Source organism: Chelonia mydas, chromosome 1, assembly GCF_015237465.2.
Source record: "Chelonia mydas isolate rCheMyd1 chromosome 1, rCheMyd1.pri.v2, whole genome shotgun sequence".
NCBI classification, from domain to species: domain Eukaryota; kingdom Metazoa; phylum Chordata; order Testudines; family Cheloniidae; genus Chelonia; species Chelonia mydas.
In genome coordinates this window covers 126,749,472-127,326,187 of record NC_057849.1, presented here as the reverse complement: position 1 = coordinate 127,326,187, position 576,716 = coordinate 126,749,472, and the positions used below count along the sequence as shown (strand labels likewise).

Here is a 576,716-nt window from a genome sequence, read left to right as displayed (position 1 = left end):
CCCAAGTCATAATGGTAATCTTTTACATCCCCTTTGTACTCTTAACAATTGCAAATCACCACACAAGGGACAAGGCAGTGGAGAATCAGGTCCAAAGTCTCTGAGGGCTCCATTGGGGCAACTGTTCTATTCATCATCCTCAGCACCGAGCCTTAATAGCACAATGTAGCCCTTTGCTTTTTCCTACCTCATTATTATAATCATGACACTAGCTTTGTCTTTACTGCTAAGAAAAGATGTGTTTTTACCTCAGGGTATCTAACCACACATTGGCTATCCCAAGGTAAAAACATGGTGGGGACCTGTCACTTTACTTTTACTGCAAGCTAAAATAGGTGAGGTCAGCCACTGGCTGGGGTATAGTGCGGATGAATTTGCCTAGTTTACCTCACAGTAAAACTAACCTGCCTTGTCTCCACTGTATGTTTTGTGGGGAATAGCTCATGCTTGTTAGTTACCTCGAGATAAAAACACACCTTTTCTTAGCAGAGAAGACAATGCCAAAGACTCTGCTGCTGTACTAGCTAATATGCCTGATGTAACAATTCACTCCTCCTGCTTTTAATCACCAATTATTCCTTTTTTTTGCAACCATCTCTGTATGATAGTATAAGTAGAGACAAATTTCCGATTTGCTGATTTTATTCTTTCTAGCAAATAATGGATAAGTATCATAAAAAGGTATATTTTCAAATGATTTAATAAAAAATCATTATGTGTGATGCCCAGATATACCATACTTAACTATCATGTCTTTTGTATCTTCCATTGTCACAGCAGGAAGAAATGTTTTTTGAACCCAAAATGCCTCGTACCCTGGATGTAGATTTTAAGAATACTGCAAAAAAGCAATCCTGCTCTATTTTTGGAATTGTCTCTTCCTTCTCTCTTGCATAGTTATCCCAATCAACAGCTGGGTAATTAAAATCTCCATAATCAAAGTTCTAGCCTTCTTGGAGGTTTGCTTCTCTTATCTGTAATAGCATTTCTTGATCAACTTTTGCTAACTGGAAGTCTGTAGCTAAAGAATATGTTGACTGAACTAATTTCCCTTAAAGAGACATTGTTCAGTGGCTTAAGCCTTTAAATTGGTTAAACCCATTGGGAAATACATATCACATTCCAAGTATGGTTTCTCCCTTCTTGAAATCCACCCACTGCTACTGTTGAAAAGAAGAGCTCTACCATTTATTTTGTGGGACCTAAAAACACACATGGTGTTTTTCAGTCACATGTCAAGGCACATGCCAATAGGGATGGGCATAACTCACAAAAAAATCTATCAGATAATACAATAAACAGAAAAGCAAGGAAGAAAGAAGTTTAGCAGTAAGAAATACTTTATGAAATGGTCTTTTAATAAAGGACAGGTAAGGGGAAAATGTGAATTTATACAAATTAATCAGTTCAGATAATAGGCACATAAATTATAAGCTAACAAATGCACTGTACAATGGTCACCCTTAAACATTTTTCAATTGCCTTTGTAACTAAATATTCTTTGAGAATCATTCACATTATTTCATATTATGCTGCAATAAAGTTATCCAATTACTCAGGACAAAATTGTAAAGTTCTCAAGGGGAACCACAGTACTGTAGATAATCCATGAAGAAGTGGGGAGCTACTCTAAGAGTAGAGAAAAGGAAATAGAGTACAGATCTTAAAAAAAAAAAAAAAAGAGGAGTGATGATCCTGGCAACTGCCATCCCATAAGTCTAACTTTTTTTTCTAGTTAGAAACTGTGTAACATATTAAGAGAAAAAAACCCACTAAACTTTGAAGACTAGACAATGCTGCTTAGCTCTGCTCACAGAGGAGACTGTCTCTAAGTGGATCAGCAGAGAACATACAGTGGGGTTGATGATCAGCCTGGGTATGACTACATTGTAATCTGAGGTGTGATTGCTGCTAGGTAGACATATTTGTGTTAACTTTACTTGTGCTAGCATGGCTAAAAATAGCCATGTAACTGTGGTGACCTGGGCATCAACACAAGCTAGCAATGCAAGACTGTACTAGAATCCCAGTGTGCTTGCACAACCTGTGCTGAAGCCCCTGCCACCATGTCTACACTTCTATTTTTAGCCATGCTACTGTGGATATATCTATCCATACCGCAATCCCACCTCAGACTGAAGAGTAGACATGCCCCATGTGGAGAGAGGAAGGACAGGGGCCAAGAGAGAGTAGGTAGGGAGCTCCTAGCTTCTAAAATATATTAACTGTGCGGTGGCCCTTTTCCAATGAATAGTGGCATTCTGCACTAGAAAGGATTCCCTATCCCAGCTCAGTAATGAGACTGTTCACAAACAATCTATGGACCCAGAATTATTTACAGAAATTGTTCAGCAAATAAAATTAAAGAACAAAAACTGATAAAATGGCAAATGGTGAAGGCCAATTCATGAATGCAGGTGAAATTAATTGAATAAGGTCATTGAATTAACCACTCAGCCCTAAAAAAAAGCTATCCAAATAGATAATGTTTCAGCCCAATGTCTTTCTCTGTATTCTAAATTCCAGTCCTTTTCTTTCTTATATATCCTTATCTCATGCACTCAACGACTGGAAAGTAATACCATTATTCAATAAAAAGATCAATAGAAGTCAATTATAGATTCACATCCTTGTGGGCAAATATTAGAAACAATTTGTTGGTTGTCGGGAGAGAACACCTCAAAAAGCATGATTTGATTAGAAACAGCCAACAAGGATTTATGAGAAGGATGGCTTTTTTATTCAACATGCTGGGGATCTTCCAAGAGATTACTACTACAGCAGACAAAGGAAATAAAATGAATGTATATAATTTAGATTTTCAAACAGCATTTGATCAGTCTCTATAGGAAAGATTATTGTCCAATTCACTTGGATGAACAGATCACCTGATAGATAAGAAACTGGATGAAAAACAAAGTTACAGCAATGTGAAAAAAATCACAACTCCTCAACCTGGAAAGACAGGTATGCCTGAGTCCCTGTCAGCAGAAGTGATCAGTGGAACACTTTGTCTAAAGCACCTATCAGGTTTGGATATCTCGGGAACCTATTTAATTTAGCAAGAGGATAATGAAAAGGCACATCCTGGAAAAGGAATGGGACATCAAAAAGCAATATAAGTAAGAGTTGTGAAACAAATTATACACTTGAAGGGAATTCCAATGTTACAGATCCCCAAACAAGAATGTATTGTTAGGTGATGGTGAGGCAACCCAAACCTGTACTGTTTTTCTTAAATGAAAGCTGATGCTGGAAAGCTAGAAAAGACATGGGAGTAAAGATGGCAATGTACATTTAAAGAACATAACACTGAACATTATGCTGAGGGTTACGGCATAAGAGACAAGCTGGTCTGCATCTGTTCAAATGGATCATTTTAAAACGATGATCCTTGCCAGAAAGTTAACTAAAAGATTAAGGGTCAGATGCGCAGTTGCACAAGACTTCATTTACACCATTCTGGCAGTGTATGTGGGCTTTAAAGTGGGCATAAATGTCCAGAGGGCATTTACACTGCCAAAATTGTGTAAAGGAGCCTTGTAGTCACTGAGCATCTGGTCCAAAATCTTCTATTTGAAAAAGAGAAACCACACAAAAGATCTTTTTATTGAAATGCAGTCACTCCTAGGGTAAGACATAACAGCAGTTCCACATAACATTCCTATTAGTTTAGGACAGGAAGTGAAGAAGAATATATCCAGTAAAAATGTTTGGGGGATTTCAGTAGAGAAAATGTAATTACCCAAGCTGGAATCTAGTCAGAACACTAAGCCTGTGAAATGGTATATTATACAAGCATGGCTGTTTTCATAACTGTATATTTATATGCTGTTTATGTTGTGGTAGGGCACATAATGTGCTAGGCATTTGGGAAAACAACAACAAAACACACACAAAAACAAATAACAAAACCACACAAGAAGTAACAGTTGCTTCACAAAAAAAGCTTATATCAGTGTATACCACAACAAATAGTGTAATAAACTTAACACTAGCCTGTGCTAATTGTAAGCCATTATTACCATCTCCCCTCTGTAGCTGAACATATCTGTGTTTTCAGTCTAATCTACTGTAGATAAAAAATAAATGTATGAAGAGATGAAATAAGACATCACAATAATTCTAATTAAGCATTACAGAGAGGAAATGGATAGTATTTTCAGAAGGTGAACCCAGATTTTTTTAAGATGAGTCTTTTTAGTAACAGTGTAAAGAATAATGACCCATCTACTAAAAGAGGTTAAGTACTGCATAGTGTTTCCGTCTCTTCATTTTCTGAAAGAAGCCTAATAATAATAATTACATTTTATAATAGAATTTAGCAGCTGCCTAACTGTTTTGATTTCTTAGGATTAGCAGTTGGGGTGCCATTATTGTAATTCCTTCTGATTGCGAACTGCACGGCACTTGCTCAGTCGCTTAGTTCTCATTTAGAGTTTCTGATGCTGCATCCTTTTTAGACTGATTTGGAGGTAATGAAGCAATCTATATTTAGATAGTTTTCAGAGGATTTTTTATTATTATTTTTAGTTAGTATTCATTTCCCAGGTACTAAATGAATAATGCTGCTAGCAGGCAAGGAACACAGGGAACATTTTTGAAGCAGAATCTGAGATATGAGTTATTTTTAATCAGATATCACTCATGCCCTTGCTTCCTTTTTCACACTAGTGCACAGCTAACTGAAAGTGGGCTCAGCTTCCCAGGTTGAAGTCAGATGGAGAGCATATGTTCCAAACTTGGGCATCAATGGTTGCATTTAAGATATCAGATGGCAGTTAGATGTCTAAAATTGAGCGGAAACTGATTTGAGCACTAAACTCCGATACTCAACTGAGCCCACCATCTTATTTGATTATGTAGAAGCAATCTCTCTGTCTAGGCCTTACAGTGAATGTGAAGGAAAGTATGTTTTATGACCATTGCTATAGTTTCCAACCTTTCGCTAGGGGCTGTCATTTCCACAGGAGCTGTTATTTCCATAGCTGAAGAGATGCAAGCCAGCTCCGCTCTTCCTCCATAACCAAAAACATATTGTTCACCATTACTTGGGCACCATGGAAGTCAATGGCAAGCTCCCATTGACTTCCATGGGGCCAGTATTTCACTCTTAAGTTCTTACACAAAATATATATTTCTACCTTTTTATTTCAGCATACTGATATGCCAACTTGTTGTTGTGTGTTTGTTTTGATGCTGTCAAAATGCATGAACCAAGCACAGTTAGGCTGCATGAGTACTTGTGTAGGAGAATTCCAAGGGAAATTTTGATGATTCAGTGTGTTTTCCTCTTCTACCGAAGTCAGTACTGAACTAATGTGCCACTATGTTGTTACAATCTGCATTGGACATACCCACTCTACAAGCTGCTAGTGATCAGTATAGTGCAAACGAAACTTTTTGCAAGTGTGGGAGTGTTAACCGCAGTGTTCTGACTAGCTTTCTTTTTGGATAATTACATTCGCTCTAACTACATTTCCCTGTAGTTTCTACTAGATACATTCTTCTTCTGTTACCATCCTCAAGTGTCAGGTAGTGTTACTGTGAGCTGTGAAAATCTTGTTACATTTCAACGGAGGTATGACTGCATTTGTATAAATGATTTTATAAAAATGTTAGTCACCTAGACCCTTGTCCTGCAATACAATCCAAGAATCCTGTTCGTTTCTATGGGGCTCCATGCAGGCAAGCATAAAGGCCTGTCTATACAGAGCAGAATGTAGGATTGGGGCCTCAATTCTTTTTTAAGTAAATCATATCTCTGAAGTTGAGGAAAATGTGTCTTATATAGTGAAGGGAGTACACACAGCTACGTGCACTGACCTAAATGGTTGTACGTTAGCAAAATAATGGCTCAGGTCTAGGCAGGCTCTTCTAGGATGTCTGGGCCCACAGCCCTACCCTTTGTGCTGTGATATTAGGAAGGGTCCAATCCGAAAGGGCTGTACTAATGAACATCTTATTTTTCAGGGAGGGTGAAATTCACCCAGTTCAAAGGGCCAACCCCAGAGCCAGCCCCCAAATTTGCAAATTAGTCTTAAAGGCTTTGAGATGAATTTCACCTTGATTAAACAGAAGTGGTAATAGAACAAAGGATTCAGAGTAGCAGCCGTGTTAGTCTGTATCCGGAAAAAGAACAGGAGTACTTATGGCACCTCATTCCTTCCAGTGACCAAGATGTTGTCCAGATAGCACTGGACTTCTGGCAAACCACACAAGATCTGGTCCATAGCCCTCTGGAACAAGGCAAGAGCAGACGTTATTCCGAAAGGTAGGCAACAGTATCGATAAAGCCCTTTATGTGTCACAATAGTCAACAGCTCTTTGGACTTTTAATCGATGTGCGTCTGTAAATACGCTTGACTCAGATCAATCTTACTGAACTTTTGTCCCCCAGCCAGGCTCGCAAAGAGGTCATCGATGTAGGGAAGTGGGTACTGCTCTGCACACAACACCGGGTTGACAGTGACTTTAAAATCACCGCAAATCCAGAGGGAGCTATCTTTCTTCACTATTGGAACGATAGGAGTTACCCATGGGCTACTGATAACTGGTATTAGGACTCCATTTGTGATCAGACGCTCCAGGTCCACTTCAGCCTTCGGTCTGATGGCATACGGCACAGTTCTGGCTTTCAGATATTTTGGTTGACTGTCAGGTTTAATGTTCAATGTCACAGTGATTCCCTTCATACTTCCCAGATCCTCTCCAGAAACAGCAGGATGTTTCCTTAGTATAGTGGGCAGACTGGTTTCTTCCTTAGTCATTCGGTGCACTTCTGCCCAGTTCAGCTGAATCTTCCTAAGCCAAGACCTACCCATTAAGGCTGGGTAATTACCTCTCACCACAAACAGTGGCAATTTAGCAGCCTGTCCATTGAGCTCCACCTTAACATCAGTAGTGCCCAACATGGGCACAGCTTCTCCTGTTCTTCAGAACAGTTTTTGTTGCCTTAACCAGAAGATGCTGTAGCTTTTATTTATACACAGTCTCGGAGACCAGTGAGACGGCTGCACCAGTTTCCAGTTCCGTGTATAGGGTTGCCATCCAACAGCGGGGTTACCCACTATTTGTCTTTGGCCCACTGCCAAAGACAAAACGTGGAGTGGCACTTCTTCTTGCGAGGAGATGTCATCCTGGGTCTGCTCTAGGGTATGCAGATTTCCCATTTTGGTTGGCCAGACCACAGGACTCTTTTTCTTTTGTTTACAGTCACACTCAGTGTGTCCCTTTTTGCCACAGTGTCGACACTCCAGGTCCTCACACCAGCATCCTAAGGCATGGTGACCCAGATTACCACAGCAGTAACATTCCTGACTCCCCACAGTTTTGTGGGTAGGTTCTTGTGACACCTTATGCTCCCTAAGGGATGCACAGATGTATGGTGTCTCCTTTGTTGCCAGTTCCATGGAGACCGCAATATCAACAACCTTCTGTAAGGTAAGCTGAGCCTCTGTCAACAGACGCTTCCATATAGCTTCACTGTGCAGGCCACACACTAACCGGTCACATAGGGTGTCATTTAATATCTTCTTAAATTCACAGTGTTCTGCAAGGTTTTTCAAAGTTGCTACAAATTGTACAACTGTTTCGTCTTCTTTCTGGTCTCTTTTGTGGAACCTATATCTTTCAGCAAGTACCAATGGTTTTGGAGAAAAATGGGACCCCAGGATTTCCACAATGTCACTGTAAGATTTGATCTGTGGCTTAACTGGGTGTAGTAAGCTGCGTAGCAGGGAGTAGGTCTTAGCCCCTACAACACTTAAGAATATTGGCACCTTCTTCTTTTCTGTAATGTCATTTTAAGTGCCATTGCATTATAGTCTCTCTAAAGGTTCCAGTGGCCCCGTAAGTGTAGCCATGGTTTTAGTTTCAGTTTGCACAGTCAGCGTAAACAAGCCAGTTCTCACCCCCTTCCAACAGCAAAAGGGCTTTTTTTTTGTACCTTGACTTCTACTTCCTTCTGTTGCTGGGGCAGCACAGGAATCCCATCCTCGTCGCCACATTATTGTATCTTTGGGGGCAACAGTTTTAGGAAGAAATCACTTGAGACACAGAGAGCTGTAACCCTTAAAAGCAGCCATTTATTGCCACACTGAACTAACCAAAAACCAGCCAAAACTGGCTGGGCTATCCCCTAATAATCTAACTCAGTTGCCATGGCAACAACAAAATTCTATTACCACGACAACCAAATACAGATGCTATTCCTCCATCCCCTTTCTGTGAGTTTTTACCAGATGTCTGTGCTTGGTTCCCTATGTTATTCTCCCTCTGCACTTGCTCCACTGGGAATCTTATACACTCCTTATAGTTTCAGGATTCAACTTTGTTGATGACTCTCAAACCTGTATCTCCATCTCATCTCTCTTCCCAAGAGCTAAATTCATATAACTACATTCCCTCTAATATCTCCTCCTGGATGTGCCACACTTCTTCCTCAGACTATATATATCTAAAGCTGATGGACAGATTCCTACCATCACCTCCTCACTTATAAAATTCTTCAAAGTGCTACCTACACCCCAGTTCTTATTTCCTCTTGCACTGTCCCTCATGTATGATGTTCTGATAATTCACCTCACCCAGCTGTTCTTTTCATCTCTCCCAGCTGAGAAAGTGCACCTTTTCTCATACCATCCTTTATCCTGGAAATAACTTCCTTCCTTCCTTCCTTCAGTGTACACAGCAGCTTTGCTCTCCTTCTTCTAGTGGCTAATAAAATCCCATAGTTCCAGCTATTCTTGTTCTGCTTCATCTCACATTTGAAATTTAACTTTAATCACAGTAATATTAAATGCATTTTTAAAAGAACACAGAATTACAAAAAATGCATCTCAAATATTGATCCACAAACCAGACCATTCTGATTCATCCTTCCTCTTCCCTCTCTGTTTCTTGTCTAATCTAGACTGTAAACTCCTCAGGGAAGGCTCTTCAGCTTGATTGTCTGCAAAGCACCTGCACACCACAGGTCTATACAAATAATATCAGGAGTAATTTCCTAGAGGAATCAGGGCCCCTTCTTCTGTGCACTTCTGTCTAGTATATTGGGAGAGTTTCCAGTAGAAAATACTCACAATATGGGTTAGAGGATTTATGTTTGTGTATTTTAGATGATCGGCCAAAATCTATAAGCAATCATCCAAGAAAATATTGTTACTTTGGGCCTTTCCAGGTGCCAAAAATGTAATTCTTATCAAATACAAATCACTGTTGCTTGCTCTTAGTTTTCAGTCATCTGGCTATTATTCAAAGGATAGAAGATAAATTTGACTCAATAACAGGTATTTGGCTGCTTTTACTCAAACTGCATGAAAACTATCTGCACACTGTCATTTTAGATTAACAATATTATGTGTTATGCCACAGGAATCTTCTTTTTCTCCTTTTCTTTTTATTTCGCAGATGTACAGTCTATTCTTTTAACAGTTGATGTTGCCCTCTGTTTAAAAAAGTCAGTGCAAATAAAAAATCATAAGCCCCTATTCCCTATTGTCCATTTCTTTGGAAGGTTTATTAACATAATCCTCTTCCTATTTCTCTTGTGATCCTGATTGTGAGATTTGATTTCAGGGAGAATACAGTCTGATGCACAGCAAGATTATCCAGTCGTTTTGTAGGGGAGCAAGCAGTTTGCTTGATGGAAAGGTGAGTAGGACAGGCTTCATTTTATGTTTGTGCAGCAAAGAAACATTATTTTAAGCTGAAATTCATTCTAGAGTGTGCCATGCTGATATGCTTAAGAAGAGGAACAAAGTAAAAGTGATACGTTTCTAAGACTGAAAATCACAAATTTTTAGAGAGACTTTTTTTAATTGATGTCTGATTCATGAATATAAATTATACTTTTATGTGAACCAACATATACTTTCATGTGTGTACAACTGGTTTTCCATAGTTACCAATCCATATCTGAATTTACATCACTTGCCGATACAATTACTTTTTTTGCATCTGCCCATATCGGGCCAAATTCTGATATTTACTCACCATGAGTAGTACCTTAATCCTCAAATAGACTCAATAAAAGTCAAGAGGATGATTGGTCAAGTAAGGCACTAATCAAAGGGAATAAAAGTTTCCTACCCTGGACCATAATTTGCATTTAGAATTTAGGCCTATCGAGTCTCTCTGGAATGGCTATGGCATTAACTTTGAGCCATATGCATACTATTCATATTGAGCAGGACCTTTCCTCACAAATAGCTGCATCGATACCAATGGGATGATTCGTAGAGTAAGATGTTATTCAACACATGTAAAGGTATCTGAATTGGGTCCATCATGTTTCGTGATTTTTCTCTTACTGTAAATCTAGGCCCTGATTCCAAAAAACAGAAAAGCAGATGCCTGACTTTCAGCACGTGAGTAGTTCCATTAATTTGTGTGTGAAGTTTTGTTGAAGTTAGGCACATAATTCAGTGCATTCCTGAGCTGGGTTTCCAGGCAGTGTTTTAGTAATAGAAAGGTACACTGTGCAGGTACAAATATGATGGACTGAAGACAAATCACTAGGAATAAAATTAACAGTGCCCTTTTGTTTATACTGAACTTATCCTCTTTACCTTGGTTGGCATTGTCTGGCCCCATATCAGATACATGATAAAGGCCAGATTTTTTGGAAGCGTTGAAGTGCTTTATATTTTTTTAATATATGACTAATATGTATTTATTATCTAATAGTAAAAAAAAAACCATGATTGAATTAATGTTGAATATTATTTAAAAATGTGTAGCAACATGTAGGGAACTGTCTGCAGCTAGCACTTTTCCTATTACTAATGCTATGAAACTTGTGCTAGACATAACAGTCGGGCTGGTTACAGTTGTTCCTTGAAAGTGTGAGATAACTGAATTTGACTTTTGCATTTTTTGTATACCATGATCTGTAAAGTGTTTGTTGCATTATTTTTGATCTTGAATTAAAATCATTTAGTGGACTATAACTTACAGGATCACAAGATAAGCATGCATCAAGTGATGCCACTTGATATCAAAGAAAATATACTCTTCCTTCCCACCCCCAAAATTTTTTATATAAATCAAGAGAAACAAGAATAAAAATCAGACAAAATGCCAAAAGAATGAGTGATGACTTCTGTTATCATGTACAATTCTAAAATGATCTTTTGTAAAGCAATTGAATCTGTAATCCTTCCTTGCTGTGGGATTTCATTTGGTTGGCAATTTAAATATGGGTCATTTCCTGCCGTAGGGTTAGTACAGGAGGTACCTGTCCACTTTAATCATCATCCAAAAGATTTCAACTATCAGAGTAAACTAATCAAATTCATAAACCACAAGTCTATTTAAGTAGAGCTGGTATGTTTTTTTCCCCCTGTACATGAAAGGATTCTGGGAAGATGCAGAACTCTGAATAGCTTTAAGGTAATAACAGAAAGTAACAGGAATATTAAAAAAAAGAATCACTTGTGTCTCTTGAGGTTTGTTTTTTAAAAGAGTGAGAAAAAAGTCTCTCCAGCACAACACAAATTAATTACAGAACACAAATCTTCTTGTTTTGGAAATGTCAAAATTTGATTAGATTTATTTTAGGTTTGATTGAACGGACTATTTAATTAAAATTAAAACAAAAGAAAAACTTCATTAATGCAGTTTTAAACTTGAGATTTTAATCATACAAAAGTTGGGTAGTTCAACAGTTTTGATCCCAAAGCAACATTAGCTCTGCCACATTGATTTATAGAATATGTTGGCTTACTGTTTATGACAATACTTTCTGTGTACAGAGCTTGTTGTAATTATAAATTTATGTTAACAACAACCCTGCATAGAAGGCAAATGAGTAATGTTAGCTGTCCTACACAGATGGGAAAAGCAGAGGTGACATGCTTTGCCAAAGGCAACAAAACTGCATCTAAAACAATCAGGGCCTGAACTAGGGCTTAATTTCTTCTTCAGGCCTGAGCTGAAATCACTATGAGCCAGATTTTGATACCCTCACCCACATTAATGAATACCTTTCTCTACGAGTCAATTGATTTCACTTGAACTGTGCATGGAGTAAGTTGCTACTCAGTGGAAGGAAGGCTATCAGAATATGATGCTGTATGTGCAATGCAGATAAATTAATAAAACTGGGACAATTGGATTCTCACACTTAATAGTAGCATTAATTAATGCCCTTGTGTTTATATTTAAATGAGAATTTATATATAATAGGGCTCTAAGCCAGTGGTTCCCAAACTTGTTCTGCACTTGTTCAGGGAAAGCCCCTGGCGGGCCGGGCCGGTTTGTTGAACTGCTGCTTCCGCACATTCGGCCGATCGCAGCTCCCGCTGGCTACAGTTCACTGCTCCAGGTCAATGGGGGCTGGGGGAACCGGCAGCCAGCACATCCCTCAGCCCGCCCCGCTTCCCGCAGCTCCCATTGGTCTGGAGCTGTGAACCACGGCCACCGGGAGCCGCGATCGGCCAAACCTGCGGACACAGAAGGTAAACAAACCGGCCTGGTGTGCCGGGGGCTTCCCCTGAACAAGCGGCAAAACAAGTTTGGGAACCACTGCTCTAAGCCTTGGTAGGGGTAGGAATGTTCCGGAACCTGGAGGCAGCGGCTATGGGTTGTCATTGGGGGAATGTGTTTGACAGCTTAAAGGGAAGATCACAGGTTTATCTGTATGTGCACATGCCCTCGCACATCTGCATGTTTGAAAGAGAAAGACAAAAAAAAATGACAATCCAGGAGTGGAGTTGGGCAAAATTCTGGTCAACCAAAATATTTTGCAAATTTAGATTAAATTCACTGAATTGTTTGTTTTTTAAGAAAAAAAAATCAGAAAGAATCAGAACATTTTGTGTTGACATTTTCTAAACACAGCTTCAACTTGAAATAGCTTTTCATTTTAAATTTTACTGCAATTTAGTTTTTTTAAATGGTGAAAAAAAATCTCAGAAAACAAAATGAAACATTTAATTTAGGGTCAAATGAAACATTTTGTTTGACCTGAAACATTTTTTTTTCAATTGTTTTTGCTTCACCCACAGTACTGAAAATTCAGTTATTTGTACTGCTCTGTCCAGGAGGGTTTCTTATGTTTAGAAGTAGGCAATTTGGGGGAATGTCCATGTGGGAGATCTGAGGTTTTGCACAGCAAAGTGTTGAATTAATTTCAGATTTGTCATGTGGGAGAGTGGGAAAAATTTGCCATATGGTGGGAAAGCTGTATTCTTGTCGATAAAGGAAGAAGAAATCAGTGTTTCTTCAGCTGAAAATGGAATTGTGAACATTTCACAAGCAAGGGACCAGGGAGTGTTTTGCCATTTGGACAGGGGACTCCATTTTTTCCTGTGGAAGGTGGAGTTAGGGGGGGTTTTTTTGGTTTCATCAGTGAGGAAGAGAGGCCAGAAATTGGCAAAGGAGATATCAATAGATGGCCCATTCAGTAAAAATGTGCATGCTCTAATGGTTTCAGCCTACTGTGCAATGTTTCTTTCAAGCCATGTAATGTTTTAAAATAATTGGCTCAAAGAAATCATAGCAGGTAATTTAGTAAAGGTCACTCAAATGTTTAAAATGTTTACTACCATGACACAAACCATAGGGTTACTCTTTCTATCATTTCATCTTTATGTCTCCATATCTTTAGCTTCCATCACCAGTTGACAGTTGTCCCAGCACACACATCCTTCAAATTCTTCCCATCAGCTGTCCATCTGCCTCAAAGTACATACAAACAGATGACAACTCACAAACAGAATGGACAAATCATATGTTATTTGCATCAGGGTTTTCATTCATGTTGGAAGCACTTTTGAAGGCTGACATTTAATAAAAGAGATTTTCTTTTCTAGAAAGAGATTACTCAGCAGTGCTGCTGGCAACAGATGGTATATTTTCACTGTGATTTTTCCTATTGTAATACACTGTAAGAAAAATATCCATGGCCAAATTAGCTTAAATAGAAATTTGTGCCTGAGCATGGACTGGGTAAAAATGACAAAGGATTTGGCTTCAGATGACTCTGAATATTAAAAACCTTACAAAAATATGTTACACGAGGAAGAGTAGATAGTGGTGAGTGAAATGTTCACATCAAACTCTCTGACTTAAACAAATCTCATCTGACTTTGGGTTTCATTATAAACTTGAAACTCAGACCATGTTTTCTGAGAGCCAGATTTTGAACCCCTTACTCATATTGATTACTAAGTGACTGAAATCAGTGGGACCACACGTGGAATCAGGTATCACTCAGTGTGAATAAGGGTATCAGAATCTGGCCTGAAAGGTTTGTTCACAAACCTTTTTGGAGAACCTGAGCCCAATTTTAGTCATGGTGGAATAATTTATGGTTGCATATCAAAACTCATTGTTTCCCATTTTGAAATGAAATCATCTATAGTTTCTTCAACTGAGTTATAATTTGATGTGTGCGGTTTGTTGAAATTTAAAATTGAAAGCAAAACTTGATGGGAGGGAAGCATGAAGATAAAACAAGCAAATTTACAGACTAATCTTTGTAAAGCAAAACCACTGAGCATTACCCAGCTCTAATAGTCATTTTGCATTGTTGGCTCCTCTTTCAACAGCAATAATTTACCAAGATATATCTAATTTCAAGAACATATTCTTTTTCTTTAAAGCATACAGCACGAGATGTAAGGGATGAAGGATTTTAAAGAAGTGATGCTTACAAGGAAGTAAGATATTGTTTGTATCTTCTAATTTTTTTATGTACTTATTCTTGGGAGTTCCTAGGAGCTAAGGTTGGTTGTATTCGTGCAAAAATTGTGTTGGGAACTTTCATTTTATTCTGAATGACTTTTTGGTTCAGCTGTTTATGCCCTTTTTTATTTACTGTTTGTGAATGTAACAATCTTCTTGGAACTTAAAGGAAAGAACATTCATTGCAGGAGGGAAGAGTTTGGCAGAAGCACCAGGAAGCCAGTCTGTGAGCAGGTCTGGAATGCTAACTGCGGTTGCAGCACCTCTGTAGATAGTTCTCTTAATAAAGAGTTTAGTTTTAGAAATAAGAAGTCCTCTCATGTCATTAATCAACACACAGTACATGAAATAGTAAATATTAGTACTTTTTTTTCACAGTAGTATTTGGGAATGGTTGTCATACACATACACATGTTTGAATGTGAACATGGATGTCTGTGTACACATAAGAGTTTTTCACTATTCGTTATTTCTAATTTGATATATGACATCCTCTATTTTCAAGTTTGTAAAAATATCAGTTATCATATTGGTGATTAGCAAAAAAAAATAGAAACATTAGAAAAAATAAGTGACTACTTATGCACCCTAATTAGTGAAAACAAATAGACAAAGAACTTTGTTTCCTGAGACTATTTGGTTTATAACAAATAGAAATCTTTCTTTTTTAGTTAATCATTCATAAGTAAAAAAAAAAATCTAAATCCATCACACAATTCATTCACAGTGAATGAAACCAGTTGTATTTGCAACTACCAGCTTCAAAACCGTGGTTGATCACAACTTTACTGAAGGGTTCAGAGACAATAGTGGTCCCTGGGCCCCAGTTCAGTAAAGTAGTATGTCACTGCTGTTGCTGTGCTTCTTCAGAAAAGCCTGTTTGTTTTTTGGTGGGAAGAACATCTGCTGCTGCCCTGTTACTGGAATGGTGTGACTTCTGTTGTAAGGTTGTCTCTCAACTCCTCAAGTTTAGTTTACTTTGTCTCTAGCCAAAACTAAAATAACACAAACTGTAACAAATGAACTGTACACCAGTTGTTTGGCACTTGCATGCACACTTTAAATCTCTGTGAACCAAAATGAAACAACAGTATATCAGCCCGTCTGATCCTAAAGGGTCAAAGTCTATTCTCCACTACTCCAGTGCCAATCCGGAGTACAATGGTCACTAATAAAAACACAGCATTTGCCAGTAGTTACAAAGTATTGTCAACGATTACTGCAGTTTCTACATGTATTTAGAATAGATGATATGTGTGCTATCCAGTATTGCCTTTTTAATAGCTTCTTCTGTAATTCACTGACCAGTTCATTTACTCCAGAGTTAAACTGTGTGCTCTAAATGTCTAAAATTAGAGAGAAATGTAAAACTGTCAGTTCCAACTGCTGTAGCAGCTGATCTAAGGATGAACTGGATCTCAGAAAAGAGGGACGAAGTCATTTCTGACAACAGTCCTCTCAGTGAGACCCTTATCCAAAACCCATTGAAACTGATGGAAATACTCTCATTGACTTCAATGGGCTTTGGATCAGATTCTGACTGCATGTTCTTCGGTGCATTCTCTGCCTTCATTCTTGTTTCTAGGTAATACTAGAGCTGTGCAAATAACTGACTTTTGGGGGGTTGGTGACAGCACCAAAACACTGAAAAATTGTTTGAGGTCAAACCAAAACTATTTTTGTTTTATTTTTTCAGGAAAAAAAGTCCTTTTTTTGTTTCAGGGAGAACAAAACATTTTGTTTCATTTCATTTGCGTTTTCTACTTTATTAAAATTCAATTGCATTAAAATTCAAAACAAAAAGTCATTTTGATTGAAAAATCAAAATTTTTGAAAATGTCTAAATGAAACAAAACATTATGGGAGGGAGAGGAATGATCAGAATTTTGGCAAATTTGACAGAAATTCTCAGTGTTCTGATTGAGCCACTCTGTGCATTTTTTGGTGAAAACATGTTTTGTCCAAAACATTTCACCCAGCTCTCCTTCTTCCATCTCACACCTTCATATTAAGCATTACAGTCTAGGCTAGAAATGATTGGAAGAGCCTTGCTCTTCCTCTGTTATTCTTTCCCAACCTATACTAAAAAAAGACAAAATGTAATATTTATTTGGGGCCAAATTCTCAGATGAGCTCGCCTCCCATTTAGATACCAAAATAAGTTGCCAGATTTTCAAGAAATCTTGGCATGCTGGCTGCTACTGAGCAATTCTTGAAATCTGACCATAAGTATCACACTGGGAGCGATTGGTTCTGGACACCTTCAAACTCTATCTTTTAGGTAGGTGCCTAAATGATAGAGGAACCTTTCTGAGAATCTGATCCCAGTGGTGGATGCTGAGCACATGAAAATGTAACCCTGAGCTTCTTTCCACAAGGTAATAAATGTTTCAGTATCTTCTTTTTCAGATTTTAAGGTTTCTTGATATCTGAGAGCAGCAAACCTCCTAATATGGAAATCTGTTTTCATGATAGCTAACACCCACCAACAAACACTATCGTCACACTTAAATGAGAGATTTGTGCACCTTCAAACAATGTGATACTCACAGGTGCACCTGTGAATATGGGCTACAGATATACCTTCAGTTACCTTTCCTGCTATATAATATTGTTCATTAAAGGTCTCTTTGAATCAGTGTTCTTAGTAACAAAAAAAATTGCCAACTACCTATCTTTAAAAAATAACATATTATTAGCTTTCTACTTAAACAAAGGTTTCAGAGTAACAGCCGTGTTAGTCTGTATTCGCAAAAAGAAAAGGAGTACTTGTGGCACCTAGAGACTAACCAATTTATTTGAGCATAAGCTTTCGTGAGCTACAGCTCACTTCATCGGATGCATCCAATGAAGTGAACTGTAGCTCATGAAAGCTTATGCTCAAATAAATTGGTTAGTCGCTAAGGTGCCACAAGTCCTCCTTTTCTTTTTACTTAAACAAAATTAACTTAATAGTCCCTATAAGGCAGTAAAGACCCATTTGCCTCACCTGCTGGGTTTTTGTTGTTGTTGTTCATGAACCTGTGAACATCTACTGTGCTGTGGTTATTGAATTTAAGGAATTCCTACATAATTATATTTTACCATGAGTTAACTGTATGCACTTTTTCTAATTGGGATTTTACCCATTGAAATGTTCTTTTATTACTTTGATAAGCTGTAGAACTTTAGAGACATTCAAGTTTACTACTTAAAATTATTGTAATTGAGTTTGTGAAACTATTTTTAATAGAAATGAGTCATAAACAAAACCATGAATCCAAACAACTTTATTGTGTGTGTTGAGAAGAGAGTCAGAATCCAAACCAAATGCAGATGTGAATTTAGTGGCTCATCTTATCTCTAAAATGTCCAGAATTAAAACCCTGTATCTGACATGTGTTATTTGTCAAAAGTGGTGAAGAATGTTTCTACATTTGTAGCCGATTGCATCCTGGTTCCTGTGGTTGCCAACATAACGCTATTCATTTACATACCAAAAACAGAGACATTTTGTATGATGTCTGTTTTTCAATATAGACTAGAACAAGAGTAAATGACAAGGTAATATGAAAGCAGTAGGGAGGGAAGGAGAGGAATCCGATGAAATCTCCCTTTGAATTTGCGAGTGATTTTACATACCAAAATGCTAGTTTATTGGAGTACTGGCATTGTTTGTAACTATACACTAAAAGTAGCATTGTGCTGTTTCACTTTTAGAAATAGACCAGAATATATGACATGTCAGTATTACAGTGAAAACTGAGAAAAGAGCCTGACTTGAAGTCATCTGATGGGAAGGCACTGTGCTGTGAACAAAGGGTTGAGAGTTCACGATGGTTGCTCTGGCTCATTGGTGTTGTGATTTCAATTTGGACCTCAATAGTAGTGCTAAAAAGAGAACATGGACTCAAGGGAGTAGCTAGCTGTGGGTGAACTACTGTACTTTTGCTTGATATACTTTTCCAGAAGCCTTTTGAGATAACTCTGTAAAAACTCTGTGAAACAGATCTGATAACTAATGCATCATTAATTATTTTTAACTCCTTGTGTTGCTATCAGTATTACAAAGTTATATTGTTGTAGCCCAGGGGTGGCCAACCTGTGGCTCCGGAGCCACATGCGGCTCTTCAGAAGTTAATATGCGGCTCCTTGTACAGGCACCGACTCTGGGACTGGAGCTACAGGTGCCAACTTTCCAATGTGCCGGGGGGTGCTCACTGCTCAACCCCTGGCTCTGCCACAGGCCCTGCCCCCACTCCACCCCTTTCTGCCCCCTCCCTTGAGCCTGCTGTGCCCTCGCTCCTCCTCCCCACCCCAGAGTCTCTTGCATGCCACAAAACAGCTGAGCGGGAGGTGCAGGGAGGGAGGGAGAGGCGCTGATCGGTGAGGCTGCTGGTGGGTGAGAGGCGCTGGGAGCAGGGTGGAGAGCTGATGGGGGGGCTGCTGATGTATTACTGTGGCTCTTTGGCAATGTACATTGATAAATTTTGGCTCCTTCTCGGGCTCAGGTTGGCCACCCCTGTTGTACTTCTATAGGAGGCCAAGTTTTTCATGGTCCCTTTATGGGTGCAGAAAGGAAGGAGAGGGTAAAAGAAGCATCACACCTGTGTGATAGGTAGGCACAATAGTATGTCTTTCAGGGAAAGCAGGGCTGAAGCTATGGTGACCTGCCCTATCCCTTGTGCATGTCAATTGAATATCCCTGTAAACAAATGGGACGGATAAACTACTTGTCTTGACCTAGAGAGGACTCTGGATGCAGAAGACACGAAGCAATGTCCTGCTCATAATTTCATCCCTCTCCCGTACCTGTTGTCAAGATTCAGGGGCCAAGTAGAGAAGAGACTGGGAGCTCAAGGCATCTACAGCTCTTCAGACAATCAAGGCCAGCTCCTTTATGTACTAGGAAGAGGGAGCTTGGGACCAGAATGAGGTGGCAGCTCCAATCACAACAGAAGGAAATAGAACAATTAGAGCTAGAACTTTATTCTGGGATTGGGAGGATAGTGAAGTTCTCCCTTCCAGGAGTAGCTAGCGCTTCCACCCTTCCTGCAAAAGACAGTGGAGAACATCTGTGATTGCTCCCAGCAGAGATTGTCAACAGCTCCTTTGATGAGGAGAATCAAGCACCTTCACTAATACATGCAATAAACCAATAAAAATTAAGAAATAGACTGAGTCATGGAAGTGGACCCAGGTACGCAGATAAAAAGGGGAGAACACAAAGGTTTATCATTAAGTACAGTGAGTAATGGGTGATGTTAGGAGCAAAAAGAAGCACGATCAAAAAGTTAAGCAGGGGCTAGGTTACACATGGGCTTCAAGGAAAAAGATCTTTAAAATGATGTGAAAGGTAATGACAAATGCAATAGAAGTGTGATTCATAAGAGTGCTAGTAACAGACACATCTTTATTTTCTAGCCCCTGTCATATGACCCTTGATACCAGATATAACACACTGCTGCTGCATGGCTGTAGACCGTATCCACTGACTACAGTGGTTGTGGTTACAACTGGGAGCCACTGAAAGCATTTGTTGCTCCTTCAGTTCTGGCTACACCACAGGACGAGCATCTACAATTCAACTTTGTGCTAACATAACATAGGAAAAGTGGAAAAACTCCTTGAACTAATTTTACTCATGCATACAACCAAGCAGATATACCACAACTTCAGATTGCACCATTTCAGGATTTGTTTTCATGGTTCCTGCCCCACATTTTCATTCCTCCCTGTTTTAGTGTCCACTCCCCATATCCTGTGTGTACCTAAAGGTATGTGCATTGGCTGGGAACACCCCAGTGATCCCTGGGTGTAGAGATATGACAAAAGAGTCCTTTCTTCTGTTCATATTACTTTTCCCTCTGGATTCTGAATGATTACCACACTTTCTTGTTGTGTTGTGCTGTGGTCAGGACTTCTGAGTGCCAGTTTTCTCCTTGGAAGATTCTTTCTTGCAACCATTCTGAATTGTTACATTCCTGTACCTAGCACAGAAACAGGGTGAAGAAAGGAAGCAAAGGTGATTTTTAACCACTTTTGTGCTTCCTGTAATCTGGGGACTACCAGAGTCTTAGGTTAAGAAAGAACAGCCTCAGGACTCTTTTGGTTTACTTGACCTGTTAATATCCTGGGAATTCTGCTCCCATTAAAATCAGTAGCAAAGTTCCCATTCACTTCAGTGAGAGTAGGACCAGAGTCTTTGTACGGTCTTGGAAGGGAGGTATCTTTGCTTTTGTTTAGAATATGGTTATTTTGTTTCATACCGCGGTATCGTTTAAAGGTATGTATGTTAGTTATGTGTTGCTTTTATTATTCCCATTTGGGACCACCAGATGATTCTGTTCTGTTCCAAGTAGCCTACTCTTGCATTGTCTGCTTCACATTCCTTAATGCTGAGATGATAGTTACTATTCACAGGGAGCTCCAGCAACTTTCTTGAGGGCATGAAGACAGCTGGCCTGCTGTCGTTTGAAGGGCAGGGTGATGATCCGCATGTGAAAAATGTTGTTTTATTTCCCACAAATAAAAATTGTAAGTGAAATATTCTAAAGCACACAGATGACTTAGGAGCACATTTTTCAAAAGTGACTTCAGGCTAGATTTTTTAAGCATTTAGGCACCTAAGATGCAGATAGGTGGCTAGTGGGATTTTCAAATGTATCAATGACAGTTTGCCTGATAGGCTCTTTTGAAAATCCCAGTAGACACATATTTGCATCTTTAGGCATCTAGATCCTTTTAAAAATCTAGCCCATAGACACAATAAATCCTATTGAAAGTAGCTCCTAAATCACTTAGATACTTTTGAAAAATATTATCCTTCCTGTTGTTAAAATCAATTGTGTATTACATTCATCTTGTGGGCCACATACTGAGCTGCTGTAAATTGGTATAGCAGCTCCATTGACTTGAGTGGAGCTATTCCAAATATACCAGCTGAGGATCTGTCACTGTACATAAAGGGACTAAATATTCTAGGCCAGATTCTCAGCTGTTGTAGAGAAGTGTAGCTGCATTGAAATTGAATGAATCTACACTGATTCATAGCAGCTGAGCATCTGTCCCACTGTATTTATTTAAAGTTTAGAAATCAGTGTTGACTTGGTAACTATAATGTGGTAGTTGCTTTGATTTGTGTGATAACTTAGAAACTATCAGAGCACTTAATGCCAATTAAAATGAAATGTAACCCCCCGGTTCTTCCTTGCAAATACACAAGAGGCACCAAGTAGATTTTAAAAAGAAAATGTATGTCACTGGTCCTGGTATGTAAGTTGGTTATTGTTGTTTTATATCCTTTGCAGAAAATCAAAGTGAGTTTCATTTAATACATTAAGCACAGTGAATCAGATTGCATATGACACTTCTCCTGTGTGACAAATGGATTTATAAAGTATTACTCACGCAGCATAATGGTAATTTGTCTGCAAGGTGACTGTAACACATGCATTACATTTTTGTTTAACAGTTATCATTCATCATTTCAATACACAAAATACATATAAATACTTTATTTTTTCTCAACAGGGATAAATAGGATGTCAACACTGAAGTTACAATGGTTTCCCAAATAGAACATTAATAATTCATTCTTGTATCTGTCCTTTAGTAGCAAAGCAGACTGTCACTGTGGGACTGCATCCTTTAGGGACAACATATAAAAAGTTATACCTTAAAGGGCACTGGGGTAGATGGATGCACCATGCTGATCTGAACAGTTGTAGCAATATGTGGGGATGTCACAGGGCATATTTATATTTAATTCTCTTAAAGAGAGAAAATAGTGACCGTTTCATCTAATGCCATTGTATCAAAGATGGAGACTATCCAAATACAGTAATTTAATCTCATCCCCTCCACCCTGAAACCTCTTAGATAACTGTGCTCATCTGCATGACATTAAAAATATTCCTGTCTTCAGTAGACATTATTAGACACAACAGTTTAACTAGAAGTAAAAATAATCTCATATTTCAGAAATTGTTTTCTTCAATGGAAATTCCTAGTAATAAAAGCATAACAGATACAAAGAATAAATCTAATCTAGCAATCATGGATTTTCAGTGACAGTCATGTAGTACATTTTCATGCTTTTACAATCTAATTTATAATATAAAAGAGTTGGACAGGAATAATTTTTAATCATATTCTATTAAAATATGACTCAGATGATCTCAGCTGGGTTTTAAGAGCTCAACAGGTTCTGCGCTAAAGTGCTCATTTTTAGAGGAGTAAGTGGGTAATTAAGAGCTGCAGAACTCAGAAGGGGATTTCTTTTAGCTTATCAGCAAGTCAGGATAAGTGTTACCGAGTCATTTCTGGTGCAACTATTCCTTCACCTCAAAGGCAAAACCTTGCATCGGTGAGACACATTTCATGTGACAAAGATGCATTGTGTGCCAAACTTCCCATTGTTTGCCAAATGGGCCAAGAGATAAATAACAATCACCTTTCCACAGGTTCTCAAAAAACAAAAGGCATTATTTTGCTCACTTCATCACGTAATTGTTTTTTGTGGGTGCTACATTTTCTTTTTATTTATTTGCAATGAAAATGGCAATTTTCTGTCTTAAAATGGTAAATTTCCAATTCTGGAGAAAAACAAAAGAATGCAATAATTCAGACATTCGTTCACCATGGCAGAATATAATAACAATATGAGTCCATGAACTCTCTAAATGACAGTGACTAGGGACTTGATCCTGCAAAGACTTATGCACGTACTTAACTTTATGGACAGTGAGCAACTCCATTGAAATCAGTGGAAGTATTCATAGTGCATAAGATTAAGTATCTGCATAAGGGCTTGACCTCACTACGGGCTAAATCAGTGCCTCTGCAATTGATGCAGTGGCAAAAATCGATGGGTCTGGCAAAGATGTGATCAAGCCCTACTGACTCACTGTAGCAGTTACTGCTCACTAACTCTAATCTGGATATGAGGGTGTTAAGATTAGAGCTTGGTGAATAATAATATATAGTGGGTTTGGGTTGAAATGAATACAGAATTTTTCAAAAAAAAAATTAGTGAATTGAAAAAGCAGAAAGAAAATTGAGCCAGGTCAAAACAAAACATTTCAGCCTGACAAAAAATGCTTTATTTCTATTTCAGGCATTTTCAGAAAAGCAAAAGCCTTGAGTCACGAAATGCCAGGAGGGCAAAGGAAAATGCAGGAGAAAGGGTTACTTTATAACTTTTAGCCCAGTGGTTAGGGGATTCTTCTGGGATGTGGGAGGCCATGGTTCTATTCTCCCCTCTGCCTGATGAGAAGGGATTTGAACTTAGATCTCCCCATTGCAAGAGAGTGTTCTAGCCACCTGGGCTAAAGGTTGTAAGGGAGGTCCTTCTTCCCCCGCAGCATTTTTGTAGGGCCTCAGCTGGAGCACTGTGGCCAGTTTTGGGCACCACGCCTTCGGAAAGATGTGGACAAATTGAAGACAGCCCTGAGGACAGCAACAAAAATGATAACAGGTTTAGAAAACCAGATCTACGAGGAAATTTATTATCGGAGCAAGGGAGTCCTACTATGTGGTTAAGGCATAAACCTGTAAGTCAAATACTGAAGTTATTTAAATGATCCTCTTTTTAATGAAAATGAAGGCATCTAGGCCCAGATCCTTAAAGGTACTTAGATATTGCTCAGCTCAGCATTGCAAGGCCTAGGAAAATGTAAATTATTCCTCTAGGACATAAATCCATACTCAACACTATGCTCAGTTTTGCTTACTCTATTTATAATCTATTTATTTCTGCACTTGAGACACATCCTCATCTGGTAAAATTACCAGAGCTCCATTGTAATAAATGCAGCTATGCCAATTTATACCAGCTCAAGATCTGGTCCTTGATTCTTCAGCCTGACTTTGAGCTACCCAGTAGCACGTGTAAAAGAGAACTTAAACAGTCATGAGAGAAATGTTTCCTCGGAGTGACTCTGACTACCAAGAAACTTTCACACTCCATATGTAAAATCCCTGGAGCAACATTGTATTAGAGAAAATTATAAGATTTGAAAGGGTACCATTCATCTGACCAGGTAAACTTGATTCAGGTTTGGCAACCATTCACTATATGCGGATTAGACTAAATGATCAAGAGTATCTAACATTCTTCATGTCACGCTGCTTTGATACACCTGTAAAGTCAACTATCATTGCCTAAACCCTTGTACTTGCACATAATGCAAGTAAAAATTCTCATTAGTCCACACACAGTAGACAGATTCCTTCTGAAAACCCCTAGGGGTCAATCTCCCTCTGAATGTTTGCTTGTCTTTGTGATCTTAACTTGTCCTTGTCCTGTTTGTGTAATGTTTCCCTGCCTTGTCATTTGTTCTGTTTGCTTGTCTTTCCTTTGTCTGTTGATTAGTCATGGTATACATCTGTTCCTTTAATAATATATAATGTGAGGAGACTATCTTTGTAATCATGCTTTATTTTAGGTACTTTGGAAGTGTCCTGAGTCTCCAAAGTATTCTCCCTTCTCGCTATATCAGGAACATACAGATAATGAAATGTCATGCATTGTCTAGTCTTTCCTTTTTTCTCTCTGTAATTCAAAATTTAATCAAAACTTCAACACTTTACAAAAAAAAAATCAGACATTTGGGAGATGTTTTTTGTGGATGTGTGATCATGAGGCTTAGGGAAAGCTGTCAGGATAATTTCTCTCTCACTCCATCCACCTGAAGTACTGAGATCGCTAAAAAAAATGGACAGACAGCAAGATAATACCAAGAGTTTCTTATAAGTGTAAATGGCATAACATTAACATAATAACACTTGACTAGGGCATTTTCAGCTATGCTGCTGGAGGCCCTGCCAATCACCATCTTAGAATCATAGAATATCAGGGTTGGAAGGGACCTCAGGAGGTCATCTAGTCCAACCCCCTGCTCAAAGCAGGACCAGTCCCCAATTTTTGTTCTGGACCTCTAAATGGCCCCCTCAAGGATTGAACTTACAACCCTGGGTTTAGCAGGCCAGTGCTCAAACCACTGAGCCATCCCCCCATCATTAATACTGGCAAGAAGGTAAAAGCATTTACACAAAGTCTAAAGGACTTTAAAAGCTTTGAGAAGAGTTACAAATTGTATACAGGATCACTTCACCTACCACTAAAGCCTGTTCAATACAAACAGTGTAGGGCAGGAGGAAAAGAAAAATAGTGTAAGATAATTGAAACTAAAGGGGACAATTTTAGTGGGCAGAGTGTGGGTACCCAGCATAGAATTTGTCCAGGATGGTTAGGCTAACATAGCTATTCTCTCAAAAGGTTTGATAGGATTTTTGAGGCTCCAGACACATGGGGTCATAAATTTTTACCTCTCATTTGAAAGATGCCACCTCCAGCATCACAGTGCCTCAAAGCGTTGGTTCAAAGGTAAGAGTCCCACTTCCTGGATCACTAGCCCCATACCTGGCAGCACTGGTTCTCTCTGGTATGGCATAACTCAGTCCTATTTATGTCATGATATCTGACAAGATCACAGCTCAGGGGTGATATGATTGCATATTTAAAGCATTGCATAGAGCATCTGAAAGATGGCTTGATCCAGGCTTGTTTTGAAAGACTTTATAATTACTCAACAGTACATAGCTAAGGAAAGGAGAATAGAAATGGCCGACTGCCTTAACTAAAGTGAGGGGGAGAGGGACTTGTGGGAAAGTCACTGTGGGTGGCACTTCAGTGCTATCTTTGCCAACTGCCAGATTGCCTTTTAATGGTTTGTTTACAAAAAAAAACCCATTATATGTGGACAAAGCACTAACTGAATTTAAAGTTTTATTACAGGTCATTTCAGTAAGGCAGCTTCTCTTTCCATTGTGTAACTGACTTTGACTGGAGAGGTCCTGGGAGGGATCTAACAGGTGCAGAGAGAGCTGTGCATGATGTAGCTACTGCTTATTGTGTTTTCAGCTCTCTTATTGAAAAAGCCCTACCTGAATTTTAAGTTTAACAGCATATTGCAGATCACCAAGACCTGTTTATCGTGTGTTCCCTTGCAAGCCAGTATGACTGTAAAAGCCATTATGCAGCTTTGGCAGGTGCTGCAGGCACACAGAGCTGTTCATACTGCTGTTGCTAGCACATTTTAATTTATTATTTTTTAAGAACAAACTGAGTTTTAAGTTTTCTAACAAGTTAAGCCAGTGGGTGATGTTTCATTTATGTTTTGTTTCCTGCAAACAAGTCTGACTGAAAAATGGTACAGAGTAGACTACAGCAGATGGCCTGAGACAATGGGCACATTGACCTGGCTTGCTGCCAATTATTATTAATAATAATTATTTAAGAGAAATTCTACCTTTGACTTAAGAGTTTTGCAACCATATCACAAAGGGCAAGATTTTGCCACCCTTACTCACTGTACGTAGTCCCTTAGACTCTGATCCAAAGCCCAAAGAATACATTGACTGAATGGCTTCAGCAAGCTTTGAATCAGTATTGAAGTCAATAGGACTACATTAATCTCAGAGTAAGGTACAGGAAGAATCTGATCCAAAGCCATCACCACCTCCTTTCTGAAGCAGTGCCACTCTTGCTACCCTCTCTGCAACCAATCTAAGGAAAATTAACACACAACCAGATGTTGTTAACAACACCATCTGCTTAAAAAATAAATCATGCTTGTATTTGACAATGTTTTAACACTATTGTTACAAATAATGCATAAGATTACAGTAAGTGATAGACTGGAGAAGAATCATAGAATCATAGAATCATAGAATATCAGGGTTGGAAGGGACCCCAGAAGGTCATCTAGTCCAACCCCCTGCTCGAAGCAGGACCAATTCCCAGCTAAATCATCCCAGCCAGGGCTTTGTCAAGCCTGACCTTAAAAACCTCTAAGGAAGGAGATTCTACCACCTCCCTAGGTAACGCATTCCAGTGTTTCACCACCCTCTTAGTGAAAAAGTTTTTCCTAATATCCAATCTAAACCTCCCCCATTGCAACTTGAGACCATTACTCCTCGTTCTGTCATCTGCTACCATTGAGAACAGTCTAGAGCCATCCTCTTTGGAACCCCCTTTCAGGTATTTGAAAGCAGCTATCAAATCCCCCCTCATTCTTCTCTTCTGCAGACTAAACAATCCCAGCTCCCTCAGCCTCTCCTCATAAGTCATGTGCTCTAGACCCCTAATCATTTTTGTTGCCCTTCGCTGGACTCTCTCCAATTTATCCACATCCTTCTTGTAGTGTGGGGCCCAAAACTGGACACAGTACTCCAGATGAGGCCTCACCAGTGTCGAATAGAGGGGAACGATCACGTCCCTCGATCTGCTCGCTATGCCCCTACTTATACATCCCAAAATGCCATTGGCCTTCTTGGCAACAAGGGCACACTGCTGACTCATATCCAGCTTCTCGTCCACTGTCACCCCTAGGTCCTTTTCCGCAGAACTGCTACCTAGCCATTCGGTCCCTAGTCTGTAGCGGTGCATTGGATTCTTCCATCCTAAGTGTAGGACCCTGCACTTATCCTTATTGAACCTCATCAGATTTCTTTTGGCCCAAACCTCCAATTTGTCTAGGTCCTTCTGTATCCTATCCCTCCCCTCCAGCGTATCTACCACTCCTCCCAGTTTAGTATCATCCGCAAATTTGCTGAGAGTGCAATCCACACCATCCTCCAGATCATTTATGAAGATATTGAACAAAACCGGCCCCAGGACTGACCCCTGGGGCACTCCACTTGACACCGGCTGCCAACTAGACATGGAGCCATTGATCACTACCCGTTGAGCCCGACAATCTAGCCAGCTTTCTACCCACCTTATAGTGCATTCATCCAGCCCATACTTCCTTAACTTGCTGACAAGAATACTGTGGGAGACCGTGTCAAAAGCTTTGCTAAAGTCAAGAAACAATACATCCACTGCTTTCCCTTCATCCACAGAACCAGTAATCTCATCATAAAAGGCGATTAGATTAGTCAGGCATGACCTTCCCTTGGTGAATCCATGCTGACTGTTCCTGATCACTTTCCTCTCATGTAAGTGCTTCAGGATTGATTCTTTGAGGACCTGCTCCATGATTTTTCCAGGGACTGAGGTGAGGCTGACTGGCCTGTAGTTCCCAGGATCCTCCTTCTTCCCTTTTTTAAAGATTGGCACTACATTAGCCTTTTTCCAGTCATCCGGGACTTCCCCTGTTCGCCACGAGTTTTCAAAGATAATGGCCAAGGGCTCTGCAATCACAGCCGCCAATTCCTTCAGCACTCTCGGATGCAACTCGTCCGGCCCCATGGACTTGTGCACGTCCAGCTTTTCTAAATAGTCCCTAACCACCTCTATCTCCACAGAGGGCTGGCCATCTCTTCCCCATTTTGTGATGCCCAGCGCAGCAGTCTGGGAGCTGACCTTGTTAGTGAAAACAGAGGCAAAAAAAGCATTGAGTACATTAGCTTTTTCCACATCCTCTGTCACTAGGTTGCCTCCCTCATTCAGTAAGGGGCCCACACTTTCCTTGGCTTTCTTCTTGTTGCCAACATACCTGAAGAAATCCTTCTTGTTACTCTTGACATCTCTTGCTAGCTGCAACTCCAGGTGCGATTTGGCCCTCCTGATATCTTTCCTACATGCCCGAGCAATATTTTTATACTCTTCCCTGGTCATATGTCCAACCTTCCACTTCTTGTAAGCTTCTTTTTTATGTTTAAGATCCGCTAGGATTTCACCATTAAGCCAAGCTGGTCGCCTGCCATATTTACTATTCTTTCGACTCATCGGGATGGTTTGTCCCTGTAACCTCAACAGGGATTCCTTGAAATACAGCCAGCTCTCCTGGACTCCCTTCCCCTTCATGTTAGTCCCCCAGGGGATCCTGGCCATCTGTTCCCTGAGGGAGTCGAAGTCTGCTTTCCTGAAGTCCAGGGTCCGTATCCTGCTGCTTACCTTTCTTCCCTGCGTCAGGATCCTGAACTCAACCAACTCATGGTCACTGCCTCCCAGATTCCCATCCACTTTTGCTTCCCCCACTAATTCTACCCGGTTTGTGAGCAGCAGGTCAAGAAAAGCGCCCCCCCTAGTTGGCTCCCCTAGCACTTGCGCCAGGAAATTGTCCCCTACGCTTTCCAAACTTGCCTTACCTTTTCAGGTTTGTTTTTTTGTTTGTTTTGTATTTGACAGCATTTTGTGTGTAGTCACGTTCACTGCTTCTTCTACACAATATACACTACACTCAGTTTCCTCTGTCCTTTGTATGGGTCTCTCACAGGGCAGTAGGAGAAAGAAAGAATTGTAAAAACCCGCAAAATGGCAGATGGACTCAGTGCCTGGTGTAGTACTCAAAACTACGTTTAAATTAATTTTTTAAAAACAAACTGTGCCAATTTGGAGATTCTTTGTTTTGGTTATGAATTCTGATTAATTTTATGAAATATGGCTCAACGTGCAGTGAGTCATTAGGTGACATGGCCCCTGTTTTATAACACCAGCACAATCTGGAATAAGTTACAGAATGAACAAAAGAAGTAATTTACCTTAACTATTCTGCTCTGGCAGAACAATGGGTATGCTAAGGAGGCTACCTGATCTGGAAAACAACTTTGACCTGTCCTATTTGCAGGCAATGGGAAGTGGAGAGTAAAAAATTTCTAAACAGGAAAATAAAAAATACTCCCATAAGAATAGTGGTTTTGAGAGAGAGCAAAATATTTTATGGAGAGGACTGGAAACTGTATTTCAACAAATATCAAAGGACTAGTATTTATAGTGCATAGGAAGATAGTATCCCTTTAAATAGTTTGTGAGTCCTCTTGTTCTGTGTTGTACAAGCCTCCTGAAACCAGCTGGAATGCCAATTTGTATGTAGCTAGACCTTGCATATTTGGCTATATTTGATAAGCATTATTACCTGGAAACTCTACTGTGCCCATGTGGATCTTACATACTATTTTTGTTGGGTAAAGAGTGAAAGACACAATGCTATTGTCTGTAAAAGTTACACTAAGGGCTTGTCTTCACTGCATTGTGAGCTCAAACCTTAACTCGAGTTTTGCTGCAACTCACCTCTGGTCCACACTAAAAAAAATCCATAACTTGAGATAAGTGACAGGTTTCAGAGTAGCAGCCATGTTAGTCTGTGTTCGCAAAAAGAAAAGGAGTACTTGTGGCACCATAGAGACTAACAAATATCTTTGAGCATAAGCTTTCGTGAGCTACAGCTCACTTCATCGGATGCATCCGATGAAGTGAGCTGTAGCTCACGAAAGCTTAAGCTCAAATAAATTTGTAAGTCTCTAAGGTGCCACAAGTCCTCCTTTTCTTTTTGAGATAAGTGGTGTTTAAGCTTGAGCTAGCAAGCCCATTGGGGGTGGGTGGGTGGGCTGGAGCTCAAATGCTGCTGATGTGGCACCTTGTAATGCATTTGGCATGTGGCTTGAATTACAACACCTCCTCCACTGCTAATCCAAATAATGTGTTAATGCAATCACTCTGTGCTGCTGGTCAAATCGCTCTGAGTAGCAGAGTGTTGATTTGCCGGGCGGTCACTCTCACTCCCTTCTCACTTGAGCTGGGCTCGGCTAGTTCTAGTGGAGCAACTTCAGTGAATTAACTGAAGCTAACTGTTGCAGTGAACAGAAATCTGGTAGAAAGTGTGGTAGTTTTACTGTTGCTAGCACTCAGAGCTAACTGGGTAGTATGTTAAGAAATAGTGGCAACCGTGGGTGGCTGAGTGTGGGATACTGTTACAGGTGTGCGGTGCGGCTACTAGTTGCAAGTGTTGAGACATGTTTGCTCTGTCTCCTGATAGGACATGAACCACTGATGTGGAAGAATTATAGAAAAATGCTGACAATCAAATAAGAGAACAGAGATTCAGGGCCTTTGATCGCTACGACTAGGTGAGAGATTGGCCAAACAATTAGGTAATATAAGAACTGAATTTAACCTTTTGGATAAACTGTGAACTGACCTAAACTTTCACTCAAGAATTTTCAAACTAAAAAAATTCAGTTGTCACGCTTACCAAGTTTTTTCTGTTTTTTCAAAGCTTCACTCATTAAAAAATAATGCATTAATTAAATTTGTGACTGAACTCCTTGGGGGGAATTGTATGTCTCCTGCTCTGTTTTACCTGCATTCTGCCATATATTTCATGTTAAGGCAGTCTCGTATGACGATCCATCAGATGTTGTTTGATTTAAGAACACTTTCATTGCAGATTTGACAAAATGCAAAGAAGATACTAATGTGAGATTTCTAAAGATAGCTACAGCACTTGACCCAAAGTTTAAGAATCTGAAGTGTCTTCCAAAATCTTAGAGGGATGAGGTGTGAAGCATGTTTTCAGAAGTCTTAAAAGAGCAACACTCTGATGAACTACAGAACCCGAACCACCAAAAAAGAAAATCGACCTTTTGTTGGTAGCATCTGACTCAGATGATGAAAATGAACATGAGTCAGTCTACACTACTTTGGATTGTTATTGAGCAGAACCCTTCATCAGCATGGAAGCATGCATTCTGAAATGGTGAATGAAGCACCAAGGAACATATGATTCTTTACTGCGTCTGGCACGTAAATATCTTGTGGTGCTGGCTACAACAGTGTCATGTGAACACTTGTTCTCACTTTCAGGTGACATTGTAAATAAGAAGTGGGCAATATTATCTCCTGCAAACGTAAACAAACTTGTTTATCTGAGTGATTGGCTGAACAAGAAGTAGGACTGGGTGGACTTAAAAGTTTTACATTGTTTTATTTTTGAGTGCAGGTTTTTTTGCATATAATTCTACATTTGTAAATTCAATTTTCATGATAAAGAGAGTGCACTACTTGTATTAGGTGAATTGAAAAATACTATTTATTTTTTCTTTTTTGCAGTGCAAATATTTGTTATAAAAATAAAGTGAGCACAGTACACTTTGTATTCTGTGTTGTAATTAAAATCAATATATTTGAATATGTAGAAAACATCCAAAAATGTTTAAATAAATGGTATTCTATTATTGTTTAGCAGTGCAATTAATTGCATGATTAATCACGATTAATTTTTTAATTGCTTGACAGCCCTAGTGACAATCTTTACATTCCACCAGTATCCCTAGAGAATGTTAGGCAGAAGATAGTAAAAATTAGACATTTTAAAATCAGCAGGTCCAGATAACTTGCATCCAAGAACTTTAGAAGAGGCTGGCTGAAGATCTCACTGGAGTGTTACAGTTGATTTTCAATAGCTCTAGGAGCACTGGGGAAGTTCCAGAAGAAAGCTACTATTGTGCCAATTTTTTAAAAAAAGAGTAAATGGGATGCCCTAAGTAATTATAGTCCTGTCAGCCTGACACTGATCCCAGGCAAGATAATGGAGCAGCTAATATGGGACTTAATTAATAAAAAAATTAATTTGGGTAATGTAATTAATGCAGAGCAACAGGGATTTATTGAAAACAGATCTTGTCATACTGACTAGATGTCTTTTTTGGATGAGATTACAAATTTGTTGATAAAGATAGATAAATCAAATCATATCATAGTGTTGACCTAATATACTTAGACTTCTGTAAGGAGTTTGACTTGGTATGCCACAACATTTTGATAAAAAACCTAGAATAATATAAAATTAACATGGCATGCATTAAATTGATTAAAAACTGGCTATCTGATAGGTCTCAAACATTTAATGTATTTATTAATGATCTTGAAGAAAACATTACTGATAAAGTTTTCAGATGACACAAAAATTGGGAGAGTGGTAGTTAATGAAGAGAACAGGTCACACTGATTCAGAGCAATTGGGATTACTTGGCAAACGAGGTGAAAGCAAAAAATATGCATTTTAATATGTCTAAATGGAAACATATACATCTAGGAAAAATGTAGGCCATATTTTCAGGATGGAGGACTCTATCCTGGGAAGCAGTAACACTGTAAAAGATATGGGGATCATGGCGGATAATCAGCTGAACATGAGCTTCCAGTGTGATGTTGTGGCCAAAACAGCTAATGCAATCCTGAGATGCATAAAGAGAGGAATCTTGTGTAAGAGTAGAGAGCTTATTTTACCTCTGTATTCAGCATTGGAGCAACCACTTCTGGAATACTGTGATCCTGGGATGCATACAAAGGAAAATCTTGAGTAGGAGTACAGAGGCTTTTCCCCCCTCTGTTCTTGGCACTGGTGTGATCGCTGGTGAAATACTGTGTCCAGTCCTGATGTCCACAATTCAAGAAGGATGTTGACAAATGAAAGAGGGTTCAGAGAGGATTAGAAAGGGTTAGAAAACATGCCTTATAATCATAGACTCAAGGAGCTAAATCTATTTAACTAAACAAAAGAGAAGGTTAAGGGCTGACTTGATTAAAGTCTATAAATATCTACATGGGGAACAAATATTTAATAATGGGCTCTTCAGTCGAACAGAGAAATGTATAACACAATCCAGTAGCTGGAAGTTGAATACAGACAAGTTCAGACTGGAATTAAGTCATAATTTTTTCATGGTGAGAGTTATTAACCATTTGAACAATGTATCAAGTGACATGGGTTTTCCATCATTGACAATTTTCAAATCAAGATTGGATTTTTTTTAAAGATATGCACTAGGAATTATTTTGGGCATGTCCTGATCTCCTGTATAACATAGGCCATACACTATATATGGTCCCTTCTGACCTTGGAATCTATGAAGACAATCATTGCACAGAAGTGTAAAACACTAAGCAGGAAGGAGGGGGAGGGATAGCTCAGTGGTTTGAGCATTGGCCTGCTAAACCCAGGGTTATCAGTTCAATCCTTGAGGGGGCCATTTAGGGATCTGGGGCAAAAATTGGGGATTGGTCCCACTTTGAGCAGGGGGTTGGACTAGATGACCTCCTGAGGTCCCTTCCAACCCTGATATTCTATGAAGAAAATTTAGCTACTAACACAGTCCAAATTTCTCCTCTAAAATTGCTCTGGGAATTATAGAATCCATTAATGACTAGATTCACAGAGAAACAGAGGCGTGGTGATGATGAGCATCACCATGCCTAACTTTTAGGTACTGTGGCAGAGCTCCAACCTTGTCCCAGTGGGTCCCACGCTTCCAGGCTGGCCTCAGAGGCTCACTGCGACCCTCCACATAGCCCTTCTCTCTAATCCGGGCAGAGTTCCTGTGGGCAGTGTCTGCTGGCTCCCTTGATGCCTTCGAGGAGCAGTAGGCGCTGTCCGGGGTTCTCTGTTCGTTGTCCCCATCAGGTTCCCTTCATTTGACCCTTTGACCTCACTCCTGTCCCTGTTGTTCATTAGTTGTCCCGCAGAATCATTTGGTTTCCAGGTCCTGTGGATCCTCCCCTTAGGCTGGAGGGAGGTCCTTTAGCAGTGGTCCGCCCGCCCACCTCCTGGATCCCAATAGGTCTCCTCTGCAGTACGCAACTGGCCTGGGTCTATCACAGTACCTAGAAAATCACTGGGATTCAGGCCAGGTCTACACTACAAACTTTTATCGGTATAACTAGGGCACTTAGAGATGTGAAAATCCACACCACTGAGCAACTTAGCTATACTGACCTAGCTCCCAGTATAGACAGCGCTATGTCAATGAGAGAGCTTCTCCCATCGACACAGTTACCATCACTCAGGGGAGGGGATTAACTATGCTGACAGGAGAAGCTCTCCCATCGGTGTAGTAGCATCTTCATTAATGCACTACAGTGGCACAACTGCACCTGTGCAGCTGTGGCATTGCAGTGCTGTACGTGAAGACAAGCCCTCACAAAGGAGGCTGCAAATGATTTGGAGGACAGGATTACAATTCAAAATGATCTGGACAACCTGGAGAAATGGTTTGAATTAAATAGGATGATATTCAATAAGGACAAGTGCAAAGTACTACACTTAGGAAGGAATAATCAATTACACAAATACAAAATGGGAAATGACTGCCTAGGAAGGAGTATTGCAGAAAAGGATACGGAGGTTATAGTGGATCACAAACTAAATATGAATCACCAATGTAATATTGTTGCAAAAAAAAGCAAACATTATTCTTGGATGTATTAGCAGGAGCGTTCCAAGCAAGACCACAAGACATATTTTTTCTACTCTACTCAGCATTGATAAGGCCTCATCTGGAATATTGTGTCCAGTTCTGGGTACCATACTTCAGGAAAAATGTGACAAATAGATAAAGTCCAGAGGAGAGCAACAAAAATGATTAAAGTTCTAGAAAACATGACCTACAAGGAAAGATCGAAAAACATTGGGTTTATATAGGCTGGAGAAGAGAAGACTTAGGGGGGACAAGATAACAGCTTTCAAGTACATAAAAGGTTGCTCGGGAGAGGAGCATGATAAACTGTTCTTCTTAACCACTGAAGACAGGACAAGTATTAATGTGCTTAAATTGCTGCAAGATAGATTTAGGTTAGATATTAGGAAAAACCTCCTAATTCTGAGGGTAGTTAAGCACTGGAACAAATTACCGAGCGAGGCTGTAGAATCTCTGTCATTGGAGGTTTTTAAGAACAGTTTAGAGCAGTAGTTCTCCAACTTTCCAGACTACTGTACTCCTTTCAAGAGTCAGATTTGTCTTGCATTTCCTAAGTTTCACCTCACTTAAAAATTACTTGCTTGCAAAATCAGACATAAAAATACAAAAGTGTCACAGCACACTATTACTGAAAATTGCTTACTTTCTCATTTCGTCTATATGAAATTTTAATTTGTATTGACTTCGCTAGTGCTTTTTACGTAGCCTGTTGTAAAACTAAGCAAATATCTGGATACGTTGATGTACCCCTGGAAGACCTCTGTATACCCCAAGGGATACACACACCCCTGGGTGAGAGCCACTGGTTTAGAGAAACACCTGGCAGGGATGGTCTAGATCAGTGGTCCCCAAACTGTGGGGTGCACACTCCGAGGGGGCCATAGAGGAATGTCTGGGGGGAGCACAGGAGGTCTGGGCTAGCCCCCTCCCCCTTCCGGGGAATGGGGATGGAGTGCCACCCAGCCCTGTTCTGCCCCCAGTTCCACTCCAGCCCCAGTCCCAGAGCCAGTTGTCCAGATATTAAAAGTCCAGTTACCCGCAGTAACCGGGCTCTGCCACCAGTGGGTGAGAAGAGCAGCAGCTGCTGCTGGAGCCTGGAGGAGCCCTTAGGGATAGTTCTGGCAAGAGAGATACCGGTGGCTCCCCCATACTGCCCAAAGCATGGCTGACCCTCCCATGCTCTGCCCCACTCACCACCCCACTCCCAAGCATGGCTCCCCCTCCCCCGTCCTGTCCCACTCACCCCCCAACACCTGCCCCGACTCCTGGGGGACACAGAGTGGGTATGGGGGGAATGATTGAAAAAGTTCGGAGACCACTGGTCTAGATAATAGTTAGTCCTGCCTCAGTGCAGGGGATTGGACTAGATGACCTGTTGAGGTCCCTTTCAGTTCTACATTTCCATGATTCTTCCAGTTTGTGCACCACTCTGGGGCTTAGCCACCCAGGTGCGAGGAATGGGGCTGCAGTGCACATGCTCAGAGGCGAAAACAGGGGTACCTAGGGAACTTTAACTGCAAAAATGTAGGCACTGAGTGCCTTTTGGAGCCTACGTGGTTTGGGGGCAGCTAAGCAGAGGCATTATGAATCCCAGTGGGGCCTGGTTCTGGGATTTTGGTGCCTAAAGTGGCAATTAGATGCCTAACTCTTTTTGTGAATCTAGTCCCAAATGTTTTTATAGTGTCATTCCTAACATCCTCTCACCTCTCCCAATAAAATAAACTTGATGGTAAACAATTTTATTTCCCTTAAAATGTTCTGATGTAGTTTACTCTAGAGCCAAGATTTTAAAAAACAGATGCCTACAGTTAAGCTTCTAATATTTAAATAAGGGATTTATTATTTAAAATCTTTGGCAGCTGGTGGGCAAACAACATTTTTGTAAATAGAACCACTTATTTATGTGCCTAACTATGGATTTAGGAACCTAACTTCAGGCAGCAGTTTTTTTCAAAATATTGCCCTAGGTGTTTAAAACCTTATGGTCACAATACTAAACCATCCCCTTCACTTACAAACCGCTCCATCTTCTCTGTAGCTTATATCAGCTGCAGATGGCAAATGAACATGCGGGCGTTTTGAAAATGTAGCACAACACAATCAAAATGATCATATCTCTTCCGTGCAAACGCATTCATTTGTTATATTAATTCTCACAGGGAATATCTAAAACAAGGTATATTGTTCTCTACTCCCCTTTCTACTACCTTTCCTTCTGTCCTTTCTTGCCACGCCTATCCCCCTTTCTCTCTGCCTTCACCACTCCAGTGTATTAAAAGGATAGACAAGTACTAAAAGATAAGTCAAGTACCAAATCATTAATTTGCATATGCGAATTAGAAGGCTCGCTCACATTTATTTTTGGGGTATTTTTTTCCCCTCCCCAGTCCAATGACAGAAGATCTATAGTAGTAACAAAATTGCCTGCCTCCAGGTCTGCAATAACTCAGATTCCAAACTCATAATAAGAATGCATTCCTCAGCTCAGGCAATGGGCCTTTGCTTCATGCCCAATCTACTCCAAATTAACAAACCAGGAAAACACCAGACTAAATGCTGCTTTCTCCCCTCTCCAGAACAAGTTCTTTCTTAACAAAAAGGTGTTCTTACTTCTATGGTGTCCCTTGCCATAAAAGTTATTATTAAGAAACAAAAAATTGGCTACTTTGAGATTACCAGAGAAACACACAATCTATGGTCTGAGGATATTAAACACTACATACATTTACTGTTGTTAGTATTTATTGATTTTAACTTTTTACTATTAACAACAGTGAAATTGATATAAACTTCTCAAAAACACTGTGGCAAGAAGAATGCTGCTGAAGTTCCAGGACTGTGAAGAAATGCCATGACTTACATAAATGAATGTAATTCTGAAAAATGGACCCCTCAGACTTCTCCTGGTCTGAAATTGAGTTATTCAGAGTAGACCTCTTTAATTAGTACTATAGGGTTCCTTTAAGTCACAGCACCATGTTGGTTCCAGTGCAGAGTCACCAGCCTTCCCTGAGCTGCTCAGTATGCAATGAGACTTCACAGGTTGCACCATTCTTCTCATTGTGTCTACTCTATGGGCCAGTGCAGAAAGAGATAAGACCTAGGTCTTGCCTCCTCCCTTCCCATTAAACAGTGATGTGTGACCTTGGGGGTCCACCATAGGATCAAGAGTGAACCATAACAGGGGATGGGGATGATGTGGGTAAGCTCCTTGAATACTGTTCCCAACATTCCCCTCATCTGCCTTCCCCTCTGCCCTCAGCCTCACAACGTGGTCCTCAATCAGTCTAGAGGCCTGGAAAAATAATTACTGCTACACTGAGAATTATCAGACATTCTGCTTCAAATTACACAGAGCTGACTTCTCACACATGGAAAATGCATTTATTGGATTTTAAAAACAGATGTTAGTGTTGCAATGAGACTTGTAAAATATGTACTACTTGGTTTGGTTCATTTCTGTCCTACTTTTTATACCACACTAGAGCCCTGTGCAGGACTAGCAGAGAGCCCTGCAGTGGGACTGTGATCCCACAGGTCCCGCAGGACTTGCTGCCGTAATAGTGGGAGCAAGATTTTAAAAAGTCCTGTGCAGGGCTCCAGACCACACCCACCACTGTTGCATTTTCCAAGGAACTATCAACGGTACCATGGGTACTGGATTTTTTGGGGCCCATGTAGAGCAGCTTCATTAAAACACAATAACTTGAAGCAGGACGTACTTAGCGCTACTCAAGTTACTTTCAAAAAGTCATTATGTGCTGTTTCCCTTGGAGCTCTAGTTCTGTCTGGGATTTCATTGAACTTGACCTTGGACTTACCCTTCCATGAGGACTTCTCCCTCCCTATTAGACCTCTGCCAGGCACATTGCACAGTCATTTACGCCTGTGTCAAGTCTTTCTAAAATGCTAACTTATCAGAATGGTAACATTTTGCACTCGCTTTGTTCATGCTTCCCACAGGTTTAAATGGGTACATAAGGTACAAGAGAGTCAAGAATGAAGCTGTTCAGTAAAAGAGTGAGAAGAAATTCATACCAAATTGATTCAGAACTGAGTTCCTCTGTCCTTAGTTCTGAAAATTTTAACATTGACCCTCACGAATCAGACATTGGCAATATATAGAAGGAAAAGCTACACTATAGTTAAATAACTTTTATAACTCTGTTGCACAATCTGCAGGGACACATTCCAGCTCTTAATTTCTTCTCATACCTTCTTTTTTTCTAGTGCTTGATCTCGCACAAGGCCCTCAAAACAATGCAAATGATGTTTTAATATTGCACATGAGAGATTTCCCAATTTTTCAATGACAAGTCTGGAAAGTCACAGTAGAATTTGATAATAAATGAACGCAGATTAGACCTCAGCAGCACAGGTTTGCAGTAAGCTTTTTCCTCTTACTGACGTCTGATTAGCACTTAAATTGCTTCACACTATTAGTTGCCTAGGATTTAGTGATCATTAGTGGGCCTAAAAATGAGCAAGATAAAAGGAAACTTTGTTTTCAATTCAGGGGATGGTTTACTTTTTCTATGCAGGGTCATTTACAGCTAACGAGGAGTGTGATGTTGATTAGAGTTTAGTTTTATGCATTGTTATCTTCTGTTATGAATATTTATAGCAGTTTTGAGTTAGGTAGGATAGTCATAATTTTCTGTCCTCACCTGTGCCAATTAAGTAGCCTCCACATTCCATTCCATAGGCAACTGCATTTTTGTGCTGTGTAGCGTATCTACATATACATGCACACAGAGTACACCTATATATATATATATATATATAAACATGATGGTGTGGTAGAGCTGTATGGGTTTAGGATGGCTGTATTATTCAAAAGCAACAAAACTACAAGGTATACAGGTAATTCCAAACTCTTACTTTAAAACCTTTATATCACTCCATGCCATCACGTATTCTGTCACCTATTCGGAAGAAATGCTAGTTTAGGTATGTTTTAGGGGGTCTTAAAATATATGTTGTTGACAGTTTTTGTATGCCTCTGCCTGAAAATTGAGTACTATGACTCCAACTTATGTAGGCTCAGAGGAAAAGGAAAAAGCTGTAATGAATATATTTTATCTACCTCCTTAAAAAAAATCTATAATTGCTTTTCAATATATAACTTAATTTATCCTTTTCAAGTTCTCATGCTGTGCCCATCAGCATGGTACCAGAGGACCTTCTAGATGTAATAAATTAAACACTGAGTTTAATATCTATCTGACTTGGTTCTTATCTCTTCTCCCATTTTTCCTCCATCCCAACAGAAAAGTTGTATATACAGCATGTGGGCTTGTGCAGAGTTTGTTACTTGGAATAGGAGGCAAGGTCACCTAAGTGCACCTAACATTTGGACTGATCATAGTGGTAGTATATATAGTTATACATTTATATAAGACTTAGTTCTTCATTTGTAGATCTGGAATTACTTTACAAAGGAAGAGAAGAATTAATTTGAGTGGAGAAAGCCTGATAGAGTCGTGAAGCAACTTGTCTTAGATCACACAACAGATGAGCGTTAGACTCAGGAACAGAATTCACAGCTCATGTCTTCCAGGTTAATGCATGGACCATGTTGCTTCCTGCATGCAGAAACATACGTGATTTTTTGAAGGATGTGGATTACTCTCACATATGTCTGGTTTTATGACCTTTCTATAAAGAACTAGTTGGCAAAAGGAATGAAAAAAGGAACAATGTATAATTATTTCCTTTTTAAAATTGTGCCATTTCAAAAGAAACAAAACTTCCTTGCAGCTGAATTCCCATTAGAAACCTTTATACTATTGCTGTTTCATATTTCTAAAAAAAGAAATCAGACTCTGAATGTTACTAACAAGTCATTTATTTCTTGATGAAAGATATTGACTTGTGCTTTCAGTGAGGGAGGTACTGTATCGAGGTGAAAGAAAGTGGTAAGAAGAATTTGTGATATCCTTCACAGCAGTTTGATCCCTAGTAGGACTGCAGCTGGAAAATTATGTAAAAGTTTGAAACTTGCTTGAAATAGCAATTCCTATATGTTAATTGTTTTCCTTTTAAGAAGTTGAGGAAGCAATTGTTTAATAATTGGAAAGAGTTCTAGGAAGTGATAACATGCCAAGTCTACTGCAGTGGGTTTGGCACGTGATGTTTGGTTAAGTAATTAAGGTGACATGATACATATCTTTATGATATTGCTGGTTGCTTGGAGGAACAAACGGAAGCACATATGGAGATGTTAACATTCTACAACACATTAATATGCCTTTTCTGTATGGTCTGAAGAGAGGCTCCCTCAGATGCTGACCTCCTTGTGGTTTTATACTTTTCCAGTTGTGAAATAAAAGGACCATGTCACACACATCATCTTCAGGAAAAAAAAAAATCCCATCCCACCCTTCGACTTTAGCTGAGGTCAACCAGTCCTCAGTTGACTAACCCTGTAAGTACATGAAATCCTTCTTTATTGTTTCACAGTACTCTAGAAAATAAAGGACAAGTCAGACGGTGATACAACATGGAAACGTGTAGTTCCGTCATATGATCAATGTGTGTCTTGGTGGTAAGTCTTTTTCTTGGGTTGCCACCTTGACCTGGTGAAGAAGCTTGAATATATTTAAGACCCTAAGAGTGATGCCATCTGGAGTCCTGTACTCCTGGTAGGGTCACCCATGGCAATAAGGTCGAAGGTGAGGTACCAGACAAAGTGTAGCCCAGCACAACACAACCCAGTATAAGACCTCAATGGCAGAACAGGCAGATGAAGCGGATCACCTCTCAATGGCTGCAAAGGCGGCCAAAGGCTACAATGGAGGAGAACCCCCTGCCGTCTTGGACCTCCTTGCCACTGGACGCAGGTGCCTCTTCTGCCAAGATTTGTGTGGCCGGCAGAGTGCAACAGCTCCCCGCACATTAAACTACTCATACACAGGCTTCTTTCACAGGAAGAACGTTTTCCCCACCTGTACCCATAAAAGTCGTGTGGCAATGGGCAAGTGGTGATGGGGATAGGTGAAGTGGTCACCAGGAGTCCCTAGTCACAGACCCACATGCAGGGGGTGACCGCAAGATGGTCATCATGTGCCCCTGGACTGGTTGGGATAGAGGCATTTTTGGAAGCAACACTCATGACCAAGGAGGCCTTTTTAGGAACTCCTCTGCTCACCCCATATGGGGAAGGGGTTAGAAAAGGTACCCCAAATATAGGCTATCCTATCCATAGGGATCACTCCCAATGCAGTCGAAAAACAAAAATGTTTCTTGCAACTTGGAATGTCCATACCCTACTAGCCAAATCAAAAAGTGAAAGTCCTAAACACAGAACAGCAATTGTTGCCTCAGAACTCTCAGCGAAACAAGATGTGCAGACGAAGGCCACTTCAGGGAAGAGCGTGGTGGTTACACTTTCTTCTGGAAAGGAAAACCAGCAAGTGACAGGTGAATACATGGTGTTGGCTTTGCAATCAAAAACTTTCTAGTCAACCTCCTGAGTGAGAAACCTGTCAGCATCAATGAGCACCTTATGACCCTCTGCATCCAATTGGTCAATAAGTCATTTGCTACTACCATCAGTGCATATGCACCAACTCTTGATGCTGAAGAAGAATAGAAAGAATCCTTCTACACTGATCTTGATAAAATTTTGTAATCCGTTCAAAAACAGATAAGATAATCCTTTTAGGGGACTTTAATGCAAGAGTTGACCAAGATTCTAACATATGGAGAAGCACCATTGGGAAGGAAGGAGTGGGCAAGTCCAATTCCAGTGGCATCCTTCTACTCAGCAAATGTGCAGAGCATGAAAGGAGTGGGCAAGTCCAATTCCAATGGCATCCTTCTACTCAGCAAATGTGCAGAGCATGACCTTGCAGAAACACAATCTTCAGACAAAGCAAGAAGTACAAAACAACTTTGCAACACCCCTGCTTAAAACAGTGGCATTTTCTAGACTGTCATTTTAAGAATACAGGATCTAAGAGATGTCCAAATCACCCATGTCATGAGAAGAGCCGATGATTGCTGAACTGACCACCACTTGGTGAGGTCCGTCATGTGCATCAGGATTGCACCAAAACATAGAAAGCAATCCAAATCACACAGGCAGCAATACAACATCCAAAGACTTCAGACCTCAGTACAACAAGAGAACTTCCAAACATTCCTCAGCGAAAAGCTAGCCATATACACACATGGAAATGACAACACAACTGTCAAAGAAAACTGGGAAGCCCTAAAACAGACCATGCATGAGGTTTGCAAGGTATCCATTGGCACTACTACCTGCTGCCATCAGGACTGGTTTGACAACAACAACATTGAGATTACAGCCCTTTTGGACAGAAGAGAAGAGCGTTCTGTGACTGGCAAAACAACTAGAGCTCTTTCCATCAACTCAAAGCTGAATTTCAAAGGAGGATCCAAGAAATCAAAAACAAATGGTGGGAGGACAAAGCAAAAGAAATGAAAACATTCTCTGACAGACATGATATGTGGAGATTTTTTTTGTGAGACAAAGACCCTGTATGGACCAAGCTCATGTGGCTTCACACCTCTGAGGTCCGAAGATGGTAGTACCCTTCAAAGATAATGAATCCATCAAACAGCACTGGAAGGAACACTATCAAAAGCTTCTAAATTGAGAATCGACTGTGACTGATGACACCATCGACTCTATCCGCCAGCACCCAATCTGGAAAACTCTTGCCAACCCACCAACACCTGAGGAGGTCTGCAAAGCAATTAAACAAGTGAAGAACAATAAAGCTCCAGGTCCTGATGGCATACCAGCTGAAGAACTGAACGTGGAGAGAGAAACACTGACTATCAAGCTTGCTGCTCCTCAAAATCTAGTGCACCGAAGAAATCCCTGCCGATTTACTAATGCTAACATCTTTGCCATTTTCAAAAAGGAAGACAGGGCCATCTGTGGCAACTATCGAGGAATTGCCTTCCTCTCCATTGCTGGGAAGATTCTTTCTAGAATCTTACTGAATCGCCTTCTCCCTCTTGCACAGGAAGTACTCCCAGAGTCCCAGAGCGGCTTCAGACCATCACGAGGCACAATTGACATGATTTTTGCAGCCAGGCAGATCTAGGAAGAATGTCATGAACAACACCAGGAGCTGTAAATGGCCTTTATTGATCTGACCAAAGCCTTCGACTCTGTCAACTGTGAGGCTCTGTGTCAAAGTTTGGCTGCTCAAGCAAATTTATCACCATTGTAAGACTCCTCCATGACCAGATGACTGCCTCCATCCTGTGCAGTGGCTCTACCTCTGAGCCATTTGTCATCTGAATTGGCATACAACAAGGTTGTATACTGGCACCCGCCCTTTTCTCCATTTTCTTAGCAGCTATAAAAACATTAACCCATTAGCATCCAATATTGGATTGATGGCAACCTCTTCAACCTTTCTCATCTCCATGCCAGAACTAAAGTAATATTGGCAACAATAACCCAACTCCAGTTCACAGATTGTGATTTAGTTGCACACTCAAAGGGGGATCTACAAACAGCCCGTAATAGCGTCTCTGAAGCTTACAAAAACCTAGGGCTAACTCTGAACATTGGCAAAACAAAAGTTCTCTACCAGGTCAATCATCAGACCCAGCAAGGAAGATCTACATTGACAAAAAGAACTGGAAAATGTAGAAAACTTTGCCTATCTTGGCAGCCACCTCTCACAGAGAGCAGACATAGATGTTGAGATTCAATGCAGAATTTGCTGTACCAGCTTTGCCTTTGGCAGACTGTCTCAGCGGGTGTTCAACAATCACAGCATCAGAACACATACTAGACTTTAGTTTGTAAAGCGGTTGTAATCCCAACTCTCCTCTATGGCTGTGAGACTTGGGTGACCTATAGAAAACACCTGAAAAACCTGGAACGCTAGCCCCAGCACTTTCTTTGGAAGATTATCAACATAAAGTGGGAGGACCATCACACTAATGTCAGTGTCCTCACAGAGGCCAACATCTTCAGTGTTGAGGCCCTGATTATCCAGCACCAGCTTAAGTGGAGTGGGCACTATGTGCCTGATATACGCTTACAAAAACAACTGCTGTATGCCCAACTCACCAAAAGAGAAAGGATATGGAGAGGCCAACATAAATGCTTTAAAGACACCCTCAAGATAAACATCAAGAGAAGTGACATCAACACCACACAGTGGGAGACAGCAGTCCAGGATAGGGACAACTGGCGAAGACTTGTCAGAGAGGGAACATTCACTTTTGAGGAAAATCGCCTTGCCCTGGTCACAGAAAAATGCCAGAAAAGAAAGGAAAGACAACTGTTATGCAGTAATCATGGCCCAACCCTGTTTCTAACACCACCTGCAATGTCTTCCAGCAACCCTGTGGTTCAAGGATCGGACTCCTCAGTCACCAAAGGACCCTTGAAATATAAAACCTCTGAAAGAGATCATCCTCGACCTTGAAGGATTGCTGACAACGGCTGGGAAGTAAACAATCAAAACCTCATAGATCCTGAAAGTGAACAGCACAGGACAAAAATCTATGAAAATTTACCAAAGATATCTGAATATCAATACGGAGAGAGAAAATAAAAGAGAAAATGTATATATACATATATATGCATGCTATTTGGAAGCTGGGTGAAGTCTGGACCTGTGTTTGATCTGAACTTTGTGACTTGGGCCCTTTAGAGTTTGGGGAGAGGTTAACTTTCAACCAAGCCTCTCCCCAGCCTCCATGTGCGCACAGACCAAAAATGCATGATATATGCATGATCCTTTTAAATATTCTAACACCTGCTTGCAAACAGGTGCAGAAATTTGCACCCACCAAACCCACTGACCCTTGTGTTAGAATTCTCACAGTATTCATGCAGGTGTTGGCACTTACAAAATGCAGGTGCGAGTTTGTGCATGTGCAAGAAAGACTAAGATCTTAACAGGCAACATCTCAAAAGACAGCTGGGTGGGAGAGATATGAGATGGTCTTTGCCTCTTGAGGAGCAGGGCTGAAGACATATCCTTTGGGGAAAGAGAAGTAAGAAAGAACAGGAGGCAAAAGAATTGCAAAATTGTTTGCCTTGGTAATATGGAATCATGGTGAAAGAAAAGCTCTGTGCTTTTTTTCTTCCGAGTTAATTGGAAATCATAGATCTTTCTCCTTATTTTCTTCCTACAGTGTCTAATATAGGTTAACAGGACTATAGAAATTGTAGTGCAGGGTAAGACTACTGGTCCATCTAATCTAGTATCCTCTCTGCAGCAGTGGCCAGTACCAATGTTGGCCAGTACCAACAGAGGGTGGTTCAAGCAACCCCACAGTAGATGGTTATGGGATAAACTCCCTGTCAAGCTTCCTTCCCCACTCTGAACTCTAGGGTACAGATGTGGGGACCCCCTAAGCTTATTTTTACCAGCTTAGGTTAAAACTTCCCCAAGGTACAAACTATTTCACCTTTTGTCCCTGGACTTTATTGCTGCCACCACCCAGCATCTAACAAATATAACAGGGAAAGAGCCCACTTGGAAACGTCTTCCCCCGCAAATCCGCCCAAGACCTACACCCCCTTTCCTGGGGAAGGCTTGATAAAAATCCTCACCAATTTGCATAGGTGAACAAAGACCCAAACCCTTGGATCTTAAGAACAATGAAAAAACAATCAGGTTCTTAAAAGAAGAATTTTAATTAAAGAAAAAGTAAAAGAATCACCTCTGTAAAATCAGGATGGTAAATACCTTACAGGGTACTCAGATTCAAAATATAGAGAATCCCTCTAGGCAAAACCTTAAGTTACAAAAAGACACAAAAACAGGAATATACATTCCATTCAGCACAACTTATTTTATCAGCCATTTAAACAAAACAGAATCTAACGCATATTGAACTAGATTGCTTACTGACTTTTTACAGGAGTTCTGACCTACATTCCTGCTCTGGTCCCGGCAAAAACAACAACACCGACAGAGAGAACCCTTTGTTCCCCTACCCCCTCCAGCTTGGAAAGTATCTTGTCTCCTCATTGGTCCTTTTGGTCAGGTGCCAGCGAGGTTGTCTTAGCTTCTTAACCCTTTACAGGTGAAAGGGTTTTTCTTCTGGCCAGGAGGGATTTAAAGGTTTTACCCTTCCCTTTATATTTATGACACTCCCCCTATGCAATATTTCTGCCAAATCCTCTGTAGCTAGTGATTTGCTTATGTCCTGGAGTAGGAAGGTTTATATCCCTTCCCAAACTATTATTTTGTTTAATAGTTACTATAACAACTATGGATATCCCTGTTACATATGTCCAAGCCTTTTTTGAATCATTATAAGCCATTGACTTCAATGATCAGGCTGACAATGAGTTCCAACTGTTTAATCGTTTGGTTTGTGGGAAAAGTCCATCCTTTCATCAATTTTAAATTCATTAATGTCCTCTCACCCAAGTATTCTGAGAGAGGGTGATCATAAACATTTAATCTACCTTTCCTGTACCATTAATCAGTGGTGGTAATGACCCAGATCCACACTCCTGACTGCTTGATAACTTCATCTGAGTGTTCCATGTATCTGATGGCACCATCATGTTCTACAGTCAGCTATATAAAATACCATAGAATAATATTAATATTTATTTTAATTATATAATTAATATAGCTGTCTGTAGAACATGATGGTGTTCTGTACCAGAAGTTCTGCCTCTGGTCACAGAAAATACAGATTCCTCTTTCTGCACCTGGACAGACCTGTGCTACAAAGTGTTAGTGATGATGTTGTGGGCATCAGTGTCAGCCCTAAAGCCACAGAACATCAATAGCAGGGAAAACATGCAAGATGTAACCATAGTTAACTAAATGCAACAGTTCTCTGTAAATGCACAGGAGCCAGCAAACAGAACTGTAAACAGGGGAGTTTGTGTGGGACTTCTGTTGGAGGAGAAGGTATTTGTATTTGGTTTTGTATTTGTATTACTTGTATGTGTAGAGGCTTGTAGGGGCTTTGTGCTGGGAGAGAAGCTGAGCCCTGATTAGGGGGCGGGGCTTCTCTGACTAGGGGTCCTATAAAGGTAGCCATCCAGTCAGGCAGCAGCACAGGAGCCAGCAAACAGAGCTGTAAACAGGGGAGTTTGTCTGGTGGTGCTTGTTTGGGGTTTGTTTTTGCTGTGGGTGGTGGTGTTTTGGTGTGGTTTGTTTCCCAGATTAACAGGGTTTAGGTGGGAAGGCTATGACAGATACAGAGGCAGCAGTGGAAGTGACTCATGTAGTGGAAGACACAATGAAGATGACTGGATGTGGAAGCTGCGGTATGTACATGATCCTGGAGGGGGCACCTGGTAAGAGTTTTGTCTGCATGAAATGCCGTCTGATAGAGCTGATGGAGGAAAAGATCTGAGGTTTGGAGATGCAGATGGAAAGTCTGGTTGAGTTTAGAAAGGGGTTAGAGCAGATTATGGAGCAAAGACATGAGGTATCTGAAGGGAAAAGCTCAGACTTGTAGATGGAAGCAGGACTGAGGAATTCTGAGGAGAGACTAGGTGAGGAAAGTGGTCAGTGGAAGCATGTGACTAAAAGAACCAGGCAGAGGAAAAGATGGGCTAGTGAAGGAGAAATAGAGCTCAAGAACAGGTTTACAGAGTTGGAAAATGAAGAAGGGGCTCAGCAGGTAGTCACTGAAGGTGGAAGGGCAAGGAAAAAAGAGAAGAACAGCTAGTCCTATAGGAAAAGGGGAAGAGTCAATGAAGATTACACCAAATATGAGCCCCAGGAGGATACAGGATGGGTTGAAGAGGATTACAAGGGAGAATAGGAATGGAAAGAACTTGCAGCCAGAGGGAACAGGGGATAGACTGGAGAAGAGCACCGTCACCAGGAAAAGGCAGGTCTATGTGATCGGGGACTCTTTACTGAGAAGAATAGACAGGCCTGTAACCAGAGCTGATCCAGAGAATAGAAGGGTATGCTGTCTTCCAGGTGCTAAGATACGGGATGTAGACCTGAGGTTGAAAAGGATCCTAAAGGGAGCAGGAAAGAATCCCCTAATTATCCTTCATGTGGGAACAAATGATACGGCTAGATTCTCGCTTGAAAGTATTAAGGGAGACTATGCTAGGCTGGGGAAGATGCTTAAGGAAATCAAGGCTCAGGTGATCTTTAGTGGGATTCTGCCTCTTCCTAGAGAAGGGCAACAATGGTGTGACAAGATTATGACTATCAACAGATGGCTTAGGCAGTGGTGTTATAAGGAGGGCTTTGGGATGTATGGCCACTGGGAGGCATTCATGGACAGAGGACAGTTCTCTAGGGATGGACTTCATCTGAGTAGGGAAGGAAATAGACTTCTAGGATGGAGGTTGGCACAACTGATTAAGAGAGCTTTAAACTAGGAATTTGGGGGAGATGGTTGGGAGATGTCCAGGTAATCTCCACGCCGGATTTAGCACTGAGAGGGAAGAAAGCAAAGTAAGAAAGGATACAGCTGTGGGTAGGAGAATGTATATAAGGAGGAAGGGCAGTGTGAATACCAGTCTAATAGGTTATACTGGTTGTAGAATGACCATGCCTAATAGGGTACAGAATGTGAGCGAGGCCAAACAGCAAAAATTAAGGTGTTTGTACACCAATGCGAGGAGCCTCGGTAACAAAATGGAGGAACTAGAGCTACTGGTGCAGGAAGTGAAACCAGATATTATAGGGATAACAGAAACATGGTGGAATAGTAGTAATGACTGGACTACAGGCATTGAAGGGTGTGTGCTGTTTAGGAAAGACCGAAGTAAAGGTGGTGGAGTAGCATTGTATATCAATGATGAGGTAGAATGTAAAGAAATAAGAAGCGATGGAATGGATAAGACAGAGTCCATCTGGGCAAAAATTACATAGGGGAAGAAAACTATTAGCGCCTCCCCTGGGATAGTGCTTGGGGTGTGCTATAGACTGCCGGGATCTAATTTGGATATGGATAGAACCCTCTTTAATGTTTTTAATGAAGTAAATACTAATGGAAACTGCGTGATCATGGGAGACTTTAACTTCCCAGATATAGACTGGAGGACAAGTGCTAGTAATAATAATAGGGCTCAGATTTTCCCAGATGTGATAGCTGATGGATTCCTTCATCAAGTAGTTGCTGAACTGACTAGAGGGGATGCCATTTTAGATTTGGTTTTAGTGAGGACCTCATAGAAGAAATGGTTGTAGGGGATAATCTTGGCTCAAGTGATCATGAGCTAATTCAGTTCAAACTGAACGGAAGGATTAACAAAAATCTGCAACTAGGGTTTTTGATTTCAAAAGGGCTGACTTTCAAAAATTAAGGAAATTAGTTAGGGAAGTGGATTAGACTGAAGAATTTATGGATCTAAAGGCAGAGGAGGCCTGGGATTACTTTAAATCAAAGCTGCAGAAGCTATCGGAAGCCTGCATCCCAAGAAAGGGGAAAAAATTCATAGGCAGGAGTTTTAGACCAAGCTGGATGAGCAAGCATCTCAGAGAGGTGATTAAGAAAAAGCAGAAAGCATACAGGGAGTGGAAGATGGGAGGGATCAGCAAGGAAAGCTACCTTATTGAGGTCAGAACATGTAGGGATAAAGTGAGACAGGCTAAAAGTCAAGTAGAGTTGGACCTTGCAAAGGGAATTAAAATCAATGGTAAAGGGTTCTATAGCCATATAAATAAGAAGAAAACAAAGAAAGAAGAAGTGGGACCGCTAAACACTGAGGATGGAGTGGAGGTTAAGGATAATCTAGGCATGACCCAATATCTAAACAAATACTTTGCCTCAGTCTTTAATAAGGCAAAAGAGGATCTTAGGGATAATGGTAGCATGACAAATGGGAATGAGGATATGGAGGTGGATATTACCATATCTGAGGTAGAAGTGAAGCTCAAACAGCTTAATGGGACTAAATGGGGGGCCCAGATAATCTTCATCCAAGAATATTAAAGGAATTGGCACACAAAATTGCAAGCCCATTAGTAAGAATTTTTAATGAATCTGTAAACTCGGGGGTTGTACCATATGATTCAAGAATTGTTAACATAGTTCCTATTTTTAAGAAAGGAGAAAAAGTGATCCGGGTAACCATAGGCCTGTTAGTTTGACATCTGTAGTATGCAAGGTCTTGGAAAAAATTCTGAAGGAGAAAGTAGTTAAGGACATTGAGGTCAATGGTAAATGGGACAAAATACAACATGGCTATACAAAAGGTAGATCGTGCCAAACCAACCTGATCTCCTTCTTTGAGACGGTAACAGATTTTTTAGACAAAGGAAACACAGTGGATCTAATGTACCTAGATTTCAGTAAGGCATTTGATACCGTGCCACATGGGAAATTATTAGTTAAATTGGAAAAGATGGGGATCAATACGAAAATTGAAAGGTGGATAGGGAAATGGTTAACAGGGAGACTACAGCGGGTCCTACTGAAAGGTGAACTGTCAGGCTGGAGGGAGGTTACCAGTGGAGTTCCTCAGGGATCAGTTTTGGGACCAATCTTATTTAATCTTTTTATTACTGAACTCGGCACAAAAAGTGGGAGTGTGCTAATAAGGTTTGCGGATGATACAAAGCTGGGAGGTATTGCCAATTTAGAGAAGGACTGGGATATCATACAGCAGGATCTGGATGACCTTGTAAACTGGAGTAATAGTAATAGGATGAAATTTAATAGTGAGAAGTGTAAGGTTATGCATTTAGGGATTAATAACAAGAATTTTAGTTATAAGCTGGAGACACATCAATTAGAAGTAACTAAGGAGGAGAAGGACCTTGGTGTATTGGTTGATCATAGGATGACTATGAGCCGCCAATGTGATATGGCCGTGAAAAAAGCTAATGTGCTCTTGGGATGCATCAGGCGAGGTATTTCCAGTAGAGATAAGGAGGTTTTAGTACCGTTATACAAGGCACTGGTGAGACCTCACCTGGAATACTGTGTGCAGTTTTGGTCTCCCATGTTTAAGAAGGATGAATTTAAATTGGAACAGGTACAGAGAAGGGCTACTAGGATGATCCGAGGAATGGAAAACTTGTCTTATGAAAGGAGACTCAAGGAGCTTGGCTTGTTTAGCCTAACTAAAAGAAGGTTGAGGGGAGATAAGATTGCTCTCTATAAATATATCAGAGGGATAAATATCGGAGAGGGAGAGGAATTATTTAAGCTCAGTACCAATGTGGACACAAGAACAAATGGATATACACTGGCCATCAGGAAGTTTAGACTTGAAATTAGATGAAGGTTTCTAACCATCAGAGGAGTGAAGTTTTGGAATAGCCTTCCAAGGGAAGCAGTGGGGGCAAAAGATCTATCTGGCTTTAAGATTAAACTCGATAAGTTTATGGAGGGGATGGTATGATGGGATACCATGATTTTGGTAATTAATTGATCTTTAAATATTCACGGTAAATAGGCCTAATGGCCTGTGATGGGATGTTAGATGGGGTGGGATCTGAGTTACTACAGAAATTCTTTCCTGGGTATCTGGCTGGTGAATCTTGCCCATATGTTCAGGGTTTAGCTGATCGCCATATTTGGGGTCGGGAAGGAATTTTCCTCCAGGGCAGATTGGAAGAGGCCCTGGAGGTTTTTCGCCTTCCTCTGTAGCATGGGGCATGGGTCACTTGCTGGAGGATTCTCTGCTCCTTGAAGTCTTTAAGCCACAATTTGAGGACTTCAATAGCTCAGACATAGGTGAGGTTTTTTCGCAGGAGTGGGTAGGTGAGATTCTGTGGCATGCGTTGTGCGGGAGGTCAGACTAGATGGTCATAATGGTCCCTTCTGACCTTAGTATCTATGAACTTGAGAGACTGATCTTGTATGTCCTTCAAATGTATCATGTACACAGCAAAATTGCAAGTTACTTTCAAACCTGGAAAGGAAGTGTTTTCCAGTGACTGTGTATTTACTCTGTGCCATTGGTGATGTGCATAGTGCTAACACACATTCACTGAAGTTGTCTGCTTGTGACTGTAATTTCAAGGCTTTTAGAGCAAAAGCTTTTAGGTGGTCAGCATACCTGTCTCCACGGGCATAAAAGATCCATGATAAAAAAGGTACATGTGTGTAAGTCAAAGTCCTTTGATTGCGTTATTAGGCACCATAATGCTGTCATTATCTTTCATATCCAAGAAAATGTAGTGCTATGCTTAATTCTCTAGTTGCATAAAGATTTGATTTAAGAAGATGAAAGCTGTCTGTGTTAAAGGTTGGCCACATCTATTTAAAGGAAATTTCTCTTTCTAGTATTGCTACCATCATTATAAGACAAAATATAGAGCAAAAAACACTATTGTAAAATCCATGGTTAATTGTGACATGCCACAATGTCTCTTCTGCAGTTACCTTTTAGTTGTTGAACAAGGTGCAATAATTAAATCTTGAGCATAAAACCCTTAATTTAGAATGTGCTATTTGTTAAAGGAAAAAAGGTTATAGCATTGTAGAGAATGTAAGAACTATTTTTACAGGTGGAAAATTATTTTTTCTTTAATCTAATACCTCTGAAAAAATGAATGAATGTTTCCTTGATTTACCCTCCTGAATAGACTTTGCAGTATTCTTTTATTTTTTGCCTGCTTCAGAGAGATCATTTGCAATATCTGCATGCAAGATCTTTGACAAAGATTGAGTTGAGTATTATGTTCATTTAAAAGTGAGTCTGTGTCAATGTAATCCTGGTGTCTTCAGTCTGAACACAGACCACAGGAAAAAGAATGCAAATAGAGATACATTTAAGGAATCACAAGTACAAAATATTCCAGGTCTTAGGCTGAAACGGTAATACATCCCCTAAGTCTATCTATTTAAACCTTCACTGCTTATAAGGATCGATAAAAGACCATCAGTTCAAATATAAGATATTAAAATATTAATGATTTATAAAAACTAAGGCCAAGTGTTCAGATATAGGTGCCTAAACTTAGGCTCCTAAATCCATATGCCAGCTTCTGTGGTAGAATTTAAAGTGTTCAGCATTGCTCTAACTCTATTCCCATTGACTTCAATAGGAGCAAAGCCAGGCCAGTGATGAGCACTTCTGAATATCCCTGCTTCTAAAGCCAATGTTAGATTCTGATTGCTCAGGACTTTTGCAAATCAGGCCATTTGTTTAAGTATGGACTTAGGCACCTTAAACAAATAATAATTTTGGCCTTCATTGTATCTTGTTCTTGTTGTAAAATGTGGGTGATACATTGGCCTAAATGACTTAAAATAAGTATGTATTCCTTTTTGTGCACCAATGGTCTGAAAGCATGAGTAATATTACAAGAACACTTGGTATGTGTGTATTTCTGGTTTCATGAGAATGTATAAAATATTGGAAGTCTCACAATGAAGTCTTATAGTTACAAGATTTTTAGGCCAAATTTGTAGATAATTTGAATTGTTACTAGATACTTCTACAAACCGAACTTCAGCCTTTTGAATTTGATATTTGTCCATCTAGCTAGTTCAAATATTGGTGCATTCCTGGATTAAATTAGGACATGCAAAATCTTTTGTAGTTAAACCTAAGAGCTGTATTGAGTCTTATTTTAACGTGTATATATTTTTTCTTTGTTACAAAGAAATAATTCCACACTGAAGCATTTTAATGAGGCATATTGTTTTAAATATTTTGGCAGAAAAATGAGTTCCATTGACAATGTATCTAGCCTGATAAAGATATTAGTCACACTTCTACTGACAGTATATCAGATCAGAGTTCTTAAGACTTAGTACAGCATCAATGGTCTTGTTATAATGCAGATCTTACCATGAAAAACCACAGTGAAATCCACTCAGTGTTTCAGAAGCAGATTTGTTTTTCCAGTGTTTGCAATTAAAAACAATCAGCTTGAAAAGGGAGCAGAACAACTTACTTGTTGGCAGGCCGGGGAAGAGAATAGACTTTCAACCACTGTTCCCTCTATATTTTTACATCCATGTGCACAATTAATTTTGTTATGTGCATCAGTATGGAGGTGATGTATGGTGCGGGTGGGGTTGAGGGGTTCAGAGTGTGAGAGGGGGCTCAAGGCTGGGGCAGAGGATGGGGGGAGTGAGGGCTCTGGGGTGGGGCTGGAGATGAGGGGATTGGGATAAGGGACTCAGGGCTAGGGCAGAGTGTTTGGTTTCGGGGCTCTGGTTAGAGGTGATCCTGGCAATTACAGGCCTGTAAGCCTGATTTCAGTACAGGGCAAACTTGTTGAAACTATAGTAAAGAACAAAATTGTCAGACACATAGATAAATATAACTCGTTGGGGAAGAGTCAACATCTTTTTTGTAAAGAGCATGTGGACAAGGGAGATCCAGTGGATATAGTGTACTTAGACTTTCAGAAAGTCTTCGACAAGGTCCCTCACCAAAGACTCTTAGGCAAAGTAAGCTGTCATGGGATAAGGGGAAGGTCCTCTCATGGATCGGTAACTGGTTAAAAGACAGAAAACAAAGGGTAGGAATAAATGGTCAGCTCTCAGAATGGAGAGAGGTAAATAGTGGTGTCCCCCAGGGGTCTCTACTGGGATGAGTCCTGGTCAACATATTCATAAATGATCTGGAAAACGGGGTAAACAGTGAGGTAGCAAAATCTGCAGATGATACAAAACTATTCACGATAGGTAAGTCCTAGGAAGACTGCAAAGAGCTACAAAAGGATCTCTCAAAACTAGGTTACTGGGCAACAGAATGGCAGATGAAATTCAATGATAAATGCAAAATAATGCAGATTGGAAAACATAATCCAACTATTCAGATAAAATGATGGGATCTAAATTAGCTGTTACCACTCAAGAAAGAGATCTTGGAGTCATTGTGGATAGTTCTCTGAAAACATCCGCTCAGTGTACAGCAGCAGTCAAAAAAGAGAACAGAATGTTGCGAATCATTAAGAAAGGGATAGATAATAAGACAGAAAATATCATATTGCCTCTATATAAATCCCTAGCTTCTGTTAGCCAGAAGCTGGGAACGAGCAACAGGGGATGGATCACTTGATGATTACCTGTTCTATTCATTCCCTCTGGGGCACCTGGCATTGGCCACTGTCAGAAGACAGGATACTGGATACCTCTGATCCAGTATGGCCATTCTTATGTTCTTTTCTTAATCTTTCAGCAATCGAGAGTCGTGTTACAAGTGATAAGTGGAGGGGAGGTGTGGCAGGATCATGTCAATTGATAATAATGAACTCTGGAGGAGCAACACTTATGTTGAATGTGTTTCTACTGCAGTTGTTCCTCCATATTCCCCAGGGGGCATCATTTATTGATATATAGAAGCTATCCAGTCTCTAAGGCAACTGGCCATGGTTTTTGTTTTAATTTGCAGACCAGAACAACAAATCTATTAACAAGAAAAAACACTTATTTAACAAACATTTCTAATGCTGTTCGTGGTTTTGTCTTACCCTGAGCATCCATTTAATCGTGAGGGGGAAAACACACTTTTTTGTATGAGAAATATTTTACCAAACTCCTGAAGGCTTAACCACATATACTAAGGCTCAACCGCATACACTCTTCATTTGCAGGCATTCACATACATTATGTACACATAAGGAGGGGGGGAAAATACACCAAGACACCAGTTCATATTTTTGGATTAGTTTTATGTACAATGTCTGATCACAATTCTCTCTGTAAAATGCTGATAACTGAATTTGGTTTTCATGCTTTTTTTTGTAGTTATGGTTGTCACCTCTAATAAGACAACAGGTTTGACCTAGCACTCATTGCTGTGACTGTTCAGTAATGAATTGTTCCAGGCTGGTACAGTAAGCTAATAATACCATTCTACCTTTCTGAACCATATAAAAATGGTTGTGAGAATTTTGGGAAGCTTCACAGCAATCTAGAAAACTAAGTGAATTACCCTGGAGGAGGAAATCTATAAACTGTCTTCTTGATTTATCCAGGTAAGTGTTGGCAGCAGGAAATGTATGCAGTTGCCTGGATGGACTGACTGCTGTGTGAGAGAGGACGAGGGCTTGGGTAGCCCAATTAAGAGATGCAGTCTAGTGACTGCTTCAGGCTGGACAAATGTCAACAACAATTTCAGGTTTCCCCTCTTTAAATGAGTCAGCAATAGACTTTGGTTCAGCTATTGCTCCTTTCCAGGTTTTTGGTTAAATTTATAAACAGCCAAACTGAACTGAGCCCTCCATCGTTTTTAAACAGATTCTCCATTGTATAACTGAAGGTTAATAGAAAATGCAAATTTCATGTGTGTAGCAAGTCCCTTTTAAAAGCATCTGACCTTCTAAAGCACCTTTGTTTTGATTTCCTTACATGTAAAAGTGCATAGCATTGTCTCTAGAGATTTTGCCGACACAAACCATTTGGTTATACATAGTTAAAGATAAAAAAATTGTAAAATATTATTGTTTAAAAATGTTACCCAAGTGGGAAGTTCTCAGATTTTATTTGACTTTGTTGATTCCCATTAATATGCTGCTTCAAAGCAGCTTCTCCTCCAACAACAACAAAGAAAAATAAACCCTTAATTTTCTAGTAAATTGCTGTTTGTAAAGGTAAAACATCTGAGGCCAGACTCTAGAAAGTACTGAGAAAGCAATAGTCATTCCTCTTCCTCCAAAGAATGGGCACATGTCAGTATGTTCTTCAAAAAACATCATTAATTTATTTTATTTTTACTTTTACAAACTGTCAAGGGCTCCTATCTCACGTTGCAGGTGCCCTAGTTAAACGTTCATGGAACTGATTCTCTTCTCTTGGTAATACAGTGAAATCTTGTTCTTTTTACTTAGTTCTGCTTCCACCACATACAGAAGCAACAAACTAGACCTTTCAGCAAAAGAAAAAACTGAAGAAATATATCCCATTCTTCCAAAATGGCCCCTCAAACAATATCCTCATTCCAAACCCCTTACGTAAATGATGAGCCACATATTGCCCAATAGAGAAACAAATCTTTGTTATTCTGGATCAAGGACGGAGCAAGTTCAAAGGCTAAGACCCCACCTGTAATCTTCTTTGTTATTTGCAGTGTTGTTGTAGCCATGCTGGTCCTAGGATATGAGAGACAAGGTAGATGAGGTAATTATGTCATGGGAGTTTCAGCCACATTGCCTCTATTGAGATCACAACTGCAAAAGAGGTGATCAGCCCATAACAAACTCCACTCATGAAATCTGCACCATTTAAGAGTAGGAATAAATTGTATGAGCAGCTTTGTGTAGTGTAATAGGTAGGTCAGGGAAGCTATGTCTATAAATGTGTGCAGCACACATTCCTCCTCCTCCTTCCTCTCTTCTGGTCCCCCTGATGCTCAGAAACAGTGATTAAACCCTGTTGTATCCTTCCAAGACAATTGCCTTGGGCACCTTGTAAAGTGAATTTGCAACCAGGGCTTTGGAGCTGTGCTCCAGCTCCGCTTCAGCTCCAGGCGAAAACCTGCACCTCCATTGCTCTGGAGCTGCTCCACGCCCCAGCTCCGGGCTCCACCTCAAAGCCCTGTTTGCAACTTTTCAGAGAAATCAGGTAGTATAGATACCTTATATCATATAATATAGCAAATACATTATATATATTTTTGCAGGTTCCCTGCTATGTGTGTAAGAGGGCAACTTAAGACAAAGCTTGTCCTTTTAGCTTTAGGTGTCTTTTTTAACTTACTGTAGCTGCTAAAATATTTCCTTTTGTTTTCTATATTGTTGTTTATAGACCTTCTAGCTAGAACTATATATTTCCTGCAAGTATAGTATGCTGAACAATCATGCTGTCATGTGACCCCTCCAGAAGCACCACTTTGAAATTTTAACTGGACATATATCCCATCAACAAATGAGTCTTTTGATCAGTCATTTAGACTGGACTTTACAAAGGAGCCAATGGGAGTTTGGCAACTAAATCCTTTAGACTCCTTTGAAATCCCACCTTTTAAGAACAACTTTCATGCTGTTAGGAAAGGGTCAGTGAGTCAGCAAAATATCATCAGAAAAATGAGCACCGACATTGTTCTGTACATATTTGAGCCACCTCATCTCCAGGAGACTCCCGCTTGCTGTAATTCATGCAGTTCCTTCTACAGTAATGGTTTAGTGCTACCTGAATCTTTCATTAGTTTCTCTGCCTTGGTGACAGCCTGCACAATCATTGTATGGTAGAAATTAAGTAGATTTATCACCATCGCTTTCGGGTGTATGTGTGATGGGGAGAGCCTGTTCTAGCTTTCTTCACATGTCATTTGCAAGATTATTAAACTGAATAAACTATTGTTTAGCTAGAACAGCATGGAGATGTTTAGTGGTAAGACTACTGAATCATTTACAGAAATGGCACCGTAGGTTGGTTGGTTGAGCATCAAAAACCAAGTCTGCCAATTATCTGCTCTTTCTAGTAGTTTGGTATTTGAATTCTTACACCTGCTCCATTTTGTAGCTTCACAACTTCCCAGTGTGAATACAATACAGACACCATGCTCCAGTGGCTATTGTAATCATTTCTGCAGTCTAAATATGCTGGACTGCTACACTTAGCCACTGGGAGCAATGAGCAACATGTTTTGTCTATCAAAAATTCCCCTATGTTTCCTCTACCAGCACCATTTATCAGAGTTCAGGGATGTACATTAGAAATGGAGCTAACAGCCCTCTTTCTGAATATGTGGAATATATCCCTTCAGTCTGATTATTTGTGGTTTAATTACTTTGCAAATGCATACACAGACTCTGGGAGGCAAATCACAATCCTGTTGCTGAAGCCAAATGTCAAAGAATTTCCCTTATTTCTAGCTCAACACAGAAGTTATGGAGGAGCTATCATCAGAAAGGGGCTGATTTCATGTTTTGTTTTGTTTTTCCTTTTTGAGTTTTAAAAAAATCTGGGAGTGGAAAAAAATTCAAATGTCTGGAAAATACAAGAGATACTTGGTTATGAGTAAGGCTGTGAGTTTCCATGACTTTCCATGACCTCTGTGACTTCTGAAGAGGCCACCTCCCACCCCCAACAGCAGCAAGGGTTTGGGTGGGGGGCTCAGGGCTGGGGATTGGGGCATAAATGTCACATACCTCAAGGGGGCTCCTCGGAGGTGGCGACATCCCTTGGCTCCTATGGGGAGGCATGGCCAGGGGCTCTGTACGTTGCCTTCGCCTACAGGCACTGCCCCCGCAGCTGCCATTGGCCACAATTCCCAGCCAAAGGGAGCTGCGAAGCTGGTTCTCAGGGAGGAGGCAGCATGCAGAGCTGCGTGTCCACGCCTTCGCCTAGGAGCTGAGGAATGTCGCCAGGACCAGGGAGGCATGGAGCTGGGTAGAGCACCTGCCAGCCCCACCAACCCCTCCCCCTGCAGAACCAGTGGGGATCCCAGGCCATACATCACCATGCGTCACAGCTCCCCCGAGCACCCGGGGCACCCTCGGGCTGCCTCCCTCCCCAAGATATAGTACACGTCATGTACAGGCCACGGGCCATGAATTTTTGTTTACTGCCTCTGACTTGCCCGTGACTTTTACTGAAAATACCCATGACGAAACATTGCCTTAGTTATGAGAAGAAATTGGTCATCCTTGAGTACTCACTAGACACAGGAGGATGAATGCACATTCCCCATCTATCAGGATGTATGTGTGTGTCAGCAGAAAAAGAATCAAGGCACACATAAAAAGATGACATACTTTCAGAACTGCATGAACCAAGCATGGCAGTCAGAGAGAGTCTGAGATCCACAACTTCCAGGGAACACCTCTTCAGAATCTGGGCCTATATCCAAAGAGGTCAATGGGAGTTTTGCCACTTACTTCAGTAGAAATGGGCTGTAGGCCCCAAGAAGAAAGACTTCAAACTTGCAGTGGGCTTTGTGGAAAAGAGCTCACTGTAACACTGGAGCTTATGCATGCAAACACACTGTACCAGACAGCTGCATGATAGCTGAAAGAAGAAACTTGGGCCAAGGATACTGTTACTCTTACAATACATGTTGTGACCCATACAGTTCATTGACGGCAAGCTAGACCTCAGTTTTTAAGGCTGCCCCATTTAGCTGATAGCCTGTCTCTCTCCAAAACCCATCAACGTTTTACCATAGATAGAAATATTTGTTAAAGAGATTTTGTTCGGCATTTCTGAGATGAGATAAGCTCCGTTTTGTCCCCCTTCATTTTTCTTCAACTTTGAAAACCTGGCTTTCTGGGATTCACTCTAAAGTTTCACAGACACATGTGTAACTTTAATCCACTGAATTATAACATTATAATAGAAACTGCAGTTGACTCTTAGCTACAGAGATATGGATTGAATGCTATTCTGCAGCAGTTCACAAGGAGAAAAAGGTGGGTGATATATTGCCCTTCATGACCACTAGGAAGTTAACTTTTATGTCATCATTCAGCGCAATGCCAGGTTTATGTGTGAAGCACTGCCCCTTTGATCAGCATAAGTAAAGTTCATCATCTCAGTGACTGCAAATTGGCTGATTAGGTTCCTTCTGTGATGAAAAATGTACACTGACATCTCTTCTGTATTGTATGTTCCAGCTTACAGAAATCTTCCTGCCTAAAGTGAAGGATATATCTCCATACTTCAGTAACATAAGTAGTTGTGTTATTGTTTGAATTGAGCATATAGTGTAGTCTCCCATTTGCATGTAGAGATTTATATCTAAATCCCCTCATGCATCTTTATAATTATTGGGCTGCTCTGATTTTGAGCATGACTAATGAAATGTGTTCATTCAAACTCAAGCCAGTGGCTTGGTAAAAGACATTGACTAAATATCTATTAAGGAAAGTAAGTGGGACATTATGAGGAAGTATATATGTTCAGGGTAGTGAGAGATATCTTACACTTTCACTTAGTAACATATACATAATTGCTATTATTCCACCTTTATTCAAGGTAGTGATCATAGTACAGTATTAAAAATGTACTTGGAATTCATGCAGATGAGTTTCTCTTCACAGTCAAAAACATTTATATTAGTTTTGATAGGACTTGCAACACCAAGAGGACAAATCTTATATATTCTTTACATTGCAGTTATGCAGGGGTGAAGGTAACTGAGGCCACTTACCGCGACGGGGTGGGATGGCTCCGGCCCCCAGAAGGGGCGGGGCCTCGTGTGGAAGGGGCAGGGCTGGGGGGTCAGCATCCCCTAGCCAGCCCTTCCAGTCTAGCTGGCCTGCGCCGCCCAGGGCTCCCGTGTTGATTTAAAGGGCCCGGGGCTCCGGACGCCACTGCTGCCGTAGCGGCAGCGGCGTCCAGAGCCCTGGACCCTTTTAAATTGTCGGCCCCAGGGCAGCTGCTCCCTTTGCCCCCCCGCCCTTCAGCAGCCGGTGGAGCCAAAAGGGGCAGGAACGTTAAAGCGCTGCAGGGTCCTTTGCCGCGGCCCCGCCAAGGGGGGGGTGCAGCAACATTAAAACGCCGCAGGGGCAAAGGATCATCCTTAAAGCTTTCATGTCCCTGCCCCTTTTGCCTCCCCTGTCGGTGGCCCTGCTGGGACCGACCCAACCGGCAGGGCCGCCGGCAGGGGGAAGGGACAGTGAAGTTAAAGCACTGACATGGCAGCGCTTTAAGGACGGTCCTTTGCCGCGGCAGCGCTTTAACGTCGCTGCCCCTTCCCCCCCTCCGTCGGTGGCCCGGCCGGTACGGACCCTACCAGCAGGGCACTGACAGGGGAGGCAAAAGGGGGCAGGGACGTGAAAGCGCTGCCGTGGCAATGCTTTAATGTGGGCTGGGTAGGGGCCGGTGCGGGTTCTTACCGGTACGCAGTACCGGCCCCTACCTGCTCACTTTCACCCTTCCTCTTATGACAAAAGTTGATTTTGGTGTAAGTGAGCACCAAGCGGAAATATTTTCACCACACCACCAGCACTGTGTAAATTTAATTGCATTCGTGTTGTCTTCGGTGAAGATCAATAGAGATCTTAGTTTACTAACAGAAGGCATGAATAAAATTTTAAATTAATGTTAAGTGACATGAGATAATCTAAATTAGTAATTAGATACTCATCCTAGACAAGAGCAGACACATTTTTAGTTCTTTGACATGGCTGATGTCCTGAATTTTTGGGGGGGAAAAAAGAGACAGCATTGCATTCATGTCCTGTGGATAGCACAGCTCATGTAGAAACACTGCCAGACTGCAGGCCCTTCAAGACATCCAATCCTTCTCAGTAGTTGAGAAGGAAAACATAATAGTAATATAACACTGAATACCTCTTTTTTCTCTCTCTCATAGATGGAAGCTAATTACAAGTAATTAAATGATTGGAAAAGTACACTCGGGCTCCATATAAAATGCTATTCAGAATGATCAGCGTGTGTGTTTGTAAATGTTTACTTTTTAATGTCAGCCATTGTCTATTATTATTTAATATTTGTATTACAATACCACCTGAGAGCCCTAGTTAAAGATTAGGACCCCATCGTGCTAGGCTCTCTACAAAGACAGAACAAAAAGATGGTCCCTGTTTGTAAAGGGGTTCATTCACTGCAGGAGCACCTCCTCATGGCCAGGACTGAGAATTAACTTTTGCCTCTATTTGGCACTCCTTCCCATTAGTCACTCATGCTGTGACCCCTCCCCCTCTCTCCACAACTTGAGGTGCTCCCTCTTTGCAACTTGGCCCTCTAGTCAAGTCACCATATAGTTCTCCCCTTCTAGGGTATCAAATACCAGTCAAATGGACTTACAACCGATTTTCATACCCAGCTCTGGGAGTCAAGGATTGTGTATCCTCTTGGCTCAGAGCTTTGAATGTCTTTATCCCCTTATGTCAGGGGGCTTTATGCCACCTTCCTAATGGCTGGTAAGGGAACCCAGGCCCACATTCTACTCTAGGTTCCAGTCCAGGGAACCTGTATTTGGTAGCTAAGGTCTACTCACTCTCTCAGACTCTTTGCTATCTCCCACTTCCTACCTCTTCTAGCTCCCAGAGAGTGACGGCACACTCTCTCCCTACAGCCCCTTTCTGCTGCAGACTTCCTGTCTCTATAATCATCCCCTAACTGGGCTTCATCATTAATTAAACCTAGATTTCTCTCTCCCACAGATATGTGGGAACCATTCAGGCCCACTTTCATTCCATCACACTGTCCCAAAGAGTTTACAGTCTAACACCATGCCTACACTACAGAGTTAAGTTGACTTAAGTTACATCGATGATCATAAACTGCTGTAACTACATTGCTTGTGCATGTTCACACAAGGCTCCTTGTGTTGGAAGAGCTTGTCCACAGTTGGTGCTCTCTCACCGACAGATAGGGCAGAGCACCGGTGTAGCAATCCCACTGTGAAACTCACCACCTTTTGCCGCTAGTTCTGAGAATGGATCGCAGTGCATCATGGGAGTGGACTCGCCACCCCAGGATGCAGTTTTCCCCATCCCTTCATTTCATGGGCTTCCGACTATGTTTTGTGCAATTTTAAACTGCCCCTGTAAACTTTGCACCCACTATTTCTGCTTGAAAGCATGGATCCTTTACTGCTCTCCTGATGAGCATTATAAACACAACATGACTGAATCTGCAGTATTTCATGAGCTGTGAATCTGAACAGGAATCCATGGTGACTGCCTTACTGCATGCCTTGGAAAGAAACAATTCAAGATTGATGTTGGCATTCATGGAGCAGCTGCACATGTTGGACCGTCGCTATTGGGCTCAGGAAACAAACACTGAGTGGTGGGATCACATCATGATGCAGGTATGGGATGATGAGTAGTGGTTGCAGAACTTCTGGATGCACAAAGCCACCTTCCCTGAACTGTGTGCAGATCTCACCCCTGCCTTCTGGCACAAGGACACCAAAATTAGATCTGCTCTCTTGGTGGAAAAGCATGTGATGATTGTTGTGTGGAGGCTGGCACAGCTGTGTCTGGTCACTACGATTTCATGAAAAAAGTGGGTTAACGAGAGAGATGGTTCCAGACTGATACTCTGGCTCCATACACCCTGTCAAGGTTCCTTGTACACTCTGAACTCTAGGGTACAGATGTGGGGACCTGCATGAAAACCTCCTAAGCTTACTTTTACCAGCTTAGGTTAAAACTTCCCCAAGGTACAAACTATTTTATCTTTTGCCCTTGGACCTTATCACTGCCACCACCAAATGTCTAACCGGTATATTACTGGGAAAGAGTCCACTTGGAAACGTCTTTCCCCTCAAAATCCTCCCAACCCTTACACCCCCTTTCCTGGGGAAGGCTTGATAAAAATCCTCACCAATTTGCATAGGTGACCACAGACCCAAACTCTTGGATCTTAAGAACAATGAAAAAGCAATCAGATTCTTAAAAAGGAAATTTTTAATAGAAGAAAAAGTAAAAAGAATCACCTCTGTAAAATCAGGATGGTAAATACCTTACAGGGTAATTAGATTCAAAACATAGAGAATCCCTCTAGGCAAAACCTTAAGTTACAAAAAGACACAAAAACAGGAATCTACATTCCATTCAGCACAGCTTATTTTCTCAGCCATTTAAAGGAATCAGAACCTAACGCATCTCTAGCTAGATTACTTACTAAGTTCTAAGACTCCATTCCTGTTCTGTCCCAGGCAAAAGCATCACACAGACAGAGAGAGAGGCTTTGTTTCTCCCTCCCCCCAGCTTTTGAAAGTATCTTGTCTCATCATTGGTCATTTTGGTCAGGTGCCAGCGAGGTTATCCTAGCTTCTTAACCCTTTACAGGTGAAAGGGTTTTTCCTCTGGCCAGGAGGGATTTTAAAGGTGTTTACCCTTCCCTTTATATTTATGATACATCCCCAGATGCTGGAGAAGTTTGGGTCTAAATATGTGGATCACCATGCCTCTAGTTAATGAGTCCACATGTTGTGGGCATATTTACAATAAAATGGAATGACTTCTAAGGGAATAGCATGCATACCAAGCTGTGGGAAAACGCTTGCAACTCCAGAAGTTAAAAGCAATGAGATTGATACATCATCAAAGGCATTAAATTGGAGGTTAAATTAGTTATTGAACTACCTGTAGGCTGATACCGTCTATTTAAGTGGGAATGGACAATAAGATGACAATTACATAAATCCTCATATCACACCAGAACTGGTTCAATACCTCAAGCATAAAGATGCTTCTTAACAAGAAGACTAATTAGAACAGTTTCAAGATGAAAAGCTAATTTTTATGACAAATAATCAAATTAATCTCTGCTGCAGAAGAATTATTTGGCTGATATAGCTCCACATCAGGAGAGTATCAGAAAAGTTGTATTTTAACCCTGATGGAGCAGGTGGCTCATGTAAATGTGCTACAAAGCTGACTACTTAATAAATGTACCCAGTTTTGCAGGTTGCGCTAACAGATTATACTTTAAGGTTTTTAGCGTTAATGACGAGTTTCACGTTCTGTTTAAAATGCTAATCTTATGATGTAAGTAAATTTGAGGCAACGCTGAATCATACAGTTTTAATAATGCACTCCAACATAGTTAACAGCTACGTTAGGATAGCATTTCATATTAAAGACACAATGGTTTAACTACAGATAGCCTTTTATGTGCTGGTTTGTCTGTATTTTACAGTCCCTGCCTACAGCACTGCTAACCTTCCCATATGGGAGCAGTTTCCCTCTCTGTACAACCAGTAAAGCAACCAATATGCAGAAAGGAGTGGATGATGCAATTTCTGAAAGGGAGAAGAGGGCAACACTGTGCCTACCAGGGACAGCTCCTTCTGGCTCAGTGCAGCTCCATGTTGCCTTATGCTGAGGGCTCTGACCCAGAGTGACATTTTAGCCATGTGTATAGGATAGAAATACGCAGAAGATACTTCCTGGTTTTGTCTAATATAAATAGATGGAATTAGCCCAGTATCTGTGATGTTCCCTGCACTGTACTTTCCTACATTAACTGCAGAGAATTCCTAGAACACTGATGACATTTTGTTTAGTTATCTATAGCACTATTGAAGATAATGTATTTGGGAAGTTTTTACACTGACCATTGTGTATATATGTATATTCATATTCACGCACACTCATGCCCCTCCACAGGGCAAGATCGTGGCCCCCATTCTCTCCCCATTGCATTTTCCCCATTATGTTGTGTCTCTAGGCACACTAACCAGATCTGTGCCACTCCCTTCTTCCCCCACTTCTTAGTATAAGGAGGTTGGTCAAATAATAGAAGAGGATGTGGTCAGAGCACACTGAGCTCTAGTGAATCCTAGCTGCCATAATAGCACAACAAGGGACTTTTACAAAGGGGTGTAATTTAAAGCAACAGTGAAGTTCAGCAATTTTAGGGATCAGCCCAATTAGAGCCCTGGTATGGCTGAGAATTTTGACCACTGCAGATAGACAGTTGAGCTGTGTAGTGTGGAGATTTCCAATATGGTGCTTGTACCCTCAATACATGTAGGAAGAAGGATCAAATAAAATGATGTTCTTCCTCTTCCTTCCTTTCCTCATTTCATAAGGAAAGTAATAAGAAAGTTTGCTCCCCTACCACCAACACACACACCATGATTAATTCACTGTACTACCACTATGGAGTATCAATAAGAAGCCATTTTCAAAAGTGTATTTTTCCTAGAGTACATTTTTCCTATGTCTAGCAATAAACAAAAAATAGTCAGAAAAAGATGAACTGAAAGTGTTTGTAGTACAATTCTAACTCAGCTGTTTTTTGCTTTCCCCTCATTACAATTTATATTTACAAATTACTCTATTCCAATCACTGCAGAATAGATTTTAATTAATGATGTCTGGATCCATGTGGAATAAGAATTATATGTACAAGGGAGCTCTGCAGTCTAGAAAACTGTGATTTTTTTAATTTAATTTTATTTTTAAAAGCTGTAAAATTTCTGGTTATTTATAATTGTAAGTGAAATTGCTGTTTGCTGACAAATTTAACATGAGTCATTTCACCTACACAATGAAATAATTGATAGGCTATACTTTGTTCACAGAAAACAATGTTAAGTTGAACAAAAATGCATTTCATTCACAGATGAGAGCATTATATAGAATACAGCTGTTACAGTAGTTTCCCTCACAGGCAAACTCTGCTTCAATAGGCACCTTATTTCACTGGTATGATGAAATCCAGTTTAACAAACACTTTTCCTCACTCTGTGGAAAATCTGCATTTTTGAGCCTGATCCAAAGGCCATTGAAGTCAGTGGGAGTCTTTCCACTGATTTCAATGGGCTTTGAATCAGGCCTTTAGCTAAGAAATTGAACTATACTTTGAATCCATATTAATTCTTCTATATTTCAAAGGATTCTGTGGAGATTTTACATTCTAATAACATCTTGTCCACTTGCAGGTGGCATTCCCCACCTTACTCATGGTGTTCTTGCCCAGAACACAATTTTTACCAGCAAATGTGACAAATAATTTGACTGATACAAGAATCAAGAGTGCCAGAGCAGAAATGCTAAAGAATTCTGTTTCCAGGAAGCAACTAACACTGGTGACATTGTCATCTATTCCTGTAAAAAAAATCTAAAATGAAAATGCAATTTCTCAAATATAAGTTCAGATGATTCATTTCAAAAGCTGCCTTTAAAGTACTGACAAGACAGAACGAAAACATCATGTCACTGACAGCCAGCTCTATATAGTTGTACTATTAGAAACAAGGTTAAGTTATAAATAGCAATTTTTATACAATGGTAGTCCTATATATGAAATAGACAACTTTAAGATTTCTCCTGTCAAAAATAGTTGTTAAATGGAGAACAGTGTATTGGATAGATTTTAAAATATAACAGGATTATGCTTGAATGGATAACAATGGCTCCATTCTTGGGAAGATAGTGTATCAAGATCCAATTTGTTATCATACTGCTAATAACACCACTGTTCTCAAAATGATGTGGTATCTTGAATGAGCCAGAGTGGAACAGATGATTGGTTTAATGTCCCATGCAGAATAGTGTGTAGCAGTACAATGACTAGTGTAAAGGCTGTATCACAGAAGCATGGTCCTAATTTTGAGAAAATGGGGCATAGGTTCAATCATAGGAATGTAACCAGTTCAATGCCTACAAGGGAAGCAAATTTAGTTGAATATTATCAGTGAGGTAACCCCATCTCCCTCCCTTTACCCCATAATTCTCAGTTTCTGAGTTCCAAATGGGTCTGCGGACTTCTGCATTATCATGGAAAGGCCTGATGGTTGTAATTCCTGGCATGATTAGACATGCAATCAAATGTCTTCTCTTCTCTGATTGCTCCACAAAACATATTACTTTTAAAAATAAATTTTCATCCCTCCCTCTAGTAGCCACTAGGGGCTAGATCCACAAAGGGATTTAGGCATCTAACTGCAACTTTAGGTTCCTAAATCTAAGCTTCAGATTCTCTAAACTCCTGCTCAGGTGCCACTTAAATCTCTAGCCACCTAAGTTTCCTCTGATAAAGAGAAAGTCCCAATGGCACCTACACATCTGCCTTCATGCATGCATTCTGTAGCCTCAGGCTAGGCATCTAGAAGTAGGAGCATCTCTCCGGCCTAGGCTTAGGTGCCGAAGTTCTTCTCAGAGGCAGGACCACACTCCCCTCCTCAGCATTTCCTACTGGCTATCTTAGGTGGCTTTCCACTACATGTGCTGGCTTCTGTGGACCCCATTCTTAGGCATCTGTCTGTCCCCATGCATTGTATAGGGAACCTGGGCACCTAACTCAGGAATGATGATTCCACCAGGTGGCAGGGCACCTAAACATAAAACATTGCAATGCGGAGTCCTCTTTGTGGATCTATCACTGGCTGGTTGAAATAGCAAGACCTAGCCTTGATTTTAACTTATTAACTGCCTTTTCCCTCAGTCCACAACACCGACAGAAGTCTGACAGAAATAAGCCCTGCCTTTTGCACATCTCAGTGATGCATGGAATCTCAATCTCTCCCCCCACCCCCGAAGACATGAACCAGAAAAACCACAGTTCTGTTGCTGTAGTTAAAAGTGAAGCTCTGAGACTGACTAGGAGTAACAATACAGATTTTTTTTTATTTTTTTGATTGCAAGATGCCTCAAATCTTTTTGATGAGCAGTAAGTTATACAGTACAATTTCAGATACAAAGCAGAAGTCTGAAAGATTCTCTTCCAAATGATTAATACAAATATTTAAAATCTGCACAATGTGTTTTTATTAGTCATGATATTCACTGTTTGCATAAATTGTTTTCTATGTTTCATCCCCTCCCAGGCCCCATGAAATTTTTATAAAATAAAAACATTTTTAATAGAAATAAATAACTAAAGCTAGTCTCAGAAGCTTAGAAGTCCCAAGTAAATAAATGATATCAATATTAAATGCCTTGTTCTGATCTCAAGGCAACACAGATGTAGGCTTCAACTTATATCTCCAAATTCCTCTTAATGTTTCTCCCTGTCCCCCACTTGTTCCCTTCATTTCAGACCTGATTGCTCCCTTTTGTTTCTTTCTCCTACTGTTATCTCCAGGTGTTCTATCATTCTTCTCCTTAACTCCTGGAACACTCCCCATTCCTATGAGGCAAGCTCCAATCCCTTCTTCATTCCTCAGATCTGCTTTACCAGATGTCAGATTTCAGAGTAACAGCCGTGTTAGTCTGTATTCGCAAAAAGAAAAGGAGTACTTGTGGCACCTTAGAGACTAACCAATTTATTTGAGCATGAGCTTTCGTGAGCTACAGCATCCAATGCATCCGACGAAGTGAGCTGTAGCTCATGAAAGCTCATGCTCAAATAAATTGGTTAGTCTCTAAGGTGCCACAAGTACTCCTTTTCTTTTTACCAGATGTGTAAGTGCTAAACCCTCACACCATTGAATCACTGATTCATTAGAACCCATCCAACTAACTGAACATGCAGAACTGCTCCTCCACCAGGAAAGTCCCCCAGATAATAACTTGGGGGTGGGATAACTGAAATTCTCTAAGGGAGTTAGGTGCTCAACTCCCATTAAAAGTCAAAGAGAGTTGCATGCTTAACTTCTTTAGGCATTTCTGAAAATACCAGCATGAACTCTTTGTTGTTTACATATGTTTGTTTCCTAGACTGTGAATTCATTGGTGTAAGAGATATTTCCTACTGTGTCTTCTGTACAGTATTGAACATTTTCAACACTTTGATATGGATAACAAGGAGGAGATCAATGATGCAACACTTCACTAGTGCTTTTCTGACCTCATTATGCCACAGAACTAGTTCAGGCATAAATAAAGCATTATTTTGTCCTTATTGTAGCAAAATAATACAATTTCTGGCTCTTAGTAATCCCTTTTGTAGTTTACTTTCAGCAGCAGCTTCAAATTCAAATCTGTGAGTGGCCCACACTGCAACTAAGTTAAGTGCCAATTTCCCATTGGTGTATACCACATGAGCAGCAGAATTAACTATACTTGTTGTGGTGTGGTGAGAATTGTGTATCTCTAATGTATACATGCAAATATGCACTTGTTCTTCTCTTATAATGCTAAGGCTTTGGGTTTTTTAGTAGTAGAAGAAATTGAAGTAGACAGGCATAAATCTGAAAGATCATATGGTAAAGAGGAGCAATGAAGTAGAATTGTAAAATGTGGCAAGAAATTTTCATCATGAGCAAAATGATGTAGCCCAGTGATTCTCAAAGCCAGTCCTCCGCTTGTTCGAGGAAAGCCCCTGGTGGGCTGGGCCAGTTTGTTTACGTGCCACGTCCGCAAGTTAGGCCGATCGCGGCTCCCACTGGCCACGGTTCACCACTGCAGGCCAATGGGAGCTGCGGGAAGCACCGCGGGCCGAGGGATGTGCTGGCTGCCTTTCCCGCAGCCCCCATTGACCTGCAGCGGTGAACTGCAGCCAGTGAGAGCTGCGATTGGGAGAACCTGCGGACGTGGCAGGTAAACAAACCACCCTGGCCCGCCAGGGGCTTTCCCTGAACAAGCGGTGGACGGACTTTGAGAACCACTGATGTAGCCAGTATTAAAATATATTGGAAATCATGATGTTTTTCTTTCATTAAAATGAATAGAAATCTCTCTCACTTATTTCAGTGGAAATTTTGAGACTGACTTTCAATATCCAATCTTAATATTTGTTGATAGTTGGAATAAGCCTTGGGCATATATGGATCTCTGTTACAGACTTGGAGAGAGAGGTTTTTGGGAGCTTTATTCTACCCTCTGCTGACAGCAGGATATTTTTTTGTCCCTGGTGTTAGTAAAGGAAATTCTGACTGGCCCCAATCTTCTTTGTTAATCCTATAGAAGTAGATTCCCAAAGCAGCAAATTGTTTGGATGATTTAAAACTAGATCCCTGTAGTATTTGGGGAGAATTGATTAAACACACCTAAGGGATTTAGGAGTACAAATCATGCAAAAGGGTGGTGCTAGTAAATCCCTTAGTATGTAGTGTTTGCATGGTTCAATATTAGCGCCAACATTCTGTAAAGAACAATCTTGCACTGGTGGGGAATGACTAGATAGCTTAACAGGACTTTTCCATTTCTAATGTTTATGACTTTATTGTCAGAAATCTACAGCTAATACCCTTACATTGTGTAACTAGATGATATTCCATCTGTGTGAAAGACCACTAGGGAAATGTCTATTTCATGTGAAGTCTAACAGTTTAATTTTTTTCACATAACTGATGCACTTGCTGTTGTCCTTAAGACTGAATTTAGATGGTACTCTCAGTGCTGGTGGTTTGAAAGTGTTAGACTTAGTGAAGCTTCTGAATTTATGGGATTACTATAAAGTTGGTCCAGGAGCAGTGAAGGTAGTTCACTGTAATAACCTAATAAATATTTTGAATGACTCTCCTTGTGTCTAAAAGTGATATCTAGTACTAAAATCTAAGATTAACAACAAGCAGAATGGGAAATAACTAAGAATTTTGATAAAAGCAACAAAAAGTTTCTCAAGGTTAAATGTATTCTTTAGATTGCAAACATTTCAGAACAGGGATTGTCTCTTTACTATGTCTTTACACAATGGGGCCTCAGTCTCAACTGGGGCCTTTGGGCATTACCATAATATAAATATTTAACAACACACAATTTCCCTTAACACATAAATAGGAACATGGGTGTCTTTTCTGAACCAACAGATATTAACTCGTGCTGCTCTCAGACTATTTCTGTGCTACCCATCTATAGGCTTTACAGAGGCTTAATTACATACACATTCTTCCAGTTATTCAATGGATAGTGGGAAAAAGCATATTAATGCTTGGTCAAGATGTCTCCTGACTAACAAAAATAAACTGAAAGTAAAAAATAAATTATGAGTACTTAAGATAGTCATAAAAGCTCTCTAATCTTATAGGACTTCTGAAGTCTTCCTGGAATTTTGCTTGCCATAAATGATCTTTATAGCTTCTGCTGATCTTTTTGCTAGATAGCTGGTCTCCTGGATGCTGCCAATCTCTCCTGTATTTTAGCTGTTAACTATTAATGGTGGGTTTCAATACCCTATTGATGGTCATCAGTTGCCATAGGAGGGATGCATAAACCTCTTCAGGTGACATGAGTGTGTGCCTGGACATTAAGTCACCTCTTCCATCACTTTTAGAGGTTCATGGAATTTAAGGAAACACCTTCTTCTCTGCCAAACCCCTCTTCTGGAGAGCTTTGAATCAAAATAAGAAGAATCAGGTTTTCCCCCTAATCGGATTGGATCCTGTCATCTTTATGTAAATCTATTTTTCCCCTGAAGAAAGTAGGAAAGTAGGCAGACTCAGCAAATCTCCGACTGAACTTTGCTGATGGTCCACTGTCTCAAATAGTAATCTCTTTAGGCCAGTGGTTCTGAAAGCCAGTCCGCCACTTGTTCAGGGAAAGCCCCTGGCGGGCCGGGCTGGTTTTTTACCTGCCGCGTCCGCAGGTTAGGCCGATCGCGGCTCCCAATGGCCATCATTCACCGCTCCAGGCCAATGGCGGCTGCGGGAAGGGCGGCCAGCACATCCCTCGCCCACATCGCTTCCCGCAGCCCCCATTGGCCTGGAGCAGCGAACCACGGCCAGTGGGAGCTGTGATCGGCTGAACCTGCTGATGCGGCAGGTAAACAAACTGGCCCCGCCTGCCAGGGGCTTTCCCTGAACAAGAGGCGGACCCGCTTTGAGAACCACTGGTTTAGGCAACTAGGTCACTTGTAGAATCTCATCACAAGATCTGATGATGAATTGTGCAAAATGCTGAACAATAAAATTGTTGACACTCTCCCTATTCTAATGTAAAAATCAATTAAAAAGTAAAATTCATAAAAAGTTGGAACTGAATGCTTTGGTTTAATAAGCACATGCAATCAGCATTTCACTTTATCTAATCTCAGAGCAAAAAAAAATTGGGAATAATCCACTAAAGTAACTATTTAATTTCCCCTTATTTTTCACTGACCTGAGTAAAAATGAAAATATCTGTTAAAACAGCACTTTTACAAAGAAATTATTTTCTTTAAACCTAATACAATATTGGGGTTTTAAATCCCCGGAGGCACTCACAAATCAGAGTAGTCACCAAAGGATTAGCAAACCTGAAATATTTACTCCTAAAAAAATCAAATTAAAAATAAAAAGTAGAAAAGGATGTTTCTTGGCTTCTCTTCAGTGAATAGTAATCCTCAAAGTGATAGGGCACTACGGTTAGGACTGACACTCTAGGACTGACATACAGCTGCCGTATGAGGAGAGATTATTAAGACTGGGACTTTTTAGCTTGGAAAAGACACGACTAAGAGCGGATATGATAGCGGTCTATGAAATCATGACTGGTGTTGAGAAAGTAAATAAGGAAGTGTTATTTACGCCTACTCATAACCCAAGAACTAGGGGTCACCAAATGAAATTAATAAGCAGCAGTTTTAAAACAAACAAAAGAAAGTATTTTTTCACACAACGCACAGTCAACCTGTGGAGCTCCTTGCCAGAGGATGTTGTGAAGGCCAAGATTATAACAGGGTTCAATGGAGAATAGGTCCATTAATGGTTATTAGCCAGAATGGGCAGGGATGGTCTCCCTAGCCTCTGTTTGTCAGAAGCTGGGAATGGGTGATGGGATGGATCACTTGATGATTACCTTTTCTGTTCATTCCCTCTGGGGCACCTGGCATCAGTCACTGTCAAAAGACAGGATACTGGGCTAGATGGACCTATGGCCTGACCCAATATGACTGTTCTTACATTCATCTGATAATTATCCCTTTCTCATTTTAGAGCCTTTTGTAAACTGACTGATATTGTTTCTTTTGTGTCCCTGGAGTTAAGGTCCACATGCTCTCTTTCTCTCTCACAGAGTAGAGAGGGACAAAGTTTTCTAAAGCCCAGTTTTCTCCACAGAGCTCATGGCATCCCCTCTACTAGGTTAGAACCCCTGGGTCTTAACGGGAAAGATTCAGGAAATAAGTACACTCTGAGGTATGCTGCCCATGAGGCAGAACAGAAATAAACTTGAGAGTTAGTGTTGTTCAGGCCAACAGTACCTTTGCTCTCGGAATTATATTTAGAGCATTGCCAAAGGGCGGCGGAATCTAGAGAAGCTGTTGCCTTCATCCAAATTCTGGATTCAGTAATGTTACATGGGGTGTAATAATGAGTTCAATAACAGATCATTGAACAATAGCCTATCCACTCTGAGTGAAACCTACCCACAGGTAGAGATTGGTACAAGACATACACAGCCCTTAAATCCTGATTCAGTCCTCACAACAGGACTTGAGTGGGATTTAAGTGGAGCATAAACATTGTCCTGATCCTCTGTATTGTATATTTTCTGAGTAAGCTTGCTGATTGCCAAAGGTCACCTAGTATCTTTGCCTTTGCTTCCTGACTATAGTAATGACCTGTGTATGATTACAAAATTGAGTATTAAACATCAGTAATGGGCGTACATATAGATAGTACAACTACAGCTATATATAAAAAATACAAATGTAACACCTGTCTTGAATACCAATTCAACTCTCCCTAACAACACATCAACTCTCCACAGCAACAATCCATCTGTCCATGTTACCAATCCAACTTTTCACTGAAAAAAGTCAAAATCTTTCCAGGATCAATCAATCTCAATAGTATGCCAAGGATAAATTCTGAAGCAATAATATACCTTTTTCCACTATACCATTGAGGAAGTTCAGCACAAAACTATCAATCAGTCCTATAGAAAAGTTACACAACATTGATTTAAAAAAATAATTAAGGAACCTAAGCATAATCAGAGTATCTATTTGCTACAAATTATACATACTCTTTTTTACAATAGTGTTTGCAGTGGGCATGTCTCCATATGGTAGAACAATACACAACTTTGGTGAACTAACATTGAAAGGAAGATAATTTTCTGCAATCACTGAACTCCTTTCATAGTGGAAAATATGCAGTATTTCTATGGGTAAGTGTTGACTACTTCATATGTTTCACAAAATTCTAAATGCAATTATCAGTATTCATTCCTCATTCTTTGTAGTGCTATGATGATAATCTTTTTTGTATTTCAGTTCCCCCCTATTTTGAGGCTTATTTATTCCATCTTTAAACTCCAATATCATTATGGTTCCCAATGTCATTTATCTTGTATCTTGCACCATAATGCATCTCTAGTACAGTGTGTGTGTACATGTGAAGACTGCACATATAACAGACAAAAAGACATACATAAGAGCAAAAAATATGAATTATACCCTAAATTTTATGGCCACTGTGCTAAAACTGACATAGCTGCTAGAAATAAAGCAACCATGAGCAAATAACCAAGACTCACACAGACACTGCTAAGCTCTTCAAATGAAATCAGGCACTTTAAACACAGGATCCTGGATTCTTTTGTGCAAAGCTATTTAAGCTGGCATCCAGAGTTAAGCGTGATGTCATCCAGGCAATCACTTAGCACCACTACATAACAATATGTGAAAAGCTAAGGCTCTCGAATTCTACAGCTATCAGTGGATCCTGGGGGTGTAAAATTGCAGACACCTCTCCCACAGCAGCACTGCAAAATGTAATGTAATCTAACAATCATCTTGCTTACCTTACTGCAGAAGCTGGGCTTGGAATGCCAGAGGACTCAAAGAGCCCTAATTAGAAAATTAGATTTCTGCCTTGTTAATCATTATGTCAGAATTCAAGGGACACGCGGTTTACCAAGTAATAGAGCCTAGAAAAAGAAAATTCTTAGCAAAGAACATTTTCTTCTGGAAATATATTTATCTAAATTGAGGAAAGTGTTCTGTTCACAGAACAACAGGGTGTTCCAAAGGGATTGCAATGGTAAACACTATGGATAAATTAGTGGTAATGACCTACTAAAGTCTTGTTACAAAACTAATTTTATTTAACCATGTTCTGAGATAGTTTCTGATTCTTCAGCCATCTGTCTCTACCCAAGTCTTTTATAAATCTTGCTGGGCACTTGAATTTTTATACAAAACAATTTGTTTCATGTTTCCAAAAATACTGACCATACTGTAGCATCAGAGGCTTCTGGAAAAATGAGGCAAGACCACATTATTAAGAATACAACAACAAAATCTCTTATTTTGATACTTTTGTGGCCCCATAACTGCAGTATCCAAATACTTCATAATCCTTAAAGTCTTTATCCTCCCAATACCCCTGAGAGTTAGGGGCTGTTATCCCCATTTTGCAGATGAGAAACTGAGGCAAAGAGAGACAAGTGAATTGGTCAAGGTCAGACGAATTCTAATGTAGAAGAGTGAACTGAACTCACATCTCTTAAGAAACAATCTAGGGCTCTAACTGCAGGCCCGTCTTTCATTATCCGTGTACAGCTTCCTCTTAATTCTGTCAGAGCCTTTACACAGGAGGGACTAACTAGTTACTGGTAGCTTCACCTCCCAACAAAACACTGCTTCACTCTCAATTCTCCTACCCTCTCTCCAACCACATCCACCTGAAACAAAGCTATTGGGGAAAGAAAGCCCATTCCATTACATTGATTGGAGGTGGATTTACAGGTAAAGTTGGATGAATACTGAAAAACATTTTCTTGAAATGCTCTCTTGAATTTAAACATGTTTTCTTCATCTATGATTATACTGTATTTGGGTTCACTTTGCATACAATTCACTCCTGTGATGCAGCGCAAGGCGAGTTAACTGGTCTTATGCTAGCCCTTTGCACGGGTGTGAATTTCACCCTGTCTGCAAACTGAATTTTATTTTCAAGAATGTTTGCAGAAAGTGAATTTTAAGCTTGCATGTTCAAGTATATGCAAATAATTAATTTAAAGCTCACATGTAGGAATGCTCAAACAATGTCACATATTTTACATGGGATAAGCCACTATTCAATACAGGAAAAAAAATTCCATTGTCAGGAGAGACAATAACATAATTATATGATGAATTGCAGCTAGCTAACATCTTCAATTTTGATACTGAGGATTGAATAATTGCAACAAAGTGTTCACACACAATCCACGGATTAAAAAATGCAAAAAAAAGTAAACTTAAATAATGAATAAATATGAGAAAACTATAATCTGTTTGTAGTCATTCAACACATTGAAAGAAGCTAAATTTGTCACGGATCCTGCAATAAAGTCCATGTGTAGAGGAGTTAAGCTTGTCAGGACCTCACTGCAAGATTTATGTTTATATCTGTTAAACACAGCTGACTGAACAGTTATAGGAAGTATCCTAATTAGGATTCATAGGAACTGCATTTTCTGAGTTTTCTCTGTGAATGCATGTGACAGCACGGGCTTTAGTTTTCTCTTTACACACAGCAGAAGAGTGTTCTGCTTTTTATTCACATTTAATGATGCCCAGGTCATCTGTTGAAGCTGAAACCCGTACATCAGAATCTAAAAGCATGAGAATCTACTGCTTCAGATAGAATATTTGGCCTATTATTTCAAGACCATAGTAGTTATAAAACTATCTATACGGTTCAGCCACTAGAGGGGGACAAAGACCCACATTCTGCCAGCATGGACTAGACATGCAGTTTTCTCAAACTTTTCAGCCCAAATGGAATTATTAATATTAGAAAATTAAGAGCAAGCAAAAACTGAATGATTACTGAATTATTTATTTTGCGATTTTTAATGATAGCATTTTCCATTAAATTCCATGCTGTACTGCTGGTATCTTGTAGTATTTGTAAGTAAGCAAAAGGATGTTATAAGTGAGATGTAAGTGTAGTTCCTCAGTATAAGTAGCAATGAGTTTGTAGCATTGTTCTCATACGAACTAAAATCAGAATGCAAACATAGAAATACTAATATTCTGTACCTGTTCTATGGAGGGTTTAACATTTTACTTGAGTTCAAGAAAGTACAAGGTGTGTTTGTGATGTGAATTCATTTGGGTATGAATTATTTCATGATATAATGTTCTTGGATATAGAATTTTAAAGGGCTGTAATTTTGGCTCATTGTCAAGTGTACTGTATCTTGTAAGTTGACATTGGGAACTAGAAATGTGTGGACATTAAAATACATACAGCCTAATTATTCTACTAATGGGTACTATAATGAGACTAAATTCTTGAAGGAAAACTAATTAACTTACTCATCACCCAAAGAAATTTAGGTAGTGCTTTCAATTCAATTATCCAAAGGCTACTTATCTGAATTAATAATAGGAGACTGTGCCTATGCAAATTGACTAATTGCAGCTGAGAAATGGCAGGACATGAGTAAGATTTCCCAGTGTCAAGAAACCATTTTTAAACATTGTTCTTAAAAAACAAACAGTTTCCATTAATCTGATCAAGTTGGTGAGGGTTAGGTGCAAAGTTAATCAGTCAATTAATGATTGTTAGCTTGAGATTGATAGTGTTGTCATACAAGGTTGGTCCCAGGATATGAGAGAGACCAGATGGGTGAGGTAATATATTTTATTGGATCAACTTCAGTTGGTGAAAAGAAAAGTTTTTGCGCTATACACAGTTCTTCTTCAGGTCTGGGAAAGGTAATTAGAGGGTTACAGCTATATGCAAGGCAGATTGTATTTAACAGATTATTAAGCATAAGGAGTTACACATACTGCAAGAAACCATTCAAAATGATGTGGACAATTAACACTTCTGCAATCATAGGTCAAAGGAGAGCTAGTGGGTTAAAGTTTGTTGTAATAAGATATAAATCCAGTCTCTCTACTGAGTCCACTTTTTTGTGTCTAGCAGTCATGAATTTAAGTTCCCAGGCTTTTTGAAGATACTGTGCAATTTGCGGATGAGGACTGAGAGGTCAGATATGGAGTGATCACGTTGTGAAAACTGTCCATCCAGGAGTGTCTTTTGTCTTTTATCATTTTACCATATGAGTCCATTCAAGAACATAGTGATTGTCTGTCTGGTTTCATCCAAATAGTTGTTGTTGATGAACTGGATGAGGCACACCACATGTTGTGAGAGGCATGTGTAGGACCAATGGATCTTGAAAGGTGTGTTGTGGGGCGTATTGATCATCATAACAACAATGGAGATATGGCTGTAAATTTTGCATCTGTAATAGAAGGGATTGGGGCTGCTTTGAATTGGTGTGCCGTGGTCTGTGGGAGCTTGCTTCTGATAATGAATTTAACAAGGCTGGGGGTTTGTTGGAAGGTCAGATGAGGGGGTTCAGAAAAATTTCTTTCAGGATGTAGTTGTAATTGTTTGTTGATGACTTATCTGACACTCAAGCTATGGGGTAAATTGACCGTATCTACTTGGTATACAGTTTGAAAATTATTATAAGTCCCATATCCAAAAAGGACATAGGCATTGAAATGGTGAGCATCACAACACCTAACTTTTAGACACCTAGAAAGTCATGGGAACGACACTGTGATGTATGAAGCCTGAGTTAAGTGCCTATGCTCCCTGTACCATGAATGGGGAGAGATAGGTGCCAAAGAATGGGATCCACAAAAGCCAGCATGCTAGGTGGCTCCCCACATAAGCTAGTTGATATGCTGATAAGGGGAATGTATCCTAAGCTCCACCACTCTCACAGAAAGGTGCCAAAGTCCAGGCTTCAGGGAGGCACCAATCCCTGTTTGCAATCCACAACTGGAAACCCCTCTCCTGGAGTCAGTGGCTCAGGCACCTAAATTGTTTCTTGTGAGAATGAGCTTGATGCCTGCCTCACTCCATACAAAATGGCTACAGGATGATGAGGGGGCACTAACCTTATAACTCCCAGTCGAGTGGTAAGAGGACTCACTTAGGATATCCCAGCGGTTAGAGAACTCAGGCAGAGAAGGGGAGATTGAACTGGGTATCCTACATCCCAGGTGAATGCTCTAACCGTTGGGTAATAAGGTGGGCACCGGCACCTCTGCCTCCAGACCAATTTTGAATAGGATCTAATCCGGTTGGCATGGCCAGAGGCCCTCTACTGCATCAGGCCCCATGGATGAGATAGATGCCCCTTCACTTGTCTTCCCCCAGTTCCTGGATCATATGGGAACTTAGGCACCTGGATACCTCTTTCTTACCTATCATAGGATTTCAGTGTGCATGCCTAGAGGCAGAAATGTATGACGTAGGGAACTTTTACATAGAAAATTTAGGCACTTACAGTATTAGACAGCAGCAGAGTGGGTGATTTGTGGATCACAGCAGTGCCTAAAACTGGGACATAGGTGCCTAAGTACCTTTGTGCATCTGGGCCTAGAATGCTATCCTTCTCCCTTACCCTTTGTATGGCACTTCTCTTGAGCCTCAGTCTTTCAACTGGAGCCCTCTAGGCAAACCCTAACACCATTGACAATTCAGGGGCAGCCTATGCTATACTTTTATAAAGATGTAGCCAAAATACTTCCCTCAGCCAAGCTCTTTGGTACTGTTATTGGATGGAGCTTTACTATCTGGTCTACCATACTTGTGCACCAGCGGGCTTGGATACACATGCATAGGTATGTTAGAGCTGGCAGAAAAGGATCAGTGTGTTCTCTCCCTTTCTCAGACATCTGTGCACAGCAATACATAATTTAGCCGTAGACAGAATAATGAGAATATAAAATACTACACATGTGCATTGAATCTAGATTGCTGTAGCAATATTAAATTTTACGTATGTGTTTTTATCTTAAATATTCAGCATTAATATATGCCAAAAAAACCCACTTTAAACGACATTTATGCAAGAAAATAAGGTGGCCTGAGTTTTAGGAATGCTGAGCACCCACAAATCTCTTTGAAAGTCAGGGCAATTTTGGATTGAGGTGCACAACTTTAAGTACACAATTTTGAAAAATCTGGCTGTAATTTTTGGACTTAACACTCATGGACATATTTTATATATGTTTGAAAAATATCATTTTTCTTTATACCACATTTGTAGGTCCCCCTTCAACCCTCAGCAATGTACTGCTCACACGAAGATCGGACACTTTGAGCACATCAGCAGTTCACATTAAATTCCTTTCAATAAGGAAGGTGAACAATGACTAAACTGGTTTAATTTTAATTATGAATTGAAATGTTTACTGATATCTTATACCATGCCACTTCAAGAAATAAATTATAAAGAGGGATTTCTGACCTGTGAGAGATCAGTCTAGTAACCTTTATATGCAAAACCTTACTCATATGACTTGTCCTTATACAGGTGATTACCCTGGTAGATCCTGAATACTTAGACTTCTGTGAGTGGCATGAATGTCACCCCCTGGTGCAAAAGAACCAGCTCAATTCCTTGTAGGCCCCTGTTTTGGGGCTGTTGTTCTTATAGGGTCAGCAAGACTTATGACAGGCCAGAGTAACAGCCATTGGCAGTGCAAGGGTTATTTTGATGCAGATCCACACCTTGAATCTAAGTTGGAGGGGTAGAATTTCATTTTCTCAACTCATCCCTCCACTCCTGCCCTCACAAAACATAATTACTTAGGCTTTAAGTGCGAGGTGAATTTGACCCTGAAATCACAAATGGAGAAACTGTATAAGTGTAGTCATGACTGTTTGGAATATATATATTAGCACTATGTATCCACTTAAAAAAAAATCTAAAAATACCCAGAATTGAGTGAGATTATTCAATACTTGGCTCGCATGATAAATTGATTAAACAAAATATATATTGATGAAGTCATTCAGGGAGCTAGAGAAGGAGGGATCAGCTCTAGGTTACATACTACAGAAAGAAATAAAACTTGCACATTTTATTTATTCAGATTTACAGGGTTTTTCCTCCCCCTATTTACGGCAAACTGCCACTGGATGGAATGAATGCCGGTGGGAAGATGTTCGCTCACTGCAGGAGCACTCCTTTGTGGCCGGGCATGGCATAGCACCTCTCCGCATCGGCCACCTCCTGCAAATGATCGTTCTGGTGGTCTCTCTTGCTGTGATTCAGCCCTCTGGCCAGCTCACAACTTTGTTCCACAAGAAGGGGTGGACCAAATCCACCAGAAAAAAGTTGGATATTGTTGCAGGGGTCTTTGGCTCCAACACTGGGCTCTGTGGTCCTTGCACCCTCTTGTCTCAGGGCTTTGAATCATGGAATCATAGGACTGGAAGAAACCTCGAGAGGTCATCTAGTCCAGACCCTGCACTCACAGCAGGACTAATTATTATCTAGACCATTCCTGACATGTGTTTGTCTAACCTGCTCTTAAAAATCTCCAACGATAGTGATTCCACAACCTCCCTAGGCAATTTATTTCAGTGCTTAACCACCATGACAGGAATTTTTTCCTAATGTCCAACCTAAACCTCCCTTGCTGCAATTAATCCCATTGCTTCTCGTCCTATTCTCAAAGGTTAAGGAGAACAATTTTTCTCCCTCCTCCTTGTAACAACTTGAAAACTGTTATTTCCCCTCTGTCTTCTCTTTTACAGACTAAACAAACTCATTTTAAAAAAAAAATCTTCCCTCATAGGTCATGTTTTCTAGACATTTAATCATTTTTGCTATTCTTCTCTGGAGTTTCTCAAATTTGTCCATATATCTTTCCTGAAATGTGGCAACCAGAACTGGACACCATACTCTAGTTGAGGCCTAATCAGCACAGAGTCGAGCGGAAGAATTAATTCACATGTCTTGCTTAAAATATTCCTGCTAATACATTCCAGAATGATGTTTGCTTTTTTTTGCAACAGCGTTACACTGTTGACTCATTTAACTTGTGATCAACTATGACCCCCAGATCCCTTTCCTCAGTACTCCTTCCTAGGCAGTCATTTCCCATTTTGTATGTGTGCTTATTGAATTTCCCAAGTGGAGTACTTTGCATTTGTCCTATTTACTTCAGACCATTTCTCCAGTTTGTCCAGTTCATTTTGAATTATAATCCTATCCTCTAAAGAACTTGCAACCCCTCCTAACTTGGTATCCTCCGCAAACTTTTTAAGTGTAATCTGTACGCCATTATCTAAATCATTGATGAAGATATTTAACAAAACTGGACCCAGAACTGATCCCTGCAGGACCCCACTATTATGCCCTTCCACCATGACTGTGAACTACTGATAACTACTCTCTGGGAATGGTTTTCCAACCAGTTCTGCACCCACTTTATAGCTCTATCTAGGTTGTATTTCCCTAGTTTGTTTATGAGAAGGTCATGTGAGACAGTATCAAAAGCTTTACTAAAGTCAAGATATACCATGTCTACCACTCTCCCCCCCATCCACAAGGCTGGTTACTCTGTCAGAAAAAGCTATCAAGTTGGTTTGACACAATTTGTTCTTGACAAATCCATGATGATTGTTACTTATCACCTTATTATCTTCTAGATATTTGCAAATGATTGCTTAATTATTTGCTCCATTATTTTTCCGGGTACAGAAGTTGAGCGGACTGGTCTGTAATTCCCTGGGTTGTCCTTATTCCCCTGTTTATGGATATGCACTATATTTGCCCTTTTCCAGTCCTCCCATTTTCCATGACTTTTTAAAGAGAATCGCTAATGGCTCATGTATCTCCTCAGTCAGTTCCTTGAGTATTCCAGGGTGCATTTCATCAGGCCTTGGTGACTGGAAGACCTCTAACTGGTCTAAGTAATTTTTAACTTGTTCTTTTGCTATTTTAGCCTTCTTTACCTCTTCTCAGGAGCCTTCACACCACCATACCAATAGCTGGTAGGGAAGTTTAGGCCCTTCCTCTACCCTGGGCTCCAGCGAAGGGACCCTATAATCAACAGCTGGCCTGCTCAGTCCAACTTCTTGCTGATGCTTCCCTGGGCTACTTAGTCTCTCTCAAGCCTTATAGGTCAGGGGAGTATGCAACGGAGACAATCAGGGGCATTAGCCCCTCGGAAATTTCCATGTGTCCCTGCAGTCCAGGTAGGGAGGAAGCAGCATGGGGGCTGGCTGAGTTCCTCCTCCCCCATCCCTATAGCTACAGCCAGCTGCTTCTCCTTCCCTGCTGCTGGAGTCCCATGTGTTGCCTCTGCCTCCACCCCCAACTCACCTCAATGTAGTGGGGGGGTCTGAAAAGCAGCAGGGAAGGAGATGCAGCAGCAGCAGCAGCTGTATGAGTGGGAGGAGGAGGAGTTCAGCCAGACACCTTGCTGCTTCCTTCCTCCACGGGGCTGCAGGGAAATGGAGAGTGCCACTGCCAGGGGGAGACGCTGCCTCCTAGCTGCTGGGCATCCTCTGCCAGAGGTGTCTCAAGAAATCTGGAGTGGGTGGGGGGGAAAAATCACACAAACCTTTCATTGGTGGATTTTTAAGTTGCCCCTCTAAGAGCAGTCAAATTTAAATCCCTGTTTATGCCCCTGTTCTAGGTTAAATCTTATCTCAGGGCTGGGACTCAGGCACCTCCCCTGGAATCCCTGAACAAAATCCCATACCATACAACACAAATGTAAACCCATTTCTGAACTCCTTAGGCTTGACCAACACCTATCTCAGATTTTCTGCTCTGTTCCTGACTGAATGCCTCCCAATGCTCTCTCCTTGGATTTCTAGTTTCTGCCTTTTTGTCAGGACTTCCCACCAAAGTCTGCTCTACTCTGGTGGCTGTTCTGTTTACCCTATAGCCTCCTGCCAGGTTCCACTCTCTCCCTACTCTCTAATCCCTGCAAACTCTCTTCCTGCAGCCACCTTCTGCTCTGAACTTCCTGCCTATTTAGTAACCACTCAGCTCCTTCTCCAGCTGGGACTCATGTTTAATTAAGTCTGGCTCTCCCTTCAGCAGCCTCCAGGTAACATAAATGGCATCTCATGCCCATATTAACCCTTTCAAGGCCTGTGAGGGGTACAGAGCAGGATTATTTTGTTCTATTTCTTTATTTTTCTTCAATGGCAAATAATGTTGAAGGGCCTAAGGGGGCATATGGGTTTAAAACCTAAACAGAGAAGGGAAAAGGTGGGTGGATGGGTGAGCATGGGAGCTTATGGCAAGTTAGAATGAGGCAAAGAGAGGTAGAGCTGGTGACCCATAAACAGCCTCCAATACATAGGTAAGCAAGTGTAGGGCAGGATGCTTTAGGCTTGTCTGGCTGAGGCTTGTAGGCACTAAGATAAGGCTATTGTTAATACACTAGCATTTACCCATTGTCAGCACCGGGGACATTGCCTAGTATAGAGAAGCCTTCGGAGGACAAGAGTAAGAGTAGCCATCTGGCTACAATTGATATTTCTATGTGGTTATTCAGCCCCTCTGTCTTTTTGATGGAACTTGCTTTTGAATCAGATGAAATGCTTTTATTTAAACAGCATCCCGACACTTTGACTTCTCCTAACCTTAAATCAGGGAATCATAACCTGTAGTGCCCACACGACAGCCAAACATGGCCTTGGTTCAGGAAAGCCCCTTTTCAGGATCCTTTCTTCCTCCAAATTCTCTCTCCTGCACTCCATCTTCACCTTCAAGCAGTCTGTTGGCAGTGTGAGGGGTGGATGGTATGGAGTAAAAATGGGTGATTTACTCTCTGGCGAGAAGCATTTTGGCAAATATAATATTTGTGTATAGTTCTCCTCTCATTCACATCAGAGTAAAATTTGGGAGTTACTCAGCTCAGATTAGTGGAGTCACACCAATGTTAAACTTGTGAAGTGAGAAGAAAACCAGAGCCAGAATATCAGAATAATATGTTTTGCATTCACCTTGTTATTTACCTAATCCACACACTGCCCAGGGTTGAGGCAATCCTAGCCTCATGAATTATATAGTTCAACCTCACTTATACTTAGCCTTTTTTTTGTCATCTTAAAAAACAAATAAATGTTTAAGTGCCTATGGGAATAATACAATTGCCAATATCACTTTCACTTGATAGCATGTGTTAGAGAGCTTATTCCTTCACTCTCCCACTTCCCTGGTTCTTCTTGCATGAACAGAGAGCAACAATAACCGAAGTCCGAAGGTGAAAACAATTCAATGTTTATTGGGGTGAACTTCCAGCAAGCTTAAATCCAAGTTCCTTTTTTTGAATCCCAACTTACTTCCTGTTTGCCCCTAATTTATATAGTAATATTTTTAGCTTTACCTTAACCAATCATTCTACTGAAATTTAACTAACCAATCCTAACATATTGTAACATGATTAGCTAACCAATTATATCCCACCACCTTAATTAGTTTACACCCAGCAAAATTAATTATACAGCAGACAGAAACAATCACAGAACCAGACAGAGACCATGCAAATAAACAATAGCAAAGTGGGAACTATAATGACAAAACGATACAGAAGTGAGGATTTCACAGCTACATCTATAAAGACATAAGGGTTTCCCAGCTGTGTCTATTGATAAGTGAGTTCTTACCAGACAGAAAACTATCAACCTACATTTCCTTTTACATCTTCTAGGCTCTTCCCTTTCTCTGGAGGTGATAGATCGGATCACCTTCCTAACAGCCCCATATTGACTAGTTTGGAATGTGAGGATGTGACCGGTCGCTTCCCAGCTTCTGGCTGCCTCTGCTGCTTAGCCAAAGGCCTTGGCCTAAGAACAGGGCCTCAGACTGTCACAGTGAGAGAAGGCCCTTACGCAGATTCTTTCTTGTATACCTCTATTGTTAGCTAAATGATAAACATATACCTACATTCTTAGAGTACAGGCCTTTACAGACAGGCCTGAATATCTATATCCTAACAGCATGGTATTCAGAAGGACAAAATTGAGACCTTGATCCCTTCTTTTTCCTCCAGGTTTTACTGTACGTAACAAAGATGTTTTCTGTTTATATTAAGTCTCATGAAACTAAGCAACTAGCTGCATTTTTCTGCCTGTATTGAATGACATCTAGTTAAATCTCATTTCTTAATGTTCCTTAAAATAAAATTCCACTTTGAATTTTTTTGGGCTTCTATCTTAGATATGTCTCAGGAAAGGTTCAGTAAAATAAATTTTCATAATAAGGAATATATTTATTTAAAATATATATATATATATATATATATATATATATATATATATATATATATATATATATATATATATATATATATATATTAGATTCAAAAATAAATTTTGGAAAGTATGATGCATATTAATACATTTTAGCCAATAGCAAAGAACTATGCTGGCTGAGGCAGTAATGAACATTTAAAACATAAGAATGCATGCACAAAATAAAGTTTGAATTTTTAATTCTCCCAGGATGTGGGAACATATGTAGTTTTGTCTGGATCATTACATCGGTATCCAGAAGTCCAGATTGTGTATTAGTCTTGGGGGCTCAGGAAGGATAATGTAACATGATCTCATGGCCTGTTTTGAAGACAGGGTTTGCAATACGGAACAAAAACAATGAGGAAATGCCATGAACAAAGTATATGGTAGATTCTCTTGCAACTGAATTATTTAAATCAAAATTGGATGTTTTTCTAAAAGACATGTTCTCGTTCAATCAGAAGTTATGGGCTTGAGGCAGGACTTACTAGGGAAATTCCAAAATTCTGTGGCCCGTTGTTATCTACGCAAGCAGACCATGCGTGCATCATTGTCATGCTGTTTGGGTGGCTCATGACTATCAGTGCCAGACTCAGGGCAGACTGCCAAAAAGCAAGACAGACACCCCAAAGTGGTGGTGTGTTGTATAATTAGATTTCACCAATGCAGTAACAAATGTGAACTCCTAAAGCACTGTAACAGTCTTACCATAGAGTCACAGAGAGTCCTCTTGGGCACTCCAATATATCTTGCCACCTAGGCAAGCTGGACTTAGAGATAAAATGGTCATTTACACCAAAGATCACAAAATATTCAGGTTGCCCCCAGTCGCAAGAGACCAGTCACTTATCCCAGGTAAATTTGTACCTCATATCTCACACAAAGACAACACCTGTAGGCAATATTATAGTAAACTAAGATTTTATTATCTAGTAAAAAGAAATAAGTGGTATTTTCAAGTCAAAGCAGGCATCATATGTAGACAAATTAGTTACATTCTAGGGTTCCAAAAGGTGACTGAGTTGTAGTAATCTATCAACACTGAATGTCTTTTAGGGCTAACCCAGGTTGATCCTGGGGATCTCTGCTTTTGTTTCCTAGCTCCAGCCCTGTAAGAGTTCAAATCGCAAAGAAATAAAAAAAAATTCATGTCAGCTATCTTTATTGCCTTCTTCCAGAATTCAAACTGATGGAATGAGCTTTCTTGCATGTAGCATCTTCACAGGTATGAGAGGGCCATTAACCCACTCTTTGCATCATGATGTTCCACAATGGCCCATATAGTTTTGACAGTCCTTCTGATGGTCAGGGAAACCACTCTTCCTGCTTGGGTTTACAAGTGCAGATCTGACATTTTTACAGTTATAAAGCAAAACTTGCATATAAACCTTGAAGCATGAGATACAGAAATTACAAGTAAAATTAATGCATGCAGCAACTTACAAGCATTTTATAGAGTCTAAATACTAAATGCATCCTTATAAGTCTAAGACCTATCTTGAATAATATTAACATACAGGTGAGGTGGTCTGGTTTCCAGCTATGAATTTGTCTGATGCCTAAAGCCTTGGCAAGAGCTGGCAGATGATCTACCAGTATCACAATCATAATGGTCCTTTCTGGCCTTAAATTCTCTTGCTTGATTTGAGCTTTAATAAGGTTTTCATGGGCTCCCTGAGTTCTCATATTATGCAAAGCCTATCAGGTTCATTAAGAGCAGCTCCAGGTTCTTCCCCCTCCAAACCTTCAAGTCCTTTCATAGGTCTTAGAAGGCCAGTGACCGTTTGTTCACTCTTAGCCTTAGGGGGTTCTTTGGGAGCATGCCACATAGCTATCCCCTCCATGTAGGTGTTAGGAGATGCTACTTGGCAGTCCTCCCATTTTTAGAAAGCTTATTGGGAAAGCACTCCAAGGCCTCAGTTGCCTTCTCAGCTTCAAGAGAAACAAAACTGGCTCCCTCAGCCCTCAATTTTTATTTTTTACTTAAAAAAAAGGTAAGTGTAAAGATGCACATACAGCAGATGCTCCAATTTCCATTCCATACAAACATCATACATGAACTTACAGTGAATGCTCTAACATTTTACAGACTAGTCTTTACATTCATATAGGACACTGCAAAAGTAAGTTAGTGAGTGGAAAGGGGGCAATGTTAATGTACAAATTTAATAGGGTGTAATTCAAACTCTGACAAATAGTTTGACAAAGATTAACTGAAACTCACAACAATTTGTATTTATCTAGTGTTGATGTTATTGTGGGGACACTGGATGACATCTTTTTAGTGCCTTGGGTACAGAGACCAAGCATCAAGGAAGCATCACTATCATCAGTTCCATGAAATCTAGGTACTATTGATATCAATACAACCAAAGACATTTTGGAGTGTATGTCAACATGAACTATTCATTCACTCTACTGGCTGCTCATCAGCACAAATACAAAACAAATCCTGTATTCTGCAAATACTTATGGCCTTTGTAATATTAACTACTTGGCGCTGCAGACATATAAGCCTCATTCTCAGCTGGTGACAACTGGTATAGCTCCATTGAATTCAATGGAGCAACTCTGATTTACACCAGTTGACGAAGTGGCCCATCTATGTATCCTCAGAAGCACTCATTTTGTCTAGAGAGTTGGTAAATGCTAGCGTTCTGAAGATTAAATGCTGCAAAATAAATCCATCCAGAGCAATTTAAGTATTTTTTTTAAATTATTTTTCTGGGAACACTGTGCTAATGGAGAGACATGTGGGAAAAATACTGTCTGTTGCTTGCAGACTAATTTACATTCAGATTATTCATAAAACCTGCACCTGTCCCCCTTGGTTATTCAGCTTTCTACTAGCCCAGGGGTTGGCAACCTTCGGCACATGGCCCATCAGGTAATCCGCTGGTGGGCTGTGAGACATTTTGTTTACATTGACTGTTCACAGGCACAGCCCACCACCACCACTCCCAGTGGCTGCGGTTCACCGTTCCTGGACAATGGGAGCTGCGGGAAGCACAGCCAGCACGTCCCTGTGAAGCGCAGCCACTGGGAGTGATGGTGAGCCGTGCCTGTGAATCGTCAATGTAAACAAAATGTCTCGTGGCCTGCCAGCGGATAACCTGATGGGCTGCGTGCCGAAGGTTGCTGACCCCCGTCCTAGAGAGTTATAATACTTTCCCTGCTCCCACCCTCATCTTGCCCAGGTTTTTTCCATCTCATTGCTTAAAAACAAAGAAACAAACAAACCAGAAACCGACCAGACAACTGAGAAATCTCAGAAAATGTCAAAGTTAAGCTTACATGTGTGATCCCTCCCCTTTTAGGGTATGTATTACAATATGGCCTTTAACATGATCATATGTTACTTATCAGATAACTGAATTCCATACATTTTTCTAAAATAAATGCCAGTGTAGCCCCTGACTTTTGAGAACTTAACCATACCTCCTCTCTCACATTCTGTGAATGTAGGGGTTTTTCAATGTGTAACACTTTTACTGGCCTCACTTCTTTCAGATAGACAAGTTTAGGCCCAGATCCCCAAAATATTTAGGTTCCTAACTGCCATTGAAATCACTGGAAGTTAGGAGCCTAAATGTCTTAGGCCTTCATTTCCCCCCTGGTAAAATGGTTTGGCCAAACCAAAAAAATCTCCCCTTTCTAGGGCAAATAGAAATCCTGAACACATTTCAAGGGACCATTTAAGGTGAAGTGGCCTGCTAACACCCTTTCAGTCACAGGGGAGAAAAGAAGTGGGGGAGAGGGGAGGGAAGCAGCTTGAATAGGGTTGTTAGTGGGTTACAGATTGTTTAATAAGCCATAAATCCAGTGTATTTATTCAGTCCATGATTTTTATCATCTAACAAAGTTATGAATTTAAGCTCCCCGGTTCTGGTTTTGAAAGTTTTGTGTAGATTTCCTTTGAGAATGAGAAGTGAGAGGTCAGTTATAGAGTGATCATTCTGTGAAAAGTGGTATGGTGTTTTTGTCTTTTATCATTTTCCTGTGTGAGTTCATTTAAGGTGTAGTGATTGTCTGATTTCACCTCCTCCAAATGCATGTCCTTAGTTGTCACCTACCACTCCACACTGGAACCCATATAAGATATCATAAACAATTGCAACCCACACTGGTTGCAGACCACATCCTGAAAGAAATCTTGAACCCCTTCTTATGGCCTCGACACAACCCCTCAATTTCACCAAGCTCATCAGAAGTAAGCTCCTCACGGACCAGGACACACCATCCTGTTTGTGCTAGAAAGCAGCACCAGACCCTGCCAGAACAATAGATGCAAAATCTGTAAACGTATCTCCGTTGCTACACTTATCAACAAACCTTTCAAGATCCATGGGTCCTGCACATGCTTTTTACAACATGTGGTGTACCTCATCCAGTGCACTAAATGCCCCAACAACTACTACATGGGTGAAACCAGACAATCACTGTGCTCTTTAACGAACAAACTTGTACAGAAAAATGATGAAGGAAAAACACCGTCTCATCTGTGGGGGAACTCTTTTCCACAAAATCTTCACTCTCTATCTGACCTCCCAATCCTCACCCTCAAAGGAAACCTGCACAACACTTCCAAAAAATGAGCCTAGGAGCTTGAATTCCTGTTTGTTAGACTCTCAGAATCATGGAGTGAACAGAGACGCTGGATGTGTACGGCATATTATAACAATCTATAATCCACTAACACCCCCTGAACTAACTGCTTATGCTATACAATCTGTTCCACCTTGTGTTTAGCTGGGACACACTGAGTATGTTTCCCTGACTCGAAGAAGAGCTCTGTGTAAGATCAAAAGTTTGCCTCTCCCACCAACAGAAGTTGGCCCAATAAAAGATATTACCTCGCCCAATTTGTCTCTCTAATTTCCTGAGACTAACATGGCTACAACAACATGGCACACCACAATAGATAGTAATTTAGATGCATTTATTTTTAGCAATGTTTGTTTTACCTGAAGTCACATTGCTTTGGAAAAGTTAAGCAGGTAAATCCTGATCCAGAATTCCTTACGTAGCAAATCCCACTTTTACTTCAGGTAGAGGTATCAATGCATAACGACTACAACTTTGGGCATTAAAGCTACTACAGGAAAAGTTATTTGGCTTATCAGTAATAACTGATACCACATTCTTATATAGCTCTGTGTGCATTCCTTGGTAATACCATTTATGAAACTTAGAGGTCAGACTCATTTGTACTGTAAGGGTGCTGAGCATTACTTTGGTGATATGAGGCAAGTTCACAGAGCAAACAACATAAATCACTAAATTCTGATACCTTTATTCATAAAAAAAATAGAACTTTACTCCATTAGTGGTTTCACTGAAGTCAATAAGCCCACTCCTTGAGAAAAATGACATTGCATTGTAAATAAGGGTTTCACAATGTTATCTACATCAGTATTACATGTCTGATTCTCTACAAAATGCTAACACATCAGAGTGATAGCATTTGCCACCCACTTGGCACAAGTGGAAATGACTACGCAAGAGAATGAAGCCCTTAGTAAGTGTTTGTAAAGTTACCAAAACTGTCCATAGTCATTTACTGCAACCATACAGAATGGAGAGAATGTTTTTCCTCTTGTAAGTTTGACTCAAATATTGACAGAAGAAAAAGAAATTTTAAGTACATAGCATAATTTTAGTTGCTGTATAAAAATAACATTTTGGAGAAATATTGATCAGACTGGGCTGATTCTTCTAACTGGGGAGCTCAGAAAGTGGTGGGATGGGGGCTAAGAATCGGCACTGCTAGTTTAAGGGAGAAGGAAGCTGAGTTGAATCAACTAAGAATCTTTGCTTCAGTTATAGTATAGCATATTAACTCAAAGGGCCCAGAGCTTGAGCATCTTTTACTAGGAAAGCCCTGTGGGTCTACTATGGTACAGACCTTTGTGACCCTTCCATCTACTTGAAGTGTACGTTTCATTTGGCACACAGTAGAATCTAGATTTTTATGAACACCAATCTCATGAATGACCAGTTACATGAACCATTTTTCCCAGTGGGAGAGGCGGGGAGAAATCACACAACGAAAGCAATGTCAATGAAGAACAAGTCAATATCTTTTCACATTCCAATGTCTTCAGTGCATGAGAAAGCAGTTTGCAGTGATTTAAAAGACAAGAAGAGAGTGATGCAGAATGCCATACTGCAGCCTACTGTAAATTTGAGCTGTTCCATTTTATGAACATTTTGATTTTATGAACTGCTTAATCCCCAATTAGTTTGTAAAATAGGGATTCTACTGTAAATGCTGAACAGCTAATCTTTTTGTTACTAAGCATAATTATGAACAGCACTACGCTATGCATATGCACAAAAAATATGCCAAGGGCCAGATCCTGTGAGCTAGTGAGCAGTGTTCACAGTGTTCTGAGTAAACCAGAAATGCAGTGTTCTGAGTAAACCAGAAATGAGGACACCGGAGAATGATCCAAAGATCATTGAAGTCAATAGGAGGCTGACGGTCTTCATGCCTGGGGAATGTTTCCAAGTGGTTAGGGGCTTCGACTCTTCAACATGCAGCGGCCCAGGGGCTGATAGGGGAGCCCAGGCCTTCCCACTGCACCAGGCTCCAGCCCAGGGCCCTGTGAGGACAACAAAAGGGTCTGACCCCAGGGAGCACCTTAGGGCTGCCTTCCCTGGGCCCTTTCTACCACTCCCTATTGTTCAAAGTTTTCAGTCTGTCACAGGAAAGTTTGGAGGGCGTCAGTTCACTGCTTGGCACTGTGACACTGGCAGACCAGGTGCCAGCTCATACCAAGGCCCATAGGCCTCAGCTGAACAGTGACAAATGCATAGCCGGAAACCAATCTCGCTCACATGTGTTAATATTGTTAAAATAGGTATTTAGATTTATAAAAATGTGTTTAAACTTTATGAAGAGCTTATAAGTTGCTGCATGTATTAATCTCACATATATCTGTATTCCATGTTACAAGGTAATATTAAAGTATTTGAAACTGTAAACCCTCACAGTCAGGAGAGAAGAATTACCAAGGTTTGATATACTAGTCTGCCACAGGAAGTGTTATCTCCTGCCCAACAAAAGAAGGTCCACCGACAGACAAACCACTGTGGAACATCAGAGGTCAAAAGACTTTGCTGATTGCTCCCCACACTCCAATGAAGAGGAAACATGCATGGGGATTCATCACATCAGCTTGAACTCTAGGGAAGGGAACAAAAATCCCTGACAGGAAGAAACTGAATCTTTGTGCTGCCTGGACTCTGAGGGGTAATGATTACTAAGCATAAGCAAAAGATGCCCCATGCTTGGCCCAAGTTAGCCCACAAGGACATATAGAGCTTGCTTATTGTAGAGTTTCTATCACCTTTTGCCACCTAAGACTGTAACTCATTTATGTGTATGTTTATTTGCTTTAAATCTTATAAATAGCTCATTTCTTTTCTTAATAAATAAATCTTTGATGTGAGATATAAATCCCAATTGACCTGGGGTGAGTGACGAGTACTTTGGGACTGGGATCAACCTGAATATTGTTGTGATTTTTGATGTAAGGGACCATCTATCAAAAAGAGGTTTGCCTGGGTGGCAAGGTAGACTGGAGTGCCCAAAGGGACTGTCCGTAACTCCATGGTTACGCTGTTCTAGTGCTTGAGGAGTTCATATTTGTTACTGTGTTGGTGAAATATAAGTACACAACTCACACCAGTTTGGGGTTTGTGCCCTGCCTTTTCACAATCTGCCCTAAGATTGGTCCTCATGCTCCAGAACCACCCCAGACATCTTGGCAGACCTCTTTGCAGCTAAGCATGGCATAGCAACTCTGTCTCTCGGGGCAGCAGCTGCTTCCTCTCATGCCTTGGCCCTTCAGCCAGGTCAGCTCCAAGTCTCTCTCCTTCAGGGGTAATCCATAAACAAAACACAAGGAATCAACATGCATAAACTGTGTTAGTACGTGACAGGGGGAAATGCCTCCCTCTCAGGGTCTATCGGAGGCAGGACCTCCCTTCCTTCAGGGAGGGACCTTCAGTCAGTTGCTGATGGGAGAGATCCTACCTTTCCTCAAGAGTTGCAAGATAAAAGGTCTTTTCTCTTTCCTGGCCTGCCCACAAGAGGGCTTCTCCACTCCCTTTCAACTCCTCCTCCAGGCTGTGAATCTGTTGCAGGTGTGGCGGGGGGAAGGGTCTGGCTGAACCCATAGCAGCTCCTTAACCCCTTGTTGCCCAGTGCAGTGTTTGTATATCCTATCAATTGACCCCAATGTGCCTTTGCTCATTCCTTCCCCACCCTGCAAGGAGCATTACCTTACCATATAGGATTGGTTTTCAAATACAATGTATTCTCACCATTAAGGTGCTCTTCTATATTGCTTGTTTTGGTGCAGCAATATGTCTTGATTCCCTACCAAACCTAAAAAATGCCATTGTAACAGCTGCATTTTATCAATATTTTTTAACAGAAATTCAAATTCATGTCCCTCATGAACAATGTTATGAGCAGGTTTTTTTTGTTTGTTTTGTTCTGCTTAATTTCTGGAATGCAATATGCCAGCATGTTGCAGATAATTACAAGACATGATTAAGAGTATTCTGTATTTTCTTTTAGAAACTGCTTCAGATTATTACAGAGTACAAATGAATAATGCCATGGAGAAGCTGAAAAGTATTTTAAATCCTTCATTCCAAAGCACTGAAATGACTGTGAAACCCTCTGATGGATATAAACAAATCTTTAGTCGGTACCATACTTCACAAAAATAAATTGTTATAGAGGTTTTTTGATATTTACATTTCAAGGTCAGAATTCCTGATAATGAAGGACAAATCTCTTAAATCATGAATGCATGTAAAATTTAGATTGCAAACCTAAGGGTAAATTTTCAGCATCGTGCTCAGAGAATTAAGCATGCAATTCCCATACACAATAATGAGAATTCTTGTCTCATTCCCTGCATACTGCATTATATCTTTACCCCACAAATTTTCTCTGACAACTGGACTTTTATTTTTTAAGCATGGTAAAAAGTCAGTTATCTTTATTTCATTTCATGAATAGACAGTTGCACTTTCTATGTTCGTTTCTTCTGCTAGCTTTATAAATTTAATGACAGCTTAAAGAAATATTACAAATGCAGTATCATGTATGTATCAACACTAAACTTGAAGGATAGGTATACTTAAGTGTCATCTTTCATTACTACAAAAAGTCAGACCTTACATAAAATTTAGATAAGTTGTTCCACCTTCCAAACTAATTTGCACAAATTCAAACATGACACATTACCAGTGATGTGTTGCCAGTAGTGAAACAGGCAGCTCCCAATCCCCGGATTCTCTTTTGCCTTTGAAAAACTCCATGTTCCAGGTAAAATTCACCTTCAAAAACTTTTGTGGTGGAGTTTTATCCAGTCGACCCTCCAGAAAATACAACACACGAAAAGAAAAAATGTAAGTCATCAATGCGACAATATTAAATCTTCCACAAGCCAGGCATAATGTTTACGATGGAAAGTGAGATCTTTGTATGAAGTAGTGACTTTTTCTTAGCTGCCTGCAAAATTTCATTTGACAACTGCACACAAATTCACTCACTGCTCCTTCTTATTTTTATGACCATAATGGAGTTGTGCATCTTTCCAAAATATTAATTGACTGGTGGAGTGAAGTCTTTAAATTCTGAACTATGTTAATTAAATATCCTGCCCTCCTGCTCCAGTGTGTGCTTCTAATATGCAGTGCAGTAACCCTAGCTGCCATGTAGTCTGCCAATAATGGCAGTGACCCAGGAAAAGAGGCTTCCTTCCTATATTTATGTAACATACATCTACGTGGAGGTTCATGAACTGACTTTCCTTGTACTGTACAGAAGCATAAAATAACCCATAGCTTTTCCTTTATTGTATGGATGAGAATTCTTCTTTGACCTTATGAATTGCATTTCTAAAAAACAAAAACAATAATAGTAGAACAATGTTGTGCTATCTAGGGCTCAAACCTACTCCAAATGACATTAATGATATTTTTACATAGGCCCAATCCTGCTGCCACAGGATTGGGCCTATAATTTATGATTTTGAAAATAGACAGACAGATATGGGGTTTGAGCCTATACCTACTGAAGTCAATAGCAACACTCTCTCTAACTCTGATAGGAGACTGAGTTTTATCCTATTTGGAACAAGTGTTACCCGGATACACATGCATGGTTCACACTGATTTAAGGAGGAATCCTAGTGATGTATCTAAAAATCAAAATTTGACCCATGTTACCAGGAATTTATATCTTATTTCAAAAACTGAATGAGACTTAACTGTCTGATGTTAGAGCTATTTTAATTTTCCCTGGCCTGGGAGTAAGCACAGAAAAGTCCTGAGATTGTACTGAAATACTGCAATATGTTTTAAAAAATGCATAATGCTTAATATATATTGATTGAAAACCTTTAGTGAAAATCATATATAATGGATACTACAATATGTGAATTAGGACACAAGATACTTACTGGAATCTTTGCAAAATGTACATCACTAGAAACATACTTCAAGTACAATGGTTAGATATGTCAGAGGTCCAGATAAGTAGAACATTTGTTCTCATTTGTTCTCATCCTTCCATATTGGAGGAGCAATTAGGCTACATATTATAACACAACCTGTAGCCATTGCCTCCCTTATGGGACATCTCTTCCCGGAGGGTAAGCCCATGAGTGATACTTCACGCTAGACGCTTCTTCCTGGATAGAATTTAACACCATTTCCCCACCTTCCATTCTACAAAAAACTTTCAGCGGAGTTGCTATCTATATGGCCCCAATGTTATACCAATAAAATAAAAACCAGCAGGATCTTATTAAAGGGAAAAAGGCAAAATACCACATTTATTGTGAATACAGAAAGAATCATAGTAAGCAGTTAGTTATAGTTATAACATTCCATTCAATCTCATATTTATTCACACATTCATTCATACAAACACACACACACACACACACACAGGGGTTCTGCAAGGTTGTTATCATAGTTACCAGCCTTAGAGTTGCTCATGCCAAGCCACTGGCCAGGTGGCCTGGACATGAGGAGGGAGCAGGGCCTTGTCAGATGCTCATCTGATGCTCCTGGAAGTTGGTTTGCAGAATCAGACCCCAAAGTTCTCACTTTTTAGAGTCTATTTTTATAGGAATTTCTTCCTATGCCAGTCTATGGGAATTGCTTCATCATGCTGTTGCTGAATCAATCAGCAGATAGCACATTCCTGACGGCTCCGTGCTGCTAGATGTTATCTTGTTCTTTGGTTCTCCCATTCTTGAGGCTGTTGGGTGGATTCCAGTCTGCCCTCTGGTTATTTCCACTTGACGCCTTCTTCAGCCGATGGACACTGGATTCTTAGGCTGGCACCTCCCTGATCATTCAGTTATTATGCACACCAAGCATCCATCCACATACATCCTCTATCTCTATTTTAATCACAATTGTTAATACAACAAAAGGGCGGGGAGTCTCTGGGTGCTGTTTCTGTTGTTAGAGTATTGCTTTGAGTCTCTCTCTCTCTCTGTGAATTGCTTTGAGAACAGACTCTGTCTTAGAATGTACTAACGCAATTAGCAGCTTGCAAGTTTCACACATAGAGGGAGAGAAACAGTACCAAAAACCAAGAGACCTCTTAATTAGTAATACCCTGGAATTTAAACTATGGGGAATCAAACTCATTTGTGATTTTAATACAGAACTTCTTTAATATGATCCAACACCAATTCTTCCCCTCCCTTTATATTTTTTTTGCTGACTGTGGTTCAGCATATTTGTCACCATCAGAATTACAATACTAGTGACATGTGTTGTATTTAAGTGAGTTGGATTGGACGCTAGATAAAGGAGAATGAAAAGGGTTTGTCGTAAGAGTTTTTTTGGGGGGGTGCTCTAATTAATGGAAAATGTGATAGGGTAATAAGAGGTTCAGGTTTCTTTTAAATGTTTTATTTTGGGGAAAAGGTTTCAGGTAGAATAGAATATGTCCTTGAAATTTTATTTCTCATTTTTCTGAGGCTCTAGTCTTGGTGGAAGGGAGGATAGGAGGAAGAGAAGAGTGCAGCTTCCTACCCAAGTGGGATAAGAAATCTGTGAGTTAATTACTGCACAATGGGAGGGGTGTCCCTTTCTTTGGATCATAGATTTTAATGGGGATGGGTTGGCCTGTAATTCTAGTTTACTTGAGCTACTGTACTTTATTTTGCCACTGCACATAGATTAACATTTCTTGGTGTTCATATGCCAGAGTAGTTCATTGCAGCTTGTATGACTGTCATCCAATATTCACAATACTCTGTCTGCTGTATGAAGAATGATAATTACATATGTTTCATTATTCAATCAAAATCCAGTTTAAAAATGCACAACAAAAAAACAACAACAAAATCACCCTTTGTTGATAGATCTCAATAGTTGAAATCTGTGATGAATTGTTGAATCACCTGGCCACAGAATTCAATTTAGGGAATCTTAATTTTAATAGAGAATAAAATAAATTACGTTTGTTCTGTTAGTAAATTACCCTTATGTGAAATATTTACATTTTCTACCACAAAATGCTATCTCTCTGGAATGCTTTCACAGTATTGTCGCATTAGATTCTATGTCCCAGTGGTATATATATATTACTATATTGTTAATTTAAATAAACATTCCAAGAGGTATAGAAAACAGATCACCTGTAGTGTAATTTGTGAATAAATTGTCTACATATTCAAGGTTTGAAAGAACCAAAACAAAAAGGGTAACAAAAATAGAGTTAACACTTATTTATACAAAGGGATAACAAATTAAAGTTATATTTAGAGCTGATCAAAATACTACTAAATAATCTCTTAAACCATGATGCTGCAAGGACTCATGCATGTGCTTAACTTAATGCACATTGAGTAGTCCGACTGAAACCAATGGACTACTTGCAGTGCTTAAGGTTAAAGCATAAATCTTTTGCAGGATCAATGCCTCAAAAAGCAACGTGATATGTATATAATTATGTCACATAAAGAAAAGCTGTAAAGATAAAAATAAAAAGTACCTGATCTGTCAAAATTTGATATATTTATTCTCTTGAGGAAAGGTGACTACCATCACAGTTGGATTTCCACTTCCCTGACATGACTCCCATGCCATGAAACTTTAAAAAAAAAAAATTTAAATGCTTCTATTTTCCTCGTATTGGTGACAACTTAAATGCTAGAGAACAGATTTTATCTATCTACATTTTTTTTTTAACTAGCAAGCAATTCTTCAGAGATATCACTGACAGCTTCAGCTTATTTCCAGGCACCGAAGGGATACATCAGGTCCCCCAAATTGGTTATGGCAGGCTCCAGTTAACAGTCTGACTTTCTTAGTGATGAGAACATAAATGAGTGATAGAACAACTTGCTAAGAATAATCACAGAACGCATTGCTCTCCCCTGTATTTAATAAGCAACTTTGAACACACGTGAGTTAAAAAAGTCAATTTTTAATATAAAGTTTGTTTTCTTTAAAAAAAAATCAACTTGTTTAAAATTAAATTTGAATTAGGCCTCGACAGAGACTGTCAGAAAATCTATCATACTCTATTAACATGATTTACATAAACAAAAAATGATTATGCCAAATCAATGAGCCCTCTTCAAACTCTATTGAGTTAAAATTAGGATTTTTATACAAAATAAGGGGGAAACCATCTTTATCTGTTGAATTCAGTTTTTCTAATTATTATATATATTGTGGTAGAGCTCCGTCCTTGTCCCCATGGGTCCCGCGCTTCTAGGTGGTTTATGCTAGCCTCAGAGGCTCACTGTGACCCTCCACGTAGCCCTTCTCTCTCTAGGGCCAGGGTTACAGTCTACTGAGCCTTCTTCATCATAAGCCAGCAAGGAGGTTGGTGAGAGAACTCCCACAGTCTCTGTTCTCCCTATGGGCTTATTCCTGAACAGTTTAGCCTCCTGTCCCGACGGGCCTGTCTTCCCCTCCCAGGAGGCGTTTCTGTAACGACAGGCTGGGGGGAACCCGGGCCCGCCCTCTACCCCACGTTCCAGCCCAGGGACCCTAATAGTAGCAGCTGTTAGTAGCCAACCTTTCACTGCGAGAGTCGCTACATTTCCCTGGGCCACTTCCCCACAGCTCTCCCACTTCTCCCTTCTTCACCCTTACCTTAGGGCTCCCTTACCGATGGCTTGAGGGTGTCTTCATTGACCAGCCCTTCAGGCACACTTCCTCTCCTCTGGTTCTCCTCTGCCTGACTGGAGTGAGCCCTTTTATAGTATCAGAGGGCCTTAATAGGAGTCACGTGTTCACATTACCTTAATGGCCTCACCTGACTCTTTGCAGGTTAATTGGAGTCAGGTGTTCTCATTAGCCTGGAGCCTGGAGCCTGCTCTGGTCAGTCAGGGAACAGAAAACTGTTCATCCAGTGGCCAGTATATCTGCCTTCTGCTACTCTGCTGTACCCAACTGGCCTGGGTCTATCACATATCCCTCCCCCTGCTCAACACCAAGGGGTTGGGCAGCTTGGGACGCCAGACAGTGTATGCGTGATAAGCCATCGGCGTTGCCATGGCGACTCTCTGCTTTGTGCTGTATGTGGAACTGGAAAGGTTGGAGGGATAAGAACCACCTGGTTACCCTTGTGTTCTTTTCCTTGTTCCGTTGCATCCATTGAAGAGGGGCATGGTCGGTCACAAGGATAAATCTATGCCCCAGCAGGTAATAACACAACATTTCCATGGCCCATTTTACAGCGAGGCACTCTCTCTCTACCACTGCATATTTTTGTTCCCTCGGAAGGAGTTTCCTACTGAGGTAGAGAATTGGGTGTTCCTCTTCCCCAACCATCTGCGACAGGACAGCCCTTAACCCCACCTCGGATGCATCTGTCTGTAGGATGAATTCCTTTGTGAAATCCGGGGCTATCAATACGGGGTCACTGCAGAGGGCAGTCCGTAGGTTTCTGCTGCAGCAGACCATCTGATTGGATCAGGGCCACGGGCCTTCACTAAGTCCATTAGGGGACTTGCCCTTTTGGCAAAATGGGGGATGAAATGCCAGTAATACCCCACCACCCCTAGGAATGCTCGGACCTGCTTCTTACAACTCGGCTGTGGCCAATTTTGGATGGCCTCTAACTTATTAAGTTGGGGTTTTATCAGACCTTTTCCTACCACATAGCCAAGATATTTGGCCTCTGTGAACCCTACAGCACACTTAACAGGGTTCACTGTAAGGCCAGCTCACCTGAAGGTATCAAGGACCGTCCCCACTTTTTCCAAGTGGGTCTCCCAGTCTGGGTATGAATCACCACATCATCCAAGTAGGCCACAGCATAACTGGCATGGGGGCGTAATAACTTGTCCATGAGGCACTGAAAGGTAGCTGGGGCTCCATGTAGTCCAAAAGGGAGGACCATATATTGGAAGAGACCCTCTGGTGTAGAAAACGCCATCTTTTCCTTTGCATCTTCAGCTACGGGAATCTGCCAGTACCCCTTTGTCAAGTCTAGGGTTGTCAAGTACCAGGCATTCCCCAGATGGTCCACTAGTTCATCTGTGCGGGGTATAGGGTAGGCATCAAACTGGGATATCTTGTTTAGTCAACAGAAGTCATTGTAGAACCTTGTGGTGCCATCAGGTTTGGGCACCAACACTATTGGACTGGACCACTGACTGTGGGATTCTTCGATGATCCCCATCTCCAGCATTTGCCTGACTTCCACTTTTATTTCCTCCCTTTTGGCTGCTGGCACCCTGTAGGGCCTCATAGTTACTCTGGCCCCAGAGTTCGTGATGATGTGGTGATATGTCCCAGTTGTGCAACCCGGCTTTGTTGCGAATATGTCTTGATATCGGGCGATCATCTCAGTTACCTCTTTCTTCTGGGCTGTCGTTAGATCAGGAGACACCCTCACCTGTTCAGGAATTTTATTCCCTAGGTGCAGTTTTTCTCGAACCACTGTGCGTGCCTCTTGCGCATGCCAGGGTTTCAGAAGGTTGACATGATATGTCTGCTTTAGTTTTCGACATCCCGGTTGTCGCAACTTGTAATTTACTTCCCCTACGGGTTCGACTATTTTGTAGGGCCCTTGCCACTGGGCCAACAGCTTACTTTTGGCTGTGGGTACGAGTACCATTACTTGGTCACCGGGATGAAACTGACGAACCTTGGCTTGACTTTGCAGTAGGTTCTCTGGGCCTCTTGGGCCTTCTCTAGGTGCTCCCTCACCATGGGAGTGACCCGGGCTATCCGGTCCCTCATCCGTAGCACATGCTCTATTATGTTCTTCCTCTCACTGGGTTCCTCCTCCCAAATTTCCTTGTCTATGTCCAGGATGTCTCGAGGGTTGCGTCCACACAGCAGCTCAAAGGGGGAGAATCCAGTGGAAGCTTGGGGGACCTCATGGATGGCGAACATGAGGTACGGTAGTAGGTTGTCCCAGTCTTTCCCATCCTTGCTTACCACCTTTCTTATCATGGCCTTGAGGGTTTGGTTAGATCTTTCCACCAGACCATCGGTTTGTGGATGGTAAACTGAGGTCCGCAGGGTCTGGACATGAATCAGGGAACAGAGGTCCTTCATCAACTTGGACATGAATGGTGTTCCTTGGTCTGGGAGGATTTCTTTTGGTAGCCCTACTCTGGCAAAGATTGCCACTAATTCTTTGGCAATGCTCTTGGAGGTTATGTTTCGTAAGGGGACAGCTTCTGGGTACCTGGTTGCATAGACTAGGGTGACAAGCACATACTGGTGGCCTCGGGACATTTTTTCTAGTGGCCCCACAAGATACATAGCGATCCGCTCGAACAGAACTTCGATGATCGGCAGGGGTATCAAAGAGGCTCTTAGATGTGGACGAGGGCTGTGCAGTTGACATTCAGGGCAGGAGGCACAGTACCGCCAGATATCTTCATGTACCCCGGGCCAGAAGAACCTGCGTAAGATTTGCACCTGGGTTTTCTCCACTCCCAGGTGCCCTCCAAAAAGGTGACTGTGAGCGAGGCTTAATATTGCCTTCTGGTGTTTCCAGGGTACTAGGAGCTGTGTATCTCTTGCTCCTGCATTTGCACGACCCAGTATAAGAAATTCCTCTTAATCACAAAATAAGGCCCTGGCCCCCGGGCCTTTCCCTCTATAAGCACCCCATCTATCTCAGCCACCTGCTTCCTGGCGTTCTCATACCTTGGGTCTTCCACTTGGTCCCATCCAAAAGTCTCTCTCCCAGGGCTTATCAGCCCAAACTCTGAGGGATCTGTCTCTGCCCTCTCGTCCGGCTCTGTGAGGTTGGGGTTGGAACTGTTCTCTGACCCCTCTTCCATCTCGGGGCCCTCCCCTTCAGTTGCCCATGTACGTCTGCCTACACAGGCAGCCCTCTGTCCTTGTATCAGGATTCAGGTGACTCGGAACCTCCGTGATTTACGAAATTGGCATCCCGTCTCGCTCCTCAGCATGGACTACAAGGTCGTAGCGAAAGCCATCTCACTACAGCTAGGGTCCGTGCTGGCGGACGTGATCCACCCAGACCAGACATACACCGTCCCGGGCCGCGCCATCTTCGACAACCTGTATCTGGTCCGGGACCTCTTGGAATTCGGGTGTAGGGATGGTCTGTCATTCGCCCTCCTGTCCCTGGATCAAGAGAAGGCAATTGACAGGGTGGATCACGGGTATCTCCTGAGCACTCTGCGAGCGTTTGGCTTCAGACCCCAGTTTGTGGGTTTTCTCCGGGTGCTGTACGCCTCTGCAGAGTGTCTGGTCAGGCTCAACTGGACCCTGACCGAACCGGTCAGCTTCGGGCGAGAAGTACGGCAGGGGTGCCCCCTCTCGGGCCAGCTGTATGCTCTGGCGATCGATCCCTTCCTCTGTCTCCTCCACAGGAGGTTGACAGGGTTGGCACTGCGGGAGCCAGAGCTGCAGCTGGTCCTGTCAGTGTACGCCGACGATGTGCTCCTTGTGGTCCAGGACCCGGGCGACTTGGCACAGGTGGAGGCTTGCCAGGCCGTTTACTCGGCAGCCTCCTCCGCCCAGGTCAACTGGGTCAAGAGCTCTGGCTTGGCGGTAGGGGACTAGCAGCAGGCGAGCTCCCTCTCACCCATGCTTCAGGCCATCTGCTGGAGCGTGGGTCCGCTGCTCTATCTCGGCGTTTACCTTTCTGCCACGCATCCATCTCTGCCAGAGAACTGGCACGGTTTAGAGGGCATGGTGGTAGAGCAGCTCCGGAGATGGACAGGTCTACTCCGGTGTCTCTCCCTTCAAGGGTGGGTGCTCAATCAACTAGTCCTGTCCATGCTCTGGTACCGGCTCAACACCCTGGTCCTGGCCCCAGATTTCCTGGCCAACCTCCGGACGTTAATTCTGGAGTTCTTCTGGTCAGGACTGCACTGGGTCTCTACAGGGGTTCTCCATCTACCCGTGAAGGAAGGAGGGCAGGGCCTGAAGTGTCTGAACACTCAGGTCCGCATTTTCCGCCTCCAGGTCCTGCAGAGGCTCCTTTATAGTGCAGGTAGTTCGACGTGGAGCATATTGGCGCACGCCTTCCTGCGCCGCTTCCAAGGGCTCCGATACCACCGGCAGCTCTTTTATCTTTGTCCGAGAGGTTTTCCACGAGACCTTTCCGGGCTGCCGGTCTTCTACCAGGACCTCCTCCGGACCTGGAAACTGTTTCTAACGACCAGGTCCCTGGCGGCCTCCGTGGGGGAACATCTCCTCACGGAGCCCCTGCTACACAACCCCCACCTCCGTGTGCAGGTGGGGGAGAGCCGCTCGGTGTGCCAGAGGTTGGTCCTGGCAGAAGTCACCAGAGTCAGAGACCTCCTGGACTACGACCGGGGAGACTGGCTGGATCCCTGACGCTCGCTCAGCGCATGGGGCTCTCCAGACCTCGTACTCCCCTGCACATACTTTAGGAGGTGAGGGCCGCTTTGCCGCCCGTTGCTCGGGTCTGCCCCACCCACCCTCCACCCCAGGCCCTCCGGACCTTTTCATCGGGCCCCTGCCCCATGGACCCAACTGACTCCCCCCCGCCCCTTCACTGTGAGCCGGCTAGATGAGCTGCAGCCGGTCCGTTTCCAGACCTCGCCAAGGAAACATCTATACATGCTCATGCTCCACACCCTTCACGTCCTCACCCTCGCGTCCCGCCCTGACACAAAGTGGCGGGACCTCCTGCCACCTCTAGAGGGTGAGGAGCCCCGGTGGGCCAGCCTATATTCCACCTTGGTCCCGAGGCCCACTGGGGATATTAGTTGGCGGCTCCTTCACAGGGCCGTGAGCACGGGCATGTACTTGGCGCGGCATGTACAATCCCGGACACCTGCCCCTTTTGCGGCGTGAGGGAAACCCTGGCGCACGTCTACCTAGAGTGTGCCAGGCTGCAGCCCCTATTCCGGCTCCTCATGAATATTTTGTTAAGATTTTGGTTGCACTTTTCCCCTCACCTCCTTATCCATGCACTCCCTGTCCGTGGCCCCACTAAGTCGCGGGACCTCCTGGTCAATCTCCTTTTGGCGCTGGCCAAAGTGGCCATCTATAAAACCAGGGTGAGGAGGTTGACCGATGGAGTCTCCTGTGACTGTGGGGCCTATTTCTGATCCTCCGTCCGTTCACGCCTCTGGGCAGAGTTCCTCTGGGAGGCGTCCACTGACTCCCTTGACGCCTTTGAGGAGCAGTGGGTGCTGTCTGGGGTTCTCTGCTTGGTGTCCCCGTCCGGTTCCCTTTGTTTGACCCTTTGACTGCACTCCTGTCCCTGTTATTCATTAGTTGAACCCCGTAATTATTTGGTTTTCCAGGTCCTGTGGACCCCTCCCCCCCCTTAGGCTGGGGCAGGATCCTTTTGCAGGATCCCCTGGATCCCTGGATCCCAATATAGCTACTCTGCTGTACCCAACTGGCCTGGGTCTATCACAATATACATACACATATATGTATATTTACACACACACACACTTTATGCAAGACATTAAATATATTTGGTCTTGAAAATGGAATGAATAGTAGTATTCACTTTTTTCAAATGTCAGTATCTAAAGTTTTCGTTGCGTAGAAAAGCTTTCGCCTTAATTACTTTTGGTTTCAGTTTAGTAACAGTAGTTTTATTTTCACTGTTGAAGTCTATAAGTCATTTAGCATTCTTCAGAATGTAACTTTTAGTGTTTATTTCAACTAATATGAAATTGAGGAAAACTCTGGTAGTTTTATTCAGCAAATACAAACCAAGTTAAAATGTTATTTTTGAGGTTTTTCTAAATTAAATTCCAATTTGTGTCCCACTGCGACTTGACACATAATGTGAATAAAAAGTTAAGGTGTAAATTTGTAAATAGAAACATAGAAATGTAGGACTGGAGGGGACCTCCGGAGGTCATTTAGTCCAGTCCCCTTCACTGAGGCAGGACAGAGTACACATAGACCATCCTTCACAAGTGATTGACTAATCTGTTCTTAAAGACCTGCAAAGTCAGGTACTCTATAATCTCCCTTGGAAGCCTATTCCAGAATTCAATTATCCTCAAAGTTAGACATTTTTTCCTATTATCTAACTTAAATCTCCATTGCTGCAGATTAAGCCAATTACTCCCTGTCCTACCTTCAATGGACATGAAGAAAAATTGATCACCATCTTCTTTATATTAGCTTTGAACATATTTTAAAACTGTTATCAGGTCCCCCTCTGTCTTCTTTTCTTCAGACTAAATATGCACAGTTTTAAGAAAATGATCATTCATCATATTCTATCAAAATGGAAGAATGTAGAAATGAATTATCTGAATGAATGTATGTTAAATAATAAATGTATACATTTATAGTATATTCTTCTGGTTAGCAAAGTGTCAATCAAGTATATAGGCTATATTTTGTTGCAAATGAACATTAAAACATACTTTAATGCTTATACCAACCAATGAGAAGGAAACAAACTCTTTGGGAAACAAACTGAAAAGTAAAATGGAAAACATAATTAAAGTGATTATTTAAATCAAGGTTTTCTGATTCCTGATTTAAATCCAGATTGAAAGTGGTGATTTAAATCAATACACCTTGTTTAAACATATTAAAAATACCCAATTAGACGGAAGTGTTAATGGCAATAACTAGCTCCTTTGCAATTACATTGTTGTTGGATCAGATCCTTACCCAGGTTTCACTGAATTCTTTGTGACTTTGGTGGAGGCTTTACCAGAATAAGGACTAAGGCCCATGTCCTTCAAGTGCTCCACGGCTGGATTCAATTGACCATTGGGGCATATGGGCAGGGCAGTTTACAAGACCAGGGCTTAAGTAAGGATTTCAGGGTTTGGTCCACTGTTTTTAAACACTGTAAAGATATAACAATATGGGAGAAAAATGTAAACCCAGAGATGGGTAGAGAATACATTATATGTGATAAATTATTTATACATGAAAATAATGTATTAGACAAGGCACATTGTAGTATCTGGGTAAAATTTTCAAAAGTACCTATGTTTCATTTTTCAAAAGTGACTCTGATACTAGAACCAGAACCTAAGCTCCATTTATTTTCAAAAAGAAAAGGAGTACTTGTGGCACCTTAGAGACTAATCAATTTATTTGAGCATAAGCTTTCGTGAGGTACAGCTCACTTCATCGGTCTAAGGTGCCACAAGTACTCCTTTTCTTTTTCGAATACAGACTAACACGGCTGCTACTCTGAAACCTACCATTTTATTTTCAGTTACTATTAGGATCTTTAGTATTAGATACACAAAGGGACTAAAGAGTCAGTTAGGTTCTGAAGTCCAACATTTAGGCCCCACCGGCATTCACAAAACCTTCACTCAGCGGTAGGTGCCTGAAGTCCGCACAACACTTACATGTTTGCTGATGGATGTGCACAAAGCCAAAGTAACGATGCCACTGAGAAGCTCAGAGACAGAGAGTGACTGACTAACTCTGTGGGCCAGTGGCTAGGGCACTCACTGGGGATGTGAGAAAGTCAGGTTTAAGCCCCTGCTAGTGCTAGTGACTATTCAGTTATTTATACAAACTGGAACAGCATCAAGAGGAGAGACTGATGGCTTATCTTTGCCAGCAATTACTTTGTGGCAAGCTGGGGTGTGACTCTACTCATGCAAACATTCCACTGTTGTGTGGACCGTGCTGATGCGGTTTAAGTTTGTTAGTGCACTTTGATCCAATCCCATTTCAAAAAGGACTAGATCAAAGTGCATTAATGAACTGTTAATGCATATCAGCAGGGTCAATGTGATATACCAATGTGATATATGCCATCATGTGCCAGCAATGCCCCTCTGCCATGTACATTGGCCTAATTGGACAGTGTCTACCCAAAAGAATAAATGGACACGAATCTGACATCAGGAATCATAACATTAAAAAACCAGTAGAAGAACACTTCAACCTCTCTGGCCACTCAGTAAAAGATTTAAGGGTGGCAATTTTGCAATAGAAAAGCTTCAAAAACAGACTCCAAGGAGAAACTGCTGAGCTTGAATTAATATGCAAACTAGATACCATTAATTTGGGTTTGAATAGAGACTGGGAGTGGCTGGGTCATTACACATATTGAATCTATTTCCCTAAGTTAAGTATCTTCACACCTTCATGTCAACTGTCTAAATGGCCCATCTTGATTATATTTACAAAAGTTTTCTTATGCTGATACTAGCTCATCTTAACTAATTAGCCTCTCACAGTTTGTATGGCAACTTCCAACTTATCTGTGTATATATGTATATATATGTATATGTATATGTATATATATTTCTTCTTACTATGTGTTCCATTCTATGCATCCGATGAAGTGGGCTGTAGCTCACGAAAGCTTATGCTCTAATACATGTGTTAGTCTCTCTAAGGTGCCACAAATACTTCTGTTCTTTTTGCGGATACAGACTAACAGGGCTGCTACTCTTCAACTTATCCAAATTAGGCACAGCAGGGATTTGTACAATTCACCTACAGCCCAGGCGAATGCCCTAATCTTTGGGTTATTGGCTATAATACGGGGGGGAGGGTTCTTTCTGGTTTTTCATGACAAAGGGCTGACCTGGCTTGTGTGCCTAACTCCAGGAGAGGATTCATGACTCTCTTGGCATTTCCTACTGACTAGCTTAGGTGGCTCCATGTTGAGCTTCCTGGCTTCTGAGCATAACTTTTAAAAGGTAGGTCTACACTTACAGTGGTGTGCAGAGTACAGACAATGCCGGACCAGCTAGCAAGTGTAGCAATGCAGACGATGAGGCATGCATAGGGAAGTAGAGTACACTACGCACCTGCACCCTTGCTGTATATCCTTACCCAGGCTCTCTACATGTCCAAGCAGTGCCTTCCACATCTACACTGGTATTTTTAGCAGTGTAGTGTCCCACTGCCTCCCTGCTGCCAGAGGCTTTCACTGCAGTGTGTAGCTATGTGTGTAATGCCCATACTCTACATGCTGCCCTAAGTGTAGACATTGCCTTGCATGTATTGCATAGGAAGCCAGGGTGCCTAACTTGGTGCTAAGGATTCCACTAGACAGCAGGGAACTTAAGTCCCTCTGTGGATTGACCCCTCCCCCCCCCAAATACCTAAATCATTTTGAAAAATGGGACTTAGGTATGTTTGGAATTTCTACCACCTTAGTCTACAGCCCTTCTAACTAAGGGATAAGTAGTTACAACAAAAATATAATTTCCTGGCTTGTTTATGTTTAAAGTGAAGGGAAAGACTATAGGGATCACCTTCTGAGAAAAAATGTTAGGATAAAAATAATAATAGCTAGCACTTTGCAGCTTCAAAATGGGGTATAGATATCAACTACCATCTGCTGAAATTATCAGGTGCAACATGTTCTCAGTATTCCTGAAAATCAAGCTCTGCATGTGCAAAATTGGAGTGCCAGAAGCTAACACGCCCAAATAAGTTGACACTTTAAAAAATGTAGGTTTCAGGCCTCAGGTCTGCAAAGAGAAATATGCAGACAGATTCCTGTGCCTAGGTGGAGCCTCACTGACTTCACCCAGGAGACAGCCTTGTGGTTTCTTTGCAGGATTGGGGCCAAAGTAACTTGCCATGGCACATAACAAATCTGTGACAGAGCTTGAACCAGAACACGTGGGTTCCTGATTCTATCTCATGCTCAAGTCAATAGATCTTTTGACCTTACTAATATTTCTTCTAGTGTACATACGCATATCTGCAGAAAAATTAAATGGTTGCTGTGCCATCGGTTGTCTAAAATTTAAATGAGCACATATATAAGTAAGCAGCATGTGGAGACCTTTGTATAGTATTAAGAAGTATTAATAAAACCCAATGATAATATCTAAATGTGTAACACTTTTTTTTTTTTTTTTAAAGAATGACATTTAAAAGTAACAATAGCTGGATACAAATGACTTAGAATAGGTCTCATTCTGGATGAAGTTAAACAGACTTTGAAAGACTCAAAATAGAATAGCTAAGTCTTGCAGACTTTCATTCCCAACACTCTGTAAGAACAACTAATAAGGCAGTGTGGTTAGGATGTCTTAGAAGCTGTGATTATGTTAAAATTTCTAATATAAATAAACACGTTTCAAAAGAATGTCAAGGTTAAATTTTGGTTGTGATTTACTTATAGACCCTGACATCTGATGCTTGCACTAGGGACTGCATTCATGCAAGCCAGGCAAGCTATAAAATTATATGTTTGAAAATCAGGAACAATAAAATAATGTTGGAACTGAACAGGACTTCCAAACATATCATCAGTTCTTTAAGCTCTATGTTAAATTTCCAAAATAAGTAAAAGTAAAATAGGTAAGCTAAGCTTAGATCTAACTTTGGGTTTATGTTCAAAATCTTTGCCAGTTTTCAAAGATTTTCTTCCAAACCAAATGAGCTTTGAGCTGAATGATGCAAGCTCGCTGATATCTGTGTGGTTTTCCTTTGTATTTGTTTATTATGTGAGAACAGAAAAAGGAAGGATTATCACCAGGTGGTAACACTCCTACCATTTATGTCCATGGTAGCTGTGATGATGGACAGAGCAGCTGTGCAGCCATCTCAGGCAAATAGACAGATATTCATTTGATCACTGCCCCAACCCTGACTTCTGGTAAATCTTGTTGGGCATAGAGCCTTGATCTTATTTTACTTATCTGGATCCTTTCAAATAGAGTGTGCATTGTAACCAAACAAAGAAATATACTGAATGGGTTAAATTTCACAAATGTTCATATTAATGTATTTATTAATATTAAATTTTTAAAAACAGAGTCTTAAGTTGATTACATGTCCTCTTTGTTTATTAGTGAAAATTCTTACAGTGCCCGATACTGAAAATCTTATGAGAAAACCTGCAGGGGTCAATAGGACCTCTTGTGGGTCATTGTGAGTTAGGGTATTAGACTGGCATTTATTGCTTGTCCCCTGTATGTGAGAATGCAGCAACCAGAAAGAGAAGCATATCCCAAATGAATCTTAAATTTAGAGAGGTACTGTAAAACATGGGTTAAGGAGAGCACTGCAGGGGTATATATGTATTCAGAAAATATTCTGAAACACATTCAAACTTGCATTGTTTTAAAACAACATCAGGGAAACAATAATTGTATTCATTCTAGTAGTATATTCGCATAAAATGTCACCTTCACATCCATTCTGAAACTCAGATTTATTATCATCAGCATGATGAACAAGCATCTGATATCCTATGTTTGTCGAGAACCTAAGGCCTAGGCTACAACTAAAACTTTGATCATCCTAGCTATGTTGCCCACTTGTGTGAAAAAATCAGACATAGTTAAGCTGACCGAAGCCCAGGTATAGACACTGCTATGTTGATAGAAGAATTATTTTGTTGACCTAACTACTCCTTCTTGAAGGGGTGGATTTGCTACAACAATGGGAATACTGCCTTCTGTTGCAAGGGTCCACAATACAGTGGCATAGCTGCAGCTTTGCTGCTGGAGCACCAATAATGTAAACATACCATAAGTTCTGACAGATGAAATGGGTGAAGCCAACAAAAGAAGTGTAACATAAGAGGCGGGGAGTGGGGCATGGTTTTTCTGGCTTTTCCAGTACACCCATTTGTCATGAATTTCAACCTTTCGAAATGAAGTCAGTTCACTAGGAAGGTACACAACAAATAAAAGTAACATTTATTCTGCTACACTGATTTCTATCGAGCCGACAACTATCACATGGTTCATTCCAGATTTGCACTTTATACAAATAGTAAATTCAGTTAACTGAATTGGCTAAATATTATGGAAGCAACAGATAAAGGTATAAGTACCTGACTCTTACTCAGTCATATTGGCTTAAATCTAGAGTAACTCCAGTGAAATCAGAGTTATACAGATGTGAAAAAAAAATTGTGAATGCAGAATCGGACATTATATAATATTGAACCAGATTTAGGATCTGAGCTCTTCTGAAAATTTCTTCCCAATTGTAAGTACTGAGCACTCTTGAAACTCTGACTCATTTACAATAAACTTAAATGGTGTGATTCATATGTAAATTAACAAATGTTTAACAGTTGGTGGCTCACATTCTTCTTTCAGTTACATTAGATACATTTCTACAGATTTTACTAGGTATTTCACCCGTATAATTAACAGCAGAGGTTGTCTCTCTCTATATATATTTTTAAATTCCATGTCCTCAAATATTTGAACAAATCAATTCTGAATGAAATAAGCAACGTAGACTTCTAAGGTAAATGAACTACACAGCCTCTTTCTCTCGGGATTGATATTGTCATGCTCGTGTTCAGGAGCTTTAGTACTGATGCAGAACACCCTGAAATCCTTTTGGACAGTAAAAGCAAAAGTGCAATTTCAAAAGAAAATGAGAGAACTCTATGAAGTGTTTTAAACCATGCAGGATTTACTCCTGTTTCTCAAAAATCAAAAAGATCAGATTATGTAAAATGGTGACAACTGGCTCTCTCCTTTGAATTTTCAGTAGCAATTGACAAAAGTGGTTCAGTTCTCTACTCAGTCTAATTACACACAGTCTCCCCCCCCCCCCAAGATTAGGAGGACTTGTGGCACCTTAGAGACTAACAAATTTATTTGAGCATAAGCTTTCATGAGGTACAGCTCACTTCATTGGATGCATTCAGTGGTGCAGTCAGTGTATTTTCCACTGAATTTGTTAGTCTCTAAGGTGCCACAAGTACTCCTTTTCTTTTTACGGATACAGACTAACACGGCTGCCACTCTGAAAACCCCCAAGATGAAAATACATAGAGTCTGAGACAAATGTAATTTAAAACTACTTAATGGGAAAGATACAAAAGTAGTTTAGTGCCTCAGTTTAAATGAAATAGCACACAACAAAGAACATTATGCAGTGTGGGAGGAAAAAGAAAGTACATCTATAGGGAAAACAATGCTCTGCAGTCTTGTGTTGCTCTTCAGTTCTGCTAGTGGAGAGGAACTAAATGGAATAGATCTAGGAGGAATGACATGCTGCTCCCTCTCCTTTCCCTGACTGCAGAAAGTCCTCCAAAGGCACACTGCAGGGACTGGAGGGTCACAACAATAGCAAGAGGAAATAGCGTCAGTGGGGAGATAGATGCTCTCCTCAGTATTGGATTCCTTCTCCCCCCAAACCTATAAAGATTTCCACATGCAAGATAAGCTAGCTCTCAGTACATCTCACTATGCTGAGGGACCGCCATTGCAAATGTTTTGGGCAGTCACTACTAGCAAATTCATGGCAGTAGAGTTCCAACCCAGGAACCAAACCCTGCAAGAAACCCTGGTGCCAACTCTGTCCACATATCTATTCAAGGGACACCATCCGGGGCTCGTTCACCTGCACATCTACCAATGTGATATATGCCATCATGTGCCAGCAATGCCCCTCTGCCATTTGCATTGGCAAAACCGGACAGTCTCTACGCAAAAGAATAAATGGACACAAATCTGACATCAGAAATCATGACATTGAAAAACCAGTCGGAGAACACTTCCATCTCCCTGGTCACTCAATAACAGACCTAAAAGTGGCAATTCTTCAACAAAAAAACTTCAAAAACAGACTCCAACCTGAAACTGCAGAACTGAAATTAATTTGCAAACTGGACACCATCAGATTAGGCCTGAATAAAGACTGGGAGTGGTTGGGTCATTACAAAAGCTAAACCTAATTTCCCCAATACTAATTTCCCCCTACTGCTACACACACCTTCTTGTCAACTGTCTGAAATGGGCCATTCTCATTACCACTTCAAAAGTTATTTTTCCTCCCTGGGTATCCTGCTGTCAATTGAATTGTCTTGTTAGACTGACCTCACACTTGGTAAAGCAACTCACATCTTTTCATGTATTTATACCTGCTCCTGTATTTTCCACTCCATGCATCTGATGAAGTGGGTTTTAGCCCACAAAAGCTTATGCCCAAATAAATTTGTTAGTCTCTAAGGTGCCACAAGGACTCCTCGTTGTTTTAGTCCTGACTGAGGCAGCCATATTGTCATGGGGCGGGGGGGGGGACTGGGCTGCTGCATAAGTGCATGTGAAATTGGCCCAAGATTTGGGCATTCTGTATTCACAATTTTTCTGCAAACAATATATGTGATCCTTAAAACTTATTCTGAAGTTCTGTCATTCTTGCATCCTTTGTTCTGAAATCTTGGGATGAAAAAAAATGATTATTCCAGGTACTTATTCCAGGAGAATGAGAATGAGGCACAATGTTCAGGTAAACTTTTTGTTCCTATGTAGCATTTGACTCGAAAACCCTCCCATCTCTCCCTCACTACCTGTTTCCCTCCCTCAGTTATACACATTTTATCTAACCTACAGCTTGATCCTATGTCCTTAACTCCCATTATTTTGGGGTCTGATCTTGTTCTCATTGTACCCAATTGCAAAATATCCTATTGGCATCAATGGAAACGGAATCAGGCCCCTGAAAAACTGAAGTAGGGATTGCTTTATATCTTGCAGGACTGGACTGTTAAGTTGTAAGATTCTTTGCGTGGGACTCGTGAGCCAAACTCAGAGTGAACATAATATAAATTTAATTCAATCTAAAGCGATGTAACTTGTGCATTAGGGAACAGGTGTACACATGTTAAACCAGTTTAGATTCCCTTTATACTCATACTCAATAATGTAACGCTGTTTCTAATGCCCAACGCCTTCCATGCACACTCATTCTGAATTTAGACCATTGTATCTAATAAAGTCCAAATTAGGTAATTCCTATTTTGGGATGCGTGCAGAAAGCAGTGTAGCATACAAAACAACTAACAGAAGATGGTATGAAGGTGTAAAGACCATCCCTTGTTTTACTGTGCGCATTCTTCCAGCTCATCAGCATTTAAGTTATGCTATCTTAGATTCCTTTGTCATCACTTACACATTGGTAAATGGGTATAAATAGGTAAAATGGAATCAGAGTATAAGGGAATCTAACACTATGTAGAGAAGTCTAGGGGGATGTAAGGCAGTCTAATGTAAATATTTTTGAATTTGGTTGGCTATTTTTTGTCAGCCTTCAAATTGTAATGCTCTGTATAACTAGTGTGATGTGTTGTAGGGGCTGTGTGCTGAGCCAAGTGGTTTCGTAGGCTAGTCTGTGAGCTTACTGATGAGTCTCTAGCCTGCTATTCTTTCATCCCTAACGCCTTTAGCATCCCTTGACAAGGCGGCAGAGCTAACTCACTTTGAGCAGGGGTTTAAAAAGCCAGCTCCTAAGCAACCAGAGGAGCCAGTGAACAGAGGAGTTTAGAAAGGGAGTGTGAAAGGCAGAGACACCTAATAAACATGTTCTAAACTTAAGCCAATATTCCACACACTCCAAACAAACAAATGAAAAAACAACATCAACAACAACACAAGCAAAACAAAACAAAATATGCAAGGAGTTAAAATAATGGAGGCAGCAGTCCAGCAGCACAGTGGTGGTTATCCAGTTTATTGCACTGAATGCAGCATGTATGATTACCTGCCTCGTGGGCAGATAATATATGTGTTCATATGGTGCAAGCAGCAGAGAATGAGTATGGGCTCTTTGACATCAGAGAGGCTGAACTGGAGGAGCTCAGGGAGACAGATGTACAGATGAGACTTTCAAGACTTTCAGTAGAATGGTCCCACTCCCCGTCTGATAGCCTCTGTGTTGTTGAGGAGGATGAAAGTCTTGAGGAAGGAGAACATGAAGCTGGAGCAGAGAGAAATAATCCCTAGTTGGGACTCTTCCTCTAGATTATGTCATGTTGTCCTCTCACACTGAGGATATCCCTCTGGGGAAGGGAAACACATTTGCTAGGAAGAGCCAAGTAAAAGTAAGTGGGGATTCAATTGTGAGAAATATGTAGATAACTGGGCTTGTGATAACTGAGAGAATCTCATAGTAAATTGTCTTTCAGAGGGTAAAAGTTGGGGATCTCACAAGACAGACTTATGTGCTGGGCTGGGGTGGAGCCAGTGGTCATGTGACGTTAGGCAAAGCTAGGAGAGAAGTGCTGGGGGCCAAATTTAGGCTGCTAGGTAAGAAATTGAAGTCCAAGATCTCCATGGTAGACTTTGCTGAAATATTTCCAGTTCCACACACAGGGCCAATTAGATAGGCAGAACTGCAGGGTTTCAATGTGTGGATGAGATGATGTAGGGAAAAAGGTTTTAGGTTTGTTAGGAACTGGGGGATCCTTGGAAAAGGAGAAGCCTGAACAGGAAGTAGGGTTTCCACCTAAGCCAAAACAGAACCAGATTGCTGGCATGTAAAATTAAAAAGGTGCTGGAGGATTTTTTAAATTAAGGGGTGGGGAAAAGTCAATAGGTGTGGAGGAGCACATTGTTCGGGCAGAGACATCACTTAGGGATTAATTTATTAAAATGGGACTTCTATATCCTAATAAAGAGGACGGGAAAGATGTTGGTAAAGTACAGGTAGGAGCTAGAGAGGAACAGTCAAATGTAAAGGGTACCATTTAAATATAACACATGAAAGCAAGCAGCTCAATATTAACAAAATGTACAAGTGCTTGTATATAAATGCTAGATGTCTAAATACTAATATGGGTGAACTTGAATGAGGATATTGGGATAACTGGTCTTGCAGGAACTTCGTGGGATAAGGATAATTAATGGGACACATTAATACCAGGGTACAAAACATATAGGAATAACAGAGTAGGTCACACTGGTGGAGGAATGACACTACTTGTGAAAGAAAGCATAGAGTCAAATAATGTAAAAATCTTAAATGAATCAAACTGTACCATAGAATCAGTATGGTGAGAAATTCCGTGCTTAACCAATAAGAATGTAGCAGAAATATATACTACAGACCACCTGACCAAGATGGTTACAGTGATTGTGAAATGCTCAGGGAGATTAGAGAGACTACAAAGGCAGAAAACACAATAATAATGGGCAATTTCAACTGTCCTCATACTGAATGGGTATGTGTCACCTCATAAAGTTTCTTTATACCATAAATGGCTGCTTCCTGGAGCAGCTTGTCCTGGAACCCGCAACGTGAGAGGCAATTCTTGATTTAGTCTTAAGTGGAGCACAGGACCTGGTCCAGGAGATAAATATAACTGAACTGCTCGGTAACAGAGACCATAATGCAATTAAATTTAACATCCTTGTGGGGAATGGGGGGAAATGTCAGACAAATCCACCACAGTAGCATTTAATTTGAAATTTAAAGGAACAGCCTCAAGGGTGAAATGACTGCAAACTGTATGGTGACTATTTTAAAACACGATAATAAAGCTCAAACTAAAAGTACACCCCAAAATTTAAAAAAAATCAGTAAGAGGATCAGAAATGCCACCATGGCTAAACAGAATTGTAAAACAGGTGGTTAGTGGCAAATAGACATCCTTTAAAAATTGGAAATAAAATCCTAGTGAGGAAAATAGAAGGGAACATAACCTCTGGCAAGTCAAGTGTAACAGTATAATAAGACAAGCCAAGAAAGAATTTGAAGAACAACTAGGTAAAGACACAAAAACTCACAGCAATTTTTTTTCAAGTACAGCAGAAGCAGGGAGTTAGCTAATATGGTGACACCATAGCCAGACACCCAGTGGGGCCACTGAACGATCGAGATGCTAAAGGAGCACTCAAGGAAGATGAGGCAATTATGCAGAAGTTAAATGAATTCTTTACTTCAGTCTTCACTGCAGAGGATGTGGGGGAGATTTTCAAACCTGAGCCATTATTTTTAGGTGACAAATTTAGGAACTCTCCCAGATTGAAGTGACAGTAGAGGAGGTTTGGGAACAAACTGATAAATTAAACATAAGTCACCAGGACCAGATAGTATTAACTCAAGAGTTCTGAAGGAACTACTAACTGTGCAGAACTACTAACTGTGGTATGTAACCTATCACTTAAACCAGGCTTTCTACCATATGACTTGTGGGTAGTTGATATAATGCCTTTTTTAGGTGATCCTGGAAATGACCGGCTAGTAAGCCTAATTTCAGTACCAGGCAAATTGGTTGAAACTATAGTAAAGAATAAAATTATTGGACACATAGATAAACATGATATTTTGGGGAAGAGTCAACATGGCTTTTGAAGGAAATCATGCCTCACCAGTCTATTAGAATTCTTTGAGGGAGTCAATAAGTACGTGGATGTCAAGGTTCCTCCCCCACTCTGAACTCTAGGGTACAGATGTGGGGACCTGCGTGAAAACCTCCTAAGCTTACTTTTACCAGCTTAGGTTAAAACTTCCCCAAGGTACAAATTAATTTTATCCTTTGTCCTTGGAATATCCACTGCCACCACCAAACTCTAACTGGGTTTACTGGGAAACGTAGTTTGGACACGTCTTTCCCCCCAAAATCCTCCCAACCCTTGCACCCCACTTCCTGGGAAAGGTTTGGTAAAAATCCTCACCAATTTGCATAGGTGACCACAGACCCAAACCTCTGGATCTGAGAACAATGAAAAAGCATTCAGTTTTCTTACAAGAAGACTTTTAATAGAAATAGAAGTAAATAGAAGTAAAGGAATCACCTCTGTAAAATCAGGATGGTAGATACCTTACAGGGTAATTAGATTCAAAACATAGAGAATCCCTCTAGGCAAAACCTTAAGTTACAAAAAAGACACACAGACAGAAATAGTCATTCTATTCAGCACAGTTCTTTTCTCAGCCATTTAAAGAAAGCATAATCTAACGCATACCTAGCTAGATTACTTACTAAAAGTTCTAAGACTCCATTCCTGTTCTATCCCCGGCAAAAGCAGCGTACCGACAGACACAGACCCTTTGTTTCTCTCCCTCCTCCCAGCTTTTGAAAGTATCTTGTCTCCTCATTGGTCATTTTGGTCAGGTGCCAGCGAGGTTACCTTTAGCTTCTTAACCCTTTACAGGTGAGAGGATTTTTCCTCTGGCCAGGAAGGATTTTAAAGGGGTTTACCCTTCCCTTTATATTTATGACAGTGGATGAGGGTGATTTAGTCAATACAGTGTACTTTGACTTTCCTCACCAAAGGCTTTTAAGCAAACTAAGCAGTCATGGAATAAAAAAGAAGGTCCTCTCATGAATCAGTAACTGCTTAAAAAGAGTAGGAATAAATAGTAACTTTTCATGGGGAAAGAGGTAAATAGCGGGATCCCCCAAGGATTTGTACTGGACCAATGCTGTTCAACATATTCATAAATGATCTGGGAAAAGAGGTAAAACATGAAGTGGCAAAATTTGCGGACAATACAAAATTACTCAAATTAGTAAAGTAAAGCTAATTGCAAAGATTTACAAAGGGATCTCAGAAAACTGGTTGACTCGGCAACAAAATGGCATATCAAGTTCAGTATTGATAAATGCAAATTAATGCACCCTGGAAAAAAAATTCCCAACTATACATACAAAATAATGGAATCTAAATTAGCTGTTTCCACTCAAGAAAGAACTTGGAGTCATTGTGGCTAATACTCTGAAAACATCTGTTCAATGTGCAGTGGCTGTCAAAAAAGCTAACAGAATGTTAGGAACCATTAGGAAAGGGATAGATAATAAAACAGAAAATATCATAATGCCACTATATAAATCCAGTGTCGTTCTGGAAAAGGTACAAAGAAGGGCAACAAAAATTAGGGGTATGGAACAGTTTCTATATGAGGGGAGATTAAAAAGACTGGGACTGTTTAGTTTAGAAAAGAGGCAACTAAGGCAGGGATGTGATAGAGATCTATAAAATCATAAATGGTATAGAAAAAGTGAATAAGGAAGTGTTTTTTACCCCTTCTCATAACACTAGGCATCATGTTTAAAAAAACAAAAGGAAGTATTTCTTCACACACTGCAAGTCAACCTGTGGAACTCACTGCCACTGGGTGTTGCAAAGGCCAAAACTGTAAATGGGTTCAAAGAAGTTTTAGATAAGTTCATGGAGGATAGGGCCATCAATGGCTATTAGCCAAGATGATCAGGGATGCAACCCCATGTTCTGGATGGCCCAAAACCTCCAACTGCCAGAAGCATCTGCACTGGCCACAGACAGTCAGGTCACAGGTCAGAGACAGGATACTGTGCTAGACCATTGGCCTGACCCAGTATGGCCAATTTTATGTTCTTGTGAAATAATAATAATGCCATTTTTTTGCTGTATCTTGCAGGGTATCTATTTCACTGTATTATGGAATAATATTCCTATTTACAGTACTGACATCTTTGATGGACTGAATTTGTTATTCATCATAACAAAAAGGCACCTCATTAAAATATTATTTAGGATTATGTGAATACATCTTAGTACCAGCTTTTTCTGGATATGCTGTACTTAGCATGTGTATGTGACCGTGCATTTTGGGAAATCAGCTCTTGTGTTTACACATGCATGAACAACAGCAGATTTTTCAAGCTAATTGGTAATGTGTTGCCCTTTTCAAGAGTAGGATTCAACGTTTATCAATAAGCTAAGAGAGGCTGCATACATTTCAAAGAGATATTCTTTTCCTAGTTAAATACATAGTTTGGTAATTCATATTATACATGTTTTGAGACAGATTTATTTTACAAAATAGATCATTATTTTTAGTAGCATTAAATATTTACACTATGACAGTAACCAGAGGCCTTTTTGAGGAGACAAACCCCATTGTGTTTGTTGCTGTACAAACACAGAGGCACATAATTTCTGCTCTGAAGATCTCACAATTGAAGTTTAGCAACATACTAATAGAAGGAGATGGGGAAACAATCAGATATACAATCTTACTTGTATTTGTAGGTTTTTTAAAACAGGGGTCAAGTAAATAATTGTGCTTTATTAATTATTATTATTTATTATTATTATTTATTTTATGTAAATCAAGATTTACATGAAAGAAACCTTTGATGTAAGTCAAGATTTTTGCTAATAGGGTCTGTCAGCTCCCTGGAAATCTAGCCCGCTCTGTAAATACTAGACTCTTGAAGCAACACCAGTTTTGAATAAAAACACATTTTGCACCATATTCACCTCTGTAACTCCAGTGTTATGCCAGCATAATTCCACTGATTTTTTTCAGTGGCACTACACTGTCGTAAAACTGGACTAACAGTGTGATGAATCAGGTCCTGGTTAAAACAGCCAAGAAAGGCTTATGGGCTCCCAGCTCCTCACATGGCCCAGCAGTGGGTTTAAGAGAAGGGGAGTGTTTGTTTTCTGCTGGCTCAGAGGCTAGGGAAAAGCCTTTGAGGACTGGGACTGAAGGCCCTGTTGGATAAAGGAATTGCTTTGTTTTGGTGCTACTCTTGAGTTGTCTGTTTAACCAGTCAATTATGTCCTGACACAAAGGCCTGAAACAGAGTCAGACATTGCTTTGGTTCTTTCTGGGCTGGTGAGAAAGCCCATGAGCTGACAGGCCCATTGCTCTATAGTTTAGACTTAGGACCTGCTTCTGATCTCATTCACACCAAAGTCGATCATTAATGATCCTGTTGTAATCAATGCCAAGAATTTATTAGCCTCTTACATATTTGTTAATATGGAATCTACTTCACAGGAGGGAGTGCTGATTGTGTGGAAATCTGGTTGGTAATTTGACATACCTTATTTTGCCATAGTATGTGGCAATAATAAAATGTTTTGGTCAATGATTTTGGGTGGGATTTTCAAAAGATCTCAGCACTGGCCTAACTGTGCTCCCATTGAAGCCTACAGGAAGAATTTCTCAGTGGTTTAGTGGTTCAGTCCTCAGTCTTGACCCAGACTGCTGTCCACAAAGGGACTTAAAAAGAGCCAGATCTTCCCGCATGAGTGGTTCCACTGGTATACAATGAGTCTGTATGTGGCATAGTAGTTCCTACTCCAGATCCCCTCTCCTGCAGCCCCAGTGTAGGAGGCATCCTGGGCATTCCTGGGGGAGGAGGGCACATAGCTAGGCAGGAACATAGGTGCTGGAACTAGGAGTGCTGCCGCGCCCTCTGGTTTGAAGTGGTTTCCGTCATATAGAAGGTTTACAGTTTGGTTTGATGGCTCTCAGCAGTCGCACTATAAAAATAGTTCCAGCACCCTTGGGCAGGAATAGTTTAGAGCATTCACATTTTCCATTTGGAAGAAGGCTAGTTGCATTAAATCAGCTCGGTAACCCATGGCTGATCTAAACTGGGTCAAGAATTGAATTAGGCCCTGGATAGCCTCACTACTGAGGAACCATCTCAGCTCCTCTTCCCTTCATTGCTGATTTAGCTGCTCCAAGGGATACTGGGCCCAGTTTAGGTTTGAAAAACAAGAATGGGGGGGGGGGGGTTGTAAAGTGTTTGGATTTTTTTTTATTGCTTAGCTGTATTTGGTTGTTTTGCTATATCTTTTTGTTTTTCTGTATTATGTATAATTTTATATAGATTTATTAAAAATCAATAATGGCATGGATGGGGAGAAGGCTTATTGACCAATTGAAATTTCAGCACTGGAGTCAAATTCAGTCCTGCAGTACAGTCCATTTGAGTCTGGAGGGGTTTCAGCAGTGTAACAAAAGCAGAATTTGGCCTTTGATTTTCTTTAAATAGATATTTTCTACAATGTAATCACTCCTCTTCCTTTGCCACAACACAAAAAATCCTGCTACAGATTAACATACACAGATAAGTCTTACATTTTAAGTGGTGTTAATTATAAATGAGAGAGTATTTTACAATTTCAAGTATTTTTCATTACCCAAGCAAATTAAGGTGCTGGATATGTTATGGCTCAGAAATTCATTGATTTAGCATAGTTGCTAGGGCATGTTATAACAGATCATACTGAGAATAAGATCAATATCTGCAGGAATCAGTACATCCATAAGTCATAATGCAATGTTCGATATATGATGCACTTAATTGTATGGAAAGCTACCAATGTCATTGAAATGCTATGCATCTGTGCTGTATTCTATTATGACCAGTAAGAATGTTAAATACTGATTTGTTCAGTGAAGGCTTAGGGCCACATTGTGTCTTCTTACTCACAACAGTGTGATTGAGGACTGCTTGAGGAGTAAGAAACCAACATGAGTAAGGATATCAGAATCTGGCCCTGAATAATTTAAAATAGCTGCTGTTAGTGAAAGGCTGTTGAATAGGGCTATAAAGTCTCTCATATGCATAAAGGAGTGGCAGCTGTAAACAATGGGTCTAATCTGCTAAGATTCTGGTCACCTTTAGGGAGGTTGTGTGTGTAACAGACTGACAATTTCCTGCAACATCCTTGTGACAGGGCTCCACTCACTACACTGGCACCTCCTACTAGCTATTTGGGGGATTAGCTCCACAGGTGGGTACACCCTCTCCCAATGGTGCCTCACCCACTGTCACATCTGCTCTCTGACCTGCATGACTCCAGGGACTGCAGCGTCCTCTTCATGACATGTCCCTCCAGCTGTGTCACTGTCTGTGCTCCCCCCTTCCAGGGTTTAGTAGAGCAGTCCAACTGTCCAGCCACTTCCCCATTGCCGAATGGGAAGGACCCAGGCCCAACCACTACGCTGGTTCCCAACTTAGGGACCCTCTGAACTTCAGTCACTTACTGCATTCCTTTGCCTCGACTACCACTACATTTCCCTGGGCCACTTCCCCGCAGCCACAGCACCCTACTCATGCCCCACAGCCTGTCTAGAGCTCCTTCTCTATTCCCTGGGTCCCTGTATGCACTGATCTGTTCAAGGTGCTACAAGTTGCGGCCTACTAAGGATACAGTCTTCTCTCCTCATGCTCCCAGAAGCCACTGGCCTGGCTCTGCCCTGTGGCTCTTCTTATATGGGCCTCCTGGGCCTGGATTAGCTAGCCCTCAGGGCCTCTCTCCTATTGGCCGCTTTGCCACACAGCCTCCCTAGGCCTCTTTTAACTTCTTACATGCTGGTGTGGGGCGGACACCGCATCACAATCTTGAATGAACTTTTTCAAATTAAGTTAAACCTTACTAAATTAATTTTAATATCTGTGGATGCATTGTATTAAAATGCAATGGTGTATGTGTTATTGTGGAACTGTAGGTATGGAATTGTCCAGGCGACATAGGTCTGATCTACACTAAAGAGTTAGGTCTACTCAGCTACATCACTTAGGGGTGTGAAAAACCCTCAGCACCATAGTTAAACTGTCCTGACACCCAGTGTGGACAGCGCTAGGTTGATGGAAGAATTCTTCTGATGAGAACAGCTGTGCCACTGTACAATTCAAATGTAAATAATCCCTGAATAATAAAATCTCTGAAAGGTATCAGGAACTTCAAAGCCTTTTGGGAACAATACCTGTGAAATGGTTTTCCTAGGAAGTATCTGGAGGTAAGGGCAATGCACGTGACCCCCTTAGAATCCAACCTTTTGAAGCTATCCCTTGGGGGGTGGGGAACTACCTGTTCCAGGCAACATCAGATCAAAGATCCCTGAACTGTATAAAGGGTGGAGTAAACAATTATGGTATGCTAGTTTTGAGCTGAGGCTGTGCTGAATTTGTGATAAGAAAGGAAATCTCTTGGGTGGGGTGTTGAAGGACTATTCCTGCCACAGCCCATGTTAGAGTTGGGGTGATCTCTGATAAGCTTATTAGCATGTATGTACATTCTTTTATTGTCTTTAATATATTTTCTCTATACTGCTTTTATCTTAAGAATGAAATAGGCTTGCATAGAAAGAACTGTGTGGGAATTTATAACTGTTGACCATCACTCTCTTGTCAGTCTCTGAAGAGAAGGCAAACAGGTGTGCTTGGGCAGCCTGTCTCTGCTGGGAACAACAAAGTGAAGGCAGAAACCTGTGCAGCCTGGAAATACCAAGGTCAGAAAGGAATGTGACAAGGGTTTCCATTCATGAAAGACAACAGCTGGATGCCTGAGCATGGATGTCCTTGCTCATGAGGGGACCATTGAGGGGAAATACTGATGTAGTTGCCCTGAACTGTAACAGGGTGTGTCTTCATTTTCTCCATGACTGTAAGCCCTTAGGAGGCATTCAGCATGTTGCAGAACTAGCCTCATCTTGTGTTGATATCACTTGCATATAAAATTCCATTCCATTCACTCAGAAAAAAAGGCAATTTTATTTTTTCTAGCTGACGTAAATTTTGGCTTTCATTGCAAAAAAACAAATTTTGTTTAACTAACAAAGTCTATGCCCATGAGCTAATATAGAAAGTCTGGACAGAATGAACACACAATGCAACTAGATAGCATCTTTTCACCCACAGAGAACCTATTGACCATTGCCATTAGCTACAGTGCAATGGAAGATGGCAGCCTTCACATGGCCCATTCTGTTATGTGAGAAATCATGACTAGCGCCATCAAGTCAGTGACCGAATATCAATTAATGATCTCCCAGTCTTCAGAGCAACAACTCAAGCCACAATAATGGCCCTCTTCAGGGTCAAGTAACATACCATATAGGTTCTGGAACAAGCATCCTCCAACTTAACATCAAAGGACTTTCCTGGGCAAAGTGTGAGTATCTCACAAACATGCTGAAGACGCATAACATCGGAATGCGTCCGATGAAGTGAGCTGTAGCTCACGAAAGCTTATGCTCAAATAAATTTGTTAGTCTCTAAGGTGCCACAAGTACTCCTTTTCTTTTTGTGAAGTAACACGGCTGCTACTCTGAAACAACACATAACATTGACATCCTTACACTTCAAGAAACCCATGTCTCCAATGATCAACAGGCTAGCCGCTACCATATCCATGGATGCAACCTCACGACTAGCCACTACCATTTGAAATATGGCCTGGCCATATGTGTGAGGCACACCATCACAGATTTTGATGTTTTCAACCCAACTGAAAAAGAAGTCACCTACACCACTTCTATCATGATAGAGGAGCTGCCTATTACCATGTATAAAACCTCTAATTCAAAATGGCCGAAGCCAGCACTCCCAAGTGCACCAATCCCAGCCCTATATGTTGGTGACTTTAACAGCCACCACCATATGTGGGGCTATGAAGTAAATGAAGCCAATGTTGAAGATCTCACAGACTGGATGTTCACAGAAGATCTGCAACTGATCTTTGATCCCAAACAGCAATCAACTTTCCACTCTGCTCACTGACAATGTGATTACAACCCGGACCTCACTATTATTTCCAAAGAGCAAAGCGGGACTATGCTTCATGCATCCCGCAAAATACTTTCCAATTTCCCCAACAGCCAACACAGGTCACCCACATTGGCATGGAAATCCTGTGATTCTGTCTAAACAAATCCCACAGTGGAACCTAGCTAGAACTGACTGAGATTGCTAGAGGGAAGCTGCCGAAAAAGTGATAATCCAAATCCCTGCAACACAAGAATGTCAGTTCATTGACCTCCTTATCGCTGCCACCAAGAAGAGTATCCCCCCGGGACTTCTGGGAAGAATATACACACCCAGCTGGACAAAAGAGACCCAGGACCTGCACTGGCAGTACAACCAGTTGGGCAGCCCACAGGTTGTGAAGGCCTTGTTAGAGTCTCTAGACTCAGCCAGATGCCAGTGGTGGATTGAGTGAGTTGAAGGTCTGAACTTCACACACTCTAGTTGCTATGCCTGGGCCTTACTACTATGTCTTGGAGCCACTAATCCAACAGAATACCAGACCACAAAAGTCTGGCTCAATTCTATAGCCTCCAAATTGGTGGAGAGCACAAAAGGACCAGTCGACAAAAACACCAAGTGAGAGATCCATCATCAACTACATTGGACAATGACACCAATCCCTCCACAAGGCCCCATCACCATCAGTACAGATGAAGTGAAAGAGGGTTTAGCTGCAATGAAGAAAGGGAAGGTGGTTGGAGGAGATAGTATCCCTCTGGAATTTCTTCAGAAACTAGGCCCCAGGGGACTCCAATAGCTGGCAAAACTGTATACCAAAACCATGGAATTCAGATGCACCCCAAAAGCCTGGCAGGAAGTGATAGTCATTGCCATACTCAAACTGGGCAAGCTGACTGATGACCCAGGAAGTTATAGGTTGATATCACTCCTGTGTCCTACCTACAAACTCCTGGAACGTATCATTCTCTGGAGAATCAGTCCTCTCGTCGAGTCAGTGATCTCCAAAGAACAAGTGGGATTCTAGCCTAAACGCACTTGTTGAGACCAAGGTTTTTCCCTTGTAACGCACAGTGAGGCTGGATTCCAGAGGAAATTTAAGACTGGCGCAGCCTTTGTAGACCTGTCATCAGTTTATGATACAATCTGGATTAAAGGCCTAATGCTGAAGCTCACAAGGATCATCCCCTGCCACAAAACACTATGCCTGCTATAGATGATGCTGAGCAATAGGCAGCTATGTGTCCACTTGGGCAACTAAGTCAGTTCTCCTTGGTTCCTCAACAGTGAACAAGGCTCAGTACTCGCGCCATCACTTTTCAATGTTTACACAAGTGACATGCCTCCAACAAAGTCGGGCAAGTTTGCATATGTGGATGACCTTGCCCTAGCAATGAAAGCAGCCACCTTCAGCGACATCAAATCCACCTTGAACAGGGATCTAAACACCATGGAGGAATATTTCTGGAAATGAAGGCTCAAGCTAAATCCTTACAAAACAACAGTCACTGCATTCCATCTTGATAACATAAACACTAAGTGCACCCCAAAAGTGACCTTCTTTGGCAACACTGATCTCACTCCCACCTATCTCAGCATGAAGCTAACCTTCCATAGCCATCTGAAGAAGGTAGCTGCCAAGACGAAGACAAGGGTCAACCTGGTTCAGAAAGTGGGAAGCAAAAACTGGGGAGAATCAGCATCAGTGTTACAGACATCAGTGATGCCCTTATGTATTCCGTAACTGAATACTGTGCACTGATATGGACCAGAAGTAGCCATACTGGACTTGTTGATGTCAAACTAAACACTGGAATGAGGGTGCATCACTGGAACCCTCAAGTCGACCCCAACACGTTGGCTGCCAGTGCTATGTCACATTGCTCCCCCATCCATTCACTGTGAAGCTGCAACCTTTCGGGAATTCCAGAGGATCATGGAAAATGAACATCTTTCCATCTACTAGGACCTTAACAATGTCCCTCACCACCGGTTGAATTCGCATAAGCCCTTTTGGTCCCACACATTTAACCTTCAACAATGCAACTGCAACCCTGATGAAGATTGGAAAGCCAAATGGAGTTCACAAGAAGTCACAAATAAACACCCTCATGAAAGACCTGACACAGAAGATCCCTGGCTTCGATCTTACACAAAGCTCATAGGCAACCCTAAACTGTATCCACACAAACCATGGCAGATGCAGATACTTGCTGCACAAATGGAAAATTAAAGACTCTCCAGTGTGCCACTGTGGTCACCCAGAACAGACCATAGAACAGGGGTCTCAAAGTCCCAGCCCATGGGTCATCTGTGGCCTGAGAACCTCCCCACTGCATCCCGCAGAGGAGAGACACATGCAGAAACGCTGCCGGTAATGTGGGCTCTAGGCCCAGTCCCCCGCAGCTCCCATTGGCTGGGGGAGAGGGACAAAGATACCATCACTAGTTGCTGGGCAGAGTCAGCCATGGAGACAGGGTCACTTTTTTCCACAATTAATTATAAACAAGTCAAAATACCGAACACAACTATCTGATGCAAACCTTCCTGCAATCCTGAAGGTTTCAACTGCTCAGTCACTGAGGCCAAACATCAACAAACTGACAGAACTGAAGCATTCCCAGGTGTCTGGCAAACACTAAAAACTCTCTGACAGGCAGAGAATTGTATAAAGTTGTACGACAGTTTTATTATTTCTATGAAATTTGAAATAAAAAATACATTATAAACATTTTCTTTTCTGAACACCATGTTCAGTGACATTATTGGCCCACTGGGAGGATTTGATGACTGGCACTGGCCCTAAGGTAAATTGAGTTTGAGACCCCTGCCATAAAACATACAACAACTCAATGCCCGATTCACAAATACAAAGGAGGCATCACAGCAATACACTGTGCTACTCCAGATGCGATTATCCATTTTAAACATCTAAATGTAAAATTATAGTTGTTGCTCTACGTTTACATCAGCCATATGAAGAAGATTAACTACAGTTTATTCAACCGGGGAGATAGCCTTTAGATGGGGAGGTGAGTAGACTACAAAAATTTAAAATCTTGTTAACAAACTGTATAGTGTGTTTTCAATCCAGTGACTCTTTGAATAAATAACTCCCAGATTAGCCTCTATGCCTAGCTGCCAATTACAATAATCCACTGAAAAATTTTATGTTGTAATCAATACCTAATGACTGTATGATACGTAGAAAATACATATTAGAAATTATTCTTCAGCTGTAGGGGCTATGTAGTTTAGCACTCTTAAAATATAGTTGACATTAGGGCCACATTAAGACAATCCATGACTCTAAGCAGAAGCCATATGAGGTCCTTATGGCTCCATGGCCACTCTATGGTCACATCTGAGTTCAATGGTCCTGACCTTATTGCAATGTCTGTAGGCTACAGAGTTTAAATGAAATGGGGCAGTTCATACCTCTTGGAGCCATTGCTTCAGAATCTCCATAAACAGACAAAAAGAACAGGAGTACTTGTGGCACCTTAGAGACTAACAAATTCATTAGAGCATAAGCTTTCATGGGCGACAGCCCACTTCATCAGATGCATAGAATGAATGTATAGTGAGAAGCTATATATATATATTTATATACATACAGATAAGTTGGAAGTTGCCATACAAACTGTGAGAGGCTAATTAGTTAAGATGAGCTAGTATCAGCAGGAGAAAAAAAACTTTTGTAGTGATAATCAAGATGGCCCATTTAGACAGTTGACAAGAAGGTGTGAGGACACTTAACATGGGGAAATAGATTCAATATGTGTAATGACCCAGCCACTCCCAGTCGCTATTCAAACCCAAGTTCATGGTATCTAGGTTGCATATTAATTGAAGCTCAGCAGTTTCTCGTTGGAGTCTGTTTTTGAAGCTTTTCTGTTGCAAAATTGCCACCCTTAAATCTTTTACTGAGTGGCTAGAGAGGTTGAAGTGTTCTCCTACTGTTTTTTGAATGTTATGATTCCTGATGTCAGATTTGTGTCCATTTATTCTTTTGGGTAGACACTGTCCGGTTTGGCCAATGTACATGGCAGAGGGGCATTGCTGGCACATGATGGCATACATCAATTATATTTGGGTCATGTTTTCCAGCTTGCTTTTTTTATTTCCTCCATCCACAAGAGAGAATTTTTTTAAAATTAAAGCTGCAATTCTGATCACATGTGACAGTAGGAACTGGAGATGAAAGCATAGGTCTATAATAGAATCATAGAATCATAGAATATCAGGGTTGGAAGGGACCTCAGGAGGTCATCTAGTCCAACCCCCTGCTCAAAGCAGGACCAATCCCCAATCAAATCATCCCAGCCAAGGCTTTGTCAAGCCTGACCTTAAAAACTTCCAAGGAAGGAGATTCTACCGCCTCCCTAGGTAACGCATTCCAGTGTTTCACCACCCTCTTAGTGAAAAAGTTTTTCCTAATATCCAACCTAAACCTCCCCCACTGCAACTTGAGACCATTACTCCTTGTCCTGTCCTCTTCTACCACTGAGAATAGTCTAGAACCATCCTCTCTGGAACCACCTCTCAGGTAGTTGAAAGCAGCTATCAAATCCCCCCTCATTCTTCTCTTCCGCAGACTAAACAATCCCAGTTCCCTCAGCCTCTCCTCATAAGTCATGTGTTCCAGACCCCTAATCATTTTTGTTGCCCTTCGCTGGACTCTCTCCAATTTATCCACATCCTTCTTGTAGTGTGGGGCCCAAAACTGGACACAGTACTCCAGATGAGGCCTCACCAATGTCGAATAGAGGGGAACGATCACGTCCCTCGATCTGCTCGCTATGCCCCTACTTATACATCCCAAAATGCCATTGGCCTTCTTGGCAACAAGGGCACACTGCTGACTCATATCCAGCTTCTCGTCCACTGTAACACCTAGGTCCTTTTCCGCAGAACTGCTGCCTAGCCATTCGGTCCCTAGTCTGTAGCTGTGCATTGGGTTCTTCCGTCCTAAGTGCAGGACCCTGCACTTATCCTTATTGAACCGCATCAGGTTTCTTTTGGCCCAATCCTCCAATTTGTCTAGGTCCCTCTGTATCCTATCCCTGCCCTCCAGCGTATCTACCACTCCTCCCAGTTTAGTATCATCCGCAAATTTGCTGACAGTGCAATCCACACCATCCTCCAGATCATTTATGAAGATATTAAACAAAACCGGCCCCAGGACCGACCCCTGGGGCACTCCACTTGACACCGGCTGCCAACTAGACATGGAGCCATTGATCACTATCTGTCTCTGTCTTAATCCAGCCCTGGTGGAAGCCGAGTCTGGAATGTGGCTTGTGATCGCAATTGAGTTTCTAGAGGAAAGAAAGAAATATCACAGAATAATTTGTCCCTCTATCATAATATATACAAAACTGGAATGGGAACTGAAAGGAATCAGTTGACTGTAATTACACTCGAACATGGGGGTGGGTGGAGAGAAAATTAAGCAATAAACCGAGGTGCAGAAGATGGTCAAATTGCATTTTATAATCAAGGCAAACAAAAGATCAAAAAGAAGAGAGAGATACTGCATAAACACCTCAGACACAACCTGCGTAGAATAAAGATCAATACATTTTACGATGGTCACTCAGGGTATAATTTATTAACCCAAAAACTGAACTGAATATTATCCAATGGAAGATTTTCAATAAGATTGAGCAGAAGCTGCACAGCAACAGTCTTTTTTAAAACGTTTGCACCACAAAAAGGAAAATGAGAGATATTGGATAATGGGAAAATCTTTAGCTATTAAATTGGTGAGGAGAGCTTGAATTATAGGGTCATAACAGCAGTTTTGCATGCATGGAAATTATTTCAGGCTCTAAAGAGCAGATGATAATCTTTTACTCTCTGTAATAATAACCCAAGAATATTACAAAAATACAGTAGTTTCTTGGGCACGTTCTACCAGCCTCTTGAAGAGCATCCATTGTTCTACTTATCTAATGATTTTAAAGCAGAATATGTGAACATAATAAATGGAAACTAGGCTTGTAAGGGGCACTGACCCAGTGTAGGACTCCAATGGGATCTCTCCCAGTGCTGTCATTGGTCATTTAACTAAGTTATAAAGACTTGTTTCAGAGTGGTAGCGTGTTAGTCTGTATCAGCAAAAATAACGAGGAGTCCTTGTGGCACCTTAGAGACTAACAAATTTATTTGGGCATAAGCTTTCATCTATTCCTTTTGTAAGAAATGTCATTTGTACTTGCTAATGTGATGCTAATAAAGCCTTGTTTTGACAAAGAGTAGAATAGTCACACGGTTGAGACTTCTTTTTTCTCTCCTACTGATCTAGCATCCATCACCTGGTCTCAGGGCATGAAAGGTATGAGGATGTTAACTATTCTTCCCCACAGAGGTGAGAAGTCTGTGAAGATTGGCTTAGGAAATAGTGGGTTGTTAGGCAAAGATAGAGATGTCAACTTTCCATTTTTTAGGAGTGAGGTCAAGAGAGGTCAAGAGAGCTTTTCAAGTTATCCTGTTTAATGCAAGGTCAGAGGCTAATAATGTTATCCTCATCCATGATTCAGTCATGGCCGAGACACCTAACTTAGTATGTTTCAGAGTAGCAGCCATGTTAGTCTATATCCGCAAAAAGAAAAGGAGTACTTGTGGCACCTTAGAGACTAACAAATTTATCTGAGCATAAGCTTTCATGAGCGACAGCTCACTTCATTGGATGCACCGATGAAGTGAGCTGTAGCTCACGAGAACTTAGTATGTGTTACCTGGCTGGGTAACAATATAAAACCATTATGAGTTCAAATATCTTCTGATGGATGATCTGATGAAGTGCTGCAGCACTGTTGTTTGGATGTGACCTTAAATAAAGGAGGCCTCACACTAAAAACTTGATTTGTTTGAGTGTGTGTGAGTACTGGGATGTGGTTATAAAACATAGTTTCCTTAGATGTAAAAATTACTGCTCAGTTCCTGGCTGAAGTGATCATGTTCTTGTCCACCTTGTCTTGTCTTGGTATTTTTGAGGCTGATCATCCCAGGCATTTTCTATGGCTATGCAAATGATGACTCTTCTAGATCAATTCTAAATCATGTATATCATATTATTAATTATTATTGTAATTATTTTAATTTATTTATTTTATGGTGGAAACACCTAGAGGTCTTCACCAGATATTTGTCCCATCATGCTAGACACTGTACAAACCTATAATGCCCCTTTCAGTGCTGTTTTAGTACCTAACTGATGTGCAGTCTTTGGACAGTTCCAAAGTTTCTGTCACCTGGGCCCATTTTGTGGTGCTGCTGGTAGGTGCCCGACTCCTCCTAGTGTGGTGCTATAGAATAAAGCTACTTGATGTTACCTCCAGAGAGACAAGGGGTTAACCACTTGAAGTCAGTGGCTATCACACTTGAACTCATAAGCAATTCAAATTCACACAAGCAAACAAATTGAAAACAACAACTGGAAACTTTATGCAAGGATTTGATTAAAGAGAGATACACAATGAGTAAAAATATTAAATTGTTAAAGTGATATGCTTTTTAATCACTTAAGGCTATGCCAGTAAGTACACTAGGTCATGTGACTGCACACTCCCCAATGCTCCTAATCAAAAGTTCTCCCCATCAGTTCCAGCTGTCCTCTATATCTCAGGTACCCAGGTGGTGCTCTTGAAGACACGTTGCAGGCCTGTAAGGAGATGCTGTTAGAAACACTGGGAATTGGCAATGCAGGTCTTGATGAACCAGGTAGATGAAATCTCTTTCACAGATGCTAATGATGCAAAATCAAACCCTAGCTACATATTTAACTATAATACAGGGCACTCACTCAGGTTTCTTTTCTGGCTGATGCAGACAAGTAGGTCCTCCCTGGGAACTGCTGGAGCGGGACTAACCCACCTGTTCCCTTGTGGAATGGGGCTGACAGTCTTTAAAGCTTGGAACCCACAGGTTCAGTTTTAAGCTGGGCGGGTCTCTGGATCCAAAATCTCAGACCTGGTGTGCGCTGACTGCAGGGCAGGCAGGCAGCAGGCGATGGCGGGAGAGACAGGCTGTCTCCTCCTGTTGATGACAGAAGGAACATATCGTCCCCTCCTGAGGCTTTTCTGAAGGCTGAGGTCACAGACAGGCCAACTGCTGGGCTGGGAAGTGCTGTGCGGGCCGGATGTAGGGAGACCTTCTTGCCCCTCCACTCCACAAATGGTCTCTGCCACATGCAGGGAAATCCAGACAATTAATAAAAAGAACAGGAGTACCTGTGGCACCTTAGAGACTAACAGATTTATTTGAGCATAAACTTTCATGGGCTACAGGCATCCGATGAAGTGGGCTTATGCTCAAATACATTTGTTAGTCTCTAAGGTGCCACAAGTACTCCTGTTCTTTTTGCAGATACAGACTAACACGGCTGCTACTCTGAAGGTGAATTAATAGCCTCTGTCCTGCTTTCCTGGACATCTGGGGCTCTGCACAGGGTCAGAGACTGCTTGAAGGCAGCCTGGCTGTCTCCTGCTCTCTGATTGGCTGCCAGGGACTGCTGCTGTCACCCTGCCTCCCACAAGGGTCATCTAGTCTAACCCCATGCCAAGATGCAGGATTTGTTGTGTATAAACCCTCCAAGACAGATGGCTATCCAACCGCTTTTTGAAAACCTTCAGTGAAGGAGCTTCCATGACTTCCCTAGGCAGTTTGTTCCACTGTCCTGCTGTTCTGACAGTTAAGAAGTTTTTCCTGAGATTTAATCTAAATATTCAATGCTTTAATTTGAACTCAACCCTATTGTTCTGCCCTCTGTGGCAAGAGATAATAATTTTTCTCCGTCTTTTTTGTGGCAGCTTTTCAAGTATTTGAAGACTGCTATCGTGCATCCCCTTAATCACCTCTTGTCAAAACTTGGCTTGTGTCAAGGTTCCTTCCCCACTCTGAACTCTAGGGTACAGATGTGGGGACCTGCATGATAACCTCCTAAACTTACTTTTACCAGCTTAGGTTAAAACTTTCCCAAGGTACAAACTATTTTACCTGTTGCCCTTGGACTTTCGCTGCCACCACCAAACGTCTAACCGGTATTATTATTAGGAAAGAGTCCGTTTGGAAACATCTTTCCCCCCAAAAAATCCTCCCTGGTCTTACACCCCCTTTCCTGGGGAAGGTTTGATAAAAATCCTCACCAATTTGCATAGGTGACCACAGACCCAAACCCTTGGATCTTAAGAACAGTGAAAAATCATTCAGTTTCTTAAAAGAAGAATTTTAATAGAAAAAAAAAAGTAAAAAGAATCACCTCTGTAAAATCAGGATGGTAAAAACCTTACAGGGTAATTATATTCAAAACATAGAGAATCCCTCTTGGCAAAACCTTAAGTTACAAAAAGACACAAAAACAGGAATATCCATTCCATTCAGCACAGCTTATTCTCTCAGCCATTTAAAGAAATCAGAATCTAACGCATATCTAGCTAGATTACTTACTAAGTTCTAAGATTCCATTCCTGTTCTGTCCCAGGCAAAAGCATCACACAGACAGAGAGAGAGGCTTTATTTTTTCCTCCCCCAGCTTTTGAAAGTATTTTGTCTCCTCATTGGTCATTTTGGTCAGGTGCCAGCGAGGTTATCCTAGCTTCTTAACCCTTTACAGGTGAAAGGGTTTTTCCTCTGGCCAGGAGGGATTTTAAAGGTGTTTACCCTTCCCTTTATATTTATGACACGCCCCCCAAATCACAGATAGGGTGAAACGCTACCTGGGATTTCTTCCTGGAGCTCCCGGAAAAAACAGAGTTAATAAGACACATGCACCTCTAAATATACTACCAAGTATATAAAGACTAACAATATTTTCCACATCTCAAGGATGATTTTAACCAGTTGATTCTGGGAAACTTTCACGGGAGAGTGCATCAGCCACTGTTTTAGAAGCTCCTGAGATGAGTTGGATATCAAAATCAAAATCTTGGAGAGCTAAACTCCACCGAATAAGTTTTTTGTTATTTCCCGTGTCAGTATGAAGCCACTGTAGCACAGCATGGTCAGTTTGCAGGTGGAAACGCCGTCCCCAAACATATGGGCGTAGCTTTTCCAGAGCGTAGACAATGGCGTAACATTCTTTTTCACTGACTGACCAGTTGCTTTCCCTCTCAGACAGCTTCTTGTTGAGAAACACCACAGGGTGGAATTCTTGATCCGGTCCTTCCTGCATTAAAACTGCTCCCACACCACGCTCAGACGCATCTGTGGTTACTAGGAACGGTTTGTCAAAGTCTGGGGCCCTTAGTAGACATGAGTGTCTACTAAGAGTGTCAGACATGAGTGTCGCTTTAAGCTGGTTAAAGGCCTTCTGATACTCTTCGGTCCATTGAACGGCATTTAGCTGTTTCTTTTTGGTTAGGTCTGTCAGTGGGGCGGCGATTTGGCTGTATTGCGGTACAAATCGTCTGTAATAACCGGCCAAGCCTAAGAAGGATTGAACCTGTTTCTTTGACTTTGGGACAGGCCACTTTTGGATAGCATCCACTTTGGCCTGTAGGGGGCTGATAGTTCCTTGACCCACCTGGTGTCCAAGGTAAGTCACTCTGTTTAGACCTGTTTGACACTTCTTAGCCTTAACAGTCAGTCCTGCCTCCCCTTATGCGCTCAAAGACTTTTTGTAGATGTTCCAGGTGTTCCTCCCAGGAATCCAAAAATATGGCCACATCGTCAAGGTAGGCAACTGCATATTCTCCTAATCCTGCTAGGAGACCATCTACAAGTCTTTGGAAGGTGGCAGGTGCAGTCCGCAGCCCAAAAGGGAGTACATTAAATTCATACAGTCTGACATGGGTGGTGAAGGCTGACCTTTCCTTGGCAGATTCATCTAGCAGTACCTGCCAGTACCCCTTGGTTAAGTCCAAAGTAGAGATGAACTGGGCCCATCCCAGTTTCTCTAAAAGTTCATCTGTGTGTGGCATTGGATCGTTGTCTGGGCGAGTTACAGCATTTAGCTTATGGTAGTCCACACAAAAACGTATCTCCCCATCTGGTTTGGGAACTAGAACCACTGGAGATGCCCATGCACTGCCAGAGGGGCGGATTACACCCATCTGTAACATATCCTGGATCTCCCGTTCTATAGCAGTTTTAGTATGAGGAGACACCTGGTAAGGTTGGACTTTAATTGGGTGAGCATTACCTGTGTCAATGGAGTGGTATGCCCGTTCAGTCAGTCCTGGGGTGGCTGAGAACGTCGGCACGTAGCTAGTGCACAGCTCCTGGATCTGCTATCGCTGCATACGCCCAAGGGTCATGGAGAGGTTCACCTCTTCCATACCACCAGCACTTTTCCCTTCGTAGTAGCCACCTTCAGGCCACTCAGTGTCATCTCCTCCCTGGGCTGTAAACTGACAAACCTTTAATTGTCTGGAATAAAAGCGCTTTAGAGAATTAATATGGTATACCTTAGGCTTTCGGTTGGAGGTGGGGAATGCTATGAGATAATTAACAGCTCCCAGGCGCTCCTGGACCGTGAATGGCCCTTCCCACAACACTTCCATTATATGGGCCTGGAGCACCTTTAAGACCATGACCTGGTTTTTTACTTTGAAGGAATGCTCTCTGGCGTGTTTATCATACCATGCTTTTTGCTCTTTTTGAGAATCCTGTAGGTTTTCTTTAGCAAGGGCTAGAGAGGTTCGGAGGGTGTTTTGTAGGTTGGTTACAAAGTCCAGAATGTTAGTTCCTGGAGAAGGTGTAAATCCCTCCCATTGCTGCTTCACCAACTGTAACGGCCCCTTAACCTTGCGGCCATATACAAGTTCAAATGGTGAAAACCTTAAACTAGGATGTGGTACAGCTCTGTAGGCAAAAAGCAACTGCTGCAACACTAGGTCCCAGTCATTGGAGTGCTCATTTATGAATTTACGTATCATGGCCCCCAAAGTTCCATTAAACTTCTCCACCATGCCATTTGTTTGATGGTGGTAAGGAGTGGCAACCAAGTGACTTACCCCATGAGCTTCCCAAATGCTTTCCATAGTTCCTGCCAGGAAATTAGTTCCTGCATCTGTAAGGATGTCAGAGGGCCAACCTACCCTGGCAAAAATGTCTGCTAGTGCCTGGCACAAACTTTTAGCCCTGGTATTGCTTAGAGCTACTGCTTCTGGCCATCGGGTGGCAAAATCCATGAAAGTCAGTATGTACTGCTTTCCTCTGGGTGTCTTTTTCGGAAAAGGACCTAGAATATCCACAGTTACTCGCTAAAATGGAACTTCAATGATGGGGAGTGGCTGGAGAGGGGCTTTGACCTGGTCTTGGAGTTTTCCTACTTTTTGGCATACCTCACAAGACCGGACATAGGTAGAAACATCCTTGCCCATTCCCTCCCAGTGGAATGACCTCCCCAAACGATCTTTGGTCCTGTTCACCCCAGCGTGGCCACTAGGATGATCGTGGGCTAAGCTCAAGAGCTTCACCCGGTACTTAGTTGGAACTACTAACTATCTCTGAGGATGCCAGTCTTCCTGGTGTCCACCAGAAGGAGTTTCCTTGTATAAAAGTCCTATTTCTACAACAAACCAGGATCGATTAGAAGAGCTGAGAGGTGGTGGGTTGCTCCGTGCCACCGTCCAAGCTCTCTGGAGGCTTTCATCTGCTTCCTGTTCGGTCTGGAACTGTTCTCCTGATGCTGGAGACATCAGTTCCTCATTGGATTGTGGACCTATGCTTGGTCCCTCTGGAAGCGATGTAGGGGATGGGGCTGTTTCCGCTGACTGTGAACTGCTCTCCACTGGTACACTATGTTGGGATTCAGGCTCCGGCTGAGCCTCTGGTGTAGGGCTATCGGCTGCTGCCGGTTCAGGTTCGGTGGGGCCCTCTGGTGTTGGGGTTGCAAGCACTGGATTCAGTGCTGGCAATGGGTCTGGTGCTAGTTGTTCCGCCGGTTCTGGTTCTGGCTCTGTCTGGGTCTCTGGGACTGGATCCACTACTGCTGTTGCAGACATTGTCCTGGTGTCTGGGTCCATCACCTCTGACTGGGTCCTGGTAGAAGTTTCCGGAACAGAGCTAAGCATGATGGCTTGTTTAGCCTGGCTGTGGGTGACCATTCCCATCCTCTTGGCTCGCTTCACATGATTGGCCAAGTCTTCCCCCAACAGCATGGGGATGGGATAATCATCATAGGCTGCAAAAGTCCACGTTCCTGACCAGCCCTTGTACTGGACAGGCAACTTGGCTGTAGGCAAATTGAAAGAGTTGGACTTGAAGGGTTGAATCATCACTTGGATCTCTGGGTTGATTACATTGGGGTCCACTAAGGAAGCATGGATAACTTGTGCTCCAGTGTCCCTCCATGCGGTGACCTTCTTCCCACCCACACTCACAGTTTCCCTCCGCTCCAAGGGTATCTGGGAGGTTTCTGGGCCTGAGGACCTCTGGTGTGATTCTGGTGCAATGAACTGTAATCTGTTGGGGTTCTTGGGGCAGTTGACCTTTACATGCCCCGGCTCATTACATTTAAAACATCATCCAGCTGACGGGTCACTGGGGCGAGGGGGGTTGCTGGAGAAAGAGAGAATAATTTTTCTCCGTCTTTTTTGTGGCAGCTTTTCAAGTATTTGAAGACTGCTATCATGCATCCCCTAAATCACCTCTTGTCAAAACTTGGCTTGTTGTATGCTATTTATTAAACTTTGGAAATATGATTTCTTGTGATTTTCATATGTACAATTCTTTGGGCATGCCAATCCCAATTCAAATGCAAGGTAATTTGAGGCATAAGATGGAAACACTGTAAAATTTCATTTAACTGGTCTCTAAAATTTCTGCATTATTTTTAGATAAAAATAAGACATAAACAGTAAATCCTGAGTTTTTTATTACCATGTAATTAAGTATTTCTGACACAGATGTTTGTATTTATAATTGAAAATTTAATTTGGCTTCAGATTTCCCAGCAGAGTATATACAATGTTCAGGCACTTGAAAGAAAGAGAAACTGATGCAAAGTGATTACAGAGAAGAAGTACAAGCAATTAAAGTATATGAAACTTTGTTTGAGATTCTTTTAGGCCTCTAATTGATTGTTGACTGTTATTTAGTATTAGTGCCACTCATTTATTAAAGAAAGTACTTCCTCTTTCATGTTAAATGAAGATTCTACAAAGGTATAGCAAAAATAATCGTTAACTATAGGAGGTTCACTTGTATTTACTGTGATTTTACTTTATTCACTTTAGCATCTTAATCCTGTGAAAGGTTTTCTGATCAATTTCACATCCTTTCTGTAGCCCAGTTGTCTTTGGTTTGCAGTAGCGTCAAAGCAGATCTTTTTCTCAACTTCACTTCCAGCTAGGGGCCCAGTCCAACCTCCTTTAAAGTCAGTGGTAATCTTTCCATTGACATCTGTAGCATTAGTTCACACGCTAGAATTATCAACCAAGTTCTTCACTAATTTGTTTATCTGCATCTGATGTAGTAAACTGGGTATCTTTCCACTCTGACTAAATTATTATAAACCTATTAGAAGGATAGTCCAGTGGCTAGGATGCTCACCTGGGATTCAATTCCCAACTCTGCCACAGACTTCCTTTGTAACCTCAGGCAATTCACGTGGGCCTAGAGCTACAAAGTGATTTGGGCTGAGTGTTGCAGCTCCTAACTTTTAGGCACCTAGAAAAATAACAGGGACACCACTGCAAAACACAAAGCCTGAGTTAGATGCTTGAGCTTCTATTCAATGAATGGAAAGAGATAGCTCACGAAAGCTTATGCTCAAATAAATTTGTTAGTCTCTAAGGTGCCACAGCTACTGCTTTTCTTTTTGTGGATACAGACTAACACGGCTGCTACTCTGGCACCTCGAAATGTGATCCACAAAAGCCAGCGCAGGGAATCGCCTAAACTAGCCAATGGGAGATGCCAACAAGATGGGTGTGTCTTAAGCCCCACCCTTCTCATGGAGATAGATGCCTAAATCTGGGCTGCAGGGAGATGCCTTTCTCAACTAGCAATCCATGAACCAGTGGAAAATATGTGCTCCTCCGCCTAACTTACATGCAGGGCCTGATCCTGTAGGCATACTAAGAGACTGCCTAACTCCACACAAAATAGCTGCGGGGGGAAGCGGGGAGAAGAGGAAGAACTCTCCTATAACCTTTAGTTCAGTGATCAGGGTACTCACCTGGTCCAAGCCTTCTCTTCCCCTCTCACTACACCTGGATTTGAACATGTATCCTCCACCTCTCGTGAGAATAACTCCCAGGCTATGAAGTGAGTTTCACTTTTTCTCTGGCCTAACTGATATTTAAGTATTCAATTATTTAATTAAAGTGGAACAAACTCCAACAGGACAGATTGAGGGAGACCCACATCAGAACATCCCATAGCTCTTCCTCTGCCTCCTCCAGTTTTGTGCAGAATTGGGCAGCCTCTGAGCATGCCTACTCGATCATGCCAGGCCCCCCACGCAAGATAGGCAGAGTAACACCACTCTTGCTCTGGTTTGTGGGTCATGCTGGGAGATAGGCACCTGGCCACCTAGAGTGTGACAACAGTGCACATGCTCAGAAGCAGGAACATAGACACCTAGGAAGCTTTTACTGAAAAAACTTTAGGTGTCAAGTGAGGTTAGGTAGTGGTGCCTAAATACAGAACTTAGGTACCTAAGCCTCAGGTTTGGGCATCCAAGTGCCATTGTGGATGTGGCCCATAGACTCTCTCTGGCTTAGTTCCCTGTATGAAAAATGGAGATAATACATCTCCACACTATAGGAAAATTGCAATGATAAATACATTAAATATTGCATGTCACTCAGATAACATGGTAATGTGGAGGACAATGGAAATAGGTTTAATCTATCTATGACTCCACTTCTGTTCCTGCTCAGTGGCTAGTCAGCTTTCACCTTCCTTCAGTGACTATTAAGATAATATCATCGAAAGGAGAAGGGGATTTGTTTGCTTTTTTATTCTCACTGGCATTAGTTTCCTCTGTGATCCATGTGGTTTTATTTCAGGTCTCTGATTTATTCATTACCTAACTGCCACTAAACTTGATTAATATGAACTCACTTTCCTTCTCTTTCTGTATATTAAGCATTTCTAAAGCTCCCATCAATGTGTTATCATGGAGTAGATGTGAGAATGAGATGTATGTAAAATCTGTAGAGCTCCGCCACTATTTAATTCAGTTGTTACTCTCTCTCTATCTTCATTATGTTTCTGTAAGAAATTATGTTGCTTTAAGTTTCAACCATTTCCTATTGAGAGAAGTCTTGTCAAAAAACTCAATTGTTCTCTGAAAATGTTGAATCTGGAGCTGTTCTATTGCAGGAAAGCATTTGACAATCAAGGACACACCAATAAAAATGCCTTGTCCTTCCCTCTTGGTAAAGTTTCAACCTGAGCTCCCCAAGGTACGGTGTCGTTGTTGAACATGTTGTCTTAGTGGGTTGTGGACTGAGAGGTGATCTCTGAGGTAGGTAGGCCTCTAACCAGTTCAGGACTTTAAACGTTAGGATCATGACCAAGAAGCAACTCTGCAACCAAATAGAGTCCATGAACTATGTGAAGAATTGATGTGAAGTACTCTCATCGGTCTTCCTTGCTTAAAAAGGGTAGATTTTTGCATATAGCATGAGTGGCAGTTCCCATATGGCCTTCAGCTTCAGTCAGAATGTGTTGCAGTGATGCAACTTTGAGGTTATGAAGGTGTGAATCATAGCAGCTAAGTCTTCATTGCAGAGGAATGGATGGAATCTCCAGGCTAGCCAAAAAGGGAAGAGGGACATTTTCAACACTATTATTATCTCTGAACCTAAGTGTAGCCTGATACCAAGATTGTTTACCTCCTTGATTGCCTGAGGGTGAATATTCTCAATAGAAGGTAAGAGGTTTCAAGCAGGTGCTCCCTTTATAACAGGCACTCAGAAGATTTGTCATTATTAATACTCTTTCATTTATATGAATACTTGTGGCACCTTAGAGACTAACAAATTTATTAGAGCATAAGCTTTCGTGAGCTACAGCTCACTTCATCGGATGCATACAGTGGAAAATATAGTGGGGAGATTTTATATACACAGAGAACATGAAACAATGGGTGTTACCATACAGACTGTAACAAGAGTAATCAGGAAAGGTGAGCTATTACCAGTAGGAGAGTGGGGGGTGAGGGGGATCTTTTGTAGTGATAATCAAGATGGGACATTTCCAGCAGTTTACAAGAACAGTAGGAGGGGAAATAAACAAGAGGAAATAGTTTTACTTTGTGTAATGACACATCCACTCCCAGTCTTTATTCAAACCTAAGTTAATTGTATCCAGTTTGCAAATTAATTCCAATTCAGCAGTCTCTCCTTGGAGTCTGTTTTTGAAATTTTTTTGTTGAAGAATTGCCACTTTACATTCAAAAACCAGTCAGAGAACACTTCAATCTCTTTGGTCACTCGGTTACAGACCTAAAAGTGGCAATTCTTCAACAAAAAACCTTCAAAAACAGACTCAAAGGAGAGACTGCTGAATTGGAATTAATTTGCAAATGGGATACAATTAACTTAGGCTTGAATAGAGACTGGGAGTGGATGGGTCATTACACAAAATGTAATGAAACAATGGGTGTTACCATACACACTGTAAAGAGAGTGATCACTTAAGGTAACCCTATACCGGAAACTTACTGACTGCTATTCCTACCTACATGCCTCCAGCTTTCATCCAGACCACACCACCTGATCCATTGTCTACAGCCAAGCTCTACGATACAACCGCATTTGCTCCAACCCCTCAGACAGAGACAAACACCTATAAGATCTCTATCAAGCATTCTTACAACTACAATACCCACCTGCTGAAGTGAAGAAACAGATTGACAGAGCCAGAAGAGTACCCAGAAGTCACCTACTACAGGACAGGCCCAACAAAGAAAATAATAGAATGCCACTAGCCATCACCTTCAGCCCCCAACTAAAACCTCTCCAACGCATCTTCAAGAATCTACAACCTATCCTGAAGGACGATCCATCACAGATCTTGGTAGACAGGCCAGTCCTTGCTTACAGACAGCCCTCCAACCTGAAGCGAATACTCACCAGCAACCACACACCACACAACAGAACCACTAACCCAGGAACCTATTCTTGCAACAAAGCGCGTTGCCAATTGCGTCCACATATCTATTCAGGGGACATCATCATAGGGCCTAATCACATCAGCCACAATATCAGAGGCTCGTTCACCTGCACATCTACCGGTGTGATATATGCCATCATGTGCCAGCAATGCCCCTCTGCCATGTACATTGGCCAAACTGGACAGTCTCTACGTAAAAGAATAAATGGACACAAATCAGACGTCAAGAATTATAACATTCAAAAACCAGTTGGAGAACACTTCAGTCTCTCTGGTCACTCGATTACAGACCTAAAAGTGGCAATACTTCAACAAAAAACCTTCAAAAACAGACTCCAACAAGAGACTGCTGAATTGGAATTAATTTGCAAACTGGATACAATTAACTTAGGCTTGAATAGAGACTGGGAGTGGATGGGTCATTACACAAAGTAAAACTATTTCCCCATGCTTATCCTCCCCCCCACCCACCCACTGTTCCTCAAACGTTCTTGTCAACTGCTGGAAATGGCCCACATTGATTATAACTACAAAAAACTCCCCCCCGCCCCACTCTCCTGCTGGTAATAGCTCACCTTAAGTGATCACTCTCTTTACAGTGTGTATGGTAACAACCACTGTTTCATGTTCTCTGTGTATATAAATCTCCCCAATGTATTTTCCACTGAATGTATCCGATGAAGTGAGCTGTAGCTCACAAACGCTTATGCTCAAATAAATTTGTTAGTCTCTAAGGTGCCACAAGTACTCCTTTTCTTTTTGCGAATACAGACTAACACAGCTGCTATTCTGAAACCTGTCATTTATATGAATTTTTTAATTCAGATTTTGAATGTTGTGGTGTCTGAAAGCTTACAGAGATCATGGTGATATCAGTACTATATGGAAGAGAATAGAGGTTGAATGGAAGAGAATAGAGGTTGTGCCCAGTATCTTCTAAAACATCACGAGTGCAGTGAAGAATATAGCATGAGAAAACAGTTTCCCTGAATAATTTACAGCATTGCATATCATAAAACCTTAGTGGTTTGGCCCAGCTCATGGTTTCTGGCAGAGGGAAAGCTCTCTTGAGTAAGCTCATAGAAGGGACAGAAGTGAGGATACTTTGAAACTGAAAAGGCTTTCAAAGTATTCCTGTGAGAAAGACTTCTCCCTAGAAAAGAAAGGTGGTAGGAGACACAAACAGTAAGGATCCTCTTGCTCAGCCAATAGGCATGAAAAACATTCATCCATCCCTTAGGAAGTAAAACAAATGAGAGGGCTATTGGAGGTCTAATACCAGAAAAAAATTCTCCACGCGTCATATAAATTTGAACGTCAATATTTCTCAATTACAGGCATGCCATTCTCTCTCAATTTCTTGTAATAAACCCATGGACAGATATTGATTTGACAAGACAAGGGATGTTTAGAGACAGAAATACTTCTGCAAGGTTTATTTACCAAAGTATTTAGACTTTGTATGATGGAGCTAATGAATCAGAAAGGACATATATATTATCTGCCTTTCAGGTTAGTTATAACTTCTTGGAAGGAAAAATGTTTGCTTTTACTTTGACACCAATTACAATATGGAAGGACTTGAAATGTAGGAGAAATTCCGTCTCTTGTGTTCCAGGGACAATATTTTAGAAATCTAGATGGCAACTGCCGGGCATGCAGCTAAACGGGAAAATAAAAGGCAATCCACTCACACATTGGATTGCACTCTGAACTTTTTTCTACCAAGACTTTGATCTCTGAACCAGGGATGATGTGGCAAGTGTGTTAATGATGCCAACCCTTTTAATGAGTTTCAATCTGATTTTCAGCAAGCTCGCATCTCTGATTCTCTTGCATCCATTAATCAAGGCTATACTTTTTGGTATGTGTCTTAGCTAATTGAGTTAGAATTCTTATACATTTAATGAAATTTTTGCAATTGAGTATTTACTACAGAATTCTGAGTTAGAATTCTGATTTAGGGAGTATGTGTGTGTGTGCATGTATGTGTACATGACTAAACATATTTTTATGGGGGCAATAAAGTTTTTTCTAGAAAACTCACTATCATTCTATGAGATCAAAAAGAGAAAATGAACATTTTGAATACTGTAAAGAACCTTTATGGATAATTAAATGCTACTTTATCGATAATAAACTCTACCTAGAAAGAAGGGTTTATTCCCGTGAAGCCTGGCTGCTGTCAATGACTTAACCAAACCAATTAAGCCTTTTTAGAAATCCCACTGATCTAATGCAACAGAGAGAAAACGTCCTCTTCTTTTTGTCAGAGGTTACTTGGTGAAGCCAGAGCGAAGTCAAGAAATTAAAGGTGCATTCACCTCACCAATCTGTATTTGGTAAAGCTATATCTGAAATCATATATTCTAATAATGCTATTTTTCCATAACTTTAGATACTTATAGGTGCCATACTGCAGTGCTATGGCAAACTATTCTATATAAGTCCAGCTTTCTTCATTCACTGAGAACTTTGAGAAATGCTCCTTAGACATGTGTAGGGGAAAAAAAAATAATTATTTTTTTGTTACTGTATTTGAAAAATTCTGTGTGTTTATGTAAGCAAAGAGAATCATAATGCACATGTACAATGGGACAAAGTTACTGATCTGTATGCATATTTAGCTTCAACAACTCCTGATTTTTGAGTGCCCAATAAATGTTCTCTAAATGATGGGGGTAGTTTCTAATTTTTTGAAAAAGAAATTTTCTATTTTCTTAAAAACAAAACCCACATATCCCTAATTTAAAATGGCTAGACATGTAATCTCTTGGGGATTAACTATTCATTTTAAGCCCTCCCAGCTTTCCTATCCAGTCTCTTATTGACAGCCTCCATATAGAGCCAATGGTGTCCATTTATAGTTCTATTTGAAATAGTGACTTCAGGTCCATAATTATTCCCAAGCCTTCTGACTGAGGCAACAAGAGTTCTTCAGAAAATGGCTAATGGACTTTAGGAGACATCACCCGAGGCAGTTTAACCCAGGGAAAAACCAGTGACTATGTTTCACATAAACTTGCAAACATTGGCTTTTATATCACACTTATTACAGTTTGCCTGATGTACATGTGATAAAGGCTCAGATATTATCCCTGTTATAGAAGGATGCTGTATAAAAATGACTAGTTGTACTAATACAGTCACCAATGTTACAATAAATGTTGTACAAAGCATGTCACGTAAGGTATCAATAGAAAAGTTATGCTTTCCTAAGTATGATAATCTTATTTCTATGTATGTATCATCTTTGTATCTGGAGTTATGAATATTGGCTATGGTATCTGTATCACAAACACGTGTTCTTTTCCTGGGTGATACCCCTTAGATCAGCAGTTCTCAACCCATGGCCTTTGGGCTGCATGAGTCCCAATTACCACACAGCTGTGGCCCAGCTGTATGCTAAAGGTCACTGTGCAGTGGAGTCTGGGTTCCAGGCTGCCTGGCTGCTCAGTGTGGTGGGGTCCGGGCTGCCCAACATGGCATGCTGGGGTCGGGGCTGCTGCCTAGCCCGACAGGGTATAGGGTACGGGGCTGCCGCCCAGCCCCAAAGGGTCCAGGGCTGCCACCCACCCCCACAGAGTCCAGGGCTGCCAACCAGCCCTGCAAGGTCTGGGGTCTGGGGCTGCCACCCAGTCCCACAGGCTTCACGGTCTGCGTCGGGGCTGCCGGCCGGCCCCACAGGGTCGGGATCTGGGCTGCTGCCTGACTGCCCGACCACCCAGCCCCATGCAGCCAGGTACAGGGTCGTGGCTGCTGCCCGGCCCCACACAATAAGGTCCAGGGTCCCTGCCACCGGCCCCTCTGCCCAAGTCTTCACTCCTGGCCCACGTTGATAAATAGATTGAGAACCACTGCCTTTACATCAGGACTAGACAGTTATGTGTTTATGGCCCATTAAGGACAATCCACTCTCACAATAGGCCATTGAAGATACTTATCCTGCCCAGTAGGCCTTTCCTGTGAATGCCTCAGACAGCATGGGGGCTATGGCCACCCCTGTGATTCAGCAAACAATGCAAGAACATAAGATGAGGACATGTGACCTAAGACTCCACTTTTACTAGTAACTTTCCATGCTCATGTGACCCCTGGACTCCCTATTGGGCCAGTAACTTTCCACGCACCTGAGCTGGGCTATAAATTGCATGCTGTGACATCACTGCTTTGCCTCATTCCTACTCCAATTCTTTGGACTGTAGATTTACAACTAAAAGGAGTATTTTGAACTATGGCCTGAGGACCTTCCAATCTTTTGGAAGTTACCAGAGAGACTTCTGCAAGCCAGCAGTCTATTCCATCACTGCTATGATCCTGATCTATGAGATCTGGAAATCATTTGTATGTATATGATTCTTTAACCATTCAATAACTCTCTTCTTTTCTTTTTATTAATAAATTCTTTAGTTAGTTTACTAAGGATTGGCTGACAGTGTGATATCTGGGTAAGATCTGAGAGATATATTTACTGGGGGGTAAGTGTCTGTTCCTTTGGGTTTAGTAGACCCTCATATATGGTGAATTGGGTTTTCACTAACCTCTCACTGTATTAGATCAGTTTGTCTGGATGGGAGCTGAGGGCTGGAATGCCTAAAGGGGACTGTGGCAGGGCAGGGGTAAAACCCCCTTTAAAGCCCTGCCAAAATGCTGGCTGCAGACGGCTCTCTGGTCAAAAGGCCAGGTAGAGAGACATGAGTATGCAGCAGCGAGCCCAGCTGTAAGCCCTAATGAGGGCTAGCTCAGAACAACAAGCTGGGCCAAGTGGGAACAGCTGGGCTAAAGACTTGGAGGGCTATAAAAGCCCTGGGAAAACCTTAGTGAGGGAGTGGCCTGGGTGAAGATAGGAGGGCTGTTTCTCTGTCTCCTTACCTACTGGAAGGAGCCTCAAAAGTTAGAAGGCCCTGCAGAGGGCCTGTGGTGTGATTGTTGTTGGGGGAATTGGGACTGCACAAGAAAACTGTAAATAAAGACACAAAGGTGAAACCACTGAAGAAGGTGGTGGGACTCTTTGTTATACCAGCCTAGACACAGGGTGCACGCACAAAAGTGGGAGTGCTGGCATAGACCCTGTGACAGGGACGATGTTTGGCTTCTTGTTAACCAGTGTGGCACTACAGAAGCTCTTTTGATACTGGTGTGGTGAATCTACTTACAGAATGAACCACCAATTTTGAGGAATTGCCTGCCATGTCTCTTTGGCAGTGTAGTCCATCTACACAGATCCTATTGGTATATTTTGTAGATATCTTGACTAAAATTAGTATATGTTTATTAAGTGTATACTTTCTGTAAGAGGGTTGCCACTGAACAATTTTAAAGCCAGTGCAGCTGTTTCTTAAAGTTACAGTTAGTAGCAGGATTAATATCAGTCAGCCTATTAATAGTATTAAGTCTCTTGGTATCCTGCCTCTGTTCCCACTCTAAATATATTCTGTAGGGGTTTTTTGGCTTGTTTTTGTTTTGAAACTTTCTTTGGGTTCATTTGATTTTTCAGTTCTTGACTACCATGAGTTCACATGTCCCATTGCACTGTATCAGCACCCCTGGAAGCATGAGTGACAAGACAAAATAGCAATTGGAGGTGTTAATTTAGCACTGCAGGAAAGAGGAAGATTGACAGCAGTGTTAAGACAGACCAAAGAAGGCTTTAAAAATCTATAAATATTATTTTTAGAGTGTAGGTGATAACTGATGAAAGGGAAATGGAGGGGAAAAAAAGAGTAGAGAAATATTGTAATTATGGATAGGGGTGACACATGGGGGCGAGCATGTGGGGTGACTTGTGTGTCTCTTCTCTCCCCCCCCCCCCAATGTTTGTCTTCCATTTATCACAGAGGTTTTCAAACTGTGGGGCATGCCCCCCCCCCCCCCAGGGGCACATCCAACAGTTTGAAAATCGTTGCCTCCTTCCAGGAGCTGGGGGATCTGAAGTGGGTGGGAGCCACCTGACCCACTCAGTCCCCTGGGTCTCCGTACTGTGGGAACCAGGGTGCTGGCAGGCTGTCTGTCAGCCCTCGCTGCCCTGCTCCCCAAGCCACACTGTCTTTGTACGGTGAGGCACTCCCCAGGCAGCTCCAAGCTGCACCCTGATGCACACTTGCCTCTCCCCAGAAGGAGTCACACTTGCCTCTCCCCCTGATGCCTCCAGGAGCCAGCCACTGCCCGAGGCACTCACTCACCACTGCCCTGGCACTCCTGGCTCTGCTGCTGCTCCTCAGCCTAAGGGAGACATGTGGGGCAATCATGTGCCCCCGCCTCCCCAAATATTAAAATTGTGCCCCCTCCCTACCATCAAGAGTTGTGTTGTCTCTGATATGGATGACCTAACATTAGCCCTGTCCCCAAAAAGCTAAGTGGCTAGCTGTTTTATATATAAAATTGAGGAGTAGCATGGGATGGCTGCTACAAATAATAATGATCTGAATCAAGGCCTCAGACACTAAGAGGGGAAAAGCAAGTCTTTGAAATAAAACAGTTACTAAAATACTCTATAGGTGTTCCTAGCAGGAGAAAGGGAGTAAAACATTGTTTTATTTATGCTTTAAAATATCACAGCCTTGAATTTCCCATTTGGTGAATGTTGCTTAGTAAGCCCTTGATTAAAAAAAAGAAAACAGTCGGTATGGTATATTACCGGAGATTCCGTTGACAATATGCTACAGCTGGGTGAATAACTGATTTTTTGATTTGCCGACAGTTCAAAAAAATATGGAAAATAAAATTGTTTCAGGTCAAACAAAACTTTTAATTTAGTCTGTGACCTTTTCCTTTCTTTTTTAATAAAATTAAATAACATTTCTAAACAAAGCTATTTCACATCAAAACATTTTAAAATGTCAAAATAAAATGTTTAGATTTTTTTTGCCAAAATAATTTGGCAAAACCAATACACATTTCTGAGTTGTTTCAGTAGACCAAAATCTGCATTTTTTGGCAGAAAAATAATTTGACTGAATAACTTCACCTCGCTCCATGATGTACCCTATTGGGCTTGTTCTTGAAAATAATGTTGGGGCCATTGCAGGATTTCTGACACTCCACTACAATATCTTTCCTTGTGCTATCTATCATTCAAATATGGGTATGAGTAAATATATGGAATGAGGGCTGAGAGGTGGCAAAAGACTCAGTAAATACTATATCAGTTCCATGTGCTTTCACTGCTACCCCTACCAGTAAAGTCAATGGATGTTGTTTTTGCTCAACACCTCTGAAAATCAAACCACTTTTATTTTTGTGCCTGAATCCAAACCAAGCTTTAATAATTAGATCTGTATACTCTGGATTATCATTGGATTAATGGCTGAAAGTTCTGAACTAGTTTAGGGGATTTACACTCATCTTCCATTAGCTTCAATAAAAGATCTGTGTGTGAATACCCTGGCTGGTTTTGAAAATTTCAGCCAATATTACATTATTGTGTAGTATTACAGTGCAAGACTTTAGTTAAAAAGCAATGTGCTGCAGTATTACAGAGATGAGTATTAGGTCTGGCTGTGTCAAAAATCTTTTTTAATAAACTGGAAGAAATGGAAAAAGGCACACAGATTACATTCACAGACAATAATAAATTGGAAGATACTGGAAAACAGTGAGTTTTCCAGTATGGAAAACAGTCAAACTAACACTACCAAGTGACCTGTGGAGATTAGCATGTATGCAAGAGATAATGAAATTTAACCTTGAATATATAAGATAATGTAGAGAAAAATAATGCAAAACACAGATAACAAAGGGAAGGAGATATTTGCAATGCAACAGAGTCTAGAGAATTATGTAGGGTTGATAGTGGACACTACAGAATCCTACATATTAATATACTTGTAATAGAGTTTATACTATCAGCAGAAAAAGTCTTTGAAATTTGTGGTTGCATATGAGGAATTACATAACAGATGAGGAAGGGAATATAACCTTTTTATGACCTCAGATGTACATTATCTGGGCATCTCTATACAAGAAACATTGCAACAAATTTGATATAATCCAGAGGACAGCAATAAAAATAACTAAGAGGGCTGAAATGAGAAAAGGTCTGTGCCACAGGCCTAAAGAACTAGCCTAAAACAGGCACGTGATATTTCACTATGTTATTCTCCATAACACAATGTTTTGGTCAAATCAATTTGTATTACATAATTAAATGATCTAGACTACAAACTATATTCCTGGGATATAGGTCTTGGTAGATTGCTGAACTCAGACACTATAAGCATAAAGATAATCCTTATTTTCTATAGTGTACCTTTGTCATATGTTGTTCAAATCCTATTTAGGGTGACCAAATAGAAAGCGTGAAAAATCTGGACACTTTTTTTTCCCGGGGAGGTGGGGCATAGTTGCTTATATAAGACAAAACCCCTAATGTTGGGACAGTTCTGATAATATCTGGATGTCTGCTCACCCTAATCCTACTCTACTAACAAATATTTGATATACCAAACCTATTGTCTACTGTCAGATTCCTTCCTGTCTATCTATGTGTGTGTGTGTGTGTGTATGTATACACACATATATATATATATATATATATATATATATATATATATATATATATATATATACACCAAGAGAATGTTTCTTTTCTGACTAAACAAAAAAAAGTGGGGGGAACTAGATATGTAAGTTCCTTTTCAGCCTTCTTATTTTGTTGCATTCTTATTTCTTGTGTTAAATTTTCCATTGAAAGTATTTCACAGATTGTCTACAATGGAAATGGAGGGAGATATCTTTCTTCTTTCCATAGGCTATATAAGTGAATTCTTCAAATTATGAGCAATGATAAATTTATCCCTTGTACTTCTCAAAAGCTGAATTGTTGAATGGCATATCTGGTAAGTTTACCAGAGAGTCTTTATGCAAAGTGCAACATTTTATTTTCGCTGTTAGCTCATAAATGTGTATTATTCATATTTATTTTTATGTAATAGTGTCTAAAGGTCTCAGCCAGATCAAAGCCGCATTGTTATAGACACTGTACAGACATATAGCAAGACAGATTACCTCAGAAGACCTTGGTTGAAAAGATCCTGGGCACTCCAACCTGATGTATGAAATCTCTTCTTCTCTCCATGTCCCTCTAAGAGTGGCCATAAGGGGTGAAATTCAGCCCCGAGTAGAAGGCCAGAACAATTACTATGTTCCAATTAAGCTGCATTTAAGCTGTTTCGTGGCGTGCAGGAGGCTGGGGACGGGGAGGAGCAAGGGCATGGCAGACTCAGGGGAGGGGGCGGGAAGGAGTGGAGTGGTGGCAGGGCCTGTGGCAGAGCCATGGGTTGAGCAGTGAGCACCCCCCAGCACATTGGAAATTGGTGCCTGTAGCTCTAACCCCGGAGTCGGTGCCTATACAAGGAGCCACATGTGGCTCCGGAGCCACACGTTGGCCACCCCTGTTGCATCCAGTCATAGCCTTGAACCTACGTTTCATTATTTTTTTTATCTTATGATTTTGACAGAGACAAAAATCACATCATCTGCATAGAGTGTTATTTTATGTTGAATAGCTGCTATCTTGCATTCCTGTCATATTGTTGTCTTAGACTGTGTGGACATAGCCTCATAACCAGAGCAAAGAACACAGGCAAAAAAGGGCAGCCTTGTGTAGCTCCCTTGTACAGATTAAATGCATTAGAAATGTGACCATTAACTCATTTAAAAAAAAAAAAGGAGTACTTGTGGTACCTTAGAGACTAACCAATTTATTTGAGCATAAGCTTTCGTGAGCTACAGCTCACTTCATCGGGTGCATACGATGCATGCTCAAATAAATTGGTTAGTCTCTAAGGTGCCACAAGTACTCCTTTTCTTTTTGCAAATACAGACTAACACGGCTGTTACTCTGAAACCTGTCATTAACTCATTAATACTGCAACTGTTTGGACATACAAAAATTTTTGGATGAAACCCATCCATGTTGAGACAGCCAGCATGATGACAATGAGCCACTTACATCTCATGTAACTCCCTTGAGTATTTAAGTGAGATGCAAGTGGTACACAGCTTGTGCTGCCCCTTTGCACAAGGATGAAGCCACACACTATGCATTTCAGAAAACTAAGGCCCATCCAAGTTTCTGATAAAATAACCAGCAGGAACTTCCTTTCCACACAGTCAAATGCTTTCTCTGCATCTGACAATAGGTTAAAATCTATTCCTTCGTGGGCTTGACTAAAGCACTCCAAGACCCTAAAATAAGTTATCTGACTGCTACGTGCCCTGAGTGAACCTGTTTGATCGTTATGGATTAGGAGGGCAGAATCTTAGTTAATCTGTTGGCTAGTACTTTAGTGACGTTTTAGCGTATTTATTTAATAAGGATGTAGAATATGAGGCACACGGTGAGCTCATTTCCTGTTTTAATGAGTTCCAATATTTGCTACCTTCATTGACTCTTCAAGCCCCTCTCAATAAAGTGCAGCATTAAATAAAGCTGCCAGTCGCCCAGTTAATCCATTCTGATTAAAAATGTATTTATCCCCTTCCAGGCCCAGAGTCTTATCAGATTTCATCCCAGAAACAGCTGCCAATACTGTACCTCTTCTGATATATTTTCTTCTAGCTTTTTGTTGTTGGGACTTGGACTCGGTGCTCATAAAGTAGCATGAGAAGGAGTAAGTACACTGTTCACAGCATTGTGTGAGCTACTTAAACAATAGATCAAAGCATGGAGGAGTAACTGGGGCCATTTCGCAATGACTCCTCCCAGTTTATTCCACCCCCTCCCCAAACCAGGTAGATAATGGCCCTGAGCATGAAAAGATTTATGCATATGAATAACTTTACACACATCAGCTGAATGGGACCAATCACATGTGCAAAGTTCAGCACAGGATCAGGGCCTGAGAGTGCAATACTTAGAGTTCATACATTCTGTTTCCTTTCCTTTCATTTAAGCATCTGACCTTAATTTTGCTCCCTTTGAACTTTTTGATGAATAACTATGAAATGATATGTCTATTTCATAAGAATACTTTAATTAATAATTTTTTTCTTATCAATGCCTATCTCAAATTGTAGGTTACTTGGCAATTTAAAAATAATTTTTAATGAACAAAAAAACCTATGAAAAACTTTTTGAAAAACATAAACTATCCATATATATAATGAATTTAAATTAACCCCCTATTAATTAAACCTTCCAACATAATCACAACATATCTCACTCTGTTAGAGGATTATATTAGATTTAAAAAAAAAAAAAAAACTTTCCTGGGTAATAACTGCAGATTTAGACCCAGACCTCTCAAATTTAGCAGTTCACTTTTAGGGCTGGATCCACAATTCATTGAAATCAATGGGGTTATTTCTATTGAGTTTGCTATACTTTGGACCTGGCTCATAGTTGGAGCCAGATCAGCACAGTTGATCCCTTGGGATGGTTTGGCTCCAAGGCAGGATAAATACCCTAAAATTTCTTCAGTGACTCATCTGTATTTTAATGGAATTTTCAAAAGAGCCAAGTGGATTTAGGTGTTCAAATCCTGTTGAAATTAAACAGGATTTGGACACCCAGCTCATTTAGGCTCTTTGAAACCCCAAGCATTAATTCTTTGCAATCTGTGCTTGTATAACTGAAAAGTGAATATCTAGCACAATGCATGGATGTATACTATATCCATAACAAAAGCTGGGCAATTTTTTTAATGCAAACATTTTTTTTGGCTGAAAAATTCAGATTCAGGGCAATTGAAACTGTCTACTAATTTGAGTCAATTTCAACAAATAGGTTTGTTTAAAAAAAAATTAAAAATCAAAAGTCTAAATTTCATTTTAGCATTTCCAAAACAAAAAAGCTTTTATTTTTTTTTGCTTCAGAAAGATATTTTGTTTAAGAATTTCCCAAACTTGCATTGGCAAAAATAAACCTTAAAAAAAAAATCCAAAAATGAAACATCAATTTTTTTTTCCAGTGCAATGACTGTACGCAACGTATGTCTTATGTCCAACTCCCTTGAGGGTTTAAGCGAGACACAAGTGGTAAAGAGCTTGTGCTGCCCCTCCGCACAGGGATGAATTTCATACACTATTCACCATACTCAACACATGAGCATGGTATCTGAATATGACTTTTTGGTCAGAAGTGAGGAAATAATTTTATATCTGATGTTTATAAATGTATGCTTTTAAGAGAATATTCATAATTAATGATTTTATATTCTCTTATATTACCTTAAGTTATCTTTAATGTTTAGATTTAACCTTCATTGCTATGTAGATTTTGTAATGGTATGGCATTTAGCAATCTTAATTTTAAATTAATAAAGTGGTATTTTTTTTGTTGGGAATATTAATAGGAAAAATAGGTGGCTCTTCCCAGCCACCACTTTGCCATCCTTCTTTTCACTGGTAGATTGCTCTGTTATTATCAACATTTTCTGATATAACCTCTGTAAAACTATTTATTTTCCATTTTCAAATACCCAAAGGTATGCAAGACTTACATTATTGCAATATATTTGCATTTCATTCTGTTAATGTAAATAAAATTTTAATACATTTTCTTTCAAAATGATCCATCAGAGAAAGACATGCTGATTTAACTTCCACAGAGTTTTGTTCATACTGCTAATCCTTCACTCTAGCAATAAATCACCACCAGGATGTGAATTAATAGCCTATAGGTTTACAATTTGGATGTGTTGTGAGGCACAAAACTGAAAATTTGGTGCATTTATCCACCCAAGAAGTGTCTTTAATGTGCATTCTAGTATGGTTTATTTTATTAGAGCATGGCCCTTTCATTTTACAATTTTAAAAAGTTTAAAAGATAGAAATTGAAGGGAGGCAAGGTATGAAAAATCCAACCAATTTGAACACATCTATGAGAAAATAGAGAGAAGGCTAGAAACAACTAACTTTTCCCCATAACTTGCCTGATCTATTAAAATAATTTCTTTTCCTTCCTTTTATACTGCGACTCATACCATAGTATCTGAGCACCTTCCAAGAAAAATATTCCAATAGCGATAGTGAAGCCTCAAGTGGACTTCATGGAGTCTCTAACACATCATTTTTTAGGGTCAATACTCTGCTTGGGGTACAGGTTTTTTTGGTTGGTAAGGAGTAGCGATAGATGAGGTTGTCAGTGTTGTGAGCATTCTTCTTATGATGAAAAAACTTCTTTGAAAGGGAAGGTTTTTGCAGCACTTTCTAAAGATGCTCAGTCTATGTATTTGCCTGATCTCCATAACTGGATCCCCATCACTGAGAATGCTTTGTCCCCAGCCCTCATGCTTCAGCATGGGATTTGTGATCTGCATCATCCTAGCAGTGCTGTGATGCTGCTTCATAAACCATAAATTGGCTTTGGAAGGTGGCTGTGAGCATGGTGGCCTGAGCCTCCAATCCAAACCCTTGACTTTAGCTTCAATTTTAATTGAAGTTTGACCCACTGGCTACTCACTTTCAACTGTAAAAACTCAACTGGGTGTATTTTTTTTTTTTTCAAAAACCCTGCCAATTTAGGTCCATATGATCCCCAGTACATAAGAGAGATGCAGATACTTGCAGAGGTTGCACATGTGAGAAGCGTTTTCAGAACTGTGGCAGAGGCATAGGTGCTGTAACACCACAGTACTCTTATTGCAGATTTAGGCTGGCGTAAAAAAAGGCACAGATTCTGTTACTTGATTTTCTACTTTCACCCCCATGTACTTTTACAATAATTGGCTAGAATCCACCAGCCTTATTCATGCACAGTAGTATCTTCCTCTTCAACTAGAAAATGGGATTGTTTTGCCTGTGGAATAGTTTCACTTTTCATTAAAAAAATGAAACCCCCAAATCCCATTTTGTTTGGTTTATTTGTTTAAAATTTTGACAATGGAAATTTTTTTGGTGAAGCACTGGAATGGGTTACCTAGGGAGGTGGTGGAATCTCCTTCCTTAGAGGTTTTCAAGGTCAGGCTTGACAAAGTCCTGGCTGGGATGATTTAGTTGGGGATTGGTCCTGCTTTGAGCAGGGGGTTGGACTAGATGACCTCCTGAGGTCCCTTCCAACCCTGATATTCTATGATTTATTGGTCAAAGGCTGCCAAATGTCCCCTCCACCACCCGCCAAATCAGGTTGGGTTTTCTGATGAATTAGTGGAAATTATCTGCTTTCTTTTAATTTATTTGTTTGTTTAAAACCCAATTTTCAAAGAAAAAAGTTTGATGGAAACATTTTCACCAGCGCTGGCAACTAGACTCATTGTTTTCAATGGGACTACATGCTGAGAACTCAACTTACATTCATCAGTAAGAGAATCAGACCCAATATTGATAATTGATTCATACGGTAAACCAATTACTGAAAGTTCATTGATTTTTTTCATGTTTACTTGTTCCCCTAGACAGTGTGTTCACTTTGGAAATCTAATTCATGGTTTTTGCCCCTGTGTGACAGTGGTCACTGGAGAAGCCACACTGAGATTGCTTAACCAGGGCAAACTGCAAAGAATGAGGCAGACGATCCTCCAAACTGGTGGTTATTCTAATAATTAGATTCACCGAGTCAGCAAAAAACAGCTTCAACCATACCTTATTGGTTACCCAGTAGCCAAAAAGCACAGCTCCTTAAAGCAACCCAGCCTTGGGCTCCTACCCAGACAGCCAAGTCAGATATGATGAAGATTACTGAAAATCTTGTTCATCATATATAAAATTCTACCAATCCCAAGAGATCAGACACATTACCTACCAGGACAATGAATATTTCAGATCTTACCCACAAACATGCTTACAATCAAATCTTATTAACTAAACTAAGATTTATTTTAAAAGGAAAAGAGAGAGAGTATTGATTAAAAGATCATTATACATACAGATATGAATAAAGTTCTTAGGTCAGTTTCATAGTAGAGATGGTGAGCTGCTGAGTTGCAAAAAATTCTTTCCAGACTCAGTTCATCAGGTTACAGTCCAAATAGGCAGTTCATATATAGAGTTTGTTCATATTCTTCCATGATAAGTAGTAGGGTAATCCAGACTGGAGCTGGAGACCTCAGTCTTGCGACCCAAGGTTCCTCTGACCAAGCTTAAGCAGATCTGAGATAACAGGATCAGGTCCTAAAGTTCTTTTATAGATCTCTGGCAGGCTACTATAGCCTCTTGACAGCAGGTATTCCTTGGGTGAAGAATAGATAGTATATGACAAACTTCAAGGAGAATTATAGACAAGGATATTATTACACACAAGTTTCATCTAAATGTTGAATATTCCCTTTTGATCTCTGAATCATTGTTAACCTCTAACAAGATATAGGTAAACACAGACAAATACGATCACTTTCTTCTGCTAATTTTCTAACAATACAAATGTACATTTCAAAGCTCTAGTCCATCTATCATGGCTTTGTTAGCTATTTATAAGGAAAGGCCCTAATTATCATGTATATACATTTCTAATACGTCTTTAAAGATTTCATTTGGGCCATTTAGCCTGTTAGTTGCTCAGCCCTTTCTGGCTCAGTGTCACACCCTGTTTTTGCATAACAGTGTCATGATGGGTTGATGACTCACTGGCATCCAGCCAGCATAAAATGAAAACAAATTTAGCTTTGTTACAAACCAGATGTCAATCTGCTTTGCTGCTTCTAAATGACTAAATCTCTAATTTATAGCCAGAGGAAAATTTAATGTGTTATTGAAAACACAGTTTTTACCATTTATAAAATGATGGACATTTATTCTCTAATGTTTGATACCACAGTTCTAGTTACACCTTCACTACTAAAAGCTCAAATGCTGCCTGCCATTATTATAGTCAGCAGCAGTTCTGGGTCTGACAGACGTTGTTTGACACCATTAAAGTATTTTACAACAAAGGCCTTTCTCATTGATGTAATAATGGATAATGGCAAAATGTAAGAAAAGATCATTTCATTTGTGTTCATTGGGATCTTTTCCAACATTTTCATTCCCCAAAACCTTTTCTTTAGCTGTCAGAATGTATTGATTTGCAATTATGGAATTGGAAGGAATTTTTATTTGCTGGAGGATATTTTGATTAATTAAACATGTCCAGTAATTAATGATTAATCTCTAGAGGACTAACCTTTCAGAGTATTCATTATCCTGTCCTTCCAATCTTTGCCTTCAGCTGTCTTAGCTTTTGGGATTGTATGTCCTTCAACTTTGGCTCCCTTGCTATTTTCCCCCAAGAGTCTTTCTGTAGCTGTGCTTTCCTTTTCTTCAGCTCTTTATGTCATCTGGCATGTAACCCATCTATCCTTCTCCTTTTGTTCATCTGGGAAGTGATGGCAATATACCAAAGTGCTGAGTTCTCTAGAGAACTATACAGCCATTCCTCTGTAAATAAGCACAGTATAAGACATTTTTCCTTGGGAGTAAACCTGCACTGGACTTTGTAAGTAATGTGTGTGGGAGGGAGAAAGGGGTAAGCTGGTTCCTGTCTGTTAGAAACTAGCAGTGATAGCATCCACATTTGCCCCAGAATAATTCTGTATTTCTCTTCTTGCCTGCTGAGGTGAGCACCAAGTATTAAGGTGTTAAACTGCATGTTTAAATTTGATTCCATTCGCAGTTGCCATATTTTTTTTCTTGCCTTTAATTATATTCTAGTATTTATTAGTTGGTTGTGCTTTGAAATCATCACTTTGGAAGGTTACATTTTATTTCCTCTGTTGTGGTTTACCACACTATTTATTTTAATTATTCTTTATACTTCACACACTTTGGTAACTACAAAATTCTTCAGATTCTTTTTTTAAAAAAAGTGTAGCTATTTTCCTTGGAGAGGTTCCCTCCCTTCCTTCCCTCCCCCCAGTAAACAGACTAATCTTTCTTCCTTTGAAGGTCAACAATATGTTGAATCTGCAAGACTACTAATACACTTATACAGAGCTTTAAAATTACAAAGTGCTGTACAAACCATAACTAATCCTCACCATTCCCATGGGAGGTAGGTGGAGTCTCTGGAGCAGATGGTTCCCCATCACATAGAAATTATAAACAGTAAAGAACACTCCCAATAGAAATGCTTGAAACTGTACATTTCTGAGTAGTTTCCTGTAGCCACTGTATGCTTATATAATAGTTGTTTGTTTATTTAAAAACATAGTCCTTCAATAGGGAGCTAGCATTTTGCTGACACCGTGAAGAGATTTGCTCATACAGTCCAGTCAGTCCGATGATCCTTGGTTGGATGGGTTAAGGGCTAAGGCTGATTAGTTAAGGATGTGCACTGATGACATGGTTGGAAGTCCTTGTCATCAGTAGGCTCTAATTTAGGAGACAGCTGTGCTTAGGACAACACTAAAGCAAGCGCTTACCTTCTCAAGAATGTACTTAAGTGTTGTGTTGAATGGGGATCAATTTAAGTATGCACTTAAGGGCTCTCTTGAATCAAGACCATAGTAAATCCAAACTTACGAAATGCTGATAAACCAAAATGTACATCTCTCCCATATTTGGTTAAGTGGAGTTATACCATTGGTAGAGTATGTTACCAGGCATAAAGATGGCATCTTGGAAAATGGCCAGCTTGCAAGTCATTCAGCATCTCTTCTTGAGAATCCAGAGTCTTTTACCAGCCTGTTGGCTCGTCCTTCTGGTGACATTAAATCCACATTTTCTAAAGGTTTTAAATATCCTGAGTCCTTCTGAAAAATCAAATTTGTAATGTAAGGAGGGGAATGCCTCCAGAACCTTCCAGGGGTGATGAGACTTATGAAGCTGATATTCCTAGAGGGAAATCAATCACCTTCACAAATTGGAGTGTAATGCAGAAAGCTCAAATCATGTAATGAGTTTTGGGAGAAGATGCAGATAAGCCTGTGCCTCCCCACACCTTGGGTTCTGACAGTAATTGCTTCTTTGGGACAGAGCCTAGGTGTCCTATTGGACAAAGCATATAAGTACTGCTAAGGGATTTTAGAAGGCTGCCTGTACCTGCCTGTTTATATAATTTCTATATCAATAGATAGACTAATTTTTGCTTGAACCTCTTCAATGGATAATACACTGTCAACATCTTTCTGCTATCCCAGTATCAAATGCTGTGTTTCTATAGTATGTTAGTGGACAATCCAAAGAAAATTTACTGTCAGCATTTTTATTCTTGCTGGCAACATTAGTGTGATGTTATCTGATAAAATATGACCATGTAAATCATTGTTGCTACCACTGTTATATAATTGTAACAAATCTTGTACAAAGTAGGTTAAGTACGGTGTCTATGGAAAGGTTATGACTTGCTGTATATGATTTTGCTATTTGTATACATGTATCATTTTTGTATTTGAAATTATGAGTATTAGTTCTATACCTGGATTTCAAATATTTTTTCTATGGTAACACCCACAAGGTATTTAGCTTGCCTATCTTGAAGGGACCATTCAAGTGGCTCATCAAGGAACACTCAACTCACAATGGACCATGGAGATGCCTATCTACACTTAATGGACTTTCCTGTGATGGCCTATACTATGACTAAGTGAAAGCATGCATGGACATGTGACTTGCCATGCATGGCGCCGACTCTGTGGGTGCTCCGGGTCTGGAGCACCCCCGGGGAAAAATTAGCAGGTGGTCCGCACCCACCAGCAGCCAAGCTCCCCCCGCCTCCACCCACTCCTTGCTTCCTCCTCCCCCCCACCCCCGAGGTGCCTCATACCCGCTCCTCCCCCTCCCTCCCAGTGCTCCCCCCCTGTTTGGCAGCACTTAGGACTTTCTGGGAGGGAAGGGGAGGAGCGGGGACACAGTGAGCTCAGGGGAGGAAGCGGAGAAGAGGCAGGGCAGGGGCGGGGACTTGGGGGAAGGGCGTGGAATGGGGAGGGGTGAGGGCGGTACAGGGACAGGAAGAGGCAGGGCCAGCGGCAGAGCCATGGGCTGAGCACCCACCGGGCAGAGGTGAAGTTGCCTCCTATGTGCCCACGTGACTCCAAACACCATCTTGTTGTTGTAATTTTCCACTCTATGATTCTAGAATTCAGCTGGAGGACAAAGTCACCTTACCAACTGAATGTGCTGACTGCTATGTGGGTTATGTGAAAGGAGAGGAACTGAGGCAGAGTGTTTCTAAAGGAAAGCCACACCATAATAAGACACAGTCACAGATTTTGTCCTCCTACATACAGGATAAAATATTATATATAAAATAAATAGAATGAAACAATGAATACCGATTTGCCAGAAGCCGGGAATGAGCGACAGTGGATGGATCACTTGATGATTACCTGTTCTGTTCATTCCCTCTGGGGCACCTGGCATTGGCCACTCTCAGAAGACAGGATACTGGGCTAGATAGACCTTTGGTCTGATGGCCATTCATATACAAGAAAAGCACTTTTAAAAAGGATTGTATGAATTATGGAGCATGGCATTTACCATATTGAAATTCTTGCTTCCTACTGAACTTTTAATTTTTTTTTTTTATTATTTATTTTGGTCTACTCAGCCCCAAGGCCTGAACTACCCTGCTCTGCTCAGCACAGAGGAAAGAAAAATAATTGAAATGTTGTAAAGCTGTGGCTGAATGGTTACGAGGAAGGAAAAGCAGCATCCTCAAGCACATAGTTTCCTTTATTCCCTCTGCAGCATACAAGCTGAGGTCTGTGTGGTTGTGAATAGGGGGAATTTATACCTTTTTGCATCTATCAAGCCCCCACCCCGAGAACAGTCTCTATACCACCCTTATCCAGAGGCATAACAGGAAAGTTTTGCGGGGAGGGCTGGTGGATTGTCTGAATTGTTCCTGTGGTCCTACTATCCCCATGTGAGCCATTGCAGCCAGGTCAACCACTGCCATTGTACTAACCTGCATTGAGGGGCTTTGACTCAGGCCCACAGCAGTCCCAGAAATGTAGATGCATGTTACCTATCCCTTTGGGGCCTGAGTCAAAGCCATTCAAATTCAATAGGATTCTTTCAACTGACTTCAATGGGATTTGGATCTGACCTTTTTATCCTGGCACCTGGCTTAGCATGGCTGAACCCCACTCTCTTGTTTCCCACTCAAGGCAGGTTACCTTGATAATGCATCATGGGATACTGTAGCCTCAGGGCCTTCACAACTCCAGAAGGGAGATGCATATGCACCAGGCCTGCCAATCGCAGCATAATAATCTTTTGGGATCCACTGCTGGTGCTGTGAGGAGGGCAGGGAGCATCTGTAGCCTGCTAGCCAGTGTGAATAAAGTCCAAAATCTGTAGGATCTGACTCTGATCATACAACCTATGGTTGGTTACTGCTCTCTCAGTAGTCTGTACTCTGCCTCTTTCATACTCTCGCCTGCTCAGCCTGCGGGAGGGGAACATGGAGTGCATTTTTGCCACTCCCCAAAGGCATGGACCTCTCTGAACTTTTTTGTGGATAAAAAAAGTTCAGAAGTGGATATAGCCCCCAGAGTCTTTCTTGCTTTTCCTGACCTTGCAGAGGCAACCGGCATTGAAAAATCCCCAAGCCTAATGCAGCTGGAGGACTGGTGGGGGGTGGTTACCAAACATGGCATAGCGATAGCTGATAAATTAATTTGTGGTGGAATATTCATCTTTAGATAAGAGAGTGAACTCAGTAAAGCTTGCTCAAAATGCACCATCCACTCGACTGTGCTTAGTTAGCACTAAATTAATTGCATACATAGTAAATGCAAGCAATTAAATGCAAAATAAAATATGGTTTGGATATTATCACACTGCTTTAGGGCAGTGGTGTTCAACCTTTTTTTCATTTGCAGACCCTTAAAAAATTTCAAATGGAGGTGTGGATCCCTTTGGAAATCTTAGACATAGTCTGCAGACCCCCAGGGGTCCATGGACCACCAGTTGAAACCCACTGTTCTACGGTAAATACAACCTTTTGCAGACGCTTTAGGCAGAGTCTGTGGACCCCCAGGGGTCTGTGGACCACAGGTTGAAAACCACTGCCTTAGAGGAGTAAAATTATTGGTAAATGTAAAATTACAAGGTGGAAATAAATTCCCTGTCCCCAAGCATTTATAAAAACATCAGTTTATTTTATTTGGTGCTGGCAGAGAGGTGGCATTAAATAAAATAAAGAAGGGAGAGTTAAAAATGGGATCACTGAAGCCAGTAGCAAAGTACAGATTCTTCCACAATCACTACAGTAATGCATCATTACAATTTTAAGCATACACTATCCAGAATGCTCCTCTGTAATTAGAAATTATAGTCTAATGATTTATTCCCTGTTTTTAGAAAGTCAGACTCCTTATAAGACATGCATAAATAGCATTACTGAAATGGCCTAAACTGTGTTTGTTCAAAAGTATAACTCCTATACAACAAAATGGGTCTACTAGTAAGTATTCAAATTAGAAACTATCATTTGTAAAGTAGTCCAAAAGTTGGCATTCTTAGAACTAAAAAGGAAATCACCCTATCTTTTAGAGAGCTGCATTATTTAGGCACTTGTTTTCTTTTCTTCTTGTTCTTTTTTTAAATCAGAGCAATCAATGGGATTTGCCCTTTTTTTTCCAGAACCACTCAGACAATTAATTTAAAAAATGATCTCTGACAAAAAGGGCAATGTATAATCACATTACTCTCCACAGTTCGTTGGTAGACCTTCTGGTGCCAAATCACAGCTTCAGATAAAAAAAAAAAAGTCTGGAAAAGTTTTTTTTAAAGGCACATCTCAGGGTTCCTTCCCCACTCTGAACTCTAGGGTACAGATGTGGGGACCTGCATGAAAAAAACCCTAAGCTTATTTTTACCAGTTTAGGATAAAACTGCCCCAAAGTACAAACTATTTTACCTTTTGTCCCTGGACTTTATTGCTGCCACCACCAAGCGTCTAACAAATATAACTGGGAAAGAGCCCACTTGGAAACATCTTTCTCCCCAAAATCCCCACAAGCCCTACACCCCCTTTCCTGGGGAAGGCTTGATAATAATCCTCACCAATTTGTACAGGTGAACACAGACCCAAACCCTTGGATCTTAAGAACAATGAAAAGTCAATCAGGTTCTTAAAAGAAGAATTTTAATTAAAGAAAAGGTAAAAGAAGCACCTCTGTAAAATCAGGATGGAAAATACTTTACAGGGTATTCAGTTTCAAAACACAGATGATCCCCCTCTGGGCAAAACCTTAAAGTTACAAAAATCAGGAATAAATCTCCCTCTTAACACAGGGAAAATTCACATAAAATAAAAGGATAAACTAATCTGCCTTGCCTGGCTTACTTATACTGGTTGCAATATTGGAGACTTGAATTAGGATGGGTTGGAGAAGATGGATTTCTGTCTGGCTTCTCTCAGTCCCAGGAGAGAACAAACACTTAAACAAAGAGCACAAACAAAAGCCTTCCCCTCCCTGATTTGAAAGTATCTTGTTCCCTTATTGGTCCTTTGGGTCAGGTGCCAGCCAGGTTAGCTGAGCTTCTTAACCCTTTATAGGTAACAGGATATTGCCTCTGGCTAGGAGGGATTTTATAGCACTGTATACAGAAAGGTGGTTACCCTTCCCTTTATATTTGACAGCACACTTGACAGTTAGATGCCCATCCTACTTGTTAATTTGAAAATATGCCCTGGTTCATATTGCCCTTTAAGTGTTTCATTTATTCATATTTTTTATTATTTCTACTGCTATTCATAAAATTTTATGTTAGAAAGAGATGGGTCAAAGTGGTATTTCAGATCCAGTGACCTCTCAGTTCTGGGTGAAGTGGGCAGGGAGTCATATTTGAAGGCCCACACAAAGACCCACCCTTCGGTGTTTTCACCTAGGTTGGATTACAAATTGTGGGAATGGTTCATTTTTGGTTCCAGCTTGAAACAGCCTGGAAACATCACAGTGAAGTTTCCTGTATCTTAGGCTCAAAATCTTCTGAATACAATGTGTAGATTTTGAAGCCCATAAAAGGCCAATGTACTACATAGTTAGCAAAATGCAGAGTTTGGCTAACAAGATGTTACAGCAGAAATGGATCCTTATCCCTGTGCATGGAACTAATATAAGACACTATGGGACGGTGAGCCTATCAATTTACTTCAATAAGCTTTGATTCTAAACTGTCAGTCTCAAAAGAGAAAGCAAAGGGACTCAAACAATATGAGAAAATATGATCTTTATTTCTTGGTATGTATGGTCTATGATGTATTGTTGAACAAAGGACCCTTCTTTTCCTTCCTTATGTGCTAGAAAATGATCAGGTTCCTGCCCTCCACCCACAACGTTTCCATTCACCAGACCGCTACATGGACTATTCTTCATCACCTCTGCTTTTACATTTCCTCCTTCTCTTTCTTTCTATGATTCCTCTCTTTCAGGGAGCTGGTCTCCATCTTTAGAATGTATATTTATCTGTCAAAAATGTCATTTTTAAAAATAAGACCCCCTGCAAACCTCCTCCTCTGTCTGTAGCATGTTATGTCTGAACAGCCTGTATTTTCTTTCTCTTGATATAGCAGACCGTAAATGGACACATTTATTTGTGAGCATTCTCAGACAAAACCACTCCAAGTAAATGCTTAAGAGAGTAGATCTTGTGGAGAAAAAATGAACCTACAGTGAGTACAGCAATAGACACACTGGCACCTAAACAAGTTTTGTCAACATTGCCCTCATATATCACCATATTTCTTTGATGGCCTGAGACAGAAGAAGCAGAAGAGAAGGAAACTTGAGCCTTGATAGTTTAATCCAAGACTGAAGTAGACATACACCAATACAATTTTCTCTAATCCTAGTCAACAATTGCAGTTGAAGCAGAGATAATTATTCTCCTTAGGCACTACAGTCATTAAATCATGACTAGTAAAACTATTTAGGATTGTAAATCACATCATCAACTCTGAATGCTTTTTTTCACGAACTTAAAAGCAGTATCACAGTACCTATAAAGAATTGCCACCCTGTTTCATGGAGAGCACACAAATCTGGATTGACATTTTTGGACATCAGTAACTAATCACCATTCACTAAGATATATCTTTCAACCCTTCACACACCTCGGCCTGTTTACAAAATAAGACAAACCTGAAGTTCTTCAAGAAATCCATGTGACTGAGACTCATGGCTCCAAGGGCTAGTAGAGACCTCTGATTACCTGAACTCTCCTGACAGAAACTCTTACATCAGAACGTAACAATGGCTATACTGGGTCAGACCAAAGGTCAGTCTAGCCCAGTATCCTGTCTTCTGACTGTAGCCAATGCCAGGTGCCCCAGAGGGAATGAACAGAACAGGTAATAATCAAGTGATCCATTCCCTTTCACCCATTCTCAGCTTCTGGCAAACAGAGTCTAGGGATACCATCCCTGCCCACCCTGGCTAATAGCCACTGATTGACCTAACCTCCATGAATTTATCCAGTTTTTTGAACTCTGTTATAGTCTTGGCCTTCAGAACATCCTCTGGCAAGGAGTTCCACAGGTTGACTATATGTTGTGTGAATAAATACTTCCTTCTGTTTGGCTTAAACTACTGCCTATTAATTTAATTTGGTGGCCCCTAGTTCGTGTGTTATGAGAAGGAGTAAAAAGAAACCTTCCTTATTTACTTTCACCAGTCATGATTTTATAGACCTCTATCATATCCCCCCTTAGTTGTCTCTTTTCCAAGCTGAAAAGTCCCAGTCTTATTAATCTCTCCTCATACAGAAGCTGTTCCACACCCCTAGTCATTTTTGTTGCCCTTTTCTGAACCTTTTCCAATTCCAATGTATCTTTTTTGAGATGGGGCGACCACATCTGCATGCAGTATTCAAGATGTGTGTGTACTATGGATTTATATAGAGACAGCATGATATTTTGATGGACCTATGCCACCTTTGAAGAGAGAAATCTGCCACACACTCTAAAATACACAGTAGTTTGGTCACTACTCAGGAAACCAGCCTGACCTTATGAAACTAACAAATTACTGCCCAATATTCAACCTCTCTCTCCAGAGAGGAATCTAAACAAAAGCCATCTTTAACTATGTCTGTTCACCACCCAGATCTTATGTCCCTCCCAGTCAGGCTTCAGGCCAGAACTTGGAATGGAAACTATATTAATCACAATGATGGATAATTCCCTCTTGCCCACTTTCAGTATAAGAATATCTATTCACATATGCCTAGATATTTCTGTAGCATTTAGTACTACTGACCACCGTAAATGATTTTCCTGCCTTGCAGAAGTTGCAGGGGTTAATGGCTAATCATTCAGTTGGAAGAGAACCTTATTTTTTCAATCATTGTGGTGATAGGCAGCTTCTCCTCTGCTGCCAGATCACATACCTATGGCAATCCTCAAGACTCTCTGATATCACTTATCCTCTTTGACATATACCATGAAACCATGGGGGTGGGGGGACAGGATTCATGAGAGACACCATGTTTTCAAATGTCAGCAATATGCAGACAACACCAAACTCTCACTCTTACTCACTCTTGTTGCTTGATAGCAGTATCAACCAATAATCTCAACATCTGACTGAGACCACCAAGTGGATGAAAGGCAGCAACCAGGTTGAAATTTAAACCTAAGCAAGACAGAGGCAATGCTGGTGGGAAAATAAACTTTTACAAGAGCTAGCCACCACCATAGTATCTGCCACCCTCAAGTAGTCGAGTCAGGCCATAGCTAAGAGATCTTCTGGTCTCCTCACTGTTTCTGGATATTGAAATAGTTATGGCTGCCAAAAATGACTTATTTCATCGTGACTGACAGAATGACTGCATACCCTACTGCTGTATAATGACCTGACCATGGTGATCTGTATTTTTGTGACTTCCTAGCTAGATTATTGCAACTCACTGTACTTTGGAATGAGTGTATCAATCACAAGAAAGCTCCAACTGGTCCAAAATGCAGTACCCCACATTATGATTATAATTATGTTACATCTTGTTCACTACCATGAACATTGTACACTTGCTCCCTGTAGAACACCAGGTTGATTTCAAAATAGTGGTCCTCATCTTTAATGCTTTCCATAGCAATGGATAAAGTTACTTAAGAGAATACCTCTTGATAAGGGTCCCAGATCTCCCTCAACAGTAACATTCCACAGAAAAGAAGAAACTGCAACTACAAAGTTCAAACTCATGAAAATGGGGAAAAGAACTTTCTCAGCAATTGACCCAAGACTAGGGAGGTAAGAATGACCACAGACCTCACTGCCTTTAGAGCAGAATGCAAGACAATTCTTTATTTTCACCTCCACAAAACTACAGCAACAACAACAAAAAACAACTAAAGACTCAGAGTGGGAAAGAAGAGAAGCTCACATGCAGAAGTACATTGAAAGAAGGGGGGGGGGGATTCCAACATCTTAAAAAGGAGAGACAAATACAGTCCACTTGTTGTTCCTGTCTTGTATTGGTTGTTTGCTGTAAGGTGCTAAGATACTGTGGTGATGGTTGTCTGAAATGAGCCTAGCTAGCTAGATACATCAAATCTTCTGAAGTGGAAATGATTGATGATCACTGCTGTTAAATGAAGGATGAGTAAGTGGCTCTGAATACTGTATTAGTTGATGGTACTTGAATGTTGACTGATCATGGAGGAAAAACAATAGATATATTTGCAAGTGATTTGTAACACTATTCTACCATGGGAATTTCGTATTCGTAACTGTTTCCTGATATTTTTGGTGAGGTAATCAGTGCAGCTAATTATTATAAAGCATTGATTAACAAACCACTTCTATGTATTGATTAGAATGGTAATTTCCATTGGGAACCAAAACAGAATCTATTATTATTTAAAAAGCTGATTCTAAAACTATATATTTTGATGATTGGTTGATTGGTTTGCTACAATGAACATTATCCAGGCTTGATTTTCTTTTAGGACTTAATTTTCATTTATACAAAAGCCCCTTTGCATCTCCATGGCAGTGTAAAAGAGCATTAAAGTGGGCAGAAATGTAGTTTACTCCTAGTTTAAGGTACCTTTATGCCATTTTACTGGTAAACACTGTCTCACGGCCCGCAGGTAGCCGACCACTGCTCTATTGGCTCAATTCTGCAGTCCTCACAAGGGCAAACTTCTTCTGGATTTAATGGGAGTTACACATGTGTAAGAGCTACAGAATCAGCCCTTATATACATATTTTGGGATTTAACATTGGGAACGTGGATAAATCAGCTGTTTTATCTTTTCTCAACTTTAATCTTATGTTTACTTGGAAATGACTATATGTTGGGTAGTGACTGTGGGCTTGTCTACACGAGGACAAGAACGTGTGAAACTAATGTGCATAAATTAAAGTTCATTAAAGTCTCATGTAGGTGCTCTCATTCAGGAGTATAGTGGTTATAGGAGGATTAAGCCACAGCAAATTTATTCCAATTTACTCTCAAATGAAAGCATCCACATGAGGGTTTAACATGCTTTAATTTACATGTATTAACTTCACACCTCTTGTTGATTTGTTTTAACTTTCTTGAATTTCCCAGTGTACACAAGACCATAACACCACTGGGTTCTTTGTTTATTCTCAATGGTTTCCATAGCAAATTTGCTCAGTATATCAGTTAATTTTTTTTCTGCCAGACCTGCAAATTCAATCTGAAATTAGAAAAGCAGTCTGTGTTCTTTCTGTCTCTTAGTAGATTCTTATCATCAGTAATAAAGATTCCTCAGTTAGAATTTATCATCAACAGCTACACCAGGCTGAGCAGAATCCAGCTCTCACTTCCCATAGCTGAATTAGCTCTGCAGTGCTAACAATATTTTGTCAGGGAAGTAGTTATGATTTACACAATGAGTTGCTAATATGTTAAGTGATAAGGTCCATTTTTACACAGTCACTTTTCTGACTGTAACCACACAAATGTCAACAATCCATCTTTAACTCTTTCTTTGACAGAAAATCCTGAAAGAACAAGTTGTATAAATAAAGTGAGAACAAGGATCTTATTGTTAAAAATGATTATTACTACTTATTGTGCCATAAGCATTCAAGTTAATTTACAATAAAGTGTGTGAAACTGATAACAAAATCCTTCTCTGATGGACATATAATTTAAATTCATGTGCACATACATTATACACCAAAGGGCCAGATATGAGATTTCAGAGTAGCAGCCGTGTTAGTCTGTATCTGAAAAAAGAACAAGAGTACTTGTGGCACCTTAGAGACTAACAAATTTATTAGAGCATAAGCTTTCATGAGCTACAGCCCACTTCATCGGATGCACAGAATGGAACATATAGTAAGATATATATGTATACATACAGATAAGTTGGAAGTTGCCATACAAACTGTGAGAGGCTAATTAGTTAAGATGAGATATTATCAGCAGGAGAAAAAAGCTTTTGTAGTGATAATCAAGATGGCCCATTTAGACAGTTGACAAGAAGGTGTGAGGATACTTAATTTAAGGAAATAGATTCAATATGTGTAATGACCCAGTCACTCCCAGTCTCTATTTAAACCCAAGTTAATGGTATCAAGTTTGCATATTAAATCAAGCTCAGCAGTTTCTCGTTGGAGTCTGTTTTTGAAGCTTTTCTGTTGCAAAATTGCCACCCTTAAATCTTTTACTGAGTGGCCACAGAGGTTGAAGGCTTATGCTCAAATAAATTTGTTAGTCTCTAAGGTGCCACAAGTACTCCTTTTCTTATAGAGGTTGAAGTGTTCTCCTACCGGTTTTTGAATGTTATGATTCCTGATGTCAGATTTGTGTCCATTTATTCTTTTGCGTAGAGACTGTCCAGTTTGGCCAACATACATGGCAGAGGGGCATTGCTGGCACATGATGGCATATATCACATTGGTAGATGTGCAGGTGAACGAGCCCCTGATGGCATAGCTAATGTAATTAGGTCCTATGTTGGTGTCACTTGAATAAATATGTGGACAGAGTTGGCATCGGGCTTTGTTGCAAGGATAGGTTCCTGGGTTAGTGTTTTTGTTGTGTGGTGTGTGGTTGCTGGTGAGTATTTGCTTCAGGTTGGAGGGCTGTCTGTAAGCGAGGACTGGTCTGTCTCCCAAGATCTGTGAGAGTGAGGGATCATTTTACAGGGTAGGTTGTAAATCTTTGAAGATGCACTGGAGAGGTTTTAATTGGGGGCTGAAGGTGACAGCTAGTGGCGTTCTGTTATTTTCTTTGTTGGGCCTTTCCTGTAGTAGGTGACTTCTGGGTACTCTTCTGGCTCTGTCAATCTGTTTCTTCACTTCAGCAGGTGGGTATTGTAGTTGTAAGAATGCTTGATAGAGATCTTGTAGGTGTTTGTCTCTGTCTGAGGGATTGGAGCAAATGCGGTTGTATCTTAGAGCTTGGCTGTAGACAATGGATCGTGTGGTGTGTCCTGGATGGAAGCTGGAGGCATGTAGGTAAGTATAGCGGTCAGTAGGTTTCTGGTATAGGGTGGTGTTCATGTGACCATTGCTTATTAGCACCGTAGTGTCCAGGAAATGGACCGCTTGTGTGGATTGGTCTAGGCTGAGGTTGATGGTGGGATAGAAATTGTTGAAATCATGGTGGAATTCCTCAACGGCTTATTTTCCATGGGTCCAGATGATGAAGATGTCATCAATGTAGCGCAAGTAGAGTAGAGGCGTTAGGGGACGAGAGCTGAGGAAGCGTTGTTCTGAGTCAGCCATAAAAATGTTAGCATACTGTTGGGCCATGCGGGTACCCATAGCAGTGCCGCTGATTTGAAGGTATATATTGTCCCCAAATGTAAAATAGTTGTGGGTGAGGACAAAGTCACAAAGGTCAGCCACCAGGTTTGCCGTGACATTATCAGAGATACTGTTCCTGATAGCTTGTAGTCCATCTTTGTGTGGAATGTTGGTGTAGAGGACTTCTACATCCATAGTGGCCAGGCGGGTGTTTTGCTGAGCTTGAATTAATATGCAAACTAGATACCATTAACTTGGGTTTGAATAGAGACTGGGAGTGGCTGGGTCATTACACAAATTGAATCTATTTCCTTAAGTTAAGTATCCTCACACCCTCTTGTCAACTGTCTAAATGGGCCACCTTGATTATCACTACAAAAGCTTTTTTCTCCTGCTGATAATAGCTTATCTTAACTAATTAGCCTCTCACAGTTTGTATGGCAACTTCCAACTTATCTGTATGTATACATATATATCTTACTGTCTTACAACACAGGTAGGGGGGTTTGTGTGTGAAAGTGGCTTAAAGCTCACCTTTGAACTCCACTGATCCTCCTGTATAGTGCCACTACCTTTGTTCTGAGCTAAAGCATCCCTGAAGCTACTCTAATTTATATTGATTGTGAGCAACCCCAAGGAGCTGAAAATAAGGTGGATGATCAAATTAGCATATGGGTGTTCCATTAACATCCCATTTTCCTTTCTACACTAGTAGCAGGGAGCGGGTGTCATAGGAGCCAACTTTTCCTCAGTGTAAGGGTGGTCCCATAGTGATGTAATCTTGGCACCCTAGGCTGGCGACATTGGCTTTAAAGCATTTTATAGTGGCAATGTGACACAACACAGCTGCACCACTGCAGATAACCTGGCCCAGAGTGGAAAGTCATCCCTGTACTCAACTCGAACTAAGCAGCTGCAGATTCTCTATAGAGCCCTCAACACATTCTTCACAAGTCTTCTAAGTTGTCATCTCGCATGATAACAGCTGCTGAAAATCTGAAGTGTACTTTTGTACTATCTAAAATACATTTTATACTAAAGAATTTTCCATGCTTTTAGCATTCTTCTAAAAGATAGCAAATTGGAAAGGAAACAATTCAGTTTTATGAGTGTTTTTATGCCTCATTTTACATATACAGAGTGTTCCTGGAGTGCTCACCTGAAAAACAGGTGCTTTTTAAGTGTCTGTTTTAAACAGTGTCTCGCTTGTGTGACTCCTGATAGGTAGTACTCCAGAGACACTTTTTTCAAGTGACATACTCAAGTAAGATAAGGGTTTACAATGCTCATCATAATCGCACAGCTTTAAAGCCCTGATTTATAAATTTGTCACTTGTATTCCAAGTGCAAGGTAAGAATTTGTAAATGAGAACTTTGTATTTAAGATTTATTAGCATGATTTTAAAATTCCTTTTAGGAAATGCATTTTACTGACTTATGAAGCCACATGTTTTAGCTAGATCTGATGTTTGAAATACTTTCTAAATCAAAAACTTTGTATAAGATTTATTAGCTAGCTTTTATAAATTATAGGCAAGCTCTATAACTCAAATGCTAAAAAGTACAGATTTATGTATCCAAGACATAAATCAACAGAAAAAAACCACAACATGTCTCTGTAGTTCATTTTCTCTCTTAATCTGGTCAATTGCAGGGAGCATTCCCCATGCCTTTTAATATATTTCACATCCATAATTAAAACTCATCTGAAAACATGTACCAAATTATGGTCAGTGCAAATAGGTGCATTTGAAATTATCTTGAGATGATCTGCTTCATATTAATAGCTTAGGGTTGGTTACAAATTCTGTCATTCAAACTATCAAAGTGAAATATTAAGTAAAAAAAGGTTAGAGTAAAGGTTAAATATCTGACTTAAATTGACCCGTTTCACTTTCTACCAAATTTGGCCAATGTGGCTTAATATGGTAACAGAATAAATTACACCCTTTACTATTTTCTTCCTTTTACCTCTTCCCAGGTAGAATGTCACAGTTCTACCATATTCCCTGCTCTCCAGGGTCTGGTTTTTGTGTGTGTTTGCGCAGAAGATTATATGAGAACTTAAATAGCATATACAAATCCACATCTACACAAGCCCATCCTTGAACTGAGCATCTAGGGTAAATTCATTCCTATGCAGAGGTCCAGCACAAGGCCTATGCCCTGCTCAAGTCCTCCCTATTTTGAGCCATCTGGACAGGAATGAGTGTAACCCATAGTAAGTAAAGCTGATTAACATCAATGTAAAGATTATGTACTTAGTAAACATTACGTTGTTCACATTATGCTGTCCCTTGTAAAAAATAATCTTCCACAGGACTGGCCCCAGTCACTGAATATCGTAGGGCATAGTCTTTACCTTCAGTGCTCCCATTAAATAACAGAAGTAGTGTTTTGCCTAGAAAGTCTGTGGAGCTGGTTCCCATTCTGTAGAACAGTGTAGCATGTTTTTATTAGCGACAGACTTATTTCAGTCCTCATATTGTTTTCGTGACTTGCTCCCAGTGCTGTATCCAGGCCTCCTCCTCATGCAACATCCCAGGTTAATCCCGGTTGACTTCTATTCATTCCATTGATGAAGTGCTGGTAAGGGTCCTCTGTGCTTGCAGGCCTTGTTATTTGTAAATTAGTGTTGAGGCTGCTGCTTGAGAGAAGGGCTGTGCCAAGGGGCCTGCAGCACGGCAGCGCCACTCTTTCAATGATCATTTTTCCTATTGATTTTTTGCTTTTACATTTCCTTTCAACATGTTCCTTTCCTCACTAATCAGAATGAAGAAAACAAGTAGGTCAAGAGTCCATAGAGCTTCCTAAAAATGTATCAAATTCCACTCTCAGCGGGAAGCAACTTGGAAACATAATTGACTATAGTTTAGTGATCTGCAAATATTTTAACACATTCATTATTGTGGTGTGTGGTTTCTATGAACACCCCTAGCCATTTAATAAAGAAGATGAATTATTATTTCTTATTTATAATGTGGTAATGCCCAGATTCCCAATCAAGAACAGGACTCCATTGTGCGAGGCATACTTAAAACTCATAGGTTTCAGAGTAGCAGCCATGTTAAAACTCATAGGAGAACATATGAGAGGTAACATGGTCCACTGGACAGGGCACTAGCTGGGGACATATGAGACTTGGGTACTATTCCTGGCTCTGCTACTGATCCATGGTGTGGCCAAATAACTTTACCACTCTTTGACTGGCTTGTCTATTTAGAATATAGGGTGGGTATTGTCTCTTACTATTTGTTTGAACAGTTCCCGGCACAATGGAGTCTTGATCTCAGTTAGGTCCTGTGAACACTGCTGTATTGCAAACAATTAAGAACAATCAGGCATGCTCCCTGCCCTGAGGAGCTATGGTTTGTTTGTTTTTATTTAAATAATAAATCCAAATTTCACTTGTTGTTTGGCACAGTCCATTTGTTAGCATGACTCTTTATGCTAGCATTGACTGCAATATTAACCATCATACAGTTGCATTTTAGTGAGGGTGGGACTGAACAATCCTGTTTTAATACTAAAGCTCAGGTTTTAGTAGAACTGATCAACTGTCTATTGTGTTTTTTTGTTTGTTTGTTGTTTTTGGTTCAGTACTGGTAGATAACCAAGGGCCAAATTTTCTGTTGGCCTGACTCTATTGACTCTAAGGGCATTGCCCAAAAGCAGTAAACTTGATCCTCAGTCTCTGAAAGGATGGTCTTCAGACACTGAAGGTATTTATAGATTAACTTAATTGGCTCCTGCTTTTCAGCTTTTGCTAAGATTTTCACTTTCGATGATCTGAAGGAAAATCATACAGAATATTAAAGGACAAACCTGAGAGCAAACATTTATAAAGCACCTTTCATCCTTAAAAAATCCACAAGTGATTTACAGATTAAATTCCTAGCTGCAAACACTTATGCACATCCTTAACGTTAGGCTCATTTACTTTAATGGGGCATCTCATGTAAAGCATGTATATAACAATATACAGAATAGAGGGCTACTTGTAGTGTTCTACCTCAGAGGTAAAAAACTGAAGTTGCTTGATGATGCACACTTCCACTAAACCAGAGTTTTCATCGGAATTGCTGTACAATTTTGCTTCTTGTGCTGTGGTCATAGACCTCCGTCCCAACATGTAGAAGTTTTCTGTAAAGCCTTTCCTGTACCTCTGCAGAAGGTGAGAACCAAGGTGGGTGGGTGAGGTTTTGTGGCCTGCAATGTGCAGGAGGTCAGACTGGATGATCATAGATGGTCTCTTCTGTCCTTAAAGTCTATGACATTTTCAAAAGTACTTAGGCACCTAGCTCTTAGTTATATCAATGGGAATTAGACACCTAAATATCTTTGAGAATCTGGGTCTAAGTGATGAGGAAATTGTGGGTTGGAAGGGGCCAGTATCCATGAAAGGAATTTTCTTTCAGAATAAAAATAACTCTCTTGGGGTGGTCTTTTTACAAACAGCCTATAGAAGTCAACAACTAGAGGGCTGCTGTAGGATACGGCTGCATAAGGATGATATTTCAAAGGTTAGAAGGGGAACGTTTCCTTTTAAAGATGGTCAAAGAAGAAATGTCATCAAATAGCTAGAGGGTGCTGAGGCACATTCCCCCTGATTAACTGTGACAAACATTATAGGAATTATTTCCACCCTGAACTATCTATAGCATAAATTCTTTCTGTTACAGCTGTGATTTTTGCTTTAAAAAAGAGCTTCAAGAGCTCTACGTCTAGGAAATCTGTTTTGCAATCTGTTTGGTAAATAACAAAAACTATTTCTAATTTGTGAAAATAAACATAAAAATTCAGCAATGTTTTCTGTCAACACTTGTTCTAATTTTATAGGCAAACATCAGCACTTGCAGTTGCTAAAACATTGTAAACCAAATGATAGCTGCAATGTTATTTTACTTTGAAAATTGCTTATTTGATCTGCTCCAACCATACTGTCCATTTTACACTACTGTCAAAGTATTGGGCATTGGCCTGCTAAACCCAGGGTTGTGAGTTCAGTCCTTGAGGAGGCCATTTAGGGATCTGGGGCAAAAAAAAATTGGGGATTGGTCCTGTTTTGAGCAGGGGGTTGGACTAGATGACCTCCTGCGGTCCCTTCCAACCCTGATATTCTATGATTCTATTGCAGCATCTTGCTCTTTCCCTTCAAATATTTTAAGCAAATTTCCTCTTGTTTTCTTTTGCAATAAATATTCTTCCCAGAAGTTGATAAATACATGTTGTCAAAAGCCCATTTTCTGTCTAAAAATAATTTTGATAGAAAATGTTTGACCAACTTTAATAAAGAATGAATTTTCAAAACACTTGTCAGTACTGGTAAGTCTCAAGTGTATTGTGTGTCTCACAATATTTGGTGTTTTTCTTAAAGCCATTGCTCCTGGATTCACTGAGAGTCTCAATTTTCCTTAAAATAATAGTATGTTTATAGCCCTCATGGTTCTGAAGTAGTCCAGCCAGTGAGCTCAAAAACATTACCTGAGTGTAACCTGAAGGCTTAAAAGCCAGGAACCTGAATTTATATGTATAGTTTAATTTTATTATAGTTTAAACCAATGTCATGATTTTGGGGGTCCTGCCTCATGATTTTTGAATGCTTGAGATTGATAGTAGTGAGTTTTTAGAAAGAGACATAGCTTAGGTTGTTTCAAGATTTTCATAATTGTGGTGATGCTATCACCCCTGTGGAAAAGCCACCATTTTTATGACATTTTCCCATAGTGGGGGTAGCCTCATAGATTTGGCCCCTGGTAGCCTAATTTTGGCAGGGCACTAGACACAAAGGCTTAACAGAAAATCCATTCTGAGCAAGAGATATGCAGATTGGATTTTCTGCATGATTTCTGGCTCTGTCTCATAACTCAGAGGAGTGTTAACACATCAAAATTTGTATGCTCACTAATCTCCTCGGGTTTGTTTAGAGATAAACTCCTTTGAGGTTCTACCCTGAACATGTATTTGCTCACTTCTGTCCCAGTCCTCAATCAGCTGTGTGTAGGCAAACTGTGAGTCAACTGACATCAGTGGAGCTCCATATGGTCTGCCAGATGAATCCTTGTCCTGGGTGACTGAGACCCAGATCCACAAGGGGATTTAGCTGCCTAAAGCCCAAATTTTGGCCATGTCTAGATGAACAGCGCATCTGGTGAAGACGTTCTATGCTGACAGGAGAGAGCTCTCCCATCAACATAAAAAAGCCACCTTCATGAGCAGCATAAGATATGTCAGCTGGAGAAGCTCTCCTGCCAACATAGGACAGTGCACGTGAATGCTTATGCCAGTGCAACTTTTGTCACTCAACGGGGAGGAATATTTACCTCCTTGAGTGACATAAATTACACGTGTATAGGCTGCAATGTAGATTTAGGTGCCACTGCAATCCACAAAATACCTGCTCAGCAGCTGCCTAATCATGTAGGCGCCTAAACCTTGCCTGTAAAAATTCCCAAGGTATGTTTCTGCCTCTGGACATGCATATTCGTGCCTCAGGTGCCTTATCTCACATATAAACCCCAGCATAATCCTTAAACCAAGGTAAAATCGGTGTGGCACTGCCTGTTTTACCAGAACGGCCCAATCTGATAGGTGTACTGTGGGTATGCCTAACTCCATCAAATGGTCAGGGAGAGAGGAGGAGGCCTCCCTTATAACAGTTAGCCCAGTAGTTAGGGTACTTACCCAAGTTATGGGAAATCCCTCTTCAATCCCAGCTCCCAGACTACTACACTGGGCAGCACAGCATGGGGAGGAGGTGGCCAGCCCTCTGTGAAGGAAGAAGTCGTTTGGGACTATTTAGAAAAGGTGCACAAGTCCATGGGGCCGGATGCGTTGCATCTGAGAGTGCTATAGGAATTGGCGGATGTGATTGCGGAGCCATTGGCCATTATCTTTGAAAACTCATGGAGATTGGGGGAAGTCCCAGAAGATTGGAAAAAGGCTAACGTAGTGCCCATCTTTAAAAAAGGGAAGAAGGATGATCCTGGGAACTACAGGCCAGTCAGCCTCACCTCAGTCCCCGGAAAAATCATGGAGCATGTCCTCAAGGAATCAATTCTGAAGCACTTAGACGAGAGGAAAGTGATCAGGAACAGTCAGCATGGATTCACCAAGGGCAAGTCATGCCTGACTAATCTAATTGCCTTCTATGATGAGATAACTGGTTCTGTGGATGAAGGGAAAGCAGTGGACGTGTTATTCCTCGACTTTAGCAAAGCTTTTAAGACGGTCTCCCACAGTATTCTTGTCAGAAAGTTAAAGAAGTATGGGCTGGATGGATGCAATACAAGGTGGGTAGAAAGTTGGCTAGATTGTCGGGCTCAATGGGTAGTGATCAATAGCTCCATGTCTAGTTGGCAGCCGGTATCTAGCGGAGTGCCCCAAGGGTCGGTCCTGGGGCCGGTTTTGTTCAATATCTTCATTAATGATCTGGAGGATGGTGTGGATTTTGCGGATGACACTAAACCAGAAGGAGTGGTAGATACACTGGAGGGTAGGGATAGGATACAGAGGGTCCTAGACAAATTGGAGGATTGGGCCAAAAGAAATCTGATGAGGTTCAACAAGGACAAGTGCAGAGTCCTGCACTTAGGACGGAAGAATCCAATGCACCGCTACAGACTAGGGACCGAATGGCTAGGCAGCAGTTCTGCAGAGAAGGACCTAGGGGTGACAGTGGACGAGAAACTGGATATGAGTCAACAGTGTGCCCTTGTTGCCAAGAAGGCCAATGGCATTTTGGGCTGTATAAGTAGGGGCATTGCCAGCAGATCGAGGGACGTGATCGTTCCCCTCTATTCGACATTGGTGAGGCTTCATCTGGAGTACTGTGTCCAGTTTTCGGCCCCACACTACAAGAAGGATTTGGAAAAATTGGAGAGAGTCCAGCGAAAGGCAACAAAAATGATTAGGGGACTGGAACACATGAGCTATGAGGAGAGGCTGAGGGAACTGCGATTGTTTAGTCTACGGAAGAGAAGAATGAGGGGGGATTTGATAGCTGCTTTTAACTACCTGAAAGGTGGATCCAAAGAGGATGGATCTAGACTATTCTCAGTGATAGCAGGTGACAGGACAAGGAGTAATGGTCTCAAGTTGCAGTGGGGGAGGTTTAGGTTGGATATTAGGAAAAACTTTTTCACTAGGAGGGTGGTGAAACACTGGAATGCGTTACCTAGGGAGGTGGTAGAATCTCCTTCCTTAGAAGTTTTTAAGGTCAGGCTTGACAAAGCCCTGGCTGGGATGATTTAGTTGAGATTGGTCCTGCTCTGGGCAGGGGGTTGGACTAGATGGCCTCCAGAAGTCCCTTCCAACTCTGTTATTCTATGATTCTATGAATCCGCCCCCTCCTTCCCCCACCTGATGAGGTCAAAAGATTGGAATAGAGGTTTTCTACCTCACAGGTGTGTGCCCTAACCACAGAGTTCTAGGACATTCTGATATGGGGCTCTCTCAATCTCTTCTGTTGGAGCTGTTCTACTGTGCAATAACAATTAGGCCAGAGAGAGAATGACTCTCTAGTCCTGTGGTTAGAGAACACACCTCAGAGGTCGGAAACATCTTTTCAAATCTCTTCTCCTCAGGAGATAGTGGGGGGAATTAAACTGCCATTTCGTACATCCCCAATGAGTTCCCTAACCACTGGGCTAAAGCTTATAAACGTCATCTTTTCCTCCTCCTCCCCCCATGACCATTTTGTGGGGAGTTAGGCATGCAAGACTGTCATTCTTGCATTAACTGCTTAGCTGCTTGACTCCACACCTCTCTGCTCAGTATCTGCTACTGGCTAGCTTAGGTGGCTCCCTGCCTGGAATGCTGGCTTTTGTGGATCCCATGCTTAGGCACCCATCTCCCCATGCATTTTATAGGGAGCCTGGGTGCCTAACCTACAGTTTGTGAATTCCACTGTAAAAGTTAGATATTGCAACATCTAAGTCACTTTGTAGAGCCGGGTCTGAGATGCTAGTAAAGGGCTTATGCTCAAATAAATTGGTTAGTCTCTAAGGTGCCACAAGTATTCCTTTTCTTTTTGCGAATACAGACTAACACGGCTGTTACTCTGAAACCTAGTAAAGGGCAGCAACCTGCTGTAACAGCCTACATGAAACCTAGAGTGAGGAGTATAGGTAACAACAGGGAAGAGTTTGGAAGAGGTAGCAGGAAGTCAGTGTTTTTGCCGATGGGATGAATATTAAGCTGTAATTAGAGCAGCTCTGTAAAGAGTTGCTTTAAAAAAAAATCGAGATTAAACAGGAATGCAGTTCTCTCATGTTAAAACCTAGTCCGTAACATATCAAACAGCCACCAGCCTTCCCTCCTATGATAAAACTTTACAAGAATCACTGCCTTTGCTTTATCCTGTTACTCAGATTATACAACTCTAGCTGACTAGGAAATGCCAAGAGACCTAAAGTGAGATATGGACCTGACTGAATCTGAACAGTTTGATTAATCTGCTTTAATTCACTTTATACAAATATTTAAGAGATGGTCAATGTTAGCCTGATTTAAGTCAGTGGGCCACTCAAGGGCCAGCAAAGTCAGATAAAGTACCCAACAGCAGCAGAGTTTCAGTCCATTTCTTCAGCATTGGATTTATTTTCTAAAACAAAACAGTACAACTCCATTCAAAACAGATAAACTGGGCTCTACTGGCTGGCTGACACTAAATCCTTTTCCGTATAAGAATTCTGCCACTAACTATACAGCAGATATATGCAGCTGGCGTTCCACCTAACTGTTATGGAGAGCCCCTTTCCACTGCCCCTGCAGGTGTCTCTCTGACTGATCAGTTTCCCTTTTATAAGAAGTACTGCCTCCATGCTGTTACATGATTGTTAGTCACCTGACTCAACCAGAACCTTAAAGCAGGATGCTGGGTGGCCTGTATGTACTTCAGGGTCAGTACCCTGTTATGCCTGGCCTTTAGGCACTCTTGTTTTAAGTGACTCTATCTATCAAGTAATACAGCAGAATATAAATCCCCATTACCAACATAGTACTGCCCAACAATTAAAACAATTCATTTTATCCTCTTGACCCAAAATGCCCATCTGCTCTAGGGATCTCTCTAGGTACTTATGTAGCCCCCAAAACATGTCTAAGTATTTTCCAAACATTATTCTCAGAATGCCACTGAGAGGTAGAGAAGTTTTATTATTCCTTTTTATAGACGGGACAACTGAAGTACTGAAAAATTAAGTGACTTGCCCAAGGTCTCAGTACAAGCCAGTAATAGAGCAGGGAATGGACCCCAGGTCTCTTGAGTCCAGGCCTAGTAACTCAGCCATAAAATTGTCTACTCTTGCTTTCTGTCAGTTTTCTGCCCTGTAAAAAAGGGAAGAATTCACTCCCTTCTGTTGAAGAATCTTCCTCTGTGACTGCTTGCTTGACATTTAATTTTCAAATTAGGGTACGCCCACTTGGAGGAAATTTCTCCAGCATGCTTTTCTGGTAGCTGACCCTTTAAATTTGGGAGAGAAGAAAGCTGCAGCCATTTTGCAACTGGGTTTAGAGGGAGACTCAGAGCAGCCTCCATCTACTCAGCTGGTAAGCATTCTTAGTTCTTATTATATTTTTCTCTTTTATTTTTGCTGTGAAAGTTGAACCTCCTCACATAAATTTCTGAAATAATGTGGATACAGTATCCATAGATTTAATTTTTTGTGGCTAGACAATCTACCATTGCATAAGCTACTTAACAAATCACAAATGCTTAATTTTAGTGGTTTGCTATGAATAAATTGCCTTTGCTAGGGTGTAAATCAGTAGTGGGCAACCTGCGGCCCATCAGGGTAATCTGCTGGCAGGCTGTGAGACCGTGTTTACATTGATTGTCCACAGGCATGGCCGCCCAGAGCTCCCAGTGGCTGTGGTTCACCGTTCCAGGCCAATGGGAGCTGAGGGAAGTGGCGCGGGCCACAGGGACATGCTGGCTACCGCTTACCGCAGCTCCCATTGGCCGGGAACGGTGAACTGCAGCCACTGGGAGCTGGGGTTGGCCGTCCTGTGGACAGTCAATGTAAACACTGTCTCGCGGCCTGCCAGCGGATTACCCTGATGGGCCTCACTGGTGTAAATACATAGAGCACATGACAGTTACAAAACACCTGGAACTGCTGCAAATTCATTTGCTCAGTTTTAAAGATTACATATTTTATTATAAATGATTTAGAGAAGCAGTAAATTACTTATCAGGCAATAAACAACTTTTAAAATAAACATATTGGTAGTAGTTGTTGCCCAGTTATACCTGTTTAACAAGCCATTCATCCTTAAAATAAGTGCAGACATAAATGCTATATAAAAATTAAATAAGCCATTTCAAATTATGTAATGAATTAACCTGTTTTGAATTATGGGACTGATTCTGTGCTTATAGTATCCAATTACAAGAAAAAGTCAGCGCTGTTCTTTTCAGTATGTACCTCCTGCTGGTTTATAGGAAAAATCTCAGTGCAGTCACCACGTTTTGCACTGTGCTAATGAATAGCAAATTTGCTGGTCTGGTGTTTTATTCAGGACAGAACACTCAGTTATCTGCTGCTACAGCCATTAGCTGTTACCATGTTGCTAAAGTATGGCCTTGAGGAAAGGATATATTAGCCATATATAGTCTCAAAGGGGCAGATCATCACAGTTCTTACTAGGCTACACAGGGGAGTGAATCCCTCATTTTACTTCCCTACTTGGATTGCACCTCTGGCTGTGGAAAAGAGAAAGAGGTCTCCTTGCTCCAAACTCTCTGCTTTAAGTAAGTCAGTATGGATGGGAGGAGCCTTGGATGTGATGCGTCCACTTCTTGCTGGCTAGCAGATGGTCGAATAGACAGGAACAGGATGCGAGGAGTAAGCTGCTCCCCAAAAAGCTTGAGGTAATATGCTCCCTGCTCTAGAGCAAGAGAGGAATTGTAACTTAGTCATGGTTGACTGGTCTACTCCTGGGATGGATCAGTTACATGTTGCTCTTTACTCAGGGCAGATTGCAAAGGTACAGTGTTGCCCAATTTAATGTAATTGTAATCCATGAAAGGATCCACAAAGATATCTGTGTAAATATTAGGGATTGTAAAATTCCATTGCAGAACTGTTTGTTTTTTTTTTTGGTTGTTGTTGTTTTTTGTTTAGGCCGAACTAGTAGTGACACCTATTCCATTTTAGATTCCTGTTTTCATTAGTTCTTGGCTTTCCTGAACTTTAACTATTTGTACTGAGATTTTCCATGTTGGGTCTGCTTCAAGTTGAATTTTTCTTTTGGAAAGTTAAAGTAAAAATGGTGAGTTTTTTTCTGAGAATGAGATCAAAATGATTTAGGCATCTAAGTCTAGGTCAGAGGGAGGTGCCTATCTGTTGTTGGGATTCACAGCTATGAACCTTCTCCTGGAGTCTGCTGCTTCAGCCTTTTCTTGCCCAAAGCCAGCCACCATCTCTCCAGGAGGTGGGGAGAGGGCGGAGCTTATAACCTTTAGCCCAGTGGTTAGAACACTCACCCAGTTTTTGGGAAACCCAAGCTCAAGTGCCTCTTCCAATTAATATTTAATTGTTTATGCAAAGTGGAAGAGCTTCAATAGGAGAAATTGTGAGAAACACCCACTGCAGAATATTCCATGGGTCCATGATTAGGGCAGTCTCCTGAGAGGAGGGAGAAGTGGGTTCAAATCCCTGCTTCAAAGGAGGCAGGGGTGAGGGGTTGATCATGGGTATATGCTCTAACCACTGGGATATTGAATATGGGGGGTGGGAGAGGTACCACTACCTCCTCCAACTCATACGACTGTGTTTGTGTCGGTTCCAATCTGGTAAGGAGCCTCTGAGAACAACTACTAGATTGAGCCCCACAGGTGAGATAAGCATTGAAAAGCCTGCTGGGGCTTAGGTGTGAGCCTGGTGCCCAGGCAACAGGACTGCGGTGGCTGTAAGATTTCCCAGCAGCAGATTTTTAGGTACTTCAAGAACATTACTAGTGGAGGTTTTAAGACACCTAGGGGACTTTAGGTGCCTTCAGGGTTAGGCAACAACTGAGCAGGAGTTTTGAAGATCTAAATTTTTGACTCGGGCACCCAAATACCTTTTATATCTACCCTATACTTAAATACCTTGCTAAATAAGGACCATAATCCAGAAATTCTTATCACAAAGATGTATTTCAAAATCCTATGCTTTAAAGGGGAGGTTGCTTGTTTTATTTTCTTTGTGATTTTTTTAAACTGTGGAAGTACACTTGCTTTTGTAAAATTCCTGTCTTATTGCTGAATCTCTACTATTGAGAGAAGCTAACAAGAATTAGAGATTTGATAACATTATATCAGCATTTTTGCCATAAAAGGATAAAAATTATCAAACAAAATTTCAGAAACAAAGCACCATTAAGTGGATTTATCTAAATGATAATAGGGATGACTGCAACGTGTCCTTCCTTAAAGGTTTGCTTCAAGTTCAGTGTTTATTTCCCCTAAAATATAAATAGAATACATGGTGGCATCTGTTGAATGGGCACACAGGATGTTGGGAGGGAGGAGGTTGAAAGGAAATTAACCTCAAGATTCTTTTGGAAGAATAGCAGGAAAATGACTTAGTTCAACTTCCCCTAGAAAAAAAAAAAGTGACTGGTCACAGACAGGAGATATCTTAATTAGATCCAACATGTTCACATCTCAGGGCCAGATCCTCAGCTGAAGTAAAATGGCATAAATCTACTGACTTAACCAATTTACATCTGCTTGGGATCTGATCCTAATTGCCATCAGTAGAGTCATTGGAGCTGTAGCTATTTATACTGGCTGAGGATCTGACCCTCAGTGCACTGCACAATAGCTGACAGAACAATATGCAGATACTACCTTTATTCATTGTGGTGTTATGTCCATCCCAAGTCCCTATTATTTCAGGGTAGGCTCATTGGTTTAAGAAATTTTTATGGCAAATTGTGTATTGTTGTCTTCCAGAAGAGCTGTTCAGAGGGGATGAGTGTGATTCTTGTCTGCTTGACACCTTGTGTACTCAGTTACATCTGTGGAAGATGGGTGTAAAGGTACAAGATTAAATGATATAATGTCAATTTTGTGCAGATAATAAATGCAAGGTGCCAGCCATATAGAAACTGGCTCATGGTTGGGGTGATTGGGGTGGTTGTGTGTGTTATATATACCTTGTAATAATTAGAAAAGAGAATCCTCAACATATTGTCAGATTAAATAATCAAGTCCCATGGTTCATGCTGTTTAATTCACTTGTGCATGTGAATTAGTTGAGCATTCTGCTGAGTTTTCAGAGAGTTGACTAGGAGTTTTAGTAGAAGTTGTGCAGTATCGTCACACTGTTTTCTCTCTTAGTCCTTATGATTTCAGCGTGATCTTTATTTGCATTTTAAATACTTATAGTTAGTAATTTAGCTTGGTTTATGGTACACTCCGTTTTGTTTTTATTATGTATTTATTTATTTAATGATCCACTCAGTGCTAAAAATATCTTGGTGTGTGAGTGATTAGCTTTTTTCCAGCAGAATTTCTGTCATCCGTATTTGATTGTCCTCTTACATTTTCTGTTTTCTCTGTAGCGATTGGTCCAACTTCATAAAGAGTCAAGAAATGTCACTAGGACAGTTCTGAATAGTTTGTCACAATGACAAATCATGCGGAACAATTTCAGGAAGAAGGGGGCTAACAAAACAGAAGGAGATAATCATGTACTATGGAATTGGAAAAGAATAAGCCTGCATCTTCGTTCATTTACACTTGCCACTGTAAATCAGGAACATCTCCAGGGAAGTCAGTAGAGTTTCACTGGTATAAACAAATGGAGAATCAGGTGATTAATCTCTATAGTGTTCAGTCATGGCTTTGCTGCAAGCCCTGATTAATGTGCACTGTGTTGTTGCAGTTGCCACAGGACTATCCCTGGATGCAGACCTAACCTACAGTCACAGATATCCTCTGGCACAACTGCACTGTCCAAAGCAATGCAAGAGTAATGTCAAGGCTCCACCCATTTCCTGATCCAGCAGCTCACTCCCTACCCACCTGCATGGGTTGGAGGTTAGCAGCTCTGTCCTGACCGCTTACACCCTTCTCCACATAATGACTCGGCATATAGGAATAATATGCCTTACTCCTCTTTACTCCCCTACACAGGTGTGCAGGAAGGTCCACAATCTAATCCACAGACATTCTCCCAAGGGGGGGTACTATGTGCATAATTAATGTAAGTGTGAAAAGAAACTTAAAATATTGTTTGTATTTTCCTAATAAAGTTTGTGGCGTGATTCATCATTGCATGACTCAAGTTTTATGCTGGTATAACTCTTGTAGGACAGATTGTGCTGCTCTGATGCAAGGTTGCCATAGATTCAGTGTACATAGCTGGATATGCTGGGTTTATGGCACTTTGTGTTGTGGCAGCAATGTGAAGCAGCCAGGACATACTGGGAAATGTAGCCCACTGGTTTCAGTGGAAATGCACTGGTATAAAACTGGAGTCAAGGAGGCTCAAAGCTTTCTAAATAGTAAAAATGGCAGGCGTGCTACGGGCTATTTCATTTGTGCACATTTACAGTATTCTTTCTGTAACCACTGCTCAAACTTCAGCAGCTTCTTCCATTTCCTTAGTTTTGTGCACTGTTTGGTCTTTTCAGCTGTGTATGAAATAATTGCTAAAGAGTCACATGCAACTAAGTTTAAGTATACTCTATATTATGCCTGAAGTGGCAGTGAGGGTACTGTATACTTAGGATACATACAAGGGTGATAATAAGCAAAATAATTTTTAAATATTATTACAAATCAAGAAATCATACTCAACTGTGTCAGATTCCGCAGAGCACTTATGTACAGGCACATATAACAGCCAAACTGTTGCACTCTGGATGCTTCCTGAATCCGTAGCTCCAAATCACTCTATTCATAAGGGATGAATAAGAAATTAACCTCTCAATCCATTTTTTAATGAGTGGATCATTTATGCTATGTACTTCATTGTAACTTAGGATATCTCTTATCTAACAGCAGAATTCTCTGAGGAAAAACATTCTTTGTTATACTTTTAGATATTTTCATGTCACCTGGATTTGTTTGAAGTAGATGTAGAGAGAACCATGCCTAGGCAGGAAAGATGAATGATATATCTTTCTTTATTATAGCTGTTATTTGTGGATGCTTGAGTTGATTTGTGACCTTTCCTGGTTTGTGGGAGGTAGAAGACTGCTGAAAACAGAGGATTATAATGACAAGGGCAGAGTCATTATACTTATGAAAACGTGTTGTTTTTGGTGGGAACAAAAGTTTCACAGTGATAGAGTGGTTTGGTATAGACGGGGTTGGGGGAGCCTCCCAGTGTCCTCTCAAGAGGTATAGATTAGCTGGTGCAGCTACAAACTGTATTAGAAAATGGGTGTTTGTGAGTAACCCTGTGGCTTCTTCTGTTGAGCAATCAATTTAATAGAGTTTAATATCAAACTAATTGTGGTTTCACTGTATTAGTAGGCTCCACATACTGTGTAATGCATATTATGTATGTTGCATATGCATAAACCTTTATATTTATGCATTCTTTTTCACTGAAGGGGTTCTGATGATGAATGTTGGATATGATTTTAGATAAGAAATATCAGGTCCAGTTAATTCAGATAACTGGGGTAGTATAAATATCTGCAGAGCTCTTTAAAAAAGATGTTAGTTAAAACAACAAAACCTTTCTGCTCTTGGATCTTTTGACTTAGCAAAATTTAGAAACTTGTGTAGGTCCTGCAGACATACCAGCTAGTACTGTGACCTCATCTAATCCTTCAAAAAAAGCCACATTGGTCAATACTTACATGGGAAATCCATAGTGAACCTCTAAGTCCTAAATATAATGTACCAAAAACAAAATAATGAGTAAGCAACAGCTGTTAATTATGCAGTTAGGAAATTTATGAAATTTGATGGAAATGCACTTAAAAACAAGGTATATTTGGGTCAGAACAAGAGAATTACTAGGAACCGAAACTGCAAATACCCTAAAGCGATGAGTACACTATGAACTATGGGTGTATTTCCCTGGCTGATATTCACATACTACTGCTAGCTTTCATTGAGCTAGCGTGAGTATAAATTGTAGCGTAGCCTCAGCAGAGGCATGGTTGAATTGTGCTGAGTACACATGGGTTTGTACTTGATATAGCTCAACTGTCCATTTCCTGCCAATACCCATGCTATCGTGACTACACTGCTGTTTATATTCATGCTGGCTCGATGAGAGCTAGTGTAAGTTTGTGTACACAAGCAGGGGAAACACACCCCTAGTTCGTAGTGTAGACATATCCTAAAAAACTAGGGGTATAATTGTGAGAAGCTGTAAATAGGCAATCAGAACCAGGATGGGCTGGGAGCAGACTGTCAGACAACTGTGGGGATTTGGTTCTCCAGATCGGTAGTAGCTATAGTTATACCTCTTTCTGTGATGTACTGTTGAACTGATTATCTAATAAAGCTAATCAAAACTAACTTACTCAAGCTCATCTAACTATTTAACTGATTTAAATTCAAGGAAGCATTATTTGTTGAATGTGTAATTATAATTATGCTTTTTAATTATTGCGTATGGATTAATTACTGGTTAGCAATTATTTACAAATTGAGTATTAATTATTTACAAACTATTTAGCACATTCAATACAAATTCATAAATTAGTTTTGGTCAATCCAAAACTGTATTTATTGATGAATAACTATTTGTCTGTACAATTTCATCCAGACCTACTAGGGGCAGCTAAAGTTAAGGTTGAATGAGAGTTTCTAGGCTAAGACCCTTTTTTTCAGTTGATCATAATGCTCCAAGATTTTGATCTTTCATGCTGAAATTTCCCAAGGCTGGTTTTTGCTAGGGACTGGATTTTTTAGTAAATTTGAGCAAAAAAGTTTCAGCTGTTTTTGAGAATATTTTGGCAAATGTTATTTTCCCATTATAATTCTACTTAAAAATCATGCAGTGATTTGATTTTAACAGATCTAGTTAGACAGCTCTGGATGGGTTTAGAAAGTGGAAATTTGGTGGAAAATAGTCCCTGTGGGAAACTAATTATTTTGATTTGGCCAAATTATGATATTGTAAAAGTAGGACATTGTGTATGCACAGTAAAAATGCTATTATGTTTTAGCATTATTTATTTAGCAATAAATAACACAGCCTCTTTTCCTGTTCATGAATTTCCATAGAAATCTTACTGTTTTCTAAAATGTGTTAATGAAAATGTTTCAGACAAAAATTCTGATGTAGAATTCTTGGTATATAAATGGTTTGCACTCAGTTAATTTCAAGTATCTAATCAAAATTGAACCTCTGTCACTTGGATTTGATTGGACACAGGGGCACATGGTATTTTGTTGTTTATTTCCTGATTGGATGAGTGTAACTCTGGTGTGAGATCCAAATTTGTAGAATTCTGGGCTCCCATCATTGCAATTAGTGTAACAATATGAGCAACATGAAATATTGCAAACAAAACAATACAAAAGGCTTAGGTCCAATTTGCGTGATGTGAATTTTTTTTTGCCACCCAAAATAAATGTAAATAACACAATGTGCTTCTATTACTGGAATAAAAATGGCACAGCCTGCCCAAATGAAGGCATGAAGCCCACCATGGATCTCTGTATGGTTGTTATATTTTACCAGTTCCTCAAAAAATTAGCAAGGGAACTAACAGAGCAGCACAAACCAAAGCATCCACGGTTACAAGTGCATGACTGACAGAATCCATATATGACCCACTGATAACTGGGATAGCACAGCAGCTTGTAAGGAGATGTGCTGCTCCATGCATCCTTTGTCACTGTACACAGCACTGATCTAAAAGTGGTCAGAGGGTATGTCCCCACCCCCACAAACATGATACAGTTCTGTGGTGACCTAGAATCCTATTTTCAACGTCTTTGACTCAAGGAATATTTCCAACACACCTCTGAACAGCATACTAACCCACAAAGACCTTCCTACCAAGACTACAAAAAGAAGGATTGTGGGTGGACTTCTCTTGAAGGTCGAAACAACAGACTGGACTTCTACATAGAGTGCTTCCGCCTACGTGCACGGGCTGAAATTGTGGAAAAGCAGCATCACTTGCCCCATAACCTCAGCCGTGCAGAACACAATGTCATCCACAGCCTCAGAAACAACTCTGACATCATAATCAAAAAGGCTGACAAAGGAGGTGCTGTCGTCATCAGGACTAGGTCAGAATATGAACAAGAGGCTGCTAGGCAGCTCTCCAACATCACTTTCTACAAGCCGTTACCCTCTGATCCCACTGAGGACTACCAAAAGAAACTACACCATTTGCTCAAGAAACTTCCTGAAAAAGCACAGGAACAAATCCGCACAGACACACCCCTGGAACCCTGACCAGGGGTATTCTATCTGCTACCCAAGATCCATAAATCTGGAAATCCTGGACACCCCATCATTTCAGGCATTGGCACCCTGACAGCAGGATTGTCTGGCGATGGAGACTCCCTCCTCAGGCCCTATGCTACCAGCACTCCCAGCTATCTTCGAGACACCACTGACTTCCTGAGGAAACTACAATCCATCGGTGATCTTCCAGAAAACACCATCCTAGCCACTATGGATGTAGAATCCCTCCACACTAACATTCCACACAAAGATGGACTACAAGCCGTCAGGAACAGTATCCCCGATAAAGTCACGGCAAACTGGGTGGCTGAACTTTGTGACTTTGTCCTCACCCACAACTATTTCACATTTGGGGACAATGTATACCTTCAAATCAGCGGCACTGCTATGGGTACCCGCATGGCCCCACAGTATGCCAACATTTTTATGGCTGACTCAGAACAACGCTTTCTCAGCTCTCGTCCCCTAATGCCCCTACTCCACTTCTGCTACATTGATGACATCTTCATCATCTGGACCCATGGAAAAGAAGCCCTTGAGGAATTCCACCATGATTTCAACAATTTCCATCCCACCATCAACCTCAGCCTGGACCTGTCCACACAAGAGATCCACTTCCTGGACACTACGGTGCTAATAAGCGATGGTCACATAAAGACCACCCTCTACCGGAAACCTACTGACTGCTATTCCTACCTACATGCCTCCAGCTTTCATCCAGACCACACCACACGATCCATTGTCTACAGCCAAGCTCTAAGATACAACCGCATTTGCTCCAACCCCTCAGACAGAGACAAACGCCTACAAGATCTCTATCAAGCATTCTTACAACTACAATACCCACCTGCTGAAGTGAAGAAACAGATTGACAGAGCCAGAAGAGTACCCAGAAGTCACCTACTACAGGACTGGCCCAACAAATAAAATAACAGAACGCCACTAGCCATCACCTTCAGCCCCCAACTAAAACCTCTCCAATGCATCATTAAGGATCTACAACCTATCCTGAAGGATGACCCACCACTCTCACAGATCTTGGGAGACAGACCAGTCCTTGCTTACAGACAGCCCTCCAACCTGAAGCAAATACTCACCAGCAACCACACACCACACAACAGAACCACTAACCCAGGAACCTATCCTTGTAACAAAGCCCGATGCCAACTCTGTCCACATATTTATTCAAGTGACACCATCATAGGACCTAATCACATTAGTCACACCATCAGGGGTTCGTTCACCTGCACATCTACCAATGTGATATATGCCGTCATGTGCCAGCAATGCCCCTCTGCCATGTACATTGGTCAAACTGGAGAGTCTCTATGTAAAAGAATAAATGGACACAAATCAGACGTCAAGAATTATAACATTCAAAAACCAGTTGGAGAACACTTCAATGTCTTTGGTCACTCGATTACAGACCTAAAAGTTGCAATTCTTCAACGAGAGACTGCTGAATTGGAATTAATTTGCAAACTGGATACAATTAACTTAGGCTTGAATAGAGACTGGGAGTGGATGGGTCATTACAAAAAGTAAATCTATTTCCCCATGTTTATTCCACCCCTCACCCCCCACTGTTCCTCAGACGTTCTTGTCAACTGCTGGAAATGGCCCACCCTGCTCTCCTGCTGGTAATATCTCCCCTTAAGTGATCACTCTCCTTACAGTGTGTATGGTAACATCGATTGCTTCATGTTCTCTATGTATATAAATCTCCCCACTGTATTTTCCACTGAATGCATCCGATGAAGTGAGCTGTAGCTCACGAAAGCTTATGCTCAAATAAATTTGTTAGTCTCTAAGGTGCCACAAGTCCTCCTTTTCTTTTTGCAAATACAGACTAACACGGCTGCTACTCTGAAACTCTTCATTACACAGTTAGTCTGGGCTCTTACTCAGGTGTTGCCTTTTAACCCCCCTCCCAGCCACACACAAAGACCTCTCACTCAATTTCAGTGACGCTTTCACCTTGAAACTAATTATTAGAGCCTGGGTTCTGGTTTCACTGTGGCTGGCAACCCACCCACTTTGAAGTGAGAATGCAGACTAAATCACTTGAGGCTCATAGTCCTCCAGTGCATTCCCACAATTCCCCCCAGGTGTTCACCAGGAAACTAAAGAATTGTAGAGTAGCTCAGCTTACTACAGCAGTGAAACACATAAGAGAGCACAGCAGTAGTGAGGACACAGTAACATGAATTGGCTTTGCAGTGGGCTAAGCTAACATGGGTAGGAATCACACAGGCTAATTCTGTAACGACACATCCAAAGATGAGCTGGCATGGGCAGGATATGGGTTGGTGTGAACTGAGTAGCAGTTAATGAACCAATTCTCTCCTTACCTTGTCTGTGAGGTAGAATGTGCTGGGAGAGATATCGGGAGTAAAGCTGGTTCATAATCTTTTATTTTGGTGGTTGTTGTGGTTGAAAAATGTCAATTTGCCAAAACTGTAACTGTTCACAAATCAGGATTGGTTATGACAAATCATCTGAGTTGAAAAAGGTAGAATTTTTTAAAATTGTTGAAATATTTCATGTCAATGTTTTCTTTAAAAATGTGTTTATTATTGATTTGAAATAACTCTATTTATAAATATAAGCTAATTAGACTAAAATAGAAAAAAGTTGAAAAATTTTTTTTTGATTGCCCTGAACTAAATTTGTTTTGTTTTGTTTTGTTTTTTTGTTTTGGTTTGTGACCATTTTTGAAGTTTCAGTTTTTGACCCAATATGACACTGGGAAAAAAGTTGAACTGTCAAAAATTTTCAAAGGATGGGAAAAACTAAAACCCAGGGCCATTCAGACACTAGGCAGTAAGCTGTTGATCCATGCAGACGCAGACAGCTGCAGCAAGAATAGCATCACTGGTTAGTGCTGCAGCCATCTGGCTCTGATTTCCCATTCTCCCTTTTTCCCATCTTCTTTGTGATCATTTCCTATTTCTGCATCTGATGATGGCTGCTATCAGAAACAGGATATTGAACTAGATGGTCTGATCCAATAGGGCAATTTCAGTATCGTAGAATCATGGAACCATTGAAGATTAGGATTGGGAGAGATCTCAGGAGGTCATCTAGTGCAGCCCCCTGCTCAAAGCAGGACCAACCCCCAACTCCTTTGGCAATTCCTTTGTTCCTTCCAATTGTCTGCTGCCTACAACAGAGACAACGTGCGTGAGGTAGTATCTTGTATTGGACCAACTTTGGTTGGTGACAGAGACAAGCTTTCAAGCTTACAATGAGCAGCTCTTTGTAGGCGTGAAAGCTTGTCTCTCTCACCAACAGAAGTTGGTTCAATAAAAGATATTATCTCACCCACCTTGTCTCTCTAACATTTTGGGACAGACACATCTACAACAACATTGCATGCTGACTACTACGCAGCCAGTCTGCTCGCTCTTTCTTTCTTTCTTTCTTTCTTTCTTTCTTTCTTTCTTTCTTTCTTTCTTTCTTTCTTTCTTCGGAACTGTTCCATCTGCTAATATAGTCCCTATTTTACTATACTCGCTCCCCTTTTATACTTTGTAGGGTCTTTACCAACCTGTTATTAGGTGGTGGCTACCATAAAGGGGTTTTTACCTTGGCCATGCCCAATTTTACTGTGCCATGTGTGTGCTGAGTTGGCACATCCTTGAGTTCGGGGGAGCAAATACGGAACTTAGTCCACCCATTTGTGTTGTTTTCCACAACAATGGAAGAGGATTAGGATCCTGGAGCCTCACCATGGTAGGAAATACAAAGCATATATATTCAACAACAATAATCTCCTATCTCAGCATTTGAAATCTCCCTGTACTGGTGAGACGAGGCAAAGCAGAAGCCTGGAAAGGTTTAAGGCAGTGGCTCTTAACCTTTCCAGACTACTGAACCCCTTTCAGGAGTCTGATTTGTGTTTCACTTCACTTTAAAACTACTTGCTTACATAATCAGACCTAATAAAAATACAAAAGTGTTACAGCACACTCTTACTGAAAAATGGCTTACTTTCTCATTTTTACCATATAATTATAAATCAATTGGAATATAAATATTGTACTTACATTTCAGTGTACAGAGCAGTATAAACAAGCCATTGTCTGTATGAGATTTTAGTTTGTACTGACTTCACTAGTGCTTTTTATGGAGCCTGGTGTAAAATTAAGCAAATATCAAGATGAGTTGATGTACCCAAGGGGTACATGTACCCCTGGTTGAGAACCACTGGTTTAAGGTATCCCTGCCTATCACATGGCTGGATGGAGTTCATGAGGAAAAGGAAGCTGGGCCAAGAGGCAAGAGGGGAAGTCAGGGAGAAACCTCTGGGATTGTAGCTAGCATTTTTCAGTTGAATACCTTCATGTCCTATTTATTTCTTTTGTTCTGGAACAATAAATCGTGTCCTAGGCCTGAAAAGGACTTGGGTGGCATGTTTGCTTCAATTCCTGGGCTGGGGAACCAGCCCACCAGCTTACACCTGTGTGTGTGTGTGTGTGTCTGTGTCTGTGTGTGTGTGTGTGTGTGTGATATGAAACGGAAAAGTACAATACAGTGCCGCTGCTGTTCCCAGTGATTCTCCCACTTTGTCAAAATCTGCCATTAGTACTACTGCTGCTGTTGCTCAAGCCAGTGCCATTGATGCCCTCTCAATGATTTTCTCCTGAAATGTAAGCTGTTAAATTGCACTAACTGCCTGCAGCCTCTGAGCAGAGCTTTCTGAGAATGATTGTGGCTGGTATGGAGTCTGCATGAACATGATTTGTAATATTTTTAGAACTTCACTTGCACTTTATGCTCTTCCAGCTGCAGATTTCTTATATAATTTTCCAGATAGCTCCTTGCTTTAAATGTGTGTGTGTATGTGTGTGCGTGTGTGTGTGTATATATATATATATATATATATATATATATATATATATATATACACATTTAAAGCAAGGAGCTATCTGGTTATCTGGAAAATTTTTATGTCATTCATGTATTTAAGTGCTTGTCTGAGTTCACTGCAATGGTTTAATTGCCTTATTGGTTTAATGTCCCAAAAGAGACTATTTCCCAGCTGTTAGATGTCAAATTTGTGTTTGCCTAACATTTTAATTTGTTACAGTTAGTTGTTAAGCACATAAGGAGCTCTACATGTTGCAACAGTGCTTATATGTGCCACTTTTGAACAGTTTGTATAAAAAAAGGAATGCATGTATTTTTTATGTACATCCACCAGGGATTCGGGGACAAAACACAGTAAAATGATCCTGTTAGTCTATTTGGAAAAGCTAGTATCTTCTCAAAGTGCTGTACCTGTGGCCATGTCTCTAACCCTTTTGAAAGCTGATGTGTGTGTGCGTTTCTGTACACGTCAAAGTCACATTTATATTGTTGTGCTGGAAATTGTTAATGGCTTTTTTCAAGTGAGTCTTAGATCTATAGACAATTGCAGACCTGGTTAAAGCTGTTGATAGTGCTAGGCACCCTTCTTTCACGCTAAATGGAAGGAGCAATTAAGCTCCTTTATGTAGTGAATAGAGCTGGGCAAATTTTGTTCTGACAAAGTTTATTCGCCAAAAAATGGAGATTTGTGAATGAAATGAATTTGCTGAATATTTTCAGCCAAAACAAAACAAAACCAGGCTAGATTCACAAGAGGACTTAAAGTGCCATTCACTAAACCAGAGGAGAAAGAGATGGTATTCTGGTGTGAGTCTTAATCCTTCCTGTTGAAGCTGTTCCACTTTGAATAAAATACTTGAGAAGCCAGAGAGAGAGAGAATGATTCTGTAGACTGGTGGTTAGGACATTCTCTTGGAAACTGGGGACACTTGGGTTTCAAGTCCCTGCTCCAGAGCAGGGATTTGAAACTGGGTCTCCTACATTCTAGGTTGGTGCCCTAAGCACTGGGCTATTGGGTATAAGGGTAGCAGTAGTTTTGTGAATGTATCCCTTCATTTCTTCTCATTTTATTTTATGTTTATGAAAATTCCTGGAAATGAAACACTGGGTCAAATGAAAATTTTTGGACTTCTTCATTTGGCAAAAATTATGAAAAATCTTGGTTTTAGTTTGACCTGAACTGATTTTCTTTTTTTATAAAATAAATAAAATAAAATTCAGAACTACTAGAAAACCAAAAATCAGTTATTCACATCACTCTAGTAATGAAAGAGCTAGAAACATCAGAAGCTACCGCCCAAGGCATAGGATTGCAAGGAAAGTTGTGTATGCTGAAGGGTTTGCTGATTGCAAAGCTGGGGGTTGGTGTTTGTTAGGCAAGTTGTGTGTGTTTGAGTGGTAGAATATGAGAGAAGTAGCACTGAGCATGACCCTGAGTGGAAGAGGAGAGACACAGCTCCTTGAGCACAGAACTCTCTGGAGCAGCAAACTTGAGAATTGTGAGCAAACAAACTGCCGGCTGTTTTGTTCGTATTGTGTTCAGGGAAACAGGACTTCATGTACATTCTTCGTAAACAAACAGCATAGCATGAAAGAAATACCTGAATTGTACCCTTAGTTTCACATTCTAATAGAAACAACACTGCAGTGCCCCTAATATTGGCTGACCGCTCAGGTCAAAGGGGCAACAATATTTATAAAGGTGGTAAAACAGGAAATTGGTAATAGAAGTCTTTCCCTTCCTAAGACACCAGATGAGCAATGGCAGACAGTTGATAATGTGTGTCCACATCACAATTGTACGGACTATAATCTTGTTGGGGTGGAGGGTCTTTCAATCATATGTGTTTATAGTTCCTGCCACAGTGGGACCCTGATCAAGAACTCTAGGTATTAACAAACACAGAAAAAATAAAATAATCCTCACAAAACTGCCACCGTAGCTGATACAATTTTGCACCCATAGGCCTGATGCTGAATTCCTTGCATATCCACAGATCCATTGGGAAGACTGAAATCTGAAATCAAAGGATGAATGAGGAGGGAGATTGACCTGTTCTATATTGGGACTTTGTGGGGAAAATATTTATACCAACAAGTGCCTACAGTATGTTCTAAAACATGTATTTCAACAGGCAGATTTAAAGGACTCCTGGGCATCCAGGGGGACCACCATTTTGAATTATGTATCCCTGTAGTCCTTATGGAAGCCTTAAAATCTAGGCTGTCTGTACTTCGGAAGCACTTTAAAGTAATTCTACTTTATGTCTATATGGCCAAATCCAGTGAGATATCATACAGTATTAATAATAGGTTTGAATAAGAACTCTGTTTCCCAACATATGAAGTTGGTTTTCTGTAGGATGAGATGAGGAAAAAATAGAGCAAAGTAAACTTTCACTTTCTTTTTGCATAGCTTTTACAAATCAGATCCACCAGTTGTATTTTTTCCTAAAGAAAAATCTAAGATCTTGAAGACAGACATTGACTGTTTCTCTGAAGCACCTATGTGATTTAATATAGCCTTTGTGATAAGAAATTAGAATTGTGTGGCAAACTGTTCTAGGAGCTGTAGTTATATCTTGTTCAATGGTCCAGGGAGAATTTCTTACCCTGGGACCATATAGAGTGAGACATACAGCTGAAGAGCATGCAGTGAAGAAGCCAGATAGAACATTTTGAAAACTCATGGTGATTGGGGGAAGTCCCGGACGACTGGAAAAAGGCTAATGTAGTGCCCATCTTTAAAAAAGGGAAGAAGGAGGATCCGGGTTACAGGCCAGTCAGCCTCACCTCAGTCCCTGGAAAAATCATGGAGCAGGTCCTCAAGGAATCAATTCTGAAGCACTTAGAGGAGAGGAAAGTGATCAGGAACAGTCACATGGATTCACCAAGGGCAAATCATGCCTGACTAATCTAATTTCCTTCTACAATGAGATAACTGGCTCTGTGGATGAGGGCAAAGCAGTGGACATGTTATTCCTTGACTTTAGCAAAGCTTTTGATACAGTCTCCCACAGTATTCTTGCCAGCAAGTTAAAGAAGTATGGGCTGGATGAATGGACTATAAGGTGGATAGAAAGCTGGCTAGATTGTCGGGTTCAATGGGTAGTGATCAATGGCTCCATGTCTAGTTGGCAGCTGGTATCAAGTGGAGTGCTCCAAGGGTCGGTCCTGGGGCCGGTTTTGTTCAATATCTTCATAAATGATCTGGAGGATGGTGTGGATTGCACCCTCAGCAAGTTTGCAGATGACATTAAACTGGGAGGAGAGGTAGATACACTGGAGGGTAGGGATAGGATACAGAGGGACCTAGACAAATTAGAGGATTGGGCCAAAATAAATCTGATGAGGTTCAACAAGGACAAGTGCAGAGTCCTGCACTTAGGATGGAAGAATCCAATGCAGCACTACAAACTAGGGACCGAATGGCTAGGCAGCAGTTCTGCAGAAAAGGACCTGCAGTGGACGAGAAGCTGGATATGAGTCAGCAGTGTGCCCTTGTTGCCAAGAAGGCCAATGGCATTTTGGGCTGTATAAGTAGGGGCATTGCCAGCAGATCGAGGGACGTGATCGTTCCACTCTATTCAACATTGGTGAGGCCTCATCTGGAGTACTGTGTCCAGTTTTGGGCCCCACACTACAAGAAGGATGTGGAAAAATTGGAAAGAGTCCAGCGGAGGGCAACAAAAATTATTAGGGGACTTGAACACATGACTTATGAGGAGAAGCTGAGGGAACTGGGATTGTTTAGTCTGCGGAAGAGAAGAATGAGAGGGGATTTGATAGCTGCTTTCAACTACCTGAAAGGGGGTTCCAAATAGGATGGCTCTAGACTGTTCTCAGTGGTAGCAGATGGCAGAACAAGGAGTAATGGTCTCAAGTTGCAGTGGGGGAGGTTTAGGTTGGACATTAGGAAAAACGTTTTCACTAGGAGGGTGGTGAAGCACTGGAATGCGTTACCTAGGGAGGTGGTGGAATCTCCTTCCTTTGAAATTTTTAAGGTCAGGCTTGACAAAGCCCTGGCTGGGATGATTTAGTTGGGGATTGGTCCTGCTTGAGCAGGGTGTTGGACTAGATGACCTCCTGAGGTCCCTTCCAACCCTGATATTCTTTGATTCTATGACTCTGTGATCTTCATAGTAGAATACTCAGCTACTCCTAATCAAATCAAAAATACTTGGGACTGATTTTCCAGTTCCTTCCCCATCCTGTTCATTACCACCTGTTCAAAGTAGGTATAAAATGCCAACAATCAGAATAACAGAAGGGTAGCATTTTACATTTGCTTTGAATAGTTATGAAGGACCACACAAGGCTCAAAATACTGTAGAATCAGGTCCTTTGCTTCTCTAGTAATTGCACAATTTTGCTCAAGCAAAATATTATATAAAAACATTATTCCTGCACCCTTAAACTCTCCCAAGGCTCATCTCCTCCTCAGAAGAATTCTAGGTCTTCTCCAAAGGAGTAGCTGGTGAGGAGTATGTGCAAGAATAAACAGTCTACTTGCCTTCACCATGCTCCTTGCTGCTATTGCTGATTTGTTTTTCTTCCTGACTACTTCAGAGAAACCACTCAATGCAAACATTTCCCTTTGAGAACATGACTGAAGAGATCTCATTTGCAATCACTGTTGAATCAGGGATGGTGAGGATTCTGTATGTGTGTGTGAGAGAGAGCCTCTGAAAAGAGGAGAGCCCTGCTTCTGCGCTTTCACTAACGAGCTTGACTGGTCTGACAGGGGGGAGGGGAGGCTCTGTTGACCAGATCGTAGGTTCATGTGAAGCTAAACAGCTCAACTGGAGTCAATGGTACTGTCAAGGTTCCTTCCCCACTCTGAACTCTAGGGTACAGATTTGGGGACCTGCATGAAAACCTCCTAAGCTTACTTTTACCAGCTTAGGTTAAAACTTCCCCAAGGTACAAACTATTTTACCTGTTGCCCTTCGACTTTCGCTGCCCCCACCAAACATCTAACCGGTATTATTATTATTAGGAAAGAGTCCATTTGGAAACTTCTTTCCCCCCAAAATCCTCCCAAATCTTACACCCCCTTTCCTGGGGCAGGTTTTATAAAATCCTCACCAATTTGCATAGGTGACCACAGACCCAAACCCTTGGATCTTAAGAACAATGAAAAAGCATACAGTTTCTTAAAAGAAGAATTTTAATAGAAGAAAAAGTAAAAAGAATCACCTCTGTAAAATCAGGATGGTAAATACCTTACAGGGTAATTAGATTCAAAACATAGAGAATCCCTCTAGGCAAAACCTTAAGTTACAAAAAGACACAAAAACAGGAATATCCATTCCATTCAGCACAGCTTATTTTCTCAGCCATTTAAACAAACAGAATCTAACGCATATCTAGCTAGATTACTTACTAAGTTCTAAGACTCCATTCCTGTTCTGTCCCTGGCAAAAGCATCACACAGACAGAGAGAGAGGCTTTGTTTCTCCCTCCCCCAAGCTTTTGAAAGTATCTTGTCTCCTCATTGGTCATTTTGGTCAGGTGCCAGCGAGGTTATCCTAGCTTCTTAACCCTTTACAGGTGAAAGGGTTTTTACTCTGGCCAGGAGGGATTTTAAAGGGGTTTACCCTTCCCTTTATATTTATGACAGGTACTATGCCAACTCACACCATTTAAGGATTTGGCCTGTTTTAAAATTGGAGCAAAATCTTCCCCAGGATCTCTGAGGCATTAGTGTGTGCCTTTCCAGAGGGCCCAGTGGGGTAGTACAGAAATTCACTGCCCAAATGCAGGGCTGTGGCTAAATGCCACAATATAGGGGGAGATTTACAAATGGGCCTAAGGGATTTAGGAGCATGAACCCTATTGATTTTTCCTAAATCCCTTAAGAACTTCAGAAAAATTCTGATTATATTTAAATTATGGGCTATCTATTGAATAGCTGAATGTTTAATGAATGATAGTGGTTCTGTTTTGCCTAGAGTGTAAATGCCCCAGTGACAGGGTAGCTTAGTTTCTCTGTGTCTAAAATATTCTTCCAAACTATGCCAGATCTTTCAGAATGTGTTTGGGAAACCCAAACTTTTAATTGAAAATACAGAAAATCGTGAAGTTTGTGAAGCCCCCTAGTTGGTTCATGCTCTGGGAAGTAATAATATAAAATGCAGACACCCCTGCACATCAGAAATAATAGTAAAATATCTAGAGGATCTAATATTACCAGCAAATGTATGATATATCTGAAACGCAGGAAGATAAAAATGGACAGGGCTTTAGGAAGATGGTGCAGAAAATGAATCTGAAGAACAAAGCTCTACACAAAGCACAAAGGGAAGAGCTGAACTTTGGACGGAGGCTGACTTGTACGTGCAGACTTCGCTTCAGCAAGCATTGCACACATACATTGAAAAAGAAGCTGAATTCAATCTGATTCCCAAAGAAAGCCCTACCAAAAAAATCATCATTTACTCACACCAAAAAAAAAAAGGAGGAAAAATGAAAGGGGTGGTGGTGGGAAGCACTCTGCTTTTGCTACCAATATCTCAAAGATAGGCTTTTATTTCTTGATTGTACCACATGCTGACATGGATAAAGGAAGCAAAAATCATCAGGCAAAGACTTCATGAAACAGTCTACATCATTCAGCCTTCCTGTGAACAGGAACATGGGCAGAATATTAAGAAGAAAAATGCTGTCATTAATAAACGACAAGGAAGTACATGCATACTGAGTACTTTTACATTCATTCTTCTATCATGTGGATCTAAAGGCTAAAACTACAACATTATGTACGATTCCAAAGAATCTATCTGTAGATGCTGATCAGAAAGCGTGGCAGTGAACATCTGGGAGACGGGGGAAGTTTTTTAAAGCTGTGACTATTAGCTAAAACCCTTCATGGTGATTTGAAAATGTACCAGCTATTACCAAAATGTAGTGCTTAAGTGGGACTGTGGTATCCTAAAAGCTAATTGGCATTAAAAATAATATGTACCTTAAGTCTGGAAGAGTGAAAGAGAAGTGAAATGGGAAAAATCATGGCACAGCATGGCACTGAAATCAGACCCATTCCAATCTCCTTACTTGCTTGTGAATTTCATTTGGTTCCTATTTAAGTAGAACTGATTCCAAACTCTTTTTAAAAACATCCTCTTTAAAATCAACCTGAAACACAGTCTTTTGTTACTGTGTGTGTGTGAGAGAGAGAGAGAGAGAGAGAGAGATCTGATAGACTTCTAAAGGGACACTAGCACCTGGTGGCTGTAGATAGACCTTTCATAACGTCAAATTAATCATAGCCTTTGCTTATATTAATAGCCTTCTGTTCTTTCTGTGTTGCAGTACCTAGATAACACTGAGGTGTGGATAAAAGATTTAAGGGATGGAATGCTATATGTTTTCAATATCTGTAATTTCCAGTGCCATACTTCTCTGTTGTCAAAGATCAACTTCCCCCACATACGCACTGCCTCCCCTCCCATTTGCAGCCAGATCTTCTCCTGAGACTTTAATAACAGTGTGTTTTAAATCCATTCTCCCCCTCCCATCCAAGAAACAATACTCAGTCAAGGAACCTATAGCACCTACAGTTCCTTAAGTCACAACCACACGCCCTTTCGAGAAACCTACTTGTATGGTAGCTTTAGATGGTGTACCTTCAGCATGTTAAAAAGGGGTAGTCCACTGAGGAAGTCCTTTGTCATTCACATGGAAGTGCTCCCAAATCTATTGGTTTGTTTCACAGAATTGAAACTGAACATAGCTATAAGAAAGCTGTATAAGCAGGGAAAGCATCCTGGATTCATAATGAATATTAACAATCCCTCTTTGCATGCAGAATTGCTATGTCTAGCAACAAATATTTGCTGAACTTAAGTCTTTTTTGAATGGTAAAACAGCTTTATCTCTAGGTGAAGCAGATCCAGTGGTCTAAAGCCTGGAATTTTTAAATTTTTTATTGCTGATGAGCACAGGGCACTCTTGTGTTCTAATTAACGTTATTCTTGGTTCTAGTATTATAAGCAGTACTTTGTTTTCTTTGCCACTCTATTGTCCACGCATTTCAAATGAGATAAAAAGAAACAAAACACAGAAGCAGAAAGTAGCAATCTAACAGCCCTTGGTAAGAGCAGAACATTTTGGGAAAACATGTGAGATGTGTGACTTGGCAACAACTGGTCTTTTATGATGTAAGAGAATTGAATGAACTGCCTTAGTATAGTTTTCTGCTGATGCTGCCACTCTGATAACCTGAAAGCTGCTGTCTCCACGTTATCACAGATGGTGATAGTGCATAGGTTTGCGTCACATTTTTTTGCTGCTTTCAACAAAATTGGAAGGCAGTTTCCAGTCCGCTATTGCTTTTTTACTGCAAAGATTGTGAGTTTTGGCCCTGTGACAAATTCAGGAAAATGCATGAATTTTGCCATAATATGGTTGTATTAGAAAAAAATTATTTGAACATAAGAATGGCCCTACGGGCTCAGACCAAAGGTCCATCTAGCCCAGTATCCTGTCTGCCAACAGTGGCCGATGCCAGGTGCCCCAGTGGGAATAAACAGAACATGTAACCATCAAGTGACCTATCCCCTGTCACCCATTCCCAGATTCTGGCAAACAGAGGCTAGGGACACCATCCCTGCCTATCCTGGCTAATAGACAATGATGAACCTATCCTCCATGAATGTATCTAGATCTTTTTTTGAACCCTTTTATAGTCTTGGCCTTCACAACATCCTCTGGCAGAGTTCCACAGGTTGACTGTGCGTTGTGTGAAGAAACACTTCCTTTCGATTTGTTTTAAACCTGTGCCATTAATTTCATTTTGTGACCGCCCCCTCCCCCAGTTCTTGTGTTATGACAAGGAGTATATAACACTTCCTTATTTATTTTCTCCAAACCAGTCATGATTTTATAGACCTCTATCATATCCTCCCTTAGTCATCTCTTTTCCAAGATGAAAAGTCCCAATCATATTAATCTCTACTCTTATAGAAGCTGTTCCATACCCCTAATAATTTTTGTTGCTCTTTTCTGTACCTTTTCTAATTCCGATATATCTTTTTTTGAGATGAGGCGACCACATCTGCACATAGTATTCAAGATGTGGGCGTACCATGGATTTATATAGAGGCATATTTTCTGTCTTATTATCTATCCCTTTCTTAATGATTCCCAACTTTCTGTTCACTTTTTTGACGGCTGCTGCACATTGAGTGGATGTTTTCAGAGAACTATCCACAATGACTCCAAGATCTCTTTCTTGAGTGGTAACAGCTAATTTAGACCCCATCATTTTAGACGTATAGTTGGGATTATGTTTTCCAATGTGCATTACTTTGCATTTATCAACATTGAATTTCATCTGCCATTTTGTTGCCCAGTCACCCAGTTTTGTGAGATCCCTTTGTAGCTCTTTGCACTCTACTTTGGACTTAACTATCTTGAGTAGTTTTGTGTCATCTGCAAATTGTTTACCCCTTTTTCCAGATCATTTATGAATATGTTGAATAGTAGTGGTCCCAGTACAGACTCCTGGGGGACACCACTATTTACCTCTCTCCATTCTGAAAACTGACCATTTATTTCTACCCTTTGTTTCTTATCTTTTAACCAGTTACCAATCCATTAAAGGACCTCTTGTCCCATGACAGCTTACTTTGCTTAAGAGCCTTTGGTGAGGAACTTTGTCAAAGACTTTCTGAAAATCTAAGTACACTATATCCACTGGATTCCCGTTGTCCACATGCTTGTTGGCCCCCTCAGTGAATTCTAGTAGATTGGTGCGGCATAATTTCCCTTTACAAAAACCATATTGACTTTTCCCCAGCAAATTATGTTCATCTACGTGTCTGACAATAATGTTCTTTACTATAGTTTCAACCAGTTTGCCCAGTACTGAAGTCAGGTTTACTGGCCTATAATTGCTGAGATCACCTCTGGAGCCCTTTTTAAAAATTGGGGTCACATTACCTATCCTCCAGCCAGTTGATACATATTGTACATATTCCATTTGCCTTGGAAGAAGCAAAATTGTAACCTGAGTATAATTTGTGATATCTCAGGAATAGTTTCTGAAGATTTCACATTTCTCACAAACACTCATGGAATGAAGAACAGTAGATTCACAGAGCACTAGAAAGCAGCCTGGTGGCTTTGTCTCTCGTTTGCAAGGTTGGCATAGGAAATCTTGGTCTTGAAGTAGCTTGGAATCACTTGTTCTATGAATTTGTTGAACCGTTGACTAGAAAGGGAGATGGAGAGGTATCATGCTGGGAATTTGTGGTAATGAAATCTCTCCTGATCAGCTGATAATGCTTGTCTCAAGGGAAAACTTATTACCTACCTTTCCTACTGAAGAACTGATGTCATTTCTGTGGCCTTCCAAAAGAGACTTTAGAGAGCCATTTTGTCTGGAGATTGGGGGTAAAAATCACAAATAAGTTAATGAATGTTGTGGCCCCAGCCATACAGAATGAGTAGCCCATGTGGATTTTAAAATTTATATTACTCCCATATAGCATTATAGAGATATACTGGTGGAACAGTCTCAAGGATGCCTGTTTAGAGGTGGATGATATGCTCAAAGATAGTTAGACTCCCTCATCTCCATGAAGCTAAGCTAAATTTGGATAATTATGTTCTGCACAGTCAGGAAATATCTGGGATATTTTACAAAAGAAAACAGATTTTTGTGCAAACAGTTATATTTCATACCCCAGTTAATAATTATATACTTCAAGCAACTAAAATGGCATGACAACTTTAATCAGGCTCACTTGTCAATAGGAATTTCCTGACTTCATCTGGTAAGGTGGATGTGATGGTGTTTGCATATGACAGCCCCCAGTTCAGAGTGTTAACAGTTACTTTAATATTGCACAAAAATATACTTCTGAAATAAAACATTTGGCAGACATTCAGTGACACATCTCTCCTGTATCAGGCTGGTTAGAAAATCCTCCAAAGCCCGCTCTAACCTGTTTCAGAGTTGTTCTCTGGGAACATTCCTCTTGGAGATTGGACATGGATGCAGAGGGAGAGGATGTGGTCTTAGAGTAGCAGTGTGTGGCTTGAGAAACTCAAATGGCTGATTTCACTTAGGTTCCAAGAGGTGGGCAGGTTTGAACTCCCCATCTCCTTAGAGCTAGGGATTTGTGAGAATGAACTTGCATACAGCAGTTCATAATCCTGGGCTGAGGCAAGACATGCTGGATGAAGGACCTATATAAACCCTGACTTCTCTCAGGTGGGAGAGAGCTGAAGGTCTCCCCTAGAAGAATGGGCAAGTAAATCATTGTTTCTTTGGTTTTCTCATTTTGAGAAGTGTGGGATTTGATCTGGAAATGTCTGAAGCAACAACAGGCTGTCCTAACTCGAAAAAGAATGGAAAAAGGAAGTCTTTGTTTGTATTTGGAAAAGAGCTCTGTAGGTATGGCTGATGTCTGCTTTGCCCTGACATGACGGAATGTCTCCCAGCAAATACTGATATGGAAAGACAGGTACTGGTGACATTGAACCATAAGGGAACCCTCAAAACTGTTTTTATATTTCAAGGGTTCATTTCACAATCTTGGAGAAAAGGAAAGAGAAACTGGTGAGTATCTTTCCCCCACTCCCCAAGAATGAATCTGGAAATTGTATGTTACATATGTAACTGTTCTTTCAATAAGGGATACACAAAAGGAATTGGTAATGCATATATATGTCATACCTAAAAATAAAATATCATCAATGCAAATTATTCTGTGTTTGTGGCAACACACCAGGGGTGGCCTTATCCCAAAAGTTTGCCACTCAAACAAAAATAAAATGCCCCCATCAACACACAAATTGACATGTCTTATTTTGATATCCCTTAAATTGCTGACCAAGACCCAGCACTGTGACCTCTGTTGTCAGCTGTGATTATGGCACAGAAAAGTGTCATTGTGAGAAATTGGAAAAGCACAGAAATTCCATCAATGACTGAGTGGACACACACAATGTGGGATGTGCTGGTTATGGAAAAAATTGACACATTGCTTACAAGATAAATGGAACTACTATGCTACTACCGGGTACCCTTCTTTTTTTAATCTTGTAGGAGCTGTATACCTTACACTTGCCAGACTTTGAATAGTGCTAACCTCTGGGAAGAGTCTGTATCAATGACACTAATAAAGAAACTGAATGTCTGCCAAATGTTTTATTTTGGAAGTACGTTTTTGTGCAATATTTAAGATAACTGTTAACATTCTGAACTGGGGGCTGTCACATGTTAATGTTTTTGTTCATCATTTGACAGACATGCTGCAATGAAAACTCTATTTACTTAACAGTGCTAGCTAATAGAGAGACTGATCTGCTAATTGATAGTGTGTGTACATAAAGATTTCATTTACAGGATTAAAAGACACAGTATAAACTGTTAATGCACCCCTGGAAAAAGAAAAGGAGATGCACTTGTTTAGAGCAACCCGAGTACACCCAAGAGCTTTGCAATCAGAGGTTTGACTACACATTGTGCTCATATTCATGTTTTAAGTGTACTATACAACCACAATACAATGAGTTGAAACTTGAGATTCTATTGTTGCCGTTTGGCACCTTTTGAATACGCTCCTTCAATAAAAAATAAAACTATTTGAAAGAAAATGCTTTAACGATGATGATATGTGACAGATGTTGAGTCTTCCAGGCAGTCCTATAAAATACATTTTTGGGATGAAACACTTCAGACCTCATCAATAGCAACCTAAAAGGGAACCCTAGCCCCTTTGAATGAATGCTTCGCTGCAGCTCTATTTCTTATGCTTTGACATTAAACTGGTCTATAACAACGCCAAAAGTATAGGCTGGCTTTCACTTTCTTTGTGCATCTGGGCCATATAAGTGCAGGAAAAACATTTACACCTTACTGTTAGAGTAGTGAACACTGAAACACTGATTTTACAACTTAAACCAGTGCCTGAGTTGCACTGCCAAGATAGCTGAGATTAAATCATAACTCCCAGGAGCATCTATAGTGTGGGACTTAATGAAGGAGAAGGGTCTGTGGAGCAATATATCTTTTTATATTGCTTTCAGCAGAAATAGCTTAGGGTATTATCAGTCTGGATGTTGGTAAAAGCAATACAATTATGGCAAAGTGACTTACATAATTCTGAGGGTTATTTTTAGAATCTTTTTCAAGGTGTGAAAAATCACTAGAGATGAGTTTAAATAAAGAATGCACAATGATAGAGCTTCTGGCAAAGCATTAAGAGTCAAATGCTGGAACCCTTACTTATGTTTAGCGATACCTTACTCCTTGGGTATCCCATTGAAATAAATGTGATGACTCACCAAGTAAAGCACAATCCAGTGTGAGTAAGGGATTCAGAATCTAGTCCTTAGTCTGAGGGCATAGTAAGTGCCTATAGTCTCTTAAGATACTACAAACTAAGTAGAGGCAAGATGATTATATCTCTACTTTGGTTTTGTAGCATCCTACTTACTGAGCAGTCCCACTGATTTCACTTGGGAGGGAGCACATCATTCAGAGTGAGTAAGTGTATGAGAATCTGACCTTAAATTTGTAATGGATCATTCCTTGGACCCAATACCTTCAGGAACACCTCAGTGATAAGTGATAAGTGATGTTAGTGACACTGTAGGAGCACTCTTTACGTTGCATTACCGGGGGATAGGTTCTGATTGACCATGAGTGAGGGCATCAGAATCTGGTACAGAAGCAATATTGTACCAGTATTGCTGCATAAACCCTGATTCTGCCACCTTTACTCATATGAATTAGTATCTTACTCCACAGACTATTCCACTGAAATGAATGGGACTTTTTGCAGAGTAAGGTACTATTCAGTGAGAGTAATGGCAGAATAATGTGGCCCATGATGTTAATGTTCCTCCTCTAGATGAGACATAACACAGATGACCAGGCCATTATATTTCAGTGGAAAACACGTTAATGAGGAGGTTAATCCTAGTGTCCTGGCTAACTGCTAAACCCACGTAATTTTGTTCAGCCCACCTCAATTCTTACTGAGTTTCAATGGGATATATTTTTCCTTCACATTCTACTCAAATTATTGCATAACATAGCTATTCATTGTTAAACAACTGCAGAGTTTACCTTCGGGGTAACTGCATTTCATTGATGAGTGAAGTAGTATTTATTCTAATTTGTAAAGTGTTCCAGGATTTCATTGGATTAAAAACACTGTGCTAAAGCAAGATGCTATTTTACATTTATATTTTTGATATAATCACTTAATAACACTTTGCTGTAGTGTGGGAGAGAGGGCACTATGTTCTCCTGTGTGGTTCAGTGGCTAAAGCACAGGATGGGGAGACAAGAAGCCTGGATTCTATTCCCACCTCTGTTGCTGTCTTGTTGTATAACCTGTTAATTCCCCCTTCTTTTAAAAGCACTTTGAAATCTCTGGTTGAAAAGTGTCATTTAAGTGTTAAGCATCTTATTCCTCATGCACCTTGATCTTCACACTCACTAGTAAACAGTGAGAAATACAATATTTCACTCAATACAATATTTGTTACTAAAAATACTACATTTTAAACAGCCTTTGAACCAACCAACAATAATTGGTTGTGTAGTAGAACTGACCTTTACCTAAAAGCCAAATAAAATTGTGCTGAGAAACTGCATTGGGAGATTAAGTATTTGCTTAAGGGAAGCAATTGCCAATTGTAAATAGTCCAATATGTAATATTCACAAGTACAGGTGGCTAGGTAGTCACCTGCTGAAGTTGTCAAATTACCAGGCTCTATCCTACAAATTCCCAAAATACCAGTACCCCCAGGCCAACAGAGGCCACTATTTTCTGTGATTTCACTGTGGGCAGTACCACCCTTTATAGTAGTACTCTCAGGAATGCCATCTATGTATCAGTGTTGACCAGTCCATGTGATATAATTTCTGAACGTTATTGTTTTCACTGGCAGTACTTTCAGGAATGGCATTATGGATTACGGATTTCAGTGTTTTCCACATTCAGGCTTGGGCAGTCAAATACTGCACCACTTGTAAGCCCAAATAGAAGATTTTTTTTCTTTGAAGAGCTGATTGGCTGTTAATACTAGTGTCTGTAATTTCCATGAGCCATCCAGCAAATGGCTCTCAATAACGAATAAACTGTTGATCCTCTAAACAAGAAAGCACATGCATCTGGGGTGGGGCAGGGACAAAGTCATCCATTTAAGTGTGCAACTTGCTTTTCTCCATCTTTTGAAGCTGTGATTAGTCTTCTAATTGTGCGTCCAAATTTAGTTGATGCTTTCTGCATGCATAATTAATTGATTTTCCTGAAGATATCACCTAATTTTTAATTACCACAGAAGCTATCATTAAATATCAAGTAAGCCAGTCTGCAAACTGGCTTTCTCTTGAAGCTGGATACAGACAACTTGTGACAGGCATGCAGTCATCATCAAATGCAGAAACTGGCTATTGTCTAAGACTGGGATATGTAAACTTGACCACAGGTTCCAGCTAATTCACTTACTGTCGGCTGCAATGAATTAATTCTGTCTTGATTTATTAATATCCTGAAATATTATTTGAATATTTCTATGGGAGGAAACTCTTTTATATTCAAAGGAACCTCTCTGCAGCTGTTCCCTTTAGCACCTACAAAATGCATCAAAGTCAAAACCAGGAATAGCATTAATGACCAAAACCCTATCTATGTAAACTGATCTTCTGTGCTAAAACCAGGACATTGGATGGCAACATATCTGTTTTTCTCTATGGTATGTTTCCATACTATGTTCATCAGAATAATATCTGAGCACCTAGTCCCTTCTTGGTCAGTGCTCCCACTGTAGCCAATGGGAGCTTTGCATAAGCATGGATTTAATGATTTGGCCCATTTCCTTCCTTTAATCCCTTGTTCAAAGGGGGAGGGAGGTGCATAACACCGCATAACAAGAGAATGAGAGAGTTTGTGCTGTAAGTTTGCATCCCAAAAAGAGAGATAGGTATGAGGAAATTAAAAATACTTTTCCTTCAGTGTTTTGTGGTTTTATTTTTGAATCTGAAAAATTCAGTTTTTTTCATAAAGTATACTTACCATTTTTCAACCAGCTTTACTTGTCTCTCATCATGAACTGATTATTGGTCAGTCATTCTATTATCTGGACCTCTTCTCATCCCAACCTGGCTAACTATTCTTTTCTGTTTCTTTTGTCATTTTCCAGGTGACATTCTTTTTTTCCTTTCCCTTCCTCAGTCTACTCCATAGAATGAAATTATATCTGTTTACAACTCATCATGTTCCCCCTCCCATGGTGAAGAGGGGCCAACCTGTAAGGGAAGGCATTGATGGTTTGGAAACATCCAGTGCTAGATTTTAGCTCTTTCCCATCCTCCTTTTGCATTTTTTTTTAAATCTCCTCCCTTTGAAGTTTTAGCGTGGAGATGAAAATTATTGGTTAAAATATATATTTGTCTATATTTCACCTCTTACTAATGTGAACATGAAACTAATCTCACAGACTGACTTTCTAATCTCTGTATTTTGTTGATTATTTGCTGTATGTTAATTACTGAAATTATTTATATAGTGACAACATTTAGTTAACAAAACATGTAAATAACAAAAGGTTCTCAAGGTGCTCAGACACACTGGTGATGGAGGAGATATACAGACTACGCTAAGGCAGAATCTTGTCTGTGAAGAGTAATATTTCTGAGTCATTCAGTAGCCCTCAGAACATTTGCAGTGTTAAGACTCGTAGCGTCAATTCTAAGGGCCTTAAGAATAAGAATGATAATATATATGTGAGAACCTAATAGCTGCTCCACGTTAAAACCCCTTCTACACATCAGACAGGGTGAGTGCACATCTCAGGTGAGTGCTTCAAGTAGCTGGTTAAAAGTTAGAAGGGGGGTGCCAGCATCACCACCTCTTCCTCTTCCTCTGCCATTTTGTGTGGGTTTAGGGTGCTCTGAAAATGCCTACTTGATCAGACCCGTGGGCAAGCTAAGCAGGGGAAAACCTAGTTTGAGTCCTCTGTGGCTTATGCATGAGATAGATACCTGTGCACATGCTCACTAGCAGGAACAGAGGTGTGTAAGGGGTTTTGAAGATCTCAGTGGCACCTAAAGTGGTAGTTAGGTGCTCAGGTCCTTTTGTGGTCAGTCTTTACAATATTATGGTTTTCTTAGCATTGATTAAAACCATTTCATACTTCTGGTAATCTTCACTTTTCTTGTTGTCAAAATCACTATGGAATAGATTCTGATACCCTTTCTCACATTGAATAGTATTTTACTCCATTAATGGTATATGATATTGAAATTGTGGAGTGAGATTCTACTCAGCATGGCTGAGTTTCAGACTCTGGGTGTATATACACCTGAGAAAGAGAGACATCCAGACCTTCTACTAGTTAATACTACTTGTTCTGTACAACATAGTATTTGAGATCTCTAGAACTTCAGCTGTGATATGGATGCAGTTACATCTTTGACTAGGTCTACACTAAGGGTATGTCTACACTACGAAATTAGGTTGAATTTATAGAAGTCGGTGTTGTAGAAAGCGTTTTTATACAGTCGATTGTGTGTGTCCCCACACAAATGCTCTAAGTGCATGTAGTCGGCGGAGTGTGTCCACAGTACCGAGGTAACCGTCGACTTCAGAGCATTGCACTGTGGGTAGCTATCCCACAGTCCCCGCAGTCTCCGCCGCCCATTTGAACTCTGGGTAGAAATCCCAGTGCCTGATGGGGCTAAAACATTGTCGCGGGTGGTTCTGGGTACATATAGTCAGGCCCCCCTTCCCTCCCTCCTTCCGTGAAAGCAAGGGCAGACAATTGTTTTGCGCCTTTTTTCTTGAGTTACCTGTGCAGACGCCATACCACAGCAAGCATGGAGCCCGCTCAGCTAACCGTTACCATATGTCTTCTGGGTGCTGGCAGACGCGGTACAGCATTGCTACACAGCAGCAGCTCATTGCCTTTTGGCAGCAGACAGTGCAGTATGACTGGTAGCCGTCGTCGACCTAGTCCTAGGTGCTCTTTTTACCGACTTTGATGAGGTCAGGGGCACCTGGTCAAACATGGGAGTGACTCAGCCAGGTCATTTCTCTTTTAAGTTTCGTCTCATGGTGATTGAGTCCTACCAGCAGTCTTTTAATCAGCAGCCAGCAGAAGATGATGGCCAGCAGTCATACTGCACCGTCTTCTGCCGAGCACTCGGGAGATGACGATGGCTAGCGGTGGTACTGCATAGTCTGCTGCCAGCAATATAAAAATAGATGAAGTGGCTCAAAACAAGAAATAGACCAGATTTGTTTTGTATTCATTTTCTCCTCCCTCCCTCTGTGAAATCAACAGCCTGCTAAACACAGTTTTGAGTTCTATCCTTGAGGTTTTGAGTTCTATCCTTGAGGGGGCCATTCTGTTTCTCGCAAAGCCACCCCCTTTGTTGATTTTAATTCCCTGTAAGCCAAACCTGTAAGCCATGTCTTCAGTCGCCCCTCCCTCTGTCAGGGCAACGACAGACAATTGTTCCATGCCTTTTTTCTGTGCAGACGCCATACCACGGCAAGCATGGAGCCCGCTCAGACCACTTTGGCAATTAGGAGCACATTAAACACCACGTGCATTATCCAGCAGTATATGCAGCATCAGAACCTGCCAAAGCGAAACCAGGCGAGTAGGTGACATCAGCACGGTGACAAGAGTGCTGAGGACATGAACACACTTTTCTCTAAAACCACGTTCCCCCACAATTTGGAGATCATGGTGTTAATGGGGCAGGCTCAAGCTGTGGAACGCTGATTCTGGGCCTGGGAAACAAGCACAGACTGGTGGGACCGCATAGTGTTGCAGATGTGGGATGATTCCCAGTGGCTGCGAAACTTTCGCATGCGTAAGGGCACTTTCATGGAACTTTGTGACTTGCTTTCCCCTGCCCTGAGGCACAAGAATACCAAGATGAGAGTAGCCCTCACAGTTGAGAAGCGAGTGGCAATAGCCCTGTGGAAGCTTGCAACTCCAGACAGCTACCGGTCAGTCGGGAATCAATTTGGAGTGGGCAAATCTACTGTGGGGGCTGCTGTGATGCAAGTAGCCAACGCAATCAAAGATCTGCTGATATCAAGGGTAGTGACCCTAGGAAATGTGCAGGTCATAGTGGATGGCTTTTCTGCAATGGGATTCCCTAACTGTGGTGGGGCCATAGACGGAACCCATATCTCTATCTTGGCACTGGAGCACCAAGCCAGAGAGTACATAAACCGCAAGGGGTACTTTTCAATAGTGCTGAAAGCACTGGTGGATCACAAGGGACGTTTCACCAACATCAACATGGGATGGCCGGGAAAGGTACATGATGCTCGCATCTTCAAGAACTCTGGTCTGTTTCAAAAGCTGCAGGAAGGGACTTTATTCCCAGACCAGAAAATAACCGTTGGGAATGTTGAAATGCCTATAGTTATCCTTGGGGACCCAGCCTACCCCTTAATGCTATGGCTCATGAAGCGGTACACAGGCAGCCTGGACAGTAGTCAGGAGCTGTTCAACTATAGGCTGATCAAGTGCAGAATGGTGATAGAATGTGCATTTGGATGTTTAAAAGCATGCTGGCGCAGTTTACTGACTCGATTAGACCTCAGCAAAACCAATATTCCCACTGTTATTACTGCTTGCTGTGTTCTCCACAAATATCTGTAGTGGCGGTCTGTGCTCCTGCTGCCTTTCCTGCAGCTCAACCATACGCTGGAGCATATTAGTTTGAATCTCCAGCAGCCTCAGCATTGAATCCTGCCTCCTCTCATCATGCTGCCGCCACCTTTCAGCTTCAGCCCTCTCTTCAGCCCGCCACTTACTCTCTTCAGCCTGCCACCTCTCCTCCTGGTCATTTTGTGCTTTCCTGCACTCTGACATTGTCTGCCTCCACGCATTCGTCTGTGCTCTGTCAGTGTGGGAGGACAGCGTGAGGTCAGAGAACATTTCATCGCGAGTGCGTTTTTTTTTTTTTTTTTTGCCTTCTAATCTTCGCTAGCCTCTGGGAAGGAGAAGTTCCTGTGATCCTTGAAACACGTGCAGCTGGTGGAGACAAAAAAAAGGACAGTGGTATTTAAAAAGACACATTTTATAGAACAATGGGTACACTCTTTGGTGGTAAACCTTGCTGTTAACATTATATACATAGCACATGTGCTTTCGTTCCAAGGTCGCATTTTGCCTCCCCCAGCGCATGGCTAGCCCCTCCACCCTCCCCGTGGCTAACAGCGGGGAACATTTCTGTTCAGCCACAGGCAAACAGCCCAGCAGGAACGGGCACCTCTGAATGTCCCCTTAAGAAAAGCACCCTATTTCAACCAGGTGACCATGAATGATATCACTCTCCTGAGGATAACACAGAGAGATAAAGAACGGATGTTGTTTGAATGCCAGCAAACATACACTGCAATGCTTTGTTCTACAATGATTCCCGAGTATGTGCTACAGGCCTGGAGTGATAAAATGTACTACCATGGTGGATGGAATAAGGCTACCCTCCCCAGAAACCTTTTTCAAAGGCTTTGGGAGTACATCCAGGAGAGCCGCGAATGCCAGGGCAAATTAATCATTAAACATGCTTGCTTTTAAACCATGTATACTATTTAAAAAGGTACACTCACCGGAGGTCCCTTCTCCGCCTGGCGGGTCTGGGGGGTAGGCTTGGATGGGTTCAGGGGGTACTGGCTCCAGATCCAGCGTGAGAAACCGTTCCTGGCTGTCGGGAAACCCGGTTTCTCTGCTTGCTTGCTGTGAGCTATCTACAACCTAATCATCATCATCTTCCTCGTCGTCAAAACCTGCTTCCGTGTTGCCTCCCTCTCCACTGAAGGAGTCAAACAACATGGCTGGGGTAGTGGTGGCTGAACCCCCTAAAATGGCATTCAGCTCCTCATAGAAGCGGCATGTTTTGGGATCTGACCCGGAGCAGCCATTCGCCTCTCTGGTTTTCTGGTAGGCTTGCCTCAGCTCCTTAAGTTTCAAGCGGCACTGCGTCGGGTCCCTGTTATGGCCTCTGTCCTTCATGCCCTGGGAAATTTTGACAAATGTTTTGGCATTTAAAAAACTGGAACGGAGTTCTGATAGCACGGATTCCTCTCCCCATACAGAGATCAGATCCCGTACCTCCCGTTCGGTCCATGCTGGAGCTCTTTTGCGATTCTAGGACTCCGTCATGGTCACCTCTGCTGATAAGCTCTGCATGGGTCATCTCTGCTGATGAGCTCTGCATGGTCACCTGCAGCTTGCCACGCTGGCCAAACAGGAAATTGAAATTCAAAAGTTCGCGGGCCTTTTCCTGTCTACCTGGCCAGTGCATCTGAGTTGAGAGTGTTGTCCAGAGCAGTCACAATGGAGCACTCTGGGATAGCTCCCGGAGGCCAATACCATCTAATTGTGTCCACAGTACCCCAAATTCGACCCAGCAAGGCCGATTTCAGCACTAATCCCCTTGTCGGGGGTGGAGTAAGGAAATCGATTTTAAGAGCCATTTAAGTAAAAAAAAAAAAAGGGCTTCATCGTGTGGACGGGTGCAGGGTTAAATCGATTTAACGCTGCTAAATTCGACCTCAACTCCTAGTGTAGACCAGGGCTTAGTAACTTTGTCTACACTAAACTTTCTTCTTTATCCTTCCATCCACTGATACACTGGTAGACCTGTATTAGTAGTAACAATGAGAATGTTAGTGAAGACAGGTTGCTGGTGGATACAGGGGTTTTAATCACTGGATCTGCTCTCACCTGCTGCTAGTGACACAACTTTGGTGGCCCCAGACCAACAGAAGGAATAAATTCCAAAGATGTGAGAGTCTTGCAGAGAATGTCCTGCCAGCTACCTCCTTTCATATATACAAGTGGGACAACCCTGCTGATTGCAGCTGTGGCAATATGTCATACAGAACAGATGTGGTCTCTGAGATAGGTAGGTCCAAGCAACCAACAGCAGACACATTAATCTGAGGGGAATTAATCATTAATTCCTGTCATGTCTGTCAATTGCTTTCTCCCCAAACCAATCAGCATCATCTCAGTCTTATCTGGAGTCAGTCTCAGCCATTTAGCTCTCATCCACACCCCAAATGCTGGGTAATGCAATTGATTGTCCTTTCAGGATCAGATGTATGTGAGAGAGGGAAAGCTGTGAGAATTGATGTAACATGCTCTAAATATCTATCTTAGAAATGTAAAAATATAAATGGTTTATTCAGAAAAGAATCAAATTAAAGAGATTTCATTATATATATAATTCCCCCTAACATACCTAGGACTATATGTCAAAACGAAGTGCTTATTTAGATTATTTGTACATGGATTATTTGTACACAGTCAGTTCCTTTCTTCAGTTCTATACCAGCACAAGGAACAGGAGTAGCTATATTATAACCTGAAGGTTCTGGATATAACAACTCTTGAACGTGGGAGGACCCATCCCTTTATAGCATGGTGAGGTAGGTGGAACAACTGTGAGCCACTGCCGGAGATTACCAGGAAAGGGGCCTTCCATATGGGGATTTTTCTCTTGCGCAACCCCACCAGGAATTACCCCACCCCTCCTGCGATGGGTGGTAGAGAGAAGATATGCAAACAGACATTTAGACTCTCTAGACTGCTGCTTAGATATTATTTTTCCACTCCTGTCCTCAGACTGTCCCTGCAACTGCTTTTGTGTGATAGGAAAGGTGAAAGATAAATGTAGGGCACTGTAGGATGGGCATGGCATGAAACTGGACTGTGGAGCAGGGAGAGAAATGAAAGAAATTCTAGACTTCTAACAAGTTTCATATATGTTGTTTGGCAATTACTTTTTGTCTGTACTTCTGGGTAACTTGTTATAAAGCTCTTTGGGACAGATTCTGTTTGTACAGCACTGAACATGTTGCGGAACTGATCCATTACATGGGGCTCTAGGTGGTACTGTAATATGAATAAATAATAACGCAACTGGGTATGTTTCTCTAAAAGGGTTTTATTTATTATTTGTAGTACAATAGCACCTAGAGTCCCCAACTAAGATTGGGACCCTATTGTCCTAAGCAATGTACAAAATGCATAACAAGAGATGGTCCCGGCACCCAAAAGTTTCCAGTCTCGACAGATAAGACAGACAAAGAGCACATTTTTTAAAATAAAATACATACCCTGAATTGCCTATTATATGGTACTGGTCATTGGCATGCAAAGTTAGTATTTATTTTAGATGCCTGACCTTTGAAGAAGTTACTTCACTTCATCAGGAGCTCGTACTGTAATATTTTGATGTACCAGTGAGGACTCCACATTGACAAGGCTGCTGCTGGGGGCTCTGGGATGATCATTCTGAACTAGAAATCAAAAACATTCTATGGATTCGCTAATCCACTTTGGAAATTGAAGAGTCAACATCTTATTTTTTGATACAGCTGCAGAAGGATACCAGAATCTAAAGTGCCTTCTATTTGCTTTTAATTTGTGCACAATGTAAACACTAACAATGTTCTTGCATATTTTATATAATGGAAGGATATGGGAGGTAAACGAGCTATTATTTTGCAAGTGAGAAACTCCTAATACACTTTCAGGCAATGTTTGACAACTATCAGTGTTACAATTATGAAATGTAAACATTCTTTCTGGTTGGATATTTAATTCAGTTTAAATGTTTCAACAGAAAATATATAGTGACAGTATATGGTCATTCACAAAAGATGCAGGATTTTATTTTCATAAGGGGGAAAAATATACAACCAAGTAACAATAAGTAAACTGAACTGGAGGAATTTGATTTCATCTGTCTGAGTTTTAGTGAAATGCACAATGCTTTTATCAGGAATGCCAAAGCTATTAAGCAGATTGAAAAACTCAACATCTACTCATCTAAAAAGGTCATTTGTATTTGCTTCAGGACTAAGAATAGCAAATGAAATATGTTTATTGGTCAAGTTTGAGTTCCAGAAACATTTAGAAAAGGGTGTCATAAAAAGCCATTCGGCATTTCTGAATTTTCCAGCTGAGGATATTTTGGCAATGAAAACTAATGACATCCAAAATATTTCTTGAATACTGGTGGCAGTAAAAACATACCTATCTCTATAAATGTGCCCCATTTTAACTGTGAGAGCTAATGAATAGATGCCAATAGCTGAAGTGATAGAAATGAAATAGTGTGGTGATGCTGCCACATGGGAAGCCAGTAGAAGACATTTTACGTATTTTATTTTCAGGCCATTAGCGACAGAGATCTGGCACACTACAACTCTGCTGTGTGATCTCAGCAGGCTAAAATTGGCTTTTGTATGTCAAATTTTTATTGTGTATTCTAAAACTATCAATCCTGACTTGGTAAGTGACACTGGGCTCAATTCCCAACAAAAGCACAGGAGAGGTCTGGTGGGGTGCTGCAATGGCCTCTACCATAACTTTGAGCAGCCCTGAAGATGCTTCAAGTTACCCCTGCTGCAGCCAGACACAGCACCAGCCAGGTGTCCAGCAGAGTGCCATGTGCTGTGCCATAATCCTTTCTCATCCCACCCTGCTCTCACCAAAGGGGGGTGGGAGGGTGGCATACTCCAGCTTTGTGCCACCCCAGGATTTTCCTGTGTTGGGGTAATCCTCAATTGCTCCTTTAGGACAACTCTCTGGATGCTTTGCGCTGCCTTAGCAACACAAAGCTGGAGGGAAGACTCCTAGACTGAGTCCAGCATTTCTTTGTTTTGAATCCACTCTTTACATTTCCACCTGATCTTACCTGAAATTATTTCACCCAGAAAAGTTTCTATACATAAGCACATTTTTGTCCTGTCTTACAGTGGATATCGATTCCTTATGAGTGAAATTCACCCCTGTGCACAGGGTCAGCTCAAGGCTTACACAGCACTTTTTTGAGAGCATAAGTAGGATTTAAATGGTACATACACCTTGTGCAGGCCTTATGTACAAGGATGAATTTCACACTAAATTATTTATTTCAAAAATATATACAATCAAGATATACTATTTGTATGCCAGTTGGCATCTGAGGTGAGTAAAGGCCCTGTTGTTGTAAGAGTATGCATCATACAAAATCACAGTGCTCATTTGTCTGAACCAGAGAAGATAATGAAAGTGGGAAAATAGATTGGAGGCTCCCGAGGAGAAAAAAGAGGGCAGCAGATATCTAAGAGCTGCATTTTGCAGTCCAGTTCGACTACTCTCATGGATAATGGCTGCAGGATTGAGCCCTAAAGTATTCTCTCTGCTATTTAAAATCTCCAAGGTGGGATACCTATAGTAAAGGTCCTTTTTGAACAACATGTCACTCATATTAAGAGTTATTACAGCAAGTCCCTACAGTGAATGTTAGTTTGACATAAGTCTGTTGTGCTTTTGCCGAAGGGGGTGGGAGGATGTAAATACTTCTCTAAAAAACAAATACAATCCCACAACAAAAGCTTGAGTGTTTGCAGTTTTATATATTTATATATATAAAAAACAGACAGCTGAGACCTCAGCCTACCATATTGACCAATATTGTCTCTTGTACTGCCCGTCTGCCTGTATCCATCTGTTGTATGCAATGTAGTTGTAGCTGGTTGTAGCTGTGTCGGTTCCATGATAGTAGAGAGACAAGGTGGGTGAGGTAATATCTTTTATTGGACCAACATCTGTTGGTGAGAGAGACAAGCTTTTGAGCCACACAGCACTCTTCTTCAGGTCTGTGAAAGGTATTCTGAGCCTCACAGCTAAATACAAGGTGGAACCAAAGATGATGGGGGGAAGAAGGGGGTGGTACATGGGGTTACATGCCCCCTCAGCTTCCCCCCCCTCCAGATTTCTGCAAGATTTGCCAGCCGTACGTGGTCACATGGTGTGGCTGGGCCACCTCGCTGCACTGCAGCTGCCAGAGCTGGAGAGCTAGGCAGGAGCAACAGCTGGGAGCCAGAAGGAGGGATCGCTGCTTTCCCGGAAGAGAGACTGAATGTAAGGGGGGGCAGCCTGCCTGGAGCGGGGTGGGGGGAGGGCATGACTTGAGCTGTTCTGGGGTGGCTGAACCTTTACATTTTGCCCCCTCCCCCACTATCAGCATGTACAGGTCGTCTCTGGGTGGAGAAAGTCAGTTGTGTCCTGGAGGAAGCAGACCCTTTGTGTGGTGGTCCCCATCGAGTAAGGGTTGTAATTGTTTAATAATACCATGTATGGGTTCCAGTCTGGGGTGGTAGGTGACACCGAGGGATGTGCATTTGGAGGGGGTGAAACCAAACAATCACTACAATGATTTGGAGGGGGTGAAACCAGACAATCACTACACTCAAATGAACTCACACAAGAAAATGATAAAAGACAAAAACACCACATTTCACAAAGCTTTTGTGAACACGTTTCACAAATCTTTTATTATTCTATATCTGACCTATCAGTCCTCATCCTCAAAGGAAACCAGCACGACACTTTCAAAAGATGAGCCTAGGAGCTTAAATTCATAACTCTGCTAGACAATAAAAGTCATGGACTGAACAGAGACACTGGATTTATGGCTTATTACAACAATCTGTAACCTACTAACCCCCTCTTTTTGTCCTATATCTGCAGAGGTGTTAATGGACCACTCTGCATTGAATGGTCCCTTACAATATGTGCTAACTACTTATGCTAAACAATCTGTTCCACCTTGCATTTTGCTGTGACGCTCAGAGTACCTTTCCCAGACCTGAAGAAGAGCTCTGTGTGGCTCAGGAGCTTGTTTCTCTCACTAACAGATTTTGGTCCAGTAAAGGATATTACCTCCCCAACCTTGTATCTTTGTTTTCTCTTATTTATACTTAGATTATAAGCTCTTTGCAGGAGGAGGCTCTTTGTTCTGTGTTTGTACTGCACCTAGCATAATGGGGTCCTGATCTACAACTAGGGCTCCTAGCCACTACTGTAATACAAATAATAAACCATCATATATTGAAAATATTACCACATATGTACATAGGAATGAATGTATAACACAACATATTCATGTGCCTGCAGGAATTTATATATAACACACATATTCTGTTTTGTTTTAAAGTGTGTGGGATTTTTGACAGAGAGAACAAGAAATTATGTGATAGTATTATGACATTCTATATCTTGGGGAAGCATCCTGGAACCCTCATATTCCTCATTTTCATATAATTGTAATCTGACATATAAAGCATGCCGTGTAAGGTAGCAGGGGAAAGGTTATGTCCTGCTGAAAGTCATTTCTCTATCCATATATGTATATCATTAATGCATATGAAGTTATGAGAATTGTGTTGTGTGGTGGTCTCTAAAACATGCTGTAGGTTGGGGAATCAGCCAGATATTAGCTCCCCAGAGGCAACAGCAAGGTAAGTAACCGATACCTGGGTGGGGTATCAGTCAAGCCTTAACAACCATTGTCCAGCAAGGGAGCTACAATTGAATGACTCATCTGCATGAGGCCGCACCAGGGGAATTGCTCAACCTTGCTGGGTGACTCAGCAATGCCTCAGACATTCCTGGACTTGTGTTTTCCAAGCACATGGACTGAGAGTATAAAACAGACACAGAGGCCATGTGCTGGGCCTTTCTCCTGCCCCCACCTATGCGGCAAGCAACCAGTACACTCAGAAGAAGACTGAAGATTCCAACACAGGATATCGGCCCAGGTTTAAGGAACAAACCTGTGTATGAAGGACTGCAATATCCAGTGGGGAGAGAAAAACTGCTTAATCTAGATGTTGCCCAGTCTAATGGGGTTGAGAGTTTAGACTGCATGATTATATTTTCTTTTCTTTTGGTAACTAACTCTGACTTTGTGCCTATCACTTAATATCACTTAAAATCTACTTTTTATAGTCAATACATTTGTTTAACTGTTTATCTTTACCAGTGTGTTTGTAAGAAGTGTGGCAAATCTGCTCAGGTTTGACAAAGGCTGGTGTATGTCCACTTTCCATTGATGAAGTGGAAAACCAATTAATAAATCTGCATTGCTTGTTTTGAGCAGTGCAAGACGGTATATTCTTGAGGTACAGTGCTGGGAGCTGGGAAGATTTGTCTCTGGTGCCTTTCTCTGGGTGATTCATGAGTGGCTCTGGGAGCATTCATGCAATATAGCTGGGTGTGGGGCTCCACATGCTGTTGTGCTGAATGATCACAGCTCCTGGAGGGGTTTGCTGCTGGTCACTAGCAAGGCATTGTGAGAGACAGCCCAGGCTGGAGAGAGTTAAGGGGGCACAGCAGTCTCACAGTCCCAGGCTGCACCCCGGGGGGATCCCGTCACAAGTATATGAAGTAGTTTAAATTTTTTTAATAGCATTACTTAATGACTCAGGAGTGACAAAGACAAAGGTGATTTATACAGGTCATTTAAAACATGCCAAAAAGACTATCATACTTACCACGCGGTGCCATTCTTTCTTAGGGGCTAATCTAAAGCACACTGAATTCAATAGGAGTCTTTCCATTGATTTCAAAAAGCTTTGATCCAGGATTTAAGGTTGTAAACTCCCAGGAGCAGGAATTGTCTCTTCATTATGCATGTACAGTGCTGAGCAATATGATCCCTTTAACAGGTCAGTCTGCCCTTTTAAGGACCACGTGGGCCAGGGAGCAACCACTGCTGTTCTAGAGAACAGCCTCTCAGGCAGGTGCTGGGAATCCGGACAGGTGCTGACCTAGCTGGACAGCATTTAGTGAATGGGGATGAGAATTCCCAGCCAAGGGATATAAAACAGGGTCTGTAAGAGAGGCTGCAACTGGGACTGGGAAAGTTTGGGGAGTACACTCTCCAGAAGGCTGCAAGAGGGGAGGCAAGACCTGTGGCTCCCCTAGGCTGGAGGAAGGTCCAGCCCATTAAGGTGGCCTCATGGGATCAGTCAAGAACATGAGTTTTTTAATTATTTGGTTTGTTATTGTTCCACGTTCCCCATTTCTTTTCTTTTTATGTTAAAGGACAAACAGAGCCCCGAGGAAAGGACTGCAACTGAACTGGCTCAATTGTTTGTTCCAGGCTGTGATCAGATCCTCCAGCATATAAACCCAATCCTAAATATGCACTCTAGATAAAACTGCAATACAAATAATTAATTGTAATGCCATTATATATTCTGTATATGCCTCATATTTTGCAGATTTTTTTTTTAAAAGGAAAGTTTTAGTTTTAATAGTCCTAACTCCTATTGAAGATTCTGGTTGAAATCCTGGCCCCATTGAAGTCAATGGGAGTTTTGCCATTAACTTCAATAGGGCCAAGATTTCCGTATCTAAGGCAGTTTAACAGACATTCCTTCCTTTGACACACTGCCTTTGACAAACCACATCTCCACCCTAGAACACCCCTTGTGCTCGGGTAAGGGAAGAAAAGGCTGCCACAGAGCTGGCAGTACATTAAGGGAATTCTCAGCTGCTGTTGCTGCCTTAAGACAAGTTTAAGTCCCCATTGTGTTGTTGAAGTAGTACAAAGGGAATATCAGAGGGGCAAAACAACTTAGAAATCAGCTTTTTTCCATACTCAGAGATGAATGGAAATAAAAAGATGGATTTGTAGTTATGGGATTTTTTTTCTTTTCTTTTTTAATTTTTTTGGTTGGTCTTTGAAAAGTGGCTTCATCCAAACAAAATTTGCAAATGAATTCAAATGCAACTTTGTTTTCTGTGACCTTATCAAATCACACCTCACTTCATACTCCTAAACATCCTCAGGGGTTCACTGTGACTCGCTTTTTTTTTTTTGTTTTTTTTTAATGCTTGTAAACACCTAAACACTACACTGAGATCATTTAAGATCTTATATTGGAGTAATAGTGGAGTCTATTGGGAATTAAGCCACTGCTCTCTTCAGAATGCATCCAAATAATTGAAATGATAATGCACATTTCTAACATATGGTGCCAGAATAATATTACTGTATCCACTGCACTTCTCCAAACTACATGGGTCAATGCCCCGAGAAACAGGGCTAGAAGGCTGGCTGAGCTAGCTGTTCCCTTGCATTTCAAGGCACCTGAGGTTCAAACAATTGCTTGTACAATTTATCATCTTAAAGAAGCAACCACATTAGTAAAGTAGGGGATTGGCGTAGCTTAAATATTGAACCATTAAATAATTCAAAATGTATCAAATAATTAGATGAGCACTCATTTAGCATTTGAATGCAGTATTGCATCTTTTTATCCAGCATGCCAGATTGTACCATGTTAAAGTGAAATAAAGATGCAAATTGCATTTTTTTCAATCTTTCGACATACTGAATCCATTCAAAGAGGCTATGTGAAATGCTTTGAGAATCATGTTAAAGTAGATATAAAAATGCAGCACCTGCACCCACATCTGTAGAAAAGAGAACCCCATACGTGGTGCAGCAGTACAGAGCCAGTAACTTACTGGATCAGGGAGAATTCTCTCTCCTGACCTTATCTATTGCATGTGATATGGGACCATCATGTAGCATGTTAGCAAACATGAAGTGCTAAAGAGGGAGATGATATGCATGGAAACAGAATAAAGATAGCCATGAACATGCTTTTCTTTATAAGTAAATGTACAGGTGATTGCTGTGACAACTGTTTATTACACACCTCAGAACTGTTTTTCTGCTACCTTGTGATCCCTGTCTTCTGTCTGTTGTATCCACCTGTTGTCTCTCATCTTAAACTTAGATTGTAAGGTCTTTTGGGCAGACATTGTCTTGTTGTTATGTGTTTGCACGTAGCACCATGGGATCCTATATATAAAATATATAATACTTATTATTGTAGGGTCAGAATGGATTTGGGACTTTGAGGGACAATCAGTTGATACTCCTGCCTGTGGTGACCAGAGGTCCCGATTTTATAGGGACATTCCCAATATTCAGAACTTTTTCTTATATAGGCACCTATTACTCCCCACCCCCTGTCCCGATTTTTCACACTTTCTATCTGGTCACCCTACTCCTGCCACTAGGTTCCCCTCGTTCAATTGCCATCTAGGCCTTTTAGAGAGACAAGGTGGGTGAGGTAATATTTTTTGTTGGACCAACTTATTACCTTACCCACCTTGTCTCTCTAATACCCTGGGACCCACACTGCTACAACTACACAGCATACAAAAATGGAAGATATCTAGGCCTTTTATCTTTCTTTTCTTTTTTTAAGTGTGTGCCTAGTGTGGGGTTCCTACATATGCAAATACGGTCATCCTTTTACATAGTGTAATACAATACCCACATACTACAATCCTGCCTGTCAGAGCAAAGTTAAGTTTTAAGGGATCAGTGTTCTACAGTTACCAGGACAATACATAGTATACTTTTTGGGTCTGATTTTGTAGTGCATGACTTCACTATTGAATCAAGTAACGCTGGCATAAAGCTGGTGTAACGCGGGGTGAACTGGGCACTATTATGTAGTTCTATGTATAATGTAGTGTGTATCCATATATTATCATTTAACACTTTTATATTATGACAGTACCCAAAAGCCTGTATCAAGGTCAGGTTTTGCTTTGTGGTAGGTGCTGGAAATCCTTGCTCCATAGAGTTTACATTCTAAATGTCAGACAAATAGATGAAGGGTTGGTTGGGAACAAGGCTATGACCTACAAGTAAATGAGTGTGATGATGATTGGCACAATTTTGTTTGTTGCATGTGGTGTTATTGCTGCTTTTTCCATGCGTACCTATCTTGAGGAATCACGTTAGAAACTCACTTCAAAATAATTAGCACAAAAAACACCAGGGCAGATGAGATTTTAAATGCTGTAATAGATCCCCTGTCTGGGTCAGTGCACTATTTCCCAATGAGGACTTTGATAGTGATAATGGAAGTCCACCTGAGCCCCTAGTGATTATAATACTACCAGCAGACATGCTGATAAATTGTAACAGGCACAGCAGCAACAGCAGCCACTCCAAACATCCTTAAAGTGAGATATCTTTTTAATGGCCGGGAAGACAAATGGCTCACATTTTATCATTGGATTCCTCTCCATTCAGGAAATTGCCAATAAACATCTTCTCCCTAGCTGAAGATTTGGCAGTGAAGAGAGACATAACAAATTTAACCCATTCATTTCCTTTCAGCTGTCTGTTTACATGTAGTTACCCATTAAACCTCTTCTTATACTGACTAATCTATTGTATTTTCATATTAGACTTATGTCCCATTTTCCAAAGTAATTTAGTCCTATTGACCTGCAATGAAATTTAGCACCCACGTCACTTTTAGAAATGGGTTTTAAGCTCCTATATCACTTAGGTGCTTTTGAAAATTTTACCTTTCCCTCATCATTAAATAGTTTGACATTTTTGGAATCCAGTGATAAAACATTAAGGGTTCGATCCTACCAAGTGTGGACACTCTGATCCTGATCCAACAAAGCATTTCAGCACATACTTAATTTTAAACACATGACTAATCCCAGGAGTCATCTTCAATGGGACTCCTCAGGAGCATAACGTTTATCACATGCTTAAGTGCTTTGCTGAACTTGTGCTCAAGTGCACAGCCCTTAATTGAGCCTGATCCAAACCCAATTAAGTCAATGGGAACTTGACTTCAACGACCTTTGGTTCAGGCATTGTTTTGTACTCCTGGTCCTCTCCAACCACCAAACTGGAAAGTACATTTATATGAGGAAAGATGGATGTGTTCAGTTTTGTGGAAATTGCATTGTGGGTAGCAGTGTAATAGCTAAAATGAAGAAGAATACCAGTATTTTAAATATTTATATTCTTCTAATCAGCTCTCTCTATGCACCCTGAATGCATGAGATATTCAAAGAAGTTTCATGAGTGATGTTTGTGGGGGAACTTGCCTTTTAATGCTCAGAACTACAGTATTAGAAATCCAAGACTTTGTAAGCAGCATCTTATAGATCACTGATTACGAAAGGAGTTTTCCCTGTGGCTGTTAGGTTTGGTTTTGAAAGTCCACATCTTGAAATGTTGTGGTTATAGAGGAAACCTGAAAAGTTGGAGAGTTGACTTGGAAGTGAATGTGGATCATAGTATTGCTATGAGGTATCTAGGTATTCAACATTATTTTTGTGTGTTTTCATTTAACAGTATTTCTGGTATGTTTTTTGTAAGAGGCTTTTGTGCTGTCCAAGCCCAGTTAAGACGTAACATGTGATTGTGTATTTATCAATAACTTCAATTGTGTTTCTGATATAGTGTTATATACAGCCCATTTATTTGGTAATTTTTACGTAGGGTTATAAATAACTTCTGCTATTTATAACTAGTGAGTCTCTGTATCTGTTTAAAGGTAAAGAGATTACACATAGCCAGTAAGAACTGTCTCAGAGGCACTTATCTCTGAACTTAATATAATATAAGAATATAAGAGTGACTGGGAGCAGGGATGGGTAACTAGGCCTCTGGCTAGTTCAGCCTTTGGTACCAGGGAAAGTTATAAAACACATTTGTCAGGCTCAAACCAGGTTTGTTATGGATCTAAGACAAAAAAAATATTAGAATTCCCAGTGAAGGTTCTCATCAGATTTGAAATAGTAATCTTTTTTATTAAAAAAAAGAAAGAAAGTTGAGTTAATATAACAGGGAATAATTAGGTCAATTATTTATGGAGACAGTGTTGTCTATTTGTCTGAGAAATGATATGGGAACCAGCAATTCCTTTTGTTATTGTTAATTGTGTTCACTACAGTAGTGCCTAAGGACCAATCAAGAATGGGGCCCCACTGTGGTAGGACCTATACAAACAAAGAGTAGCAGACAGTCCAGTCCCAAAGAGCGTACAAACTAAATAGACAGACAGACAAAGGGTGGAGGATAGGGGAATAACACAAGCAGAGCAATCAATGTGATGGTGGCAAACATCATGTTAGCACCATATTTATTTATTTATTTTATTTAATGTGTTGGTTCAGTTAGGAGGGAATAAATTAAATGGAAAGAAAAGTGAAGGAAGAAGAGATAATATACACTGCTCTACAGGTAATTATTATCAAGGTTAACTGGGCATCTGTAAAAAATTTGAAGGCTTAAGTGCAATACGTTAGGAATGTTAAGTACTGTTGTCAGATATTAACTTTTTAAAAAGTGTGATCAGATAACTATGTTCGTTTATTTTTAAATTTGAGCACAGTGAAACCTGCCTGAGTGACATAGATGAAGAAGGAAGAGGGTGATGAGCGACTGGAGTCAGCTGAGTTTCATATAGTCGTCCCTGCCCACCCTGCCAGGAATTCTGGTGCAAGATAAGGCGAGACCAGTCAACATTACCCTTTGTGGGCTGGGCTGTTCCTCACAAAAGATTTTTTTTTCCAAGGGAAACAGCCAACTAAGGCCCAATTCTATTCAATACTGGTATCAATGATCTGGAAGAAAGAATCAAAATTGTTGGACGTAAAGGTTGTAAATGACTCACATTGGTGGTGGAGAAGTAAAAAATGATAAGGACTAGTCAGCTGTAGAGAGCAATCAGGGTTGCATGGTAAACTGAGCTCATCTGGCAAATATGTGTCTTAATATACCTAAATGGAAGGTCCTACGTTGAGGAACCAAGAGAGTGGGTCATGCTTAATGGATGTGGGACTGCATTTTGGAAAGGAGTACTGTAAGAAGTTTCAGATAGAAGACTCTTTAATTCAGCAGACAAAGGCACAGCAAGATTCAATTTCTGGAAGATGAAATAGGGTACACTTTTTTTTTACCAGTGAGAGTAATTGACTCTTGGAAAAATGTACCTGGGAGTTTGGTGAATTCTCCCTCACTTAGTCTTTCAAAATCAAGATGACATGTTTTCTTAAAAAAAGTGATGATGTACCTCAACCAGAAGTTATGGGCTTCATGCAGGAATCATTTGGTGAAATTCTTTGGCCTGTGTAATGCAAGAGGTCTGACTAGACAGGCGTAGTGGTCCCTTTTGGCCTTAAAAACAATGAATCTATGAAAGGGAATCCAGGAAACGGAGCAACTATCTCCTATAGATCTCCTGAAATCCATGAGTGAAATCCTGACTACACTGAAGTCAGTGGCAACACTCCCACTGATTTCAGTAGAGCCATGATTACATTCCACGGGTTGAGGGATAAATTCAAGAAAGCTATACAAAGTGGGAACTCATGTTTTTTGCTCAAATGTTTTACCATGTGGAGCAGTGGCTCTCAACCAGGGGTACATGTATCCCTGGGGATGCACAGAGGTCTTCCAGGGGGTTCCTCAACTCATCTAGATATTTTCCTATTTTTATAACAGGCTACATAAAAAAGCAATAGTGAAGTCAGTACAAAGTAAGCTTTCATACAAAAAACATGTATACTCTATATACTGTATACTGAAATGTAAGTATAATATTTATATTCCAATTGATTTATTTTATAATTATATAGTAAAAATGAGAAAGTAAGCAATTTTTCAATAACAGTGTGCTGTGACACTTTTGTATTTTTGTCTGATTTTGTAAGCAAGAGGTTTTTAAGTGAGGTGTAATTTGGGAGTACGCAAGGCAAATCAGACTCCTGAAAGGGATACATTTGTGTGGAAAGGTTGAGAGCCACTGATATAAAGGTACCATCTATGGTCTTTGGTTCATGTGTCTGTGTCATGAGTCTTTTTGATAGAGAGGGGTAAATTACATTATTTTGGTTTTAGTGAGAGCTATATGGACAATACAATTAGAATTTAACTAAATAGTTTCACATATACAATTCAAAATTTCACACACTTGAAAAGCTCCACTTTTATTCAGTACAGTATATTATTCTGAAGTAATCAGACTGCCCAAACAAGTGGGACTCTGATACAGAATAGTCATTTATACTGCATGTAATGTAAACAGTACCACACCAAATATTTCATTTTATTTACATATGCAAGGGCTAGAATTTAGGAATATATATATATATATATATATATATATATATATATATATATATATATATATAAACACACTTTTTAAATTAAACAATATGATTGTAGTTCTGAATATGCACAGGGTGGAGCACACAGCCTGCCAGAAGGAAGTAGGAATAAGAGAGGAGTTGCTTTATGGATCTGCTTCCATCAAGATGAGGTTTAGAGATAGATTCTTCAGTATATGAAGTCCCCTACAGTGTGTAAGTGCAAGCAGCATAAAATAGATTTAAGGTGGCCAGAGATTGCCAGTGGATGATTTTCTCTGCCCGCTCTCTTAGAGTGACCAGACAACAAGTGTGAAAAATTGGGACAGGGGTGGGGGCTACTAGGAGCCTTTATAAGAAAAAGACCCAAAAAATGGGGACTGTCCCTATAAAATAGGGACATCTGGTCACCCTGCCTCTCTCCTCACCCCATGTAGGGATTTTTTTTTGTCAGCGTAGCTGCTTCTTGTGCCAGCCACTCCTCACAAACTTCAGTGTAAGGAAAACATGTTAGAGGCAGGGAGGGGGCATTCCTTAAAGCTCTAACTTGTAACAAGAAAAGGAGTACTTGTGGCACCTTAGAGGCTCACAAATTTATTTGTTAGTCACAAATAAGTATACGTACCCCTTTTCTTCTTGCGGATACAGACTAACATGGCTGCTACTCTGAAACTTGTAACAAGTTCATCATAACGGAGCCACAACCAGTTCCCTCCCTGCCTTCCCCATCCCTGCTGCCAAGCAGAGCTTGGACACAATCAAGAATCTGTCCCTTAAAGCCTATCTGATCTACCGTTGGCATTTCCATTGTGACTTCTAAATTAATTGCTATATTAATTTGTACAAAATATCTAATGTCTTTGTATTACTCTTCTTTATAAACATTTTGGAAGCTCCATGGATCTGTCTGGTATTTTCCTGTAGGTGGTCTGCTGGACTAAGACATATATATCTCTGTTAGATGCACTGGCCTTCCAACTTCCCCCTTGACTGAAGATCTGCAGGTTTTTCACACCTAACTTTGTCTCCCTTGCAAGCCACCCACATTCCTGCCCTTTCTGTATGGATTTTTTTATCCACAGCCTTTGCCTCTTATGAGAACTCAGAATGCAATGTGCTTGAAGGAAATTATAGAGCACCGTTCTCCCAAGCTTGCTTTTGTTATCTTTATTTTATAACTGTATTTTTACCATAGAAAGTGTAGTCAGCTTGGGTATTTACATTTTGTTCAACAAAAAGGCAAATGTAATTAAAGTTGACAATGGATTCTAAGTTCCTGCTTTTATCCTAGGTTTTTTTACTGTTGTCCATTTCTAATAGTGACAGCAAGGCTAATATATATTTTCTTCCACCAGTTAATTTTTCCGTTTTGAAAATATGGGCAAAAATGTTGGTAATAAAAGTGAAATTAATGAAACTACTTGTTACTATTTTATTTGTGAAGCATCATTATCACAGATAGCTCCACAGCCCTAAAAAGAGAATTTGTTAGACAATTTATTGTGACTGGATGTGTAAGACCAAATTATGCCCTCATTTTCACCCATACAAACTAAGGTTGCATGTGATAGAACACAGCACAATATGGCCCATGGTCTTTGTGGAGTCTAACAAGATAATAGATAAACGACTTCGCTATCTGCCAGTAAGTAGAATCAAGCTGTTAACTTAGTACTTAGACAGAAAGCCTATGTTGACCTTTGACCCCTGACATGATTTTGCAACTCCTTAAATAGAGGCTTTTGTGTTATCATTTATTTGATAGGAAAAGATAAGCTGTTTAAGAACACTCTACTATGCAAGTTGGAGAACATATGATTTAAAATGTTTTTTGAAAATAAGCTTTGCTATACGCAAGATGCCTAGTAAGCATGAGCAGTTATTATAAATTGGCATGAGTGTTTGACCTACGTTCTAAAGTTATAGGGGCTTTTGGCAATATGTATTTTTGGGGATAAACAAGTAAACCACAAGAACAAAACATGCTTGAAATAATGGATTTCTAGGGGATTTTTGAACATATAACCATGAGGTTAAAGACATTAATGTGTTGGAAATATTGGGAAATGTATTGATGCAAATAGCCTATGTCAGCAATTGGAACCCCAGTTATGGTTCCTTGAATGCCACATGTGAACAGGGGGCTGGGAGGTAATCTAAACATGGTCACTGGATGTGGGTAGGTGGCAAATCTCTTGCTGTGCAGGTATGCAAAAGAGACCGTTGGATTTGGGTTGCTGAAAGCCAAGGCACAGGCTCTTGTCCAGTATCTGGAAGAACCTCTCATACAAGTGGCAGCATCCTGAACAAGCGACAGAGGGGCAGAGCAGAGGGTGAATGAGGCTGTCGCAGCTCCAGGGCAAAGAACCCTTCCCCCAAAAGCTCTTATAATGGAGAATTGGTGAAGTGGGCTTGTGAATGGTTCCATGGGCAATCCAGGCATTGGCATCACACTGAAAACTACCTGACAGCAGTGGAGGGCACTTGGGGCCTTTTTTATATATATAGTTAAAAAGAAAAATATAACTGAGTATTTAAAAAGAAAAAAACTTTTTATTTATGTGTTCCCAATTAGTAGTGTAAAGGTAAGGAATAAAACCCAGCTGAATTCTTTAAATTTCAAGCCTTCAGGGCGGTTACAGATAATGTAATTTAGTGGAAGACTCTGAATGACACAATGAGTAATAAAATTAAAGACATTATTTAAAATGAAGTGGTTAGTTACAGCAAACAGGCATTACAATATTACCATACACTGCATTTATACTCACATTCTAAAATGAAATGATGCATCCAGGGGGATCAGTCCTTGGATGGGAAGAATGGATATAATCCATCAGTGGTGGATGGACATCTAAAATCAGCCTTCTACCCTTTTTATAATTAATTATAACAACACCCTTTAATTAATTAGCATTAAATCCACGTTTTTATCATAATTAAAATTTTCTGCTTTCTCATTGGCTATTTAACATTAAGCATAATTTTAATTAACATCAACATAAATGCCATACCACTAACTATTTATATTGATAGCATTTCCAAAACATTAACATTTTATCTAAAACTTATAAAAACCAATTAAGAGCAAAACATGTTTACAACATGACCTGGGGCTACTTTGCCTCTGAATTGTCTCACTTCATTAACTCATATTCTATTTGGCCTCAGCATAAACTGACATCATCTCTGTAGGCTACAGGTTATATGGGACAAGGGATATGAAATAAGGTGTATGTCTAACCTCTAGTGCAGTGATTCTCAACCTATTTACCATTGTGGGCCACGTATGCGACTCTGAGGATGTCATATCGGCTGCAGGTGTGTGCTTAATGGGCCACAAGCGGCCCGCTGGCTGCAGGTTGAGAACCACTGCTCTAGTGGGTTCATCAGGGTGACAAGAATGCGGATGCCTGAGCTTCACATCCATTTATGATGGTATCAACTTACAGGTTTCTTCTCTCTTTGTTTCCACAATGTTATGAGTATGACAGAATTGGGGGTTGTTACAGTTTGTGTATCTATTTTCTTTTTGCTAATGCTTATGTTTGGAGTTATTTGGTTGGTAAATAAAATTTTTATGGTTCTGTATGTCTCTCACCCCCAACATCATTCTTAAGAATAAACTTACGGAGCTGCCTCAGTAAAGAACCTGTTGTTGGTGAATTGTGTAATTTTGCACGTTAAATTAATCCAAGGCTACATACCTCCATGCAACACAGATGGTGCCCTTGTCTCCAACTTATCAATACTCCAGTGCCTCTGAACACTGCTAAAGAGCAACCTTCTGCTGAAGATGCCATCTTCCAACTATTAAGAATCCATTCAATTTTTTGTAAATGGATGAATTTAATCCAATTGTTCTAGTCAAATTTCTACTTCAGTAACTATATTCTGTTCACTTACATTCCCTCTGCAATTTCCAAGGGGTGGGGGGAGATTTCTTTCTGGTCTAAACCATTATGTAGTTTTGTTGTCTGATGTTAAGGAGTTGCTGTATATTGAGGGTGCATGAAATGTAAAGTTTGTGTAAATCTAAAGTCTATAGAAAGCTTACCAGTATTAATGCACTTGTGGATCCTTTAGGATGCAGAGTTGTCACTGTTAGGAATTAGTCCTGTGGTAACATATATAATAAATTGCTTCATGATATGTTGACGCAGGTGGGAGATCATTAATTAGATTAAATACTGCATAAATATCCTCCAAATTTATCTTGTATGATGGATGACATCACTATCAAAATAAAGACCGTCCTGCAAAATTTGGGACAGATGGAAATACAAGATGACATCTTTTCTATAATGTGTCAAACATTTTTAGTTAATCAGGCAATGTGATTGGTGGTACATTCCTGGATGCTTTATTAAAATAACCAAAACAGTACAACTCACTTGTATGAACACCTAAGAGTCACTTAAAAGTAGTAAATCAAAATACAATGAAATCATTTAAATTAATGATTTTTAAAGGAAAGAACAGGATTTCTGTGCACAAATTGGTTAACAGTTTAATGTGGCTACCATATCCTTTAAAATGTTTTGTTCAAGTCAATATGAATATGCTTGTACTTAGTTTTAATTGGAAGTACATTTAAAAACAAAACATTCCTTTTATGACGTGATGCTGCAGGAGCTGTGCGTGCAGAACAGATGCATAAGTAGGCCAACTGTTTTCTGCTAGATCCTGAATTCAAGATTCTATATATCCCTTTGTCACTTAAAACTGTGAAGGAGTAGGAATGTTAAAGCCAATATCACAGACAAACTCCAGTTTTGAGAAAGCAGGACACACTCTGCTCTAGTTTCATAGTTTGATATAGTCAGCTATGCCAGAAGAAACAGAGTCCTGAACTGGAGATCCAGCAGGTAACTAAAGGAATAACAGATTTTCCAGTATTTTAGGGTGTCAAATGTATTTGCTGTTTCTAAAGTCTAGCTTTGTTTTGTGATTTGAAACCTCTCCCAGGTGTGTGTTTCACTTTTTGTTTCAATGTAGGAAAAAAAAAAAAATCAAGACACTGTTTCCCCATTGTTCTTTGTTTGTTCCAGAGGTCAGTGTGGATCTTCCCAGATGTCATCTTGTTTCAATTTCCGTTACTACCTTCAAGGCTCCATATCGTGGTCAACCTTCTGTGCCACTCTTATACTGACCAGGGGGAGTCACTGCAGAGTGAAGTATGGCATATGTGTTTCCAGGACTGAGCATGCACCTTCTGCACAACACTGTCCTTTTGATGGCCTAAAAAGTGAGATCTAGGAAGTGAATCGGAGACTTATAGTTGTACCAGCACTAACTACATTGCCATTTATCCAGCCCTTGGACTTGACCTTCAAACTGATATTTCTGATAATCAAAACATGCACATTACACCTTCTTACATGGAAATATATTTAAATAGTTGTGACTGAGCAAGTCACTACTGTGCTGTTTTAATTTGGAGAGGTAGCAGATAGGGGAACCTAAAACAGGCAGTGATTGTTATTCCATTATATTATTCCTTCCAATCATTGTAAGTTGTGACCAGGGTCCTAGTGTGGAGCCAGCTATGGTCATTCAATTAGGGTGAACTGCAAAGAAAGGGGAAGACAATCCCCATAAAGCTGGTGGATATTCCAATACTTAGATTTACCAAGCCAGCATAAATCAGCTTCTTTATGACCTTACTGGTTACTCAGAAGTCCAAACAACACATTCCTTTAAAGTGATCCAGCCTCAGGCCTCCATCCAGGTAACCATGTCGAATATGATGAAAATTTCTGTAAACCTTATTTCATCATATAAAAGAAAAGATTCTACCAATCCCAAAGGATCGGACACATTCCCTCCCAGGTTATTGAATGTTTCAGATCTTACCCAAATACACTCTACAGCCAATTCTTATTAACTAAACTAAAATTTATTAAGAAACAAAAGAGAAGGAGTATGGTTAAAAGATGGATATACAGACAGACATGAGTTCAGTCCATTGAGGTTCAGATTCATAGCAGAGATAGTGATCTTTGTAGTTCCAAAGAGTTCAAACTTCCTTGACGGAGCTTTAGCAGATCTGAGATGACAGAATCAGGACCCAAGGATCTTTTATACAATTTCATGTCTTTTTGACAAGTTGGAGTTCCTTGAGGAACAAAAGGTAATTAGCATGACTTTGAAGGAGGTCCATGACCAGTACTTAGCTATACTAATTAACATAAGGCCATTTGCTTGTTCCTCCACCATTCACAGTACATTTCAAAGAGAAATGAATACCAAGATATCCCGGGTTTACAATTCGTTTAAATGATATCAGAATACAGCATAGACAGGGACTGTTGATTACATTGTTGACCCTACTCATACATATGTAAATACCCAAACATTATCTCACCACATGTCTTTTGAGGGTTATTTATTTTGCAGGATGTTTAACTCTTTCTAGCCATTCGTCACATAAGTTAATATTGGTAAGTTTGATAACCACTGAAAGAGGTTCACCGCTGCCGCTTTAAACACTGCTCAACATTATAGAAATCTTGGCTTTAATGGGTTAAAAAAAGCATGGATTTGTTGTGTAAGCTATTGGAATAGAAAAAAGCAATGGAAGTATCGCTGTGATTTGCCTCTCTTCGGTTATTTCTACATGTGTAAAATGCCCACCTGTTCAATCATATAGGTACCCTTGATAATTGTGTTACAGCTGGTTTGCAGTAGGATTAGATACTCTTTGCATTAGGTTGTAGATGTAGATATGGTTTCTGTAGTGATGGGGCAGACTGCAGAGATCTATTGGCTGCTGGCTTTGTAAATTTCATTCAGTTTGGTCCAATAGCAGAAGGAGAGAGACTGGTACAGTCTGGACCTCTCTCCCTCTTCAATCTCTCTTTTCCTTGCAGATCAGTCTCTCTCCCTGTCTGTGTCTCCGCATAGGCAATCAGAGCTCTTACTCACAAACCCAACTCTCCCTCTTGCACTGATTTTGTAATGAATTTTCTTCCTGAATGTAGGTCGTTTACAACAGTAAGCACCAGTTTCCTCCAAATCCAGCGTTGTTGTTGCTTTTTTATTTTTATTTTTTGTGGTCGTTGCATTCCTTTGGACAAGAAAATCGCGTTGGATTCCAAAAAACAGAGGGGAGCCTTGTTTGAATAATTCCTGTTGTCTGATATCCAGTCAGGATTCCCTGGAAGAATTTGGCTGAGTAAAAAAAGGACCTCCGTTCAGCTGCAGCTTTCGCACTGTTAAGGTAGGTATACTAGATTTAAGGTTTGTGTGTTCATGTTCATTTTTGCGGGGGTTGCAGTGAGTTCTGAGGCAGAGGGTGATCAGTTTGCTGCAGTCGTTTATGCTTTTACTTTCCCCATCATTTTTAAGGCGATACTTTTTCTGTCCTCTTCCCCATCCTAGACTATCTTCATGTCATCTGTGCAGCTACAGATCTAGAATTTGTCTTCTCCTGGACCGTCATTTGTTTGGAGGCATTTTGCTGCAATCAGCTATTTGAAAAGGCTCTGGGGCTCTGTGTGAGATGTTTACAAAGTAGCTCTGCCTAACAGACAAATAAACAGAAGTGTGTGTGTGTGTGTGTGTGCGCGCGCGGGAGGAGGAAGGGTGTGTGTGGGGGGGATATCTGCAGTACAGGGCGAGAGAAAGAGAGCAAAGCTACAGTTTCCTGCAAACGAGATCAGAGGCAGTGGAAGGAGCAGGACCTCCTGTGTGCGCCGGTGGTGTGGAGGGAATTACAGATCCGGCACTTAGGGCTTGGGTTAACCTCGCTGTGTTCCCCTCCTTTAAAACAACAACAACAACAAAACACACAGCTTGGCTCTTCTATGGAGCGATTCACCCTCTTTTCTTCTTCAGCGGCTGGGCTCGGGTAAAATGCCTGCTTTTGTGATGCATGGGTTCTCACACGTGATGGACTGGAGCCCGGCACTCGCGAGGGAGGGTGGCTGGCTAGCTGGGGCGGGGGGGGGTTTGCGAAAGGAAAAGCGAAGGTGGGGGAAACAAAAGGAAAAAAAAAAGCGGAGTGTAAAGAGAGAAATAAAAGGGGACAGAGGAAGCCTCGCGGGGGGGGGGGGGGGGCGAATCGGCTTCTCTGCAAAGCTGGGGCTGGCGCGCGGCTAGGGGGCAGTGCTGGGGTTGTGTGTGGGATATGGGGGGGGGGGGGGAGGGTGCCTCATGTGGAGCCTCTCCGCGCTCCTTGGCCCCGGGTTGCACCTTCCCCACGGGAAACTGCTGCTGCCCCCCCCCCCCCAACTCTCTGTGTCAAACCTGCCGCCTTCCCGCTCTCCGCAGAGCGGCTCCCCCTCCCTCCCCTCGCTGCCCAGCCCCGTGCCCACGTCCCCGGGACTGCCCTTGCCTGCCCACCCCTCCTGCACTGCAGCGCCCCCCCCACCCACACTTTGCCTCTGCAGGGTGCTGTGATTGATGATCTGTCCCTCCTGCAGCCATCAGCTTGGGGGGGGGGGGGGGGGGGCGCCGCGAGAGCAGCCGCTGAACCTCTACCTCCCCCTCCCCGCTGTCAGACCTGCCGCCAGACGCCTTCTCTCGGGCCGCCCCCGCCCGGCGAAAGCTGCTGGCCCCGGGGGGGAGGCTGAGCCTCGCTGGGGTCCCAGTTGCAAGAGGAGTTTTTTCTGGAGCGGGCGGCTATAGCAGAGCGCTTCCCCTTCCCCTGCTCACTGCAGCCACTGTCTAGCAGTCCGTGCTGCAGACACGGTCCTTGCCCACTCGACAGCCCCAAGCACACATCGCCCCCCCCCGCCCCCGCAATCTGGCCCTCCCCAGGTTACACCGCCTAGCACTCATCTAGCTGATCCAGGTGATGGGGACGCCTCAGGCAAACATCCCCAGCTCCCCCGGCCGCCCCGCACGCGGCAGCTCAGCTCCCTCTCCGGCAAGCTGCAATGCCAGTAAGTTCCTTCCTCCTGGCCAGGAGTCCCTCAGCCTGGGCTACCCAACGTCCCCAGGGCAACCTGTCCGTCGGGTTGAGCGGCCTTTCTCCCCACCTCAACCTCACCCCAGCCACTTGTCCGGTGCCCGGCGCCGGCCTTGACTGCACAGAGCTCCATTTGCCCCCTGGGAGGGGGTATAAGCCAGGGCAAGCATCCTGCAGCGGCCTGGGTCCTCGGGACTTCTCCTACCAGCTATCCCAGTCCAGACACCACAAGGGGACGGCCTAGAGGCTCACACCCCCCTCAGGGTAACAGTGCCCTTACTTTCAGTGGATTTGGCTCAGCTGGAAGAAACTGGATCCTCTTTTCCTTCTCCTGTCCCCAGCAGACGCTCTGGCTGCGGCAGGTTTCACAAGTGGTTGTTTTACTGTTTTCCTCTTGCGGGAAAGATTCCACCCCACCTCTCCGCTCCCCCGGTGCTGGGGTTCATTGAGACAAGGCTACATTTGATTTATTGTTATAATTTATTATGATTATTTCATCATTTAGAACCAGGGCAATTATTTAGAGAGAGCAAGAGAGAGGAAAATAAAGAAACCCAAGAGATAAGTTAATCATCTGAGCTGTGGGCCTACCCCTTGTTTTCATAAAATAAACTAGTAATAATAGAACCCTTATCTACCCCTGAAACTAAACTAATTTTAATATTAGGCAGGGGAAAAAAACAAAAAACAACTTTGTGGAAACAAGCAGGTGCTGTTCTTGCAAGAAAATTCCACAAGGTGGTAGTGTGGACACTTCCTAGTGACTTAATTTTATTTTTGAGATTTGGTCAATTGCTTGAAATGTTTTATTTCCATGTATTCCACCTCTGTATCTTAAAAGCCCAACTGCATGTATGTTTTAAAACTACAAAATCATGTTGGATTTCAAATGGTTTAACATCCAGGAAGCATTTCCTACCTCCAGCTTCCCCCCTTTGCGCAGTCCTCAGAAGCAAGGGAACTAGAAAGGTTTTAAGGAAAAGTTTTCAAAAAGTGCAGAATCTGGATGTGTATGAGATAAGCAACAGCAATTTCTGTCAAAGGATGGCTAATGGAATGAAATGTGAAAGTCCCTATCTATATTTTATTAGATAGATCAAGTTTCTGGATTAAATTATAGCAGTCCTGGTAATTCAATAAGCAGAGGCAGAGACTGATGTGGCCATTTAATTTATTACATTAGATGCTTTATATTTAACTTTTTGAGTCCATAGGCTTTATTGGGGGTTAATGTTTACTATAACCACAATGATGTAAACAAATGTTCATCTTTTGATCCTTTGTATTTAAAAAGTAAGGAAACATTTGTTGACTTCATAATCATGCTTCATCAATTTTTTTTGGGGGGGGGGGAATCCTTAAATCTAGGCTGTATTTTGATCCCAAATGATTAATAGTGTTAGGAGTGTGTTCCTGTAAGTAGAGGAAAGGTGTTCAAAATGCAAGGGCAAATGAATGAAATTGTTAGTAGGTACACTGAATGGAAATCTCCATTGTGTGTGTGTGTGTAAATTTATATATATATATATACACACACACACACATCAGTGTAGTATGGACTTCTCTGCAAATTTAAATCATCTCAGATTCATGGAAGGGTGGTAATTTACATCCCATGCACTACAAATTATATTTATTTGTTATAAGACATTTAAAATCCTTTCCTATTATTAATATAAGAAAATAACTTTTTGTGTTACCCTAGAGAGTTGATCATTACATTCATCAATTGTAATTCAGTGGATAAAAAACTCAGGTTTACGTAGGTGGGCTAGTTTCATACTTAAAATTAATCCTTTCCTCCCCCCCCCCATTTTCTTATGAAAAATATATCTGCTACTTCTGTTAATATTTTTATAGAATGGTCTATACATATTATTACCTTCAGGAGGGTTGCTGTAATTCTTTTCAGTTATGCTGCCGGAGACAGGGTTGTATACTGTTAGTCATAAACCTATTCCAACTAATCATTAGATACCATGGATGTGAAAAGGTACTATGAATGTAGTGACCTACCAATAGGTCATTTATGAAAGCAAAATATTTAGATGGTATTAGAACAGTACGTTTCATGACAAGATATTTTTATGATAATTGAATCTTTAATTCTGACATACTAGTTCTTAGCAATTGAGAATTATTTTTCTTTTGTTTACAAGTCACATTTTTTTTTTCTCTTCAGCATGCATAGATAACACACAAATGCAACTACTGTCAGTGTGTTTGTATCTGGGCTATACTAGGTATCATAACTGAAACTGTGGTTTGGGCATCCAAAATATATTTATTTGATACAGCTGTTCCTCTAGGGCTTGATCCCAAACCCACTGAAACCAGTGGGAACTTTTCCACTGATTTCAGTGGGCTTTAGATCAGGTGCATACAATTTATTTTGTTGTCTGCATAGGATTTGTAACATTTCAAAATGCTAACTTTTCTAATTGAGACTGATGATTTGCCTACTACTCCTTTAAATAGTAACATTACAACACAAAGTCAAATATTACAAAATGCTAGTACGTACACTGTAAACACAGACATCTTTTAAGCCTCATGCTAAGTGCATGGGATATTATTTTTTCCTTGTTCAACAATGCAGAGTGGTCAGTTAAGACAATTCTTGTTAGAAAATACACAACAATGAAAAACTTCTCAATAAAACTTCTAAATAAAATAGGATTATTGGATTGGATTAAACCAGGATAACTGGTACAGTGGATAATTTACCAAAAATTCTAAATGCATAGCTTCATTGTCACAAATGCTCTTTTCAGTCTGTTTAGTTAGACAAGTGATCTTGAACAGGCTCTTTGACTCAAAGGAATAGTGATAAAGGGTTTGTCAAAAATGGCTGTGTTAATATGCAAATTCCAGCTGAAGGTCATTACCAGTCAGTTAGAAACGAAGAGAAGAGGCAGAAGGAAGAGCTGCTTGGTAGAAACTGGAAATTAAAAAAAAAAATGTATGGAAACAGTGCTTTGTTTAACATGAAAAAGTAATTTAACGCTGCATAAAGGTCTGTACTTCTGCTTTTGACAGGTTCTCAATATGGCCTCCACTTGGCCTTTCAAAGAAGCATGCTGTTCTTTGACAGCTGAATCACACAATGTAAGGAACAGATCCACCTGGGTGGGACAGGAAAAGCATCACTTTGTAAACAGCATAGGATTTAGTCATTCTGCTGTTTGAAGACTTGTCACAAAGCACAAATGTTCAAGATCTCTTTTGTGTGACCAAAATTCATTACAAACTCATACCAGACTTTGAATCTAAAAAGAGGAAAACTTAATAAAACCAAAACATAAACATGAGGCTGGCAATAAGCCACTCAGATCATCAGGACTCTCATTTCAAACCACAGCTATTCTCTGTCACAGTTCAGCCCAGGTGTGCTCAAGCAATGTTTGTAAAGCATTTATTCTCCAAGCCATTTTGATCCCTACATCTGACAGGGTTATGTACTCAACTCTATCACATTTTAATAGTTCTGTTGTGTTTGGGTTAGTAGTCCCCAGATCTGAATTTCAAGAAAAAAAATCCTTGCTGTTTGAAAAGAAAAAAGGTTTTATTGGCACTATTTCTCGAAATGATAGAAGTGGTAGGTAATAAATGTCCATTTTCCATAACCTGAAAGTGGAGTAGGGGGGAGAAAACTTTAAAATGTATAGGGGAAAAAAAACAATGGGTACAATTCATAGGAAAAAAATATAATTTTGAAGAAGGTAGTAATAAAAAAAAGAGATCAGCTCTCCTTAATTATAAATAAGTGAACTGGGGGGGTTGGAGGGAGGACATATTTCTGGATTGTTAGATTTAAAAGAAAGTTTATATGGAACAATATTATTTCGTGATTTATTACCGTAGCATGTGTGATGATCTGAATATTAATAAAAAGAAAAGGAGTACTAGTGGCACCTTAGAGACTAACCAATTTATTTGAGCATAAGCTTTCGTGAGCTACAGCCTCTAAGGTGCCACTAGTACTCCTTTTCTTTTTGCGAATACAGACTAACATGGCTGCTACTCTGAAACCTGAACATTAATAGCCTCTTCAGAAGATGTTGCCTTTCCCAGTTACATCTGTATAAGGGTTTGACCACTAGCATGGCTTATTCAAATGGAATATATGTGATCATATAATGAAATGAAACCTAGTTAGAAATGTTCAGATGCACACTATCGTACTCTATGTAAAAATGAGTTGTAATAATTGAGATCACCTTGTACAGCTCTTACATTCTGCTGTGTTCTGCGTTGAGCTCACACACCACTCTGAGTGTTAGGACATGTTTTAGCAAATGTATTCAACCGAATATAGCTTCAGTAAGTAAAAGGGTAAGACTTTCCATGCTCATCTCTCCATTGTCACTTTATGTGCACACTGAGATTTGCAGCTTGGGGTTGGTGAACCTTGTAAAAGAAAATTAATGGAACTCTTATTAGAAAAAATATTACAGAAGCTATTATACTAGACTGATTAATTCACTCTGCAAACTGGGGCTGGGGTCGGGGGGAAGAACCCATGTGCCCTACCATTATTAAAATGACTTTCTTAAAAGGTATCAATTTTTTTGTGACTATAATGGAACTATTTTGGGGATCTTGGTTAGAATGTACCAAGGCCATATTGAAAAGTGATGGAAATATTAGGCAGAATATAGTAATTTTTATAATGACATGATTAATAGGGGCATATAGTGAAAAAACTACCATTTTTGGTTTTTGGAAATGAAATGATGCCTGGTTATGTCTAATTATGAAATTATTAATCTGACAAATGTTATTCTACATTACATAGTGTGACATAACTCATCTTTTATTTACTACTCTGTATAACAACTTTTAAATTCTTTAAATTATTTTTATTTATAACAAAAAAGTACTTTAGTATTAATTATAATAATCAATGAAACAGGCATTTTAGTTCTTTATTAATTATAATCAATGGCATAGCAAGTACTTAAAATTTTAGAGATGATTGTATTACCATAAATTGGTGGCTGTGTAGATTTCTCTAAGAGCTTGATTCAGATTTGCATTTGTTGGATATAAATGTGCAATAAAAAAAGTATGTAACTTGTTGCTCCTCCAACAATAGTGACCCTTTCCCCCCTTTTGGTACAAATGGAGATATGGCTCTTCAATCCCGAACCCAAAGAATACACAAGGCCAGTAAATCAATCAAAACAAAGCCTTCCCGCCTCATGATTATAGATCTTGTTTAGGCCATCTAATATTTAAGCATTTTAAAATCACTCATCCCCATTGTATCTGAGTGCTAAGTCAGGCACAGGCATAAAGTGGGCATGAAGTCAGCAGGTTTGCTCAAATCATATATAGACCTTATTCTAATGCTATTCCAGTCAATGGTCTTGCCAAATCAGGGGCTGCCAGCCATGTTGATTGTTGCCATCACGTGGCAGTTTTGTGTAATAGGTGCCACACAAGGTACTGGGTTAACACCACCAAACTCACTTGCACTATTGCATGAAGTTATATTTGGGCCCTCTGAAAATGAGAAAAGCCAATTAACCAGTTCTATGAGGCATTGCTCTATCTTTATATATGCCATATCTGAAAATACCTGGTAAGTACTAAAGCATGAGTTAAGTTTCCCTGAACAGACTTTTCACTAATTTTTAACTCCTTTGTTCCATAAATGAACACTTGTTAATAACCGTACAATACATTAAGTTCTCCAAGATAGAGACTACTGATGTGTTTATTGCTTAGCGCCACACACTTATTGATGATTTACAAATTAATAATGATTGATACCCTAAATAAATTTGCTACCCTAAAATACAAAAGTCCTGTTTTAGACATGCCAAAATATTATATAAGTTAGAGGAAAAACTGATAGCTGCATTTTCAAATAAACAAGTTGGAATGGACACACATGTTTCTGGTTTATATTTTATGTTCATTTGATACAGATATTAAGACCAAACTTTTTGTTTTCAAATAATGGTGCAACTTGCAAAGGAAAAGTTGCAGATTAATTTATTTAGGAGGAGTAAAACTTGTTGGCTGCAGGGTGCAGCTTGTAGAGGGCAGTTGTATTCTTTACTATACTTCAGTTTTACTCTGAAATCACAGATATTGTAGTAATTGTGCATTTGAGAATTCTTTTTCTGGAATAAATGAATAAATATCCATCTTTACCTCCCATGCCTTCATTTAAATTCTTTACAAATCTATAGCCTTGTCTGTACACCTCTTTAGGGCTTGAGTGTGTGTTGTTGTTGTTGTTGTTTTTTAAAGCACCATGGGAATAAATACAAAATGTTGCCAGATAGCTGCATTTTACAGAGGGATAAAATTTCCTTCAGATTCTCTCATTTGATTGTGCCTTTGTCGATATGGCTGTGGGAACGTTTCCAGTAAGCACAGCCAGTATTTCACTTTTATGTATAGCCATATATAGGAGCCAGCCACATCTCAAGCCAACTAACGCACAACAAACTCCCTACTCTTTTCTTTACTGGATGTATCATAGTCCATCAACATAATTAAGATTAGCATTATGATCCAAAGCCCGGTGAAGTCAATGGAAAGACTCCTGGAAAATACAGTGGACCCTGAGTCAGGCAGCATATGAGGAATATGCAATATCTGAGTGAAATATACAGGGTCCCATTTAGAGGGACTTTGTTGCCTGGATTTTAATCTGTGCTCATTAAAATGCTTCCAAATCCATCTTTTTAAACAGCAGAAAACTTCTGTTCTCCTGAAAAGCTCATTTATGCAAAATCAATCCCTCTTTTGGAAAGCTATTATAAATGAACAGGATGTGAAAGTGTAGGGAGCCATAAATTTCACTAGCCTGCAGAATACTGATGATTCAAAAGCTTAGGACCGTATATTATCCTCTATCCATGTTCAAGACTTTTGTTATTTGTTGCTCTAGTATGAATAATAAACATTTGTTCAGCAAGCACCATAGCTTTGCATGATGTCTTACTGAGGTTTGTTTAAAACCAAACCAAACCTGTGTGTACCCTGGAGACCTGAACCACTGGAAACTGAATTAGTGGTAACTGAATTGGTACCTGAACCATTGATGTAATGCTCACACTAGCTGTGGTTTTGTAGGGCCAGTTGTGCCCTACATTCATACCAGAGCTGCTCTACAATGTTGCACTGCCCTCTGGGTACCCAGTTCCACAGTGGCTGCCTATTGGAGCAGTAGCTTGAGGGAAATTTTGAAAAACTTTCTGGCAGCCCAGAGAAATTGTTGCAGAAGAGGTGAAGCTCCCATAGGAATCTGGCAATATCTGCCATTTCCAATTTTATTTTTTATCAAAATGAAGAACAAAGAGTCTGAGGTCACACCTTGCTTAACACAGTTTCTGCTCAGCTTCTGGGACTTGAGATATCTCAGGCATCTGCAGTAAGGGCATTGTGTCAGTATTCTTGAAGAACCAGAGAATGAGACACCAGCAGTTAGTGTATTTATTGCTGCAATAGTTGTTTCTCTCACCCAACATCTTCAATAAATGGCTCTATGTAGTACTTCAAGATCATGCTAACCAGGTTGTGTGCCTCCTGTAAATCATATATATAACCATTGAGTGGGTAGGACAAAGTTGTGCTCCAGGCCTGGGATGGGCAATAGTAGCTCATTATGAATGTAATGATTATAATGTTTGCCTGTTGCAGTTTGTGTCATGTATGTGAAAGCAAAGATGAGGTCTCAATACACGGTGGAGTGAGGAGGCAGTAGGACTTGAGGCAAATTATGCACAGGTGGACAGACAAGCTGTGGCATCGGAGGCTGTAAATTATATTAACACAGCCTGCAGTAGGTCTGCTGCCCAAATTAGAACTGCTCAGTGCACAGAGTTCCAAAGAGCAGGTGGAGAATTGGGGGATGGATGATGCAGATCACTGATTTTGACAGAGCAAATATTCGCAATTAGCACCACTGAAAACTACTGTCATTCTGGGGATGGCTCATGTGGTAGATAGACGCTTATTTATATGATCATTGTGATGATGATAATTTGTAAGGTGAGGGAGTTACAGTGGACAATATTTTGGACATATTGATGCAATGTTAAGAGTTAACAATTGTTATGAAATACTTTTGTTTGCTTTATTGATGGTATTAAGACTTTTTTGCAGTTCTTATGCTTTTCCCCCACAGTCTATATGTGTGTTGTATGAATTGGATTAAGGCATTGAAAGAGAAAATAATTATGTTTGTTGATATAGAAATATAGCATATTTGATGTAATATTTACACAAATTGTATTTTGACAAGTTATCTATTAGAGACACAATCATGCAGGCCAACTGGCTTGTGTAACTAAGGTAACAGAGTAAATTAGAAGGAAAGTAAGATTTGTATAGTACAGGAAAGTAAAATCGATGTTTTGCTCATAGAAAAATATATCTCCTCGGTTCTAAGTGCAGGGATGGAACATTGTTGGAATGCAGAAGAAGGAGCTAGACAGATAGTGCATACCAACATGTGCCATTATCCTGCATCCACATTATTTTGTCCCGTTGGTGCAAGCATAGGTGTAAGGGCCTATTGCTGGGGCACCTGTGCCATCTTCATTTGCATCTTTGTGTAATTTTAAATCATTCTCTTTGGAATTGTTGGATCTGAAGTCTCATTTCCCTGTTGCTTCTGAAATAGACCATTCTAAAGGAATTTTTCTCCTGCATAAATCTGTCTTGTCTTTCAAAAACAGTCTTGGTTTTCTTCTCTAGAAACCAAACATATGATCAGGATCCTATCATATTTCCCACTGCATGTCCCAAATAATATTCTCTGTTTTCTTGTCCTTGCCTCAAGTTAGACAGCTGTTTCACCATCCTTGATCCCATGGCCCCTTGCTAGCTTTGGGTGTTACTAGGTGTAACACTGATCACCATAATGAAACGTTTAGAATTAAAGAGTTAATAGCCATAGCAGTGACTAATTCATCATATTAAAGAACATCATAAAAGTAGAAATTTCTGTTCCAATGCCTTGTTGCAAGGCACTTCCGTTTTGGAACTAGAAAGGGTAAGGACATAGCATTAGACTTTCTTCACAAATATAAAAAAAGTGTGCAGGACTTGGGGGGGAATGGGTAAGGAAGGGGGGTGATGGAAGAGAAAATTAGGTCTATAATTAATTGATGTGTTTGCCTGATTTCAGTACTTGCATTTGGTGGTTGGCCAGAGACAGTATAGGATATATACTAATTTCTCTATCAGTAAATGTGGTAATTATGCATCATATTGCTCTTAATTTTCCTCAGAATGTTTTTTAGTGCATAGACTAGAAAAGCAGCTAACTAAGAACAAGTTATTAAATAGGTGTCCCGATGTGGTGTAAGGTCTGACAGATACATGTAACATAAATATTTGGTCCAGTGTATCCTATGTCAGTATCCTTCACATTTGTTGCATTGTGGCTTCTGTTGGTACACTGGATATCTACCATTTAACTATGTTGGACACTTCACCCCTTGCAGGAAACAGGGGACCATGCAACCAGCCATGGAGATGGTTTGCTAAGGGAATGCTGAACTTGCTAGAGTTTGAGAGAACAAACCTAGTTGTCCCAGGCAGAAGCAGCTGTTGGGGAGGAGGAATGGTGAAGCTGGAGGAGAGGGGATAATCTATGCTCATGCATCCATGCACATCAATTTCACAGCAATAATGGTGGTGTTCATTACAACCTTGAAAATGTTTCTTCCAGCTCCACAGTCTGCAAACCCTCAGCCCTGATTGGTACATATATAAAATTGGAAGTTGAGGGCCTATATATTCCAATTCTTCCGTTTCCTCCTGATTTGGTATGGATGCTGCTCTGTCAGGTTCTTTGGAATCTTTGAAGCAGGTCTGGGATCTCAAGAAGATCTCTGGCATCTTCTCTTCTGGCTGCTCATCTGTAATATCCATCAAGGCCATGGAGCTGGCATTTTCCTCCTGTTACTCTTCATCACTTCAAGTTGTGAAGTGATTGCCTGTTCACTTGTTAGGGACTGTGACCAGGTGGTGTATTCCAGACATGTTAAGGGGCCCAGTAGGATGGTAGTACACCAAATTTCTCTAGTGGAAAAAAAGTCAAGGGGAGAAAAGTGAGCAGAGCATGAGTGGAATCTCCATGCTTAGAAGTTTTTAAGGCCAAGCTTGACAAAGCCTTGGCTGGGATGATTTAGTTGGGGCTGGTCCTGCTTTGAGCAAGGGGTTGGACAGGATGACCTCCTGAGGTCTCTTCCAACCCTAATTTTCTATGATTCTATGGGGATGAGGTGGGAAGTGGCAGGCAATGGGATGTAATTATGGGGAAAGCCTCAGAAGTAAGTACAAGGATCTTGAATGGAAAGACATAGGGAGCCTAAGATCTGGGCTACACTGGGGGGCGGTTCGAACTAAGATACGCAACTTCAGCTACGCTATTCGCTATTCGCTATTCACGTAGCTGAAGTAGAAGTATCTTAGTTCGACTTACCTGGCCATCCTCACGGCGGCGAGTCGACCGCGGCAGCTCTCCCGTCAACTCCGCTTACTCCTCCTGCTGAGGTGGAGTACAGGCGTTGATTCGGGGATCGATTTATTGCGTCTCGTCTAGACGCAATAAATTGATCTCTGATAGATCGATCACTACCCGCCAGTCCGGCGGGTAATGAAGATGTACCCTAAGAAAGGACTGGAAACATGGTGATGTGCAGGGCAGTGATGGAGGAAGATTATCTTAGCAACTGAATGTTGGGTTGCAGTGGGAGATGAATCCAGAAGAGGATGTTACAGTAGCTAAGATGAGACAGAAACATGAGTTTTGATAATGGTAGTTCCACACACAAATCAGTGGAAGCACATGACTCTTAATGCCGTCATAACTCCACAGGATTTTTAGGGACCCAGCATTGGCTGCGTGGTTAATCCTTTGAAACCATAGAGGCTATTTTTCTTCTGAACAGTGATTTAGTGCATTTTTTTTCTTCTCAACTAAAGCTCCTATTTAAAAAAGATCACAGAACTCCCACACAAGTATTTCCTCTTTTATAATGAAGCAACTTCCAAATGTTTCATCACTGAAAATGTTTCTGTTTAGAAATGTTTTTCCTTGTAACTCATTTTTTTGCTAACAAGTATAATAAATCACCTTTTATGTTCTTTTGTTTCAGTTATTATTTGCAACCTGACAAAATGAGCTGTAGAACAAAACAACTGAGGGAAATGGGAAATATATGCAGCATATGTTCTGAGGAAATTTGCTTTTATTATGTAAGAGCAGGTTTATTAAAATTCTATGGGTTTTGATGGTTCTGCCATTGGTACAGAAAAATGAGAAAATAAAACCGAGAGTAAAGTAAATGTACCTTGAGCCCACTCATACACCACTCATAGCTGTTAAGCCATATGCGTTATTTCATATTTATGAGCCTGCTTTTTTTTTCTATTGCTTTTCTAAACAATGTAGAATTGATGCACATCCTCCAACCCAAAAGCATCTGATTTAAAACACAGGAGAGAGGTTTTGTGGGTAGAGGCAGGGGTGCTGGAACAATTTTTATGGTGGGGGGTGCTGATGGTTGAAACCATGTAGTTGGTGTTTGTTATTATTACTTCAAGCCAGGGAATGTGGGAGCACCTCCGGGACCCCTTGTTACAGCACCACTGGGTAGGGGAATACTCATGCAGACATTTTCAGAATGTAGAAGACACTTCCTATAACTTCTTGTTCATTTCCTTAACAAATGAATTTGCCCTATACATATGATTGCACATAATGTAAACTATACATAATTTTCCAAACAGCTGTGGCACTCTACATGTAAAGTTGTATATTTAAAAGATAATGGGCCTCACTCAGATTGCACGATTGCACAAGTTTTACACCAGTATGAATCCAATGGAGTTACAGCAGATATATGTAATGTATATAGGGCTAAGAAAGGACATTTAGGCCCTATAAATCTCCCTCAAGCTATTTGTGTTCTTCATTTGTAATGAGTACCATAGTTCATTTTGTAATATGTGCTTTTGTCAGAAGTAAACCTCTTCCGTTTTAGCGAAGGGAAATGTCTTGTAGTCTATGCATTAAAATTGCTTAGTAACCAGATGTTTAACCCAGTGCATGTGAGTGAAATAGTCTCTCAAAAATTCCTGTAACGGCATTAACCTTTTTCACAGAGTCAGTCTAGGAAGTTAAGGCAAAGATACAAGTAAATGACAAGAAGGGGTGGAAATCTGATTCTTGAAGCATGAGACCCATTTTAATGCAGATCATGGTGAAACAGGCTTAGAATTCTGCAATAAAACAAATCAAATCAGTTTTCCAAGGTATACATTCTCTTTAAACTTATTTTCTCCATGGCTAATCCTTATTAAATGCTAGCACTTTTTTTTCCCTCTTGATAACTTTTTCCGTTTTAAATTCTTATTCTAAGTTATATAAATTCCTAATGTGAGCTAATTTCCAATATATATTCACATTTCATTTTTATCTCGGTAAGAGTTTCATGTGTAGTTGGATGAAAAAAACATTTGAATAGGGAAAAAATTCCCACAACAACCTATTTTATTGCCTTTTACTGATCTGTTTTTCTGCTCTGACATGCATCAGGATTGATTATTTATAGTACATACTATTTGCAAATAAATGAGCACTGAATTTCAGGTAAGACAGAAATCCCAACAACACTCAGGAGTATTTTTTTTTATTAAAGAATAACTAAAATCCTTGTTTGGTTGAAAGATAATTCAATTTGAAGAATGTTTTGTCTTCATTAGTGTGCAGAATGAATGTTTGCAAAGATCCATAAAAATAAATACAGAAATTGAATGGTAAGGGCTGAAAGTTAAATGGATGTATCCAAGCCCTTGATTGATTTAGAGAGCCCTTAGTCCAATGACTTTTTTAAAATCACCATTTATTACATTTATTCTTGGTTGTGTTCAGCTCGGAGTGGGGAATAATCTTTTTTAGATGTTTTTCTGTTCCCTAAATTGAAAGCTGTTATAACACATAGCAGCACCAGTGATTTCACATTTTTTCATAAAGTAGACCATGTTTTAAAACAGAAATTATCTTAAGGATCACCTTCCATCCCATTCCTTACACACCTTAGGCCAGATTTTTCCAGTGCTCTGCACCTTCAATTAGGAACAAGTTTTCAAAAGAGCTCAGCTTCCAATTAGGTACCTCTCACCCCTGCTCCAGCCCCTTTACATTGGTTAAGAGGCTAAGAGCAGAGAAAAGGAGCCCCTGTTCTTTGATGGGCTCAGTCACTGCAGAAAATAGGCATAAGACTGTCTTCCAAGGATCCCCCGCTTAAGGCCTGGTGTAGGAGGAATGCTAGAGGTAGAACTGGGAGCAATAGGGGCCTGTTGGGGTGTAGGACACAGCATACAGTGCTGCAGCTATTCCCAGTCATGCTGTGGCCCATATAGCAGCTCCAAGAGGTTGTTCTAACTTAGACAGGCCTCAGGATTGTCTGAATTATGCCAGAGGCTGCTCCAGCTCTTGGAACAGTCCAGGACCAGGAGGGCTCTAAAGCCACCTTGAAGCCACTTTAATTCCTTTGCCCTGCCTCCCAGCTGTGCTGCAGTGCTTTGAGACACAGCATCGATTCTCACTCCAGGTCTTCAGAAGTACTCAGCACCCCGCAGTTCTCATGGGGTCATTTAGCACCTAGATTTTGACTTTTGAAAATCTGGCCAGTTATTTTGGTGTCTAAAAGGAACTGAGATCTTTTGGAGCTCACAACCAACCCCATCTCCACAGGCCTGGTTTAAGAACTTTTGGCTTCCCCATGGAAAGGAAAATATTGAGTAAGAATTCAGGGAAGAATGGCCTTAAGTCTTCTTGTATTGTGTCCTTTATTTTTCCTTTAAAGTAAGCATTGACATAAAATATTAATTTTAAAATATGCATAGATTCCACTATTTCTGCTTATTAGCTTATGATATTGAGCTCTAACGTAGTATGAAGAATATTGGAAAACCCAATTTTATTATTTAAAAAAAAGCAACTGTGTGATAGCTTTTGGGACAAAATTTAAATTTAACTTTCCTCACATTCTGCTGTACTAATACAGCCAGAACAAATAACAAACAAAAACAGAGTACAAGGTCTTCCCTTTCATTTCGTGTTCCCACCTCACCCTTCCCTTAAAGTTTTTGACGTATTTTTAGTTTTTTCTATGTCTGCCAAATGATGTATTCTTAAATACTGTATATATTTGTTCATTAGCCCATTCGTTTATAAGCCGACCCCCCAAGATGGATAGGTAAAAATAGTAAAAACTGTATGACCCTTTCATAAGCCGACCCTATATTTCAGGGGTTGGCAAACTTTGGCTTCTGGCCCATCAGGGTAAGCCGCTGGCGGGTCGGGATGTTTTTGTGTCACAGGCACGGAGCCCCTCAGCTCCCAGTGGTCGCGGTTTGCCATTCCCAGCCAATGGGAGCTGCGGGAAGCGGCGCCACTTCCTGCAGCTCCCATTGGCTGGGAACGGCGAACCATGGCCACAGGGAACTGAGGGGCTCCGTGCCTGCGGATGTTCCAGGTAAACAAAACGACAATGTATTAGATATTCAATGATTTCATACAGTTTAAAATCATCAAATTTTGGTGTAGACCCGTTTATAAGCCGACCCCCGCTCTTTGATGCATCACTTTTTTACCAAAAATATTCAGTTTATGAATGAGTATGTATAGTAATTTCCACACTGTATATTTAAGTGTACTTATGACTTTTGCAAATCAGTACAAAAGTACCCAATATCCACAGATGCCTCAGGGTGTCCACAAAGTATCAAATGTATCCACAGGCACTAATGACACATAAAGTGACTGATCATAAATTTAGCAGAGATGTTAAATTCAGGAGGTTATACTTTGAGGAATGATGTTGTGGGATCAGGTGGCTAGATTCATTCGAGTTGGTACTAATGCTATGTGGAGTACTGAACTGCCTTTGAAGTTCTTGGGTTTTGGAATGACAGGATACAACACGGTAGTGTCCACAACTGTTCTTGATTATACTATAGGCAACAAAATATTTGAACTTCCTAGATACATTCAAGCTCTTAGAGGTTGAGAAGTACCTGTATTTCATCTAAACTATGACCCTAGCTTCAGCTTAAATTCCTAGAAAAGCTACCTATTGAAGTTATGTACAATTTTTTTCCAGTGATCTATGTTGTGGTTGCCAGACATGTGAATGAATGTAATCACTTTAGAACTGTCTCCTATCTGGTGGTCAAACTGGATCATATGCCCATTTTAGTTGTTCCAAGTGAATGCTTCTACTGACCTCAGGAACCTGAGAAATCATAACTATGTGGATTTCAATAGTTCTGCTATTGGGACAGAAAAATAAGAAAATCCAGAGTGTAAAATATATTCACCTTTATCCCACTCATATGCCCTGCCCAGTAGTTGGTTTGTAGGTAGTGAAAAATCCTTGCAGGACTGCTATGCCATTGCCCTTGTGAAACATGCACTATTCCAGTAGCTCCAGAGTAACAAGACTTGAGAGAAGGTGCCTGTATTTAATAACACTTATCTCTTAATTCTTGAGAGTGCTATGCAAAATGAAATGTTAACTCACAGAGGATCAAGGAGAGCACCCAGAGAACTGGTCATATGATCAATCTTGTTTCTGGGTTTCTTATAAGTACTTTGGATGTTTAGGTCACTCTTATGTGGCCTATCATACATTTTCATGCTGTGGATCTTCTGCACCTGTATCAATGGAGCTGATCATGGTGTCAAAGACTAATTTTTTATGGATTTCTGTGATTTCTCTTCTGGTGAAGAAGTGTATCTGATTTTTCCTTTCCAACTAAGTGTCAACAGCTCAACAACAGCTATTATCCTCTGTTAGTGCCCTGGACATCCTATTCCTGAGGGTTGCGAGATCAATCTCCACCATCAGTTATCTGATTTCTGTGTGTGCCAAATGAAAGACAAACATTAGAGTAGATTTAGCCACCTAATGGAAGCCTGTTGGCTGAAGTCATTGTGTATATGCTGAGACACTAATAAAAGTCCTCATGATTCAATCAACTCATTTGAGAGAGTTACTAATAACCGGACCTTCTTTCAGGCCAATCCAGGCGGCAAAAAAAGTATATTTTTTTCCATTTGTAAACCCAAAGATAGTTTGAAATGTGTTTTTAATTCAAGCTTTCAAAAGGAAATAAAAATCACTTTTGGCTTCAGGACTATCACAGAAACTCTCTTAACCCATTTTTTAAAAGTTATGATTGAATAAAAACAAGGGGCTATAATGAAAGCCTGTATGAATACCTTTATTTATATATGTGTGTTAGCGCAAATGATGTCATTATGGAAATCTGACTGTTTCGATAATTTTCATTCCATTTCACTTTAGAAAAATAATACCACTCATGAAAAATGGCCAAACTGATGGTCTTTCCTGTAGACTTGTCTTCTGTCCCCCACAAAAGCCAGAACAATACTGCTACCCAATAAATAAATGGTTATTTCCATTCCTGGCCCAAGTGCCCTTTACCACATCACCTCAGAAATTAGAATAGTTGCTACGTAGTGAAAATATTTCTGTTTTACAGGTTGTCAGCCTATTTGTCTGGTTGGTCATAAAAATAAGAAAAAAGTGTGGGAGAGACTATTTTTGACCTAAATTAATATTTTATTTTCATGTATCATTATTTTGACTTTGTAAATAATTGTAGGTCAGAGTTAATCTTGTTTTTTTTTTTTAAATTTGTGCTTTTAAAGTTGTATTGATTTAAAATTTATATTTATTTTATTATGCACAATGGCCCTTAGGTAAGACGATATATTAATAAACTTACTTCACTCACAGAATAGGTAAAATAGATGTGGTGACAATGTGTAAGGTTCTCTAAATCCTGTATATTAGAGCTGGTCAACATTTCTCAAATGAAAAGTTCTTTTTTTCCTATTTTTTTTAAAGTCCTCTTTTGAAAAAAAAAAAAAATAATAATTGTTGGCTGCCAAAACTTGTTGCCTTTTGCAAAGAAAAAAAAGTGGTTCCTTGATATTTGAAGTGGATATTGAATTTTTACATTTGCTAAAAGCCTGGTTTTAAATAACCATTTGATAATCTATTCAATCATTTCTGTGTATGAGGATCTTTTTTGGAAAAAATGATGAAAAAATTTGAAAATGAATTTGAAATAAACACAAACTTCAAAAATTTGAAATACTGACCTTCTCTTGGGGTGAGGGCAAATCAGGTTATTTCCAGTGAATTCTTGGCTTTTCTGCTGAGCATTGCCATAGGAATGTCAATTATGGAGGTGTGTTATGTGGATGCAGCTCCCTGCCAATTAGGATTTGGTGTGAGAATAACATTTCATTACATTTAGGTGACCAAAAAGTGGTGGTCTCAGTCCATTTCATAAGTAGCAGGTCTCTACATCACAAACAGGGGCCACATTTTCAAAGGGACGATGCTCCACATTTTCTGAAAATTTGGCCCCTATTAGGGGTCTCAAATTGAGCGCACAAAGTCACTAGTGACTTTTAAAAATCTTGGCCAAAATATTTCAGGACTCAAATATAGCATGAAAATATCAGAACTAAACTATATATCATGTATGAACCCACCTTTGCCATGACATCCTCTTGTATACTGAGCAGAATTAATTATTCAAATAATTTACTGACAGCAAAACCTGCTAATGGCTATAGTGACTAAGACATTTATCATTTGTCTGTCCATAAGGATGGTCTTGCTCTGCTGCACTTCTACACTTTGGGCATCTTGAGACAAGATAATGGTTATAGAAATACTTGCATAATGTAGTAAGTGCTGCAATGCTGCTGTATATGCTGTTAATATGGATTGAAAGGAAGTCTAGAGAATGCACATTACCTTGAAAATAATTACTACATTTTGCACAGCTTTATTAACATAATTTACTTTTGTGTAGAGATGGTACTGAATATATCAGCAAGCATTTGGGGCTTTCACACACACACACAAAAGTGTAGAGCAGTTTAAAAGTGTTGTGACTTTACCACTGCAATGGCTTAATCTCAATGGGAGCTGCTGATCACTCAGGCCACTTTAGTTGTCTAATTTTAGATTCCGAATAACAATCCTGGTTTAGAAACATATCCCTCTAGAGGCTGTGGACATACAGTTCTAAGTTATCATTTGCCTTGCCGTCTGCAAAATGTTAGCATTCTGTGTTAAGTGCAAGGTATAAATTATGTACCTCAGTTTCCTTACTGGTGAAACTGAGATAACATTTACAGACCTCACAGGGATGTTGCGAGGCTTAATGTATAACTCTTTGATGGCATACGCCACTGAAGTACACAGTGTTACTCATCTGTTTGAAGTCACTATTTAATTTAAACAGGTTTGTAGAGTATTTTGGTGGGGTGAGTCAGCTGTCAGGTAATTGACATTGGGCTCTGAGGGCCTGATCCAAATTCCATTGAATTCATTAGGAGGTTTGATTCTATTGACTTCAATGGACTTTAGATCAGTCTCTGATACATTTGTCTTCTCAACCCAAACATTGCCTTCTTTGACTTGGGGAAATAAAATATAGAGACTACCGCCATGTTCACATCTTATTCACACTGTGTTCTACTGAGCAAGAGTGGGGCTGGAAAAGATTTGACTTTTTAACCTTTTCAAAAGAAAAAAAGTGGAAATAACAGGATTCATGACAATCAGACGTGCACTGACAGAGGGATAAGAATACTTTACTGAATTTAACAGACTCAGTAGGTTTGATCATAGTTTACTCCAGTGACTATAACAGCATGTAACCCACTGACAGCTGGAGGAGATACTCCTTTGACTCAAGGGGTAAGGACTTTTGCTTTTGTTGACCATTGAGTCCTGATGCAAAGAGCTCAGTACACTGTTCATTATGTTAGTATTTCTATAGCTCTTTTAATCTTCAATGCAATTAAAAAAATAATGAGCTGAGTTATAGTTAATGAATTAATTTTCTTTTTGCAACTTGTTTTTTGTTTAAACCAAAGAAGAATATTGAATATAAATAAATAGCACAAAAGTCTTAATGTTATAACAGCTAACCAAAAGGATTTGGGGCCAGAGTCCCAGCTAGTAAATCTGCAGAGCTCCACTGACTTCCAATACGATGAAGCTACACAGATTTAAATCATATGGAGATCTGTCCTGAAGCATTTAAATGAGATATTACAACATGCCCTTTGGGGTTAAAGATACGAGGCTGAGGAATTCCAAATGATAATAAACCACCATTAACTTCAAAACATTCTTTCACTGGAAATTTAGCTTTTTAATATTCCTTGGCATATTTAGGCTATTTAGCTAGAATACAGTGAAATTAAAATAGCTTTAATAAGCCCAAGTGACCCCATCACAGAATGAAATAACTGTTTCCTGTAGGTTCCATTTTCTAGGTTCCATTCACTGTCAGTGCCTTAGCTTTGTCTCTAAAAAATAACTTCAGGAGGAATGGTGCCCTCTGCCACCTTGTACCTAGAAATTGTGAAGAGGTCGAGGGAAAAATAATATATGGTCATGTAGTTAAAGACTGTACCATCATATGTAAGGACAAGGGGCTGAATTAAGGTTGGACAGGCAACCTTAATTCTGGAATTTCCTAACTTTCAAGTGGTAGACTTTGCAGTGTGACTAATGTGCTTTTAACAGAGCATTTTTGTATGGGGTTTGAGCTGGCCAGGCAAGGAGTAGGGCTCCTTTTGTTCTCTACCACAGTTGTGGTGCTGGGTTGAGTGGGGGTGAAGGCTCCTCCCTACCCCATTTCATGTCCAGTGGTTCTTTATAGTGCTGGCAGATGATGGAGGCATGTCTGTCTCCCTTTGCCCCAGCCTATGGCCCTCAACTGGCCAGTAGGGTGATATTGGTCTATTGGGCCACAATTTCACCCTTTCTCCCCTCCTCTTCTAGAGATGTTCAGTTGTTCCTCCCAGATTGGTGACATTTGTTAGTCTTTTCTACTCTGCCTTCCCTTTCTGTTATATCTTTGTGGCTGCATTCTTTGTGCTGTATTTCCTGAAATTCTGAGGGATTTCACCAATTGTTCACTAAATCATTTCACACACTATCGATGGAAACCTGGGATTTGCGCGTTATGATTTTGTGTCAATTTTTGCAGTAGAGTCCAGAGCAGATTATAAAATTGTCAAGCCCATTTAGCAGCCAGACAGCCTTAACAAAATTGGGCATTCTGGGGCTTGTCAATTTTGTGGGGAGAGGGGAGATCTAGCACAGATTTAGGACCCCCCTCATCAGTGTCCCTAACCCTTGTTTGAGGAAGTTGTGGAGAAATTTGATTTGTATTTGTTTGGTTTTTTTATTTTGGGGTGGTGAAGAAGGGTTTGATATTGAGATCTGCACTGGACACTCACCTATGGGAGTAGTTTGGGGGCAATTAAATTCCTTTTAATATGAGCTGGTGGCTATTATTAATCTTGTACTAATCGTATTGTCCCCTGTCTTATTCCTGTTGCTGTTCTGTGACCTGTTCCCATGTGTGCCAGGGCAAGATACCTGAGGCTGCGACTTCTACTAATGAATTAATATTAATCCATATAGAAGACATTAATGACTAGGTCTGTATATGTGGTTTATAAAGTCTCAATACAAATGGGGATGCTGACAGAGGAGTTTTAAGTAGGAGATAGCTTTTATACAAAAATGTACACTTGATGTGTAGTATTTGATGCACCTGTCCACACTTAAGACGTAAAAACATGTCGTTGCTATAGATATACCAATATTTCATTGTTTTATATATTAGTGATGAAGAAAAGGAGCTGCTAGTGAACCTAGAAAAGTCCTGCTCAGAGGATATGTTGTAATGTGTAGTTTAAAGATCTGTGGCCATATTTAAATACCTGTGGCCAAATTCTGCTCTCAGGACAGGTTTCCACTACAGCATGACATCGGCACAGCTGCACCAATACAGCTGCGCCACTCTGGCACATCTGCTAAAGACAGGGAATGCTGAAAGGAGAGCACTCTCCCATCGACATAAATACTCCACTCGGTGAGAAATGGAAGCTGTGTTGTCTCTTGACAAAATAGCATTGGTGTGGACAGTGCAAAACTTGCATCGCTTGTGGGGGAGGCTTTTTCACACTCCTGCGTGATGTAAGTTAGATCGATTTAAGCAGTAGTAGATAGTGTAAATCAGGAGTAAATTCAGGTTTCTTCAGTGTATCTCATGTAGATTTAATTTATATGGGAAATGTTTAGATACTGCAGTGGTGGAAATTAAATTAGATACATTTACTATTTAAATTTCTCTCTATCACACACACACACACACACACATACACACGCAGAGTCAATTAACCAAATATCAAAATACCTGGTTTCTTCAGAAGAACCATCTGGCACCCCAATTAAAGGTTTAAAAATATGTGTTTTTATTTCTAAAAACATTTTAAAATCCAAAATCTGTGGTGTGTTATTTTGGCTACCGTTTTGTGCACTCTTTTTAAGTTGCTGAATGAAAACAACTAGTTATTCATTTCAAAAGCAAACATAATGAAATCTTCCTGTTCTCCCTTAAGATATTTTAGTACCAATATATCTGGTACAAAATGCATGTTTTTGTCTTCTCAGATCAAATAGTAATTTAGGTTAGGATTTGCACTAAGGTTTAGGCCGTTAGGAGCCCAGCTCCCACTGAATTTCAGTATGAATCCATTGAGCTGGCGTTGCTTGCTTTTTGTAAGATTTCTTTTTATGTTTGGGGATTTTTGATAGATCTTCAAAGATGAATCAAAACTTCTTGACCCAATTCCTTTTTTCAACTGCCTTTTCCTCTTATGCGAATGTGTCTGAACAGGAGTCTTTCAGATAAATGAAGCATAAAGGGCTGGCTGGATCAGGTTCAGGGGTCTATGACATTGGCCTGGCTGTGCCGGAAGAAAGACAGGAGGCAATGGATATGAGTTAATTAGGCCAAAACTTTATTCTCATAGCATATCTGGGAATACCTGACAATACATTACAGTACATTTACAGGTTATTTTTTCCTTAATAATTTCCACTTATTTGGGAGTTCTACTGTCAGCCCTACCCCTTCCCAACCTGGTCCCAGTCAGCTCATTGCTGGGACCCCATCGTCCTCTCCTCATATGAGGGCTAAGGGAGCTGAAAAAATAAGTGGTTGTCTACTCACTGTACTAAATCTTAGGCACCACAGCCCCATTTGCCCAGCTTCCTTAAGGGATGCCTTCCCCTAAATCCCATTGCAGATTCAATTTATCATATCCCCTCTGTAATGAGTACCTGCACTGGATGCTTGCCACACCTGTAATTTACTGAGTTGTGATATCTTGACCTCCTCTCCTTACCTACCTTACCAGATCTTTGACCTGCTATGGGGAAGGTGAAAAAATCCACCCTGCCTTAGCCAATCTGGTGGTGAGGGAAAAATTCCTTCCTAACCACAGAATCAATGGGTGCTGCTAGCCCAACTGCTGTGAGAGAGGGGTTCTCTGAAACTGTCTGGGGTATAAAATATCTTCTTTCCCCTTGGCATCTGGAGGGCCAGCGTCCCCCCACCTAGTCTGGCTACTTCCTGTTGTTCCCAGCTCCATACAGCCCCCCAACCCTTCCCCCATGACCCAGTTGAAGAGTCTAAAGAAGCAACAACCCGCTTTTTTGGCCTGACAATAAAAAATTGCATCAGTTGTGGATAAATTTGGCTCACCTTTAAGCAGTGAAGCAGTCAGCAGTGTTGGTGAAGTGGCTGTAACTAGGATTTAAAATTAATGCCCAGTGAAGATGAATGCATGAAACTCTGCCTGTACATTCATCACAACAACACTGTGAAGGTTGTTCTGCAACCTGAATAGATAGAAACATATTTTTAAATAACATCAAAGGTAAGATTTTAGACAATAGAGAATGTATGTATAATTAAAACAAATCTATCATTTCTTGAAACAGTAGAGCAGGTTTTGATTGTTGCTATATTAGACCTCTCTTAGAGCCTTGGTGATTAATCAGTCATTGCACAGAACTTTGAAGATGTCAAGTGCTAAATATTATTTATGTAAGTAGTACCTGTGCAGATTTGAAAAGTATTTCCTCTGTATTGTGAATACTGTGCATGAAGGCTCTTAAAACTGACATATGGGGTAAAGCCAAATATGTCCATTGGAGCTTGGGTGTGCACAATAAATCCTGAATGGTTTCAACAGAGGTAAGTGCTTTAGTAGTAATAAACTGGAAGTGACACAAACAGTCAACACTGGTTTGAGTGTAGTGAGAACCTTGCTGTAATAGCTAACATTTAATTGCCTTTCAGTCCATCTCTTCTCTCTTAGCTTCAGAATCACTGATTAATACTAAAAGCCCCAAAGAGAGTGAACTATCTATTTCAAGTGGGGGATAGGGCAGACTGCCTGAACTCTAAGACATGGAGAGGATTATTCTGCCTCCTATTCATCTGGCTCTTTATGGACAATCTGTGATAGCTATTCCATGACAGTCTTGGGCATCTCTCTGTGGGTGATTCTGTAGAGCTCTTGTTGTTCCAGTTTCTCTTTCAGTTTCAACACATCTCAGCATGTCCTCCACGCCCTTCTTGGCTTTCCTCCCTTTAATGTTAGGTTTGTCCTTCATCTTTTTGGCTCTAGACTGATTTTTTTCCCATCCTTTAGATGTAGGCTTGGCCTTTTCCTCCTCCTCCTCCTTAATCTCAAGATTGGCCTTTCTCTTTTCTTTGACATTAGGCTCAGTCTTTTCCTTTGACTCTGGACTAGCCTTTTCCCCCTTCTCTTTGACCTTAGACATAACTTTTTTATAGCTTTCTCTTTCACTATATTTTACTTCACTGTCTTTCTCTGGTCTTTCACATTCTTTAGCCTGGAGTTCCCCTGAGGGGACAGATTACACTTAAGAGTTTCCTGATCAGGCAAATCAGTCTCCTCTGCATCAGCAGCTTTGTCAATAGTATTTCTATTACTCTCACTTCCGTGTTGGATATGGCCCATGTGAGCTTATTTTTCCTGACTTCAGTAGCAGCAGTTTGTAAGCTCTCCAGTGAGCTGGAATAATTTTTTTTTTTTAACACAGAGTGAGACTGAAGTCATTGCTAGCAGACTTCTTTTCCCCAAAGTTTGGTTTGGAGTTGCTCAGGTTTTCTGCCTTGCATCTCTTTTTGAGCTTTTTCTGTTGTTGAAACTCATTATGTTGAAATGCGTATCCTTTGGTTTCCCATTGTCGTTCTGTAGATGTTGCTCAGATTTACTAATGAAACAGTTTCTTCGCTGTTATTTTGATCTGGAGTTGTCATCTGCTTCATCTCCCATGGCACATATGAGGAAACTGACTTGGTACTCATCACAAGTCCTGATAAGTCCTGATGCAATACAAAACTGCACATCCTCTTTGGACTTGCTAATATCTTTTATTAGCAAAGATAATCTTTTGTGTTGGGATATTAGGAAAACTTCAGCTCCATTGGAAACAAAAACCATTACTTTACAAAAATCTCCTCCACCCCTGCCTTCTGCAGCTGCACCTTTACATTTAAGCTTGCATCCCTCTTCATGCTTCTATGGAGATGGCCCCTGCCTTTTTGTTTCTATGAAATCTGGGCTTCATTGCTTCAGCTGCTCTAATCTTGGTTGGCAGCCCAGTTTCTCTGCAGAGTGGCCTTTTATTCGGATTTACTTTATGTGGGTTTGGATGCTTTTCTTTGTATCTGGTCTGGGATAGGGCTTTTTTTCACTCTCACAGCCCTTCTTACAACCTTAGATACTCCCTTTCCTTTTTCTTTTTCAGTGTGGTTCTGAAAGCACGGGCCTGTTCTCATGACTGCTCCAATGCTTATAGGTGAGGAAAACCAACCCATCCACTCTCACTGCAGAGGAATGTCAGTTACTCTTTCTTCTTTCTTGCTTCTTCCTAGCTTTTCTACTCCATTTGGAAACAGGATCCAGCCAGTTCTGACAGCATGTCACATGGTGGTGCAAGCAGGAGACAGGATCACAGACAAGTATATGTAGGTATATCTCATGATTAAAGTAGATTCAAAGAAAAGTGGAAGCTTATCACAATTGAAGGCTGTCATTGCACAGGGAGCTAGTGGTAGCAGCAGATGTCCTCCTTCCCCATTCTGTCTCCAGTATCCTTGAAGGGGATGAGGAACCACTTTGGAAACATATCTATTTTAGAGGAGAGGAGTTGGGTAGGAGCACCTAGCTGGAATAAATCTTTCCTGTTTCATGCTGCTGTTGCTTCTGGTTGGAATTCAGAAACCCCTCAGCCAAGTCCTAGCTTCTGCTGCTGCTCTCACTTCAGATGATCCTGCCTAGTGAGCTCTCCCAAGCCAGGGAGGAAGTATAGAAGGTCAATGCAGAGCACTGCACTGCCCTGCATTCCATCTAACTTTAATCTCTTGTTTATAATGGATGTAAGTGTAATATTAATCATAATCTAGACATGTGTAGTCCGTAATACTTCTGATGCCTTCAAAACCTATGTCTGTTACCAGTTGTTGGTTTATATGAGTAGCAAATACATGGTATTTGGTGTTTTACTTAAAGTCCCAGCTGTTGGACAAAGAGATTGTGAGAGAATCTCAGCTTTTATTTAATCATTTTCTAGCTGTTGGGGTTTCAAGAAAACTTGAGCATGTCCTAAAGGCTCAAAAATGAAAGACAAATAAAAAAGAACTCCACACATATTATTATTACTATTCATGTTTTATTGTTAAACCTCAATTTTAATCTTATCTCATTTTTTGGGAGTGGCTTTTAAATGTTTTGGGTTGGCAATATTGGGTCAAGTAGAGCAGTGCTGATAGCTGGGAAATATGACCCATTAAAATGGGAGAGAAAGATCATCAAAAAAAATTGTGTAGTGTAACAGTAGCACATCATACTTAGAAAATAGTAAGTAATGTTCAGCACTATGGTATGTAGTGAATGTCATCCACCATTGTCAAAAGGCTTCACAAAGGTTGAACAGACATTACCACCTTCATGTTACAGATAAGGAGACCTGAATACAGAATGGTAAATGACTTGCCGAAGGTTACACAATGAGTCAATGGCAGAGACTAGAGTGGAAGCCAGGCTGACTGATCCCCAATTCAGTGTTGTCTCTCCAAGACATCATTCCCTCCTAATCATCCTTTTTATGATGTATGATGTATTCTACTATTTTCTAAGTATGATGTGCTACTGTTACACTACACAATTTTTATTTATTTATCCAGGTTATCAATGTCCATATAAGTGAAGAGGCCTGATATCAAGAAGTTATTTTGTTCCTTGTTTTTCCTCATTTTAGCTCACGTTTCTTTCATTATTTTTTTTAAAGTTTTCAAGTGTTTCTAACACAACCTTTCTTTTCTGTAGGCTTTAAGTTTTTGGTACCTTCATTTCAGAAACTTCAATTTATGTCTGATAAGAATTAATGAAGCATGAACCAAAACATGGCTCATATTCAGTTGGGATAAGGAGCTTGAAGTTTGGTAGCTATAGAGCCTTATCTGTACTATCTGAAGAGAAAAAAAATATGGCAGTCTGAGGTATCTTTTAATTTTTGTTTTTTGTTATGTTCTGATATTTAATAGAAGTCTGATACAGGTTCAACTGGAATTTTGGGGATGATTTAGGTTCTCATTTTATCTTAACAATTTCTACCATCTCCAATAAAAAACTTAACCAATGCCTCAGTTTTCATGGCAGAGAGTGCCTTCATTTAAATTATACATTTTGACAGTTTAATTGCATGGAAAGTGCACTTCAATTGATACTCTACTTGTATGATAAATATGGCAACTGTTTTTTTCATACACAGTAATCCCTGCTAGGTCCAGATTATGTTATAAGCACCTTTGTACAACAGGAGGGAAAAAGCATGTAATTTTATTTACTCATGTGTCATTTACCAAGTATGTTATACAACTACAGTATTTACATGGTACCACAGAAAGAAAAATACAGTAATACCAATAATTTTCAAATTAAGTGTTTGACCTGGTATTTTAGGAGCAGACTGCATGTTGCCCAGTACCTTACTCCACGAGTAGTCACTTTGAAGTCTATGTTAGAATAGCAAAGTTCAATAGGTAGTTCATTTCAGTTCTTGACCATCTAAGATCAGGTTACATATAGGCTTGTTAGGAGTTCAGAAAAGAGAAGTTACCCTCCTTCATTTAGAGAGATAGCATAAATGGAATTTTTGTTGATGGATGAAGAAAGAACTAAAATAATTTATTTCTAAGACTATGAAATGAGGCAGAGGATTTATTTAGTTCTGGACTGGTGTTTTCTGATGATAAAACTGAGACTAAGAGATAGATCCTCTGCATTGCGGCCACTTTGTGCTACTCTGTTGGTATGCTCTAGCTCTAAAGCCAACTCAGCAAACTTGGAGGGGTGGTGTGTCACCTTGGAAGCTCTCACCCACTGATGGTCTAAGGATTTAGTCTAGTTAATCTAACTATATTGCAATATCTAACCTCCACGAAAGACTGCTAGCATTTTGCTTAGCTGGAATTCCAACCCAATGATACAGCAAACAATTGGAGTCAAGAATTCATGCTGAAGAGAAACATACTAGCACAAGTATCTGAAATGGGACTAGTGTTTGGCTGAAATAACTATGAGCAGTCAGAACAAAAATCCATGTGGTAAATGGTTTCCCCATTGAAACCAGTGATGTTGGCTGATGTGTGTGTGTATATATATGCCTATTTAACTAAAGAAGGAGAAATCTCCACTCATATGCAGACATTGTAACTCAATGTCCAGATTCTGAATCCAGAGGATAGCCTCTGTATAAAGAGAGGCTAGGCATTGTAAACTGCTTCCAGATGTCAAGTTGGGGACCATTCCACCACATGAGTTATTGTCTGCAACACTGCCCCACAGTCATACTGTGGGGAGGAGGAAACCAGGCCAATCAGGTGCCAAGTTTGTGGTAACTGTGGACAAGCCAGAGAGTACCCAATTGAGCCTGGTCAAGGATCTATGATCAAGTGGACAAGAAGGCAAGTGTATCAATGGATTCCCGAATTTATTTAGCGTGTTACACTCTTTCCCACCAGTTCATCCACTCTCTATAAGGATGTAGTTTTCAGCGCCCTCGTGCTACTGATTACTCAGGCATAGTAAAAATTCATAGAGATTCCAAGGCTGGAAGGGACTATTGTGATGCTCTAGTCTGATCTCCTGTATCACACAGGCAATAGAACTCCCCCAAAATAATTCCGAGAACATTTCTTTTAGAAAAAACATCCCACCTTGATTTAAAACTTGTCAGTAATGGAGAATCCATCACAACCCTTGGTAAGTTGTTCCAATGGTTAATTACTCCCACTGTTAAAAATGTACACCTTATTTTCAGTCTGAATTTTTCTAGATTCAAATTCCAGCCATTTGATCATGTTATATCTTTCTGTACTAGACTGAAGAGCCCATTATTAAATATCTGTTCCCCTGTAAGAACTTATAGGCTGAAAACAAGTCACCCCTAAACATTCTCTTTGTTAAACTAAGTAGATGGAATTTGTTGATTCTGTCACTATAAAGTATTTTTTCTAATCCTTTAATCATTGTCATGGCTCTTTTCTGAACTCTCTCCAGTTTATCAAAATCCTTCTTAAATTGTGGACACCATCATGGGGCACAGTATTCCAGCAGTAGTCAGACCGGTGCCAAATACAGAGGTAAAATAACCTTTCAGCTGCTACACAAGACTCCCCTATTTGTTCATCTAACAATTGTGTAAGCGGGGGAATAGTCCCGCTATTGTGGGGAACTTTCCTGGTTTCTGCACTACCCCGGTGAAGTGGGCTAGCGAAAGGATCTGAGTCCTCACTCCCACTTCCTTTACCGAGTGGCCTCCCTGCCCTTTAGGACTCCCCTTCCACTCTCCTGTCTGGCAGAGTCCTCATAACACCAAAAAGGCTGGGCCCAGGATTCCTGGGGGGCTCGACCCCCAACCCTGCTGTGGTCATCTAGGACAGGGGCTAGGGTGTCCCCACTCCGGGGTACTCTCTCTGCACTGGGCACTTCTCTGACCCACTGACCATTACATACAAGTTAAAGCAAATGCAAGTTATTTAATCAACAATTAATTTAAAAAAGAATAAGGAAAAATGGGAAAGGTTAAAGGAAACACATCACCCCACTCTGTGGCAGGGAAATCACAAGCAGTGTCTCTGGAATGTCCGGGCAGGTCACAGTCTATTCCTTGTAAGTCCCAGGCCTCCTTCTCAGGCCCTGGCTTTGCTGCAGGGATGCTGTGGGTTGGACACTTGCTCTGGTGGTGGCCACACGCTCTCAGGCTTTAAGTGGTAGGACCCTTCTTCCCAGTGTCATCCCCGCCCTGTCGGGGTTATGATCCAAGCCTGACCTGCAGAGCCTCTTGGCTGAGGCGTCTCCCTGTGCTGGGCCCGCTGCCCAGGGTTCCCCTCGCTCTCCCCAGCTGCTCACCACACCCAGCTCCGGACTGCTCCAGCCCCAGCTCCACCACTCTGTCTCTGCTGCTCTGCCTCCAACTCCCTGGGCTGCTTCCTTGGCCCCTCTGCCTCTGGTTGCTGCAGCTCTGCTCCCAGGACAAGTCTGCTCTGCAGGCTGCTTCTGTGACTCCGCTCCCAGCACTGACCTGCTTCATGGGCTGCTTTTCTGGCCCCTCTGGCTCTGGTTGCTGCAGCTCTCCTCCCAGGGCAAGTCTGCTCTCTCTGGGCTGTGTGTCTGGCTTTGGGGCTGCAGCTCTGCTCCCAAGGCAGGGTCTGCTCTCTCTGGGCTGCTTTTCTGGTCCCTCTGGATCTGGCACAGCTCTGCTCCTCAGCTTAGCTTGGGCCCCTGCTTTCTCCTTAGCATAGCCCCACTCTGTCTGACCCAGGCAATTCCAGTTCACAGGGAGGACGGGACCTCCCGGCCTCCTGACTCCCTAGTTAGCCTGCTCGCCCTGTCATTCAGGCTGACCAGGAGCATTGGCCTCTCTCCATTGTTCCTGGGGACTATAAGTCTCAGGGTCCTGATTCCCCATCAACCCTTCCCCTTTTAGTACTCGGAGCTAATCAACCAAAACACCCCCACTGAATGTTAGTAAGGGGGCAACAGTCCCTTTACAATTTCATGAGTCATTTTGGCCACAGTGTCACACTGGGAGCTCATGTTCAGCTGATTATCCAACATGACCCCCAAATCTTTTTCAGAGTCGCTGTTTCATAAGATAAAGCCTCCCATCATGTAAGTGTGCCCTACATTCTTTGTTCCTAATGTCAGGCACTGCCTCTGATAATCAGGCCTAGCAGTTGTAGCACAGATCACAGCTGGGTGTAAGGTTGGTCTTGGGCCAAGAGTGTTCCTGGAATCAAGATCCAGGGACAGGCCAGGGTCAAAACCGAGATCAGAGTCTGCAGACAAACCAGAGTCAGAACCATAGCCAGAGACCAGGTGTGGGCCAGAGGTCAAAGCCTGGTAGTCAGAGTTCAAAGACGAGCCAAGTCAGTACCAAAGTCAGAGTCCAGATAAGTGCCAAAGGTCAAAGTTGGCCAGTCAGAGTCCAAGGGTGTAGGAGGGATCAGGAGGTGGAGACCAGGCTGGAGCAGGTTGGCGACAAGGCTGGAGTGAGGCTAGAGCAGGGCAAGGACTGGGGTCAGGCAGGGGCAGGGGCAGGGGCAGGGGCAGGGGCAGGGGCAGGGGCAGGGGCAGGGGCAGTCTGGTGCACTGGAAGGCAACAGAAGAGTTCCTGACCAGGTAACACTGTTGCTCAGACTGATCTGCAGCTCTACTGGGGCTGTGGAAATACCTGAGTCTGGGGTCATCTGACCCAGGTTCCGCTCTGTGATAGGCTGCTGCTGTATGCCTGAAGACTGACTCATTGTTGGCTGGGTGCTGACTCATCGCAGCAGCTGAGAAAGCAGCCCTAGTTTGGCTGCATGTTTGCCTCACAACTAGAGGCCAGTAGCACTCTTCTCCAGGAGTTCATGAACTGCTGTAGCAAAGGGGTATGGAGAGATCATCTGTGGTGTCACACCCCAGACCACAGGAGTGGGATTCCTCCCCTGAATATGAGCAGACCTTTTAGTTAGCACTGCATGTTGTTTCCTGTCTGAAAACGGGGCATGAGTCAAACAGAGGTGTAATAGGTTGGTTTCATATGTCATAGCTCTCCACGCAGGCTTAACAGATTCATAGCGATAGACTTAATGGCACTGTCAGACAGGAAACAACATACAGTGACAGACTGTCATATCTGATGTGGGAGGAATTCCAGTCAAATCAGTCTGGTTTCTAAGAACATCAGTCAGGCGCTACCTTTCCTTAGTGTTCGTTCTTGATACTGTATAATTGCTCCCAAGTTAGCTGATGACCATACCTGGCTCTTTGTGTTTTACCTTTCAATATTGATGAGAAGTGGCACAAGCTCTCTCCATTTGCATATCTCTGATGCCTTCCCAGTTGGCATGGGTTATGTCCCTTCTCCCTTTCCAACTGTGAGGCCTGCCTCTTGCTTTCTCTGTCCTTCTGAATTCTGAAAACTCTGTTTTGGCAGACAAAACAATTTAAGGGCATCTTTTGGTGGCCAGTTATGCTGACTTTAATGCTGCTTATGTTGGGAGAGCAGCATAAAGCTGCCCACACACAACTGTGGATTTAGACCACTATTCTCTGAATGAGTGTAAACAACACTTATAACAAGTTTGCTGACTTGTAGTTTAGAGAATTTCAAGGGAAAGTGTGAAAGTAATGGAATGACAAGAGTGATCTAGAGAAATGAACAGGGATATAAAATACCGGAATATGGATTTTTATTAAAAAGATCAGCAAAATAACTTAAGATGGTTTTAATGTTAAATATGGATGATACTGAGTTGACAGGGAAACTTTTACAAATCTTGTAACTGACTCAATGAACAGTCTGGGCAAAATTTAAGGATACTAAATGTTCGATTTTCAATAAAACTCAGCATTGACATGACTGCTGACACTGAAGTTAATAAGAATGCTTTCCATTGTTTCTGATGGAAGCAGAGTTGGAGCTTGTCTGCATGGAGAGTTATTCCAGAATAGCTATTTCTGATTAGCACAATATATGGATGTTTTTATCCTGAATAAGGGTACCTTATTCCAAATTAGTTTATTTGCTTTTGGAAGTTGATTAAGTTACTTCAGAATAAGAGCCCCAACGAATGGAGTTTAATCACAAACAGTTAATTTGGTTTTAATTTCCACTTTACTTTGTTCCAGGTTAACTTTCATGTGGAGACAAGCCCTAAGAACATCACTGAGCAATTTTGAAAATCCTTTCTTAAATGTGTTTGGTTTGTTTCTGGAGATGCCAGGGGATTGCTAGAGACCTCCAGGGAAGTTGGATAGACTGGGTCAAGAACTGCATGTCAGAAAGCCAGGACTTCAGTAATGGGGGAGTTTATTTCTCAAATAATGACTAGGATAACTATGCAATAATAGTGATAGAACATATGTCTTCATTGCATTTGCATTTGCATTGCATTTGCATAGAACCTTCAAAGTCAGAGGTTATTGTTGATCTAATCCTAGGAAATAAACCAAGTATGCTAAGTAAACTGAATTTGAGGAACATCAAAGATCTAGTGATTATAACTTCATCAAATCATTGAGATACACAATGAGGGTAATCTTATGTCCTGGAGGAAATAAATGTTTCTGATTTCAGAAAAGCATACTTAAAAGGAGTGCTAAGTGCCCTAAGATTTGAAATCCTACATTAAAATTATCTGTGAGAACAGTGAAGAATACAAAGTCACTTCTTATCAGGCTAACACTGATTTAAGACTTCCTCGCTCAGTCTTGCATCTGTTATAAGCCCCCCTTTTATATGCCTGTTGATGTAACCTGCAAATTGCTTACGTCCAAAGAACATAGAGAGAGGGAGTATTGTATTTAAGAAATTGTTGAAAAGACAGCAGTGGCAACTCGTGCAGATTAAGTCTAAACAAGTACTGTAAATGGACAACAGAGGTTAAGCAGGGATGTACACAGTTTAAAATATAATCTAAAATTGTTTAAAATTACAAACAATCTGGCAGGGAGAACTGGGAGATCTATAAAATAAGCAGAATTAAGGTAAAAGGATAATTAGAGGAGCACAAAGAAATCCTATGAATGTTAAATTGGGGAGAATATTTTAATTACTATTATTTATTCATTGTTTTTAAGCACCAAAGATAATCAAGGGGCAGTACCAGGAGACAGCAAAAACAATCCCTGCCTCAAGGAGTTTACACAGGATTCAACTCGATTTGAGTGAATGGAAACTTGGGCATCTGAGGAGTCCTTCTGGAGTCATAGGGAGGGCCAAGGCCTTAAAATAGACACAAACTACATGAGATAGCACATGATAGATGGTTCGGGGGAGCATTGTGTAGTGCAGTGGACATAGTGTACTTAGATTTCCAGAAAGCCTTTGACAAGGTCCCTCACCAAAGGCTCTTACATAAATTAAGTTGTCATGGAATAAGAGGGAAGATTCTTTCATGGATTGAGAACTGGTTAAAAGACAGGGAACAAAGGGTAGGAATAAATGGTAAATTTTCAGAATGGAGAGGGGTAAGTAGTGGTGTTCCCCAAGGGTCAGTCCTAGGACCAATCCTATTCAACGTATTCATAAATGATCTGGAGAAAGGGGTAAACAGTGGCAAAGTTTGCAGATGATACTAAACTGCTCAAGATTGTTAAAACCAAAGCAGACCGTGAAGAACTTCACAAAGATTTCACAAAACTAAGTGATTGGGCAACAAAATGGAAAATGAAATTTAATGTGGATAAATGTAAAGTAAAGCACATTGGAAAAAATAACCCCAGCTATACATACAATATGATGGGGGCTAATTTAGCTACAACTAATCAGGAAAGAGATCTTGGAGTCATTGTGGATAGTTCTCTGAAGACATCCATGCAGGGTACAGCGGCAGTCAAAAAAGTGTACAGGATGTTAGGAATCATTAAAAAAGGAATAGAGAATAAGACGGAGAATATCTTATTGCCCTTATATAAATCCATGGTACGCTCACATCTTGAATACTGCATACAGATGTGGTCTCCTCATCTCAAAAAAGATATACTGTCATTAGAAAAGGTTTAGGGGTTTGTAACCGGTCCCATATGAGGAGAGATTAAAGAGGCTAGGACTTTTCATCTTAGAAAAGAGGAGACTAAGGGGGGATATGATAGAGGTATATAAAATCATGAGTGGTGTGAAGAAAGTGAATAAGGAAAAGTTATTTACTTGTTCCCATAATATAAGAACTAGGGGCCACCAAATGAAATTAATGGGTAGCAGGTTTAAAACAAATAAAAGGAAGTTCTTCTTCACTCAGCACACAGTCAACCTGTGGAACTCCTTGCCTGAGGAGATTGTGAAGGCTAGGACTATAACAGGGTTTAAAAGAGAACTGGATAAATTCATGGAGGTTTAGTCCATTAATGGCTATTAGACAGGATGGGTAAGGAATGGTGTCCGTAGCCTATTTGTCAGAGGGTGGAGATGGATGGCAGGAGAGAGATCACCTGATCATTACCTGTTAGGTTCACTCCCTCTGGGGCACCTGGCATTGGCCACTATTGGTAGACAGGATACTGGGCTGGATGGACCTTTGGTCTGATCCAGAATGGCCGTTCTTATGTTCTTATTGGAAAGGAGGTTTCTGATGCAGTAATTACTTAATGTTGTGATGTAAACTTCCTTTGTGAAGTGCTTTAAGATCTGCAGATGAAAAGTGCAATATAAGAGCTAAGGATTATTAATAGTGTATATATTGTTTTACAGTTCATTCTTCTACAAACTCCACACCAAAGGTTGTCTAAGTAATGTCCATTATCATACACTGCAAAAACACAAGAACAGGATATATACAGTAACTATTAGCCAACGCAGCAGCACTTCTTCTTCCGCTCTCCCCCGTTGCACATTACTTGAACCCCAGTCATGATCAGCTGTGATCAATACAGCTTAAAAAAAACCATGCCACTTTTCCACCAGATGTCTACTCCCTATCACTGCCTCAGCCCTCTGCCAGGGCCTGCTCAAACAAATAAGCTCTACATTGTGCACAGAAGATCAGCAAACTGATTATTCTGGACCTTCTGGGGCATTTTTGGGATCTGAATGACATTTAATAAATTAGATCCCAAGAGAAGGGGAACATTTTTTTTAAAGACTCTAGGTGTATGTGAATTATTTTTGAGGACTGGAAATGAAACTGAGGCAGGGTGCCTGCAGTGTCATCCCAGTCTATGAGGGGGGCACCCTGGGTTGGCACCTGTTTACAGTCCCCCACTGTGCTCCTGTGGTTCCTTGGTATTATGTCTCCCTTTTCTTTCTTTCTCCCTTTCCTGTTTACACAGGGTCAGAGATACCCACAATTCTTCACCACTCCTTCCAGTTCATAGCATAGATTCATAGGTCTTGGAGTTCCAGTTCTTTTCTCTCCAAACTTCTCTTGATGGACCCTTTCCATCATATCCTCGGTCTTCCACATTTTTTCTTGCTATCCTCTTCCTCCCATGCTATCTTTGCTGGTTGTTCATATCCCATTCTTATCACATGTTCAAATGTTCACCTCAAATGTGAACTCTTAAGCCTATCACTGAGAGCCCCAAATTCACCTTCCCCCTAATTTCTTCCTTGAACACTTTGTCTATTCTCTGCTTGCCTTCCATTCACCTCAATTCCTTTATGTTAGGCATTTATTTGAAGAACGAAAGACACAACAAACACATTGTAGGATTAACTGTGGGGACACTCTTAAAAGCCTAATTTGTCTAGAGGTCTTGTCCTGTGATCTCTTAAAAGAAGGTCATGCTTATCTTTTTTTTTAACGTATCCACCTCTAATTTGTAATCTGTCAGACTTCAGTCATACTCTACCTGAAATATCAGTCATACTCTACCTTTCCCCTTCCTTTTTTTAAATAGTGACCTTTAAAATCTATGGTAGTTCTATACGTGGAAGGACTGCACAACAAACTGTTTGAGGTCTGATCCAAAGTATCAGTGGGCTTTGAAGCAAAGGAAATGCAATATATGTTGGATTTTTAAAAATGAGAATTATTTCAAAGTTCCGCATCAAATATAATTGACAAAGATATGTAGTTATTGGCACAGGAGTAAAATAGCTTGTGAAGTGGAAAACTAACTCATGAAAGGGGAAACCACACAGCTATTGAATTGTTACATCTGGTGGAGGCTCCTTAGCCCAGGAATATTAGACATTACTTACTCTGTGTTGCATCTGAAACATTGCTATTTATTCATTGCATTGTAATGCACCAGGTTGTGAATTTATCTTTGTATGCCAGCTTTGCCTACCTATCTGCAGATTTCGACAGTCTTGTCTACTGATTACAGCCACAAGAAATTGATATCGATTGTGGGATATCAAAGTTGGCCCACATGCCAAAGACCTATCTAATAATAATAAAAAAAATGAAACTGAAGGATTTGAGTCTTTTAAGTGAATTGGCCAGTCAGTGAAATATTTATTTTAATGTAGGCAGATATTAAGTAAGGCCAATGTACTAAAATAAGAGCGCGCATGTTAAATTAAATAATTATTCATCCTACTGATCAAAGAAATGGTAAGAAAATATTAAAGGAAAATCTTTTAAATCATCATCTGTTTTTATGGCTAAAGATGGTTTCTGAGTTGTTTTGTTTTAAAATAAAGATACCGTGAGCATTCAAGAGAAAGAAAACAAAAGATTTTTTAAAAAGTGATACTATTGTTTCACTAGACTTCATTGAGAATATTTTGTTCAGTATTGACCATCATTTCCACGGAAGGATGTATTTACCAAAGAGGGATTATATCAGTAAAGATGATTTCAATTTATAATAATAGGGTATTTAATGCAACAAAAGGATATAGAGGTTTTGTTAATCCCAGTACGGACTGGTGTTCGCACATTTGGCTCATGTATAAGTTCCAAAATATGGGACCGAATGAGGAATGGTGAGGAGATTACAGGGAATGTATTCATTATTTACGTGTTCACTGTGAGGCTGGTAATTGTAAGAGAACTACCTCACTCAGCAATAAAAATATTAAACTTATCAAAGTAGGAGGATGAATGAATTTAAAATACACTTACTGCATATAGTGTGAGTTAAATTATATGCAGTGACTAAACAGGGAAGTTCAAGGTTAAAATAAATATTGAAAGGGGGAAGATATGTTGGGCCTAGTGGGTTTTCACTGTCCAGCCATTCCTTATATCCTTATGTCTTGTATCCTAGGTTTAATCACTTACTACTCTTAAAGAGTTGGAATGTTGGTCAGAATCTACATGAGCATTGAAATCTCCAGAAAAAACTGATGCTAGCATATGGAGAGATTTGAAACATTATCATAGCTTGGAATAAAAGTTGTCTTAATCTTCAGCTCCTAATTCCTCAGAGGGTGTGTATAAACTAATTACTGTAATGTTAGGCTTCCTCTCAAACTATGTAATAAATATCCAGATGGACACTTCCACAGTTTAGCGAAGACACTTCACAAGTTGTTTATTAATAAGTAGTCATGCTTTGCACCAATATTTTTTTCATAAGTGCATTATATTCAGACATCATTATCCATCCAGTGGTATCTAACATCAGTATTTGTAGATATTCCCCATCTTTGTATTTAAATGAGGACCAGTTCTTCAGCCCTTGCACTGACTAGCACTTATTTACATGAGTCGTTTGACTGAAGTCAATGGGACAACTCATTGGGAATAAGAACTACTCAATGTGGAATCAGCACAAGCAATTATGGACCAAATCTTGGTCCCATTAAGAACAATGGCAAAACTTGCATTGATCTCACTGGGACCAGAATGTGGGCGAAAGGCTGTCATCCTTATTGTAGCTGTTAAAAAATGTTTTTCACTGACAGCAGCCAACAAATAGGTTTCACAGTAACTCCTCTCTTAACGTTGTTGTTATGTTCTTGAAAAATGCGACTTTAAGCGAACTGATGTTAAGCAAATCCAATTCCCCCATAAGAATTAATGTAAATGCGGGAGTTAGGTTCCAAGGAAATGTTTTTCACCAGACAAAAGACATTACACAGTATAAGTTTTAAACAAGTTCTAATCAGAGGATTGTCTGGGGACCTGCCCATGAACTTCCTGAGCTCCTTCTAAAGCAACTGTGTTGATATCAACCAGGATATTGGCAGCACCGAGGGAGGCAGGAGGGAGGAGACACAATAGATGCATGGCTGTGGCTGCAAACACTTCCCTGTGGAAACTGAATGAGATGACGAACCCACGCTGTCCCGCTGGAGCGCACCACTCCCTCCGGACGGCGCATGCACGGCTGCACAGGCGCCGACTTTCCAAATTGCCCGGGGAGTGCTCAGCTCCCGGCTCACCCCCACTCCACCCCATCCACCCAGCACATCCTTGCTCCTTCCCCCTCTCCCCCCAGAGCCTCCTGAACACCCGTGAAACAGCTGATTGCTGTGGAGGGAGGCATGGAGAGGGAGGGGGGAGTTGCTGATCTGCAGGGCTGCTGGGGGGCGGGAGGGGTTGGAGGGGATCTGATGGGAGGCTGCTGCCCACCCTGGTTCCAAGTCCCCATGACCAAACAACGTTATAAGGAAACATTGCACAACTTTAAATGAGTATATTCTCTAATAGATCAGGGACATAACAATGAAACAACAGTTGATGTTAAGTGAGGAGTTACAGTACATTTTTCTAATACCCTTTAGAAATCTATATTGTGCATGGATGATCGTCCGTTTCTTCACCAGCCACCTGAAAGTCATGTCTGCTCCCTATGATAAGGGCATGTGGTTGGATTTTAGGAAGCAGTGATCTTTGAAAGCAGTATATGTTTACACAGCATAATTGTTGTCACATTGAAAAATTGTTTGTACTGCATTAGTAAGGGCTGTCCTGTGGCTAATGCATTAGACCTGATTTCTTGAATACACTATTTATGTCAGTTTTATTAGAGAGCTAGTAGGATGCAAGGTTACCTCACCTTCGTCCCTTACTGTTTTATTTATCACACAAAGTGCTTGTCTTTATTGATTAGTTCAGTGATAACAAGAGGAGAGCTGATGTAACCTATTAATGTTTTGCAATGTCTCTGAGCTCCAAAAGGGATAGTACAAGTAGTGCCAGTGCTTCTAAGTACAATACTGACCATTGAAAATTGATTTCTTTTTGGTTGCAGGCATATTAGCATTTGCTACATATCACTACAAAGCACCTAATATATAAAGAATAATATGTTATATGCAGCAGATCTCATTATTGTGCCATTTGGTATCTTGAAGTGAAATTGCAAAATGCCTGCCTTTAAACAGATTATGTGGAGATTTTTAAAATTCAATTTCATTTATTTTGCAAATTATTGTTTGTTATAAATAACTTAGAAACGAGCTGAAAATCTGTTTCTATGTCAGTGGCGGATCTGTACAGAAATGGTGCTGAAGATTATTATAACACAAATCAGTGGTAAACTGGTAGCCTCATGCATACCTTGCAAAGTCTTTTTTGCTATTATCATTGGTTGTATGGGTAATAAGATGGCTTGATTTTTTAAAAATAAATTAAATCAATAAACAAACTTAGCAGTGACACACTGACTATTCTGTCTTAACTTTGACTCATAGTGTTCTTGGGGAAAAGAAGAGAGAAATTTAGCTAATTGAAACTAGTATGTGTGGAGGCCTGCCCTTTACGGAAAGTTAAAAGGATAAAAAACAAAAAGTAGTGTGACGTATTTTGAGATGACAGTACCATTTGTATTAATAAAAGGCACAACATGTGTCTGTCTAACAGGAGAAAAATTGTGTGGCAACTAAAATGACGACATGCTGCCTCCCACGGAGAGATTCTGAAGCATTCTCAAAAACACAATTCAGTGGTAAGTGTTAACTGTTAACAAGAGGCTCATGACAATTCAATTTTGAGTTTATCCAACTATATATTAGGAAATGAAGATTAAGTCTCTGTGGCTGATGTTCTGGTATTCTGGCCTTTACACTTTAGACTTCCAGCTAAGATGCATACTGCATTTGCAATACAGATGTACAATTAGACAAAGAATGCAATCAGTTCTAAACACTTTTTGCTGTTTTTGTGTGACAAGCATGGATTTAGCATTATTGTTTAAATCAGACAAAACTAACTAAAACCAATTTTTCCGTGGTTAGAATAGCCATGCTTAATGGTATATATTTTAACATTAAGCACTCAAAGTTTGGGTTTTCAAGGTTGCACTGTCTTTACAGACTTTAACCAAGATTTTTAAATTTGGTTGCAAACGCTAGACTCCAAAATCCATACTGAGGCAAATAAATAAAAGTGGCTTAGCTTCCAAAGGTGCAGAGCACTCCAGCTGCTGATGTATGTATTTAGGAGTTATGTGTGAAAGTTCTGGCCTATTCTTTTGTCAAAGCAGATATCTGAATCAATTTGTGATTTTCTTGCTTCAAGTGCAAGCCTAGATTGTCTGGCTATCCCAAAAGAAGGACAGGAGACACTTGATATAGAGTTAATCAGGCTGAAACTTTATTATTAGATGCCTGGGACTACCTAGCAGATAAAAGTGTACAGTGCAGGCAACTCCATGTTCATTCAAATAACTACACAGGACTTCCACCAGCCTACGTTCCCCAGCCAACCCATGGCTGGGACCTTACTCATCCACCCCTTCCTTGTAGGAGGGTTAAGGTGGGCCATCAGAAAGAGGGGTTGGCTCCTTGCCTTACAATTCACAGGATCCTCATTCCCCAACCCCCCCCCCCCCATTCCTTTAACCAGCATCTCCTTTTTAAATCCTTTACCAGGTCATTTATCTGTTCACTGGATGATTTCCCTATGGAGTACTTGCACTGGACATCCACCCCACACTTACCAAATAAGTTGCGACATATAGCCTAACCTCGCTTCCTCCTCACCATAATAGGTCCTCCCTGACACCTGCTGTGGGGAAGGCAAAAATCCCCATTCCACCAAAGCCAATATGGTGGTGAGAGAAAATTTCCTTCCCAGACCCCCTAAAAAGGAGTAACTAGCACAGTGCTCATAACAGGTCCTGACCCACCTGATATTCGCAGCTCAAGAGGAGGGAAGGTGGGTGCTGCTTTGCCTACTGTATGGAGAAAGGGCTTCCAACACCAGGACTTGCGCCTTTTAAAGCCTTTGGCTCCTTACATTCCCAGGGGGTGAGTCAGCACCACACAGCTGACTATCACCCACCTTTTTGCAACAGTTTCTGATCTCCTTCTCACGCCCCCCCGTCCTGCCCCACACACTTTACAATACTGCTTCTTCCTCCAGCAAGCCCAGACAACATCCCTCCTCCCCTGATTTCAAATGTGGTGCGCTCATTTCCCTTATAATAGTACTTTGGTAACCAGAAAGCAACATTGTCTGCTGTTTTCTTTTACTATTAGCAAGCATATTTTATACATGTTTATCTTATAAAGTGATCAAGTGCCAATGGCCTCGTGTCTGGACTGGGACTCAGGAGACCTGGTGGTCTACTCCTTGCTTTGCCACAGGCCTGCTAGGTGATTTTGGGAAAGTCACTTCCCATCCCTTTGTCTGTTTCCCTATCTGTAAAGTAGGGTAACCTTTGTAAAACACTTTGAGATCTACTGATGAAAAGACCAATATAAGAGATAGGTATTCTTTGATATCCCACAAAGACCTATTATTGGTGTTTCCCCTATATTTCATATTGCTACCACAGGGATGCACATATAACATAGAGTTAAATAAATCAATAATAAAATGTTAGATTAAGCCAGCCATCCCTTTTCTCTTAAATGACTCTGACACTCCTGTTAATAGAAAAAATATTCATAAATGACCAGAGTATAGTTACTGTGGTCCATAGATCTTCCTTTGCACATTGTGTGCTTTGTGAGCTGTAGGCAGATGTGCCTTTTGTAGTAATCATTTCCTTGGCTGCAATGCAATGAAATTTCAATTTCATATTATCACTGTGTCTTAAACTCAAGAAGAAGGAATAATAATATCTCGGGCATGATGATAAAGTTGTGAATAACTGATAACTCATAGTATGACAGTTTGGTTATGAAATCCAAGGGTACCATTATGTGAAGTGCAAAAATCAGATGAAGAAAATAACAGCTCTGAAAACTCCTGTGACTTTGCATCACTGAACCACATTCATTTCAATTTGTTGTAATTTAATGTAATTTAATAAAAAGCACTGTTTGAAAATGAGCCCACATAATAATTTAGAATTCACGCTGATCCTGATCATAGTTGATCTCATATTGGTTACTAAAACTAAAATTCTGTTCCTGACATCTTCAAAGAACACACACAATTTCTGTGAAATAAATCCAAATGAGAGCTGTAATGGACACTATAAAGACAAGACTCCCAGTGAATATATTTGTGGGTAGAATTGGGCCCAGCACCTCATAACAGTTTTAGGTGGTCTTCTGTTGAAACTACCCGGAATAGTGTCTCAAGGAAGCATTGAGCATATGTATGGGTACTAAGGTGCATCTCAAAATATTTTTAAGCACTGCTTGAAAGTGCTTTGAAGAAGACTTGTGTGAGACCAGTCTTTGATTTTGTAATATCTTCACCATAGTTGGTCTTGTTTAATAAATATGCATAAAACCAAAGTTAGGCGGGAGGTTGGGGGCAAGCGGAAGGAACAAATTACACTGAAACAGTAAAGCTCGGGGGAGCTCTTCAATGGCAGGTGGCTAACTTCCATTCAAGGTCAGTGGGGAGTTGGGTGCCTCCTTTGCACCTTTGAAAATCTCACCCTTTAATGTGTTGTGTCCGACTGCAATACACCCCAAACTCCTTCAAAATTCAGAATTAAAACCATGACTCCATCCTTACTTTGGCCCCCTTTCTCCCTGGTACCTGCAGTCCAGTTTCATATATGTTCAGTTAACGCAACCTCAAGCAAGTGAAAGGGGTAGAAGAAGGAAATGCTCTAGACAGTGCTAGGGAGTTACCTTTTATGTGTAGCAATCAGGGAAGGACGTGGGGTGATTCTGATGAGTCTTTTATGGCAAGACCCAGACTGAAATGGACGTGAGGTGAGGCATATCTATTGTTATTGGTCATGACAGCATTTCCATCAATGGTTGTTATGGCACAGAAGCTTGACCAAAAGTGAATGATCTAAGAAAAGTTAAGTGTGTAGGGCATAATTGCATTTTTTTATATTTGCGGTGGGTCATAGGGATCAGGTTTTAATCATGAGCTGGGAGAACAATGTGAATCCCTGGGTCAGTACAAGTGCAAATTAGATGCCATGGCTTGGATATAGAAACACTCTGACTTCTACTTTACTATACCTCTTTGTATTATAGAAAGAAAACTATAAAAGAGGACTGGCACCTCATGGTTATTTTTCCTCCTTTTCCCACACTCATCGTTCCCATCCAGACTTCTCATGTTTAAATTCCTGTCCCGTATTTTGTAGGAGGTTCGCCACCCATGAATATAAATACAAAAGTAAATATTCTTATGCCATCTAATTCTTCTGTGTATAGGATTTAATTTCTGAAAGAGCACAATATGTTGTTCATTGATGGAAACAATAAAATCACACAAACATGCAGCTCTTTGAACTTGAACATTATTCTTATCTACAGTTATTTCACAACTATACATCAACTCCAGTGATAGGGCTCTAGACAAAGGCCCCAATCTGGCAACTGATTGTGCACCCACATGGAGCCCTGTTGAAGTCAGTGAGACTCCAGGCAGGTTCTGGGATGTGGCCATGCACATTCAATTTCTTATTCAGGGTCTAAGAACTCCATAATCCTTTTATCTTGGAATACATTATGTCTTCTGCAGGAATAATAAACACTTCACTTTTAAAAGAAGTAAAGACCAGGTCTTCTTCCCGATGTAAGTATAGTATCAGCAGCAGTCTGGGAGTTTCAGAAAAAGGATCAGATTTTAATTCTCTAGGCCAAATCAAGGCAGAACACAACCTTCCTTAATACAGTTGTCAGCTCAAGAGTTTCTGGAGTCCCTTTTTTCAGCTCTCATCCAGGTTCTGACTAGACTTCTCCCTCACCTTCATAGTATAGGTGCTTTAAGACTAGGCTTGGAAGGATTAGATTACTATCGATAAGTGTTGGTAAACACTGATTTCACCATCCATACGCAAAGTGATGGAAAAAATATTCCCATCAATAATAATCAAAATTTACTAAAGGCAAAGTAAGAAAAACATATTGCTTGAGAACTTATTAGAGTTTGGTTTAAGGATATTTACTTTGTATATTTTGACATGACGTTGACAATTTGTGTTTTAATGGTTATAAAACTTTTACTTTGTGAATCTCAATGTCTGCTGAAATTAAATATTGTCTGATCCCCCAAATTTCCTGCAACTGGGAACATTTAAATTAATAGAAATAGAAAAAGAGGCTTAAAATAAATTTTAAATAAACATTATTTGTTGAAATTATAAAAATAAATCGAATTTTGCCAAGCCTATTTATGACTGTTTAATACAAAGGCATACTCAACTTCAGATTCTAAGTGGTTGTTAAATAGTCCCTTAAATAGTCTTCCCAGTGTCCTTGCTGGGTTTCTATCAACCTTTACACCCTCAGATTGTACAAAAATTGGTCTTTTTAAAAGTTTGCCAAATTTAAACATTGAGGAGAAAATTCACCACATGTAGAATGCCTACGCATCACTTAAGTCACTCTTAAACCCTATTTTGAGGGTTTAGGTGGATTATAGATATTTTGCTGATGGGCAAATTTCACTGTAATTCACTTAAATTATGCAATGTTTTATAAACAGAAATAAAACACTCAAGCAGAAACAATTTTAGCTTACGTAATCATATAAAACTCTTATATAAAAAAAGTAACTGTTGAAGGTTATATTTTTCCTTAAAAAAAGGGAAAAAAAAGTATAACGGAAATGCAGTGCTGTAACAATATCAACTAAACATAAAGGGCTACATCAGATTGGCTACATTGGCTTCAGTGGTACAACATCTGTTTACACCGGCTGATGATCTGGGTCATATATGGCAGTGTTGCCACTGTATTCAGTGGGTGCAGAATTGGGCCCCTGGAATCCAGCTTCCAAAGCTTTCACACATTTGCATGCAGTTAAACAAGGACAGAAAGCAAACCAGTGTAAGCTCTCTTCTCTACATTGTGAAAGGTTTGAACATGTTGGTTTATAGAATAATCATGGTTAGGGCAGGGGGAGATATTCTGTGACATTTCAATATCTTCCCAAACTGGAAGCTGCAGCATCTCCTGACCCCCAGGAAATCTGGTTGGGGAAAGCTGAATTGGCCCCCCAAAGTCAGGAAATATAACAGAATTTTCCCAGTGTCTGGCAAAGGGTGGGTTACATAATATTACATTTCTATGCATGTGTGTGTGATTCGGAGTCTGTGGCAGGACAGCTAGTCCAAATGAGTCTTGTGATGTGAGACCCCAGCTTTGCATAATAATAATCATTTATAGTGAAAATTCCTGTATTGAAAATTGCTTCTGCAGGCACTGGAGCAAATATTTTCAGGTGTTTAAATCGATATTTAGGCTCCTTCAGATCCTGGTGACTTCAGAAGGAGATGTGACAATTAAGAGCACACTAAAATCTGTTCACCTTTATGTTGGTACTTAAATATGGATTTATGTGCGAGACTTTAGCCACTCAGATTTGGAAAGTTTGGACATGGTTAACACATTTGCATAGTAAATGCAGTTTGATATCCTTTTTTAAAATGAATGAACCTTATATGGCACAACAAATAGATTAGTTACATCCATGGGAGCAGGACTTTTGTGAATATAAAATAGTAATTTTTATTTTTAAAGTGGGTCAGAATTTTGAGGTCACAGCCAATTGTGGGTGTAATATTGGAATCACTTTTGCCTCAAATATTTTACTGTACATTTTCCAGGAGCCAGTTCAGCATTTTGTATCTATTCAGTATTTATTATTTCAGATTATTTTTCATTGTGTTCTTTGTGCTGTGTTGTGTTGAAGTATGTTGGCATATTATAGTATGACTCCTGACTCTTGAAATATTCCTCATAACAAGACATGTACGTCATGTGAATATCCTAGTGTGCCTACATTTAAATAAACAAGTAAATTAATTTGACAGGCATCCCATCCCCCAAGAAAACTTCATAAATGCAGTCAGTTTGTTAAGGAATCAATTTGGAGTACATTTGGGGCTGAACATATAAGTGCTGTTGGAATGTTAAAAACACAGAAGTTGCGTAAGTTCAACAGCTTGTTTTATTGTGAAATGCTGCACAGAGAGTGAATTGCTCCCTGCATTTACTTAATCTTCTGATCTAAATGTCTATCTCAGAAAGGCTGTGTGTGAAGAGAAGTGGTAGACTATTGGTTTGTGACTTCTTCACAGCACAACATTTAATCTGCAATCTATTTTTTTAAAGCACAAGTCATGTTTAAATTCGTATCCATAATGGTTGAATTAATGATTTCTTATTGTTATGTGCCCTGGAGCCTGCAATTAAATGCACTGGAAAATATCTGTAGATGAAATATCATTTACTAGAATGATATACCAGAGGAGATACTGAGCAACAATTACAGGTGGTATGCCAGCCACTCAAAAGGCCCTTTTATCCTGAAAGGAGTCAGAAAATCTCAATGAGTGTTTCCTAAAAATAGAACAGAAATTAGACTCTCTGAACAGAAGATCAGAATCAGAGAAGAATTGTAAATTAATATGAGAATCTGTGTGTGACTGAATACTATTGCACACAACTACAAATGAATATGATCAATGTAAGGAAATAATTAACTGTGCTGTAAGTATTATTATTTATTTGTATAGCCCAATAGTATGGAGGGTTGCTGTACCAAACATCTTCTAAATAGATACAAGAAACAAGAAAGGTTGAAAGATGCAAAGAAAAGTGTTTGGACTGAATGGTGACCTTTTCCATGCATCTTACCAATCACAGTGGGGGAGAAGAGAGAAGGGTTGTTAATTTGTTTAATCTAATTAATTAACATTTCTCTGCAGGGAGAAAGAAGTGTGTTTTATGGACTTAGCTGTGTTGGACTATTTCAAGATAGGGGTTCCAGTCGCAGGGGAAAACGTATGGAAAGAACTAGCATGTGAGAAAAGCAAGCAGGTGGTAATTAATTGTGAGGCATGAGATAGAGAAGTGGCGTGGGGAGACAAATGAAAACCAAAGAGAGAAGAGATTTAGGGAGGTGCTAGGTTGGATAGACACTTGAAGGCTAGAACAAAGAATTTGATTTTAATGCAGAAGTTCAGGGGAAACCATTGTCGAGACTTGACTATTAACCAAAATGTGACAATCACTGTTTCAACAATAACTGTTTCCAACCTGGTTTAGAGGGGAAGTTAAGGCAGCTGTAAATAATAATCATCATCATAAAATATATTTAACAAATGAAAGAATGGGGGAATTGATAGTAATGAATATAAATCAGAAGTTAGGAATTGTAGAAAATTGATAAGGGAAGCAAAAGGACATAAGGAGAAATCTGTGGCAAGCAGAGTTAAGGTTAGTAATAAGGAGTTCTTATAATATATTAAAAAGGCACAAAATGAATTCTTACAATTATATTTGTTCATTACTAGATGGCAATGGTAGAATTATCAATAATAATGCAGAAAAGGCAGAAGTGTTCCATATATATCTCTGTTTTGGATTGTGGGTGGGAACAGATGATATAATGTCATCATGTGGTGGTGAAGGTAATACTTTCCACTCCACTAGTATCTCTGGAAGATGTTAAACAGAAGCTACTAAAGTTAGGCATTTTTAAGTCAGAAGGTCCAGATAACTTGCATCCAAGAGTTTTAAAAGAGCTGGCTGCAGACCTTGCTGGACCATTAACGTTGATTTTTCAATATGTCTTTGAGTACTGGGGAAGTTCCAGAAAAATGGACGAAAGCTAATTCTGTGCCAGTTTTAAAACTCTTAAATGGGATGACCCAGGTAATTATTGATCTATCTGCCTGACATTGATCCTGAGCAAGATAATAGAGCAGCTGACATGGGACTTAATTCATAAAGAATTAGAGTTATGTAATTAATGCTAATTAACATGGGCTTAAGATAGATCCTGTTAAATTAATTTGCAATCTCATTAAAAAAAGATATCAAGTTTGGTTGATAAAGGTAATAGTGTTGATGTAATATACTTAGACTTATGTAAGACATTTGATTTGGTACCACATGACATTTTGATTAAAAACAAACAAACTAGAACAATATAAAATTAACATGGCACACATTAAATATATTTACAACTGATTAAGAGATTAATCTCAAAATGTAATTGTATCATCATCAAGTAGGTATGTTTCCAGTGGGGTCCTGTAGAATTTGATTTTTGGCCCTATGCTACTTAATATTTTTTATCAACTAAACACTGCTAAAGTTTGCAGATAACACAGAAATTGAGGGGGGGGGGTAAATAATGAAGAGGAGAGGTCACCGATTCAGAGCAATCTGAATTGCTTGGTAAACTGGGTGTTAGCAAACACTATATACATAAATATGTCTAAATGTAAAGGTATACATATAGGAACAAAGAATGTAGGCCATACTTACAGAATGGGAACTCTATCCTGGGAAGCAGTATCTCTGAAAAAAAAATTGGGAGTTATCATAGAATCATAGACCTTAAGATCAGAAGGGACTATTATGATCGTCTAGTCTGACCTCCTGCACAACGCAGGCCACAGAATCTCACCCACCCACTCCTGTAACAAACCTCTCACCTATGTCTGAGCGATTGAAGTCCTCAAATCTTGGTTTAAAGACTTTGAGGCACAGAGAATCCCCTAGCAAGTGACCCGTGCCCCACGCTGCAGAGGAAGGTGAAAAACCCACAGGGCCTCTGCCAATCTACCCTGGAGGAAAATTCCTTCCCGACCTCAAATATGGCGATCAGCTGAACCCTGAGCATGTGGGCAAGACTCACCAGCCAGACATCCAGGAAAGAATTCTCTGTAGTAACTCAGATCCCCCCCATCTAACATCCTATCACAGGTCATTGGGCATACCTACTGCTAATAGTTGAAGGTCAATTAATTGCCAGAATTAGGCTATCCCATCATATCATCCCTTCCATAAACTTATCAAGCTTAGTCTTGAAGCCAGATATGCCTTTTGCCTCCACTGCTCCCCTTGGAAGGCTATTCCAGAACTTCACTCCTCTGATGGTTAGAAATCTTCATCTAATTTCAAGTCTAAACTTCCTGGTGGCCAGTTTATATCCATTTGTTCTTGTATCCACATTGGTACTGAGCTTAAATAATTCCTCTCCCTCTCTGGTATTTATCCCTCTGATATATTTGTCTCCCCTCAACCTTCTTTTGGTTAGGCTAAACAAACCAAGCATTCTGAGTCTCCTTTCATAAGACAAGTTTTCCATTCCTCCGATCTTCCTTGTAGCCCTTCTCTGTACTTGTTCCAGTTTGAATTCATCTTTCTTAAACATGGGAGACCAGAACTGCATACAATATTCCAGATGAGGTCTCACCAGTGCCTTATATAATGGTACTAACACTCCTTATCTCTACTGGAAATACATTGCCTGATGCATCCCAAGACCGCATTAGCTTTTTTCATGGCCACATCACATTGGTGGCTCATAGTCATCCTGTGATCAAATAGTTATGATGGATAATCAGCAAAATATGGCTCCCGGTGTGATGCCATGGCCAAAAGAACTAATGTGATCCTGGGATACATAAAAAGGAAAATCTTGAGTAGGAGTACAGAGGCTGTTTTTTCCTCTCTACTTGGCACTGGTGTGATCACTGCTGGAATACTGGGTCCAGTTCTGATGTCCATAATTCAGAAAGGAGGTTGATAAATTGGAAAGTGTTTGGAGAAGATCCATGAGAGCGATTAAAGGATTAGAAAGCATGTCTTATAGTGGTAGACTCAAAGAGCTCAATCTGTTTAATTTAACAAAGTTAAGGTGACTTGACAACAGTCTGTAAGTATTTATGTGGGAACAAATATTTTAGAACGGGCTTTTCAGTCGAACAGAGAAAGGGTATAATATGATCCAAGGCTGGAAGTTGAAGATAGAGAATTCAGCCTGGAAATGCGGGGTAACTTTTTGACAGTTAGGGTAATTAACCATTGGAACAATTTACCAGGGGTTGTGGTGGATTCTCCATCACTGACCATTTTTAAATCAAGATGGGATGTTTTTGTAAAAGATATACTATAGGAATTATTTGGGGGAAGTCTATAGACTGTGTTACACAAGAAGTCAGATTAGTTGAACACAATGATCCCTTCTGGCCTTGGAATCTGTGAACAAAGAGGAGGTAATTACACAATTTATAGGTAATAAGGCAATGATTCAGTAATATAAGCATCTTTTTTTTTTTTTTAAATATCTGTACCCAGATTCTCAGGACGCTCAGGTTCAGATCCCAGAAGAACTAACTTTCCACTTCAGCCTTCCAAGATAGCCTGAGTTCTGTACAATTTTGTGTGACAAAGAGTGCAATTTCCAAAAGCTCTTAAAAATCCCATTTTCAAAAGTGATATAGGCACTTAGTGCTAGATTCACAAAGCAACTTAGGTGTGGTAAAGCTGAGTGTCACCATGCCTGACTTTTAGGTGCCTAGAAAATCACTAGGATTCATGAATCCTTTGTTTGGCACCTAGGCTCCCTATAAAATGCATGGGGAGAGATAGGCTCCTCAGAATGAGATCCACAAAAGCCAGCACTTTAGATGGCTGCTCACCTAAGCTAGTCAATGGAAGATGCCAAGCTAAGGGTTGTGTCCTTTGCCCCATCCCTCTCTTGGAGATAGGCATCTACATCTGGGCCGGAGGGAGGCACCTCCCGCTGATTGGGATTCTCAGCTGCAAATCTTCTCTTTGGGTTAGGTGCCTGCACTGTTTTATCAAGAAGCCAGGGGACGGGGAGGAGGACCTCCCTCATAACTTCTAGTCTGGTGGTTAGATACTCAGCTGGGATGTAGTAGATCTCCAGTTCAAGATTCTCCTCCACCCCACCCACCAAGGGAGAGAAGGGATTTGAAATGGCAGCTACAACTTTTCAGGAGAGTACTCCAAACTCTGGAGGTATGGCATATTCTGGGATGAGACTCCCTCAGTCTCTTCTGTTGCACTCAGATTAAATAATGAAAGACTCATTGGACCAGAGAGAGAGACAGACAGACAGAGCACGAGAATGACTCTGTAGCCCAGGATTGAGACTCCCTGCTCCAATTACAACCTTAAATTATTTATCCAGCTTCAACAGGAGCGATGGAGAGCATCCCACATCAGAACATCCTAGAACTGTATGTAGTTAGAGCACATACTTGAGGGGGCAGATCCCGGTCCAAATCTCTTCTTCCTCTTAGGTGGAGGGGGTTTTGAACTGGGGGTCTTCTACATCCCAAATGAATATCCTAACCACGAGGCTTAACATTATGAAGGAGGGCCTTTCCGCTTCTGGCCATTTTGTGTGAGCTGGCCTATGGTGGCCCAATCTAGTAGGTGAGGTCTGTCTGAACATGCTTACTGATCGGGCACTGCAGGTGAGTCAGGTGGAGGAATGTTATCTTCTCTGGTTCACGTACCACACTGGGGCTTAGGCATTTGGATGCAAAGGTGGGGCTGAAGTGTGTATGTGCAGAGGCAGAAATACAGGCACCTAGGGAACTTTTACTGCAAAAATTGAGTTGCTGAGCAAGTTTAGGTGCCTGCAGGGTTCAGCAGCAGCTGATTGGGTTTTTTTTTGAATTCCCATAGTGCCTGATTCTCGGATTTAGGTGGCCAAACTGGCAGTTAGGTGCCTAAGTTCTTTTGTGATTTGGCCAATCTCAAAGGTATTTAGGTGCCTATATAAGCAAACAGTGAGATTTAAAAAAAATAGCTAACTCTCATTGAAATAAATTTCAATTATTTCATTGCGACCTAGGTGCCTCAATGCTTTTTGAAAAACACTAGGGACCAGATCCTCAAAGGTCTTTAGGCACCTAACTCCCACTTATTTCAGTGGAAATTAGGTGCCTAAACACCATTGAGGATGCAGGCCTTGATGCCAATCTACATATTCAGGTGCCTAAGTAATTTTAAGAATCTGACCAATAGTGTAGCTAGGGCAAAGCAGTGCAGCAAAGTGTTTTAAGTGAGGAGCCATACTGGATTAATCCCATTCTATACCAAATGCAGGCAATCCACCACAGATATGGTAATCAGTGCCCTAAAAGCAAATTGATACAGCTGTTTAGGAAGGTGGTGGTATTTTCTCCCTCCCACGCCCTCAAAAATAAAAAAAATAAATAAAACAGACTAAAATGTTTTTGCTAGCAGGCAGCTAAACAGGTTGTAAAAACATGTCAGAACTGAAAATAATTATATGATTTTGAATTTAGTTTTTAATTGTTTGTTTTAAAGATGTAATTGGAGGGTAAATTAGACCCAGATACAGAGTATTATTTATTTATTTTTAAAGCAGTGTTTAATTTTAATTTTCCATGAAAGATGTGCACAGAATTTATTACAGTATATTTCCATTGTGTTTGTAAAAAATGCAGGATGCACCTAAAATAGTTTTTCTGCAGGTTTGCATTATCAGACAAATCCATTTATTTTATATACTGTTTCCCCTTTCATTGTTCTAAAGAAGTAGCTTAAGAAAAGGGGAATGAAGTCTATTTCTGATATGAAATGTGCAAACATTACTATGAACCAACTGAAAGATTGTTCAGAAATGCCTGTGTGTAGATAAAACTAGTCAAGTGAAGTCTATTTTGCATTCTGTCCTTTTTTGAAAATTTTACTAACCATGTCTCTTTAACGACAATACCCCACAAAGGGCCAAATTCAGCTCCTGTTGTAAATCAACTCCCTTGATTTTGATCTAGGAGCACCTATTGAAGCACATAAATATGGTCTAAAGATAGTTACTTGTTGGTTGGGATGATTATATACGAATCTTTATCTGATATCTTTGTAAATTCTAATATCTCTTTAACAAATATGTGAAACAAGATTGATTATTTAGTAAGAGATATTACAGTAGAACCTCAGAGTTATGAACACCTTGGCAATAGATGTTGTCTGTTACTCTGAAATGTTCGTAACTCTGAATAAAACATTATGGTTGTTCTTTCAAAAGTTTACAACTGAACATTGACTTAATATAGCTTTGAAATTTTACCACACAGAAGAAAAATGCTGCTTTCCCTTTATTTTTTTAATAGTTTACATTTAACAGAGTACTGTATTTGCTTTGGGGGGGGGGGGGGATGGGAGCGGGTCTCTGCTGCTGCCTGATTGCGTACTTCTGGTTCCAAATGAGGTGTGTGGTTAACTGGTCAGTTCGTAAATCTGGTGTTCAAAACTCTGAGGTTCTACTGTAGTAAAAATGGATACCAGTCTTTGCAACACCAGCTGTCATTATTAACTCCTTACACTAAAGAAGTGGTGGTTTAATTAACTTGTTTACCTTCCACCAAGTGCATGCTAAAACTTTCAAAACCTTGAGTAGGTAGGGTGGAAATCAGTGTGGAAACAAAACTCCAGTAACTAGCAATGACTTTCACCCTTTCAATCTAGTTTTCAATCAGTGGGCTTCAAGGTGAGATTATTATTTGTGACAGGGTCAGGCCAGATGGCTACAGGAGAGTGATAGAAGACAGACATATTAGCCCCAGGTTAAGCAGGTCCCTTTTCCCTGGGTAAAGTAACAGGGACATTTCCAGAACAATGGGTAAGGTAACAGGGGCAGTTCCAGAACAATCAGGAACTTGCTGGAACCAATTAAGGCAGACAGGCTAATTAGGACACCTGGAGACAATTAAGAAGCTGCTAGAATCAATTAAGACAGGCAAGCTAATCAGGGCACCTGGTTTAAAAAGGACCTCACTTCAGTCAGTGAGGGGTGTGCAAGGAGCTGAGAGTGAGAGGGCGTGCTGCTGGAGGACTGAGGAGTACAAACGCTATCTGGCATCAGGAGGAAGGTCCTGTGGTGAGGATACAGAAGGTGTTGGGAGGAGGCCATTAGGAAGTAGCCCAGGGAGTTGTAGCTATCATACAGGTGTTACATGAAACACTGTAGAGAGCTGTGATCCATAGGGCCCTGGCCTGTCCCAGAGGGGAAGGTCCCTGGCCTGTCCCTGACCTACTAGGTGGACCAGCAAAGACTGCAGGGATTGTTCTCCTTCCTTTTCTCCATGCTGGCCAGTGATGAGATTAGCTGAGTGAACGGCAGGTTTGAGCCACTAGCAAAAGGGGCCAAGCTGAGGGCTGCCATGAATCTCTGAGGTGAACAAATCCGCCAATAAGCGCAAGACCCACCAAGGCAGAAGCGGAACTTTGTCACATATCCAGTAGTTATACTGTACCAAAGCTGTGAAGCTTGCTGCTTTGCCTTACATATTTAGGCCTGCTACTGCAAATCTTACATCGTATCAGCGTTACTATGTGCCAGAATAGGTTTACCTCACCTGTGTAGAAGTTCCAGGGTCAGGATAAGAAGGAGTAGGGTGACCAGACAGCAAATGTGAAAAATCAGGAAAGGGTGGGGGGGAATAGGCACCTATATAAGAAAAAGACAGGACATCTTGTCACCTTAAGAAGGAGCAAACCCTCAATCCTCCTGGCTTATCACCTATGAACAATGAGGATATAACTAGCTGCTCAAAAGATGAAATGAGGACAGCAGGCCAAAGGACACTTTTCCTGAAACATGTACCTGAAACTCAAAGCTTCTCCATTACTAAAATGGTGATTTAAAAGGGGCCTTAGCAAGCACATGTCCTTTCAGAAAGAAGCAAACATGTACCAGTATGGTTTTACATTTTCCATTATATAATCTCAATAGAGGTTTTAAATTATTTCTCTTCTCTCCTTTTTGAGATATTTATACTTCAATATATTTGAACATACAATATGCTAAGCAATCTATGACCTTTCTCTAGAAGCTTTCCCCCTTTACTGTATGTAAATAAAAAGGCCAGAAAAATGCATGTAAGAAGAAGATAGGGACAGCTCCAAGGCCTCACTACACATTAATTGCCAGCTAAAGCACACCAGTTTCAGCTAATTTCTGTATTACCAATTTATTTTCATTGTTCAGTAAAATAGCACTTTATAGATTAGTAAAACAACAAATAGCAATCAGTCTTTATCGCAGCAAAAGTTATTTCCATGCCCAGGTTTGCTTCCCTGAAGCTCATCTGCATGCTGGCCAAACTCAGATAATGGACTCACTTCCTGTCTGAATTAGGCTAGAATGTCTTCCATGAATCAGATGAGCTGTTGCATACTCGTTGCCAACATTCCTTGGGAAAACTATTGTACTGTGCCTACATCACTTGCATTGTAGTGAGACAAGCACTTTGTTCTGACTGACTTCAGAGATTAATGTAAATGTTATTTCCTGTACTGTCTGACTTCAACCAAATGCCACAGGACATTAAATTTAGTGATGCTGAAGCAGTGGAGAAAAAAAATGCAATCTCCATTGACATTCTGTTACAAGGCAAGCCAAGAAGAAAACAAAAACAACACAGGTGTTATAAACTTGACAAAGGAATAAAGAATCCTGAAAGATGAATTGGAAAAAAAAAGTAAAACCATTAAACAATGTGTAAAATAAACATTTTGAAAAAACTTCCCTACTCTAATAATTACAGATTAAGAGCAAGTCAGGATGTACATTGAATACAAACCATTTGTTAGTTTATCCATAACTTTTTCTTAAATAGACTTAGTACTTAGTTGCTTTGACAAGTAAACCGTTCCTGAGGAATCCTTAATCTTTCTTTTGTCCTTTGAATGGTAACTGATTTGGCCCGTTTGAATTATACTCAGCTGAGAGAGAGGGTAACAATAAAATTTGGTGAGAAGGTAATAAGCATATTACATACAACTATTTAAAGACTACTACCCATTAAGGGAAATGCATACCTGTTTTTGTTTTTCTATCCAAGGACATTGATTCACAAATTACTTCAGCTATAAACTGAAAGTAGGAAAACATTATCTTAACTTTTGAGATCACTACAGGGGTAAGGCCAAAACTCCTTTTCATTTCATGATATTTTTTCTGTTAATAAATGGCTGCAAATACCAATGTTGTATGAGGGTTCTTGTTAAACATGTACTTGGTTTTCCCCCTCCCCTTGCAATTGAATTTGCCTTCCTAACTATTTAAAATATTATTTCTAATTCTGTGTTATTAACTGCAACTCAGAAAATAATTTTAAAAAAATCACTTATTATGTTATTGACCTATATAATAATGCTAAGTCATGTGACTGAATACTTAACAGATAGACTAATTAGAGACTGAATTATTTGGGGTATAACTGATAAACAGGTCAAAATGAGGTGGTTTCGAAAAATGAACTAGACTTTGCAAAACAAAAAACAAAAAAAACCCCATAGCCAATAAATATTTGCAAGGTTAGTGCAAGCTATTCCTCTTAAATGGACGTGTTAGCAAACAGTGAAATGCATCTAATTAATAAAGAATAACAAGGCTAAACCAATGGCAGAGACCAAATTTATTTACAATACATTGGGAAACAGAGCACAATCCAAAGATATACAGCAGAATAAGGTGCAAAATTATGATGCTTAGCACAGATTGCAAAGAAATGCAAAAACAAAAATTAATTAAAGAACATGTAGCTAGAAAACAAATTTCAGATGATGTTACAGAAACAGAACTTTGTTGAGACTCTTAATAATTTTACAAAGTAAGGTGCTACAACAGATGGGTTTGTGACACTTGAAATATTTGAACTGTGAATTTCAGTGTAGATATTGGAGCTGAGTACACCATAATCACAGAAAGAGTATACAAAATAATTGGTGATTGTAGTCTAGTATTAAACATGTAAATTGAACTTCTTTCTTTCTTTCTGAAGCAGCAGTTTTCTATTTCCAGCAGCAGAGAGGAGCAGCCAGAGGTAGGGATGGCTGATTGGGAGATGTAACCGGGATATTGGGGTGGCATTATAACCCCGTCCATGTGTGTTGGGGATGTGTGGTCTGGTAGAAAAAGGCTGAAGAGGGTAGTACTTGGCGAAGAGAGAAGGGGATTTTATAGAGTTCAGACACAGGATGAATAGAGCAATAAATTGTGATGAAATAGGGACAAATTTTCTTAGGTATGTTAACATGCTGATGAATCTCTGCTATGCTTTTTATTCCTTTGCTCAATATTGTTTAGGTCTCTGTTACCCATTTAATCTTCCAGTGGTTGAGAGGTGTAATAGGCATACCACACAGTATCCCATTAGCACTGTAAGACAAAGGAAAAGCTGAACTTGACTGGATGGTAACATCAGATGGTACTAAGTGAAAACAGGCACTGCTTACTGGATTAACAGCAGGGATTTCCCTACACCCCTTGAATTCTGCTCCCCCCCCCAGTTTTGTGAACTAGTTACATGGAGTGTTGCCAATTTAGCGATTGTTTGGAAATTTGAATTGAAATTGAAACATTAATACATACTTTAAAAGCATATAAAGTGTATGATAAAATACATGTATCTGAAAAAGTATAATAGATTTGAAAAGTATGAACATAGACTAGCTTCCTTATACAGCTATTGTTTTTTATGACAATGTCAGTGCATTCATGTCAGTGATGTTGGCCAACCTAATAATTTCAAACTATGATTTGTAAGCAAAGTCTAAATGAGCTCTCCCTGACAGCTAGTGATAAACTGGGGGCTGGGGGGGAAGGCTTCAGGACCAGATTGTATTTACATTCACATCTAATCTACCTAGGTATCCAGCAAACAGAACTGTGTTGCCCAAGTGATAGATTTTGGCTGTGGGTGAGTTACAAATCACTTGAATGCGGGGTGGGGTTGGGGGTAATGAATTGTTATTTTTATTGTATGAGTAAAGGGCAGTAGAACTGTACTTAGCCTGGGCTGATGGAGGGCATCAAGAGAGAGGGTGGGGACAGGTGTTTTGCTTGATGGTCTGCCTGAGTCACAAGTACTGTTTGACCTGCCCCTCTCCACTGTTTAAAGACAGAGCTGATTAGGCTCCATAGATAGTCTTTTGTTTTGTTAAGTGACCACTACAGCTGAAATCACTGATAATGACCTGCTGTGGGACAGTGTTTCTGTGGAAGAGATGGCCAGTCTGCACTAGCAACGGGATTCCCCCACTGAGAGCTCAGCTGAAATCACTGAGAGCTGGGTGAAACCTCAAGAGACCAACTCGCAGAGGTTACAGTGGCAGGTGGTAGCAGAAGGTGACAGTGCAGGACCATTGGCAACAGAGCGATGGAGTGAACAGTGGCACAACAAACAACAGTGGCCAGAGCGAACAGTGAGCAGCTGGAGGAACAAGCAAGGTGCCTTCTTGCCCCCCACCTGGGAGGTGAACTCATGTGAAAGCACCTCTGAACCCTGAGTCTCCACTGACTAAGGACAACACCGGTCTGTGTTAATGAGGTTGTTAAGAATGCTAGAGACACAACACAGTTCATGCGAACAAACATGGCTGTGGCATCATACTTTCTATTTAAGCAAGAGATACCACACACTACAAACTGGAGGCCAATGTTAAGTGCATTATCACTTGTTCATCCTGAAGTTGAACACTGCTTCTGAACAAGACCAGCAAATGCTCACTATCTTTCTGCAAGAAACTCAACTGACTGGCTAGAAGCATGTGGTGCAACAGTGAAAGACTCAACAGTTGAAAAAGTGAAGAACTTTCTCACCACATTCAAAAAATTTGCATACATGGCTGATAAATGCACCAATGCAAATGGGCACCAAGTATTAAGTCATTGTGTACATTATCTTGATGTCAGTGGTAGGCCAGTAGGTACATTTCTAGGTGTTCAAGTTACAGAAGACACATTGGCTGCATATGTAACAACCCACATCTTAGAAGAGTTAAATGCTTGTCAATTGGACCCCAAACAGATGGCTGCTTGTGCATTTGATGGAGCTGCAAACTTCTCTGGAAGACATGATGGAGTACAAGCTTTGCTCAGAGAAAAGTGTAACCCTGATCTCTCCTATACACACTGCAGAGGCCATCCACTCCAACTAGAGCTAGTACGAGCTGTAGACTCTTCCAAAGACATTAAAAAAGCTATAAATTTAATGTCTTCATTATATTTTTTTTCAGCAAGAGTCCAAAAAGACTGAATATCTTGGAAAATATAGAAGATACACTGGGACTGAAGTTTGAATTAGTCCAACCTGGGAAAACCCTCTGGCTTTCTCATGAACGATTCTTGGCTGTTGTCTTAAAATTACTTCAGCCGTCATTATTCGCTTTGGAAAGTATCTACCAATATGGGATGGATCTAAGTAGTGAGGCTGGTGGATTACTTTTGCTACTATGTTCAGAGAAGACTATTGCCATTCTCTCTTTTGTACGTCTACTGTTGAAACCACTTGGGTCATTAAACAATGCCATCCAGGCATCTGCTACAACAGTGTAGATCTTTGTCCAGCAATAGAAGCTACATTTGGATCAATCAGAGAGCTATTCATTGAAAAAGTACTGGAAGAAGCAAAGACTTCAGTCCAGAAGTTGACTACTGAAGGTATTTATACTGAATCCTTAAGTGACGAGGACAAGAAGTGTTTGTTAAGACAACTGAAAAAGTACACATAGTTGATTCTTAAAAATCTACAACAGTGACTTCTAGATTCTACTCAACCTCTATGTAGCTTTTACAGATCCCTGTCCTATAAAACACCCACAGTTGAGTGGAGTGAGGCATTACCAGCAATGGGGCTGTCACGTGCTCAGGGCAGAATAGAGAATTTGAACACAGAGTGGAATATCATATGATGAATGAATGAAGATTTGACTTCAACTTCTTTTTTATCATCACTAGTGGCTCGACCTGATCTTTATGCTATGTTTCCTGGGATGAAAGAAGTAGGTTTATAGGCACATTCACATATAAAACAAATTCATCGCTAAATTTGTTAACATGAGTTGTTCCACTCAGAATGTTGTTTGAGAACAGTATGGAATGGCACTGGGATGATTGGCAAAAGGAATTTTTAAAGTTGTCACAAGAACTGAGTGAATAATTGTTTTTTTTTTCTTTGTTTGGTGGCCGAACAAGAAAATTAAAAAAAAAAAAAACTTGGGGGGGGGAGTGTTTTTTGTTGTTTTTATTTTTACTCACCTGATAGAAAAAACTGGAAAAATAGTGGGGTCAAATGTAATATGCAATGCTATGAATGTTGCTTTGAAATGAAATGTTAATCAAAGTGACAATTACAAGGGACGTCACAACATTTCATTTTGAAAATGGTGAAATGAACTGTTTTGACTTTTTCAACAACAAAAACAATCTTTTTTAAATTCAGCTGAAACTATTCACCAAATTTAGCAAGTAGATTCAGTTGCTCTGCAACTGTATTTTTTACTATGTGACCAAAAAATTTCTTCCAACACCAGTTGTTTCAGAAGTGCCAGTACTATTATATTTTGAGATTGACATGAAACCTGTGATGTAAACACACATGGTTTGGAGACTGAAAGGTTACATCCAGAGACATGCTTCCTAAGCACTGACTGCAACCCAAGAGAACCATGTGTTGGTTAAAAAGAAATGCTGGCAGTTGTTTTTGGTGGTGAGTGGTTTCACTACACCTTTATGGACAGAAGAATCAGCAGTGGCAGCAAAAGAACTGAAACCTTTGGAAGTCAGATATATTACAGAAACCATTTCATAAAACACAGCCTGGATTTCAGAAAATGATAATGAACTTGCAAAAGTACTTGAGAAATGTTTAATATCGGCCTATGTAAAAGCTTCTTACAGTGGACATGCTTTCAAGACTTCTTATATTTAGTAAAGGCAAAGAACTGCAGGAATAAATAAATACAACAGAATTACTGACCATTTCCAAACCAAAATTTGACAAACTCAAGTCAGAATCAAAATTGCCCGATCTTATAACAGCTTGAGAAGCTACTACTCAATGGATAGCCAACAGGAAAAACCTTGGCACCTCAGAGATAAAAGCTTAGTGTGACCATAGAGAAATTGCATCATCTTATGGGATTTGGTACAAATTACATTGTGTCAAAATGCAGCATGAGGTTGGAAATGCATAGCGTAGTGATTACTCTTAATCAGGATATTAAAAAGTGAGAGAACAGAGCCAGAGCTGTCATATTTTGGCCAGGAATGAGTGGTGACCTCAAAGATAATGTACCTAAGTTTGAATTCTCCAATAAATACAGGAAACAGAATGCAACTAATCACTGAAAACACATGAAATTGATCCTCATCATTGTACAAAGGTTATTACAGAAATGGAAAATGGACTATTCACCATTTTTAAAAGTCAAACTGTTGCACAACTCATAAAGCAAAGATGTGATCACACATTGTAAATCACAGGTGTTCAGCATGGGATTTGAGATGAATTAATACATAAGGGCCACAAATTTACTAATGATTTATTTTCACAACTTCCTTGTTTTTTTGTTTTTGTTTTTTAAGATTGGAACATTTAAATGTTTATGCAGTACCTAGCACAATGAGTTTCTGATTGGGTTGGCATCCACATGCTACTGCAATGTAAATTTTAGAGTTGGCTGAAAAACTGAGATTTTTGTGGGGAGGGTAGAATGAAGATCATCCCCTTTTTCCTATCTAAATTTGAAATGTCAATGAAATTTTTGCATTAAAATGTCAACACTTTTCAAGTAATTCTATAGTTGATCAATATTGAGATAATTTGTCACAAATGTTGCAAAAACAATGTAAATTCACAATTCAGAAAAGTTCAAGCAGCTCTACTAAATGTTACATTGTTGTTGTTTTATGTATCTATTTATCAGTTCAAATGAACCACGTCAGGGCCTTAGTATACACTGGCAAACGGGTTATCAGCAAAGTCAGGACAAATAGCAAAGGACTCATTTCAAAGGGGGCTCAATTCCTGGTAGATTAATAGTATCTGTATTTAGTGTTGTTGGGATATTAAAACACCCTTAAATAAATTTTCAGTATTGCCCATTCAGAATTGTATGTGCAGAAGGACAGCAATTTTAGCGCCAGTGTCTAAGAAAGCTAATTGTTACAAAAATTGTTTAAATCATTATAAAATAGCAATATGTCAGGAAATCAGAGCAGGAGGAATACTGCATCAAGACTGCCAGACAGTTATCCCCATTGCAAGTGGAAGAAAATGTTAGATTCCAAACAGGAAGTTGCTGGCAACCTGCCCAGGTGACAGATATACCATCCCTTCTGGGGGCAGTCCTACCGGAGGAACAGCAGCTGTCTAAACAAAAACAAAGGGGACATCGGTTCTCTGTTTCTCAAGGCCATCCAGAATGTTGCTGACCTAATAATGTGCCCACCAAGTCACTGCCAATGAAAAACATAAGGAGCAGAAAACAAATGCTTTAGATGATGGATCCACCTCTGCCTCAGCAGAGGCTACTACAGAAGGAACTGTTTTGAGAAAAAAGAAGCAGGTGTGTGATCAGCTAGACAGCGACTAAGGTACACAGATAGGAGTTACTGACAGATGTCCAATAAGATGGAGAATAATCCTCTTGTCTGTCAAAAGGTTCAGGTTGCCAACCTGACTGTGTCCTAGATATGTGTTTTATTAATTGACTGTATTAGTTTGTGCATGTTATTGTTGGATTATATCATGGTTTATTAGTAATGTTTGATTTTCTTTTAAAGAGATGATGTACTAGTAACCAGTGGTGTAAGTGACCTCTGCCATGTGACAGGGTCTAACCTTTTTCAACCCTGGCCCATATCAGGTAACTGAGACCAGGATAAAGAGATCAATCCTTCTTGCTAGTTCCTCTGTGTGTCACAAAATTATTACATTCTATCCTTTCCACAGTAACACCACATCCATCCATCCATCCATACGTGTGTGTGTGTGTGTGTGTGTGTAAGGAAAAACAACAAAAAAAACCCCATAGTAAATTAAGTCTAATCCCTTCTGACTGCAGGGAATGCAAGAAAGAGGAACATATAGCTTTGTGTACACTATATACATTTGGGAGGTGCTCATTTAACATGGACCTGGGAGCCATATAAGAACCTAGACAAATGGAAGTGAAAATGGAGAGAAGGAGAATAGTAAAAGGGATTGGGAAAGAGGAAGGTGAGAATTAATGAGACAGTTCTGGGTGGAAGGTGGGAGAGAGACTGAGGGATTAGATAAAACAAAGTGAGAACAGAAGACAGATATGGAGAAAACTGAGAAGGTTTTGTAAGAAGTGAAGGGACTGTGGTGAAAGAAAAGACAAAAATAAGAGAGGTCTTGGGAAGGGAGGAGAAATTGAGGGGAGCTGTGTCATATTCTAAAATCATACTGTGACTTATCTGATTAAAATATGACCATATAGATCATGTTGCAACCACTTGTATATATTTGCAGCAAATATTGTACAAAGGTTGTTGAATAAGATGTCTATGAAATTTGCTGGTTATGATTATGCTGGTTATGATTTGCTGGTTAGATTGATTATGCTATCTGTATGCATGTATCATTTTTGTATTTAAAGGTATAAGTATTGGCTCTATACCTGGATTTCAAATGTTTGCTTCTGGGGTAACGCCCAGGATGTAATCAGCCAGATATGCCATGTAAGATATCTGCAAAATGTCATAATTTGCCAGATATGATAATCTTGTTTATATGTTTGTATCACCTTTGTATTATGAGTTATAGATATGTATGTATGTCTGTATTTCAAACTTGTGCTATGCTTCTGGGTGACACCCCCAGACAGTTTGGCATCAGCACTGCCTAGCCTGCTTGAAGGCCCATTAGGGACCATCAGCTATACAACTGACCCATTGAGAGAAGGCAGATACACTTTATGACTCAGCAAGGAATGCAGGGAAATACCTATGGAGAGAAGTTTAAGGCTTCCAAGCCATGTGCTGGGCAGCTTGTGTTTGAAACAAAGGAAGCACAGGCCTCATGGTAAGAGACTATAAAAGGCAGCTGCATCTTCTACATTTGGTCTTCAATCCTGCTTCTTACCTCTTGAGGAACTTTGCTACAAATTGAAGCTCTGAACAATGGACTGAATGACCCATCCAAGGTGTGGATGTACTCCAGAGACTTGACTTAAGTCAGTATATGGTCAGTTTATTCCATCACTGCTACAAGCCTGAGCCACTGCTACAAGAACTTTGCCATTACTGTATGTAATTGATTCTTTTAACCAATTTTAACTCTGACATTTCTTTCATTCTTTCTTTTTATAAATCAACCTTTAGATTTTAGTTAATAAGAACTGGCCGTAGCGTGTATTTGAGTAAGATCTGAGGCATTCATTAACCTGGGAGGGAATGTGTCCGATCCTTTGGGATTGATAGAACCTTTTCTTTTATATGATGAAATAAGATTTACTAAAATTTTCATCAGATTTGACGTGGATGGAGGCCTGAGCCTGGATCACTTTAAGGGAACTGTGTTGTTTGGACTTCTGAGTAACCAGTAAGGTAATAAAGAAGCTGTTTTGTGCTGGCTTGGTGAATCTAAGTATTGGAATATCCACTAGCTTTTGGAAGTTTGACTGCCCCAGTCTTTGCAGTTCACCCTAATTGAGTAACCATAGCTGGCCTCCACTAGGACCCCGGTTACATATACCAATGAGACTTTTTGCTCACACAATCATGTAGTCTGCCTGTGTATGTTTTGCACAGTACTTATATTTACTTTGTTCTCTTAAAGAAATTCAGAAGCTTTGAATACCTAATAGAAGTAAGCTACAGTCAGAGACTTGTACCACTTGGAAATATAAAGTGTAGTTTGTTTCACCATGAGAGGGCAGTGAATATTGCTCTTTGTACAGTGTGATATACGGTCAGACAAGTCTATGAAATACCTAAGGATTCATTGCACCATCTATTAAAAATTATGAAAGCTCACATGCAGTTTTTGTTGTTCTGTGAAAACAGATGGAACGTTCTAAATAATATGAACTGTAATCATTCTACACCGGGCCATTCGAAGGTCCCTGATAAATAGTGGTTTTTGAACCAGGGAAGTTTAGGGGAACATAGCTCTCTTGCAAACAGCAAAGAGTTATGTTTGCTGTCCACTTCAGGGAGAGAGCAAAATAACTGTGCATCCTTTATATAATATTGTTTTTGCCCAGAACTATCAATGATATTTTAGTAAAGACTAACTGTAGAGATGGTGGAAATGAACTGATAACCTTGTGCAGTGAGATATGACTCTGCTTGAGGGAAGATACCATAGAGTAATGCTTTGAAAATGACAAAAAGGTTGATAGAGGAATGGAAGTTAATACTGGGGGGAAAACAAATCTGCTTCAGAGACATTGTGAAGGTCATGATAGAAGGTGGTTGAACTGCAGTTTAAAAGCCTTGTGCTCTTTTCCTGACCAATGGATTTACGTCAGAAAACAGGGAAAAATATATACTTCTTGACAATTTTAGCTCTGAAAGATAATTCAAAATATATTCCATCTCATTTCAAGTGATCCAATGACTGAGTTCTCTGTCTGTGTAATATCACTGAAGATTTGGTCAAACATGACCATCATGGGTAAATCTTAATCCAGATTTTTGAGGCAGGCCTCTTAAAATGGTATTGGGGTTTCTCAGTATTGGTAAAATGATTTGGGATATGCCTGCATGGAATAGACTGTGTGTGTATATATATATACAGTCTGTGTATATATGTGAATCTTTCACCTGTGAGGAAGGACTAAGCAAAATAAGGATTATACATGTATATCCACATTGGGACAAGGTCCATCTTCGCATTATGGACCTGATCCTGCACCACTGAAGTCAGTGGGAGTTTGTCATTGATTTCAATTATAGCAGGATCAAGGCCCATATGTACACACCATACCTAGCACAATCCTTAAAAGGATCCTACCATTACAAATAATAATAACATAACAATATCATAATGCATATAAGTCTTATATACCTGTATCATCACTGTTAAATATATATGCTAACTTTAGGCTTGATTGAAATATTTCACAATGAATTACCTAATGTTTTTGAGCATTGTTGAAAATGAAGTACAAGCTCATAAACAAAGCTCAGTGACGAACCGCAGTGTGTCAAATTGAGGGAGGTGTCTTGGTTATGCTGTTGGCTTGAACTGGTTGGAAAGCTTGCATCAAATCGAGGGAGAAATGACAAATTCTCATATTTTGGAATTTTTTTTTGTTTTTCTGCTTTGTGACCTACTTTATTGCTGGAGCAAAGATGATGAATTGAGCTAAAGTTCTGAAAGCTCATTGATGCAGTAAAATATAATTAACCAAACCCTAGATGACATTTTTAAATGTTGTATGTTTGGTCGAATGATAGAGGCTGTCAAACAAATCATTTTCACAGGTTTATCTCTGTTACTAACAACAGAAAAATACCAAAACAGTATGTTTGCTTACTGTGGACTTGTGGTGAATAATAAACACAGTCTTTCCCCCCTGATCTGGTTCTTTTTTTCTTGGGGGGGGTGGAAAGGCAGCACCTAAGTCCTCTGTGTGTTCCATCTAATTAAAAAGATTTTTTTCAATATAGAATTTCTGTTTCTATTCTCCTCCCCCACCCCTTTCTATTTTCTTCATCTTACACTTTTTGGTTTTCTTCATTTTACACTTTTTGGTAGCAAGTAGATAAGGCAAAAAATCTATTATGTTAGTTTGGTTTTAGAGCTTTGTCCAGCCTAGTTTTAAATGCCCTAATGGGATGGAGCGTCTGCCACTCGTAGTCTATTCCTCAGTTTTGCAGATCTCATTTTCAGTTTTGGGACACTTCTCCTGATACTTAGTGTTTTATTTTCTCTTCTTAAATTCAACTAATTGCTTTCGAGTTTATACTACCTCATACTAAATATTTCTCTCCATCTTTGGTACCAGATTAGGGCCAGATTTTACAGGTACACAAAAAGACTCGTAATTCTTCTTCCTCCTCCCTTTGCACCCCTAAATAAAGGAGAGAGCCATAGTTGCAGTTCCTACACTGAATGGCTTGGAGGTACTGTTCCCCCTATGCAGTCCTGAGGTTCAGGCAGTGGTGGGGAGACAGAGAAGAAAGGAGAACCATTGTAAAGGATGATGCATTGTATGCAGTCTGCCTGTGCACCACAGTGCTCAGGAAGGGATTGTACCTTCCTGACATAGTCCTTTCCTGAGTTGCCTGTTGGGGGACCCCAAATTGAAAGCCATATATAAATAGCACAGTTTAGCACAGCCATGAATAACCAGACTCCCTATATTGGGACTGATTCTGCTCCCATTGATACCAGAAGATCCCAGCCAAAACTCTAATTAAGGGTCCTCCAGCAGTCAGGCACCCAACTCCCATTAAAAGTCACCTAACTCTTTTAGGTCTTTGAAAATCCCAGGCTTAACCTTTGAGTTTCATGGTGCCTGCCTCCTTGTTTTAACCTATCCTCATCTGTATTTGCCAGCCCCTGAATAATATTTTGTCACTCTTTCCTGCACTCCCTCCAGTTTGTCAAAAAAAAAAAAATCTGTCTGGTAATGATATGCCTAGAAATGAAAGAAAGCAATATTTCTGGACACCATCTGGCCAGAATCATCAGAGAAGGGATTACTACCTTCCTGCTGGGTGGTACAATATCTCTGTCTGGACAGCCCCAAATTCCACTGGCAGTTTTTAGCTGCCATAACCTATTTCAAGTTTACATCTAATGTGCTGCCCACTATCACATCTAGATGTCATTAGTACTTGAAGTGGTAAAGTTAATTTTCGTACCTTTGAACAGTAATTGCTGAGGCACATGGATATTTGGTCAGTGATCCTCCATTTAAGAGGATTAATTCTGAAAGCAAAATTAGTAAGATTTTTAATGCATTCTGTACCAATCTTGGTTTTTATGTATTTTTATCATTTTAGTTACTCATTACTGAATTCTTCTGTTCCAGGCTTAAGTGGGTTTTAAGTACAGTAGCATTTGCATTCCCAGGGTGCTGTAGTGAACACACTGTTTTTTGGCTACATCATGTTTTCTTTTGGAGTGCTATTTCTGAATTGCGTCGGACAAATGAATCTGGAATAATGCACATAATTTTTATGCTACTGTTTTTACAGCTGGGTAAAGTGAGGCATAGAAGAGGGTAAAAAACTTTTGCAAAAGCACATCGCAAGTGACACAGCCAGGAATAGAATTCAGGAATTCTGCTAGACCATGCTTTAAGCATGTTTGTTTTGACGAGCAGTATTTCCACAAAATACATATTGGAATGAATGTGGTATTTGCTTAGGCTTTGCAGCTAGGATTAACCAAATACCAACAAATCAAGAAATTTGTGTTCTGATGCTTGCCTCTAGTCATATTTATGCACTGGACTCTTTCCGAACAAAAAAGGCTCACTGCCCTTGTCACACTACCTCGCAAGCGCAGCATGTTGTCACATCATTTTAAAGACTATGTCATGACCTCTCTGTCCTGCAGGCTTGAGGCATTTGAGTTGCTGCTGAATCTGTTCAGTCATGGGAAGCTCACATTCCCATCACTAATGGTCAAGTTTAGATTTTGAGAAGAGTGCACTAACTGCCCATTAGAAAATCAGACAAGTCAAGTCACTCAAAGAAGATACCAGACATCCCCCAGGGAGGTGATACTAGTTGAAATGGGGTTAATACAAGTGGGAAAACAATTGCCAAGGAAAAGCTCTCTTGCCCTTTCGCACATTCTGAATCATTATAAAACCATTGTACAGAACATGTCAAAAGGTCTAAGAGTATAAAGAGTCCAAAAGATATTTTATCTTACTCAGAACTAGGAAGAAATGAAAAAAAAAAAGGAAATACTATATATTTTAATAAGTGCTGCTTTTCTCTCATCTCATTTTTATTTGCATGTTTATTAAATTATCAATGCAAGTAGAAATTTATCACTTGGAGATGACCTAGACACTGAATTGCTATCACACTTTCTTCGTACAAGATAAAAGACTTGAAATTAAACAGAGAGAAAGATAAGTGTGACTGCCCCCTTTAGTCCTGCATTATGTCCTCCATCTGGATGTGTAAGTCTATGATGTGGCATGGGTCTTCCATTTCACTGTATTGCTGCATATGTCTGTCTCAAAGAAAATACTTATTTGTATTTTTAAAACGGAAAGATGGAAGTGCATATTTTAAATACATAAAATTAAAAATGTAGAAGTATATTCATGATGGTGGTTGGATTTATATTTAGTTCTAAAGTACTGATTGTCTGTGGTGCAGTTAAAAGTATCAGTCCTTTGTTTTCCTAAAAGAGGGAGTGGTTCATAAACATGGTCCTTGCTTTTCAATTTTTTTTTTCCAAATTGAGAAAACTGGAATTCTTGAAAACAGTTTGGGTGACTGTATGGCCTTTTCTTCATAATCACACCATTCTTTTAGATAATGTATGAGACACAGAAATTGAGAATGAGTTGTAGCTGGTGGCAGGAGCCATTGAAATAAAAATGTGTGAGAAATAAATAGGTGTCCATTTGTGGAAAGTAAATGATGACTATAGTTTCTGACCGGAAAGATTTGATGACATTGTCAAAATCTGTCTGAGAGACTATCCAGGTACACTTAGACCTGTGTAAACTTAGCACATAGGTTGGAATAATTAATTATTTAACTATACCATGAAATGTATATAATTAATATTGCTACTTTCTTCTGGAATTTCTAGAAAATCCTTCTTGTAATGAAAGAGTGCATGGAAGTCCTGCTTTTGTCCTTAGTTACTTCTAACTATAGCTCTGTCTGAAACCTATCATGGAGTCTTTCGTGATTTTCTATTTTTTGTTGTTGCATTTTTTCATTAAAAATAAGAGCTGTACATTGCTAGCTCTACAGCCTTCCATATGCACTGTTGATAGGCAATCAGCCCTTTCTTTTGTATCTGCACAGCTAAAAGGTGAACAACAAAGTAAATAGAGAAATATGTTTTTTAAAACCCCATAGAAAAACAAATGGAGTGACACCTTCATAGAACTGGGGGAATGCAGTGGTGAATCAGACCCTGTATGTAGAAATAAGGATCAGATCATCAGCTCTGTATAGCTCAGTTGACTTTGGTGCTGACTGATCATTTCCATGGTTCAAACAGGGAAGCTTAGTTCTATTTATTATTTATTGTTTAGGGCCTGATTTGCAAAATTATTCCCCATGTACATACCTGACTGGATGTTTGCATGTGAAGTCACCTGAACAACATGTGTGTTCATGGTAATCGTTCAGTGAAGTTGGTAATGCTGAATTTGTGATATTACAAATAATAAGTAAAAGAAAAAATATTTGTAATTACCACAGCCACTAGGAACCCTAGTCATAGACAAGGACCCCATTATGGATGCTGTACAAAGACTGAACTAAAAGACAGTTTGACCCAGGCAGCCTATAATCTAAGGAGAAAACAAGAGACAACAGATGGATACAGACAGACAGACTGGGGCAGTGTAAGGAGTTAGCATATAAAGTTGTAGTCTCAGCACATCAGCAGCCTAGTCATTGTAAGGATTTTTGTAGTCATTGTGGCAAAGGAGAGTTCTGAAGGCAGATAGAAAGGTAGCTTTGCAGATATTTATGGGGAGTACCTTCCATGTGTAAGGGATGGGGGGTTGGAAAAAGCATGAAGGTGCTTGTTTGACAATTTAAAAAGTGGGAAGTGGAGACTGGCATTAAGGGCTGATCAGAGGCAAGAGTTTACAACTCAGTAGCAAATGAGAAACAACAGGGAGGTGAGGACTGACCCATGGAGGGCCTTGAAAGCAAATACAAGAACTTTATATTTGAAGTGGTAGAGAAGGGGTAACCAGTGGAGGGATACAAAGAGAGGGGTGAGGAGAATGTCCTTTACAGCATCATTCTGAATGGATGTGAGTGAGGGAAGACTGCATTTTTCACATCCAGAGAGAAGGATGTTGCAGGAATCTAGACACAAGATGATGAGAGCTTGGAGGAGAGATTTAGCTGTGTGGATGGAGAGGAAAGGCTGAGTCTCAGAGATCGTATGCAGAAAGAATGTGCAAGATTTAGACCATCGATTCTCAGACTGAGGCTCACGAGCTGCCAGTGGCTCTTTAATGTGTCTCCTATGGCTTTTTTGCAGTACATGATATTAAAACACTGTGTGATTTAATTATTAACCAATCAGGATGCTTTTACTGGGTTATCAACCAATGTGGCTCTTTTGGGTAATGTTGATCACTAATTTGGCTCCTGAACCACTGATGTCTGAATATCACTAATTTAGACATAGCCTGGATGTAGGGACTACAGAGACTTCCGAGTTGAAGATAACACCCTGGTTACAGGCCAGAGTGGCAAGCAAGATGGTGGTGTTGTCTGTAGTGATTGAGAAAGAAAGTAACCGGGAGGACTTGGAGGAGAAGATTAGGAGCTCCATTTTAGCCATGTTGAGCTTGAGCTGACTGCTAGACATCCACAAGGAGAAATCAGAGAGACAGGCTGGGATTTTATGTTCGACAGAAGAAGACAGTTCTGGAGCAGAGAAGCAGATCTGTGAATCATCTCCATAAAGATGGAACTTAAATTTGTATTTGTGGATGAGATTATCCAGAGTGAAGGTGTAGAAGAAGAAAAGAAGGAGACAAAGGCCCTGAGGCACCCCACAGAAAGTTGGAGTATGCATGTGAAGGATCCTCTAATGGAGCATTTAGAGAGTTAGGGGGAGAACCAGGAGAGGACAGAATCACAGAAGCCCAGGGAGGACAATATTTCAAGAATAGCATGTTTGATGATGAAAGGTGACTGATAGATCAAGAGGATGAGCATGGACTATTGCTTTGCTGGGAAACTGGTGTGTGTTGTTGCTCCCAGCTAGAGAGAGACAAGTAAGCAGCTGGGCTGCACCAGAGGCAAAATCTAGGCAGGGGAGCAACCCAGGAGTGAAGCAGATCACTGCTACTTTCACAGCTACCCCTCAGGAAGCTAGGATGCACTGCTGCTCCCCCTTGGAAGGGAAGGGTAAGTAACTGAGCTGCACCACTGGAATGCTCAATGTGAGGGGAATTTTGTGACAATACCTTACAAATTCACAAGCAGAAACCTTGGATTTCTCTGCTTAATCCCGAGAATTATCATACAAAAGATACTGCAGGTAGCTGTAGCTTGAATTTATTGAAATTATTTATCAAGTCCTAGAAATTAAAGGAATTGCTTTGTTTTTTAGTTTTGATAACTAATTTGAAGTCGCTATAGGAATAATTTCCTGCAGGGTTTTTTTTCTGTCCTAATTTTGAACTGAGTTCTGTTGAAGAGGTAGCAAAATGCATACAAATACTTATTTTGAGAATTATTATTATTATTTTATTTTGCCAGTTTCAGATAACAGCCCTCCCACTAACCTCTGAATACTCTGGTCTAGGAACTGCTATATAATCATATATGATTTACTTCCTTCAGTGCTTCTCTTCACTACAATTTCATCTGACTGCTCTGATCATCTTTAAGCAGCCAGCATTTTACACTATACTGACACAGAATAAAACTTAACCCCACTCTGTGTTGACATGGAGTTAAATATATTCAAATGATGCTCCGAGAAACTGTTTTAGCAAGCTCTAGTGCAGATAAAAATGAATAAATCAAACAAACAGACAAAAACTTGGAAAAGTGAAGGAAGAAATAACAATCTGATATTTTAAAGAATAGTTAATCTTATTCTCTATTGATCAAAATGTAACAAGTGATTAGAGTAATAATTACCAGGTTTCAATATTTACAGAAAAAAACAACCTACACTATATATAGTTACTGTGTTAATAGCGGTATGCTGTGTTTTCTGATACTGATAAAATTTTGGGGGGTAAAAGTTGGGGAAATTGAATTCCATGCAATTTAGGCTTAATCAATGTTACTGTTTATAATGCAGTTCAGGGGTTCTCAAGTTTTATTGCACCACAACTCTCCTCTGACAAGAAAAATTACTTCATGACCCCAGAAGGGGGGACCGAAACTGAACCCGCCCAAGCCCCACGCCCTGGGTGGGCGGGTGTGTGTGTGTGTGTGTGTGTGTGTGTGTGTGTGCAAAGCTGAAGCTCAAGGGCTTCAACCCCATGCAGGGGGCCTGCAACCTGAGTCCTGCCACCCAGGGCTGAAGCCCTCGGTCTTTGGCTTCGGCCCTGGGTAGTGGGGCTTGAGCTTCAGCCCTGGGCCCCAGCAAGTCTAAGCCAGCCCTAGCAACTCCATTCAAAAGGGGTCGCAACCCACTTTGAGGTCCCAACACACAGTTTGAGAACCGCTGTCTTAGACTAATTTTTAAATCTATAATTAGAGTGAAGTAAATGTAACAATAGCCAGCCATACTTCTTTCCTGCCCACAGCTATCCCCATATTTTTTCTTCAAATGGTCATCATTGTCGTCCATACAACAAATAGCAATACATTATTTCAGTTTAAGAAGAAGAAACCTTCCCTGGTTCATCCACCTTGGCATTCAGTGATGGGATGAAAGGGGACCCACTGCCATTGCTGCTCTTTGGGCCAGGGTGTTGTTTTTGTGTGTGTGTTTGTTTGTTTTCTTCTGTTTGTCTGTAATGCCTTGCCTGGCTCTGGTCCATATCTGTGGCTCAAAGGACCTACCCCAAAGGAAATAATTAAGAAGAGTAATAAGAAATAATGACAAGAACATATTCTTTTCTTTCCTTAAATTGTATGTATGCAGGCAGACATATTAAACAGTCAACCCCATGCTTATAGACATTCCTCTGATTGATTTGTCCTATGGTAAAATATCTAAAATAATTTTATCTCAGATAAAAAGAAAGCCTTTTACCCTCAGGTGCAGTTCTGCATTGAATAAGATAAATACAGCTTGCAATTCTCACTCATTTTATTCAGATCTTCTAGCTTCTTTAAAAGTGTAAATGTATACATTTATTACATGCATATAATATAACTAGCATACATGTTTTCCTGTGTATGTTGGAGGGTGATCATTTTATACGCTTTTTGAAAAATATTCTGCTGTTTAAATAATATAAAAAAGAAAGATGCTATATTCGATGAAGCAAATAGTTTAATTACTAGCAGATCAGGCTTCCAAACCAGTATTTCTTATAACAGTGAAATCCAGAAGATCAGACGTTGAAAAGTGTGGGATTTACCCCCTTCATTTAAAATAATATAATAAAACTATCCTGAACATATTTTAAGTAGGCTTCTTCTTCAAAAGGTTCTTAATATTTAAGTATAGCATAACAAGTCATTAATAAACTGTCATTTGTGGGGGGTGGGGTTAAACTTAGGTAGAGTTGCATGTGACGGTCATGTAGTACAAAAAAAGAATTCTGCTTCTATTGCAGTTTTAGTAAGGTAATAGAGCTAATGCTTAACAACTACAGCATGCATTGCTTTTATGTGGTGTATATGTGTAACACTGTGGTCGCTATGTGTAGCTTGTCCAACTTTTTGCCCATTCCATAGAAGATGTGGATCTGTTATAGCCGTAGCTTCAGGGCCTGGTTCTTTAGCTCTAGTTGTAGAAGTTCATGCTTTCTCCTCTGGAGTTCCCCTATTCAATATCCAGTGTGTTGACCAAGATAGTAGCTATCACACACATGTGTATGTATACAATTGGACTCTAAACTCTAAGCTTTTGCATAGCAGAAACATGCATTCTATACTTACTCCTACCGTCTACTCAAAAGGAAAAAACAAAACAAGGAGGGTGGGGAAACCTTCTGTTTATTGTTTCAGAACATCCAGAACCAGCTTTAGATGCTTTGCTGCCATAGGCGAGGAATCCTTTGGTGCTCCTGCCTCCAGGTCTGAGAAGAAAATTGATATATAGTTATTTACTAGGCCAGCTATTCAAATGGTATACATTGATTTCAGTATCTCTACGTTGATTTGCAGCAGCTGAGGATCTTGCCCCATTATTTTTAAAGTTGTCTGTTAGTTCTATTTCTTTCCATGGCATTGTTTCCCTTCCTCTTGTTCATTATGCCCCCTGACTTATTTTTCTTGTTTTATTTTGTCTTTCTCTCTGCCCCTCATTCTGTCTCTGTCCCCACCCCAACTCTGATTTCCTGTCTGTCCATTTGTTACCACCCAAGTCTTTTTCACTTTTCCATTCTTCAGTATCCCCATTGTTACTATTTCTCCCCAGTTGCAAGTCCCCCTTCTTGTTCTTGTAACTATGCCAGTGACCTTCCCAGTGCAGGGCCTAGGCAAGAGGAGCTGCTGCTGCTCTCTGAATGTAGCATCAAGCTGCAGTAGTCTATGGATGATAGCTTTGCTGCCTGCTGCCTGGGCTGTGAAATTAACAGGCTAAGAGAGAGTGAGGGAGCAATAGCAGGTATCCACAGGTGTTGCTGTTGCACACTGTTACAACAAAGAGAAAGCCACGGAGCAGCAGAACAGGGAGGGAGAGAGTACACAGGTACGGGAATTTCTGGTTAGGCTCTTGCTTAGGGCTGTCATTGATTCTTCTTTCTAAAAATGTTTAGAAAAGGCATGTTTAGATTGCAAGCCCTTTGGCAACAACTGTGTCTTGAACATATCTTGTACCGGGTGTTCAGCTACTTCTCAGATTTTTGAACTGTAAATTGTTTATGGTTCCCTCTTAATCTGGTGGGTTCCTCCCTACCTTTCATTAAAGATGGATATTCTAAAGAAAGGATGAGATTCCTTTCAGAATTCTTGCTTTATGCAAAGGCAGTTACACTGATAGCTCTTTAATTGTTGCTGATTTACAATCAATGTTAATAGCTACATAGCTCTCTAACACTGGAAGGGAACATCTTCTGAAAAAAAACCCCTCAAATATGTTGTATGAGTTTCTTTCATCTCAGCAATTGTTTGCATATATATTTGGACACTACCTTTTCATTAAAGATAAATACAATTGTAATATACTATGCAGGTGAGCCCTGTTTCTTTGTATTTCTTTCTTTCATATCTTGAGGTAACTAGTGATCATCACTTATAAAGATGAAGGGCAACAAATGATGATCAAGATTATGAAATGGCTTCCATATGAGGAGAGACTAATAAAAGATCAGGGCTGTTCATCTTAGAAAAGAAATGATTAAGGGTGATGTGATAGAGGTTTGTTATGGTTGTTGAATGGTGTGTAAAAGGTGAATAGAGAAGTGTTATATACCTTTTCCGCCAATACAAAAACAAGGGGTCACCAAATAAAATCAATAGGCAGCAAGTTCAAAACAAACAATAAGGACGTTTTTCTTCACACAACACAGAGTTAATCTGTGGAACTTATTGCCAGAGGATGTTGTGAAGGACAAAAGTATAACTGGGCTCAAAAAAGAATTAGATAAGTTCATGGAGGATAGGTTCATTAATGGCTATTTGCCAAGATGGTCAGGGACACAACCCTATGCTCTGGTTGTCCCTAAACCTCTGACTACCAGAGGCTGAGACTGGACAACAGGGGATGGATCACTTGATAATTGCCCTGTTCTGTACACTTCCCATGAAACTCTGGTACTGGCCACTGTTGGAGACAGGATACTGGGCTAGATGGACCATTGGTCTGACCCAGTATGGCTGTTCTTATGCTCTTATGATCCAGCACCTGGTTCTGATCCATCAGTGCGACTCAAGAGTAACTCCAATGGAGCTAATGGAGTTGCACTAGCAGAAAAGCCAGTGTGAGAGCCGAATCATGCATCTAGGTTCTCAGCTTTCTTCTGTATAGTGCTGCTTATGTTTCAGAGAAATGGTATATACATAATAATTTTAAAACCTTTATATTATATTTTAAAAAACAATATGTTGACCTACTGCAACTCAAATCATATACTGCCTGAACTCTGCCGTATTCCCTTGCTGTATGTCAGCTGTTCTTTTAATATGTCTGTGGAAGATAAATTTGTTTTGTCAACAATTTTGTTTATCCTTATAAATAAAAATTACAGGTATACCTTATTTCTTTATATTCCTTTGTTTCATCCTTGAGGTAATAATAAGTAATCACATTTAATCACCATAACATGGAAAAAGGAAGGAGATTATCTAGTGCAGCAAAATGTTTAGTAAATATGCTTTATTTGAGTGGAAGTGCGAAGGGATGCACATTTTCCAGTTTGTCTAGGCTAGCAAATGTTGCAGAGCTGGCACGTGCATGGACGGTAACCTTGATGAAACAGCCAAGGCATGTTTGGATTTGATGGGGGCTGAGAATCTGTGACAGGGACAAGAGACTGGAAATTGGGAAAGCTGGATTTATTTCTCAGTCCTGCCACTGATTTGCTCTGTAACTTTGGGCAAGCCTCTTTACCTCCGTCTTCAAAAGGGATTTACTGTAATATTCCTCTCATAGAAGTGAGAATTCATGAGAATTAAAATTCATGAAACACATGGAAACCCTGGTATGAAAGACACTGTATAAGCGTAAAAAAATATTGCAGTTTTGATCAATGTTAATAAATGTATTAATTTAAATTGTCTGCTTCCTCTTGGCTATAGGCTGATTGATCTAGCTGGAATCTATTGGAAGGAATCATTGTGCCAATGAAGCAGAGTGACTGCTGACCACATTCTCCTTCTCGGCGTGCTGGGAAGTACCACCAGGATTAAACCAGCATTGGAGCCTGGGGATGGGCCTTAGGGACGAGGACTCCCTTGGTTGTCCTGACGTTGGAATCTGTCTATGGTCAATCAACTGAGGCATCAACCACACTCATCCTTAGGTTTTTCACTACCTGAAAATATTACGTATTGCCTTTCACTTCATCTCCCTTTGTCTCCCTGGCTGCGGAAGACAGAGCCCTGCTGATGTTGATATAAACAATGTCAAGGCCAATGGGACTCCTATGGCTGCCTTTGATCTTCACACCAGTCTGTGTCATGTTGAATTCTAACTTCCTTTTGTGGATAACTGCACTAGCTATAAGATTTACCCTCATTGATGGCCAAGCACAATACCCTGTTGTTACCACAAATTATGGCAAAATACGTGGCCTAAGAACACCTTTGCCCAATGAGATCCTCGGCCCGGTGGAGCAGTACCTGGGAGTTCCTTATGCCTCCCCTCCAACTGGGGAGAGGCGATTCCAGCCTCCAGAACCTCCCTCCTCATGGACTGGCGTTCGGAATGCCACACAGTTTGCTGCCGTCTGCCCTCAGTACCTGGATGAGAGGTCACTGCTCAATGACATGCTGCCGGTCTGGTTTACTGCCAATTTGGATACCGTTGTGACATACGTGCAAGATCAAAATGAAGATTGCCTTTATTTGAATATCTATGTGCCCACTGAGGATGGTAAGTATTTTATTCAATCACAAACCAACCCGCCCGCTATTTGTGCAAATGATGAGTAGCTTCAATACTGGCTTTATACTTTATTCTACTTCCTCTATGTTATCTATTTAACTGAATTGTTTCTCTTTATATTCATTAGATGCAAATGTTATATCAATTAAGCATGCTTGCATGAATTCATTTTTATAGAGCTTTGTGTCACCAAATTGCAGTTATATTTGCAGGCATTGGCCAGTGTACGAATGGGTCACAATCCCAAAGGTTATGCTAAACAAATAAAACAATCCTCTAGAAACAATATAATTTTAGCACACAACTGAAGTATACAAATACTACTACAATTTTTTTTTTTACGGAAAACAATTTGTTTATAGAAATTTCCCTTTCTCTTTGGTTTATTATAATACCTTCTGAAATTACATTTAAATTTGTTTGATTTTAATCAGCAAAGGATTGCTCAAGTTCTGCAACTTGAAGACTCGGTGACTGTTTAGCATTTTTTAGTCAAGTTTTATATCATTCATTCACTAAATATAAAATGGAGCAATCACTGGATATATTATGCAAGAACATCCTATGAAAATGCCCTTTTTTACCCTCATCTACTCTTCAGCAAAAAACTCTGAGATTATTACTCTACCCCAGTCATCAGTATAACAAATGTTTGCTTTGGTAACACAAATTTGTGAACCTCCTTATTCTCGCTGTTTTTGTGAGGTGCACAGAATGTTTCTTGAGAAGTGTTGAGTGACAGCAAGTCCCACTGAAGACAAGGCTTCTTTTGACCAAACACCAACTCACTAATGTTTGTTCAGTATTACAGGATAAGGAATAATTGCAAGGGAGCGATAATAATATTCTGCTGAAGCCAATTGTTTCATCCACTGCAGTTACTTACTGATGAATAACTGTACAGATTTCCCCCAGATATGCAAATCCGTTTCTCTATTTGTGGGGGGGTTTGATTTGCATAATCATGGTATTGTTTTTTCTCAGTAAGCGTACTCTGAACATGCAAATTTTGGTATTCTGGCTACCATAATCCCTCTGCTCTGATTGGCTTCTGTACTTAGAATTTTCCAAACTGTTTGCCAGCAATAAACGTACTGCCTTACTTTCCCAGTCCCTTCAGCTGAAGCAGAATACTAAAAAAACGCATAAGATACTGGGGGTGGGGAGAGGGGGTTGGACTAGTGAAAGGAAAAAAAACAGTTGCGTTACTGAAAGGGAAAATGTCTTAAAAGAAAAGGCATGTGTCTGCAGGGAGCTGAACATTCCTTCTTATTTCCCTCCTTCCTCCAAACCCCTCTCCTTATTCCTAGATGTCCAGATGCGTCTTGGTCTTCAGAATTCAGAGTAGCAGCCTTGTTAGTCTGTATTCTCAAAAAGAAAAGGAGTACTTGTGGTACCTTAGAGACTAACAAATTTATTTGAGCATAAGCTTTCGTGAGCTACAGCTCACCTCATCAGATGCATTCAGTGGAAAATACAGTGGGGGGATTTATATACATAGAGAACATGAAACAATGGGTGTTACCATACACACTGTAACCAGAGTGATCACTTAAGGTGAGCTGTTACCAGCAGGAGAGTGCAGGGGTGTGTGGAACCTTTTGTAGTGATAATCAAGGTGGGCCATTTCCAGCAGTTGACTAGAACGTCTTCAGAATAACTCTTATGTGTTTGTTTATTTTGTGGGTTTTATCCTGCAGCTTTTAATTAGTCAATAGGACAACTCTGTAAGTCAGGGCTGTAAGACAAGGTCTTATTTGTTCATACTGGAAGAACCCCCCAGTCCTTCTGTCCCAATCTCATTTTAAAGCACAATGTAGGCAAATATATTGTTGTAGTTATTCTGGAGAGAGGAATTTTGCTCATGTGAAGGAACCAGGAGGAAAGATTGGAAGTGTGAAAACAAAGGTCAACAATGGTATTGCTTTTTTGGTTAAGCCTGTTTACCTTTCAGCAGTCTGGCACATCATATTATTGAATTCTTCTCTTTTAAAATTTGAATATTTAATTCAAATGTCTATATAATAAATAATAATAAAATCGAGCGTGTCCACTATATCCTAATCAAACCCTAGACTAATAAACTACTCAGCCTCAGATCTTGCAAGGTTTTAAACCAAGTATATTATTGTTACCTCATAAAGTGGAAGAACCCCCAAATGTCATTGTGTAGCAGTTTATTAATGGTTAGTTTTATGCCCATTTAATTCTGTGGGGAAAAATGGCATTTTTATACAAAGATTGGGACTAGACGCCAGTGCTAAGAAAGATGGCTATTAGGAGTCCAAACCTTCCCTCCCACCAAAAAATGCCACCATATGGGGACAGTGAGTAGGCAGCGTCCAATACACCTTTGTTGCTCTCTGTTGAGTTTTATGTGAACTTATTCATGTGCATCATGACAGGTATTTTCAGTAAGCTTGTGAGGAGAGTCAGACATTCTAAAATGAATACATGCATTTTTTTAAAAAAATGTGTACCATTTATCTTAATTATCACTAGTTAAATCTAACTCAATGTTTTTCACTTAGTAAATATGCAACTGACTGCTCATAAACATGATTAAAGTGAACTGACCTATCTTCTTAGCTAGCCTGTCGTCAAATCATACTAAAGGTAAATTGCTTTAAGTTGTAGTCCATAGAATCTGATTAAACACATTACACTTCATTATATGAATCTTAGCTGACAGAAAAAAGCTATGTTGTTATGGAGACAGACCATGAAATTAGTTTTTGAAGCAGAGGTCTGAAAATGAATGACTGAGTTAAATTCACATTTTCAATCCTTTCTCAAGTACAGATTTCTTTACAAGTTCCCTGAGACTTTTTGTGTATGTAAGAAAAGATGGACAGACTCATCTAAACTCAATTAATGCTCTGAGACTGAAACATATCTGAGTAATCTTGTGTCTCTCTTTTTGACAATTTCAGTGAAAAGAAACTGCTGTGCTTCTGTAATGCATCAACTGTGGTCCCGTGTGATGTTGCATCTCCTTCAAACCCAATACTAGTTGCTAATCAAAATGCAGCTCAGTTTTGCAACTTGGCTACATCGCGTGTGCTGTCATTTACTTCTTGTGTAGATTGATTCAGCAAACGCAGCAATCTCTACTCTGATTATGCATTTGGAATGAAGAATTGCAAAGCTTACGAGGCTTGGTTGTGCTTTGCTCTCATCTATATTAATGTAAATTAGGACTAACCCCACTGAATTCAGTGTAATTACACCAACGTAAAATGAATGTGAGTAAGACCAGAATCAGGCCCATGAACTGGGCAGATATTATTATTCATTAATAATAAATTAATTTGAATAACTTTTGCTGAAATGTTTAAGAGATTCAATAAATCAAAACGTATAAAATCTATAGAAGTTAAAAGGTAGGCAGTGTAGCTAGGTAAATAATTTAAAAAGCTCAATTACAATGTATTGGTTTTTAACTACAGCATTGAATTTAAATCTTGCCAGAGAGAATGAATTTACAATTTATTACTAATCACAGGATACTATATTTTTAATGTTTCTGAAAATAGCAGGCAGAATAGCAATGGAAAATCCTCTCTAAATTGAAATTGTCTTTCTAGAAACATTCCAAGCAGTTTAATTCGTAAAGATTAATTTTTATTCCGCTTCTCCCACAACCAAAAATAATACACTTTTTCCTCAGGAGAAGAGTAGCCTGTAGGAATCAAATCAAAGAGAAATATCTAGAAGACTAGTTCTGAAATCTGTTCATGCAGACATTTTCTGTGTGGCCCTTTAATGTGTACTGACTCATTCATAACAATAATGCCTCACTTAGAGACTGCAAGAGTTGGGGAAATTCTCTTGGATTTTGTTGCCCATCATTTGAAGAAAAGAAGAGAGGAAGAGTATCATTACAGTTCTGTATCTTCATGATGGATCTGAATACTAACAGCGTGGTGATTTTAACAATATTGATGGATGCTAGTTGTAAACATAGATGTCAGTAGTAAAATGCTTTTCTTTCTAATAGTGGTTTGAACGCCAAATCTACTTATGCTATTTAAAATGATTCAATTCAAAATATAGCTGTATATTTTGCATTAAAAGTTAGCTTTTTATCTCAAATTGCTACCTAGGCAGCAGCTGTAGGTATCTCACTTCAGCTTCTGAATACACAAAAACACATGTATAATATAAACACAGACATATTTGGCTCTTCTCTGATTGCTAGAACCTGTAATTTTCCGCAAGAATACATGAATGACAGTTTTGAGGAGGTCAGCTAGGGAAATGATATTGAGGACAGTCTTTTTATTATAACTTCAGTCTGAATATAGGTTTAGCTACAGTGGGAGTGCTAGATTGTAAAGGACACAGACTGTTAATCGGCTGTGCTTAATCCCTAGCCTTTATCATTTGAATCTGTGCATGCTGTAAAGGGGATTGCAGCCTGCTATCATAATTACTGAAACAAACAAAACAAAACCTACCAACAAGTTTGGTTTCTTGCAAGTGAACCATAAAAACTGCATTATATCAAGGCCAGATTAAAACATTATTTAAGCAACATCAACAAATCCTTCATTCTGGTTTAATACTGCTTTCTTCAGACCAAAAAAAGGCGGGGGGAGTCACATTTTTATTCTGTGTATGGTCAAAAGTAGCAGCATACACTCAAAATTACGTGTTGTATGGTGAACAAAGTGAGTTTTCAAAATGTGTTAAACTACTAAACAGCTAAATGTTTGTCAGGGATTAATTTTAAAAGTACTTAACATTTTTGGGGTGTGAAAATCATCTAATCAAAAAGTGTAAGGCTGGAAGGGGCCTCAGGAAGTCATCAAGTCCAGCCACCTGCGTTGAGGAAGGACTAAGTAAACCTAAGCTATCCCTGGACAGATAGATGTGTAACCTGTTCTTAAAAACCTCTGATGATCAGGATTCCACAGCACCCCCTTGAAAGGTTCATTCACTATTGGAGCACCCCCTCCTGGTTGTGTTGGGGGATCAGCTCCGCTCAGTCATGTCATGGCCCCTCTTGCCCTCCAGGAGTTGCAGTTTCCTCTTCGTGGCTTGGCTTTGCGGCCACGTCACTACACTGTGTTCCCCTTCTGAGGTAACAATGTCTTGCTGGACTCACTGTGAGGATACCATTCCAGGCAGTCTTCTGATTCCAAACTGTTCCACTTTCCCAGTGCCTGATAGGAGGGCTTGGGCCCACCTGCTACTTTGGGTCCCAGCCCAGGGATCCTACAATCAACAGCCAAGGTTTGCACTGTCTCAACTCTTACTGCTCTTTTCCTGGGCTTTTTCCCACTCCGCGTTCTGCAGGCTTCCTTCACCACCACACCTCTGGGTAAACCCTTCCCTCCGGGTCAGCATTCCAGGGCTTTTGCTCCCCCCTGGGTTTTTACCTTCTCACCTCACTAAGACCAGAGAGTGACTATAGACCTCCACACTGCAGAACCTTCTGCTCTCACTTCCTGGGTTTATACAAACCCTCGTCTAGTCCTGCCCACATGGGCTTCATCTTCAATTAGTGTTTGTTAGTGAAGCCTACGTTTCCTCCCAGGTGCAGCCTAATGGTTAATTAGCCCTTCTGAGCCACCTTAACACTTAACACTTCAGGGTGGTGTGGGGTGAACAACACATCACAGAAGCCTATTCCAGAGCTTAACTATCTTTATGGTTAGAACAGTATTCCTAATATCTAACCTAAATTGTCCTTGCTGCAGATTAAGCCCATTACTTCTTTTGTCCTATCTTCAGTGGACATGGAGAACAATGGAGCACCCAGAACTGGACAGAGTACTCCAGCTGAAACCTCACCAGTGCCAAGTAGAGTGGGACAGTTAGCTCCCGTGTCTTACATATGACAGTCCTGTTAATAGACCCCAGAATATTAATCTTTTTTGCAGCTGTATCATACTGTTGATTCATATTCAGTTTATGATCTACTACAGAGATAGGCAAAACTGGGAATAACTGTCTAAGTGGTAGTGCTGCTGAAAAGGATCTGGGGTTTATAGTAGTTCCGGGAGCGGCAACCTTTGGCATGCAGCCCATCAGGGAAATCCGCTGGCAGTCTGGGACGGTTTGTTTACCTACAGCATCCGCAGGTTCAGCCGATCGCAGCTCCCACTGGCCGCGGTTTGCTGTTCCAGACCAATGGGGGCTGTGGAAAGCGGCGAGGGCCGAGGGGATGTGCCGGCCACCACTTGCTGCAGCCCCCATTGGCCTGGAACTGCGAACTGCGGCCAATGGGAGCTGCGATTGGCTGAACCTGCAGACGCTGCAGGTAAACAAACCGTCCCGGCCCGCTGGCGGATTTCCCTGACGGGCCGCATGCCAAAGGTTGCCCATCCCTGATCTACTATAAATCACAGATCCTTTTCAGCAGCACTACCACTTAGACAGTTATTCCCAATTTTGTAGTTGCATATTTGATATTTCTTTCCTAACTGAAGTACTTTGCACTTGCATTTATTGAATTTCATCTTGTTGGATACAGACTAATTCTCCAATTTACCATGGTTGTTTTGAATTCTAATTCTGTTCTCCAAAGGGCTTGCAATCCCTCCCAGCTTGGTGTCATCTGCAAATTTTATGAGTATACTCTCCACTCCATTATCCAAGTCATTAATTAAAATATTGAATAGTACCAGACCCTGCAGAACGCCACTAGATATGCCCTCCAAATTTGACCACAAACTGTTGGTAACTACTCTCAGTTCAGCTAAACTGGTTTGAAGGCTCTTGAAACATTTAGGGCACAGTAAATAGATGCAAAGCCACAGAAAACCACAAGAGGCCATGACACTTTGCAGTGGTGGATGAGTGAGGTCAGAATTTCTTCATCAGTGAAAGGGAACAGAGGATAATCTGTAAACAGAGTAAAATATTTTAATGCACAGTATTAGGAAATTTTTTTAAATAAAACAGGAGTATGAACAGTAGCCCTTGGTTGAGGCAGCAGAGTTCAGTCTAGTAGAAAGGTGCAAGAGTCTGAAGGCTATATATTTACCTTTGGTCAAACAAACAAAAAAAAAAGGACTACACAAAGTAGATGAATAAGGGATGAATAAGATGCTTGCTATAAGAGAAATATAGTTTGCACTGTATACTGCTATTTCAGATTTGGCAGATCTTTGTGTGCGTACAATTAGCAGTGCATTGTGGTTTCTTTATACATTCTTTTCACACACATATACTATTTAACTCATAACTAGTCTATGACTACAACTCATAACAAATCTGATTTTCCATTGACCGGCTGCTGGGATTTTGTGTGTGAGTGTGTGTGTCTGTGTGTAGGTATCATTATTCTTGTTCCAGTGGTCCAATCAAAAATGAGCTTCCTAGTGACTTCTTTACCTCCTATAATGTAGGCCAGCACATGACTAAAATTGCTTATTTTGCGCATCATGCTAATCTTTGGCTGAAGCCACAGGCTCTGAATGGCTTAGGTAAACCAGATGCACAAATAGTGTGCATTAAAGTTAGAGGAGCTATGCCAGTTTACACTAGCTGAGGATCTTGCCTTATAGTTTAAATGAATATTAGTAATATGTATTGAATTAACCTTGGATTACTCGTAACTTGAAAAATAGTGACATGGATGTAAGTACACAATATTAAAGTCTCTCACATGACTCTTTTTCAGGGTCTGGGAGCACTGGAGCATGCATACCTTTTCAAGGATAGTAGCCCTACTTTTATACAGTGCTATGGAATAACACCTTTCATACCTATGGTACTTCATGTTTTGGTAACATGCATGTGCAGATCTGAGATCAGAATGACAGACCTTTATTTGAACTGGGAAGTTGAAGTATAAGTAGATGACTATAGCAGCCTTTCTTCTTCCAAATTAAGAGTTAATACAAATACTCATAGGCTATACATAGTTTCATGTTTGAATAGCTACATATTTTCATCTGTCAAGTATTCTCACCATCATGTTTAGCACACTTTTATTTATTCACCACTTTTAGATTTAAGCAGATATCAAAATGATTCTAACTCATTGTTTAGTGTGTGTATATATATATATATATATATATATATAAATGCATAGCCTTAGGAAATTCAGAATCAATTTACCTGACTCTTTGTATTTGTTTACCTTTGCATGTCTTCAAAAGGTATTCACTTTTGTACCTTCTTACACATGTGCACTGGTTTTATAATTTGTATAGGAATCATAACTTTGAATTTCCATATTTTTCTGCGGTTAAAATCTTTACCTTCATGTTTTATTACTGTTTTTAATAGTTAAGTTTAAAAAAAACCTGAAGTATAAAGAAAAGTGTGTGTGTGTGTGTGTGTATATTTACATACATACATGGGTATAATTGGCTATATATATCTATCAGGCAATATATGATTAGCATGACCTTTCATAAAAAAACCTACAAAATATAGCATGGCTTAAAATTCAAGTATAGTCAGTCTAAAATTAAGTCACAGAGTCTATCAATGGCTTCTCTGTTTGCTAACCTCTTACCCTTCTAACCCTGTTCAGTTCTCGGTTTGCTTGGAAAAAAAAATAATTCAGGTTTATAATTCTCTTCTGTCTCAAGTAGCTTGTCATCTCACATTATACATCACTAACAAAATTAAAGATAATAAGACATATCCTGTGGTAAAGTACTTATACAGCTTTCCAATATGAGAAGGATTAATAACAGATAACAATTACAATACAAAGTGATAACAAAGAATTTATAACATAAAATCCCTAGTAAACACACTCAGTGTCAGGAACCTTAAAGGAGGGGTTAAAAATTTGTTTCCATTGTGAAAGGTAAATGATAAAATGAGTTCCCTGAAGTCACCTTTCCCCCCCACCATTAGGCTCCAATAAATCACTTGCTCCTAAACCAGAAACACTGCAGCATCTGTGAAAAAGAAGAAGGCATATGGCTGACTTCCGCAATGAACCCTTAGCCTAGCAGGATAAAGCCAGGTAATCCAGGCCCTTATTTTTCATTCTTGCTTTTAACAGTCAGAAATACCTTCTGACATCAAAGAACAGGACTGTAACCTAGATAAAATACAATTCTCAAATCCTTAGAGCTGAACTCACATTTACCTGCTGATTTCCAAATACTGTTCTTCAGTCTAAGAGTTGCAATTCCCCAGGCACTTTGTAGGATTGTGGGCAAATGGCCGTTTCAGGAATGTAATATGTGAGAGAACCTTGTAGAAAGGGTTCAAAATAATTCATTCCTAGCACCATTATAATCAATTATAGGGCGACAATGGGAAGTCTTGAGCTCTCTTTGGCAGCAACTCAAATTGAGACTATGAATCTGGCATTAACTAATATGGGCAGACTTTCCATTGTATTTTCACTATCACTATGTCCTGCTGAAAAGGAGTGGGGGGAAGGAAATCCCTAATAAACTATGGTTATCTAAGGCCTGGTCTACACTGGGACGGGGGGTGGAAGGGGGAAATAGATCTAAGTTACTCAACTTCAGCTACGTGAATAATGTAGCTGAAGTCGACGTACTTAGATCTACTAACCGTGGTGTCTTCACTGTGGTAAGTCGACAGCTGACGCTCCCCCATCGACTCCGCCTGCGCCTCTCACCCTGATGGAGTTCTGGCGTCAATGGGAGAGTGCTCGGCAGTGAAATGATTGCGTCTAGACTAGATGCGATAAATTGACCCCCCACTGGATTGATCACTGCCCATTGATCCAGCGGGTAATGTAGACAGCCCCAAAGTGTGGTGTTGCTGCTACATGATCCTTTCAGGTAGCCTAAGTGGTGGTGTCTCAGAAGTAGAAGCAGTGCCATTTGGAGGAGGATGCAAGAGAAATACAGGTCTAGGTCACTGTCCAAACCTGCAGACTAGCTGTAGCTCATTTGATCATAGACAGCCGCAACTGTTAGTTCACAGTGAACGATATTGAATGCAGGTTAAGTGGAACAAGTGGTATTTTAATAAAACCTTGTGGACTGCTCCACCCATTCCTAAGTTTCCTGGTATCCTATCAATAACTGCCCCTCCAGGGAATATAGGCACTCTGACTCTAGTTCCAATGATCATGATACATCTCCTCTATTTTACAAACGTTTTAATTGAAATATTAAAATCAGATAATTGATGCCCAGACTCCCTCCATCCCGTGTCCCTTTGGCCAGTTGTTATCACACTGGTGTCTTGTCTTTATCACACACGCACACATCTGGTTACATAATTTTTGAGGTAGTTTGGTCTCCTCAACATGTGACCACACTGGGATTCACCTGTCTCTGTTTCTTTGTCACTTGTTCCAAGTCTAGCAAACTATCTCTCTGTGGAATATCCTCCCTCCCTGTAGGTTTGGGCTTCAGATAGTTCTGTCTCTCCATTTTGTGATGATCTCTGTATTTCTGTAAGCTCTCTCTTGGTGTTGTGTCTCCTAGCTGAAAAGTGCCTCTTGCTCCTTCACATCACTTGTCCCTCTTGCTTAGTCACCTCATATAAGCTGATGCCATTGCATTCCTCATGACTGCTTTAGACCACTCCTTCTGGGATCTCTTCTAATGGTTGGATCCTCACAGAAGCATATGCCTCCGGGGCTAGTAGGTCCTTGCTTGTCCTTTTGTACTCTAGTGTCTGCTTTCTCTGATTGTTGGCCATCTCCTCTAGGCAATGTCTCTATCCTTTTGGCTGCAACAGGTCTCCCCTGATTGCTACCATGGCTTTGGTCCTTCATCCTATCAGTGCCTGCTCTGTCTTGTTTTGACATTTCTGTGATGGAGTATTCTGTGTGCCAAAAATGGTAACAAAGGGACTGAACGAGAAGAAACAGCCTTGTGTGACAGTCACTTAGCTGTTTTCACAGTGTATTTCACCTTACAATTACTCTGTGAGTAATGTTGGGGAAGCGGTATGTTGGTCAAACTCCCATTTGCATGTTAAGTCCTTGATTTTTTACCAAGGCAAAAAAAAATAATGTCTGTTCTCAGTGAATACAGTGTCCAGAATGCTATATCTTGCAAAGTGGCCCTTCACTTTGCCAGTTACTGGCTTGCTGCTATTATCAGGCATAGCATCAACATCCCAAAAACATAAATAATATTTTACTGTAATCAAGTACTGCTTTTCATTGAACGTAAGTATGTTTGTTCCCATTATTGCCAGTGGTTTGTGGGCAGCTTATGTGGTAACAGAATCTCTTTCTGCTGGCTATTATCCTATGACTGGCAGATGTCATGCTCTTCTATCAAAGAGCAAAGTTGTGTATTCATTCCTGGATAATAAACACACTCTTGAGTCCGTCTAAGGCATCTGTCAATGCTCAGGTGTGAGGCATGTATTTTTTGCATCGTGTCGTTACCTAATGAGCTGGGGACAACAGCTCTCTGCTCAAAATATGACACACTCAGTTCATCTTTAATTTGAAAATATGGTTCTGCTCCTACTGGTACTTGTCTTCTGTCTTCTCACCACCCTGTTAGTATTGCTCTCCTGTATGCCTGTAGTTGGATGTCATTTTTGTAGCCTCTTTAATTTCTATCAGCTTTGATATTGAATCCATTAACATACTACACTATGTCCTGATTCCCTTCCCCCAGCTCACTGTTTGTGGGTATATAGGCCCTGTTCAGGGTGTCAGCTGACAACAGTAATTGTCCTGAATGATATCTGATCTCTACCTGGTAGCACTGGAGGATCATCAATATGGGCTTCAATCTGTTTGGAGCACTAAGAAGGGGCTTCACCATGATTGTGTCTAGGGGGTTCATTGAATTATTACTGGGTGGTCATAGATGTACTTATGGACTACTCTCCAAATACTTGAGCCAGAAGTTCTTCTTTTGTTTGTTTGTCTCTGACAGGGCTCTGCTGGCATAAGTGACTAGGTGCTCCTGCAAAAGAGTGGAACTCAGTCATATCTCCAGTGCATCACACTGGAATGTCAGTGGCTCTCCTGGCTGGTAGTATTCAGGAAAGAGGCATCCATTGTAATTTGTTTCAGCCAGTTAAATGCTTGCCATTGAGGACTTGTCCACTCCCCCTCAACATCCTGCTTTGTGAGCTGATGTATGGGTTCTGCTGCTACAGCCAAGTGTGGAAGAACTGGGACAAGAATTGTATCATTCCTAAGAAGTGCTATACCCCTTTCACATCCATGGGAGCTGGCACCTCTCTGACTGCCTAGATGTTGTTGGGATCTGCTTTCAGTCCCTCTGTTGGGTGCAGATGTCCAATCCATGTCACATCATGCTGTTTGAGATGCATTTTTTCAGGGCTGAGTTTTATGGTTTTGTAGAAAATCTTGTAAGTTTTCTTTCATGGTCTCATTCAGCTTATATATTATTGCACCCTCCACCTAAAATGATGATATCATCTGCAATTAATTTCACCATTGTAGTTCTTCTGATGCTTGGATGAGTCTTCTCTGGAATACTTCTGGTGCTGGGCTTATGCTCATTGGCATACACCACAAAATGTAGTGATCAAATGGTGTTGCAAAAGTTGCCGGCATGCTGGATTCCTTATCCAGGCTTATGTGCTAAAACCCATTCTTCACATCATGGACCATAAAGGTTCTGGCTTTGGAAAGTTCTGGCAAGATGTCATCGATTGTGGGCAGTGGTCATGACATCTTTTTAGTGTCTGGTTCAGTGTCTTTTTGGATGCATAATTTTCCTGAGGGCTTCTGTACCACCACCATGCTGTTTACCCTATACTGGTCTCTACAAATGCTATGATACCCTGATTTGCAGACTTAAGAGCTCCTTGCATACTGAGTTAAGTAATACCAGTGGAATGTTTCTTTGTTGTAAGCATACAGGCACAAGTGTGCTACTTTTGGTTGCAGGTTTTCTTTAAGGCACCCGATACCTTTGAAAACATCCTCATATGCTTTTAAAATGGTCTCTATTGTCCATGGGAATCCCTTTGACACAAAGGATAATTTCCTGCAGTATCTTTGAGAGCTGTTACTCTATTAAGTTTATGCATTATTGTGGCCGGGATTGTATGCAACCTCTCCAAAGAGGAGATGTGACAGATATTCCAACCCTGTGTAGTATCTTTGGGGTCCATTGTTTTAAATTAATGGTTTATGTATGATTTTATTCGACACCATGGAGGAGGGCAACCACAGCTCCTCCTACTAAAAATAGTGGATGGTAATAAAGACAAATCAGCCAAGTTGTAACCAACCTTCCCTCCTCCCCAAGAAATATCATCTCCTGGGGAGGCTCACATATACCAGCTCAAACTGGATTCTCCAGAGACCAACATACAAAGAAAGGACTTTTGGATAAATAGACTGAGTTTATACTGACTCAAAACCTTCTTTTTGATCCAAAAAATGAATAGGAGTTTCCCTCCACGGTGTGTCAAGGGTCAGTCCTTGCAGAAAGGTTGGAAGGACTTGACCTACTAGAGCCCTATAAGACTGATGGGTGACTTCTGGTAAGCTCAGTAGCATGTGTGTAGGGTTTTTTAATTATTTTAATATTTTTTTTTTCTGTAATGGTTTCATTTTAAGAATAAATGTGCTTAATTAGAAATAGCTGTGTGGTAACTTGTAACTGTGGGCAATTATGCTGTTCATAGCCACTGGAGAGAAAGCAAAGCTCATACACTGGCCTGTTTAAGCATTCTGGCTTTCTGGAAATACCAGAGTGTAGCTAGGCAACTGTGCAGCTTGGAAAAACCACAATTGGGGGAGAGAGATGCAGACCTCCCGAAGAGAGGTGATGGCTGAGGAGGCGGGAGTTGGTGCTCAGGGTAAAGCAGAAGTGGGGAATACAGGTGCAGTTGCCCTGAATTGTGACACTCTCCCTTTTGCTTCTTGCACTGCAGCTATAACATTCTGACACTGCCACCTGATAAGATCCTGGCTTGTATTGCTATATTCCCCCAAAGCATTCTTAAGGTTCTTACCATCCACCACCACAAATGTCAGTTGGTACTTTCGGTTACTTTTTTGTATTGTAGCCATGTTGGTCCCAGGATGTTAGAGAGAAAATATGGGTGAAGTAGTATCTTTTGTTGGGCCAACTTCTGTTAGTAAGAGAGACAAGCTTTTGAGCTTATACAGAGCTCTTCTTCAGGTCTGGAAAACACTCTGAGTAGATTTCCCAGACTGGAGGAAGAGCTCTGTGCAAGCTCAAAAGCTTTCCTCTTTCACCAACAGAAGTTGATCTAATAAAAGATATTACCTCACCCACCTTGTTTCTCTGATACTTTTCAGGTTAGTTCAAGTCACATTGTCTATGAGCTGCATTATGCACTCATTCTACATTACAAAGAACAGGTACAGTCTAAGAACTTGTCTACCCAAATAATTGAGATCACAGCAACCTAGGTTGTAACTCAACCCCGCACTAGCCATTTGATACACATGAATAGTTCATTAGAGCAGTGTCTCTCAACCTTTGCAGACTACTGTACCTCTTTCAGGAGTCTGATTTGTCTTGAGTACCCCCAAGTTTCACCTCACTTAAAAACTACTTGTTTACAAAATGAGATATAAAATACAACAGTGTCACAGCACACTATTACTGAAAAATGACTTACTTTATCATTTTTACCTTATAATTATAAAATAAATCAATTGGAATATAAATATTGTACTTATATTTCAGTGTATAGTATATAAAGCAGTATAAACAGTCATTGTCTGTATGGAATTTTAGTTTGTACTGACTTTGCTAGTGCTTTTTATGTAGCCTGTTGTAAAACTAGGCAAATATCTAGGCGAGTTGATGCATCCCATGGAAGACCTCTGTGTACCCCCGGGGTACACATGCCCATGGTTGAAACCACTGCCTTTGAGTACTTTGAGCTAGTCCTGTTTCAACGTTCAGGTTACATTTGAACATGTGGAATTTTATTAAAGTCTCTGGACTCCTCTATCCATGCGGCTTTGCTCCTTTCAGCCTAACTCCCTGTATTTCCTGTTTCCCAGGTGCCCCATCAATAAAGGTTCCTCCAGGAACATGGGTCCTCTGACTCCAGTTCCACTGATTATGTTATAGTGCTGAACATTTATCACAGTGGGGAAAAATGTCCTTGATAGGGTGATTTTCACTTTTGTCGGTGACTTTTTTTCTGTGTCCCTGACTCACTGTACTGTGGCAGCTCCTGTCCCAAGGGGTGGGGCTAGCTGTTTTGAGCATTGTGGTCTGTCACATGGGGTTGCAGCACCATTCATGGGCAGCGGGGAGTTGAGGTGGGGCAGACAAACTTCAGTACAGGTGGTGCAACCTGACATGCCAGGTCACAGCGCTGCTCAGGTTTGACCCACCCAACCTTCTATCGTGGGCCAGGGGTGGGATTGTGGAGGGGGCAGGGGCAAACCTGAGCAGCGGTGTGGCCTGATGTGTCAGGTCACAATGCCTGGAGTGGGGCACCAAGCCCAGTTTCATGGGAAACAGGAGCAACAGGATCTTCCACTCCAGAGTGAGTGCAGGACAGGGTTGCCTTGCTGCTCCCCACCTCCAGCATCCCCTTGATGCCAGGCTGGGATTAGGGTTGTAGTGCCAGGGGTGGAGGATGCTGCTGTGAGTGGATGGTGCCCCCTTGGTGGGATGAGGAGATGGGGGATGTCTATCCAAAATCAGGGAGCAGTCATGGTAAATATAATAATCTCTGATTTTTACTAAATTTACAACTCCTACTCCAGTGTTAATCTCTCATGCTTTTTGTCATATAGTTTTCCTATGGGTCCAAAGGAGGATGTACCTTCCCTTTTCTCAGTTCATCTGTGCCCTGGCCCCCCATTAATACAGCTAGTTCCCCAAACTAGGGGGAACTGACCCCATACTTTTTCAAGGGAGACTTCCACAGACTTGGGGACAACAAACAGTATGATGTGTGAGTTCTGATGTCATCTCTGCTTAATTCCACCCAATATGCATCAGGTTTGACTGCCCTTTGCCTACATAAGTGCAGTGGTCTATCAGATTTTATGAATCTGTGTTGCTAATTAAAATCAATCTTCCATAGATCTATCTACTTCTCATCCCCTCATTTTTTCTTCAGCTTCTTGGAAATCTTGAACCAAAGCTTTCCTATTCTTTTATTCGTTGCAACAATTGTAGCTTGAATCACAACTGACATCTGTTAAAATGGCTGATGGAAGACCTCAAAGTGGCAATTCTTCAACAAAAAAACTTCAGAAACAGACTTTAATGTGAAGCTTCAGAACTGGAATTAATTTGCAAAATAGATGCCATCAGATTAGGCCTGAATAAAGACTGGGAGTGGTTGGGTCATTACAAACCTAAACTTAATTTCTCCAATACTAATTTCTCCCTCCTGTTACTCACACCTTCTTGTCAACTGTCTGTAATGGGCCACTCTCTTACCACTTCAAATTATATCTCTCTTCCTTTGGTATCCTGCTGTTAGTTGATTTATCTCATTAGACTGACCTAACACTTGGTAAGCAACCCACATCCTTTCATGTATTTATACCTGGTCCTGTGTCTTTTACTTCATACATCTGATGCAGTGGGTTCTAGCCCACAAAAGCTTATGCCTAAATAATGTTTTTAGTCTCTAAGGTGCCACAAGTACTCCTCTTTTTTTAACTAAGAGCTGTAAATCAAACATCATGTGATAAATCAAATTCACACCACATCTGTGACATGATCAAATGGAAATTTTTCATCCTCTTTAGTTATTGGAAGCTTGGGAATTAAACATTTTGTAAACTTGAGATCTGTTAAACTGTGAGGTAATCTCCCAAATGAAACAAAAGAAACTCCATTACTTGGGTCATTTCAAAGTAGATTGAACAAAGAATTAAAAATACACTGTCAGAAACAATTCTGCAGAGGTAAGTGGTGTGTGAACCACATGAGCTCAGTTTTGTTCCATACATTTTTATGTATTTACGAAATAAGTGAAAAATTTAAAACAAGATGAAGACACACCTTTTCCTCTTCCTGCTCTTCAAAGAAATCCAGATGAAGAAGCCACCAATTACATTAAAATGAAATCAAGCACTAAGGACTAAATGCTACTGAACAGCTTGATCCATGCTATCCCATTTTACTGGTGATCCTTTTTGAGATGAAAGAGTACCATTAATATGGGTGTTTTCATCTTCTCCTACATTGCACATTACTTGAGTTAGATTTAATAGTCAAAGAGTGACATATCACTGATGAAATAACACTCTAATTTTGTGGTGTTAATACAGTAGCTATCCAAATAAAAGAGTAAGGAAAGAGCATTAGATTTACAATAGGGCATTTGTTTCTACATCAGTATCATGCATGGAAATACAGATGGATTTGCATTCTTAGCGTGTAGGTGTTTTTCATGTACAATTAACATCTACCAGTATGTTGCTCTCAGTGCTCAAAAAGACAGACAACTGGATGGAAATAATTATTACAAAGCCAAGGAAATGAACAGATCTAACAGCCATTTTGCTGTGATGTGTTAAAAATCCATGATCTAAACAATAGCAAAAGGAAACTTTGTTTTATAAATGAACTCACTGCAGGCAAATACATAGCAAACAATAAATATATTTGCAATGCTTAATCAGCTCCTTACAATACAAAGATGTGGTTTTCGTGATAAACAGCTTTTGTTATGGTCTTATTCAGAAATGCTCTTTATTGCTGGTTTGGTTTAAAGTGGGTTTTTACTTGACAAAATATGACATACTTAATGGAGAGAAGCCACTCCGTTATCTGTCCAGTGGCCACAAGATTAATTATTTTTTTATATTTACATACAGTGCTGGTTGGAAATCATGAGTATCTATCAGTAGGACTCAGTAAATGTACAGCAGTGGAAATTAAAAGCACCTCAAATCGCCCATAAGTAAAAGATTTTAGTAACTTTTGCACCTCACCCATCTTTAAGGATGGTCTTAAGCAGATACTACAAGACTTAAAATTTCACCTTATTTGATGAAACAAATTTGAATTTTAAATCTGTTTAAAAAAATCTCTTTCTGAAAAATTGTAAATAATCATGGAATCTGTATATATAATATGCCACAATATTTTTTTTACTAAGAGGTGCCATACAGCCAACAGAGGGAGCACAAAGTACCTAGCAAAATGTATTTTCCTAGCTGTGTTGACATCATAGATGACATCACAATTTGGAATGGAAATAAGCTGTACATTTTTGATAGTGAGGGTAATTAACCACTGGAACAATTTCATAGAGTCTCAGGCCAGAAGGGACTATTATGATCATCTAATCTGATCTCCTGTATTGCACAGCCCTTAAAAATTCTCCCAAAATAATTCATAGAGTATATCTTTTAGAAAAAAACCAATTCTGTCTTGATTTAAAATTTGAGAGTGATGGAGAATCCACTATGACCCTTTGTAAATTGTTCAAAAAGTAATTACTGCAATTACTCTCACATATTCCAGTATTTTCAGAGTGAATTTGTCCAGCTTCAACTTCCAGTCCTTAGATTGTGTTATACATTTTTTCTACTAGATTGAAGAATCAATTGTTAAATATTTGTTCCCTATGTAGATACTTAGACTGTAATCAGGCCACCCCTTAACCTACTCTTTGTTAAGAGAAATTGGTGGAGCTCTGAGTCGATCACTGTAAGGCATGTTTTCTAATCATTTAATCATTCTTGTGGCTCTTCTCTGAACCTTCACCAATTTATCAACATCCTTCTTGAATTGTGGTCACCAGAACTGGACACAGTATTCCAGAAGTGGTCACACCAGAGCCAAATAAAGAGGTAAACTCCCTCTGCTCTTACTCAAGATTCCCCTGTTCATGCATCCCAGGATCACATAAGTTCTTTGGCCACAGCATCACTTTGGTACTTCATGTTCATCTGATTATCCACCATGACCCCTAAATCTTTTTCAGAATCACTGTTTTCCAGGATAGAGTTCACCATCCAGTAAGTATGGTCTACACTGTTTGATCCTAGATGTATACATTTACATTTATACATGTTAAAACACATATTATTTGCTAGCACCCAGTTTGCCAATCAATCCAGATTGTTCTGCATCAGAGACCTGTCCTCTTCATTATTTACCACTCCCAAAATATTTTTGTTATCTGCAACCTTATGAATGATGGTTTTATGTTCTCTTATCGGCCATTGATTTAAAAAAAAACAACAACACATTAAATAGCATGGGTCCAAGAACCAATCCCTGTTGGATCATTCTAGAAACACACCTGATCTATGATGATTCCTGTTTACAACTACATTTTGAGAGCTATCAGTTAGCCAGTTTTAATCCATTTAATGTGTGCCATGTTAATTTTGTATTGTTTTAATTTTTAATCAAAATGTCGTATGGTACCAATCAAATGCTGTACACATGTCCCAGTATATTTAATCAACACTATTACATTATCAACCAAACTTGTAATTTAATCATGGTATGAAATTAGCTTTCTTCCAGTCTTTTGGAACTTTCCCAGTGTTCCAAGACTTACTAAAATCAACATTAATAGTCCAGAGAGCTCTTCAATCAGCTATTATAAAACTCTTTGATGCAAGTTAGCTGGACCTGCTGATTTAAAGATGTCAAACTCCAGTAGAATGGCCCAACTGCGTTTTGACACCAAACCTGCTTAGGTACTTTTGAAATCATACTAGATGTAATTTCAAAAGTACCTACGTCCGAGGGTGCTAAAGGAGTTAGTGGATGTGATTGCAGAGCCATTGGTCATTATCTTTGAAAACTAATGGTGATCGGGGGAGGTCCCGAATGACTGGAAAAAGGCTAATGTAGTGCCCATCTTTAAAAAAGGGAAGAAGGAGGATCCGGGGAACTACAGGCCAATCAGCCTCACCTCAGTCCCTGGAAAAATAATGGAGCAGGTCCTCAAGGAATCAATTTTGAAGAACTTGGAGGAGAGGAAAGTGATCAGGAACAGTCAGCATGGATTTACCAAGGGCAAGTCATGCCTGATTAACCTAATTGCCTTCTATGATGAGATAACTGGCTCTGTGGATGAGGGGAAAGCAGTGGACGTGTTATTCCTTGATTTGTTGTACCAATAAAATAAAAACCAGCAGGATCTTATTAAAGGGGAAAAGGCAAAATGTTACATTTATTGTGAATACAGAAAGAATCATAGTAAGCAGTTAGTTATAGCTATAACATTCCATTCAATTTCATATTTATTCACACATTCATTCATGAACACAAACACAGGTTCTGCAAGGTTGTTTTCATAGTTACGAGACTTAGAGTTGTTCATGCCAAGCCACTGGCCAGGTGGCCTGGACACGAGGAGGGAGCAGGGCCTTGTCAGATGCACATCTGATGCTCCTGAAAGTTGGTTTGCAGAAACAGACACCAAAGTTATGAGTTTTAGAGTCCATTTTTATAGGAATTTCTTCCTATGCCAGTCTATGGGAATTGCTTCATCATGCTGTTGCTGAATCAATCAGCAAATGGCACATTCCTGATGGCTCCATGCTGCCAGATGTTATCTTGTTCTTCGGTTCTCCCATCCTTGAGGCTGTTGGGTGGATTCCAGTCTGCCCTCCGGGGGTCATCTCGTTGTTTCCACTTGACGCCTTCTTTGGCCGATGGACACTGGATTCTTAGGCTGGCACCTCCCTGCTCATTCATTTATTATCCACAGGAAGCATCCATCCACATACATCCTCTATCTCTATTTTAATCACAATTGTTAACAAAGCAAGATAAATACAACAAAAGGGCAGGGAATCTCTGTGTGCTGTTTCTGTTACAATGTATTGCTTTGAGAACAGACTCTGTCTTAGGATGTACTAACACAATTAGCAGCTTGCAAGTTTCACACAGAGAGGGAGAGAAACAGTACCAAAAACCAAGAGACCTCTTAATTAGTAATACCCTGGAATTTAAACTGTGGGGAATCAAACTCATTTGTGATTTTAATACAGAACTTCTTTAATATGATCCAACATCTTTAGCAAAGCTTTTGATACGGTCTCCCACAGTATTCTTGCCGACAAGTTAAAGAAGTATGGGCTGGATGAATGGACTATAAGGTGGACAGAAAGCTGGCTAGATCATTGGGCTCAACAGGTAGTGATTAATGGCTCTATGTCTAGTTGGCAGCCGGTATCAAGCGGAGTGCCCCCCGGGTCAGTCCTGGGGCTGGTTTTGTTCACTATTTTCATTAATGATCTGGAGGATGGTGTGGATTGCATCCTCAGCAAGCTTGCAGATGACAGTGAACTGGGAGGAGTGGTAGATATGCTGGAGGGTAGGGTTAGGATACAGAGGGACCTAGACAAATAGAGGATTGGGCCAAAAGAAATCTGATGGGGTTCAACAAGGACAAGTGCAGAGTCCTGCACTTAGGACAGAAGAATCCCATGCACTGCTACAGACTAGGGACCGAATGGCTAGGCAGCAGTTCTGCAGAAAGGACCTAGGGGTTACAGTGGATGAGAAGCTGGATATGAGTCAACAGTGTGCCCTTGTTGCCAAGAAGGCTAACGGCATTTTGAGCTGTATAAGTACTAACATTGCCAGCAGATCGAGGGATGTGATCATTCCCCTCTATTCGGCATTGGTGAGGCCTCATCTGGAGTACTGTGTCAGTTTTGGGCTCCACACTACAAGAAGGATGTGGAAAAATTGGAAAGAGTCCAGCGGAGGTCAACAAAAATTATTAGGAAGCTAGAACACATGATTTATGAGGAGAGGCTGAGGGAACTGGGATTATTTAATCTGCAGAAGAGAAGAATGAGGGGGGATTTGATAGCTGCTTTCAACTATCTGAAAGGGGGTTCCAAAGAGGATGGATATAGACTGTTCTCAGTGGTAGCAGTTGACAGAAGAAGGAATAATGGTCTCAAGTTGCAGAGGGGGAGATTTAGGTTGGATTTTAAGAAAAACTTTTTCATTAGGAGGGTGGTGAAGCACTGGAAGGGGTTACCTCCTTCCTTAGAGATTTTTAAGGTCAGGCTTGACAAAGCCCTGGCTGGGATGATTTAGTTGGGGAATGGTCCTGCTTTGATCAGGGGGTTGGATGAGATGACCGCCTGAGGTCCCTTGCAACCCTGATATTCTATGATTCTATCATTCGTTCTGTATCTTTTGGTCACCAAAATACCTTTGAAAATCTGTCCTTTACTACGTAATCTCTGTTCAATTATTTTGCTAATAAGTAATGTTAAATATATCAGGTATCTTCCAAAATTGCTGCATTTTACTTATATGAAGATCACGACTATATTTGTTTATTCCCAGGACTTTTGTATCCCTTTCATTCTGTTACATTTTGAAAAGAATGTGGTTTGATATTTGAAGATCACTACTATATTTGTTTATTCCCAGGACTTTTGTATCCCTTTCATTCTGTTACATTTTGAAAAGAATGTGGTTTGATATTAGCTAATTCCCTTGAAGGATTATTCATATCCCTGATTCATATTCAGTTTCTCTCTCATGTTCTCTTACCTGCTTTTTTATGAACAGGAATAATAATGTAGTCACCATTGCTTCCTAGTTGTCCCTATCAGTTTTCCTTACTAAATGAAACAACTAAAGTTTAACTTTAAAATTTAAAAGAGTTCAGTATCTCAGCCATCTCTGAATTATTAAGTTAATTCCCTCTTTATCTATTAATGGATCTACTTCATATTGTCTTTCTCCTTTTTACACTATATTTAGTGGAAGATTTTTTTATTCCTCTTAGCCTTTTTGGTTAGCAGTAACTCTTTTTGCAGTTTTTCTGCCCTTTCATTTTCCTCGTAAACCTGAGATAACACAATATATTCTTGTTCAGTTACCTCCTGATTTTGCCACTTTCTGTGCAGGTTTCTTTTCTCTTCTTTGTACTGCCACTGTGAAGCAATGTTGAATATTTCTTGTTCCTTAATTTTCTTTTTTAGCAAGGTTTACAATTCAAAGGAATTGTAGGCTATTGGGCCTTAATTGTGGTGTATTTTAAGGAGCCCCAACCTTCTTTCACGCTTGCTGATTTCAAAGCTTTCTCCCACTTCCCCATGCTTACTTGGGTTTCTTTATTTCCTCCAAATTAATTTTCGTTAAATCTTTTGCAATATGAACTACTGCTGTCTTTTGTAAACCCATTTCTTATTAAAATGAGCTGCAGGTAGCCCCCAGTTAATATCAAATGTTTAGTTAAGTTTTTAATCTTTGGAAGAAATTAAGTCAGAATGACTTCTCTAATTTCTGTTCCTGAAGTTTTCCTCTCAGAACATGTTGAACTGGACTATTCCAAGAACTGTTGTTGATACATTTTTCATCAGTCTCTTCTCTGTAAACAAACACACGGCCCTACAAATAAAGGTTGTCAATAGATTTTAAAGACTCAAAAAGAGGATGGGACATTGTTTTATTCTGAAACAATGGTATTCACACCAATATTTGGCATATACACAAGGTAACTTCTGTCTTCACTGTTATTTATAATCCCCACAGGTTATAACTTTATAAGAATGGAAATTAAATAGGCAGGAATAGAGAGAAAAGATGGTCCTGTGATAAAGGTACTAGACTGGAGCTGAGGAGATCTGGGTACAATTCTTGGCACTACCACAGACTTCCTGTGTGAGCTTCAGCAAATCACTTAATCTCTCTATGGTTCAGTTACCTATCTGTACCATGGGGCAAAGAATAATTCTTTTGTCTCTGGGTCTACTTACATTATAAACTCTTGGAGGTAGGAAATGTCTCTGACTATGCACATGTCAAGTAGGACCTCTAGGTACTACAAATAAAAATAATAGGCTCTAAAATGAAGAACTACTCAGCAATTCACCCCAGGTTACGCTCCATGCCTCATAATAACTACAAGGTTCTTCACACCTCTTTTCATTTAGGTTCACCATCTCTCTATAGGCTGCCTCCTCTCTGTCTCTCTAGCCCATTCACAGGCAGCAATTCACATATCTTTGTTGTTAGATGTTTGTGACCTCTAAGTGAAGATCCTGCAGGTCCAGAGGGCAATGGATTTAGGAGTCATTGTACCATGAAGAAATTAAAGAATTCAGAAGTAAGGTTTAAAACTGGGGCATCTAAAGGATGATTTGACTGATTTACTGACAGAAGAGGTAAACCCTGCTAACAAAATTAAATTGAATCCTTTACTCTCTGTGTTCACAAAATGGGACCAGAGACAAGAAGGCAGACATACATTTCTTTCAAGAGGAAGAAGACATAGGAAAAGAAATCAGGACCACGCCAGAACAGAATTTCAGGGCATTCAGATATTGACAGATGGGTAAAGCTCTATGGAAGCTCTAAAGAAAAAATGCCAACAGGACATTTTAAAACTTGTACAAGATCAGAGAAATTATTGATGTATGCAAAAGAAGAAGTCTTTAATCTGTGTTGAATAGTTAACAGGTTCATGCCACCAAAGAGTTTACTAACTGTGGACATGATTGAAAACAATGTATATAATAATGTACAGTACACAGAGTGAGGTTTTTAGCGGAAACTACAGTGTTAGGATAGGATTGCTAATTCAAAGAAACATATTTGGGATGTTCTTAAGTTTCCTCCTATTTTCAGTTATCCTATGATGATAAATTTCCTTAGTAGCACTGTAATAAAGCCATATGGTTTAGGAATGACATCAGTTCTGAGAACTGTAAGAAGTATTTGGTATGGCAAATTTGCCAGAAGGCTATAATCAAGAAATATGTTATCAAATTGAAATAAGATTTTTCACAATATGGTGTACATAAAATGTGAGTTGGATATAAGGAAAGAACAAATTTGTAGGTTGTACTGTAGGTAACTCCAAAATGGGATTGTTTGGAGTTCTGCAGGGCTTTAATAAACCTATCTTAAAATATGAGGATATGTCATCTGCCAGTCAAACTTGTTCAGCCCCTCTAGGTGACAGAAAAATCAAGATAGCAATGTTCAGAAGTTTGAGGCTCCAAGAAATCCTACTTTGAGACGTACCCCTAAAAATCAACTGGTTAAGCACATTTCTGTTTCCAATATAGTTTTAATGTAATTAAGGTTGGGGAGGAGTTACAGTTTGCTAAAATATCATTTGCTTATAACCATCTGGAAAAGTAGTCAAATCAAATGCCTCTACAAGACTGCAGCTAAACCGTTGGGATCTTTATTGAACATTTAAGCTTTATTACACAATCATAAAGCCTTATGATTTCTGTAGGGTAGTTGTGAGGCAAAATAACTATAATTTAATGCATAAACTTATCCATGATTATATTTGCACCTGTATGGCTGAATCAACTGTCACAAAATATCCATTATATTTTGTACTTCTGGAAAGATAGTACATACTCTGAATTCTCACTGTGAAGTCATAATATAATAATAATATATTATAATATATAATAATATATAAGCATGCTTGTCACCAAGAAGGGAGTAAGGGATAATAAGATGTCCTTTTACTTTCTGACATGGGCACCCTGTACCATTTTGAAACTCAGAAGAAGAAGCAGGCTCCACAAAACTGCTAGTTCCCTCTCACCCCTACTTTACACAGATGAGCTGGGAGAGTGAATTACTGGACTCCATCCCACCCCCAGTGTGTTGGCCGGCATATCTACGTTGGTGTGCTGGGTGATGTATGCTGTGGTGGGTATAAATTCAGTGTGGTTCTCCTCCTCCCTCAGCAGATTAAGATTCTGTGACTCATTGTGACAATAGGGGAGTAAATCTGCTTTCCAGGCTGTTCCTGAGGCAGTGCAAAGACACACTACTCTTTGACTCATGAGAGATTGAAAAGTGGCGCTCTGGTTCCATGTATACTGTGGAAACATGTTTTTCATCTATTGCAAAAGTTGTTACCCTGGGGTCCAGCTGGCTTAGGCTACTCGTGTTGGGATATATACACTTAAACCTATGTGACTACATAAACCAGTTACTAGTGGTCTATGTGGAATGATTTGGCTTGCTTTTACTATAGCAATCACAGCATAAAAATCCTTTAAAAGCTTTATTATACATGGAAATAAACATTTGAATTGCTTTTCCCTTTACAGAAAAGTTAAACTCTATTTTAACAATTTTTCTTCTTTCCTCTCAATGTAGTTGTTTAGTCTCTTAAAAGGAAATATTTTGCTTGGCAGTCTCTCGCATGGTATCAGAGGATCTTTCTGTGAGAAAAAAGAATCTTGCTTTATTTCTGCCCAGGCTGTATTTCTGCTCTCTCTTGGTCCCTTTGTATGTGTGTCTGTTTTTGTTGTTGTTTGTTGTTTTTTAAGCATTCATCAGAGGTGTTTGTAACTCCTCAAAGTTTAATAGCAGTTTATAGAAATTCATTAACTTGCTCTTTGTCTGTCAAGGCTTTTACAGTTATTCTTTGTACTGCTCATGATTTTCTTTCTTCTGGAACCTCTTTAGTTTTCAGTGGTTTATTTTTCAGGTTATGATGATTAGTGTCAGATTCAGTACTAATTCCCTTAATGCCTGTATAGAATCTGGATCAGCTGATTTGTATAGCTTCCATTTACCAATAGTCATTTATGAATAACTATTTTTTCACAGTAGTCCTTCCTAAGTGTCCAAGCTTCCTTCCTTTCTTACAGACAGACTCAGAAAAAGAGTTCAGTATCTCAGCCACTTCTGAGTCATCATTCATTTAATTGCCTTTATCAATTATTAACAGTTTGGTTTTCATTGTAATACTATTACTAGTCTTCAGACACATTCCTTAGTCTCTTTAAGTCCATTGGCTTGTATTGATCCAGTCTGCGTTTTTTCTTTCAAGTCTTTATTCTTTAGTCCGAGGAGTCGTGTTAGGTTGCTCCCTCCATTTCTTAGTTCTTGTACAGATTTCTGAGCAGTACTTTATGAAGCCGCACTGGGCAGTTTTGCTTACTTGTGTTCTTGTTTTCTGGAGGAATTGTAATCTACATTGTAATGTTATGTTTTTAGGATTCCATACTCATGCCTTAATGGCAGGGGCCTATTTCAAAATATCCACTAAGTCAATACAAAGACTTTTGACTCCAATAGTTTTTGGATCAGGGTTGTCTATATCATAAAATTGCACCAGCATAACTTAGTGTGAATTTAAACATATATAAGTGAACCAATGTAAAAAGTGGGGTGGACATTCTTATTTTGTTAAGCGTGGCTTATTTCAATTTAGTTTAAAGTGACTAGGAACAGATTTAAGTAAACTTCAATAAGCCACTCCTTTACTGAAATCAGAGCACCCACACACCTTTTTGCACTGGTTTAAATATATCAATTAAAAGACCTATTAAAGTTATAGAGGTGTGACTTTCTTGTGTAGACAAGCCCTACATTTCTTAATTCTCCCCAAGTATGCTTTCCTGAAATCAAATACTTCCACACAGCTTCAGTATGTTTAACCTATTCCTTATTGCCACAGACATGCAGGAAGAAAGACAAGATGCAAGTGCTGTAGTTTAATTAGGCTGCAATTTTGTTAACTCATCTGGGAAATACCCAGAAATGAGTTATACTGTGCAGGAGTTATACTGTGCATCTTTCCCATAACCATTTCCAGCTCTTTTGGAATGGCTGCTGTTAGACGTCCCCACTTCCATCCTGGTCCCAACCTGTTACAGCTCGTAACATCTGGTACAGCAGGGAGACAACCTCCTTTCCCAAATCCTTCCCTTGTATAAAGGCTAAAGGAGGCTGGGAATTCTTTGTTCTCACTTTCCTCCAGTCTTGAGTCCACCAGAGGCCAATGTCTGTTTCTTCCTTGTTTTTCACTTCTTATGCACTTAATGAATTTTGCGACCACAATTTCAGTAGCTCACTCAATATGTAAATGCTTTTGTTGCTTATTGGCTTTCTTATGGTACTAATGACAATAGTATCCTGGCACCTTGTGAACAATGAATTTAGCCTCACAATACAGCTGAGAGGTAGGGGTAAGAAATATTATTATTATTATTATTTATTTACACATAGTGACAACCCATTCACCTCGTCTCTCTTATTTATATCCATCTATATTGTCATTTCACTTATAAGAACCATCTCACCAAAGGTTATCATCATTATCATCATCATTATTTAGTCATGGTACATATAGGTACCAGTGGCATAGGGAAGGATAGGAGAGAGGTCCTGGAGGCCAAATTTAGGCTGCTATGTAAGAGATTGAAGTCCAGGACCTCCATGGCAGCATTCTCTGAAATTCTCCCAGTTCCAAGCGCAGGACCAGTTAGACAGGCAGAATTGCAGCGTCTCAGTGCGTGGATGAAACGATGGTGTAGAGAGGAGAGGTTTAGATTTATTAGGAACTGGGGAAACTTTTGAGGAAGGGGGAGCCTGTACAGGAAGGATGGGCTCCACCTAAACCAAAATGGAACCAGATTGCTGGCACTTAACATTAAAAAGATCGTAGAGCAGTTTTTAAACGAAAGGGCTGGGGGAAAGCCGACAGGTGCGGAGAAGCACTTGGTTCGGAGATCCCTTAGGGGAGTATTTTAGTTTGGTTGCATGGCTGTAAAGCGTGAAGAATTTGGCCTTTACTGAACATCTCGAAAGTCTGTTATGAAGAGTATCTTTATATATAACTGTGTGTTTGCTTCAGAGACTCCTGTCTGGAAGCTGAACAAAGAGTTGGTATGATTTCTCTTATGGAATAGAAAAAAGATTTTGAGGTGATTTAAAACGTGTTAGCCTGCATGTTTGAGGTGCTTTTCAATCAAAAAACCAAAAAGGCCAAACAAATGTAAGCAGTGTTGTAGCTGTGTAGGTCCTGGGATATTACAGAAACAAGCTTGTCTCTCTCACCGTCAGAAATTGATCCAATAAAATAAATTACCTCACCCACCTTGTCTCTCAAACATAAATTTAGCTTTTCAATTTACATCAAAGGTCTAAATTGTAGCAGAAACTCAGGATACTGCAATATGTGCATATTTTAGTGTACGCTAGCTCAGAGAGATTTATATGATCTGTCAACATAATGACAGTGTCACTTCTTTTAGGTTAGGAGGAGGAGGCATGATCTGTATTAAATTTGTAAGTTTTGATCTTAACCAGGGGAAGCTCTGTGAGATAAATTATTGGTATTGCTTTCCTACAGGGGAGTTAAAGTCAGATGACAATTTTCCTGTTAACAATAATTAGAACAATAATAATTTATTTAATGAAATAGGTCAAAACAATAGTTTAATTTTTTTAAATAGTAAAGTCACTTGTTCATTTAGCTGCATAGCACAGTAATCAGCAACTGAGTTCTTTTATTCCTATGCATTTTAACTAGTCCAAGGTTTTTTACTTGTTATTTTAACTAGTCCTTCATTTTTAACTAGTCCTGTCTGCCTCAGTGAGTATATTAAATTTAATGTATACAAATACACTAACAAATTGCCACATAAAATGATTTTTCTAAGGCAGTGTAACCAAGAAACCACAAACCTTCCCATTGTAGTACCAAATTGCTGGTAAATACTCAAAACACAGATTAAACCAAGACAAAGGGATCAATTTATGATCTGAGGATAAATATTATTTCAGCTAAAATGATTTATTGTATAAATGGAATAAACTTGTTTTTTTCAAGCAGAAGTTCAGGACAGTTTGGAGAAATAAGATGATACAAATTGGTTCTAAATGTAAGAGGTTAATCCTTCAGTGACTTTTGAAGTCTTATTATTCCTCCCCCCCGCCCCAAATTGAAATTCCTGTATGTTGTTCCTAGTGAGTACTTATTAAAATAAAGTTTTATGTCTCATAATTATGATGGTTATCTAAAAGCTAACTCAGACGTAGTTATATAATTTTTAAATTTTTGTCATTGGCTTCACTGTTTACTCAACTATTATCACTATAATATATGAAGGATTTTATTTAAAATTTGATCCATGTTTTTAAAAGGTATTGAACTATTTGAAGAAAAGAAAACCTTGTTAAATTGACTTCAGTGAATGAAAGTTTTACATATCCACTCACACTTAAGGGCTCACAGATCCCTCAGAATTTGAGAATAAAATTGTAGTCCCACTGAAGTCAATGGCAAAACTCCCATTACTGAAATGGAGGCAGGATTTCATCCTGAAAGGTTAAAATAAATATTCAGCCTGAGCTCCCTATTTGAAGGTAGAAGCTGTGCCTGCAAATGAATTTCAGGTGCAAATTTTAGTAGTTATATATCTTACTTCCTGATATGTGCTTGCAGTCGGGTAGATGCATAAGTACGAAGATTTGTGCCTGCAGTTGAATTGTGAGGCATTTCTTTAAGTACAATTTGTGCTGACAAAAGTATGGCCAAGCATTTTAAATGCCCTATAAAAATGGGATGTAATGTTTTCTGTCATTCCCCATTTTTATACATACAATTTTGACCAGAAGATGTTTTGAATTAATATTGAACAATGTCAGAGATTAGAGCTCTTGGTATTTCTGTATGACACTGATTTTTCTGAAGTTGAATTTAGGCATTATCTACATTCACACTTGTACCAATTTAATTAAAGCAATTTAATAAAACTGGTACAAACCCCTGTGTGGATACTCCTATTTCAACTAAGCTTATTTTAGTTTAGCGTAGATTTGTTCCTAGTCAACTAAACCAAGGTTGTCATAGCCTTTTTCTCTGGTTTAACTAAATTGGATTGAAATCACACATTAAACTGGTACAGCTTTACATGTAGACAAACCTTTATTGTTTACATAAACTATTGGGGCTCAGTTCTCCTCTCTAACTCATACTGCATAGTTAATGACTTACTCCTTGAATAATTCTATTCGAATTTCAGATCAATGGAGCTATTTGCAGAGTAAGTTACCACATAGTGTGAGTAAGGATGACAGTCTACTTTTTAATAATTGTTTTAATTAGGGTTGAAAACCACTTCACCTCCATGAAGCCCTGAGAGCAGGATTCAGGGCTGCAGCAGAGCCCAGGACAGTAGCTACAAACTGGAGTAACCATGCATAGTTTTCATACTATTCACACATGACATTAGTACCACTGGTTCCACGTAAGCAAACAAATCTGTGGCAGCTTCCTTGGTCTGCTTCAGTCTTGGCCCTCTAAACTTCTGCACATCTCCTGTGTGACCAATTTTTTTATAAGGTCCTGCTATGTAGCCCCAACTCAGAGATGAAGTAGTTTGACCCTCTGCTCCATAGGTGAATTTCATCCTACAGTAGGCAATTATATGAAAAGTCTCAAGCACAGTTGTTAAGGATAGGAGAACCAAAGAGTGAATGATTATTTGGGGAATATCTCATGTTGTATAGTTAGCATGCTGATACACTTGCAAAAGCATGTGTAATATATTATGTGGCAGATTAACTCACATAATATAATTTTGTTCATCTTTATCTGTATCCATTTAGACAGTTGTGCTCAGTCTGCCTAAACTCCCCTTATAATTTCATTTGCACAAGTTATTTTTCATTTATCCCCAAAACACTTATCTAGTGTTACTATTCGAAAACAGCTGCCAAGATTCCATTTGAGAGTTGGCTGCATTTCAGTGTTCATTCTACCTAAGAGCAAAATTCAGAGGTGAGGTCTAGGGTAGTGTAAGTTTTAATCTCCTTACACTCAGTTAGGTTTCCTTAGACCTTCTTACACCTGTCTAGCAATCTGTGAGAGGGAGTAAAAACTGATGTAAGTGAGAAGCCGGAAGTCATGTAGGTTGTATATTAAAGTAGGAATTGACCTATTTCACCTTACATCCTTTTGTACCCTCTTATTATTTGCTTTTCTTGCTCTGCTCCTTCCTTTTGGTCCCTTGATGTTACTTCATCATGGACTCAGTGGGCCCTAACACTCATTTGGACTCAATGGGCCGAATTCAGATGTGATGTGTAAGGGAATGGGATAAATTGCATGTTAATAAGTAAATGTGAATCTATGTAAGTATAAAGGGGATCTTCCATTATGCTAATGTAATCTCTGTTCTAGTTCTTTGTAATTAAGGTCAAAACTGGGCCCTGGGTGTCTAAAGAGAGTCTCAACTGGTACAACATACAAGCGGAAGGGGCCAGGCATAATTGTGCCTAATTATGCCAATTTAGATTCCTTCAGAGCATACTTAGCTTCACTGCTGAATTTGGTCCATAATCTGCATAGAACTTTGGGATGAAAGGTATTGCAGAAATGTTTTTACATACATACATATTTTTTTCTGTTTAATGGATGGAGTTCGCTTCCTGATTGCTGTTCCTGTTCATTAGATTAAATTTGTCCCACTACCATCATGCTACTTCTGGAATGAATCCCCAGGAGAACAGGATTGAAGTTAATCTGTCTTTCATGTGAGATGTTGATAGGGTTTGTATGGACAGTACACTAGGATGAAATGGAACGGTAATTATGAATACATAAGGCATTTGTCATTTTCTTTACCTCTCAAATGATAATACAGATCCCCTTTGTGGTTTCAGGTGTATATCTTATGTTTCCTAGTGACTTTTCTTTATCATTTTCTAGGCTACTCATATTGGTGGTGCCCAGTGGCTGGCTCCCTGCTTGCTGCATGCACTTCTACTCTCTGAGCTCTTATAGAAACTTTGGTTTGGGAGTTATTACTGAAACGGGCTTGTGTGGAAAATATGACATAAATTGCTATGGATTTCTTGGACAACATCCACTGTTAAAGTGACTTTATCTTAGTTCCATTCCCAATTACACTATACTGTGTTCTGTAATTTGCATTTATCTCCAGGTGACTTGCTGGTTTTGATAGGCTACTGGTGGTGGGTTGATGGCAAGAGAGCATACTTAATAGCCGCTCTTTTCAGCAGAATTACCATAGTGCCTTTTTGTGTTCAATCAATGTGCATATGTCCCTTTTTAAAATTCTAATGAATGGAGGAGGTGATATGGGTCTCGTTTGTTACATTTATCCCTTCCCATGTATAAATTACAAATTCCCATTTGCAGGGTGTGCACATGTCAGTGAAACAATTGGACATAGACTTATTCTTTCATTCTAACATTATTATTTTTATATATATATTATGCTATGGTCAGACACAAATTACTGGATTCACTACAGAAGTAACTGGGTGAAATTTAAGGGCCCGTTATATAGAGAAGGGGGCATGTGATGTACCTGGTTCATTCTGTCCTTAAACTCTGTGACTCTATTAATTAATCTATATTACAGTAGCATCCTGTAGCACCAATGACAATTAGACCCTATTGTGCTAGGTGATGTACAAATACATATGAAACATGGCCCCTCTCGCTAAAAACATATAAGCTACCAGCACAAAAACATCCCTCAAGTCATTGAAGAAAATATTGTAAAAATGGTCGTTGTTTATTTACCATTTCTAAATGCACTTCTATCCTGTATTTTAATGAGTGAGTTGTGTTTTGGTATGTTATCCTATAACTCAAGCTAAAATAAAATAAAATAAAAGATTTCTGTGGCAAAACTTTTGGTGAATGGTGTGCTATATATACATATGCATATTGAGGATAAAGTACAGGCCAAAACTATTACTTAATGAGTTTAACTGAAAATCAGAGATGGGAAAAAAGGGTGTATCTACTCTCCTTCTCAAACCACAATGTATGTGTCTCTTGCCCTCACTCCATCCTTAGTAGGAGTCTACGCTTCAGGACACAACATTTCACTGTTACCACATCTGTGCACAAAGTTGAATGTATTACAGAGACGAGCCTGCTAATTAACTTTACTATGCAGAAGCAGAATTGTCAGCATTAGTCAAGATCTCTAGGTCTGGCCTCTTCTGGTTCATTTTCTCCAATCCGATGGAGACTTTTCTTTTTACTCTCTGATGTCATCTTATTACAGCAAATAAATGCTAAAAATACTCTTCAACTCATTACATCTGCGCAATGCTATAATAATGACCATGCTATTTTATGTGGAACCAGACATATTGTTTCATAATGCCAATGAATCTAATCTCTGGCTATCTAGTGTCAATAGTTATTTCCGTATGTTTAAGATGCATGTGTTTGGACACAATAAATAGCAGTACTGTCTCTTTTCAGGCAGAAGTGAGGGGTTCTATATTGCAAAAATGAAAATACTCACAATATGATGAGTTAAGATATATTATTTTTTGTGTCCCCAGTAAGACTACAGGAGATACAAATAGCATATCTCCAAGGTCCTGGAGACAGTAAATAATGGTCTGCAGGGAATTCATCCTGGGGTTAAAACTCCATGGGACTGGTGCTTTTAAAGGCTCCTGATGCTCCTACTGTTTCTCAGCCATTGTATTTCATTTTAAATTGCAGAGAATATTGACATTGTGGTAGCTTACATGCATACGTTGTATAGCTAGTAAATATACTAATGTTGCTAATCTACAACTGTCCCTGAAACTGCATATTGTCTCTGCCTGCATTTGATTTTCATATGCCAGCTTGCATTTTCTGAACTTCCACTCCAAAAACCACAACCATGATAACAGACAATTATGCCATTTCCCCCTTTGCATTACATATATGAAATATGATGCTACAACATCAAAAGACAAAACCACATTTTGCTAATGACTTTACTTGTGGGTGACAAATGAAACAGATGAAATTTTCATATCACTATACTATATTTAACCCTCATTAACAGAAGTCTGGCTATGATTACTTAGGTTGTCACATCATGATTTGTTGCTGCTTGGGTGGAAATAGGGCATAGGACTTTTCTTGCACACAATAGAAAATTCCAGAATATATTGTTCCACTAATTAAAAGGGAAATTAGAAGTTTTAATCTGTGACTTTGAGCAAGAAATGCACCCGTAAATCCCGATTCCTCTTTAAAGGCTTTGCCTAATATAGGTAGAGAGATTTTTCCAACCTGCTTAATGTGCATTGGAGCCTGACATGATTCTTAACTAGACAGTTTTGTTTCTGAAAAGAATCAGTCTGTGCCAGAGGCAATATAAATAATCACTTATGGCGAGATTGTACCTTTAGGCAATGCCGTGAGAGAGGGTTGGTGTATAATTAACACTATCCCCAGGTTAGCGCTGGAAGGCACTGCGCCTCAGAGACATCCTTGAAGCACAGTTCCCTCCCTGATTCACTCTTGCTTCAGGGATGCAGCAATTTGGTACCATAGCACACATGACCCAAGATTTGGATAACATACACAGGGCCATAAGGGGTAGGAGGTTTTCTGCCTATTATAACTCCGTGGAGAGGATTCAAATTTGTATTCTGATGTACAGTGTAGCCCTTACTGCTTGAAAATAAAATGAACACAATAACTTGTTTAGAAAGACCACAGTTTTGCACATGGCTTCGAAATCTTGCTGCTTGTTATATAGAGAGCAGTGGTGATATTCTGATTGCTGTTCTAAGACACCTTCTGGGTTCTCCACATAAACCTTCTACATTAATTTAATTCCATTTTCTCTGGCTGTACATCTTGGTTCAGAGAAGATGGCTTTCTTCTTTTTTCTACAATCAGTTATGTAGCATGCAATTCTACCCTTACGCTGAGTAGTGCTTATTCTGCTTATAGCCTTACACACTTCCATGGGACTACTTGCAGACTATGGAATGCTACTCATTCAGTGTGACTCAGGGCAGCAGAATCAGGACCTTAATTAGTATTTTTAGATACACCAGAGAGATTTGCACACAGAGGCAGAGGCCTCATGACCACCTTCCCATTCCTTATGGCAGACGAAAGAGGGGTCCAGAAAGTATGAGTTGGGGGCTTGTGAAAGATTTTTCTGTTTTTAGCACAGCATCACAGTGTGGAATGGTTGAGAAGCTCTGGAGTGGGCTAATCATTTTTTTAATTTATTTTTATTTTTAAGTTCCTGATTTCTACTATTTTATAGCTAGTAGCTCCTGTTTCCTGATGTCACTAAAACATTTAATTTTCCAGCACTGTATAATGAGAAGCGTTAGAGACTGCAGTATGTTTATTCCTGTCCAGCAAATTCTCAATCCAACCTTAATTTCTCATTTTGTATGCTCTTATACTAATAACTGCTCATCTGCCTACGCATTTCTAAGATTTATATTAAAAAGGATACCTAATTAAAGTCTGAATCATGACCTGGCTTGCATAGCCATGCAAGGGAGAGTAAGGAGGCCCCACTATTCTCTGGTGTGGTGTACCCATACTAAGTGGAGCAGCACTGGAGGGGGATCAGGCTTCACAGAGACAATATATCCCCCTGAGAGTACATGGGTAGGAGGGGCTTGGGAAAGGGTGGAGCCTTGGCTACACATGACCAGGGCACCAGAGACCATACGGTATGTTGTGTACAGCCCCAGTTTTGTTTACTCCCCACCAGAGCAGTGGGGAAATCAGGAGGGAGATTGTGACTCAATGAGGTTGCTTGAGGGGAAGTTTAATAATTTTAATGTGCTGGAGACAGATTGTGTAGGCACAGTCTAGCTCTAAATAACAGTGCATCTTGGGATAAATAAACTGAGTGTGAAATGAGTAAAAGAATTAATGTGTATGTGTGTGTCTTTATTCAACCAACTGAAAGATTCTGTGTGAGTGCAGTAGTGTAGTCAAGGGTAAACGCGGCTAAACAGAGTTGGGGAATATGGAGTTTAATTGTGGGTTAGTTTACCCACTTCTTTTTTTACAACCACACCACTGTGTGAGAGTTTATCAAAGTTAAAGAAAACTTATTTTCCTGGGGTGGAAAGGAAAACCAAAGCTGGGAAACAATTAAAAGACTGTATTCTCAGAAAGGGATAGTGGGAAATGAGCTATGGATGATCACTGAAATGGATGTTGCATTAACAAATAAAAATGTATACTTAAATTATCTAAGTCTGAGTTTTCATTAACTTCTACTTAAATTTTACATCTGACATTTTTGAAATGAAAGAAATCCATGCCCCCCCATCACAAATCCAGTCATGTATTACTACTATATAATGTTTTATATAGTGTACTGTAAGTCTATATTGGTTGATAGTACAGATTTGCACAGCAATATCCCCTACATATAGTAAAATAGATACATTCCACCCTCATTCTAAGACACTATCATCATACTTTACATTAAATGCCACCATTACAGAACATAAAGACATATTTCATATTTATAATGAAGATGTGAAAGCACAGAATTTGACATTTTCTTTCTTGACTTACTTGTTCCTAAGTATGCCATTTGGTGTATCTGTGTGGGTGGATGAGCTTTACATTTCAAGACTGGAGCTACATATTTGCATGATGTACGCATTTGTTATGTATTTTGAAATGTATTTATGGTGCATTTTTTACCTCCCCATTTTCCTTAAAAACAAAAGTTCTATTCATGTAATCCCAGAATTATGATGTCTTTATTAACACAACACAAAATTTATCTTTGGTAGCAATGACTATGTGGACAAGCTGATAATATAAAAGTGCTATTCCTTAAAGTCACTGACAGAGTGCGATGTGTGCATTGCATTGCGACGGGTTACATCACTGGTCGTAACATGATGTAACCCAACGCAGCATGATGTAAGCGTCGTGATACATTGGAGATTTAAAGAAACAGCAATACTTTTTTCTCTCTTTCGGTTACGTGTGGATACTCCTGTTCCACTCATTAATTACCTACACTGTTATTAAATTGAGCAAGTTCCCTTCTAATTCCAAAGTGATGTTACAGGCAAAGCAATCATAATGTACTACAGGAGTCCTTCACAATAGATAGCTGTTATGATGTATTTACTTCACGATGGCTGTAAATGTTTTTCCTCCCACTTTAAGTGCCACCATAAATAGTTTTCTGATTTAAAGAAGTCACTTTAACACAGCAGTTAAAGGATATTTTGAATGTTGAAATGGTGCACATGATTTATTATGGTAATCTTTTACCGCGGAAATACATTTCAGTGGTTGAAATACTTAAATTTGCATTGCAAATTGAAATGTGAAAAGAGCCGTGAAGGAATCCCTCCCCTTACCCCATTTATCATTACAACTATAAATATATTTTCTAGAGCTGTTGCTGTTTTTAGATGGATTATACCTGTCCCTCCTGCTGTGTACAGGTCAGAGGGGCCTTTGAGTCCCTGGGGACTCAATAGGTCTGAACAGATCAGAGATTCTCTTTGTCCTCACCGCTGCCTGCAGGTCAGATCATTTGCGTGTGACTTTTACTACTACATACATTCTGAATTTCTTAGTCAGTTGTTATTGTCATTAGCAAATAGGCCTACTCATACTGCAAAATATATCATCCTTAGAATATAAATTGCACCAGTTATTCCTGTGTTGGTTTTTATTTTTTTGAGAGCACTATGAAGCATGCATAATTTCTTTTAAATTCATGTAATTTTTTTTTATCCTCTGGCAAATATTTATACTATTACTTTTAGGACAATTGGAAAAGAATATCACACTTATAGATAAAGTAATGTCACTCCATTTATTAGTTAGCATTACCAAAAATTCAGAGACTCTGAGGGAGCTGCTGCTTTATTTTATTTTTTTTAACTGTAGCTTCAATATAAAATACAGTGCCTATGTTAAAGAGTAAGCTTGTCTCAACCTTAACTGTAGTGAAGCTGTCATTCCTCTGTCATGTTAATTGAAAATTTTCTTCACCATAAAAAAAAAAAGAAAGAAAAGAAACAGAAAGAAACAGTTCTTTCCCCCAGGAGCTTATATTCTAAGACTCAGAAGTGAAGAAAAACCTATGCCCCATGCACAGTTAGGACTCCTTGCATTGTGGTTTGGGTGCCTGGGAGGAGTATGGAAGTGAGGTAAGCAGGAGTCTGTGTGCCTGGTGCCACCTTCAAGGAAGTATGCAGGGATGGGGCAGAGAAGATCTGCCTCCAGCATGCCAATCAGCAGGGCTGAGCTGGTATGGAAGGGTAAATAAGCTGTATCCTTTTCAGGGCTGCAGGAAGTCACTTCCTCTTCTATGCTCTCCTGAGCAAGGTTGGGAGCAGAAGAGGAATTGTGATTCCTACATTGTAATTTCTTATACTGGGCTCTTCCTGAATTGGTAATGCTCCACATCTTAAAAGGTTTGATATAGAGTTAAATTTAAATCTAGCTCTAAATTAGTCAATTCAATCAAAATGCACAGGGTCTCTTTTTTGCTCTGATATATTGGTGTTATGTCCTGAGTAACTGTATTGGATTGAGAGTCAATTTATAATGATGCAACTGAGAACAGAATTCGGAACATAGAATTGCTGTACCAGATCAGACCAGTGGTTTATCTTGCCCAATATCCTGTCTCTGACAGTGGCCAGTACTTGATGGTTCAGAGAAAGGTACAAGAAAACTTACAGTGGAATGGACAATTATGGAGTAACTAGACCTTATGAGACATTTCTTCCTAACCCCAGATAGTGATTGCCATGCACTCTGGCTATGTCTGTGCTACAATCTAAGGGTGTGATTCCCCAGCTCATGTACATATCGTATACTCGAGCTAGCTCAGTCAGAGCACAGCTCAGTCATGACCAGTACACACCTGCCTGAAACTAGTGCGTACACATTCCTATGCGTCTGTAGCCATTGCCTATGCTACTGTGGCTGCACTTCTATTTATACTCATGCTAGCTCTCATCAAGCTAGCTTGAGTATGTGTATACAAGCTGGGGAATACACATGGCCTCTGAAGCCTGAGGGCTGATGGGCTCAATCCTGTAAATCACTGGGCACTCAGGCCCCAGTTCGGCAAGGCACTTAAGCATGTGCATAACACTATGGATGTGAATTGTACCATTGACTTCACTGGTACTGCTCACATGGTTCAAGTTAAGTATGTACTTAAGTATTTTGCTTGATAAGGAACAGAGGTTAAGTACTTTGCAGTTTTAAGTTCCATATCCTTACATTTCTTCTTATTTAAAGTCACTGAAAGTGTTCTCATTATCTTTATAAATGTCTTACTTATTATTTGTTTTACTCCTATTGAATAGTTGGTCTCAGTAATATCTTGTAATGTTTCATAGGTTATTATAAATGTGTTGATAAAAAAGAAGCTATTTTCTTGTTGTGAGTTTTGAATGTCTTTCTTTCTTTTGTGTCTCCTTGTTCTTGTATTATGTGTGAAGACAAATAGCATTTGTTACACCAGGAATGTTTGAGTATCTTTTTTCAACATTTTCTATAGAGGGGTCATCCAAGTCTAACCCTATATGTGGTAGAAATGGACAATGCAATATTTATACTTCTGTTATGTCCCTTCTTATTCTTCAGCATTCTTCATCCCATTCATTTAAATTTCTCTTCAGACAATATTTTTCCATGCCTCCAATCATTTAAAATGCAGACGCTAGACCTTTTTTATTTTTACTCTATCTTTTATGAGATAATGATACTAGAACTGAACACGGCATTCCATGTGAGAGCACACCATTGACTTATATGACGGCATTATAAAATTTTCAGAATTATTTTATACTAGTCTTTGGACATTCTAAACATTGTATTTGCTGCTTTATTTTTTTTAAGATTCTCATTGACCTGTCTACTGTGATTCCCAGGTCTTGTTTTCCCTCAGTGGTTGCAGATAATTTAGAACCCAGTAATCTGCATGAGTGTTTCTGCTATCGTTCATTGCCTTGGACTGGTAAACATTAAATGTCATCAGCCATTGTGCCACCCATTCACTTAGTTTTATAATATCTCCCTGAAGATGCACACAGTCTCTTTTATCTTGATTACCTCAAATGGTATCTGCAAATTTTGACACATCATAGTTCATCCCCTTTTCCATTTCATTAACAACATGTTAAAAACACTGCCCTAGTATGAAATGTTGGGGCACTACACTATTAATCTTTTGCCATGTTGAGAATTGACCTCTGATTACTTTTTGACATATTCTGTCTCCAGCCACGTTCTAATCCATAAAACTACTCCACCTCTCACTCTTTGAGTAATTTAGTTTGCTTTAACAGCTTTTTTGAGAGGGAGTTTATCAAAGACTTATTGGAAAGTCCAAACAAATATCAGCTGATTTCCTTTATCTACTATTTTGATGAAATACCCAAAGAATTCTAATAGATTAAAGAGGCACAAATTTTCTTTACAGAAGCCAGGTTGGTTTGTGTTGATCCTGTCATGTTTATCTATATGTTTTATTATTTTATTTTAAACTATTTTCCTGGTATTAAACTAAGGCTTATTGGTCTATAATAAAATTAGTGCCTTTTTAAATTAGTTATAATATATGTTGCTTTTAGTCTTGTGGTATATCAGCTGATTAAATTAGGACTTTCAGTACTTTGTCAACAGCTCAGCTATGTCATTCTTAAATGCTTTCAGAACTCTTGGGTGTGTGCAGTCTGAGCCTGGTGACTTGTTGCTCTTTATCTATTTGCTCTAGTCCCCCCTCTTTTGATACTTCATTCTTTGAAAATGTCTCATCTTTATTACCTACTCTTTTTGGGTATCCCCCTAACATCTTCTGTTGCAAAGACTGCTGCATATTAACTATTTATTTTCTCCATAATATCTGTGTCTTCCTTAATTTCTCCCTTAACTCCCTGGTAGTCCAAGAGAATGACTAATTCCCTTGTAGGCTTTTTGAAAAACTAGATATGTGAAATTAGAGAAGAGGAAATCAAGGCAACTGAGATAAAGTGCACACTCAAGAAGCTTGGAAGCAAAAGAGAGAAAGAACATAGGTCAGTAGCTATAGAAGCAAAAAAAATGGTGGAGGAAGATTTAATTGTAGTGTTGAAGTATACCAAAGTAGGTCTGAAGACTGAGGAAATGTAGTAAAAATGGTTGAGGATAAGAGCAGTGTGCAGGGCAACAGAAAGTATGACACATCTCTGTGTCATGAACAGGGTGAAGGGATGATGATGTTGGGTGTGGAGGAGTAAAAAGGAAGGAGAGGGTGAGATAGGGGCAAGAGCCCTTGTCAGATGATATCACCATCTCATTGAAGAAATCTGTGAGCTAATGGTCAGAGAAGGAGGCTCATCAATTATATGAATGATTTGTTTTGTACTGAAATGCTAGTTTTAATGGATTTGGAACCAATTTTCAAAGTCAAGACTCTGACTCTGGTTCACGATGTAAATCCTTCAAATACAGCCATCATCCTTACATTGCATGAATAATGAATTGCGTGTCAAAAACGAGACTTTTTTTTTCAAAATGTAAGCAAAAACAAACCATGTCTCTTGATAATACCATGACAAGCTTTGATGTTTTATCTCTATACATCAGTGGGATTATATAATAGGCTGTTACACTACATTTATGATGAAGATGGGCCAAAAAATAGTTCATATACAAAAAAAATCAAGATCTATATTGTCAAGGATTTTACTGTTTCTTTGAGAACAGAACTATTCAGATATTGGGTTTTTTTTCAGTCCACATTGACAGTTTTATCATACTTTGTCCGTGAAACATGAGGAATTACCCCACTTCAATATTGGGCTGAAGGATAAAACAGAGAGCACTGCATTTTCTCTTGGCATTTTCTTGTATCGTTAAAAAGGCCAAGAGAAAATTTTAGAAGAACAGAGAGAGCATGACAAATGTCACGCATGCAGTGAAAGAGATGAAAATTGCCTTTTGGTTGTTTCCCAAAAGGACAAAAAAGAAAAAAAAAATCACCTTTCACCTGGTACTTTTTCAAACTTTGCCTCAGGTGAAAAGCACTGGCAGAAACTGCTTTTTTTTGTTCAGTTGAAATGAAGAGTTGTGCATCAGAGAGAAGGGGAGAGCTGAAGGTCACAGGGTAAGTTGAGCTTGCTACATCATTTAGTCTTGATCAGTGGGGCTTAAGGAACTAAGCTTAAAAAGGAAGTTTTCACAGGTATCAGAAGAAAAACTGAAAGAAAATAGCCCAAGAGATTTACAAAAGATGTTATAAGAACATAAAAATGGACATACTGGGTCAGACCAACGGTCCATCTAGCCCAGTATCCTGTCTTCAAACAGTGGCTAGTGCCAGCTGCTTCAGAATGAATGAACAGAACAGAGTCATTTATTGAGTGATAAGAAAAGGAGTACTTGTGGCACCTTAGAGACTAACCAATTTATTGGAGCATAAGCTTTTGTGAGCTACAGCTCACTTCACGAAATCTTATGCTCAATTAAATTGGTTAGTCTCTAAGGTGCCACACGTACTCCTTTTCTTTTTGCAAATACAGACTAACACGGCTGTTACTCTGAAACCTGTCATTATTGAGTGATACATCCCCTGTCGTCCAGTCCTAGAAATGTAACACGGCTGTTACTCTGAAACCTGTCATTATTGAGTGATACATCCCCTGTCGTCCAGTCCTAGAAATCAGATGTTTACGGACACCCAGAGAATGGGGTTGAGTCCCAGACCACCTTGGTAATAGCCATTGATGGACCTATCCTCCATGAACTTATCCAATTCTTTTTTGAACCTAGTTATACTTTTGGCCTTCACAACATCCCTCACAGTGAGTCCCATGGATTGACTGTGTTGTGGGAAGAAGTACTTCCTTATGTTCGTTTAAAACCTGCAGCCTATTAATTTCATTGGGGGACCCCTAATTCATGTGTTATTTCAAGGGGTAAATTACACTTCCTTATTCACGTTCTCCACAACATTCATGATTTTATAGACCTCTATCATGTACCTGGCACTTAGTTGTCTCTTTTCTAAGATGAACAGTCTCAGTCTTTTTAATCTCTCCTCATAGAGAAGCTGTTCCATACCCCTAATCATTTTTATTTCTCCTCGTATTTTTTTGCAATTCTAATATATCTTTTTTTGAAATGGGGAGACCAGAACTGCATGCAGTATTCAAGATGTGCACATATCATGGATTTCTATAGTTGCACTATATTTGCTGTCTTATTATCTATCCCTTTCCTACTGGTTCCTAACATTCTGTTACCCTTTTTGACTGCCACTGCATACAGAGCTTATGTTTTCAGAGAACTATCCACAATGACTCCAAGATCTCTTTCTTGAGAGGTAACAGCTTATTTAGACTCCATCACTTTGTATGTATAGTTGGGATTATGTTTTCCAATGTGCATTACTTTGCATTTATCAGCATTGAATGTCATCTGCCATTGTGTTGCCCCATCACAATAGTTTAGTGAGATGGCTTTGTAACTCTTCACAGTCAGCTTTGGACTTAGCTATCTTGAGTAATTTTCTATTATCTGCAAACAAATTTGTTGTTCTGTATTTTTAAACATGCTATTTTGTTGTTGTTTATGTTATTTATGGGTAAAAAGGAAGTTGGAGGATAGCAGAAGGAATGATGTTGGCCAGGGTGATAGTATTTGTTTTGATTTTTCTAAGTGAATTTCAGTGTTCATAAAAGTGACAGCCTACTGATGCAACATAGAGCTAGGTGTCAGCTATAACTGATGTCAGCTCCAGAATCTCACACCCCTGCCAATTCACTTTGTAAGTGACCTTTAACACCTTGAGTAGATTTACGTCCCAGGACTTTCTTCTCCTGAACAAAACTGTCAGTTGCATTTAATTTCCTTAAATATGATTTAAATTGTACATTTTAGTTGATTGAGACAAAGATACATTGTGTTCTCTACAATTGAATGCAATGCAAGTGAGTTCTTATTTTGTAATGTAGTCAGTAAAATACATATAACAGATAGCAGAACATCATCAACCAACATACATTCAATAATATTGATTAAGGAAACCAAGGGAAGGTAAGATTGCCCTGTTCATTCTCACCTTAATATAGAGAATATTTTTTATAAATCTTAAATGGTTAGAACATGGTTTGATGGAAGAAATCATGTACACTGAATTCAGTAATAAATAAGGGCTGACTGATTTTAAAGGACATTGGGTCACTGTTAGTGGTGTTAGATCCATGAGAATCAAAACCCTAAAATGGCTTTGGGTAGAAGACAATGTCATCACTTATCACAGTGTTGTGTCACACTAAGAGGGATGACTGCTGTTTTGACCCTAGAGAGTTCCTTATGTCTATAATATTAATGGATACTTCTTGTAGGTGCAATTTTCCTCTTGCTCTGAAAGTTATCTATTTGCTTTCATCTACATCTGCTCTCATTTCTTTCCCAAGTTCTGTTTTTTCCTAGGTTACAGTTTAAGATTTTTTTTTTCACTAGGACAGTGGTTGTAGTAAATTACCTCCTCACTGCTGCAATTATCTGTCTCACAATACTTTCACAGAATTCACAATATTTCATTGCTGCTAATTGGCCTGTTCCTGAGGATTTTGTGGGTTTAAATATTCCCAGATTAACATCTTTAAGGAAGGGAATGCATTCTTTTTTCTGCTTTCAAACTATTATTTTTATTTGTATCTTTCCATTTCTAAAAGCCCATGGAATTGACATCCAAACACATAACATTTTAGATCATAAGCTCTTTCAGGCAAGAATTCTATTACTTTAGCAGGTTTATTCTATTGTTGAGTTTTACACCTATAATACTAAATAATTATGAACAATAAAATATTTAGCTGAAGCTTTCAAGGTGATTCTTATCACCTTCTTCTTCCTTTTATTATCATGCACTATTCAGCTTTAGTGCTGTTAACTTTTGGTTCAAGTCCATACGATGTGTGTAGCATTTTCTTCTGCATTTCTGGCAAGTACTAGATTTGTTCAATCTACAATTTTGTAAGACATGAGGTTATCCATAATGTCTAAGCCTACATTTTAGTCACAGATATTTTTAGTAAAAGTTGTGGACAGGTCACGGGCAGAATAACAAAAATTCACGGCCTGTGACCTGTCCATGACGTTTACTATATACCCCTAAGTAAAAATTTGGAGAGGGACCGTGGGTGCTCGGGGGGCGGGGGGGGCAGTCTGGGACCCAGCTGATGCTGGGGGGGGGCAGGCAGTGGTGTGTAGCCCAGGACCCCCGCTGGTGCTGGGGTGGGGGTGGGCTTGGCAGGGCTGGCCGGGGCTCCCTATCCGGCTCCGTGTTTCTCTGCAGCTCGTAGGCAGAGGAGGAGCCAGGGGGCTCAGCACACTGCTCTCACCACAAGCACCAGCTGCACAGCTGCCATTGGCCAGGAATTGAAGCCAATGAATGCTGCGGGGATGGGGCCTGCAGGCGCGGGCAGTGCACAGCGCCCCCAGCCCCTCCTCCGCATAGGAGCTGCAGGGCCATGCCAGTGGGAGCCAGGGAGCCCCGCAGACCAAGGTGCCCCCCCACATCCTCCAACCCCTAGCCCTGAGCCCCCTCCCACACACCCAAACTGCTGCTACTGGCCCAGGGACTGCCCGGCTTAGGCAGCCCCTGAGCCAGCACTGGCCGCTGAAGAAGTCACGGAGGTTATGGAAAGTCACGGAATTTGTGACTTTTGTGACAGATTTGCGGCCTTAATCATGTCCCATGTAGGATTTTGCTTTCCTTGAAATACTGTTAGTAAAAATTATGACTACTAACCTACTGTTTTTCATCTTAAGTCTTTCTCATTTGAACTTTCATTGTTTAAATGTAACTTCACTGAGATAGGGATAAGTAAATTGTAGAGCGTAGAGGCAGTTGCCATAGAAAGACAAAGCAGGCAATTTCAGCAGATATCTGAAGAACAGCTGAGTGAAGTAATCTCAATTTTTAATTTTTAAATAAAGATGGATTTTTTTCCTAAAAGATCTCTAGGAATTATTTTGGGGAAGTCTTATGGCCTTTGTAATACATGGGGCAATACTAGTGGATCACAGCCCTTTTTCTGGCCTTGGAATCTATGAATCCATCAGTTGACAACATTTAGGTTACTGATTATTGACTAAGTTAAATTTCTTCTGCAGTTCTCTAAAAATGGAAAAAACATGCATCATATAACTCACTTATGGTTACAATAGTTGCCTATGTAACCAAAACTTCCAGCAAAATGTTTACCGTTCTATTCTTAATCTGGCATTCCCAAGGCAAAGATGAGATACCATAGCTATTATTAACATTTCTGTTACAAGTTTGCAAGGTTCCAAATTTTCCTGTTATGCTTCAGAATTGAACGATCCACTTCTCGCAGAATCTACTGAAATAACCAACTATCTAGCTTCTCTACTAATATGTATCTATCTAATATATATCCCATAGCTGCTGGTTTTCTATTGCAGTACATTCATTGTTTATCTGTAGAGTATTTACAGCTCTCTGAAACTTTAGTGTATGTTCCACCACTAGAATATTTCTGTTATAAATGTGGCAGGTATCTAGGTAGAACTAGTCAGCTGAGCTTCAGAATGTTCCATGTATAAGCTACCATGTGTATAGGAATGGAATCAATTGCAATAGAACTGGGTTTTGTTGGTTTTTTTGTTGGTTTGTTTTTTGTGGTGGTTCAAACATCAATGGAATTATGTATTGAAGAACCCTATCACCACGTGGAGACTCACTGATATCACTGTTCTTAGTGACTGAAGCCACAAGATCCAATCACAGAAAGCACTTACGCACACTGCTGCTGATTATTAAGCAAACCAGTAGTCTTTTTGAAGTTAATGGGATTACTCATGTTTACAGTTAAGCATGTGCTTAAGTGCTTTGCTAGATAGGGCCAGAGTACTCAGCATTTTCCAGGATGGAGCCTTAAATTAATAATGGCATAAAGTAAAATAAGTGCATATTCTAACATTTTTATTTAGAAACTGACAGTCAAATTTTTGATTAAAAACAAGCCTGGAACCAGTTTAACCTTTAATAAATTATCTTCCCCAAGTTTTGAAAGGACTTTATTGATGGTGAGGTGGATGCAAGCAATATTAGCAAGCAAACTACTCACACTGTGCCCTGACATAGTAAAATTCTGCTCTGAGAAATGTTAACATGATTTTTTGCATTTGCATCTGCCGTAGAAACACCAGTAAGATGGAGAAGTGTGGGCTGGTTGAGTTTACTGCCAATGTTTTGTATAAGTAGTATTCTTCCAGTTGCAGGGAGAAAAGTTTTGCTTCTGTTTGACTTAAAGTATATATCTGTGTGGCAGATCTGTAGATTTTAACATGTTTCACAACTCACGCAACAAGCCCTCCATGCTCAGTTCAGCCCCAAGTCAAAAAGAGCAGACTCAGTAATGTGGGTAGTGTTTCAGACACTCCCTTTATTGGCCAGGGTCACTGGCAGGATAGACTTCACAATGGCTTCTTTCTTCAGAGCTGTTAGAGACTGTTACATCAAAGCAATGTACTCTATTTAGAAGCTTTTAAGCTCTAGATCCGCTCATGTGGAGCAACTCGTGTATAAAAAAATCCTTATCAAAACTGTCACTGCACATCTGTTTCACTTCAATATTAAATGACTTGGCCTGGTTAATTAAAACAAAATGCAGGTACTACAATCCTTACAGTGGGAAAGTGGACCAGAAAAAACATTTTAAAGAATGGAACTGGCGTAAACAGCACACTGTTCAGTAATTTATATTCAAAATTTGATTTCATTTTAAATAAGTATTTCTAAATAGAAATTTTTTTGCATATATCTAAAAAAAACATTTAAACTATTTTTGTTTTAGATAGATAAGACATTTCCTTTGCTCTGTGGTGAATCTATTTACAACAACATTATTCTGGCTCAGGAAAGCCCAATGGACTAAGGTGAAATCAAAAGGGAAACTGATCTGTCTAATCTCCTTGTCCAGGATGAGTGAAATGCAAGTATAAACAAACACGACTAGTGGAAAAATAAATGGCAGAAGTTCACATCTTTTTAGCTGTAATAACCTAAAGTTTTAATAATAAACAAAATGAGGAATTTTTAAAGCTATTTGAGCCACATTCTTCCCTAACTTGTTCCCTTTGACTTCATATGGCTCATAGAGAAGTAAGGGCAGAATTAGGCTACTTGTTTCTATCTTGTCATCATAAAGGAGAGAGCATGGTAGAATCAGAGAACATTTTACCAGAGCATAAGAGCAGCAGTTTCTTTTCTGACTTCTCTCCTCCCTCTCCCTTTCTCTCCTCTAAATATGTAAGATACATAAATAAACTAATAAAGTCCATGGTCTGAATGCCAAGTTTCAGGCAAATGTATGTTTGCTTTTTTTAGTTTTGATTTAGACCTACTAAAATAAGAGAATGTTGACAGGACTATTAACCGTAGTTGGACATAAGGAGTTATATTTTCAACATCTCAAGAGATATACTAATCTCTGCTTTGTGTTTTGGATCGGAGAAAGAAAGAGAGTGTGTGTGTGTACAAGTGCATGTGTGCTGTTGGTATCTGAATACAGGTGCGACATTGCCAACTCCATGTGTTCAAAAATTACAAGGCAGGCCACAAAATAATGAGATTTAAAAAAAATAAGTAAATCCTGATGGTTTTCAACTACTTAGTGTACTCTTGGGTCACATTTATACAGTTTTTCTCTGCAACCATTAGGGATGAATACTAAGATTTTTATGTAATGACATGACTCCTGGAGCTGGAGCTTTAAACAAAACACCTGCTATCATGAAGATTGTATCATGATTATATCATGATATAATTGAAAAATATGGCAACACTGAGGGTGGATGATTCACCCAGTATCATTCTTGGTAGGGTGAGCACCTAGAAAAGAACTGTGGATAAAAAGACTAATTTCACCACAGTGAAACTCCTAAAGCACCATTCTTCTTGAGTAGGCAGCTCTGGGTGAAAGGCAGATAGAATGGGGTAGGAGCTCTCTCCCCAGGTTCAGTATCACTTTGCATAGATTACTGCAGCCAAATGGCCGGACTAGCCTTCCTAGTCCCTTACACAGCAACTCCACCCAATGAGGATCCTACAGAGAACAGTTTATCAGCAGATCCTTAGGCCCTGTCTAAACCCCAGCATTGAACATGCCCTGTCCCCACCCTGCCCCTTTCCCTTTTAGAGCAGAACTTGACCAGTTGTGCTGCCAGGTGACCCTCTACAGGGGATTTGTCCCTCCATGTGTATTCTCAGGAGAAGCTAGAATTTATTGTAAGTGTTTTAAAAAAAAATAGGTAATTTGGTCCATGATGCAGTTTGCCTCTTTTTACTAATGATTGAGCTTTTTTATTGCAAAGGTGGGGAGATTTCAGAAGGGGCAAAATTGTGAACTTCCCACAAATCACCTCATGAAACATTTCCCTATTTTGAAAAAGGGATGGGCTCTGTTGGGGTCAGGGAGAATGGGTGTAAAATGGCAGTCATTCACCTTCAGAGTTTCCCTTACGTGTTTCATGCTAAAAAAGGAAATGTTGAAACAACTAGTTCACCGATTTAGGAGTAACATTATATCCCATCTGTGCATTGTTTGCAGGAGTTAGGCCACGATCTGGCAATTGGATCCTTGCATCCACACAAAGCACCATGTAAGACAGTAGGGCTCCATCTGGGGGCGGAGCTCCACCTGCACAGAGTTCTCTGCAGGTCTTAGGCCTTAGTTGTTTGTCTAGGGCCCACCATGCTGAGTGTCTGAAGAAAAGTGCTTAACTTGTGATAATCCAAGAAAATTAAAAGTGATTTTCTGTAGGGACAAATTAAGTTCATGAAATCATTGTACCTTACGGTTGTGATTCTGGTTGAGACTCACTGGACTGAATGCTCATCTGTGACCAAACTCCAACCAGCACAGCCAAGGAGAGTGGCAAAGGCAGCGTTATGCCTCCTTTTAATATGACCGAGTCTTGGGAGTTGGCCAATCTGGGCTGATCTGTTTGACTCAGCGTGTTTTAGGTCTAGTGTACACATGCAGTTACACTCTGTCCACTCTGGGTCAAGGGGTGCTAAATCAGTTCCTAAACCAATCTGGTTATATCAGGCCACAAACTGTGCATAAACAGGATCTTAGAACTATTCCTCAGCTGCTCTAAATTGCACTTGCTGATAATGTCTTCCAGTGAGCAACTTCATCAGTTGAGGATTGGTGGAGTACAACATTGCTCTGACCACGCCATCAGCTTGATTCAACACTGAAGGTGGGGTTAATCTGGCATGTTGGTTCTACATCACCTGGAGATCCCCCACAGTGGGGAAAGCTACAAGGGGTGGTTAAGTCAACTTTCTATTTTCACTGTTAGAGCAAGGTAGAAGAGGTGGAACAGGGGGGCAAAAGTTGGCCCATTATATACTTAGTTACTTATTAATTCATTATGACACTTGCTGTGGAATCAACACTACAGCAGACTGCCCTATTCTAGAGAGAAGTCTATCTAACAGATGCTTTGAAATCACAAGGTGCCTTGCCAGCTCTTTTGGGTTATTTTGGCTTACTAATCACAAAGCAAAACCTCTGAACAGCAAGGTGCTTAAAAGAACCTGAGTATAAATCATTTGATTTTCAACAGCCAGTAGAGCTGTTAACACATTACACTGTTTATACGGAGTGGAGCAGGATGCACTCTCACAGACTCACAGTCTGCAGTGGGTTTTTGTTTTAAAGCCAGCTTGCGAAGTTGCATCACATATGGCCAAGCTTGTTTTCGCCTTCTCTTTTTAATGATCAAAAGGTCTCTTTCACAGTGTTTAACGTTCAGATTTTGAATTTCACTTGTAACACAAGTTAATAGCAACCAGCCCCCAGCAGGAAAGAGAAACGAATCAATGTGAATACAGGCAGATCCTCAGCTGGTGTAATTCTGCATAGCTCTATATGTGCTTATGGTGCTTAATCATTTTGTTGTTGCTGCTGCAGTAGCACCTAGGGGGTCCAAACGAGAGATAAGGGTCTGATTGGACTATGCACTGTATAAAAAGTAACATAAAGATAGTTCCTAGTCTGGCACTCTTACAGTTCAAGGATTAAGTCAGTTTAGCTGAGGATCAAGTCCTACATATGGAAGTACTGTAGAACCTCAGAGTAACAAACACCGCAGTTACAAACTGACCGGTCAACCACACACCTCATTTGGTCCAAAAGTACACAATCAGGCATCAGCAGAGAAAAAAACAAAAACCCCACAAATACAGTACTGCATTAAAAATACACTATTAGAAAAATAAAGGGAAAGTTTAAACAAAAAGATTTGACAAGGTAAGGAAACTGTTTCTGTTCTTGTTTCATTTAAATTAAGATGGTTAAAAGCAGCATTTTTCTTCTGCACCATAAAATTTCAAAGCTGTATTAAGTCAAAGTTCAGTTGTAAACTTTTGAAAGGACAACCATAACGTTTTGTTCAGAGTTATGAACATATAAGAGTTACAAACATTCCCAGGGTGTTAGTAATGCTGAGGTTCTACTGTATTATTTTTTTCAAAGTGCTTTGTTACTGCTCTGCATATCCACAAATGTAGCAGTCCTCCTCCGTGCCTGGGTCCCAGGCCATTTCTGAGTGCCATTGCAGGGGGAGCGCTCAGGACAAAGATCTCCCAGACACTATACAGAAAGTGGTAGGACAGCTGCTTCCATGACACCTCCATCCTTCACCGAATGATTCCACGCACCTCAAATATGTTGGCCAGTGTAACTGCCTAGGCATTCCAAGGAACACATGCTGTACCATGTGTATGGTGCTAGGTACATCCTTGCTTAGAGCAACAGGAAACTGTCTCTGAGTCACAGCCTGCTTCCTGGGTTGCTTCTGGGGCAGTACATCAGTGTATTCGCTACCATAAACAATTGGGAAGTGTGGCAAAACCACAGGGAAAGAGTAACAATTCCTTCCTTGCTCTTTGGGGGATGCAATTATTCAGTGTTCACCCTTCTCTTCTAATATGGTACATGTTTCACTCCTCTTTTATTTATTGATTAATCCATGCTTTGAATGATGTAAGAAATAATACTGAAAGACGAGGATGTGGCCATATAATTAGACGATTACAATATATAAGCACAGAGAGCTGACTGCACTTGCAGCCATTAGTATTCCCAGACTTATTTAGTGTTTCACTTTGCAACAGTAAAATTTTTTATGTAGTTTTGTGTAAATATTTTTGGGTTTTGGCCCGTTTCTATTGTGTTAAAAGGAGTATATGAAATAATGTTTAATATTGTTGGTGTCTTTCTCTTCTGCATTGAGCACAGAACTTTCAGGGATGCTGCATTTATTCAGTCCAGCCAAGTATGAATGTCCAATAACATTGTCACTTGACATAATTAAGTCTCTTATCCTGGACAGGAGCATTTTCCTGGCTGTGCTGAGAGCAGCCGTTTGAAAGTGACTGCGGTCTGGGATTGCAGTGAGTTTCAAATTGTTACAGCTGATGCCATTAGGAAAGTGCTACTGTGAAGGAACACAAATTCAATTATCTTGAGTGTCCATTAGTTAAATGCTGCTTCTATACTGAGATAGCAGTTGGAATACAAAGCAATTTTTTGTGTGGTTCCTATCAAATGATGACCATTTTAATTTTGTTTTTGGTTACTAAGTGACAGGGTTGTAGTTCAAAAAAATGCATCCATTCGATTAAATCAGAAACATTTGCAGTAAAATTCTGAGTGAAAAATCTTGACATTGACTTCAGCATTAAATATTATTCAGGACAATAGAGATACAAGCCTTGTTGTCAATTAGAAGAGGGAGAGATGAGAGGCATCTAATTTGTGTTTGAAGATCCCCTTGAAATCACTTAAGGCAACTGTTAGAGGAATTACAGAGGCTGTGCTCAAGGGGTGGAAACATTTGAAAGAAAGAAAGAAAATATACAGAAACAAAATTCTTGCAACTGAATATTCTTTATTTATTTTGCACTGAATATAGACATTCTGTTCCAATTGTTATAAAAGTTTCCTTTGATTCAAACTTTCTTCTTTTGAATATAAACCCTTTTTCCAGAATAATTTCATACAGCAACAGACAACAGCAAGTACTAATTTAATAATTAATGCATAAGCTGGCATTGAACATGTGTCCAATACACAAATGCATATGGATGGGAGTCAGATCAGGTCAATCCTGGATGGGGATTGAAAAAGCAGGATCATCAGCATTCTCTCCCCTTACCTTGACCCTTCCAAAGTCTACCCACAGGTGCACTGCACGATAGGTGCTGGAGTCACTGTTTGTAATGTCATTCAACTTTAATACCATGGGGATTCTCAAGCCTAATATAAATCTGACCTACTTTATTTTACGTTGGCTGCCCTCTATTCAGGTGAAATTATCTGGAGGGACAGCCTGTGAGCACAGCTCTTGTACTACCATGGGAGAGTTGCTGCCTTATGAATATGCTGCCTTAGGAGATGCAGATGGATCAGAGAGCTGTGCTGAATCTGGAAGTTTCCTCCAGCTGTGCTGGGACAAGATGTAGATAACTCCCAGCTTCTTAACCCTTTACAGGTGAAAGGGTTTTTCCTCTGGCCAGGAGGGATTTTAAAGGTGTTTACCCTTCCCTTTATATTTATGACACAAGTCCTGAGTGCTTGCTGACCCAAGTCAGAATGATTTTGTGTGTGGATGGAAGGGGGGCTTCAAACCTGAGTAAAAGCCCAGGCAGAATGCAGTGTAGACATACCCTTAGGGTCCCAGCCAAAACAAACAAAACAGTCCACACACAGGAAACAAGGTTAAATAAAATCATAATGGAAATGAAAAGAAACCTGTAGGTGGCATCAGTGAAGATATTGCCCTCTCTCACTTACGAAGGTTGTGCAAGAATTTCAGTCTACCACAGAAATCATTGGGTCTCCAGTACAAGTCATAGTCTCTTTCCCCTTCTTGGCCTAGAGCATCTGTGTCCTTATTTGCTGAGTGTAGAGGCTCTGCTGGCTGTCAGACCTCTCTTTGTGAGCTAGGTAGCTCAACAGCCTGCTCCCTTCCCTGGGTTAGCCCTCCATCTGAGTGAAATTCCCTCCTTTTAACCCCCTTTCCAGTCCTGGCATGATTTACAGGTGTGGAGGGGTGGGACCACTGTTCCTTAACCCCTTCCATGCTGATATGGCTTTATATACCGCATCCCAATAAGCAGCACTGTTTAGATAGATAGCCAGATAGATAATGCTTTTACATGGGAGGATGAAGAAGATAGTGGATTTACAACAGATTGTGGATAAATCTGAAAGGTGCCCCAACTCCAGAAATGTTATATCTGAATGACATTTTTGTTCATAGTCAAGGAGAATGTGAATCATTTGATGCATATATGACTTACATGAGGTGACATGACTCCTTAATATATGATAGCTTCTATGTAGAATGAACAGGGGAGGCACAGTCTGCTTTGAGAAACTGATTTAACCTGAACCTAATCCACAGATATTTGTAGACAAGTGAAATTAAGTGAATACAGAATTAGGATCTGAGTGCCTGAAGGAGTAGCATGTGATATCATTTCAGAAAGAGGAAATTTAAAAAACAACAACAACGAAGGACCACAAATACCAAAGAAACAATAAAAAGTTTTCTGACTGACAAAAATTCCTGATCCAGAACTCACTAAAGTCATTGGGAGCCATTCCAACAGGTTTTGGCTCAGCCTCTTAGATGTATTCCAGAACACCAGCCAAGACATCACCCAGCATTTGGTCAGATGTATCCTTAATTGATACCTTGTTCCAGTTGTCATGTACAGAACAGGATGCCAACATCTTCAGAAACCTGAACTTTCATAGAAATATTATCCTAAATGTAACCAAGACTATCTGAAGCACATTTAATGCATGTTTTAAAATACTACATGTTTCACATAAATATTTTGGCCCTGGTAGCCCAGACCTTCAATTCCCTATTATTTCTTATTCTGTTTGTGAAGCGTCATGTAAATTTATGGCACTGTCTAAATTAATACTTCTAATAATGTGCATCAGTGGTCATCAGCTGATTCCATTCCAGAAGCCACTCTGGAATTCCCTTTGATCTATCTGGGATCCCTCCTCATTTAGTAATGTGGGAAAGACAGTGTGGTCAGAATCGTTTGACCATGACTTCAAGGTTGTTGTATGTGATGCAGTAGATTAAGCTGACAAAAAAAAAATACTACAGACACTATCTTTTAATTAACAATAAAAACATCTCACAGCAAATGAAGTATAGCAAATAAAAGAGAAACAATTTATTCACTCAACAAATAGGTAAGTACATGTGAAAATAATGTTACATTATATAGAGGCACAGGTGTGTCCATGATTCTTCCTTCAGGCTGTAAAGAATAAAAAGCATAATGTGTGACATTGCAAAGTCATATTCCATACCCTTTACATCCCCCATGTACTGCAGTCCTGTTATGTGCACTGGAGTGTGTTTGCATCTCATCATACCTAATTTAGAGTTCCTAAATTCTCTTTTCTCGGGGTGTGCTGGAAGTAGAGGTGGCTAACCACCACTTCGCAAAATAGACAGCAGGCATTTTATTCAGGGATATCAAATTTAACTATCTTATACTGACACACAAAATGAAAAGGGCAAAATGGAGTGTCTGGCTGCTGATATTCACTGCCTTTCTGCATGCTTTCCAGATCCAGAACCCTAATACCAACCATTGGGCTGTTGCTACTACATGAGGGAGGGTGAGCCTGGCTCCCAGATAGGCAATTCTAGCTCTACTGGTACCATAATCCTCCATCACTCCACCATCACTCCAATATTTATCACTTCCTGTGTAAGGGACTGATGTTACACTGAAGTAATTATTTAGTGGGCTCAGGATCAAGAATTAAAAGAGAAAAAAACATATCTTCCCGTTAAGATGATTGATAGACCACCAAATTCGCTTGTTGCATGCGTACCTGGAATGCATAGGAGCATGTGAAGAAGGCAGCACTGTTTAGTTCAATGATTGCCAGATAGACAATTAAAAAAAATCTTTCATATCCTTGCATGTTTCTTATCTGGTCAAAGAAGCTTAATCATTACCATCTCTATGACATATTAAAGCAAATCTGAAGCCTTCCACAAAACCATTTGTCTAGATAACTGCTCCCTGCCTGCAAAGCCCAAGCTTTGGTGTGCATTTGTCTACCTTATCTTAGTATGCCCCAAACCCTATGCACTGCCATCTGGACAAGGGTGATCTGCCCTGTGGGGTGGGGAATAGGTACTGTGTCCAGAACTGGTGTATATGTATATTTGTGCAGGGAATACAGTGAGTTAGAGGAACAGCAGATGGAAGTTTTCTGTTTTAAAAGAAAAGGGAAACCTGAGCTGTGTCCTATGATAGAGGGAGAGAGATCCTGCTTCCCTTCATGGTACTTAAACTCTTATCACAGAGCTCTGTCATCACAGACTGTACACACGTCACCCCATACAGCATGTGAGAATCGGAAATCAGTACGGCTCTAACAATTCAGGTAGTCCTTGGTGGGGTTGAGCTTCCCTGACAATATCTGGAAACTGAAGTTTTGGCTGCATTGTCTGAACCATCCCTGAACATATCAAAAAGTGTAGTAAACTCTCATCAAAGGTTTATTTATATAGTACCATGTGAATTACTCATATAGCCCACTAGTTATCCTGGGCCACCACAGCTGACTGTATTCCAGGATGTTCTGCATCCAAAATAATTTTTACCTGCAGTTTCTCACCATTACCTTATGGCCATGTCCCTTGCTCTTTTTTATAGTATGTGAGCAATCATATCCATGATAGGAGAATCTAGCCTCCTCTGTTTCCCACACACACACACACATTCAAAGGTCCCAAAAGAATGAATGATGGTTTGAATGGTTGTATATGACATTACAAGTGTACAGATAGCATTTTAATGGGTGTATGTTTTGTAGCATTTCTTTATTTGTATTAGTGACATGAAAACAATTTCCTGTGGTTTATATGGCAGATTTGTATTTGACACATGATTTTCGTCTATTGTTGTATGTATAATAGGAAATGTCCTCCAGGAAAGGTCTAACATCAGTATGTACTGGATTGCTGCTATAGGTGTACAATCTTGACCCTAGCAGATATAGTATAGGTGGATATGTATGATTCATCCATTTGCCTTTAGGCTTCATAGTTTTTCCACCTCACTGGTGGAATAACTTTTTACATTTGACCACAACCTCTTTTTTCCTTGGGTAGCATTTGGAAAGGGATTTGTTAAGGCAACACTCCTCTCTTTTGACTGAATCACCTTTCCAGAAGCTTACTCAGACTATTTGGAGACTAGGTGGCACAAATCCCTGTTTGGTGCCTGGAATTTCTGCTCTGCATCTGAGATCAACCTAATAAATTCATAGATTTTAAGGCCAGAATAGACCATCAGATCATTTAGTCTGACCTTCTGTGTAACACAGAATTTTCACCCAGTTACTCCTGTTTTGAGCCCAATAACTTGTGTTTGACTCAAGCGTATCTTCCAGAAAAGCTTCCAGTCTTGATCTGAAGACATCAAGAGATGGAGAATCCACCACTGTCTTTAGTATTTTGTTCCAATGGTTAATCTCCCTCACTGTTTTTTTATTTGCCTTATTTCTAATTTGAATTCATCTGGCTTTAAATTCCAGCTATAGGGATCTTATGTGAGTAGCTCTCCTTGAATGTTCACATATAAAATCTGCACTGCTTTCTTGTCAAGATGGTAGCATAGAGCAAAATGATGTACAGGACACATTTCAACACCACTTGTTGAACTAATAATTTTTTTAGTACAGTCCATTCTTATTTGCAGTGACCATTGTATTGTCTTGGAATATTTTACCTTTAATTAGTGGTGTTTTTTCTAATTTAGTTTTAAATAGAAAAGTAGAAGAAAAATAAAGTGACAGTTTTCTATGGAAAATTGAGACTTGTTAAAAATTCAGAACACAATAGACTGATTTTTTTGTTCAACTCCATTCATTTAAAGCTTTTTGAACACAAACCTGTGAGTACATCAAAATATTTAAGTAATTTAATGTCAATATGGAAACTAAAGTTATCAAGTGAGATTTACAGAGAATAGGCCCTTATCCTGAACTCAGTCAAGTCAGTAAGAGTTTTGCTACTGAATACAATAGGAGGAGGATTGAGCCAACTATGGAGTCAGCATAAATTGTAAAAGAAAACATATTGTTATAGCAGATCCTACCATATGTTTCATTGTGAGATATATGTTTTGCCTGTATAAAAAAGTATGTAGCTCCACTTCAATCTGAACAGAAAATATACTTCCCAGTAAAGACATATACCAGTTAGCTTGGTGATTTAGCCCATTAATCACTCATCTTTAAAGCCACATTTCAATTCTAACTGTGTTTAGAGAGGAAATGAATTTTCTATTCTTATTTTAATCTCTAGCAGATAACTAGTCACATTAGAGTGAACTATTTGCTGTACAGTTAGCAATACATGATCAGATGCCTAGCACCAGAATAGTTATGTGACATTTTAAAGAAAAGATTTAGACTCATTATCAGAATTGAGGATGGGGAGAGATGGCCTTATAACTATCTGTACCATTGCATCTTTTTCTCCTGAGCACGAGACAAATATATAATATGATGAATACACGTGAGTGTTTATTATTATTAAATAAGTCTATGCTAAATATTTATGGTTTTATTGTCATGGTAAGTAACTATTTTCAGTTAATTTCTGACTATGTAAAGGCCATTCAATGCGCTTTCATGTGAGTCAGGGCTAATTGCGGGCTGATTCCATAGCTTGGAGTGAGTCTTTCACAATTTATTTCTTCAGTTTTTCAAATTTGGTGTTTTTAATATCTTTTTGCTTACCTAGGAAATTGGATTTAAAGAATAAAGGGCATTCTGGATTGTCTCGATCCAGACCAAGTGTTACATAAAACTCATACATAATTTTATTTTCATTAAAGTATTTAATAAATCATAATCAGAATGACTCAAGTATTAAGTTAATTCAGATAGTGACTAAAAGGTGGTAATTTTTGCAAGATTACAGAAATAAATAAAAATACCTGTATTTCTTATGAAAAACTGATAATTTGGTGAATTTAATATTTTTTATTTATATTACTTTTTAATTGCACATTAATTTTGTTTTTGCAGCAATGCCTTTTAACCAAAATAGCTTCATTGTCACAGGATTTACTAGAAATATACATATATTTTTTCAAATAATATTTTGGATTTGTTCTTCTTGACATCTTATGTTTATGTGCAATTTGCATCTTTTTTTTTTCAAATGTAACAGATTTTCACTTTTTGTGTTACATTTTTCAATTTTTTTTTATTTTTTGGGGCTAGTAGTTATATTTTGTTTTTTAATTTTTGAGAACCTGCTGTTTTTGAATTCTCTTTTTTCCCTTTATTCTCCTCACTATGACCCCAGGAGCCAACACAAAGAAAAGCGCAGATGATATAACCAATAATGATCGTGGTGAAGATCAAGGTATTTTTTTTCCCAAGCTCGACCCTGATGCATGAACATAAACTTCTTCTTTTTATTATTATTATTTCAACATGATTTTTCCCCCTTAGTTGACAAAAGTGCACTTCAGTGTGCTTCTTTATTTTCTTCTTGTTTGGAAACCATTTTTATTTTTTATTTTTAAAACCCAAATTAGCATATAGATGACTGTAGCTCCCTTGTGAGATAAGAATAAAGGTTATTCCTAAGTATGTGTGAAGTGAGTAACATGCATAAATATTATTTGGAACCAAATGCATCCCTCCACCCCTCACTCTTCCATAGGAAAAGAAAATGGAATTTAAAAACATGCATGTGTAAGTTCACCTTGCTTTATGAAACTCATGAAACAGCACTTGTTATTTCTACCACTTTTCTTTCCCTCCCCAGATGCACAAACTATATGGTGGATGAAATTGCTTTGAAACTCATCTGTGGTGTTTTTATTTAATTTTCTTCTTGGCATATGTTTTATTTCTAGGGCACAAAAATAAACGAAGTCTATTGATGATGTTTCACTATTTTCTCCTATAATTAGCCAGTTTTCTAGGCCACATTTTATCTGAGCCTGACCCAACTCCCATTGAAATCAGTGATGATCTTTTCAACGACCTCCGGGAAAGTTGGATTGGATTCATTGAAAGGAAATGCTAAAGTTCACAGGAAATATCATAACAAGTGTTACAATGAGATAGTTTTGTTTCCTTCTTTGGCAGTAAAGCTTTTTAGGATCTTTTAAACATGGAAAGAAGTGCTAATATTTCTCTCTGTACTCATCCTTGCTTCTTAAGTTATACTGACTATCCATTTTTATTTAAATGCTCATCAGATTTTTTAAAATGTCTGAATTAGTTACATTAATTACCTCTGAGCTAGGGCTCACATTACAGCCCTTGGTAGTTTGAGAATAGTTGGTAGATGTAATAGAGTACAGAAATTTAGCCCAAATTCCTTATACCTGGCCTTTTCTAAGTGTTATTTCCTATCTTGTTCCTGTGTTCTTATATCTGACACCAGCTCAAATAGTTGTGTTTAGAATTGTGTACACCACAGTGAAGTCACTCTTAATCTCCTCTTTTCTTGAGAGTTCAGTCCTGTTGTATTTACTCTAACCTTTTAAAGTACAGTAACTCAAATCTCTGGCCCTTGTATCACATCAGTTGCCCTCCAATGTACCTTCTTCATTGCTGTAATATACTTTTTTCCAATAAGGGGACCAGAACTGTGCAGAGCACTCTAAAAGAAGCCTCACTAGTGCCCAGATATCATCCTCTCTTTTATAACTGATACAATAAATGAATTTCTAACTGATAGTACCAGGTCTTGTGACACCAGATTGTATAACCAGTTAGAAGAAACAAAAATAATTTCTACTTACTTATGAAAGGTAGACATATACTATATTTTGATCAATAATTGTTTTATTAATCAGAATGCCTATTCTAAGGCTAAGTAGTATCCTAAAGTCCACAACAGAGGGAATAAATAGTTCATTGTTTTAAAAATATATTGTCACTTTAGATATAAACAGGTGACTAATAGAGTCTGATGGACTGAGTGCCTTCATTTTGGTCCAGTCACGCTCCCATTGATGTCAAATAGTAAAACTCCCTTTGACTTTAATGGTGTAAGATCAAGCCTTTAGGTAACACTTGATAATAAGAGAAGATTAAATAAAACACATTTATTTTGCAAGGTTTGGTGCTTTTTAGAGCAGTTCTTGATGTTCCATTGTTATAGAAACCATTTTAGTATCTGTTATATTTCAAGGGCTAATCTGAGCCTGTGCAATAGTCATCCAATACGCTTTCCAGTACTTCACTCAGCAGAGTACAATATTCATCATTCTGTTATGTGCTTTTGTTTAGATATAGACTAGCACAGAGAGCTCCTGAGTTTTAATCTAGTTCTTTACCAACAAGATCATCCACCTTGTCACTTTAATTAGGCACTACATGACGCTAAAGGCTTAATTTTGTTTGGGAACAAAATCTTGATGTTTAGTATTGGTCTACTCCTATTTGTTAATTCCTCGACAGGTTTGAACAGGAGATGATTTGCCATGTTTAATTTTTATTTGGCTAATTTAATATTAAGATGTTGTCTGTTATTGCAGTAAGAAATTCAGCTTTATACTTTCCACAAAGATGTCTCTCAGTTGCTGAGGGAATGGGAAGACTGGATCAATGGTATCATTTTATGGTTTAATGTATTGGTTTATCTGGATTAGTTAGAATTTTATGTTGTGAATATTCTAATAGTGACCCCAGTTACTGTGCAATTTAATTTTCTACTGAGGCTTCTCATTTAGTTTACAGTTAAATTTCTTACACACTATAGTGCTTTCCCAGTGTTCTGAGAATATTCCTTATGAAACTATACTTGGAAGTGACAAACAAGTACCAAAAACAATTTCTCAGCTTCTAAACCCACTGGGCGTTCGATGTAGATCACTCTGAAGTGGCGTAAGTAAAAGCACAGAGGAAAGCTAGCTGACTGAAGAGCTGTAGATAAAATTGAAAATATGGGGAAAAGAAATTATTTGACTAGCACTTTTGTGAAAAAGCAACTACCTATTTTGTTTCAATATTTTTATTACTTTATTGTGTCTTCCTTACTTGCATTTTTTTCCAGACATTCATGATCAGAACAACAAGAAACCCGTTATGGTCTACATCCATGGGGGATCTTACATGGAGGGTACTGGCAACATGATTGATGGGAGCATTCTAGCAAGCTATGGAAATGTCATCGTTGTAACCCTCAACTACAGGCTGGGGGTTTTAGGTAAGTGACTCATTTCTTAAACAGAAAAGCACTAAATATGCATTGGAATAATTAGGTGGAGTTTCCATTTAACTAGCTAATTTGATTGAAATGTATTATTGGTGAGTGCATCCATTGAGCTATTGCAACTTCTTTTAAGAATATTTGGACCAATTTTGTGTTGTAAAAGAGAATATACTTGTGGGTGCATAGCTCCCATTTTAATTTTATTACTTGCATTGATTTAATTTTGAACCCCTTGTGATATTTTGTGAATATTTTGGTAACTGAACTATGCTGATTCTTCCCTTACTATAAACAGCTGCTGTCACCTTCAACAAAAATGACTGGATTTTTTGGGGGTGGGGTCAGGTGGTGGTGGTGTGTGTGTGCGCGGGGGGGGGGAAAGGGGGGACTATAGTCTTATAAATCTAGAATGTCACCATAACCTCATTTTACTGCTCTTGGCTCAGTGACTTCACCAGTTCTGAATTGTATGTGTTTTCATACAAAATCTCCTCCGTTTCACATATAAAGAAGAGGAGAATTCAGCAAAAAGTATCACTCATCAGAGTTCTAACACTGTGTTAAGGATATAAGGGGTGTTTAGCTGTTGGGGTTTTTTTGTTTTGTTTTGGCAGAAGTGGAGATTTTTATTATTTTATACTAATACAGAATATGTTCACTTTGATGGAGTTTGTTGCAGCGAAAAAAGGTCTATAATGTCAAGGAGTGATATATTTTTTTCTACGTGAATATCACAGAATGATTTCTCCATGCACCTGAGTTAATGTGTTGAGTGAAGTTACTTTTGCTGCCCACCAGCATAGGCAAGAGCAGCCTGCCCAATATGGTGGCAACATTTTTAAATGTTAGATTCAATTAAATGGGCTCCTGTGAGCTATGATATTACTAAACTCCGAAATTTTCCTTTTTCCGCCTTCTGTTACTATGTTATGCTCCTAATGCAAGGACTATATTCCATTTTTCAATGTAAAATTAAGGCAAACCTTTACTCATGCCAGTAGTCTCCTTGATCAGGCCTAGAAAATCCATTTGAATACAAACAATGAAGAATGTAGTCTATGGATACGTAATTTTTGCTAGAGTATACATATCTTCAGCATTTGTGACCATAGAAGGTAAGTCACAGTGATATCTCTAGGTGTGGTCTTACTGGAATCTTTACTATGTATATATTGGTAGCACCTCAGCTTTGTGTAAATATGTCCTCAGTGTGGAATGCAGGAAGTTCTTTTACTGGTTCATCTGTTGTACTATTGATATGGTTAAGGTATTTAGCAAATAAACGAACAACAAAAAATCCCCTGCTACTCAGAATAATGGAAACTTTACCCCATGCCCTCTCACCCAATCTGTTGTTCTGTGATTTAAAATATGAAAGAACAGTTTCTTAACATCAGAAGCAGCATTAAAACTTAAAGCCATGATTTGTCAAAAAGGCTTCAGTGAACATACGCAATACAGTTGAGGGACATAAAAGCACAAAACCTAATTCAAGCATAAAGAATAGCAAGAAAACAAGTGCACAGTTGTGGAGATGCCGCTCTCTTTTTAACTGCACATGTGTGTGTTAAACAGAGCGGATGCAAACCATGCACCTAATCCTTGGCAATGGGTTTCCCCTTGAAAGGAATTAGGAATGATTAAAAAGCTTTCTTCGTAGTGTTTTGCTTTGTTTCTTACAAGTCAAATTACTCAAGGATTAAAATGATTGTGAATATTTTTTAAAAATGTATCTTAATGTGAGGAAATGGAAGAATCTGCCATATTTGCCTCTATAACAACTTCCTGTTGTCTGTATTTAGATGGAAGAGAGATGAGAGAAGGTGTTTTTACCTTGCTAGCTTGGTATACAGGCAAAAGGTTCATTTTTTCTTTAATTTAGAGGAGCAATTCATGCGTATGACAATCTAAAACAATATCTATGAGGAATTTAAAGGGTTTGCAAAAATAGAACTTTGTATTTTAACTTGTTTCTCTACCTCAGTAAACATAAGCGTTGTGATGCTACAGATTTTATTCTTGGTTCCAAAGGGCCCATGTTTGAATTAAAAGGGCAAAAGGTCCATTCAGAATATGTGTATAGCACCCTGATACATTCAGAAAGCAAATAAGAGGGGGAAATGTTTCAAAACCAAATTGTTCCTCTTCCCTTCCCTCTCCTTGTGCCATTGTGTAATCAGACTATAGCCCTTGAGAGGATATTGGCAACATATTGGATGGACAACAATTTGGAATGGAAGATGTTAGGCCCACTCTAGAGAATTCTGAGAGAATAGTGTGTGGAGAAACAAAAGAGAGAAACTGCATTTCTTCAAATAAATGAGCTGATAGAAAATGTATGTTCAGTAACAAAACAAAGATAGAGTTAAAACAAAAAGAATTAAATACCATAATAAGTGCCAACAACTTAAAAAGGAGGTTTTAAGATTTTTTTTTTTAAATCTCAAAAGTGTTCAGGAAAACACTATGAATTCATTTTAATTATTTTGAGAGAAGTGTTCCTGCTACATACAACAGATCTAGATGTTGGATGGCTCCAAATTTGGGAGGAGGATAGTATTTGGATCCAGAGTTTTAATTCAGTTGCAGTTTAAATAATTTCATGTCTCTCCTCCTGCCCCTCCCCCCTTCTGTTTTAGTACTTTTTTAGGTTTTTTCTGTGTGGATACACCCATGGCAGATGAATGTTACAGAAATGTAATTTGTACTTGTAACTGCTAAAATTCTCACCCCATGGTTATTTTTTCTTTTAATCTGTATTATGCCATCAAATGCAAGAAAAAGAAAATACATGTCAGTATGGATGATATGGATAATATACTGTAATATAACTCAGACAAATCCCAGTTCATCAAAATGAATGGTTCTGGGGAAAAAAAATCCATTTTAGAGATTATTTGTGTTTATGCATCTATGTATTTGAATCAAACCTTTTAATAAATGAAAGGAAAAAAAGACATATAGGAACTACATTATCTACCTGATTGTCTTTTCTCTAAAAATATGCATACCAATAAAAGTCATAGACATGTCTTTCTGTCTATCTATCTTAAACAACAGAGACTTTTGGTTTACTGCATTCTGATTTTCATTTACTTTGGTACTGCCTCATTGATGAATTCCTGCGTGATAACCACCACACTGAAATATGTCAAGAATGGTTCATGAAATCTGTGGTTGCTCTGTCTCTTTTTTTAAAGGTCATAAGCTGTGGAGAAGACCCTTATAACAGGAAACTTTATTACTTTATATGCATGATAGGCTCCTAGGATTCCAGAAATATGGGTAAGATAATCTTGCAGACACCATGCAGATGGGAAAGAATTGTGTCTTTCATAGACTTCAATCTGCATGCTTATTTGGCTACAATTTCCCACCTTTTAAACAAGTGAAGTGGTAATTCTTTAAGTCTCATGTTGCCAGAAATCAACCATTGTGGATAAAATGCAAACTTCATTTGTATAACAAATTCAGTCGTTGGGTCACAGGAACCCATAATCCCTATGAAGACAGGGCTCCTCATTACTGCATTTGTGAGACAAATATCTTTTTCTTTTCCTCTAAGAAGTTGAGAGCGAGGCTCAGCTCTGAGTGAAAGTGATCTGTAGAAGCTATGCGCCCATCTGAACAGGAAAAAGTATGGCCCAAGAGTCACAGTTCCACCCTTCTGCCTCTTGCTCTCTGAGGAAAGCAGATTACTGCAGCCGTGGAAAGGTTGTAGCTTACTTCCCCTCTTTGTGTTCAGGTAGATCTACTGGCAGGTTGGGGAGTGGAGCCAAGGTTCTGCCTACCCCTGTTTTGCCCCCACTTGATCACCGTGGGGAGCAGTGGTAGTGTAAAGGCTGCACTCCATAGGGTACGAGGAGCCACAGTGTGAACAGCCCTAATGCAGTTGTGCTGTGATTAGGAGGTCTTTACTCCTCTCTGAGGTCACGTTTGGGCTAATCAAAATCTACCCCAATGAAGTACCCAGAAATGATAAAATAGAAAACAGCTTGGCTGTGCTCTCATCCTTTGCTTCAACTTAGATCAGAAGGAATATTGCCTTTATAAGAGCTGCAGTTGAATCCGAATTTTGCAAACCGCTTAGGATAATCAGGAATTTAGAGTATCAGGAGAGTAAGGCAAAATGGAGCTCAGCAGCAGCTTAGCATTGGCTCTGTTGCATCAGCGACGTACTAGAAGTTCAGTAAATGTGGAAATTTGGATATTAAGATTTAATAAATCTGGACTTTGATGTATTAATTTTAATTGATTCCTCCTATTTATATTATGAATGTTTTGCTTTAACAAGAAACAAGATTTCCCTTCCCTATCTACAAACTATTTGTGTTTGTGACTTGTTTTCAGTATTACATGGAGCAGATATGGACAGAGCAGGGATTACTATTATTATTGTTTTATTTTGGAATGACCTGAATTTGCCTGTGGTGAGTCATGTACATGGTAAGTCCAAGATTTGCTTGTGAAACAGTGGAAATGTGCTCCAGTGAATATGAGCTCCAAAGAGACGTAACATTAACAAAATGATGAATTGTCTGAGCTATTTTTGTGTAATTTAATTTAGAGACGGTCTATGCAATGGTTTCATTTGGTTGGAAACAAAAATATTCAGCACCATCCACAAAAGACAATATACACGAATGTAAATGTAGTGTTTGTGTGAAAGACTGACCTGTAATTCTTGTGTTCTAGGAACATGAAATGGGTTTCTGAAAACTATCATTTAATGAAATGCCTAATGTGATAAATAAGACATGCTCAGAGCTGGAAATAATGAATCCTATTTCACATTTCCAAAAGCAACTCAAAGTTTTACATTTCCTTTCCCAAGACACACCAAACCATGCAGAGAAGAGTAGCCTGCCTTTTCTCTTCCTGATTTTTGTCTTATTCTTCAGTTGTAAATGCGCTCTCCTTTTCCTTTTCACTAGTATTCAATCATGGTACTCCATAATTAATAGACAACAATAAATAAACCATGTTTGGGTCCTGCATGTTACTCAGCACTCTACCAGGCTGTCGAGTGTCCTCAGCTCTCAGTAAGTGCCCTGTTTCTAAGTTCAAGTCTCAGTCCACTGGAATGGTCAATATTCTACCATATTTAGGAACTGATTGAACAAAATAATACATGTAGCCTGTAAAATGTGGAAGTACAATGTTTTAGACCATTCTGAGATTGTATATATATAAAAGAATCAGGTCCTTAGAGAAGTACAATGATTATTTTGATAGATGAAGGGAAGCTCCCATCTATTGCCACTGACAAATTAATGGGTTTCCTGAGACAAAACTGGAATAAAATTATACTTTGCTACAAATAGTATGTTGTAGAAATTTGGAAGGTCATTTTACCCAAGTCATACATATGACCAAAGTAAAATTCAGATTTTCAAACCAAAATAATTATTGAATAGCTACATATAGGGAGCTCATAACATGCCATTCCATGCACCTCTTTTGCATAATGCTAGTTCATGAAGAAATGTTCTGGAAGTGATACCCTTTGGTATGCTTTCAGAAAACTGCCCAATTTAGCAGTGCTCATAAAGGAGCCTGAATCTTCTTTTCAAGAATACTTTTTTATTTCCAGTGACCAGCCAAAATGCACAACTTGGATTATATTCACTAAGTTCTTAAAATCTTCTTTACATCTAGAGCAGAGCAGACTCCTTTTTGCTGACAGGTTCAAAGCAGTATTCTAGGGTGTGTTAGACATACTTTTAAGATCATTTTCTTTTTCATTTAACACATATAATTGTTATTCCTTTTGGGCGGATTCCTTATGAGTTTCTTTAATTCAAGACTTGCATTTGTTCTAAAGCTAATTACTCAGAGTTTTAAGTTTTAAGAATTTTCAGATTGAAGAGAGAGAGAGAAAGAGAGAGAACAAGAATAGTAGAGGGTACGTGCTCCCTTTAAAAGTGAATGTCGCTTTTTTGAAGAGAGCTGGGTTGTAGTACCGTCTACAGATTGTCTTCAAAGGCCCAGATTGTGGCCTGATTTGCATGCCCACTTAATGCCATGTCTCCGCTACAGAGCCTATGCTGGCATAGTGCCCCCCACACACCACCCCAGCCCAGTAGAGGTCCAGCATAAACTGACAGAAGGAGTTCTGTTGGCATACCACCTCCCCAAATGACATTAGCCAAGCTGACAGAAGTACTCTTCTTTTGGCATAGCTGCATCTACACTGGAGGTTTCCTGGCGTAGCTATGTTGACTAGGAGGTGTGATTTGAAGGTGACACAAATACACCAGAAAAACTTTGTAGAGTAGACCAGGTCTTGGGGTTTTAACAGGGAGGAAGGTCCTTTCCCTTCACACTATCCTATGGCCTTCCTATATGTCCACTGCAGGTGTTAAGGGATAATCAGACTGATTATGTTATCTTCCTTCCCTCACTCTGGAAGTGGGTAGAGCTGAACTGGTACAGGGAACTGGGTAATGAACTGCTATGGGCCAGTGATATATAACCACCCCAGGGGAGCAAGCAATGTGGTGGGAATGCACAGCTCCATGCTGCCCTTTACAGAGGGCAGGTTGTTTTAAGATGAGTTATTTATTATTTGTATTACCATAGTACCTAGAAGCCCTAATCATGGACCAGGATCCCATTGTGCTACCGCTGTACAATCACAGAATAAAAAAGATGGTCCCTCACTCAGGGCGCTTGCAATCTAAGTACAAGACAAGAGACAGCAGATGGATGCAGACAGATGGAAGATTACAAGTAAACAATGAGATAATATTAGCATGATAAACAGTGGTCTCTGCATATGAGCAGGCTAACCGGTTGTGAAATTTTGTGTAGGCATCACAGCAAAACCGAATTTTGAGGAGGGATTTGAAGGTGGCGCAGAGATGGCAATGTGGTGAGTCTAGCGCTGCCTCACTGATGTTCCTCAGCTCTAAACTGGACGACTCTGAACCTTTTCAGTCCCTGGCCTGTCTTATGAGAGTGCCACTCATGGTGTCAGTTAATGCCAGTTTTCATGGTTATTTTATGACCTGAAGCAATACCACAAGTCTACTTCCATATTCTAACTGAAGCATTCTTACTGATGATGTAAATCCGTATTGATGGTTCATGATATAGCTTCCATTATCATTAGCTGGAATGATGTATGTTCATGGACTTTTTGAATCATGTTTTCATGTTTTGGTTACAATATAGAAACATACAAATTAGTGATGTACAAAATGCACCGAATCATCTTCTTACCTCATTGGGTGCCTGGGTTCTGTAGCTTTGAAATGTCCTATTGCTTATCCCTTGGCTTCCTGATATTTGTTTTACTGAAAGGGCTGGGCACTGTGAAATTTAGAGGCAGCATGAGCATGAGTTACTGTAACAACAGGTACTGAGCATAGATTTGTAAGGTTTTTAATACCACAGGTATTCCTTTCACATAGTAAGTGTATAGTAGCAGAATAATATATCTCTAGCAGCACATGTCACTGTACTCCATTTTCCTATGGCTTAGCTTGTAGGGTATAAAACCATTTAAAGCTTTAATGCTCCTGACAAGTTTTGAAAACCTTCACACAATTGCTTGGTTGGTTCTGAATAGCTAATTATCAAACTTGGCACTGATCGAGAACTTTTGGCTGAAGGTCCTCATACCTGAGTGCAGCCAAATCTGCTTTCTCCAGGCACAGTGAACTAGTCCAGCTACTCATGCCAGTTAGAGTTAAAAACGACAAAACGCCAAACACACTCCCAGAAGAGGAGTCTTTCACAGATGTCTGTCAAATGAAGTGGAAAGTCTGGCATTAGAATGAACAATAGACAAAGAATCTGGACTGTGGCAATTCAGTGTTGAATGGCACACTATGAGCTCCTTTATATATGTCTCTGAACACACTAATTCTTGTCTCTAGCTCTCTTCACATTTTCTTTCTTTCCATGCTGTATAAAGGAAAATCTGTTGCTATGCCTTCAATAAGCTTTTGTAAGTAGCAAAACAGTCTTAGTGTGGTTTTTATTACTTTTTTATATATGTAGATGTTTCTATGCATAGGCCACAATTTTCAAAGTTGGGTGCCCAAAGCTACAGTTGTAAATTAATATTTAGGTACCCACATAAAGGGGGCCTGATTTGCTCAGCTTCCATAAATCTCTTTGAAGGGCTGAGCTGCAGGTGTTCAGCACTTTTGAAAAGCAAACCACTTTTATGTAGGTACCCAACTCTGGATTGAGGAGCCTAACTTCAAATAATATATTAATTTAGCATTGAAGATATGTTTGACAAACTGGATCACAGCAATGGTCCTTTTTAATAAATATCTTGCCTCTAGCACTCTACAATACTCATAATATACCTGCCACATTCAGGCAGTCAATCTCTTACTTGATTCATCGGCTGTAATTGCTTTTGGTGTAATCTCTAAAGGCTGATGATTGGTAATTTTGCCTTTGGTTTCAATGGGTTCCAGATTGTGCCTTTAGGTTGCTTAACTGTAAATATTATTAAGGGTTATAAAATGCCCCAACTGTTTTAAAAATCCTTGCAAAATTTAGTTTTTGGTTGCATTCGGGGTTGTTCTGACCTGGGGGTTTCCTTCAGCCCAAATGTCCAGGTATGCTATTTTGATCCCTGTTAATTTCCCTCAAAGTTTAGGAGTATATGGGTATGGAGTATTGATGCAGGTTGATATCTACACTGTTTCAATGACATGCTACAGAAGTAAGAATGGATGTGTACTGCATAAAAAAGCATATCCTCTTAAATACACTGGACAGATGCTCAGGTAGTATACATTAGCACAGCTTCATTGACTTCAGTGGAGCTATGCTGATTTACACCAAGTGAGAATCTGGCCCACTGTTTCTGATATTCATGAAATTTTCCAGACCTCCAACATTCATTCTTTGCAAAAAGATTATCAAAGTTCAGTCAGATAGATAGATATCCATTCAGTTATCTGTCTAAAAAAGTGTTATGTTCTGTGGTATGTTTTATACAAATGATGGCATGGTGAAAATATTAAGAATACTTTTGATACGATAATATAGCTCACTCAAGTCTCTGCTACTCATGCATTATTTGGCCATTTCAGTGTTATCCAAATTTATTACAGTTTTGCATGTTACACTTTTGCATGATTCAAACCATATTAGACAAAATTCCTTCATCAATTCCAGCTATTCATAAATATTAATAGATGTATAAACATGAGCATACACATGTATTGTAAACAAATGGCTTCTTCCTGGTGCTTCCTTGTGGCCTCGGGCATCCCTACAGGTAGTCCTCACCTCAACTGTCTTTTTGAGTCCTAGTAATTCCATGGAAACTGATTATCAGGCTCATTAACATAATTTATTAACAAACAATAGTGCAGGCAGTCCACTCAAAACATAGTCTATATAAGTGATTCTCAAAGCCGGTCCACCACTTGTTCATGGAAAGCCCCTAGCGGGCCGGGATGGTTTGTTTACCTGCTGCATCTGCAGGTTCGTTTGATTAAGGCTCCCACTGGCTGCGGTTCGCCGCTCCAGGGCAATGGGGGCTGTGGGAAGGGTGGCCAGCACATCCCTCGGCCTGCATGCTTCCCACAGCCCCCATTGGCCAGGAGCGGCAAACTGCGGCCAGTGGGAGCCTCAATCAACCAAACCTGCAGACGTGGCAGTTAAAGAAACCGGCCCAGCCCACCAGGGGCTTTCCCTGAACAAGCGGCAGACCGGCTTTGAGAACCACTGGTCTATATCACCCCCAGTGCATATAGTCCTTAAAATGCAGTTTCATTCTCACCAGACCCCAGTGTATTCAGGAATTGTCTTGATAGCCGTGAAAATCTGCTATAAATCAAAAAGAACGGTTTTACAGTCATCATGTTAATCAGTAATAAAAGAATTGTAATAAAGAAAAAAGCTTTTGAGCGTATCTTACTATGACTATAAAATGAGCTAACAAGTTATTGGGAAAAGGACTTTAAAAGCTCAAGTAAGTAAAACTTACTCTAACTTGCTTATCAAGGCTAATATAGGATATGTAACACTGAAACAGAAAAAATACTTCTGCTATACAACCTTCCATTTCCTCTTTGCTGTTGGCAGATGTATTTAAACCTGGAGTTATACTTGTCCTTTTCACAACTACAGGATTTCAGCCTCAGTTCTAGGGGGCAAAAAACAGAGTTACTGATTACTCATGCTTCTGAGGACTTGGCCTACTCCAGTGCGTCTCTCAAAAATGTAATCTTGCAGAAAAGAAAGACCTTATAAATCATCCACTTGTCAATTTCCCTTTCATGCTTATCTAAGCCTATGATGACCAGGAGGCAGTTATGCAGGAAATGTTGTGGCATTCACTTAGAACTTATCAACCACAATGTTATTTTTTTCTTGTAATTATGATTTCTTTTTCCTCTTGATGAGAAATAACCTGATTAAAGTTTGCAATTTTGGGGATTTTACCAGAGGTTGGAGGGCACACTAGAGTACATAGAGCCATAAGGCATGTAAAGCTAAACTTGTGTTTGAAAATGACAGGTAGCTTGCAGCAACATTCACGTAAGCACACTTCCAACTACATTTTGTAAAGGCTTGCTGGCAGTTGTCAGTTCCTTATTAAGGGTTTATTGCAATCAGAAGCTGCAGCAGGGATGCTTGGGTTTTCATTTGGCTGTGTCTTGTGGTGATGATGATGATGTTCATAAAGATACCCCCTACAAAACCAGAAATTATATTCATATTTGGCAGTTAAGGAGTTTTAATCGTCTCAGCAGGGCTTCAGAAAGAGAAGGGAACAAAGAGTGAATGAAAATATGGGAAATCTTTAGCTCTCGGGGATAGAAAAATTCTGTAATGCTGCTGCTCATGTGTCATGCAAGAAATCCCTGTTTTTCTAATTAGGACACCAGTATGCACTTTTTGGGAGAGTCATGCCAGTCACTACAATGGGCTTGCATGATTATTTCTGTTGATCTTCACATCAGATCATCAGCTGCCGTAATTCAACACAGCTCCATTAATTTTGCTAAATCTTGCCCATAGTATCTGTTATTTACCTTCATTGTTCCTTTTATTTTGTTGTATACATATTTTTTTTCTTGTCAGACTGGATCATGAGGAGAACTGAACTGAAATCTTAAATTTTAATTTGGCTTCACAACTGTCAAAGGAAGTGAAAGGCTTTAAAGTACTTTACATGACAAAAGGTGCAAAGGAAATATAAAAAGCCAGCCACTATTTCAGTACATTGTCTGTGGATGGATTTGAACTAAATATCTTTACAGGCTTTTGAAGTTTTTAAAGGTTTATTTTTCTCCAGGAAGCACCAGGTTGAAATACGACCCAGGAGAGAGAACCAAAGGCCAATATTTAATTATATTGCTTGTAACGTTTTTGTTTGACCCAGAAGAAATATTATGGGTGAAAATCTGGTTTCACTAAAGTCAATGTGAGTTTTGTCATTGACTTCCATGGGGCCAAGATTTCAGTATGTGTTTAATGCCTTCTTATTGCAAGGCGCCATCAATATGATCATTATGTTGCCTAAATGGAGCTCTAAATAGTCTTTTCCAAGATTTAAAAGTACAAGCTATTTGAATTATTATGACACCAAAAGAATTAAGCCTAAATGAGCTAACTATGTCTAATGTATCTATAAACTATTCATTGTTTTCACACAAATTAAATGGTGCCATGTGTAGTAGTAGTTGTTTTATTGTTTTGTGGCAGTGCCGGAAAGACCCAGCCCCATTGTGCTAGGCACTCGTCAAAAAAAATCAGACAAAAAGATGGTCTCCTGCTGAAGCTTTTGAGTGTTTCAGTTTTAGGTGTGACAATGAGATTTTTGCTTTTTTAGCTCCTACAGCCTATCTAGGATGGCTGGGGATGTTGAGTAAACTGAGGCTCTTCCTAGTGAGGGATGTAAATGGGTTCTTCAGTTGATATCTGCATGTAAAGATTAGCAACTGAGAAAGTCATCAGTTTTCATCTCTTCATTTCTGCTTCCTAATCGAAAATGATGACGTCCATCTAGGGATCAAAATGATGTTCTTTAGGCATTTATTAATGCCGGGTATCCCGCAGTAGTGGTGGTTCATTAAGAGTTTAGATTGATTGGGAGAGTGCCTAGTAATGAAGGATGTCATAAGATTACAGGAAGGAAAGGTATGCAGGCTTAGCACATATGGGTGTTACAGCGCAAAATGGCAAAAATGGGTGTTAATAGCGCTCCATTTTTAGTCAGTTGTTTTCCATTTCCCAAGTGTTCTGTGACTTGTAATATTTAGTTTGTCTAAAACTAAATACTCTCTTGGGGATATGAGCAAATCCATGCAAAAGATAATAAAAAAATTGTATAGCCTTTAGAAAACCTGAGAGCAGATGGGACACAGTTGTGGCCTGGTGCGTTCAGTGGAAAATTACTTGACCTAGCAAGAGAGCATAACTGATAGGAACCCTTCGAAACTTATGTTCCTGTTGAAATTCCCTTTTAAGAAAAATATCAACATGAGAGTCTTCTTTCTCAAAAAGAAGAACTATTTGTTCTGTTCAAAAGGTAATGGACAAACAGCACAATCTAAACACTTAACTGTCGTTCACCAAGCATTTGGATAGGCTTTGTAAAGCACATAGGGCTAGATTGTGAATACAGCATGCTCTGAGTAAGGGGAAGCGTGTAGCTGCTGTGCTCCAAGAGCAGAGAACAAAGTGTGATGCAGAGACATCCAATTCAATTCTCCCCTTCCTCTGGGGAAGGAGTAAGTTACTTCAGTGTCTCTGTATGTGGGAGGCAGTGTGTGGGTGGGTGGAGCCTTAGCTTTCATTGCTACTCTGACTGGAAATTGGGAGGATGGCATTATAGAATCATAGATTCATAGAACTGGAAAGGACCTCAAGAGGTCCTCTGAATTCAAGGCAGGACTAAGTATTATCTTGAGCAGGGGTGGGCAAACTATGGCCCGGGGGCCACATCCGGCCCTCCAGATGTTTTAATCCGGCCCTTGAGCTCCCGCTGGGAAGCAGTGTCTGGGGCTTGTCCCGCTCTGGCGCTCCAGCCGGGGAGCTGGGTAGGGGTCTTGCCCCACTCCGCATGGTTCCCAGAAGCAGCGGCATGTCCCTACTCCAGCTCCTACATGTAGGGGCAGCCAGAGGGCTCAGCATGCTGCCCCTGCCCCAAGCAGTGCCCCCGCAGCTCCCATTGGCTGGGAATCGCTGCCAATGGGAGCTGCAGGGGCAGTGCCTGTGGACAGAGCAGTGCTGCTTGAGGTAAGCACCACCCAAAGCCTGCCCCCCTGCCTCCCCTCCCATGTCCCAACCCCCTACCCCAGCCCTGATCCCCATCCCCACACTCTGAACCACTCGGTCCCAGCCCGGAGCACCTTCCTGCACCTCCAACCCCTCATCCCGAATCCAGAGCCTGCACCCCTAGCCAGAGCCCTCCTGCCCTCCACCCCCCAATTTTGTGAGGATTAGTGGCCCACCATACAATTTCCATACCCAGACGTGGCCCTCAGCCCGAAAAGTTTGCCTACCCCGATCTAGACCATCCCTGACTGTGTTTGTCTAACCTGCTCTTAAAAAATCTCCAGTGATGGAGACTCTACAACCTCCCTAGGCAATTTATTCCAGTGCTTAATCACCCTGAAAGCTAGCAAGTTTTTCCTAATGTCCAACCTAAACCTCCCTTTCTGCAATGTAGGCCCATTTCTTCTTGTCCTATCCTCAGAGATTAAGAAAAACAATTTTTTCTTCCTCCTCCTTGTAACAACCTTTTACACACTTGAAAACTGTTATCATGTCCCCTCTCAGTTTTTTCTTTTCTAGACTAAAGAAACCCAGTTTTTTCAATCTTCCCTCATAAGTCATGTTTTCTAGACCTTTAATCATTTTTGGTGCTCTTTTCTGGACTCTCTCCAATTTGCCCACATCCTTCCTGAAATATGGTGCCCAGAACTGGATACAGTACTCCAGATGATGCCTAATCAGCGTGGAGTAGAGCGGAAGAATTACCTCTCGTGTCTTGCTTACAACACTCCTGCTAATACATCCCACAAGGATGTTTGCCTTTTTTGCAACATTGTTGCACAGTTGACTCATATTTAGCTTGTATTCCACTATGACCCCCAGATCCCTTTCCGCAGTGCTCCTTCCTAGGAAGTCATTTCCCATTTTGTATGTGTGCAACTGATTGTTCCTTCCAAAATGGAGTACTTGGCATTTGTCTTTATTGAATTTCATCCTATTTACTTCAGACCATTTCTCCAGTTTGTCCAGATCATTTTGAATTTTAATCCTCTCCTCCTCCAGAGCCACTCCCTCTCTCCATTCCTCCCCATCCACTTGCTCAGAGTGGGAGTGTAGCCCCTAATCTCTCCAGTGCAGCCACGGTACATTTACATTTGCGCTGAGAGGTATGTGTCAGGACTGGCTCATGACCAACAGTTCCAACCTCAGAGCGGACTGTCAGGAAGCAGGGCAGAGACCTCAAACTGGGGGTATGTTCTATAATTAGATTTCACCAACCCAGTAAAAAGTGTGACCTCCTAAAGCATTGAAGCAGTCTTTCCCTGGAGTCACAGACAGTGTTCTTAGTCATTCCAGTCTATCTTGCCACCCAGGCAAGCTGGACTTAGGTAGATCGTTGTTGTACACCAAAGATCACAAAATATTCAGGCTGCTCTCAGTCCCAAGAGACCAGTCACTTACCCCAGGTCAATTTGTACCTTAAATTTCACACCAAAGACAATGCTTGTAGCCAGTCCTATAGTAAAGTATCTAAGGTTTTACTAACTAAGAAAATAAACTAGAGAGTTATTACAAGGTTAAAGCAGGCAAACATATATATATACAGTCTATGGTTTCAAAAAGTGACAGAGTTGTAGTAATCTGCCACCTCTGAATGTCATTTAGGGCTAACCCAGGTTGACCCTGGGAATCTCTGCTTCTGTTTTCTAGCTCTGACCCTGTGAGAGTTTGAACAACAAAAGAGATGAAAAAATTTCTTGTCAGCTATTTTTATCTCCTTCTTCCAAAATTCAAGCACATGGGATGAGCACTAGCGCATGTAGATTCTTCATCAGCGGAAAGGGGCAATTCACAAAGTCTTTGTATTTTGATGTCCCGCAATTGCCCATTTAGTTTTGACAGGCCGCCTTAATGGGCAGGAGATGAGCAAAGATTTTTAGTTACAAAGCAAATCTTAAATAATACTTTATAGCATGTGATAAAGAATTATAAATGAAAGTAATGCATGCTGCTTGTAATCAGGCTTGACAAAGCCCTGGCTGGGATGATTTAATTGGGGATTGGTCCTGCTTTGAGCAGGGGGTTGGACTAGATGACCTCCTGAGGTCCCTTCCAACCCTGATATTCTATGATTCTATGATTCTTTCTAGCACACTAGCTCAACAAGAGCTAGAGTAAGTATGTATATGCGAGTTGGCAATCGCTCCTCCTTGCTCAAATGTAGACATACAGCAGAGTCAGTATCAGATCAGGGCCAAGCAACTTAAACTGTAAGCTCTTTGGGACAAGGACTGTATTTTTGAGCTCTATTTGTACAGCACCTAGCACAATGGGGTCCAGATATGACTGGTGCTCCTAGATAGAGCTGGGAGTTTTAGTTTATTCATTGAAAAATGCAGTTTTGGGAAAACCAAAACTATTTGCGAATGCAGGTCACATTCAGCTGTTTGTTTTGGTGAAATGTAATGTTTTGTTCTACTCTAAGTGTGTTTTTTTGGTTGGTTGGTTTCAGTTTTTCGGTTTGGCCACTGAACTAAAAATCAATTATTTGCTCAGCTCTACTCCTAGGTACTACGGTAATATAAATAATAATGAAGTAGGGAAGAAAGACAGACTTTACTTCCCTGCATGTCAGAGTAAGAGCTGTCAGTCTGGCCCCCGTAGAATAGTATCCTACCATTTTATCTTGCAAGATAATCCCAGTGGTTTTGCTAATATTAAAATATCCTCTGTCTTTTTTGAGGCACTTCATCTTAATCATCACCAAGGTGTTTGGGAGTTTTCATTTCCCACCAAAAAAGCTCCCTTAAAATGACCAGGCTATTCAAGGAGGAAAAACCTCTTCAAGTGGTTCTTGTCAAACAAGGGCAAGTATTGTCTCTGTTTGTTTGATTTTCATGTGATTTTAGTTAAGACTCAGTTGAATTGAGAACTACTTTTACTGATGGCTTGGTAGTGACTACAACGGGCTGCTAGCTATACCTGTGCCTCACCAGACAGGACCATTGGATAGGCCTGATCTACTGTTGTAGTTGTTGCTGATTTACTTGTCAGTCAAAGAGCCAGACTCAACAGGTAAGAGGTCAGAGCATTCTTCCAGATATTAAGAATATGGTCTGCATTAAAAACAAAACAAAAAGAAAAACAAAAAAAACTCTCCTCCATCCATCCATTGAGAAAATAATTTCCATATCATAGGTGATGGATTTAAAGACAGCAAAATTATTTTCTTATAGCTTTCATTGAGTAGGATAGAAGACAACTCAAGAAATCTGAATATGGATAAACCCTGATCTAAACCCTGATATATAGTGTACATATATATTATGTATAGTGGTTATTTGATGCAGAATACATCTCCCAGGCACTTCCAGTGGAGTCATCCCCTGGCTGACAGGATTCTGAAGAAGATCACTTCACTTCCTTTCTACCTGCTGCAGAACCAGCCATGTCAGGATTTTGTCATTAATTTTATTATATCTTTCATTATGGAGCCCTAGAACTTGTTCCTGGGCAATGGAGCAAGGACTCTACAAACCTTTAGGACACATATACATAACATTCAGGATGAAATTCTGGCACCACTGAAGTCAATGGGAGTTTTGCTATTGACTCCAGTGGGGCAAGGATTTCACCCTCAAATTGCTTTCCATCAAAAAGCACCTGTTCTGCACTACAGTTTTTTCTTGGTTCATCTCTTCATACAATACAAAAGACATATGGCACAGATGTCTTCTGGTTTAATAACTTGGCATTCTAAGTTTACACAGGTAATAGCTGTAGTAGGCTCCCAATTCTACTGTCTTCCACCCCGGAACATCTTTTGTTAACCATACGCTGTAATTCAGACAAAGAAATATTTCAGTCTTGGTTTTATGTTATCTTACCTATTCATCTGGCTAGTCAAGATGCCCAGAAAAAGAAACTGTCAGAGCTGTGAAAGTCTGTCAGTGCTTTCACAGAGATGGTAACAAATATGAAGAGTATCCTAAAGACTCCTATACCTGGGAACAATTGTCATGTCATCTCAAGGGAGAAGTTTTATATACACAGACTGAAAAGGACAAGTCATCCCAAAGGACAGGTCTCACTCATGTAGTCCCATTTCAACTCACTGATATAAAAGAATTGATTTAGAACATAGTGCCTTTCAAACATCCACAGTATACATCAGATTGATAGTCCCTGCCTACAGGAATCTAAACTGACAGGTTAGAGAGAGAGAATGTATGAAGGGAATCTGCTTTGGGAATAGTAATGAATCACTGGCATTGGGAATTGATAAGAGACCCCACACAGAACAGAAGGCAGGATTGATCAGAGGATTATTGAGCATTCTCATCAATTTATCAGGTACTGACATGGTCATATTAGCATCCTCTCATTTAGGAAGCAACTTTGCAGTCACCATGTTTTGGTAAAATAGGACAACTGTGCCATTGTTGCCTGTATAAACAAACAAGAGAGCACAAAGAGAGAAGCTTCTGAGAGAGTCCTTGAGTTATTCCATTTATTAGTGAGAGGTACCATCAATAAAACAATCCAATTTAAACAGGCTGTCTCCACAGGAAGTTATTATGCTCAAGAGTACAGTTATATGATTTAGAAACCAATCAGCATTCTGGTAGTCAAGTCGGGGTTTTCGCAAGTAGATATTTTCACTTCTAAGGAAAATTGCAAAATTGGCTTGTGCCATAGCAATATTCAGACCACAATGTGTACTGTGTACTATGATTTGTATTTTAAGCAATTAAGAACATAAGAACAGCCACACTGGGTCAGATCAATGGACCATCTACCCAGTATCCTGTCTTCTGAGTGTGGCCAATGCCAGATGCCCCAGAGGGAATGAACAGAACAGAAAATCATCGAGTGATTCATCCCCTGTTGCCCATTCCTAGCTTCTGGCAAACAGAGTCTATGGACATCCTAGCTAATAGCCATTGTTGGACCTAGCCTCCATGAACTTATCAAGTTCTTTTTCTGAATGCTGTTATTGTCTTGGCCTTCACAACACCCCCTGACAAAGAGTTCCATGGGTTGACTGTGCATTGTGTGAAGAAATATTTCCTTGTGTTTGTTTTAAACCTGCTGCCTATTAATTTCATTTGATGACCCTAGTTCTTGTGTTATGAGAAGGAGTAAATAGCACTTCCGTATTTACTTTCTCCAAACCAGTCATGATTTTATAGACCTCTATCATATTCCATCAAAAGTCGTCTCTTTTCCAAGCTGAAAAGTCCCAGTCTTGTTAATCTCTCCTCATATGGAAGCTGTTCCATACCCCTAATTATTTTTGTTGCCCTTTTCTCTACCTTTTACAATTCCAATATGTCATTTTTAAGATGTGGGAACCAGATCTGCACACAGTATTCAAGATGTGGGCCTACCATGGATTTACATAGAGGCAATATGATATTTTCTGTCTTATTATTTGTCCCTTTCCTAATTATTCCAGATGCTTTGTGCTTTTTCATTGATACTTCTCAGCAACAGACTAATACGAAATATATAAATGAACAATGACAAAGTAACCTTAAGAGCATCATCTGGGCTGGAGATTTTACCATGCTTTGGATGCCCCTACTGTCAAACACACTTAATTAAGCTGTCAATATTTAAGTTCTCTTTAAGAATGCAATATGTAAATGATAAATTATTTGGTTAGATATTTTGTAAATGTTAGGAGTTTTGTTGCTTGAATCCAGAATAGAGGAGGTATCTTTAAAGGTCACTAAATGATAGGAGCTATATTCCCTTCTGGATTCCAAATGTCTTTTTTTCCTCTTCTCCCCTACAGCTTTTATACTAGAATTCCTTATGACTTAGTTTTAGGGAGTGCTATTAATATCCCATGGAAGCATTTGCTGATGAATGCACTATGATGCAGTGATAAAGGTTGTTTGATTTTTCTTGCCCGTTCACTGTCTTCTCTGTGCAACTGCCAGATTAGCTCAGATACTCCTCAGCTTTGTCTTAGAAGCCTTCAGTTGGTGGATTGTTTATGTATATGTTTGACGGACAATGGGATACTATATGCTGTTGATAACTGAGTTGTTATTGAATGTTTATAAAGTGCTTTAACATTGGCATGGGAAAAGTGTTTTGGAAGGGTAAAATATTACTAATAATTCATTTATTTAGGTACTAGGCATTATTAAGAAATACTTTTATTATTTATATAGCACTATAAACATGCAAGGTGGTAGGCAGAGTTAAGAAAGAAAGAAAGAAAGAAAGAAAGAAAGAAAGAAAGAAACCCATGCCCCAAATACCTTACAATGTAAGTAAATGACTAATATCAAATGGCTATTGTTTTGCCCATAAAATTCAGTGCTCAATTAATAAAATAAGGTATAGCTTGGGTGAAGCTTTAGTTATCTTACTTTTAGGGTATTTTCTTTTTTAAACCAAATATTCAAGGTTTTATTCAACCCATCTACTGAAAGATTTGTAAATTCAAATTATCTTCCCTGTCAGAATTTTGCCAGCTCAGAAGGAGACATTTCTGAATTATGCTGACTAGATTAGAGATGTCACACTGTCTGGAGTGGCTCATGACTGTGAGTGCCTGCCTCAGGGCAGACTGTCAAAAGCAGGGCATCCCCCCTCCCCAACTGGTGGTATGTTCTATCATTAGATGTTACCAAGCCAGTAACAAATGTGAACTCCAAAAGCAGTCGAATAGTCTTATAATGGAGTCACAGAAAGTCTCTTTAGACATTCCAGTCTATCTTGCCACCAGGCAAACCGGGCTATGTGATAAATGGTCACTTTCACCAAAAATCACAAAATATATAGGTTATACCCAGTCCGAAGAGACAACTCACTCACCTAGGTCGATTTGGATCCCAAATCTCACACCAAAGACAACACTGGTAACCAATTCTATGGTAAATTAGCTAACTAACTAAAGGTTTATTTGCTAAGAGAAAGGAATGAGAGTTATTGAGAGGTTAAAGCAGGTAAAGTAGATGAACAGGTGAGTCACAGTCTATAATTTCTAAAGGCAACAGAGATGTAGTAAACTTCCAGTTTCCCAAAAGTCTTTTAAGGCTACTGTAGTGAGGTGGTGTGGTTCTCTGCTGCCCTGGAGAGAGACGAGTCCCTCCAGACACCAGAGTGGGTGGAGCCAGAGAACTCAGTCCAGCCCCCCAGAGGGTCAGGCGCTGTCCCAGAAGTATAAAGGCCCGACCTCAGGGCTCACTGGGGAAGCAGTCGCCGGGGAGGCCAGATGCCTCCGGTCTAGCTCGCAAGTGGGAAAGCCCAGTGGCCTGCGGAAGACCTGAGGACTGGCCCGGCCTGCCCTGCGCCAGCTACCCAGAGGAGTTGCCGAGTCTACCCCTGGCCAGCTATCCTGAGGAACCCATGATGCTGAACCCCCCTGAGGCCACCACCCTGACCCAGGTACCTCAAGAAGGGGAGTCTGGAAGTAGCCCTGGGGCAGCTGACCCGAGTCTGGCTGCAGCACTGCCAGAATCCATGTCAGTGTGTTGCACCCAGGATCTCCACTGACACAGCAGCGGGTCTTCTGCCACTGCTAGGGCCCCGGGCTGAGATGCAGTGGAGTGGGAGGGCCTGTGTCCCCCTGCCACCCAACTTGTGGGTGGCAGTCTCCCCATCTCTCAGGCCGTTTGAAACCTAGGGCCTGGGCCTACTGTTACTATACCATTGTCACTCAGCCCTGCCTGAGGGCCTGAGCTTCTGACTCACCATTGCCCCGCCCTGACCCAGGGCCTGGGCTCACTGTGTTTATTTGTACCTGCACCAAGGCCGTAGAGGAAGACTCCTGCAGCTGGACTAATTCCCCACAAGAGCTATTCCCAAAGGGAGTTAGGTGGTGTGGTTCCCTGCCGCCCAGGAGAGAGCTGAGCCCCAGCTAGCTTCTCTACACTACCCAGGAACTCTGGGAACCTCCTTCTTCTCACTGGGTTATTCTGCCATGTTAGAATCCAAACAGTCCAGAGAATTTTTTCCTTTTGTCCATATTTATAGCTTTTTCTCACAGAAAGCAAGCTAGCAGGATGGCCCCCACATAAATCCTTTCTTTCATGATGGGAAGAGAGGAATGCACTTTGTCCTCACACACAATGACTATTTGCTTTCCATGCACAGAAATTAGCACTTTCCTGTTAAAGTTCTTCATTTGCATTACACAAGGCTTCTTTCTCATTTGATGGGTTACTTAGTTACATACAATGCAAATGTTTGCTGTTACATGATAACAGAGTACAGATAAATGAAAACAACGCATGCAACATCCCATTAGTTCTTCATGGAGTTTAAACATTAAACACATTCTTATACATTATAACATCTATTTTGAACTATACTAACACACAAGTGAGCTGGTCTGGCTTCCAGCTGTGAGATGGTCAGTTCTTAGCTGATACCTGTGGCTTTGGCCAGAGTTGGCACTTGGCTTACCAGCATCAGAGGGGACGTTCCTACTTTTCAGACAAGAAAGGACTCCAGGATGAGAAGGCTCTAGGTATAGGAGATAAGGGTCTGCATTACCTACAAGATATGTGACAGATTCAGGTCCACTGGCAGGTTCACTTGAGGGAATGCCTGTCAATGCTGGTTTGGTGGAATTGGTCCATAGAGAATAATTTGCAGGTAAAATTTACCTGTTACCTTTTTGTGTGCGTTTGTGAAACTGCAGTATTAAGATTTACCCCCACAAAAACCCAGAGCATTAGGGATTTGTAAAGCTATTGCACATGTACCTCTGTAGTTTTTTAAGTGATTGACAAATGTTATACCACACAGGAGAACTATAAATATGCCTTTGGATTGTTTTTAATCAAATGCCCACACAATCACTGCTCAATGAGCGTAGTATATCACTCCATGTACTATGAAATTGATTGCTTATGTGTAAGGCTACGATTTTGTCATGGAGGATGCAGAAGTCATGGAATCTGTGACTTCCAAAGACCTCCATGACTTCAGCCCCTGCAGCTGGGAGCTGGAATGTCCTGCTGCCTCCTATAGTGGCAGGGAGCTGTAAGGTAGGCGGGTCCCCAAGCTCCCAGCTGCCATGGGCAATGAGGGTACCCCACAGCTCCCAGCCACCACAAGCAGGGAGGGTACCCTGCAGGTTCCGGCCGCTGCAGCTCCCCAGCCACCACGGTGGGTCAGGGGGACCCCCACAGCTCCCAGCCGCCATGGGGGGGCAGGGAGTCCCTCGCAGCTCCCCACCATGGTGGCATCAGGGGGACCCCCACAGCTCTCCACTGCCAGAGGGGGGCAGGGGGACCCCACAGCCCACAGCCACCAGGGTGCAGGGGGACCCCCACAGCTTCACACTGCGGTGGCGCCGAAGGACCCACACACCTCCCCACTGCTGGGGAGAGGGAAGAGGGACCCTGCAGCTCCCCTCTGCCATGGGGGGCAGGGGGACTCTGAAACTCTGAGCCCCCATGGGTGGTAGTGGCCCCAGAGCTCCCAGACACCTGCAGCTGCCCAGTCCCTTCCCATTTTATCATGGATATTTTTTAGTAAAAGTCAGGGACAGGTCACGGGTTTCTGTGAATTTTTCTTTATTGCCCATGACCTGTCCATGGCTTTACTAAAAATATCCATGACAAAATATTAGCCTTACTTATGTGTAACATTATTTATTCAATATTAGTTCCTACAGAGATTTAAACCATGATGCAGTCAGCATGTAAACAGAGGCATCATTTCAGACAAACTTGAGGGGGGTGAGCATAGTTGTGTCACCATATTTAACATTATATGCAATTATATTATATCCTGAAAAGTCTGGGGGTGGTGCCAAAAAGTGGAAGACATAATGTAGCATAGTCATGGGTGGGGACAAACCAAGTTTGAGGGGGGCAGTTATCCCCCTTTGCCCTATAGCAAATGACACCGTTGCATGTAAGGACAGAGTTAGTTAAATTCTCCATTAAATTTTTCAGCACAGTTGGAAGAGATGCACTATGGTTTCCTTTCAAAGGGTCTCATGTTCCAGGATTTATGAAAGTTTATAAGTGTTAACTCATGAGTTGCTTCTAAAAATAGAATTATATTTATTTAACACACAGGTATGCTGAAAATTCATCCTTAACTGTGAGTTAGAAACTTGAAAAGAAATTTAATAGAAAACAACATGTAATTATTACAACATTTCTAGACAAACAGATCCATTCATTATAAATATATTAGGCACTCACAACTACCTGTCTTGAGTGGAAACACCATATTTTACAGAAATTATAGAACTAGTCAATGTATAATTTCTTAGTAAACACTCTATTTGCTAGTAAATAGTCCCCTTGCTACATCTGGAAAATGCACAATTATTACTTTTAGATAGACAATAATAAATCTTCTTTTGGTCCTTGCAAGCCTTGTAACTGTTTAACACTGCTGGAGCAGGACAGCTATAGCTAGGGAGAATGCATGTGTTAGGTACATCAGATTTAATAAATCCAACCATTCTGTCCATTTTAATTTACTGAAATGATAGCTGACACAGCACAGGAAACATGGTGAAGGACCTGCACTGAAAAGGTTAATGAGTTTAAGCGCCCTCCTGTATTTCTCTGGTACCCAATCTTTTCTATCTATTTATTGACTGATAAAGCCCACGCACTGGAAATTACAATATTACACAAGTCCTTAATGTTGATTAAAAAGGCAATGAAGTCAAGCATCATTTCTAACATCATCTGTTTCAAGAAAATTCTTGTTAGAGGGAAATATTTCCAGGGCACTCACTTTTTCCCCTTGGCTTATAATAGGATATTCTTGATTAAAATAACACTTTAAAGATTGAGACATCTGGTGTTCTTATTTAAGATAACATTTTGTTACACTGCAAATTTGAGACATTAAAGAATAGTGTCAAAAGCTGTAATGCTCATATTTGGAGCTTACCAAGTGTTCCAAAGGAGTGAATGGATGGAATACTTTTGAATGTTCTTTAGTGAAAGTTATTTTAGAGGAAAAATAATAATCCACCTCTTTCAATAGTAAGAGTCTTTGGGATTCTTTCTAAAAACATGCCTCTAGCTTCTTGTTTTATTTTGACATTCTATAATAGTTCCTCGATTTTCTATTACAATAAGGCTCAATGGTAACATAAATCCAATATTTTTTAAAAGTTAGAAGGTGCATTTTTGTCATGAATTTTGTCTCTATAACTCAAGCCAAAAGGAAATGATTTATGACTTTGAAAGTAGAGGGTTTTTAATTTGAGTACAATATTATTTCCTGAAAAAGAATTGTATGGAAGGAAAATGTGTGTTGGGCTAGACTGAGATTTTCTTATTTCACTCTTTGTAACGAGCAGTTCAGAATCAAAATTCCTTCTCTGATTCCCCACTTGATCCTAATTTGATACTACCCAGTGACCGGCAGCAGCGTATGGGTAGGATTTTCAAAAGCGTTCAGCACTGGCCTAACTTTGCTCACTTTTCAGTTTTCAGAATTTTTTTTTCTTTTGTGTATGTGTGTGAGAGAGAGTGTGAGTGTGTGTGACTGATGTGCAATTACAGATCATTATTTTTATTTTAGTGCATTTTATGCCAGCCTGTACTACTGTGGGAATTCACTGTTAAGTGATTTTATGAATTTTAATACCTAATTATTTGTCATTTTTCTTTAATCCAAAGTATATTCAGAACTGCTATTATCATAAGGCTGAATTTGTTTCTTTATTTTAAAATATTTTGCTTTCTCACGTAATGACTAGCCTATGTCTCTATGCTCACCATAAAGTATATGTGTATATCTGTATTTTATATTAAATTTCCCTCTAATGGCCTTAAGCCTTCAGAAAGATCCATGTGGGCAATACGTGGATTATGGTAATAGATTGTCCCATTTGAAGTCAATGGGAATCTGCATGGGCACAAAGGTCTGCCCACCTAGGTCTGTTTGCAAGACTAGCGCATACAGGTGTTCGTATATATAGTATTGACTTTATATGATGTCTTTACTTCATTTCCTTAGTTATATTCTGTATGATGCTCATTATTTGCTAAAGGTGATCAGTAGACTAAGTGTGATGTCCCTCAAAAGCTGAATACTCAAATATGACCAAATCATCAAGACAGATCTTTGCAAAAATGCCAGGACATCTTTAGAGCATTATGAAACTGATTCTCTAGACTTGTACATTTTTGTTTTGTATTTCATTTGAGTTTGGAAGGCTGTCTCACCACAAAAGCGCCTTTGCTGTCTTAAGCCACTAGAATTCTTTCTAAAACTCTGCTTAGTACTTTCTGTTGACCCTGTTACATGATATGATAACCTTTGATATGTGGTCATAAAAATGTCATATTTCCTTAGAGATGAGTGTTTTCTTGTATTTTTCTTATTTACAAACTGTACCTTTTGTTTCTTCTGGTGAGCTAGGAATCAAATCCACATGTTTTAGTCAGAGGCTGATTCTTCTTTGTATGCATGAGCATCAGCCATTTCTTGAATAGTGATAGAGGATATAAGGGCTGAAATTTACCTTTGATGTGGCTTCAAGGGCTGCATGCACATTGTGCCCTGAATCATCTCTTGAAGCATGCTGTGTATTTTGCACATGAACTGCCTGGACAGAGTTTTGCATTCAAGTGGTTGGTTGGCAAAACAAAATCAAAATGAAAAGAGAGCAAAACTGAATTTCTGTAGTGGATAAAATACCCAGAAGGCAGGTGAAAGAGAAGGCAGACATGAGCAGATCAGAGAGAGGATACTCTCTTGATGGATTCACGCTGTATTTGGCCATGAGGCTTCAAATTAATGAAACTCCATCCATAACAATAATTATTAAATGTTTGGAATTATTTCTGAATTATGTAAAACATCAGTGGCATTGCATGCAGCAGTACCTTATTTTGATTTAGGACAGCTTGGGTGAACACTGTAGAAATGAAGATTATGCAGGGCTGATCATTTGTAAGTGTAGGTACCCTGATATTCAGGTAGCACAGAGAGGACTGTGAACTTACATAACAAATGCATTGGACCTGTGATTGACAGACTAGACTATTAAGAAAACAACCTGACCTCAGAAGCCTGACTCTGTAGGAGATTTTCATTATCAGAATAAATATACAAACTGTATTTATCTTCAGTACAGCAGTTTTAAAAGGGGAGAGAGTGAGGCTGACAGGTTACACACTCTTTTATTTTTTTATCTGTCTTTACATAGCTAATCCTTTTTCTGGACTAGTGCACAATGGAGTCTGACGGCTTTGGCCTGCATTTCATTTTCTAATTATACTGTGTTATAAAATGTAAATCTGTCTTTATATGAGGATTGTTGTGTCAGCTTCTGAAATCCTCTGAGTCTTCCTTGGATAAAGATATTCAAAATGTAATAATCAGGGTACTTTAGGGATGCTGACAAAAATCTAAATAAGCAGCTCCTATAGAAAGTTGTGTGTGGTGTTGCTCTGGATGCATACTAACATTAATATTTTGAAGCTTAAGGGCACATAACCTGGCTTTTGCCACACATCATCTCTTTCACTAGTCAAGTACATGCTGTATTTGGTTAACTCTTCCTTTGACCATATACCTAGTAAACTTATGTATGTTCATTGCTGTGGGCTAGACTGTGAAATCAACTACGTGCCCATGCAGGGTGTAAATGGGGAGTAAGTTTTCTCCTTATACTCCTGTACATCCGTGCTAGAGTCTGGGTCTGCAGAGGGAACCAGTCACTGTGCTCCCACTACTCTCCCTGCAGTCTAGGTGAGGGCAAGCAGGGAAAGAGCAGAGACAAGGCTCTGCTCCCATAGCACATCAGCTGGTGCAACAGCGGTCATGATTTGCCACTGGGTGTGCGCCAATAGACCCCTCTCTGAAGCACAGTTCTGTCCATGCACTGCTCCTGGTGCAGTGTAGGTACCAACACACCACCCCATACAAAGCACTTGTGATAAAAACATACTGTATTCATGCACTTTCAGATGCTCCAAATACTTGATATGCATGGTCACTGATCACCTTCTACAGTGAATTTTGGCATTTTCCTGCTTAGATATGATGCTAAATTTAAGGCAAATTCTACCACTGGAATTCTACCACTTGACATTCTCAGTGAAGTGAAGGGATATGCATGGGAGCTTCTTAGTGCAGAATTTGGATTATGGTCTTTTGGGAAAACGTGCTTTTACCTAAGATTGGGTGTTCTGAATGGGGAGGGGTACTTTAAATAGGTGATTTTAAAAGTACTCAATGAAAGGAGTGGTATGGTGTTAGGTATAACTAGATAGAATAGTATGAGTCCGATTCTGCATTCCCTACTCAGGAAAACTCTCACTGAATTTTAATGGGAATATATCTCCTCACTGAGTCTTTCCTGAATAAGAAGTACCTCAGGCTCATGATGCTTACATCCCTAACTATTCTGCACATTTACTAAAATGTAGCCAAGTGTCTAGGGATGTACGTTGTTTCTGAAGTTTGTAATTTTCTCTGTTAGGTGCTAAATTATATCTTCAAATTTAAATTCTAGTTTTAATTCTAGATAGACAACACTTTAACTTAGATGCATGGTAAAATGAAGTGAATTGTATCCCCTATTTTAGATATGTATAACAGAAGTGCCTTTTAGCATGTTTGTTGCATATGTGGAACAGTGTGCTACTCATTTTGCAAAGTAGAATGAGGAATTTTCTTTTAAGTACAATAAATGTTGATTGTCATGGTAAATGCTCCTTCTGGTGTAATATATTAGTATTTATATATTTTATGCAGTTCCCTCGATATGCTTGCTATTTTAAAGAAAGCCAAGGTCTTTGCCCCAAAGAGCTTACTATCTAAGTCCCTCGTCTTGCAAACATTTTTTTGCCCAGGATTAACTTTAAGCACAGGTATAGTCTCATTAAAGACTGTAATGTTTGCAGCACTGAGCCTAAAGTAGGCAGTATACAAAAATAAACAAAATGATGGAGTAATGGAATTCTCTTTGAGTCAAGAATTTGGTTTGGAAAGTTGTTAAAGATTTTCTAAAATCTGTTATATAGGCCTTTTAGAACCAAGGCTTTATAAGGAGGGATTTGAAGGAGAGAGGGCTAGAAATATGTCCAACTGAATAAGGGAGCTAGTTTCAGGCATGAGCAGTAGAAGAAAGGCAATCATTGGCCCAGATTCACTTTGTGTTCTTCTGATATTGCACCTCAGCCCTAGATGAAACTCTAAAATCCCAACTGTTATGGTTACGGAGCTGCTTGCAGTTGCCATGGGACTGTAATTCAGTTGCTAATGCTTGCACCTCTATACCCTTTCTGGTCTTGCTGTGTGCACCCCTCAGGTGTTAGGCTTTGTGCACTTAACTGTCTTGGATGGAATTTTTCCATTTCTCCTCTCTTAGACTGGGATCTGGGCACCACATTCTATCTGTGCCAACCACTTATTATTGTACAGATCCAAATGGCATCATCTACATCTTTTCCTTTAGAGCTTATGACCAGTATTATATGGTGACAAACAGCCTTCTTAAAACAAATCAGATTATTAGCAAATGGAAGAGAGCATTAGAGAAAATTAGTTCAAAATGAAAGCCTGTATGCATACCTAGACTCATCTAATCTTACACTTCACTATAAGCTAAGTTAGATGGGCTTCCCTCTTGCATTACAGGAACTGAATGGACCCAACTTAGATTTTTTTTTTTTTAGGAAGCAAGGAGCTCTTGGGATTCAGTCTGGCGTCCCTTTTCTTTCTTTCAGTGAGTGTGTTTGTTCCTCCCTCTGAGAAACTCCCTTTTCCTAAAGCCTTACTTGCAGTGAGCCCAGTTACTTTACGTCTCAATGTCCGATAATGGGTCTAACTGCCAAACAGTTGAGCACCTATTCAGCCTTAATGGCTTGCAATCACAGGTCTTGTGACTATGGGCAATTATGATGAAAGTGTCTTCTCCCCCTGACATTCCAATACACCATCTCAGGAAACATATGCATACAACACATTATGGGGTCCAGATCAGTGTTCAGTACTAAGCACCATCACATCAACGTCTGAGCAAATCTTGAAGGTTCAGGGGGCAAAATGGAGGACAATTCTGTGGGGTGTGTTGTGGGGGGAGAGTAAGAACTTCTGGTGAGTATGTGATGTTGAAATTCTAAATGCATGAAAGACAGAATATTCAAAGTTGAGGTCCCCACAGTGAGCGTATGACCTCATTGCACATGCATAAGCTGTAAAAGTACTACACAGGCCAAGCTATGGTAATACCTTGATGGAGGGAGCACAAAGATGCCTTGGTTCCTTCCTCTTCATCTGTGGCTGAGGATCTATGAAGATATATGTTTGTTTGCTGTAGTTTTGATCAAATTAAAGGCCATTGGATTCAAATTTGTTGAACCTGAATAAATGCCCTTTTTTCAGTCAATAATAAATATTTAATTGACATGCTGAATCACAGAACCACATAAATATAGGGCTGGAAGGGACCTTAAGAGGTCATCAAGTCCAGTGCTGAGGCGGGACCAAGTACACCTAGACCATTCCTGACAACCTCCCTTGGAAGCCAATTCCATAGCATAACTAGCCTTATAGTTAGGAAGTTTTTTCATAATATCTAACCTAAACCTCCCTTGCTCCAGATAAAATCTGCTACTTCTTGTCCTGCCTTCAGTGGACATGGAGAACAATTGATCACCATTTTCTTTATAGCAGCTTTGAGGATATTTGAAGACTGTCTTCAGGTCCTCAGTCTCCTTGTTCTAGACTCAGCATGCCCAGTGTTTTTAACCTTTCCTCCTAGGCTAGGATTTCTAAACTTTTTATCGTTTTTTGTTGCTCTTGTTTGGACTCTCTCAAGTTTGTTCACATCTTTCCTAAAGTGTGGCACCCAGAACTGGACACAATACTCCAGCCAAGGCAACATCAATTACCTCAGGTGTCTTACGTACAATGCTCCTGTCTTTAGTTAATATTGAATAGTACCAAACTCAGGACTGACCCCTGAGGGACCTCAGTAAGTACACCCTCCCATTTTGATAGCTAAACACTGATAACTACTCTTTGATTTGCTCTTTCAACCAGTTGTGCACCCACCTTATAGTAATTTCATCTAGACCACATTCGCCTTTGTTTATATCATGTGGGACTAAAACCAAGATATATCATGTCTTCTGCTTCCCCTATCTAGTAGGTCAGGAGCTCTTTCAAAGAAGGAAATTTATGTTGTATGGGCATGATTTGTTCTTGCTGGCTCTTCCCTATTATCCTCTAGGTGCTTGCAATGTGATTGTTTACTAATTTGCTCCAATATCTTTCCAGGTATCAAAATTAGGCTGACTAGTCTATAATTCCCCGGGTCCTCTTTGTTCCCCTTTTTAATGTGAATTGCCTTATGAAATCCTTGTCTAATGTTTATTGATTAGTGCAGACACTTAGTGAGGATTACGTTTTAAAATCAAATCTCAGTCTTTAACATAAAGCAGAATAGACTACAGTAATTAATTGTAATAGGAGCGTGCATCAAAGAAATTACGAAGAGAAAAGCTGGACATTTAGAAGAAAGATTTGATACTAGTGACAGACTAGGGTCTGTCAATAAATTACTACGTGGTATCCAAGTGTGACAAATTGGAGAAAATGTCATCTTTTGAATTTAATTTGGTTTTGTGACAATTATTTGTGATTGTACTGTTTTGTAGATTAGAATGTCTATTTTGTATATGAGAGTTGTTTTGTTGAGAGTTAGCTTAAACACGTATATGCATAGCAAGGCTGGGTCAGGGCAGGGTTTTCTCACCTGTGCATTCATCCGATGAAGTGGGCTTTAGCCTACAAAAGCTTATGCTCAAATACATTTGTTAGTCTCTAAGGTGCCACAAGTATTCCTCGTTCTTTCTGCTGATACAGACTAACACAGCTACCACTCTGAACACAAGAGGAGTCATCCAGCCAGGTCCCAAAGACTATTTGTTTGCTAATGACTCTTATCACCTCCACCACACTCACTGAAACAAAGAGAGTGTGAATGTGAATGCAGCATGGGCAGGGCATGGGGTTTCACGATAGGATACCTGACCAAGACTTGGCTTATAAGCAGGAGGGCTTCATGTATAAGGGACAGACCATCACCAGGAAGAGAAGACTGAGCTGGAGGAGAGGGGTGTGGAGGGCCCTGAACTCTCTGAAGAACATTGGCCAAGATCTAAAGGTGCTTTCAGGAAAACTGAGAAAGGGTCTTGTGTGAAGGAGTTTGCTATTTTTGCCTAGAGCTGTCATGCTGATGCTTTTCTATGAGTAAAGAATGTGTGTTTAAGAATTTCCTTTGGAAAAGCCAGGTGTTATTTGTTTTAACTGGCATGTAGTCCTCAAAAAGTTAAACTGTAAACCAGAATACCCACAAGGGTGGAGCTTTGCGGATGGTGTGCTCAGGGCCGGCTCCAGGCACCAGCTTTCCAAGCAGGTGCTTGGGGTGGCAATGAGAATGGGGCGGCAGTCCGTGTGCCACAGCGGCAATTCGGCAGCAGTCCCACCACTCTTCCTGCTGCGGTGGCAATTCGGCGGCAGCTCGGTCGTTGTTGCGGCAGCGGCAATTCAGCAGAGACTGCTTGGGGCGGCAAAATTGGTAGAGCCACCCCTGGGTGTGCTAAAGCTATTGTGGAGACTTGGGTGTCATTGTTGATCTTGGGGCTGGACTATGGTATCCCACAACTCAGGCAAGGGTACCCAGGGAGTGTGCTAACGAGGCCAGACTAAGAGACAGTATCTGAATGTTGCCCAGGCCTTGTAATCTTGGAAGCATGGGGAATCTAGCGTTTGGGTCCAATCTAGAGTTTGGGTCCAATCTAGAGCATGGGGAATCTAGAGTTTGCAGTCTTGTGTCTGACCACAAAAGGGGAACTCTGCTAGGGTTGAAAAACGAAGGAAGAAGGAAGTGAGTTTTAGTTTTAGAAAAAATAAAAATAAAAACAAACCCTCCACACAGCCAGATTAAGCAATCCTCCCCAAGAACAACTGGTAGGTCCAGCAAAAAAACAAACAAAGTGATGGATCAGGCACATGTTCATACACCAGCCTGTGAAATGCTAGGGAAATAAGGAAGCTCTCATTTGGAAGGAGGTGATACAGCTCAGTGGGGTTAAACAGCAGCTTGGGGGAAGAAAGGTGACCCCACCTAATATGATAATGATACTGACCTCTTTTGTAAAGCACCTTGAGATCTATGGCTGAAAAGTGCTAGATGAGGGCTAAGTATTATTTTTATTTTATTTTATTATTATTATTATATTAATATAATACACTCTAACCCTTGGGTGTGGAAGGGGCCTCTCTCTCTCTCTCTCTCTCTCTCAACACAGAGTTGGGCTAGAATTCTGACACGGAAGTCAGAGGCAGGACTTCTATTTTGTACATGAAAGATTTTACTTTCTCTGACTAAACTGAGATGCCTTCTCTAGTTTAGATGATGGGAAGTGGAATCTAGATTTGTTAAAAAAAAACATTTGTTTTTTGTTTTAAATCAATTTTCTTTCTGTTTTTAATAAACCATGTTTTAAGGAATTCTATTCTTTAGGTGTTTTAAAGCAGTTCATTGCAAGGAGAAAATAACCTTGCAGTCTCTTTACCCTTCAGTCACTGTTTATGGGACCAAACCACCCCCACCCACTATCATGGACAGAACTATCCTCTCCCACTGAGGTGTGTTGCCACCAGGCTGCACTTGACAAACACCTGGAGTAACCCTAAAAAGATATTTTTAAAGGAGATGCTAAAAGGAAAAAGAGTCTAAACATGAAGCGTCTCTAATCCAATACCCATTGAAATCAACATGAATTTTAACGTTGTCTTCAGTGGGTTTTATGTAAATGATGCATAATGGGAGGAAACTCTTTTAGGTGGTAATTGGAAGGCACAAAATCTGAAAGATCTATCGAAAGTAGTGATATAAGAACTGATGCACAAACAACAGAAAGATGAAAGATTTCAGAGTGAAAAAAGTAGGAATGCAAACAGAGTAAGATAAAAATCACAGTGATATAATCTATTTGAAAAACAGGCATATTTGAGCCTTTTAGGGTTCCCAAGACGGTTTCCTAGATAGTAATGTTGAAAAATAATACCAGATGGTCCACTCATGGAACTTTTTTTGGCAAATTGCACACTCCCTGAATCTCAAATCATTGAAGAAATTCTTTATCCTGATGAGTGCTGATCAGTCAGGTTTTGACCCAGTAAATCACTTAAGCATTTGCTTAACTTTAAACTTATCAATAAGTCTTCATTTGCTTCAAATGCACTAGTGAATAAAACTGTTTGTTGTAAAAAACTATGCTTTTATAACAGCTTAATTCATTGAGGGTGTACTTTTACCTAAAATTCCACTCCTTAATCTGCAAAGGATTTTGGAAAGATTGGCCTTGGAGTCTCTTTTGTGTAAAAGGAGAGGTGGTTTTCTACTTGTCTTTTTAGCTAGAAATATCAGGAATATGAAATCTGTTTTTCCCTGGGTTTTTAAAAGGCAAACAAGGGAATAATTTGTGTGCGTGATTATTATCATCATCTTAACTGAAGGGCTGAAAGTGTTAAATCTTTAACAAAGTCTTCCCCTGTTTAGAATGTTACTTAGTCATTAAAGTTAAATAAGCATTAATTTTAAAAGAGCGTATTAAGCAGACTTCCAGTGACCATGGACTGCCTATACAGGACCTGAAAGTGTAATGTCTTTAAAAAAAAAACAAAAACAAACCTTTATAAATCCCCAAAACCTTTAAGGTGGATCTGTCTGTTTCTTTTGGCTGTGGAAAAATTGCTAAAAACAAATTATATATATGTGTAATATATATATTTTTTCATCAACATTTTCCCAAGACAGTTTTTGACTTTTTTCATTGGGAAGTAAAAATCTGAAAAAAATGTGTAGTAAAACTTTTGATTTGGAAATAGTGCTGGGGTGCATGATGGGAATTGTAGTTCAGGTGCCTCATGTCCCCAGACTCCTCCATGAACTGAGGTCTCTGGCTGTATTACATCTCACATGATGCACCATGGTGTTCCCTCATGCTGAATATCTACAGTGCTTCATGGGAGATGTAGTCTGGCTGGGGGACTCATAGATAAGATTGGGGGCATGAGACACTCCAACTACAACTCTCACGAGAAATTATGATGGTGTTTTTTAATCAATTTAGGTTTTTGGCCAAGAAAATCAATTTGGGGACATTTTTAAATGAAAAGTTGAAATTTTTCATAGAATGCAGAAAATTTTATCAGAGAAACCTATTTTCCATCAAAATACAGTTGTGATGAAATTTTTTTAAACCCACCCTCATTTAAGGCTTTCTTTACCCAAAATTAAAAAAATAACTAGAAGAGGTCACAAGCCCATTTTTTCCACTTTAAATTTTACGTTTAACATCAAGTAACATCAACAAAATGATTACATTCTTATAACTAGGGTGACCAGACAGCAAATGTGAAAAATCGGGACGGGGGTGGGGGGGTAATAGGAGCCTATATAAGAAAAAGACCCAAAAATTGGGACTGTCCCTATAAAATCAGGACATCTGGTCACCCTACTTCTAACAATCTTGGTATTCCACAGTATAATGTAAATGGCTCCATACTTATTTATATTCCTTTAACAAGTTGATATTATAACCAAATGGCTGTCATGGAATCTAGAGAAAGACTCTGGGGAATGTGTTTTAATATAAAACACTGCATACTTATAACTGTGTCAGTTTAGTTTTTACTGATGTTGTTTATAATATGGATAGGCTGAGAGAATTAGGAAATTCTAAAACAATGGTACCAGTTCTCCTCTTACTTGTATCAATATCACATAGGTGTAACTACATTGACTTGATGTTTATACTGGTATAAGTGAAAAGAGAATCAATCCCAATCTTTCTAGTTATCTCTGAGGCTTGTATCTCTTTCATGGGTGACAATGATGTCCAAAGACATCTGCCACATTCAAACACTAACTTGAGAAGGATTTTCTATTCTAAGCTTCTCTTTGCAGTAACTGATAACTTTTAGAAATACTTCCTTTTGAACATCTTATGCATGGTTTTAGCTCAGAGGGATTTTTTTCTGAGAGTTCAGATTTTTTTAAAGTCACAGGAATGTAAAAGTGAAATTTTTGGTACTTTAAAAAAGTGACCTTTTCTGACCTCAAATAACTCAAAAATGGATAAATGGTATAATCAGCTAGATTGACAGGAGACTAGTAATCCATGAAAAAATGTGGAAGAAATTAACAATTAAAATATACAGAGAAGGGTTAATAGTTTGACATTAGAAGACAGAGGTCACGCAAAAATTGTGCTGAACAAACAAAAAGGAAGGTGCTTTGTATATTTGTTCAAAACATAGTGCAAGGATATTAACAAACTGATAACTACAGCTATGAAAAAATGGTTGAAGATCATTCTTCTTCAGCACTGGAGTTTTCAGGTCATTTTATCATGAAGTATAATTCAATTCCAAGACTCCGTGAGGCCTGAAATAGTTCAATTAAATTAGTAACTTTATGTTGCAGGATTCCGGGAACCAAGTTGGCCCTGGAAAAAAACCTTCTTCCTCCCCTTTGTGCAGTTGTTCAGGGAAGACAGTGAGGCAGGACTGGAAACAGCAGGCCAGTCAGAATCTCCAGCAGGAGGGCAGGACACTGGTAAAAAAATGGCTGATTGGGAGACATAAAAGGGAGGGGCAGACACACTCTCTCTATTGTGCATACCTTTCCAATTTAGAAATACTTGGAGATGGTCGTAAGACAGACATTTTGGATCTAGTCTGAATTTTCCCAACATTTGGAGGTTTGCGTATGAGGATTTTGGCCCCCGTCTGTATAATGTGTCAGAATCAATCACAATTTGGGTGCAGATATGGACTTTTCTTTTAGTTCTGTTGTATTTGGATCTAGTGTTTTAGTCTGGGCCCATCTCGGGAAATAACGGTGATGCCTTATCAAAATGCATATTATCAAGGTATTTGTCATTTTCATACCAAAAACTATAAGCACTGCGTACCAGCATATTTTGAAGACAAGTTAGCCTCCCCGCTTCTTACCCCTTGGCACATCTGGTAAGCCATGGTTGAATGGGGTTTCGAAAGGCCCACCCGTGTTTGTGTTTATATCTGATATTCACTGTCTGCCATTTCAACTGTACATGCTTCCAGGGATAGTTTGGATCAATAATGTCATATGAAATAGACATTTTGGACAGGAAAGTGACATGCGTGAAACACCAAATAGAGGTTGCAGAATGGCATACACATTGGTAAGTGTCACTTACAATACAAGACAAGCTCAGTAAGGTGAATGCTGACACCAGCCCCAGGGGACAATATATACAACCTATAATAGAAACACTGTACCTCAATTCAAGATCATGGAAGACATCCTAACAGCACTAGTGGTTTGACAGAAGGCACAGCCCCACTGTTTGGCTTTTGATGTCTAACAAAAATCTGTCTCCCTAACTTTTAAATGCAGGGAATAAAAATGATCTCTCAGAGTGGGGTGACTTAGTTACTATTTCCTTCGCATGACACACGCCAACAGGCAGCTGGACATGAGTATGTATGTGTTCTTGGTTTTCCTTCATCCCACTCCAGTTGGTATTTTGCATAATTATTTCCATGGAGGTTTTGAGGGTGTTCAACAATTCCATAGGCATCCAAACCTGGACATATTGACAAAGAGATTTTTTTTAACGTGACTTTAAAGCAGTAATGTGGCATTCACAAGATGGTCTTCTAATGTAAGATATAAAGACTTGGATCCAGAAAATACCATGGAAAGAATGAGATCTAGTTAATGGCAAAATGAACACAATAACTATTTGTATGATGATAACCTCTCCTACTCTCTCTTTTTTATTATCATCTTTGCAACTGAAATGGCCGGTTTACAGAAAAGATAATATCTAAGATCTGAAAAGGCAAATAAGATTTGCATAAATAAATAAATTAATTTAATCTTTAATTGTGAGATTTCTAAATAACTTTCAAATAATAACTGAGGCATATTATAAATGGGGCTTTCAGATGAGATGAGATATTTTAGTGCAATTGCCTGAAATATTTTATCATGTATAAAAATATAGCTTGACTAGTACCCACATTTGAGACTGGCAGATATGGTAATGGGTCAGAAAAAGAGAAGAGAGCGACAAGAAACAGAAATGAAGAACACAATGTAAAGCAGAAATACATAATACAGAAGAATCAGGCTGCTCATCTCCCCATCTCATATTACACACAACAGACTAAATTCTGCATATGACATAGTGCTGTGTTCTTTATGTAGTCAATAAACTCTTTTCACAAGGAAACAGTCTTCCAACTTGTCACTTACTTATGGATCATATGATTATATGAAGCAATCTTGGCCATTTCTAAATAATATTCTTTTATCACTGGAATTGCTTCAACTTCTTCATCTTCTTAATAACACACTTTTGGCACAGAATAAAGCAATAGAGTTCTATTTTTGAGAAATTTAGCTCACAGTGGGAAAAAAAAGGTGAATTTTTGCCTCCCATAGAGCAAATGACACCCACCCTAAGAAGATATTAAAAATAAAAACTGTTGATGGGATGTATTTCTATTAGGGCTAGTCAAAAATATTCTATCAAAAAAAAATTTGACAGAAATTTTTCTTCTTCTTCTTCATGAAACATGTCTGATTCTCATACAAAATTTCAATTTTTCATTGAAAAACTACATACCAACACATTTTGGCCAAAAATGAGATATTGCAATTTAGAAATGCTGCCCTGATACTTCATGGGGCTTGTGGTTTGTTTTCCTCAGGTCCCCATTCTCCTTTATATGCCAGGCTCCCCAGCCAGACAATATGTTCTATGATGCACCATGGCCAGAGATTTTCATGATGCACTGGCTTCCCCCTCCAACAGGAATTGGCACATGAAATTGCAATCCCATTAGCAAGAAGTTTTAATGAATCTGTAAACTCAGGGATTGTACCGTATCACTGGAGAATTGCTAACATAGTTCCTATTTTTAAGAAAGGGAAAAAAAGTGATCCGGATAACTACAGGCCTCTTAGTTTGACATCTGTAGTATGCAAGGTCTTGGAGAAAAATTTGAAGGAGAAAGTAGTTAAGGACATTGAGGTCAATGGTAAATGGGACAAAATACAACATGGTTTTATAAAAGGTAGATCGTGCCAAACCAACCTGATCTCCTTCTTTGAGAAAGTAACAGATTTTTTAGACAAAGGAAACGCAGTGGATCTAATTTACCTAGATTTCAGTGAGGCATTTGATACCGTGCCACATGGGGAATTATTAGTTAAATTGGAAAAGATGGGGATCAATATGCAAACTGAAAGGTGGATAAGGAATTGGTTAAAAGGGAGACTACAGCGGGTCATACTGAAAGGTGAACTGTCAGGCTGGAGGGAGGTTACCAGTGGACTTCCTCAGGGATCGCTTTTGTGGCCAATCTTATTTAATCTTTTTATTACTGACCTCGGCACAAAAAGTGGGAGTGTGCTAATAAAGTTTGCGGATGATACAAAGCTGGGAGGTATTGCCAATTTAGAGAAGGACTGGGATATCATACAGGAGGATCTGGATGACCTTGTAAACTGGAGTAATAGTAATAGGATGAAATTTAATAGTGAGAAGTGTAAGGTTATGCATTTAGGGATTAATAACAAGAATTTTAGTTATAAGCTGGGGACGCATCAATTAGAAATAACGGAGGAGGAGAAGGACCTTGGAGTATTGGTTGACCACAGGATGACTATGAGCCACCAATGTGATATGGCCGTGAAAAAAGCTAATGCGATCTTGGGATGCATCAGGCAAGGTATTCCAGTAGAGATAAGGAGGTGTTAGTACCGTTATACAAGGCACTGGTGAGACCTCACCTGGAATACTGTGTGCAGTTCTGATCTCCCATGTTTAAGAAGGATGAATTCAAACTGGAACTGGTACAGAGAAGGGCTACTAGGATGCTCTGAGGAATGGAAAACCTGTCTTATGAAGGGAGACTCAAAGAGCTTGGCTTGTTTAACCTAACCAAAAGAAGGTTGAGGGGAGATATGATTGCGCTCTATAAATATATCAGAGGGATAAATACCGGAGAGGGAGAGGAATTATTTAAGCTCAGTACCAATGTGGACACAAGAACAAATGGATATAAACTGGCCATCAGGAGGTTTAGACTTGAAATTAGACGAAGGTTTCTAACCATCAGAGGAGTGAAGTTCTGGAATAGCCTTCCAAGGGAAGCAGTGGGGGCAAAAGACCTATCTGGCTTCAAGATTAAACTCGATAAGTTTATGGAGGGGATGATACGATGGGATAACATGATTTTGGCAATTAATTGATCTTTAACTATTCATGGTAAATAGGCCCAATGGCCTGTGATGGGATGTTAGATGGGGTGGGATCTGAGTTACTACAGAGAATTCTTTCCTGGGTATCTGGCTGGTGAATCTTGCCCATATGCTCAGGGTTCAGCTGATCACCATATTTGGGGTCGGGAAGGAATTTTCCTCCAGGGCAGATTGGCAGAGGCACTGGGGGTTTTTCGCCTTCCTCTGTAGCATGGGGCATGGGTCACTTGCTGGAGGATTCTCTGCACCTTGAAGTCTTTAAACCATGATTTGAGGACTTCAATAGCTCAGACATAGGTGAGAGGTTTATCGCAGGAGTGGGTGGGTGAGATTCTGTGGCCTGCATTGTGCAGGAGGTCAGACTAGATGATCACAATGGTCCCTTCTATGAATCTATGAATCTAAGAGAGGGGAGTATGATGCATGGAAAATGTAGTCAGGCCTGGGACCTTGCATGTAGAAGAGAATGGGAAGGAGCAAGAAGTAGATACCCAGCAACATTCCCAAATGAAACTATTTTGTTCTGGGGGCTTGACTAAATAACTTGTCTCTGGGTTCAGCCAGAATTCTCCAGTATTGAGTTTCTGCCAGAAAATCAAATTTTTCCATGGTATTTATTTTTCCTGAACAGCACTTATTTCTACCCTATTATGCCTCTCTGCGTATGTGTGTGTAAACTGTGGTATTCACTTCTGAGTCAGATTTCAAAAAGGATCAAGTAGTGTGTGGAAGCAAGGTGGAGGATCATTCAACTGAGAAGTCCTAGAGAAAAGGAGTATGAGTGCCATGATGTGCCTGGAGAAAAGTTGTGGATTATGCTACGTTTTGACAGTGATAAAATTTAGGCTCCAGTTCAGTAATGTACTTAACCAGATGAGTAGTCCCACTGACTTTGGTGAGCTTGGTGAATCAGTGCCATAGTCCACAGAAATGAGGAATTTAGATATGACAGTGATGAGCATGGGGTTGAATTAATGGATAAATAAAGTCAGTTCTTGAACCTGCCTTGCTGGTACAAAAACCATCTTAACTGTCTTTTTGAGTGTCCCCTACACAGAAGACATCCTCCTCTTAACATCAAATATAGAGGGTGTGTCTAAGGCAACCCTAGGCACTGTCAAACCCTGTCCATGGGAATGGCCTTACGAGACATATCTATACTGCAAAAAACAAAACAAAACAAAACCCACAGCAGCAAGTCTGTTTTTAGCCCACCACAGGGTTAAAAATAGCTGTGTAGCTGTTCCTGCTCAGGCTGGAACCTAGGCTTTGAAACCTGGCGAAGGTGTGTGTGTGTGGGGGGGTGGTGGTATACGTATTGTCTTTGTTAGGTATAGCTTGCTCCCCACTGAACACATCTTTTTGATGGTTCATTGCAGGAAAAGGCTTTGGCTTCACCCTCTTCTGACCCTGTTTTGGGACACAGTACTCACTCCTGGAAATAAGGAGCCCTTACCCACTCCAAAACCCCTCCCTCACCCTTTGCATACAGAATGTAGCACAAATTGTTAATCCAAAACTAGATGCACTGAGAGGATTTCCTAGAAAACCCAGTAATTTGATGAAATAAGAATCCAGGTGGGGGATCTGTACGAAACCATAATATTCCCAGAGGACATGATTAAGAAATCTATTCTATCCATGAATGAAGTGATCAAAGATGGGGAGAAAAAACCTGAAAAACAAATTTCAGAGGGATGTTTTAAATTGATTAAAAGTAATTCTCCAAATGCAAAATCAAGTGGAATAATTTCCATTAGAATCACTCCAGTGTTTATCCTAGTTATAACAAGCCATTTCAGTTGCAGCATAAATAATTTTGCTGTTCCCTGTTGAAAGCTACAAAGAAACAGGAATCAATTTTATATCATAAACCCACAATCATTCTATTTCTGGATTGTTAATCCTTCTCCAAGAGAAACAAAAAAGATTTCATCAAGATTAGAAGTGTGGTTTCAGGAACTTGGTTTTGGAGTGTTGATTATTGCACCCAGCTTTGGGGGACATGTCTGAACAAATCATGAGTATTCAGAGAATATTACTGAAGTGCAGAGTAGGAGTGAAGAAGTACAGTTTGATATGAAGGATCAAGCTGATGAAAAGGATTATTTGGGGTCCTGAGACTGACATGGCATTAACTGACATGACATGGACTCTTTGTTTTTTGAGGACTGCTGTACCTCTTCACTGATGGGAACCTGTAAAAAGGGGACAGAGAGGGTTGTGGGGGGAGTACTCCTGGGAAAAAAATAGCTGCTTGCTTTTGGTCTCTGGTTAAGGAGGCCCCAGATCCAGACAAGGGAAAAGAAGGGAGTAACCGGGGAAATTAATTCCTTGCTCTTAACTGGAGGGCCGGGAGGATGGCTAGAGACAGTTTCTGTTTGTTTAGGTGCATTTGGACTTGGTAAAGAGAAACTGGTCTTTGTTTATTTTATTTTCTTTGAGTAGCTGTAGACAAAGGATCCGCCCCCTGACTGTTTTATTTTCCTAACACTGATATCAGAATTTTTGTTTTCCTTTCCCTGTCTTGTATTTGGACCTGCCTTGATGGTCTTACCTCAGCTCCACCCCGGGTGGCTGGCAGTGTTGTTGCCCATAACTACTAGAAATCTATGTGTTTCTGAATCTACTCATAGGTTCTTATCTCAGGACAAGGCTTCTTTCTTTTAGTATTATATTTATAAATATATGGGGTCAAACTTTGCCATCAGATGGTGTGTGGGCAGCTCTCATTAACTTCAAGAGTAACTGCTTGCGCTCATCCGAGGCAGAATTTGGCCTTATATATATACCTTTGTACCAAAGAGCTGTTCCTGAAAAGTTTTCTAAAAATGTATTTGAATACGCTCCCCTCTTCTGTCAGATGGTTTCTTAGTGATATTTTCCATTTAAAACTCACTCCCCTTGTTAATCGATAAGAAGAAATATTGCTTCCAGTAGGGCTAACTTACTGCAGCATGATGGTAGAGTAAGCATGCTAGCAGTGGAATACCTTTGAAAAAAGATAAGGTAGGAAAAGATAGATGGTGATTGGAAGGAGATAATGTAACTTATCAAGAAAGCACAGGGAAATTTTTCCATCTATTTATCTAGATACCCTGCTCACCTGTAATCAAAGCTTCTTTTTTTTTTTTTTACATTTGTGAGCTGCAAGACCCATTAAAAAGCTTTTCTATTTAAAAACAAACCAGTATTCACCACTTTTGTGGTATGTGAAGTTAGTCAAACATGCAGTTTCTTTATTCTTTATTCAACATATTTTTCAGCTAGACTAAAAATAAAGCTATAGAGAGGCCACAAAAATAAAGAAAACAGTTTATTTTATGTAATAAATCATATAAAAGGCATGGATGAATTGTAGTTTTCTGCCTAAAATGTCTCTTGGTAGCAAGTCTATTGTTATCCTTTCCATAATCCCTTATAATGCAGTAAATTCATCTGGTACCTATATGTAGGTTAGATGCTAGCAAGGCATAAGAATGAGACAAATAAATTGAATAGAGTTTATCCTGTATCACTTGTATCTAATCTCTTCTTTCCATAGCAAAATGGCCTCATTCTGTCAATTGCAGTCGTTCCTAGCCTACCGTCAAACACAATGAATTTTATCCTTGCTTTGATAGGGTTCTTTAATGCATCCTTTTCTATCACAGCACTGTATTAAGGGGTCTGATTTGATCTCTTGCTATTTTGATCTATTCTGAGAAATGTGCAATGGTGGTTCATTTTATGGGAATAATAAAAATGGAAATGATGCTGCGATTTGTAATCTGCTTTCAAGTGCATATTTTATTACAAGTTGTCATTTCCCTCCAATTTTTAGGTATCCAGGCACTGTAGCATCTGTTCAAAATATATAATTGACAAAAGGAGCAAATTGCCAAAACAGCTTTTGGTGACATTCTGTGAGCTCTGAAATGTTACTCAGCAATACATTGTGTGAGCCCCAGCTTGTATTTTATTAGGAGACTCTGAGTCTCCACCGGAAGGGAATATTTGAGAAGCATCCAAATGCTTAAACAATGGACAACCCCATTGAAACAGTATCTTCTCTGCCATCTGTTGAATTTAAAAATTGGTTTACATTTTTTATTTTCATTTAACAGGTACAAGTTCCAGGTTAGCATAACAGTTCTACTAGAAGAACCATTTTACTGTAATCCTGCAAAGCCTATCGTTATTCCTTCTTTTCTCTTCTTTTCTATAAAATTAAATTTAACATACAAATAATCTCACTGCCATAGAAATCTCATTTCTATGTGTAGACAACCCACTGTACATAAAATAAGAATTGGTCCAAACATTTGCTTCCAGCTCTAAATTGAACCTGAACAGAATCATTGTTGAGCTCTGCAAATATTTAAAAAAAAATAAACATATATATAAATACCTAATTAAAGTATTATAATATGGTCTAACACTCTGTGAACTTGGAGGATGGGTGAAAGAAATATCTAAGACCACTTCAAGCCCTGGCATCAGTACCGCTTATCAAAACCACTGCTAAAGACAGTGACATCAATAAACCAATATGGGGATGTCCATAAATTATGTAACACGTGTTTTTTGTGTGATGATAAGGATCCACCCACTGCCTTGTAATACTGAACAAACATGCAAAATTAAGGATCCCCTCACCTGCCCCTTAATGTGTTAAATAATTTATCGACGGCCCTCATTTAAAGTGATTATTTTTAAGGTTAATACATCTTTTGTGAACAGCCACAGATGAGAAGATTCAGACTCTCTTAACTAGCTAGAAAAAAAGTGGCCAGAAAAAAAAGTGATATCTATTCCATCGGAAAAGTTGCTATTTTGACATTTTGTTTCATCCCAAATCAGGATGAAAGTCAAAATTTTGATTTTTTCTTTCATAAGACTGAAATTCTGAGAAAACCCCCAAATCCTTTTGGAGACATATTTTTTTTTCATTTTGACACTTCATTTGTTAAAACGAAATGCTTGAAGTCCACCAGTGGCCAGTTTTATTTGAATGTTCATTGAATCAGTTAGTCAGGGCACAGAAGGGTGATAAGAAAGTTGGTGATTAGGTATTGAAGATAGGACTGACTGTCTGATATTAATAAATAAATAAATAAATAAATACAGGAACACCTTAGGATGGCAGATAGGGGGAGGAGGCTTGGGTGGGAGTGAGGTGTGGAAGGTGGAGGAGGGAGCCCCTTTCTGCTCCCTGAAGCACCTTTCGACCACGTGGAAGCACTTTGTAAGGGTGGTGATACCACCAACTGTGGTTGCCTGCCAACACTCTGAAGAGCATTCCCAGTCACAAATGCACAAAGGTGAATTTTGTCCCGCCTGAGGAGGAGGCACCCAGCAGTGCTGGGGCGGGGGAGGGGCACCAAGGTCCCTATCCCAGAGCCACCAGCCTTACCAAAATCTTCCTAGTATCTGTCCCCCTTAGGATCCACCCAAACACCTCATTCACTGTGGCTTCTTCACTGAAACCGATGCCAGAGCAGATGAGAGAAAAATCTCTGTGTAGAATTATTCTATGAGAAGCAGACCCAGAAACATGAACAGACTGTAATGGTGCATCAGGCTGTCTGCAAAATCAGTTGTTTTTTCCTTATTAGTTGGAGCAAAGCAAGTAAAAGGGCAGGGGGCATTGTTACAATTTTTATAGTGAGGGTGCTGAAAGCCATTGAACAAAACTGTGAGCTCTCACTTGCTATTATTACTTCATGCCTAGGGGTGCTGCTGCATCCCCAGCATCCCTGGTTCCAGTACACTTGTTAAGTGGGGGGAGGTGTGTCTCTTCACACAACTCCTCTCAATTTCCAGTCCATCCCCAAGGGGACCTAATGCTCACAAATATTTTGAGCTGTGTCCTCCTCTCCATCCTCACCAGTCATGATCTTCCACCAGGCTGGTGTTGTCTGCCGCACTGCACTAATGAGGTGCTTTGAATATGCTCTGGACGGTAGGCAGGAAAGGTGGGTTACAGCTAACTGATAATGCTAGTCACACATCCTTTGTCACCTGTCAGTAACAAAAATGGTCTGACCACCCTTTCTGCTGCTGCAGCAACAGCACACTCTTCCTTAAGGTGGGAAGAGGAAGTGCAGACCAGCCCAATTTGGAGGCTGGCATCTGTCTGTGCTTCCCTGGGCCCATGGACATAAATTGCTACCAGTGCATTTCTCTGCTCTTACAGATGCCCCACTTGCTGGTAAAAGGTTCAACTTGGCAACCATTTCCTGTTTCATGAGGTGGCAGACATGCTTTGTGAGTTTAAGTTGATGAATAATTACTGCCTCACAGTCACACAACAGTGGCATTGGCACCAACAGAGCTGTGGGGATGGTGATTTTCTTTCTTTCTTTCTTTCTTTCTTTCTTTCTTTCTTTCTTTCTTACGTAAAATTCTACCCTGATTGTTGCAAAAATAACATTCTAGATGTGAAGAGAGTGTCGCTAAGCATTGTTGTATTACTAAGTCTTCAGATAGACATCTCCAGTGCTTCTCCTGCTGCTCAGTGCATTTTCAATCTTCAGTTGAATGAAAACTGACCAGAGTCTTGTCAATTTCTACTGCTGCTGATCAGAATCATGATCAATTTCACTCTCCTGTTACTTGAAATACTAATGTTGGTAACAGGAAAGCCACTAGAGTTAGTTGCTAGAGAAGACTAAAAAATGGGGCATGAGAAAGAGGTAAGTATTGCAGACACTGTGCACACAGAAAGCTGAGCAAGTGAGGGCAGAGAAACATACCCCAGTCTCAGCATCCAGGAAGCTGGGGAGACATAGACAAGTGGAGATCCTTCCCTCTAACTAGAAATGAGCAGATCCAGTTCAGTGGGACTTCACCCTTGCCAGTTCTCATAGGTGAGCCATGGTGGAGCATGGGTCTTCTGTGGTTTATTTGTGGTTTGCTCTTATGATCCCCATCAGAAGTAGCAACATTTTACTGGTGTATGAAGTGATTCCTGTGTTGTTCAACTATACTGTTCATAGATTATAGAGTGCTTTGGAATCCTTTGGGATGAACAGTATTATTACAATGTTATTTTTAAAATTGTTCATTTTATTCTTCTTCTGTCTTCCAGGCCTCATGAATTTTTCCCCCTGGATATAAAGTAAGGTGAAACATACTTATGTCCTCTCTGAAAAACTGCTTTTCTCCAAAACAAATATTTACTCCTAAAAGTTTCATGTTTCACATTCCACAAATCTGTCAAAATATGATTGACATTTTCATGCAAGTGGTACAGATAATTTTTTTTTTAACCACAGCTATAAGGGAGACACACTTAATTACTGATCTTACAACTTGTGTTTCTCAGGTTGTCTGGACATGGCTGGGGCAGGAGTGATCATGAATTGAAATTTTCTGGTCCAGATTCTTCAGTCCCTTAAGGCTGCATTGTCCATTTAACTAGCTAGTGGAGGATTCTTCCAGCATAGTGAAATCCTCCAGTGGTTTAGGATCAGCATAATGGCAGCTATGCATCACTTGTTCCTGGCCCTGAGTATAGGGGTATAGCAAAAGGAAATGGTCATTGCCCCTAGGTGACCCCACATGTTAGAAGAGCCCTCTGATCCATTAGCAACAGTTGCAAAATATTGGAGCCTTGTAACCTTCAGAGAATCTGTCCTCTGTCCTGTCTCCAGGTGAGAGGGCATTGGGCTGGATGTTCAAGTGCTGAGCACACACAATGGAGCTAGATTTTCAAAAGAGTTCATCTCCCATTTAGGCACCTAAATAAGAGCCAGATTTTGCAAAGTGTTCAGCACCCATCAGCAACTGTTGTGATATATCCATATGTTTGGAAAGAACTGATTATTTTGAAAGGCTGATTATTTTGATGCCTAACTGGGAGCTGAGATCTTTTCAAAATCTGGCCCATCACACTTTTACAACTTCTAGCATCAGAACAAATAATGAAACGTTGGGGGCTACGGTTTACGTCCTCACACTGAGAATGTACTCTAATCTCTAGATGTCCACCTCTATTACTAGTATCTGAGCACCTCACAACACCACTGTACTGCTATTCCCATTTTAGAGATGAGGAGCTGAGGTACAGACAGACTATGTGACCTACCTACACTCCATGATGGAGCAAGGAATTGAACCTAAATCTCCAAAGTCCCAGACCAGCATGACTAAAACTTATTTCCTCTCTATATGTTAGACATAAGAGAGGTAGGTAGGGCTGGAGGGGAACCAAAAATGTCAGGTTCAAAAAGAATAAGTCCTTCCAAAATGTATAATAAATTTGAAATATGGTTTTCATCTGATTTGTGGAAAGTGTTTTCAATAAAAACACCTTCCTGAGTAATGACTGAGAACAAATTAACATCCACTTAAAGTTTGGACAGACATGTTTTTACATATGCATGGCAAAGAAAGACTTTTCCAATGTTAATGTGACTCCAAATTGACATTGACATTTTAGTGTAGAAAACTTAGCTCTTTTCGTTCCTATGTCTTATGTAAATGGCTGTGCAGACTTTTATGAAATCTAGTGTTCTACAAAATGTTACAGAACTGACTGTGTTAAAAGCTCTAATTTTTATATTTTGAAAGGACTAGAGTGGTACAAAATATACAGTAACTCTTTGTAGACCTAGAGCTAAGTAATAGTTATAAACTTTTGCTATGTGAAAGCCCACATTCACAGTCATTTTCAAAGGTCAGTTCTTAACACAGACTAAGCATCAGCCATTGATTTCACTGGCAGTTTGGCTTGGGTGAGGACTGCAGAATTAAGTTTTGGAGCCCCAGATCCAAACCTACTCAAGTCAATGGAAGTCCTGCCATTGACCGGAATGGGTTTTCATTTGGGTCATTAGAAAAGGAGACTAGTCTTTGGGTTAAGGCACTGGATGAGAGCTCGGGAGATCTGGGTTCAATTCCCAACATCCACCGACTTTCTGTGAGCTTGGGTAATTTGCTTGCTCTCTCTGTAAGCCTCAATTCTCCATCTGTAATATGGGGACAATAATACTTACGTTCTCTGTCTGTCCTGTCTATTTAGACTCTGAGCTCTTCAGTACAGAGACTTCCTCTTACCATGTGTTTGTACAGTGCCTAGCCCACAGGGACCTGGATCTCAATTGTGGTACAACTGTTGCACATAACAATAATAAATAAAACATAATCTGTATTTGAAGATATTCAAAATGGGGGGAAAGACGTGAAGGTAACATATCCGCTCCCTGCCCCAATAATTAAGGTCCATAAACATTGTTACTCTGTAATATTTTATCTATCTATCTATCTATCTATCTATCTATCTATCTATCTATCTATCTATATATCTATCTATCATTTTAAACAGTCAGAAGTGAGAAATAGATTATGGCATAACCCTCTGTACTTTACACACCCTTTCCCCATGTCTGTCAGAATTTAGCCCATTATTTGTGACACCAGATTATCTGCATTATCAAATTGCCTACTTTACTTTCCAGCACTATGTCATGGTACCTACACGTTGGTACTTAATTGAATTCCCTGTTGGATTTCTTTTCCCTTTCTAGGCTTTCACACTTTTATTTTGAGCTTGATTGTCACATTCTTCATTCAGTCATGCAAGGGAGCAAGGTTCCCCTTGCATGGCTTTGCTGAGCTTGTGACTCCACCGCTGAGGGGGAGCACTGGGGATACTGATACTACACTTTGCAAGCAAGAGCATGGGAGGGAAAAGGAGTGGGAGGAGCCAGGGCTCTGCCCCCACCCTATTCCTAGCCAACTTAATTTAGTTTACTAGGTAAATGGGGGGAGGGAGGGGTGGAGTAACTGCTCCAAGAAAAGTGATGAAGTAACTTACTCCTTCTTCAGAAACAGGGAGGAGCAGGGTAAGAATCACAACTCAGTCACAATTCAGTCCCTGGTCTGTTGCTTGAGCAGTGAAACTATGCAGAAACGCTTACTTAAGGTAGATTGTAAAGCTGCAATCTGTGGCACTACTCTAGGTAAGCATTTAAGAACAACTCTAATTTAAGTGCTGTCCTGAATCAGTCCTGGATCTCTGTTTAGTCTGCTCTGATAAGATTTACTGTGGAATTCTCAAGCTGTTTTGTTCTATGTCTTTACAGTCTAGTGGAACAGTGTATTTACTACTCTCCCCAAAGAGTATCCCTTATTGGTAAACTAACTAGTAGTATACAGCTGGTTGTGCCCCTCGGATTACTTATGCTGATTAGAAAAATAAAACACTAATAATCATTCTTTGATTTTCAAAGTTAGCACATAATTGACATTGTGATTATGGGGCGTCTTCGGTGTCTTTTCTTTTAAAATGGGTGAATGCTTGTTCCTCATGACTTACTGTTCCTCTCCAGCAGGGACTTAAAGCTGGATTTCCCAGTGCTATTTCCTCCTGCTTCTACTGTGTAAAGCAGCTCCTTCTTGTGTTCATCGTCTCAGAGCTGTGGAAACTTGATAGAACACAGGTAGTTCAATGGGGTTTTAGTAGTCTGGTGGTAGTTGAATCCTGATGCAGAGCCACTGCCACCTTTATAATACATTGGGCACTCTGTCATACTCCATTTTACTTTTTACTTGCTTTCATTTGCATTGCACATCTCACACCTTTTTCTTGATATGTATCCAACACTTTGAATGCATAGCTTCCAGAAATAGCAACCTTGAAGGCTTAAGTGCATTGTCCTCAAAATGTCCTCCCGAGCAACCTTGGACATTCAAGTTTTTAGTTCTTTAAATGTGGGTATGCACATTTAGAGACCACTTTTGATTATGGGCCTCTTAATGTCTTGTGACTTTAACTTGTTCTATCAAACTGATCACTCATACAAAAAACAAACAAACAAACAAACTAAGGATGGAAAACACTGTGTGCCCATTAATACCTATTTTTTTGCCATTGTCAGAGGAACCATGCTTTCTGCTATTCCTTTTTACTCAGTTATATTATAGGATGGAGACACTTCCCTCCACCCAATTTTCCTTAAATACATCACTTACACTGATTGCTTTCTTCAGGATTTCATTCCAGTATGCCTTTATGAGAGAGATCCTTTCTGTTATCTATCCAAAAGAATTCCCTCTCAGCTTCCAGTCATGACCATGCATAGTGGTGTATCCTCAGTGTCTGAAAGGGCTCTTCCTACAGCTTTTGAGGAGACAAGGCAGAGAAAGAGATCTAGAACTATTAACTAGAATTTCAAAAAAACCTCAGATCATCATGTGTAAAAATAAATAAATGAAGATAAACCTTCAGGATATTGACAGCCTGATCCTCATTTCTTCTTGGGCACCAGAGTAGTGTAATGGGCTTGCTATGGTCAGCCTCTATGGCACTCTCTCTCTCTCTCTCTCTCTCCCTCCCTCTCTCCTAGAGAACTATAATTTCTGGTTCCTTAGATTTCAGAAAAGAAAGCAGTAACAACAACATCCTACCACTTTGGCATATCAGCTTTAATGATCTAAAAAGCACTGTTAATAATAAACAAACCTAACAACAAAACAGTGCAATCCATCATGATCAGCTATTATTGGCAAGAAATCCTTAGTCTGATGATCACAGAACAAAATCTTATTGCCATCTTATCTAATCTAATTTTAGCAAGACTCATAATGGACAGGCAGAGACTTATGGTCTGATCTTAAAACAAGAAGTACTTTCCCCTCTCATGTGTATCATTAATGCTATTACTACAATCAGGAAAACTGTATATTTAAAAGACAGAGGAATTTGAGGAAGACTTTTTGAGAATATTAGTAAACCTTAGAGATATGAATAGGACGTTCAAAATCAGGAAGAGAATGTCATGAACCAGAAACATTTTCTTTTATCTCATTTCCAGTTTTATTAATAGGAAAACCTATCAATGTGTCTTAGGGTTTTATGTTGGCACCTACCACTGTTCTAGCTAAACTAGGAATATTGACAGATTTGCAAAGTTTGCCAATGCTTCAAGTTTTCTGTGCAATATTACATTGTCTTTAATCAGTACTCCTGTTAGTCATTTTGTTCCCTTTACTTGTTTTTGTGACATAGCCAGGTTATTACTATATTTTTTCTGAGCTTTATGAAGAGACACACTTTACATTCAGATTAATCATATACATTTTGAAAAAATAAATAAATTAAAAACAGTAACTAGAGACACCATAGAAGCAGCAACAGTCACTATAGATTGAGAGAAAAAAATCTTTTTTCAATAGATTGCATGACCTCTTTAACAGAAATAAATATGATTATATGCACAGATGTCTATTACGAGAATGAAAACTTCCTCCTCACATTTTCTATTTCCATTTTCATCACTGACAAGTTGGAGGTACACATTTTTTTTCCTGTTGCCTTCCCTTCCTTACCCTGTTGCCACCTCTTGGGGTACAACATTAGGAGGAAAGAGAGAGGTGAAAGAGACCAGCTTAAAAAGACATTAACACTGATAGATAAAGTTTAAAATTGTCTGAAAGAAATTGTACATAGAATATTCTGCTTGCACTTCCCTTTTTCCTCATTGTTCTGTCTGAAGCTTAACAGCAAGTACTGAACTAAAAATACTGTAATAACTAATATCTAAAATTAGATTAGATAAGATGGCAATAAGATTTTGTTCTGTGATCACCAGACTAAGGATTTCTTGCCAATAATAGCTGATCATGATGGATTGCACTGTTTTGTTGTTAGGTTTGTTTATTATTAACAGTGCTTTTTAGATCATTAAAGCTGATATGCCAAAGTGGTAGGATGTTGTTGTTACTGCTTTCTTTTCTGAAATCTAAGGAACCAGAAATTATAGTTCTCTAGGAGAGAGGGAGGGAGAGAGAGAGAGAGCGCCATAGAGGCTGACCATAGCAAGCCCATTACACTACTCTGGTGCCCAAGAAGAAATGAGGATCAGGCTGTCAATATCCTGAAGGTTTATCTTCATTTATTTATTTTTACACATGATGATCTGAGGTTTTTTTGAAATTCTAGTTAATAGTTTGTAATAAATACATGTGGTAAAGAAAGTCTAATTTTATTGCTAGTGGGGAGAGTTCTAAGTATTCATTTGCTTGGTACACACACACACGCATGAACACAGAGCCATCTCTGAAATGGCAAGTCTTGCTTGGACATCAGAAACATGCTTTTCTGATATTGCTTGAAAGAATTTCATTATTCCCAATGGAATTTTATTACTATTGGTAATGGTAGATCTTTAGGATTTCATGGATACTTGGCATCTCCAGTCTTTGTTTAGTCTCTGTCCCTTCCTGAGGACTCTCCATAGTTGAGAGTTGCAGATGGCTTTTTTCACTTGTGCTTCCTGTCTGGAACTTTCACCCTCTTAGGCATATTGAGTTAATTCTCTTTCAATATCCGGTTAGATTTCTTTTTCTGTTTTTGTTTATGGGTTTTGGGTTTTTTTTACCCTTTAATTCCCATGATATCATCTCTCTGAGCAGTTTTTTCTGATACTGGGTGAAACAAGGTGTGTTGAGGTGATCTTCCTGGAATTTGATAGGTCTGATTACTTCTGGAGGAACAGTACCTCCTCCTTCCCTGCACCTTGGAGTTTGACACATTGACTGCTGTTGTGGGATATATGTCCCCTTGAATACAGAACACAAGTTCTGACTGGAGAAGACAATCTTGTTTTCATGTCATTTAGCTTTAATAAGAAAAAAAATCCTCTAGTGCAAACTGCATTGCATTTTGGTATTTTTAAATAAAGCCTACTGTGTTGGCAGATGGTAAAAATTAAATTTACAACTACTGGATTTTATACCAAGGAAATGTTCATACAGGATGTGCAGGCTATATTAGGCCCTAATCTTGCAAATACCAATGTACATGAGTATGTCCATTGATATCAGTGAACCTACTCACATATGCAAAATTATTCAGATGCATCAATTTAAAAAAAAATTAGGCATTTAGCACATATCTGCTTAAAAAGCTTGTTGTCTTAAGCCACATTAGTTTAGTAGAGTTAGAGTAATTCTTCCTTTCAACATTTTCCTTTCATTTCCTGCAGGATGGCTGTGAACTCACCAGTGAGTTGGTGTTTTTTGTTCGTGTTTTGCTTTGTTTCAATTTGATTTCTTTGCATTCTCATTGCAATTTCCTCCTTATAAACATCTTAAAGTGTTTAATGTATAGGCAAACATATGCATATGCCATTGTGCTTGATAAAAAAAAAAAAGACATATTAGACTGCTCTGTGCTTTTACCTTAGAATTTAATAACAAGATACTTCAAATGTTATCTACAGCTGTGTTGTTGTTTTCCTGTTGTTCACTTCATGGTATGTGTATATCCTTTGCTCCACCACAATGGCTTAGCTAAAATCCTACTTAAGATGCAGATTTGGACTGTATGTTCTTATTCCGTGGTTCACATCTGTGGTTTAGTTAGTTATGGTCATCAGGATTTCATATTGTATGAAAGGGATTTTAATGTTTACTCTTGTTTCTCAATTCTTTCCCAGATATTGTTCTCATTCATATGCAGAATATGTTTAGTTTGTTTCCTGCCTTGAGGCTGTGCTTGATTAGGAGAGAATGCAAACACAAATGTTCAGGTCACACTGGTAGAGTACTTGGATTGCCACTTCCTGTATTTGTTGTTACTTAAAATGACTTTTTTTCTTTTTTTTAAAAAAAAAACCTTGATTTTTTAAAAATTAGATAGTCACCATTTATAGCTTATATGAAACAAAAAGGGTTTTGAATGTGTCATAAACTTATTCCTTACAATTTTCCCACTATATTTGAGCAATTATTTATTTTGTCTGAATTCTAACACCTTCATATTAAAGTAATAATATTTGTAATCATGAATGTCGCGAGTAGCATAAATCCCTACAAGTTACATTCTCCTGACATGTGCAAGGCTGGGATACCTGTAAAACAAATAAATTTAGCTAGAGAAAAATCATGAACACAAAAAAAAATCACAAATTGCAAGCTTTGCACACTACTTCACAGTTTTGTTTTGTTTTTCATTTGAAGAGGTGCTATTGTTTCCTGTTGTTGCAATATTCATGAAAGCTCGTACATCACTCTTCTTAAAGATGTTCTGAGAGGCTCACCTTTTTCTGAAAGTGTTGATTTAACGTTGTATAGGAGACCAGCTGAATGACTGTCTTAATACCGACAGCACAGAATGAGATGAAGGGTTAGATTGTTCCCTGTGTGCTCGGCAGGTGCTCAAAGGGGGCTGGAGGTTGGAGGCACAAGGAGCTCCCTCTTTGTGTCTTAAACAGCAGCAATGCAGAGTCACTGTCATTTTGCTCCCCTGCTTCCATTGAGAAGAGTGCGATTCAGGAAGCAGAACTGAATATTTCCCAGTGCCTAGCACCCCAATATAGTAGTTACTGGTGTTTATGGAAACAAGAATATCTACCTGGAAAGATGTGGATACAAAAGAAAGGAGTCAAATTCTAATGTACAAACAGCATGGAAAGGAGAAGTATAATTCTCTTCCTTACAGGAAAAGATGCTTCCAAGGCACCACAGAGTTTAAATCTTTACTAAAAGGATTGATTACAATGAATGGTTTCATGGGATATTTAATTCTGGCTCTAACAGAGTGTTAAAGGTCCCCTGTAATGAGTACTTTCTATTTTCATGGTTAGCTGTACTATTCACCTAATCTTGAAATAAATGTGGGCCATCTTTAATGGGTGTGGGGATGAAACAATCGCCCCTCTTGCCCAGCATACCAGGGATTAAATTGGGGACTTCCAGTGCTAAAAGCATGAGCTGCTACAGCTTGAGCTGAAAAGCTCTGTAACTGGGCACCGTAACAGCGCTATATCCTCTGCTGCTTGACACAGAGATTATGTTTTCCAATGTGCATTACTTTGTATTTATGAACATTGAATTTCATCTGTCATATAGTTGCCCAGTCACCCAGATTGGTGAGGTCCCTTTGTAACACTTTGCAGTCTGCTTTGGACTTAACTATCTTGAGTAGTTTTGTATCATCTGCAAATTTTGTCACCTCACTGTTTATACCTTTTTTCCAGATTATTTATGAATATGTTGAATAGGACTGGTCCCAGTACACATCCCTGGGACAGACCATTATTTACCTCTCTCCATTCTGAAAACTGACCATTTATTTCTACCCTTTGTTTCCTATCTTTTAACCAGTTATCAATCCATCAATCTCTCTTATCCCAGGACAGATTACTTTGCTTAAGAGCCTGTGGTAAGGGACCTTGTCAAAGGCTTTCTGAAAAGTACACTATATCCACTGTAAAAAGAAAAGGAGTACTTGTGGCACCTTAGAGACTAACCAGTTTATTTGAGCATGAGCTTTCGTGAGCTACAGCTCACTTCATCGGATGCATAGCATATCGTGGAAACTGCAGAAGACATTATATACACACAGAGAATATGAAACAAAACTTCCTCCCACCCCACTCTCCTGCTGGTAACAGCTTATCTAAAGTGATCATCAAGTAGGGCCATTTCCAGCACAAATCCAGGTTTTCTAACCTGGATTTGTGCTGGAAATGGCCCTACTTGATGATCACTTTAGATAAGCTGTTACCAGCAGGAGAGTGGGGTGGGAGGAAGTTTTGTTTCATGGTCTCTGTGTGTATATAATGTCTTCTGCAGTTTCCACGATATGCTATGCATCCGATGAAGTGAGCTGTAGCTCACGAAAGCTCATGCTCAAATAAACTGGTTAGTCTCTAAGGTGCCACAAGTACTCCTTTTCTTTTTACGAATACAGACTAACACGGCTGTTACTCTGAAATATATCCACTGTATCCCTCTTTCCCACATGCTTGTTTACCCCCTCAAAGAATTCTAGTAGATTGGTGAGGCACAATTTCCCTTTACAAAAACCATGTTGACTCTTCCCCAACAAATTATGTTCATCTATGTGTCTGACAGTTTTGTTCTTTACTATAGTTTCAAAACCTTTTCCTGGTACTGAAGTCAGGTTTACCAGCCTGTAATTGCTGGGATCGTATCTGGAGCCATTTTAAAAAATTGGGCTATTCTCCAGTCATTTGGTACAGAAGCTAATTCCAATGATAGGTTACAAACTACAGGTAGTAGTTCTTCAATTTCACATGTGAGTTCCTTCAGAACTCTTGAGTGAATACCATCTGGTCCTGGTGACTTATTACTGTTTAGCCTATCAGTTTGTTCCAAAACCTCCTCTAATGACATCTCAATCTGGAACAGTTCCTCAGATTTGTCACCTAAAAAGAAGTCTCAAGTTGGGGAATCTCCTTCACATTCTCAGCCATGAAGATTGATGCAAAGAATTCATTTAGATTCTCCACAATGGCCTTTCCCCCATGCGTGCTTCTTTACCATCTTGATTGTCCAGTGGCCCCACTGGTTGGTTAGCAGGCTTCCTGCTTCTGATGTACTTAAATATGTTTGCTGTTACTTCCTGAGTCTTTGGCTAACTGTTCTTCAAAAAAAAATTTTTTTTTTGGCCTTCCTAATTATATTTTTACAATTCACTTTCCAGAGCTTATGCTCTTTTCTATTTTCCTCAAAAGGTTTTAACTTCCACTTTTAAAGGATGCCTTTTTTTCTCTAACTGATTCTTTTACTTTGTTGTTTGGCCACAATGACATATTTTTGGTTCTCTTACTATGTTTTTTTTTTTTTAAATTTGGGATATACTTTTAATTTGAGCCTTTATTATGGTGTCTTTAAAAAGTTTCAGTGCAGCTTGCAGGGATTTCACTTTTGGCACTGTACCTTTTAATTTCTGTTTAAATAACTTCCTCATTTGTGTGTAGTTCCCCTTTCTGAAATTAATTAAATGCTACCATGTTGTGATGCTGCGGTGTTCTTCTCTCCTTCCCCCACCCCTGGAATGTTATATTGTATCTATTTTATGTAAAATAATGTATTCTTCCTGACATTATTTGTGCACTGGTGAGGGCGGTGATAGGGCTTTTGGGGGACATGTATTCTCTGTGAATGGTTCTAGAAGTAAGATATGGAATACAGGTTGGACTCTAAGGGATTGAGGGAGTTGGAGCTCACCAGTGACTGGGCTGATTTGTTGCCAAATCTAGTGCAGACCAAGGAACTGGTTATCTAGTTTCTGAGAGGGCCTGTCCATGTGGAGGTGTTCTTTAGAAAGCCATATATTTTGTCCTACAGAGTAGGCAGGTCTCTGTTGTCTGTGCTTGTCTGCATGCTTTTTGTAGTCCTTCTTTGCTTTTTCCATGTTTCCCTTCACTACGTCTTGGATGTAATGGATATTGCACTAGATCTGAGGCAGATGGGTTGGGTGAGGATTTGGGTAGTTGAGTGTGAAAGTGAGGGTAGTACCCATAGTTGACAAAAAATGGGGTTATGGTCTGCATTATTGTACGAGAACTTGGCATTTGTTAACAGTGAAAACAAGTCACTGGTGATGTTTGACGTAACATCATAACTACTGGTCTAGGAACTGGTTGATTCTCTCCATTTGGCCATTTGAAGATGGTTGGCAGAGGACAGGTGCATGTAGATTCCTAATAAATGTAGGGCTTTGTGCCACAAGCGGGCAGTAAACTGTAGCCCCCACTTGGAGGTGACATGGTGCAGGAGGCCATGAAGATAGACTACATTGTTTATCCAGATACAGCTGTTTCCCCCATGGGGGATAAACCGGTCCATGGAATGAAGTGGGACATCTTAGAAAAGTAATCTGTCACTGTCAGGAAGGTCATGAAACCACTGGATTCTGGTAGTTCCATCACAAAATCCAAGAACATGGCCTCCCAGGACTGAGAGTTTGGAGGAGACTACTGGGTTTCTGGCATGGGATCTTGGTGGCATGGGATGTTGGTGCAGGCACACACCTGGCAAGAAGTGACAAAGGTCTCAATTGTGAGGTACCATACAGTATCAGCAGAAGAACCAGGGTGGAGTTATGGCATAGATGAAGAACTGCCACTCTCACAGTTCCTAGAGGATGATAGATGCGGTTCTTTGTGAACGTGATCCCCTCCCGGGTGTTGTGTGGTTCTTGGTTGATAATGAACAAACTGTTTGGTTGAATTCCAGAGACAGAGGCAGAATGGATGAGCATTAGTGGGTCCTGGTGGTGAGTCGCAATGAGAAAATCATGGTACTTGGGAATGTGGTCTGGTTCCGGACTGGGGCCTTTTGGGTTGGATCCATATCTTCAGAACAAGACATTGGCCTTTCCATTTCTATTCCAGGATGGTAGGTCAATGTAAAGTTGAACTTGGAGGAGAATAGAGCCCACAGGAGCTGCCTTTGGTTTAGGGCCTTGGCTCTGCATAGGTATTCCAAGTCCTTATGATTGGTAAACACTTGGACCAGGTGATGGCCCCTTACTACTCTTCAAAGGCAGTTTCTTGCCTTGCCCCAAGACCTTGTAGTTTTGCTCAGCAGGGATAAGCTTCTTCAAGTAGTAGTAGGCAATTGGGCTGCAGTATTTGCTTAGACTCATGTCTTTGAGAGAAGAATACCCCAATCATCATACTACAGGTGTCATCTTCCACAATGAAAGCTTGTGTCATGTCTGGGTGGACCAAAATTGGAGCAGTGATGAAGGCAAGCTTCGGTGACCAATCGAACTGCACATTTTACTGGAGTAGCATGGTGAGGAGATCAGCTTGTTTCGAAAAAATTGAAATGAACCTACAGTAAAAGTTAGCAAAGCCTAAAAATGCTGTAGGTCATGCACATTGTGGGGGTGCTTCCCAGTCACAGACAGCCTGGATTTTGTATGGATCCATCTAGATTCCTTTTGGGGACAGGATGAAACTCAGGAACTTGAATGAGTTTTGATCCAATGCACACTTCTCAAGTTTAGTGTAGAGATTCTATTGTTGTAGTCTCTCCAGGCCACACACCCCAGCACACACGGCGAGCAACCCCAGCCCACTGCCCAAGTTTTAGTTAGGGGTATATAGTAAAAGTCATGGGCAGGGGACTGCCCATGAATTTTTGTTTACTGCCTGTGACCTGTCCATGACTTTTACTAAAAATACCCATGACTAAAACTTAATCTTAGTCATAGCGGGTCCAAAAGGCACTCTTTCATTCATCCTCCCTGTTAGATATGGACAAAATTGTAAATGCCCCGGAGATTCAGTTGAATATCCAGTGAATTCCAGATAGTTATCCAATTTAGGGGATGGTAATCCACAAAGAGGTGGAGGCTGCCATCCTTTTTCACAAGAAGGACTGGGGCATCAGCTGGTGAGGTCAACTTCCAGGTGAATTCTTAAACCATTGGAGATATTCTCACAATGCAGCCAGTTCATACTCTGACATTACATGTATCCACCCAAATGGTATCTTTGTCCTTGGCTGAATTACTATGGGGCAATCATAGTCCTGGTATGGAGGAGGCTTTCTGCATTCTTCTTTTCAAAGACATCAGTGTAGTCATGGTACCTGGGGAGAAGTTCCATAGTTTCCCCAGTAGATGTTTCAAAGTGGGCAACTATACCTAGTTGAGCCTTCTTGGGTCTGGGTTCAATGTTTATTGATCCCTGGCCATTCCGTTGGCAGAATTCTGATGGGAAAGTGACCTTCTGTTCTCAACACTGAATGTGGGGATCATGAAGGGTCATCCAGGAGATGCCAAGATCACTCTGAATTGTATTATTTCTCTGTGTCCCTGATTAACAGCTTTTAGGGGGACGGTCTCCTCCACCTGAAGACAGAGGAAAACCATCCATAGTTTCAGTTGTGTCTGGCACAGCCTTGCATAGCAGGGTAATCTGTAGGGCCAAAGTTGTAACTGCATCCATATAATTGTCCACTGCTCCTGAGTCGATGAAGGCCTGTTGGAGGGGAATCCATTGGGGTCCCATAGGATCCACAGCTGGATAGGCACCTGCAAGTTGGCAGCCTCTGGATGGGCTCAGGGTGCATCTCAGTGAGGACTAGAATACAAGGAAGATCTCTTGTCTCAAGGCCCAAGGCAGTTCCTCCTACTGTGCCTGGACTGGCTTGTTTTCCTGCATTCCTTTGTGTTCGTACTGGGGAGACTGAGATGCCGTAGCCTGGTTCAGCACAGTAGAAGCACAGGTGGCACTGATGGCACCACTCCTTTTCTTCTGGTGTGAGTTATGATGAGCCAGATCCATTTGCATTGGTTTGGAGGGCGATAAGGAAGGAGAGGTCACAGTACACAGTTAGGGAACCTCATTTATCTTTACTTTGTTTTCGCATCCATGAGCACGGTAAGGTCCACAATGTCATCTAGGCCCACAGTCATCTCTGTGTGAGGTGGTACATCTTTGATTTCTTCCTGCAAGCCCTATCAGACCTCGTACAGATGCATTTCTTTGTTCCACTTTTTATCCGTTGTGAGGAGGCAGAAGTGTGCTGCATAGGAGGCCACTGTGCCTTGCCCCTGCTGGAGTCTCCTCAGAGCGGCCTTAGTCATTTCAGCTGAGTGTGGACCATCAAAGATGGTTGACATCGACTGGCTATGCCCTTCCAGCTGAAGTGAGGCCCAGTCGAATGCATCTCCTGCCAACAGGCTGATTACCAAGGTCATGTTGGCCTGGTCAGAGGCATAGATTTGGGGATGCATCAGAAACTGTAGAAGGCATTGGTTCATGAAACCCTGGAACTGTTGGTGTTTCTTGTCAAACCATTCAGGCAAGAGGTACTCAGGCTCCTCCTGTTCAGGGCAATGCCCTGTAGGCTATGTTTTCAGCATGGTATTCTCAGTGCTGAGCTGCCTTGCTTGCTCCTGCAGCCACTGGTTGTCCAAGGTCACATGCACAACTGGGCCTGCACCGCTTGATTATCCACCTGGAGACAAAGGGCCCATTTGGGTGAGTCTGATGATTCTGGTGGCTGTATTGGTGCTGCTTAGTCCATCCTTCCCAAGCCAGGCTCGGTCCCTTAGTGTTATTGTGGTCCAAACAAGCTGTCATGGCCAAGTTGTGAGTGACCAGACCTAATTGTCAGAACCAGAATCCACAGTCATGAGAGAATAGTCAAGAGTCGGCTGGATCAGGATAACAGGAGACAAACTGAAGATCAGAAACTAAAGTTGAGAACCAGATTCAGGCTGGGTCAGGATACCAGAGTGTGAGATGCAGGACTGAAGGTCAAAAATCACAAATCAGATGCCAGGAGTCAAGGTGGGTTGCGATGCCAGGAAGTTGGTCAATCAGCTGCTTTGGGACTTTGCCAATCAGATCTCAGTGGCAGAGCCTCACATGGGGGCTGGGCTTCATGGCTGCCAGGTAAGCCATTGTCAGCAGGCTGCCAGGTGAGGGGTTTGGGTGTGTCTGCTCCCTTGAGCCCTATGGATTTGAGACCCATGGGTCATGACAGGTTAGATTTTGGAGCACAAAATGGCAGCCACAAAAGAATAGAACTGCAATCATCCAGCCCAATTGTATCCCAGTTATAAATACAACATAAACTTAAAATTAAATCTAAAAATAACTTTACAATTTTTTTTCAACTTAAAATAATAAAAACAAATTAGTAGTATGGTAAGTGCTACTAATTTTCATCTGCGATCACCTCATTTGGTCATGAGTATTAGCAATATCAAGCAGTGTGTGTGTGTGTGTGTGCGTGCGTGTGCGCGAGAGCAACATCAAAATTGATTCCATAGTAATAGAAAAGGGCAAGAAGAAATCCCCATAATTTTAAAAGGCACATACAGCAGAAGGGATACATGGCTGATTTACCCGTAAAAAGGCTAAGGGAATTTCTCTTGAATTAAAGGTCAGTAAGAATTAAATTTACTAAGAAATTTTAAGAAAGTACAGCCATAATATATGGAAATGACTTTTACAACTGCCACTGGCAATATAATAGCAAGAGGCATCTCGCATGAAGTTACCCTTGCAGTTCTAATAGCTGGAAAGGATAGTTTTATTCCTGTCAGAGTGGTAGGTAGAGAGATCGGATATAGTTATTTCTGACTTTAACAAGCAATATAACGAATGCATGACAAATATTTTCTCTAGGTTATTTAACTTTGTACAGAAATGTGCTCACAGTATTGCATACCTGCCTGTTAGGTTGAGGGGAAAATAGCTGACATTATGTTATGTATTTCTATGTATACTTGGCCACTCTGAGGGATTCTGAGCCTCTGTGTATGCTGGGGGCACTTTTCTAGGGTAAGGTCAAATTTTTGGGTTGAAATCTTGGCCTGGTTGAAGTCAAATGTGAAACTCCCATTTACTTAATTGAGGACAGGATTTCACTGTGGTGTTCCTAGAGTGTATTTTTCAGTCTAACTGGGTGCAAAAGTAATAACAGGATATTTTGGTATTAATGCTGTTACTCTCCCCTCCCAGCAATTCAGCCAAATACTTTCATGAATCAGAGGATAGTATAACGAAAAGGAGTACCTGTGGCACCTGAGAGACTAACAAATTTATTTGAGCATAAGCTTTCATGAGCTACAGCTCACTTTACCGGATGCATTCAGTGGAAAATACAGTGGGGAGATTTATATACACAGAGAACATGAAACAATGGGTGTTACCATACACACTTTAACAAGAGTGATCAGGTAAGGTGAGCTATTACCAGCAGGAGAGCGGGGGGTGGGGGGGACCTTTTGTAGTGATAATCAAGGTGGGCCATTTCCAGCAGTTGACAAGAACGTCTGAGGAACAATGGGGACGGAGGGGGCAATAAACATGGGGAAATAGTTTTACTTTGTGTAATGACACATCCACTCCCAGTCTTTATTCAAGCCTAAGTTAATTGTATCCAGTTTGCAAATTAAATCCAATTCAGCAGTCTCTCGTTGGAGTCTGTTTTTGAAGTTGTTTTGTTGAAGACTTGCCACTTTTAGGTCTGTAATCGAGTGACCAAAGAGATTGAAGTGTTCTCCGACTGGTTTTTGAATGTTATAATTCTTGACGTCTGATTTGTGTCCATTTATTCTTTTACGTAGAGACTGTCCAGTTTGACCAATGTACATGGCAGAGGGGCATTGCTGGCACATGATGGCATATATCACATTGGTAGATGTGCAGGTGAACGAGCCTCTGATAGTGTGGCTGATGTGATTAGGCCCTGTGATGGTGTCCCGTGAATAGATATGTGGACATAGTTGGCAATGGGCTTTGTTGCAAGAATAGGTTCCCGGGTTAGTGGTTTTGTTGTGTGGTGTGTGGTTGCTGGTGAGTATTTGCTTCAGGTTGGGAGGCTGTTTAACATATTCTTCTTAAAGCTTTTCATGAAAATTAATACCCAGAATCAAAACAAAAGCTGTAGTGTGTGAACCCTGGGTCTTCAGACTTCCAGTACTGCTGTTGCCCTAAAGAGAGTACTATTTTTAGGAAATAATATATTAATACAAAATGAACAAGCATTTCAAACAACATTTGGAAATATTCAAAATATTTTTTAAAGAAAACTTATAGATAGCCAAAACTTCCAGTGAATCTTCACATTACAGACTCCCACTTATAGAAGACTTCTTCTTTCTATACAAAAATACACTTATATGTGTGGGAGGAGTAGATGGTTAATGATGACCAGTGTTGAAAAGTTGTCAACTCCTTATTTAGCTTGCACAGTTTCTAAAAATCCACTTCACTATTTATAAATGTGTTCATAATTTGATTAATGGTCTCTGAGTATGTTCCAATAAACTATTTGCTCCGATCACTGATTTGATCACCCCGGGTATAGAACCAGCACAAAACCTATGAACGGCTTATGTCCCACTTAAGCACCCAAAGTAGTTAACAAGTAGACTTAAGTGGTTGGTAGGCTTTGTGCTGATTCTGCAAACAAGAATGAATTTCATCTTATTTGTTATTTGTATTTGCTTTATGTGGCTCCTGTATAGGAAAGCACTTAAGGCATAACAGTTGAATGGGACATGAACACGTTTAAAATTAAGCCTGTGGTTAAATGCTTTCCTGAATCACGGCCTATGACTGGTGACTTAAGTCATATGGTATAGTTTCTGCTTCCTGATTTTGGCTGCCATACATTTCAATAGTGAATATTCATACCTATTCTCACAAAAAAGTCTAGTGCCCCCTCCCCTCCGATAAACATTTTGCTGTCCAATATTTGTTAATACTTTAAGTAAGATTACTCAGCAATATGACTGATTTTCAGAATTTTCATAAAGTACCAACAATCTAGTGTAAGCATTTTACTCCAAATGTACCCAGTACCCATCAAGCACAACAAAAATAATAATTCTTGTGTATATATATATATACACACACACATTGTATCTAAGTGAAACTAACAAGTACTATACAATGATCAAAGGAAGTGTGTACATTAATCAATAAAAATCAATATAAGCAATGTCACCAATAAAAATATATTTCATTTCAATACTGTTTAATGTACAAAAATGTAAAACCAGAAGCAATTGTGGCTGAACTATTACCTAACATAACTAGCTGTAAGCATCTCCCACATCCATTTTCAGAATTTTCAACCTTTACCTTTCAGTGTTCTAAGAAGCCTGAAGGCAAAGGAAGAATCTCAGAAAACGTATATTTTTGTTATTATAATCCAGTGTGAACTTAGCTAGGTAAAGCAGGTTTTCTTGGGACATTTTTATGTATAAAGAATCACTTCAACAGACCGAACTTTCTCTGTCCTGCCTGACTAACCAAGCCAGAGTCTAAGGGGAAAAAATGAAATGCAGTGCCTTTATATAAGATTTCTTTCTTCTCTCTAGCTGAAGATAGAATTCTTCCTTTATCATTTATGGCAGGTACTGTAGGGTGATAATTATGATATTCTCCTTGGAATTGTTTTGCTGGCTTCTGAAGGTTTAGGGCGTGATATCCTTGCTGATTTTATAGTGGGTCTGACTGAACATCAGAAAAGAGCATCTTGAGGATCTTTCGGTGTGGAAATTAGTCAAGGTTCTAGCTTGCTTTTCCTGCTAATATCTCCAGTGTGGAAACATCAAGAGCTCGATTTGTTGATTGAAACTATATCAAAATTAGAGCTGGGCAGATTCTGCGATGTTAGAAATCCATTATCTGAACACAAATAGTGATGCAAATTTGGATCAAAATTGTTGTGAGAATTGCTGTTTGTGATATTACTACCTGTGCCCACATTTTTCCTACCCCTGCCAGCAACCTTCTTTCTAGGGTCCCAGCTAGGCTTTACTGTTTTCTCAGAGCAGGCCCACTCGCTCTGACCCATCTCCTAAACTCTTCAAGGAGAAACAGTTTGCCATTCATGCCCCAACATCACACACACACTGCTTCATTAGGGTTGGAGGGTGCTGATGGGTGAAATCTAATGGGGTTATGGCAGCAGTTACCTTGGTTTTTCCCCCAATATACATGCAGGGCAGTGAGAAAAGTAGAGTCTCCTTCTTGCTATTAGCACCACTCATAGGAATTACAAACCCTGATGTCCTTGTGAATTTTCCTAATTGTGCATGTGCTTCTGGAGTCTGTAGTTCCAGTGGACAGCAATAGCAGTGGAGATCCCATTACTACTTCTTACTGCTCTGTATGTATGTAATTGTGCCAGGCCAGGTACTTCCACCCCTTAAAGCCCTACGGGATTATGGACCTTGTGGACCAATTTGCCAAACTTCCTAAGGAAGCAATGTGTTCCCTAAAGAGCTCAAAAGAGTGGAAGTCCCGCACAGCATTTAGCAACACTGACTGTGGACTTGAAGAGAGTCACATGGGATCTCCAGAAAATGAATATGAATCCAGATTCAAATTTGCCCATCCAATATTTGAGGGTACTTAGCAGCAGGAGTTTTGGTTCAGGCTTTCTCTAGGCAAAATTATTTATTGGAGTGTTTATCTAGCTCACTGCCATCACAAGAGTTAATAAGATAGCCGAATGGCGTGATACTAAGAGAAAGGGTGAGAAAATTTAGGGTCAATATCAGGAAAGGTATTTTTTTAGCTGAATTCTATTCTGTAGGGAATAATTGTAATAATTAGCAATAGTATTTATATAGTGTTTTACCTTTTCAAGAATTTTACAAACATTGCTAATTTTATCCTCAAAAAATTCTGTGTAAGTGTTAAAGTAGGGAAGTGATGGTAGCCACATTACTTCTGTTATTTAAAACTGGTCTGGCCAAACCATTTAACACATTGGTGGGAAAAATCCTACATTGTCAGAAGGAACGGATTAAATAATCTATTAGCCATTTCCTTCTCTAAATTCTGCGATTGTATGACCTATGTCCATTTTAAGATTCAGTTCCTCCATAGACCCCAGGATAATTCTGTTAGGAAGCCACTATATCCCACTTGAGAAAAGAAATTTGACTTGATATCCCACTACAACTCAACATAACCTGGGCTACTGGTAATGTTTAAATTTTAGATTTATGTCCCTGTAACATATTTTTAACTTTTAACTTTGTCTCCACTGTTCTTGTAGCTTTAATAAAGGCAAAAACTTGAAAGAGAAGGACTGGAGAAACAAATAGAAATTCAAAATAGTGACTATTTCCTAGAAAATAAATATCACAGGGAATAGTCCTGAGCAGGCAGGTGGAATGGTCTAGCTGACCTAATACGTATTTTTCCATCTCTAATTTCTTTCTATGATTCTATGAAAATTATAATGAGTTTTAAAATAGGGCTAATTGGATGTGGTGATTTAATCTCTCATCAGGAAATTTGGTTCAAGAATTAGAATTGCAAAATTGGTGGGTACATTATGAGAATTTGTATTTCCTTTAATGCGCCAGATGTTGGTTAATTCTGGGGCAAGATAGCAGGAAGATTGAAACATCTATAGTAATATAGGAAGTGTAGTCTGGTCATCACCACCTTACACCAGTTCCTGTCCTCATTAAGATCCCATGAACTGTGGTGTTAAAACAAAAGTCACAGTTTGATGATTAACTGCAACATATATTTTCAAGGTAATGTTTTGTTCTCATAAAAGCAAATGAAAGATTGAGTTAAAAACATGACTCATAACAAGTTCTTTAGGAGATGGTAAACATTGTAGCTTGACATATACATTATCGTTTGTCATATGTCTCGGTCACACAGTAGTGAAACAATATATTTCCAGATATTGAGGATCAAGCTGAACTCATTTGTGTGACATAAGCCATTAAGAGGTTTATTTTATTTTTATTATTTTTTTAGAAAACATAATTATGGAAAAAAGTAATTCTACAGTCATTTCAAATTCCTCCTTAGAAATACTAACTCAAAATATTTCATGTGTGAATGTGCAGGGGAATTGATTTGGATCACTTCGTTACCAGGCCTGCAGAACTGTGAAAGCTGAAGCACATCATTTAAATCCATTTATTTCTCACAGGGGATTCATGATGTGCAAAACTAATCTGAGACAATCTATTTTAATATTGTCTGTAGGCTGCATGTGCAAAAGACCTAGAACCGATACTTTTGTCAGAAGCACCTTAAAAATCAATGTACAGAGAGGATTTTTTTCTATGAATAGCAGAAGGCAAATAAATAAAATCAGTATTTTTAACCTATTAAAAAGGTTTATAGAAATGTATAATTGCAATTGCTGCAACATTACTGAATAAGTTGTGCTGGAAATGGTCCACCTTGATTATCATACACATTGTAAGGAGAGTGATCACTTTAGATAAGCTATTACCAACAGGAGAGTGGGTTTGTGGGGGGGGGGAGGGGGGAGAAAACCTGGATTTGTGCTGGAAATGGCCCAACTTGATTACCATACACATTGTAAGGAGAGTGATCACTTTAGATAAGCTATTACCAGTAGGAGAGTGGGGTGGGGGGAGAGAAAACCTTTTGTAGTGGTAAACACCCATTTTTTCATGCTTTGTGTGTATAAAAAGATCTTCTACACTTTCCACAGTATGCATCCGATGAAGTGAGCTGTAGCTCACGAAAGCTTATGCTCAAATAAATTGGTTAGTCTCTAAGGTGCCACAAGTCCTCCTTTTCTTTTTGTGAATACAGACTAACACGGCTGTTACTCTGAAACCTGAATAAGTTCAGGTCGCTACATTTGATTTTTTCTGACAGCAGGTGGAAACAAAGACAAAATTACAACACCCTGGGTTAGATTCTGGCCCCCACTCCAGCTGTTTTGTTGGATACATTAGTTAGCCTAGTCACCCAGTTTAGTTGGGGAAAGGGGACATGGTTGGAGTGTTGCTGCACTCTGGCAAGCCTCAACTGCCACAATGGCCTTTAGAGGCTGTTGCAGCTGGGCAAAAGCAATCCCAAATCTTCTATAAGTGTTATCATTATCTAACTAGCCCCACTTAACCCCAAATCAGAGAGCAGGGGGTGTAAAGTTGGGATAATGGCACCTAACCCCTCCTCACTCCCCTGCCAGATCCTGCTCTGAGCACAGATCAACCAGACCCTAAAATTGGGCTCAATTAATTCAACAACCTTGGTGCCTTTATTCTAGTCTGATTTCTGTTTCAGCAGCAAAAGTCCATCCAACTTTGCTGCCGTTTCCCTTTGTCCTATCTGACTGGTGGGGACCATTTGAATAATAAGTTAACCCTATGTGACCAGCTTGATGATAAAACTCATATGCATGATACAGTTTGCAGTCTTGTGTGCCAATTAATTTGGGTTACACATAAGGGGGGCTTGATCGCAACATGGGACATGTCCAACAGAAACACAAGAACTAGAAGGGTAGAAAATATCTGATTTCTTTCCAGGACCACTTAAAACAATTAATGCCACGGGAACTTTGACTGAAATAAGGCTATCTTTTGTGAAATCTTCTGTTTTCTTCATTGACTCCAGAGCACCCTATTTAGCCCTTTAATTAGAACAGAACTGGCCTACATCAACAAAAAACACTGGGTAATGGAGGTCCCAACTGTAACATATGTCTTACAGTCTGGGTGTGTTCAAGAAAAAAACTTTGTAGGAGTGTGTCCGGTACTAAAAAAACAGTGCGTTAAGATACAAGATTAGAAACCATTTACGACAACTGCAAGAAATTTGTGCAGTGCCTTCCCTAGAGATACGTGTACACTATTCCCATCAATCATTTTCACAAGAAATCCTTGGAGTATGTAGTATAAAGAGGATAATTAGTAACAGTCTCTCCTTTTAACTTTATTTTTCACTCCCAGGATTTTCATTAAAGACAATGTCAAACCAGTGAGCAGTCATTTGCAGGCTAGATAGTATTGATGTTCACTTCTACCTAGACAGTCTCCTCCTTAGTGCCCCATCAATGAGGCAGGCATTTAGGAGTGCATCTAGGACATTAGAGAATCTAGTCAGATATTATCAATAGAGCAGTGTTGCCCAGAAAATCATACTGTACAGTCAAGTGGGTTTTCATTTCACAAAGGCAATATCAGAAGACTAGACTGTAATGCATTGGAATACAGGGCTTTCAGTACAACAGGTGTCTAATGAAACAAGTTACATATTAAGCTTTTTTCAGTGCTGTCCTCTGAAAAGTAACCATAGAAGTCTATTGTTTTTTTCCTTAAATTTTAAAATGAACCATGAATGTTCACGCTCTCAGCCTGACGGTTGTTTCCGTTTTATTGGATAATATTTCAACTTGCTTTATTTCTTTTCCACTAGTGATGAATAGGACTTCTAATGGTGTCCAAAGAGGGAAATATCTTTAGTGCTAAAGAACTAGAACTCTTTCAGTTCCTGGAACACCACTGGCATACCAATACTATTGATCTTGTCCCAGGATTTGAACTCTTTTACTGATGCTTGCTTGGTGTGGCATCTGGCCCCTTCTAGTGGTAGCTAGACCACCTAGAGCCTGGTAGAGCCTTGCCTAAATGAGATGAGTCTTTTAGCTCATGGAATAGAGACACATGTGATAAGTCCCAGAGGTTCCAAGTTTGATCCCAGTCAACAACAACCAGGGTTTGTTGGCATTACACATGTGAAATACAAGGTGGGGGAAGCATTCTGTGAAGATAAGGTGTATCCCATGGACTTCAAACAGCATTCTGTAATAAAAAAAATAACCAATTAGTGATTTGTCTGGGAAAGTCATAATGACCAGAGAAACTGAATCTCTTTTGATGGTCATTATTAAATAAGAGCAGGCATACATTCATTGATACTTGTATGGTAATTTAGCACGATAACATTTTAAAAAGTCAGATATTCACTTAGACTCGAATTTTCAAAGGCGCTCAGGGTAGATCTTAAAGTGCTCAGCATCCACAACTGGGGCCAGTTTTTTCAAAAAGATATGGCTCCCAGTTAGGCATCTAAATAAACATCCAGATTTTCAGACGATCTCACTACCTGATACCTCCCATTCTGACCTACTTGTGGATGCTGAGCTATTTGGAAATTATGGTCCCTGATATAGTAGCCACCTTATTCCCTCCTCCTGTAGCTGACTCTGGACAGGCGCAGAGGTCCAACCATGCCATCAGCTAACAGGATGGAGCCTGTATGTTGTTGCTAGGGCAGCATTCAGCAAGCCCCAGTTGTAGCTGTGACCCTGTTGTGTTGATGTTTTACAGTGCATTTTGTTGATACGATGAAACAGTCTCCATCACAAAATTATCTAATTGCAAACAAATATGTATAAGGTCATTGGATAGTCAGCATTTGTTCAATACATTTTTTGAGCAGTTGATTAACATTTTATTGCCACCACATTAAGATTAAAGCAGTACAGTAAGTTTAACCTTTATTCATTATAATAAATCTTCCATCTGGAGTCACAAATGATCTAAAGTCCCACAGTAAGCCGGGCAAAGCAGTCCTTAGTTAAACCTATATGTAATGCTAATAAGTCAGACTTTTTACAGGTTTATTATTATTTGCATAGCATGGTTTATTACATTTTACGTCTTTCTTTTATCTTAAAATATTAATGTTTGTAAATTCTACTGCCCCTGTTTGTACACCTTTTTTGTCAAGGTTTCTGACTGTTAGTCTTAAAACAGACAATGTGGCATAAACTGTTGGGACTAAAACTACAGTGGAAGGTAGAGAAATAGTGCACCATTTATATTAAGAGTATGCCAAGTTTTTCTTGCTTTTTATTCTGTAACATTGGTACTAGTTCTTTGTTTTCTAAATACTTACCTATCGACAGCGGGCATCCCTCAGCCCCTCCCAGCAGTGTTCAAAATCAGTGTTGAAGTCAATATCTAGAACTGACCCATAGCCAGTTGACCCTTTCTCCATGAATGCCAATGATCCTCCAGGCCAGGCTTCATGCCAACCAAATATGATAAACATAATAACACCTTCCTAAAAGAATTGGGTCTAACTCTGGCACCTTCTCTAATCACAGATTAACTGGCAGTAATGAATAGCTTCTGGCTTTCAAGTGTTGTTGAGTGAATAATGTCTGGTGCATTTGCCAGGGTAGAGTCACTGCATTACAGTTATGTAATTTATTTTTCTCTGTGGGGGGAAAAAAGCTGGTAGAATAACAGCACGGTCTGTGGGAGATACAGAGGAGGAGGTCTGAGCTCTTTATTGGTAACTGAACAAAGCTTACTTGTCTGTTACACAAGCTAGTGGTTGAAATGCAGCCTCTATTAAGGGTCTCAGGTGCTTTAGATGTCAAAGCATTTGTATTCTCTCTGTGCCTTAACTTAAGCACACTGAAACATAACGTTAAATAAGAATAATTCCACCTGGACAGTGATGTAGTTGGTTGACTTCATACAATTTGGCTTCCTTAAAAATCTCAAATTTGTCTTCTATTGCAAATAGTTTTTTTCCCTGAGTTTCTAACAGAGTAGGGATGACCTAGTAGTTAGGACACTAACACAAGATTTGAGAAACATGTGTTCAATTCCCTACTTTACCACAGATTTTCTGGGCATTTCACTTAGCCTCTCTGTGCCTCAGTTTCCCATCAGTAAAATTGAGATAATACTTTCCTACCTCACAGGGGTATTGGAATAAATACATTTGAAGCTTGTGAAGTGCTTTGAGATATACCGATGGGAAAAGTGCTATGTAACAGTTAGGTTTTATTATCTATTCTAGCACTATGATTCACTCATTTGCATGCCTTAAATGCATCAGTAAAGGTGCGACATTTTGATTTGGAAGGAATTTAAAACACAAGTTTAGGTCACTAGTATTTTATTTTTCTCACATAAAAATGTGTGTTTGTCCTAACAGAATATTTCAGTTCAAAATTTAAAATCTAAGCTGGGGTGGGCAAAGTACAGCCTGTGGGCCGGATCTGGCCCACCAGCCATTTTAAGCCGGCCCTCAAGCTCCTGCTAGGGAGCGGGATCTAGGGCTTGCCCTGCTATGGCACTCCAGCCAGGGAGTAGGGTCGGGGGACTCTCCAAGAGGCTCCTGGAAGCAGCGGCATGGCCCCCCTCCTGCTCCTACACGCTCCAATGACCCCACTCCAATGGCCCCCTCCAGTGCTCCAATGGGAGCTGCAGGGGCGGGACCTGCGGACGGGGCAGCGTGCAGAGCCACCTGGCCGCGCCTCCACATAGGAACTGGAGGGGGGGGACATGCTGCTGCTTCCAGGAGCCGCTTGAAGTAAGCGCCGCCTGGAGCCTGCACCTCTGAGCCTCTCCCCATGCCCCAACCCCCTGCCTGAGCCCTGAGCCCCCTCCCGCCCACCAAACTCCTCAGTCCCAGCCCAGAGCACCCTCCTACACCCCAAACTCATCATCTTCAGCACAGAGCCCCCTCCCACACCCTGAACTGTTCATTTCTGGCCCCACCCTGAAATCCACACCCCCAAACAGAGCCTTCACTCTCTCCCATACCCCAACCCCAATTTTGTGAGCATTCATGGCCCACTCTACACTTTCTATTCCCAGATGTGGCCCTCAGGCCAAAAAGTTTGCCCACCCCGAGCTAAGCTATCTAAATGCTATGTACAGTTTGGTAGGACAAAATTATGGACTTCATCACTGGAGAACAGCACAGCACTATGAGGTACAAGAGAGGCAGCCTGCCAATGTTTTGTTTAATACGTCTTCTTATAACTGAGAATGGCTCTATAAAGAGTAAGACGGTAACATAGCTCCATGGAGCAGATGACGAGTGAACTATGGTGGAACACATGCTAATGGTCTCCTGATAATTGCAGCCCCCTCCAAAGGCTCATTAAAATTTCAGTCCTCATGAGAATTCTTCCATCTGAAGTCCCAGTGTGGTGTGCGCCCACTTTTTATAATGGCGTGGAAAAAGTAGCCCCATGGTGGCTATTAGGAAAAGTTTTCACTGTATTTCATTAGCTGCTGCCTCCTCTTGTACTCATCCTTAGCATTTGAAAGTCATTTACCTTCACAAACAGTCCACGTAAACTAAACAAATAGAAATAAATTACTTCTAATGAGATTTCTTATGTGATATGTTGCCTATGTAATTTTAGTTGGTCCTCTGTTTCTTAATTACTGGTTTAGTCTTGCTGCATTCCCTTGTACCAAACACATACACAGTTTTACCCTGAGCGTGATGGATACACACAAGAAGAATGTAAATGTAAAGGCCAGAAATACAGCTGCTTCTGAGGAACACTCATTGCTGCTCCGGTTGGGAGGTTGCAGACATGATTTTAACCTTCCTTTGAGCTCCCTGAGCATGGGATACTGATGCCAGGGCAGCTCCCTGGCTGCTGTAATTTCTTGTGTTTCCAAGGAGGTTTTATGGCAGTTGAGGATCACTAGGGCTTCTTTCCCCAGGCCAAATAATCTGCACCTTCTATAGGGAGATTGGTAATGCTGTTTTCTGTGTGGCCATCCCTGCTCCCTCCCCACCCCCGATTAATATTAAGCAGTGTTAGGGCTACTCTGACTTATGCTGGACTGAAATATTTATAATGGGCAAAGATGCAGCCCAGAATTGGTGTGGCATAGGAGGAGTGTCCCTGGCATATCCATTTTTCTCCAGCCATGTTCCTTTTCCCTGGTATGATGGCAGAACAGCATAAGAGCCCTGTGCTAGTTCTCTACCATCTAGTAATCCTCCTACACTCAGGTGATCCCCCTGTTGGGTGGGTGATCCTCTGCAGGATAGGTACACTGCCTTTAGGGCAGCTTTGCACCAAGAGAGAAGTGCAAACCTTCCCTGACACAGAGCGAGTTTGCAGAATCCTGCCTGTATGCATTGCTTTCCAAATGAAGGTGTCGGGTACTAAAAAAGCAATGGATTAAGATACAAGATTAGAAACCATCTACTACAACTGCAAGAAATTTCTAGAGATACGTGTATACTATTCCCATCAATCATTTTCACAAGAAATCCTTGGAGTATGTAGTGTAAAGAGGATAATTAGTAACAGTCCCTCCTTTTAACTTTATTTTTCACTCCCAGGATTTTCATTAAAGACACTATCAAACCAGTGAGCAGTCATTTGCAGGCTAGATAGTACTGATGCTCATTTCTACCTAGACAGTCTCCTCCTCAGTTTCTCATCAGTGAGTCAAGCTGGGGCTTTATTACCCATTTCAGTCCTCACTTTAAATATGTGGTACGTGGTGACTGTACATTAATGTAATAATATTGCCTTTGCTCGGCCACTTATGGTGCTTTTCATAAGAAAAAAATGTCATCTGGCAATATGAATAATCTTCAATAATATTTTTATTCAAAAGATTCCACTCTCCTTGAAGCTAATAATTAGAGTTAAAATCCACTCACTGTTTCTACAACTGGTTGCCATTTGTGTCTTGCAGGTTAACCTTTTATGTTTTTGGGAAATCAGAGATAAACAGGACTATTCTGCATTCACAATAAATATGCTGCCCTCCTTAATACTTGGTTATTAATCTATTAATGGTAGCCTTCTAAGGATGCTCTCTTCTTCCCTTCTGGTTTGGTCATTATCTTGCAAATCAGTGACTTATGAATTTAGCTTTAGGCTTACAGGTTTCAAAAGGTTCTCACCACACATTCACTCCAATTGTTGTCCTGTAACAATTAAACACATTCCACTAAATGTAAAATGAGCAATTCATAATTTACTTGTATGGGAGACCAAATGCTTTTGAAATGGAGTTCTAAGCCATACTGCTACTGATGGCAGAGGGCGTTGTGGTCAAAGTGCACTCTCCATTCATTGAATGTTCCCAGCCCATGGATGTGAGCACTAGATACCTTCATGGGTGCTTTAAAAATGTGGGTGAATTGAATAGACTAGGTATCTACAAAATACAATTTCTTTATTTCCTGTCAGTGACACTTACAGCTGATGGATTTTAGCTTGTTTTTTCATCAGGGAATTTATAACACAAGGTACAGTGATCGTTCTTGTTGCTTCTTCTGTGATATTGATCATATCTGACAGATTTAACCTAGGACTGTACAAAGGGGGTGTAATGATGTGTAATCTCAGAGTATTTGGTATATAGTAGGCAAAAAAGACAATGGATTGGCCAATGTGCATATGAATTTTAAATCGTTGTGTACTCTTCTATCCAAAGGTAGGACTCTGCCACCTTTAGTCACAAGGACTAGTACTTTACTCAGTTGGACTATTTTGGAGGTAAGGTGCATAAATGTGATAGAACCTGTTACCAAGCCTACTCCCAGGCTCCAGTACTTTATATTAGAGCCCTGAGTGGAGCTATTCTTTAATCCTGCTCCCACCTGCTCCCCCTACTATGGCAGTGGGTCCTGTAGGACCCGCAGGATCCCAGTCCCACTTCAGGTCTCCACACTAGCCACTCACAGGGCTCTACTTTAGATAGTACCTATAGCACTGTCTCTTATCGCCAGTCTGATCTCACATTCATTATATTTCTGCTGCTATTCTAAGAGCACATTAAGTTGAATGATGCATATTTACAAGGATGTTGTAACATCTTTTGTACAAGCTCTCCTTATGCATGTATTAAAAAGCTTTTATTGTGGAAATACCACAGATACTCAGCTGGAGTAATTTGGCATAGCTCTGTTTGTGTCAATGGAACATTACTGATTTATACCAGCTAAGGATCTGCTCCGCTATTTAGAAAACGTCTATAAAAATGAGCTAAAAATGTAACTGGATCCCATTCCATAGTCCTTACCCCCCCCCCTCCGCCCCGCACGCACACACCCACCTTAGATAACTCATATTCAGAGTGTACCTTTTTGTAATGAATATAAGGCCTCAGTATGTAGGCTTCTGCATGGGTTGCACAGGCTCAAGATCATGGGGTTGAAGCACAGCCCCTCTATAACGACTTCTCCAGCCTATGGACTAGAATAGCAGCCATGCCCTCTATGCAGGGATTGGAAAAAGATGGGTATTAATAATAAGACTTAGCACTTGCCATATAAAGCACATTTTGTCCATAAATATCACAGCACTTTGCAGAGATGGGATAAGCCTGGTTATCTCACTTTGGCGATGGAGATAGAATTGACCATGATCTATCCCAACAGCCCTTCTGCATCAGCTTACTCACAGCCATTGCAAAGCCTACTTCCTCAGTGCCTTTGAGATTCATTGGCCCCAATACACTTCTTCTCCTGCAACCATGCGCTCACATGATAGGTCTGTGGCAGAGCTCAGGTGGCACAACAGGGTGTACATGGGACATCCACGGTGAAATTTCCTATTACTTTTTTCAGCAGTATTCTTTTCATGTTAAAAGTTTGACTATGGGCATTCTGATTCCCCCCCCCCCAAAAAAAAAAAAAAAAAAAAGTACACAGTAGTCTGTCAGGAATGGCCCCTGTGCCCTTTCCCCACTTGCGGAGATATTCCCCCAGCAGGTTGGCAACCTCCCTGTTGGTGACGCTTGAGGTCTTGCATACACCCCAGAATCATTTCCTGTATGCCTCAGGGGTCAGTTCAAACTTCAGCAGCAAAGCCTGTTTGAACATGTCATAATTCTCCCTCTCAATACCATCCATTTGGCTGAACGCCTCTATGGCCTTGGGACCCAGCAGGGGGTTAGACAGCAGAGCCTTCCTGCGGGGTCAATCTGGTTCAGATCAGAAGCATTTTCAAAGGCTGTGAGGTAGGCATCAATATCCCTTCCCTCCTTAAACTGGGGCGGCAGTTTAGTGTCTAGATTCCCCACAGAACTGGCATCTCGGGGCCCTTCCCCACTTACCCCCCGGCAGGCGCTCTTGGCTAAGCACAGGCTCGATTGCATGAATAAGATACTGAAGTAAACACTTAATTTCATGTATGAACACTGTGATAGGATTTTGAGTTCAGTGGTGGAACCAACCCATGTACAATTTTCAAGTCATGTATGGGACGTTTACACAAAAAAACCATTAGAAAATTTGAAGGCACTGCTCTATGCATGCTTTCTGCTCGTTGTTTTGAAAAAGTAATCTTTTCTGGCATTTCACAAATGCAAACAAAAAGGCAAGAGCATGCCATAGAACATAGACTCTTGCAATTTATTTTTTGTCTTTGTCATATTTCTGGTCAGCTCTTGCACAAGTTAATTTTTGTGAGCATTTTGCTTTCTAAACAAATTGCAGTAGATAAGGCAGGTTTGTGTAGCAGGCGTGAAGAGGCATAAAGACAGAAGCAATATGGAAGCAGAAAGATGATAGAAATACTGCAGCAGCTAGAAGAGGAGGAAAATGGACTAAAATACACTAGTCTGCCTGTTTATCCTACAAATTTCCTGATGATTGATTTCTCACTATGGTGTCTTGGCTGTTCAGCATGGGTTGTTAAGTTGGACGTTAGTCTTTATGGAAAGGTCATTTCCTGAGTAATGAATGTAATACCTAAGCTTTAAAAAGGCTGCAAGAAGAGAATAAGAAACAAGGATGAGGGTGTTATTTGATTTCAAGAATTAAAAGATCTCTAGATCTTATAGTGCCCATTAAAATATCTTGTGCAATAAATTTTATTTTTAATAAGTAAAAATAGAAGTATAATTGTGGTCTTTACTGAATGTGCTATACTAATTTATTGTTCAGTTTTAGAAATTATTGTTCTTGTATTTCTGGGAAAATAAATGTTGCTTCTTTCCCTTTTCTACATTTTAAGGGGTGTGTGTGTGTGTTTTACAGTCCTGGGAAGTCAATACAGTTTATTAAGAAAGATGACTTTTCTTTTGTTTTATTTTGTAATGCCTGTGATATTTGAAACTATGGCAAAATGCCAGCTTTTTTATATACGCTGCATAATTCTTGTCTTGCAGCAGGAGGTTTTACAGTATCCACTACAATATACATTTAGAACAAAGAACTGAAACTGTAGGCTAATAGAGTGTGTGGAAGCATTTGTCCTTCAGATCAGGATGGGAAATATTTCACTTCAAGCCAGACGGGTTATTAAAGGACCCCACCTGCTAGACATCACAACAGAAGGACTCTTTGCATTTGAAGGTGTCCCTAGCTTCTACTTATCTTTTTCATAGCTTCAAGTCTGTTATACCTTGGCACAAATACAAAGGGTTATGTTTGTGATCATGCAGGCTGTGTGTACCAGACAGGATGATTTTAAGATGAGGATGAAACTGACATACAGCAGTTCATATTTCAGCCGAAAAAAAGGAAAATAGGACACATTCCCCACATTTTAAAAAAATAGTACAGTGTATGCAAGCCGTGCAAGCAATGTTAAGTGAAACAATTTCTTCGCATTGTTCTATTCCTCACTTTAAACGCTACTTGATCACCACTTGGGGTCATGACAAAGCTTTCCAGCTTTCCAAATGCAGAAAGCTTTTTCGCCTCATACTTAAGTCACATATGTCTTTGTTTTAGTTGGCTGCTGCTCTCTATCATTCACAGCAGGTGTTGATATTAGGCTGCCCACTGCCACTGCTGGAACTTGTGAAAAGGGATCAGTAAGGAAGCAGTCAAAAAGGGATTAACATGGAACTACAGGTCAATTTGTAGTTTCTTACTAATATTTAGTTTGGAGTCTATCATTCCGGGTGGTGATAAAGGACAACAAAGAGCATAAAGCATTGAAGAGCTATTCACAGCTGGAATTTGGGCTTTCAGACAATCTTAACATTGATTTGATATGGATTTGGCTTTGAAGCCATAACATGAAGATAAAGAATAGGTTCCTCAAAAGTGACAAAATACTGGGTTATACCATGTGCGAAATGGCAAAAGAATGTCGTCATAATACTTTGTTACTGGGATGATTTAAAAAGAATGAGACATGTAAACTTAGGAATTAAATGAACGCAAGTTGCAAATTATATTAGTAATTGTGGCTTTTTGGTAAGGGTGAGGCTACAGTGATCTGGAGGCTGGACATGAACTACACTATTACCTCTGAGGGGGGGTTTACTGTTTCCCAAAATGCATATATTGTAATTGTTCATAAATACTTTTATAAAGTGAATGTAATGCTCATGAAAACAGACAGACTAATAGACCTGAGAAGGGAAGTCCTCTGTTTATCTGCAGGTCTGACACAGAATGAACAGTAGCAGTGAAAATTTCCACAGATTGAGCCAAATCCTCCCCACATTTACACTGGGGTACATCCAGGATAATTGGAGCGAAGTCAATCGATTTACTGAGTATTCACATCTCTATAACAGACTCCGCTCTGGCCTGTTGCTTGCCAATGTGTCTCTCTCTTGGGCCAGAGAGACCACCTCTAGAAACAAGACACTTACTCTTTGTGTCTACGAAGGCCTGCAGTTCTCTGCTAAGACTCCCAATCAGAGTACCTGTTGTGGCAGTGGTTCTTGAAGTTTTAATTCAATTAACTGGAAACAGGACTGAAATCACCAACTCGGTTCACATAAACATTTTTTTAGCTGTCAGACCTTATCAGCTTGTGCTCAGTACCAACCTAGAAGATATTTCAATAAATCATCCAAGGGAAAGACTTTATATTCCTTTAGAAATCTTCCGAATTACGTATACTCATTAGGACAGATCCTCAGCTGCATCAGCACTTTACAAGGCTGAGCTGGGAGTAGAGGGCCACAAAGATGGCTTTACATGTCATTTATGCTGTCTGATTCTGAGCTTGGCAAGAAGCCATTTCAGCCCCTGGCACAACTCAGAGAAACCTCATTGATCTGAAGGCCAAAAGGAATCACTGTACTCATCTAATCTGATCTTCTGTATAACATAGCCATAGAACTTCCCTGAATTAATTCCAGTTTGAACTAGAACATCTCTTTTAGAAAAACATCTAATCTTGTTAAAAATTGCTGGTGATTGATAATCCACCCTCGGCCTTCCACCATGGCCATTGGTAAATTATTCCAATGGTTTATTACCCTTACAGTTAAAAATGTGTGCCTTGTTTTCAGTCTGAATTTTTCTAGCTTCAATTTCTAGCCATTGGTTCTTGTTATACCTTTGTCCACTAGTTAGAAGAACCCATTTTCAAATTATTGTTCCCCATGTATGGAGTTATAGACTGTGATCAAGTCAAACCTTAACCTTTCCTTTGATAAGCTAAATAGACTGAATTCCTGGAGTCTATCATGATAAGGCATGTTTTGCAATACTTTAATTATTCTTATGACTCTTCTCTGAAACCTCTCCAATTTATCAACATCCTTCTTAAATTGTGGACACTAGAACTGGACACAGTATTCGAGTAGCAATTGCACTGGTGTCAGATAACCTCCCTTCTCTTACTTAAAATCCCCCAGTTTATATGTCCAAGGATGACATTAGCCATTTTGACTACAGCTTTGCTTTGGAAGCTCATGCTTAGCTGATAATTCACCATGACCCCCAAGTCTTTTTCAAAGTCACTGCTTCTCTGGATAGATTTTCCCATTCTGTAAATATGATCTAAATTCTCTGTTCCTAGATATATAATATAGTTTTACATTTGACTGTATTAAAACACATAGTGTTTGCTTTCACCCAGGTGATCCAGATTGCTCTGTCCTCATCATTATTTACTAGTCTCCCAATCTTTGTGTCTATCTGCAAACTTTATTAGTGGTAAAACCCCTGCAGGCTTCCCCAATTGCAACCAGCTGCCAATACCCTAAGGTAAGTGGTCCCCAAACTTTTTACATGCCCCCTCTTACCCCTGTAGTGTCTGCCCTCCCTTCCCCCCCTCCCCCCAGCCACCCACACACTCCCTGGGGCTGCGGCCAGGAGCAGGGGATACGGACAGGGGTAAGGGGGCAGAGGCTTGGACCCGGAGCATAGGGCCAGCAGCCAAGGCCCCAGGCATGGTACCGGCAGCTGGGGCCAGGAGCAGAGCCCCAGCTGCGGGGCCAGCAGCCAGGCCAGCAGATGGGACCACAGGCATGGAGCCAGAGCCAGGGTCAGGTGCAGAAGGGAATGGCACTCCCTTCCTGCCCCTCGGGGGGGATTGCCCAGGCCCAAGCCTCTCCCCCCCAACTTTCCTCAGCACCCGCGTGGGGGGGGCGTGCCCCACAAATTGGGGACCTCTGCCTAAGGGGGTCATTCTGGCAGCAACACTCCCAGCCACAGCTCCTTTGCCTTGGCCATGTCCCCAATTATAGTGGGTGGGAGGGGTTATTTCAGAGATATGTATGCCATCTGTACAACTACCTGAATCCCCAAGGAACTGTTTGACATGGCTTTATGGTTGCACTGCACCAATAAAGTGGAGCAAAACAGACAGAATGGTCTAAGTACCCAGTACAGTCATTTAAAAAGTTTATGGAAGCAGAAAAATCCCAATCTGTTCCCCTTATAATATATTATTTTTACTTCTTGATTTCAGCTCCATTGGTATGTTAAAGAAAAACTTTTTCCATTCACACAAACATAGCAGATCCAAAGAAATTACAGCTGAAAACTTAGTTTATATAAATTTAGAAGCCTTATTTTAAGGCAGTTTTACTGTAATGACCATTGAGATGTATTTATATTTGTTGGGTTTTTTTTTTTTTTAAAAAGAGGTTGAGAAATGTGATACTGTGTGCAGTTGCAATTTGCATAGTATAACAAATCACAATGGGTCTTTATGTGCTCTTCCCGTTATCCTGGAATTATATGGGAGACTTTTTTATTTTTAATGAAGTCATGGTTTAGAGGGGGGAAAAACAGTAGTGAAAACAGGAACTGAATATTACAGTTTGGTTTCTTTCTGTGCCTTTAAATGAAAGGAGCTCTGTGTTTACTATTCTGAGCTTTAGACACTCCAACCATCTGTTTCATTAATAGGGATGGGAGAACCTTGCAAAGTTCCAGCCTCCATATCCTATCAAAAATTCCAACCCATAGTATTCTAAACCCCATAAAGTGTCTTTTTAAAAGAGTCATAAAGCAATATGGAAAAAAATCAAAATGCATTTTAAAAATATACCAGATTCCTGAAAGTCCACTGTAAATTCCCATCTTTGAAACAAAAGCACAGTCATCTATGTTAAGGAGTATTTAGTGACATTTTACTTTATCCCTCTGAAATCTATAAACTAGCCCACACAGAAGGAACCGAGCTGGTTTATGCAGTTCCGTACAAACAGATAATCCCTTGCCTTGAATCTAAAAATGGCTTTGGGCAAATATTATGATCTGGTATTCAAAGCATGAAAGGATATATACCCTCATCAAGAATAGACATATTTATTCATTCATTTTGTGTCATAGGGGGTTGCTGTTTTGCCTTTATGATTAGTTTTTAAATTAAGAAACCTTGCTCTTTAAGTTAATGAGGATCAGCAGAGAACTATTGAAACAAAAAAAATCTTTATATGTTAAACATCAGATATTCGTTGATGGCAGTTTCATTCAGTCACCTTTCAGTACATTTAGAAAGAATTCAAAATCACAAAGATGAACGAGCTTTAATTTGATGCTGCTAGGAAAACTAAAATGTGTTTGGGCTCTGCATATTAATTACCTTGCTGTTTTAAAGGTTACAACAGTCACTTTTTCCCAGGGAGGTCATAGTTCTGATTTAATAAAGGCTTATGAATTACAGAATATTATAGAGCCTTTGCAATGGACTGCAGAAACAAAACCAGCAAGGTTTATTCTTTGCTTGACAAACCCAAAAAAGATAATAAAGGGGTGTGAAAAAAGAACTAGATCGGTGTTGAAAAAAATTGTTCCGGCATTTATGGATTAATAGATTCTTTCTTCAGTGTTAAATGGAACAGAAAAGAGAGTGCTACTTTAATAACTACCATGCCTGTCCTGACTAAAGTTTTCGTAAATAAGTCAACACAAAAGGATCTTTTTTAGCAATGACAATATGATTCATTTTGTAGTAAATTAGAGCAACTGTTTCAAGATGAATGCAAGTGCTTATAAAGTGATTTTGGTGAGAGTGCATTGCACTAAATTGTAGCTAATCTTGCTTTAGCATTATCAGCCTTTATGACATCCTAATTCAAATTAAATAACCTAAATGTGGAGTTTTGTCCCTTTTTTGAAATGTATTCCTCTCAAGTATGTTATGTGATGTTGCTTTTAAATCTTGACATAGATTTTCTGTACACAGTTGGGAATTTTACGATAGACCATGACATGGAAATACAAGTGCTACTGAGTTTAAACACTGCCATTTCTTGTCTAATTTCTTTTGTTGTTGTTTTTGTTATTATTTTAGCCATGTGTATTTAGAAGTATCTTCTGGACAATTAAGTAACAGTCAGAGCCACGACAAACATATCTGTGCTCCCTTGGCAAAGCAGTTCAAATGGGCCATGTTTGCAAAGCCCATGATTCAGTAGAATTACTTATCCTCCTCAGCTCTGCCATATCATATGACCAAGAGTTGTAGATCCACAGGGTGAGCCTAACGGGGAATGTGTCCAAAACTGGTGTTTATTTTTTTCCTAGGGGCCTCAAACTTTCTCCACAGAGCTCTCTATCAGCAGACAGCAACTCTTATCTCACACCAAGGGGGCTCTGGATCATAAGTGGTGAATGTTCATCATTTCAATCAGTCACTGGGCGATGGGCCTCCAGTGGTTTGTGGCCCTCATTTGGCAGCATTGTCTGAACTGGCCCTGATTATTAGCTTAGAAATGGCAATGTGTTACTCTTTTTTTAAACTCAGGACAGTTTTGAATTGATGTAAGTTAGTATTAAATTAATGGTGTCCATTTGAAAATGTTCAGCTGTTCTAAAGCGTTCATTCTAGAATTCTGATTTCCAGTCACACGATAGGATAAGCTCTCTACAATTTTTTTTAAAGCAATGAATGACTATCCATGGTAATATGGACATAGTGCATAGTTTTGAACCCAAATTGTTCCAGTCAGCATGGGTTAGTGTGATGTTTCGAATAAGCTAATATCAGAAATGCAAAACTAATCAGAGCCTTATTTTTTTAGTTCATGTTATTCTAAGTTTCAAGACAAGTAGCAAATATGACATGCTTTATTTCTAAAATCTAATAACTATGGTATAGGGTGTGAAAAAAAATAGCAAAACAACTTTTCATAAAATCTCCAAGGAAGGATTTGGAATCCAATTTGTTCAGATGAAGTCTGGATGCTCAGGGTTGAATGACTGAGGATTGACCTGCTATCTTTCTTGTAAATATCCTTTGTAGAATTGAATTGAGTGTAATTTTTGTTAGGGTTTTCAGTTTTGTTTTACTTATTTTTCATTTATTTTAACTGTTGCCACATACTTGTCTCTGTACTGTACAATGATTATAAATTGCAGAACTGCTCAGTACTGGACTATTTTGGGCAATGCCAAAAGGAATCCAAAGGAATGTGTAAGGGATCATCGTCCTCAGTGAAAGAACTGATGTCCTAATTCTTCCTGTGTGTTGTGGATGCACAGTACAATCAGAACATTTGGATGAGGGTTTTTTTATGTTACTCACATAAAGATTTATCAAATTTGTGAAACCTTCAACCTGCATTGCTTGTTGGATATTGGGTTATTCTGAAAAAAAAGAATTTTTAATTATTTTTTACCATCACACATGGCATCTACAGTAGGGGAAAAATGTTCTGTGGTTTTAACGTTTGCACTGAAGACATTTAGTTAGGACTATGACCTTTTATAAATATAAATTGAAGGAGAAAAGAAGGGAATATGTGTTGTGAATATGTGAATATCCCATTGCTAATTCTGTGGCTGGTGAACTAAAATTGTCTCTTTTGCCTTTTAGGTTTTCTAAGTACCGGAGATCAAGCTGCAAAAGGCAATTATGGATTACTTGACCAAATCCAAGCTTTACGATGGATTGAAGAAAATATTGGATCCTTTGGAGGAGACCCAAAAAGAGTTACTATTTTTGGATCTGGAGCAGGGGCATCCTGTGTTAGTCTGCTAACACTATCTCATTATTCAGAAGGTAATGATCCTCTTGGTAAAATAAAGGTAAAAAGGGATCCTTTAAAACAAGGCATTTTAGGCTGGAGATTCAAATAGGACCCTTCAGTGTTCCCACCAGGAAGAAAAACAAAACAAAAAAACCCAATCAAGCAAACAGAAAAACTTAAGGGGAAGATTCACTGGTGTTCTCCAACTGCTGTGCTATGGCACACAGCAGCATTAAATCCGGGTCTGTGGTTGCACCAGGTGAATCTCGCCAAGTATTTTCAAATCGTTTCAGAAAAATGCAAATATATTCTAATTTATCAGAATAGTCAATGATAACAGGAAAATATACGTAAGCAGGTAATGAAAAATGATGTCAGTGCAGAAGGATCCTGGAAATCAAGCCTATTAAACTGATTTTAGCTGAGCATATTTTTTTCAAATTATATGATGCCTGGATTCTGTGAAAGGGAAAAAAGAGTGCATAATTTTCCTTTGACCTTTAAACTAATGAAGAACATATTTATGTGAGTCATTTAAATGCACAAGAGTATATGATTGTTTGTATCTGGCACTCCTTAAAAGATTAAAAATGTTAAAGAACTACCACTGCGCTAAAACTGGGGTATTTTTGTTGAAGGTGTAGGGTTACTGTGAAAAATATATTTTGTCCTTGAAATGCTAACCTAAAACTTTCATGCTTTACATGTATGACCATCAAGAACCAGGGAGATTTTAACTAGAAGCTTATTCAAAGCTACAGTGAAAAGGAAGAAATTAGTTAAATTTAAATTAAATTAAATTTAAAAAGTTAAATCAGTGGAAATAGAACTGAAATACAGGAATCTGCATCTTTTCAGTATCATACAATCAAAGTATTCTTTGCTTAGTAAAAGCAGCTTTCTTATATGTAATTTCATTTGCATTTAAACAATTTGCACCTGCAGGTTTGTTCCAAAAGGCAATCATACAGAGTGGAACAGCCCTGTCCAGCTGGGCAGTGAACTACCAGCCTGCCAAATACACTCGGATATTGGCAGATAAAGTGGGCTGCGACATGCTGGATACCACTGACTTAGTTGAATGCCTTCGGAATAAGAACTACAAAGAACTCATTCAGCAGACCATCACTCCAGCCACGTACCACATTGCCTTTGGGCCTGTGATTGATGGGGATGTGATTCCAGATGACCCTCAGATTCTAATGGAGCAGGGAGAGTTCCTTAACTATGACATAATGCTAGGTGTGAACCAAGGGGAAGGCTTAAAATTTGTGGATGGCATTGTGGACAACGAAGATGGGGTTTCCCCAAATGACTTTGACTTTTCCGTCTCCAATTTTGTGGACAATCTGTATGGCTATCCAGAAGGGAAGGATACACTCCGGGAGACCATTAAATTCATGTACACCGACTGGGCAGATAAGGAAAACCCTGAAACACGAAGGAAGACCCTGGTAGCTCTGTTTACTGACCACCAGTGGGTTGCCCCAGCTGTTGCTACAGCTGACCTGCATGCGCAGTATGGCTCTCCAACATATTTCTATGCATTTTATCACCACTGCCAAAGTGAAATGAAACCAAGCTGGGCTGATTCAGCGCATGGTGATGAAGTTCCTTATGTATTTGGCATTCCCATGATTGGTCCCACTGAATTGTTCAACTGCAACTTCTCCAAAAATGACGTCATGCTCAGTGCAGTAGTTATGACATACTGGACAAATTTCGCCAAAACTGGGTATGTTTTGCATCTTATAGCCTTTTTCATTCATATGATTGTTCTGAAATACTGAAGTATTCCATTGTAATGGTCCCAAATGATGCATCTTACAGTAGAGTTACAGCACTAATTGGAATCACTAATGCAGAATACTGCTGTAAAAAGGGCTTATTTATATTAAATATATTTTTAAACTAATATTTTCTCTATTAAACTAATTGTACATGAAGAATGATGTACTTTCTATTAAAATGGGGCAATTAGTATAAAGGTAAATGTCCTTAAGTCAAAAGAGCTCAGCAACATGCTGTAGATCAGAGGAATTGTCTTTTTTACTGCAAGAAGAAATTGTGATGTAGATCATACTTATTCACTAAGAAATTCTCTGGTTTTTCATAAAGGGAAGGGAACTTATTGGAGAAGTGGGTCAGGAAGATGTCCATTGGGGAGATTTTTTCTTTGGGAGTCAGAAATGGAATACAAGTTAATTTACTGGAATCTAGTCATCAAGAAAAGTCTCACACAAATCTGTTTAGGTGGGGGTGTGTGAAGGGCTTTAAAAAAGGCTGGTTACTAGAACATAAAAAGGCATCAATGTTATGCAGATATTACATTTGTAAACACTGAAGAAAGGACCTTCAAAGCAACTTCATTTAAGAGACTATCAATAAATCCTGTGCACTAAGCCTTCTCCCTGTAGCATTCTTTTAAAGAATATTTCAGTATTTTAGTTAAAAAACAAAGGCTCTTTATGTTAACTTTGACTCTTTGGTACTAAATTAAAATATAGCTACTTGTGGCACTCTAAATTTTTCCAGTGAACATTCAGGATTGGTTTCCCGAAACTGCAATTCTACTGCAGTGCAGTGCACAGTCTGCAGCAATATAGGAAAGGCTCAGAGATGCCTAGTGTTCTAACACTCAGCGGCTTAGCAGCTCTGGCGGTCTTTAATGAATCCAAATGACATGCTGGGGAAAGCAATTTTTGCAGTCTTAACAAAAATGTGGAGCATGAACTGAGTCAAAAATAAAATGCTGCATTCAGGTCGCTTTGCTGGCTAAGACAAGACAAAACCTTTTGTTGCAGTGTTCACTAGACAAACAGATGTTTTTGCATGTGTGGACTGTGCAGAACTGTGGTGACAGTGAATAGGTGATAAAATATTTAAGGTGTATCTGGCAACAAGAAATCACTGGCACTAGGATGGATGGGCTACTAAGGGGAAAACTGACTTAACTGACTGTGTAATCTATATAATGGTGTGCTATACTGAATGCTGCATGGCATGAACTTGTGACAGGGCTCAGAAGCAGATTTTTTTGATGATTAGATCTTTATTAGTGTGGATAAAACAGCCCACATACATATAGGGATTCAGACCCTTAGAAAAATACCTCAGAAGAATTATTATGTAGGATGTCAAAACCTATCTGTGTGGTTATTATTTATAATTATTTTATTATTATTTCCATAGAATGCAAACAAATCAGACTTTTGTGGTTATTTAAGCCTTACAAGAGCTCCTCACTGCTCCATCTGTCACCATTACTCATAATTTCAAGGCAGTTGCTACGCACTGCTGCTGGAGAGCTGATTTTAGCAGAATATGCATACCATTGTCCAGTCCTCCGGCTGTGGACTTACATTCATATTGTACCTCCTAAAGAGTGCACCAATGCTTCAGAAGGGTCATTAATCATTTCCAAAGCACCCAACTGGTAATATGCTTAGTAAATGGAAATGAGACTAAAATACAAGATCTATTCCATTGTGGATTCGCTGCTTTACAAGCAGTCTGAAAAATGGATTATAAGTACAGCCCTGTAGCTATACAATTCCAGGTGTCCTGCAGAAGGGGAGCTTCTTTATTTCGTTTTAACAGAAACCCTAATGTTACTCCACAGAATCCACCTTTTAGAACAAGAAATTTCCTGGTGGATAAATGGAATCTTAAGCTCTATGACTATATTTGTTCTGCACCTCCAACACATCCAACTGAAATAAAAAGGAGAATTTCCTCTGGCAGGGAAAAATAGGATCTTGTAGGCTATAGAACCTCAAACTGAGATTATATAGGGACTTATTTTAGGTAACTAGTCTCCTATCCACCCTCCCACATACAAAGGTATACAGTCAGGCCTAATACATCAGAAGCACCTGATATGTTTCAGGTTTTTGTTTTTCAGTCATTCTTTTCCTGCTTTATCCTGATATTATTTGGCTGCTTTGTTTTTGTGCCCACAGCAACAGATATTGAAAATGTATTCTTTGTGAGACTATAACACTGCGGGTTTCTCTATAGCTGAACATTAAACATTAAAACTGCAGCCTGTTTAAAAAAAAAAAAAAACTTCTGACACTCCTCCAGTCCTGGATGACTCTCACACTGAGGCAGTATCTAGGAACTTATTGTACAATTACTGCTCAGTTAGTGCAGCGCTCAGAAGGGCTGTGCTGAGCTTCTAATTGACACACACCACCTGCTGCTAAAAAACACACACACTGTTTAATGGGTCTACTGCCAAGGCTAGGTTTGGAGGGCAGGTCAATCCTGTAAAATCACTAGGTGTCAAAGACACAATGAAAGGCACTGTACTTTTATTGTATTTTACTTTGAAGTCAGTAACTGAAGCTAGAAAACAAAAAGTGACAAATAAAGTGACTGTTTTGTGTTGAATGGCTCATGCTTGAAATGAACACTTGGAAATTGCAGTTTTCTGATGGTCCATTTCCCTTTCAGTGCTAAGACTATAGTTTTTAGCCTTCATTCATCATCATCTTGGCCTCTGAATCTAATCACCAAAGCTATCTCTTACTGAAGACATTCCTTTAAAAATGGGGGTGGGGGGAATGCATTGTGGAATATATGCAAGAAGCTTTGTTTGGGGATCACAATTAAATATTGTGTTAACTAACTTACACAGTGTAAAAGATATATATATATATAAAACAGTTTGCATGAGATTTTCTTTAAGATCTCCTTTTATGGCTTCATCCTGCTGTCCTTGTACAATCAGAATTCCCATTAACTTTAGTGGTAATTTTACATGTTAAAGGAATCAGTCATATTATTCAGGCTTTATCACATCCTCCCACTGTAAGAACAGTGGGAGTGGGATAGAAGGCAAAGGAATTGTTGTAAGATGATCCTGTCATAGCCTACACCTTTATTTCCCTCTCTATGGTCCACCATAAAGCACTTATTCTCATGCTTCTGGCTCCTCAGCCATCAGCTCTCTGAGTGGAGACATGCATCTCCCTCCCTCCTGACCGGGTACTTCCAGGCTACTCAGTTCCCTCACTACACTGTGAATTCCCCAGTAAGTCAAACTGCTTAAGCAGATCTGCTTTGCCTTCTCTTCAGAGCCTATACACACTGTAATTGACCATAGTTAAGTTACTGCACACCTCTTTCTAAGCAAGCACTTTTATTCTTAGATTAAAAGCATTATAGAAAAAACATGAAAAGAAATACAGCAACCTACCCACATGCTAATAAGCATACCAGAGATCACTCCAACTCCAACAAAGACTATGGTCAGTGAACAGTCTTCAATCCCTCTGCCCCACACAGGGGTTTTTCTGTGGTTACAATTTCATAACACGTTTTGCTCAGAACAAGAACACTAATGAAAAGTTTAGTGCCTCCTTTAGACAGCCTGGGTCTTTGATTTGGGAATAGGTAATTCATAGACAATGGATTTCTCCTTAGGGTATAGCTTCAAAAGTTTGGATCCAGTTGGGGAAATTTGCACTCCTTTTCTCCCAAGTATTTCTTATGAAACCCACTCAATCAAAAAAATCATTATTTTCTGGCCCATTGTTTAAAACAGTCATTTGAAACTCATTACTCTTCCCAGGGTTCACATTAGTCATCTCTCCTCTTAAAGAAGTTGCATACAGTCCCATAATAATACATCAGCATTTGAGTTTATAGTACAATGAACTCACAAGATACATAAACTTAGTTCAATAAGGTTTGCCCAGGATATTGCAGAAAATGACCACATAGGTCACAGAAGCTTCCTGAGTTTTCTTTGAATGCTCCACTGCAGGGAAGGGTTGGCAGTGCCAAAGAAGAGGCATGGATGGAGCTGAGTTGATATTTTAGTTTAGGCGCCATGCTGAAAAAGAAATCATTTTGGTTTGAACTGAAACTTTATTTTTTTTTTAATTGCTGAAATGAGAAAAAAATGCATTTCAGGCTGAACAAAATATTTTGTCTAATCCAAAACAAAATATGCATTGGTTTCTATTCCCTTTAGGTTATGGTTAGCTGGTTTTCACTTTTTAAAATTAGCTAAATTTATTAACAAAACACTGTTTCAAAATGAAAAGTTGAAGTGTTTAATTTTAGAATGGTCAAAACAAAACTTTTCATTTCAAAATGGTTGAAATTTACCATTTTGCCATTTTCAGGGTTTTTTTTCTCTTCAGACAAAACTATTTCCTGAATTCAACCCAGATTTCTGAATAGTTTCAGTGCCCCTCCAAAATGCTTTTTTAATGAACCAGGTCAGCTCCCAGACTACTGCACTGGGCAGTACAGCATGGGGAGGAGGTGACCAGCCCTCTGTGGAGAAAGAAGTGGTTTGGGACTATTTAAAAAAGCTGGACGTGCACAAGTCCATTGGGCCGGATGCGTTGCATCCGAGGGTGCTAAAGGAGTTAGTGGATGTGATTGCAGAGCCATTGTCCATTATCTTTGAAAACTCAGGGCGATCCGGGGAAGTCCCGGATGACTAGAAAAAGGCTAATGTAGTGCCCATCTTTAAAAAAGGGAAGGAGGAGGATCCTGGGAACTACAGGCCAGTCAGCCTCACCTCAGTCCCCGGAAAAATCATGGAGCAGGTCCTCAAGGAATCAATTCTGAAGCACTTAGATGAGAGGAAAGTAATCAGGAACAGTCAGCATGGATTCACCAAGGGCAAGTCATGCCTGACTAATCTAGTTGCCTTCTATGATGAGATAACTAGTTCTGTGGATGAAGGGAAAGCAGTGGACGTGGTGTTCCTTGACTTTAGCAAAGCTTTTGACACTGTCTCCCACAGTATTCTTGCCAGCAAGTTAAAGAAGTATGGGCTGGATGAATGCACTATAAGGTGGGTAGAAAATTGGCTAGATTGTCAGGCTCAACGGGTAGTGATCAATGGCTCCATGTCTAGTTGGCAGCCAATATCAAGCGGAGTGCCCCAAGGGTCGGTCCTGGGGCCGGTTTTGTTCAATATCTTCATAAATGATCTGGAGGATGGTGTGGATTGCACCCTCAGCAGGTTTGCAGATGACACTAAACTGAGAGGAGTGGTAGATACACTGGAGGGTGGTGATGGGATACAGAGGGACCTATACAAATTGCAGGTTTGGGCCAAAAGAAATCTGATGAGGTTCAACAAGGACAAGTGCAGGGTCCTGCACTTAGGACGGAAGAATCCAATGCACCGCTACAGACTAGGGACCGAATGGCTCGGCAGCAGTTCTGCAGAAAAGGACGTAGGGGTGACAGTGGACGAGAAGCTGGATATGAGTCAACAGTGTGCCCTTGTTGCCAAGAAGGCCAATGGCATTTTGGGCTGTATAAGTAGGGGCATTGCCAGCAGATCGAGGGACGTGATCGTTCCCCTCTATTCGACATTGGTGAGGCCTCATCTGGAGTACTGTGTCCAGTTTTGGGCCCCACACTACAAGAAGGATGTGGAAAAATTGGAGAGAGTCCAGCGGAGGGCAACAAAAATGATTAGGGGACTGGAACACATGACTTAAGAGAAGAGGCTGAGGGAACTGGGATTGTTTAGTCTACAGAAGAGAAGAATGAGGGGAGATTTGATAGCTGCTTTCAACTACCTGAAAGGTGGTTCCAAAGAGGATGGATCTAGACTATTCTCAGTGGTAGCAGATGACAGGACAAGGAGTAATGGTCTCAAGTTGCAGTGGGGGAGATTTAGGTTGGATATTAGGAAAAACTTTTTCACTAGGAGGGTGGTGAAACACTGGAATGCGTTCCCTAGGGAGGTGGTGGAATCTCCTTCCTTAGAAGTTTTTAAGGTCAGGCTTGACAAAGCCCTGGCTGGGATGATTTAATTGGGGATTGGTCCTGCTTTGAGCAGGGGATTGGACTAGACGACCTCCTGAGGTCCCTTCCAACCCTGATATTCTATGATTCTATGATTCTATGAATTTACTATTTGCAAAAAAAAGAAGAAGAATCTCCTAGCTCTAGGCATGGAGCTCTTGGGTACCTCCCAGAAGCTTGCTGAAAGTACTGCTCTTTGAGGTAGAGTAGGTACAAATGGATATCCATTCAGATTGGCTGATTGAGATCCATTGGGACACATTCTGCTGAGTGATACTGCCTACCTCCTGCCTTCCCCAGCAGCCCTCTCTTGGCCCTCAGGAACTATTTCCACCTACTACATATGACACAGAGGAGAGTCCTCAGGGAACAAGCATTGGAACCCCCCATTTTTACCTACCTGTCCAGCTCATAGTCGTCTGCTTCTCTCTACTTATGTTAGTGGAGAGGAACGTATAGGTGACTGGTTCCTTTAAGAGGGAATGGGTCCAATTAACCTGTGACTAATTAGTCGCCTCCCAATGGGGCCTGGTCATGGGCATCTGGCCTCTATAAAAGATCCAGGAAGTAGTTCAGAAAAGGGAGCTGGAAGAAGCAGCATGAGACCCGAGAGAGCTGCAGTTGAGAGCTGGTAGTGAAGAGAACTGGGGCAGAGAGAGACAGTATGGGTATGAATGCATCTGATGAAGTGAGCTGTAGCTCACAAAAGCTTATGCTCAAATAAATTTGTTAGTCTCTAAGGTGCCACAAGTATTCCTTTTCTTTGTATGGGTATGTTTTCACTACCCACTGGATTGGTGGGCAGCGATCGATCCAGCGGGGATCGATTTATCGTGTCTAGTCTAGACACGATAAATCGATCCCCGAGCGCTTTCCCATCGACTCCTGTACTCCAGCACTGTGAGGAGGCTCAGGCAGAGTCGACAGGGGAGTGGCAGCAGTCGACTCACCGCAGTGAAGACACCACAGTAAGGCGATCTAAGTACGTCGACTTCAGCTACGTTATTCACGTAGCTGAAGTTGCGTAGCTTAGAATGATTCTCCCCTACTAGTATAGACCAGGATTATGAGAGGTATTTAGGGAGTGCTGTGAACAAGAGCAGTCAGAGAGAACTGGCCAGATCTGGGGAACCATGTAGAAGGCTCTTGAAGAGGACCCTAGGTGAAGGGGAAGAACCAGCTCAATCACTGCAAACCAAGTCTGAAAACTAGAGGGTTGATTCTGGAGGTTCCCATGAGAATGCACAGAGCTTGCAGGCACAGGGACCTCAGGAGTGGAACACTACAGGGAGCCTTCTTGCGTAAGTTATCAGTTGAGGGCTTCAGGAAAACGATTGCAAGCAGCACTGGGAATTGCCAGAGGTTACGGTCCTGGAATAGGGGAAGAGGAACAGGGGAATGAAGTGTTTTTTTGGCTGTCAAGTGAGGGACCTGGAGATGGTGACACTGAAGTGGGGATGGAGTACTGCTCTATTTTAACATGTTATATTTTGAGGGGGTTGAGAATTGTCTTACTTTGAGGGATTTTCTGAATGTTGAAATTGTACTAAGAAGTTGTGTGGGAAACCAGGGCTTGAGTTGGTTTCTGAGAGGGACATCATTCCTTTCCTGGGCAAAGGGAACTACTCCTCTCGCCTCTGGGAAGGCCTCAGCTGGAGTACCATGTCCAGTTTAGGACACTAATATATAAAAAATAAGTAGAGAAAGTGGAAAGGATCCAAAGGTGAGCGACAAAGATGATCAAAGGGATGGAATGGAAGCTATACAAGCAAAGGCTGAAGGGACTGAGTATGTTTAGTTTAGAAAAGAGGCGATTAAGAGGGGACATGATAGTGGTCTTTAGATACTTGAAAGGCTGCCACAAAAAAGATGGAGAAAAGTTGTTCTCTTTTGCTACAGAGGGCAGGACAAGAGGTTATGAGTTCAAACTACAGCATAGCAGATTTAGATTAAATCTCAGGAAAAACTTTCTAACTAAGAAGAGTAAGACAATAGAAAAGACTGCCTTGGTAGCTCCTTTGTTGGAGGTTTTCAACAGGTGGCTGGATCTTTTGCTTACCCTCTAATATTTCATTTCTCTCTTTGTTTGAAGATATTGGTTGATTCCAGGTCTGTGGTATTGAAATAAAGTACAATCACTATTGTTTTGGTTTCATAAACAGACACAATAGCTGTCACAATATATTATTAAGAGGTTGCGCAGGAAAAATCTGAAGTGTAAAGAGTAAACGCTTTCACACACACATACTTGCAGCAAAACTCATTGTTGAGAGGAAGTGCACTCTCAAGGGTGCCTTTTGCTTTTCTATTAACAAAGAGAGTGCAGTATTTTTGCAGCGCATGTGCAACTGCAACAGGGGCACTGAACTTCAGTTGCAGAAATGCATTTTGTCATCCAGCAAAGTCACAAAGTGCCACAAAAGAATGAAACATTTTTAGAATATAAAAGTGCCCGTCATACGTTTATTATGCTAACAGTTAATATATTCATGAAAACTGCTAGATAAAGGTTACGAATTTGAGCAGCATGATGTAGAGCTCAGTGAGAAATGGGGCTCCCTGCGGAGTTCTCATTCTATTGGTGTTAATACCCAGAGACATTCAGTAGTGTTTCATTGTGAAGCCTTCCATTATCTTAACTGGCTGCCAGAGCTTCAACTTGTGTGCATGTGTTATTATTTTGCTCCTGAATCAGCCATCACATCATTGCAAGGACATTTATTTTATGACACTTGAGTAGGGTGACCAGACAGCAAATGTGAAAAATTGGGACGGGGGTGGGGGGTTATAGGAGCCCATATAAGAAAAAGACCCAAAAATTGGGTCTGTCCCTATAAAATCAGGACATCTGGTCACCCTATACTTGAGAAACAAGCTGCGTGTAGGCACTTTAAAGAGCTGTGCATCAAGAACTGTAGGTTGAGCATCACTGAGCTACCGTATATAATTGGGGCATAAAGGCATGAATCACAGCTCACAAAGAAGGAAAGTGGAAGAGAGTGGTGGATGAATTCTCTGTGATTTCCCTCTCTGGAAAGGTTCACAGTTTGAGTCAGTGACTCCAGGAAAATGGCTAGATGGTACAAGAGAGACTATTCTCAGATACTGACCTGAAGGTACTTTGGTGGCAGAGATTCACCTGGAGAACATTTTAGGTGTAGAAAGAATTTAGAGTGAAAACACTTAAAAATAAGCATCATTAGTAGAGAGCAAACACTTATCAATAATTGTATTCTAGCAATTGTATGAAAAGAAGAATGGTGTCTAGGCTAAAGTACATGATTGGGAACCTGGAATTCCCAGCTTTGTCACAGACTTTGCATGTAACTTTGAGCAAGTCACTTGGCCTGCCCGTGCTTCTCTTTCCCCAGCTGAGACACCGAGGATACTAATAATAACTTACCATTAACTCAGAGGGATGTTGTAAACCATAATTAATTGAAGTGTTCTGAGAGCTTGGCTGGAGAAAGTATAGAAATGCATAAAAGCATTGTTCTTCTTTTATTACATTATTATGTGCATTATTCACAAAGCATTCCAGTAGTTTTCTTTGTTTCATAAAGACATGGATGAGCTTCCAGAATTTCTATAGGCCAAAAGGTCAAATGAAAGGCTAAAATTACAAAACCGGAAGTGGAGGGACAGTGCCAAGTGAAAGGTCCAAAGTCAAGTGAATGGCTAATTGCCAGGTGAAGCCAACTATGCAGATCTATGAGCTATGCCCATGTGTGATATTGTGTCCCCCATCCAAACCTACGGAATAGCTTCACAAAGGTTATTTCAGACTATTTTATGATATGGGCAAGAGTATACTCATATCAACAGATCTTCCATCCCCAGCCCCCAGTCCTTCACACTGGCATGTAAGGATTTCCTATAGAGAGGGGCAATACTCCCCTACATACTCCCCAACCCTTTTCATTCGGAGTTGGAGGATAGTATAGGAGTTTTCCCCTTACTGAACATACAGTCCAGCTCTTCGTGGAGGGTGAAGGGGTGAGGGAAGGAATGGTTAGTGAAATCTAAAAACATGCCAGCTTAGCTCATTTACACAATGATAACATTACCTCAGATATTACACTATGAGGTAAAGTTATCATTGGTGACATTTTGGAATTTTATGGGTAAAATCCTGGCCCATGTAAATTCAATGACAGAATTTCCATTAACTTCAAAGCAGTCAGGATTTCACTTTATTGTCACATAAGAAGAATGTGTCTTCATTTACATACATAGAGGGTGGGATGGAGTGGAAGAAGAATAGTAAACGTATCCAGCCCATCATCCTGATCCTGTGTTTCATGAGATGTACTGAGTGCTCTCATGTCCCTTGGGTTTAGTTCTTTGAGCACAACTAATTTGCCTTTGTTGGCTTAATTTATATACTTTCTGCACCTACACTGCAGAACATGGCCCAGGGTTTTTAGGGCTATGAATTGGAACAGTGTGTGCTTAACAAAGAGGATAGAAAATATGACACTAATTTCCTGCTATAGCTGTTCCAGGCTTTAGAGTGTCTAATGGGGAAAAATGACTTGTGCTTTTATAATCTGTGTAAGTTTATCCAGGTTTTAGAATTCTTGTCTTGTGTCCAAAAGTACTGTAGTAGATATATTGCATCAAGCCAATGCCTACTTGTCTGGATTTGCCAAATCCTCCTCTCTATTCTTTGAGAACAAAAGGAATACTTTATTTCCTTTTCAAATACATGTTAGAATTCCTCAGAGTGGCAGCACATTGAAATCTCTTGCAGTATTGCTTGGAAAGGGAAAGCTCTACCTTAGCTTCAGACAAGGAGTAACAAAATGGGATCAAATTGTGGCTTGTAGATATTATTTAAAAGAATAAAATTTAAAAAATTCTGGAATACCCAATATATATCTTCAGCGGATGGCAGGGATGTGGTACAGAATAATATGCAAAAACAAACAAACTAGATTAAGAATATTTTTTAATTGTATTTTACTTGATTGAATTCAAGGGTAAATTTCCCCTGGTAAGCAGGTGAATAGAAGCATCTTTAGATTGTTAAAGCTAAATGCCAGTGTAGATCTAGCACTAAGGAATAACACCTTTTAAAAAACAAAAGAACCTTGGAAACATATAATCATCTCATGGGCATTTTAAAAAAGAAAACAAAAAAGCTTTTAAAACTGTAATATTGGATGAGGGAATTCCTGGAACTTAGATAAGAGCACATTAGAAGAAAAGGAAAAAGATTAGATTGATTTTTGAAAAAGAAAAACTAATGCATATGGGAATGGAGAAAAGAAATGTCAGTATAATGCATAGAAGATACTTTATATACTTGAGTATGATATATTATAAAGCACAGACAATATTCTTTGCCCTCTGAAGGCTGAAACCCCCCCAAAATGGAATATCTAAGTAGCTGTTAAACTTAGGTGTAACGTTCATGTTTCAAAAGAAGGAACATGCATGTTATTCCTAAAGGGTTTGTGCTGTTAAAAGTCAATCTTTAAAAACCACACAGTGCTACCGGATGCCCTGAAGCTAAAGTCAAATCTTGAGACATCCTGAGCACCTACAACTCCCACTGCTGAAAGTGCTCAGTACCTCTCAAAAATTCATCTTTAGTGCCTAATCCTTGAAGCCAATGCCAAAACTTCAGCTGATTTCAGAGGGAGTAAGATCAGGTCCTATTTTCTATTCTCTATATAGAGAACTACTGTAATACCTCGTATTTCATGTATATTAAATGTTTTTGTTTTTTTAATGGCACTGCTGCAGGGTTACATTTAGCTAATTGTCTTCAGTTTCTGTTAATTATTGTCGAATAAAACAGAGTTCATTTCTTGATTGAGTGTAATATTGCTTTGTTTTTACCATTGTAGAGATCCAAACCAGCCTGTTCCACAGGACACAAAGTTCATCCATACAAAACCCAACCGTTTTGAAGAAGTGGCCTGGTCTAAGTATAACCCTAAAGACCAGCTCTATCTGCACATTGGTCTGAAACCCCGAGTTCGGGATCACTATCGAGCAACAAAAGTCGCCTTCTGGTTGGAACTTGTACCACACTTGCACAACTTAAATGAAATATTTCAGTATGTTTCCACAACAACTAAGGTGCCACCTCCTGATATGACCTCATTTCCTTATGTCACAAGACGTTCTCCTGGAAAGTTGTGGCCAGCAACCAAACGCCCAGCAATGACACCAGCCAACAATCCTAAACATTCAAAGGACACCCACAAAACAGCCCCAGAGGATACAACTGTCCTGATAGAAAACAAACGAGATTACTCCACGGAACTGAGTGTCACCATTGCAGTTGGGGCATCCTTGTTATTCCTCAACATTTTAGCTTTTGCTGCATTGTATTACAAGAAAGACAAGCGACGTCACGAGACACACAGGCGCCCCAGCCCTCAGAGGAACACAACCAATGATATAGCGCACATACAAAATGAAGAGATTATGTCATTGCAGATGAAACAGCTAGAGCATGACCACGAGTGTGAATCGCTACAGGCACATGACACCCTGAGACTAACCTGCCCACCTGACTACACTCTTACTTTGAGGAGGTCCCCAGATGACATTCCACTAATGACACCCAACACCATAACCATGATTCCAAATACATTAACAGGAATGCAACCTTTGCATACTTTCAACACCTTCAGTGGAGGACAAAACAGTACTAATTTACCCCATGGACATTCCACCACTAGGGTATAGCTCTGCCATTTCCCCCTCTTACCCCACAAGCCACTTGGAAGAAGAAGAAGAAGTAGAGAAAAGAGCATTCACCATTGAACAACTTGTTAAAAACAACGACAAAAAGTAAACGTGAAGGGCAGTCGTTATTTTCTTACTGATCCTGCCCATAGAAACTCTTTGATATTAAAGATCAGCTTCAAACCCTGTGAAATGTGAAACATGTACATTGCTGTTATGATACTGCTTTAAGATCTCAGCCGCTTTGATTGAAAGTTGATGCCAGAAGAAATCACTTGAAAGGATGTTTTGAGAGTAACAAACGAGCAGAATCTTCTGGAACACAGAGCCAGTGACTGTACAGTTTTTTTAATATATGAAATTAAAAAAAACCACCAGTTCTTTATGTGCCATACCATGAAGGGCCCTTGTTAAAACAAAGACATCACCCTGGGCTTTTATCCAGCATAAGAAGCTGTAACCAGAAGGGGGAAATAGGATTTTATTATTAAAAAAAAGAGGACTATGCAGTAAAATACGTATAGTTCTGTGCAAAGAGATGACTTGCCGGCCTGAACTATATTTAAAGAAACTTTGTAAAAAGTGTACATAGCTGTGAGTTTAAAAAAAATAAGCTTTTATTGACGTTTTCAGTTTGAAAAGAACTTTTAGAAATTGTGCTTTCAGTTGTGACCTATGTGTATATACATTAGTCATATCACCTCTGTTTCCTCCGACCAAAAGGAGGATTTTCTTCTTAATTACCAGTGGTGAAAAAAGACATGAGGTTTTTCTAACATGTTTCATTTAGAGGAGGACATGGTGTCATACACAGAATACAGTTGTCTGTGTGGCCTGCGTATTTTCCCTGAAGGGTTGCAGAAGTGCATGTTAAAGCATTCTTAGGAGACAGTTGTTTTTTAGATTTTTTTTCTTTTCTTTTCCTTTTATTTTTGTGTTAGCCATCATTAAACTGCAACACAGAGATGGATCAGAAAATGGAAATCATGATTATTGTTTTAAGCTTGTTCAATTGAGCAAAGAAACAACAATACAATGAGTCCAGTTTCGTAGTTCTTGGTTATTTTAATACATTAGGAGGACTTGCTTCACAATCTAGTGCCCTGACAAACGCAAAGAAAACCTGCCTCTTGGTCAGTTGTTTATGAGGAAAACTAGCTCAATATTCACCAGCAGCTGCAGAAGAGTTTTTGCTGAGGAAGCACCCACTCAGCTTTGCCAAACAGAGTCAAAATGAAATTGGACAGAGGAAAGGGGGTGGGGGTGGTTTGTTTGGGTTTTTAAAAGTGGAACGGTCATGACTGATCTGTATGCAAAGAGCTTTTTCACCCAGTATCCCGTTATTGTGATCAAGAGTGCACCTGTCTGAAAACTCTAATTTTGCTAGTTAATTATACAGCAGTGATGCAACCAATCAATATTATTGAGAGCTAAAAAGAGAGGTAGCTAAATGTGCTCTGTGTGAATTTATATGAAAATTCTGGACAGCTTCATTGTCAGTAAAAGGTTAAATTATTATTCTCCCCTGCCCTCCCTTAACTGGGGAACTAAGGGCAAAACAGCGCCATCGCACAAGGGGCTCAGCAGTTTCATTTAAACAGCTGATTCAAGTGTGAAAAGCTAGACATGAGTTATTAACAGATGAAGGTTGTTTATATTTTGTCTTTAGAAAGTGACTGCATCATCAAGAGATAGTAACCAAAGATATTTGAACAAAGTTGCTCTGCACTTGAACATGATTATCCCAGATGTATTTTGTATTTTTATTTCAGTACCAAATTGGGCACGGCACCATCTTATTGTCTGTCCGATACAGAACCTAACACAAGATGCCTTCTACTTTGGAATAGCCAGCCCATGAAATGATATTGTAGACAATGATAACAAAATCTGTGGGCACTGCACAACTCCTTGCTGTGTGTGCATGGCAGAGAAGTGGGTTCTGAGAGAAATGAAAAGAGATTTAATACAGTAAAAATGCATCATATGACCAATCATGTTTTATACATAAGAAGACAGATATATTATACAGATTAGAAAGTGTTGAAGCAACAGTCCCAACCTGCATCTAGTAGCAAATGGAACAATTTCTTCTTCACTGATCCATCCCATAAAGTTTATTAAAGCTGACCCTTTACCAGGCCATTTCTACAACCTATGTATTGCCTCAGCTGAGATGCAGTAGTTCATGACCCTAAAAAAAGGCAGTGATGCTTGGCATCATAACCAGTTGGGTATATTTGTAATGTGAATTACAGTATTTGTTGAGTACTTCCAATTGTCTTCTGCTAGCAATATGTACAGTAATGTGTCAGGCTTGTGACATTTGGGTAAAAAAGTTCCTGTTAGTGAATGGTTTTAGCTTTTAAAAATAATTATGATCAAGTCAATTTAATAATTTAATACATCTGAATTGACATATGATTTATAAATGGAAAAGATTTATAGAATCTTCATAGAATTCTATAATAATGATAACAAAATATACTTGGCAAAGAAAAGAAAACAAGAACTTTCCCAGGCTTATAGTCTTGACCTTAAGAGGCACGCAGGGTTTAATGGTTTCTTTTGTTATTGTTTTGCAATTTTTTGTTTTTGCCTTAAGTAATGATAGAAGATATATATGGCTGGACACATATGTATAAACTTTTCAGCAGCATTTTTAATAATAAAATATCACAGTATTTTCTAATGTTTTGTGCAAAGAATTATGTGTTCATCCCTTTTTTTTTGTAGAAAAATATTTTTTAAATCCCCTTTTAATGATCCAGTGTAAGTGATGCCTTGATATACAGTATAACAGTATTAAATTAGCAGAGGTTGCATTTTCAAGATATTGAGTTGGCATGGCTATTAAAGCTCTATAAGCCTATTGCTCAGGTGAGTGAACACCTGCTTTGACGCCCAGATGGTGAAGATATTGTGGAAGAGAAAGCGCCATGTATTTATCTCTGTGCTCTCTGGATTCCATTAAACTCTGTTTTGTGTGTGTTTAACATACTCACAGATCAAAGTATTCTAAGGGAATGCATAGCTGAACTGCATCCCAGGTAAATTTAAAGTTTAACGTGAAAAAATTGTCTCCCAGATTAGGATTTAAGATAAAACTATCTGTATTAATTATTACTGCCTCCGTGTCTACATTGCAATCGGATTGCAGTATGTGTAGACATACCTGAGCTAACTTTGATCTAGCTAGCTCAAATAACAATAACAATGAAGCCATGGCACCACGTTCTATACAGGCCTATCCGGTTCACTACCTAGGTACCTATGTACTCAAGCATCTAGCCCATACTGCCACAACTTCACTGCTCAATAATTATTCAGCAAATATATCTGTATGAGAAATAACATCAGGAAAGTCACAGCTTGTTCAGAGACAATTCAGAAAGAGAAAGAGAGGCTGAAATTGCTAAAATATTATTCATTGTGAATTGTTCACCCAAAATTTCTAGTAATCTAGTAATCATTCAGTAAATTATCTTATTTCTAGCTAAACAGTTCTCGGCTAAAAAGATGGGATGAATGACCTTCTGAAGCTAACCAAATATCAGTTCTTTTTAATGTTAAGAAATATAACAAATGAGACTGGTATGTTCCTATTTACACTTTGCTAGACTAAGACAACCCATGGTATTTAATACCATAGACACAACACATGAAATAGTACTATGGCAGCTATATGCTTGTTTCAGTTCTGTAGTTTTGCAAATGTATTATTTAATTTATGAAGAATAGTTTCTCATGTTTTTACCTGGGGTTATTTGACTCAGTAAGCCTCTTAAATGTGAGTATGTCCAAAGGCCATAAGTAGAGCTGGTCAAAAATTGGAAATTTCTGTCCCACTGGAAATTCTGGTATTTCAACACCTGTTTTCATCACAAATCAGGCTGAAAAGTTCATATCAAAGTTTTGTGCAGAATGGAAAGTCCCAAAAAATTCAATTGGAAATATCTAAACATTTTGTTTTGGTTTGTTGAACTGAGCTCAAACAGTTTGTTTTGGTTCAGTTTGATGTTGAAATCCACCTGCCAGGGCTGCTACAGTGGGAACTGCATTTCAGGTGCCTCATGTCCTCTCAAGTGATCCATGACTGAAGTTATCTATTTAAAACTAGGGACCTGATCAAAAGCTGTGGTAAACTAATGCAAATCCATATAAGTCAAAGTGATGTTTACTTTAACGATCTGGTCAAAGATTAGTTAAGAATATATAGAGAGAACATTAAAACCTACAAAGGCATATGCATAATCCGTCTTGTCTGAAACTCCACAAAGTTAATCTACATCAGGTCATTTTAGCCCAGATTTTCAACTGTCAACAGGATTTTGGCTTTTAAGTATCTAAATCCCTTTTGAAAATGAAATTTAAGCTCCTAAATCAATTAGACATTGCGACACTGATACATCAACATCTAAATATTTCTAAAAAGCTGGGCCTTTAGTTTTAGTTACACTGAATTAAAAAGAAAATCACTTTCTTTCTTTCCTCTAATCCTTCGGCAGGTCATCCTGTGTGACATGTAGTCTTTGGCTTTTGATATCTTCTGTCATCCTTTTCTGTACCTGACTCACAGCCTTGTTATTCATTGATTCATTTGAGGCTTCTTTTATGTGATTGGCTTGTCATATTGGACACTGCTCTCTCAAGATGTGTTCTGAAGGATCTTTCCTGCCACATCCATTGTGTTTGTCCCCAAATCCATTCTGGATTGTACGGATTTGGATAAAAAGTTTCTGCTTCAGTTTTTCTTGTTCCACTTTTACTATTAAAAAAAATGTTCCTATGAAGGTGTATTCACACAAGAATGTTTCTCATCCCAGAAAAGTACCCTATTCTAAGGGCTGCCTTCTCTTTTTGCTGGTCTAACAGCCATGCTTTGGCATGTTAATTGTTTTTGCTGAAGGTACCAACCTAGAGCCAATTTATTCTGCTTTTACAGATGCAGTGTTCTTATATTTCATATTATTTATTCTTAACATGTTTTCTTCTCTGCAATATATTGCAATCATGAATAGATTAAGTTAGGCTGCCACATCATTGCACTGCAAGTTTCCTCAAAGCAAAAAAGGAACTTGTTATTCTTTTGTAGTTAGATGTGGCTAGTAATACTACATCATGCTAAACAAAAAGTGTTTTTTAAAGTACCCTGCACAAGGACTAAATTGACATAAAGAGGGCAGCTGTGAAGCCTTCTGCCTTGTGTAATAGATGCTGTTGGATTCAGTGGATACTGACTCCTGCTTGTATAACCCTTCTGTTAGTCTGACCCATGTCATATGACTGAGGACAGGCAATATAGAGTCATCTCTTACCAGCCCTCCTCTATATATGTAAGGTCCTCTTGTATAACACTATTTCATGGACTGCCTGGAAACAGTGAAATTAGCCCAATACTTTGATTTTTTCCCCCAGTAGTGGCTAGCCAGAAGTGGGCATCCCCAATGAGGCTATGACTTCTTGTGGGGGGTAAGTGAGCTGGTCACATCCAGGAGAGGACAGGGAGTGGCAGGATGGAACTATCCCGAGGAGCATGGGGAGGTAGTATCCAACCACAAGGAACTGGCTCTGGGATTGAGACCCAGCTCACTCCACACTCAGCTTCGGCCCAGGCTACCACTGCTGCTTCCTGTTGGTCACCAGAGAGAAGGGGGCAGGGCTGACAGGTGGCAATAAGAAGCCCTGGCCCACCCCACTCCACCGTAGCTCCTAGCAGGCCTTGCGGAGACACCACCGGAGCTGAGACCAGAATCCATAACCCACCACATCCAGTGAGCTGAGCCCCAATCCTTGTCCAAGGCCGGGCTGGCCAGAACCATGTGATGAGACATCCTACAGCCTGTGGGAGAGGACTGGCCCGCTACCTCCCTGCCCCTCTCAAGGATGGTACTGGCCCAGTACCCTTTATGAGCAGCCATGGCCTCAGCTGAGATGCCAGCTTCTGCCTACCTGCTGTTGGAGAAATTACAGCAGTTCCGGGGGGCTCAGCAGCCTTGCACAGCCCATGAAATGTAAACTTTTACTTATGATACTGGTGTGACATTTTGAAAAACAAATCCTTGATTTTCTGAGGGCCTTGTCTATATCACACCTTTATTGCATGGTGTCAGAAACGAACCAGGCAAAAAGCTTGTGTGAATTAAAGGGCTGTTCATTTGCAAGATGTTCACACAGTGGTATATGCTTCCAGAACACTGTCAAAACTATGAAGAGAACTAATCAAACTTAAAACAAAATGCTAGCAAGTGTTTCTGCTTGAGGTTTGTTTCATCCTTGGAAACCCCATTACAGAATGGTTGTGCAAAGCACTTCCTTTCAGAAAAATATCATGATATTGCAAAAATGTATGTGAAATACAGGTAAGGATTTTCCTAAAGAGGCTGTGCTTTCAAAAGTGCCTATAAACAGTGCAAGAAAGGAACTGAAGAAAAAGGAGTTCAAAGTAAATATGACCGTACTACAACCCATTTCTGAAACAAAATTTGACAAGCTCGATGTAGAAATAAGTTTGACCCAGCCTTAAAATAGCTTGAGAGTAATTCTAGATGGATGGCCAATAGAAAAAAAGGCCAGGTATGTTTAAGGTTTACATTTTATTGGGGCTACTGAAATGGAATTACTCCATATAAAGAGGTCGTAATGGGATTCTTCACAAAGGACATTATGTCAGAATACCAGATCGCATGAGGTCAGAAATATTGAGCATAATCCACAGTGCCCATGTGGGCATTGATAATTGTAAGATTAGAGCCCGAGATGTCCTACTGTAGCCAAGCAATAACGCTGCCACAGAAGATAATATGGCTAAGTGTAAAATATGCAAAAACTCTGGCAAAAGAACTACTGCAGGCACATGAGATTCTTGTTCACTCATTCTACAAAGGTGAAACAGCATGATTTGAATTAAAAGGGAAAGGTTATTTCTTGTGTTGGTGAACTACTCTTTTTAAAAACTGAACTATCCCACAACACATCAAGTAGCAATCTAATTCTACACTGCAAACCACACTTTGCTTGCCAACAGATTCTAGGTGGGTTACTAACAGATAATGACCCACGATCCACAAGTGGCTCATTTTAGCAAATCTCTTTGATATATCTTTTCACACACATCATGTCAAGCCAGAGCTCTGTACAGTCAAAAAGTCAAGGGGCCAAAAATCAGTAGTTTGGGTCACAAAGGCAGTGGAAACCATCCAGAAGTCCCCTCTGAGGGAATTCCCTGGCACAAGAATGCATAAAGGTGGCATAACCTACTCCTACACTTTCCTCCACAACCATAGTGTGTATTAGGAGTACAGCGGGAGAGTGGGTGGGCTGTGTTATGGTCTGGCAATTTACCAGCTGGCCTATGGGCCATAGGGAGCTATTGTCAGCTGTACTGGCGCAAGTTAGAGAAGCCGCCAGGCTGGTGCTGGAGCAGACAGTCAGGGAGCAGTAACTGGTTGTTGAGTCTGAGCTTCTCTTTTCCTCTCTCCTGGGTTGTTTGAGAGGGAGGGGATCTGTCCATTTCCAGGTGCTCCTTTAGGCTGAAGCAAAGCCAGATGAGCTCTGTGGGGTTCCCAGCAGGGAAGCAGACAATGGAGCAGCCAGAGCTCTCTGTGGTGCAGCAGGGGGCCATTTGGGAACTACTGAGCCGCTGTAGCAGAAAAGGGAGTGCAGCTGTTCATGAGGTGCCGGGGAAGGTATGAGAGGCTATTGGAAAAGCAGGGCCCACTATTCATAGGTGCTGGAACTAAGGGTGCTCGTGCACCCCTAGCTAAAAGTGGTTTCCATCACATACAGGGTTAACAATTTGGGTCAATGTGTCTCATCCCCCTCACTGAAAAAATTGTTCTAGCACCCCTGCCCCTATTTCCTCCCTGTAGTAATAGGTGTGACTCAAAACACTTCTATTTTAAAGTCTTAGGGCATGGCTCAAGGGACATATTTTAAATTTATAATCATATACAAAGTTTCTTCACAGTTGCCCCTGAAAGCCACAATATAGGGTTGCCACCTCCAAGCCACAGAAAACCTGGCCACTAGCCACCTCCCACAACACCAACAAGAAAAGGGTCCTACTGCCAATTATAACTAGTAACTAAAATATTTTGAAAACTATTTTACATTTACACACACACAAAACCCTCCTCCACAGTATGTGTATTTTTGTTGTTTTATCATTTTACTTCCATATCCTAACACAGAGCTGCTGTCTGGACTATGGGGGTATGAATTGTAGAGCGCTCTAAACCAAGGGTGGGGAAACTTTTTGGCCCAAGGGCCACATTGGAGTTGCAAAACTGTATGGAGGGCTGGGTAGGGAAAGCTGTGCCTCCCCAAACAGCCTGGCCCCCACCCCCTGACTGTCCCCCTCAGAACCCTGACCCATCCAACCCTCCCCCCTTGTCCCCTGACCGCCCCCTCCCGGGAGCCCCCGCCCCTATCCATCCCCCCATCTCCCTGTCCCCGGACTGCCCCGACCCCTATCCACACCCCCATCCCTGACAGGTCCCCCGGGACTCCCACACTTACCCAACCGCCCCCTGGTCCCCTTACCATGCTGCTCAGAGCAGCATGTCTGGCAGCCGCGCCGCCTGGCCGGAGCTAGACACGCTGCTGTGCTGCCGAGAGCGCTGCCCGCGCGGCTGCCCCTGTGGCTGCAGGGGAGGGGCCAGGGGCTAGCCTCTCTGGCCGGGAGCTCAAGGGCCGGGCAGGATGGACCCGCGGGCCAGATGTGTCCCGCAGGCGGTAGTTTGCCCACCTCTGCTCTAACCTATCTCAAGTGAAAAAAAAAAACCTGGGAAATTTAATCTTTTAATAGGCAAGTCATTATAAAAACAAATCAGGCCAGTTAAAAACTAGCTAGGTGGCAACCTTAAATCTAAAGTACTCAGGCCGTAGGTTGGACACCACTAGTTTAGCACTATCTGGGTTTAAAACACCATCAAGATAAAAAAATAGCTCTAACATGTTCAAGGGATCCATATTTAGCAGTGTTAGAGTATTGCAATACACCTCACAAGCTGTCCCTGGATTCATTAGTTCAAAGACTTACAGCCAGGACAGAACCATGGTGACAATATCAAACAAGCTTTTTGAGCCAAAAAGAATGAACCCTGCAGTAAAGATGAACGTTTTATATGCTTGAAATCTGCAAGAGAAGAAATACAATAACAAAAATGCCCCAAAAATATCCCCAGTGCAAACAGGAGAGAAAGTTAGTTTTCAAAAAGAAAATGGCTGTTAACCTGCCAAGCAATATCATCTGTGTAGCAACTTGCATGGAACTTGGAGGGAAGAGCACATTTTGCAGGAAGGAAGACTTTGGAGGAGGCACCAGGATGAGATCAGATTAGTCAGTCTACCTGCACATGGATACACTTCCAAACTCCATTTGCACCACTTTCGTCAATAGTCGCTTTAATAAGCAGCCAGTTAAATAAGAATGGAGTTCTCTCATGTTCTTACCCAGCATGAAGTACATGAAACAATCCACACCAAGGTTGTACACCATAAGCACACCCCAGGACAGTCCTACAAAACACATGTAAGAAAAAATAAGACTGACATTAGCTCTCTGTTTCTTGTAGACATCCAAAATGCTGCTGTCAGATGTAACCACACCAATCCAGTCACTGACAATGATTAAGAACAGCAAACATAGGCTCCAGGTGGTAAATCTATTTCAGCAAGAGAACAGGCCACTACAGAGGGAGCTGGTTTGAGAACAACGACAATATTAGTTGTTGTGGGTTAGCAATAGTAATTACTGACAGATGTAAAATAAGAAGCAGATGATCTATTCATCTGTCGATGGTGCACCTAAACTCTATTTCTGTATTTTACTAGTGAGTAAGATGGCTGTAGTTTGTTTTGGTTTATATTATATTTATAGTTCATTCTGCAACCAAGGAAGAAAGAAAATGAAAGTTGCCACTGGACCCTGTCCCCTACCATGTGACAGATGTATTAGTCTTTTGCAAACCTAACCCGTTCCATGTGAGTAGGGACAGAAAATACACATGACAGTAATCTTCTGGACACCCAGAGCTCTCAGCCACTTTCTGCTTCGGCAAGAGTAAGTTTTGCTGACATTTAGACTGTGTCAGCTCCCTGCCACACCAGTCTGTCTTTCTCACTAGCAAACTCCTCAAGGTTCTCCCAGCCCAAACCTTGCCTAGCTGGTAACAATCAGTAAACTCCAGCCTCTGAGCTCCTTGGAGATCTTTCTCTCCAATGGGCAGCCCCTGTCACTGTACATTCAAAGAAAATACTGAGTTTGCTGCTCTTTTAAAGAATCAGTACATTTCAGCTTATTAACTTAACTTAGGTAAACAGACTTCTCCCTTTAAACACGGTGCTACGGTGATTTATAGTAAAACAAGTTTATTAACAAAGGTCTTAGGCTTAAATGATAACAAGTAGAAGGAATGAGGATAGAAATGGTTACAAACAAGTAAATGTAAAAATACACATTTTAATGGCTAAGACCTAACTTAACAAGCTACAGTCTTTGTTCAAGGTAGTTTCCACATTGATCTTCCTTTCCCAGCAACTGCCAGTTAACTTTTAGCCAGGATCGCCACAGAGTCCAAGATGCTGATTATGAGAAGGATAATCCAAAGTATTTCTGTTGGTTCTTATATCTCAAAATCGGCCTTTGTTTCCAGGTTCCAATTGATCCCCCATGGGTTCAGTCTCCTGTATCCTCAGGGGGAGGGAGGACAACTCCATCTCGATTAAAGTGCCTCATGGTATGTTCCAATGGGATGTTTCCTCTGCAATTTTACAATGTAAATGTTCTCTTCCTGAAATTTCTGATGCAAATGAATAACCTATTGAATCTGGCCACGCCTGGTTTGAGGTGTTGGCTTCTTTTCTTTGCCTTGAGAAAAACCTATTTATCAACACCCCATGATGTACCTGGTTTAAATACATTTTAGTCACAGTCTTTAAAGCATGCTATCAGTGAGTATGCATAAGTCCACACACACAGCACCGTCACATACATTGCACAATGATACTGTGGACCAGTGTGTTATTAGTTTTCATATGATCTCTCAAAAGTCATGTATTTTGTACAAATACCATTGCAGTAGTGCATTGGGTCTAAACACAGGGGTGCCTAGCGTCACAATGACTTAGTGTCTTGTTGGTCATTCCCACTATAAATCAGCAGAATATCAACAGTTACTTATGCTCAATATTAGATCAAAGAGCCAGGACATGATTCTTTGGTAATCTGAGGGAATCAGGAACAGAAGTCATTCAAACACATATGTACAGAAAGGGGAATTGAAAAGGGCAGAGATTTGCATATTCTCTATTAAGTTGGAACTGCAAAAACCCTAAATTGAACATGCTGTGATGCTGGAGGTTGGGTGGCTCCCATCTTTGCTCTCTAGGTAGTCACAGATCTTGCTGAAGCTATCGGTGCATGCTAGCTGCTGTTCATTCCATCTAAATGAGAGAACAATTAAATACCCCATTGTTTAGTGACAGTGGAAACAACAGAAGCTGCTGCCCAAAGACTGGACTCAATGCAAACGCAGAGACTGGTGTTAGTCAGGGTGTCTGGGGTTGGGGGTTTCCAGAAGCAGCCAGAAAAACAGAACAGAGCAAGAAAATTTCGGAATTCAGCTTTTCTCCAGCTCCTGGCTAGCCATGCAGCCACTGCCTCCAAACAGAACACAGCCCCTTGCTCTTTCGTGACCTTACCTGGCCTGGAGGAAGGATATATGCGGTGTGGGAGAGTGTTCATGGGAGTTCTAGTCACAATCTTAGAAGGTCTATCACAATAACATTGTTTTCAGATCACAGTAACAAGCACCTTTGTCTATAGCTATCGGGTCCATACTGATCCTTCCCACTTCAGGTTTGTTCTTTTATAGTAAATTCTTCCCAGGGTGCCTTTCTCTGGAGGAGGAGAGAGGGAGGAAAGGTTTGGTCCTTAAATTTGGTGGAGACAAACAGATGTTTATTTAACGTACTTATTTTGTGACTGGTTGCTGTTTCTGCATCATCCTCCTTTCCAACAGATAGCAAAAATCTAAGGTAAAAGATGATAGAAGTTAAAAAACCTTTCTTATTTCTGAGGAGATGATATATTATCTCATAATAAATTATTCCCCGGGCCCCGCAAACATTCCTAAAACTTAGAAAGCAATGCAGACTCAGGCTCAAAGAACAATTACATTAACATGTATTTTCCTTTTTTTATAAGAGAAATACATAATTCATGACACAGTTGCTGAAATATGTGCTGTGTTTTTCCTGATATATATTTTTGCTGGAACATCATAGTCTGCTGTTGCCCCAGGAGCCAGTCAATGTGTGTTTAAGCTTAAGCAATAGGTGTGAGAAAAGTTTCTAGGTGTTCAGAAGGATATGCTAAAACTTCAGATTCTGTGAAAATATAAATGTGATTTCATTTTATAAAATGAGTACTCTAGAGGAATGCAGGTAAAGAGAACCAAAATTGTTGCTGGGGGAATCAATTCATATACTCTACTTTAGCACAAGTAAATGCTATAATAAATTACATGCAAGTACAGGACCTGTCTCCTAGCACAAAGTCTCCCAAACCATTTTCTTCTATGTAGAACTAGCATTCTTCTCCCTTTCTCACCAACTTGACCTAATTGCATGTTTATCAAAAAAATTCAATCTACCGAAAACCAAAAGTCGCTCCTGCCCTTGCCTCATAGGATATAGGATTATTACTTCCTCCCTAGGTGTTGCCAGGTTCCAGTGCAAGAAAAGTAAAAATTCTTTTCAACTGAGCATTAATCACAGAACACACACATAAGTGCATCACATTTCTTGAATAATTTTAATTAGCACATTTTAATATCCTGCATAAGCACCTACATGTATATAAAGTTTTTCACCATATGACAGACACAAATACAATTTATGAAGACATGAGGTCAGATCCTCAGCTGGTGTAAAGTTTTATAGTTCCTTGAGTGGAAAAGATCATGAGATAATATGTTTTACTGAACCAAATTCTCTTAGTGAAAGAGACAAATTTTCAATCGATTTAAAAATTGTATTGAAGCTAATGTTAAATGTATATAATACACAGGTTGAGAAAAGAGTGTGTGTACAGCTGGGTACACACAGAGCTCTTCTTCAAACTTGGAAAAGGTATTCAGGGCATCACAGATCATTCAAGATGGAACACATTTTTTATCATAAGTAATTAGCACATTTTATAGAGACAATTCAAGGTGAAGTGGCTTGTTAACAACTCTACAGTGAGAGGCCAAAAAAGGGAGATTAGTGGGTTACAGATTACTGTAATATACCTTAAATCCAATCTCTTTATTACGACCATGATATTTAGTATCTAGCAAAGTTATGAATTTAAGCCCCCAGCCTCATAATTTGAAGGTGTTGTGCAGTTTCCCTTGAGGACAAGGACTGAGAGGTCAGATATGGAGTGAAGATTTTGTGAAAAGTGTTCACCCGTGGGTTATAGGGTGTTTTTATCTTTTATCATTTTTCTGTGTGAGTTCATTTCAGAGCATGCTGATTGTCTGGTTTCACCCACATAGTTATTATTGGGGGATTTAGTGCACTGGATGAGGTACACCACATGTTGTAATAAGCATGTGTAGTACCCATAGATCTTGAAAGATGTGTTGTAGGGGGTATTGATCATTGTAGTAGTGTCAATTTGTTTTGCATCTATTGTTATGGCAGGGTCTGGTACCCCTTTGAGTTGGTGGGTGCTGATCTGTGGGGAGCTTGCTTAGCTAGCTTGGAGGGTTGTTTGAAGGCCAGAAAAAGTGGTTCAGGAAAGAATTCTTTCAGGATGTGGTCCCCATTGAGTTATGGTTGAAGGTGTTTAATGATACCCTCTGTGCCTTCTCCATATAGGTACTTATAAACAGTAACCTCCTCCTCCCAAAAAAAGAGTGTCAAGAGGATTTGAGATAGGGGTTGCAGAAGAGACAGCAAGACCTTTCTTCTTCCTTCCAGCCGGCAGTGGTAGTGGATAGGTGGGGTAGTGGTCAGAGGAGGGGGATGAGAGGCTTCCAAATGATCACTTATCTACCAGGTGCTGATATAAAAAATACAGCACCCTGAGCAGCTTGAAGAATGACATTCTCATATCATGGCATCCTCCCTTCTCACCCTCCTCTTCCATATCTGTTTCTTGGGAGCCATTTCAAACTTTGCACTGGCAGTCATCTAGTACCTTTTCCAAGCCCTGCATATTTCATAGATCTAATAATTCAGCATGGCAGATTTTGAATGACTAATATATACTATACTGTGGAAATCCTTCATCTGTGTATCTCCTCTCTCAATTTCTTCTCCCTCTCTCTGTTTTTAAGGGGGGCAGTGGCAGACATTGAACTGTCTGATTTTCTTCCTTTTACAGTGCTAGCTGCCAAATCTTGTTAGTTTTAATTTCTCCCTCTCTCCTTGCTTGTTCTCCTCTGTGGCCAATAATATGTTTAATTCTAAGCTTGCTCCTCAACCTCAGGTTTATTGGATCCCTAAAACACCCTCTAACCCTTATATGAGGACACTCTTATCCTTGTGCGGTTGATCCTTGTCTTTCATGATGGCTATTTTGCTCAACTCCCAGTGTCAGTATTTCAGCAGTCCCAAAACTTCAGCAGCTCTGCCCCCTGAAGGAGAGACAGTAATGGAACTTTTAAGGTACGCTGTAGATCTTGGATAACGGTTGGTTGCATTGCAGTACCAGCTTCTGACACTATGGGGTTCCTGTGAGGCTGAGTCTAATTATGAGATGTGGGCAACAAGGAAGACAAGAATCTGAAAGTCTAATTCAGATTAACAACTCAAAAGCAGGGTCTGCACCTTGCTAAATGCAGGCAAAAGGAGTAGGAACTTCAACAAGCTGATATAGACCTATATCGAGCCAGAATCACGCTGTTACTTCCTCTTCCCCCACTTCAGATTGACAGGTCAGTGGGAGTGAGGGTTTATACTGCCAGGGTACTTGAAGCCCATAATGGTGGAAGGAGGTGTCTGCTGAAGGATAGGTGAATGGGCAAGAAGGAGTGTCCGTACTGTAATTATTTCAAATTCATATGCAGAAATAAATTCTGAATTTAGGTTTTCTGGGAAAACATAAGAATAACAAAATAATTTTGAATTTTATTCTCAATGAATTAAATCTTTGTCCAGACTTATTACGGAATCTTTTAACTTGACTCTTCTAAAGACAAGTCATACATATTTACTGTTTCCTGATGCTATTATGGCAATTCAGTATAGTAGGAAATATATATGAGATGTTTGCAGAGTATAACAATAAGTAGTAATTTTGCCACCTATCATGTGGAGCTAGGTGAAGTTGCAGGAAGGGACGAGGAGAAGAGATGAGATCTAGGGAGAGTTGATTTTGTGGTGGTGGTGGTGAGAATGGAATGAATGGAAAAAGCAAGAAGTAGCTGCTTTGAGCAGGGAGAAGCTATCCCCTGGTTTGCTCCCAGCATATTTGCATGGTGCTAGAAGGCAGCATGCCTAAAAGAGGAGGGAGGCAAGGAACTGGGGGCTGCTGTTGGGAAGATGAAAAAAATGGGCAAAAGAGTTGGAGAAGAAGTGAGGTTGCATAGGTATGGGAGACTGGATGAATGCATGTGGATTGGTGGTGCGGAGAGTAGGAACATAAGTCAGGAATGTATGGGGCAGTAGGCCATAAAGGAAAAAAGATCTGTAAATCGATAGAGAAAGATACATAGAGAAGGAATGTGAAAATGACCTGATTCTATACACATTGAACTCACTAGGAATTTAGCCATCACCATCAACTGGTACAGGATTAGGTTGAAAAAAAGAAAAAAAAAAGAAGAGAAAACAAGAAAAGGAAAAGAAAAGCATAGAATATTGAGAATAAATAAATCAGGAGGTGAGCATAGACTAGAAAGAAGAAATAAGGTTAGACCTTGTCCCCAGAATACCTTCTTTATGTCCTATACAGGACCTGTGGCCCAGCTATCTGGGAGATGGCAAGAACAGATGGGAATCCCTGACACCTATAGTTTTTCCACTTTGGACAATAGCTTCCAATGACAGTAGGCACTGTGGTAGTTTTTTTTTTTTTTTTTTTAAGAAAATAGGACAGCAGCTAAAAATAAATTCAGTTCTGCTCCTGGCTGTTTAGTGATTCAGCATTCCATTGAATTAACTCATCGCCTACTTTTGAAAATAGAAGCCTTTTGTTTATAAAGTAGGTTGTGAAGCATGTTCAACTTTTTATTGTATTGAAAGGTTCTAAACTAGCCTAAGCAGCCGTCCATCTGAGAGGGTGGGGACTGGAAACATGCAGCAGAACCAGCCCTTTAAGTGTTCTAAGAAAAAAGCAACTTCCATGGCACCTTTCTTCAGTGTTTCTGTAACACCTTCCTTTAAAGCCTTTCATGAATGCCAAATCTTATTTTCACCCTTTGGCTCTATGTGACCTAGATTTCTTATTAATAGCAGATTTAGCCCTTCTGCAAACCATTTCACTGCTGATTCTGGGGTATTCAGTTGTAAATTTTTCTGTACCATCTATATACTGTTAGAAGGGAATAGAAAAGTATTACATCTATGAATACAGAGGGGGTGCTATTCCACAGCACAAGAGTAATCCACTAGTCCATAAGTATTACATATCTCCTTCTGTGCTTTAACCAAATAGGATGTGAGTGTTACACCCCATCTCTCCCCCTGTTCCAAAGTCTGTCTCTTTAGCTCAATATGTAGCAATTTGTGATTTTAGCTCTGGAGGTTCCCATTTCAATTTCTGGTATTAGCCAAGATGGCGGCCATCACACAAGTGCTGAAATATGTTTTATATGTTCCATTGATACTTTTGAGGTATGATCAAGTAGACTAATGTACTACAAACTATAAAAATGGAGATATTCTCAACCCATACAACCACAGAGACTGTATTAGCATCACCATCAACAAGCTAACTTGCAGCATCCTCAAAAAAACCATAACAAAATTAACGAAAATTCAATCAACACTCTAATTTAAAAACAATCATATCATTTCACATTGCCTTTTTGCCAGAAGCTGGGAATGGGCGACAGGGGATGGATCACTTGATGTTTACCTGTTCTGTTCATTCCCTCTGGGTCACCTGGCATTGGCCGCTGCCTGAAGACAGGATTCTGGGCTATATGGACCTTTGGTCTGACCCAGTATATTCTTATGTAACAATCCACTGGCTTATGTTTACTACACAAACACTTATTATCAAATGCAGAATAGGGGAAGATATTTTTTTCTGATTTATATCTCTAAGAAAACATTTTGATACAATCTATCTCCTAGCATTGAACCTTAGCCCATATTGTATGCTGTTAGCACCACTAAAAAGTCTACTGACATGTCATTTACTAATACTTGACACTGCAGAATTTGAGAGAATTCATTTATTTCCTCTCTGGTGGAACTACTTCCTTGAGTAAGGTGAGTTTCTGGCTCATAGCTTCTTAATGTGTAATATTATCCTGCATTGTTTAGCTTAAACAGTTAAACTTTTTAAGCAATTTAATTTTTATGGACATGAAATTATTTAGAATCTGTAGAAAATACTGAGTCACACTGGCTAAGCCTAAAGCATAAAACCAATAATGAAGTGTTTACTTTGGAGACATTTATCTTCTACAGCCCTCACGAGATATAGACATTGAAAAATAAATGAAAAAATCCTGTCCTTTTCATTTAGGAGAAAAGAGATTTAAGTGTGAGTGCCATAGCTCATTTTTGTATTATTCTCATGCAACCGGTGGCTTTGAGCTTCGTAATGCAGTTAAGGCAAAATGAGGATGTCAAAATATCAAAGGAACATAATTAAGGGGCCTGTTTTATGTTTCATCTTACTGTGGTCATCTATCCAAGCAAAATGTTAAGATTAAAGTGGCCAAAAGTACTATTTGCATAAAGCTATTTAAGATGTTTTAAAAAGAATTTTGAGTATATCCTTATATCTTCAAACTGAGGATGACTATATTTTTATATATATGGAAAAAGTGAACTATGCTACAATTCTATCAAGGTCAGATTCTGAATCATTGACTTCTTGTGTGCATCAATAAAATGATGGTTAATAACTTATTAATCAATATTTATATTATCCGAGCTGCTTTGATTTCAAAGTATATCAAACACAGAAAAAGAGAAATGGCAAGGGGAAAATTCAGGTTAACAATGGAGCACAGTTGCTGATGATGGTAAGGAATAATTGATGCTAGCTAGTGTGTTGGAGACAAAAATATTATTTTTTAACTGCTGAAAGTGAACCCTTGACATTATTGGAACTATGTTAATTTACAACAACTGAGGATCTGGCCCTCAAAGAGCAAGGCCTGGTCTACACCTAAGTTTAGTTTGACCTACATACATTGCTCAGGGCTGTGAAAAATCCCCACTGTTGACACAGCTAAGTCAATGGAAGAATTTTTCCATCAGAATTACTACCACATCTTGAGGAGATGGATTTGCTACAGTGACAGACAAACCCCTTCTGTTGCAGTAGTAAGTGTCACCATTACAGCACTTTAGCAGTGTTGTTGCTGCAGTAACATTTGTAGTGTAGACATATCCCAAGCTACTTCTGTTATGGCATGGTTTTCTAAAGATCTTCAAACTTTGAAATATCTTGTTCCCTTCGGCAACTCACCATGGCTCCATACCACAGGCTGCAAACTTATATTCTTTTTATACTCTGCAAACATTTCACACATATTTACTGCAATACAGAATTGTCAGAGTAGCACCAGGAAACAGAAATATTTATGGCTTCTTGTCAAGCTGAAACTAACTCCGTAATAAGTCTGAAGAGTTCATTGGTAGAAAACGCTGAAATGGTTTTGTGGTTATTTGGTATTTCAAGAAAAAAAAAAGTTTCCAAAAGTAGTGCTAACGGGGCCATTGTAAAACTCCAAATGCTCCAGGTGGGAGAGCTGAGCCAACAGACTGCTCAAAGCAAAATGAATGTTCTCAGTGAGATCATGGTTTTATTAATTCTGAGGTATGTGAGATGATAGGGCTGACTTCAGTTCTCTGTGTGTGTTTATTTATAGGCAGAAGCATCAGCCACCTTCCTCTGCCCTGCTTACACCCTACTTACACATGAGACTGTTCTATGAGCTCTGTGTGTATGCAGAGGATATCTGAGCTGTGGAAAGAAAACTATTGTTGGTAGATGTGGGGGTGAGAAGGGAGGCTAGAAATCACTGGGGAAAAGAATGGTGGAGAGTTACCACAACAAGGCAGAGGAAAAGAAGTGGGGGAATAGAGCAAAGTGAGAGAGTTAAAAGTAATGGATAATGAGAGAGAATTAGGGGAAATATCAGAGGCTGGTAATAAAATTAGGGAAAAGAAAAGATGTCAAAGAAAGAAAGATAAGGCAAGGATTGAAGACTGGGAGGAAACAGAATAGGAGAAAATATGCAATGAGTTTAAAAAGTTGTTACATTCTCTCTCCCACTCATGCATCACTGTTGTCTCTTTACATTGTGGTAAGCGGTGTTGTTGTAGCCATGGTGGTCCCAGGATATTAGAGAGAGAAGGTGTGTGAGGTTATAGCTTTGACAGGACCAAGTTCTGTTGGTGAGAGATAACAAGCTTTTGAGCCTTACAGGAGGAAGAAGAAGAAGAAGAGCTCTCTGTGGCTCAAAAGCTTGTCTCCCTCACCAACAGAAGTTGGTCCAATTAAAGATATTACCTCAGTCACGTGTTTTTAGATTGTATGTAGTCTAAATAGACAAACTGTCTGTTTTGGAGAACACACACATCGGTATAATGTTGTCCAAATTACATTATTTAGTCTTCATGAGATTCCAAAGGTGTCTGAGGCAGGACCAACCTTGCTACTCTTTAAAGGGGTACAGCTGGTGCCCCCGTCCAGCCTCCTCACAGTGGTGCAGGAAGGTATGGACACCTTCTACTCTTCTCCCTACCTCTTGTGTGGGTTGTTGGGCCATGGAGGAGTATGAGTGGGGCTGATGGATCCACAGCTGTAAGAGCCCTTGTCTTCTGTGGAGGAGGTGCACAATGGAGGGGTCTCAACCAGAGCCAGAGAATGGAAAGGTTATTTATTGTGTCCACTCTGGAAACATAAGCTTCTGTGTTTAGTTCATGATTGAGCCAATAAGCGTTACACTATATTTTATTTTCCACATGGTCTTTATCTTTGGCTTCTAAATTTATACTTCTAGCTTCGTGTTTTAACATTCCTCAGTCACCACATCCTATGATTTTCTCAATTGGCTGAATTCTGTATTAATTTCCAGTCTACTGTTATTAGTCGACTGTTCCATCACTTATTGATTCCCTTTTTGGCTAGCATTCTTAATTCTGCTCAGTAAAATCTCACATACTTCTCTTAGGAATCTGTGTTCCTGCTTTATAATGATACAAGGTTTAATTATAGGTGTGGCTGGTAGCACTGCCTATTATAAAGGTTGCCCAATACTTCCCATTATAAGACCCTATTTTCAGTTGCTTAAAATTTGCTAAACTTTAACCATTCTGGCTAAAGTTTTCCAAGGTGGGTGTATCAGAGTAACAGCCGTGTTAGTCTGTATTCGCAAAAAGAAAAGGAGTACTTGTGGCACCTTAGAGACTAACCAATTTATTTGAGCATGAGCTTTCGTGAGCTACAGCTCACTTCATCGGATGCAACTTAGTTTTCCAGCTGTTTGGCGCAGCAAGCCTGGGAGGGAGGGAGTAGAAGCTGATCAGCAGCACGCTCGGGGGAGGCGGCAGTGGTGGAGCGGAGGCGAGCTGGGGTGGCGGGGGCACATTTCTTCGGGCAGCATGGCCGGCTGGGGTGGGAAGCAGTTCCCCTACCCACCCCGTTACTTCCTGTGCTCCCCCCCACTCTCACTCACCTCCACTCTGCCTGGTCCCCTGAAGGCGCTGCCTCTCCCTCGCCTGAGAGGGAGGGGGGGAGAAGCGGAGCGGCGGTGTGTTCAGGGGAGAAGGTGGAGTGGAGGTGAGCTAGGGTGCGGGGTTGCGGGGGGGCCTCAGGAAGCAATGGGGGGGAAATGCGGCACGCCCCGGGTGGGGGGAGGAGGCGGGGCCAGGGATTTGGGGAACGGGTTGGGAAGGGGGGGAGTTGGGGCGGAGCCGGGGACACAAAAAAAAAGCAGGGGTGGCCAAAATTTTTTTTGCTTGGGGCGGCAAGAATCCTAGATCCGGCCATGTTCCTTTACCAAACAACCTTGATACATTCCCAGAGCAGGCCCATTCTGTGAAAGTGACTGGGGTGCGGTGGAAAAAATAATATGTGATCAGGTAATTAAAGACAGTATCATAATGAGTACACACAAGGGAGCCAAATTAAGGGTGCACAAGCAACCTTAATTCTGGAATTTCCTTATTTTTGTGTGCTTGACTTTGCAATAATGTTCTTTTAAACATGAGTATTGTTGCATGTATGTATAAGTAAATACATGAGCTTATTTTTATACTATCATTTCTCGATCCCTAGGAGTTAACCGTGAACTCTGAATTTTTAGATCTAATATCCAGAACCAACAACTGAGTGGCGAGCTTGGGGTTTCAAAGAGCTAATCTACAGCAACTTGGAAATTCCACCTGCAGCATGACAAGTCATTTACACCTAGAACCAATACACATTCTTTTCTATTTGTGATACTTTTATGGTCCCAAACATTAGAGTAACTTAGCATTTCATAATCATTACTGTATTTATTCTCTGCAAGTTCCAGAGGGGGAAACTGAGGCACAAAGAGGCTAAGTGAGTTATTTAAGGTTTCTGAGTCTAAGACTGGCACTCTAAACACTGGAATTTCCTTCCTTCTAACTCTGTGTACATGACATATTTTTCAGTGCGCCCCCTAAATAATAGCATCTGTATGAAACAGTTTTCTCGAGAAACCAAAGCTTTAAACCCTGATACTGCACAATAATATTAAAGAAGGTTATTACATTATTTCACCAGGCACCCTGGCTTGTGCAAATTCTGATTCTGCACTTGTTCCTGTTGATTAGTATTAGTATAACTCAAGGTTTGGTGCTTACTGACATACATGTAACTCTCGCCCCAGTTTGAATATTCTGTCTGAATCATCACATCTTGAATTATCTGATTTCAAAACTCTTGCAAAATAAACACTGCCTTTAATTTAATTCCAGTTGCACTTGACCTGACTCTCTCACATTATAAGGGTGTTTCTGTCAAATGTCAATTCTATTTATTAGATTGCTGCACTTCTCTCTGGTCAATATGAAGACTTCTCAAGCTATCTCCATAGCAACATAAATATTTATAGCAGGATGTCTAGGGTGCAATAAACATCTTCAGCAAATAGTACTTTTGGCTGAGGAATTCTATTTGAATAACAAGTAGCAGAGCTCAGCAAATCATTTGCAATCAGTAAAGAAGCCATCAATTTCACTTTTTTTTTTCTGGTGCTTAAATGATCACAAGGTCATGATATTCATTACATTTATCATGATGATGATGTAGGATTATTTGCAATTTTCGTGAATATCCATTATAAAGATAGCTTGAATATTTAATATTGAAACTTTTACCAGCACAGGTGAATATTAAGGAAAGTCATGTCAATTAACTACTGGAAGGTATTGAGTTACTACAGTGAGGTGAGTGATATAAGAACCTGTTTAGAATAGAACAGAATAGCTACAAAAGTCACAGGATATTGTTTCCTGATTTGAAGACTTCTGTAACAAGCAAAAACAGCATATATTTCAAATTCTGAATTGTACGTTTAAATTTGCAAAGTTATATTTCAATAACCAAACTTTTCATATGAAGGCTCACATACTCATGGCAAAGAAACATGAAAGGACTGACCAGAAAAACCAGCCACATCCAAATTTGTTTTGGAATTTGAAGGAAATTGTGTGGGAAGCCTTTTCTTTTGTTCTCTCGGTTATTGTCATAGGCCATTCAAATTAATTCTACTGAGATACAGAAAGCTTGAACTTCATTTAGGCTTCCCCATGGAAGGCTAATAATTCTTGAGAAGATGCTCAAAAAGCACAATTAGTATTTAGGTGCCAAATTCATTGGAGATGCCATTTATGGCTTTGAAAGTCACCCCTAGAAGTTTAGTTCCTCTATAAAACTATAGTACAATTAACTCCTAGCTCAGCCAATGTCCATAATGAATTTAATCCTTCTCCTATTGAAGTCAAATGCAAAACTTCCATTGATTTTCAAAGGTGCCAGGATCCAGCTTGTTGTGCATACCCTCTGTATAATCAGATACCTTTGCTTTAAAAATATTACTTTGGGACCTGTTGATAAATTGTATAGGCAATTGTTTCACCACTCTTGGTTCATTATAAAATTATATAAGAGATCAAATAATTTCAGTCAGGTTTATTGCTCCAAGTCAATAATAATATCAGTACAGGAAAACTGTTCTATACAATAAATCTCTGGGAAGCCATCTTGTGCAGCGATGTTTCATTCACCATAAGCAGAAGGTGTGCTTCCAAAGTTACACATTTAGCTTTTATTATTTATATGGTGATTTTACAGGTTACACATCACTAAGATCCAGCCCATCAGTTTGTCCCAGTTCCCAGACTTGTGGTTCTGTTCCTTCCTTATCTTTGTTTTGCATACTAGCATTCTAGGTACTGATCCGTGAAAGTATTTCCCTATCTTGTATTAAAACATAGAAGGAATGTATCTTGATTTCGACAAGTTTCCTATCTGCTTATGCCAAATGCTTACTACAGCAAATGCAAGGTGTTATGAGATACTTAGTATAAGTGAACAGGATTATGTTAAAGGGCAAGTTAGGCTACATCACTGTTATAATATTTGTGCTTAACGTTATTGGTACTTAGTGCATACATACATTTTATATATACACACAAACACACGCTAGCCAGAATATATATAGTCACTAGGCCACTGCTTGACACTGTAGCCCAGTGGGCTAGGTTACCTCTATTATATTCTCTGCTCTGCATTACATTTTGCTTTTTTATATTCAACAGTAATGCAAGCAGCCTGCAGGCTTGTATCCTGTAAGACTTGGCTTCAGCAGTTAACATGAGGCTTGAGGCCTATGAACTTTGGCATAGATAAACGTAGGTAACCCGTACGTTTTGGGGAGCTGGAAGCAGATTGTGAGGGAGAATTTTGTCTGTAAAGACATCAGTGAACCATAGAAACATGAACTAACACCAGCCTCTGAAATGTTTTGGACGGAACATCCAACCTCAAGAGTGCCATGGAAACAAATTGACGTGTATGATAATGGTGTGAAATCATATATATTAACCTATAGAAAAAGGACACCTTAACATTGATAAGGGGAGGAAATACAAAGAAGGAAGAGGGGAGAAACCCCTACTGAATATGCATTAGAAATGGTAACATCAGCATAACATATTATAAAAGTGGCATCCCAGAGCAGTAGGAGAAGGAGAGAGATGTAGCCCTGGGAGGGGCCAGAATGGGGACCACTAGTGAAGGTGAGGCAGGTGATGGTGATGAGGCTAACATTTCAGGTTGTTCTGCCAGGGATGGTGTGAGTATGGATGTTCAGATGTACTTTCTGTATTATCTCTGTCTACTTTGCTGAGTTAGAGTGTGTGTGACTTTCCTAAATGTATTAATATAGTATTTATTTGTAAATATAAAAGAGTTCCTATAGTGTGAGTGTTGCACCTGTGCACATCAGGGTTTCCAACTACACAGTAATTTTAATACTTAATCTTGGGACAAGAACCTGACTACCCTTAAAGTGATAACTGGGAATTTTTATTCATAATCTGTAGATCAGGCTACAACACCTTGATGATTGTCATAGTCAAGGTGACACCTTTTCCAAATTAATATATGAAGCAGTGGTGAGGGCATTTCTTATGTTTTTAAGTGTTTTAACAAACTGTATAAGCAGCAATAAAGCAATGAGAATACTGGCTTCTGATGCAACAAAATGAAAACAAAATTACTCATGTGACACCCACAACATAGGACAGTATACATGACTTATTTCACAAACTTACAATTAAAGATGAATGGTGCCAAAATTTCATTTATAACTATACAAAATAAGGCATTAAGAACATAAATATATTAAAGGAATGCATTTTTGAAAAACAAAAACAAGTAAACAAAGGAATTAAATATTTAATTAAGCAAGTTGTTACATTTCCATTTAAAACTTTTAATAAGAATTGATAAAAATCCCTTTTAAATGGTTTGCCCACTTTGCTGTATTAATTTAATTGATTTAAGGCTGTTTCCATTTCTTCATGTTACTTTTATCTTAAGACTAGTATTGTCTAGAAGTAAGAAAAAGCCATGTTTCATAAATTAGTTAGTGGTTACAGTAAAAGGCAGAGTTGGCATTTTTTTTGCATGGTAACCATATCTTCAAGAAAGTTAAGAGTATCTTCAGCTGTTGCATTCATGAAGGCTTAAATTATTAATTTGCTGGAATTATTTAAAGTGAAGTTTTTACCTTAATCATTTTGATTATTTGTTTTTTTCCAGTTGCTCTGTCTCTTTCTGTGATAGCGGTGAAGTGCGGAGAAAGCAATGTAAGAATGGAGGGAGATATAAGCCAAGAAAGATTAATTTAGCTCTGTGAGGGCAGTTTAAAGTACAGGTGGCAGCAGCGAGTTCAGAGACCTTTGCCAGGTGAGTAATACAAGAGGAAAACAAAAGGTTAGGAAGGACAGTGCTAACATCCCTCGTATGGCTATCTGTGCAACATTGCAGTGATCAGTCACGCCTTCTGCCTTCTGACGTGCCCGGACGCCATGGTGAGGAACATCTCAGAGAGTGCCACGTGGGATGTCATCAAGAAGTGAATTGCCAGGACCCCATCCAACCAAGATGTCACCACCTACCTGAGCGGCTTGCTGGAAGGCGAATTTGGAAGAGACGGGGGAGACTTTGCTTCGCTTTGGACTCGTGCCTGCAACACTATGCAATGACTGGAGAAGTGTATCAGCTGCCACTGGACGTGGTGCGAGGAACACCAGGAGCTGGGAGTCCTGGTGCCACAGGTGAAGAACAGAGACCACACACTCCAAAAGCTAGAACCATGCTGGAGAGGACCCTGAAGGATGCCATCCACTGCCACTATGTGGAAAACCTGAAGCGAAAGCCAGACCAGGGCAAGGCGTTCAAGGTGACATGCAAGTGGGTCTCCAGCAACCACTTCCTCCCTAGGGGCAGCTTCACCAACGAGGGCCAGAACCAGTTAATCATGGTGAATGTCACAGTGGCCTTCGAGAACAGGACCCCAGCCTTCCGCGACGCCCAAGCTCGAAAGGTGGAGAAATACTCCCCTCTGGCCAACACCTTGAGAGCTAAGGGTTACCAGGTTCAGACAGACGCACTAATCATTGGAGCCCTGGGCACATGGGACCCTAGTAATGAGTGAGTGTTGAGAGAATGTGGAATTGGTCAGTGCTATTCTCGGCTGATGGGGCAGCTCATGGTGTCGGACGTCGTCAGGTGGTCGTGGGACATCTACATAGAACACATCGCCGGACATTGGCAATACCAGGAGGGATGAGCTGGAGCGCCAATGAGAAGCACAGGGGGGAAAGGAACTGAAATACTTTCCTCATGGATTGTCTTTTCCAAATGGACAATCTACCCTAAATGCTCAAGTACTGCGGGACAATCTACACTCATTCCTATATTTGCTTTCTACAACCAACTCTCTGTATAACTTTTCATGAGTGATGTACCCGAATATTTGGATTCTAATATCTAAACTGTATTGTTAAATTTATTCACCTTAATTTGGGTTATAGCTGATTGTGCACTATATGTATAATCAGCAATATATATATTATGGCTTTTTTAAACACACTTTGTATTGTGGATAATCTAAGCACTCTACACAGATGTACAGACACTCTTTTCTTAACCTGTGTACTATATCTATATCTGTATATTTACATTAGCTTTACTAAAATTTTTGGCTTGAGAAGGGGAATGGAATTCAATGAGTTAGAGCTCGGAGTTGGAAACCAGGACCTCTGATTTTTCTTCCATCTCTGGAGGACAGTGGAGATTGCTACCTGTCCCCACAAAACCTGAATTTGTTCCCCAATTACCTATTGCTTTTGTCTCCATTTTAGATTGATTACAGGAGTGTTCTTTCTTGTCACAGTTAACTGTTTTGGAGAAAATTCATACACATTTTTAAGATTCTTAGCCTGTCTTTGCTTGCCTAATTTTTCTCCCTCTTGCTGGCTGCATCTTGCCTGACAGTCTCCTAGTCTTCCCTTATTTTTTTTTAAAGCATAGGTAAGAGGGATATTGCAGTTGTTCATACCTTCCACTTACTGGTTTATTTCCCTATTTTGATCTTGTTCTAGTTTTAAGTTCTTTGTCAGCTCTTTTACTTTATTGTTTCTGAGTCTAAGACTGGCACTCTAAACACTGGAATTTCCTTCCTTCTAACTCTGTGTACATGACATATTTTTCAGTGCGCCCCCTAAATAATAGCATCTGTATGAAACAGTTTTCTCGAGAAACCAAAGCCACTTACTGGTTTATTTCCCTATTTTGATCTTGTTCTAGTTTTAAGTTCTTTGTCAGCTCTTTTACTTTATTGTTTAGTGCTAACCAAGTGAAGCAAAGCATTGCAATACTATTTTACTCCTTATCTTTCCTTCTTTTTATTTCCCCCCCGGCCCCTCCATTTCCAGTTTAAACAAGTTACATACATGACCCCAAAGAGTCACAATTTGCAATATTGAGCCTGAATGATGAACCAACCTGACTATTTACAAATTGTATAGCAAAGGATTCTAACATCTCCTCTCTCTCACTTTCATTTGCCATATCTGTAAGTTTATTATATGGAGCTTTCTGACAGAGAATTCTTTTCCTCTCTTTTTATTCTGTGTCGGCATTTAGCTAAGAAAAGTGCTTTAATCTTTATATATACTTTAAATGTGGCTTTTCACCTAGGAATTTTTTAAGTCTGGGTGTTTAGTCTGAAGTGCTTTATCTACACGCACTATCTATAAAACCAGTTATTTATAAAAATCCCCCTACCTTACCAGGCCTGGCCTGCCCAGCTGAACGAGTGTACTTGAGATTAGAAAACACCATCATACCTCCACTTACTGACCATTATCTCCCTCCAAGCCGTGAGGTTACAATTCCACACAGCTTGGTTGGACTGACATTTTGGCTAGATAATTCCTGACTGGCTCGCCAATTGATATAAATTGTATAGTCAGTTGCCTGACCACACTTCGGTTCATTTGAAATATATTCAAGAGACAAAATAACCTATGTCAGTCAGGTTTATTGCTCTAACACAATAATAATATAATAGAGGAAAAAGGGTTCTAGATGATACCAGTCTCCGGGAAGCCAACTCATGCAGCGATGTTCCAATCACCAGATGCAAAAATAGGGTGACCAGATGTCCCAATATTATAGGGACAGTCCTGATATTTGGGGCTTTTTCTTATATAGGTGCCTATTGCCCCCCACCCTCATCCCAATTTTTCATGCTTGCTCTCTGGTCACCCTACGCAAAAGGAGTTCTCCCAAAGTTACACATTTTATCTGGTATTATTTATACAATGATTTTACAAGTTACATGTCACTAAGATCCAACCCATCAGTTTGTCTCAGTTCCGTAACTTCTGTTCTGTTCCTCCCTTAACTTTATTTTGGATACTAGCATTCCAGGTGCTGGTCCATGAAGGTACTTCCCTGGCTTGTACTAAGACATAGAAGGAATGTATCTACTTATATCAAATGCTTGCTTCAGCAAATGCAAGGTGTTATGGGATACTTAGCATAAGTGAACAGGATTATGTTACAGGCTAATTTAGGTTATATCATAATATTTGTGGTTAATATTATTGGTTCTTAATGCATACTGTACTAATAGATATATCTCTCTCTCTATAGAGAGAGAGATCATATATAAAGAGATCATATATTAACAATATGTATTATCCACACTATAACTATTTATCTATGTCTCTATAGAGATATAGATAAGTGTGGATAATACATATTAATATATGATCTCTCTCTCTCTCCTCTCTCTGTGTATATATATATATATATATTTACACGCACATATATATATATATATATTTCTCTCTCTATATATGTTCTCTCTCTCTCTGATCTCTCTCACTCTCTCTATATATGATCTCTTTCTCTCTCTCTATAGTGTGTGTATATATATATATATATATATATATATATATATCTCCATATATGTGTATATCAGATCTCTCTCTCTCTATATATATGATCTCTCTCTTTATACATATATATGTGATCTCTCTCTCTCTCTCGGATCTCTCTCTCTCTAGGATCTCTCTCTCTTTTGCTCTTTCTCTGTCTATATATATGATCTCTCCTCTCTCTATATATATGTTATCTCTCTCATATATATATATATATATATATATATATATACACACACACACACACTCATAATATATTAGTAAACAGGACATATAGTCACTGTTATACCATTAGAGGCTCTTACGAAATGTTTTTTCTTTTGTCTATTTTTACTGACATAAACTTAGAGATAGGACTGGAAAGTTACGGCTGCTACCATATTTAGAACATGCCATATTATGCCTGGATATCATATCAATATTGTTCTGCATCTGAGAACACTAAGCACAGAAGGATGCGTGAAAGATGGAATAATCTTAACACAGAATTTTTCAGAAGGACAATGTTGTTTTATTTCAGTCTTCAGTATTTAATTCCACTTATTAACAGTGTATATAAAGGAAAATCATACACTAAAATATGATATACTGAATAAAGATATCGGATCAGCTACTTCAGTGGCATATTCCATTGTGTGACAGAGTATGCATCCATCGTTGTTTCATGGATCACCATGAAACATGGATCACTACTTTAAAGGTGCTGAGCCTCAACTTCTCCCAGTGATGCTGATGAAAATGGAAAGTATTTTGGATCCCTAAAAACAGGCTACTTATTATAATTTAAAAGGTAAAACTTTCTATTATTAATTTTTATTATTATGAATTTGTATTATTGCAGTAGCTTGTCATGGACCAGTACCCTGAGCCATGAACTGGGATCTCATTGTGCTAGGTGTGGTACAAACATGAAACGAAAAGACAGTTCCTGTCCCCAAAACCTTAAGGCATAATACAACAGATGGACGGAGACAGACAGGGTAGAACAAGGAAACAACTAAACAATATTGGTCAGTGTGATAGGCAGTGTTGTCAGTACACCAGCAGCCTAATGATTGTCATGATTTTTGTAGGCTTCAGAGCAAAGTTGAGTATTAAGGAGGATTTTGAAGGAGGATAATGAATTAGTTTTGCAGGTGTTTACAGGGAGCTTGTCCCAAGCATGAGAGGTAGCATGGGAGAAAAGTGCTTGTTTGACAATTTAACAGGTGGGTGATGGAGGCTGAATCACTGGCCAATTGCAGGCGAGAGCTGACTTTTCACTAGTGAATGAGAGATAATAGGTAGGTTGGGGGTAGGTTCTGAAGGGCCTTGAAAATGAAGACACATAGCTTGTCTATTGTAACAAACACAAGAGGGAGCCAGTGAAGGGATGCAAATAAAGGGGTGATGATGTCAAAATGGTGAGGTAAGAAAATGATCTTTGCAGCAGCATTCTGAATGGATATCAGTGGGACAAGATTATATCTGTGAAGGCAAAAGATAAGGATGTTGCAGTAATTGAGATATGTGAAGATGAGAGACTGGATGAATGTTTTAACTGTGTAGATGGATAGGAAATGCCATATCACAAATGAACTCATACAAAAAAATGATAAGACAAAAAACACCTATCACTTATGGGGAAACACTTTTCACAAAGTGATCAAGCCATACCTTACCTCTCAGTCTTCATCCTCAAAGGAAACCTGGACAACACCTTCAAAAGACAGGCCTAAGAACATAAATTACTAAGTCTGATGGACACTAAAAACATGAATTTAAGAGAGACACTGGTTTTATGGCTTATTATAACTATTTGTAACCCACCCCACTTCCTGGTAACCTTTAGTTGCCCACTTCATTTTACATTGTCTCCTACAGAAGTGCTTCTGAACCTTTGTGATACCAGGGACCAGCTTGCTGCCTTTCAAAACTGTGCCAGGGAGATCTCAGGGACTGGCACCAGTCCACAGACAGGTTGTTGAGAAACACTGTGCTACATCATATCTGAATCCTTTATACTTAACAATCTTTCCCACCTTGAATTTAGCTCAGACACTCAGCTTTCTCCAGACCTTAAGAAAAGCTCTGTGAAGCTCAACATCTTGTCCCTTCCACCAATAAAAGTTGGTCCCATAAAAGATATTACCTCATCTACCTTGTCTCTATCATATCTTAGCGATGTTATGAAAAAGGAATCTGAAAGAATTGGACATATCCTGGATGTGAGGACCTAGAGAGAGGTCCAAATCAAACATGATGTCCAGGTTATGGGCTTGAACGACAGGAAGATGATGTCCATGGTGATCAAGAAAGGAGGTGGTGGGGATATAGTAGGGGGGAAAGAATAAGAATTCTGTTTTTCCACGTTGAGCTTCAGCTGACACCAAGACATCCATGAGGAGATATCAGAGACACAGGCTGAGATATTAGTTTAGACAGGAGACAAGTCTGGAGTCAAAAGATAGATCAGAAAGTCATCAACATAAAGATGATAGGTAAATTTGTGTTTGTGGATGAGATTACCAAGAGATAAAGTGTGGTGGGAGAAGAGAAGGGACCAAGGACAGAGCTCTGTGAACTCCCCACAGAAAGGTGGAGAGGGGATGAGAAGGATCTTCCAAAGGACACACTGGAAGAGCAATTATACAGGTAGAAGGAGAACCAGGACAGGACACAGTCAAAGAAGCCAAGGGAGGATAAGATTTCAAGAAGAGCATGATCCGCTGTGTTGAAAGCAGCTGACAGGTCAAGGAGGGTGAAGTACTGTTTGAAGTTTTGGCTAAAGAGAAGTCATTGTAGACCTTGATGAGAGTGGTTTCAACTGAGTGTAAGAGGTGAAAGCCATATTGGAGAGGGTCTAGGATAGAACTGGAGGAGAAGAACTTCAGACAGCAATCGTAAACATAGTGTGTTCAATGAGCTTACAAATGTCAAGGAAATGGAGTGGTAGCTGGAGAAACACGGTCAAAGATTTGTTGTGGGTTTTTTGTTCTGTTGTTGTTTTTTAAGATGGCTGAGACTAAAACATGCTTAAATTGTTAAGAAAAGAGACAGAGGAGAGTGAGATATTAAGGAATAGAGTAAGGGAGGGGATAAATATGGGCATAATCAGGAGAAGGGATGGGATGAATTCATTGGAGCAAGTGGGTGGGTTAGAGGAGAAGATCAGAAGAGAAACTTTTGCATGTGTGACAGGGAAAATGGAAAATGGAAAATGAGGACAGGGTTCTAGGAGGAAAGGAAGGTGAGCTGGGGGAGGGAGAGGGAGAAGATTACATCATATTCTCATAATTTTCTCTTAAAAGAAGTTGGTAAAATCCTGTGCAGAGAAAGAAGTGGAGGCAGAAGGAAGGGAGGGTTTGAGGAGTGAGTCAAAGATGATGAAAATGTGGCTTGGTCTGTGGGCATGCAGTTCAAGTAAGATGGAGAAGTACAATTCTTGAGCAAAGATGATCCCTAGCACAAGAGCAGTAGCACAGGAAGTGGATGTTGGGGGCGAGTCTGGGCTAGAGATTGGCAGGATGGATCTTGCAATCAGTGAGAGGGGTAAAAAAAGAGGCAGGTGTATTTGTCACTCTCGTGTATTTGATGAGCGTGTTTGAAGCTCCCTAAAATACCTTTTCCAGTCAGCCCATTTGACTCATGTTGCAGAAGCACAAAGCACCCTAGGTGCAATTGTGTTTGTGTACCAAGTTTAAATCTGCATCTCCATTTTAAGTCATGTTATAATAGGAGAGGTAATTTATCATTGGAAATCTGGCAGACCTTTGACTAGAGTGAATAATGTTACTGAGAGCGAGAGTGACACTAGTGACTTGGCTGAGTTAGAAAAAGCATTATAGAAACTGGGCCAAATTCAGAGGTAAGTTGAGTCTAAGTATGACGGGGTGTGACCCACCACTGCAGCACCTCCTACTGGCTATCCTGGGGATTTGCTCTGCTAGCCAGTGCACCTTCTTCTGCAGCCCGCCAGGAGCCGCCTTAAGCTCCCCAGGCCTCTGCCTGCAGCACTACTCTGTCCAGGATGTTTGCTGCCTTCGGCCTGCAAGGCAGCAAGTCCTCAAGCTCCAGGGAGTGACTAAAGACTACCTCCCTACAGCCCTTCTTATATGGGCCTGCCCAGCCCTAATTGGTTGCTCCTCTCAGCCCTTCTCTGATTGGCTGCCTCCTGTGCAGCCTCTCTAAGGCTCTATTAACCCCTTAGAGCCCCGTGTGGAGCAGGCGCCCCATCAAACTAAGGGACAAATTCCTTTTCAAAACCTGTGGAACAAGAAATACAATCCTCCTGGGGCTCACATTTGGTGTTGTTATCTCCATTGAATCTTGCCCTCTTCCTATGGGACTAGCTGCTCTTCTCTTCTTCCTTGCCCTCTCACCTTCAGTGACCACCTGCTGTGCCGCTTCTTCATTTTCCAACTCCGCAAACCTGTTCCTGAGCTCAGTTTCTCCTTCACTAGCCCGTCTTTTCCTCTGCCTGGTTCTCTTAGTCACATGCTTCCACTGTCCACTTTCCTCACCCAGCAGTCTCCCCTCAGAGTTCTTAGGTCTGGCTTCCATCTGCAAGTCTGACCTTTTCCCTTCAGCCTCCTCATGTCTTTGCTCCATCATCCGCTCAAACCCCCTTCTAAACTCAACCAGAGTTTCCACCTGCATCTCCAGTCCTCAGATCTTTTCTTCCATCGGATTTATCAGGTGGCACTCCATGCATACGAAACTCTTTTCAGGTACCCCCTCCAGGATCAAGTACATGCCGCAGCTTCCACATCCAATCATCTTCATTGTGTCCTCCACTGCTTGAGTCACTACCACTGCTGCCTCTGTATCTACCATAGCCTTCCCACCGAAGTCCTGTTAGTCCGGAAAACACAAACCAAACCAAAAACACCACCACCCACAGGAAAACAAACCCACAACAAGCACCAAAACACTGCCAGACCACCACACACTCCCTTCACTAGCCTGTCTGTTCCTTTGCCTGGCTCTCTTAATCTTCCCCCCAAACTCCCCGTGTAAACTCCCACTCAAACTCCCCTGTTTACAGGTCTGTTTGCTGGCTCCTGTGCCCCTGTCTGACTGGCTGCCTACCTTTATAGGACCCCTAGTCAGAGAAGCCCCGCCCCCTAATCAGGGCTCAGCTTCTCTCCCAGCACAAAGCCCCTACAAGCCTCTATAAATACTAATACAAATACATATACAAATACCTACAAATACCTACTCCTCCAACAGAGCTCCCACTCAAACTCCCCTGTTTACAGCTCCGTTTGCTGGCTCCTGTGCTGCTGCAGCTGATAATAGCCCACCTTAACCGATTGGTCTCGTTAAGAGTTGGTATGGCAACCCCCATTTTTTCATTATCTCTGTATATATATATATATATTTTCCTACTGTATTTTCTACTGCATGCATCTGATGAAGTGGATTCTAGCCTATGAAAGCTTGCGCTCAAATAAATTTGTTTGTCTGTAAAGGTGCCACAAGTACTCCTCGTTCTTTCTACTGATACAGACTAACACGGCTGCCACTCTAAAAGTAGTTAAGGACATTGAGGTCAGTGGTAAATGGGACAAAATACAACATGGTTTTACAAAAGGTAGATCATGCCAAACCAACCTGATCTCCTTCTTTGAGAAGGTAACAGATTTTTTAGACAAAGGAAATGCAGTGGATCTAATTTACCTCAATTTCAGTAAGGCATTTGATATGGTTCCACATGGAAAATTATTAGGTAAATTGGAAAGATGGGGATCAATATGAAAATTGAAAGGTGGATAAGGAACTGGTTAAAGGGGAGACTACAACAAGTCATACTGAAAGGTGAACTGTCAGGCTGGAAGGCGGTTACTAGTGGAGTTCCTCAGGGATCGGTTTTGGGACCAATCTTATTTAATCTTTTTATTACTGACCTTGGCACAAAAAGTGGGAATGTGCTAATAAATATGCGGATGACACGAAGCTGGGACGTATTGCCAATACAGAGAGGGACCAGGATATCCTACAGGAAGACCTGGATGACCTTGTAAACTAGAGTAATAGTAATAGGATGAAATTTAATAGTGAAAAGTGCAAGGTCATGCATTTAGGGATTAATAACAAGAATTTTTGTTATAAACTGGGGACGCATCACTTGGAAGTAGCAGAGGAGGAGAAGGACCTCAGAGTATTGGTTGACCACAGGACGACTATGAGCCGCCAATGTGATATGGCTGAGAAAAAAGCTAATGCGGTCATGGGATGCATCAGGCGAGGTATTTCCAATAGAGATAAGGAGGTGTTAGTACCATTATACAAGGCACTGGTGAGACCTCATCTGGACTATTGTGTGCCGTTCTGCTCTTCCATGTTTAAGAAGGATGAATTCAAACTGGAACGGGTACAGAGAAGGGCTACTAGGATTCTCCAAGGAATGGAAAACCTGTCTTATGAAGGGAGACTCAAAGAGCTTGGCTTGTTTAGCCTAACCAAAAGAAGGTTGAGGGGAGATATGATTGCTCTCTATAAATATATCAGAGGGATAAATACTGGAGAGGGAGAGGAATTATTTAAGCTCAGTACCAATGTGGACACAAGAACAAATGGATATAAACTGGCCATCGGGAAGTTTAGACTTGAAATTAGATAAAGATTTCTAACCATCAGAGGAGTGAAGTTCTGGAATAGCCTTCCAAGGGGAGCAGTGGAGGCAAAAGACATATCTGGCTTCAAGACTAAGCTTGATAAGTTTATGGAAGGGATGATATGATGGGATAGCCTAATTTTGGCAACTAATTGACTGTTCATGGTAAATATGCCCAATGGCCTGCGATGGGACGCTAGATAGGGTGGGATCTGAGTAACTACAGAGAATTCTTTCCTGGGTGTCTTGCTGGTGAATCTTGCCCACATGCTCAGGGTTTAGCTGATTGCCATATTTGGGGTCAGGAAGGAATTTTGCTCCAGGATAGATTGGCAGAGGCCCTGGGGGGGTTTTGCCTTCCTCTGCAGCGTGGGGCATGGGTCACTTGCTGGAGGATTCTTTGCACCTTGAAGTCTTTAAACCACGTTTTGAGGACTTCAATAACTCAGACATAGGTCAGGGGTTTGTTACAGGAGTGGGTGGGTGAGATTCTGTGGCCTGCGTTGTGCAGGAGGTCAGACTAGATGATCATAATGGTCCCTTCTGACCTTAAAGTCTATGATTCTATAATTCTAAAACATCATAAGATTTGTAAATAAGGGTAATGATAAACAGCAATATATTGATCAGAGGGAAGTGTCTATTTGGGTGTCTCAGGATCTAGCAATGTAAGAACTCACCTTATTCAATCCTACAATATTAGAACACTTTTCTAGGTAACTGAGATTCAGATAGGTTCACATATGCCATTGCTGATATGTATTTAGAACATTAACTGTTTCAATAAAGGTTCTTTGTCTTTGAATATACTCTGTTTACTGTTTATTTGGCCAAGAGGGATGGAGCGTGGGTTGATTTGACAAGGAACATTGTGCTACTAAACCTCTCAATCAGAAAGAGAAAAAGAACCGTCTGCATAGCAACAGCAACAGTAACCACAGTGAGCTAGATCTTCAGCTAGTGTAAATTAGCACTACACTGAAGTCAAAGGAACTATATCAATTTTCAGCAGCTGAAGATCTGGCCCTTTAAGTCTACCCTGTATATTTTTAACCACATTGATATTAGTTCTTCTTACAGTCAATACTAATAATAGAATAACTTGTTCTTAATTCTACACTTCCATCACAACCAACGACAAATCAATGTATAGCTGCAAATCCTAGAGTCCCATAAAACAGTTGTACTCAGAACAGCATTCCTCATTTTTCCATCAGTACTAGCAGAAGCCAACACAAATCAGGCCTTTTAAAAAGAAATCTGTATATAATTGTTTGGTTAGTTTTAATTTCCAGGAAATGTGTATATTCATACTAGTCTATTAATATTGCCTGAAGCTTTGCTGCAAATGAGATTGGCACCTGTGATGAAGTGAGACTGTTCTTAATGTTTTCTCTGAATAGTGTGTGGGTGCCTCAGTTTCCCCTATGCAGTTCTTAAGTATCTAGGTGGTGGGATAAGGGTGTATGATCATTGCAGAGCCCTAGAGGGCAGGTGTGTGCAGGGGTCTGGACACAGAGAATGGCCAGCACCCTGTTTCCTGGCAACTGATGTCCTGGCCCTTCCCCCCTGCAAGGTGAGAGCTAAAGGGTTGGAGAACAAAGGAATCAGGTGATCTCCTGGCCCGGGAAAGGGACAAAGCCCAGAGGAGGAGGGGCTGGAGAGAGTTTCAGTTTCGGGCTGGGTGGTCGAACGCAGGGAACCCCAAGGCTGGGGTCTAAGCTCACTGCCCCCCAGAAGGACTTGACTGAGGGGTCCTGGTTGTACCCCTAAGCTCTGTTTTAGACTGTGTTGCTAATGTCCAATAAACCTTTCATTTTACTGGCTGGCTGAGAGTCACAGTGAATCACAGGAAGAGGGGTGCAGGGGCCAGACTCCCTCACACTTCATGACAGCACCTTGCTCAATATTTCACTGAAGCTTCTTTCAAGGTTACAAAGTAGCATAAGCTGGCCCTCCACTGAATCCTAAAGTTTAACTTTGTTCCAGATTTTTCTTTCTATGTATTGTTTAGCAACAGTGTTGACTTTCTCTACCTCTCCACCTTAGTTGGAGCCTGGAAAATAGCTGTAAAATTCAAACCATAATAGTCTTTTTTCTGAAAACTCTTTTATACTAAATTTAAACTTAAATCCTCTGACTTATTTCCAATTTGGAGAAGGAAGGAGGAAGCCAGGGAAGCTAAAATATGACAAAGTGAACATCACAAAGCATTAACAGCTTGTCACTTCCTTTGGAAAAGTATGGAGCTAAAGGTATTCTGGAGTTCTGAGCTGTAACCTCATTGGGGTCCTTCCTATATATAGTCCAGTGTCTTGTACAGCAAGATATTCTATAAAACTGTATTCCAACATTCATACCCTAACTTTTTTAGGACTTGAGATCATCACTTTGTGATCTACCGTAAGTGGGGATAATTCGCTGTTGCACCTGTTTGCTCCTGCTCCAGGGAGAAAGTAAATGGCAAAAAATCCTGAGAGAGAGGATGCTCCACTAGTTAAGCTGCTAACCTAAGACATCATAGACCTGGGTTCACTTCCTTGCTCTACCACAGACTTCCCGTGTGACCTTAGGCAAGTCACTTAGCCACTCCATACCTCAGTTTGCCATTTGTACAATGGGGGTAATAGCTCTTTGTGTTGAAAATATTTTTTTTTCAATGAAAGTTTTCATGAAAATGTCCCCACCCCGGGGTTTTTTTTCATCCAGATTTCCTGGTGACCTTTCCTGAGGAGGCAAGGCTTAGTAGGCCTACCCCTGGGGCATGAAAGCCAACTAGAGAATGATATCAGCTCCTCTAACTGCCCTCACTGCTGTTGAACAAAGAAATTAGGCTTCCTGGATTGCCATTAGTGTCCTGACTCTATATGAGAGCAGCTTGTAAGATCGATGAGTGAGGAAAGAGTTGGGAACAACTGTGTGTTCCTTCAGAACTCCATTCTCTGTCCCTCTGAACACTCGCTTCATCCAGACCTGCACTGTAGCTTCTTCAGCAGGGAGGAAGCCAGATTTCTCTACTCCCCACTGTTTAATAGCAGTATGCTCAGACAGACGCTCCTCTTTGTCTGAGTGCAAATGAACAGAGTACTGACAGAAGCAAATACTGAGGGGACCTGAATCCTAACATGTTGCTGTTCATCTGTATCCCCACCTGTGGATTTCAAGTATCTTTATCAGTCAAGTGTAGGTACTTTGGCATATGTCTTGTTTTAAGAACAATTCTCTGAATAACTTTTATTACAAAGAATGGCACATGGGCATGACTCATGCTTTTTTGATTTCTGATTTTTTTTTTACATTACTGAAGTATATAACACTGTTATATATGTTAAGCTTTGACCCATTGATAATAAACACTGACAGTTAAATACTAGTCCCATTCAAATCAATGGAAGTCTGGGCATTGATCTCAATGGGCAAGGATTTCTCTGTTGGCAACTAGTTTCATTACCAGAGTCTGAATATTATGAAAGTCATAGGACTGGTAATGTAGCTTTTATGTTTTTTTATTTGGTTGTTTTTTGTTTTTGGTTCCATATAATAGTATTATGTCTTTTAGTCTAACTAATGGCCCTGACTTTCCCTGGTGAAGTCTATGGAGTCACACCAGCATAAATCTAGACGGACGAATCAGGCCCACAGCTTTTATGCCCGTGCAAATATTTTACTATCAAGGATATTTCAGTATTTCCAGATGGAAAAGGACACTAGCTTTAGAGAAATATATAGTAGTTCATATCAGCCCAGAAGATAAATAATACCTTAATGACCCTGTTTCCCTTTACAATATTTGAAAATAAGCTTGGAGACTACAGTTAAAAACATGTACAATTAATTTTGGGGGGTGAAATCCTGGCTTCATTGTAGTCAATGGCAAAATTCCCATTATGACCACAATCTCATCCTTAATCTTGTAAAATTATAAAGCTATGTGCAAGTTTTATGGGATAAATATTTGTTTAATTTTTAAAATTGCACTAAGGGCTTGTCTGTATGAACACTTAGTTCACAGATAGCTGGGGTATAAATCTATCCCACACTATCCTGTTGTGCACTAAGGATATGACAAGTTGCCCCCCTTAGGATGCCACCTGATGTGCTGAGATACCACTGAACCCGCCTTTATGCCAGTTTGGGCACCCTTTTTACCTGTCTTGCTGAGTCAGGCTATTAAGCCTCCTCCAACACACCCACAGGCAGTGCCACACCCAACTGCAGAATGAAACAGACACTGAGATCAGTTCTGGGAAGACACCTGTTAAGGGACTTGCCCAAGCACACAGGTGTCCACCTCCCTTGCAGTGCAGACCCAAAGGTATATTATGAAATCCGCCTCCTCCCTCAATGTGGAGGAAGGTATGCACAATTCCCACCTGCCCCCTGCCACCCCAGTTAGAAATTACAGCAACTGGGTTTAATAATAAACAAAACAAATTTTATTAATTATAAAGACAGATTTTACGTGGAAAAAAGGGTAACAAACAGAACAAAGCAGATTAGTAAGCAAATGAAACCAAACATGCAAACTAAGCTAGTTTAACTAAAGAAATTGTTTACAGATAGTAATTTCTCACCCTAGATATTGTTGCAGGAAGATTACAGAAAGTCTTGAAAGGCAGCTGCTCTGGTCTCCCTCTTGAGACCTCAGGTATTATTACTCACAAGTTAGACGCCCTTCCAGCTTGGGTTCAGCCCTTCTTCCTTCAGTTCAGTTTTTGCTTCCAGGTGTTTTTTCAGTGTCTCTTTGGGCGGGGAGGCAGAGGAGAACCATGATGATGTCACTCCCCTGCCTTATATAGCTCTTGTGTAAGGCGGGAACCCTCTGTCTTCCAGTGGAAAACCACTGGCATTCCAAAATAGGGGAAGGGGTATCCAGTACCAGGTGACTTGGACCCATGTCTCTGCATGGCTGTGGCAGCCATTGGTCGTAGGCTGTCTCCAGCATCCACAGGAAGACTAAGCTCTTTCATAGTCCATTGTCTCTGCTAATGGCCCATTAGCCCTGTCTGGCTTTTCCGTTGTTATACCTGAAGGACTGATTCGGGGTGATGCTCAAAATAACATATTTGAAATACAGATACATAGTTAATATTCCTAACTTCAGATACAGAAAGGATACAGGCATACGAATTGGATAATCACATTCAGTAAATCATAACCTTTCCAATGATATCTCACATGAGCCTTCTTGCGTAAAGTATATCTCAGTTATGTCATATTCCTATCATAAGCATAGTTTCATAAAGAATATGGAATGAAACATCACAAAGAGTATGTCTGCACAGGAAAAAAAATCCCCATGCCAGAGAGTCTCAGAGCCCAGGTCCAACTGACTCAGGCTTCCAGTACTTATGCTGTGGGGCTAAAAAGTAGACTTTCCGGGTTGAGCTGGAGCCCTGGTTCTTAAACCCCAAGAGGGTGGAGTGCCTCGGAGCCTGAGCTCCAGCCTGAGACTGAACGTCTATACTGGTACTTTTAGCCCTGCAGTGCAAGCCTGAGTCAGTTGACCTGGGCTCCTGGACTCGATGCAGCAGGTATTTTTTTGCTGCGTATACGTACCCTAAGGGTCCATGTGGACCCTGCTGTCACCCACTAAAACTCCCCAAGTTCACTTGAATCTACTCCTCTGTCAAAGTATGGTAGATCAAAGTTCACAAGGGAACTTTTAGTGTGCAGCATCAGGGTCTGCACAGACACTTAGTGCGTGGCAGGCCAGTGCTGTGTGGATTTACACCTCTGCTTGTCATGAAGTAAGTGTTCATGCGGACAGGCCCGCTGACCGCAATTCCAGGGCCCAGGGTCAGGGCCCTCCCTGGGGAGGGGGCAGGACCGGGGATGGAAATGATGATTCATCACTTCCGGGACACTCTTACATCCGTGACCGACCGCGCCAGCCCATCGAGCCCCCAAAGCGCGGGGCCTGGAGCAGTCACACACGTCTAGGAGCCCTGCGGCCCACCCAGGCTAGGGCTCGGGGCTCCCAGTGGCTGCTGCTGCTTCCACCCAGGCCCCTGGGCAATTGCCCCCTTTGTTCTCCCTGTTGACAGGCCTGCATACAGACAAGCCCACAGACTGAAGCATTCAGCTAATTGTAACCAAGATATCAATATGCTCATGGAAGCTTAGTTTTCCTCTCTTCCACAAAAAAGCCTGGAGTAACAAACATTGCACTGGTTTCAGAGTAGCAGCCATGTTAGTCTCTAAGGTGCCATAAGTACTCCTTTTCTTTTTGCGAATACAGACTAACACATTTATTTGAGCATAAGCTGTAGCTCACGAAAGCTTATGCTCAAATAAATTTGTTAGTCTCTAAGGTGCCACAAGTCCTCCTTTTCTTTTTGGAAACATCGCACTGTTATAAAACAAAATGATGCCTCCCTTCTCCTTCTCCTTCTCTTCTGGAAAATAAAAGCAATAATATTGTTTCAAGTTTCAGAGTAACAGCCGTGTTAGACTGTATTCGCAAAAAGAAAAGGAGGACTTGTGGCACCTTAGAGACTAACCAATTTATTTGAGCATGAGCTTTCGTGAGCTACAGCTCACTTCATCGGATGCATACTGTGGAAATTGCAGAAGACATTATTATATACCCAGACACCATGAAACAATACCTCCTCCCACCCCACTCTCCTGCTGGTAGTGGGGTGGGAGGAGGTATTGTTTCATGGTGTCTGTGTATATAATGTCTTCTGCAATTTCCACAGTATGCATCCGATGAAGTGAGCTGTAGCTCACGAAAGCTCATGCTCAAATAAATTGGTTAGTCTCTAAGGTGCCACAAGTACTCCTTTTCTTATTGTTTCAAGTGATTATTTTCAAGTCTGTCAATTTTTTCACTCGCATCCTGATCCAGCAAAGCATTTGAGTTAATGAGACTATTCATGTACATGCATATCTGATTTATTGGATAAGGACTAAGGAATAAACACTGGTAACTTGGTCTACTTGGCATTCCCAAAGGGGCTATGTTGTGCCTCAGGAAGCACCATCCCTTTGTCATGCCCCCAGATGTTAATACTATACTAGGTGTGAAGGAGAGTTGTCTAAGGTACAGAGGAAGGCTCCCCATCCCCCTTCTCCAAATATGCAAAGCTATTTTCTGCTGATAAAGTGATAATCCCTCTGCACCAAAACAGCTGCCTTTCCTTCCTTAGAGTTCACTTCTGGGAATTCAGAGACATATTTATTTTACCACAGGTCACAATACTACCAGCTTTTTACAGTGAGAGCCAGTCATTACCAATCAGCACATCAGCAGGTATTTCTCAAGTACTCCCACTTTTAAATTACCCATTAAACCTCCCCATTCCAATTTAAGTGGATGCTAAAGGCACCATCATTTTAACGTGTCCTAGCAGGTCCATCTCTTCTCCAGAAAGCATCCAACTGTCCTGAATCACATCTCTAATGAATAGGTTTCAGAGTAATAGCTGTGTTAGTCTGTATTCGCATAAGCTTTCGTGAGCTACAGCATCTGATGAAGTGAGCTGTACCTCATGAAAGCTTATGCTCAAATAAATTGGTTAGTCTCTAAGGTGCCACAAGTACTCCTTTTCTTATCTCTACTGAATAGTTAGATCTGAGCACCCATTTCTCACCAGATTTGGCAGACCTTACCATTTTCTTTGGCCATTTTTATAAACTCTTTGTCTACTTCCAAGAGGTCAGACCTGATAAGTTAACCAGAGCTCCCTCTGTCATCACTTAAGTTTCTGACTCCAGGCCAGATGCATTAAGCTGAACCAACTGGGGAATGAACTTGGGACCCTCATTCTTAGGACACTGCCTTTTCATATGATCAAGAGAAGCATATAAGTAACAATTTCTGAGCCCATTTCTTGTGCTGGGGGTCCGATAATTAGGGACACTAGGACGAGACTGGTACTCAGGTGGTGTGGGCTTCACTGCCCCACCCCTTTCCTTATTCACAGGGAAGAACAGGGGACCCACTTTTATGGCAGGTTTTCACCCTATTCTCTGGTACTTGTGTTCTCTGCATAGCCTTGCTTGAATGTACAAGTCAACTGTTTCTGCAGCTGCTTCTACAGATACAGGCATTTTCTCTCATAAGGTAGTTCTCTCTTCTTCAGTGCAAATCTGAAAGAACTACTCTTAAGCTATTAAATCCACCAAATTGTCATTGGTGCCTGCCCCTTTACTCTTAATCTACCCCATTTTATGCACAGTAACCCCCATGACCTAACATATCAAGGTTTTTAAGGTTCTTGAATTTGAGGTGATATGCCTCTGGTATAATTTGAAATCTTTTTACCACAGAAATTTTTTAAAAAACCTCATATTTCATGGCTTCATTTACATCCCTATCATTAAATACTTGTAATGCTTTACTGGTCAGCTTGGAGAGCAAAACAGCCATTCTCTGGCCCGCAGGGATGTTCTGTACACCGCAGATCCTTTTCAAGGTGGTCAAATACCCGTCAGTGCAATCAGTTTCCCTGAAATTAGGATACAATTTGTCCCAGCCATGTGATTCTTGGAGAGGATTGATTGCTGCTTGAGGGTTTTGTATCCACATCTCCAGCATCTTGCATTAATGCTCCCTGGCCATATGCTTTCACTCTTCCAGCTCTAGGGCTCTCTAGTGGGCTGCTATTTCTGCTGCCTCTTTCTCCTTCTCAGCTTCCATGGCTGCTCTCTCTCTCTGCTTCTTGCTCTTTGGCTTTGTCTGCAGCTTCCTACCCACAGGGCTTTTGCTCCTTTTCTGCTTTAGTTAGTTCCATCCTGCTGAGCTCCAACTTCATGGCTGTTTTGCTGAGGGCTGTATCAGGTGGTTTTTCACAGGTTCACCCCATTTGCCCTCAGGCCCTTTTGTTGAATTAGTCTGATCTTTTGGCCATTTATCCTACTTGCTCATTTTATACTGTCTTTTATTCTGTTTTCCTTACCTGAAATAAACAATCAGAAAATAACAAACTATAGCAATTTCTTTTCCTGTTCCCACCTTCTCACTTGTGATTATAAAGTAGTACACAAATGCTTGGAGAGAGAACATTTACTAACCATCAAATTGGGTGTATTATCCAGCCAGCTATGCCACTGTGATGGTTCTCAGTGTATCCAGGACTGTGAGTCACCTTGTCACCAACATGAAAGAGTCTTGCTAATGCTTAGCTGGGTGTGAGCTATCTAACGCCACCAGCCTGTTAGCCACTCACACATTCTTCTCTGGGGTCTGACAGCCCTTACTTTAACTTGCAGGTTAACAATATGTGCACCCAACTCCCCAGCCCCTTGACACTGGCTACTCACAGAAATACCAGGTCAGCTGTGCCCAAAGAATCAATGTGAATTCCAGCTTGCAAGATTCAGCTCAGGAGCAGCGCTTTGCTTAACACCACAGCACTGAAATATCATTAAAGTGAAACCAAGAATAAGTTTATTATAAAGTATTCAAGATTCAAATGATAGTGAGGAAGAATACTAGAAACAAATGGTTACCTATCAAACAAAATTATAACATGCTTTCCAGAGATAAAATTTAGCTATCAGGTTAACCTCCTGGCTAAAGAAGTGCATATCACATACAGTATTCTGCAGCGTTTTCAACCAAAGGTTGGTTGAGATCCCATTTCTGTTAATATAAACATGCTGCCCATTTACTTCCTAGGTGCAGGATGAAGTGGAATCTACTTTGCCTCCTATGTATGCCTCCAAATTTCATTATCTGTACTCAGAGGCAGGATAACCACCTCTGTACCCATTTCTCTGTAATTCAGAATGGCACCCAGGGCTTGTTTTTCCTGTGTGCTACTTCCCATATGTAACTGGGCAACATTGTATTAGCTTACAATGCTTAATTAACATCCTGACAGGGAGAGGTATATTTCTTACTTCCTGTCTGGATGAAAACCTGTTTTCATACAGACTTTAAAACTGTATTTTCAATATATATAAATAACTCCTTAAATAGCATCTGTACATACATTTCACAAAGATATTCATGACCAGTGTGAACCCAGCCTTCGTTTCAGAGCTCACATGGCCTTTTTTGATTAATCAAACTGTACATTCCAGAAATAGGATATTCTTACCAATTGGAACTAAGGGGTTCTTGGGTCACACCGTAATTCTGTAAACCTTCTCCCGCTGAAGCCCCTGTGCCAGTAGTGATTTCTTCTTGTCACCTCATTATGGTCATGATGACAACTGGGACTGGATGCAACAGGTACTTCCACAAGCCATAAATGGTCTCTACTGAGTCATGATACTGGTATTTTGAAAGTCCAGAATGAGGCAATCAGTCAGGTCTTGCTATCATGCATAAATTTTACCTTTGCGTAATGGTATTACATTATATTAACAATGTGCAGGCTTGGTCCTAGTCCTACATGCCTGTCTGTTGTATAAAACCAGGTATAACTTTAACATTGAAAAAATATGACAGATAAAATAACAGACTTTTGCAACAACAAAACTAAACTAAACAAAAACCAAAGACTTCCATTTCTATGGTACTCTTTTGAAAACTGTCATTTCTCTGTAATTCAGAATGGCATTGCCATCAACTATGCAGTTGCCACTTGCCCTCCAGCATGATTTGATATTCTAATGAAACTTGGTAAAAGGATGCAATATCCTAGTTGTAGTAGCTATGCCCGGTGGATGGATAATTAAAAATGGTAATAAAAAGAGTTTCTCTTCACTTGGATGATGATATTTAGCAGTGAGTCTTATTATTAGAATTCAAAATGACCTAGATAAATTGGAGAATTGGTCTAAATTGGAGATGGGCAAACTACGGCCCACAGGCTGGAGCTCCTGACCAGGGAGGCTAGTCTTCCCCTGGTGTCCCCCCTCCCCTGCAGCCTCAGCTCACTGTGCCGTCAGAGCTCTGGCCCGCCGCTCCTGCCGGGAAGGGCGGTGGGGCTGCGAGCTCCTGCTGCTCCTAGCGGCATGGTAAGGAGGCGGGGGGGGGGGGGGGAGCAGGTAGATAAAGGGCAGGGAGTCCCGGTGGGCAGTCAGGGGATAGGGAGCAGGGGCAGTTGGATGGAGCTGAGGGTCTGGGGGGGGGCGGTCAGGGGACAAGGAGCAGGGGGGTTGGATGGATTGGGCGTTCTGAGGGGGGCAGTCAGGGGGTGGGAAGTGGGAAGAGGCGGATAGGGGGAGGGGTCCAGGCTATTTGGGGAGGCAAAGCCTCCCCTACCCGGCCCTCCATAAAGTTTTGCAGTCCTGATGTGGCCCTCAGGCCAAAAAGTTTGCCCACCCTGGTCTAAATTCAACAAGATGAAATTTAATAAAGTCAAGTGCAAAGTACTTTGACTAAAAAATCAAAAGCAAAACTACAAAAGGGGAATAACTGGCTAGGTGGAGTACTGCTGAAAAGGATTTGGGGATCATAGTGGATCACAAATTGAATATGAGTCAACGGTGTGATGCAATTGTCAAAAAATGCTAATATCATTCTTGGGTATATTAACAGGAGTGTTGTATGTGAGACATGGGGCGGGGTAATTGTCCCACTCTACTCAGCAGTGTTGAGGCCTCAGCTGGAGTACTGTGTCCAATTCTGGGTGCCACACTTTAGGAAAGATAGGGACAAGTTGGACAGAATCTAGAGGAGAGCAACAAAAATGAGGTTTAGAAAACTTGACCTCTGAGGGAAGGTTAAAAAAAACATGTTTAGTCCAGAGAAAATAAGAGTGTGGGGGGACCTGATAAGTCTTCAAATATGTTAAGGGCTGTTAAAAAGAGGTCTGTGATCAATTGTTCTCCAGATCCACAGAAGGTAGGAGAAGAAGTAATGAGCTTAATCTGCAGCAAGGGAGATTTAGGTTAGATATTAGGAAAAAGTGTATAACAATAAGTATAGTTAAGCAGTGGAATAGGCTTCCAAGGAAGCTTGTGGAATCATTGTAATTGGAGGTTCTTCAGAACAGGTTGCACAAACACCTGTTAGGGATAATCTAATTAGTCCTGCATCGGCACAGGGGGCTGGACTTGGTGACCTCTGAAGGTCCCTTCCAGCTTACATTTCTATGATTCTGTATCTAGATTACATTGCTCTAGTGGAGTTGGGAGAAAATTCTGCTGAAAAGTTTTCCGTGCAAAAAATAAATATTTTCCAACCAGCTCTTGTTATTGACTGTGTGAGTTGCACCGGAGATAAAATGAGAAAGTCCTAGGGAGGCAAGTGAGAAGATGAGTTGAAGGTTTGCATCTGAGACCTTGTCAGCATGTTGAAGTCTTCCAGAAAATACAGCAGGTGCTCTCCGCGGAGAGACACAAAGGTTTATGTATGTCCCTAAGTTAGAAATGTAAAAGACCTATGTAGCCATCTAATCTAAGTCCCCACCATAGGGGGCAGGTATCAAAGGCTGACCCTCCCCAAATGGCCCTACATGGCCCTGCCCATGCTCCACCTCCAAACCCCCTCCTGCTTCCCGCCACATTGTGCTGCAGCTTTTTCTTCCCTGGTCCCAGGCTGGGACTGGGGCTAGTGGGGGCCAGCCTGCAGCCAGGGACTCTGGACATCTGGAGCCGGTGCTTATGCTGCCAGCCCACCTGACACTCAGGGGCTGACAGCACTGGGGTCCGTGTTGCCCACCCGATGCTCTCAGGCTGGGCAGGGTGCCAGGCTGCCCACCCAGCACAACTCGGGGCTGGAGATGATAGGGCGGCCCAAGGCTGGCGGGGATGGGGGGTGGGGGTTCTCTGAGCTCCGGAGAGGGAAGAGAGGCTGTAGGCTTGGCAGGGCTAGGCTGGGGGTTATGTTCCCCAAGCCCACAGTTCATCCGCCACCCATGTTCCCCACCAATATGTTTCTAAATTATGGGCTGCACTCCTAATGCTAACTTGCAGGTGGGAAAGGAAGAGAAGAGTGAATAAGGAGCTCTACTGCTTAGGGTACACTCATAATTCCCCCTTATGCTCCCAATAGAGTACACAACTACCTTGAGGTGTTAGGAATACATATCAACTCTGGAAATCCAAAATGTGAGTATAGGGTTCACTGTGCAGTATAGGGTTCACTCTGTCTTACTGTTTTCTGCACTTTTCATTGGTAGATTAAGAAAATCAATTATTTAACAGTACATCCGCTTTGCAAAATAATAATGGTCCCTCTTACCTTTAGCTTATAAAGCTTTAGATAGTAAATGTACATTATTTTATTAGTTACTTTTTTAGAGAGAGAGAGAAAATATGTATTAAAACTGCCCCCTTCCAAGTGTTCAAGTTAATTATTTAGGCACAAAAAAGCTTTGACTTAATGTCATCTCTCAGGGCTGGTCTAAGTTTAGTTGGGCCTGCCTCTATACAGGGGCTGGACTTGTTGACTTCTCAAGGTCTCTTCCAACCCAACATTTCTATGATTGTGTTCATATATGTATTTTTTTTTGAAGGGGAAATGCCATCATTTCTCTGTGAAAACTTTATATTTTCTCAAATGTGAAAGTAATTAAAATGTATAATTCATGTATGAAAAACATGTTTGCCATATAAAGGGTGCCAATCCCCTCCCCTCCTTTCACTTTAGAAGAACAAGCAATAGAGAACTTAATTTTGGTTGGACTTTTTGTTATGCTTGCACGTCCACACGTGAAGTTGATTTAGTTTGGTGAGAGCAATAATGGAGTAGCTTCAACCAAATCTCAAGAGAAATCTAGCAATTCCAGTATTGCTGAAAGATCAGGGTAATGAGCTGGGAGCAGCTATTTACTTAAAGAATGCAATGATATTATGAATCTAGAGACAAGTACTGTATATCCATATTGAGTACTAAGCAGTAGATTGATTGCTCCCTTCGGGTTGCTTTTTTTAAAAAAGAGCAATTATATGAAAAGGGAAATGCCAGGAGATTTATATCATGCATTTGAATCTCCAGATAAAGGAAGATATATAGCATACCAAGACTCTATAACCGTATGTAACAGACCATGCAGGATCAAATGAAAGCCCATGGGGGAAGAGGACAGATAGGATTTGGTGAACTATTGAGGATAGCACTATTCAGTAGGACCTCATGCATATTGTCATTCATATCACCTGTTTAATTTAACTATTACATCTTAAGAGTAGAGCTGGGCAAAAATGTTTAGACAAAACATTTTTTCCCATCGAAAATGCCATTTCTTCTAAACCAAAATGTTTTGTGTTTGGACGAAAGTTTCATCAGGAAAGTTTCTCAGGTCCAGGATGGAATATTTGGGTGGGGGAGGGCGAGAGAAGAGGGGTACGGCAGGAAAGGTCTGTTTTCCTTAAAAACACCTCCCTTCTGTTTACAGATCCATCCTGATTTCTTTCTATAGGTTTCAGGGGTTAAATTGTTTTTGGCATTAAATTTGCCCTAGCTGTTTGCATCCTCTCTTGTTGTAGGGGTAAATACTTTTGTCACGTGACCTCCTATTATTGCCATCACAATTCCGATCTTTTTCTCTTTCAGCACCTCCTTAGTTGCACAGATTTTTTCAAACAACTGGAGGAATGCTTTCATAGCCTTCCTCTCAGTATGTTTAGAGTAACACTTGGGTTCCATCTGCTTCCAGCCTCTGTTACAAGCTCATTGTGCATCCCTTTCGCCTCATGCACTATTTCTCCTTCTCCTATTTCTTGCTTGCTCCATCTGTCTCTCTCCTTCTCTTCCACATCCATTTTGAGTTGATGGTCTGCAAATAGCAACTGCTCTCTCTCCAACTCCGTCACCTCCCTCTTCTCCAATTCCTCTGTCTGGTCAGAGTATTTTCAGAATCTGGTCTGCTGGTGCCTCGTCACCATGAGGGAGTCAGGGGAGTCTCCCTGCCCTCCCTGTGTAACATTCCCCCCATAGGAATGTTATGATGCTTGTTGCTCACGGTTATGCTGCTTGTTACAATGTTTGTCGTTGATGGTTATGATGCTTGTTGCTCATGGTTATCCAGCGTTATTTCCCTCTCTTAATCACAAATAGCAGTTCATGTGTTTTTGTTTATTTTTTGTTTCGTTTTGTTTTTTTGCATGTAACAATGTATATTTGGCTGAGATGGGTTTTGGTTTTCTGCAGATGTATCCCATGCAACCACCAAAGTGTCATGATCCCAGGGTTCTGACTCATAGACTTTAAGGGCAGAAGAAATTATCATGATCATCTAGTCTGAGCTCCTGCACATTGCAGGCAACACAACCTCACTGACTCACTCCTATAGTAGACCCAAAGCCTCTGGCTGAATTACTGAGGTCTTCAGATCTTGATTTAAAGACTTCAAATTATAGCAAATTCACCATTTACTCTAATTCAAACCAGCAAAGGACCTGTGCTACATGCTGCAGAGGAAGGTGGGAAAAAATCTCCATGGCCTCTGGCAACCTGACCTGGGAAATATTCCTTCCCAATGCTAAACATGGCTATCAGCAATATGTGGGCGAGAACTATCAGCCAGGCACCTTGGAAAGAATTCTTTGTAGTAATTCAGAAACGTCCCAATCTAGTGTCCCATCTCTGGCTGTTGCCATTCCATGGCTACTCCTCGCGACCAAAATGGCATCAGATGTTTTATCACTGTTCCAGGTCCAATTAAAGGTTTTACTTTCTTTACAACCCCATATATTAAATAACAGTAACTAAACACATTACACATGCTCCATGGTGTCTTTCTGATTTTTTTCACAAAAAGGTCTAATTTTCATTCAAAAGCACAATAAAAAGAAATTTCAATATTTTTTGCAAAATTCATCAGGCCCCTGCCCCATGAGCCTCCCCAGCTGCCTCCAACACTCAGTCTGTTGCCTGAGCACCATCCAGTCAGTCCACCTCAGAACCATGCCAGACTACTTGCACTGGAAAGTGTGCAGTGAATGAAGGAGAAGACTGCAGGAAGGGAAAGGATGGTTTCATGAATAAGAAAGTTGATTGCTGCTCTGGAGAACTGGATTCTATTCATGTCTCTGCCACAGAGTTCCTGTGATGCTGGGCAAGTGACTTAAACCCAGCTTTTCACAGGTGGTCACTATTTGGATTTTCCTTATTTTCTGGGTGCCGGTCTTGAAACTCTGGGGCCTGATTTGCAGAAGTGTTGAGCACTCAAAGCTAAAACTGACGTCAATGAAATCTGTGCTTTGAACTCATAAAGTGCTATATGATGCTAAGTAATCTGAAAAATCAGGTCTTATATGTCTCAGATTGGAGACCCAAAATTAGTAGATATTTTTGACCTTAATCTTTGTGTGTCTCATTTTCCCCTTCTGTAAAATGGGGATGTTAATATCCTGCTCAGCTCACAAGGGAAATGTTGTGAAAGTGAATATGTTATTATTTGTGAAGCAATGAGCTGCTATATTGATAAGAACCAAGAAAAGTCCATGAGGAAATTAATAAAACCATCTTCAGAGTAAGGTTTAAATAGTGTGCTCTATATAAGGACGTGGGGCACACACTGAACAATGAAAAGAAAACAAAATATTGACTAGCTGCTCACTAAGTGAGCACTATCCAGCCTGTGCACTGAATGAGGCAGGAGTCTCATTGAAAAAATAGTCTCTGCTCATGTATCACCATAGATACCTGCAAGAGAGTCGAATTGAGGTTGCACAAGCTCCCTTAATACTAGGCTTTCCTAACTTTTGAGTGCTCAACTTTGCAACCTTAATAATGTTCCTTTAACATAGGGTTTTTTTGTGTGTGAGTAATTATATTACAGTCGTGTTCACAGGCTCCAGTCAGAATTAACACCCCATTGTTCTAGTTGCTATTCAAACACATTTGAAATATGATCCTGGCCCCCAAAAGCTTACAGTGGCACATGGAAAGGTCAGATGAGAGGAATACAACAAATACATACTTTTTTTTCTTTTCTTCAGGATGTGTAGTTTTGGAGCTAGGCAGTGCTTAATTTGTAATGAAAGAGATACTGGGGCTCAAGCAATTTTTTTACTTTCATAACTGATGCAGCAATCCAAGAGGTGCCAGGGCTATGGACTGCCAAGGCTAGAGGTGTCAGGGCTCAGCCCTGGAGCACATTAAATGCTGAAGCTAGGTTTCCTGTGACTACCCAACAACCAACCAACTATCATTTCAGGACATGAACTTTGCCTTTGCCACGTGTCTTTGGTCTCACAGTTCAGAGGAATAATATGGCCAAACAATTGCACAAAATTACAGCATTGTCTTCCCCTCTACACATGTATATGCATATGGGGAATGATAATTTGGTGGGCATAGTGATTTTGAATAAGATTTCCAGAATTTCTAACAGTTATAGTAAATGGGACATTAATTGCTAACTCTCGTAAAAGCCATTAAAATTAAAATCAGTAAAATATTATACTCTATGGTTCTTGGGGGGAGGGAATCTATTTATCTATATTTTAATTTGTTTCCATTTAATTTCTTTTTTTCTTTCCCAACTGAAATATTTATTTTCTCTTGTTTAATCCTCATTTTACATTGCTTTCCCTTTCGCTGCAGTTTCTGCATCTAATTAACATTTCACATCTCTTCATTTCTTTCCTGGATTTGAGTAATTTAGTCCTATTAGCACTTCAAAAATCAGAGTGAGAACTCTGAGCAGATTGTTTAATTGCATAAGTAGTTAATTTGCTAGTATAGAGAAACTCATACATAGTAAGTAGTCTTTAACCTTTTAAAATTTCTTCTAAAGATTATAGTATGAACACATTACAAATCTTTTTATACTAATTGTTCTTTGCACTCTTATGAGATGAAATGGAACGAGTTAAAATAATTTATTTTTGTACTTACTTTCTTCAAAGGCTTGTGTATGACGAATACAGCACGGTTCCCCTAAGGCTGTATCTCTTCATCTAATACACTCTGAAATCATAGCTATCTATCACAGTCTAAGCTGGACAAAGAGAGATCCTCTAGAAGGATGTTCATAGTCAATTCAGAAGCTTGGCAGTATCTGTTTTACACCTCCTGGGAAGAGCCCTGTCAAATGTCTAACCTAAATCTGTATAACAAATTACAGATTGTGTTTTCTCTTCTTTGTTAGACTTTTACTTTTGTAGCCAACTGATTTTAATTTTACAAGGAGATTGTGATAAGGGCCTTGGCATGCAAATGTGAGATGTCTATGCATCAGTCTTTCCGAGGAATAATGTATGGGAACAGCTGCACAAGTAAAAAAACTAGGTGACTTTAAAGTCGTAAAAGGGCTTAGGACCCAATCCTGTCAATGAATCCACATAGTCACCTGTGTGGAGTCCTGTTGCTTATGGGATCATGACCTTTGTCCTTCTTTATATTCTAAGATGATATAAATTGCTTAGCTCCACTCAGGCCCAAATTTTAAATGTGTTTAGGCATTGCTCTGCTCAGCATTTCTAGGTCTCATCGATTTATACAGCAAAATTCCATTTTCAAAAGTGACTTAGGCCCAGATCCTTAAAGGTTTTTTGGTGTTGCTCCATTCAGCATTGCAGCACACTACTCCATCCAGCATTGCAGCACACTATGAGACCTGACACATAGTGGAATCCTCAGCACTGAGCTAGGCAGCCAGGCTCCCAAACCATACAGTAACTCCTCACTTAAAGTTGTCCCGGTTAACGTTGTTTTGTTGTTATGTTGCTGAGCAATTTCGGAACATGCTCATTTAAAGTTGTGCAATGCTCCCTTATAACGTCGTTTGGCAGCTGCCTGCTTTGTCCACTGCTTGCAGGAAGAGCAGCCCATTGCAGCTAGCTGGTGGGGGCTTGGAATGAGGGTGGACGGAAGCCACCCATCAGCTCCCCACTCCCCTAAGTTCCTTGTGCAGCAGTCACCCAGCAGGCTATCAATTGCTTGCAGTTCAGCTGTCCCTCCCACCACTGCCATGTGCTGCTCCTGCCCTCTGCCTTGGAGCCGCTCCCCGAGCCTCCTGCTTGCTGGGGGGGGGGGGAGAAGAGGGAGGGGGGCTAATGTCAAGGTGTTCCCTTCCCCCTTGCTCCTGTACCCCGCTTACCCCATCTCCATAGAGCAGGGGGACACACAACAGGGCTTAGGATGGAGGGAGCTTCCTGGAAGCAGCTGTGGTCTCAGCTTGCTGATTAACTTAACAAGGCAGTGTACTTAAGAGTGGGTCAGCATACTTAAAGGGGAAATGCACATCTCATTCTCACACACAGGGTGTGTGTCTCTGTCTCTGTCTGCCATGCTGTCTCCCCTCCCTCCATTCCTGCTGCCTTGTAGAGTGTGAGGCTACATTAACAATGAGTTAACCCCTTGAGGGATCAGCCAATTGCTAGTTCATCATTTAGCAGTAAGGCATTCCCTGGGAAATATCCCACCCTCTGACTTCACTACCTCAACCAAGCTTCACAATCATCATAGTTGTGTACAGTATTAAATTGTTTGTTTAAAACTTATACTCTCTCTCTGTGTGTGTGTATATATATAATATAGTCTTTTGTCTGGCAAAAAAAAAATTCCTGGAACCTAACCCCCCCATTTATATTAATTCTTATGGGGAAATTGGATTTGCTTAACATCGTTTCGCTTAAAGTCGCATTTTTCAGGAACATAACTACAACATTAAGTGAGGAGTTACTGTACATGGAGAGAGCGGGGACTTGTCCAAGGTAGACAGGGGTGAAATGCTGGGGAGAATGGTGGGGAGAGGAGAAGGGCTTAGGTTCCTAAGTGGTTGACCCGGTGTGCCTAGCTTACTGAAAGGAGATAGGTGCATCCCTTCTTTGGGATCCTCAGCCACAAACCCTCTCCTGGAGATAGGTAGCCCAAGCCCTAGAAGCTGAAACCATGTATCTCTGTTTTCTGTTTATGCTCAATACCTCTCTCATACTTGCCCTATGTTTCCCTGTGCTCCTGGTTGTCTTTTGTGTAGGTACGGCACTGCCCTCTGCCCCCAACCCCATTTATGGGTGGTATCCATGACTGGTCCTCCTGCTTCAGGGTCTAACAGGTAATATGTTGCAAAAAATGCAAAATTGGCAATAAATTCTTGGAATGTACTGGAGACAACTTTTAGTTTCTGACAGTGGAGGAAGTAACCAGAGGGATGGCCAATCAGATTTGATTCTGACCAAAAGGGAGGAACTGGGAGTGAATCTAAAGGTGGAAGGCAATTTGAGTGAGAGTGACCATGAAAGGATAGATTTCATGATTCTAAGCAAAGGAAGGGGTGAGAGCAACAGAGGAAGGACAATGGACTTTAAAAAAAGAACACCTGATAGTAAGGTCCCATGGGCAGAAAACCTAAGGGAGAAAGGAGTTCAGGAGAGTTGGGAGTTTATCAAGGAAACAATATTAAAGTCTCAGTTGCAAAATATCCCAGTGTGAATGAAAGATAGGAAGAATAGTAAAAGATTAATATCAATCCATCAGAAGCTATGAAATCACCTGAAAATCAAAAAGGAATCCTAAAAAAATGGAAACATCGACTAATTGCTAAGAAGACGTGCAAAAGAATAGCACAAGCATGCATGGATACAAATCAGAAAGGTTAAGGCACTAAATGAAGTACAAGTAGCAAGGGACATGAAAGACGAGATTCTTTAAATATATTAGCAGCAAGAGATAGATGAAAGAAAGTATTGATCCTGTACTTAGTGGGAAAGAAGAGCTAATACATCAGGAAGACTGAAGTGTTTCGGGCCTATTTTGGTTAATGGTGACCATATACTCAGCACAATTAATATGAATAACCATGGGAAGGAACACAAGCCAAAATAGGGAAAGGATAGGTAAAATAATTCTTAGATAAACTAGATGCATTCAAGTCAGCAGGATCTAATGAACATTATTCTAAGGCACTTCAGAGATTATCTGAAGCAATGTCTGAACAGTTAGCAATTATCTTTGAGAATCCATGGAGGCTGGGTGAGATCCCAGAGGACTGGAGAAGGGCAAATATAATACCTATCTTTAAAAAGGGGAGCAAAGAGGACCCAGTGAATTATAGACCAGAAAATCTAACTTTGATACCTGGAAATATACTGGAACAAATTATTAAACAATCTAATTGTAACCATCTAGAGGATAATAGGATTACAAGGAATAGTCAGCATGGATTTGTCAAGAACAAATAATGACAAACCAAGAACAACAAATGACAAACCAATCTAATTTCCTTCTTTGATTCGGTTATTGGCCTATTGGATAGGAGGAAGCGCTAGACATGATATATCTTGATTTTAGTAAGGCTTTTGACACAGTGCCACATGACATTCTTATAAGCAAAATGTGGTCTAGAGGAAATTACTATAATGTGGGTGCACAACTTGTTGAAAGACTGAACTCAAAGTATAGTTATTAATGATTCCCCATCAAATAAGGATGGTGTATCTAGTCCAACAGGGTAGTCCTAGATTGGGTAGTATTCAATGTTTTCATTAATACCTCGGATTATCGAGTGGAAAGTATGCTTATAAAATCTGAAGATGACACCCAAGCTGGGAGGGGTTGCAAATACTTTGGAGGACAGGATTAGAATTCAAAATGACCATGACAAATTGAAGAATTCAACACGATCAAATTAAAAAAAGACAAGTGCAAAGTACTTCACTTAGTAAGGAAAAATCAAATGCACAACTACAAAAAGGGAAATAACAAGATAGGTGGTAGTACTTCTGAAAGGGGTCTGCAGGTTACAGCAGATCACAAATTGAAGATGAGTCAACAATATATGCAGCTGCAAAAAAAGGCTAATAGCATTCTGGGTGTATTAACAGGAGTGTCATATGTAAGACACAGGGGGTGACTGTCCTGATCTGTTTGGCACTGGTGAGGCCCCAGCTAGAGTACTGTGTCCAATTCTGGGTGCCACACCTTAGGAAAGGTGTGCATAAATTGGAGAGATTATACAGGAGAGCAACAAAATGATAAAATATTTAAAAAAAAAACCTGACCTGTGAGGAAAAGTTTAAAAAACTGGGCATGTTTAGTCTTGAGAAAAGAAGACTGAGGTGGAACCTTATAACAGTTCTCAAATACGTTTAATGCTGTTATTGTGATCTGTTTTTCATGTCTACTGGAGGTTGGAGATGAAGTAATGGGCTTAATCTGCAGCAAGGGAGATTTAGGTTAGATATTAAGAGAAAAACTTTCTTTCTATAAGTGTAGTTAAGCTCTGGAACAGGCTTCCAAAGGAGGTTGTGGAATCCCCGTCACTGGAGATTTTTAAGAACAGGTTGGACAAACACCTGTCAGGGATGGTATAGGTGTACTTGGTCCTGCCTCAGCACAGGGGGCTGGACTTGATGATATCTTGAGGTCCCTTCCAGCCCCACATTTCTGTTATTCTATGACTCTGTCTCTCCATTTATTGTATAGGTAGCCTAGGCACCTAACTCAGGCTTTGTGGGTTACAGTGTTGTTCCTGTGATTTTCTAGGCATCTAAAAGTTGGGTGTTATGACACTCAGGCCTGGTCTACACTGCAGGATTAGGTAGAATTTAGGTGCGTTAGGTCAATTTAAAAATGACTGTGTCCACACAACCAACCCCGTTCCGTTGACCTAAAGGGGTCTTAAAATTGACTTCTGTTCTCCTCCCGATGAGGGGAGTAGTGCTAAAATCGACCTTGCTGGATTGAATTTGGGGTAGTGTGGACGCAAATCAACAGTATTGGCCTCCAGGAGCTATCCCAGAGTGCTCCATTGTGACCTCTCTGGACAGCACTTTGAACTCTGATGCGCTAGTCAGGTACACAGGAAAAGCCCCGGGAACTTTTGAATTTCATTTCCTGTTTGGTCAGTGTGGCGAACTCAGCAGCACAGGTGACCATGCAGTCCCCCCAGAATCGTAGAGCATAGAATGTTTCTACGCTCCCCCTATCATCTCCGTCACTGAGGTTATCACAGATTAGAAGGCAAAAAAACTGCACTCGCAATGACATGTTTTCCGAGCTCATGCAGTCCTCCCGCACGGATAGGGCACAGATTAATGCATGGAGGTATTCAGTGGCAGAGGCCAGGAAAGAATTAAGTGAGTGCGAAGAGCGGAGGCAGGACGAGATGCTGAGGCTAATGGGGGAGCAAACGGACATGATGAAGCATCTGTTGGGGGAGCAAATGGACATGATGAAGTGTCTGTTGGAGCTGCAGGAAAGCCAACAAGAGCACAGACCCCTGCTGCATCCACTGTATAACCGCCTACCCTCCTCCCCATGTTCTATAGCCTCCTTACCCAGACACCCAAGAACACGGGCCGGGAGGCTCCGGGTACCCAGGCACTCCACTCTAGAGGATGGCCCAAGCAACAGAAGGCTGTCATTCAAACAGTTTGATTTTTAGTGTGGCTACAGTAAGCAATGTGGTCTTGTCCTTCCCTTCTCCCTCACCCCACCCGGGCTACCTTGTCCATTATCTCATTTTTTTTTAATTAATAAAGAAAGAATGCATGGTTTCAAAACAATAGTTACTTTCTTTCGAAGGAGGGAGGGTGTTTGGCTTACAGGGAATTAAAATCAATAAAGGGGGCGGATTTGCATCAAGGAGAAACACACAAAACTGTCACACTGAAGCCTGGCCTGTCATGAAACTGGTTTTCAAAGCTTCTCTGATTTGCAGCGCCCCTTGCTGTGCTCTTCTAATCACCCTGGTGTCTGGCTGCTAAAAATCAAACACCAGGCGATTTGTCTCAACCTCCTACCCCACCATAAATGTCTCCCCCTTACTCTCACAGATATTATGGAGCACACACCAAGCAGCAATAACAATGGGAATATTGGTTGCGCTGGGATCTGACTGAGTCAGCAAACAGTGCCAGTGAGCTTTTAAACATCCAAAGGCACATTCTACCACCATTCTGCACTTGCTCAGCCTATAGTTGAACTGCTCCTTACTACTCTCCAGACTTCATGAGCCATGGGAGCAAGGGGTAGGCTGGGTAGGTGCGACCATGTGGTGCTGCTGGCTGGGAGAGCAGCCGGAGGGAGAAGCCTCCAGCTCGCATGATATTCCAGGCAGGACTAAATCTCCATGAGACAAAACTTAAAGAAGAGAATGACCTGGAGTCTCTGGCTCCCATTCGGTGTTCTAAAAGGAAAATAGCCATGTCTGTCCAGGCGCCCCTTGATCGACCTCACTGAGGTCTGCCAGGAGCACCCAGGAGATGTACGACAGCTATCAGTCCTACTGCAACGTCTGCCATGAAGGCAAGGAGCTGCTGATGTGTAGCAATTCAGTACCGTGTCTGCCAGCAGCACCCAGGAGATGTACAGTGACGGTGAGGTGAGTGGGCTCCATGCTTGCCGTCGTATATCGTCTGCAGGGGTAACCCAGGAAAAAAGGAGTGAAACGATTGTCTGCCATTGCTTTCATGCAGGGAGAGAGGGAGGGGGGCCTGATGACATGTACCCAAACCCACCTGCAACAATGTTTTTCCCCATCAGGCATTGGGAGCTCAACCCAGAATTCCAATGGGCAGCGGAGACTGCAGGAACTGTGGGATAGCTACCCACAGTGCACCACTCTGTAAGTTGATGCTAGCCACGGTAATGAGGACACTGCCGACTTAATGCGCTTAGGGTGGACATACGCAATCAAATGTATAAAATCGGTTTCTAAAAATTGACTTCTATAAAATCGATCTAATTTCGTAATGTAGACATACCCTCAGTGTCACACTGTCTAACTCCCTTTGTGTATCGAGCTATAAGTACCTTTGAGAATCTGGGCCTTAGGAGCCTACATTCCACTGACTTTCACTGAGTCTTTGTCACTGGTCCTGCCCTATTTAAGTCAATGGGTGCAGGATCAATCCTGTTATTACACACCAAGTAGCCTGGGAAGAGAGAATGTCAGACAGGCTTGATGTCAACATTGCTTTGCTTTCCTAGGAATTTAGCTTTCCTAAACTCCTAGGAACAGCCATAAAGGCATGCAAATTAGGTCTTGCCTTCTACTGAAACTAAAATAATCACTTAATATTTCTAGATGTATCAGTTCCAGAAGAAAACCCAAAATTGCTGCTAAACTCTAATTTCCAACGAAGCAGTAATTTTAAATGTCTGTATATCCGCTTCAGAGGCTCTTTTTATATAATTTCTACTAGATTCTGTAGCTATTTTTATAAAAAAAGGCAAGTGATCCCATATACAGTACTTCTGTAAAATATTAAATAAACATCTAAGATGATTGATTTACAAATAGTTTTCAGAGAACATTTTAGCAATAGAAAACAGAAAGCAATTCAGGTACAAAATTACTGTACTTTAGATATATGATAGACCTTTGAAATATGCATAATTTTACTGACTGTTTCCTTGAAAAAATATTTTTGGAGTAACAATGAAAATGGTATTAGAACTGCATCAGAGGTACTCATATATTTCAAAAATACATCCCTCCCTCTCTGGGGGAATGCAGACAGGTGCGGGGAACTTTGAAAACAAGGGAAACTTAATTCAAAATGAGCTACAACATACAGTGTAGGGCAATCGCTTTGCAGACACTGTAATTTGAGGTATTTTTTCAATATAAAGGAACTGCAGTAAAGAAAATGGGAGCTCAGACTCATACATCCAGCTGAATGATTTAGCAAAAACACGGTCTGCTTGCACAAGCTTTATTTTCCATATGTCCCATTTTTCAGAGAATCAACAGGGGAGGAAGACTTCTCTATGACGAGTATCTGCTCCTGGGGAGCTCTTTGCCTGACTCTGTTGGATCAAAAATGAACCTTACAGCAACAGAGGAGCATTATTTTCAATGTTTAGAATTAATCCAGCTCAGAGCTGGATTAGTGGGTCTGCAGAATCTTTGGACAGACCGCCAGAGCACAGTGAACAATATATATCATGGAACTCTCTGAAACTATTTCTGGTCCAGATATATTCTCTTGTCTCTTCAAACTCACAAACTACAAAATAGAGGACATGATGCCTGCTGGCAAGTTAGCAAGGCCTTTGCCAAAAGTCACAGGTGCCAAATGAATGAGGAAGTTAGATGGACATCTTGCTTTTGCATGTAGAATTACCTTTTTCAGAGATTATTTATCCCTGCCAGCTTTGTAAAATTGCCAGATCACATGCTGCTATAACCGAATATGCCATTAACCTTTTTAAACAGGTCAAATAAGAATAACTAAATCACAAATAAAATAGTCCAGTGACAGTTCTGCCCTGTTTCTCTCTTTTCAGTCTTTTGAAGCTCAGCATTTCCCTCCCTAAGATGTTACTATTTGTACAGCACTATGGGTGTGCATGACACTTCACAAGTAAACTAGAAATGGCAGGCTTATGCCAAGAGGAGCTGAAAGAAAATCTATGTGCCATATCTTCACGTCTGCCTCCACATGCAGAGGACACTTGGATTTAGTGAAATCCTGGCACAGAAGAGCTGTAAATAGAGTATCACCTGTGAACTATCCATTCTCTCTTTCCCTCAATGCTGCATAATCCTTCTGGGGGTTAGAGAGGTTTGCCATGGTTAGAGCTAGCGAGACAGCTGCAGATACTGTATCACATCCATCTCTTTTATAGGTAAATGAATGCTGTCATTGTTAACTGACCTGCTTTTTCCCTCTACAATTTGGAACCCTTCGTTGAAGCGGAGGGACTGTGGGAAACCAGCTTTTAGGATGCCCTTTACTGCATCCATCCTGAAGTCGTCATGTTGACAAAGAGCCAGAGAGGGCCAAAAAAAAAAAAAAAGCCAGTGCTAAAGCACAGGACTTGTACTGCTCCTGATCCAACCTCTTTCATCTGTGATTCATGGGTTTGGGAAACCAACCTTAGCCCTGCAGACTGAAGAATTCCAGGGAAACTCTGAAAGTCCAATGCAGAAACACTTCATAGTGCTTTATATCAATTTACACTCCCTTTGCCCAGGTGTAAATAACTATACAAAGTGCAAGGTAGTGAAGAACAGAATAGTATAGAATATTTTTTATGATGTGGGTTAACCCTGGCAGTGAAAATATCATGAGTTATGGTTATATATCTTGTTAGCTCCTCATTTTGAGGTGGCTGTTAATATTGTTTTTAATTATAGAAATAATTGAGTGTCAGGTACATATTTTAAGGTTTATTTTGACAGCTTACTTCTCCATTCCTTTATGTTCATTCCTCCATTCCTATGCCTCTGTTTTCAAATGTTAGGTTAATTTCATGCATGGACCTCTAGATATTTTTTTTTTCAAAATTTTGAATAAAGATTAAATGCTTAACAGTTGTTATTTTTAAAAAAAAAACTTATTGCAGTATTTAATGTTTCTTTGTGTGCTTCTTTCTGCCTACTGAAATCACATTACCACAAACCATTTAAATCATAAATAGGTTTTAATCCTAGTTGGTGCAGGACATAGTTTGAAAGGGCAGAAATAGCAAAACGTTTAGGAATCCACCATGATTGCTGGATATTAGTGTCTGTTGTTGAAGGTGGTGGAGGAAAAATAATATGACAACACATTATAATTTTCATCAAAGGTGATGTATACACTGGGGTCCATTTCCATGGCTATTTTTTTTCTAGTATTGGAGAGTTCCCACAGCCTGAGGTGTGCTCAGATGGTATATAGAAACCACAGTGGTTCTTGAGTTACCTTCCCACCCCCTGCCAGCACAGAGGGCATTATCAGGAAAAGAGGGCGTGTCTGGGGCATTTTTGCAACCAGATGATCTCTAATTTATGCCAGGCACCAGAAGAGCTCTTGGTGGCTTCAGGATCACAGAGACATAAAAGTAACCTAAAATCATCTTTGCAACTCCCACTCTAGACTTGAGTCGGGTGTTCCTCAGTTAGGTAGAAGAATCGGGCCCTTTAGATGGAAGTTCATTTTAATATAGGAAAGTTCTGCATGCCACAAGGTTTGATGAAAGAACCCTTTTTAAGACAATTCAGTATTTCAACTGAACCTGTCTACGTAAGTCTTCTCAGATGCTTTAGAACAGGTAGTTTATGGTCACCAGGAAAATCACTGGTTAACACTGAAAATAATAGACTTCTATACTTACTGCATGTCCAGCTAGTTTTCTTTGTTTTCCTTACACTTATAAACCAATCATAAGAACACAAGAATGGCCATACCTGGGTCAGACCAAAGGTCCATCCAGCCCAGTATCCTGTTTTCCGACAGTGGCCAATGCCAGGTGCCCCAGAGGGAGTGAACCTAACAGGTAATGATCAAGTGATCTCTCTCCCACCATCCATCTCCACCCTCTGACAAACAGAGACTAGGGACACCATTCTTTACCCAAGATCTCCTTCCTGATTAGTTGTAGCAAAATTAGCCCCCATGATATTGTATGTATAGTTGGGGTTATTTTTTCCAATGTGGATTACTTTATATTTATCCACATTAAATTTCATTTGCCATTTTGTTGCCCAATTACTTAGTTTTCACAGTCTGCTTTCGTCTTAACTATCTTGAGCAGAATACTGGCAAGTTAAGAAATCTTTTACTATAAGACAAAGATGCTGAATGATGAAAAACATACTAACAATCTTTTTTATATGCAAAACAGTTCCTTTATTCTTTTTGTGTCTTTTTATTGGATAAAAGATATGTATCTTTCTATAGTAATGTTTCCTGAATTTTAGCATCATATTAATTATTATTCCCCAATTGCATTGTACAGTAGTATCATGTTTTACCCACTCACATGGAAATCTAATACCTTGTGCTGTGGTTACATTTCTGTTCTTACTTTGTGCTCTTTCTTGCCAGATTTCTGGGAACATAAATGTGATAAATCATACCGTATTGCTGTTTTTGTAAATCTAAAGTCTTTATTTGCCTGAAGGTCTTTTGGAACTGTTTTGTTTCAGACAATCCAGCTAAAAGCCTCAAGACTAAAGGTAGTAGACGATGGAGAGGCATTTTGAAATTTAAAGGACACATGGCTTGTGTCTTGTAATAGATGGTCTTGAAACAGCAGAACAGAAAGAAATGGTATAGTGTGGCAGTGAGTAAATTGCAATATCACATTTAAGTGGGGTTATTTTGTTTTTACTTAGTGCTTAGCTAGCTAGTGTTTCTCCTAGAGTAGAAGATAGACATGATGAAACAACACTGAGCAATCTCAGATTCCCTTTTTATTTTGTTTTTTGGCTTAGATGCAGACACTCGAGCCCTCTACAATTATGTACACAAAATAAGCAAACTAAGCCAAAGCAAAATTTATTAATTTGATATTTTTCCCCCTGGTTGTTAAACTGGCTGCCAGAGAAGATTCTATGGAATCTAGTAGAAGTGTCTTATCAAGAAGAAATAATAGCAGAAGTCTGTTATTGGATCTGGTCTTCTTTGAGCCAAATTTCTTTCACATCTGAGGGCTCCACAGAGGCACACTGCTGTTAGAATGTAAGGGATTTGAGAGTGATTTTATAGCTGAATAGTTATGGCACCCACCAATGTGGTAGGAGCCACAGGCTCTAGTCCCCCCCTGCTCCAGCTACTCTTTCATTATTTAGCCAAACTGGAACAGCATCAACAGGAAAGATTGAGAGATACCTCTAGCAGAATATCCCTTAGCTTAGGGATTACAGCACTTGGCTATAAGGTAGGGAAACCCCAGTTCAAATCTTGTCTGCCTGAGTGGGGAATTGAACCTTATTATCCCACCTCCCAGGCAAGTGCTCTAACTACTGGGATTAAAGGCATACACTCTGCACCTCCTCTGGCCTAACTACCTTTGTAGGGCTAGGCCAAATATACTATATATTGCAGGGCAAATCCTGAGATGTGTGCTCAGGCAATGCCCCCATCTTCGCCAAGAACTGAGTCAAAACTGACTTAGGATTTGGCCCTCTATTTCATTTGTATATAACTGAGGGTAGCAAACCCTATCTATAGAATATGGGAGTATGTATAAAATGTAAACAAAAGCACAAACAAAACAGATCTGAGGAATCTGAACTGTGTAACTCAATATTCCTCTGAATGGATGTGTAATGTTTTCTAAAATAAAGACAGTTTAGAGCCCTTGTATAAATCAGTGCAGAAGGCTCATTATTTAAGAGCTGCTTCACTATGAGAAGGTCAAATGCGCAGTCAATCAGCCTTCTCCCTATAAATGTTCCTTGTGGTTTTAAAGGTGATATCTGAGCCATAGTAGGCACTACTGAAAACTGAAATTGTATTGATGGGATAATGAGGTATAACAAAACCATACCAATAAAGCATCAAGTAACATTTTCAAATAAATGAAGCCTAGAAAACATTGTATAGAATCCTAAAATGAAAAAAAAAAAATATTGACTTCTTACAAGGTACACTTTTATTATACACATTCTTCGAAAAATTAGCTTCGTCTTATGCAGAATGTGTTTGTGCTAGTTACTTTGGCACAGAGGTATTAACTCACTTCTTCAGTGCACACTGCAGTCAGTGGTCTAACCACTGGCCTCATTTCCACGGTGAGAAGAATATCACTTGTTAATTTGTTACTCTTCTCCTGGGAAGGTGGGGTAAATGACTTTTTGTTCCTGGGCCAGTGAACCATCCTGACAATGTCAAAAGACCACATAAACTGAATTAAAACCACTATACACAACCCAAGGGCCTGATTCTGCTCTTATTTTCATGGATGTAAATTTAGAAAAGTCCAGTGAGAATGAGTAGGGCAGAACTAGAATTTGAAAATCAGTCTGGGAAATCAAAGAAGAGTGGGATAGTATCAGGGTATATTTTGTTTAAAAACTAAAAGTTTGAAGGATTCTGGGATAGTATCTCATCTCAGTGATCTCATCTACACTAGGAAAATACGTCCCTTCTTAACTGAAATTAGCTCCACTGAGCTAGCTTAATTTGAAAACCCACTAAGACAGTCTGACATCCTTATCTCAATGTAAACAGGGTGGATGATGTCTTAGGGTGGCTCTAACTTGACTTACTAAAATAGCTAGATGAAACTAACTTGACCAAAAAAACCCCACCTTTCTCCCCACCCCTCTACTCTAGACAAGACCAGTAAAGGTGGCATAAAAACATATATAATCCTGAAATTGATAGGAGCTTCTGGGTACTCAGAATTTTTTTTTTTAAATCAGACCACTGGTCTAAGTACCTAAATAGGGAATTAGAAGCCTAGCACTAGGCAACAATGTTTTAAACATCTTGGCTTTACTGTCCTGCAAGTAGATCTTACAAAAAATACACAAAGGAGGCCCATTGTGGCAGATTATTTTGTGTATTTAAAAAAGCAACAGGCCAATACCCAAGTAAGTTACTCTGCTAAATGACAAAAAAAAAAAAAAAAAAAAGCTAGAAAGCAAGCAATAGACAAAACCTGAAACCAAATGTTGAAACATTTAAAATATATTTTCCTTACTGTAATTGGGTATTGGCCCTTTAAGGTAGTCTGAGTGGTCAGTTATCCCGTTTCAGGTGTCTAGAATAATAGCAATAGTTACTGGGAAAGAGGAAGGTGGTCTCAGGGAATAGTAACTGTCTGAGAGAGGAAAGGTTTGGGGCCATCCTAGACCATTGTTCCTTTAAAGGCCTTTGACAAGGAGCCTTGGAGAGTGATCAGAGCCAGGCTCCTGCCTCTCTCAGCCAATGTAGACAGGTTTTTGTGACTATTAAAGCCACCTGGAATGCTCAGGTGACTCCAAAGCCAGCTGGGGGAACTGCTGAAGCTAGCTGGTGGTGGAAAGAAATCAAGCAGCACACACCATCTGAAGGAGGTCTTTGCAACCTCTAGACCTTAGTGGTGAGTTATGAACCTGGATGGCCAGGACTGAAACCCACAATCCTAGGATGGAGGACTGTAAGACCTTAGACCTGAGTGGTGATCAACAGGACAGGACTGAAAGCAGAACACACAGATCCCAGGAAAGAGGGCTGTGAAACCTCTCAACCTGAAGGGATGGGAATGTCTATAGACCTAGAAGGCTAGGACTAGGAATACAGGTCCTGCAAAGGTGAGTTGTATAACCCCTGAAACTAGAAGTGCTTAATATGAATATATTAGATACCCATCTCAAGAGAGGGGCATACTGTTTCAAAGACACTAGGTGTGTAGGAATTATTTTTTGGGGACTTGGAGGGAAGCTGAGGAAGGGTGCTGATAGGGTCACTTGAGACTAAGAAGGGGCATCCTGGGATGGTATCTGCCAACACTTGCAAATAGGTTATTTTAATACCACAATACAAAAAAGCTTCGCAAGTCTTGGAAGGAGGCTAGTGAAAGGAGTAAATCTGTGTGTATATTTAAAATATGTATGTATATTAACATAAGACCTAGAGAGCTAAAACAAAGAAACTGAAAAAGCAGACTGCTGAAAGGACTACCACACTGATACAACTACTGTGCCTTGAGAAAGGGTTAATCACATGTGAAATTTAATCTACAAAGCCCCCAGGTATTAAAAAGGGACAAAACAATACACACAGAAAGCCAGTGAACAAAACATTGCAGAATCGGAGAATGAGAATAAGAGCCTTAGAGAACTAAAAGTCTAAGCTCAGTATTGGAACAAAAAATGTACTGTACAGTCTCTTTTGTTGTTTGTTTTTTGGAGGGGAGGAAGGAAATCAATACACTCAGTTTAACTAGTCCCCATCTGTGCTACAAGAAGCTTGGCAAGGGGAAAAAACACATAAAACTGAAATTCTTTAAGGTAGCTCACTGGTCTGTACAGTTGGTGTTTGAGTTATCTTGCCATGGAAAAGTGCTAGCTGGTGGGTAGTGGCCCAAAGTGGAGACTCTCTTTCTCAGGTAGCTTATCAAAAGCCTGTGGCCAAAACAAAACCTAACTTTTTTTTTTTTTTTAATACCTAGAGACTGATATGGTTCAGTGTTGATTTGTTATGGAAAGCTTAGATTATTTTCCAGACAAGTGCTAGCAAAGGAGGCTTAACTTGCCTGAAACTTGTCTAATGTTTGTACCTATATCTATAGTACTTGGGGTTTTTTTCTGTTCATGAAAAATCATTTTTCGCCCAAGTCATAGTTCATCTCTCTCCTTCAGTATTCCCATCCTTATAAACCATATTCCATCTGACTCTCTGTGGTACCCAAATAACCTCTGGAACTTATTCACATCTAAATTACTCAAGAGATGTGCATGCCATAATCATTATATGCCACATGTATTAAAAGATGTGTAACTAACTGAGGAATGAAGTCCCAAATATTTAGGCTCATTTTCAGGAGAGAAGTTAAACATGTTCTTAAATCCAGTTATAGCTGATCTTTACTGTAGAATTTAAGCCCCCTTCCTGAATAGGAACGCTTTCCTGAATATGGGCCTTCTAGGGTTGCTAACTTTCTAATTGCTTAAAACTAAACACCCTTACCCCGCCCCTATCCAAGGCCCCCTCCCAAGGCCCCACCTCCTGCCTCACCCCCTCTCAAAGGTTCTGCCCCCGTTCACTCCATCCCCCCACCCTCTGTCGCTCCTTCTCCCACACCCTCACTCACTTTCACTGGGTTGGAGCAGGGGTTTGGGGTGTGGGAGAGGGTGAGGGATTCAACTGTGGGTGCAGGCTATGGGGTGGGGCCAGAAATGAGGAGTTCAAAGCAGGAGGGAGTTCTGAACTGGGGCAGGGAGTTGGCGTGCGGGAGAGGGTGCAGGCTCTGGGTAGGGTGTGAGCTCCGGGGTGGGGCCAGGGATGAGGGGTTTGGGGTGCAGAAGGAGGCTATGAGCTGGGGCCAAGGCGTTTGGAATGCAGGAGGGGGTGCAGGCTCTGGGAGGGAGTTTGGGTGCGGGAGGGGGCTCAGGGCTGGGATACGGGGTAGGAATGCAGGATAGGGTGTGGGTTCCGGGAGGGGGCTCAGTGCTGGGGTAGGGGGTTGGAGTGTGGGAAGGGATATGGGGTGTGGGCTCTGGGAGGGAGTTAAGGTGAGGGAGGGGTTTCCAACCTAGGGCAGGGGATTTGTGGTGCAGGCTCAGCCAGGTGGCACTTACCTCAGGTGGCTCCCAGCCGGTGGTGCAGCTCCTGGAAGCAGCCAGCATATCTGGACCCTAAATGCAGAGCCCAGAGGGCTCTGCATGCTGCTCTCAGGTGCTGCCCTCGCAGCTTCTATTGGCTGTGGTTCCCGGCCAATGGGAGCTGTGGAGCTAGGACTGAGGGCAGGGGAAGCATGCAGAGTTTCCCTGATCACCCCTGCGCCAATGGGCCAGACATGCTGGCTGCTTCCGGGAGCTGCGCGGTGCCAGGGCAGGCAGGGAGCCTGCCTTAGGCCCACTGCATCGCAGACCAGATTTTTAACGGCTGGAGCCGCCAGAGTCCCTTTTCGACTGAGAGTTCTGGTCGAAAAGCGGATGCCTGGCAACCCTAGGGCCCTCCCTTATGAAAACTACCCTCTTGTTTCATGTGCTTGAATACATTTTATGCCTTCAACCATATTTGGGTCCCTATTCTCCTTCTTGACTGCACATTTGCAAAGTGGGAGACATTCACCCTGTGCAGAAGACCAGCACAGAAGACCGGCACTTTAATGCTACTTAAGCCCTATTTCGAGAACTTAAGTAATGCATGGGCCTTGTGCTGATCCATCTGCAAAATGGATGAGTTTGACGCAATATGGGTAACTCCCACTGATTTCAGGGAAAGTCACTCAGGGCACGTCTACACTCCACTGGGGACTGAGCTTTCCAGACTCATGTTAGCAGCAATTCTGCTAGTGCTCTAAAGATAGTTGTGCAGACATGGATTTGATATTGTGGCTTGGGCTGAAGTTCAGGCTTTGAAGCCATGTCTACATAGCTATATTTAAAGTGCTTGTGCAAATCTTTGGACCTGCATCACTTCCTGATGCAGTGTAGACATGCCCCCATATCCTAGGAGAGAACAACAGGACTCCTGGATAACAGGAAGCTGCTTTTCTATACAGGCAGTTAAAATTTAGGAGAGCAATTGGCCTAAGACTACTTAATTATGAGAGCATAATATATTGCTGCACATTATTTTGTGCAAGTACTAAGTAAAAACAGAAAGCACCAAAAAAGCAGGATATTCCAGCTGATTCTTATAAACATATCTGCCACTGAGTCACTAATTCACTCACTATTTACATTTTAGTAATAAAATAGAACAGAAGTTTTCGTCAATATTTAAGAACATATCAAATGGTCCAATCATTCTTTATTAGTTTAAATAGGGGCATTTCCTAGACAAACCACAGCAGTGCAGTTTGTGGTGCTGTTTAATTAACCTCCCAGCCCTGGTGAACTGAAAGGGTGAATTAGTGCTTCAAGGGGAACAGCACATAATAAGCCCCTTTAAAACTACTTGAGTAGCACTAATTACATCCTGGTTTCAGTTATGCTAATGAAGCTCTGAGGGGACTGTACAGTTAGGAATCACAAAGAAATCCTGTAACAGTCAGTGCTGGTTATGTAATGTCCAGTTGGAAATCCCTCAGCACTCTTTTAGCAAATCTCCAGAGCACTGAATCTTTCTCCTGCAATGTTTAGACCACCATGATGCATCATCTTGTTTTAACAGTAATATACAGTTTGGGTCACAGAAAGTAAGGGAACCTGGCTTTATAGCTGGAAAAGAACAATGAAATCACAATTAAATTTTTTGAACTGACACTTTCTCAATCATAGTCTTATTTTAAACTATGTAGCATAAACAAAATACAGGATTATGCGGTATAATGTGTTGGTGTGTTAGATCTGGAGTTCAAAAGAATTATTCTTTGTATACACTGGGGTAATAGAGAACTGAGGCCCTGATTCCCGTTTCATTCTCATCAGAGTAAGAGGAGAATCAGGCCCAGAATCTGACTCAGAGTAGATACTCTCTACTCTTTGAACTTTGAAAGGTAAATCAGCAACTATGGTGGGTTCTATACTCAGACATACTCAACTATTAACAGGTGCCATGACTTGCTGAGCTTTTTGATTTATTTTAGCAACAGTGTCTCCTGACTTTCTCATTTCTATTGCCTAACTGAAGTAGACAGCAAGTATGAAAGATAATTCTAGCCAGGGTGCAGATACAACGGTTGATTCAAAACAAGAAAAATCTAAAACACTTTTGTCTTTCTGTGCTTTATTATAGAGAGTTTCTGTTAAGAATCTTCCCCTCCTCTTTTGATTTCCTGTTACAGAGTTTAAAAAAAAACAATACACAAATCATCATATGCTGTGACTGATAGTCAGGGATACATAACCTTTTACAAGTTCAAACCCAAGAAATTAGAAGGCTATATTCTATCTGGATCAGCATATTCTAGTGCTAAAAACAGTCCACACACAGAGAAGAGGAAGAGAAGAGAATTGCTTAAAAGGCCTTGTCTACATGGAAACGTAGGATGCAGCAAACTTGGGTGTTAATTTTCAGTGCACTAGCGTCTCACTCACTAACTGACCATGTGGACCATGCTACTGCACATTAAATTTCCATAATCAAAGTGCACTACCCTACTTAGCAGCACACTCAGGAATTGTCTACATGGTGCATTAGTCTGTACCAGAGAGGTGGGAATTCTAATATGTACTAGCATGTTGTGCAGTAACTGGTCCATGCGGACCCTCCTGGGGTATACTAAAAGTTCTGTAGTGCATGTTAATACAGTAATGTTTGGAAAGGGGATTACATCAATGCACCTTAGGGGCCTTCTAGTGCACATGAGTAGGGTCAGTGCACATATGGTTGCCAATTTTCTAATTCCAGAAAAACTAACACAGCTGCCCCACCCCTTCCCCGAGGCACGCCCCCTGTTCACTCCATCTCCCCTGCCTTCGTCGCGTGCTCTCCTCCACCCTCACTCACATGCACATTTTCACTGCAAGGCCCAAACAGGCATATTTATTGTTTTGGCGGATGTATTATGCTACGTTCAGGTTGTATTTGTTACAGGACTCTAGAGCTGGCAGCAAAACAGACAAAAAGGGTAATTTTTAAAAAAATGAAATTTCACAAAGGTTTTCATGATTCTTTCCCTCCCCCCTTCTCATGTTTTTGTAACCAGCTCCAAGTTTTCTGTTCGCTAAAGTTATTGTAATTAGGACCACACATTATCACAGCTGCAATAGGTCCATTAAAGCCCAAATACAAACCCATAGAGCACAACCACAGAAATGCACACCTGTCCAGATACCTAGATAAATAAATCTATAGAAACTGACCCACACCTACATGCCAATGCATGCCTATATTCATGTGTACACATCTCGCATGAACTAACACATATATTTCCAAATTATTTATTTTTACAGTTGTTGTTTAGTGCCAAGAGACCCCAACTAAATCAGGGCTCCAGGGTGGTAGGTGCTGGACATACACATAAAAAGAGTTTATAATGTAGCTAGACAAAGGTGGGGAGAAATGTATGGTACATTGGCTCTTCTCTAATTACTAGTCAACAACATTCACTTTTTAAGAAATAAAACTTTTCTTTTAGAGTTCCCTTCTCTTTTAAAAACTTGTTATGAAATGAATACACACATTTTATGTCATCAATTTTTTTGTGCATAAGTAAGCAAAAGGAATAAAAGTCAAAGAGTTAGGCTTCAAATTTTATTCACACAGGTATATACACATGCGGTAATACACGCACCTCCCTACACAAAGACACAGTCTCTTACACACATACAATGCATGCACACACACCTAGATTTGACTACACAGAGACACCCATGCAGGAAGGACGGAGAGTGGGCTGGAGGGGAAAAGATGGGTGGGGGTGGAGAAGAGAGGATGGGGAAGGAAAGAGGCCAAAGACAAAAGCAGAGTGAGGGTGAGAGGGGCAGTGAATTGAGAGGGGAGGGGATGTGGGGGGTATGTCGGGTGAATGTGGATTCAGGGGGAGGCAAAAGGCTACAGGTGCATGAGGATGGGAGGGACGAGGTGTATAGGGACATAATGGGAGTGCACAGAGTTGAATGGGGTGCAGGGCTGTGAGGGGTGAGAGATATGGGAGTGGTGGCTCTGGGAGGTGGAGAGGATGAGTGGGAGAGGCTGTAAGGGGTACAGGGCTAGGATGGGTAGATGTGGGGGGAGTGTGGGATGGGGTGGGATGCAGTTAGAGGGATTGGGGTGTGGGCGGTTGGAGCGAGGAGGGATGCAATGACAGGGGGTTGGGCTGTGGGGGGTTGGGGCAGAGAGGGATGCAGTGAGAGGGATGGGAGTGTGGGGGGGTTGGGGTGGAGAGGGATGCAATGACGGGTGTTGCAGGTTCGGGGGGGAGGGATGAAATGATGGGGGGATAGGGGTGTGAGAGGGGGTTGGGGCAGGGAGGGATGCAATGACGAGGGATGGAGGTGCGGTGGGGGTGGGACGGGGAGGATGCAGTGAGGGGGGTGCGGCAATGGGAGAGGCATGTGTCATGACCTCTCTACAGCCACCTGCTAGGCGCGCTAGTTTGTCCCCTCTCCTGCCCTGGCCAATGGGAGCTGTGCCTGCGGGCGGGGGTGCGGGGCAGCCCGCGGACCCCTCCCGCCACGGCCACTCCTAAGCCTATGAGCTTGTGCCGGCTGCTTCCAGGGAGCCGTACAGCATGGTGGCTAGCAGGGAGCCTGCCAGCCCCGCTGCCCAGCGCTGCCAACCAGACAGTCAATGGCCCGGTCAGTGGTGCTGACTGGAGCCACCAGGATCCCTGATCACCCTAAATTCACAACATGCTAGCGAGCACTAGAATTTAGACCCCTCTGGTGCAGACTAATGCATCATGTAGACAAGCCCTGACAGAGTTAAAATAGTTCAGTAGCTCTCAGTGGTCTGCTTGGTGGTTTCAAGAAATTCTATTCCTTTCTTCTTAGGGTGTCTTTCCTTTCATTCCCAGCATGCCACTTTTGGAGCAGGTCCTCAAGGAATCAATGCTGAAGCACTTAGAGGAGAGGAAAGTGATCAGGAACAGTCAGCATGGATTCACCAAGGGCAAGTCATAGAATCATAGAATCACAGAATATCAGGGTTGGAAGGGACCTCAGGAGGTCATCTAGTCCAACCCTCTGCTCAAAGCAGGACCGATCCCTGACTAAATCATCCCAGCCAGGGCTTTGTCAAGCCTGACCTTAAAAACTTCTAGGGAAGGAGATTCCACCACCTCCCTAGGGAACGCATTCCAGTGTTTCACCACCCTCCTAGTGACAAAGTTTTTCCTAATATCCAACCTAAATCTCCACCACTGCAACTTGAGACCTTTACTCCTTGTTCTGTCATCTGCTACCACTGAGAACAGTCTAGAGCCATCCTCTTTGGAACCCCCTTTCAGGTAGTTGAAAGCAGCTATCAAATCCCCCCTCATTCTTCTCTTCTGAAGACTAAACATCCCCAGTTCCCTCAGCCTCTCCTCATAAGTCATGTGTTCCAGTCCCCTAATCATTTTTGTTGCCCTCCGCTGGACGCTTTCCAATTTTTCCACATCCTTCTTGTAGCGTGGGGCCCAAAACTGGACACAGTGCTCCAGATGAGGCCTCACCAATGTCGAATAGAGGGGAATGATCACGTCCCTCGATCTGCTGGCAATGCCCCTACTTATACAGCCCAAAATGCCATTGGCCTTCTTGGCAACAAGGGCACACCGTTGACTCATATCCAACTTCTTGTCCATTGTAACCCCTAGGTCCTTTTCTGCAGAACTGCTGCCGAGCCATTCGGTCCCTAGTCTGTAGCGGTGCATTGGATTCTTCCGTCCTAAGTGCAGGACTCTGCACTTGTCCTTGTTGAACCTCATCAGATTTCTTTTGGCCCAATCCTCCAATTTGTCTAGGTCCCTCTGTATTCTATACCTACCCTCCAATGTATCTACCACTCCTCCCAGTTTAGTGTCATCTGAAAAGTCATGCCTGATTAACCTGATTGCCTTCTATGATGAGATAACTGACTCTGTGGATGAGAGGAAAGCAGTGGACGTGTTATTCCTTGATTTTAGCAAAGCTTTTGATATGGTCTCCCACAGTATTCTTGCTAGCAAGTTAAAGAAGTATGTGCTGGATGAATGGACTGTAAGGTGGATAGAAAGCTGGCTATATCGTTGGGCTCAATGGGTAGTGATCAATGGCTCCATGTCTAGTTGCCAGCCGATATCAAGTGGAGTGCCCCAAGGGTTGGTCCTGGGGCCAGTAATGATCAATATCTTCATTAATGATCTGGAGGATGGCGTACATTGCACCCTCAGCAAGTTTGCAGATGACACTAAACTGGGAGGAGTGGTAGATACACTGGAGGGTAGGGATAGGATACACAGGGACCTAGACCAATTAAAGGATTGGGCCAAAATAAATCTGTGAATATTTCTAGCTGCGTAACCAGTGTATCTAAGTAGTAAGGTAATATTTAGACATTTTTGAATAGTCTGGTGTTGCTTAAAGATGTATCAGTATGGGAACTTTCTGAATGATAAAATATTCAATAATTGTAACATTCAAAAACAGTCATCCTAACACTATCATTTCTTGAAGATCCTGGCCAGATCTTATGGCAATTATGCTCAATCTGTTTGATTTTTAAACTAAACAAATATTTTTTCTGCTTTCCATGGGTTTTTACATTTTTAGTCCATCGAAGTTGTTTCTCAATATTGTCATTCAATCCATTTAATTTACCTATGGAATTAAATATTTGTAGTCTAATGGTGAAATACTGGCCCCAATGAAGTTGCTGGATTGGTGCAATGAGGTACTTGAATCTCACATTGACACAGAAGGGGTTAAGGAGCAGTTCTGGTTGCTGGTTTGGAGTAAACTTCATTGTCAATGTACTATCACAAATGATAACCACATTAGTCAATGTCCTTACTCGCATGAGTAAGGACAATAAGAATTGGCCAAATGAAATTGCCGATTTTTTTTTCCTATGTAGGACTTTTTCAAGTTGTAATTACTTTTAGGACATTTTCAGGTGTGCTATGTAAAACAACCACCCACTTCACAGTGGAATGAGCATCGCCTTTTTAAAACTATTGTCAAAAATTTTAGTGTTTCTTTAGACGAACCAGGCTAGCCTGGCTTTCACTGAAACATGGCCTCATCTATAAATTCAAGAATCTTCCACTTCCCAGAAGCAAAAGTCAGCTGGAATAAACTGGCACAGCTTTATTCATGTTGATGGAACTGAGACAACTTACAGTAGCTGAGGATTTCAAGATCATTCGTTGTGCTTTTTGTGTGTGACCTGTATGTTCAAACACTTTTTATTCTGTTATACCTATCCTTTCTGTATGCATGAAGTTAAGTTTCATTCATCTATTTGCTTCCTTTGGGAATTACTGCATGTTATTTTATGGAAATATCAAGAGCCGTTAGCAGATGTTGAATTCTACCATTATTCTTAAGCTAACCATGCCAGTTTCAGATAATAGCTATGTGGGAACCTTCTGTCGTGTTGTTCTCTTCCTATATTGGCTTAATTGGTAGCCATGACTAGGGAATCCTCAACCGACCAGTTAAACTACCTTTCCTGGACCCTTTGCTCTGATAACACAATCCTGGTGGAGCACACCAGCAAATCTGGTCCCTTGTTTTCAAAAACAACTGAGTTGTGCTGTTCTTCATTGGATCAATGATTCACTGCGCAATGACAATTGTTACATCTTCTTTTTCTGCTGGTTTCATGCTGATGTATCATGTATTTATTGTCAGAGCTCAGCATGTAATACATGAACAATGCTGGCATTCCTCCTCCATCCACTTTCTTTTCCATTAGTTTATAAGTTTGAAAGCCTTGCGTTGTTTGTTTGTATTTAGCACCTCTTCTGTGCTTTTGTTTTGTTATTCCCCTAATACATCTGTGCCTTCATTCTGCTGCTTTAGTTCACCAATACTTTAGCTTCTACTGCTTGCCACACATTGTATAATTACTGTATTCCCATTGCTTTTCTTGTTACACTAACCTTTCTGTGTGCTATGGTTTCTCTCCTCCTTGCCCATAAGTTTGTTTTTTTTTCCCTATCCACATCTTTTATGTCTTCCCTCTGCTCCTTTTGTTAGTAATTAATTACTCATAATAGTGTTCCATTGCTTTATTTTGCTCTCACTTCCAGAGGCGAGTTTAATTTACTTTCAATCCTGAGTCTGATTTAAAATTCACCCTCTGCCCTATTTCCATAAATTCCATCACACATTATAACAAAAAAATAAAAATAAAATAAAATAATACCCACAGGTCTTGGCCACTACATCTACTTTTAATGTCACAATCCTTTTAGTTAACTCTCGGTGGGTTTAAACTGTTATTACATATTTGCACTGCACCGGACCATTGCTAGAATGTGAGTCTATATAACGCAAATTCAGATATAACGCGGTCGCGGCCATGGATCCCAAATTTAAGTACTATACAGTACAATTTTTTTGAGTATAGACACAATAAATCGACCGCTGAGCGCTCTCCTATCAACTCTAGTACTCCCCCAGAATTAGAAGCTCAAGCGCAGTCAACGGGAGAGTGTCAGCTTTTCAAGTACCTGAAGTTGCGTATCTTGGATCGACCCCGCGTGGTAGTGTAGACAAGCCCTAAGACGATTGCTGTAGGCCTAGAACGCCATACAAATATAATGTAATAAAAATTTACAGGTACAGTATTTATCTTGAGAAAGATGTCAAAAATGTCGAGCAAAAGGAAGGCTTACTCGGTGCAGGAGAAATTGGACGTTATCTAACAACTTAGAAATGGCGAAACCCAGTGAAAGATTAGCCGCGATATTGGCATTAATGAGTCCACCTTTCATGGATGGCTAAAGAATGCTGACAAGCTCAGAACTTACATTCATAACCTGGATGAAGAGCATGGCTTTCAAAGAAAACGAGCCCATTTAGCGAATGATGCCGATCTTGATTCTGTGGTGTACATGTGGTTTGTGCAATAGCAGCAGAAATGCATTCTGATCTCTGGTCCACTTATAGCCATGCAAGCGGAAAAATTCGACCGGAAACTTAATGGGAATTCAGCAATTTTAAGGCGAGTTCGGGTTGGCTATGACGATTTCAGAAAAGACACAGAATCTGTCAGATTGCAGTTTCGGGAGAAAAACGCTCTGCTGACGATGACGACATGCAATCATACCCTGCGAAGTTGAGGGAAATTTTACAGGCAGAGCGTTACTTAGAGGAACAGGTTTACAATGCAGACGAAACAGGAATTCATTATAAAATGTTGCCCGATAAAACCCTGGCTGTCAGAACAGATGAACATAAGAAAGAAGGATATAAACAGGCAAAAGATCGCCTTACTTTACTGTTTTGTGTGAATGCAACAGGCAAGCATAAATTAAAACCATTGTGCATTGGAAAGTCTTGCATGCCTTGGTGCTTTTATCACATAAATGCGAATTGCCTACCGTTTTCGTACAAGAACTCCAAGAATTCCTGGATGACAAGAGAGATTTTTGAACAATGGTTCTTCACCGAATTTGTCCCTTCTGTGTGAAAGCAAAACGCTTAGAAGAAAAGGTCGTTCTTTTGCTAGACAACTGTCCAGCGCAGCCTCTGGCCGAAAGACTCAGAACCCATGACGGTAAGTACGGGTTGAATACTTACCTAAAAACACAACTTCCAAAATCCAGCCACTTGATCAAGGAGTTTCGCCATTTTGAAGCAGCACTATCAACGGAACTTGGTACGACAAATGATAGAAAGCAAGTTGTCTGTCACTGATTTTCTGAAGAAGTTGACTATAAAAGACTTCTTTTACATTGGTGGCGATTCCTGGAATTTATTATGTGCTGAAACAATAAACCGCTGTTGGATGGTGGGACTGAGAGAGTCATTTGGCCACCCGCTCGTGGAAAAAAATGAAGAAAGCAGATCACAGTCTGACGAGGAATTCGACTTCAAGGGATTTACAGAGGAGGAAGCTGGAAGAACAGACATGAAGTGGATGCAGGAGCTGTGCCAGCAACAGTCCGGGCTCGGGGTAACTGTTCTGCCACTAAATATCAAGTCCTGGATAAGAGGCGACAATGAAGCAGAAGAAATTTGTCTGGTTGCTGAAAGTCTAACGGATGACCAAATTCTTCAGGCAGTACGACCAAACAACATTACAGAAGCTGAAGAATTGGCCTTCGCCCTGGAAGAAGAAGAGGAAGAGGAAGTGGATGTCATTCCAACGTCAACTGTGACCATAGCCAGCTTAGAGACTGCTTGGAGATGGTTTGAGACGCAAGACATTGAGCCTACAAAAATTATGCAGCTATGTAGTCTTTTGCAGTTTCCTAAGCGGAAACGGCACAGCCGCAAGAAGCAAAAGCAACTCACCCATTATTTTTTTTAAGAAAAACTAGACTAGTTTATTGTAATGTCTACTTTAAATCTCTAATAAAGCAACGCTTTTTTTCTCATTTATTGTTTCCTTCAAGTAGGAGTTTATTTTCTAAGGTTTTTCTATACTTTATGGATGTGACATTTACTGTATACAGTAATTTCATTTTAACGCGGTCCCCGCTATAACGCGGTACTTGGCATGTATTCCAAATCCCGCATTCTAGCAAGGGTCCGGTGTACATATTTTTAAATGGAGGCACAATGGTAACTGAATTCTCAATGGTCACACTTTAATTCAATGGTAGCACCATGAATGGAACTCAAGAGTCTTGATTCTCTTCCAGGAGTTTTGTTCAAGTGTCTTTTTGGTAACTGAGGCTCCAGTCTTGCACTCAGTTCTCTTTCTCTAGCTATGCAGATACCCAGTGATTTCACTTCCATGGCATATGAGTTTATTTGAAATGGAATCTAAAGTGAAAAATCAAAGTAATTAAAAGTGAAAGAGTAACACATGACTAAACTAGATACCGTGCAGAAGCCTAGCAAGCTAGCATAAAGCTTGTGGTTACATACTATAGATTTTTACAGGATTCAAAGCCTTATATTTCACCAGTGCTTGTATGGTCCTGTGTGAATCATGTAGCTTCCTCCAAAGATAGTTCTGTCTCTTGAAGTAATACCCTCCTTTCTTGCCCTTGGTTCTCTCTATAGCTCTTGGGATTTGGGCCACAATTTGCAAAGCTGGGTGGCTATATTAGGCATTTGAATACATATTCAGGCACCTAAAAATGGCCTGATTTTTTTTTTTAAATTTAAACGTGATACACAGTGGAGATGCTGGATGCTCAGCACTTTAAAAATCCACTAGACAAAGCTTGTTTAGGTTCCTACATATGGACTTAAAAGCCTAACATTGACTTCTACTTTTGAAAATCTTGGTTGGAGAGATTTGACTCACAGTGTTTAATAGCCATGACTGTTTTGCTTGGAAATCAGTTCACCGACCATGGTTGTACATTTTATGGTGTGTTAACAAGCATTGCAACATGATCCACTTTCTCCCCTCTCTATTGATTTTCTTTAAGGATAAACACATATTCAAACTCACTACTTAAAATTAATATGACAACATCAAATGTTTTCATTAGCTACCTACCTTATACTTTCTAAGTGTCTCCTTTCATGCCATCCATCTGTAAATTGGTAGTCTCCGTCACTCACATTATAATATGTCTGCTACAGAAGTGAAATAAATCTTAGCTAATGAGAAAGAAGGGTGAGCAGTTTTGCTGTGTGGAACAAGCTAAGTTAAATAGCTCTCCTCCAAAATTCAAAACTACCTTTTCTTTGGTTTAGGGTGTGTGTGCTTTCATCTGTGTACAGAATGACTTAGATTAATAGGAAGGGGATCAAATTCAATCTTAGACTACATTAAGAGGATTTGTGTGTGTCTCAAAAGTATTACTAGATCTGGTTTAGTTTTCAAAGCAAACCAAATGCAGTCTATATTACCCAGCTCCAGGAATATTTGCTAGATTGGTAGGGATGGAGGCCTTGTTTTAAGGTTGGATTCTGCATGCATGACATCTCCCCTATTAATAAAAGATTCTTCTTATTTTAGTCCATATTGAATGTTCTCATTTAAAACCCGCATTCAGGGGAAAGAGAACCCATAAGGCTTCATGACATTTACCTTGTGCAAATTCTGGCTTATGCTCATGTCATGGAAGAGGACATCTATATATCAGTCAAGCTATAACCCTACAGACCCTTCTCTTCTGCATGACTCCCCAGATTCCTATCCTTTCTGGCTTGTCTCAGGAACTGTCCTACAATAGTGCCTGTGTCCCTTCATTGGAGAGGGCACACATCACAGACAGGGGTGGCAGGTTTGTAGAAATTGTGGTGGTTCCCATAACCTGCCCCCCGCAACTCTGCCCCCCACCTGCCTAAGGCTCTGGGAGGGAGTTTGGGTGTGGGGAGGAGGTCTGGGGTGCAGGCCCTGGACTGGTGATGGGGACTGGGGTGCAGGGTGCAGGCTCTGGGAGGGAGTTTGGGTGGAGGAGGGGGTCTGGGGTGCAGACTCTGGGACGGAGTTTGGGTGTAGGCTCTGGGCTGGGGCAAGGGGTGGGGGTGCAGGAAGGGGTGAGGGGTCCAGGCTCTGGGATGGAGTTTGGGGATAGGAGGTGGTGCAGGGGTGAGGGCTGTGGTTCCTGATAATGAGGGGTTTGGGGTGCGGGAGGGGGCTCAGGGCTTGGGCAGAGGGTTAGGGTGCAGGGGGATGTGAGGGCTCTGTCTGGGGCTGGGGTTGAGAGGTTTGGAGCGTTGGAGAGGCTCAGGGCTATGGCGGAAGTGCAGGGTAAGGGCAGCCTGCCCTGCACTTAGGGGAGGTGAGCAGGGGCAGCAAGTGGGGGCTGGAAGAGAGACCCGGCCCCAAACATTGGTGGAGCCGGGCCCTGAATATTGGTGAAGCCCGGGCACCATGAGCCCATATAACTCGCCGTCCCTGATCACAGAGTAGAAATTACTGCCATAGAAGGAGTGTTAGGTCCTTGGAGGTGGGGGACAGCTGAAATACTATTAGCTGCCAGGGGATCATTGACACAGAATTGCAATACAATATCAGATCAGTGGTCCATCTAGTCCAGCGTCCTGTCTCTGACAGTGCCCCCTCTGTGACCCTTTTCCAGTTCCCCTTTTAAGTAGCAGGCTAATGCCTTCTCTGCTCTTCAGGGTGGGATCTCACTATCCAACCACTCTCTGACTGGGTCTCCAGATTACACCTCCCAGGATACAAACCGTGCTACCTAGCAGATACAACTGTTTGTCTCCTGCCAAAGTTCTTCTTTGGAGGCCTTTGAACAGTTAGAGTATGCAGTGACAAAGAAGCAGTTTCTCCCCAACAAAGTATGATTTATTTGCCCAAATGGTGCACAGTTCTTAGAGAAGTAGACTTAAAAATAAAAGACTTATATGCATGTTGTTTACCTATCCTTGGCATTCCCCTCAAGCCCCTAGGAAGATATGATTTAGCCTGTGTGTCCTCCATTCTCCTTGGATACGAGGTTACAGTTTACTTGCTGCAAACCCTAAATCTCAAGCGTCACCTTGTCTATGCTTTTGCAGTGTGTAGGGTATGTGTAGCTTCATGCCTCAGTTAAAAGCTCCCCACTGCCGTCCTGCTTCCAGGGTCTTTCACTGCTTTCACTGTGTCATTGTTTTACGCTTCCTGGGTTCCTTAACAATCCCCCCCTCCCCCCCCCACACGTTTACAACCTCCTTTGATTTGACATTCAAGAAGGTGAGAATATCAAATTGAACAGAGAAACATGGTCATGAATAATACAGACATTTTCCTGATTTGTCAGTCAACACCAGATGCATCTGAGGAAATGCAAGAAACCCATTCTAGAATATTATGGAATAATCTGCCCATGGGGTGATTTCTTCCTAACCTTCTTCAGTTAGAAGTTATTTCAGGCCCTGAAGCATGAGGTTTATAACGCTTCTATAAAAAATTGTCTGGTGTGATAGTAGATAAATAGCTAATCCTCTTTTGAATCAAGCCCTTGGCCTGAACAACATCTAGTGGCAATGAATTCCACAAGCTAATTTTTGATTGGTGGTTTTTTGTTTTTTTTTTTAATGGAGGGAGAAGTTTCCTTTTATCAGCTAAAATTTGATGCCTTTCAAATGTATTGAATGCCCTCTTGTTTTCATATGTGAGATAGGGCAAATAGGATCATCTACTTTACTCATTAATTTGTACACCGCTATCATAATGCCCTTTTATTAATTTCCTCTACACACTTAACAGTCCCATTCTATTCAGTCTCTTTTGACATGGAAGCTTTTCCAAATGTATAATATTTTGTCACAAAATATTTTTTTCCTGTGGAGGAAGCCTATAGTATTACACTTATAAATTGTGATTTGGATGAATATATATTTCACTGTGTGATTCTTTCCACTGAGAAATTTTACCTCATTAAAGATTCCATAGAATCTAAAGTATAATATTATCCTGTCCTCTCCCCAGTTCCACCTCTATGACTAAATGTGTCCTTCCTGTATGGTTTGCCAGTTCTACAATATCTAATACGTCATTGCACCATGTTTCAAAAATGTCTTTTGTGTCAAGGTCTCTTTCATTGCGAGACATGCTAGTTCATCTAGATACCACTTGCACAACTCTTATTCCCATTGAACAGCACCTTATTACACATACAGTTTTGCTGATTTCAGCTCACTGTGAGCAAGGGTGGAACAACTGAGCCCTTAGATTTTTTAAAGCTTCTCACACTGGTATATAGATGTTTATAACTTCTGTTGTTGGCTGTCTGACTAACTCGACCTAACTCTCTAATGTGACACCTTGTTACATTTCCAGACTTTGTTTGTGATGTCAACCTGCCACTCTTCCAGTTCATTGTGATTTCTGTCCCATCCTTTATGGGACATAAATATACCTCTGTATTACTGGTTTCAGAGCAGCAGCCGTGTTAGTCTGTATTCTCAAAAAGAAAAGGAGGACTTGTGGCACCTTAGAGACTAACAAATTTATTTGAGCATAAGCTTTTGTGAGCTACAGCTCACTTTATCGGATGCATTCAGTGGAAAATACAGTGGGGAGATTTATATACACAGAGAACATGAAACAATGGGTGTTACCATACACACTGTAACGAGAGTAATCAGGTAAGGTGAGCTATTACCAGCAGGAGAGCAGGGGGGAAAAAAACCTTTTGTAGTGATAATCAAGATGGGCCATTTCCAGCAGTTGACAAGAACGTCTGAGGAACAGCGGGGTGGGGAACAGCGGGGTGGGGGGTGGGGATAAACATGGGGAAACTGTGTAATTACACAAAGTAAAACTATTTCCCCATGTTTATCCCCGCCCCTGCTGTTCCTCAGACGTTCTTGTCAATTGCTGGAAATGGCCCACCTTGATTATCACTACAAAAGGTTTTTTTTCCCCCTGCTCTCCTGCTGGTAATAGCTCACCTTACCTGATTACTCTCTTTACAGTGTGTATGGTAACACCCATTGTTTCATGTTCTCTGTGTATATAAATCTCCCCACTGTATTTTCCACTGAATGCATCCCATGAAGTGAGCTTCAGCTCATGAAAGCTTATGCTCAAATAAATGTGTTAGTCTCTAAGGTGCCACAAGTCCTCCTTTTCTCTCTGTATTACTAACATCCCTAACGCACATCTTTGTCTGATTTCAGTGCTCCTCTGCACCAGTTGACTCAGAGCTCCTATTTAACTAATTCCACCAAACCCTGTTAATTTTTTGTGCTAGCACTGTGATTCCACTCTGACTAATGGTGTGTGTGGGTGGTGGTGGTTGTGACTGGTTCCCTGGAGTGCAACCTGGAACTGGGATACCGCTGAGCCCTCTGGCTTTCCAATCTGGGCTCCCTCTCACATTGTAATGCTGTGGCAAGCTACAAATCTCTCCAGGTTCTGCACACACAGACATCCATGGGCAGGGACACACCCAGCTGTGTTAAATTAATGCTTTCACTAGCCACTCATGAACCAACAATAGCAAGACTCCAGCCAATTCCCCACAGATTCCCAGCTTAGGACCCCAGAGCTGTACTGTCTTGCCCTGGTCAGAAGCCTGACCAGCGTACGTTTATTACCCAGCCCACCCCTCCCTCAATGTGGAAAGGATATGTATCAGCTCTTGTTCCTGAGTAGATTTCCCCAAGAACTTCAAGCAAAATACACTGTTTTACGTTTATTAACTACAGAAAGGTAGATTAAGTGATTTATAAGTAGTAAGCATACAGATCAAAGTTGTTACGTAAGAAATAAAAGTAAAATGGAAATCTGAGTTCTATAAATGACAGGATTTGAATCAAGCAGTGCTCACCCTGATGTTATAGTTCCTTTATACCCAGCCTGGGACCTCCTCCCCAGTTCAGTCTTTGTTCTCCAAATGTGTTTCCAGGTGTTGAATTGTGGGGGAGAGGTGAGGCCAAATGAGGATGTCACTTTCACCTTTTATAGCTTCTTCCAGCTTGCTGGAAAGATCCTTTGCTATGTTGTGAGTCAAGCAGTCTACATTGCCTATGTGCTATCTCTGAGAATTCTCCACTGAATTTTATACATGGGACAGTCCTTCTGAATGTGTATCCCTCTTAATAGGCTATCAGTGTCTGGCTGCCCCATGGTTGTGCCTGAAAGGCTGGTTGTGGGTGTTTCCAACTTCACAACATATTTCAGTAACATACACTAGCAAAACTGCATAATTGCACATAATGATAGAACATATAATCCAACAGGATATTAATGTTCAACTGATCAAGATTTTCAAACTGATGCCTCACAAGGCATACATTGTACAAATATCATAATCTTATCTTGGTAAATAAGGAAGTGTCAAGATGTTTCTTTGGGTTACAGAGTTGTTGGGTTGGGTTTTTAATCCCTTCTGCAAATGGCGGCCTCGTTCCCACATACTCACCATGATGGAGCATATAGTGCTCATGTGGATGAGTTTCCATGGAATTGCAGGGAGGAGGAGGAAGCATCCTCCTTTGACTCCACTTGCCCAAGAAGTCTAAATATAAAGTGGATTTCAGGTACCAGTATGTAGTTCACTGAACTGAGGACACAAAAGTTCTGGAGTGGATAGAAGATTCACTTGACTGGTGTCATGTATTACAATAAAAAGCCTCTTTACAGCTACTATAATCTTTTATGTCTGAAATACTTCCCCCTGTATTAAAATGAAATGAGTTCTTCATCTCCATTTTCACCTGACCTTTTATTTTAGGAAGTAGAAACAAAACCAGAAATCACACAACCCCAAATACAGTATAATACATTTCTAAGGATCCTGATTTTGATAAATGAAGGCAATGATGTTTATCCAGCATGCTATGTGTAGAACAGTTTGTTTTAGGTTATCTCTGTAATGAGATTCCAGGAATGTCACTAACTCTGGAGCCTAAAATGTCTGAGTCAGTAGGAAGAAATGGAAACAGTTACAAGCATGGTTGAGGACTCTGTTCAGAATGTCACCAGGTTGAATCACCACTGGGATTCATGGCCTGTTGCCATCTGTTTTTTGAGTTCTCAGCCACTGTGACTTTAGGAATTACACCTGTGGAGTGTACAGCTACAATAAGCAGGGCCGGATTTAGGGGCAGGAGACTCAAGCAACCGGGCTTGGGGTGCTGTTTTTGTTGTTAGCAACAAAAGGGAAAATAGAATGTCTGAAGTAAAATGTTTCAGGTATTCCTTATGTGGATTTATTTTCACTAACCCCCTAGAATATTTTGGACTTATAGAATCTTGTGGAACATTCTAGACTTTGAGAACTAGATTTTTCTCAAACCTCCTAGAACATTGTCAGCCATGCCCTCATGGGTATATAAGGGGCCAGGTGTTAGTCAGTTGGTCAAATATAAGAGCAAAGTGAAGTGAGAGCCCAGCTGCAATATTGTGAACCTCATTTTATTGTATAATTGCGAAAGTGTACTTGTGTTTTAAGACTTGAAAAGCACATGTAGCAATATAATATGTATATGTATAATACATATATGTCTTAATAAAGGACATATTATAGAGATATCTATTGAACTCCTATCTATGCAATCAGGGCTGTGGCTCTGGGAGGAGGGCTGTGGACGGGAGTAAGGGGAGGGGTGTTGAGGCTGGGGCCACAGCTGGGGGTGGGCATGTAACCCCTGGCTCAGAGTGGGTGCGGAGCCTGTAGCCGGGGTCCCGAGCACAGTGCTGTCAACTGATGCCAGGAGTGGAGCAGTGTGGTGCTCCTTCCCTGCCCCTCATGGGGGCTGGCCCAGACCCCAACTCTTTCCATCAAACATTCTTTGATGCTCCACTTGGGGCATGCCGTACAGATTGGGACCTCTGCCTTACACAGTAGTGATAGTCCCAGTATGGAAGAAACCGAGGAGAGAAGCATAAATGACAGAAATCCTATTACTAAGTAATTAGCAGATTTTCCTGAAGATAAGGAATAGAAATGTGAGGAAAGTGATTCAGAATCATCTAGTTTTCCTGGCAGCATAAAAGATTGATGAAAAATGTGGCTCACATGAAAAGGAGAGAAATGATAAAAGGAGAATCAACCTTGCATGATGATAAAAACAGCAGTGAGAAAAATTGATTCGTGGTGTGCCATCAGATCTTGCTTTATGGCTGGTGATTCTAAACTCTACCAATATTGATCATACAATTTTGAATGGGCTGGGCAAAATTGAAGATATGACGTTTCCAGTAAATGAACAGAAGCGACCCTTCTCAAAGTTGCACTGCAAAAGAGTGCTCAAGAATGGAGAGAAACTGAATCACCATTGGCTAGTTTACTCAAAATCAAACAAAGTATTCTGGTTTTGTTGCCAAATATGTGACAAGAATTGTCAAATTGTTGCTTGCGCTTTCTGGATACAATTACTGACATAATTTAGCTGATGCTCTAAAGCAACATGAAAAGTTGCTTGGCCATCTTATGGCCTACTCCAAATGGATGGAGGTGGAGTCCAAGTTCAAGCTGAACAAATGCACACAGACCCAGAAAACCAGTGCATTATTAATGCAGAAACCCAGCACTGGAGGAATGTGCTTGAATATCTGATCTCAATTACCCTCTTCCTTGAAAAGAATAATTTGGCTTTCCAGGGCTCATCAGATAAGTTGTTCACGGAACATAACAGTAATTTCCTTGGTTTGGCAGAGTTCCTTGGAAAACATGATGATGTCATCTGTGAGTATCTATCTATGTTGAGTAGTTTGTAAAGAAGCCATGGACCATTACAGCAGCAAAACAATTCAAAACAAATTCATTGACCTTATGGCAAGGAAGGTGCTTGATAACATATTGATTCAGCTCAGCAAAATGAAGTACTACACCCTAATAATGAACTGCACTTCCAATATTAGTCAGTGAAACTATGCTGTTTATGGTAAGATTTGTTGATGACGGGAATGGCTGTATCCAAGTAAAGTAAATCGGTTTCCGTTCTGTGAATGACTTTACTGGAAAAGGCCTAACAGAACTGTTGATGAATGTTTTCAATGAAAAATAAAGCTTCAGGACTGCCCAGCCCACGCAATGACAACATGAAGGGAAGAAAGAGTTGTGTCCAGGCAAGGATCCTTGCACTGAATCCAAGAGCTTTCTTCATGCCTTGTGGCTGTCATTCCATCACCTTGGTTGTGTCAGACCCAGTACCATCTTCTTTAGATTCAGTATCTCTTTTCGGAGCACTGCAAATGATATACGTCCTGTTTTCAGCATCAATCATCAAATGGAAGATCCTCATAGACAATGTTACAAATCTGATGGTAAAGCTGCAAAGTGACATTCTCTGGAAGAGCCGCATTGACACCATCAGGCCAGTGAGTTACCAAGTGACTGAGGTTTATGATGTCCTGATGGAACTGGTACAGTTGAGTAAAGCTGAGGCTGGAATCTGACATGAGGCACAAAGCCTGGCAAACCAGATCACTAGCTTCAAAGTTCTGGTCTCAATTGTGGTATGTCACAATATCCTGTTCCAAGTAAACCTTGTAAACACCACATTACAAACTCAGTTGGACATCGCGACCACTACTACTTTGATGAGAAGCTGCCTTGATTTCATTGTGGCCTACAGAGACAATGGATTTGAAGGTGTCATTGCTGCTGCCAAAAAAATGGGAAAAAACTTAAGAGTTGAGCCTGGCTTCACGGAAACTCATTCATTGTAAGAAGAGACCATTTGGTTATGAAGGCAGAGATGAGGTGATGGGAAGCTCAGAAGAAAAATTAAAGTTGGAGTTTTTTTGCTCTCTCGTTGACACAGCTCGAGTGTCCCTCAAAGAAAGGTTTAGACAAATGAAGCACCATGAAAAGACCTGGGTTTTTTTTGTATGACTGTAGTAAGCTGCCAGTGGATAGGAAAATACTCTTGAACAATTGTTCAGACTTTCACTGGATGCTGACACAGGGAATATTTAGACGTCAATGACAAGTACCTCTAATGTTGAATTGGATAACATCCATCATATTTTGTCACATGGGAAGCACTTGCCACTCCATGTTCTCCAATTCATTCATGATGCAGAGCTGAAGGATACTTTTCCTAATGTGTGGCTATCCTTGAGAATTCTGTTCACACTGCTGGTCACATTCATGAGTGGTGAGCACAGGTTTTAAAAGCTCAGGGCTCACTAAAACATATCTTCGGTCGATGGCCGATGAGAAACTGACATCACTTGCTATTTTATTGCTTGAAAATGCCATTGGCCAGTCTTTGGATCTCTGACCCTGCTTCACTTCACAAGGGCAAAGGTGAGAAAAGTGACCTTTTGAACTAAAGGACTATGGCTAACATTCTAAGACTGTCACCTAC

The 576,716-nt window shown here is 40.3% G+C and overlaps 1 protein-coding gene and 1 long non-coding RNA gene across 12 annotated transcripts; one reads left to right on the top strand and one right to left on the bottom strand.

Annotated features, from left to right (window-relative positions):
- Positions 1 to 97,058: 97,058 nt before the first annotated feature.
- On the bottom strand, positions 97,059 to 102,127 carry LOC122462118. The gene is made up of 3 exons (XR_006284475.1): positions 101,995 to 102,127; positions 101,811 to 101,909; positions 97,059 to 98,689 (listed from the first exon to the last, which is right to left on the bottom strand). It is a non-coding gene; the product is annotated as an uncharacterized LOC122462118 (long non-coding RNA).
- A 141,272-nt stretch (positions 102,128 to 243,399) lies between these two features.
- NLGN4X (neuroligin 4 X-linked) lies at positions 243,400 to 489,255 on the top strand. 11 transcript variants are annotated; one of them, XM_043537766.1, is made up of 9 exons: positions 243,561 to 244,064; positions 282,967 to 283,129; positions 285,510 to 285,594; positions 323,142 to 323,937; positions 383,758 to 383,817; positions 386,470 to 386,622; positions 471,917 to 472,102; positions 473,016 to 473,805; positions 485,714 to 489,255. In XM_043537766.1, exons 4-9 carry the CDS (start codon positions 323,466 to 323,468, stop codon positions 486,561 to 486,563), a joined length of 2,511 nt encoding a protein of 836 aa, XP_043393701.1. In that variant the 5' UTR covers positions 243,561 to 244,064; positions 282,967 to 283,129; positions 285,510 to 285,594; positions 323,142 to 323,465; the 3' UTR covers positions 486,564 to 489,255. The 11 variants fall into 11 exon arrangements, with proteins under 11 accessions (XP_007060611.1, XP_043393701.1, XP_037755702.1 ...); XM_043537767.1 differs by lacking the exon at positions 243,561 to 244,064 and adding an exon at positions 244,447 to 244,694; XM_037899774.2 differs by lacking the exon at positions 282,967 to 283,129.
- Positions 489,256 to 576,716: the final 87,461 nt, after the last annotated feature.

Bases quoted from the DNA above. Each gene is read 5' to 3' on its own strand.
- NLGN4X (XM_007060547.4), top strand. From the start codon at position 323,466: ATGTCAAGGCCAATGGGACTCCTATGGCTGCCTTTGATCTTCACACCA. The intron at 472,103-473,015 runs GTAATGATCCTC...TTGCACCTGCAG, and splicing joins ACTATCTCATTATTCAGAAG to GTTTGTTCCAAAAGGCAATC. The intron at 473,806-485,713 runs GTATGTTTTGCA...TTACCATTGTAG, and splicing joins ACAAATTTCGCCAAAACTGG to AGATCCAAACCAGCCTGTTC.